The sequence below is a fragment of the Bos grunniens genome, chromosome 24 (genome assembly GCF_055505025.1).
Source record: "Bos grunniens cultivar Pamir isolate PY7600 chromosome 24, Bosgru_T2T1.0, whole genome shotgun sequence".
NCBI lineage: Eukaryota > Metazoa > Chordata > Mammalia > Artiodactyla > Bovidae > Bos > Bos grunniens.
Window position 1 is genome coordinate 29,999,375 of NC_141188.1, and position 550,071 is coordinate 30,549,445.

At 39.4% G+C, this 550,071-nt stretch overlaps 1 protein-coding gene, 1 long non-coding RNA gene, 2 other non-coding genes and 1 pseudogene across 4 annotated transcripts; 2 read left to right on the forward strand and 3 right to left on the reverse strand.

The window, feature by feature from the left end:
• The first annotated feature begins 65,952 nt into the window (after positions 1–65,952).
• LOC147345990 (U1 spliceosomal RNA) lies at positions 65,953–66,116 on the forward strand. The gene has a single exon (XR_015154213.1). It is a non-coding gene; the product is annotated as a U1 spliceosomal RNA (small nuclear RNA).
• A 67,581-nt stretch (positions 66,117–133,697) lies between these two features.
• Positions 133,698–133,770, reverse strand: TRNAW-CCA (transfer RNA tryptophan (anticodon CCA)). Its single transcript has one exon. It is a non-coding gene; the product is annotated as a tRNA-Trp (tRNA).
• An 80,641-nt stretch (positions 133,771–214,411) lies between these two features.
• On the reverse strand, positions 214,412–236,806 carry LOC147345992 (uncharacterized). Its single transcript, XR_015153432.1, has 3 exons — positions 236,639–236,806; positions 231,276–231,382; positions 214,412–215,052 (listed from the first exon to the last, which is right to left on the reverse strand). It is a non-coding gene; the product is annotated as an uncharacterized LOC147345992 (long non-coding RNA).
• On the forward strand, positions 235,978–487,225 carry CDH2 (cadherin 2). Its single transcript, XM_086372273.1, has 16 exons — positions 235,978–237,147; positions 268,342–268,453; positions 417,646–417,872; positions 419,949–420,095; positions 421,881–422,036; positions 428,760–428,904; positions 431,506–431,678; positions 440,488–440,625; positions 441,322–441,507; positions 444,003–444,256; positions 445,667–445,809; positions 448,635–448,868; positions 449,165–449,398; positions 452,185–452,324; positions 473,306–473,470; positions 485,814–487,225. Exons 1-16 carry the CDS (start codon positions 235,993–235,995, stop codon positions 486,018–486,020), a joined length of 3,816 nt encoding a protein of 1,271 aa, XP_086228399.1. The 5' UTR covers positions 235,978–235,992; the 3' UTR covers positions 486,021–487,225.
• On the reverse strand, positions 449,494–451,613 carry LOC147345994 (NADH dehydrogenase [ubiquinone] 1 alpha subcomplex assembly factor 2 pseudogene; annotated as a pseudogene).
• Positions 487,226–550,071: the final 62,846 nt, after the last annotated feature.

A 550,071-nucleotide genomic window follows, 5' to 3' on the forward strand; every position in this document is an offset into this window, starting at 1 on the left:
GTGACTTAGCAGCAGCAGCAGCAGCACAGACCAAGACAACTCCAGTACAGTTTTCACATCAACATTTTCTTTATGATGATGCTTTTGCTCTGCACTCAAATCTAAAGCTGTGAAACCTACTCAACCTCAGCCAGTGGCTGCCTTAAAATCATCCAGCCTGGCTCCTATATATATTCCCTTTTCCAACTTTCCCTTTCCGAGACAATGTTAAGATTCTGTCAAGATAATATCCTCTCTTGCTGGAATAAGTTTAATAACCTCCTCTTTGCCTGATCAGGGTTTTCTTGAGGTCTTTGAAGTTGCAGTACAGAACTTTGATGTCCCCATGACCTAGGTTGATGCAGTTGTGTCCTGAGTGGTTATGTGTTTCTTCCTTGGCCCCTCTTAACCTGGGAAACCTTCAGCTTCCCACAGCTCAAGTTTCTCCATCTTTCCAGGCAACCCTGTTGTTCAGAATCTTGAGCAACCTTTTCTTCAGATGTGAATCACCTTTACTCTATAAACAACACTTTTTTTTTTCTGGACAAACCCACAGTATGCACAGTGATCTCTAGCCTTTGCACACTTCAGGTGGAAGGCCACTATATTCCCTGAAACAATATAGGACAAATGTGACACTCTCTAGCCTCCTTGGAGACCATCTCCCAAGACCTGGAGTCAGGAGTTGGCAGCAATATACAACTGTCCTCTTAGCATGTCACAATTCAGGGGCCTTAAATGATATAGTCCTCACAAATTCTTCTTTAATTTATAACACATAAATCCTTATGCCCTTAATATGAGTGAAACCTCCAGGAGGCCTCTAAACAGCTCTGGCTATCTGTGTTGTATATATTTTACAGGGAAACTTGTTTCACAATTCATGGATCATAGATAAAAAGGCATATATAATTTTAGAGCCTTAGCTAGCACATCCATTTTCATACATGTTATGGGATAGCTTATTTTACCAATGGAATGCTCCCCTTCTTCCATGGTAACATAGTTTTATTACTCATCCTGAAGACCCAGCTAAAGACTGAAATGCCTATCCTCCCTTGAAGCTGATTGTGACTATGTATCTAGGTTCTAACCACTGGAATTTTAAAGATATGCTGTGGAAAACTTCCTCATTACCTATAGAGAAGAAACTGCTTATCCTCCACTACTTCTCTACCTTCTGTCTCATGAACTAGAACATGGATATGGCATGACCCAGTTTCAACCAGTCCTCAAGGGAATGTAAGAAGAGTAGGATGAGAGAAAACTGGATCTGCAAAGAACCAGGTCAAGCAGAACTTCTCCACTATAGATCACTAACCTGTGTAAGGAAAAATAAAATCTGTATACATTTTTTGTCTAGGTATTACAACAGCCCAACCTGCATACTAACCAATAAATCTTCAATCTTGTATATAATAACAGAGTTAAAATCTAAGGACTATGTTATTCAAAAGGAGGTTAATTAATATATGGAGAGCACTCAGAAATAATCAACATAAATAAGCACTCAATGGGACTTCCCTCATGATCCAGTGGGTGAGACTCGATGTTCTCAATGCAGTGGGCCTGGGTTCAATCTCTGCTCAGGGAACTAGATCCTATATTCCATACAAAGATCGAAGAGCCTGTGTGCCGCAACTAAGACCCAGAGACCCAGAACGGTCAAAAAATATATTTTTTAAAAACGGACTTAATAAATATTTATTTACAATGAGATTGTTACCCAGCTTGTAGAGGAGAGGAAAACATGATTCTGATATAAAGAATACAATAGCTTCTCTGACCCCCATTTTCATCATCTATTACATGAGATTATACTAAATGGTTAAGTGGTTCTAGTCCAAAGTTCCAGAGTTTAATTTCCAATATTACAGAGATGTTGGGAATGGCAGTCTTTTTGCATCATTCTTACACCCTTCCACATACACATTCTGGGCTATAGATTGCCTCTGATTTTTGACTCTTCTTTCCCTTGCTTACTTTATCCAGCATTATTTATTTAACAAGATCAAGAATAGAAGACCCACAGTGTGATTTGTCCTATTTCTAACTCACCTCTATGGTATTGTCAAATACAAGCTATGGGGATAATTTCCAACTGACCACATGCTAGGAGGAGGAGGAGAGGTTGTGCGAGTAGGAGAGGGAAAGGGAATCTAACTCTGATGCCGCTTTTCAAGTCTGTGAATCTTAAATGCTTCACTTGAACGTAAACCCAGAATCAGACATACTTCAGAATATCCGATGCAACAGAAAATACATGTACCAATCATCGATTTGCTTGGGAATTTTTTGCTAAAAGAAAAGAAATGGAATTTCTTGGAGAATCTCTGGTAAGAAGTGGAAGGGAAGGATACAGAGGGTGGAGAGGGTGGTTCAATGCCCATTCAAAACACTGACTGACCTGGCTCAAGTCGAGATCTGGAGTACGATCTTTACGCAGAGTTACAAAGGTTCAGGAGCTGCTTTCATTGAGAAGCCTCACTGAAACAGGTCACGGGGCTTTAGTAACCAGATGACAAGACACAGCGGGGGGTGGGGGGAGACAAAACTGCATCACATCAAGGATGGTCGGGATGCTCTTCTGTCACCTCAAAGGCTTTTAGTCTAAAGATCTGTGAGTATTGAAGACTTAAACTTATGAAGCATTTTTTAAAAAATCCTAATGCCCACTATATCTTATAACTTAGGTTGCTCCAGATAGAACGTGTATCTAACTCTGAATATGAAAGCAAGGCTGTGAATTGAGACTGGGTGAATACTAAACTTCCCCAAGTGGTAGGCTCATTCATTATGATCAAGGAATTCAAATATTACTATAATCTTGGTTACCCTATGTGAAGTACATGGTGGGGACATTGTGTCAGTCAATGTCAGAGCAGCAGATCGAAGCTGGGTTATAAATAATATAAATCTCTGAAGCATCAAGTTGAGCTGCCTAGAACCACAATCATTATTTGTGTAGTTTCCAAATAAGTGCTCATAGGCCAAGACGTCCTGTTGTTCAGCTGTTGGTTTTCCCATCAGTTTTTTTGCCATAGCAAATGAATCCCTCATAGCACACCTTAGCAAACAAGTGCTAAATAACACAACAAATTTGAATGGAGCGGAGGACAAGACAGAAAAATACATTTCTGAGGCAACAAATGTCAGTTTGCTCCTGAAAAGTTAACAGACAAGCCAGCCTTGAATAATAAGAGGCTGCGAGGTTCCTCTTCACCTCAGCCTCACAGCACCAACAAAAGAAATTCAAGTAGCCTCCTGCTTTCTTTCATTTTCTCCATGAGACATAAACACAAAAATAGGTCCTCTCACTCTTAGTTTTTAAGGTTATATAGAAAAAATCACATTTCTTTAGAGTTATAACTTCTGTAACTTTCCATTTTAGTGAATTCACAGCATTGATATTAACAAACTAGACGTCTGAAATCTGCCTTTGAACCTATGACCCCAAATTATTCAAGTAGCTAGATTCCATCAATATAAATTACATTTGAATATCACTTTATGTACTTTAGACTTTCTTTTATCATTTATTGTCTCGTAATTATTTGTTTTTAAGATTAGGCCTCGAAATGTATTTAGCTGGCATTGTTGAGTCACCCTTCCTTTCTCCTAAGAATCTCTTGCTCAGACAAAGGAATCTTATTTCTGAATGATCTCAACAGTACACAGTGTTCATCTATGCACTGCTTTGTAGCTCTGAAGCAGTGTTTCGGAATGACAAAGAGAAAATACAGTTTCTCGTAATTTCTGTAGAAAAAAAGCCTAAAGGCTTGACTAACACAACAGCTGTGCTGAAGTACTTGATTTAGTCAATTATGAAATATTTAGGAGGCCTTTACAAAATGCCTACCTATTTGTGTACTATCCCTCTGTTACCCTGATACATTAGGACTTTGCTTCCCAGTAATTCCAGAATGAGTAACGGTAGCACATCAGGTGGTCAGTGATTTTAAAAACGTCATCATGGACATTCCATGGCTGGCTCAAACAAATTCTAAGAATTCCCCTACTATATCACAAGACATCTGTCAGTCAGATCTATAGCAGCTCATTTCAGGGGCATCTAAAAGGCAGCACAGGGGCTTCCCTGGTGGTCCAGTAGTTAAGAATCTGCCTCGTAATGCGGGGGATATGGGTTTGATCCCTAGTGGAGGAATACCCCACATGCCACACCCCACATGCCACAGGGCAACTGCGCCCACAGGCCACAACTACTGGAATCCACATGCCACAACTAGAGAGTCCGTGCACCACAGCAAAGGATCTCACCTCATGCAATGATGATCCCTCGTGATGAAATTAAGATCTGACGCAGCCAAATAAATAAATAAAATGATAAATAAATCAAAGCAGCACAGAGTTCCTTCCTTGTAGTTACCTTTTGTTGCAAAACCAATTGCTCCAGAACTTAGTGAGCCAAAAACAATAATCACTCATTATCTCTCACAGGTTCTGTGGGGAAGGAATTCAACAGGCAGAGGGCAGGGGTGGTTTGGTGGCAGTTCTGACTCAGCGTCTCTCATGAGATGGAAACCAGAGATCGGTGAGGACAAGGGTCATCTGAAGCTTGAGTGAAACTACAGGGTTTGCTTCCCAGGTGGTCCCTCACGTGGCCAGTTGGCGGATGCCAGTCGTTGGACAGAGACGTCAGTTTCTATCCATCTGGGCTTTTATATGGGCTTCCCGGGTAGCTCAGTGGTAAAGAATCTGCCTGCCAATACTTGAGTGTCACAGTTTGGCCACTGGCTTCCCCCAAAACACATGATCCAAGAGTCCAAGAGACCAAGGCAGAAGCTCTCAAGCCTTTTATGATCTTGCCTCAGAAGTTAAACTGGCGTCACATTCACTGTGTTGTACTGGTCACACCAGCCACTCCTGATACAATATGGCAGCTGCTGCTGCTAAGTCTCTTATGTCGTGTCCCACTCTTTGTGACCCTACGGTCTGTAGCCCTCCAGGCTCCTCTGTCCATGGGCTTCTTCAGATAAGAATCCTGGAGTGGGTTGCCATGTGCTCCTCCAGGGGATCTTCCCCACCCAGGGATCGAACCCACATCTCTTAGGTCTCCTGCATTGGCAGGCATTACCACTAGTGTCACCTAGGAAGCCCAAAGCTTGTTGTACTTCATGGTTTTATTATTAAAATGTAGAACTATTTGAAAAGCTAAAAATTTCTACCACATGCATTCTACTCCATAAATTTAAAAGAATATATTTTCTAATGTATACACTTCTCACCCCTTGAATGACCACAGAGAGTGAGAGAGAGAGAGAAATATAGATTTCCCTGAAAGTAAGGATCTTGTGATATATAGTGTTCTGAAACAAACACTTGAATTTTATTAAGGAAGGGAATATAATAGCATTATAGACAGTTCAGTTAATCTTTAAAAAGTCAGCAACTGAAATACTCTGCAACACAACTCTTCATTTTATGTATTCTCATTTTTTTGTTCCTATGCATAAATATATTTTTGCATGGTCATAGTAATAGCATAGATACAACTTATAGCCTGCTTATTTTTTCTTAACGTTTATGTAATATTTTCATGTTCCACAACTATCATATCAGTTGAATAAATTTAAGATAGTGCTGGGAAGGTTTGGTGTAGGCATGTAAGGGGTTACTTGAATTGACTCAATTATTAATCAGTGAGAATTTATATGACCACCAAATCATCTCCCTAGTTTGTCTAATAACCTAGAATCTTTAATATAGGACATAAATACTTTTATTGCATTTAAATAGGTAATTTAATAGATAGTACCCTGATCATGTTGTAGTCTAATTTCCTAAAACTGTCGCTTCTTAATAAACTTATTTTTTTTCAATTGTTGAAATATCCATTAAATATGGCAATATTTGCTTAACAGTATTCATACACATTTTTATGAAAATGAGAAATTTTAAATCTCAGCTATTTTATTAATTTGTTGAATGGTAAACATAAGGGATTCTCAATTTAATTGGGAAGACAAATACCACATGCTGTAGACAAGTGACAGGGACAAGACAGTTTGTGCCAGCAGGGAAGAAGTAGTGTAATAAGAAAGAAAACTCCCAACTTGATCTAATTTTGAGCCCAAAAGAGCTTGAGGAATGTCTGAGAAGTAATCTTTTCATTTATCCAGAATGAAAGCAGACAATTATGGTTAAGAAAAATAAAATGGAAATGAGAAGATTTTTTCCAAACAAATATTCTACCCAATTTCCTAATAACTGAAGGTTTACGAAGCCAAATTTAGCATTAGAATATTTTATACTTATTTTTTATGGAAAGAAGAAAAAGGGATTTGAGGCTGCATACATTTATATCAAAAAACAAAATGGATAATCATCAAAAACTGTCAAACGTGAAAATCAGATATGAAATTAACATGATGTTTTATAATTACTGGTTTATGTGCCTTTTTTTTCCCTTTTCACCTGGGAGTTCCATCAGAGGAAGATTCACCTTGTTACCAAGAACACTGTTTAGCACAGAGACAAGCAAGAAATACCAGCCAATTTAATTTTTAAATTGCCTTCTAATTTTAATGGAAATAGAGAGTCTTAACTACATGAATATATAACTTGTTTCTCTTTCCTAAACTACTACTTCATTCTGTTAATTTCAATATCTTAAATGTTCTGACTTTGGCCATTGACACATTTAGTTGTCTCTTGTAATTGATTGGAGATGATATTTCTAGTATTATTTCCTACAATTACTTAAAAATATATCGTCTAACATTCAAGAAAATATATATACACACACAAGCACATGACCATGTTCAGTATCAGTTCAGTCACTCAGTCACATCCGACTCTTTGCGACCCCACGGACTGCAGCACGCCAGGCCTCCCTGTCCATCACCAACTCCCAGAGTTTGCTCAAACTCATGTCCACTAAGTTGGTAATGCCATCCAACCATCTCATCCTCTGTTTTCCCCTTCTCCTCCTGCCTTCAATGTTTCCCAGCATCAGGGTCTTTTCCAATGGGTCAGCTCTTCGCATCAGGTGGCCAAAGTATTGGAACTTCAGCTTCAACATCAGTCCTTTCAAGGAATATTCAAGACTGATTTCCTCTAGGATTGACTGGTTTGATCTCCTTGTTGTCCAAGAGTCTCCTCCAACACCACAGTTCAAAAGCATCAATTCTTCGGCACTCATCTTTCTTTATGGTCCAGCTCTCACATCCATCCATACGTGACTACTGGAAAAGCCATAGCTTTGACTATGACTATGTTAAGAACTAATAAAACAGGACAGAATGCACCCTTCGCATCCACATCTTAAATCTCACTCTGAAATCAATATTTTTAAAATATTTATGTTTTATCTCTTTTTGACTGCTTTTTCCACTTCTCTAAATAGTTAAGTTTTTATTACTTTTTCCAAACTTGTTAACTTCAGTTCAGTTCAGTTCACTTCAGTCGCTCAGTCGTGTCCGACTCTTTGCAACCCCATGAATCGCACCATGCCAGGCCTCCCTGTCCATCACCAACTCCTGGAGTTCACCCAAACTCTTGTGCATCAAGTCGGTGATGCCATCCAGCCATCTCATCCTCTGTTGTCCCCTTCTCCTCCTGCCCCCAATCCCTCCCAGCATCAGGGTCTTTTCCAATAAGTCAACTCTTTGCATGAGGTGGCCAAAGTATTGGAGTTTCAGCCTCAGCATCAATCCTTCCAATGAGCACCCAGGACTGGTCTCCTTTAGGATGGACCATTTATTAATTTGCAATCATGGAACAATTTGATTTCTTCCTTTTCCCACTCTTTGAGAGTTACATCTCATTTCCAGTTGCTCTATTGTTTACATTAGGAACTTTGATAGGTTTCTACTTCTATTTTGTTTTTCTTTTTTTTAATTAATTTTACTGGATTATAGTTGCTATGCAATGCTATTTTTCTACTGTACAGCAAAGTGAATCAGCTATATGTATACACATGTCCCCTCTTTTATGGATTTCGTTTCTATTTAGGTCACCACAGAGCTTTGAGTAGAGTTCCCTGTGCTATATAGTAGGCTCTCATTAGTTATCTATCTTATACCTAGTATCAATAGTGTAAATATGTCAATCCATATTTTCTGTTTCTTTAATACCAGTTAGTATCTTGACTCCTTTTGGGGAGAGAAGGCGCTCCATGGGTTTCTCATGCCACACTCTTCTGTTGATTAAGCTAAGAAAGCTAGACCCTGACTGTTTTATACCAAGGCTGCACTTGCAGTGAGTAACCTTGAGGGATGAGGTAGTGTCTCCTCTGGGGCAAAGAGCAGTCTTGTTTAATGCCTGCTATTAAAGATGTGGATCCACCAAATGCAGTGTCCCTCACCTGTTATGCAAACCCACTGTTTGCACAGCCATCCTGCTAGATCCATGTATATGGCACTGGGGAAGAGAGAAAATCTGACTCAGACAAGAGCTCACCCTACTTGCTGTGCTGTAAGCAATAAGTCCTCTGGCTCTGATCAGGTAGATGTGGGTCTTCTGCCTGGATGTATAAAACAGCAATAGGCTAGCTTAGCTTGTAAGTTAAGGTAATACTGAATCACAAACCTGACACTCCTATCTATGGAGAACCATGTAAAATGTAATTGGTCTCCTTGTCTTTCTTTCAGCTTCTTTCAGCTCATGTTTAAAGCCCAGACACATGCAACACCTCAGTCAGCCGCGTTCTAACTTTACTTTATTAAGGTTTTTTAATATTCACTTGGCTTCCTTGTTGGTTCAGTGGTAAAGAATCCTCCTGCAGTGCAGGAGCCACAGAGATGCAGTTTCGATCTCTGGGTCAGGAAGATCCCCTGGAGAAGGGCGTGGTAACCCACTCCAGTATTCTTGCTGGAAAACCCCAAGGACAGGCTACAGTCCATGGGGTCCCAAAGAATTGGACACAACTGATCGACTTCACTTTCTTTTCTTTTCTCACTCTAAAATATTAATTAAACTTTCTGTGCTTAGTTCTAAATTGGCTTTATAATCTAAAATTTGATAAATAGGATCAGATTTTATGTCTAAGACCAATGTTATATTCCATGAACTGACCTGAAGACTTTTCAAAGCATCAGGAACCCTTCAGTGTGAAGACTCACTCATTCCTGGGAAGGAAATCAATTCTTTTCCTGATATTTTCTTCCATTTTCTCTGTTCTCTTGCTCTCTACTCTTTCTAGTTGATTGTAACAATGACTATTCACCTATTCACCTGCTTTTGACCTCTTGATTTTTGCCCTACATTCTTAGAGATTTGCTTAACTTAGGTTCCACAACTTTAAATTGAATTTTTATATTTTCATATTATTTTTAATCTATAAGAATTTTCTTGTTCTAACACAAGTTTTACGATTATCTAATTCTAGCTTTATTGTTATAACAGTCTGTTGCATCTACTGGACTGTTAAGAGTTTTCCCCCAGTCCTATTTCATGAATTGATTTTTTTCTTGCAGGATAGTAGTTTTCCATTTCTTAACTTTTTTTCTTCCTATTTCACACTGGCTGATTCCTCCTATATATGTGGTGGAGCATGCTATGATATGTCAATCATATTTCCCCTGCAGAATTAAAGGATTTATTTCCCCAAGCTACTGAGATAGTTGTCAGCTGACCTCTCTCAGCTGTCAGCTGACCCCTCACACCTATCAGTCCACAGCTTGAATTGCCTCAGCTAGATGTTCTATTTAGCTAGAGGTCATGAGCTTTTCTTAGGGCAGCTCACATGCAATGTCTAATCAACAGTGGAACATAAAGTTTCAGAGCACTTGCTCCAGAACCTTTGAAGGACTATCCCAACTTCAAAGTCCCCTGTAGGGTCAGCTGTATTCTTGTGGTAGATAGATCACAGCACCTTTTCTCCCTTTACCCTATCCTTCCACCTTTCCTTATGCCACAGGTGTTGATCCCAAGAGCTCGCCCTCATAAATTCCCTGCATGATACTCTATCTTAGTGCTGGCTCCATAGGAAACCCAAACTTCAACATATGATTGTTGGTTCCCCAATGTGCTTAGTCGCTCAGTCGTGTGTGACTTTTTGCCACCCCATGGACTGCAGCTTGCCAGGCTCCTCTGTCCATAGGGATTCTCCAGGCAAGAATACTGGTGTGCGCTCCCATGTCCTCCTCCAGGGGATGTTCCCAACTAGAGATCAAATCCAAGTCTCCCACATTGCAGGCAGATTCTTTACCAACTGATTCAATAGGGAAGCCCAAGAATACTGGAGTGGGTAGCCTATCCCTTTACCAGGGGATCTTTCAAACCCAGGAATCAAACTGGGGTCTTCTGCATTGCAGGTGGATTCTTACCAGCTGGGATACCAGGGAAGCTTTGGTTCCCCAATATGTAAGAACTAGAATTGAGTGTTAAGAATCCTCTGCTACTAGTTAAAGTGATAGATGTCCTTATAAGTTCTCCCTTTGAATGACAAACATTTCTGGAGGGACTGCATAACGTCTCATTAGCTGGTTTCAACCTAGGATAAGGGCTTCTCTAGTGGTGCTAGTGGCAAAGACTCTGCCTGCCAATGCAGGAGATATAAGAAATGTGGGTTTGATCCCTGGGTGGGGAAGATCCTCTGAAGGAGGGCATGACAATCCACTTCAGTATTCTTGCCTGGAGAATCTCATGGACAGGGGAGCCTGGTGGTCTACAGTCCATAGGGTTGCACAAAGTCGAACATGACTAAAGCAACTTAGCATGCACACAACCTACGGTAAGAAGAGACAGTATCAGATATGTCGACCTTCAGATTCCAGAATGAGGAAGGCTCCATTTTGTGAAATACAACAACCACTCTAGAGGTCTATAGTTAAGACAATTCCCCAAATTATTTTTGGATAAAGTTCCCAAACACTGTTTGTGGGATGCCAGGTAAATTCATGGGATGGAGGAATCAATATTTCTATATAAAGAACTTCAATGAAACTCCTGATCCACTTCATTGTACCAGAGAAACTAACATGTCACTGTAAAGCAATTATGCTCTGCTCTGCTAAGTCACTTCAGTCGTGTCCGACTCTGTGCGACCCCATGGACGGCAGCCCACCAGGCTTCCCCGTCCCTGGGATTCTCCAGGCAAGAACATTGGAGTGGGTTGCCATTTCCTTCTCCAATGCATGAAAGTAAAAAGTGAAAGTGAAGTCGCTCAGTCGTATACAACTCTTAGCGACCCCATGGACTGCAGCCTACCAGGCTCCTCCATCCATGGGATTTTCCAGGCAAGAGAAAGCAATTATACTCCAGTAAAAAAGACAAAAAACAAAATTTGGAGAATATTCTTAAATATTTGTGATGATTACAAATTTAGGTACACATCTATAGGGTAAAGAATGAACAACAAATCCAAACTTTATATTTTCATATCAACTGAAGGCTAATATTCAACTTTAATGATTTGGAGGATAAAAGATTTAAATATCGTTTAGATCCTGACTATAGGTAGTATTTAATAACTTCACTATGTAAATTAGAATTAGCCTAATTTCTGAAGTGGTCGTTCATATCTCCTGGTTCTTTAAATTATCCCTTTAGTTATCTGTCTCTCATGTGTCCATAAGCCAGTTACTGATATGTTCCTGGGAACTCAACTTTCTCTAATTGTAGCTCTGTTTTTCAATCATAAGTGAATTTGTGCATTCATGTATGATTTGGTACAGATGAGGGGCATTTCACAAGCTTCATTTGCTCTTAATTTGGGCATCTCAAAAATATTCTGGCCTCATCCCCTATTACATGCCAATTAAGCTTATTTTGATGAATATGAGTCATCTGCAATTTACTGAGCATAACATGGAAACAAATTATTTTTAAGAATGAGCAAAATTGTGTCACAGGTCAAACATGAATAAAGTCTTTATCATCTTTCTTGGAACATTTCTGTCAATTAATAATTGAAATGTCTAATACAATTCCAGCCTTTTTTTTTGGCTGTGCGGGGTCTTAGTTATGGAACATGGGATCTTAAACTGCAGCATGTGGGATCTAGTTCCCTGATCGGGATCTGAACCCGGGCCCCTGCATTGGGAGTGTGGAGTCCTAGCCATTGGACCACCAGGAAAATCCCAATTCCAGCCTTTTAAATGTTAGTCATCCATGTGGGAGCTGGAGGAAAAATACTGTAGAATTTCTGCTCCAGTTTATTTGCTGCAGATTGTTATAATAAAGCTTTAGATTCTTCCTGTGAATAGGTAGGATTTCCACATAACGAGAAATAGTGTTATAACATTCCATCAGTGAGATCTCATTTATGAGCTGATAGGGACCAATAATGACCTCTAACTGTGTGACAATATCGAGCACTTTGGGCTTTCAAATTCATTTCCTAGGAAAATCTTTGCATATTTATTGAAATTGAATGTCATAATTATTTTTCTAAAATAGTCAAGGAGGAAATGTGTAGAAACATTAAGTATCTTAAATTTACGGGAATTATAACACATACATAATCTTTAAAAAGTAGCTCCCAATAAAAATTTCCCAGGTCACCTACTTCAGATGCCCTAAAAAGAGTCCACAGTATTCCCTTGTAATCATTTCCAGATCCAGATATCTCTGACTTTTGAAAGTAGATTTATATTATCCAAATAGAATTATTTTCACTATTTATTTAATTTCTTCAATTATGTTATTGACTGTGGAGCCAAAACTAGATTTGGAAACCAAAGCTGTCATAAATTACATTAAAAACCACCAAACCAGTAAAATTCATACCAAGAACATAAGTGCAGTGTAATGAATGATATATTTGTAAAAAAAATTCAAGTGCATTCAAGTGAAAACATTCAACTGCAGGTCCCTCTGAATTTGTCATGTCTGTATATTACCATATACCTTGTGAAAACTCAGTTCTCCCACTCTTCTATGCTCAAACCAACAGGATGTCCTTGCTTACAGAGCACACAATGACATTGATTAGCAACTGTTGATTTATATATGCTATAAATATTATCATGTAGAAATTATATTTATATAAATTATGATATTATAAATATATTGTATTATATATTTATATATTTTAAGTTTGAATATATAATTATATTTGTTTTAATGTCTATATAAATTAATTATTTATATTCCATATAATTAATATATAATTTTATAATTCTATGTATTTACATACCAATTTCTCTTCTGATTTCTTTTCAACATTTAAGGCAATCCTTCTTGCTGCCAATATCATAAGCAAAAATACAAATAAAAAATGAAAATAACACAACAGATGATCCTACATACAGTTAGGTACACATGCACATATATTTGGAGAGAGAGCAGGAAGAGGAGTCCAGACTGTTGTCAGCCAGGCCATGGCTTTCCCTACTAAACATAAACAATTTCACAGAACACCAGCATGGAAAAAGACTTCTCTGTGACCATGATGGAGCAGACATAAGCCCACTTCATAGTCATGTTGGAGCACAAAAAATAAAAACCAAATAGACAAACACAAAGTGATACTACAATGAAAAAACCAAACAATAAAAATAATCAAACATTGCATTCCCCCAGCTAACATCAGTGACTAGTTTCCTTATCAAATGGGGTTTTAGCCTCAACCTGTTCCCCCTGCATCCCACATAAAACATATTAAAATAATAATTGATAGAATTATCCCCTTTCTGAGAGCACCCAACTAAAGCTTCACTAGACCATTAAAACCCTGACACAAAGTCTGATCCTATAGGAAGCCCTTCCTAACACCTCTTTTCTGGTTCCCTACATTATGTAGTCTCTCTTATTGCAAGAAGCACCGATAAACAAAACTTTCAGTACAAACGTGTTACTGGAGGTCTTGACCAGTGTGTATTAAATATATAGGTGGATAGATACAGCATGTATGGATAGATAAATCAGTTCAGTTCAGTTCATTTCAGCTGCTCAGTCATGTCTGACTCTTTGTGACCCCATGGACTGCAGCTTGCCAGGCTTCCTTGTCCATCACCAACCCCCAGAGCTTATTCAAGCTCATATCCATTGAGTCAGTGATACCATCCAACCATCTCATCCTCTGTCGTCCCCTTCTCCTCCTGCCCCCAGTCCCTCCCAGCATCAGAGTCTTTTCCAATGAGTCAACTCTTTGCATGAGGTGGTCAAAGTACTGGAGTTTCAGCTTTAGCATCAGTCCTTCCAAAGAACACCCAGGACTGATCTCCTTTAGAATGGACTGGTTGGATCTCCTTGCAGTCCAAGGGACTCTCAAGAGTCTTCTCCAACACCACAGTTCAAAAGCATCAATTCTTCAGCACTCAGCTTACAGATCATACATACATGCATAACTGCACACTTTTGTATATTGCAGTTCAGTCACTGTGTTGTGTTCAACTCTTTTGCAACCTCATGGACTGCAGCCTGCCAGGTTCCTCTGTCCATGGGATTTTCCCAGGCAAGAATATTGGAGTGAATTGCCATATTCTTCTCCAGGGGATCTTCCCCACCCAGGGATCGGAATTGCATCTCTTGTGTCTCTTGCATTGATAGGCATATTCTTTACCACTGAGCCACTGGGGAAGACCTACATATATACATACATATTTGTGTGTGTGTGTGTATATATATATATTTTTTTAACCTAAAGATTTTAGTTCTCTCGAAACACCAAGTGAGAAAAGGGAAGAAGTAGGTTACATCATATTACTGATGGACTTAAAGGTCAGGCTGAAAACTTTATTCTAGAGACAATCCTTGAAAGAGAAGATGCAAGATTAAATATTAGAAAAGTTAATGGTTTATGTGCACTATCCATGCAAACTTTATTTTCCTCAATATTTTCCTAGGTGTATTTCCATTTCTGCTTCAAGTGTTGTTTATTTTTTCATAAACCATTGGAACATTCAGGCTGTAGAATGCTTCCCATACAGACTATCTTTTTTATTTTGGTCCAAAGATATATGTTAATATATTAGGGTAAATATGACCTTTATGATATACATATTTATATGAGAGGACCCATATCATTAACAGGTATGGAAGGGAAAAATAGACATAATCCTCTTTCATTTAATAACACCAAAATAAACAGAACTTTGAAAGATGCTTGACTCACGCACATCATATTAACTATTTTGCCTCTCTTGCCAACCACCTACTAGCCACAGGCACTAAATGACTGCTGTGCTATACTTGATGATTTAGCAAGAGCAATCTATTAACAACTCACAGGCTACTTTAGAACATAAGAACCCTGGCTCCTTTCTTCAACTCTTTTTGTTTACTAGCCATCATTCATATTGTGTTTTAATAGGGTTAACTGTTACATGTATATTTACACCTGTGATACTAAATTTGAGATTTAAAATCTGCTCCTATATGCAGCATCTAAGCAAAATTCTAAGCCAGGGGAGAATGATGTTTAAGGTCTGGAGTTATATTAAGATAAGGTTAATGATTTGGAAGGTATATGCATGCAAGCGTGCTAAGTCATTTCAGTAGTGTCTGACTCATTGAGACCCTATGGACTATAGCCCACCAGGCTGTCCATGGGATTCTTCCGGCAAGAATACTGGAGTGGGTTGCTATGCCCACCGCAGGGGATTCTCCAGGGGATCTTCCCAACCCAGGAATCAAACTTGCATCTCTTACCTTTCCTGCATTGACGGGGCTTCTTTACCACTAGTGCCACCTGGGAAGCCCTGGAAGGTATATAGTGCTTAATAAAACTGGTAGCATTTTCAAAAGACTTTCTGTGTTGGTCAGTTCTGAAAGCAAGAAAATATTATGCAGAAGATAGGTAGTTATTCAGAAAGAGGAACCTGAAGATACAGCATCAAATCCCGAATATCCATTTATTAGGAAAAAAGAAGACAAGAAAAATAAAAGAACAAAAAATATTCTATTTGCCAAAAATCAATGCTAAGACCAAGATTCAATATTCTTACTCCAAATAAGGAAATGGATGTTGGTTACAGAAGGTAACAAAGATTCAAGTGTCACAGCAAATTCAAGTAAACTCATGGCATTTCAAATGACTGGTATCAGGAAATGGAGACAAAATTAGGGGTTCAAGGAGAAAAGACATATTATTAATATCTACCAAGACCATCACTACAGTAACAATGCTAATGCAGAAATTTTCTTACTAAAATCTTTCACAGTCACCTCGGTCTTTGACTCAGTGGTACATGCATGCTCAGTCATGTCTGACTCTTTGGAACCCCATGGACTATAGCCCGCCAGGCTCCTCTGTCCATGAAATTTTCCAGGCGAGAATACTGGAGTGGGTTGCCATTTCCTTCTCCAGGGGATCTTCCTGATCCAGAAATTGAATTTGGGTCTCCTGCATTGCAGACAGATTCTTTACCACTGAGCCATGAGTTGGTTCCAAATTCTGAGTTAGGATTAAAGCCATTAAGTACAGTGCTTCCCTGATGGACATATGGTACAGAATCTGCCTGCAGTGCAGGAGACCCAGGTTTGATCCCTGGGTCAGGAAGATCCCCTGGAGAAGGAAATGGCAACCCACTTCAGTATTCTTGCCTGGAGAATCCCATGGACAGAGGAGCCTGGTGGGTTACAGTCCATGGGGTCCCAAAGAGCTGGACATGACTGAGCGACTTAACACTTTCACTTTCTATAAGTACAAGTAAAGGTGATCTTGACCATGAAGAACAGAAAATGTAGAAGCAGAGCCAGGCACTCCAATACAATATAATTAGGGATTTTTATGAAAATAACTATTACAATTATAGACAAATTAAATCTTGGCTATAAAAGTATTCCACTTCAAGTGAAAACAACAGTGATTAATCTGTGTAATTCAACATTATAAGAGTTTACTCATCTCTCCCCTAATTAAGATTACCAGTTGGTCTACCTGGCTTCATTTCAAAGTAAGCTGGTATATTATTAACTAAATAACACAGATTTTCTCTGTCTCATGTCTTCTAATAACAGTGACATAAATTTAGAGAAGACTAATTAGCTGAGGCATCAATATATATCTCAGAAGAATAAACTCACTGCTTCATTTTCTCAGCCATATGGCTCACAGATCACACTAGACATGACCTTTCCCGCAGCGAGGTCAGAATTTCATTTATAAATAGATAATTGGAAATTCATCCATCTGAGATTCCATAGTGCTGAAGAACTAAGTTTTTCAGAGATAGCTATTAAAAGACCAAAAGGATCTTCTTTTCAACACCATATGAGCTGGCTTGGCAGAGGAGGGTGGAGATATTGAAATACTTCAGCAAAAATTATATGAAGTTATATGTTTGTGTAAATGTATGTGTTTTTTTTTATAATTATATCTGTGAGTATGAAAACTGATTATAGTAAAACTAATTAAACTATGTGTTTAATAGAGAAGGGAACAGCTACCCACTCCAGTATTCTTGCCTGGAAAATTCCATGGACAGAGGAGCCTGGTGGGCTACAGTCCACAGGGTCACAAAGAGTCAGATACAAGTCAGTGACTAATGCTCACTCACTCATAATTGAGACAAGACAATTCTTCCTGATGGGCAGATTTTACTCTAGATTCTCAGTAAGCTGACCAAGGCTTTATCAAATGTGTATCAGAATTTGACTTCTTCTGTCTAAATCCCCTCCCTACTCCTAACTTTCACAGATATGGATCCCAAATAAACTTTTTTTCTTTCCCTCCCGCCTCAAACTTTATCAGAGCATCTGCTTCTGGAGAATTCACTCTGTGATAAGAAATGGTAGGTATCATGATACCATCACGGATGATGGTAAGATCTGCAAATTTTGCCTGCCCCTCATTTTTAACCTAGTGTTACTTCAAGGTTAAGCATTCAGATTCTAGAATTAAAATTCTTGAATTCATATCCCACTTCTCTGTGACTTTATTACCAATTATTAACTTATCTGTGCCTTGGTTTTCTCACCTGTAAGATATAATTGTTGTTCCTTAATTGCAAGATAATCATAAGGATTAAATGATATAGTCTAAGAACCATTCTTAGCACAGTGAAAAGCACATATCAAATGCTTCATAAATTGTAGCCAGTTCCTGGGTGAAATTAATTCTATGTGAGTCGAACAGGAATGTCCTCAACCCATGCCTAGATTCAGTGATGGACCTGTGACTCAAGGCTTTCAAAATTCTTTCTGGGGAGAGAATTCCCTGGCGTTCCAGAGGTTAAGAATCTGCCGTCTAATGCAGAGGATGTAGGCTTGGCTGACACAGCCAAAGATAAATTAAAAAAAAAAAAAGCAAAATTCTTCCTGAGGGGTTGTTTTTTTGTTTTTTGTTTTTGAAGTGTTTTATTTTTTAATTTTCCACTGGAGTAGATCTATTTCTGTGGAAAGCTGAATAATGGCCCCCAAGATACCCAGGTTCTAGTCGCTGGAACCTATGAATGGCAGTTTAATTGGCAAAAGGGGCCTGGCAAGTAGGATTCCACTGAAGACTCTGAGATGGGACTATTACCCTGTATTATCCAGGCTGAGTCTTAAACTCCATCACAAGGTGTCTGTGTAAGAGGGAGGCCCAAAAAAGGCCATACGACAATGGAAATAAAATTTAGAGTGATGTACTTTGAAGATGGAGGAAAGGGCCACAAGCCAAAGAATGCCAACAGCCACTAGAACCTGGAAAAGGCAAAGAAACTGATTTTACCCTCAATGTCTTCAAAAGGGTGGCTCAGCAATAAAGAACTCATCTACAATACAGGAGAGGCGGGAGATGTGGGTTTGATCTCTGGATCGGGAAGATTTATGGATAAGCAAAAAATGGCAACCCACTCCAATGTTCTTGCCAGGAAGATCCCATAGACAGAGGAGGCTGGTGGGCTAGTCCATGGGGTTGCAGAGAGTTGGACATAACTTAGTCACTGAGCATGTACACACACATCTTCAGAAGGAATCAGACTGGCTGACATCTCAACTTTAGCTCAGTGAAACTGATTCTGGACTTCTGACCTCCAAAACCATAAAAGAGTAAATCTGTGTTTTTTGTTTTTGAAACTGCATTGGGTCTTCCTTGTGGTGCGTGGGCTCTTTGTTGCAACCCGTGGGTTTAATGGCCCCTTACTATGTAGGATGTTAGTTCCCCCGACCAGGGACCAAGCCTGCATTGGAAGGTGGGCTCCCAACCACTGGACCATCAGGGAAGTCTCTCCTGTTGTTTGAAAACATCGAGTTTGTGGTAATTTGTCACAGCAGCCATAGGAAACCAATAGAGTGCCCGACCTATTTTAGAACCACCCCCCATTGCCTGGTAGGGCTTCCCTCATAGCTCAGTTGGTAAAGAATATGCGTGCAATGCAGGAGACCCTGGTTCAATTCCTGGGTTTTGAAGATCCACTGGAGAAGGGATAGGCTACCCACTCCAGTATTCTTGGGCTTCCCTTGTGGCTCAGCTGGTAAAGAATTTGCCTGCATTACAGGAGACCTGGGTTCAATCCCTGGGTTGGGAGAAGGGAAAGGCTATCCACTCCAGTATTCTGGCCTAAAGAATTCCATGGAGAATACAGTCCACAGAGTCACAAAGAGTCAGACACAACTGAGCAACTTTCACTTTCCCATTGCATGGCAACTGCTGGAAAGCAAGGCCTGGTCTCCCTTTGAGGAGAGGAAGAGAGGTATTCTTTTAAGCCATTCTGGGAAACAAGTGTCTGAGATACTGAGGATTCCTGATAGTAAATCAGACTTATATCAGCTAGCTTAAGCAGATATGAAGTCAACTGAAAAACTGCCAAGAAGCTCACAAAACTATGTTGACAAGACTTGGCACAACAACATATAAATCTTGTCACATTAGCTGATTTGTCTACCACCCCAGTGAGAGCCTAATATACAGCAGCAGTGACAAGACGTGAACCCCTCCTTAAGAACCACCAGGCGTCTGGGGACGAGCTCATTGCCTCTAATGCTTTCCACCTTAGAGAGAAGTAATTTGCCATCACGAGAATAGAAATTGAATTCGAATTTGGATTTTATCTTTCTGCAAACCATACCAGTTATAGTCTTATCATTTGCCTTCTATGCCAGCATTTTATGCTAACCTCATTACTTATGATGAGGATGCTGTACAAAATTTCTGGGTTTGGAAGATCCACTGAAGAAGGGATAAGCTACCCACTCCAGTATCCTTGGGCTTCCCGTATGGCTCAGCTGGTAAAGAATCTGCCTGCAGTGTGGGAGATCTGGATTCGATCCCTGTGTTGGGATGATCCCCTGAAGAAAGGAAAGGCTACCCATTCAAGGATTCTGGCCTAGAGAATTCCATGGACTCTTTAGTCCATGGGGTCAGAGTGGGACAGGCCTGAGTGACTTTCACTTTCACCACACACCATAAACTACATCTATTTCACTCCACTGAATAAAGAACTTAGCTGAGTTACTAGTTGAAGGAAAATGAGACACAAAGTAAACTATAGACATTGACAATGTGAAGTCACTCAGTCGTGTCTGACTCTTAGCGACCCTATGGACTGAAGCCTACCAGGTTCCTCTGTCCATGGGATTTTCCAGGCAAGAGTACTGAAGTGGGTTGCCATTTCTTTCTCCAGGGGATCTTCCTGACCCAGAGATAGAACCCGGGTCTCCCCCATTGTAGGCAGATGCTTTACCATCAGTAGCAGCTCCAATTTCAAAATTAGTTAAGAGACAAGGACTTATTATACTTCTTCCCTTCTTTGATCTGTCATCTACGTATAAAACACGCAAATTGATTTTATCTTCCTCTTTACCAAAATGGTAGACTTTAATAGATATTCAGTAGCTTCTGCTACATGGTGTTTGAAAATACTTCCTACTGGATGGAATCCTCATTGGCAGGAACCACTTGTGAAATCTAAAGGGGTACAGCACCTCTTTATCTGCTCTCTGGCAGTTAAGACACAGGCATGACATCCAGAATACTATAATCAGCTGCTGCTGTCAGGAAATACTTAGAGACTTTTGTGGGTTTAGTTTGGAGAATAGGAATTACTGAGCCAATCCTCTATTGTCCACTGCTAGAAGAATCAGCAGCAGTAGGGAATGACTGGTGGTGGCTTAGACTCTGTATCTTATGTCCATTTATCCAGGAAAGTCCTCTAGACTCAATCCCCCCTTCCATTAATTTGGCAGAATACTGAATAGTCTTCCAATAAATTTAGTTTTTCTTCTTTACGTAAGTTTTCCAGTTAGCTTCTGTTTTGTAACAAAGAATCCTTTTTGGTGCATGCAATTTTGTAAACTCTTAAGATGCAAATCTTGAATTGATAATGGTGATTTTTTGCTATATGAAAATGCTGTGTCTGTGAAAGGAAAACAGAGCAAGAGAGAGGTCTGAAAATACAATGAAACTGTTGCAGCTACTACAGCTTGAAGCCGGGGACCTACCAATGGATTTTTAATTCAGTTACATGGAGAATTTAAACCCCTCCATGAGAGAAGCACCATGTCCAATAAAATGTTTCATCACATCTGACAGTCCAAGATAAGTATCAAAAGTCAATGTCTGCATATTTTCAGATACACAGGGTAAACGAGACTAAAAAGCTATGGGGTCAAATGAAAGAAAGGGAGGCTCTTGGTACCATTTCTGGTACCATTTCATACTTGCTCCCATGAACTTTTTGCAGGTATGCTGAGTGTCTCTCTAAAGGGGCTGAGAGAACTGAACTAGCAGGTGAGACTATCGTAGCAATGTTGATTGTCAGTGACTATTTACTAATTGTTTTTTGCCTGACTAGTAAATAATTGACATTTCAGTTCAGTTCAGTTCAGTCGCTCAGTCGTGTCCGACTCTTTGCGATCCCATGAATCGCAGCACGCCAGGCCTCCCTGTCCATCACCAACTCCCGGAGTTCACTCAAACTCACGTCCATCGAGTCGGTGATGCCATCCAGCCATCTCATCCTCTGTTGTCCCCTTCTCCTCCTGCCCCCAATCCCTCCCAGCATCAGAGTCTTTTCCAATGAGTCAACTCTTTGCATGAGGTGGCCAAAGTACTGGAGTTTCAGCTTCAACATCAGTCCTTCCAATGAACACCCAGGATTGATCTTCTTTAGAATGGACTGGTTGGATCTCCTTGCAGTCCAAGGGACTCTCAAGAGTCTTCTCCAACACCACAGTTCAAAAGCATCAATTCTTTGCGCTCAGCTTTCTTCACAGTCCAATTCTCACATCCATACGTGACCACTGGAAAAAGCATAGCCTTGACTAGACGGACCTTTGTTGGCAACGTAACGTCTCTGCTTTTGAATATGCTATCTAGGTTGGTCATAACTTTCCTTCCAAGGAGTAAGCGTCTTTTAATTTCATGGCTGCAGTCACCATCTTCAGTGATTTTGGAGCCCAAAAAAATAAAGTCTGACACTGTTTCTACTGTTTCCCCATCTATTTCCCATAAAGTGATGGGACCGGATGCCATGTCTTTGTTTTCTGAATGTTGAGCTTTAAGCCAACTTTTTCACTCTCCACTTTCACTTTCATCAAGAGGCTTTTTAGTTCCTCTTCACTTTCTGCCATAAGGGTGGTGTCATCTGCATATCTGAGGTTACTGATTTTTCTCCCAGCAATCCTGATTCCAGCTTGTGCTTCTTCTCATGATGTATTCTGCATATAAGTTAAATAAGCAGGGTGACAATATGCAGCCTTGACCGACTCCTTTTCCTATTTGGAACAAGTCTGTTGTTCCACGTCCAGTTCTAACTGTTGCTTCCTGATCTGCATATAGGTTTCTCAAGAGGCAGGTCAGGTGATCTTGTGTTCCCATCTCTTTCAGAATTTTCCACAGTTTATTGTGAACCACAAGTCAAAGGTTTTGGCATAGTTAATAAAGCAGCAATAGATGTTTTTCTGAAACTCTCTTGCTTTTTCCATGATCCAGCGGATGTTGGCAATTTGATCTCTTGTTCCTCTGCCTTTTCTAAAACCAGCTTGAACATCTGGAGGTTCATGGTTCACATATTGTGGAAGCCTGGCTTGGAGAATTTTGAGCATTACTTTACTAGTATGTGAGATGAGTGCAATTGTGCAGTAGTTTGAGCACTCTTTGGCATTGCCTTTCTTTGGGATTGGAATGAAAACTGACCTTTTCCAGTCCTGTGGCCACTGCTGAGTTTTCCAAATTTGCTGGCATATTGAGTGCAGCACTTTCACAGCATCATCTTTCAGGATTTGAAATAGCTCAACTGGAATTCCATCACCTCCACTAGCATTGTTCGTAGTGATGCTTCCTAAGGCCCACTTGACTTCACATTCCAGGATGTCTGGCTCTAGGTGAGTGATCACACCATCGTGATTATCTGGGTCATGAAGATCTTTTGTGTATAGTTCTTCTGTGTATTCTTGCCACCTCTTCTTAATATCTTCTGCATCTGTTAGGTCCATACCATTTCTGTCCTTTATCGAGCCTATCTTCACATGAAATGTTCCCTTGGTATCTCTAATTTTCTTGACCAGATCTCTAGTCTTTCCCATTCTGTTGTTTTCTTCTATTTCTTTGCATTGATGACTGAGGAACACTTTCTTATCTCTCCTTGCTATTCTTTGGAACTCTGCATTCAGATGTTTATATCTTTCCTTTTCCCCTTTGCTTTTCACTTCTCTTCTTTTCACAGCTATTTGTAAGGCCTCCCCAGACAGCCATTTTGCTTTTTTGCATTTCTTTTCCATGGGAATGGTCTTGATCCCTGTCTCCTGTACAATGTCACGAACCTCCATCCATAGTTCATCAGGCACTCTATCGGATCAACAGAAATAGAGTCACAGACATAGAAAACAAACAATGTCAGAGAAAACAAACAATGTCAGGGAAAACAGAGGTGAGGGGAAGATAAATTAGAAGTGTCGGACAAACAGATACACATTACTATATATGAAATAAACACCAAGAACGTACTGAATAGCACAGGGAACTATACTCAATATCTTGTAATAACCTGTAATGAAAAAGAACCTGAAAAAGAGTATACATAGTAGCTGAATCACTTTCTGCATACCTTAAACTGACATATTATAAGTCAACTATACTTCAATTAAAATAATTGATATTCTTTTAATTATTAATATTAATACATTAATAGCTGTGTTGAAATTTCCTATTAAGACAGATCGATTTCTTAAGAGTTCAAAATTTCACAATTCTTAGCAGAAGTCCCTCACTCCAGATATCTCCAAAGCCTTTGTCTCACACCCACCTGGCTCTCTTGTGTCTTATCAATCCTCTTCCACACAGAGCTTCTCACTGTAAATTTCCTCCTATGTACCATTATATCCTTTCCCTCAATTTCCTCATTCATAATCCCATCTAGGTTTGGTGTGAACATAAGGATTTTCTTTACAACTCACCTTAGCAAAAAGAAGGGAGGAGTTTACAATATTTGTTCTGTTCACTTTTATTTGGGGGGAAACTTGTTTATGTTGTCACTTAAAGATATACCAACATATACATTATACAGATACATGTATACATCTTTATCCAGTAGGACTGGGATCTAAGGGCTTCCCAGGTGGCTCAGTGGTAAAGAATCTGCCTGCAAATATGGAAGCCGTAGGAGACGTGGTTTCAATCCCTGGGTGGGAAAGATCTCCTGGAGGAGGAAATGGCAACCCACTTCAGTGTTATTGCTGGGCTAATTCCACGGACAGAGGAGCCTGATGGGCTATAGTCCATGGTGTCACAACTGAGCAACTGAGAACACACTCATGCACACTGGGGTGTAAATATCTACAAGGAATAGGCAGGTTAACTCTGTGAAACAGGCAGAGTTGACTGCTCCAGGGTAAAGGGCTTGGTCTGAGCCTGGGGCTGGAGAGGCCATGGCTGTGGATATTCACCTGGAATAGATAATGTGTCAATTCTTCCGTCTTGTTCCACATCTATCACACTGCTTTGTGGTGGTAAGAATAGTTTTAGTAACTGAAATAGCAGGAACACAGCGCCTATCTATTTATTCGCAACTATTTAAAAATTCAGATAAACGTTTTCAGTAAACAGTATGTCTATGTATCAAAATTACAATTATATTTGTACTCAATGAGCATCCAGTAATAAGCCCTTTTTACTAGCCATCATCTCAGTGTCTGGCACTTATTAGCTGCTAACATGTAAAAAAAAAAAGTGTCTTCCAATCTTGATGACACCATATTGAGATCCCTTTGAGCCTATTACTGGTTGCCAAGTACAGTCTTGTGTAGCATTTTGAGTCCTTTTACTAGCTGTCACAGTCAACTTTAATTGATTTTGAAACATAAGGAATATAAGTTTGTGCTTTTTTTTATCCTGGCTGCGTATAGTTAAATCAAGGTTTTAGAAGGGTTACAGCAGTTGTTCTCACATTGGGGCAACCTGGGCCCACAGGAGACATCTGACAATGCACGACACTAGGCATGGGTGTCACTAGCATCTGAGACCAGGGAAGATGCTAAATATCCCACAATGCACAGCTGCCAGAGACAAGAATTATCTGGTCCAACCTATCAAGTGCCGAGGTTTTAGTGCTGAGGTTCAGAAATCTTGGGTTTTGTAAGGAAAGACATATAAATGTGCTGTTAGGAAGAAAAATATTTCTCTGAGTGTCATGATAAAAGTGATTCAGCTTTTCTACCCTTTTCTGCACATGTCCCTTTGACTTGCTATCCTGATTTCTATTTCATCCTAAAATGAATTTTGCATACTAATTCAGATTCACCAGGTTTGACTGCACGTCATTTAAAAATTAGAAAGACAAAGGCAGTCTCTCGATAAAAAGAAGGAAAATCTTCCTTCAAATGCAAAAGATTAGATTTAACGCTTCAACTGTTGCAGAGGAGGAAGGTGGAAAGAGGGTACCAGAAGAACAGTTGTTAGAGATGAGCATGCTCTCTTTTTCTCATTAGGAAAGAAAACATGTCTGCCTAATAAAATGAAACAATCCAAAAAATAAAGCTCCTTACAAAGATCAAGAATTGCTACACCATGGTACAACTCAATTCATCACCAAAATCAGATAGATACATTAAATATTTATAAGGTAAGATTAGTGTCTCAGTCGTGTCCAACTTTTGAGTGTAGCCCACCAGGCTCCTTTGTCCATGGAATTCTCCAGGCAAGAATACTGGAGTGGGTAGCCATTCCCTTCTCCAAGGGATCTTCCCAACCCAGGAATTGAACCCTGGTCTCCTGCATTGTAGGCAGATTCTTTGCCATCTGAGCCACCAGGAAAGCTCTAAATATTTATATCAAGCAGTGTTGTTATACCAAGAATAGCAAATCAACTGACATTTCCCTGTATCTAAATGCATATGGAAGGCGTTGAAGGAGATGTGCTATGTTACGATGAAAATGGATGAGAATTTGAACTAGGCTCTTAAATTCTAGTTTTCTAAGAAGTAGACCAGGCTGAATAACAATATAATACAGAAATAAGCAACTGATGATTATAACATTATCAGCAAAATTACAAACTTATCAAATTGGTATGTAGTCCATAATAGAAGTCAAAATGTCCAGGTGCATCAAAGAAGCAGCAAATTAGTTTTACTAAACATTTATTATTTCTATGCCTAAAAATGTCTGAATAATTTAAGAGCGGCTGTAGGAATTTAAGAGATATTATACATGTCAAAATTATACTGTGGATTGCCCTCTCCATTTAAACAAAAGTTTCTTGGAAGCAATTATAATGAATGTGGAGTCCCAGTTACACCAACTAATTCTAAAACCTATACTCTGTAAATATACTTTATGTTTTCAAGTACCTCATTTACAGATCTATTTTCAAAATTCTAATTTTTTAATAATCAAACATCTATTAGAATAACCATATGAAACTATCATTTTTATAGGCCAAAAACTATTCAACTTTATAGGCCAGCAATTTCAGTTGGTTGCATCTATATTTCCATATTGCTAATAATCCTGTTCTACTTCTCCTATTATTTTTATGTACATTTGATGCTAGCAAATGGGTTACTGATTAAAATATGACTATTGGAGACTCTCAAATTGTAACCAGATATTTCATCTTTATTTGGTGAAGGAGATAAATGGTGTCATAGATTGTGGTGTGTGAGAAACAGTGGCCCAGTTTTCTGTCTTGACATTTGCATGAGAAAATGCCTCTGTGAACTACTGTAATTTACTTTTTAAAACAGTTTGAAGGTGCTAACATTTATTTTTTCTTACTAAAGGCTGGTTTAATCAAAATCTCCATTGTTTTCTACTGTGTACTATCTTATTCATTTGTATGTAATACATATTATAGAGTTTTGAACATATATTCATTTGATTTGTTAAAGATTTATAATAACATTGTTTTCCTATTTTTTGATTGTGATGAAATATAGAATTGAACTACCTTAAAACTAGTTTTAAGTGACAGCTAAGTGGTATTGTTTATAATGTTCTGCAACCATTAGCACCATCCATCTCCAGAACATTTTTCATCTTATAAAACTGAAACTCTATACCCTTTCAACAACAGTCCCTTATTCCTACTCCTGGAAACCCCCTTTCTCTTTTCTCTATGATTTTTGACTACTCTTAAGCGCTCCATATAGGTGGAATCATATACTATTTGTCTTTTTGTGACTGGCTTAATTCACTTACTCATGTTCTCAAGGTTCATTTCTGTTGTAGTACATGTCAGAATTTTCTTCACTTTTAAGTATGAATAATATTCTGCTTTATATATGAAACACATTTTGTTGGTTCATTCATCAGTTGCTGGACCACTTGGCTTGCTTCCACATTTTAGCTATTGTGAATAATGTTGCTTTAACCCTGGTTGTACAGATATCTCTTGAGACCCTGATTTCAATTCTTTTTGGGTTTATAACCCCAGAAGCAGAATAACTAGGAAATATGGTAGTTTTATTTTTAATTTTTTTGAGGAATCATTGTCCTGTTTTCCACACTTGACAGTACCATTTTACAGTCCTATCAATAGTGTACAAGAGTTCCTATTTCTCCACATCCTCACCTATACCTGTTATTTTTGGTTTTGTATTATTCTCTATTTTTTTGTTGTTTATTCCTTGATAGATGCCAATCTAGTGGGTGTGATGTGTAATTAGAGTGCAGCTCTGATTTCCATTCCCTGATGGTTAGTGATGTCAAGCATCTTTTCATGTGCTTATTGGTTACAGGGGTATCTTCTTTGGAGAAATGTATATACAACCCCTTTGCTCATTTTTTGCATTGAGTTGTTTTTGTGGTTTTTCAGTTTTAAGAGTTCTTTATGTATTAATCCCTTATCAAATACAAGACTTGCAAATGTTTTCTCTCATTCTGTGGCCTGCCTTTTTACTCTCTGATATTATCTTTTGATGCATAATTTTTAAAATTTTCATGAAGTCAAATTTGTTTTATTTTTCTTTTGTTGCCTATAACTCTGGTGTTCTATTCAGAACATTATTTCTAAATCTGATATTGTGAAGCCCTGCCCCATGTCTCCTTCTAAGCATTTTGAAGTTGTAGGTCTTACATTTAGATCTTAGATCTATTCTGAGTTACTTTTTGGATATGGAGTTAGGGGGTCTTATAGCTTTTTATTATTTTTCTTTTATGTGTTTCACTAAGTATAATCTGTTTACTCACTCAGAATACTTTTCTCTCTTTTAGATTCTAAGTTCTAGTGGGATAGAGAACATAATTGTTTTATCTTTATATCATCTTCAACCATCATAAAAAGAAATTAATAGTTATCAAAATATATTTTTAATTTACAAAGGAATGAATTAAATACTTCTAAGATAGCTGATCTCAGATTTTAAACTCCTATTCTTTTAAAGCTATTTAGGCTTATCTCCTCTTCTCTGGACCTATTCCTGGACTTATTTGTGGATGAAAGTAATGGGCAAGTGTGTAAAGCAACACTTTAGTATGTGTGATTCTAAAGAGTGCATCTATTATGGATGATATTGGGATATTTTTAAAACTTGATGGAGAGAAATTTATACCAGGGGAAGCTTTTCTCACTCCCCTCCCTCTGACCCTAAAATCTAAGAGAAGAGGAATAGTGAATTAAGAGAAAAGTTCTAAGGTACAGAGCTAAGAACTTGTTCTCTGTGAATAAAAATGTTTAGCTGTCTAAGAGACACAAAATAGGTTACAGATTTGTTAATGTCTAACAAGCCACATTTTCTCATACATGCAGAATCTTTCAAGTCATGATTCTAATTGAATTTAAAATCATTTTCCTGATGTCTGCTCATGACGTGCAATTAAGAAAACACAAATTATAAGAATAGAAATGACAAACACATATAATCACAACAAAAACACTGCTTACACATGGTTGCAATTTCTTATCTTTTTATGTAGATGCATGTGTATATTTTGCCAGCAAAGGTCCACATAGTCAAAGCTATGGTTGTTCCAGTAGCTGTGTACAGATGTGAGAGTGGGACCAAAAAGAAAGCTGAGTGACAAAGAATTGATGCTTTTGAAATGTGGTGTCGAAGACTCTTGAGAGTCCCTTGGACAGCAAAGAGATCAAACCAGTCAATCCTAAAGGAAATCGACCCTCAATATTCATTGGAAGGATTGATGCTGAAGCTCCAATACTTTGGCCTGCTGCTGCAAAGAGCCGACTCACTGGAAAAGACCCTGATGCAGGGAAAGATTGAGGGCAGAAAGCAGAAGGGGATGACAGAGAATGAGATGGTTGGATGGCATCACTGACTCAATGGACATGAGTTTGAGCAAACTCCAGGAGATAGTGAAGGACAGGGAGGGAAGCCTGGTGTGCTGCAATCCATGGGGTCACAGAGAGTCAGTCATGACCTAGCTACCGAACAACAACAATGAGTATCTATGAAAAACATGGAGAGAAATAGATTTAGAAAGATCATGTTTGAGAGTGCAATCACAATAGAAGAAAAACCAAAGTTAAAGCAAGGGCACAAAACTATTCAAGGTAAAAGCAGACTCGATTCCTACCACAGACCTATGTTCTGCTTTTTTCATTTAAGCATTCCCTTTTTACTGAAAAAGTTTCTGAGTGGTTTCAAGACATTTCTTTTCAAGAATATATCATAATTTAGTCATTTGTCTATTGTTGGATATCTGCTTATTTCTAATTTTTTCATATTAAGCTCATGTTACAGTGGACTCTTTATACACAAAGCTTTGTTTTCATGGTGATTTTTTTGTAAGAAAATTTCCTACAAGCAGAATAAATGGATTAAAGCATATGAATCCTTCAAATGTTTTATATATAATACTAAATTTTTATGTTTTAAATGGTGATGATTTACACTTCTACAAGTAATAGGACAACCTTACTATATTCTTACCAACACTGAATATTATTATACTCTTAAAATATATTTGCTAGTTGACTAATGTAAAGCTCTATCTCAGGATTTTGGTAATGGTTATGTTTTTGATGACAGCTCATTACATTTAGGCGCAGCACACCATTCCTAGGAAAGAAGACACGAAGAGTAAGCCTTTGTCCACAAGCCCCAGACACCTTTCGCTTGTTGTCCCATTGGTTTCTGGAAGTTATACTTTTTCATTGGATAGAGAATGTGCGTGTCTTTTATTTTTCTCCCCTGGGTGGGAGAAAGTAGAGACATAAAAAGAACCCAGATCATCACAGGAAGAGTATCCATGCTATAAAAATAGAGTTGTCTGGTTTTATGATTTACCTAGATTGTCTGGGATAGGGGCAGGCAGATGAATAAACACAAAATATCTTTTGATCTTGTTCCTGGGAGACAATGCTTCTATTTTTTGAAGAAGAAAATGTCTGAGTGAGACATTGCTTTTTTAGTGAAACTCTTCGGAAAGGTTTCTTTTAATTTTCTGTACTGTGAATTTCAACATTTCTTATCTTCACACTAGTGGGAAACTTGGAGATATTGTATATAGGTTTTGGATAACAATAGTTTCAGCTACAAGTAAGAAACCCCAACTACAATGACTTAACCAAAGGCACCTTTATTTCCCTCCCCATAACAAGGAGTCTAGACTTGACAGTTGCTGACACTTGTTCAGCTGCTAACAGATATAAAGCAGGAATGGGCAGACTATATCCATCAACCAAATCCGGTTCACCATCTATTTTCTAAGTGAAGTTTTACTGACACATGGCCATATCCATTTATTCAAATATTGTGTATGAATACTTTCAGAACAGGACAAAGAAGAACTGAGTGTTTGTGACAGAGATGGCATAGCCTATAAAACCTAAAACCTGGCATTTTACAGAAAATCTTGCCAATCACTGATATAAGTTTTGGAATCTCTGTGATTTCTCAACATTTTCCAAGGTTGCAAGATGGAAGCTATGGCCATCTGACCCCATCAGAGAGAAAAACAGAAAACAAATAATTGATAAAACTAACTATATCTGGCCTCTATCATCAATAAAATCTAAAGCCTTCTCAGAAGATCGCATCAATACTTACATCACATTAGCCAGACTTAGCTATAAGGGGGGTTGAAACAGTGAGTATCTAAATTTTAAATGAGGAAGGGAGGTTGGGAATTTCTGTTGTCTCAGTCCATAAACAATGGCTTTCATAAGCTATTTTTAATTTTTTTAAGTTATTGAATATCTTAGTTGGGCTTCTGTTCACTTGTTTTTTCCTTCTCTGGGTGATTATATGGGCAACATTATTAGCAAAGAGAAACAAGAAATACTTTAAATGACAGAGATGATCATAATTCTCTGGCTGTTATTTTCTGGATTGTTAATAATTCATATACATCCTGTTAAGACTTCTGCTTCCCTCTTGGTACAGTTTAAATCCCTGGACATTACCTATAAAACATACAGAAGATTACAAAAAAAAAAATGAAAACAACAGACAGGCTAGGGACCTGGGAATTCACGGAAGAACATAGCAGTGAATTCTGTTTCCTTTTTGCCTCGAATGTCTGAGACCAAATGTTGGAGAAACAAGCAACCAGAAATGCCAACAGGCACAGACAAAAGAAGCCCAAAGAAAGCTTGTTTTCTCTGTTCAAAGACCAGTAAAAAGGCAGCTTAGCATAACTGAAAACTTTAGACAAAAATACTTTATTTCAACCAAATTTGTTCAGATTTGTTTTGAGGCATAACATGTAATGTATTCTAGGGAGTATTCCATGTAGGCTTAAGAAGGTGTACTCTATTGCTTTAGGTCGGAAATATTCCGTATACATCAGGCTTATTTGCCCTAAATATAAAGTTCAATATTTCCTTACTGTTTTTTTTTTTCCTAGATGACCTAGTCATTATTGAAAGTGAGGTACTGAGGTCCTCTTTATTGTTACATCACTATCTATTTTCACTCCAGATCTATTAATACTTGCTTAGTATATTTAGGTGCTCCCATGTTGTATGTGGCTTCCCTGGTGGCTCAGAGGTTAAAGCGTCTGTCTGCAATGCGGGAGACCCGAGTTTGATCCCTGGGTGGGGAAGATCCCCTGGAGAAGGAAATGGCAACCCACTCCAGTATATTAACATTTGCTATATTTGCTTGATAAACTGACCTCTTTACCATTATATAATGACCTTCTTTGTCTCGTTACAGATTTTTTATTTAAGTCTATTTTTTCTGATATAAGTATGGCTACCCCTGCTAGTTTTTTATTTCCATTTGCCTGGGATATCTTTTTGCATCCCTTCACTTTCAGCCTATGTGTGTCCTTAATGCTAAAGGTAGTCTCTTATAAACAGAATATAGCTAGGTCTTGATTTTTTATCCATTCATGCATTATATGTCTTTTGATTGGAGAATTTAATCCATTTACATTAAAAGTAATTATTCTTTGGTAAGAACTTACTATCACCATCATCTTAACTTTTTTCCAGGTTGGCTTTCAGTTCCTTTTTTCCTCTTTTGCTATCTTCTTTTGTGATTTGATGATTGCCCATGGTGGTGTCCTTCGATTTCTTTTATCTTTTGTGTATCTACTGTAAGTTTTTGCTTTGTAGTTACAATGAGGTTTACATAAAACTGAACTACTGAGTGAAATTAGCAATGTCACATGTTCATTTATAAGATCAACATACAAAACATCAATTGTGTCTATTTACTAGCAATGGAAATCAAAAAGGCACCATTTATAATAGCTAAAAAAAGACAGAAGAAAAGAAAGAAAAAGTGTACATCTAACAGAAAATGTACAAAGCTTATATGCTGAAAATCACAAATTTTTAATGAAATCAAAGAAGATTTAAACAAATAGAAAGACATAGTATGTTCGTAGATTGGAAGATTCAAATAGTAAAGATGTCAATTCTCCCCGAATAGATAAACAGATTTGCTTCAGTTTCTATCAAAATATCAGCAAGATTTTTTTGGGGTATATGCAAGATTATTCTAAAATGTACAGAAGGGAAGAGGAACTAGATAGAATAGCTAAAACAATTTTAAAAAAGAAAAAGTAAATGGTAAAAATTGGTCCACCCAATTTCAAGACGTATTAGCCACACTCATCAAGATGGTGAGATTATTAGCAGAGGAACAGGCATTTAGATCAATGGAACAGAGTAGAGAACTCTGAAATAATAAAAAAAATACAGTCAACTAACTTTTAAGAAAAATACACAAAATTCAATGGAGGAAGGTATTCTTTTCAACAAACAGGAGTAGAGCAGCTGAACGTTCATAGCCAAAAGTATAAACCTTAATCTAAAACTTACACCTTATACAAGAATTAACCTGAATGAATCATAGATTTAAAAATTAAATATAAAATTACATATTTTCTAAAAGAAAAACATAGGAGAAAATGTTCAGGACCTAGGACTTGGTGAAAAATTCTTAGACTACACACCAAAAACATTAGTAAATTGTACACTATCAAAATTAAAATATTTTTGCATTGTAAAAGACTCTTTTAAAGAGTTAAAGGTGTAGTTTGTAACAACAAACCACAATCTGGGGGAAAATGTGTATGAACCACATTTCTAACAAAGGACTCATACCTAAAAATTTTTAAGTACTCTCAAGACTCAAAAATAAAAATAAAAATAATCCAGTTAGAAAACAGACAAAAGATATAAAGAGACATTTTCCAGATCAAGACTTATGGATAGAAATACGAGCACATGAAAAATTGTACAACATCCCCAGCTATCAGAGAAATGCAAAGTGAATATGAGATATGACTATACTCCTTTCAGAACAGTCAAAATAAAAAATAGTGACAATACTGCATATTGGCAAGGATATTGGATAAGGAAACTGGATTCCTCATCACTTGTAGGAATGTAGTACGAAAAACAGTTAAGTTTCCTTAAAAATAAAAATAAATTTAAACATACACTTATCATGTAACACAGCAATCTCACTCCTGGGCATTTATCCCAGAGAAATGAAAACATATCCACACAAAACCTGTATATGACTGTATATAGCAACTTTATTGGAGAAGGCAATGGCACCCCACTCCAGTACTGTTGCCTGGAAAATCCCATGGATGGAGGAGCCTGATAGGCTGCAGTCCATGGGGTCGCTAAGAGTCAGACATGACTGAGCGACTTCACTTTCACTTTCCACTTTCATGCATTGGAGAAGGAAATGGCAACCCACTCCAGTGTTCTTGCCTGGAGAATCCCATGGACGGAGAAGCCTAGTAGGCTGCAGTCCATGGGGTCACACAGAGTCGGACATGACTGAAGTGACTTAGCAGCAGCAGCAGCAGCAGCAACTTTATTTGCATAGCCACTAAACTGGAACAACCACGATGTCCTTCAATAGATGAATGGTCAAACAAACTATGGTACATCTATACCATGGGATTAAAAGAGGCATACCAAGGAAAATCAAATAAATAAAAAAGAACTTTTGATACATGTGACAACTTGGATCATTCCTAAGTGCTGAGTTTAAAAAGCAATCTGAACAAGCCACATTTCACATGAATCCATTTGAAAATATGCTTAAAATGATAAAATTATGGATATGGAGAGCAGATTAGGGGTGACAGAGCTTAGGCATGGTTAGAGAGATGGTAGGGTGAGAAGGAGGCTGAGTGATCAAGGTAGATCATTGTTGCAAGGGAATAGTTCATTCTTGACTGCAGTGGTTGTTATACAAGTCTGCACACATGATAAAATGGCAAAGAAATAGTACCACACAGTGTGCTAATGTTAATTTCCAGGCTTTGTTATTTTACCATGATTATGCCAGAAGTAGCCATTGGAGAAAACTGGTTGAAAGATGTAGGGGATTTGTCTATACTATCTTTGCAAGTTCTTTTGACTCTATAATTTTTTTTTTAATTAAACTATGTAGCCCAAATAGTTCCAGGCCCCTGTTTATCTAATTAAATACTATTCAATACTCAAAGTCATCTATATCTGGATAAAAAAAGAAAGTTTTTTATTTTCTTTTATGGTTTATAAAAACCATTTTCTGAAACCATTTTTATGGTTTATCATTTTATAAACCATAAAAAAATCTGTTCATAGCAACTTTAAACTCGTCTGAGTGAGATTTGGGTAAAATCTTTTGCTCTCAAGGCTCTCTAACTTTTTTTTTTCCTCTAGTTGCGGAGAATAGGGGCTACTCTCTAGCTGCGGTGCATGGACTTGTGGCTTCTCTTGCTACAGAGCATGGCCTCTCAGCGTATGGGCTTCAGCAGTTGCAGCACGTGGGCTCAGTAGTTGGAACTTGCTGGTTCTAAGACTCACGGGCTTCAGTAGTTGCGACACAGGGACTCATTAGCTGTGGCTGCGGGCCCTAGAGCATAGGCTCAGAAGTCGTGGCACATGGGCTTAGTTGCTCTGCGGCATGTGTAATCTTCCTGGATCAGGGATCAAGCCCGTGTCCCCTGCACTGGCAGGCAGATTCTTATCCACTGCACTACCAGGGAAGTCCAGGGCTCTCTAATTTTAAATGAAATGTTTTGATTACATCTTATGAATATAAAATATTTAAAGATGAGATACTTGAACAGATCTCTATGTAACTGTAGACCACATTAACTTATGTAATGATGAGTCTTGAGTATATTTTTTTAATGTAGACATATTACATACACTTAAAACATCAGCCAAATGTATGTGGTGGTTTTGCATGTCTACTTAATTTTTAATAAGTTCTTTACAAAATTTCATTATATTGTATTAAACCACATAATAATTATTACTTACTCTTTAGTTTAATTGGGTATTAGCAGATAGTTAGGAACTGCAAGCTTACCAGCACATGAGTGCTAATTCATGTAATTTTTAAAACAGACCCTCAGTGAAGCATGGACTAAATTTTTCAGAAAGCCATAAGTTGGCTATCCAGGGACTCAATGATCTCTTAGGACCTACTAGCTGTAAAACAGTGTAATAAAGACTGTGCAACATCAGGCGACATTTTTGTCTCAGCAGGACAGTTGAGAATAGCTTAATTAGTGAATAGAAATAGTCATAGTTTAATACAATTCCACTTGTCAGAGGCTCTCACATTAGACTTTTTAATGCAGCTGTATGTTGTTAACAAAAGATATAACTAATGCAAAATTTAAAAATTACAGGTTCACATGGTAGCCTAAATACTTGCATTTATTCCAACTGCTTACTCCAAATCCAACTGCAATACAAGGAAGATATAAAGGAGATAATAAACTTGTAACAATACTGAAAATGAGAAGAGCCCTTTAGCAAACACGATATTTTGACAAATATCTGGGTGACAGAACAATTGAAACCACATTGACAAAGAGGCTAAAACAGGCACAGGAGAAAATGAAGTGGAAGAGACTTCTGTTTTGAAGTCTATCTCCATTTTGGTAGTTTTTCATATATTGTGTTTTCTTTGGTTCTATTGTTACATTTATCTTTCTTAAACTTTTTGCTGAATTTATTGATACGTAGAGATACATCTTTAATCTTTTTCCCATTGGAAGGACTGATGCTAAAGTTGAAACTCCCAATATTTTGGCCACCTGATGCGAAGAACTGACTCATTGGAAAAGACCCTGATTCTGGGAAAGATTGAAGGCAGGAGGAGAAGGGGACAACAGAGGATGAGATGGTTGGATGGCATCACTGACTCCATGGACATGAGTTTGAGCAAGCTTTGGGAGTTGGTGATAGACAGGGAAGCTTGGCGTGTTGCAGTCCATGGGGTCACAAAGAGTCAGACACAACTGAATGACTGAACTGAACTTAACTGAGCTGACTACATGGCCCATCTGACTTAGTCTGAGTTCCTCCCCAAAGAAGAGTCTGGTACACAGGTTATCTACTTTTGGGGAGTATCTGCTCAAGGTGCAAGAGTGACAGATGAGGGTCAACACAGACAGACTAATAGTCAATTCAAGTATTATCCAGTGTGCCATAGCTTCCGGGGACTAGGTATCAGTGAGGGACACAGAGATGACTTCAGCATGTGACTCAACTGAATCCAAAACAGAGAAGCATTTTTCATCCATTATCCTCCCATTTCTCTGCATGTGGTATGGATCAAGGATAAGTATACTCAAGTAAGATTATCAGAAAAGCCCCAGCACAGAAAATGTCTCTTGAAACTCAGCACATACTTGTGATGGGGAGCTGATAGCAAGGAGGTCAAACTTGTGCAGAACAATGACCCAGTGAGGCCTGGAATCAGAGGTCATGCCAAGAGGATGTAGGACAGCACTCTGGTGCTGTCAGACACACCTTCCATTCAGCACTGACTTGAAGCACTCAACCACATATTGGGTTTGATACCTGGGTCAGGAGGACCCCCTTGAGAAAGAAATGGCAACCCACTCCAGTGCTCTGGCCTGGGAAATTCCATGGACAAAGGAGCCTGACGGGCTATAGTCCATGGGGTCACAAGAGTCGGACATGACTTAGAGACTTAAACCACCAACAACTACACATTAAGTTTCCATAGATATATGAAGTCTTGATCATGTTCCACTGGTCAATTTTATTATTCCTGGGCCAATAAAGCCGTTTTCTTTTTCTAGTCCCTTCACTGTATAAGTTGATATATGGTAGGAATAAATCTCATGGTTATACTATTTCAAATATGCAATGGCTATTTTCTGTATTTTATATTTCAAATGTACTTCAAAATCACTGTCAGAAAAACACACCAAAAAAATCCTGTTAGGAGTTGGTCTTGTATTGCTTTGAACCCACAGATTAATTTAAAAAGACTTGAGAACTTTATGACATTATGTTTACCCATCCAAGAATATAGTTCTTTTGCCCCATTCAGTCTAGTCTTCTTTTAAGTCCTTTCAGTTAAATTGTATATATCCCTTTGTACATGTTTTGCATATCTCTTGCTAGGCTTATATATAGGTACTAGGAAGCTGATTTTTTTAAATCACATTTTATAATTGGCATTGTTGCATTAAAAAGCTGTAGAATGTTTTTATGTTGATTTTTTGTGTGTGACGATCTTATTAAACAAACAAGTCATCTGTTTTGATCATTTTCCATGTTGTTAATTCAGTGGAGATTCTAGGTATTCAACCTGACACTACAATTTCTTTACATTTAAACAGGTAACTAAGTTGATAAAGAATCCATCTGCAATGCAGAAGACACCAGTTTGATTCCTGGGTTGGGAAGTTCCCCTGGAGGAGGGCATGGCAATCCACTCCAGTATTCTTGCCTGGAAAATCCTATGGACAGAGGAGCCTGGTGGGATACAGTCCATGGGGTCAAAGAATAGAACAGGACTGAGCGACTAAGCATAACAACAAACTCATTTTAATTCCAATAAGCTTATAAACCTATTCTTCCTAACGTCATCAATTGCTTCCCTGTTTCAAATTCATGGTTACTTCTTCAACTGTCCTCCTATTTGCTTTTTCACCTGAATCTCACAGAAATGACCACTTCTTCCTTCTTGAAATATTCTTTTCTTGGTTTCAGTGATAACAGTCTCTTTTGATATTTCTTTTTTATCTTCCCAGTCACTCTTTTCCAATCTCCTTCTCCATCTTGCAACTGAACTTTGAGATCCTCCTGATTTTGTTGCAGGCTTTTGTTCTCACAAAGCTTCCCCTTATAAAATTTCTATCAACCCATAAGTTCAAATACTATCTATTGTATGTTAACCCCTAAACTTACATTAGCAATTCAGTGACAAAGTAAAATTGTGGCAGCACAGAACTTCCCCCAGTGTAGGTAAGAAATAGATGTTTTGCCCGAAGATAATTTAAAATAATAACTAAACAGACTAATAGTTTGTTAGGGGAAGCATGATGACTGAAACTGCCCACCATGGGCAGGTACCATAGTAACCATTTGCATGAGTTACTTTACAATAGGAGGTACTGGTAAGAAACACAGAACTAGCAAGCCACCATCAACCAGAAGAGTTTGGGGAAGGGCAAAAGGAGATGCCACATGACTTACCATCTCCCAGAATCCTTCTCACTGGCATCCATCTTGGTTGAGCAATGGGTGTGCCACCAGGAAGAAGCCTGTGTCAAAACCATTGGCCAAAGACAACACAGAAATTAATCCCATCACCATAAAACCCAACTGTGAGCCACATGGCAGAGCAGTCCTCCTGGTTTCCCTGACCCTACTGCCGTCTGCCTGGGCACCCCTTCCCAATAAAGTCTCTTCTTTTGTCAGCACAGGTGTCTCCTTAGACAATTCACTTCCTAGTGTTAAGTTAAGAGCCCACTTTTGGGCCCTGGAAGGGGGTCCCCCTTCCTGCAACGTCTGTTATTTATCACCATTCACTGAAATTTTTAAACATCAGTGATAAAATACTTCTTTCTGAAAGAGTTTAACAACAAAACTTGATGGGTTAAGTTCTAAACAATTGCTGTAATTATTGTTGAGTTTCAATAATGTATATGTAAGCATCAAACTACGACGTCTTAATTTCATACCCTTTAATAAAGATTATATTCTACTGGAAATTAACTGGGTCAGGCCCTGGTTTACCTGGAGTCACCTAGACATATTGCTTTCGAGATTGATTTCATAAAGGTTAAAAACAGTTTGAACTTGATTCATGCATTCTCCAAATCCAATGGTACAGTAAACATATTCTCACTTTTAAAGAGCAGATTCCAAATAGCCAGTGATAGCACAGTAATTATAAACATGAAGAAACAGAACTTGAGTTATTTCAGTTCTGTCTTTCTATGCGACCACTTGATATTTTAATTCAGGTTTGCAGGTTTTCAACTGCAGAAATATTTCAAAACCTCTATAATCAATCCTGAAGAAACAAAGACATGAACATTATTTTAATGTTTAGAATTTATCATGAAATGGGATTTTTATGAATCTACTCCAAACTTAACATTACAGTCAAAGTTCTCTTTGTGCATCTTTTGCTTCATGGGAAAGAAGCTTTGTGACAATAAAATGAATAAAAAGAATTCTTCAACTATCCAGGAGGAACATATATTACCAAATTTTGCTGCTCTACTTACTGAATGAAGCGTGTATGATAAATACACATATTTTCAGAAAACCTTTGATAAATTTACAGAAAGTTCAAAACCAGAAACTGTAATGTCATTATCCATTATGTTTGCAAAACAATGAGTAGGTAACTCATTCCACTTTTCTCATGATACTTTAATTAAAAGTATTGTTATATTACTTTTTCTTTCTGTGAACCAGAAATACAAATACTCAATAAAAAACTTTTCCCTGTAATCTTTCTGGCTATTTTTATTATCTGTTTCATACCAGAATTAGTACTGAAACTAATTTGGTCATATAGAGAAGAGGATCATTTTAAAATATTATCCCTCCATCTTGGTATATGGTGGTCAGAACCAGACCTTAGTATTCAACCTCTTTTTCTTGACATTTCCATTCTAAGTCATTTCAAGTCTAACATATCTTAAACTGGACATTTGATATTCTTGCCAAAATCCACCCCTCCTGTGTTTTTTCTAATCTCAGTAAATGATATTTCTGTCCCTCCCTCTGTCTATTTTAGAAAGTGAAGAGGCGTATCTGATTCCTCTCCTTCCCTCACAACTCCTCATTTAACATCCATCACTAACTTCTGTGGCTTCTTCCTCCAAAATAGACCTGTGCTCCAGTCCTAACTCTAATAAATCTAGACTAAAGAATGTTAGTGGTGACCTAAAATAAGGAGAAAAGAGTTAAAAAAAAAAAAAGTGAAACCAAAGTCATTTTTTTTTCTTAATATTTTCTGAGATCCATAGTGATGAGAGGCCTTAAGGGCACACAAGGTAAGACTGAGTGTGAGTGGGAAGGAAAAAGTAAATGTCCTTCCCAAGATGCCTCACCCTCCTCCTCTCCAGCAGATCCCTCTAATTATACTGAAAGCTTAGAACTCTTCAGATATCAACATAAAGCCCTTTGGAAAAGTACAATTCAAGTGACATAAAGAATTATAAAGGGAAGAAGAAATAAGCAGAAACAAGGACATGAAGAACAGATGTGACAAAGGAGAATATAGTCCACTATATTGTTGTGGGGAAATAAAAGTTTTTAGAATGAATAATTTGTATAAGTGATTTGCACAGAGAGCCTAGATATTGCATTTAGCTTCAGAGCACTTCAGCTGTATGTGTTTGCTTTAGTGTTACGGTCCCATGACTTAAGGAAAAAGATTAATTTTGATCATCTTTGCCTTTTGGTATATCAAAGAAATAAAACACTGCTAATTGCTCCTACAAAAACCTTATGTATACCCCACTGTAAGCCTCAGTTCTCCTTGCTGAGCTTTTTATTCTCAGGTATTTTGATGCTCCGATATGCAGATGACACCACCCTTACAGCAGAAAGGTAAGAGGAACTAAAGAGCCTCTTGATAAAGGTGAAGGCTGAGAGTGAAAAAGCTGGCTTAAAACTCAACATTCAAAAAACAAAGATCATGGCATCTGGTACCACATCACTTTATGGTAAATGGATGAAGAAAAAATGGAAACAGTGACAGACTTTATTTTCTTGGGCTCCAAAATCACTGAGGACGGTGTCTGCAGCCATGAAATTAAAAGACACTTGCTCCTTGGAAGAAAAGCTACGACAAACCTAGAGAGCATATTAAAAAGCAAAGACATCACTTTACTGACAAAGGTTTGTAAAGTCAAAGCTATGGTTTTTCCAGTAGTCGTGTATAGATCTTGAGAGCTGGACCTTAAAGAAGGCTGAGTGCCAAAGAATTGATGCTTTTGAACTGTGGTGTTGGAGAAGACTCTTGAGAGTCCCTTCGACTGCGAGGAGATCCAACCAGTCAATCTAAAGGAAATCAGTCCTGAATATTCACTGGAAGGACTGATGCTGAAGCTCTAATACTTTGGCCACCTAATGCCAAGAGGCGACTCATTGGAAAAGACCCTGATGCTGGAAAATATTGAAGGCAGGAGGAGACAGAGATGACTGATGAGGAGATGGTTGTATGGCACCACCAAGGCAATGGACATGAGTTTGAACAAGCTCCAGGAGATGGTGAAGGATAGGGAAGTCTGGCATGCTGCAGTCCATGGGGTAGCAAAGAGTCAGACACGACTGAGCAGCTGAACAACAATTTTGATGTTGCTTAGAATTTAACCTCATAAATTTCCACTGGACCAAACCCAGGTTGAGAATGTTGATCATAAGTCTCTTAAAATTCATGAACAATTATCAAGACTAACTTTGTTACACTTCTGACCCAGACATTAAGCTGGGGGCTGACTTTGAGGGATCTGGGATGGCTTTCAGAAGCTTTATGTGTTTATCCACCTCTCCCCATGGAGCTTCACTCAGAAAGAACAGCTGCATCGAATTCCAAAAAATAAACTTCTAAACCATGAAATCACTAGACGCTAGGTGAGTTGGGCCAACATTCTTATTTGAAAGAGAATTATAAATTCAAGCAGCATCACTTTGGCACTACTCAAATGTGATGTGTATTTTATGGTTCATAATTAAGAGTATGAATGCATTGATGTCACCAGAGACCACACGTTCAATTTTTACTAAATTGGATTCATAGAACTTGGATATTTGAGGGTTGTATTAAAGCTGGACAATAAAACAAAGAAAATCTTACTTCTTTAAAGTGTAAATTGCTTGAAGAGAGAGCCTCAGAGGACATTGGTTCCTTTTCTGTTTTTGTTTAAAATTTACTAGACCTTGGTGATAGTTTGCAAAAAAAACTGACACAATTCTTCACCCTTCCATGTACCTCCTATGACCTTCACTGTAAAAAAATTTTTTTAGATTTTTTTTATATGGACCATTTTAAAAGTCTTTATTATTTATTGTTACAATACTGCTTCTGTTTTAATGCTTTATACTTCTGGATCTTTTTTTTTTTTTTTTTTGCTACAAGGCATGTGGGATCTTAGCTCCCTAACCAGGGATCGAACCCTCACCATCCGCATTGGAAGGTAAAGTCTTAACCACTGGACCACTGGGAAAGTTTCATCACTGTAAACTTTGTAGGGTTCTCCTACTCTGATGCTGCATCTGGCCATGTGATTCCGTTTGGCCAATGGATCTTAACAAACATAACACAAACAGAAGCTTGAAAAGTGCTTGCATGACTGGGCTTCTCTACTCCTTGCTGCTGTAAGATTTCCTGGAGAATATTCCAAGGTTAGAATAATGAGAGTAACTGTAGTCATTCCAGACTATCTAGGTCTGCCAGCAGCCAGCCAATCTCCAGACACATGAACTAGCCACATCAGGATGAGCACAGTTTGACCCACAGCTGACTGCAGACAAGGAAGCCAACCCAGCCCAGATCAGCTAAGCCCCTCCAACACATAAGCTAAATGAACAGTTGTTGCCTGGGTATAACTGAAGCTTCATAACTGGGTGTTATACAGCATTATTGTGGCATTAGATATATGATACACCCTTCTCATCTTTTAAACAGATTTCAAAGTACCTTAATAGGTTCCACAAGGTTAATATATGATGTAGTAAAGACAGAAATATCACAGAAGAATCCAAAGTATCTTAAGTCAGAGGATTCACTTCGAGTGCCTGCTCTGCTACTTACTAGTTTTGTGACACATGGAAAAGTATTTAAATTCTCTGCACCAGCCAACTGGGTAATTGTGAGGATTAAAAGCTATGTTATGCCAAACTTGTATGACCCTGGGCAAATTACTTAATCGCTTAATCTTACTTTTCATTAGTAAAATGAGGTTTAGAATGGTTGTTTTCCCTCTAGAGTAATTGTAAAGGCTTTAAAAAAAGGGGGGGTGGGGATATAAAGCACTTAACAGAGCTTAGCATTTAGAAAGTGCTCAATATATATTAAAATTTATCATTTTATTATTATTGTTTTACTATTTATTTAACCAGTGAAAATGCTGACTTTGCATTAAAAAAACTAAAATACTTTAACTTTGCACTGTAAGATTTGAGTTTTATGCTGCCAAAATTAATGCTAAGCTGATCAGCCCTGAAAAATATTTTATTTACACAATCCTGTTAAATAATATAACTTTTATATAAATTCTTTTTCATCTCTGTTGTAGCTGTGTAAATCTTTTTAAAATGCAATTTTTTAAAGTTTTTCTGACAAAATTCTCCCCCAAAACAGCATTTCCAATGGTGAAAAATTGTGTATTCATATATTCCCTATATCTGAACACTTTTTGCTACCTCATAGGAAAATAGATCTTTCATGTTAAAAATAAAGTCTGTTATTTTATTGTATCTATCAACTATACTTTTCGTTTTGACAACAAAAGCAGGGCATGGTGACTGAAAGATTTCCACTAGAATGCATTTGTTACTCAAGGAGGTCTTCAGGGCCCCAAGTGTAAGAATCTGTCTCCCATGGCCTCCCATTATTAGCATGATGAATTGTTTGACAACAAATTAGCTAACTGTCGCTTTGGAAGCTGAAAAAGTCTCCATAGCATGAATGAACTTTAAAACCTGGTGGTTTAACCCAAGAAAGCAGAGAGGTACACTGTCTTTGTCAGCCAGAGGACCCATATGAAATACCTTGCAGGAAACCTGAGGTGCTGAGAGCCCTGTGGGTGAGACCTAGGACAGAAAAGGCCACCCTGAGTATTAGGATGCTGAAGAGGGAAATGGGAGGTGAAATTAAATAATCCTGGTGAATCATTTGAATGAAGGTTTTTCATATTTATTTATCTATTATTTATCTGGCTGCACTGGGTCCCAGTTGCATCATGTGGGATCTTTGTTGCAGGCTCAGTGGTGCCCAGGCTTAGCTGCTCTGAGGTATGTGGGATCTTGGGGCTCCCCAGGTGGTGCGAGAAGTAAAGGAGACATAGAAGACAGGGATTCTTTCCCGGGTCAGGAAGATCCCCTAGAGGAGGGCACAGCAACCCACTGCAGTATTCTTGCCTGGAAAATCCTACAGACAGAGGATCCTGATGGTCTATGGTCCACAGAGTCGCAAAGAGTCAGACACAACTGAATCAACTTAACACACACACACACACACACACACACACACACACACACACACACACACACGTGGGATCTTAGGTCCCCAACCAGGGATGGAACCCACATCCCCTGCATTAGAAGGCAGATTCCAAAACACTGGACTGCCAGGGAAGTTCCTAATGAAAGTTTTAAAGTCAATATTTCCGAAATTTTTGTGACTTTCTTTTACCCTGTGTAAAACAAAGCAAGTTGTGTGAGGGTTCCTATGAGATGGCAGATTGCTGCTTCAAGTGATAGAATTTGGGCCTCTAGAAAGTCTATGCTGGTAGTGATGTAGGGTGGCAAAGATGAGTGTCCCAAATCAAATGTAACAGAGAAGGAAGAATGAAAAAGTCTACAGAGCTCAGTAGAACCAGAAACAGACAGGAATCCTTTTCAGCCTAGAGGCAGATAAGTGTTATAATAGTCAACAGCTCTAGTATCTGAAGCCGGGCAAAATAAAAACAGTTGGCAATCAAATGCCAGGGGCTAACTGAGCCCTGAAAGACCTATAGAAAGGATTTCTCCATTTTTGTATTCTGGAGATAATGATTAGAAATATTTTAGGATTTTATTTTTTACTAATGTGTGGCAATATGAGGAATAATGTCATTGGGGAGAAATAAATACCCAAGAGAACAACTTTTCTACCTCTGAAAGTGAACTGGAGCTAGGGAGATCCCTCCAGCAAACTGTGCCCCAAGCTCCAAGACCTTCCAAGATGAAAAGCAGGAGAGATAGTTCTAGAGGGCAAGAAGCTGCCTCTGATTTAATGCACACAAACACAAGTGGTCCAGAAGCGAGGACGAGGATAACAGGGCTAATGAGAAAAATTCTGTAAACAACAGAAGAGCAAATTATAAGGAAAGCATCACAACGAGACATATGATTTAAGAAATAAACAGTCACTCTTATAAGTTCTGTTTGGCTTGTGTAATTAAAAGCCTTTATCTGCTACTGCTGATCAGCGACTCCGTAGATCAGAATCACGTTATTCCCACTCCATACCTAAATAGGGATGAGCCATCATCACCTACTCACTTCCTCTAAGACTTGATTTTTTGGTCTGCCTTTAGAGTTCCAAGATGAATGGGTCTAACTTTTCTTAAATGTGATGGGGGGAATCAATTACAATCAAAACATCTAAAAAGAAACAGTAAGAGGTTTTGAATACTAGTCCCAGAGCTGTGAGCAGCCTGAACATGGGCATTTAATTTCTCCTGGGTGAAAGCAAGGAGGCTCAATTAAAGAGATGTTATTTGTTAGTAAGTTTATGACCAGAAACATAGCTCTATAAAAATGCTGCAAGGCAAGAATCAAAAGCAGCACAGAAATTATCACAGGAGTTTCTTTTTATAAAAGTACAGAAAATCCAGAAGTTTTTTCCGTGCCTTCAACAACAAGGTGGCCCTAAAATTTTAACATGGATTTCCATCCATCCATCTGGTTGCCATAGAGCTAAATTAACACTGTCAAACTTATTTTTTTCCAAAAGGGCTATAATGTTTAAAATACCATTTTCCCCACAATCATATATACACTAACATTAGAATTGAACTTATTGATTAGTTAATTAGTTCAATAAACATTTTGGAGCACCTGTTATATGTATTATTTTAGGTGTTGGGGATAGATCACTGAAACCAGACAAATACACAAAAAAGAAAAATCCTAATTCTCATAGAACTGAACAAATACAAATAAGTAATTATTACTTAATAAACAGACGTAAACAAACATATTGGAAGATATAAGTGTTTTGGAGAAAAATAGAGGGTCAAGGGGTCATGAGATATGTGAGGAGAATCCAAACTGCTCAAGGTGAGTTTCACTGACCTTCAAAGAGCCACCTACAACAGGATGAGGGAACAAACCTTCCATGCAAAAGGAACAAGAGGCTGTAATGATGCTGAGTCCATAGAATCACAGAGTCAGACACGACTGAGGCGACTTACCATGCACACATGACAAGCCCATAGCTAACACCATACTCAATGGTGAAAAGCCAAAAGTCTTCCTTTTAAGATCAGTAACAAGATAAGTCAAGTGAAGAGAGGGCTTCAAGGAGAAGGGATTTAGCTGGATCAACTGAGAAATGGCCATCAGATTTAGGGACACGAAGGAGGTAGAGTGTTGAAGGAGCACTGTTCTCTCATTGCAGAGAGAAAAGCTATCAGCTGAGAGACAGGGAAGGGAAGAGGGGCTGGGGGTTTGTGGAGACAGGAAAATATACAGCTGTTTCCCAGGAAAGACGAAGAGGGAATGGGCGAGTGGTATACAGTGTGGCTCCTGGTTTCAGGATTCCACCTGTGCCAGCAACCAAGAATTTCAAGCAGGGACTTCCCTCATGGTCCAGTGGCTAAGAGTCTGCCTGCCAGTTCAGAGGACATGGGTTCAATCCCTGGTCCGGGAAGATTCTACATGCCCTGGGGGCAAGTAAGCCCGTGTGCGCCACAACTGCTGAGACTGAGTGCCGTAACTATTGAAGCCCACACACACCTAGAGCCCATGCTCTGCAAAAAGAGAAGCCACCACAATGAGAAGGCCGCACACAACTAGAGAAAAACCATGTGCAGCAACAAAGACCCAGCACACAGCCGAAATAATAAATTAATTAAATTTTTTTAAAGTATTTCAAGTGGGATGAGTCAGCCAAACTATATCTTTTCCTCCAAACACACTGAGCCATGGAAAGTACCCTGGGAGTAAGCAGACAGTGGGATTTAACCAGCATTGAGATGAAAGTGAGGAAACAAGAGAAGAAAGAGGAAATGAGAGAAGGCCAAGGATGTCAAACATCTGCACAAGGGCATGATGACAAGTGCGCACAGAATGGAAGGCGGGAAAAGAGAAATGAAGATGAGAAGGGAAGGAAGTCAAGTGAAAATCAATGTGTTTTTAAGCCCCAATGAGATAAAAGGAAAGACTGCTGACATAAGGGCAACAGAAGTGAAAACGAAAACCAGGGGGTAGTTTGAATGTTAGAAGTATGGAGTCATATTTATGGGAAATGCCAAGACCAAGGGTATAAGCATGAGTGTGAGGGGTGGAAGGAAGTTGTTGGGCAAGATCTTAGGAGGAGAGAAAGTCAAAGAAGTCCAGGGTATTGGAGAAACAATTTACATGGATATGGAAATCATGACAGATTGTGCCAAGAGCAGTGTTTGAGAGCGAGTGCCATGTTAGGGGGAAGAAAAACACACGAAGTTCTTGAAATTTATTTTTTTTAATGGGTGTCCAAGAATTTGTAAAATGACTTAAGGGACTAGATTAATAAGGAGCACACGTCATACTTTTCTTTGAATTGATTTAGGGGAGAAGCTTTAAGTTGTGTTCATATCCCTTATATTGTTAAGCACTTGACTCTCTCTGTTGCTTTTCTCCATGTGCTCTGGGCAACATGTTTTATTTTATTGACAAAAATCTCATTTACAGTTCAATTAATGCAGTGGAGAAAACACGGTACATGCCAAGCCCGTCCGTTCTTTATAGTCTGCACCATGATTCTGGCAAGCCAAAGCCAATTAATTCATAACAGAGGGCAAAGGAGAGAAGAGATTTAGTTCATTCTTATTAAGAGCCAGTAATTCCTCCTCCTCATAAGAAAATCCATGGAAATATTGACACCAAAGTTATTGTATCTTAGAGTTCAGGATCCTTTTGAAATTTTAGTATTCTTCTAACTTGAGATTTATTAAAAATACCAGCCACAAAACTTGTATACATGCATGCAAACACAGATAGGAAGCACAATGAATAAAATATGTCATATTTTATTCTCATCATTGAATAAGTTTTCATTCATATGCTAGTCACTTGCTAATATTTCTTTTCACAGTGACTAGGACAATTTACTGTGCTGTTCTGTTGCTAACCGGTACATATACCTAAATCAGTTGTGCTAAAAGTATAGATGTAAAATAGGGTCCTTGATATCATTCAGCATACAGCATCCTTTGAATATTATTTGATTTTACCCGTATTTCCTTCATTAGAGATTATATCTACTATACACAGTGTGCTATCAATTCTAGTGCAAAATTTCTTGTCAAGAGACTTCTTACAAATAAGATATAGTAATATAACTGATGTGTTTTCTCTCTACTAACAACTGTATAAAATAATTGATTGTTTTGCTTCCCCTCCGTATGAAGGAAAAAGATGAGGTTTGGGATAAACAACCGTTATTTTTATTAATGCATACCCACTTAAAACCAACATAAGCTGTGGATAAATAAATATGCTAAGCTGTATGTCCTTGAATTGTTAAAAATGGTTTGACATTCTATAATAAAATCTTACTTTCAAATATTTCTTTGTGATATAGACAGGATCACATAAATTTTTTAAAGTGACTTAAAAATAAATGGTAGTGTATCAGATTCAGGGTCAAGTTGTAAGACATTTTCTTAATTTATTTTTATTTGTCAGAAAGAAGGGCTATTTAACATCCAGATAAAGTTGCTGATGTGAAAAGCCTATGAAATTATAAAAAGGATATGAGTTGGTCAATAATACCAAAAGAAAAAAATCAGTATTGAATTTTATTATATAAAGCATAACAGTGAAAATTTGAACAAACTTTGCTGCTGCTAAGTCGCTTCAGTTGTGTCTGACTCTGTGCAACCCCATAGACGGCAGCCCACCAGGCTCCCCTGTCCCTGGGATTCTCCAGGCAAGAATACTGGAGTGGGTTGCCATTTCCTTCTCCAATTCATGAAGGTGAAAAGTGAAAGTGAAGTCGCTCAGTCGTGTCCGACTCTGAGTGACTCCATGGACTGCAGCCTACCGGGCTCCTCCATCCATGGGATTTTCCAGGCAACAGTACTGGAGTGGGGTGCCATCACCTTCTCCGTGAACAGACTTTAGAGGAAACTAAATTGTACTTAACTGTAAAAGGGATTTATAATATTATATGAGATTTAAAGATAATGAGTAAATTAAATAGTAATTGAAAAATAAGAATTATTTATTTTTGCTTAACCCCTCTAATTAGAACAAAGTTAATGGAGGTGATGGAGTTCCAGATGAGTTATTTCAAATCCTAATAGATGATGCTGTTAAAGTGCTGCATTCAATATGTCAGCAAACTTGGAAAACACAGCAGAGGCCACAGGACTGGAAAAGGTCAGTTTTCATTCCAATCCCAAAGAAGGGCAATGCCAAAGACTGTTTAAACTACTGCACAATTGTGCTCATTTCACATGTTAACAAGGTAATACTCAAAATCCTTCAATCTAGGCTTCAACAGTATGTGAACCAAGAACTTCCAGATGTACAAGCTGGATTTAGAAAAGGCAGCAGAATCAGAGATCAAATTGCCAACATCCATTGGATCACAGAGAAAGCAAGGGAATTCCAGAAAAATACCTCCTTCTGCTTCATAGAATACACCAAAGCTTTTAAATGTGTGTATCACAACAAAATATGGAAAATTCTTACAAATATAGGAATACTAGATCACCTTAACTGCCTCATCACCTTAACCTGTATGCAGGTCAAGAAGCAACAGTTAAAATGGGACATGGAGCAATGGACTGATTCAAAATTGGGAAAGGCGCATCAAGGCTGTATATTGCCACCCTGCTTATTTAACTTATATGCAGGGTACATCATGTGAAATGTCAGGCTGGATAAAGCGCAAGCTGGAATCAAGATTGCAGGGAGAAACAGCAATAACTTCAAATATGCATATGACACCACCCTTATAGCAGAAAGCTAAGAGGAACTGAAGAGCCTCTTGATGAAGGTGAAAGACAAGAATGAAAAAGCTGGCTTAAAACTCAACATTCAAAAAATGAAGATCATGGCATCTGGGCCTCTCACTTCATGGCAAATAGGTGGAGAAAAAATGGAAACACTGACAGACTTTATTTTCTTGGGCTCCAAAATCACTGCAGGTGATGACTGCAGCTATGAAATTAAAAGACACTTGCTCCTTGGAAGAAAAGCTATGACCAACCTAGACAGCATATTAAAAAGCAGAGACAGCAATTACTTTGCCTACAAAGGTCTGTAATGTCAAAGATATGGTTTTTGAAATGGCAACCCACTCCAGTACTCTTGCCTGGAAAATCCCATGGATGGAGAAGCCTGTTAGGCTACAGTCCATGGGGTTGCAAAGAGTCGGACACAACTGAGCAACTTCACTTTCATGTACAGATGGGAGAGTTGGACCATAAAAAGGCTGAGAACCGAAGAATTTATGCTTTTGAACTGTGGTGTTGGAGAAGACTCTTGAGAGTCCCTTGGATAGCAAGGGGATTAAACCAGTCAATCCCAAAGGAAATTAGTCCTGAATATTCATTGGAAGGACTGATGCTGAAGCTGAAGCTCCAATACTTTGGCCACCTGCTGCGAAGAGCTGTCTCATTGGAAAAGACCCTGATGCTGGGAAAAATTGAGCACAGGAGAAGAAGGTATACAGGACAACATGGTTGGATGGCATCACTGAGTTAATGGACAAGAATTTGAGTAAGCTCCAGGAAATGGTGAAAGACAGAGAAGCCTGGTGTACTGCAGTCCATGGGGTCACAAAAAGTTGGACCTACACTTAGCATCAATTTAAATACACCTTTTACTATCTTATGACTTAAATAAGACTGTATGATTCAATTCCTAATAGATGTAAATCTTCAGGTTTATTTTTTTTCTGCTGTCCATCATTATTCTATTGTAAAGTACAAAACAACAGATGGGAAACCTATATTCTCAGGAATCTGAGCCATCACAATTTCCTAATCACCCTGTTGGCCTGACTCAGAACTCCATCAAGCCGTGGGCTACTGGATGTTTAATTCATATATATTTGGCAAGGTTTATCTCATCTGCAACTTGAATAATACATTCTCCTATAATTCAAATTTGTGTTACTACTACCAACATAACAATAATGTAAGTGCAACATCTGGTGTATGAAGAGGAAAGGCTCTAAAAAGGAGCACTTGAAAAACAAAAGTATAAAGCCAAACATCTCAACTGTTTCCTGAAATCTGTGCCAGGTCTAACACTGGGTCAAATGCAGCTGCCAACCTCTCCTGCTTTTGAAGTTCCACATGCTTCATCTCTTCTTTCTTTGGGCTACAAAATCCGTTCCATCTTACATCTCCCATAATGGGAGTGAAGCAAAAATGCAGAATCTCTACCACTCTCCAAATCTCACTAACTCTTTGGAGTTCTACAGCAGGGAGTCCACATGGAATGCAGTTCTGTTCAGGACATTGTCAGTTAAACTCATAGGCAACAAAAAATACTGGCCAATTTTATTCAATTCCGCTATCATGTCCCACCATGAGTTGTGAATTATGTAAAGGTAGGAAGTGACTGCTTTCACTTTTCACTTTCATGCATTGGAGAAGGAAATGGCAACCCACTCCAGTGTTCTTGCCTGGAGAATCCCAGGGACGGGGGAGCCTGGTGGCCTGCTGTCTATGGGGTTGCACAGAGTCAGACACGACTGAAGCGACTTAGCCGCAGCACCAGCAGCAGAAAGTGACTGACCATAAAATCGCACCAAAGCCTATACTGATGCTCATTCACTCTCAAAGTGCTGTTCCAACTCTGAGTAAGAGGCTAGGGAAGTATTCTGGTTCTAACAGTGTATCCCTACTGAGTTGTCCCCTTTCTGATGTGAAATGTGGAGTCTTGGATTCCAGGCTATGATAAGAACTGCTAGAAACCAGAGGAAACCTCAAATCAAAAAAGAGGAACCTTCACACAGGCATGGTGAAGTATGTAAAATGGACAGTCATGTGCTATTAATTTCCTCTTCTTACTTAGAAGTTGAACCCCCAAAAGGTAATAGAGTGCATGGGCCCCCAGAATCAAGACCACATAGACCAGCCTTCGTTGTGAGTCTCTTAAGTTCTAGTCAATGCAGTACATCCAGAACGGGGGTGAAACTTTTAGGAAGTGCTCTGCTGCCAAAGGCAATGGCACCCCACTCCAGTACTTTTGCCTAGAAAATCCCATGGATGGAGGAGCCTTGTAGGCTACAGTCCATGGGGTAGCTAGAGTTTGATATGACTGAGCGACTTCACTTTCACTTTTCACTTTCATGCATTGGAGAAGGAAATGGCAACCCACTCCAGCATTCTTGCCTGGAGAATCCCGGGTACGGGGGAGCCTGGTGGGCTGCCGTCTCTGGGGTCGCACAGAGTTGGACACGACTGAAGCGACTTAGCAGCAGCAGCTGCTGCCAAAATAAAGACGGAATGGCTGAAGCTGAAAGAGGCATTTTGGACCACAAAATGGAAGTCAAAATGGAAGTTGATGAAGAAACCAGGTAGATGAAGGAGTACAGATACATGTATATGTATGGCTGTATCCCTTTCGCTGTCCATCTGAAACTATCACAGCATTTTTAATCAGCTATACTTCAATACAGGATTCCTAAGTGGCTCAGTGGTAAAGAATCCACCTGCCAATGCAGGAGACATGAGAGATGCAGGTTTGATCCCTGGGTCAGGAAGATTCCCTGGAGGAGGGCATGGCAACCCACTCCAGTATTCTAGCCTGGAGAATTCCATGGACAGAGGAGCCTGGCAGGCTACAGTCCATAGGGTCACAAAGAGTCAGACAGGACTGAAGTGACTTAGCAGACACACAATACACCAATACAAAATAAAAGTTAAAAAAGAAACTAGGTAGAAGAAATCTCGACCTGAATGATCATGGAAGTCCTGGATCTCTTATCCAGACTTTTACATAAGAGAGAAATGATTGTGTCTTATTTCAGCCACTGCTATATATGTTGCTTGTCACAGGCAGATGAAACTAATCATAACTAATACATTAGAGAAGGCTAATTGTCTCATTTTATTAGACGCATTCAGAAACAATTATGAAAAACTCTTTCACAGGTGTTCCTATGAGATGATTTCAACATTATACGCATTTCAAGGAGCATAATAACATTGGAGAATGTAATTAATTCAACCCATTTTGCTCCCTCATCCATCTTCTCTGAATCCTACCGTTCCCTTTTAAGCTTCTAATGCAGTGTGGTAATCATTGCAAATGTTCACAGCATTTCTGCGTCACCTTCCAGCCATCTGTGGGCTTGCCCTTCCCTGACCACTTGAATCAGGTGGCTCTATGGCTAGGTTGGCGAATGAAATATGAGCAGAAGTAACACATTTCTCTTCCATGAGAATGCTTTAAGAACCTGTGTGTCTTTCACAATGCCCACTTTCTCCCACAGTAGCGATTATAAGAGTATTTACCAAGATTGTGCCTGTCACTTTGAATCCCTAAATAAATGTTATGATTGCCTTCAGCGACACACAGAAAAGAATGACGCAAAACAAGAATTAACCTTTATTTCACTGAAACACTAATATGGGGGTGGGGATGTTGTTCTTGCAGCAAAAATTAGCTTATCCTGACTGATATATGCAATTCTTTGAGCAGATATTATGATGCAAAAATCATCCTGTGCATGACTGTATTGGAGGAGCAGGCAGAGAACTGAATTTAACACTTTCTTAAAGATTGAACCAACTGAAATGTCCAATTTCTTTCCTAAGGGTTTTCTGTCTCCACTGGACTCTCCAGTACGACCATGCAAACACTTTCAGGTCTCTCTTCCAATATGTGCCTTTTCAAGACCTTGACTCATGAATCTTCTTAGTTTTGTTTCAAAATACCCATGAAGGTAACTCTCTACTACCTCCTGCCACCTACTCAAAGCTCTCATCATTTATATCCAGATCATTCCCAAATCCCCTGCAAGTCTTATCCCCTCCACTCTGCTGAAAATGCTGTATGTAAAAATATCAATGACTTCATACTCACCCAAACTACACGCTTCCTCCTCCTCAACTACTCTGCTCCTTGGGCCCCTGATGACATTTCTCCATAGTTTAATGAGAAAGCGCCTCTAGAGAGGCTTTTCCTGGTCCTCTTATCTCTCTAACCACTTTTCTCCACCTCCTTCCTGATTGCTTTTTCTAACCTCAGCCACCACCAAGATTCTCCCATCAATCTCCTTTATATTTACTCCTTTTTTAAAAAACCTCTCCAGATGTGCTCATCAACCCAATCATTTATGAACTGATGTCTCAAAATCTGTATCTATAGCCCCCAAATCACTCAGCAATTATTCACAAATTTCACAGAGCTCTAGGTTCTCATAACTAAAGCAGAAATCATTATCTTCTGCCTCAACTGAGGGCTTCTTCTTCTATTTTCTGGGCTTCCCTTGTGGCTCAGCTGGTAAAGAATCCACCTGCAATGAGGGAGACCTGGGTTTTATCCTTGGGTTGGGAAGATCCCCTGGAGAAAGGAATGACTGCTCACTCCAGTATTCTGGCCTGGAGAATTCCATGGACTGTATAGTCCATGGGGTCGCAAAGGGTTGGACCCGACTGAGCAACTTTCACTTTCACGTTCTTCTATTTTCTATCATATCTTAACCTAATGTGCTAAAAACCCCAGTGATTCTGGACTCCTCTTTCTCCCATCTCCAATCAGGTCCTTCAACCTATTTCTTTCTCTGAATTATAACTGGAAATTCTTTTGTTCATTTTTGTTTCATCTCTACTTGCCCTCTGCATAGCCTCCTTACTTATCTCTCTGCCTCTTTGTTTACTTATGTGAACTCATTTATGAGATCACCTAATTCTCCCTCAATTTTTGGTTATATATTCCCTATAAAAGGAAATGCATACCACTGCATTACAAAACTCTTTAAAACTGACTTTGTAACATTTTTATTTTATGTCCTACACTACCTAACAAAGAGTTGGACACGACTAACTGAATATCACCACCCATCTAATGCTATAATCCTAAACCTCAGATAACTCTATGCTTCAAATTCCTATATAATTCTTAAGGTTCCTCTTTTTTGTTGCATGTCTTCAGTAGCCTTTATGTTTCCATCTCCCTGTCTCATCAACTAGACCATGAACTACTCTCTGTCTCATTGAACTTGGTATTTGCAATATGTGATCGATCGATCTATCTGCCTATCTATTCTAAGCAATAAAAAACTCTAAGCTTCTATCATTTTTGTAACAAAACAAAACAAACAACAACAAAAAAGCTGCCATAATTTCTTTCAACTTTTACCACTATTTTTTTTCTTTCAGTCATGCTCAATGTAAAAACTAGTTTTCACTCTTTGTGAAAGTTCATATAATTAAAAAGTAATTATTTCAAGTAGGCAAAATGTATTTTATGATCTTTTATAAAAGAGGAGAGTCAGTGCTGAATTACTTAGAAATGATTTCAGAATAATGTAAAGTAAGAGCTGTAATGAATTTGTCCATACTTTGTATGCTGAGACATTTTTGAGCAAATCTTAAAAAGCAATGCATAGGAATTTAGTCGTGAGACTTTCAGCAAGATTAATGGAAGCAATGCTTCTTAAATCCCCTGACACAGCTCTGAAAACTCCCCAAGTGCTTCAGGGATGTCTTTGTGACTTAAAATTCTGGCTTTAGTTTCAGGTTGAAAATTTCAGGAAGCAATGATTGTGTTTGATATTGACAACCTTGTGGCCTCAATTATATAATAACAGGATATCAGGTTTTGATGATAACCTAGAGGCTATTCTGTCTGATACTTGAATTCTTTTTAAAACACTAGTCAAGTAATCAGGCTATTTCTATTTGAGCAGGAAAATCATTGCCTCCCAAATGTCCATTTCATTTAGACAAACCAGAGACAAAGATGAAAGTAATTTATGATGATGAAATATATAATTTTTAAGACGCTGAAGAAAGAAAAATTTTTTTTTCTTCCAAATACCCAAGCTTCCCAAATACCCCAGTAAAGCTTCTAGTGATAGTTGCAGAACACATGAAAATGATAGTTGCAGGACACAGATTTATTTAGTGTGGGCTCATTAATGTTAGAACAGTCTTGGAAGAGATCTCTCCACAGTTAACTGGCATGGGATAGCTCTTGTTCACAGATATCCTTGTTGTTATTGTTGTTCAGTCGCTAAGCTGTGTCTGACTCTCTGTGATCCCCTGGACTGAAATGCATCAAGCTTCCCTGTCCTTCACTATCTCCTGGAGTTTGCTCAAACTCATGTCCATTGAGTCGGTGATGCCATCCAACCATCTCATCCTCTGCTGTTCTTTTCTCCTCTTGCTCTCAATCTTTCCCAGCGTCAGGGGCTTTTCTGATGAGTTGGCTCTTTGCATCAGGTGGCCAAAGTATTGGAGCTTCAGCTTCAGCATCAGTCCTTCCAATGAATATTCAGGGTTGATTTACTTAAGGATTGACTAGTTTGATCTCCCTGCTGTCCAAGGGTCTGTCAAGAGTCTTCTCTAACACCACAGTTATCAGATATCCTTAAGATAAGACATTTGTAAAAATTTCTCCCCAGATAGCACATCTTCATCTGTTTCTAGTTGGTAGGAATATTCAGGAAGTTTAACATAAAAATTCTTTATTTTGAAGAGCCAACATGCTCTGGAGTTTTTTAAAACTAATATTTTCCTTTCAGGGATCTTCCACATAACCAAAATCGTTCTTAGATTCAATATAAAATTCTTCACACTCTATGTGAGTCCCGTCTTGATTTATATCTGCAGAGAGGTCCAGCGATTGTGTAAAACTTAACAACCAGTATTCCAGAATTCCCCATTCTTTTACCTTGGTAGTCAAGAACTGAAATACATTAATGCTTGAAAAAATGTTTCTTTCTAATCATATTTATGGCACCATTTTTCTCTTGTCAAAATCATCTTAAGAAACTTCTGTAACACTAAACTTCCACTAAATGTGCCACCAATTTAAGCCAAAAGCATGTCAACAGCAAACATATTTTAACTTGAACTATAATCTATATCTCCATAGAGATGGCTGTTTCTAATGCAAGATTCTGCCAGAGTGCCAACCTAAGAAAAAGCAAACCAAATCTATTTTAAGTGGAAGAAAAAAGCTAGAGTTCAAAGAATGGCAGCTACAATCTGAGCATTTTATAGTTTGATTCATAAAGTAACTACAGAGTACGATTTTGAAGTATTATTGCTTCCCTTAGCAATAAGCAGAATCTTTGTATCTTAAAGGCAATCATAATCGTAGTCTAAATTATCTTAACCTGAAATTGTCCTTTACACAAAGGTCATTATCGCTTAGATATCTAAATTTTCAATAAAACCTTCTTGAGAATGAAACAGGAAACTCTCAGATTGAAAGTCTGGGCCTTTGTAGGGAAAACTCACCATGATAATAATGTAGATTAAGAATGTATATTGAAAAATGCACGTTCTTTTGTTTTAAGAGAAACAAGTTCCAAGTTCTGTTGACCCAATAGGTCAGGCAGAATAACAAATAATGCCACCAGGAACACACAGGAAAGAAGATGATAGAGGAAGTTCTCTGGATTTCTGGAATATTTAGGGCATGAGAGACAAGGAAGACAGATGAAGGAGAAGATAGAATAACCTCTCTAAGACATTTCTCCTGAGGAGTGAATGAAGAAAGGGAAACACATGTGACTATAAGGTATTAAAATAGACCCACAATTGGACTTCAAATGCCTGTGAGGAGAAGTTTGTGTCTAACATCGAAAGAGTGAACAGTGTGAGACACAGAAGATGCCCCACCTTTAGGAACCAAAGTAACCTAGACCTGGAATGCTTTTAGTCACATTCTCTGGAAACAGATTTGACCCAGACTCATAGCAGCCAAAATACATTACAAAATCTTTAACCAGAATAGCTCGTGATGGGATAGTTAAAGCATAGACAGGCATTGTGGGAGAAACTGACATACAGGTACAAGGATGACAAAGGATGCAGTGAAATTAAAGGTAAAAGTCAATGAGATTAGTTTTGTTAATTTACGCCCACCCTACTTGAATACAAAAGAAATAAAATTTTATTTATTCTTCCTTGACATATATATGTCTATTGTTGTTGTTATATAAGTGTTATCATATGTTTTAGTGTTCAGTTGGATGACACACGTGTTTGTCTTGGTGACAAGCTAAGTGAACGTGGGGAAAGTATTTTAGGCAAACCCTCTAAAGAGGGGAGGTAGAGCAACATCATTTGAATATTGGTGACTTAAATGGAAGCTGAACATTGGTACCCCAGATTATGTGGGAAATTTTTTTTTTCAAACATAACTTATAACCTTTGGGCAAATGATTAATTCACCTTCAATGTTGGAATGCTGTGTCTATGTCATTGTGTGCACTTAGATATGTGTATCTGTTTTACCAAGTGACCACTCTAAAGAAATTTGTAGAACAAAACATGAGCAAGTTATTATTTGTCCATAACCTCAACACACTGTTGTGGCCTTTACGAGCTACCTAGTTTTAGCAAAACCAAAGCACAGAGGTTCAGAGAAACTTCTAACATGTATAATTATCTTTGTCTGAGATTATTATACTTGTAATTATATAATTGAGATCACAGGGCCATGGTGGAGGGGAATTCCATCTAAGTTCAGTTCAGTTCAGTCGCTCAGTCGTGTCCGACTCTTTGCCATCCCATGAATCGCAGCACACCAGGCCTCCCTGTCCATCACCAACTCCTGGAGTTCACTGGGACTCACGTAAATCGAGTCAGTGATGCCATCCAGCCATCTCATCCTCTGTCGTCCCCTTCTCCTCCTGCCCCCAATCCCTCCCAGCATCAGAGTCTTTTCCAATGAGTCAACTCTTCGCATGAGGTGGCCAAAGTACTGGAGTTTTAGCTTCAGCATCATTCCTTCCAAAGAAATCCCAGGGCTGATCTCCTTCAGAATGGACTGGTTGGATCTCCTTGCATCAAACACCCTCTTCCAACAACACAAGAGAAGACTCTACACATGGACATCACCAGATGGTCAACACCGAAATTAGATTGATTATGTTCTTTGCAGCCAAAGATGGAGAAGCTCTGTACAGTCAACAAAATCAAGACCAGGAGCTGACTGTGGCTCAGATCATGAACTCCTTATTACCAAATTCAGATTTAAATTGACGAAAGGAGGGAAAACCAATAGACCATTCAGGTATGACCTAAATCAAATCCCTTATGATTCCATCTAAAACTTATCCCAAATCACTCTTCTGTGTGCAAGCTTTCTCTAGCCGCTCTTCACAATCCAGCTGGAAGGTTGTCTAATTTAGTCTAGATTGTAGCGTTCTCAAGTAAAAATAAAGTTCTTTAAACCACAGCAATGGAGGAAAAATTCTTCCTAATTTATACAAGCACCAGAATTTTAAACTTTACAGTTGATCAGGTTAGGTATCAATAATAAATAGTACCTAGAGTGGGTCTCTAGGAGAAGGCAATGGCACCCCACTCCAGTACTCTTACCTGGAAAATCCCATGGACGGAGGAGCCTGCTAGGCTGTAGTCCATGGGGTCGCTAAGAATCGGAAACGACTGAGCGACTTCACTTTCACTTTTCACTTTCATGCATTGGAGAAGGAAATGGCAACCCACTCCAGTGTGCTTGCCTGGAGAATCCCAGGAATGGCGGAGCCTGGTGGGCTGCCATCTATGGGGTCGCACAGAGTCAGACACGACTGCAGTGACTTAGCAGTAGCAGCAGAGTGGGTCTTCAAATTGTGTTCTGAGTATTGCAAAACAAAGTTTCACTCTCACACTCTTTTGAGAACCATATGCATTTTTATGCCTACTTACACAAAGTGAACTGTATGGTTTTTATAACAACTTCTAGCTCCTCTTGCTAAAAATAGAAAGTAAAATGTTCCATCATGTGGTTACATTCTAAACCACCTGGATGTTCTTCTTTCTTCATTAGTTCTGGTCTTCTTCCTTAGGGTCCAGTCTTCTCTGAAATACAGACTTTGCTTGTCACTAACTGTAGGCTTCATGGGAGTTGATTGTAAATGCAGGAATCAATGCATATGACTTGCACCTCTTAGTTGCTTTCCTGTGTGTTTCTTTGTTCTGTTGGCTACTATTATTTTCCATTGTTTTCAATGAGAAGGGAAATATTTCTCTCCATAGAGTCACTTTAAACTTGATGGGGGAAATGAAAATGAACTCCTTTGTAAGGCTATCATACTCTTTATATAACATATCCCTGGCAGGGGTAGGTATCACTTTTCTTAAAGAGAATACAATGAGGTGACTCATCTTTATCTAAAGAATATTGTGAGATGGGAAGTACAGCAGATGCCAATTCTTTTCCTCCAATTCTTTTCCTTCTTCACATGTGCCTATGGGAATTTCATTCACACAGATACACATGCAGTCTGATTCTTGTGGGAGCTTGCATACCTTCTGTGACTTCATGCTATGGTGACAGTTCATTGATTCAGAGATGAACACCAGATCCCAGATGGTCCTGTATGAGTACTTAACTGGAAATTTCACAACAGGGACTGAAGAACTCAAATTTAGCTTATATGATAAAAAGGAAGGGAGTTGGTCATAGGCTGGTGCCATTGACTAAAGAAGTAGAGTAAAAGAATTTGTGATGAAAAGGAAAGAATGAGTCAAACAAAACACAGTAAGGCAAGGGTATTAGAATAATGTTTGATTGTTTTAAATATCTAGCCGCATTCCTCTCCCCAGGTTTGGCAATACTTGGGTTTTCCTATCCCCCCTATTTTGAACTGGTTGAATGTTACTAGCAAACAAAACAGCCCGAAATGAAACACTAGCATATAGCTCATGTGACCTTAAAAGGTAGGATGGATGTCTTACTTTCAGGAAAATGGTACCCACTAGTGTATTAGATTCTAACTATCTGGACCTCCTTCTCCTTAACTCAGGCGATGCAGCTGACTTTAATGAACAGGATACCATGAGCCTCTGTCACCCCCAGGAGCTTAACTGTACTGTTCACCAAGAGCCAGATGGTTCATGGTCCTATTACATTCAGTGCTTCACTCTCAGGATGATAGTGCTTAACATGGACTAATTTATAGTTCTTAGCAAGGTAGCCTGAGCCAAGCAGCTAAGCGAATTCTCTAAAAGAGCCTCCAGATAAGCCTGATATAAGATAGACTGATATAATAAATTTCAGGTAAAAGGTATACGTGAAAGACACTGAGTAGCAAAAGCAAGTTTTACTAATAAACACAGGATAATATTTTTAACCTCTTAATACCAAATATTATGTAGATAACACTGGCTTGGCCTTTTCTAAATTTTCTCTCCTTACAGTTGCTTCTGGTTGCCTAGCTACTAGTTACAGGGTTCTCTGCAGTGCTACCCTATAACATTTTCTACTCTGAGAGGTTTAAGGTGGATCTGTGCTTTATAAGGCAGGGCCCACAGCAAAATCCACTCAATCCCAAGACTTAAGTTAATGAAAATCAATTTAGAATACATGCCAAGAGGGGTAAGATTGACTTACACATCAAAGAAAGTGCTTACATGATGTGACTCTAGGCGGCCCTCTTCAACCCCCTTCCTCACCCATTGATTCATAAAGAAATTCCATCATTCTCTTAAAAAGTTAATCCATTATGAATGAAAATCCCCAACAAAAGGCAATGTATCACACTATTTTCTATAATGCACACCTTGATGGAAATGAACAATCTGAACATTTATTGAGGAGTGAAGGGAGGGGAACCATGTATTTCCCAGACCTGTGGGTTGATAAAACAGTACCAAACAGGGAGACTGAATTTGCCAAAAGTAAATTCTTTAAATTGATGACTTTTACTTATTTTCCACCTTACTGGAAGGGCTTAAATGACATTTGTGAATGTTTTACAGACATGAATGGAGATCATCTACAAAATTATATTTGCTTTAAATACTCTGCCAAAAGTTTCAAGAAACTGATATCTAGGTGACAACAGTGACTGAATTACTGGTCACTGTAGACCAAAAACCATTTTTAATGTAGGTACGATTTAATGAACATATATTCTAATAAATGTTACAAAATGATGCTGCTCTTGATCATCTTAATCACATACACATAAAATTATTGCTAAACTATTAAAGTGCAACCTCCTTCAAAGGGGAACCATGTAACAGTTGATTTCTATTTTTCTGACGTGGCTAGAACAGAAGCTGGGAAACATGAGAAATACTTAAACACTCCAACTCGTCAAAATTATTTAAAACAAGATAGTAAAAAATATAAAAACTCTAGGTTCAATGAGGTTATTTTATATTTAGTCTTCTTAATCATAATCTTAGATTTTCTTTTCCCTAATTATGAGACATGGGACATTATGCCACCCACTGGAAATATAACCTTTTTTGAATGTTATAATATTTTGTGAAAGTCAAATAGTTAATATGTATGCTTTCATCTTGACCCTAACACACAGAATACTAGGGAAGATTTTCTTGACCTTAGATACAGCTATAAACCCTTTGAACACAGAACATGCATTAATCACTCACAAAATACATGTTCTCAGAAATATAGTTTTGAAAATACTGGTTTAAATTTCTCCACATTTTTTCACCAAGAAATGCATCCAGCTATCTCAACACTTTCCTTCCTACTGTTCAAGGCTTAATTTTCTTAACTGGAACAAAAATGATCATAACCTCCCTCCTCCCTTCTCACAATGGCTGTGCTTGCAACATGGAGAAAGATTTTCTTCTGGCTTTCTGTTCGGGAGTGATACCTCTCAATAAAGAGCTTACCAAAAACCTAAGTAAATGTTTTAACACTTCAATGTTGAGATAGATGACTTTATTAAGGGTTATAATTTAAAAACCCACTTTTAATTTTTGAAACTGTTATGTTTCAAAACATATTATGATAATTCCTAATCTGAGTCTCTCACAATCTCACAAGGACTCCACCATCAGGGCTGCCTATATTCAAGCCCCTCACTCTCACTCTTTTAGAATAACCTCACTTCCAAATATTTGTTGGAAGTCTTTTATGAGTCCAGAAATATTTTCTGTACTTGAAGATATACAAGGAGGAAGGCAAGGTAGAAGATAAGAAGGAGGTAGGCACGAAGAGTCAGACACAACTGAGCCACTTCACTTTCACTTCTCACTTTCATGCACTGGAGAAGGAAATGGCAACCCACTCCAGTGTTCTTGCCTGGAGAATCCCAGGGACAGGGGAGCCTGGTGGGCTGCTGTCTAACAGAGTTGGACATGACTGAAGTGACTTAGCAGCAGCAGCAGGCAATTCCCTGCCCCCAAGTTTTTTTTTTTTTTTTAAACTTCACAACATTGTATTAGTTTTGCCAAATACCGAAATGAATCCGCCACAGGTATACCTGTGTTCCCCATCCTGAACCCTCCTCCCTCCTCCCTCCCCATACCATCCCTCTGGGTCGTCCCAGTGCACCAGCTCCAAGCATCCAGTATCGTACATCGAACCTGGACTGGCAACTCGTTTCATACCTGATATTATACATGTTTCAATGCCATTCTCCCAAATCTCCCCACCCTCTCCCTCTCCCACAGAGTCCATAAGACTGATCTATACATCAGTGTCTCTTTTGCTGTCTCGTACACAGGGTTATTGTTACCATCTTTCTAAATTCCATATATATGTGTTAGTATTCTGTATTGGTGTTTTTCTTTCTGGCTTACTTCACTCTGTATAATAGGCTCCAGTTTCATCCACCTCATTAGAACTGATTCAAATGTATTCTTTTTAATGGCTAAGTAATACTCCATTGTGTATATGTACCACAGCTTTCTTATCCATTCATCTGCTGATGGGCATCTAGGTTGCTTCCATGTCCTGGCTATTATAAACAGTGCTGCGATGAACACTGGGGGTACACGTGTCTCTTTCCCTTCTGGTTTCCTCAGTGTGTATGCCCAGCAGTGGGATTGCTGGATCATAAGGCAGTTCTAATAGGGGCTTCCCTAGTGGCTAAGATGGTAAAGAATCTGCCTGCCAATGCAGGAGACACAGGTTCTGTCCCTGATTGGGGATGATCCCCTGGAAAAGGAAAGGGCAACCCATTCCACTATTCTTGCCTGGAAAATCCCATGGACAGAGGAGCCTAGTGGGCTACAGTCCATGGGATAGCAAAAGAGTTGGGCATGACTTAGTGACTAAAGACAGTAAAAGTATCTTATAATACACTAACGAATAGACAATTAGCAAAGAAATAAACGTTCTAAACTAAATTTTCCATCTCCAAATCTATTACCAGTGAAACCTTGCCTCTGATAGTTACACGCTGTCACTGGGCCTCTGTTATTTTGGGATCTGATGACTTCCTTTGCTGTCGGTGAGCCCAGTTCTGTAAGACTGTCCCCTCCTCTCAGTCCTGGCTTATAGATGACAGCTGCCCCTTCTTGATCATGCAGGTGGCCCTTGGACTAATGCATTCCAGTGATTCTGGCAGACAGTGTCCTCTGCCTTTGAACATGACCATCTGGAGAGATTCCCGGCCTCACTTATGTGAGTTTTTTGAGCCTTCTTCTACCATTTTCAGCAGCAGTTCTGGCATTTTTATTGCATTTAGAAAGGGCCAATGCTCTCTTCAAAATTTCAAGAGTTAGAGCAGCGTCATGTCAGTTCCACGGCCTTTGCAGGTAATTAAATCTTCTAGTATGGGAGAATGCTTTGTATCAACAAACTCTTATCTGGCCTTCAGTAATGGTTCTCTTGTTTCAGTACTCTCATAATCCAGTCTGAGAGATACCATCAGATCTCTGCCCGGGGGTTTTGGCTAGGACTTTCAGCTGTTTATTTCCTCCCTTTTCAGGCTCAGCACCACTTCTCTCTAGCCAGTTCATTCTATGACTTCACTCTAGTGACCTAAAGGAGAGGGGAAGGGTTATATTCTAAAGGTCGGGGTGGGAATCTGTCCCATTTTGTGAAGCAGAGGCTTTTCATCATCTTCAATCAAGTAGAAATAGGAGGCATGAACCACTACTGTAAGCACAGATGGTTCACAAAAAGCTTGAATTATCATGTTTTCCAGTATATACTTACCTGGCAGGGGAGGTACCATGATCAAGAAGGTGGTTCTCCCAGGGAGAGGCTTAGTCATTGCACTGCAGGTGTGTTGACCTCTGCGATTTCTGCAAATGTGGGAAACTTGATGGCATAACTTCTGGTAGTGGGGGACTGCATTCAAGTTCTTTTTATTTTTATTTTTTTTAAGCGCTTCCCTGATAGCTCAGTTGGTAAAGAATCCACCTGCAATATAGGAGACCTCAGTTTGATTCTTTAGTTGGGAAGATCCGCTAAAGAAGGGATAGGCTACCCACTCCAGTATTCTTGGGCTTCCCTGGTGGCTCAGCTTGTAAAGAATCCGCCTGCAGTGCTGGAGACCTGGGTTTGATCCCTGGGTTGGGAAGATCCCCTAGAGAAGGGAAAGGTTACCCACTCCAGTATTCTGGCCTGGAGAATTCCATGGACTGTACAGGCCATGGGGTGCAGAGTCGGACATGATTGAGCAACTTTAACTTTCACTTTCCAGTATATCAGTCCAGACTTTATTGTTGTTCAGCTGCTAAATTGTAACTGACTCTCTGTGACCCCATGGATTGTAGCACGCCAGGCTCCTCTTTCCTCCACTATCTCCCAGAGTTTGCTCAAATTCATGTTCATCATCTTTTCTCTTTGGTGACTGAGACATCAGTTACTGGAGCCATGTCCCCTGCTAGGTCTGTCTGCTGAGGAGAGAATGGACGCCCCAGAGAGAGGAGCAGAGAAGAAAGAGGAAAAGTAGACTTTACACATTTCCCTCTCTGGATTTATTTGTCTCTAACACCAACATGGAACTCTTTTCTAAGTGGGTCATACATTGTACTTTTTCTATTACTCTGATTCAAGTTGGATGTGTGTCCCTTGCAGCAAACATATTCAACCTGGACATACATTTAAAGTAAACCCATTTCAAGCAGTGGGACAGTTCCAGACCATATTCTTGAATATTTAAGAAGAATGTCCTTGAAAGGTCGGCTAAGTCATTCCTTTGCCTTCAAGCAGAATGACACAAGCTATCCAAGAACGCATGTGGATTTTTAATAAATGCCATCTGTTGGTGACATACACCTGTGGGATTTGTATGTGTAAATTATAATATGAGACACTCAAAAAAAAAAGACAACTATACATTTCTATCTCTTTCTCTGCAAAGTGATGAGTCATGTTAAACAGTGCCTACTTCGTTTCTCTTTCTGAAAGGGCATCACCAATTACTTTAGCGAATGATGTAAAACAACGCTGAAAGTATCTTAATGAGACAATGTCAAAATTCCTGCTTTTTAAAAATATATTCAGCTATCAAAAAATTTTCAGTTTTACAAAGTTTGTCAAATTTACAAACTTTGCCAAAGTTTGTCAAATTTTCAGTTTGACAAAGACTTGTTTTCTGCCATTATCAGTGCCTTATGGAAGAAGAAACAAAAGTTCATGAAAAACACTGTCTTCGCAGAACAGTATGACCTCATTTCTGACATTCAAAGATGCTTCCAGAAAACACTTCACACGCCAGAGCAATGTTGACGTTTCTTCCGTGAGAGCCAGGATCAGTGATCAATGCTCAACAAATAAGAAAGGATTTTCTAAAAGGTAAAGAGAAAGGTTTGTTTAAGATCTCAAAAGAGAACCACCAATAACAGAGGGAAAAGGATGAAATCACATCAAACTATAACACGTGAAGTAAATTTACTATTCCATTGTTGGTAATACCACAGGAAATTGTAAGTGTCTTAACCATATTTCAAATTAGACTGAGTCTATCTTAAGGATTGCATATCCAGACACAAATAAATGCCTATTTCAGGCTTCATTCTGCGAGGAGGGCATATATGGAGACTAGTCATTCCGCAAGTTGAAACAGACCAAGAAATCAGTGGAATCAGCCCTGTTCAAATCCTTTCTATAATGCACGATGTTGCCTGAGACAGAGCTCTTTGGGATTTTATACATTTAAAAAAAAAAAAGAGGGGAGGGGTTAAATGAAACTTAATGTCCTCTTTCTGTATAATACATAATTTATGTAGCAAATTTTAAAATACGTCTGTTTCAAATTAAGTGTAGGCTTGTATATGTATAGTTGTCTGTTTGCATATTGTGTATGTTTGTCTCCCTGAGACTGTCTCACTATTTTCAAAAAATATCACAGTGGGAAGAGTGTTATAGACTATTTTTCTCAGAATTCTCCTGATCAGAAAGGCACTGTGGCACTTCAGCTGTAACAGACACAAGCCACTGAAATGACTTAGTAAAAATAAAATGTGATATCCAAATCAAATAAGAAAACTAATTTCTTTGTGCCATTTACATCTTTCTATATAATAAAAGGAATCATATTTTCTTCACTTGTCTTAATTCAATAAGCAATTGTCTCCTACTTCTGGTCAAAAGTGAAGCCAAGTTATTTCACAGTCAATAGTTCTAAGAAATAACATTTTACATTTTCTTTTTCTATAAAATATATGTCATTTGTTAAAAAATTAAATAAAAATGATATTTTGTATACTTCAAATTTTCCGCTATTACATGTACTACATTATGATGTGAACAATTTATGAGGATTTTTAATTTAAATGTACCTTTACCTATATTTTCCAAAGTGAATTTCATAGAATTCTAGTCACAGGAAATACTTTGCAGAGTTTTCATGAAAAACACATTTGGAAAATGCTCTTATGTTCTTACCCCCCGCCCCACTGGTTGAATGTTACTAGCAAACAAAACAGCCTGAAATAAAACACTAGAGTCTAGCTCATGTGATCTTAAAAGGTAGGATGATGTATATCTTGCTTTCAGGAAAATGGTACCCACTAGTGTATTAGATTCTAAATATCTGGACCTCCTTCTCCTTAACTCAGAAGATGCAGCTGACTTCAATGAACAGGGTGCCATGAGCCTCTGTCACCCCCAGGAGCTTAACTGCACTTTCCACCAAGATGCAGATGTTTCATGGTCTTAGTACATCCAGTGCTCCACTATCAGCTTGACAGATATTGAAATCCCTAAGATCTGCACTCTCATGCACACGTTTATATAACTCCATATAATCCAAGATTCCCCAAATTTATGTTACCATAGAGCACTCTAAGTAAATAAGCATTAATCGCTCAGTTGTGTCCAACTCTTGTGACCCCCATGGACTGAAGCCTGCCAGGCACCTCTGTCCATGGAGTTCTCCAGGCAAGAATACTGTAGTGGGTAGCCATTCCCTTTTCTAGGGGATCTTCCTGACCCAGGGATCAAACCCAGGTCTCCCACATTGCAGGCAGATTTTTTACTGTCTGAATCACTAAGAGAAATACCATAGACTACCTTGAGGGAAACACCATTTCTATTAACTTTTATTTATTTTCTTTAATATATTGTTTTGGCCATGCCACAGAGCATGTGAAATCTTAGTTCCCCAAATGGGGACTGAACCCATGCTCCCTATACTGGAAGCACAGAGTCCTAACCACTGGTTCACTGGGGAACTCCCTCTATTGACTTAACTTTGAAATGGACAAGTCTACTATTCATAGAAATAAACTGCATGGAAAAGTGATAAAACAAACAAACAAACAGAAAGACCCTTCACTTTACATAAATGATAGTGTGAACACTCCGTCCTCCCTGGAGAAACCCTTGGCCAAGGATGCCTGGGGACGTGACCCTCCTCATCTTGCAGTTCCCCCTCACACCTGTGGCCCACACTGCTCCCCATGCCCCACCATGGTTACTTCTGTGTATCAGCCCTAGTATGCCAATTGCAAAGAAGTCTCAAACTTGAAATTTCTCATTGCCCTGAATTCAGTCTGTCTTGGACCTACGTACCTGTGCTCAGTCACTCAGGTATGTCCAACTCTTTGCAACCCCATGGACTGTTGCCCATCAGGCTCCTCTGTCTATGGAAATCTGCCAGGCAAGAATACTGGAATGGGTTGTCCTTTCCTACTCCAGGGGATCTTCCCAGCCAGGGATTGAACCCGCCTCTCTTGCGGCCTCCCGCACTGGCAGATGGAAACTTTACCACTGCACCACCTGGGAAGTCCCATCTTGGAGGTACATTTTCATTAATTTAACTTAATACCAATAAGAGGAGAACAAAAAGGAATCAGAGAGAACACAGGCTGTGTTTTAGGTAAGACGTTCAGTGTAGGATCTGCCCTGATGAAAGAGGCAGCTTTTATGTACTCAGAGGTCTTTGTGATTGAGAAGACAAAAATGTAAGTTGAATTTTCTTCTTGTTCCAAACAGACCTTATATGCACATTTTATATTTTTCTTAGCATTTTTCTAAAGCATTTCCTGGCTCTGTCTGGACCTGCTGACAGTCTTCTCAGATATTGCAGGTGTATGCCACACTCGTACCTTCATCCCATGTTCTTCTAACTAACATTCAAATACAAAGTTTTCAAATACCTGATCATCTGAGAGCAAACTAGACAGCCAAAAGACCTCATCAAATACTGCACCTTTGCCTTCTCATCAACTCGTTTGTGACAACATCCCTCTCCTGATTACTTCTAACTGGATCATTTCATCTTCACTAACTTCTGCAATTTTGAATGCTCACCCATCAAACTTTTTTCTTAAACCTTTGGTTTTTCAGCAATGCAAAATCCAAATAAGTGAGAAAATAAATACTACTAAAGAAATAAAATCATCATCATAGTCTCAAAAGACATTATTAAAGGAGAAATGTCCCATAACAGAACTCAGAAGCTTCAAAGTTAATTTCCAGGTTCTACATTACTTCACTCCTTTATATTTTCATAAGTTCTTCCAACAGATAGAACAATAAAGAGAGATAAAGCCATGAGTCAATAAATAATGATTACAAAAAAATTACTTCACTATGCTCTAACAGGTAAATAAATTATATCTTGGAAGTGGTTTGATTTGATTGGCTCAGATCTTCAGTGCTTTGCTAAAAAAAAAAAAAAACACAGAATATTTTAGGTTCAAGACTTCTAAGGGATCAAGAGACTATGGACAGTTTCCTAATCAGAAGCAACATACATAATCCAAGCCAGTCGGCTCATGACTGTCTGGTCAGCTGGTTGCCTGGATAAGAGAATCCTCACAAAAGAAAAACAAAACAGCTATAATAAACATCTCACTGAGGAAATGTCATTTTCATACATATTTGCAGAGATTTTATTCATTCAAATTAGATGCTTCCAAAATGTTTCTGTTGATTCAAACCCAATGGAATTTGTACATGCAAATTCCTTCTCCTAGTTAAGTCATTTACGCTTCTTTCTTTGAAAAAGGTTAAATGCAGCTTCCTTCAAGAACATACTCATGACCTTCTCTCTACCTTCAGGAAGAGTTAAGGGCGTCTTCTTCTTGGGGAGCTCTCACTGACTTGCCCATGTTTCCCACCCAACTATGGAATATGAATGTTTACCTACCCAGTGGCTCAGCGGTAAAGAATTTGCCTGTAATGCAAGAGATGTGGGTTCAATCCATGGGTTGGGAAGATCCCCTGGAGGAGGGCATGGAAACACTCCAGTATTCTTTCATGGAGAATCCCAAGGACAGAGGAGCCTGGTGGGCTACAGTCTACAGGTTGCAAAGCGTAGGACACGACTGAAGCAACTGAGCACATGTACTCTACACATAATTTTTGAAATGCCATTTAAAAATAGCATCCTCACGAACCCAATGACATACATAACTATTTGTATTTTGTCCCCAGAAGACAGTGCTTTCCTGAATGGCAGAACTGGGGATTTCCCTCTATGTTTTCATTTCATAAGAAGTTTTCTCCACAGAATTGAGACAAAGATCTGTACACTGAGATTCAAAATCAACAAAAGAAGGAAAAGAATATATCTTTTTAGTTTATAAAATCATATCAACCAACTCTGAGTCTTCATATACATATCTGGTGGTCTGAAAATTAGCCCTATTAATGGAGAAGGAAATGGCAACCCACTCCAGTGTTCTTGCCTGGAGAATCCCAGGGATGGGGGAGCCTGGTGGGCTGCCGTCTATGGGGTCACATAGAGTCGGACACGAGTGAAGCGACTTAGCAGCAGCAGTAGCGATAGTCCGTTATGGGAGAAGGCTCCAAAATCACCGCAGATGGTGACTGCAGCCATGAAATTAAAAGACGCTTACTCCTTGGAAGGAAAGTTATGACCAACCTAGACAGCATATTAAAAAGCAGAGACATTACTTTGCCAACAAAGGTCCATCTCGTCAAGGCTATGATTTTTCCAGTAGTCATGTATGGTTGTGAGAGTAGAACTATAAAGAAAGCTGAGTACCAAAGAATTGATGCTTTTGAACTGTGGTGTTGAAGAAGACTCTTGAGAGTCCCTTGAACAGCAAGGAGATCCAACCAGTACATCCTAAACGAGATCAGTCCTGAGTGTTGATTTGAAGGACGATGTTGAAGCTGAAACTCTAATACTTTGGCCACCTGATGCAAAGATCTGGCTCATTTGAAAAGACCCTGATGCTGGGAAAGATTGAGGGTAGAAGGAAAAGGAGATGACAGAGGATGAGATGGTTGAATGGCATCACTGACTCAATGGAGACGAGTTTGAGTAGACTCCAGGAGTTGGTGATGGACAGGGAGGCCTGGCATGCTGTGGTCCATGGGGTCGCAAAGAGTCTGACATAAGTGAGCGACTGAACTGAACTGATGGGAGAAGGCATTTCTCCAGTTCTCTAAGATCATGCAAGAAGAGTCCCAGGGGTTTTAGACAGACCAAAACAGTCAGGTATGTCCTGCTTTCCAATCTACTTAGGACACAGTTGATACCATCTGAGCTTACAGAGAAGCCCTCTGTTCCCCTGCTAAGCCTGGACACAGAAAACCTTTATGAACAGTCTCGAGGTCTCAATGGTTTAATGTTCAGGCCATCAGCATCCCTGTGTCAAAAATCATAAGCTCTTTGTACTCTTAGAATGCTGTATGAGAGCCCATTCCAGGTACCCCACATGCGTGCATGCAGGCATGCTAAGTCCCTTTAGTTGTGTCCGACTCTTTGCAACCCTGTGGACTGTAACTGCCAGGTTCCTCTTTCCATGGGATTCTCCAGGCAAGAACACTGGAGTGGGTTCCCATGTCCTCCTCCAGGGGATCTTCCTGACGCAGGGATCAAACCCTCATCTCTTACATCTCCTACATTGGCAGGCGGGTTCTTTACCACTAGTGCCACCTGGGAAATCCATAGGTACCCCACATGTCCTCCTAATTGTCCACCTAGCATCTAGGGTTTCTTTTTGTTTGCTTGTTCATTTTTGTTTTTTTGGCCACAGTGTGCAGCATGTAGGATCTCTATTCCCTGACCAGGTGTCAGAACTATACTCCCTGCAGTGGTAGCACAGAATCCTAACCACTGGACCATTAGGGGCCTTCTGATATGGCACTAGTGGTAAAGAACTCGCCTACCAATGCAGGAGACTTGAGAGACACAGGTTTGATCCCAGTGTCAGGAAGATTCCCTGGAGAAGGAAATGGCAACACACTCCAGTATTCTTGACTGGAGAATCCCATGGACAGTCAGACCTGGCGGGCTACAGCCCAAAGAGTCGGACACAACTGAAGTGACTTTAGCATGATGCATGGACTGCCAGGGAAGTCTCTCACCTCAGTTCAGTTCAGTTGCTCAGTCCTGTCTGACTCTTTGTGACCCCATGACTGCAGCATGCCAGGCTTCCCTGTCCATCACCAACTCCCAGAGCTAGCACAAACTCATGTCCATCGAGTCAGTGATGCCATCCAACCATCTAGTCCTCAGGTGTCCCCTTCTCCTCCCACCTTCAGTCTTTCCCAGCATCAAGGTCTTTTCCAGTGAGTCAGTTCTTTGCATCAGGTGGCCAAAGTATAGGAGTTTAAGCTTCAGCATCAGTTCTTCCAATGAATATTCAGACGGATTTCCTTTAGGATAGACTGGTTGGATCTCCTTGCAGAAAAAAAGGACTCTCAAGAATCTTGTCCAACACCACAGTTTAAAAGCATCAATTCTTTGGCACTCAGCTTTCTTTATAGTCCAACTCTCACATCCATACACGGCTACTGGAAAAACATAGCTTTGACTAGACGGACCTTTGTTGGCACAGTAATGTCTGCTTCTTAATATGCTGTCTAGGTGGGTCAGGGCTTCCTTTGTGGCTCAGTTGGTAAAGAATCTGCCTGTAATGAGGGAGATCTGAGTTCAATCCCTGGGTTGGGAAGATCCCCTGGAGAAGGGAAAAGCTACCCACTGCAGTATTCTGGCCTAGAGAACTCCATGGACTATATAGTCCATGGGATTGTGAAGAGTTGGACACAACTGAGCTACTTTCACTTTAGGTTGGTCACAGCTTTTCTTCCAAGGAGTAAGCATCTTTTAATTTCATGGCTGCAGTCACCATCTGCAGTGATTTTGGAGCCCCCAAAAATAAGGTCTCACTGTTTACATTGTTTCCCATCTATTTGCCATGAAGTGATTGGACCAAATGCCATGATTTTAATTTTCTGAATGTTGAGTTTTAAGCCAATTTTTTCACTCTCCTCTTTCACTTTCATCAAGGGGATCTTTATTTCTTCTTCACTTTCTGCCATAAAGGTGGTGTCAACTGCATCTGAGGTTATTGATATTCCTCCCAGCAATCTTGATTCCAGTTTGTGCTTCATCCAGCCCGGCATTTCACATAATGTACTCTGCATATAAGTTAAATAAGCAGGGTGACAATATGCAGCCTTGACATATTCCTTTCGCATTTTGGAACCAGTCTGTTGTTCCATATCCAGTTCTAACTGTTGCTTCTTGACCTGCATACAGATTTCTCAGGAGGCAGGTCAGGTGGTCTAGTAGCCATCTCTTTAAGAATTTTCCACAGTTTGTTGTTATCCACACAGTAAGGCTTTGGCGTAGTCAATAAAGCAGATGTTTTTCTGGAAATCTCTTGCTTTTTCGATGATCCAATGGATGTTGGCAATTTGATCTCTGGTTCCTCTGCGTTTTCTAAAACCAGCTTGAATATCTGGAAGTTCACGGTTCATGTGCTGTTGAAGCCTATCTTGGAGAATTTTGAGCATTACTTTGCTAGCGTGTGAGATGAGTATAATTGTGCAATAGATTGAACATTCTTTGGCATTGCCTTTTTTTTGGATTGGAATGAAAACCTGACCTTTTCCAGTCCTGTGGCCACTGCTGAGTTTTCCAAATTTGCTGGCATATTGAGTGCAGCACTTTCACAGCATCATCTTTTAGGATTTGAAATAACTCAACTGCAATTCCATCACCTCCACTAGCTTTTGTAACTCTTGTAAGTCTGCACTAGGTTTTGTAAGTCTTCTGTTTCCTGTGATTCAAGTTCCAGATTTACCCCCAAAACCCTTCTCACTGTATCTTGGCTTCCTCTGTAGTTCTGCTGACGAGGATAAAATGTGACAGGCATGCATGAGTGCTGATTCTAACCTACATGACAGTTTGTTTTCTTATGGTAGAGTAATAAGTTGGCATTCTGGTTCTGTAATAAATTGGCATTTCACTAGGGAAGTCTCTCCCTTCCCTCTTTTTCCCTTTAGCCTAGATCTCCCTTGTCTCTCCTCAAGGTGAACTTTCCCCTGGGGAGAGGAAGTAGCATAAGGACAGTTTACCTGATACAACGCTGGCTGCTCTTTCCCGATGTGTAAGTGGCAGAGGAGAGGTTAACCACAAATAGTTTCTTTTTATTTTCTATTAGCTCACTTGTTAAGCATCCTTCAGAGGAAACGACTAGTCAGTCATGTCAGCAAAAACAAAAACAAGGGCTCACTGAGGCAAGCGCTGGAAGCACTAATTCAAAAACACACTGGAGAAGAGGCAACCTTAGCTGAGCGTCTTCAGGTGTTGTAGCTCCTCTGCAGCGCTGACACATTTGTGAAGAGTCACCGTGTTAGGTCAGCATTCAAAGACTTCTATTTCCTGTGAATGAATTCCAGATTTACCCCCAAAACCTTTCTCACTGTAGCTTGGGTTTTTCTGTAGTTCTGCTGATGAGGATAAAATGTGACAGGCATGCCTGAGTGCTGATTCCAGCTGCATGACCGTTGTTTTCTTACAGTGGAGTAATAAGTTGGCATTCCAGTTTTGTAAATTAGTCTCAGGAGCTTTGATAACGTGCACCTTCAACTAGAGAAATGGATTCCCTATGTACGGCTGACAGTACGTGGGAGGTGGAAGACCAGATGAGGGTCATGCTACCACAGAACCCTTGGGAGACCACAGGGAAGCTGTCCCCACAGGCTCTCCCAGAGTCCTCAGAGGTTCTTGCTTCGTCTCTTTTTCAGTCTGAACCTATACAGGAGCTCTGTACCTTGAATTGTTGAATGACTAACCCTTTTCCACCCTGGTGGCTCAGCAGTAAAGAATCTACCTGCAATGCAGGAGAAACAGGAGATATGGGTTCAATCCCTGGGTCACAAAGATCCCCTGGAGAAGGAAATGGCAACCCACTTCAGCATCCTCGCCTTGAAAATCCCATGGACAGAGGAACCTTGTTGTTGTTATTGAGTCACTTCGGTCATATTCAACTCTTTGCGACCCCATGGATTGTAGCTCACCAGGCTCCTCTGTCCAAGGGATTTCCTAGGCAAGAATACTGGAGTGGGTTGCCATTCCCTTCTCCAGGAGAACTTCTCAACCCAGGGGTCAAACCAGCACCGCCTGCAGTGGGAGGCAGGTCCTTAACCACTGAGCCACCTGGGAAGCCCACAGAGGAACCTGGCAGGCCACAGTTCGTGGGGTCCCAAAAGAGTCAGATACAACTAAACAACAACAACAGCACTGTTTAGGTTACAAAACAAGTCCTCAAGCATTATCTTATTTTTTTAAAAAGCCTGCATTTGTTCAACTGCAGTTCAATGCGAGATCTCTGCGATGATCTCTGAAATTTTATTTTTTTAAATATTTATTTATTTATTTATTTGGTTGTGCTGGGTCTTAATTGTAGCATATGGTATCTTAGACCTTCGTTGTGGCCTGCAGGCTCTAGTTCCCTGATCAGGGATCAAACCTTGGGCCCCCTGCATTGGAAGTGCAGAGTCTTAGCTATTGGACCACCAAGGAACTTTCAAGCATTATCCTTTTTGATTCTTGACAATATTAAGGGGGCATATGAAAGTTTATATATCCATTTTATACATGAAACAACTGTGCCATAATGTTGATTTGTGGTCACAATGCAAGCAATCAACCAAGCCACCACACACTCAAAAATGTGACTGCGGATATTTTTAACCTGGACATATCACTAATGCCTTGTTACCAAAAAGGTGCCACTCAAAACACATGTAAATAAATAGTAATACAATAACTAACAGTTATGCAGCTTTTACTAAGTGAAAGGTACTAGGCTAGGCAATTTACATACATTAATCTGTCCAGTCCTTATGAAGTTAGTAGGAATTATTATTCTCAATGGACAAGTGATAGAAAATAGACAAGTGAGAAAGTAGAGAAATTATGCAGGTTGTTCAAGGTCATATGGTTAGGAAGTAGGAAAGCCAGAAATTAAACCTGAACACCCAAAGCCTATGGTTTTACCCTATGTTATACTAGAAATCTATGAAAACCCTTGCCTGGCTAGACACCATAAATCTTGAATTCTTCTTCCAGCTTGATTTGTCATGTGCAAAAGGCATCTTTTCCACTTGGTTTAGTAGCCAAGTTTGAGATTTGGTTTCTATGCTCACAACTCATCATGCTTGTGCTAGGAAATCTGTCACTTCCTCCAACTCCACCACATGTGCCAATTTATACTTTCTAAGATAAGGACAATCCCAAGAATTGACACCTAAACTCCCAATTCTAGATTTCCTTATTCTGATGCAAACTGCTTCTGAGAAATCCCAGTTATGACAGACAACATGAGATGAAATTTTATGCTATTGAAAGACAATTCTATCAGAATACCAAGCATTGAATAATGTCCCACCTTCACATTTCTCAGATTTCAGATCTACTTACTAGATGTCATGCTGTATTTCAATTGAAATAGGTATCTCGTGTAATGGAAACTTTTGTGATATATTTTAGAATATTCTCTCCCTCAGGCCACCCACCACAATCATCCACATTACTCTTTCATTCAATAAATATTTATTATTTAAATTTATTTATAGATATTTATATTTATTGAACCACTAATTCAATAAATATTTATTGAACCACAAGTTTAGCTGATTCCTTTGAAAAACAAGGGAAAGGCATAGTCATTGTTGTCAACCTCTTACTACTTAAAATGAGTATTAAAAGCATTATTAATTGTGGGGCTTCCCTGGTGGCTCAGCAGCAAAGAATTCACCTGCAATGTAGGAGATATAGGAGACATGGGTTTGATCTCTGGGTTGGGAAGTTCCCCTAGGGAAGGGCATGGCAACCCACTCCAGTATTCTTGCCTGGAAAATTCCATGGACAAAGGAGCCTGGTGGGGTACAGTCTGTGGGGTCATGAAGAGTTGGACACAACTAAGCAATGGAGCACATTATTAATTGCAGAAGGTTAAGGGAATGGCAACCCACTCCGATATTCTTGCCTGGAGAAAATCCCATGGACAGAGGAGCCTGGAGGGCTACAATCCATGGGATCACAAGAGTCAAACACGACTTAGCAACTAAACACCCATGAATTTAAAAACTATAGACGTTTAGAGGAGGGATTGCGCTGTGTAAAGAAAGCTGCATTTAAGTTAGAGTACCAAGGAAAGACGCTATTCCAGGTTAAGCAAAAAATCAAGATCAAAAGATGGGCTAAGACAAAGCAGAACATTCAACTAGCTTGGTTGGAGCAGTGGATGGATTGAAAGATGCAGCAAGGAATCATCCGGAAGCCACTGCACCTTGAATGTACAGCCCTGCATTTTACTCGGCATTGCCCAGTGGAAGGGAATGGCATTCTTTTTGTTACATAGCAAGTGATTAAAAAAGAAACGCTGGAGTCAGACAGATTTCCAGCTTCACCAGAGTATTTCAGTGACTCTGAGAAAGTCACATAACCATTCTAAATCTGTGTTTCCTCATGTGTGAAATGATAATAGATATAAAAACTATATGTCAAGAGGTGATGATTAAATAAAGCAATGATTACAAAAGGAGACTTGACATTGAGGTTGGTGATACTAGGTGCTAGGAAATGTTGTTATTTAGTCACCAAATTGTGTTTGACTCTTTTGCAATCCCATGGACTGTAGCCTGCCTGCATCCTCTGTCTGTGGGATTTTCCAGGCAAGAATGCTGGAGTGGGTTGTCAGTTCCTTCTCCAGACTAGGAAACAATATTAGTGTTAAATCAGTAAATAGTCAAAGACTTTTACATTTCTTATAACTGACTCTGTGCGCACTGGAACAATTTCTAACTCGTTTTTGCCCCTTCGCTTATGACAGAAGGGCTTCCATGTCTGTTCAGCTGAGCGTCTATGAACACTTCTGTCCCTTCAGCTCCCTTCCTATTTCTGTGATTGCACTGGCCTTACTGGCAAACACACCACACTGGTATTTTATATTAATCTTCTATTTAGGTAAAACCTAAGAGACTTTTTATAAATACTATATCTGCCATGGCCAGCCTCCTGAATCCTGTCCTCGTGTGATTATTTTTTTTCCTAAATGTAGAAATTTATACCATCAATGTTCATTTAATTTGATTAATTTCAATCAAACTTTTCCTTACAGAACTCTTCCTAAAAGTACTAATATGATCTAATATTTTAACTATACTTCACCTGAACATTTGATAAGCATTGGAAAAAACAGTGAGTGTTAGTCGTCCAGTCGTGTCCGACTCTTTGTGACCCCATGGAATACTGCCTGCCAGGCTCCTCTGTCCATGGGATTCTCCAGGCAAGAGTATTGGAGGGGGTAACCCAAGGAATCTTCCCGACTCAGGGATCAAACAGACCAATCCCTGAGTCTCCTGTATTGCAGGCAGATTCTTTACCGTCTGAGCTACTAGAGAAGCATTGAACTTATCACTAAAAATAGGTTAGAGCAAAAAAAAAGACTTCTGAACTAGATGGCTTTATGGGTCCCCTCTTTTTTATTAACCCATTAATCAGCACTATTAGGCTACAGTCATTCAATTGGCTAGACTTTTCTTAATGTTTGCACATCTGTTTTGTTCAAAAGGCTATCTGGGCACTGGGATCATATACGCCACCCAACTAGGATGTAATTTACCTGCCCCATTATCTATAATAAAAAGGTAAACAGATGTTGTTTCCATGACTTGTTCTTTGTTAACATGAGCTGTGTTTCTGTGATCACTGTTTTCTTATCTAAACATTTCTCAAATATTTGTTTCATATCCATGCTTTTCACAAAGTTCCCAATGTACACACAGAAGAAGCCTTGCTCACCAGGAAGGATCTGACCAAATGTCCTTACGGGAGCTTTTCCAGGGAAGTCAGTATGGATTCTTGAATTTATAAATTACTGTGTGGGGAGGTAGCATGGAGTTGGCTCAGGAGACAGTGCAAGGCTTTTAGCTATATCTATTTAGCACAATATGAAAAATGTTAATCTATAAAACCCTTTATGAAGCAGACTGAGTAACTTAGGTATTATTTGTTTTATTTTTAAGGCATATTTGCAGGTATTCTGCAAGGAAGAGAACATATTCTAAGACCTTAATTTTTATGTGCAACCATCATATATGCAAAGGGAGAATACTACAATCATTTCTGTTTTAGAGGTCATTTCATTCAAAGACAACAGCTGGAAATTCTGCTATTTTAAAAAGACTTTAACAATGAACAGTATACTTAAAACAAAAAACAAAAAAAAAACACCAAATGCAAAGACTTTATTTTACCCAGCAACCAAAAGGAGTTGCTCTATCAAAAGGAGTCAAAAGGGACTTCTTTTGACCCTGACCACGGGTTCCATTTGTACTTCATTGTCCCAAATCTCTTGTCCTAAAAAGGCTTCACAGAGCGAACACCTTTGGTAGCTTGTTCTGTCACCTCTACTGCACTTTGTCCATAAATTGGGTCAATATACTTCCTATTCTCAGCCTTTTCTTCTGACTCCACAGGATGCTGGCATCACTCCAAACCTGCTGGGTCCCAATCCTGGTTTTATAGATATTAAAAAAAAAAAATCAATGAGAGAAAAAAAAATGTTTCTCGATAGCTCAGCTGACATAGCCACCGGCAGGACCTGGCTGGTGCAAGTCGGTATCATTCACATGACCAGGCAGACAGAGACTTTGTTATTTCACAGCACACCTTGCCATCCACGTCTCTCAATTGCAATCAGTGCTAGTGCTTCAGGGCGAAAATACATAAATAACAAATGTGGGCTAGCGCAGGTTCTGGCTGATGCTGGGAATATATACACAACAGCAGTACAGCCTGCCGGGGTCTACATCGACTAATCAATTCTTGATTTTTTTTTTTTTTCGCCTTCTCTTTCTTTTTTTGTTTATACTTTGTCAGCTAATAGATTGTGACCCATGAAATTACTTCTTTGAAAAGGAACTTGCTCTAGGTAATACTTTTCTCTCTGAAAAGAAAATCTACTGACTATGGCATCATTGGGTGAGAGCCCCTAGCATGGGTTACTGCAAGGCGAGAGACAAAAGGGTAGGGTTATCTACAAAGTAAGAAGGAGAGACTCCTTACTTTGAAGTAGGTGGACTCTTAAAAGGATGTTAGAGGCTACCTTCCCATGCAGTACCCTAGGGAGGCTATAATGCATCCAAAGAGCCTCATTCAGAATGGAAAAAATAAAAATACGAACCTATCCAACTTGGCAAGAAAAACATAAATGGTTTTGAATAATTGAAAGCAAGCAGACTTTACCATATTGCAGCCAAAACTCAAAACAGCATGCTGGTTCCTGCTACATAGAAAAGCGATCTAGGGCATTATCTCCTATGTCATTCTTTCTCCTTTCCTAAGAAACTCTAGCAAGAGGATTTGTGTTTTAAAGATCAATACCAGATATGAGCACCATGAAGAATGAGTAGGCATATCTTAAAGTGTTGAAGAGGCAGGTTTTGATGAGAAAATAAACCTATTCATAATTTGAAATCCTGTCTTTCCTCCGTTTGTGCCAAGTAACAGGCTTTGTCATCCATTACAGAAGCACAGGATGTTTAAATGTTAAAGGACTAAGAGGAAAAGGAGGTTGCTAGAGGCAATTCCATTTTTATAATCTGTTGTAAAAGTAAGAAGAGCATCATTTTAATAACAGAATGAAATACCCGTTTTCACCAAAAACAGCAGAGTTTTATGGCTTTGTTTCACTATGCTAACCTCTCCCAAATCAGTTCTTATTTCCTACCACTGCACTGCAGCACAATCCAGACTTTGTATCAAATATAACATATATTTTCCTCGTGCATGATGTCCAAATTAGAGTCACAATTTGACAGCAGTTTAAGTCATGCAACCAAGTAGGTTTCCTTTCTAAACGGAAATTTTGTCAGCTTTGTAAGGTAAGAAGAAAACCATAAAAACAATTGGTGAAGAAATAACAAGAGCTGATGGATTGTCACTAGGACACAGATTGTTTGGAACAAAAGGTTAATTCCATCAACAGAAAAATTGCAATCAGAGCAGAAATGGCTGTAATCATACAGAATTAGGTAGTAGGGACAACACATACTGGAAAGCAATAGGACACTGAATAGAAGTGGAACAACTTCTTCTAGCGGATAAAAACTTGTTATTGAGTAAGACCAGAGAAGAGAATGTATGACCAATAAATTCCAATTTGATTAAGAAAGTTATAAGCCTCTGGGGAAGAGAAAGAAGATGGCTCTTTACTGATTGTGGAAGGGGTGCTTGTTGATTGCGTAGCCTCTGAGCCTGTCAAGTGCTCCAGGCTAAACAAAACACTTCATCACACCTCCTTTTTCTCTCTTACGTGTCAAAGCGCCATCCACTTCCACTTTCTGTAGGTGCTTCCTCTACAAAGAGTGACATGGCTCATGTTGAAAGCTAAGCAGATGGAATCTAGGTATAGAAAAGTCCATTATGAGTGGAAATAAACCAGGTGTTCTCTTTGATTAATCACTTGTTTCATCTATTTACTGAAACGGAGTCACCTCTCAACACTTCCCCTAGAGCAGGAGGGTGCCCGCTGGCCTGGGCCCAACACTATCTAACAATGCAACTAGGGTCACTCCCTACAGTGGAAGCAAAGTGTCCCAGTGCAAGGTGGGGCCACATCTAAATCACTGAAGATGATAGTTCAAACCTTACAGGCCTACCACACAATTGCACCCTAAGGATATGGCTGTTCCATAGGTTGATAAAGTTCAGCTAGCATCTATAATTCGGAGAAGGCAATGGCACCCCACTCCGGTACTCTTGCCTAGAAAATCCCATGGACAGAGGAGCCTGGAAGGTTGCAGTCCATGGGGTCGCTGAGGGTCGGACACGACTGAGCGACTTCACTTTCACTTTTTACTTTCATGCATTGGAGAAGGAAGTGGCAACGCACTCCAGTCTTCTTGCCTGGAGAATCCCAGGGACGGGGGAGCCTGGTGGGCTGCCATCTATGGGGTCGCACAGGGTTGGACACGACTGAAGTGACTTAGCAGCATCTATAATTAGCTCCATCACATCTAATTTTCACCTTCATTCCATGAGGAGAAGCCATCCAAGACTGAAGTCCAGGAAGGATAAAGATTATAAGGAAATTCATATTTATTGTGGCTTATTTTTACAGTTTCAAAAGTTGAATTTACACAATTAATAGATCTAAAGGAGTTATCTTATTTGTTTTATAGGATTCTTAAAATTTAATGAGTTGGTTTCCTTTTTATATAAATAATGCCAAGTGAAAAAAAAGTGAAAGAAAAGAATATTTAATATGAATTTACAGCTTTTTTTTTCAGCTGGACATAGCAGAAAAGTCACAATCTATAAAAAACAAATTTTACTGTAGATTTTAGTTGTTGTTAATCTCATTATTCTTTTTAAAATCAACTAATTTCATTAAGAATTTAGGTCTATCAAATGCGGTCATTCTACTTCAGACTAGATCAGTTGGTTTCATAATATGGTATTTGGAAAAATACCTTTTAATTAATTAACTAATTAACTGGTCACTCCATGAAGCCTCAGGATTTCTGCTACTTACATAATTTTCTATGAACTCATTTTTCTTATTCTAAAGCTTCAGTTCAGTTCAGTTGCTCAGTCGTGTCAGACTCTTTGTGACCCCATGGACAGCAGCATGCCAGGCCTCCCCATCCATCACCAACTCCTGGAGTTTACTCAAACTCATGTCCATTGAGTTGGTGATGCCATCCAAGTATCTCATCCTCTGTTGTCCCCTTTTCCTCCCGCCTTCAATCTTTCCCAGCATCAGGGTCTTTTCAGTGAATCAGTTCTTCACATCAGGTGGCCGAAGTATTGGAGTTTCAGCTTCAACATTAGTCCTTCCAATGAGTAATCAGGACTGATATCCTTTAGGATGGACTGGTTGGATCTCCTGGTAGTCCAAGGGACTCTGAAGAGTCTTCTCCAACACCACAGTTCAAAAGCATCAATTCTTTGGCACTCAGCTTTCTTTACAGTCCAACTCTCACATCCATACATGACTACTGAAAAAACCATAGCTTTGACTAGATGGACTTTGTTGGCAAAGTAATGTCTCTGCTTTTTAATATGTTATCTAGTTTGGTCATAACTTTTCCTCCAAGGAGCAAGTGTCTTTTAATTTCATGGCTGCAGTCACAATCTGCAGTGATTTTGGAGCCCAAAAAAGATAAAGTCTGTCACTGTTTCCATTGTTTCCCCATCTATCTGCCATGAAGTGAATGCCATGATCTTAGTTTTCTGAATGCTGAGTTTTAAGCCAACTTTTTCACTCTCCTCTTTCACTTTCATCAAGAGGCTCTTTAGTTCTTCTAAAGCTTAAGCCCTTCCAATTTCACCTAGAAGTAGTGAACCACAATTATAATATTTGACGAGGTAAATGGATTGACATTTCCATTTTTTACCAATATTTCCATCAAAGGTAGTATACTGGTGTCAGGGATGATTAAAACACAGATATTATCTTTCCCACTGTCATTCCTCTGTGATTATTTGATTTGATGTGAGCTGTAAACCAGATAACAATGGATCTAAGATCAATATCAGTTTGTGTCTCAAATGTGCATTATGCGGTATATTTGTGTGACCCATCTAGGAACTTGAAGAGAAAAAAAAGTGAGCATTCTGTGTGAATTCAGATGTACAGACAAGATGGACTGAGATGTGCAAAAGATTTATTGGGAGAGAGAGAATATGATGCAGGTCTGACACGTGCAAAAGGAGAAAGATAACAGAAGGTGATCGGATAGAAAGAGTTTCCAACTGTGACAGCATTTCAAAAGTTTCAGCAAGGTTGATGAGAACTCCTCAAGTCAAAGTTACTCATAAAAGCAGTCCTATATCTCATAGGAAGGGGCTGCCATAGTAACTTCATTCTGCTCAGTCATTGGCTTGGAGCAGCCCACCAGGAAGTACAGTCTCAAGGCAAACATCATGAGGGAGCCAAGGGGCAGCTGCTAGTGCTGTCAGTCAATTATACTCTGAGATTATGCAATGAGATTTGGTGGGTATATTTTCATGGCCACCATAGTTAGTGTAACTTTGAAACATTTCATTTTAGCTCAAATTAGAGACTGGCTAAATCACTGACTTCAATCCATTTAAAACATAAGTAATACCAAGGATGTATAATGGAGATTCATTTCTTTCATAAACTTTTAATAAGCACATACAATAAACAGTTACTAAGCCAGTTGCCATGGATAGAAAAGTTATTAAAACACAAGACCAGCCTCAAGGAACCTGCACATACAGTTTTACATGACAGAAAACAAGCAACAGATGTGCATGCATGCTAAAAACAAATAAGATATATCCTATCATAACATGGGAATCTTTTAACATACTTAGGACACATTCACCCAATGAAACATTTAATAAAACACGTGAGTAAGAAGAAAAGAAAACAGTTATGTCAGCCATTTTCTAAAACCAGGCAGTAAAGCAAATGATACCACATAGAAAAATTAGTAGATTCATTTTTAAACTTAAAGCATTTCTATTAAAATAACTTAACATTCTGCAAATGATACCAAAATTTTTTATAGTTAAAGAGTTATTTTCTGTTAATTAGATCTGCTTATAACAAATATGTGATCTCAGCTTTCTTTTTCCCTTAATTTCAGCCATGTTTCTGAAAAGCTAGAAATTCCATGATTTCAAATGATAATACCTCACACTTGTAAGAAGGAGGATTATAAAAAAATTATTCATAAAGATGAAAGTCACCCCAAGAATTATTTATTGAATATTAACTCTTTGCCAGATACTTCTTAAGATATTAGAGATACAGCAGTGAAGAAAACAGGTAAAATTCCTACCTTCATGAAGCTTACATTATTGTTGGGGGTGACAATAGAGGACACAATAAACAAGATAAATAAACTTTAACATGATAGGAATATCCCTGCTCAGGAGAAAAAGAAAGCAGAAAAAGGAAGGGTAGAAATTTAGAGGTGCAAAGATGTAAGTACTAGAATTTTACATAGATGGACCAAGAATGAAAACTTTACTGAATTACAGTAATAATAATGAATTATAAAATGTTTATTCATTTTTTCCAACAAGCATTTTTGGTACCAGGTGATGTGAACCCAGAAATAAATAAGTCAGTATCACCACCTTCACATTGACCATTAAGTAGAGACAGAATATCAACAATCAGCAATTACTTTCCAAAAAAAGCTAATACATGAGCTAAAAATAAAATATCAAAGTTCTTTATTTTCATATTTCTAAATAAACTGGTGATGACAATGTTGATATATTTCACCTTATAAACAAAAGCTGAAGCCTTCTGATATCAAATAAACCAGTAATTGGCAAAGTGATGATGCCAGCAGTATACTTTTTAAAATATTTCCCCAAAACTTTCCTAAATAATAAATCAGGAGTATTAATGAAAACAAACAAAACTTTGGAGAATATCCTCTAAATGACGAGGTACAAGGGATTCTCATGAACTTCAGGATAGGCATGGCTGAGGCCCCTGCACCAACAGCTGTGTGCCCTGGACAGCATAATAATCGTGTGGTTGGAGAATTGAAGAGTGAAAGAGTGAGACCCACTTATACCACAAGCCATGGGAGCCAAATCTTACTCCAAAATAATCACAACCAAAATGAGACAACCCTACAGAAGCAGCGACTAACGGATCTGGGAAAAACCTAAATGTCCTTACATGATACAAGATTCACAGAGAACAAATACAGCTTATGAACACGAGCAGACCAAACACAGCTTTGTCAAGGTAAGCCCTTGAGAAATATGGGACAAACACTCGTTTTCAGAAGTGAAAATGCTTCCTCTCAAGGAACACTATTGGAAATACATGCTAAAGTAAGTGCAAGAGGAATCTTGAGGATAAAAAAGAGAGTGAAGCTTCAGAAAGAGGGTGGGGGCAACCCAAAGGAGGAAGCTGGTCCTGAAAAGCAGTATAAAAAGGCAAAATTATGAGACTAAATCTGACAGGCATACATAGCTCAGGGTTGAAGGATGCCGCTGAAGACAGAAAATACTTCTGATGAGCACACACCTATAAAAGACAGAAAAGCAGCTACAAAAAGCACCCCCCCTTTTTTTTCTTCTTAAACTATTTCACATAACAACCAATAGAAAATTCTCAACCCAAGCAGCTCTTCACAAGAATATCTTCCCAACAGCCTATGAAAACCCAAAACACTGAAATATGGGTGGGGGAAGCTTACAGGCTATATAGTCTTTCAATCTGAAAAACAAATAGACATGACAACAAATGTACACACAAAAATGACCCTTTATGGTGGAGGATTTTAAAAGGCAAATACTAAGGAACTCAAAGTTGAATGACAGAGGCATATTACCTTAATATTAGGCAGTAATTTTAAATTAAATGCACAAACTTGGGAAAATAGATCACAGCTTTCAGTTCAGTTCAGTTCAGTCACTCAGTCGTGTCCGACTCTTTGCGACCCCATGAATCGCAGCACGCCAGGCCTCCCTGTCTATCACCAACTCCCGGAGTTCACTCAAACTCATATCCGTCTATCGAGTCGGTAATGCCATCCAGCCATCTCATCCTCTGTCGTCCCGTTCTCCTCCTGCCCCCAATCCCTCCCAGCATCAGAGTCTTTTCCAATGAGTCAACTCTTCGCATGAGGTGGCCAAAGTACTGGAGTTTCAGCTTTAGCATCATTCCTTCCAAAGAAATCCCAGGGCTGACCTCCTTCAGAATGGACTGGTTGGATCTCCTTGCAGTCCAAGGGACCCTCAAGGGTTTTCTCCAAAACCACAGTTCAAAAGCATCAATTCTTCGGCGCTCAGCCTTCTTCACATTCCAACTCTCACATCCATACATGATCACAGGAAAAACCATAGCCTTACTAGACGGACCTTTGTTGGCAAAGTAAATGTCTCTGCTTTTCAATATGCTATCTAGGTTGGTCATAACTTTCCTTCCAAGGAGTAAGCGTCTTTTAATTTCATGGCTGCAGTCACCATCTGCAGTGATTTTGGAGCCCCCAAAAATAAAGTCTGACACTGTTTCTACTGTTTCCCCATCTATTTCCCATGAAGTGATGGGACCAGATGCCATGATCTTTGTTTTCTCAATGTTGAGCTGTAAGCCAACATTTTCACTCTCCTCTTTCACTTTCATCAAGAGGCTTTTGAGTTCCTCTTCACTGTCTGCCATAAGGGTGGTATCATCTGCATATCTGAGGTTATTGATATTTCTCCAGGCAATCTTGATTCCAGCTTGTGCTTCTTCCAGCCCAGCGTTTCTCATGATGTACTCTGCATATAAGTTAAATAAGCAGGGTGACAATATACAGCTTTGACGTACTCCTTTTCCTATTTGGAACCAGTCTGTTGTTCCATGTCCAGTTGCTTCCTGACCTGCATACAGATTTCTCAAGAGGCAGGTCAGGTGGTCTGATATTCCCATCTCTTTCAGAATTTTCCACAGTTTATTGTGATCCACAGTCAAAGGCTTTGGTATGGTCAATAAAGCAGAAGTGGATGTTTTTCTGGAACTCTCTTGCTTTTTCCATGATCCAGCGGATGTTGGCAATTTGATCTCTGGTTCCTCTGCCTTTTCTAAAACCAGCTTGAACATCTGGAAGTTCATGGTTCACGTATTGCTGAAGCCTGGCTTGGAGAATTTTGAGCATTACTTTACTAGCGTGTGAGATGAGTGCAATTGTGCGGTAGTTTGAGCATTCTTTGGCATTGCCTTTCTTTGGGATTGGAATGAAAACTGACCTTTTCCAGTCCTGTGGCCACTGCTGAGTTTTCCAAATTTGCTGGCATATTGAGTGCAGCACTTTCACAGCATCATCTTTCAGGATTTGAAATAGCTCAACTGGAATTCCATCACCTCCACTAGCTTTGTTCTTAGTGATGCCTTCTAAGGCCCACTTGACTTCACATTCCAGGATGTCTGGCTCTAGGTCAGTGATCACATCATCATGATTATCTGGGTCGTGAAGATCTTTTTTGTACAGTTCTTCTGTGTATTCTTGCCACCTCTTCTTAATATCTTCTGCTTCTGTTAGGTCCATACCATTTCTGTCCTTTATTGAGCCCATCTTTGCATGAAATGTTCCCTTTGTATCTCTAATTTTCTTGAAGAGATCTCTAGTCTTTCCCATTCTGTTGTTTTCCTCTATTTCTTTGCATTGATCACTGAGGAAGGCTTTCTTATCTCTCCTTGCTATTCTTTGGAACTCTGCATTCAGATGTTTATATCTTTCCTTTTCTCTTTTGCTTTTCGCTTCTCTTCTTTTCACAGCTATTTGTAAGGCCTCCCCAGACAGCTTTAGGCTCTTTCAAATTTTCATGAGACAGTTGTAAAATGTTTATTCTGCTAACCAATTTTATTAATATATAATATTCCACAGTTCTCTATTACATAAACAAAATATCCATTGGGGTGTCCCTGAGAGTGTCTCTGTGCCCTTCCTCAAAATATAAATCATCTCCACTCATTCTTTTTCAAAAATTTGTATTTTTACTTAAGTAATAAACTATATTCTCTTTGCTAAAAACACAACAGGCCAGGACAATACCCAGCATATGAAGCATAACATAAAGCCTCATTTGCCACCACACCAGCCCCTATTCCTTTTCTTAGAGGAAATCAGAGGGTGAATCCTTCTATTCTACTTTCCTAAAATTCATATAAACGCAAAATACACACATGCAGATGTATGTTTGCATGTTACATGAGAATGGTACATATGAGACCTATCTGTATACTCATATATATATATATGTATACATGTATACACAACAATATGTATATATGACACACTCACACACATAAGACAGGCAAATATATTTACACCAATCCAATGATATCTTCATGTAAAACTTCTGTCCATTTTCAAAGACTTCACTAATTTATATCCCATCAACAGTGTTTGCTCACTTTCTGGCCACACATAGTTCTCATCAATTATTTCAAATTTGTCAACTTTATGAAAGAAAAGTGTCTTCAGTATTTTAATTTGCATTTAGAAGGATATTCAGTTTCCTATGTTTATCATCCATTTGTGTACCTTCAACAATAAATTGCCTGTCCATATCCATTATTCATCTTCCTATTTGTTTATCTTTTACTTTAAATCCATAGTAGCCCTTTATATTTATACTAATTTACCCATTATCTATTAATGTGGTGCCAACATTTTTTCCTTTTTTTAATTTTTGAGATATTTTTAATAGAAGTTTTAAATTTTATATCCAAAAACTGCCATTTTTAAGGCTTCTGTGTTTTGTGGTTTTTAATGAAGAAATTTTATTATTATGTTAAAAAAATAATTGAATTATCTTATTTTTTTATTGTTTATGTACATTATCTTTTCAACTCCTGCATACAGTTTCTAGGGAAATACCTATTTTTTTCTGGATTTTTCCACTTGTTGCCACACAGTTTATCCAATATTGTTAGATAGTGATTTAATCACATCAATATTGATAAATAAAACCATTCCAGTTTCTAATTTTAAAAAGGATTTATTCCATGTTTCACCAGATCAGGTTTGCCAACGTTAAATGTATTTTATCGATTTTTTTTTTAAAGCATCAGATTTTAGTTTCAAGGGTAAAATAACTAAAAACAGTTCAGGGGCTGGCCCTGCGCAGTGGAGTAAAAGCCCGGCCGCAGCGCCTTTTCCCGGAAGCAGAGCGGGGGGAAGCGGCGCCAGGAAGGAGATGGTCCCCAGGATCCTGAATTTAAGTCTGGACCACAGCTACTGCATGGGGGAGGTCTAGGGCCTTTCCGCAATGGCTCACCAGATCAGGTGCCTCTCTGGCTGAAGATCACTCGAAACCATGAAAAGTCGAGTGGACGGACGCAGAAAAGCTGGAGAAGATGAGGGATCACGAACGAAAGGAAGAAACATTCCCCCCTGGCCTAGCTCTTACTCCCAGAAACTTACCAAACCCCTGCTAAATTAGCCTTCAGACACCATGCAGATGGCACATAAGATCCAGGACACTCACGTAGCAAACTCCGGGCAGCACGAGCCAGGCTGGATAACTTGACCTTGATGGAGGGCGACACCCGTGGGCTGTCTTCCCACCAGCGCGCCATCCCAGCGACAAACTCCGCACACACCTGCAGCCTTCTGAAACCACCCCTTCTCGAGACTTCGAGGGAGAGGCTGGCCTGTCCAGGCTGGTGTCTGGGGCAGGAGGCTCCCAGGTGGTGTGTGAGCTCTCAGGACCGGAAACGGAGACTCACACTTCTGGAGTTCTCCAACTGCTATGGAACGTCTGAAAAAAGAGCCGTGACTCAAGGAGAAGCTTTACAGCTTCTCCTGTTGGAAAGCAGCCGATAGCAGCCGGCTTGTGCTTAGTCCTCGACACCTTCTGTAATTCCACACTTGCCCCTAGGAGCCGACTGACCTTTTATGCGGAAAGAAAAACGCTTTGGCAGACCAAGGGATTTCCCCAGCAGAGCCTCTGGTCTCCTGGCAACTGTCATGGGCAGGTGAGTGTTCCCACTTCGGAACTGCCTTACGCAAGTGAATGTTAGATGAAGTCACTTGTTGCTTCCACAAACAGCCAGAGTAGTGATGTTGCCAAGACCATTTTGGTGTTTTTTTTTTTTTTTTTTTCTGCTTAATCCTGATCTTGAGATAAATTTAGAATCGCCTACACAGGATAATCACAAAGAGAAGAGTAGATGAGTGGCTGGTGATGGTTGACCCGTGTTTATCATCTAAGCCCTGATACCCAGTGAAGCTATAATTTTTTTAAAAAGTTCAGAAATACTTTAAATTTTGTCATTAATTTTATTACTGATTTCATTCTATTTTCTTTAGTTTTATTATTTTCCTAGCATCTGAATTCATGTTAATTTCTTCTTTATATTCAGTTTTTCTTATTTTTAAACATATATATGTTTTTATTTAAATGGTATATTTAAAACTTCATCTTTCTTCTGAATAGATTTTGAGCTATTTTGATATGAAAATGATCCTGCCAGTGGCATCTGTGTTTTGATATTTGCACACAGTCTGAGAGTTGCCTATTAATAGAAAATTTCAAAGTATTTAAATATATTTTCATGATTAATATGTCTGGTCTTCTTTAATCTAGTTTTATACTTTAGATTTATTGCACTTCCTTTATATTATGCTTTATTTAATTTTTCCTTTTTATTTTAAAGGTAAAAATCCTGGTTTTGCTTTATAACTATTAAGCTTACATTTTAGAAATATTAGACTTCAAATGTCTTTATTTATGAATATTAATGATTTGAGGGCCTATCCTAACCTCCTCTATGGAGAAGGAGAAAATTACCATTTTATTCCACTTTTACCTTTCTATTCTTTAAAATTTTTGTTATAATCTCTATTTAAACCTTGATTATCATTTTTAAGCTATCTTATTACTAGAACTTTGATATAATTTTGTAGTTTTCCATCATTTTTTCTGAACATCACAAATTCTTTGTTAAATGTTAACTTAATTGTGTGCCACTTGACTTAAACAGGACTTTAAATTCCTAATAGTTGTTTTCAGAATAGAATGACTGCTGGCTTTTTAGTCTTTCCCTTTACTTTTCCCAATATAAACGGAAACTTGATTGGGTTCAGATCTCTTACATCACAACCTGTTCTTTTAAAATCCCTCATAACAAACCTTTCAACCTGGTGTGTCAAGAACGGGTTTAGGGATCCACTCAGCCTGAAGGTGGCTGAGCGAACACCTAGGCAGTTGGGACACCACGCTAGTCACCCGACTGCAAACGGCCCTGAACACTGAGCAGGTGACATTTCATTCTTCTGATGCCATGTTGCAAAAATGTTGGAAAACTCTATTGTAGGTCTTGAACTGTTGCTTTCTTTATAGTTTTGGAGAAGTTTGAAACCCAAGTAGTTTTTCTTTCATTCTATTTAAGTTTTTTCTTCATCCTAGATGCTTGTGGTATCTTTTTAACGGTTAAGTGCCCCAACTTTATCAACGTGTGCTTATATTCAGTCCCTTTTAGTTTGAATCTGACACCTTATGGGCCATTTGAGTTTACATAGTGAGTTTATTCTTCAGTTTGAGTGTTTTCTCTCATAATAGTTTTACATATTTCTCTTAGGTCATTTATTCTGATTCTTCTTTGGAAACAAACAAGTTTCCATATTTTTTTATCTTCTGTGCTTATCATTTTTCCATTTATCATTTGCACCTCTTTTTGCTTTCCCCTGCCTAAAATGCACCACCTTAAGTTAATCTTTTAGATAATTCTTGATCTTCTGCCACGTCCGTCCTATTCTTTACTTTGTCGACAGTAGGTAAAACATTTATTTGCACTTTTTAATAAATTTTATGACATTTTTATTTATTGTACTTAATCTTTACATTGATTTATTTCTCTTGGTCCACACATTTTTTATCCCTATCATCTTATGTCATATCTTTTTTATATTGCCATATATAAATGCAATATTTTATAAAACTTGCTTGGTTTTGAAGTTTTATATTGACTAAACTATAACAAAATATGTATTTATTATGTATGTGTTATTTATTTTTTCTTTTTGTTACCAAATCTCTTCATAGGCATAAAGTGACTTTATTTTGTTTTTCCTTCATATTTGCCAGAATGGTGATATTTCTAAACAGGCATCTATTTTTTTGCAAAACTGAGAACTATATGATTTGTGGAACTTTCATTCTTTGATTGAACACCAACAGTTTCCTCTCATTTGATCGAAAGTTGGACAATTAGTTGATTGGTTGTTTTCTCAGTTACCTGAAAGCCTGAGAAATACAGACAAAGAATTATGGCCAGTGGGAAAACTGTCTTTCAGTGTTTCTATAAATAGAAAAGATAAAAATTTCTTATACTGCACATCAGATCCAACATCTTAGTGTTATTACCAACTGCCTCAAGAAAGAATTTCTGTGTTTCTAAAAAGGAAAAATAAAAGAAGAAACCTGTCAAAACTTGCTTACCCTCTATCTCTACCCTCCACCTAAGCTCAGGCCTTCTGGCATATATATATATATATGCTCAATTCCACCTGGTTGCCATCAATCTCACCACAGAAGAGCCCTGAAGGTTTGTCAGTTGCCTTTTCCTTTACAAAGTAAAAACTTTAGAGCACATATTTCAGTTTGTATAGAACTTAATTCCATGTTTTGGGTTTTTTTTTTTCCCCTACTCAGGTAAACTGCTCCTCAGACTGATATGAGGGATACCTTTAGAATAAAGGTCAAACCTTGTTTTCTGTCTCCATTGTACCCAAACATTACTCGACAGATAACTGTTGAGTATCTGTTTGCTTACTTACTCTCATGACTGATAGGTTGATCAGAGAAGCTTCTATTACTACCAGCAGCCTGGTGTATGGGATGCCCATTTCAAATGTAGATGCATACTGCTGATTTTAAGGAGTCCTGAAGCTTAGAACCTGTGTTGATTATATTTCAAAACACTAGTAAAAGAAAGAACATGGAACTCATATCTCAGTACACATCCCTATGCTTTGTTCTGTCTGATCTGCTATATTTCACTTTATCTCCTTTGAGGCGATAAGATAAGTAACCAGTAAGGAATCTGTAGATACAGTTGTAACATTACTTTAAAAAGAAAGCTAACCGACATATATCACAGCAGGATCCTCTACGACCCACCTCCCAGAATATTGGAAATGAAAGCAAAAATAAACAAATGGGATCTAATTAAAATTAAAAGCTTCTGCACAACAAAAGAAACTATAAGCAAGGTGAAAAGATAGCCTTCAGAATGGGAGAAAATAATAGCAAATGAAGCAACTGACAAACAACTAATCTCAAAAATATACAAGCAACTCCTGCAGCTCAATTCCAGAAAAATAAACGACCCAATGAAAAAATGGGCCAAAGAACTAAATAGACATTTCTCCAAAGAAGACATACAGATGGCTAACAAACACATGAAAAGATGCTCAACATCACTTATTATCAGAGAAATGCAAATCAAAACCACAATGAGGTACCATTTCATGCCAGTCAGAATGGCTGTGATCCAAAAGTCTACAAGGAATAAATGCTGGAGAAGGTGTGGAGAAAAGGGAACCCTCTTGCACTGTTGGTGGGAATGCAAACTAGTACAGCCACTATGGAGAACGGTGTGGAGATTCCTTAAAAAACTGGAAATAGAACTGCCATACGACCCAGCAATCCCACTGCTGGGCATACACACCAAGGAAACCAGAATTGAAAGAGACACATGTACCCCAATGTTCATCACAGCACTGTTTATAATAGCCAGGACATGGAAGCAGCCTAGATGTCCATCAGCAGATGAATGGATAAGAAAGCTGTGGTACATATACACAATGGAGTATTACTCAGCCATTAAAAAGAATACATTTGAATCAGTTCTAATGAGGTGGATGAAACTGGAGCCTATTATACAGAGTGAAGTAAGCCAGAAAGAAAAACACCAATACAGTATACTAACGCATATGTATGGAATTTAGAAAGATGGTAACGACAACCCTGTATGCAAGACAGCAAAAGAGACACAGATGTATAGAACAGTCTTTTGGACTCTGTGGGGGGGGGGGGGAATGATTTGGGAGAATGGCATTAAAACATGTACAATATCATATAAGAAATGAATCGCCAGTCCAGGTTTGATGCAGGATACAGGAAGCTTGGGACTGGTGGCTGGTGCACTGGGATGATCCAGAGGGATGGTATGGGGAGAGAGGTGGGAGCAGGGTTCAGGATGGGGAACACGTGTACACCCGTGGCAGATGCATGTTGATGTACGGCAAAACCAGTACAATAAAGAAATTTAATTAAAAAATAATAATAATAAAAATAAAAAGAAAGCTAAGTATGGGTACTAGGTCAGAGGTAAGGTCTGTTCAGAGCCAGGACCTTTCCTGGTGGGCTATTTATTTGGTCAATGAAAATCTAGTCCAGTGCTGGCTTATATAACTTTGGGCAATGATGCATATGTTTCATATCTGTAAATATGATATAGTAGCCATTGGCCACACGTGGCTGTTGAGCCCTTGGAATGTGCCAGAATGACTGAGAAACTGTATTTTTAATTTTATTTTAATTAGCCACATGTATTGACCAGCAAACACCTGGGCAAATCCTTGACTTGTCTTTAGTCAACTTGCCTCTCATAAAATCCAGTCCTCCAGCAATCCCCAATTTATGTCAAGGAGACTTGAAGCAAGTTATTAACTTTCTCACAGTTTTGTGGGTTTTGTTTGGTTTTGGTTTTTTGTTTGTTTGTTTAGATAGGTAGATCACTCTAGATTTTAAAAGACCAAGTGAGTTAGGTCTGGAAGGTTGAAGGAAGGAAGTGTCAACCTCTTTCCTTCAGGAATTCTGGGTCTTGTCTCCCAGCTACACCACAATTTACAGTCAAATATGAGTTAGTAGGCTGATTTGAGGACACTGTAAGTTTGGCAAAGACTTTAGGAAGAAACTGGGCTCTTTTACCTTCACATTGTCTTTTATTCTCTCAAGTCCCTTCCATTCGTGGAAAAATTCTAGAGTCAGCCATCAGGTGATCTCGGTAGTCGTCATCATCCCTTCCCCAAAACTAGCAATATCTGCTCTCATAAAAACAAACAGCTAAACCTCAAGCTGTTTGTTAAATGTGTGAGTTTTGCAGTTGCAGATATTCAATTTCTAATCTCATTGTGTCTCTAAAATACTGCATTTTCACTCCTACTTATATTCTACTTTTAAGTTAAAAAATTGTTCTACCTAATGACCTATTTTATGCAAAGCATGTGGTTAAAATTAAAGTAATACTGTTCATTCTACATACAAAATATTTTTCATCTGGGGAAAAACATTGATTATTCCCAGAGAACGCTGCTGTGCAGTAGCTATTACTTTACCATTTTGCAGATGAAGAGGGAGAAGAGGAAATGAATAGTGACTAAAAAGGAGAATGACTGTATGTGGAGCCCTAGCTGGAATCAAAGTTGGACTTTTAAGGTCTGTGATTTTTCATTTCAACCTCAGACCTGTCCTCACTGTATTTAAAATTATAACTATAATTCACTATCAATTAACTGTGAGTATATTTTATATAACAAACAGGCTTCCAAAAGAAGAAAAGAAGAAGGAAGGGAGGAGAAGGAAAGAAGGAAAGGAGGGAGGAAGAAGGAAAGAAAGAAACTTATAAGACATTATTAATAGCCACATTGTGCTATTAATTCCATCAAATATTTTGACTTGTTCAATGGGAGGAACTCAGAAATAAATATGTATGGAACAAGGGGTATTGCTACTTCCTCCATCCTGGTTTAGTCACGTGGAAAATACCATGAAACCACACATCACTTGGTTTATAAATCATCCACACACAGAGATTAGCCTCTGCTCTCAAATCTATTGCCTGTATCACCTGCCTTATCACTATAAAGATAACTATACCTAATGGTGTGTGGATGGATGTGTGTGTGTGTGTGCGCGCACGTGTGTGTAACTATTTCAGGAATCTTTACATTCATAAAAAAGAGAGGAAGTTGTTTCTCTTTTGAGAACCATCTTTGAAGATGTTATTCCAGAGGAGAGTCGCAGATACAAATATCCTGTCCATACAATTTCAGCTACCCCAACGCCTTTTCTTCTTAAATACATTTTCTTCTTTAATATGTCTCGGAAATCCCTTCTCTCTGTTATCATGCCTAAAATTCTGCCAAATGGAATTACATTTTAGTTAACAGTAATTCTCTTTTAAAACCCAAATATCTTTGAGAATATTATAGATCTGTCCCTCCACTGACACCCCAGCGAGCTTTGTTAAGGAAATTAATTTGTGAGGGCTTCAGAAGAACAATTACGTGCACTACAGCAAGCATGGATAGGCATGCAAAATGTAGACTAGCAGTCCTCATACTTTTTAAAAAACATTTTATTTTATATTGGAGCATAGCCAATTAACAATGTTGTGATAGTTCAGGTGGACAACAAAAGACTCAGTCATAAATATACATATGTGCACTCTCCCCCAAACCCCTCCCATCCAGGCTGCCACAAAACATTGAGCAGAATTCCCCATGCTGTACAGTAGGTCTTTGTTGGTTATCCATTTGAAATATAGCAGAATGTACATATTGATCCCAAACTCCCTAACTGTCCCCCCACCTTTCCCCAGGTGACCATAAGTTCATCCTCTAAGTCTGTGAGTCTGGTTCTGGTTTGTAAATCGGTTCATTTGTACCACTTCTTTTTAGAGTCCACATAGAAGGGATATCATATTTCTCTTTCTCTGTCTGACTGACTTCACTCAGTCTGACAATCTCTAGGTCCATCCACGTTGCTGAAAATGGCATTATTTTTCATACTTCAGAATGTGTAACATCAAATTCTAGACTTGGGGAAAATGTAGAATTTTTGGCTCCAACTCAGAGATTAAGTTTGAGGTGTGTACAGGGATTTGCATTCAAACAAGTGTCTCTGTGCGATGCTAATGCGTGTTATTTGGGTCTAGGAAATGGTATGCCCTGCAGGTGTGCACACTACACGGTGCTCTGCGCTTCTCCCATTTTCATAAGGGTTTAGGTGATTTGAATATACAGACCATAGGGGAACCTGAGAAAAGGGCTGAAATGGAGGGAGAGATGAATATTTGAAAATGACTTCAGTGTCGTTTCAAAATTTCATCAAGGGTTGGCTTTGCAACCAGGAGAGCAGCAACCTCCCAGTTTTCTTCCTCCTCTTCTTTCTTCTCCTGCTCCACTCCTACAAAACTCACCACTGTCGCAGTCTAGAGTCTGTCTTGCACAGACTGATAGTCTATAGAATAAATATTTTTTTCTGTTACCTTGGGAACCTGTTGATCATTTTAACATTATTTCAATAAGTAAATTTGTAAAGTATAAGCAATCCAACACACCCTTTCCTAAAAAATAGAAACTTAAATGTATACTAAAAAGGAAATCAGATGGACAAAATGCCAAGAAGAAAAATAAAGCAATTCTACTTTGTTAAGAACCAGCATGTAAATCGATTACTTGAGTGCTCAGTCACTCAAGTCATGTCTCACTCTCTGCACCCCCACCAGGCTCTTCTGTCCATGGGATTCTCCAGGCAAGAATACTGGAGTGGGTTGCCTCCTCCAGAGAATCTTCCCGACCCAGGGATAGAAACCACATCTCCTGTGTCTCCTGCATTGGCAGGTACATTTTTTACCACTGAGCCACCCAGAAAGCCCCCCAAAACTGATTATATTGCCTATCAAAAAAATTGCAGTTATTAGGAGTGTATGAGAGGATTATTGCCACACTCTGGGGTTTCCGAAGTCTTTGTAGCTATTCCGTAGAATATTTCAATTAAAGTGCTCTAAATTTTTTAAATGTAATATAAATTCACAATCAGATAAGTACAAGAGAATATTCTGAGGCCGTTTAGCAATGATTTTGGACTATTCATCTGCTGCTTTCCATTAGGACAGTCAAACTGTTACATCTTTATTCTTTTGTTATATAAAATATGGAACTCAGGCTTGTAGTTATCACCCAGGAATTTGTTAGGAATGAAGAATTACAGTCCCCACCTCAGATCAACTGAATTCATACCTACATTTCAGCAAGATTTTTAGTGACTTATATGCACATCAACATTTGAGAAGCCCTGTGTTATTTCACAGAATGACTTAACCTCTGAAGGAACTCAGAGCCTGTGTGTATGGATACTCTCCAATGTTGGTGATATTGATTATCTTGAGTCTGGGTCTGAAATATTCAGACGTTATGACTTTAGAATTGATTTTTAGAAATAAATCCATTTTTATGAATGCAGACTTCTACCAAAAAAATTAAATTATTGACATTTTAATTCCTACTAAGGAGTCTAAACAAGGAGAATTTCCTCAATTTGGTAGTTGACCAGTAGGGAGAGATAATGGCAGTCCCCGTTTTCTTTGCAAATATTATTTATCTATTTGGCTGTGCCAGGTCTTAGCTGCGGCGCTTGGGATCTTTTATTGTGGTGCACAGGCTTCTCTCTAGTTGTGGTACCTGAGCTCCGGAGCGTGGACCAGTAGTAGCGGTGCTCAGGCTTAGATGCCTCACCCATGTGGGATCTTGGTCCCCAGACCAGGGATCGAACCTGCTTTCCCTGCGTTGGAAGGCAGATTCTTAATCACTGGGCTGCCAGGGAAGTCCCTCAAAGTCTCTTTCAATATAGCGTAGGACCAAGTATCTTACTAATTAGGCTTTTTAAATTACATGTTGCTGCTGCTGCTGCTAAGTCGCTTCAGTCGTGTCCGACTCTGTGTGACCCCAGAGACGGCAGCCCACCAGGCTTCCCCATCCCTGGGATTCTCCAGGCAAGAACACTGGAGTGAGTAAATTACATGTTAAGAAACACACAATACTGTAAAATAAATGCGTTTTCCACCCTTACCCATCTACCTGATGGCTGGGCACTTTCAATCAAAATGTAGAAGAGAAAACTGTTACCTTGAGAATCCATAAAGTCCTCTACATGTCTTTGGTTATAGAATCCAGAAAGAAAGAAAATGTAGTCGCTAAGTCATGTCCGACTTTTTGCGACCCTTTTTGTAGCCCCGGCAGGCTCCTCTGTCGATGGAATTCTCCAGGCAAGAAAACTGGAATGAGTAGGCATTCCCCTCTCCAGGGCATCTTCCCAACCCAGGGATCAAACTCAGGTCTCCCGCATTGCAGACATATTTTTTACCGTCTGAGCCACCGGGGAAGCCCCAGAAGCAAAATTAAATTCCTTACTTCATGACTCTTCACCTCAAACATCTTAAATCCTCAATAAAAGACATCAACAAAGTTTGAAAATGCACACAGTAAAATGGAAGGAAAAAAGAGATGAATAAAAGTGACATTTCAAAATTCATAAGTGACATTTTAAAATTCGTCTTTTTAGTTTATAAACTATTTATTTTTGCATTAGCTCCTAGAAAGCAGCCTCCAGATCCTGAAGTCTATATAGTTGGCTTTGCTGGTGAATTAATCCTATTATCAGCTGTGTTAAGTAATTATTGTACCCTGGGTCAAGGACAGAGTTTCTATCCTTTGAGGACTCTTTCCCGTACATAATTCCTGAACAGTTACTGCAGCCCATACCCAAGCCAATTAGCCTGGAAATATATGCATAAATGTTAAAAGCAAGTTGCAACAGAATAGGTAGATGGACACAAAGTCATCAGCATAGTCAAATAATTCAAAGCACATCCCTTTAATGAAATCATGATGCATGGGATGAAAAAGCTTTTTATTCACCATAATAAAACACTAAACAATTTTGATGACCTAATTTTTGCTCACTTAAATTATCTTTAACTTTGATTTCTTGATTTCTTATTGCTAACTTAGCATCATTTCAATTTATGATGGTCTTTATGACAATTTTTCTCATTTTTACAAAGTTTCATCCATTTCAACACTCCCTTTTCCAACATTTTGATGTTTTGTGATCAAGGGCTTTCCTGGTGGCTCAGTCGTAAAGATCCACCTGCCAATACAGGAGATAAGGGTTTGATCCCTGGGTCAGGAAGATGCCCTAGAGAAGGAAATGGAAAACTGCTCCAGTATTCTTGCCTGAGAAATCCCATGGACAGAGGAGCCTGGCGGGCTATAGTCCATAGAGTCACAAAGAGTTGGACATGACTGAGCACCCATACAGGCACTAATCAATTACAGTATTGTAGGTAATCAGCTGTTCAAGGACAGAGCTTGGCCGTATCATTAGCATGGAAATGCTGCTACATCTCTTTGACAGAAAAAAGTCACAATTTAATTAAAATTAATTAATCTTAAATGAGTATGTATACTCTCTTATATGAAGAGAATAAAGGGAGACCAGTATTTGTGATTTAGCTTATATAATTCAAAATCTTCATTTGTGCTGTTTATCATTACATATATTTGCTGTTACTAATAAATAGAGGGTACAGGCAGCTAGACACAAAATTTAAACAGAAATAGAGCTTGAATTTATATGACTTTGCCTTTATTAGCAGTTGGTAGCTTACCTACCTCTTTAAATACACAAGCAGGCCTATACAGCCATCAGTGTCTATCATGTAGCTTAATGCTATCAAAGTACTCCACCGATAATGAAACTCAAGGCTCAAAGGGCAGTAAGAATATTATTCCATATAATGTATTATGCATCAATAGTTTTAGCTGGGCAAATCCTACCAGCCTCTCAGGCCACCACAACAGAGCTAATGCTAATGAAAAGAATATTAACTGATTCAAGAAATGGGAAAGTAGAAAGAAGAAAGGGAGACCAAAGGGAGTAAAAATATAGCAGTAAAAACACAGACTCTTCTTTCTGGCCTTTTTTTTTTTCTTCTAGTCATCTTTGTCTGTCTACCTTTTGTTCCACAAATCTACTCTGTGAATTCTCTGCTATTATCCCTCACTCTCTGTTATGCAAGCCTTCTTTTGCCTCCACTCTTCTCTCTGTTATTCTGTTTTGTTGTTTGTCATCAAGTTCAATTCAAGGTCAAAGTTAAATACATACTTGTTGCCACTCAGCTCCAGATATTTACTTATCAAATGAACACTTCTAATTCAAACCAATTAGTTTACACACCAATTCAAACACACCAATAACCAAGTGTGTTATTATGATCACACACTAATTGTAACCCTAATTAATATGTGTATGCCATGGTCCATGACATTACCTCCACCTGAGAAATATCTTGTATTTTTTTTCTGCATAGAAAAACTGCTCTGTCACAAACAGCAAATTTTATAGAAAATTTTCTGAAGTCCCTTTGCCCTATTATAGTGCCTGTTGTCATTTTCAAGAAAGATAAATTGGATCTATTACCAGGAAATAGTTGCTATTGCCAGTTTTTTTTAACACCAAAACTGTACCCTGATCTTTAAAATCCCTTTCTATTGATCTCTCTCATATCAGGTTGTATTAGAAAGATGTATTTTACACAGTTTAAGATCCTTTCTCATCATTGCATAAGAAATGAAACAGACAGTTTCTACTGATGTTTACTCAAAGATATGTGCTTCATTTCTGGGGTTGTTGTTTTGTTGTTGTTCAGTCACTAAGTTGTGTCCAACTCTGCAACCGCATGGACTGCACCCCTGTCCTTCACTATCTCCCAGAGTTTGCTCAGATTCATGTCCATTGAGCTATCTAACCATTTCATCTTCTGCCTCCCTCTTCTCTTTTTGCCTTCAATCTTTCCCAACATCGGGGTCTTTTCCAATGAGTCAGCTCTTCATATCAGCTGGCCAAAGTATTAGAGCTTGAGCTTCAGCATCAGTCCTTCCAATGAATATTCAGGGTTGATTTCCTTTGGGGTTGACTGGTTTGATCTCCTTGCAGTCCAAGGGGCTCTCAAGAGTCTTCTCCAGAACCACAATTTGAAGGTGTTAATTCTTCAGCACTCAGCCTTCTTTATAGTCCGACTCTCACATCCATACATGACTACTGAAAAACCATAGTTTCATTTCTTGGGCACTGTATGAAAGAATAGCACACCCTTAATATCAGGCAGATTACATAAATTTGCATGAGTATTTTGAGAAGATGACTTAAGAAAATGTTTGAAGTAGCACAGAGAGTTTTCTCAACTTCATTATTTTCCAAACAACAAGAGTTACCAGCACTGCAAAACTTTCTCCATTGAGCTTAAATATCTACATACTCAAGTGTTTTAACATGTGGATTTTTAAATTCTAAAGAAAGATTTGCCCCCGAATAACTTAATTAAACTAACCCAGAATTTCCTGATGGTGCAGTCATTAAGAATTTGCCTGCTAATGCAGGGGGCATGAATTCTATCCCTGTTCTGGGAAGATCCCATGTGCACAGAACAAGTAAGCCTGTGAATCTCAGCTACTGAGCCTGTGCTTTAAAGTCCTGGGGCCACGAATACTGAGCTGTTGTACTGCAACTGTTGACGCCCGTGTACTCTAAAGCCTGTGCTGCACAAGAGAAGCCCCAGCACCGCAACGAAGAGTAGCCCCTGCTCACGTCCACTAAAGAACGCCAGAGCAAAGCAAGGAAGACCTAGTGCAGCCAAAATAAAAATAAATAATTCCCTGGTGGCTCAGCTGGTAAAGAACTCGCCTGCCAGCGCAGGAGATTTGTTACAAAAGACGCGGGTTCAGTCCCTGGGTCAGGAAGATCTCTTGGAGAAGGAAATGACAACCCACTCCAATATTCTTACCTGGAAAATCTCATAGACAAAGGATCCTGGTGGGCTATAATCCATGAGTGACTGTCCGACTCTTTAAACCAGAACTCTTAAATCACAGCCATGTATTCTGAGGGTCCCTTTTTGCATCCCACCTCTTTGAATTACAGTCTCTACTCAGATTGAATTTCATCTTCAGGCACATGTCACAGTAGGTGTGTGTGCATGGCTGCTCATCGTTTTTATAGTTGCTGCTCACATAAAGATAGTTCCACTTATGAAAAATGGTGCAGGAGAATATCAGTTCAAAATTTGGAGAACATCGAACTTTAAAATGTGCAACAAGAATGCTATGGAAATTTTGTAATGTAAATTTGGTGGGTGGTATGGAGGAGTGTTATTGTATTATGTTTTATCTTTGGAAAAAGCCTTAACATTTTAGTCAAAGTGACCCCTAATGAAACAATACCACATGATAGATAGACAATAGATGGTAGATAGATAAATATTTGGATAGATAGATGATACATAAGACAGATGTGTGTATATATATGTACACAGAATTTGAATATGTATGAATTTAAATGTGAATGGAGAAGAAATTGAGAAGACAAGCTTCTTACTCCTTCAGCTCCCTGGCTAAAGATCTCACTTGCCTTCCTAACACTCTGACTCCTAATAGCATCTTGCCCACCTTCCCCTACCCCTCTGTCCCCTCTGATCCAAGAAATTGAATGTTGCAACCCAATAATATGCTTCAAGCAGTCTCTGTCACACAAGTAACATTACTATGATCATGAAAAAAAAAGAGTCATCAATAATATAACTATTACCTCCCTTCTGTTACTGCCTTTCAAAGGCATTTACACTTTTTATCATTAAAAAAAAAAAAAAGTATTTGACCTCACCTATTTTTTTAGAGAGAGTACAATTCAAAACACAGTTGAAAAATTTTTGCAAGCTAGACCTGAAATTATACATTGAGTTGAAATTATGTTTGAAATAGGTTCCTTTATATAGTGTAGAACAAATGGTTTCCAGATGAGAGTCAAAACTCAAAAATAGAGCCTAGAATTCAGAACTGTTCCATTGGATTATGGAATCTGTAGGCTAAGGCAAAGTGAAGGCTCAGAATCTGCCAAAAGCCTATATTTTTGGTCTCTTGGCTCCTTGGAGAATGTTTATCAGGGATGCTATAGAATTTCTGTCAATTCCTAAAACAACCATAGTCTACTTTTGGAGACCTAAATAAATAGGAAACACAGCTTTTTTTTCATGGAGCATAGCATCAAGTTCAAAAGGGAAGTTTGGGGCTAAATCCATTCATTGGAACACTACAGGGCAGATCTAGGCAAATCATCTGTATTGTCTCTGTGTTCTTATTCCTTTTCATTTTTTGGACATTTTTTTTGTATTACCAGATGCAGTGTCTCCTGCCTTAGGAAAAGGAAATATAAAAAGAGCACATGTGCTTCATTCTTTCACAGAATGCTTTTCTCTTTTGAAACCAAAAAATATTCAGAATCATAAAATAATTTGAGATTTACATTTTTTTATGACAAATCCATCCCTCTTTAGCACCGTAAATGCCTGCTGCAGCTTACTGATATAGTAACAATGTAACAGAAAAGAGAAAAACCAGAATTTTGATCTGGGAGAATTGGGGTTGAATTCTAATTCCAATGCTTACTAAGTAAGATCTCCCTCAGTTTCATTTTTCTCCTCTGTAAAATGGGAGTAATACCTAGCTTTCAGGGATGTTGGGAGGATGAGATAGTATGTATAAGTTGATAACACAGTTTTTGACACTTAATAGATGGTCAGTGCTTCATTACATTGCTGATATTCTAGGAAAAAGTAGAATTCACATGCCTGCCCTCAGATTTAGTCAACAGTACCTCCTTGTTTATGTCCAAGAGCATCACAGGTAAGACTTGTCACAGTTAGTTAGCTCTATTCTCCCTCTAAGAAGAAGCCAGGTTACACTGTGGGTTTAGGTGTGGATTGGAACTTGGTGGTCACAGTTCTGAAATAAATGGGAACTCTGTATGCGGGTCGAGAAGCAACAACCAAAACTTTACATGGAACAACTGACTGGTTCAAAATTGGGAAAGAAGTATGACAAAGCTGTATATTGTCACCCTGCTTATTGAACTTATATGTAGAATACATCATGTGAAATGCCAGGCTGGATGAAGCACAAGCTGGAATCATGATTCCTGGAAGAAATATCAACTTCAGATATGCAGATGACACCACTCTTATGGCAGAAAGCTAAAAGGAACTAAAGAGCCTCTTGATGAGGGTAAAAGAGGAGAGTGAAGAAGCTGGCTTAAAACTCGGCATTCAGAAAACTAAGATCACAGCATCAGGTCCCATCACTTCATGGCAAATAGATTAGGGAAAGTGGAAGCAGGGACAGATTTTATTTTCTTGGGCTCCAAAATCACTATGGATGGTGACTGCAGCCATGAAATTAAAAGACACATGCTCCTTGGGAGGAAAACTATGACAAGCCTAGACAGCATATTAAAAAGCAGAGACATCACTTTGCTGACAAAGGTCCCTCTAGTTAAAGCTATGGTTTTTCCAGTAGTCATGTATGGATGTGAGAGTTGGACCTAAAGAAGGATGGGCACTGAAGAATTGATGTTTTCAAACTATGGTACTGAAGAAGACTCTTAAGAATCCCTTGGACAACAAGGAGATCAAACCGGTCAAGGATCAAACCAGTCAATCCTAAAGGAAATCAGCCCTGAATATTCACTGGAAGGATTGATGCTGAAACTGAAACTGTGATACTTTGGCCATCTGATGGGAAAGTGGACTCATTAGAAAAGACCTTGATGCTGGGAAAAACTGAAGGCAAAAGGAGAAGGGGGTGGCGGCGGAAGAGATGATTAGGTAGCATCTCCAATGCAATGGACATGAGTGTGAGCAAACTCCGGGAGATAATGGAGGACAGAGGAACCTGGTGTACTACAGTCCCTGGGGCCCTGTGGTGTCACAAGCGTAGAACACAGCTTAGCTACTGAACAACAACAAACTACTATCAACATGAAAAGTGACTCATCCTCTTTTCCACTTTCTCCAATGGTTTCTTGTATGCAGCATTCATTTAACAGCTCTTATCATAAATTGTGTTTAAAGAGGCACCAATAAATTGTAGATAAATATGTAAATGTAGCTCAAAGTTGTTTGAAGAAAACTACTCAAAACTTACTAAGAAATAAATCTCTGACAAATCTGTGTCCCCTTTTCCCATATTTCTCCTGTCTTCTTCCTTGTCCCTCTCTTATCACTGGAAGTCCCAATTCTATCCATTTGTGAAGCTCAGCTCTTCCTTGAAAGACAATTCCTGTCTCCTTCATATTAGCTCAGTTGGTAAAGAATGCAGGAGGCCCTGGTTTGATTCCTGGGCCGGGAAGATCCGCTGGAGAAGGGAAAGACTACCCACTCCAGTATACTGGCCTGGAGAATTCCATGGACTGTATAGAAGATCCGCTGGAGAAGTCTGCCCACTCCAGTATTCTTGGGCTTCCCTTATGGCTCAGTTGGTAAAGAATCTGCCTGCAATATGGGAGACCTGGGTTTGATCCCTGGGTTGGGAAGATCCCCTGGAGATGAGAAAGGCTACCCATTCCAGAGTACTGGCCTGGAGAATTCCATGGACTGTATAGTCCGTGGGGTCACAAATAGTTGGATATAACTGAGCAACTTTCACTTATAACTACCACTGTAATATAATGACATGTATTTTTACTGTAATTATTCTTTACAAGCAAGTACAATGTTGTTGCTTCTGTACTGACACATGCCAGAAACCTGAGGATTGCTTTCATCTAGTTTATTTCATCTTCTTGCAAGTCATCCTGAGGCCACGTTGGGCTGCCATGCACTGACTGTTACCTCTGTCGCTTCCTTAATCCATGACCTTTCACGGCCTGCCACTCCTCACTTGACCCACCGTAAAGCCTCCAAATCTTCCTGCCTCTAGTCCTGCACCTCGGCAGTTTTTATCCCCACCATTAATAAACTGTTTTGTTTAAAGCACAGATCTCCCCATAGAACCAACTTGGTAAATTTTTTTTTTTCTTTGTTGGCTTAGTGAAATTCCAAGTCTGGGACATGACTGCCTGTTCTCTCCAGAGAAGATAGGTTTGCACAGGGGCCAGAGTTTGGGTTTTAGAGTTGCCAACTCCTTGGCTTGCAGCCCTTACCAGCCGTGTGTCTCTTATACTGATCCAAATTCTTTAGCTTTGGTTTCTCTCTGTAAAATTAGGATTATGTGAAGCATTAAATACACTGATGAATTTACAGTGACTAGCAGAGGGCTTCCCACATAGAAATCGCTTGACAAGTGGTTATCACTAGTTTTTACATATTTATTTATTTGTCTGCATCAGATCTTAGTTGCAGCATGCACGGCCTTAGCTGTGGCGTATGGGATCTAGTTCCCTGACCAGGCCCCCTCCTTTTGAGAGTGAGGCCTCTTAGCCACTGGACCACCAGGGAAGTCCCTATCGCTACTCTTAATGTTGTGACCTACCCTCATTGTCAACTTCTCCCTGTCCACCTCCACCCATCGGAGATTTCCTGATGGGTTAACACCCTCACAGACCTCTTCACCTTAGAACGTATAAAACTTCTGCCTTGAGGATTCTCCATCACTGCTCACTTTATTATTAACAATTATAACATTTGCAATACAAAGCTCATATGAATCAGTGCCCACAAACTTGGGCATGCAAGAAATAAGACATTTTAATATAACTAGAATTAATTTTCTTTTGTGACCTCCATTTTTCTAAGGAATGAAAACTTACTGTCAATCAATGCCTGAATCCACCTCCCTTTTACCTTCTCCTCAGGGCTGTGTTGGGGCTTCCCAGGTGGCTCAGTGGTAAAGAATCTGTCTGCCAATGCAGGAGACATGGGTTTGATCCCTGGATCAGGAAGGTTACCTGGAGAAGGAAATGGCAACCCACTCCAGCATTCTTGGCTGGAAAAATTCCATGGACAGAGGAGCGTGGCGGGCTACAGTCCATGGGGTTACAAAGAGTCGGACATGACTGAGCTCACACGCACAGGGCTGTTCAGTTCTGAGACATTCACATTGTACCAGAGTGCTGGGAAGGGGCAGTTGTTCAGTGGTCTTTATCAGCCTGTGCTTGGATCCCTGGTTATTGTACTGTCTTCATCTAGCCCTTGGTCATCGATCAGGCAATCCTTGGAACTCCGTGCTACTTCCATGCTATTTCGTGGTCACTGGAGTATTTATTCGGCTCCTTCTGCCTCCCTGTGAAACTGTGAGGCACTCTGGTATTTCTGCCTAGATCCCCCAGCTAGTGATTTCTTCTCTGGGATCCTGTCATGTCTGCATGAAGAAGCTTCTTCAAAGCTTCTGCCCACCCTCTCCTGCCAAGACTTAACCATACAAATATTCTATCCTTTTTTTTTTTAATTTATTTGTAATTGGAGGATCGCTTTACAATGTTGTGTTGGTTCCTGCCATACAACAACATGAATCAGCCTTAAGTATATATGTTTTACTGCAAATGTCTTACTTTCACTGGCCTAAGTGCCTTAAGAAGTAAGAAAAAAAAATTTTTGTTTCTGACATCAATGACAATCCCTAAAATATAGCGTGATGACTGAATGAACAGATAAATGAATAAATATCTTTTCTCCCCTGATCAGGATCAAATTCTTTAAAGAACCATCCTGTCACAGATACATAAGCTAATTTATGATATCATCCTTCTTTTCCTGATTAAATATGTGTTGTTTAATCATGACATTTCATAAGTAGTACCCTAGCATTTGTCAAATTGAAACAGTCTTGAGTTGATAGTGTGAATTTTAGTCATAGCAAGATAAAAGGAAAAAAGGAGTTTGTGGAAGTGTGATAAAACATATACTGTATCTGTTTGGAGGCAGACATATCTATAAAGTTTCCTAACTCGTCAACTACAATTTGCTTGAGTTGAACACAAAAGTTAACATGAATTTAGCAGGAAATCCCTACACATGCTGCTGCTGCTGCTGCTGCTGCTGCTAAGTCGCGTCAGTCGTGTCCGGCTCTGTGTGACCCCATAGACGGCAGCCCACCAGGCTCCCCCATCCCTGGGATTCTCCAGGCAAGAACACTGGAGTGGGTTGCCATTGCCTTCTCCGCCCTACACATGACCACATCTAAAATTCATGTACAACCTAACATATTTTTTGGCCAGAATAAACATTTCTTGTTTTGAACAAAGCAAATGTATATTGATAAATTGGAGCTGACTATTACTTAGCTGTCACAGGCAGAGGGACAAGCCAGCCATGCAGTCAGTGCACTGCACAAAGACCCTTGATCCATAGTGGGGCAGAGATGGCTTTTCTTGCTAAACTTAAACCTTGACATGGGGCTATGTATCCCTGAAGAAAGGGTACTTTTAAAATTCAAGTAAAGGTGTAATTAATAGACCCAGAAGGAGTTGACCCAAAGGAAGCACCTTTTTGAATTTACTGAAAGGTCTCTCTGGGTCAACAGCAGCCTTGACCTCAAGCTCACTTCAAATTCAATATATTCAAACAAGCTGTCCATCCTATGCCTCTCTCTTTTTAATTATACAGTCATCATCCTTAACTTGTTTGTTCAAAAGCAAGGTATTAGTTTTGACTCTACTGGCCCCTTTAGCCCCTCAGTCAATCACCAGTTTTGGTGCTTTTTGTGAACTGAGGTGAAATTTAAATAAATAAATAAATAGTGTACCAGGGAATATAGTATAGAAAGTTGAGAAAAAGTCAAAAAACAAAAAACACAATGTGAAATGAAGACCAGGTTCTCAAAAAGCAAAGCATTTAGTTTGGGACATAATATATAAAGATATGGCATGATAAGCACAAAAATAAGCATCATAATGCCCATGTCCCTGACTCTAGCCCTCTCATTGTCTTGCCATCCTACTTAGTAACCTCCAGCCCCACCAGCCCCCTTCCCCTATTGCCACCACTATAGTAATTGATGTTTTCTAAATCTTGTGCAAAGAGTCTACATGGACATTTTTAGAAAAGCTTATTCTCAATACTGAAAAACATACAAGCCGAGTGCAAGCAAAGTGTGTAGTATGCAAAGGAATTTTAAGGACAAGTCCCCCCAAATATCTTGTTCACATGCTTCCAGAAACAATTTTTAAAATGTATACAGCCTTCTCATATTTTTAAGTTGACATCTAAAACTTTGCTATGTATCTTCAAGTAGTTGCAAAGGATGTAATCTCTAGCAAATTGTATATATTTATTTACTTGTTTAAGAAAAAAAAATCTAGCTTATTTAAATATATATCCAATGGGAAATTATTGTAGCAATTTCATACCCTCCAATATCCATTCAAAAAGTACATGACCCAGAAACTTACACAACATTCTAAAGCAACTATCCTCCAATTTAAAAAGAAATTTTAAAAAAGTACATGACCAAACTGTTGTTTACACCATTTTTTTCTCCTTAACTTCATATTTCCATTCCATTTCAATGTAGAAATTTAACTTTATGTAATATATTTTTATGCACGAAGTTTTGTATTGGTAACCCATCCATATATTTCTGTTTTCTAGGACAATTAAGATTCTAAATATTTTAATTAATATTTTGATAATTGGTGTATAATTTATCAAACCAACATAAATGCATCTGATATTTTGATCGATTATTAGTAAGCATACAATGTAAAATATTACCAGTGAAGGAGATGAAACTTTTTAATGATTATCTTAGTATCTCTGAACATTTATTAATTATTGATAGAAAAAGACAGTTCTGTATCAATTCTATTCTTTTTACTTATTGGCAGAAGCTAGCATTCAGTAGCCTTGTTGAATCAAATAAGTAGTTGAGAATAGAAATCCTTCTTTTTTCCTGTAGGAACATCACTCAATTATTTAAACTGCCTCCAAGTTTTATGTAAAAAAATCACACCCTATCAAAATCAAAATTAATAATCAAGTGTCCACCTGGGTAGGTTCTTTACATTTTAGTGAAAGAAATACATTGGAAGCTACTTGTCTTGTAAAAGATTTCTTACCAGGCCCTTCATTAGCGGTGCTCACTTTCTTAACATCAACAACAATATTTCAGATTGTCTCCTTGTTTGACATGCAGGACGTTTATTCATCCCAGAACAGTACACCAGAATGAGATCCCGGATTGGGAAGAGGAAACCTGTTCTTTTTTAAAGTAGGAGAAAGGGTCATGGTGAGAATCTTCATGACACCTCAACCACAGATAAATTTTCAGAAAAGTAAAAATGGGAGTTGAGGATTTAGAAGCTAATTTCCATAGAACTATGCCCTTGAAAGGTCTCCATGGAACCTCCAGGATACAAGTACCCCATTTTGAAGACTGCTACCCCTGCCTCTGCCTTTCCCATCAGATTAGGTGGCCTAAAGCGAAGGTGTTAGTCTCTCAGTCCTGTCTGACTCTCTGCTGCCCCATGATTATAGCCCACCAGGTTCCCCTGTCCATGGAATTCTCCAGCCAAGCATACAAGAGTGGGTTGCCATACCTTCTCCAGCGGATCTTCCCAATCCAGAGATTGAATCTGGGTCTCCTACATTGCAGGCAGATTCTATACCATCTGAACCACAACAATTCTTCTAAAAATAAAATATCACCAACCACTTTCAGTTCAGTTCAGTTCAGTCACTCAGTCGTGTCCGACTCTTTGCAACCCCATGAATCGCACCATGCCAGGCCTCCCTGTCCATCACCAACTCCAGGAGTTCACCCAAACTCTTGTCCATCGAGTCGGTGATGCCATTCAGCCATCTCATCCTCTGTCGTCCCCTTCTCCTCTTGCCCCCAATCCCTCTCAGCGTCAGAGTCTTTTCCAATGAGTCAACTGTTCGCATGAGGTGGCCAAAGTATTGGAGTTTCAGCTTCATCAGTCCTTCCAATGAACACCCAGGACTGACCTCCTTTAGGATGGACTGGTTGGATCTCCTTTGCAGTCCAAGGGACTCTCAAGAGTCTTCTCCAACACCACAGTTCAAAAGCATCAATTCTTCAGCGTTCAGCTTTCTTCACAGTCCAACTCTCACATCCATACATGACCACTGGAAAACCATAGCCTTGACTAGACAGACCTTTGTTGGCAAAGTAATGTCTCTGCTTTTGAATATGCTATCTAGGTTGGTCATAACTTTCCTTCCAAGGAGTAAGCATCTTTTAATTTCATGGCTGCAGTTACCATCTGCAGTGATTTTGGAGCCCAAAAAAATAAAGTCTGACACTGTTTCCACTGTTTCCCCATCTATTTCCCATAAGTGATGGGACCAGATACCATGATCTTTGTTTTCTGAATGTTTAGCGCTCAATAACTCCCAATACACCTCTAGTGCTTAACATGTAAACACATAGACCCATGAATCAATCAAATGTGAGCCTTGACCCTTCCCCTTGGCCTCCTTCTTGGGAATCTAGAATAAGCACCCTCTGCTCTGGTCACCTGGCTCTCCTCCCCACTGTACATGCAGTGTTTCTCACTTTCAGATCAAATCTTTGTTCCTGTGACTTCCTCAGCTTGGACAGCCTCATCATCTGTCTTCCTTCCTCTTGTTGTCATCATCTCAAATCCCTTCCTCCAGGAAATTTCCCCTTCCCACTGCAGGCTCAACTGATCAATTAGTGCTGGTGAACTTATATACAAAACATGGCTGTAAATATTGGGAATACTTCTTTTGAGAAGAGGGAAATTAACAAAAAAAATAGTTGAATTGCCTAAATAGATGATCTATTACTTGTTACTCTTTCATAATTATTAATTTTGCATTTCCAGTCAGGTGGTGGTAGGACAATGTTATGTATCTCATACTAACAAACTAGGAGCCCAGAAAAGGGAAGCAAAGAAGGGTTTGATGTGACCCAGACACAACCACCAACCATAAAATAGCCTTTCCTTGGGAATCTTTTTGGGTTTTTACATGGCTTTCCAAAAGTCGTTTGGGCATCAAATAATCAAAAGAACTGTAGCAGGTGAACTAGTGAAGTACTTTTCACCACAACTTTTAGTGAATGGGGACAAAAACGGTTTCAACGGGTAAGTTATCATGTAGCTGTTGATCCCCAACTGGACAGGAGACACACCTACATATCAGTGAGTTGCAGCTGTAGGATTCTACCAGAAGAAAGTCTCCTAAGTAAATGGATCTGTGGGTTGCGAAATGTGTTTTTCTCTTACAGAACTGGAGTTTACTCATTACAACAACACCTTGGGTCACTAGTCTTGGTTTAAAATAAAAATGCTTTCTTGTTTCCTGCATGCTGTTACCAAACAGACTAGAAAATGGCCAGACAGAGGTGGAATTTAAACACATTGAAACCTCTAAAAGTTAATACTAACATTATTAACTTTGAGTTTATTTACCACCGCCAACTAATGTCCTCATCAAAAATGAACTGCCTAAGGAAAGGCCATGTGGAATTTCTTTGTGGTGCCTAAGTTAAGGCCCTCATCTGTAATGGGTTCCCCACTCTAGAAGCTTGTGACCATTTATTTCTCATTTGAATTCTAACTACAGTTTTTATAAGTATTTTTATATGTACTACTAATTTGATAATGATGTTCTATACTACTTTGATATTTAACATCTCAATTATATAATTTTATCTCCATGGAAATTACACAGGTTTTATTTTAAAAAAATTTTTTTACCGAGTTGATCCCTGAGATAACCACATACTCTGTGATAAATCAGTATTTCCCAAGGAATCCCAAGTAAGATACAGCATGGTACTAAGTATCCCAACAAGATACCTTTCTTGTCTTCATTTACAAAAATTAGGATTTCTTTAAAAGAGGGCTCTATGAAACCATTTTAGCATTTTGGGGACTAGATGTGTGAACTTCTCATAAAGGATGAAACAGAGGATGTGTTTGTAGAAAAATGTAGACCCTGAAATTGTTAGTCACTCAGTCAAGCCCAACTCTTTGTGACCCCATCGACTGTAGCCTACCAGGCTCCTCAGTCCATAGGCTTCTCCAGGCAAAAATACTGGAGTGGGTTGTCATTTCCTCCTTCAGGGGATCTTCCTGACCCACAGATCGGACCCAGACCTCCTGCATTGCAGACAAATTCTTTACTCTCTGAGCCACCAGGGAAGCCCATCACAAAAAGGGAAAGGGCAAAAAGTGATTGAGATCCTGGAGCACAATCTCAGGTTTAGTCCTGATGTGTCAGTTTTGAACTGGAAAATAGAAAGTTAACTCAGTAAGATAAGATACATACTTCCTGTGTGTTCCTCTGCATCTGTTTAAGTACTTCTTTTATTTATTTTTATTTATTTTAATTGGAAGGTAACTGCTTTACAATGTTGTGCTGGTTTCTCCTGTACAACATGAATTAGCCATAAGTATACATAAATCCCGTCCCTCTTGAGCCTCCTTCCCACCACTCACCACCCTCCTCTAGGTCATCACAGAGCACCGAACTGAGCTCCCTGTGTTGTGTTTCTTTTTTTTTTAATTGAAGGATTATTGCTTTACAATATCGTGTTGGTTGATACAGTCTGCCATATATCAATATGAATCAGCCATTGGTAAACAAGTTTCCCCTCCCTGCCTCGCACCTCCCACCCCATCCCACCCCTCTAGGTCGTCACAGAGTACTGAGTTGAGCTCCTTGTGTTATACAGCAAATTGCCACTATTTTATATATGGTAGTGTACACGTTTCCATGTTGCTCTCGCCATTCATCCCACCCCCCCTTCCCCTCCCCCTCCCTCCAGCAACTCCACAAGTGTGTTCTCCATGTCTGCCTCTAACTACTTCTTTTAATTCTCTGATTACTTACCCATTTTCTTTCCTCTTCTGTAAGCTCTTGAATGCCGGAATCTTTTTTTATCCCCTGTGCCTAAGCCTAGGGACTTCTCTGCAGCAGACACTCAAAAGATAATTGCAAAGGTGGTAACCTTCAAAAGAAAAACAACAGTGGAGGTTTCTGACCACTGAGTAGGGCAGGGAGTCTGAGCTTTTCCAAACAGCACATGGCCACAGCCTGTACAGAAGTGAATTGCAACCCATGCAGGGAAGACAGAGTGGAATTTTCTAAAAGTACCATGTGGTCAGGTCGAGTAGAACAGTAATTAAGAGGTAATTATACATGCTTTACTAGTTCCTAATGAATTGGATTGAGGGGGTATAATGAAAACCCATGTAGGCATTCAAGGCCAGTTTCAGGAGTATGTGACCAGTGTGATTGCACAAGTCTCCACATTTAAAGGAGTCCATGCTTTGTTTAGAGTTTCCCTGGATCAGTGGTAAAGAATCCACCTGCCAATGCAGGAGACACAAGAGATGTGGTTTGATCCCTGGGTCAGGAAGATCCTCAGGAGAAGGAAACGGCTACCCACTCCAATATTCCTGCCTGGAAAATCCCATGAACAGAGAAGTCTGGTGAGATACAGTCTCAAAAGAGACGGACACGACTTAACGACCAAACAGCAAAAACAATGTTTGATTTAAGGTTCTGTTGTCACCATCTTGGAATGAATTTTTAATAATTATCCTTAAAGGGGCCCCACATTTTGATTTTTTACTGGCCTCACAGCTGAGGTACCAGTCCTGTGTACATTATTTCCAAAATTATTTACAAGTTAACTCATTGGTGAATCTGTATACAGAGATTACTGATGATGCAATGTAATTATTTCCAAGTAATGCGTTAGTTTCTAAAGTGAGTTGTTCTTCTCTACTCCCTCTTCTCTGTACTTGTCTCAACTTAGGTCTCTCTCATATCAAGCCTGAGATAAAAGCTTAAGTACATGTGTTTTATTTGCGGGTCTGAGGAGTAAAGCTGGGAAGGACAGTGGATTTGTATGTCGTGCCAAGCTCAGTCGCTTCAGTGACTCTTCAGTGTCCGACTCTGCGACCCTCTGGACTGCAGCCTGCCAGGTTCCTCTGTCCATGGGATTCTCCAGGCAAGAATGCTGAAGTGGGTTGCCATGACCCCCTTCAGGGGATCTTCCCAACCCAGGAATAGAACCCACATTTCTTAGGTCTCCTGCATTGGCAGGCAGATTCTTTACCAGTGGCGACAACTGGGAAGCCCATAGACCCATATATGGATGTGCAATCAAGTTCCATACAACACAAGTGCAGAATGCTCATCCCATGGACCTCCTGAGGAGCCCCACAGACTATCTCCCTGAGGAAGAGAAGTGCAACCTGTATCCATTGATCCTTCATCCCCTGATGAAGGATGGCCCTTGAGAAGTGCCCAATTCCCCAAAATTCTGTCCTTTCTGACTTGCATTTATATTATCTCTTGAGGTGTCTGTTTGAACCACTTAAAAGGAACCTTCCTATAAAGCAAAAGTTATGGCTTACTCAATGTGTACCTCCAATGTCAGATGTAGTTTGTAACATATAGACATAAACAGGGTGTCAAAATGCAGTTCAGCCTATTCAGATTAGTCTGAGACCCTGCATGCTTAAACAAAACAGTAGGTGACAAAAGCTGCCATGTCCCAGGGCACAGTGCCAGGCCTCTCAGGCAAATCATGCTTGGGGCATTTGGCCCTCATGGATGCCACACTCTCCACCATTTCCACGACTTCCAGTGTCTGCCAGGAGGGCACCCATTCTTTGGAGTGAGTTGTGGGGCAATGGGGAGGTGCTTTGCCTTCACCTCCAGAGAAAAAAGGCTTCCCAGGTGGTGCCAGTGGTATAAAAAGCCTGCCTGCCAATGCGGGAGACTTAAGAAACGCAGATTTGATTCCTGGGTTGGGAAGATCCCCTGGAGGAGGGCATGGCAACCCACTCCAGCATTCTTGCCTGGAGAAATCCATGGACAGAGGATCCTGGTGGTCTACAGTCCATAGGGTCACAAAGAGTTGAACACAACTGAAGCTACTTAGCATGCATGCACCAAAGGAAAGAGGAGACTTAGTGGAGATGCCTAAAAAATGCGTTATGTGTGGTATCCTCTTGAGTTTAGCAGGTCCTGAGGGGTGGAATCTGACTCATGCCTGATAATTACCAAAGAGATGATACATTGCCGCTGTCACTGGCCTGACCAAAGAGGAGAGAGAATTAGAGGACTCACTAGGATCAAACTGTACTTTCACAGATGGCAGGAGAAAAGTGTTATAAGTTGTTTTTTTTTTTTTTTTCCCCAAAGCCAAGTAGAATCTAAGAGGGCCTTTGATACCCACCAAAAGGCAAGTCTTTGTGAGGTGGATGGAGATAGGATGTGATGAACGGCAAACCAGAAGAGACATATAAGCCACATTTTGAAGACTTTGAATGAAATCTATTCATCAAAGGAAGCTTTGGGAAAAACACAAAGACGAAAGAAGGCCGAGGCAAAAATATGTCATTCCTCTGCTCTCCTTACTCCCAAATCTCCTTTAGGGGCCACCAGCAACCAAGGCAAGTGTTACAGTTTCCAGACCTAAGTAGTAGTAAGCTGATGCAAGACAGAACACCATATTAGCTTTCAGAGCTTTAATTATGATACTGAACCAAACACATTGATCTCTAGTATGTTGTTCTTGGTTCCAAAGACAATCAAGATTTTGGGGGTTTTTTTTGTCTCAAAATGACAAAATATCTTATGTGACCTCCCTGACATTTCATCCATGGACCAAGTAATCTCTTGTCTACAGATGGGTTGGAGTGGGCCACGGGGAAAATGCCTCCTCCTGTCTATATATCGAGTCAACAAATTCAATATATTTGTTAGAACTCCTCAATATTCATTTGATGACTGCATGCATGAATAAATTAATTAAGTCTTTATTGAAGACTTCTGATATTGTCATTGAAGTCAGATTCTAATAAAACTCAATCAGAAGTTCCTACAAAATCGACATCTGCACTGGAAGGTTATAGGCCAGGTAACCATGAAGAAAGTGCACCTTTACTGAGACAAAATTAAATGCATGTGCGTCACTAATTAAGAGGGGGTGTATTTCCAAGTCTGCAATATAGGAAACAGGCAAATTATACAATTATTCTGCCTTTTCCTACCAAGCCCTTTGATGTAAAAAGGTCTCATTAAGAACTGGTATAGAAAGAGGTGAAATGAGCAGAGGAGAGTTTGTTAAGTATATTTTTTTAGTGAGAAAAAATTTATAGACTAAGATTAATCAGAAAAAAAGTTGGAAATATTGAGTGGTTGAAATTAAAGATAAAAAAGGAAGGGGAAATAAATTTGGAGAAGAAACGGGTATGCAAATTACCTTTCCATATTTTAGCCCGTAATTTATTCCTAACTTGACTGAACCTTACCTCCTCCTCTGCCATATTCCCTGGAACCCATTTCATTTCTTAACTCCGAAAGAGTCTGTCATCCACTCAATGTATCATTTTATTCTCTGTGCGAACTAATTAATATTCATTCAAACATCTGGTACAGAATTTATCATGTAACCAGAATGAAATTATTTATATGTAAGTATTCCTTGCTTTCCCTCTTTCTTTCCCTCTTGTTCTTCTCCCTTTCTAGAGAAAAAAAAAAAAAAGATGTTTTCTGATTAGTTGTTGGATCATCATTTTGTAGTGCAGAATTTAAGTGACAGGTTGAGTTTCTTGAGGAAGGCTGGCAGAGTTAAGGAGCCGGTCCCTTCTCAGTTGGGAACATCAAGTGAGGCTTCTGAGAAGGAAACAGTAGACAGGATTATCTAGTGGAAGAAAAGATGATGTGAATAAAAGACGTTAGTGTGGCCGTGTCGGTGAGTGAGAGGAAGGGAACTTGGTGGCTTGCCGAGAGAGAGCTGTGCTGTGTGTCAGCAAAGAGACACTTGGGTTTTGATGGGAATCTGAGAGTGAAGGACAAAGAGAAGGCTTTGGAGTGACCGTGTGATTTGGAGGAGGCTGAAGCTCAGGAGAAATGATGAAGGGGGGTCTTAAGCAATGTTGCTGTGGGTTATAAAGCTACTTCTATTAATATTCTTTAAAGGTAGTATGTTGTGAAAAACACGGTCATTTCCTTATATAAAAGTCACTACTATTTTTCTTTTTCCCTGATTAAAAAAGTTTGGATAGTAAGTTAAGGGAGATGTTTATCTGAAAGAATATCTATCTATACCAGTCATGACCTGATCATGGGTCTCTGCACTGGCATTGTTCTTGACCTATAATGGCTTTAAACTTGATCATGTGTCCTGGGTCTGACAAACAGCTGAAATGGAAGGTCTGACCAAAAGAGATGAAGGGCCTTTACTCCGGAATAAAAGTGCAAAATTATTAAGGATAAAGCTCTTTTCCCCTTTCTCCTTGTTCCATTCTTTCTGCCTTGAAGCAGAATGGATGGCTGAGGCTGCAGCAGCCATCTTGGATCATGAAAATAAAAGCTAAGAATATTGAAAATCCTACAGACTTAGGTTCTGGCTGAAGTTAAATACTAGTTATTGAACCACTGACCTAATGCCACTGACCACTGCTTTAGGCTTTTTATATAGTGTGAGAAGAAGTAAATTCCTAATTGTTTAAGCCACTGTCACTGGTTTTCTGTTACTTATCAGAGTGTATTTTTAGTTGATCAAGTAGAGATCCTTCCAGATGACTAGCATTATTTCTAGGAATGAATAAAGTATCATATCAAGCCAGAACGGTCAGCATCCTTGGTATTAATTAGCTTTGTTATCACAAGGCAAAATATCTATGTGACAAAGTTGGGAAACCCTCAAGAAGAAAGCTTGTGTTCTGTTAGTTTGCCTGTGTCTAATCTTACGGCATCTGGTCCCATCACTTCATGGGAAATAGATGGGGAAACAGTGGAAACAGTGTCAGACTTTATTTTTTGGGGCTCCAAAATTACTGCAGATGGTAACTGCAGCCATGAAATTAAAAGACACTTACTCCTTGGAAGGAAAGTTATGACCAACCTAGATAGCATATTGAAAAGCAGAGACATTACTTTGCCAACAAAGGTCCGTCTAGTCAAGGCTATGGTTTTTCCTGTGGTCATGTATGGATGTGAGGGTTGGACTGTGAAGAAGGCTGAGTGCCGACGAATTGATGCTTTTGAACAGTGGTGTTGGAGAAGACTCTTGAGAGTCCCTTGGACTGCAAGGAGATCCAACCAGTCCATTCTAAAGGAGATCAGCCCTGGGTATTCTTTGGAAGGAATGATGCTAAAGCTGAAACTCCAGTACTTTGGCCACCTCGTGCGAAGAGTTGACTCATTGGAAAAGACTCTGATGCTGGGAGGGATTGGGGGCAGGAGGAAAGGGGGACGACAGAGGATGAGATGGCTGGACGGCATCACCGACATGATGGATGTGAGTTTGAGTGAACTCCAGGAGTTGGTGATGGACAGGGAGGCCTGGCATCCTGTGATTCATGGGGTCGCAAAGAGTCGGACACAACTGAGCGACTGAACTGAACTGAACTGAACTGAATCTTATGCCTCCTGGCATGCTGCAGTGCATGGGATCGCCAAGAGTCAGACATGACTACTGAACAACAATCTTATAAATAGCAGCTTACTAAATGCTGGCTGAGCAAAAGGCAACAAAGCAATAAAAAGAGGAACTACCAGTTCAGGTGTAAATACAGGTTCTTCAAAGTCAATTCTGAAAAACTTTCTTTGATCCATACCTCCTCCTACCTTTTGTCATTAAAAGTTTGAATAAATTAACTCTGAATTTTCTAAGTTCTAGGTTTCCAAATTCATCTCCCCTTCACATCAGCAAAGAGTCGGACACGACTGAGCAATTTCACTTTTCATTCATATCAGCCCCACCCAACCCAGCCTTCATTCCTGTTGCTTAGATATCATTCAACCCATAGGAAGCACTTGCATCATATTTTTACATTCATTTATTTTCTATGTGACTGGATGCTTGAATCAAAATACTGATTTACACATTCTGCATAAATTTACATATTATGTTCAAGCATCCTTAACTCTATAATCTTGTAAAATAAAACCCAATTAATTAGTGCAACCTACTGCAATTGTCTTTAAACCCAATATTCACAGCATGACACAGACTGTATTTTTAAACCAATTAATTTAATCACATTGTAGTTCTGAAAGAGCAGACACATGAAGACAAAGAGCTAATGACAGGCATGGAAAAAGAGATAGAACCAGAGGAGGCTAGAGCCCCCATATGGATTCAAACTTAACATCAATATTAGCATCAAATTTGAGATTAGAAGTCTAAAAGTCCGAAATATTCATTAAAATGCTTAAGAAACTAATGTCATCAGCAGCTGTTCTCTTGTGATAATAAGAGATCTCTTCTGGATTTTAAAAAGGGACAATTAACTCTCAGTAGAGTTGTATATAAGTTATATTGCCAGATATTATGTAAGAATTGGATTCTTGCTCCAGTGTACTTGCTGCTGTCACTACAATTCACATAGGTGTCTCTTTTTTCTGAGCTATTACCTGTACAGTCCCTAAGTCATGTTCGACTCTTTGAACCCCATGAACTGCAACACCAGGCTTCCCTGTGTTGTGGTGGTAAGGTTACCATCACACAATATAACACTTAATCATTCTACAGTTATTTCATGTATGCTGTTTTCTCTCGTTAATTTGTTTATAGTCTTTACAAAGGCCAAGATATGTTTTTGTAGGCTCCTATGTCACTGGCAATGCTTGAAGGATAGGTGTGCAGGAACTTGAACCAGACAGCACTTCCTGAGTTGTGAAGAATAAAGCATCTAAGAGCCATTATAGTTTTGCAGGGATCATTTAGTCTTATTTATAAGTGGCCCAGGGCACTGACCTGCTAAGGGACAATTTTGAGGAAAGTCATATTGCAGAAGTAGACACACAAGTGTTGGAGCGAACTGAGAACAACTACTTAAAAGTTCAAGATAGTAGAGGAAGTGATGGGAAAAAACGATGAAAGATGAAGAATTATGAAGAAGTATCAGAAGTGATTAAAAAAAAAGGTAGCAGTGGGAATTCCATAACTTAAAAAGTATCTAAAATTAGGGACTCAATATATAGATTCAATAGTGCCTTGAACACAGCAGGCTCAAAACAAATTTAAAAAATAAAAACTGAATCACAGAAAGAAATTAATAACAATGGAAGGGAGCTTACAGGACATATGGGAAAAGCATAAAATATAAAAATTGAAGTATGAAAAAGAATTGAGAAAAAAAGAGTAAAACAATTACTGCAGAAATAATAACCAAGCATTATAAAAAGCAAAAAGCTACAAAATCACAAAGCTCAGCAAACACTTAGTAAGATAAATACAAAGGAAACACACATAGACTCCTCTTGGTAAAACTGCTAAGCACTTGAGAAAAGTCTTCGAAGCAGACAACAGTCATCAAAGAACACCAATAAGACTGATTACTTTCAGTAATCGACTTCTCAACAATAAAAATGTCTTCAAGAGAGGACAATAGAAAGACAAGTGTTGAAAGAAAATAAATACTAATCTATAACTCCAAACATACCAGAATATTCTTTAAATATTAAAGAAATATGCTTTAGATCTTTTTGTTCAATGAAAGTATCTATTGCCACAGACAACTAAAAGGCTGGGGAGGGGCAGTTCTTCTAAAGAAAGATTTCCCTAGACCAAACAAAGCAAAAGAAGACCAGGAAAGAATGAAGCAGTCCAGGAAGGGCAAATATGCAACTAAACTAAAAGAAATATTGACTGGAAAAACAAATATATTTAATCTACAAGCCGAAGCAGAAACCAAAAAATAAATTAGAAAATATTTTTAACTGACTGATAATGAAGACACATTATTATCAAAACTTGTGGGATGCAGCCAAAGCCACATCCAGAGAAAAATTCATGCATTAGAAAAGAAAAAAAAGTCTAAAATTCAGGGCCTGAAGCTTTTATTTTAAGGAACCAAAACAAAAATGGTAAATTAAGTAAACATTGAGAAATATAAAAACTGCAAACACAAACTAATGAAAAATTTTAAAACATGTAATATAAAAAATCAACAGGCAAAAAGTTCATTTTTTAAAAATATTAATAAAATTGATGGAGTCCTGGCAAGGCATATTAAGTTAAGAGTAGAGAAAACCCAGATTATCAATATCAGAAATTAAAAAGTGAGAAATCAGTACAAATCTGGAGACACTAAAAGTTAGATTGTAAGTAATATTTTATCAATGAAGATTGTAATTTGGATGAAATGAATAATTTTTTAACATCAGCAAAATAAAGAATAAAATATATTATTGAATTTATAAAGCAAAATTCAATCATAAAACAAAAACAGACTCATGGGATAAACAGGTGGTTGTCATGGAGTGAAGGGATGAAGTAGATTTAGAGATCCAGATCTCCAGCTATAAAATAAATAAGCCACAGGGATGTAATATAAAGCACAAAGAGTATGGTCAATAATATTATAATAACCTTGTATGGGGGCAGATTGTTACTTGCCTCATCATGGTGGACATTTCATGATACATACAAATATCAGGTCACTACATAGCCCACCTGAACAGTAATGTAATATCGTATGTCAAGTGTACTTCAGTAAAAACAATAAATAGACATTTTAAAATATAATCAAACAGATGGTTAATTTCATTAGTCTTCAGTAAATGCAAATTAAAACCACAATATGACACCAATACACCCCCACCAAAATAGCTAAAAAATTTCTAACACTATCCAGGGCTGGCAAAAATGTAAAACAACCAGAGCTGTCATACACTCATGTAGGAGGGCTGACTTCAGAAAACTGATCATATCTACCAAGTATTTGCCTACTTTATAATTCAGTGATTTCAATTCTAGAAAATACCCTGGATAAATGCATACATTCACTCCCCCCAAAAAGATGAGCATAAAAATATTCAATACAGCAATACTTGCAATAGTCCCAAATACTCATCAGCAAAAGAAGCACAAATAAACTGTAGGACATCCCCAAGGTGGAATATTATACAGTAATGAAAGTTTGGAGGATGTCCTCAAAAGCACATGGCTGCTGGTGGACCTATGAGCTGGATCCAGGCAATGAGAGATGACTCACACCCTCCCCATCCTTGAAATGTACTTTCTACCTGCCATTACCACACTAGGAGCTATTTCTAGAACATAGCCTTGAGCAAGTAAGGTGTTGTTGAGACCATCTGAATTGAGTGTATCTGAACCCAGTTAAGTTCTCTATATAAACTTATAAGATTCTGGCAGGTGGATATAAGTATCTGCTTATTTTGTGGCCACCGAGACAAGCTGACATCTACCAATGTGGGATGATCTGCTTCTTTCTTTGGTTTCTCCTTGCCTTCTGTGTACGGGGGTCAATTTTAGATTTTACCTGGAAAGCTTCTGTGGTTTTGAAGCAGCAAAATAAATATACTACAACTATACCTAACAATGTGGGTGAATCTAACAGTGTGAGAAAAATAAGGCAGACACAAAAGAACACATATTGTTTGATTCCATTTTTATACAAGTCAAAAATTGGGGAATTGGGAGTTCCCTGGTGGAACTAAGTGACTAAGACTCCATGCTCCCAATGCAGAGACCCAGGTTTGATCCCTGGTCAAGGAACTAGATCCTTCATGTCGCAACTAAAGATCCCACATGCTGCAACTAAGATCCAGTGCAGCCAAATGAATAATAAAAGAAATATAAGTATTTCTCAAATGGGAGAATTAATCCCTGGCATAACCTTTGCTGAGTCAGTGACTAGAAGGAGACCTGAGAGTGGCTTCTGAAATCTGAGTCACATTCTCTTAGCCTGGATGCTGGTCTGTATTCTAATGACATGAATTCACATTCTCTTAGCCTGGATGCTGGTCTGTATTCTAATGACATGAATCTATTCACCTTGTAAAATTTATTTATGGATTTGTGCATTGTTTGGTCATGTATAACATTATACCTTATAAAAAGTTCAAAAAAATAATCACAGCATATACCTAGGATAGTATCTTGTGAAGAGTACATGAATGATCGTACTCTGCCAAATAATTGTGTGCAAGATACTCATAGAACACAAAAAAATCAAGGGGGTTGGTATTATTAGTCCCAGTTTCCCGGGGAAGCAATTAAGGATTAAAGAGTTTAAGAAACTTGTCAAAAGCACAGTTAATGATGAGAGCTATAATTCAGTCTATGATCTTCCTACCATGTAATTCTTCCTCCTAAAAGTTATGGATTTTTAGAGCTAATCCATGTTGTAATAATTCATAATAAGCTTAATTCGATGTTGTCACAGATTGGGTTCCCTGGAAGATCAAAACCTGTGAAAGGAAAGGAAGGAAGCAGGATGTGCCTGAGGGAAGAGAGGTCTTTCTCCCGATAAGACCCCAGTCATCCTGGCAGGGACCTTTGGTCCATCACTGAGCCCGAGTGGGTGAGTTTTTGTACCACTCAGCTCTGGACTTGGGCTGTCCTGGGAAGGAGAGGATGTGGAGAGAGCTGACCCTCCACAGCTGAAAAGAGCACACAGCTGGAATCTACCTGCTGATTACTCTCTCTACAATCGGCAGCAGGTCCTTCCTTGAAGAAGGAGCTAGGCAGCACATCTCCAGTTCTACCACAAGGAGAACTTTTTAAAAATTAACTTATTTATTTTTGCTTGCACTGAATCTTTGTTGCTGCACACGGGCTTTCTGTAGTCGCGGAGAGCAGGGGCTACTCTAGCTTCGGTGCTCAGGCTTCTCACTGCAGTGGCTTCTCTTGTTGCAGAGCACGGAGCTCTAGGGTGTGCAGGCTTCAGTAGCTGCAGCTCATGGGCCCTAGAGCGTGGGCTCAGTAGTTGAGGCACACGGGCTTAGTTGCTCCAAGGAAGGTGGAATCTGCCTGGGTCAGGGATCGAACATGCGTCCCCTGCTTTGTCAGGCAGGTTCTTATCCACTGCACCCCCAGGGAAGTCCAAGGAGAACTTACTTAACCCTCACGATAATCTTATAGGGTAGATGTGAGAGATGTGCACCTCTCGCCTCTATTAGGAACCCTCTTCCTTCAGTGCCCTATCCAAGTAACTCTCTTACTTCAAGTCTTCAGTCAACCATCATCTTCTCAACCTTAACAACATATATGAAATCACAACCAGTTTCCATCCTTTGCTCTGCATACTCTTTACCTTATGCTACAGTTGCTTCATTCCTTGGCATGGATCGTTTCCTAGCATATTACGTTATTTATTTTCTTATGTTACCTTGCTTTTTATTGGGCACATCCCCCTCCTAGAATGTAAACTCCACAATGACAAGAATCTTCGTTTACTGATGTGTTCCTAGGATATTACTTGACACACAGTAGGTCTCAGTAAGTATTTGTCTCATGAAATCGAATAAAACTTCATCTTTACCCCTGGACATGCACCCAGTAGTGAAATATGATGAAGGTCAACATCGAAAGAAAAGGAAATTACAGCTTCCAGTGTGAGGAATGAGGAGATGGATGCCTGCCCATTAGACAGAGGAGGTTGTGTTAAATAATTGTGTTGTTAATTAGTGTTCCCTGCTCCATTTTCCTCTAAGAGAATCTTTACACTTATGTTGGTGATGAGGGAAGTAGGAAGAATAATAAAAGACTGACGCTGCAGTAAGCACAATGAACAAGTTGCTAAAAATCTATTCCTAGACATTATTTTGGTATGAGATAGAGCAGTTCCCACCTACGATCAGAGTTAAGTAATAGATAACAAAGGGCTTCCCAGGTGGTGCTAGTAGTAAAGAACCTGCCTGCCAAAGCAGGAGATTTAAGAGACATGGATTCAATCCCTGGGTCAGAAAGATCCCCTGGAGGAGGGCATGACAACCCACTGCAGTATTCTTGCCTGGAGAATCCCAAGTCTGGTGGAGTACAGTCCATAGGATCACACGGAGTCAGACATGACTGGAGCGACTTAGCACACCCACACAATAGATAACAAAAGCACAGAAATATTGGCATCATAGAAAAAGGTTAAAAATGTAATTGTCAATTCTAATAAAAACTGTAATAACTTACATGTGTTGAATGTTTATTCTGTGTCGGTTATAGTTTAAGTCCTTGTCATGAATTATCTTGTTTAATATTCACATTTCTATAAACTAGAATACCATCAGTCTCTCACTCCTATTAAAACCATATTCTTGTGGCATCACAGTATAAAATTATTTCTTTTACAGGTTAGAAAATCGAAGCTGAGAGAGATTAATCAAGTTCACAGATTTAGTCTGGGTTGAGACAGGAGTTGAGCTCAGGCAGTCTGATTGCAGAGTACACAACCACCCCACATCATCCCCCACAAACCTCCGACGGAACTGCACACAAATGTAAAATCAACTTCTCTGTGGTAACCTCCTGACATATTGGATGTGTCTGTTCAGCATGTGGTGTTACCCTGGCTCATCAGAGGGAAGTTGGGAGGCTTTGAGACTTGTATTTCTGTGATTGTGTTGTGATTTGCTCACACACAGGGGCTCCCTGTGCGATGCTGCATCTGTCAACTCCTGAGGTCCTCCCCCTGCCCATGTCTACCCTCATCCACCCCTGCAGGTGGTAGGAACCAGGGAGTGCAATCACAGAGAGTGAGCCCAGGCTGCCTTGAACCACAGCCACACTTCACAGACGTGAGAACCCCCTGCTTTGATCAGCCCTCCGTTCCTGGTTCCTGGGGTTTTCTTCTAAGCAGCAATTCTGAAAAGTCAAACTAGTAAAACTACATTGGCTTTTCCCTTCACTGACTTGGCCAGGTCTGCCAGACCCAGAAGTTTTCTCCAACCCATGAACTCCAGAGGAAAATCTTACAAATGTGTTCCTGCCTTAACCTCAGTACTTTGTTGGTGGTGCAAAATCCTCCTAAACTTTTCCCCAGACTTTCCTCAAAGGCAGATTTACTAGAATCATTGAGGCCCAGCTTCTAATTACCGGGACCTTCATTTGCATATATGTTTTCTGTTTGGCACCCGTTGTAGTGAGGGAGGGGTTGTTTTGAGCTGAGTGAAGCATTACAGGTACAAGATTGCCCCAAACATAACTCGGCTTAGTGAGAGCCCTACTATGATGTAGGGTTTCCTCTATCTTGACATCGACAGAAAACAAGCCATCCCACAGTTCTACTCCTTCTCTTCTCTCCTCTCTTGGACCTCTGTACCTACCAGATCTAACTCTCTCTCTCTCTTCAAGGTCTGGCTGATATCTAATCTCTCTTATCTAATAATGACCTCCCTGGTGGCTTAGATGGTCCAAAGAAACCACCTGCAATGCAGGAGACCCAGATTCGATCCGTGGGTCAGGAAAATCCCCTGGAGAAGGAAATGGCAGCACAATCCAGTATTCGTGCCTGAAGAATCCCATGGACAGAGGAGCCTGGGAGGCTACAGTTCATGGGTTTGCAAAGAGGTGGGCATGACTGAGTGACTAACACTTCCACTTTTCAATAAAACAGTTAATAGCTTTCTCTCCTTCTCTTTTAAAGAGCAATATTGCATAGGAACCTGGAATGTCAGGTCCATGAATCAAGGCAAATGGGAAGTGGTCAAACAAGAGATGGCAAGAGTGAATGTCGACATTCTAGGAATCAGCGAACTCAAATGGACTGGAATGGGTGAGTTTAATTCAGATGACCATTATTATATCTACGACTGTGGGCAGGAATCCCTCAGAAGAAATGGAGTAGCCATCACGGTCAACAAAAGAGTCCGAAATGCAGTACTTGGATGCAATCTCAAAAACAACAGAATGATTTCTGTTCGTTTCCAAGGCAAACCATTCAATATCACAGTAATCCAAGTCTATGCCCCAACCAGTAACACTGAAGAAGCTGAAGTTGAACAGTTCTATGAAGACCTACAAGACCTTTTAGAACTAACATCCAAAAAAGATGTCCTTTTCATCATAGGGGACTGGAATGCAAAAGTAGGAAGTCAAGAAACACCTGGAGTAACAGGCAAATTTGGCCTTGGAATATGGAATGAAGCAGGGCAAAGACTAATAGAGTTTTGCCAAGAAAATGCACTGGTCATAGCAAGCACCCTCTTCCAAAAACACAAGAGAAGACTCTACACATGGACATCACTAGATGGTCAACACCAAAATGACTGATTATATTCTTTGCAGCCAAAGATGGAGAAGCTCTATACAGTCAACAAAAACAAGACCAGGAGCTGACTGTGGCTTAGATCATGAACTCCTTATTACAAAATTCAGATTTAAATTGAAAAAAATAGGGAAAACCACTAGACCATTCAGGTATGACCTAAATCAAATCCCTTATGATTATCCAGTGGAAGTGAGAAATAGATTTAAGGGCCTAGATCTGATAGATAAGAGTGCCTGATGAACTATGGAATGAGGTTCGTGACATTGTACAGGAGACAGGGATCAAGATCATCCCCATGGAAAAGAAATGCAAAAAAGCAAAATGGCTGTCTGGGGAGGCCTTACAAATAGCTGTGAAAAGAAGAGAAGCAAAAAGCAAAGGAGAAAAGGAAAGATATAAGCAGCTGAATGCAGAGTTCCAAAGAATAGCAAGAAGATATAAGAAAGCCTTCCTCAGTGATCAATGCAAAGAAATAGAGGAAAACAACAGAATGGGAAAGACTAGGGATCTCTTCAAGAAAATTAGAGATACCAAGGGGATATTTCATGCAAAGATAGGCTCGATAAAGGACAGAAATGGTATGGACCTAACAGAAGCAGAAGATATTAAGAAGAGGTGGCAAGAATACACAGAAGAACTGTACAAAAAAGATCTTCACGACCCGGATAATTGCGATGGTGTGATCACTGACCTAGAGCCAGACATCCTGGAATGTGAAGTCAAGTGGGCCTTAGAAAGCATCACTACAAAAAAAGCTAGTGGAGGTGATGGAATTCCAGTTGAGCTATTTCAAATCCTGAAAGATGATGCTGTGAAAATGCTGCACTCAATATGCCAGCAAATTTGGAAAACTCAGCAGTGGCCACAGGACTGGAAAAGGTCAGTTTTCATTCCAATCCCAAAGAAAGGCAATGCCAAAGAGTGCTCAAACTACCGCACAATTGCACTCATCTCACATGCTAGTAAAGTAATGCTCAAAATTCTCCAAGCCAGGCTTCAGCAATATGTGAACTGTGAACTTCCTGATGTTCAAGCTGGTTTTAGAAAAGGCAGAGGAACCAGAGATCAAATTGCCAACATCCGCTAGATCATGGAAAAAGCAAGAGAGTTCCAGAAAAAACATCTATTTCTGCTTTATTGACTATGCCAAAGCCTTTGACTGTGTGGATCACAATAAACTGTGGAAAATTCTGAAAGAGATGGGAATATCAGACCACCTGACCTGCCTCTTGAGAAATCTGTATGCAGGTCAGGAAGCAACAGTTAGAACTGGACATGGAACAACAGACTGATTCCAAATAGGAAAAGGAGTACGTCAAGGCTGTATATTATCACCCTGCTTATTTAACTTATATGCAGAGTACATCATGAGAAACGCTGGGCTGGAAGAAACACTAGCTAGAATCAAGATTGCCGGGAGAAATATCAATAACCTCAGATATGCAGATAACACCACCCTATGGCAGAAAGTGAAGAGGAACTCAAAAGCCTCTTGATGAAAGTGAAAGAGGAGAGTGAAAAAGTTGGCTTAAAGCTCAACATTCAGAAAACAAAGATCATGGCATCCGGTTCCACCACTTCATGGGAAATAGATGAGGAAACAGTGGAAACAGTGTCAGACTTTATTTTTCTGGGCTCCAAAATCACAGCAGATTGTGACTGCAGCCATGAAATTAAAAGATGCTTACTCCTTGGAAGGAAAGTTATGACCAACCTAGATAGCATATTCAAAAGCAGAAACATTACTTTGCCACCAAAGTTCTGTCTAGTCAAGGCTATGGTTTTTCCTGTGGTCATGTATGGATGTGAGAGTTGGACTGTGAAGAAGGCTGAGCGCCAAAGAATTGATGCTTTTGAACTGTGGTGTTGGAGAAGACTCTTGAGAGTCCCTTGGACTGCAAGGAGATCCAACCAGTCCATTCTGAAGGAGATCCGCCCTGGGATTTCTTTGGAGGGAATGATGCTGAAGCTGAAACTCCGGTACTTTGGCCATCTCATGCAAAGAGTTGACTCATTGGAAAAGACTCTGATGCTGGGAGGGATTGGGGGCAGGAGGAGAACGGGACGACAGAGGATGAGATGGCTGGATGGCATCACTGACTCGATGGATGTGAGTCTGAGTGAACTCCGGGAGTTGGTGATGGACAGGGAGGCCTGGCATGCTGGGATTCATGGGGTCGCAAAGAGTCGGACACGACTGAGTGACTGAAATGAACCGAACTGAAGAGTTCCCAGGATCACTTCCAAGTCCATCTCATTGGCCTGTACTTAGTCTCAGTGCTACAACCACTGTGACACAGGCAGAGAAATGTCACCTTGGGCATCCATGGGCCTAGCTGTCACTCAGGGGTGCTCTTATTAAAAACAAGTCAGCTGCAGAGAGTTGGACAAGTTGGGTTGTGGCATCAAGGAGAAAGGGGAGCATTGTTCTGGAAGTCAACTACCAACCACCTTTTAGAAACTTGTTTATACAGAAAGATGAGGGCTCCTTCCTGCCCCAACCTTCAGCTCTCTGACCGAAAATTCTCTTGAGGAGCAATATATGGTCCAGCTTGTTTTGCTTAGTTTTATTTTTCTGTGTGCTGTTGAGCTGATGTGGTTTGGAAACAGAATTGGTGGATGAGGAGGGTGACTAGAATAAGCATGACTGGGGAAGCTGAAGAATTAGAGTGGAGAGAAGAGAAGGAGGCAGCTGGTCTGGGCAGAAGAAAGCTGAAGAAAACATAGGGTTAAGCAGTTGTTCTTAGGGATTTTTTGGTTTTGTTTTGGAAATTGTACTGTACAAACTACTGAAAGTAATTGTGTTAGTTACTCAGTCGTGTCCCACTCTTTATGACCTCAGTAGACGGTAGCCCACCAGACTCCTCTGTCCATGGGATTTCTCAGGCAAGAATACTGGAGTGGGTAGCCATTCCCTTTTCCAGGGTGTCTTCCCAACCCGGGGATCAAACCCTGCATTGCAGGCAGATTCTTTACCAACCGTTAATGCTATATTATTCTTTTCTTCATTTGCCCTGAGAACATAAATATCAATGGTCCTTTTTGGATTTTTAAAACAAATATTAATTTATTTATTTGGCTGTGTGGAGTCTTAGTTTCGGCACATGGGATCTTTAGTTGCGCCATGTGGGACCTAGTTCCCTGACCAGGGATCGAACTTGGGCCCCCTGCATTTGGAGTGCAGAGTCTTAGCCACTGAACCACCAGGGAAGTCCCTGGATTTTTTTTTTTTTTAAACTACTGTTTATTGTTTAGGGAGAATTTTACAACATGTGAAATTGGCTTTTGGGAGGGTGGGTGTGGCTGAAAGGAATTAAGTCACAATCATATAGAATAAATATACAAACATTTAAGTCAAAGAATCTCTGTACCAGCAGCCTTTTGAGGACTCTTAAGTTTTCCTTAAACTATAATTAACCAAAAGGAAAGGTGCTATCCTGTTTTATGTACTTTTATAATATACTTCCCAGCAACTATGAAGCTGGTCTTATTTTATCCTATTTTATGGATGAGAAAACTAAAGCTTCACGATGAAGTAATTAGACCAGTATTTCACAGCCAATAAATAGCAGAGCAAGAATTTTAACCGAAGAACTGTCTAACTCCAAGGCTTGTTCTGCCTTTAATTTTACCCTCCTACATCCTCCACTTTTACAAGGTCATCAGCCTAATTAACTGACACCATTTTGATGGGCTTTATTTCCACTCTCACTAAATTTATGAAAGGCTGATATGTATACCTACATATTGCTGATACATCTCAGCAAAAATTAATGAGTGATACCTGGGGATGGTGCTGGGGGTCAAGGCAAAGATAAATAAGACATCATTGGAGACCTGAGAGGCTCATGATTTAGGCTCAACTGAATCATTTTGTCATTTGCTTTAACACCATGTTGTTGTTTTTCAAAAAATCTATTTGGAAATGTAAATAATGATTACAGTAAATGTTCATTGGTAAATAATGATTACGGTATTGGTATACAAAATACACAATGAAATGTGGTGTGAGAAATCATCAGCCTGACAATATTTCTTGTTCTTTGATAGGTATAGAACACACCTATTATATTGAGCTAGAAAATTCCACCTGCAAGGTAAAGTTTATTCTATCACCTCTAAAAGATGATGACTTTAACAAATACACATACCGCAGAGTGTAGACTTATTACCTTCATCAATAATCTTCCAGAAACTATTCAGTCAGCAGTTAATTCATCTGTAAACTAAACTCTGTAAATGATATTCTATCTGGAATGCTAACTAGCTCTGACCAGCAAGAGCTCACATGTTGCGGAGATGAAAATTCAAAATGTCCCAGAGTTCCAGAGAATGGATGAGCAATAAGTACTTGTCGTTGTCATTCAGTTGCTCAGTCGTGTCCGACTCTCTGCGACCCCATGGACTGCAGCACGCCAGATCTCCCTGTCCCTCACTGTCTCCCAGAGTTTGCCTAAGTTCATGACAATTGAATTGGTGATGCTTTCTAACCATCTCATCCTCTGTCACCCCCTTCTTTCAATCTCAATCTTTCCCAGCATTAGGGTCTTTTCTAATGAGCCGACTCTTCGCATCAGGTGGCCAAAGTATTGCAGTTTCAACAGTTTCAACAGCTGGCGCTATTAGACTGTCTTTTTTGATGAGCTGTGTCAAAGTTCTTCAGCCAGGTGTAATCATATGCTTGTCTTTGACTCCTCTTCTCTTGGTGGGTGGCACTTTACCTGGATGTAATATTCTCTTTTAAATCACTCTGACATACTCATCTTTGTAATGTTTTCCAAACATATCACTACTGCTATCTCTGGTAGCTATCATCTTACAAAAAATGGAAAACACCATCTGCAGCACCAGCAATGATGCTCAGAGTTAGCATCGCCGTGCCGATTAGAGTGTTCTTTCCTTCTCCTCAATTCTGCCCCATGTCAGGGATTTCATTTGTCACTGTGTGTTAAAAGTGAGCTTTGAAAATTATATAACTTCTATTCAGGAAGTTTTCTTCCCCTGTTTAATTCAATATTTCCTGCTCTGGAATGTCAGAATTTTCTCCCCTAAGCAAACCAGTGGTTTTCAAATTATGTGGAGTGGAATTCATTCTTTTTTTTTTTTTTCAACACAATTGTTCTAAAACACACAGCACACCAACTAGGAAGAGGTGAACTGTTTTCTCAAGAAATTGAATTCTTCACTTTGGAAGACTTATCATGGAAAGCTTAGGATCTATAGAACAGTTTGCTGATCACTCCCTTAAGTATTTCTTGTGTAACTTGTGAAAAGCATCGTATTTCACAAGTTTGTATTACAACGGCCCCTTAGATGCTACTATTCTTCAATTTGTGGATCTTTTCTAACTTTGTGCACTTGGAATGACCAGAATTGTATGGAACTGGTCTCAAACTCTGATTCCACTGCCTGCTTATTGTGTGACCTTGAGCAGTTTATTCAAGCTCTCTGTGCCAGGGCTTTCTTATCTCTGAAGGGAAAAGAACATTCCTTGTGATATATGGTGATTTTGAGAAGTAATGAGGTCAAGTTCATTAGATCTCTGACATTCAGCAGAGCTCTCTGGAGGGACCTTGTCTTCTGGACTGCACTGTATATGTCACAATACACACTAATAAATCATTCAGACCACAAAATGTAGTAAAATGTAATTATACTAGTGTCTTCACTGTTGATTGGTTCTCAGAAATTGTTTGAAAGGCTATTGGCTTTCTGGGGCACTTTTTGATTGAAAGTCACAATTTTTGTTACAAGTTAATTGCCTCTTCAGCTTTCACAAAAATTTTTGTCTCACTTTATAAGAAATGTTTGATTTCTGTTAGTGGGACTGTAAACTGTACAACCACTATGGAAAAGAGTCTGAAGGCTCTTCAAAAAATTAAAAATAAAACTACCACATGATCCAGTAATCCCACTTCTGGGTATATATCCAAAGGAAATGGAAATAGGATACAAAATAAGCATCTGTATTCCCGTGTTTATCATATGATTATTCACAGTAACCAAGATATGGAAACAACTCAAGCGTCTGTCAATAGATGAACAAATAACAATGTATGTGTGTGTGTGTGTATATATATATATATATGCATAATATAATTCAGCCATTAGAAAGACAGAAGTCCTGCCATTTGCAACAACATGGACGGACCTTAAGATCATTATGCCAAGTGAAATAAAGTCACACAGAGAAAGACAACTACTGTATGTTATGTGGAATCTAAAAAAAGCCTAACTCCTAAAAACAAAGGGTAGATGGTCGTTACTAGGGACTGGGGGAAGGGGATGGGGAATGGTGACATGTCAGTTGAAGAGTATAAAACTTCCGGTAAAAAGATGACTAAGTTCTGGCGCTCTCAAGCACAGCATTGACGGTAGTTAGCAACACTGTATTGTGTTATATACTTGAAATTTGCTAACAGAGTTGCTCATAAATGATCTTATGCTCTCATCACAGTAATTATATGATGTGATGGAAGTGTTGATTCATCTTGCAGTGGTAATCAGGAAACTGACACAGTGTGCACCTTCAACTTACACAATATTATATGTAAATTATATCTCGATAAAGCTGGGGGAAAAATCCAATGAGAAAGTTGAAAAAAAAGAAATCTTTGCACTGTTTGGACCATTTAATGAAACAGTTTCAAAATATCTTTTACTTTATTCATGTAGAGGAGCTATTATCTTTTGTTCTGTCACATATATCAGCCATCACTATATTCTTCTCTTTAGCCTTAAAATATAATGAATGAAATGTCTATTAAATATGCTTTGTTAGTAGCTCAGACAGTAAAGAATCTGCCTGCCAGTGCAGGAGACTTGGGTTAGATCCTGGGTTGGGAAGACTCCCTGGAGAAGGAAATGGCAACCCACTCCATTCTTGCCTGGAGAATCCTATGGACAGAGGACTCTGTGGCTTACAGCTTATGGGGTTGCAAAGAGTCGGACACAACTTAGTGACTGAACAGCTATTAAATATATTAAAACAACAGATATTTATTGTAGCTTTTTCTTCTCTATACTTCTATCATCTATCCATTGTGGATGTCTTTAAACTGTATTTGTAAGTATTCTATAGTACTTTTGACATGTCTTTGATGCAGACATATATATTTCCTGGTGGCTCAGATGGTGAAGAATCCACCTGCCAATGTAGGAGACATGGGCTCAATCCCTGGGTTGGGAAGATCCCGTGGAAAAGGAAATGACAGCCCACTCCATTTTTCTTGCCTGAGAAATCCCATGGACAGAGGAGCCTGGAGGAATACAGTCCATGGGGTCACAAAGAGTCAGACACAACTCAGTGACTAAACAAGAACAATACTTGCCATTTTTGTAGTCAAGCGCACAGTGTTTTAATAATTTCATAAAATAGTTGCCAAATCTTTGTCAAATCCAAGTTGGGTTCACATGTTAAAATAGTGGAATAGCACAACTTTCTAGGAAAGACGATAAAATATAAATCAATGTGTATTGGGGTTTTTTTGGTTTCTATGTTGTTTTCATTGTGGAATATCTCTTAGAGAATATTCCATACTAATGTTTCTTAAAAGGCCATCTTCTTCTTGTTGTTTTAGTAGACTATATTTTAAAACGATTTTAGCCTCACAGCAAAATTGAGTGGGAAGTGCACAATTCCCATATATTTTCTGCCGCCCCTCCATTTATCTACAACCTCCCTAACTATCAGAGCTTCCCTGGTGGCTCAGAGGGTAAAGCATCTGCCTGCAATGCAGGAGACTTGCGTTCAATCCCTGGGTCAGAAAGATCCCCCGGAGAAGGAAATGGCAATCCACTCCAGTACTCTTGCCTGAAAAATCCCATGGAGAGAGAAGCCTGGTAGACTACAGTCCATGGGATTGCAAAGAGTTGGACACGACTGAGCAACTTCACAGTTCAGTTCCCTAACTATCCACACAATTGACCAAAGTAGTGCATTTATTACAGTCAATGAACTTACATTGACACATCATTATCACTCAAAGTGCAATTTACATTAGTGACCACTCTTGGTATTGTACGTCCCATGGGTTCAGAAAGCTGTATAATGATATGTATCCACCATTACAGCATTATACATAGTAGTTTCATTCCCTTAATAATCCTCTGTTCTATGTCTGTTTGGCCTTTTCTATCCCTCCAACCCCTGGCAACCAGTGCATTTGTACTGCCTCCATAGCTGTGCCTTTCCCAGAATGTCATATATATGCACCATATAGTATACAACCTTTTCAGATTGACTTCTTTCACTTATTAGTATGCACTTCTCCTTCTTCCATGTCCTTAATGGCTTTATAGCTCATTTCTTTTTAGTACTGAATAATATTCCATTTGCAGGAGATACCATAGTTCACCTACTGAAAGATACTCTGATTGCTTCCAAGTTTTAACAGTCATGAATAAAGCTGCTACAAGCATCTGTGTGCAGGTTTTTGTGTAAACATAAATTTTTGATTTATTTGGGTAAATACCAAGGAGAGAGATTGCTTGATGTGTGGTTAAGAGTATGTTCAGCTGTGTAAAATATTGCCAAACTATTTGTGCCATTTTGCATTTCCATCAGCCACAAATGAGTTTCTATTGCTCCAGATCCTATCCAAGATTTGGTGTTGTCAGTGTTTCAGGTTTTCACCAATCATATTGGTGTGTAGAGATATTAATATCTCCTTGTTGTTTTAATTTGCAATTCTTTAATGACAAAATGATGTTGAACATTTTTACATTTTATATTACCTCTATAATATTATTTCTTCTATTTCATAGTATTTTCCATCTGTATATCTTCTTTTTTGAAATGTTCAGGTCTTTAACCCAGTTTTTAATTGAGCTGTATATTTTCTTATTGTTGATCTTTAAGAGATTTTGTATTTGTTGGACAGCAATCCTTTATCAGATGTGTATTTTGCAAGATGTTTCCCCTTTTCTGGGCTTGTCTGCAAATTCTCCTGACATTGTCTTTCACAGAGCATAATTTTTAACTTTAATGAAATTCAATATGGAGTTGTAACTAAAAAGTCATCACCAAACCAAAGGTCATCTAGATTTTCTCCTATCATTTTCTCCAGGAGTTTTATAGTTTCATGCTTTACATTTAGATCTATGATCTATTTTGAGTTAATTTTTGTCAAAAGTGTAAAGACTGTGATTTTTTTTTTTTTTTTGCATGTGGTTGTCCAGTTATCCCAACACTCTTTGTTGAAAAGACCATCTTTCAGCCATTGTGTTGCCTTTGCCCCTTTGTCAAAGATCAGTTGACTATTCTTGTGTGCGTCTATTTCTAGGCTGTCTATTTTAGTCCATTGATCTCTTCATCTGTTCTTTTCCTGATATCACACTGTCTTGATTGCTGTAACTTTACAGTAAGTCTTGAGTTGAATAGTTTTGATCTTCCAACTTTGTTCTTTTTGTCCAATATTGAGTTGGCTATTCTGGGTTTTTTGCCTCTCCATATAAATTTTAGAATCATTTTGTCAATATCCACATGTAGACTTGCTGGAATTTTGATTGAGATTGCACTGAATTTAAGTATTGAGTTGGAAAGAACTAACATCTTGACATTGCTGAGTCTTCCTACCTGTGAAATTGAAAACTTCTCCTTTATTTTGTTCTTTTAGTAAGAAATTTTCTCATGTAGGTCTTATACATATGAGGTTAGATTTGACTTTCTTTTATAGACTCAAATCTTCTCAATTTTTTAATTTGCAAGCAACCAGGTAGGGATAAGAGGTCTATAAATCAAGGCTAGAAAATTCTCCAAACAATACATGTGCATGCTAACGTATGAAGGATGTGTAGGAGATACTGGTAGTCGCTCAGTCACGTCTGACTCTTTGTGACCCCATGGACAAAAGCCTACCAGTCTCCTCTGTCCGTGGGATTTCCCAGACAAGAATACTGGAATGGGTTGCCATTTCCTTCTCCAGGGGACCTTCCTGACCCAGGGATTGAACCCAGTTCTCTGGCATTGCAGGCAGATTCTTTGCCATTGAGCTACAGGGAAGACCTTCAGGTATATGTAAGAGATAGGACACAGTATTTAACACCAAACAGATTTGAGTTGAAATTACAACAGTTTCTCTTATTAACCACATGACATTGCTCAAACTACACAACAGATTGGAGTCTCAGTTTCTTCAGCCATAATATGGGAATAGTATTATGTCCCCTACTTGATGTATAACACTGTATCTTCTTTTTGAAAAATAAATGCATTTTATTAAAGCAAAATTGAAACATGTTGTCTTGAGTGAATGAATGAGGCCTAGAAGTCAAGCAGTCAAGTCATTGAGTCCAGGAGGAAAGGAGCAGAGAGTAGAATAAACAATAATACAAAAACACAGCAACTGATTAAAACACACACACACACACACACACACACAAATACACATCACAGTTCAAAATTTAGGGACAATAAGTGGTTAAAATCTGGACCCCCATCTGTTTAACAATTTAGAGCAGCTGCAAGAATAATTGATTTTGAGTCATAGAAAGAGATAAAGTGCCCTGAACACTCTTTCATTGAATCTGAGCTATTTAGAAAATTGGTTGTATTTGGAAACATTAGAATCTTGGCTCCATTAATGCCATTGGATTTTCTGTTTTATTCACTATTGTACAGTGATGTTCACTACCATATAGTGTGAACTCATGTGTGCTCACTCGTGTTCAACTCTTTGCAACCCCATGTATGAAAGCGTGCCAGGCTCCTCTGTCCAAGGGATTTCCCAGGCAAGAATGCTGGAGGCAAGAATGGCAAGAATGGGTTGCCATTTTCTATTCTAGGGAGTTTTCCCAACTCCAGGAATCGAACCTGCATCTCTTGGGTCTCCCGTATTGGCAGGCAGTTTCCTTACCACTGTACCATCTGGGAAGCCCTATATAGAAGACAACCCAAATGATTGCACAGACTGTGCAATCAGTGAATATTTATTGAATGAACACACATTACTGAACAAGGTAACAAGACCAAGTTACTTTAGAAGCTGGAAATATTCATACTCTCATGAGGGTGAAATAAAATCCAGTATTTAGTATGGCATAAATAAGATGATACTTTGTCAAGATTGACATGCTTTAACAATATATTGATTGATTAATGACCTACAATACATCTATCTGCTATAATTTGGAAGTATAATAGTTCAAATGTGTCAAGCAAAAGGAAAAGAGTAACTAGTAAGAGTGAGCCTGTTCTTTTCCCTTCTTGCTTCTTTCAGGTCCTAATGCATTACCTGCTTTGGCTTTTGTTTCCTTCCATTATAAATAAAGTGGTTTCCTTGGCTGCAAGCTAACATCTGATTAATTCTTGCCTTTGAATAGCAATGATAGTATTGACTCCAACCTAGGATAATGACTTTCCTTATGGTTTTTTCCTTCAATTTTCTTTATTAAGTTAAAAAAGAGGCCATCGTTTTAGAATTAAAAAGCAGCAAGATATTAAACACAAAAGATATTGCAAATCATTCACAGAATAGCAAGCTGAACAATATTTCTTAGAAATAACACGACAGAAAATCAGGGTTTTATTCAAGAACACTGGACTAAAATAGGTTAGAACAGATTTTTTTTTTAATTTCTTACTGAAAACAAATGTAACATTTTAAATAAAACTAACATTTTAAAATTAACAATTTGTACAGTGAATCCTATATGATAATGTGTTAGTTAGTGCTATATGTCTATTTTCAAAGCCAATTTCTATTTCTCTAGAGAGAGAGAGACAATCTAATAGATTTAGAGTATTCCTACAGGCTGGAAATGGAGAGAAGGAAATACCATATATTGAATACCTTAAGACTTTCTGTCATGGTCCATAGGGGTGTGTGTGTGTGTGTGTGTGTGTGTGTGTGTGTGTGTGTGTGTTGCTCAGTTGTGTCTGACTCTGTGTGACCTCATGGACTGTAGCTGGCTAGCCTCCTCTGTCCATGGAATTCTCCAGGCAAAAATACTGAAGTAGGTTGCTATTCCCTTCTCCAGGGGATCTTCCCAACCCAGAGACTGAACCCAGGTCTCCCGCATTGCAGGCAGGTTCTTTACTATCTGAGCCACCAGGGAAGTCATGGTTTTAGAAAGGAATGCATTTCATTAAAGCTTTCCTGTATGAAGCCATGTAACTGATGATACCTGTATGCACACACAGAACGAATAGTCCAGATACATAACTAAGAACTCAGAACTAAACCTTTTCATGCAAAGGCTGGGCCAGGCCTTGGCATTGTTCGCTGCATTTGGGAATGGTCAACCCACCTCATGGTTGAGTCCGTTTCTAATGATCACGTATCATTGTTCTGTCACTGGGGGCATTACCAGCTGTCATGTGAATAATTTCTGTGGGCAAGAGAGTTATTCTTGAAAGTTAATATTGGCTTTAAGAAAGAGAAATTGCCAAGGAACTTAATTTAGATTGAGTGGAGCATTCTAAAACATTCATTGTTCCTTGCAAGCCCCAAGTTACTGGCTCTTTGGCACATCCAGTTCTATATTGTCTTTCCCCTTATGAAAAAGTCATACATCCCCTTATGGAAAAATCATTGTCTTTCCTACAGTCTGCTCTTAATCTTGCTCCTAATTTCCAAGTCTAGAGTCATTCATTTACCCTAGAACATGATTAATACCAATATTGAAGACTAAGAATGACGAACACAAGCATCTTCTCTTGTGTTAGGAGAAGATGAGAAATGCCGTGTGTCTTCCAGCAGGACCACAGTAGTATTAGAGTACTGGTAGGTGTTGGAGTCCCAGTTGGGCACGGTGTCTACCCGTGTCTTAGGCTTTCCTTGTTCAACATCTGAGGATATTGAGAATATTGCCATAACTTTTTCCAATGACTTAAGTCTTATCTTCACCCTCAGAAAACCGAGTTGTGTGTTGGCTCCAGTTACAATTCCTCTATTCCCAACCATATTTTGCTGGGCATAAGTTTCAAATTATGTGCAGTTAGTATGTGTGTGTGTGTGTATGTGTGTGTGTGTGTGTGTGTAGGCTCAGTCGCTCCGTCATGCCCAACTCTTTGCTATACTTGATATTTTAATTTTTATTCAATCTATACATACATCCACACACACATACAGAGCTTTATTCTTATGATTTTCATTGGCCTTTTTATTTACTTTTGTTTGATTTCAGTCACTTTCCTCAATGTTTACATGACAAAAGCCCGGTTCACTCTGTTTGTTGGTTCACAAATTCTAAGATAAAGCAATTGTGGCCAAATGCAGGGATTTAACTGTTTTATCATTGATCACCTCTTTATCTCACAATTCTGCTTTGACTGTGTTGTCAAACTTTATGGATTGACTCTCTCCATGCGGCAGATCCCAGTTCTTTCAAGCTTATATATTCCTTGTAGTGAAGGCAAGACTATATCTCTTTCCTGATGACTGCTGACTGCTGGTAAATTATTAATTAACTATAGAATCTTTTGCTCTCTTGAGAGGCTAAAACATTTTTAAAATCATCTAGTCCTGGTTCCTTTTTGCTTAGCAAGTCTTCCTTCAAATTATCTTTCTTGTCACATTTTACTATAAGCAGCAAGAGAAACCGTCAGTACTTTCAACACTTTGCTTAGATATCTCTTTATTGAAATAACCAAGCTCATTACGTATATATTTTTTCCACATAACTACAAGTGAATTTTATTAAGCTTTTTGTTGTAACATAACATGAGTTCCACTATCACAAATTTCTAATAACATGTTCCTCACTTTCTTTGAGAGCTTCCCAGGTGGCTCAGTGGTAAAGAATCCACCTGCAATGCAGGAGACATGGGTTGCCTCCCTAGGTTGGAAAGATCCCCTGGAGAAGGAAATGGCAACCCACTCAAGTATTCTTGCCTGGGACATCCCATGGACAGAAAAGCCTTGCAGGCTCCAGTCCATGGGGTTCCAAGAGAGTCGGACACAACTTACTGACTAAACAGCAGCACTTTCCTTGACGCCCTCACTGAAAATGCCCTCAGAGTTCTAAATGTTCAAGGAAGTTTAGGTTCGTGTTTTTTTTAACCATAGTCCTCAAAGCCCTTTCAGTCTTGGGACTTCCCTGACAGTGCACTGGTCAAGACTCTGCCCTTCCGATACACGGGGCATGGGTTTAATCTCTGGTCAGGGAACTAAGATCCCACATATTGTTGATTGCAGCCAAAAAAATAATCCTTTCGGTCTTCGCTCTGACTGAATCAAAGCCACTGCAACACATTTAGACATTGTTAAAGCGGTAACCACTTTTGTGGGTTGAATCGTATCTCCCCAAAAGGCACTGTCACTCTACCCTCCCCCCAGCACTTGTGAACATGACCTTATTTGGGAACAAAGTCTTTGCAAATGATCAAGTTAAGATCTTGAACGCCTAACTTTCTGAACTGTGAGATGATAAACTTCTTTTGTTTAAGCCACTCAGTTTGTTGTATCTTGTTTCTACAGACCCAGCTAGTACACAGGCTCCAGATATTAAAACTGGATTAGTGATCTACTACTGTGTAACATTACTATCTCAAATTCAGCTGCTTAATTCAACACACATCCATTGCCTCACAGTTTCTGTGAAGTAGGTGTCTAGACATAGCTTAGCAGATCCTCTGCAAGTCTCTCATCAAGGTATAAGCAAGGCTGAGTTCTCATCAGAAGCTCACAGGAGAGGAATCTGATTCGTAGTTCCTGTGATTATGGGCAGAATTCAGTTCCTTTCATATTGTAAGTATAAGAGTCTCAGTTTCATCATAGGTGTTGGCCAGAGACTGCCATAGGTTCCATACTGTATTACTCTCTCCCAGTGGCTGCTCAGAACACGACAATAGGTTTCTTCAAAGCCAACAAGGGGAGTCAGCTAACCAGATGGATATTACAATCTTATTTTGAATGATAGTGTGCACTGTTAATAATGTTCATCTAGTCACCTTTGTCATATTCCATGATTAGAACTGAGTCATAGCCCTTACCCACATACAAGGTGAGATTACACAGGGCATGAAATATAAAACACAATGGAAAAAGGTGGATTTTTATTATCAAAGGGTTTAAGTCTGGTTAAATAAGTCCTGGAGGTCTTTTGCACAGCATGGTTCTTATAGTTAATACTGCTGTATACTTACATTTTTTTTCTACATGGATAGATCTTATATTGAGTACAACTTTTCACACAAATAGTAATAATAATGTGTGCTTGCTTGCTTAGTCATTTCAGTTGTGGCAGGCTCTTTGAGGCCCCATAGACTATAGCCCATCAGGCTCCTCTGCTCATGGAATTTTCCAGGCAAAATTACTGGAGTGGGTTGCCATTTCCTACTCCAGGGTATCTTCCCAACCCAGGGATCAAACCCACATCTCCTGTGTCTCCTGAATTGCAAGTGGATTCTTTACCACTGAGTTACTGGGGAAGCCCAATGACAATAATAATAATGCTAATAAGAATAATTAAAGAGGGCAGAAGGAAATTTTTGGAGCTTATGGCATAGACATTTTCAAATACCTTTATGAATATATGTATATTTATCTCCAAACCCATCAAATTGTGTACATTAAATAGGTATAGCTTTTTGTATGCAAATTATACCTTTTAAAAAAAGGTTTGTAACATATTTTTAAATAGAATTTTTAAAACAGTTGTCCTCAAATAACATATTGCAAAACAGTTGTCCTGAAAGAACATATGTGTGTATGTATTTGTATGTGTGTGTATGTAGAGAAATATATCATGTATTCTGTTATTATTATTTTTCAAAACTACAATAAAAATGCATGGTGACAAAAGCATTCAACTTAAGATGGTCTGTCCTTAAGAGAAATAGCCCCGTACTGAGTTATTATTTCATCAACCATACTACCATTTACTTAGGCAATGAGGAACAGCGAACATTGCCAGTTTGTTGACTTGTCCGGGCAGTAAATGCTACAGTCAGTATTTTATATACTGGTGCTCTTAAACATGTCAAAACGAATTTTGTCCAAAGCCTGTGCGTAAGACCAGGATAAACTAAATACATATACCTGTCAGGAGGACTGTCTTCAGTCACTTTCTCTCCTCCTTCTAAAAGTATTATTCCACTAAAATATCACGTGATCTTGGTTGTAATTTTCTGACTCTTTATATATAATGCCCTGTATTATAAGCACGTCTTTGCCTTTTTCTTAATGTAAATCCTGTGTAGGTATAGGGATGAAGAGAAAAGACACGCCAGGTAGCTTTCTGAAGGTCATTTTTTCCAGCAGGCCTCATAGCCACCCTAAGGGATACATCTATTGTTCCATTTCCTTATCTTGAGTGAATGAATTGCAAGGAATTCAATGGCTGTCCTCACTCCCAACATTCTAACCAGAACAGAGACTTAAATGAGATGCATAAATTAGCTGATTTGAAAGACTTCCTTAGATGCCATTATTTTATGTTTCTATCCAATCTATCTAGCTGCTTCTTTGATTAATCCTCATAAATGTAATATCTCTTACATTGATTGAGAACAGCATATGTGTGAGGTCATACCATTTTTTCTTATACATCGGGCTGCTGGCTATTATGGATATAACTTCAAATATTTCAGAGTATGCTTGGGAGCACCACTGTGAGCTGAAATTAACTTTTAAAGACTGTGTAAGGAAATAAAACACTTTGAGAGCATGAAAATTTTAGTCTGGGTCATGTTCCTTTCTGCCTGAACTAATGTTTATATAATATAAATACTTTAATATAAAAACTTTAACTTAATTTCCTTAGCACATTGCTAACCTTTCCACAACAACATTTTTCAGCCCAATTATAAACTGAAGAGTCAGGGACCAAGACAGCACATTTAACTCAAGTGCCTAGAACAGCACTTTGAGCCGAAACATGATGGCTGCACTAAGTCATGGGCTGTAGTGAGAACGAGATGGGCAGAAGGGCAAACACTTCCAGAAATGGCCAATAGGATGAGCCTACAGGTCAACAGGACTAGAGACCAAAACAATTCATTAATCATACGGGCTGAACCAGAGGCCAAACAGTAACCTTTCCTGGCTGTGAGTTAGGATTCACATACAGATCTGTCCAGTTCCAACATTCTGGTACCCTTTGTATATCACCACCCTGCCTTATAAAGATAGTGGATGGCAAGCGCAAGCATACCTTCAAACAGTCTTCCTTTTAAAAAAAATCTTCTTGTTCCAAATGATATTGAAATAAAAACACTAACTCTGAACTCTGGGAAGGAAATGCTTAAAAGCATGTTTCAACAGTAAGAAATGCATTGTACGTTAATTAAAATGACTGATAGAAGTCTGTGAAGTTTGGTAAATAGGTAGAGCCTTTTGGAAAAGACTCTGATGCTGGAAAACATGGAGGACAGGAGGAGAAGGGGACAACAGATGATGAGATGATTGGTTGGCATCACTGAATCAATGGACATAAGTTTGAGTAAACTCTGGGAGATTGTGAAGGATGGGGAAGCCTGGCGTGCTGCAGTTCATGGTGGTCACAAAGAGTGGAATATTACTTAGTGACTGAACAACAACAGAGCCTTTTCAAACTTCTAAGCAATAGAAACTAAATTTCACAGTGGGTAATAGTTAGCCCTGTCTTTTTTTTCTTTTTGGCTGCACTGGGTCTTCGTTGCTGCATGAGGCTTTCTGTAGTTGCTATGCACAGGGGTTTCACTGTGGTGGCTTCTCTCGTTGCAGAGCTCGGGCTCTAGGGCATGTGGGCTTCAGGAGTTGTAGCATGTGGGTTCAGTAGGTATAGTGTGTGGGCATAGTTGCCCTGAGGCATGTGGAGTCTTCCTGGACCAGGGTTTGAACCCGGGTCCCCTGCATTGACAGGCAGATTCTTAACCACTAGACCACCAGGGAAGTCAGGTAGACTGGGGTAGTCATTTTTTAATACATGAAGTAGAGCAAATGACACTACAACTGATTACCTCCTAGAATATTTTAAAAGTGAAAATAAAAACAAACAAGTTGCGTGGCTTTGTTATCTGCAAAGAAAGAAGAAGCTCAAGAACTATAATTAGTGATTTGACTTAAATTAGTTACTAGATACTTTTATGTTGTACTAACAAGCCAGTGTGATTTTTATTTCTATAAATAAGCCTACTGATGTTATAAATCAATTCCATAACTCAGCTAAATAAAATGAACTAAAACTTAGAGTAACTTCTGTTGGCCCTAATGTTAATGACCTTTAGGGTCATTAAACATTATTCTCTAAACCCAAAGTTTTCTCTTCACTGAAACAGAGAAAGCTGACAGAAGGTTGTCTCCCTCATAGTGTTACAGAGTCATAAAAGTTGTTTGAAATGATAAGAAAGCAATACATATTAAGAACCTACTCTGTGTCCAGTGTTTTGCTAGGTACTAACAAGAGTAAAGAGTAACCTCCATATTCTTCTGGAACTTATGTGCTGTCTGAATTAACAACATATGAACAATTCAGGAAATTTTAATACTAACCTTATTAATTATTAACAATGTGGATTCAATGAATATTAGACCCATATGTGCATCAAAGGTAAGAGATATCTTTAGAGGGACGATATATATTAACAAGGTCTCATATATGACTAGGATTTCAACTAGGTGAAAAGAAGGAATGGGAAATTTTCAGGCTAAAGAAATAATAGGTAAAAATAACAACAAATCATGAAATCATAAACTGGTGGTAAAAGGACCCCCGTGCTTGGCAGACAGCCACGTGGCAGCAGCACTGTTTGCTTCCCCTTTGGGAGAGCCCGCTATTATACTGATGAAGTTTCATGCTGTAACAGCGAGGACTCAGAGAATCAAGTAGTGGGCTTCCCTGGTGGTCCGGTGGTGGAGAATCTGCCTTCCAATGCAGGGAACACCAATTCCATCCCTGGTCCAGGAACTAAGATCCCATATGTAGCCCTGGCAACTAAGCCCACACACCACAACTAGAGAGAAGCCAGCACACCGCAGCTTAAGAAGACCACACACCGCAGCTCAAGAAGACCACACACAGCAGCTAGAGAAGACCACACACTGCAACAAAAAGCCCATGCACTGAAAGTAAGACCTGATGTGGCCAAATAAATGGTCGAGTAGAAGGCCTGATTGGTTGCAAGATTTGTTCTGCCTGCGCCCATTTGTTACACTGCGCGTCTCTTTCTGATTCTGCGTCGTAACTCCCCTAAAGGATGAAAAGAAACCCGAATCATAGTGACTAAAAAAATCTGTATCTAATTGGAAAAACAGTGGCATTAATTTAAAAGATAGTTTACATCTTTGTACCCCTTTTGAGGGCAAAAACACAAAGCACACTGTATCTTTCTGATGTGTTATTTAGCATTTAGTACTAAAAAAAGGAGAAAAAAATCAGTATGCTTTTTTTAAATCAAAGTATAGCTGATATACAATATTATATGTTACAAGTGTGCAGTATAGTGATTCACGAATTTTAAAGGTTAGATTCCATTTATAGTTATTATAAAATATTGGCTATATTCCCTGGGTGGTACAATATATCCTCGTAGCAGCTATGATATTATTTTGGTCAGTTTCTGACACTTAGCATGGATAATTAATTTAGATAAAAGGTCACGTCCTTCTATAGTGAATCTTAAGGATAAGGGGGAGAAACAGAAAATCAAGGGATGACAGGATTGGTGAATGTTGTGGGCCCCCATGCTCCTGCTCCTTCCTGGAGATAGGCCAGAAGGTGCATAGTGGGGTTGGCAGAGTTACAGCCACCGCACTGGCCTGTCCTTGCTTTAGATGTCTCAGAAAACATTCCCAGGTGGTGCTAGTGGTGAAGAACCTGCCTGCTAATGCAGGAGACTTAAGAGACACAGGTTTGATCCCTGGGTCGGGAAGATCCCCTGGAGGAGGGCATGGCAACCCACTCCAGTATTCTTGCCTGGAGAATCCCATGGACAGAGGAGCCTGGCGGGCTACAGTCCATAGGGTCACACAGAGTCAGACATTACTGCAGCCACACACACATGCACACGCATCATATACTTATGTAACGAGCAAATGAATTGTAAAATATTAACATGAAAAAATGAAAGGATGCTGTATTGGAGATCCAAAATAATGGAAAGGAATACAACAGCTTTTGGGTAAAAGATAAACTAATTGCATGAAATAATTGTCACCATCATCATCCACCTTCCTCTACATAGACAAATTCTGAAGTTCTTTGCATGATCAAATTAGGCACACTGAAAAAGTATATGTTAGAAATAAGTAGCAAGATGTAGAGGTAACTGCATCCCTGGCTACCTATACATCTTTTGGTAAGGTTGTTTTGCTTTCCTAAGATTTTTTGCTTTCCCAAAGGTAAAGCATGCATTGTGAGAGAGTGTATTAGCAGCCTTGCCTCTTTCCAGCGGAGGCTAATAGGGACTCCCCCAACAAAGGACAGAGTTATAGGGAATCAGAAAGCCCCATGAAGTGTGGCTAATAGCTAAGGAATGAGTATTGGGAGAGTTCTGATTATTTCATTTCAGGAATATAAAACACACTGAATCAATTATACAGGTCAGTTCCTCCGTGATCTTATTGATTATAAATTGAAGTTAGTTACTATAATAGGAAAACAATGATAATTGACATTCCTGTTAATAAATATAACCTTCTTAAAGGCAGGCACACACTTAGGTCCAATTATGATGGCTTGTCATTTTTTCTTAATTGAAGGATAACTGCTTTTCAATGCTGTACAAAGTGAATCAGCTATAAGTTTACATATAACCCCTCGCTTCTGAACCTCCCGCCCACTCCCCCATCCCACCTCTAGACCATCACAAAGCACCGAGCTGAGCTCCCTGTGCTATACAGCAGCTTCCTGCCAGCTCTCTGTTTTACACGTGGTGGTGTATATATGTCAGTCCTACTCTCCTAATTCTGGCTTGTCTTTTTGAGCAGTACTTCTCAAAGTTATGGTTTTTCCAGTAGTCATGTATGGATGTGAGAGTTGGACTATAAAGAAGTCGGAGTGCTGAACTGAACTGAACTCTCAAAGTTAAATGCCAGTCACCTGGGGATCTGCAAAGAAGCCGAGATTCTGCTTCTCTAAAGTTCCCAGGTGATTCCTAAGTGGCTGATCCTCCAATCATACTTTGTGTAGTAAGTGTGTAGTGGCCCGGTCATGTCCAACTCTTTGCAGCGCCGTGAACTGTAACCTGCCAGGCTCCTCTGTCCATGGGATTCTCCAGGCAAGAATATTTAGTGGGTTGCCATTTCCTACTCCAGGGGGTCTTCCCAACACAGGGATCAAACCCAGGTCTCCTGCATCTCCTGCCTTGACAGGTGGGTCTTTACCCCTATGCCACCTGGGAAGCCCTTTTGTATAGTAAGGAGAGTACACAAATCTGTGTTTTATTCAATGACAAATGAACTGAAAACAATATAATAAGTAAAAATCCACATTATTCACAAGAGCCAAGATAAGGAAACAACCCAGGCATCCAACAGATGAATGAATAAAGAAAATGTGGGTGTGTACATTCAACACAGAGTTTTTTGTTTGTTTCTGGAACAGCAGAGTTTCTCTAACAAAGGAAGTTTGGGAAAGACAGGTAAGAAGTAGGTCATTTTAAGGATTAAAGATTACAGAATCTCAGGTGGATCTGAAGAGTCTTCATAAATTAAGCTCTATAACAGTATCTGGGTCATAGTCCAAGTCCAATAAATGTTAGCTGGAGTGGTGATGGTGATGCTGATGGTGGTGGTGATGATAGTGGTAATGATGGTGTTCAAAACAGGATATTATTCAGTCTTAAGAAAGACAGAAATCCTATCATTTTCTACAATATGGATGAACCTGTACGACTGACATTGTGTTAAGTCACTTCAATCACAACCCCATGGACCCCAGAGTAACCTGCCAGGTTTCTCTGTCCATAGGATTCTCCAGGCAAGAATACTGGAGTGGGTTAGCCATGCCTTCCTCCAGGGGATCTTCCCAACCCAGGGGATGAACCAGCATCTCTTATATCTCCTGCATTGGCAGGGCGGTTCTTCACCTGGGAAGTCCATGCTCACTGAAATAAGCTAGGCAAAGAACAAATACTGTATGATTTGTATTCATGATTCAAATGAATCAAATTCAAATTCACAGAAGCAGAGACATGAATGTTGATTGCTGGTGGCTGTGGGGGAGGGGAAAAGGAGAGTGGTTGTTCAATGGCTATAAAATTTCAGTTATGCAAGAGGAGTGAGTTTTAGAAATCTACTGTACAACATAATGCCTTTAGGCAACCATACAGTATCTCACTCTTCAAAATTTGTTGCATGGGTAGATGTCATGTTAAATGTTTCTATCAAAAATGAAAGTTCATTTGTATCTCTTTTTTAGATTCCACATATAAGCGATACCGTATATTTGTCTTTATCTGAATTGTTTCACTTAGTATGTTACAATCCATCCATGTTGCTACAGATAGCACTATTTCATTTTTTTATGGCTGAGTAATGCCCCATTGTATACCTATACCATATCTTCTTTAGCCGTTCATCTGTCGATGGACATTTAGGTTGCTTCCACTTTTGCAGAACAGAAAGAGACTCACAGGCACAGAAAATATACTTATACTTACCAAAGGAGAAGGGGTGGGGGAGGGATAAATTAGGAGTTTAGGATTAACATACACACACTACTACTTTAGTTCTTTAAAGGTTACTTAAGAGCCTCTTGATGAAAGTGAAAGAAGAGAGTGAAGAAGTTAGCTTAGAAGTCAACATACAGAAAGTGAAGATCATGGCATCTGGTCCCATCACTTCATGGCAAATAGATGGGGAAACTGGAAACAGTGATTGATTTTATTTTGGGGGCTCCAAAATCACTGTAGATGGTGACTGCAGCCATGAAATTAAAAGACACTTGCTCCTTGGAAGAAAAGCTATGATCAACCTAAAGAGCATATTAAAAGCAGAGACATTACTTTACAGACAAAGGTCCATCTAGTCAAAGCTATGGTTTTTCCAGTAGTCATGTATGGATGTGAGAGTTGGACCATAAAGAAAGCTGAGCACTGAAGAATTGATGCTTTTGAACTGTGGTGCTGAAGAAGACTCTTGATAGTCCCTTGGACTGCAAGGTAATCAAACTAGTCAATTGTAAAGCAAATCAGTCCTGAATATTCACTGGAAAGACTGATGCTGAAGCTGAAAACTCCAATACTGAGGTTACCTGATACAAAGAACTGACTCATTGGAAAAGACCCTGATGCTGAGAAACATTGAAGGCAGGAGGAGACGGGGACAACAGAGGATGAGATGGTAGGATGGCATCACCGACTCAGTGGACCTGAGATTGAGCTGGAGTTGGTGATGGACAGGGAAGCCTGGCATTCTGCAGTCCATGGGGTCGCAAAGAGTCAGACACAATTGAGCAACTGAACTGAACTGAATACCTTGGTGAAAAAAAAGAGGATAAAATAAATAACAAAACAATAAAACTTTCAAACCAAAAGAAACTGGAAAACCTGTTTTGTATTTACATATCTGCATGGGGCTTCTCTAGTGGCTCAGTGGTAAAGAATCCATCAGCCAATGCAGAGGATGCTGGTTCGATCCTTGAGTCAGGAAGATCCCCTGGAGTAGGAAATCGCAACCCATTCCAGCATTGCCTGGGAAATTCCATGGACAGAGGAGCCTGGCAAACTGCAGTCCGTGGGGTCGCAAAAAAGTCAGACGTGACTTGCGACTAAACAAATGCAACAACCACAACATTTTTCTGGACAGTATCAGAATGTCTTAAACTGCTTAAAATGCTTGGATTACATTGAGTCTAAATAATCACAATAAAATTATTCAAGTCCGTAAAATCAAAAGAAGGATCTTTAATCTTGAAGCCTATCTATTTCTGCCTATAGATTTCTTTAAGTTGTGTTGTTCCAATAAAGTACTTATTTTAAAACGTTATGGATTTAGAATTCTTTGTCAGCTCTAAATGTCATGGATTACTGATCGATCAGTCATAGCAAAGGGAAATCTGTAAAACTAAGTATAGAACAGACAAAAAAAAAAAAAAGGCAGGGGGGAGGATGTGGTCTTGTAACAAAAGCCTGGATTTACTTCCAAAGGAATACAACCTCAAAGGAAATTATTACAAATTACTGTGGAATAGTGAAGCATTAGAACATCCTTCCGTTAAATAAGAGTATAGCTGAAAGGTCAGATATATTTAAAATAAAGTTCACTACTAAATAAATTAAATCCTTTATTTTGAGATGTAATGCCAATTATAAACCTGTTTTTCAGAACTTATCCTTTTTTCTCCCTGAAAAGTTGTATGAGTTTTTAACACCACTAATTATCTTCAGATTTAAGAAAAAAATAAGCCTCCAAAATGTATGTATCCCGTTTTTATCTATTTATAAAAATCTCACATTTACAGCTAAAGAAAGAATATTATTTTAATGAACCAAAATGAAACATATTCTCAATGATTGAGTCCATTTCCAAGGTGTAGCACATAAATCTACATAAACCATAGAATTTAACCTTGCAAAGCAAAAGAAACATCAAGCTGTCAAACACATTTCTACCTGGTTTAATATATTTAAATTAGCAAAAAAATATTGCCTTTGTTTCAGAAAAACTATTGAACTAAGAAACTTCTAGGCTTTAAGATTATTAAAAAGATTGTCCAATATGTGACTGCTATGAATCCACAAAAATTCAATTTTTATTTGCTAAGTTAAGTCTTCTAGCAAATTGTTGGCCATGTGATGGTGGATACTCATCTCACAATAATCCTGCCCAAATAGTCATGTTTGATTTCTCCTTGTTCTGTTCAGAGAGAGAAAAGTCCAATAAACTCTCCCAACTACTTTTCAAACCAGACAGAAGTCATTGTAAACATATAAGAATAAGAGAGAAGGGGTACCAGCATGAGCACACCTTTTGTCCTAAATGTTAGATTGTGAAAGAAGTGCAATAAATGAACGTGAAGACAACATCAAAAAATATAAAATTTTGAGATGCTGTAGACTAGGAACATATTTTGAAGACCCTTCATTATTTTACTTCATATGAAAAAATACACAATAAATATTTTTCAATTAATATGAAAGATAAAAAACAGTTCATTCCAAACCATATTTCCCCTATACAGGTAGCTCTCAGATTGATAGCATATTAACAACTGTACAAAAATGAGCCCTGTGTACAAGGCATCATAACAAATAATTGGCTCATTAAAAATGCCTCTTTTGCCCAGTAACCATTTCAGTTATGATATGAGCTTAGCTGCTGTAAATGAGACACAAAATGATAATGTCTTTTGAAAGATAAAAGTTTATTTCTCTCATGCATAAAATCTGAGCTGATGAGGTAGTGACTCTGTTCCATGGGATCATGTGGGGCTAAAGGGTCCTTCCATCTTACTGTTCTGATGTCCATCATTTTGCCATTGCCCATACAGTCCAGAAAGGCAGTTCCACATTCCAGTCATCAAAAAAAGAAAAAGAGAAGGCATCCTTTCATTATAAAAAAAAAAAAAATGACTAAAAAATTGAACCGATCATGTCTTCTTTCTTTCCGTTGACCAGAATGTTTGTCACATGACTACATTCAATGATAAGGAAACCTGGAAAATCTAACCATTAACAGGGCAGCACATACCAAGTTTCTGAATTCTGTCGTTCTTCAAACCAGGCATCTTTGTGACATTTATTGAGGGCATCTTCCGATCTCAGTGATCAAAAATATCTCCTACCCTGCTGAAGTCTGAAATTCTAGCTTAAAGACCCACTCACTTTTATTGGAATGTAAACACAGAATTTTTAAGCACTATGGGAGGAGACTTCAAAGTAAAACATTTATTCCAGCAAGCAAGTTGTAGCGTTTATTCATGCTAGCCCACTCCAGTGTTCTTGCCTGGAGAATCCCAGGGACGGGGAACCTGGTGGGCTGCCATCTATGGGGTCACACAGAGTTGGACACAGCTGAAGTGACTTAGCAGCAGCAGCAGCAGCAGTGCTTTAAGATGCCCGTATAATAGTAGCATGCTTCTCTAAAGTTAAAATGCTGAGTAGAAATTCACTGATGTTTTGGGGAATAACAGATATATGATTTCCCACCCGCTGACTTCCCAAGTGGCTCGGTGGTAAAGAATCCACCTGCCAATGCAAGAGACGCAGAGAACATGGGTTCGATTCTTGGGTCTGGAAGATCCCCTGGAGAAGGAAATGGCAACCCACTCTAGTATTCCTGCCTGGGAAATCCTATAAGCAGAGGAGCCTGGTGGGCTATAATCCATGGGGTTGCAGAAGAGTAGAACATGACTTAGCGACTGAGCACACAGCACACATATTCCCACCTGCTAAAGCCCCTAAAAATCTCAGCTCAAAGCATGAACAACAGAAATGTAAAAACTCTTGAAATAAACCACTTTACTAGGAGACTCACAGATAATTACAAAAGGACTAACATTAGTTAAATATGAGAATATTTGAGGTGAGCAAACCTATTCATATTAACTTATTAATTACAAAAGTTGTTTACTTATGAACAATATAAATATAAGGGTCTTTCTTATATTTCTATATTTAGTGAGCTCATTTCTTAGTTCATTTTTTATAAAAAATACATACATGGAATAAAAGAGACAGAGTAATCTTATACTGTTTTGTTTATTAAGCAAAGTGAAGCAAAGCAACCCATCAGAAAATAGGGGTTTTTCCAGTGAGAGAAATTTAGGGTCATTATTTTTAGAGGATTTATAACTATCTCCTGATATGTTTTCCTGGATGAATGTTTAAGGCCAGAGTGATAAAAAGGTAATATTGTTAGACACTAAATATTCTGGCACTACTGAATCCGTTACTACATTTCATGTCATTATTAAGTCAAAAAACATACAGGATGTAATTTTGTTTGGGGTATCTTCTAGCTAGACAGTAGAATTAGAACTCTGAAGTCAACTAAAAAGTCATCTTGAGGTGTTGGTTTATAGCTTGATGGATGTTTCAGCATAAAATATTTGCATATTCAAGTTAATTTTGTTTGACGATTATATATGCAATCTGAATACTTTAGAATTTTCTTATTTTTATTTGATCCTAACTTTTAAAACACTTTCTGAAATTAAGCACTTTCCACAAAATATGGTATTTTCCTGTATATTTTATATTCTTCAGGTACTTCTTGGTTTTCTAGAACATTCCTTACAGTTAGATTCTCACAGATATTTCAATACTTAATGACACAAACTTTTTAAGTTATTTTATTATAATCCTAGTTTGTCTTAAACTTATAAGAAGATATTTAAAAAAATAGATTTCTGCCATTCTTCAGATCACACATTTTTGTGATACTTATTTAGGGGTGTCTTCAGATCTCAGTGACCAAAAATACCTGACATCCTGATGAAGTGTGTGAAATCCGTAACCTAAATGGGAAGGAAATCCAAAAGAGAGGGGATATGTGTATATGTGTAGCTGATTCACTTTGCTGTAGAAAGTGTTCGTCATGTTTGACTCTTATGTGACCCCGTGGACTCTAGTCCTCCAGGATCCTCTGTCCATGGGATTTCCTAGGCAAGAATATACTGGAGTGGGGTAGCTATTCCCTTTTCCAGAGGTTCTTCATGACCCAAGGATGGAACTCTGGTCTCTTGCATCACAGGCAGATTCTTTTCCGTCTGAGTCACAAGGAACTAACACAGAATTGTAAAGCAGCTACTTGTTGTTCAGTTGCGAAGTTGTGTCCGACTCTTTTCAGTCCCATAGACGTCAGGCTTCCCTGTCCTTTACCATCTCCCAGAGTTTGTTCACACTCATGTCCATTGAGTCAATGATGCCATCCAACCATCTCGTACTCTGTCACCCCCCTCTCCTCCTGCCCTTGAAGCAACAAGCAGCTGTTCTCTAATTTAAATAATTAATTAACTTTAAAACATTTGTTTTTATTAAAGTATAAACACAAATGTTCTTCGCTCCTCTCTGCCATGGCACCTTTAAGCTATTTATCAGTCATCACCATAGAACAGGTTCTATGGCATCTGGCAGGTAACAGCTGAGCTGCCATGGAAAATGCAGTGGAAGCCAACGGTGATGGTGGGGAAAGTGGGCATTTACGTCCTGAATGGTGTACCCCAATGGGAAGAAATAGCAGGAAAGGGTGTCAGTGGGTGACTCTGGACATTCTACAGTGGGAATAAGAACATGTGATGTCAAGAGACAAGTTGTGACAAGCAAGGTTGTCATAAGAGAAAAAGCATGATAAACAGTGGTGTGCTCAGTGGTGAGACCATACCAAAGGCAAATATGGCCAATTTCATAATTTTGCCAAGAACCTGGATCTCGGGTATATTCAGAGAAATGAAACATTTTCAGTTCAGTCGCTCAGTCGTGTCCAACTCTTTGCGACCCCATGGACTGCAGCACGCCAGGCCTCCCTGTCTATCACCAACTCCCGGAGTTTACTCAAAACACATTTTAGGAACCGAAATATTTTAATAATGTTTTCCAAGCAACTAAGGCAAGTGGCGGTCAGCCAACACTCTTGAAGTGACTTGAAGTTGGCTGACTGGATGTTTAATTCAGCCCTCTCCAAAGTGCTTTCACTTTGGTGGTCTGATAAGATGTTCTGTTAAAAAGGATTTCTATAGTCAAACGGGTTTGGAAAACTCAGCATCTCATACTGCCCTCTTAGGAACCCCAGGCTTGTATTAGCATATTAAAGCCTTTAAAAAGTTTCAGAGTTGAGAAATTTTTCTAAAAGCCAGCATTTCCAGGAGTTATTTATCCTCGTAACCACGTTTTTAGTAACACCTCTGACTACATTGCTGGGAATGTTGAAATGATAATCACCTTCTATCTGTGGTAGGGTAAATTTGTTCCTAGTTACAAACTATGATAATGGAAATATGACTGATATACGCTGTACCCAGTAATGAGAGCCACAAAATTATGATTGATTACATAGCTTTGTCAAAATTATTCCTTTTAATAAAAATTGAGCACAAAAGAGTGTTAAATAGATAATTACTAAAAATTCAAATCCTCTTTGACTTTACAAATAAATGCTATGTAAACAATTATCAACCAAGCATTCCCAACAATAGGTAGATTAACTGATGTAAAAACTCAGTGTAGATCTGCCCAATTTAATCAGCACTGCTCCTCAGAACGACTCAAGCGTTGGTAATCGTGGTGGTGATTGTAGGGACATGGCTCCCTGCCCACCAGGAAATGGACTGACGTGACCATCAGTTGACATGGAGCACAGGACCAGTTATTAAGGTCATTTTGTAATTACTAATCAAAGCCAAATTTGAACAAATAGTCTAACAGAGAACACCTGGATCCTGTATCTCATCTCTTCTATTTTCCCCATACCCATACACAAAATAAGCCAAATACGTGCAAATATAAAAGTAAAGGGGAAGAAAATGCCAATATCTGTACCTTGTGTCAGTCTCCAAGGCTGAAGTCATTTCTCCAGCACTGTCCCTGGTTCCGGACTTCTCTATTAGCACAAGTTTCTGGTTTCAGCAGAAGCAAATAAGACTTCTGCCTCAACATTAAAATTTGAGGGAAATTTAAAGGTTTGTGTAACAACACTCATATTCTCTTAATCTCTAGCCCAGTACTGCTCTTTCCTCTGTCTGAACTTTTGAAATGATGGCTTTGGGTGACCCAGAAAATGCCTTCTAGTTCCCTCACTAACACATTTCTTTGGGTACACTGGAATGCATCTCTTTAAATGATAAGACAATGCAGTTGTGTTTTAGTAAGAAACTGGAATAGCTTGCCTTGGAAATAAATTTCTAATTTCTGTCTGGATCCTATCTGGTATATGAGATCCTGGGACACTGAAGTGGTAAAGCAAAAGAGAGGAGGTAGGAAGAAAACTGAGGAGACATAAAATGAAGAATGGGATGCTAAAGTTCCATGTTTAAGACCGTATAATTTGGTCCCTGATTTGCTTCCACATAGTTGCAAAACAGATTAAAAATGTCTATGATGCTGAGCTCTGCTCTCAAATATCTGTCATTTAATATATGAATTTGATGTGATATATTGAAAAGTGGAGGCTTCAGATAAGACAGATCTGAATTCAACTCTCAGCTCTCTAGTATTCACCAAGCCATTAGACACCCCTGCCATGGGCTTAGCCTGGTTGGTCTTCATAATGTCACCCACCTCTGCAACAGTTAGTCCAGGATACTGTAATCACAACTACCTCTTTTGCCTTGGGCTTATCCAACTGTTCCACATATATTCTCTAAGTTCTCCAGGATCCCAAGCACTATTTTATGTTTGTTTTTTTTTCTTTTGCTCATTTTTCACTAATATATAAACTTCTTTATTGGCTTCCCAGGTCGTGCTAGTGGTAAAGAACCTGTCTGCCAATGCAGGAGACAGACATGATTTTGATCCCTAAGCAGGAAGATCCCCTAGAGAAGGGCATAACGACCCACTCCAGTATTCTTGCCTGGGAAATCCCATGGACAGAGTAGCTTGGTGGGCCACGGTCCATGGGATCACAAAAAGTTGGACCCAATTGAAGCGATTTAGCAGCAGCAGCAAACTTTTTTATACATAGCTGTATCTCCCTGGAAAACAGCTTTTTTCTCCCCGTCTGCTCATTTATTTTCTCTGGGAGGCCGGAGATTGTGCTTGTCACTGACCATGCTAGGATAATAAATTTTAATAAATAAATATTCATTATGTACCTTTGAAAAGTATTACTTAACCTCTCTGACCTTTTTTTTCTTCCCTGTAAAATATGGATACTAAATGTAATGGAATTATTGTGAAAGTTAAGAATGAGGTGGCTAATTTGTACAGCTGTCTTGCACATAAAAGGTAATCAAGAAATATGAACTCTCTATCCATGCCCTTTTTCTTAAGTGGCAGAGCCACCAGAAAGACAGGAAAATAACAAAGGAAGGTTTGGGGGAATCTCTTTCTGTTGTATATTCATGATTATAGAGATTTCATCCAAAGATTATGTAGAAAATGTTGTCTTCAACATACTTTATTACAATTTCCTTTTTTCCAACAAACTAAATTCATTTCATTTTTTAAAAATTGCTCCCTTCTTGCATTATTGTTCCCATATATCCATATGGGTTATTTATAAAGGTAAATGATCAGACCTAAATGGGAAGAAAATCTGAAAAACAGTGGATATATGTACACATTATAGCTGATTCACTTCATTGTACTGCAGGAAATGAATACAACATTGTAAAGCAACTGTACCGCAATGAAAATTAATTTTAAAAAGGTAAATAATCAGGCAAGGGTTGTGCTTGTGGAATTGATACCACACTGCTGAAATTAAACAGTGTTATTTACAAACTGCTAGGTGGAGAATGAGGAAAGGAGATAGTTAAGGGAGTTAAACAGGATATAGCAAGAAGTTCTTATTTCTGACCATGAGGAAACTGTTTGCAGCTCAGACTCCTCTCAGAATATTAATCTTCCTGCAAAAACATGTGTAAGATAAAACCCTTTCTCCTCTGAGCAATCGAGGGCCCAGGAGCAAAACCCAACATGCTAGAAAATCATGTCAGCAGAAAAAGACACCATTTCAAGATAATAAGTAATTAGTGCTGGCATTTTACAGAGCATAATTGAGAGATGATACCTCCTTAAAAGCCCCCATTGATTAAAACTCAGTATTTAAAGTGAACTTAGTGAACCCTAGTAGGCAAAGAGTAAGAATTTTCTGTAAAGAGTGAAAATGGACCTAAATCAAGAAAGGAAGATTCTAGCAGAGACCATATGGAAAATGAATATTGAGTAACAGAATAAAAGATCAGAAGAATTTGCCAGAGAAGGAAAAGTGGTGAGGAAAAAAAGCATTCTTTAGACCATACATATCCAAATGTTATCATTGCTTTGTATCATAAATAAATAGTATATTATTTGTATTACATTGTAAATAAGCATGCTTAGGTCTTTTTGTTGTTGTTGTTCAGTCTCTAAGTCATGTCCAACTCTTTGTGACCCCATGAACTGCAGACCCCCTGTACTTCACTACCTCCCAGAGTATACTCAAACTCATGTCTGCTGAGTCGGTTATGCCATCCAACCATCTCGTCTTCTGTCACCCCCTTCTCCTGCCCTCCATCATTCCAGCATCAGGGTCTTTCCAATGAGTCAGCTCTTTGCATCAGGTGGCCAACTGTAGGCAACATCCCATGGTTCTCAGCTCTTGAGTTTCAGTTCCTTCTCATCTTAATAGGATTCTTTTATTATCTTAATAGGATTCTGAGATAAAACTCATTCATGTATTGTTACATTTCTCAAATAGATGGACCATACCTGATCTCTGTAGTCAAGATTCAAAAACTCCAGGAAGGAAAAACCTGATAAATAATAGCACCAGCAACTTGCTTTAGTAAAGTTTACTTTTTTCTGGTGTACTTACAATTAGACTTGCATATGTAAGTACAAAGATGGACAGGAAACATTTATGGCTTCCTGACAGCCCTACATTCAGTTTCTTCCCCACCCTTTCCTCTAATTTATCCTGCACATTACAGGCAGATTCAATTTAATTAAATATAAATATTTATGGCATAAATATGTACCAGGAAGTATACTAAGCATGTGTATATAATAATGAATGGCAGATCTTGTCCTCAAGTTCTTAGAATTCACTGGAGAAACAATTAAGAAAACAGGAAACCACCTTGTAAAAGATAAACACACATATAATGGGAGAAAGTTAAGAAGACCATAAGATTGACATGTACACACTGCTATATTTAAAATGGATAACCAACAAGGACATACTGTATAGCACAGAGAACTCTGCTCAATGTTATATAATAATCTAATTGGGAAAATAATTTGAAAAAGAATAAATTTATACATATGCATAACTGAATCACTTTGCTATACACCTGAAACTAACAAAACATTGTTAATCAACTGTGTGTGTGTGTGTGTGTGCATGAGCACTCAGTTGTGTCTGACTCTTTGCAGAGTCATGGACTGTAGCCTGCCAGGCTCCTCTGTCTATGGAATTTTCCAGGCAAGAATACTGGAGTGGGTTGCCATTTCCTTCTCCAGGGGATCATCCTGACCCAGGGATTGAACCCACATCTTTTGCATCTTCTGCATTGGCAGGTGGATTCTTTACCAGCTGAGCTGCCAAGAAGCTCCGTTAATCAACTGGACTCCAATATAAAGTAAAAAGTTAAAAAAAAAAAAAGAAGCTCATAAGAAAGCCATGTAAACAGACTGTTGGATGTAGAGAAGATTTACCAGATTAAATTGTTTCCAAGATACACAGCAGTAAATACCATACAGTGATTGGCTAGATAAATATGGTAAAGCGTGCATCCCAGAGGGTCACTGGAGATTTAAGAGAGAAGACAAGAGAAGTAAAGATGGGCAAAGGTTGTGAAACATCTCATAAACCATTTGAGGAGCAGGGGGAGCCATTGCCATGGTTAACAGTACAATAGCACTTTCAAAGGCAAACTTTTTTTAATTTTATTTTTTCATTGAAGGATAAGAGAAAATCAAACTATGTGTTTTGATTTCAAGAATTTTAAAGAAATATTTGCCATTGGATCATATTCTTTTTTATATAAATTCATTTATTTTTTAATTGAGGGATAATTGCTTTACAGAATTTTGTTGTTTTCTGTCAAACCTCAACATGAATCAGCCATAGGTATGCATATGTCCCTTCCCTTTTGAACCTCCCTCCCATCTCCCTCCCCATCCCACCCCTCTAGGTTGATACAGAGTGCCTGTTTGAGTTTCCTGAGCCATACAGCAAATTCCCAATTCCCACTGGCTGTCTGTTTTACATATGGTAATGTAGATGGAGGAACCTAGAACCTATTATACAGAGTGAAGTGAGACAAACGTATTTTTGATGAGTCACTTGCTGTCCATTTTCCCTGCTGATGCTGGGACCCACTGTCCTGTGAAGGGAACCTCGAACCAGAGAGTGGACTGGAGAAGGGACGATTTTGGTAAAACTAGAAGCAGGAAGGCCACCGTCACTGTCATCGAGGAAAGAGACGATACAGGGTGAAACTGAGTGATCAACAGTGAAGAAGGAGAAAAATAGACAAAGTACAGAGACACTCAAGAAGTAGAGACAACAGAATCTGGTAATTGACTAGGTGTGCTTCCAGGGAGGAAGACTGAAGAGTCAGATCTAATGCAAACTGATTCTGACCTTGAACCACTGTGTGCGTGGCACTTAGTTATGAAGATTTGGTTCACAGCAAAGGAAGATCAATAATTGAATGTTTTACACCCTGAATTTTATGCATTTCTGTGATAATCAAGTATACATCTAGGACAGACAGTTGCACGTATAGATATAAAACTCCAGAAAAACATATGTGGCAGAGATCCACATTGGAGAAATTGCAAATCTTTACATAACCTGTGCATTTATAACAGTTAAAGACTGTGCATTTATTCTTCCCATTCCTATTTATCTATCTACACTTGTGTGAGATTTCAATGCCTCCCACCTGCTCAGGGTCCTATCAATTATTCATTACCCCATATTTTCATCCTCCTCTTTCCTACTGGCTCCTTTCCATCATTTATATATGCTAAAGTTTCTTTCATGCTTATCAACAAGGAAGCAGACAAGTAAAGCCCTTGTCTCCTAGTAACCATCCTATATCCTTCTTTCTTAAAAGAATTGTCTAAACTTCCACTTTTCCGTTTCTTCTAAAGTTTGACTTCTGTTCTTTATCTTCATCTCCAGGGCCATTATTCCACCATACTTATTCTGTCCACTTGCCCGCCAAAATTATACTGCTTGCTTTCCTATGAAATTCCACAGTTCTTCTCAGTCCTCATCATCAGCGGGTCTGAGCATCACTGGATACCAGTGACCACTACCTTCTTCTGGAAGCCTTCTCTTGACTTTGTGGCAGCTAATCTCCTGGTTGTTGATCCTTCACAGGGTTCTCTCTTGTCCCTCAAAGGCTGATACGCTTTTACTCTGCACATCTCCTTTGTGTGGTGTCATTTACTCTTGTTGATTATTATTTTGTATTGACGATTCCCAAAACTATATCTCTGGCACAGAACTTTATCTAAGGACAATATATGGCAACAAGGTGAAATTCTCTGTCTTTAGCTAGGCATCCTCTAATCCTTGAAACCTTTGTCATGCCACAGTCTAACTTGTCTCTTGACTATTGCTCTGTGCATCACAAGTGAGCATACCTGTGATTTTTGTTCCTACCTGTTCTCTAGTCTAGAATGTCCTGTTCCTTTAACCTATTAATTTATGTCTTATTAATATCTTAAGTACAAGTGCAAAACTTATTTTGCCCATGTAATTTGTACTGCATCACTGTACCATCCCATAGAAAAGGAATAACAAGTAGGTTGCATCTTGAGTGAAAATGCTAATTCACAAGTAACACCAACCTAGAGGTCAGTACTAAGGAAGTTTCACTCTTCCCCATGTCCATACACAGCAGGAAAGTATCATGATTGATCATCAGTGTCTACCTGGAGCACAAGATAGAAGGGGCAGCCTCAGTCCACGTGGTTGCCATATGCATTATATTGCTTTTAAGATGTGCTACCTAAAATTATTACTTACCTTGATTGTCAATGTGCTGTCTTTGTAACTAGATGTTAACCATTGCAAATTAAAGACTGGATCTTATCTTTCATATTTTCATGCAAAAAAAATGATTATTAAATACTTGATGAGAAGGAAAAGGGAGAGATGCCAGTAGAGTACATTTTAGAAGTGGAAACAAATGTAGTATACAGAAAAAGTTAGCTTTTTAAAAAAAGAAATTGATATTACCTATTCTCTAAAGATACATTCAAAAAGTAAATCACCTTACTCTACAGACACAGATGGGATAATAATATTTTTAGAGAACATATTTTTCTTTTGCATCTCATGCAATCTCCTTTTTAAAAAAAGCTATCACTTTTAAAGTATATGCTGTGGTTGAAATTGCTTCTACAGAGCTATGCACACAGCATCTATGAAATCCAAAGTAAGGCTTTAGTAAAACAATAGATTGAGATGTAGAGTGCATTTGGATTGTTTAACATATTTTGGAAGAAATGAGCTATGTAGAGAGTGTTATATTAAAATAATATTAAAAAAATGAAAGAGGTTAAAAAAAATCTTTAAAAAGAATCTTAAAAAGAATATACTCTCTTACCTCCCCTTCACTGCCATCTCTCATGACCCTTGCTACTGCACAGATCTAGGGGGATGTGCTCAGATCGACAACATATAAAACATATACTTCAGACTTAGAGAACAAATGTATAGTTCCAGGAAGGATGGAGGGAAGGGCTAGTTAGGGAGTTTGGGATCGACATGCACACAGAGCTATGTGTAAAATGGGTAACCAGTAAGGCACTACTGTATATAGCACAGGGAACTCTGTTCAACGTCATGTGGCAGCCTGGATGCGAGGGGAGTTTAGGGAGAATGGAAACATGCATATGTATGACTGAGTCCCTTTGATCTCCATCTGAAACTGTCACAGTGTTGCTCATCAGCTGTTGTTGTTCAGTTGCTAAGTCATCTCCAGCTGTTTTGTGACCCTGAGGATAACTGTAGCTGCGCCAGGCTTCCTGTGTCCATGGGATTTCTCAGCCAAGACTCCTGGAGTGGGTAACCACGTTCTTCTCCAGGGGATCTTCCCAACATAGGGATCAAACCTGTGTCTCCTGTATCTTGGGCAGATTCTTTACCATTGGAGCCACCAGGGAAGCCCAGTATGAAAGTTATCCTAAAGTTATTACAAATTTCTATTATAAGTAATATGTGCTGTAGTATTTTTACAGCACCATCAGTTCAGTTCAGTTCAATCTCTCAGTCGTGTCTGATTCTTTGCGACCCCATGAATTGCAGTACGCAAGGCCTCCCTGTCCATCACCAAATCCCGGAGTTCACTCAGACTCATGTCCATCGAGTCAATGATGCCATCCAGCCATCTCATCTTCTGTAGTCCCCTTCTCCTCCTGCCCCCAATCCCTCCCAGCATCAGAGTTTTTTCCAATCAGTCAACTCTTTGCATGAGGTGGCCAAAGTACTGGAACTTCAGCTTTAGCATCATTCCCTCCAAAGAACACCCAAGGCTGATCTCCTTCAGATAGATAGTGCTTAAAAAGTACTTATGAAAGGATCTGTGGCACTTTTTCTCAAAAGATGTTCATAAAGAAAATAATAATGTTTGAAATTTTATTCTATTTTCATGACTCTTGATATAATACCGAAGTATCTCTCTCTTTCTCAAAACTTTCTAATTAAATAGGAAGAGCATGATTGGTATATAGATCCACTTTACATTTTTTTCCTAAAATGGAAATACTTTTATTATACTTTTACAAGAGATTTAAATAATCTCCTCATTTTTGCTGCCAGTGACCAATCTGAGATTATAAGCAGGAGGTATGGGGTAATGCCAGAATCTAAAAAAAATAGCCTAAGAAATGGTCAAATGTTACTTGGAAGCTAAACTGAAACACACACTCATTTGGCACACCATGGTTGCCCTTCACTTCTAGAATGGAAGAGAAATTTTACACAAATTTTTCAGTTCAGTTTAGTCGTTCAGTCGTGACTGACTCTTTGCGACCACAGGGACTGCAGCACACAAGGCTTCCCTGTCCTTCACCAACTCCCTGAGCGTACTCAAACTCATATCCATGGAGTCGGTGATACCATTCAACCATCTCATCCTCTGTCGTCCCCTTCTCCTCCTGCCTTCAATCTTTCCCAGCATCAGGGTCTTTTCCAATGAGTCAGTTCTTCGCATCAGGTGGCCACAGTATTGGAGCTTCAGCCTCAGCATCAGTCCTTCCAATGAATATTCAGGACTGATTTCCTTTAGGATTGGCTGGTTGGATCTCCTTGATGTCCAAGGGACTCTCAAGCATCTTCTCCAAACCACAGTTCAAAAGCATCAATTCTTTAGCACTCAGCTTTCTCTATGGTCCAACTCTCACATCCGTACATGACTACTGGAAAAACCATAGCTTTGACTAAACAGACCTTTGTCAGCAAAGTAACATCTCTGCTTCTTAATATGCTGTCTAGGTTGATTATAGCTTTTCTTCCAAGGAGCAAGCATCTTTTAATTTCATGGCTTCAGTCACCATCTGCAGTGATTTTGGAGCCCAAGAAAATAAAGTCACTCACTGTTTCCATTGTTTCCTCATCTATTTGCCATGAAGTGGTGGGACCAGATGCCATGATCTTTGTTTTTTGAATGTTGAGTTTTAAACCAACTTTTTCACTCTCCTCTTTCACTTTCATCAAGAGGCTATTTAGTTTTTTTTAGCTTTCTGCCATAAGCGTGGTGTCACCTGCATATCTGAGGTTATTGATATTTCTCCCTGCAGTCTTGATTCCAGCTTGTGCTTCATTCAGTCTGGCAATTCACATGATGTACTCTGCATATAAGTTAAATAAGCAGGGTGACAATATACAGCCTTGACGTACCCCTTTCCCTATTTTGAACCAGTCTGTTGTTCCATATCTGGTTCCAACTGTTGCTTCTTGACCTGCATACAGATTTCCCAGGAGGCAGGTAAGGTGATCTGGCAATCCCATCTCTTTTAAGAATTTTCCACATTTTGTTGTGATCCATGCAGTCAAAAGCTTTGGCGTAGTCAGTAAAGCAGAAGTAGATGTTTTTCTGGAATTCTCTTGCTTTTCTATGATCCAACAGATGTTGGCAATTTGATCTCTGGTTCCTCTGCCTTTTCTAAATCCAGTTATTATTGATTAATAATTTTTCAGTTATTATAACACAAATTTTGACAATACTCATTATATAGTGATCTCTGGAGAAGATGTGAGCACTTCCATGATATTATGAAGCCTTAAAAGTTGGAAAGCAGAATACAGAAGAAGTTGCTTCAGTGAATTTCAATAAAGTGGAGGCTGAAAATATATAATGAGATGTAAACTAAGAGATTCAAAAAACTTATAATTCAGTAATCTATACATAATAGAAATCTTCAGGATTCTGAAGGTTTGTGAAGATTTCTGTGCCCCTTTGGAGATACAAAACAATTACCTGATATTTTTAGTAGTTTAGAGACACATAATTTTGTTTTAGTATATATTTCAGTGTTATCTAGCCTATCTGTCTAAGAAAAGTTACCATGTTCTAGTTAGCAGAGTAATAAATTGGAAGAATATAATATTTTAATAAATAATTGATCAGACCCCATAGAATCTGGTCATTTACAAAACACTAATTCTCAAGGAAATCACAAGCATTAATTAAGTGATAATAGTGACTGTGATCTCAAAATACTCTTAAAAATTATTGTGGCAGTCCACTGAAAATCCCTTAAATGATAGGTTTTATGTAAGACCCAAAATAGTAATAATGTGCTGAAAATCTAAAAACTGCTCTTGGAAGTAAAAAGGATAGAACTTTCTGTATAAAAATAACATTGTATTATGCTCCTTGATGTTGCAAACACTTTGGGAGGGTGAAATCTTATTTTCTCAGCTGTTCCAATGACACATAATTTTATAAAAAAAAGTAGATCTAGATATGAGATAGAGGACACCTGGAGACAGATGAATTGAAGAGCTAAATTTGAAATGAATCATTGAGCTAATGTATAAAAGTTACGGATTTAAATGTTTTACCTGCTTCCTTTGCTAATTGCATTTGCTTCCTGCTGCTGCCCTTATTGCCATGATGTTTTTTAATACTAAACCTGTGTGTGTGGCGAATGAGGCCTGTAACCTTTCAGGTTTAGAGTTCCTGGACAACAGAGACCTATATGCAGTTCAGTGGTGAAAAGTCTTATGAGAAAGCTGGATAATGATGGTGTGTCATTTGCTAAAAGTATTTCCTATCAATCTGAGGATATACTGATTAATAGTCTTTTCAAATGTTTATTTACTTATTTGGCTCCGTCGGGTCTTAGTTGGACGCAGAGGATCTTCATGTGTCATGCGGGATCTTTCCTTGCTGTACACAGACTCTCTAGTTGTGGCACACGGGGTCTCTAGTTGCAGCACACAGGCGTAGCTGCTTCTTGGCATGTGGGATCTTAATTCCCCCACCAGGGATTGAACCTGCATCCCTTGCATTTCAAGGCACATTCTTAACCCCTGGACCACCAGGGAAGTCCCTGATTGACCATCTTAATCTGAGAACCAGATATTCTTTCCTCTTCTGTCCTCAAGCTCTTTTAAAGTGGTGGTGTGATGATCAAGAATATATCTGTGACTAAGGACTATGGAGTCATCATCAGCTTCAAGCCTCAGTGTCGCTGTAGTTTCCAATTCTGAGTTTACATGAAGAAAAGCAAAATCCTCACTCTTCCACTAGGAAATAGTTGCAGAACTTATGACTTCACTCTATTTTATACTATCCCAAAGTAGAGCTAAATCCTTTAAATCAAATAATCAGTAAACTGATCATTTGGGGGTGAATTTATTTTGAGTGTTGGAGGTAATTGAACTCACTGCCTAACTTGAAGCAAATCACAGAGCTATTTTTCTTTCCACTAATAGAGCTGACAATGTACTAATACAGTCAGTGCAGCCAGTGTCCACTGAAGCCAACAATCTGTATTGTTTATATGGAAGATTGAACAGATCTACTAGAAATTTTAAAAAATAAATGCCTGCTTTCATCTTCATTTTTACCTATTTTTTCTCAAGTCTGTTCAAAGTAGAAGATAGAAAAAATGGCGTTTGGAGTGAATTTTTGAAACATTTGGATTTCAGTTTGTAAATTTCTGCAATAAGAAATTAGTAAACAAACAAACAATCTTTAAATAATGTGTCACTTTCAATTAGGAGCAATATTATGATGATCAAGTATACAAAGAGTATAATATATATCTAAACGATTTCTGCAATTTAACTCAATGAAACTGTAATTAGCATGCTATTCTAATGCTCTGAAAGAGGCAAGTCTTTGGAGGCCACACATGGGGACCCAAACATTTCTACAAAATTGGACAAGGGAAAGCTAATACCCTGAGCAGTCAAAATACCAGGTGTGATTAATTATTTTTACTTTTGTATTCTTTTCATTATACACTATTATACACTATGCAAAGTTGTACTGTACTGCTATTGATACATAGACTTTGTATGATAAATGTAAAGTGATCTAAAACTATTAACTTGGACTTTAGCACACTTTTCTTTCAAGTATGAAAAAAATATGAAATGATGCTTTTAGGTACTATCAGCTCCAAAGTCTGCATATATAGTAGAAGTTCTACATGTGCTTATTTTTGATGAGGTAGTATAAAGTATTAATTGATATCTATCCATCAAAATACCCATAAAGTTGAGTGGTTTTTAAATATAGAATAATATGAATATATGTCTAAATTCTTCAAAATTTCTTATCTGACTTCACTACCTCCTATCCTGACTACTTGCTCTTAATTACAGAAAAACTCTATTTAAAAAAAGTTGGTTTTTTTTTTTTTTAATTTTGGCCATGCTGCATGACATGTGAGATCTTAGAGCCCCAAACAGGGATCAAACTCCTGCCCCCTGAGTTGGAAGAGTGGAGTTTTAAGCAGTGGACTGCCAGAAAAGTCCAAAAATATTCTATTTATCCTTTTTTTTTCTCTGCTTCCCACCTCCTACTCCACACACCTGTTAAGTCACCTGTCTGAATCAATGTTCCTGGAACTTCCCTTTTTTAAATGCATTATTTCCATTCTCCCTATCCTAGCCTACACAGACAAGTGCTTTTCTCACTTGTTAACTTAGAATGTTCACACTTCTCACCTGTTTACATACTCTGTTGTGTTTTCAACTGTTTTTTTTTTTGTTGGTGTTGTTACATATGTTATTAACTTTTCAGTCAGACTGGAAGTGGCTCTCAATGAAAACAGCCTCTTCCACGTTACATATTCCACAACCCCTTTAGTTAATGCTAAACTCAGAGATACATCATTTTGAAAATTGCATTATGAGGAAATCATACCTATTTAGTTTATCCTTTTTTAATGATATATCTCTTTTGTTTTAATATAATAATTATTTGAAAAAACAGAACACTAAACTCACTGTGGATTTATCTGATGAATGATTTCAATAAAGATCTCCAAAGTACAATATGGGAGATTTATATGAGTCCCTGCAAGATGGGATTTTTTTTTCTTTTATCCTGATGTATTATAGAGATTTGGGGACAGATTTTAGGGCCTATGCCCCCATATCAAATACCACTGCTTCACTTTTTTTTGTTTGGTCATGAAACTGTTCTCTAAATTACTTGAGGCGTGAGGGCTTTAATTATTAAGCAAAGTGTTGCAACTTATTTATAGCAAAGCAGTTTGAGTTTAGACACAAATGTGAGGTTTGAGATGTAAGAGCATGAGGTCTTTTAACAGCATGTTTTAAAAGCTCCATGGTGTTGACTGTGCCCTGCCACTGTGGAGCGAGGCACAGCTGCACCCAGGCAACCCTATAAATAGAAAGATTCCAGCGGCCGGTTCCCTCCACTGCTGTGCTGCAGGCAAGACCCACTGGGAGGAAGCTGAGCTGCTCAGGACAGAGGAAGGAGGACGTCAAAAACCAGATTACAGGAAGGACGATGCCACCTCACCCTTCTCTGTTGTTAGAATGTCCATATCCTTTCATTTGGACCTCTCAGGTGGCTCATTGTGTAAAGAACCTGCCAGCAATACAGGAGACACAGGAATGGTGGGTTTGATCCGGTCGAAGGGATCGCTTAGATGAATTCATGGCAACCCACTCCAGTATTCTTGCCTGGAGAATCCCATGGACAGAGGACCCTGGCAGGCTACAGTACATAGGGTCGCAAAGAGTCAGACATGACTGAAGCCAGTGAGTACACACACACATCCTTTCTTTACTAGAAATTTCACAAGCCTTCCTTTAAATCTGGTTTTAAATAAATTGATTTGTTTAAATTCGTGTCCTGAGAAATGTAAATGTCAATAGACTCCAAAAGTAAAAAGAAGAGATTTTACAGCTTTATAAATTCTCTCTCTCTGAAGTTAAAAATGCATTTAACTTAGTGAAAAATCTGAGATCTGTAGTAGAGAAATCTATTTAATCTAGATTAATCTAGGCTTCCCAGTCTTCCCTGTGGCTCAGTAGGTAAAGAGTCTGCCTGTAATGCAGGAGACCCAGGTTCAAAGCCTGGGTCAGGAAGATTCCATGGAGAAAGAAATGGCAACCCACTCTAGTATTCTTGCCTGGAAAATCCCATGAACAGAGGAGCCTGGCGGGCTACAGTCCATGGGGTCACAAAGAGCTGGACACCACTGCATGACTAACACACACACACAGACTTCCCAGATGGTTCTGTGAGTTAAGAATCCACCTGCAATGCAGGAGATACAGGAGCCACGGTTTGATCCCTGGGTCAAGAAGATCTCCTGGAGGAGGGCATGGCAACCCACTCCAGTATTCTTGCCTGGAGAATCCATGGACAGAGGAGCCTGGCGGGGTACAGTCCATAGAGTTGCAAAGAGTCAGTGTGACAGAGCATACACAGTCTTTTCCCAAACTAACTTGAAGTTGAAATTACTTTTTTCCACAGCATCTACTGATATAAACATTTCATAATATATTCATGTTTCACAGGACATATTCAGGAAACATTACTTAAAGCACTTTAAGATATAAATAATGTTTCATCCTATTGGAAATATGGTCCAGATCTAATAACATTTATCAAAGTAGGTACCTATGTCCCTCCTTCTAATTAAATGATTTAGTAACTTCTCTTTTTATATCTATATTACTTATAATTTTCTTCATCAAATTAAAGAGTGATAGATAAGAATTACTTTTTCCTATTGTTAAAAGATATTGTTTAAAGACAAAGTCATAACTTTCACACAAATATAAAATGAACACATGTTCAAGGTCTTATTTGACTCATCAATTAATAGGGGAACCAGGTAATTAAGATGTTGCAGCCAGTTCAAAGAATTCAGAGGTTGCACATATAAAAGCCATCATGATGCTGAAATAAATTTACAGGTAGAGTGCAAATGAGCAATTTCCATGGACAAGAACCATTCTGTATTATTAATTTTTCTGCAATTTAACAGCTATAAAAGACAAAGTGAAACTAACCTAGAAGGGTAGAGAGTACCCAGGAATAATGTTTTCTCCTATTTCTAAATCTTTCACAATCTTTCCTGACACTTTTTAAATGCAAACAGTCCCCTTTAATTTAACTGCTATGGACAACTGCTTTTCTTTGTATCCATTACCTTTTTAAGACCTACATACTTTATGATTTCACCTTAGATTACAGCTCCTTTAATTACTGAGTGATTACTATATACTTAACACTGTGCTAAATGCTTATATGCATTATTTCATTTAAGCCTCACAAACGTGATAATATTTTATAACCAGATGAGGATACTGAGATTCCAAGTGATTAAGTCTTCAGGGTCACACAAATAGAAACAGTCACAGATGTAGAAAACAGATTTATGGTTATACAGATGAAAAGGGGGGATAGATTTGGGGATTGGGATTGACATGTGTGCTGTGTTGTGCTAATTCACTTCAGTCGTGTCTGACTCTGCGACCCCATGGACTGTAGCCCGACAGGCTCCTCTGCCCATGGGATTTCCAGGCAAGAATACTAGAGTGGGTTGTTGTGCCATCTTCCAAGGGATCTTCCTGATGCAGGGATCAAACCCACATCTCTTATTGGCAGGTGGGTCCTTTATCACTAGTGCCACCTGGGAAGCCCTGGGGATTGACATATACACACTACTATTATATAAATAGATAACTAATAAGAACCCAATGTATAGCACAGGGAGCTCTACTCAATACTCTGTAATGGCCTATATGGGAAAAGAATCTTAAAAAGAGTAGATATGTCTGTATGTGTGTGTATAACTGATTCACTTTGCTTTTCAGCAGAAACTGACACAACATTGTAAGTCAACTATATTCCAATAAAAATTGATTTTAAAAATGTTCAAGGTTACACAGAAGATATGAAGTGAAACTTGGTCTAAATACTGTTTGAGGTTCACCCTCCTAACCAATCTATCAACTTGGACATTTACTTAACCTACATCCTTCAAATGGTGAAACATCTTAAGATTAGCATGGACATCAGTCTTACCGAGCAAAAGTAAGAACCTGATTACCTATCTGTTTCCAGACCTCATCTCTCCCTTGAAGCTAAGATTTCTACATTTAACTACTCCTTAATTTCCCTTGGTTGTCTAATGAACATCTCAAAATTAACTTTTCCTTAGCCCCATAGGCCATCCATTAGGAAATTTCAACATCTCTTCTTCCAACATTTATTTTTCTCTTGCCTGCTGTTCTCTGTCTTTGTGCTACCACTCTGGTTTATTCAGTCATCACTTCTTACCTGAACTGGTTCAATAACTTCTTTTCATCAACAGTAAGGTGATACCTAGAGGATGCACCAAAAGAATGGACCAAAACAAAACAGTCTGATTGTTTTTAGCTCTCTTAGGTCATCTGTTCACATTGCCAAGGCAAGCAGTTAAAAATGAATAGTTACAATTTAGTCTAATGATTATTTTGAAGTTGTTCAGTTGCTAAGTCATGTCTGACGCTTTGGGATCCTATGGACTGTCCCTCACTATCTCCATGAGTTTGCCTAAGTCCATGTTCATTGAATCGGTGATGCTATCTGTTGAAGTTATGCAAATCCAAATAATGGCTTTTCACATTGACAAGCATGATTGCCGCCCCAAATAAGTCAGCTAGTTATTATCTGGAATGTGGATTCCCTGAATTTAGGAACAATATCTTATCCTAGTGTCTTTTTAGTCTTAGCTCTATGATAAGTGTGGAGCATGTAACAGTCATTGTGAAGTGAAGTGAAAGCCACTCAGTCATTTGTGACTCTTTGCGACCCCATGAACTATACAGTCCATGGAATTCTCCAGGCTACAATACTGGAGTGGGCAACCTTTCCCTTCTCCAGGGGATCTTCCCAACCCAGGGGTCGAATCCAGGTGTCCCAGATTGTTTACCAGCTAAGACACAAGGGAAGCCCAAGAATACTGGAGTGGGTAGTCTATTCCTTCTCCAGCAGATCTTCCTGATCCAGGAATCGAACCGGGGTCTCCTGCATTGCAGGCAGATTCTTTACCAACTGAGCTATCAGGGAAGCCCATAATAGTCATTAAATGGCATTGAATAAATGAAATGTCATATTAGATGCAGGTCCAATCAATAGTTTATATTGCCATGCGGTAAACCCAGTCAATTATAATATATAAATCAGCCACTCAGTTCAGTTCAGTCGCTTAGTCGTGTCCGACTCTTTGCGACCCCATGAATTGCAGCACGGCAGGCCTCCCTGTCCATCACCAACTCCAGAGTTCACTCAGACTCACAGGTTGGGAAGATCCCCTGGAGAAGGGAAAGGTTACCTACTCCAGTATTTTAGCCTGGAGAATTCCATGGACTGTCCATTGAGTCAGTGATGCCATCCAGCCATCTCATTCTCTGTCATCCCCTTCTCCTCCTGCCCGCAATCCCTCCCAGCATCAGAGTCTTTTCCAATGAGTCAACTCTTTGCATGAGGTGGCCAAAGTACTGGAGTTTCAGCTTTAGCATCATTCCTTCCAAAGAAATCCCAGGGCTGATCTCCTTCAGAATGGACTGATTGGATCTCCTTGCAGTCCAAGGGACTCTCAAGAGTCTTCTCCAACACCACAGTTCAAAAGCATCAATTCTTCGGTGCTCAGCTTTCTTCACAGTCCAACTCTCACATCCATAGTACCAATTAAAATGAAGGGCTGATTTAGTTGTTTCTTAGTCAATCACAATTGTTAAGACCTAAATGGGAACTTCTCTGGTGGCACAGTGCATAAGAATTCACCTGCCAATACAGGGGACACAGGTCCAGTTCCTGGTCTGGGAAGATTCCACATGTCTCAGAACAATGATCTGAAGAAGGAAATGGCAACCCACTCCAGTATTCTTGCCTAGAGAATCCCGTGGACAGAGGAGCCTAGTGGGCTGCTGTCCATAGGGTTGCACAGAATCGGACACGACTGAAGTGACTTAGCATGCATGCATGCATTGGAGAAGGAAATGGCAACCCACTCCAATATTCTTGGCGTCTATGGGGTCGCACAGAGCTGGACACGACTGAAGCAACTTAGCAGCAGCAGAACAATGAAGCCCGTGCACCACGACTACTAGACCTGCCCTCTAGAGTCCACAAGCCACAAATGCTGAGCTTTTGTGCTGCAACTACTGAAGCTTGCATTCCTAGAGTCCATGCTCCGCAGTAGAAGAAGCCACCGCAATGAGAAGCCTGTGCACCAAAAGGAAGAGTAACCCCTGCTCACTGCAGCTAGGGAAAGCCCATGCAAAGCAAGGAAGATGCAGAGCAGCCAAAAAGAAATAACTAAATAGAAGATGGCTTAAAAAAGAAAGACCTAAATGGTAGGTAATGGTAGATCATTGAAAACATTAAATGACCACTAAATCACTAAACATTAAATTTCTCACTAAACCCAAGAATTACCAGATCTAATTTCTCATTCCCATGATGGAATATTTAGGTTCAGTGTTTTATTAAATGATGAGTAAACTTCATGAAGAGTGTGGCTTGGTATACTTATTTTCTGTGAGACTGCCTGCTTAAAAATTTGTTTGGAAAAGAAGAAGTAAAACTCTCACTATTTGCAGATGACATGATCTTCTACATAGAAAACCTTAAAGACTCCACCAGAAAATTACTAGAACTAATCAATGACTATAGTAAAGTTGCAGGATATAAAATCAACACACAGAAATCCCTTGCATTCCTATACACTAATAATGAGAAAACAGAAAGAGAAATTAAGGAAACAATTCCATTCACCATTGCAACGGAAAGAATAAAATACTTAGGAATATATCTACCTAAAGAAACTAAAGACCTATATATAGAAAACTATAAAACACTGGTGAAAGAAATCAAAGAGGACACTAATAGATGGAGAAATATACCATGTTCATGGATTGGAAGAATCAATATAGTGAAAATGAGTATATTACCCAAAGCAATTTATAGATTCAATGCAACCCCCATCAAGCTACCAACAGTATTCTTCACAGAGCTAGAACAAATAATTTCACAATTTGTATGGAAATACAAAAAACCTCGAATAGCCAAAGCGATCCTGAGAAAGAAGAATGGAACTGGAGGAATCAACCTACCTGACTTCAGGCTCTACTACAAAGCCACAGTCATCAAGACAGTATGGTACTGGCACAAAGACAGAAATATAGATCAATGGAACAAAATGGAAAGCCCAGAGATAAATCCACGCACATATGGACACCTTATCTTTGACAAAGGAGGCAAGAATATACAATGGATTAAAGACAATCTCTTTAACAAGTGGTGCTGGGAAATCTGGTCAACCACTTGTAAAAGAATGAAACTAGAACACTTTCTAACACCATACACAAAAATAAACTCAAAATGGATTAAAGATCTAAACATAAGACCAGAAACTATAAAACTCCTAGAGGAGAACATAGGCAAAACACTCTCTGACATACATCACAGCAGGATCCTCTATGACCCCCCTCCCAGAATATTGGAAATAAAAGCAAAAATAAACAAACGGGACCTAATTAACCTTAAAAGCTTCTGCACATCGAAGGAAACTATCAGCAAGGTGAAAAGACAGCCTTCAGAATGGGAGAAAATAATAGCAAATGAAGCAACTGACAAACAACTAATCTCAAAAATATACAAGCAACTCCTCCAGCTCAACTCCAGAAAAATAAATGACCCAATCAAAAAATGGGCCAAAGAACTAAATAGACATTTCTCCAAAGAAGACATACAGATGGCTAACAAACACATGAAAAGATGCTCAACATCACTCATTATCAGAGAAATGCAAATCAAAACCACTATAAGGTACCATTTCACGCCAGTCAGAATGGCTGCGATCCAAAAGTCTACAAATAATAAATGCTGGAGAGGGTGTGGAGAAAAGGGAACCCTCTTACACTGTTGGTGGGAATGCAAACTAGTACAGCCACTATGGAGAACAGTGTGGAGATTCCTTTAAAAACTGGAAATAGAACTGCCTTATGATCCAGCAGTCCCACTGCTAGGCATACACACTGAGGAAACCAGAAGGGAAAGAGACACATGTACCCCAATGTTCATCGCAGCACTGTTTATAATAGCCAGGACATGGAAGCAGCCTAGATGTCCATCAGCAAATGAATGGATAAGAAAGCTATGGTACATATACACAATGGAGTATTACTCAGCCATTAAAAAGAATACATTTGAATCAGTTCTAATGAGGTGGATGAAACTGGAGCCTATTATACAGAGTGAAGTAAGCCAGAAGGAAAAACACCAATACAGTATACTAACGCATATATATGGAATTTAGAAAGATGGTAACAATAACCCGGTGTACGAGACAGCAAAAGAGACACTGATGTATAGAACAGTCTTATGGACTCTATGGGAGAGGGAGAGGGTGGGAAGATTTGGGAGAATGGCATTGAAACATGTAAAATATCATGTATGAAACGAGATGCCAGTCCAGGTTCGATGCTCGATACTGGATGCTTGGGGCTAGTGCACTGGGACGACCCAGAGGGATGGTATGGGGAGGGAGGAGGGAGGAGGGTTCAGGATGGGGAACACATGTATACCTGTGGTGGATTCATTTTGATATTTGGCAAAACTAATACAATTATGTAAATTTAAAAAAAAACAGAATTACATACAGTAAAAAAAAAAATTTGTTTGGATTTTTGCAAGAAATTAAATGACTAGTTTCACAAAATGATTGACTCTCCCATGGACTTTCAAATGGCTATTTGGATCCTTGACTGTACCTTCTTGTATATTTTCATGAAGGTTCATAAACTTTCTTCAAGATATTTTGATATAGTTCTCAAATCTTCACCCACACACAAAATCAAACTATTCACGACATAGGTATGAAGTTGCTAATACTATAATGTAATAATAATAAAAATAGATATACTCCAAAAATTAATGAAAGCAAATTGAATGAATAAATGGAAATAGGAAATCAAGGCTCAAAGCAAAGAGAATCCATATGACCTTGAGTCCAGGAACAAGGTCATAATGTGGAGCAGTGATAAAGCCAGAAAAGCTGAGTACTGTCAACACATTGATCTCACGTTCAAAACCAAAAAGCATGAAATGTCCTATAATAAGTCCGAGTGTACCTGAGGGGGTAAAATGGGATAGCACATTGGAAGCTAAGATTGTTCTGAACGATTTAAATACATGGCTCCTAAATATAAAACCAACATGTCAAGATAACAGAAGCTAAAGTTAAATCAGCAAAAGCCTGCAATCTGTCTGTCTCAGGGGAGCTGATACAGCAGTCTCAGCTTCCAAAAGGGGCCTTCTAGAAAGCGAAAAATCTGGAAAGATTATATTCAACCCCTATCATTCAGCATCCAAAAGATTGGCTTTGTCTACAGTGTGAATCATTTAATTTAGTTTGTAATAATGAAGACCACTGAGTGCTCAATACACTAAACAGTTGGTCTTAATAGTAATATATGACTCTAACAATTAAAATAACATTTACATAAAATACTTCTTCATTGTAAAAAATGGGGTTCAATGGTACTAAACTACGTGACTCAAAACTGACTCATAACTACCTGACTCAAATAATTAATGACAGTAGAAGAAGTAATACTTTCATTCTTTTGGCCACTGTTTTAGACCAGGCACTATGATGGTATATCCATTATCTGATTTATTTTTTGTTTCTCAAAGCAGCTGTATACCTTTAAGGCTCAGAGAGGGTATATAATTTTTCAAGCTCACATGACTATTCAGTGATTACTGGAAGAAATGAATGCAGGTCCAACGAGGACAGTCCAACAGAAACCAGGATATGTAGTTTCTCTCTAGTAAAAGGCCTCTATAAATTTAATTTTTATTCTAATGGACATTTTTGAGAAATCAAATTATAACAATGTAGGCCTTCTGACTTTTTACAAACAGTAAGTTTTAGGAAGACAGGAAATTACTAAAGTGGTTACTTTTTAAAATCAATAAAATCATTGGGCATGATCACTGTAAACTTAACAGTATTTGACTTGGGATGACGAACTGCATTCTTCATAAAAGACCACTGAAGTGTCTGGACTCACTCCATGCTCCAGCAGCTGGAGCATCTATACACTCACTCCATCCTCCAGCATCTATACACAGTCCAGGCCATCCGCCCTCCATTCAGTCCCACAAACTTCCGCCTTCAGCCCTTTTCTCACTAACAGGAAGGTAAATATCTACCAGTGAGGATGAGTCTCATAGCTCACATTCAAAGAACCCAGAATCACAGTTCAGTTCAGTTCAGTTCAGTTCAGTCGCTCAGTCGTGTCCGACTCTTTGCAACCCCATGAACTGCAGCACACCAGGCCTCCCTGTCCATCACCAACTCCCAGAGTTCACTCAGACTCAGGTCCATCAAGTCAGTGATGCCATCCAGCCATCTCATCCTCTGTCCTCCCCTTCTCCTCCTGCCCCCAATACCTCTCAGCACCAGAGTCTTTTCCAATAAGTCAACCCTTCGCATGAGGTAGCCAAAGTACTGGAGCTTCAGCTTTAGCATCATTCCTTCCAAAGAAATCCCAGGGCTGATCTCCTTCAGAATGGACTGGTTGGATCTCCTTGCAGTCCAAGGGACTCTCAAGAGTCTTCTCCAACACCACAGTTCAAAAGCATCAATTCTTCGGTGCTCAGCTTTCTTCACAGTCCAACTCTCACATCCATACATGACCACTGGAAAAACCATAGCCTTGACTAGACCAACCTTTGTTACCAAAGTAATGTCTCTGCTTTTGAATATGCTATCTAGGTTGGTCATAACTTTCCTTCCAAGGAGTAAGTGTCTTTTACTTTCATGGCTGCAATCACCATCTGCAGTGATTTTGGTCACAAGTACTTAATAAATAAGTTTTCAAAAAGTAACCGAAGAAATGAAAGAAAGAAAAAGTAAAGTAAGTGAAAGAAGTGAGATGAGGAGGAAGGGAAGGGTAGAAGGAAGAAAGAAATGGAGGAAAGGAAAAAAGGGAGGGAGGAAGGAAACAAGGAAGAGAGGAAGGATGGGCTACAAGGTATATTATTTAAAATTTACCTTAAATTATTAAACCAGTTTTTGAAAATATTATTTTTAATGAGTGTTTCTAAGGAGCATGAATTAGTAAAAGAAACTCAGGTTTAAAGTTAATAGGTAATATCAAAATAATTCATTCCATGCCATATAGACTTGTTAAGTATTTAAAGATTTGATCTAAAGTGTAAAATTTAAGGTAGAACGTATAAATGCACCAAATCTAATGGGAAAGGTAATGATATTTGTAAAAAGCAAAATAAAATTTTTGTTTTCATTTTACACTGATTTGTGTGACGTTGTTGCTGCTCTGAATAAATATACTTTCACTTGAGTTAACAATTATCTTAAATGATACATGAAACGTTTTGTAAATTTAAAAGACTTTTTAAAAATGAGTACTTCTGTGCCTATTTTTAACTTCAGAGCAAGAAAAATATGTTATGAGAAATGCAGTGGTCAATCTTTATAACAGGGAGTTACAAAGAGAAAACTATTCTTAATAATTTCATTAAAATTTAGTATTTATATATTATACATAGGACTTCTTAGATTATGAAACATAAAAACTTAATGAAAACTATTTAAATGTTTATATTTAATTAACAATTATATTGAGAAATAAAAGTATGCAATAAACCACAAATACTTAAAGTGTACATTTTGACAAGTTTTGCCTTCTGTATACACCCATGAAACTATCACCATCATCAAAATAATTATATATCTTTTACATCCAGTTTTCTCAGACCCCTTGAAATCCTCCCCTTCCACTCTTCCAGTCTGTCCTCCTTATTCTCTCATCATCAATTACCTTCTTTCTGTCACTACAGGTCTGCTTGCATCTTCTAAAAGTATTTACAAATGAAATAATATAAATGAATATAATAACTTAAATGACAAAATGCACTGTTTGCTTTTGTTCTAGCTTCTTTTACTCATCATAATCAACTTGAGATTTGTACACGTTGTGGCGTATAAACAGTTAATTTTTAATTGCCAATAAGTTCTATGAATATACTACCATTTGTTTGATCCACCCGTCTATTGATGGACATTTGCATTTTTTTTCCAATTTGAGGCTATAAAAAATAAAGCTGCTATGATTATTCTTGGACAAATCTTTGTGTGAATATATATTTTTATTTATCTTGGGCAAATACACAGGAGTAGAATAGCTAGTAATATGATAGGTATATTATTAACTCCTTAAGAAACTGTCAAACTATTTCAAAATGGCAGTGGCAGTACCGTTTTTCATTGCCATCAGCAGTGCATGACAGGTTCAACTGTTCCAAAGTCCTCATTAGCATTTGGTATGGTCAGTCTTAGTGGTTTAGTTGCTAAGTCATGTCTGACTCATTGCAACCCCATGGACTGTAGCCCACCAGGCTCCTCTCTCCATAGGATTTTCCAGGCAAGAAAAATGGAGTGCGTTGCCATTTCCTTCTGCAGGTGATCTTCCTGACTCAAGGATCAAACCCAGGACTCCTGTACTGCAGGTGGGTTCTTTTACCAACTAAGCTACGAGGGAAGCCCATGGTCAGTCTTAACCTTAGCAATTTTATCTTAATAGATGTGCAATGGTATCTCTTTGTAATTTTTATTTGTAACTCCCTGATGGCTAATGATGTTGACCATAACTTTATGTGCTTATCTGCCATCTGTGTATCTTCTTTGGTGAAATGAAGTGTCTGTACAAATCTTTTATCCATTTTTATTGGGGTGTTGTTTTCTTATTTTTGAGTTTAAAGAGTTATTAACAACTATATATTCTAGATATTTGTTATATTTGTTTTGTAAATATTTTCTCTCGATTTGTAGCTTGTCTTTTTATTATTTTTACAGTGCCTTTTACAGGACATATCTTAATAGAGTCTAATTTATCTTTTTTTTCTTTTATAATATGTGTATTTGGTTTTATACCTAAGAAATTTATAAAAATAAAAAAGGAAAAAAAAAAGAAAAAATAAAAAAGGAATTTATACCTAACTCAAGGTCATGAAGATTTGCTCCTCTGTTTACTTTTAAAGATTCTGTTTTTAGTTTTGTGTTTAATTTGTATTTAATTGTGTTTACAATGCAAGAAACAGATGAAAGTTCATTTTTGCATATATATATATATATATCCAGTTGCTCCAGCTTCTTGTTGATATCCTTAATAAATATTTTAAGTCATTATGAAGGGTATAGATTAATCACAAAATTGTTTAGTAGATTTTTACTTATAAGCCATAACTTGTTATGCAGCAGGAAAAATGCAGTAAAACTGTTCCCCGTGAGAACTTCAGAGGAGAACCTTTATCTACTTAGACCAAGGCTCTATGGGTACATACTTAGAAACCATTGACTTGATTGAATAACATTGTACCTTATGTTTCTTTCCTTATCATTCCATGTATCCCTCCCTGGAAACTGATTTGAAAATAGGTAGTCATGAAGTTAGGTTAATATTTCTTAAGTAAATACACCCCCCAAGTAAACATAGAACTTACTATTTTATGGTCTAATTTAATTATTAATAAAAGTGTATTAAATCCAGAATGTAGAATTTAGAAAAGTTAAGAATCAGGAGTCAACTTTTAAAATAGTCTTTATAAAATGATATGTTGTATGTTAATTCTTCACCAATATCTATTCTCTCCTTATTCTTATCAATAATGGACTTCCAGGAGGGATAAATTGAGAATTGGGAATTAGCAGATACACACTACCATCTATAAAAGAGATAAACAACAAGACTTACTGTGTGGCACAGGGAACTATATTAAATATATTGTAAAAGCCTATAATGGAAAAGAATTTGAAAAAGAATATATATATATATATGTATATATATATATAAGTATCACTTTGCTGTACACCTAAAACATGTAAATCAGCTACATCAATTTAAAAAAAAGAAAGTATGCAGAAAATAATAATAATAATGGACTCCCTTCCGCACAGAAGAGCACAGTCCTGGCCAAGCAGCTAAAGGCTGCAGGGCATTGTGATGGGGTTTGGACAACAAAGCAAGTGCAAAGCAATATGGGCAACTCCCAGATCACATTTCTATCACAAAGCTATTCTTCCCTTTCCCCTCTCTGCTGGATGACAGAGAAATGGAAACCACATAACCACATGCAGGGATGGATTGCGAGTGATCTTCAGGAGGAAAATCCCCTCCTTGCCGTTATATCTTCCTGCCTCTGACTATCTGGATAAGAGAAATAACATTCCATGTCATCTGAGACCCTTGGTTTCTGTTAGAATGTCATGGTCTGTGTTCTAATTGGTGTTTCCCTAACTAAAACTTCAAATATGCAGCAGTGTGTAATGGTCAGATCAAAAGCGGATGACTCTTGTTATGCAGTAAGGACAATATAGGAAAACTATTTCCCGAGAACTTGAGAGCAGAACTGTTATACTTAGACGAAGGCTCTATTGGGTACATACTTGGATACCATCCAGGTGTGGTGCTGCTTACTGCCAATGCCAGTCAGTACGGTACTGAAAAAGCGAGCGTTCTCGTAGGAATTAACCACTTTCCATTTCAGAAGCAGAGAACCAATGAAAGTTCTGCTAAAGGAAGTTCTCTGTCAATGTATTGAGCCTCAGAAATTTGGGGACAGGGCTGGGCTGGAAAAGCCAACAGCTCTGTTCCTCAAACATCGGAAGCTGAGGTTGGTGCACAGAGCCTTTCTCCAGTGCCTCAGGTTAAATGTTCTCCAAGGTGAGCCAGGCAGTGGCCAAAGCAGGTTGCCAGTTGTTTCAAATGGTCTCCCGGTGACAAGTGATACAGCTGTGAACAGAAATAAATCAATTAATGAATGTCTACACATCAAGATGGTTAAGAATCTGCCTGTGGTGAAGGAGACTCAGGTTCAATCCCTGAGTCAAGAAGATCCCCTGGGGAAAGAAGTGATAACCCACTCTAGTATTTTTGCCTGGAGAATTTCATGGAGGAGGAGCCTGGCAGGCTATACAATCCATGGGGTTTGCAAAGAGTAGGACGTGATTGAGCAATTAACACACATACATCAAGAAATTTTTGTGTATTAGATGTGTATACATACATATAAAGGTATTGCTATTGTTTGAAAGCTAAAAAAAAGTTAGCTAGAAAAGTTAATATTTAATAAGATAGTGGATACCTCAATGAAAAAAAAACTGTTATTAACAAAGAAGGGAAAGGCTTTTGCAAGTTCATTCATAAGAACTGGCCTAGAGCAAATTTCATTTAGGTGACCATTATATCTACTACTGTGGCCAAGAATCCCTTAGAAGAAATGGAGTAGCCCTCATAGTCAACAAAACATTCCAAAATGCAGTACTTAGATGCAATCTCAAAAATAACAGAATGATCTCTGTTCATTTCTTAGGCAAACCATTCAATATCATAGTAATCCAAGTCTATGCCCCGACCAGTAAAGCTGAAGAAGCAGAAGTTGAATGGTTCTGTGAAGACCTACAAGACCTTCTAAAACTAACACCCAAAAAAGATGTCCTTTTCATTATAGGGGACTGGAATGCAAAAGTAGGAAGTCAAGAGATACCTGGAGTAACAGGCAAATTTTGCCTTGGAGCACAAAATGAAGCAGGGCAAAGGCTAACAGAGTTTTGCCAAGAGAATGCACTGCTCATAGCGAAAACCCTCTTCCACAAACACAAGAGAAGACTCTACACGTGAACATCACCAGATGGTCAATACCAAAATCAGATTGATTATATTCTTTGCAGCCAAAGATTAAGAAGTTCTATACAGTGAGCAAAAACCAGACCAGGAGATGACTGCAACTCAGATCATAAATTCCTTATTGCCAAATTCAGGTTTAAATTGAAGAAAGTAAGGAAAACCCCTGGAGAAGGAAATGGCAATCCACTCCAGTATTCTGGCCTGGAAAATCCCATGGACAGAGGAGCCTGGTGGGCTACAGTCCATGGGGTCACAAGAGTCGGACACGACTTAGCTACTAAACCACCACCAAGGAAAACCACTAGACATTTAAGTATGACCTAAATCAAAGTCATTATGTCTATGCAGTGGAAGTGACAAATAGATTCAAGGGATTAGATCTGATAGAGTGCCTAAAGAAATATGGAAGAAGATTTGTGACATTGCACAGGAGGCAGTGATCAAGACCATCCCCAAGAAACATAAATGCAAAAGGACAAAATGGTTGTCTGAGGAGGACTTACAAATAGCTGAGAAAAGAAGAGAAGCTAAAGACAAAGGAAAAAAGGAAAGATATAAGCATCTGAATGCAGAGTTCCAAAGAATAGCAAGAAGAGATAAGAAAGCTTTCCTCAGTGATCAGTCCAAAGAAACAGAGGAAAACAATAGATTGGAGAAGACTAGAAATCTCTTCAAGAAAATTAGAAATACCAAGGGAACATTTAATGCAAAAATGGCCACAATAAAGGACAGAAGTTGTATGGACCTAAGAGAAGAAGAAAGTATTAAAAAGAGGTGGCAAGAATACACAGAAGAACTGTACAAAAAAGATCTCATGACCTAGATAACCACAATGGTGTGATCACTCACCTAGAGCCAGACATCTTTGAATATGAAGTAAGGTAGGCCATAGGAAGCCTCACCATGAACAAAGCTAGTAGAGGTGATGAAATTGCAGTTGAACTAGTTCAAATCCTAAAAGATGATGCTGTGAAAGTGCTGCACTCAATATGCCAGCAAAGTTGGAAAACTCAGCAGTGGCCACAGGACTGGAAAAGGTCAGTTTTCATTCCAATCCCAAAGAAAGGCAATGCCAAAGAATGCTCAAACTACCACACAATTGTACTCATCTCACACACTACCAAAGTAATGCTCAAAATTCTGCAAGCCAGGCTTCAGCAGTACATGAACCATGAACTTCCAGACGTTCAAGCTGGTTTTAGAAAAGGCAGAGGAACTAGAGATCAAATTGCCAGCATCCATTGGATCATCAAAAAAACAACAGAGTTCAAGAGAAACATCTACTTCTGGGTTTTGACTACACCAAAGCCTTTGACTGTGTGGATCACAACAAACTGTGGAAAATTCTTAAAGAGATGGGGAGTACCAGACCATGTTACCTGCCTCCAGAGAAATCTATATGCAGGTCAAGAAATAACAGTTAGAACTGGACATGGAACAACAGACTGGTTCTAAGTTGGAAAAGGAGTATGTCAAGGCTATTTATATATTGTCACCCTGCTTATTTAACTTATATGCAGAGTACATCATGAGAAATGCCAGGAAGTACAAGCTGGAATCAAGATTGCTGGGAGAAATATCAATAACCTCAGATATACAGATGGCATATCCCTTCTGGTAGATAGTGATGATGAACTAAAAAGCCTCTTCATCAAAGTGAAAGAAGGGACTGAAAAAGTTGGTTTAAAACTCAACATTCAAAAAACTAAGATCCTGGCATCTGGTCCCATCACTTCATGGCAAATAGATGGGGAAAAAATGGAAACAGTGAGAGACTATTTTTTTGGGCTCCAAAATCACTGCAGATGGTGACTGCAGCCATGAAATTAAAAGACACTTGCTCCTTGGAAGAAAAGTTATGACCAATCTAGACAGCATATTAAAAATCAGAGATATTACTTTGCCAACAAAGATCTGTCTAGTCAAAGCTATGGTTTTTCCAGTAGTCATGCATGAATGTGAGGGTTGGACTATAAAGAAAACTGAGCACTGAAGAATTGATGCTTTTGAACTATGGTGCTGGAGAAGACTCTTGAGAGTCCCTTGGACTGCAAGGAGATCCAATCAGTCCATCCTAAAGGAAATAAGTCCTGAATATTTATTGTAAGGACTGATGCTAAAGCTGAAACTCCAGTACTTTGGCCACCTGATGAGAAGAACTGACTCATTGGAAAAGACTCTGATGCTGGGAAAGATTGAAGGCAGGAGGCAAAGGGGAGGACAGAGGATGAGATGGTTGGATGGCATCACCGACTCGATGGACATGAGTTTGAGCAAGCTCTGGGAGTTGGTGATGGATAGAGAAGCCTTGCATGCTGGAGTCCATGGAGTTGCGAAGAGTTGGACACTACTGAGTGACTGAACTGAACTGAGAGACTAATTATCATATGCTTTCCTCAGAGCTTTCCTTTTTGGAAAATACTGAATGAGTATAATGTCATGTCACAACTAAGTAGAGGAAATCATGAAACTAACAGTTAATGGTGCCATTAAAATGCCATTAAATACTTTTGGAAGGAGAGCAAGAGAGCCTAGGCGATGGCATCTGCCCACCTAAAGATGGTGATGTTGTTCTGTGCATCTAAAGCACAAAGTATGTACCGCCTGAGGCCCGTGCCCATGCCCACACAGTGAAGGAACCAGCCAGTGTTATGTGTTCAGTCTGAGATAAATTACAGCATTGATTTGGGCGGCGGGGGGGCGGGTCGGGGGGTGGAGGGAGACGGTGGGAAGGCTGGTGTGGACTGTTTTAAAAATGTATATGGTCACGATTAAGAATTAAAAAATCATAAGATTGCCACTAAATAGAAAGAAAAAAATTTTGCAAAGCTGTAATTTCATGAGACAAGGACATTTTATCATATTTTATGTATAATGTGTTCTAACATTCTTTAAAGCCAGATGGAATGTGGAAGTGTTTTGTGATTTCAATTTTACCAAAGCATTTGTTTTGTGAACAAAGGAAATAATTCAGGATTACAAAGATGGTAACCTATTAAGGAGATCCGGGATTTAAAATGTTCACTTATTAAATATCACATTATATTTATTCCTCTGCAGAAATTTGGGACAGAGTATGAAGGACAATATTTCTAAAACTGATTGGGTATTAAATAATTCAAAACCCAAGAGTTGTGATCAAACAGATCTGTAGGCATATGTAAGTACCTCTGGAGGTGAAAATGCCAACCAAAGCAATTAGATGGGAAATTAATGTCTGGAGGTAATCAATGGAAGAACTGGCTGAAAATATTTGCATCTGCATCATCTTTGTTTATTACGTAGCTAGGCATCACAGGAAAACCAACTAATTTCTCAAAGACAGAGAAAGGATGTTTCCTTCCATTTAGACATTCCCAAATTAAATTGGAATCTATAGGAAGTGATTCTGTGCTCAGATCTTAAGCTGATTTTTATTAAGGTTGCTGGGCAGTAATGAAGATAAATGGTAAGTATATTCCACTCAAGTCAGGAACTACAAATACACGGTTAGGACAGTTGGGAGTGATTAATTATCTTCTCTCTGCAAGGGTTCATAGGGGACCAGGGTTACCTTTCCCTCTAATGATGTCCCCTCCCCTGACGATAGGAGCCCTGATGCTGGAGTTGGACATCTGACATGCTCTTCAGTATGCAAATGTGACTTAGAGGCATCATAATGAATGCCTCAAGGTGAGCCCATCCTGGACATGGGCTTTACATTTCATAACGTATATTATACCCACTGGTAAAGTTAAAAATCCCAGCAAGACCATTTTAGTGATTGTGTGTATGATTAGGGAACTGTTAACTTCTCATGAAAAGAATTCTCTTCACTTCTCATGAATAGAATTTTTCTAGATAACTGAGGGGTTAAAAAAGAAAAATCTGGTTTGTTTCGACCTAAGTAGCTGAAAAAAAATCTTTGCAAAATGCATTATTTCACTTTACAGCCTTGCTAAGTACAGTATACTTAGGCTAACTTAATATTTCTTTTTTGATTGATGACTTTGCAATACCCAGGGGTCAGGATGAATTGTTGCTGAGGTAATAAGCTGTAGTGTATTGAACTCTGAATCTGAGCTGACCAAATATTGGTTTATTTCATCGTGTATTGCTTCTTTCTTCTTAAAGCAGAGTACAGAACAGGAATTCACAGGTGTCAGGATTCTAGTTAGAGCTTTTCACTGTATGTGGGTGTCACACACTGTGCTTCCTAGGGCGAGGCGGCACATAAAGCAAAGTTTACACTGATCCGGCCACGTAATCTGAAATGGACATGCCCACGACTGCGTCCCTAAGTGTGGGAGACTCCTACCCACCCCACTCCGTTTACAGGTACCCTAGTGCTTCCACAGCCTCTGGAATGGCCATGATTCCAATCAGTGAAGAAATGAAATGGCCATGATTCCAATCAGCGAAGAAATAAGCACCACGGTAATTGGACTGTCGGTATCACCAACGACGTCATGGCCAGGTTGGCAAGCATGACAGTTGTGCTCTGAATTCTGATCTTATAATAATAATAATAGCGATTTAGTGACAAATCATGCCGTCAATATAAAATTCCGTCCTCTGTAACAGTGGTGTCCCGGTGTACTTCTGCAGACCAATTCAAGCTTTCTCATCTTATTTGGGGAACTTTATAGAAATACAGCATTGAGGATTCTTCCTGGCACTTTTCCTTCAGAAAGTCAGAAGAGGGGATCTATCACTCTGTTTCTGTTTTTGCTTTAGGATCTTTTCATTTTGTTCAGACAAAGGAACCATAACTCTTAAAAAAAAACCTTGAGGAACAAATTTAGAAACTACATAATGGACTCCTCAGAAATATTATCTATAAGAGCTGACGGGTCAATTCTCTCTTCACCATTGTAAATCTAAGACTGCAGACACCAGTGGGAAATTTTAGAATGCTCCATGGTAATGGTGATGGGCGATCAGTCAAGGTTATTTCAAATGTTTCCATAACTTTTCTAACCCTAAAGATCTAAAGTCCTTAAGACTATCATTTTGCTGGTTTCCACAATAGCATGATCGGCTCAAGAGTAGGGAACTTTGGGAAATATCTCAAAAGAACAAAGGAATGACTCCTTTCTTATATCAAGGAATGCATGTGTGTGTGCTAAATTCCTTCAGTCGTGTCCAACTTTTTGTGACCCTGTAGACTGTATCTCTCCAGGCTCCTCTGTCCATGGAATTCTCCAGGCAAAAATACTGGAGTGGGTTGCCAGTGCCCTCCTCAAGGGGATCTTCCTGACCCAGGGATCAAACCCACGTCTCTTGTGTCTTCTGCATTGTCAGGTGGGTTCTTTACCACTAGCACCACCTGGAAAGTCCATATTAAGGAATAAGATGTGAGAAAAGAAGTGGGACAGTGGACGAGAGAAATCATTCATGGAGCATCTACTCTGTGAAGACATTCTATTTGTATTTTTTTTAATATTTATTTATTTGTTTGGCTGTATTGTATCTTAGTTGTAGCACGTGGGATTTTTCATTCCAGTGTGTGGGCTATCATGGCACCCATGCTCCAGAGTCTGCAGGCTCAGTAATAGGCAGCAGGCAGGGTTAGTTGCCCCACAACATGTGGGATCTTAGTTCCCCAACAAGGGATCAAACCGGTGTCCCCTGAATTAGAAGTTAGATTCTTAACCACTTGACCACCAGGGAAGTCCTCTTGAAGACATTTTAATAAAAACTTTATGTATATACCTTAATTCTCTTTTTCATTGTTTAAATAATGCAATGATAACCCCACTTATAAATGAAGATATTGAGATTTAATGGTCTTACGGAATCTGTTAAAGGTAATAATTTTTAACAGCAGCAATAATAATTAACATAGTTACTATTTATGGAAAGCCTACTATATGTCAGTCCTTGGGGTAAGTCCTTACATATATTATATAATTGAAATTTTACCACATAAGGTAAATATTACTCATTTTTTATGAAAGCAAACTGGAACTCAGAGAGTTCTAAGTGATTCTCTTAAAGTTCTAAGAGAGTTCTAAGTTTTAAATGTCAAAAGTAGAAGGCAACTGTGATTTAATTTAGGTTAGTCTGAGTTTAAAGCCTATTTAATTTCACTATACCAAGTTTAAATGAGGGGATCTATACAATCTGGTTCCCACAAGTATTAGTAAGCCTTACAGATGTAATCACAGTGGGTGCTGAATGGGGAATTTTTCCCATCAATTTAAAAAAACTTGGGATTTTCAGAATACCTCAAGGCACAATTTTAGACATTAAAAGGGACACCAAGATAAAACAGACTTTGCCTTCTTAGGAATTTATTATCTGTAAAATACCCAGAAAAAATACTGGAGTGGCAGTTGTGATATAGATTAAATGACTTTTAATAATAGCATATAGTTGTTAAGCATATTTGGTGTCAGTCACTTTTTTTAAGCTTTGTATGTATTAGCTAACATTCTATCTGGAAAATAGGTGGGTAATGTCATTATCCCTGATTTTATATAAGAGGAAACTGGGAGAGTTCTCTACAACATAGGCTATAAAGATGTTCTAAGGATGAAAAGATTAATTTTCCCCAGAGGCATTAGTAAAACATTTTTGGAAGTAGGAAACGAAGGGGACAGAGCTTTAGAGAGGCTTCCAAATGGATCACGTTTCAGACAACAATAAAAATCATTTTTGTTTCAGTAGCTTTTAAGCCCTTTAGTAACAGTGTAAATTGACATAATGGAAAAATTCTAATATCTTTATATACAAATAGGCAGTAATAAAGAAGCAATAAGAATAAACAGTTTATATAATAATCACTTAAAATCTTTCATATATATATAAAATCCTACATATATAGAGCACAGCCCAAAATTCTATTTCTATTTATATTTTAAAGAAATTATGAAAAGAACTCTTAATAAGAAGGATTCTTAGTTAACATGACAGTAAATAGAAGTAAAAGAATATATATTACTTAAAATAATTATAAAGTTAACATCATTTTTCAAATATCTGGGGAAAATTTGAAGGAGCAGAAATTCTGTTGTCAGTAGACTATTACTCAGCCATTAAAAAGAATGAAGCATTGCTATTTGCGGCAATGTGAACGGACCTAAAGATAATCATACTAAGTGAAGTAAGTCAGAAAGAGATAGACAAATATCATGTGATATCGCTTATATGTAGAATCTAAAACATGACACAAATGATCACCCTTATGAAATAGAAACAGACTCACAGACACAGAGAACAGGCTTGGGGTTGCTAAGGGAAAGAGGAGACGGGTGAGGGAAAGATTGGGAGTTGAGCGTTAGTAGATGCCAACTATTATGTATAAGATGGATAAGCAACAAGATCCTCCCGTAGAGCACAGGGAACTGTATTCAGTATCCTGTAATAAGCCATAATGGAAACAAATATGAAAAAGAATAAATATATGTCTAACTGAGTCACTTTGCTGTACAGCAGAAATTAACACAACATTGTAAATCAACTATACTTCAATAATTTTTTTTTTAAAAAAAGGAAATTCCATTGTTAGAACCTGCCCGTGGGTGAAGTAAATGGGTAACAACAGCAAAGAAAGGCAAGACTCCCCAACTTACCCCACCCCTAAACAGAGCAGCTTTTCTCCCAGCCCTGTAGAGGGAATGACATGGAGTGGATCTGGATGTGAATCAGACTTACCCTGTTTTGCCTAATTTCTTTTCACTGAAGAGCTAAGTACCGTATTTCATCTAATCTAAAGAACTGCCAGTTGAAAACACACCTTTAATTTAAATACCACTAAGAAAGAAAAGTTAAACTATCATAATCAAAGAATGACAAATATTTCCTTATCTTCGATTATGGGCTTCCCTGCTGGCTCAGCTAGTAAAGAATCCACCTACAATTCAGGAGACCTGGGTTTGATCCCTGGCTTGGGAAGATCCCCTGAAGAAGGGAAAGGCTACCCACTCGAGTATTTTAGCCTGGAGAATTCCATGGACTGTATAGTCCATGGGTCGCAAAGAGTTGGACACGACTGAGTGACTCTCACTTCACTTCTCTTCATCATCAATTAATAAGGCCATCCTGATTTCAAAGATGTTAAAATGTGAACAAATGAGCATATTCCAGTCAATAAAATGTTATATGATCCAGTTCTCAACTAGGTCTTTATCTTAGCTAATCTGTAAGTGTATTCTGAACTAATGAAAATCTGACTGCATGACCAGACATAAACCAGGAATGGAAAAGTCTAACAGATAATCTACATTAAAAGAATAATATAACCATACTGCTACTGCTGCTAAGTCACTTCAGTCGTGTCCGACTCTGTGCGACCCCGTAGACGGCAGCCCACCAGGCTCCCCCGTCCCTGGGATTCTCCAGGCAAGAACACTGGAGTGGGTTGCCATTTCCTTCTCCAATGCATGAAAGTGAAAAGTGAAAGTGAAGTCGCTCAGTCTTATCTGACTCTTAGCGACCCCATGGACTGCAGCCTACCAGGCTCCTCCGTCCATGGGATTTTCCAGGCAGGAGTACTGGAGTGGGGTGCCATTGCCTTCTCTGAATATAACCATAAAGGAATAGCAAAGTATTGTATTAATAGAATACATAGAGTATGGATTTTGTAATAAAAGCTACTTGGCTTTTCACTCCAGCTCCATGCTAAATATATAAGATGAAACAAATTGTTTACTCTTTTACTCTTCCATTGTCTTGTCTATAAAATAAGAATGATCCTGAGCCATCAGGTTTCTGGTGAGGCTTGAATGCAGTCATTTCTGTGTAGCAGCGACCACAATTTCTGACCCAAGGAACTGTTCAATAAACCAGACCTTAGGATAATATATGAGGATTGGCAGGCTATTAAATTATATCAGGTGAGTTTTCAGTGTTAAAATTAAAGGCAAAAGATTCCCTCCAATCCCAAATAAATTAATTGTCCCTCCTTCCTCACTAATATCAACCGTATATCTCTCTGGTGATAATGTGCCATGGTATAGAACCAATGAAAATAAACATTGAACTAACTAATGAATAAATTTGAAGCTAGTTTCTAGATAAACGGGTTAAAAAATGCATTGATGACACCACGAATGAAAACAAAAGTGGAGTGTACAGTATTTGACTTGAATTTAAGATTCATGAATAATACATAGTGTCAAATTCAAGGGAAAAGGACAATAGATGGCCACACATTTTAATATATGGGGTTTTTTTGAGGAATAATCTGTTGTAGGATGAGTTTTGTTTGTTTGCTTGTTTTAATTTGCTCTTCGTGTCTCTTACAGTTATAATGATCTTTAGACTTAGATTTTGTTTCTCCCTAAGGATGTAATAAATTAAGCTTTCTTATACTGTGGCTGATTACATTTGCCTACATTAAATTCACTCTGTCTCGGTTGTACTCCTTTGTAGCATAGAAATGCTCTGGTGGACTTCATTTTTCTTTTCTTTTTCTTTCAGTTATATGTGCTGTCATATTGACTTGTAGCCAATATGAAAAATAAGAAACGCTTAGAAAAATCAGATCAACAGAATTCCAGGATGTCAAAATTTAAACAAGCAAATTTCCCTGATGTTTCTCAAGAAAATGTTTTTATGAAAACAAGGAGGGTCATTGTTTGGAGAATTCAGCCTTTAAAAAGCAAGAACCCTGACAATTTTAAAGAAATGCTTTATTTTCAATTATATCATTGGAGCAAGTTTTAATTATTATATTTTATATCATTAAAATAAATAGCTAGCTGGAAACCTGAATACATGTGTCAATTTCTAGTTTTCTTAGAATAATGTTTACATTTCCATGGTTAGAAATCATAATAGTAATTTCGTTTACATATAACCAGGTCAATACCAGCCCTAATAGGTACCTTGGTAACCTGTTTAAAGTAAGCAATTAATTAAAACCAAATTAATCTAACACAAACAAAATAGGTTACTTGTATTGATAGGCAATATGGTCTAAGAAACAATTCCATGTAGCCATATCCATGGCCTTTTAGAAGTGTGCTGAATTAAAGTTAAAGTAACTACAGTCAGGTGAAAAATTACCTAAAGATTCTATTTTTGTCATAATCAATAGAATTTAGATAATGATCATCATTTTGAACTTTTGTCATAATCATGGGACAATTGACACGTATACCTACACTGATACAAAATCTTGATTAAACTCTGAATCTTGGATCAAATCAATGCTTTTGAAAGGAATGAAGAATTATTCTAAAACCATGGGGAAAATTATTCCAGTCTAAGTCTCGTCGGGCCAGATTGCAGTGTATCTGCCCTTCATGCCCCCAGGTGAATGAGGAAATAAAGATAAGTTATTGGGCCATCTTAAACAGGAGATAACCTGAATGTCTGAGACAGGAGTCTCAAAGCCTTTGAGGAAACCTAGGGTACAGTTCCTCACTTTATTAAAAGAATCTCCCCGTTGATTGGGAATGATCAAGCAAAGCAGTTGTCAGTCCCCTCCACTGGGAAGTAGTCATGAATTTTGGCTGAGAGTATGACTTAGCACAGACCCCAAACTAGTCTTCACCGATTGGCGTAATGCATGTCTCCTACAAAAGTCATAGATCTACAGGAAGGCTGGACACATGGTCTGAGATGATCGATCGAATATTTCTTCCTTGGACATGAATAAGGAAATGTGGAGTCCTGGTTGGTCCGGTAGTCTTTCATTCATGCAAACTCGTGGCAGAGAGCAGATCCACAAGCGGTCAGAGAGAAGCAAGACCATGCCTGAATTCTCCTCCACTTCTGAACATTTTAGTTATGTGACACAATAAATCCTCTTTAGTGTTTAAGCCAGTGAGTTGCAACCTAAAGCACCCTAACTGAAATTGGGATGGGCTGACCTGATTATTAATCCAGATGTTCTGGATGTTCATCTAGAATCCAGCTGAAGTCAGTCGGTGTGTTTTCCATTTCCCAAAACAAGAAAGAATTACTGACCCAGCACACGTTGTGCCCTGAGTGCAGTTCACCCTCTGATTTATCCTCTCACTGGGAGATGGGGACATACTGAGCTACCTACGTATGTCCTCCCAGCTTCTGTCATGTAAGCAGACAGTCTGCTTTGAAGGTGAAATTGTCAGTCGTTAGTCGCTCTGTCATGTCCCACTCTTTATGATCCCATGGACTGTAGCCCGCCAGGCCCCTCTGTCCATGGAATTCTTCAGGCAAGAATACTGGAGTGGGTTGCCATTTCCTTCTGTAGGGGATCTTCCTGACCCAGGGATTGAACCCAGGTCTTCTGCATTTCAGGTGGATTCTCTACATCTTAGCCATTCTGCTTTGGCTCATCCCATAATACAATTATAGTGAAGCAAAGTCCCTTCAAAGCTGAGATGATCTAGATACAGTCTCTTAAAACAACAATGACTATCAACTTGAAATGCAGCCTCCCCAGCTCCTCCTTACATTAGTCTTCCCAACCAGTGAAGACCTTTATGCCAAAAGAGGAACATTCTAGAAAATAAGAGAATGAACAACTTCATTCCTTTTTGGTCCCACTACAGTGAATAACTAAAACACCTGAGATTTTGTGCTTTCAACCATTCACCAAGTGTCATAGAAAGTCTAAGTTTAACCAGATTTTCAAAGAGTAAAGGATGAAGCCAGGAAGAGCAAAGAGAAGGAGCACCTGAAATTCTCCCTCCTTCAGGACTTTGGCAGTGGCTGATGCCATTACCAGCCTAGGAGTTCTAAACCAGTGGCCAGAGGCTTTCTTCCATCCCTCCAATCTTGGACACCAGGGCAGATGGAAAAGCTGTAAGACTCTTCTAATAGTCTCAGACAGAGTCAACAACCAAAAATGTGTGACTTTATCTTCTCAAACAAAAATGCACGTGGGGACTTCTCTTGTGGCCCAGTGGTGAAGACTCTTGCATCCAATGAAGGGGACGTGGGTTTGATCCCTCGTCAGGGAACTAAGATCTCACTTTTGATACATCAAAAAATAAAAAAATAAATTTTAGAAATGCACGGATGCATAAACAGCCTCTCCTTCAAGCATCTAAAACTTTCCTTAGTCTTCCGTGAATGCGAAAAAAATAAAAAGAAAGATCTCTTTCTGTTGTAATGAACAGAAATATAACAGAATGTTAAACTGGAATTTTATGGTGACCTCAGAATGACCAGATATGAAATTCTAAACTGAGGTGTCAGATGGAGATGCATTTCAGTAAACATTTTTAAAAAATGTTGAAAACGTGTAGTAGAACTCAAAGTCCATCACAGAGCGGGCATAAAAGGAGAGTGGTTCAAGTGGCGTGAGTCCTATTTCTCCCTAGACAGAGTTGGAAGTAGGCATTGGCTGCTCATCTTGACCTTAGTGAAAGAGGCTTCAAACAAATCACTGGGGAGTCTTCACCTGTGTCCCCTGCAATCCACGGGTGCCGTAAGCTGTGTCTAACCCTTGTCCTTGCACAAGTTTCTCCCCCAATAGGAGCGAAGGACAAGTTCCTACGACATTGAGCAAAGGGGATATATTTTCCTTGAGCAAAAGTTCACCATATACACAGATGTAATCCAGAGGTAGGTTATATCAGCCCCAGCAAAGAAAGGCCACATAAACCGGGGTCCTCAACCCCCAGGATCTAAGGCCTGATGATCTGAGGTGGAGCAGATGTGATAATAACAGAAGTAAAGTGCACAATACAGTTAATGTATTTACATCATCCCAAAACAGCCTCACCCAACCCCAGTCTGTGGAAAAACGATCTTCCGTGAAACTGGTCCCTGGTGCCAAAAAGGTTGAGGACCACTGACATAAAGGATGAACAGTCCTCAGGACAGAGAAGCTGAGCCAGATTCCTACCAACTGTGGAGGAGCCAGAGGAGAGAGGATACAGTAAGTAAGCATTTCCCAGCAACCCTTTGATTAAACCCATGACTGACCAAAAACCAAAGTTAGCAGAGTGGAAGAGGAGGACCTTGAAAGGAAAGAAAATGCTGACCAAGTAAGTCCTCCTTCACTAACAGGATTTAGTTACAGCTACTAGCTGTAGCAGGTTCTCGTTGGGGGAAAGGGGACATTTTGAGTTTAAGAGTTTTGAATTTTATGCATTCATTTTCAGGCTTTAGTAATTAAGAGGAACTTGTGGGTCTTTTTTTTTTTAACCTAAGATTGATTGTAAAAGTCATGGAAGTAACCAAGTTTTCAATTGGAGATTGAAGTAGTAAGGCATTTTCTCACTGAACACAAGTTTAAAAGGGATGATGATGAAAGTCCATATGAAAAGTTATCTAATAATTTTAAACATTACTGAGTATTTTTTAAAACATTCATATGATAAAATCCTTAGGGAGGAGGAAAGATCTCAGTTAGACCATCTCCGCACTACCAAGAGATTGAGAGGCTGAAAAAGGAAAGGCTCTTTGGAGCAAAAGATTGTTCTTTATTTGATGGGTTAAAAAGCTGCCCACTTTGAAACAGTGACATTATTCTTACAGCCCACGGTAGAATTTGGGTCTGGGCAAGACACAAAGAACTGTGAAAGCAAAAGAAAAAATAAACAGACTTCAGGGGGGTGGGAAGGAGGTACAAGAGGGAGAGGATATATGTATACATAGCTGATTCATTTTGTTGTGCATCAGAAACTAACACAACATTGTAATCAACTGTACAATAAAAATAAAATTTTTATTAAAGATAAAATAATAAATAGATTTCATAGACACTTAGGAAAAGTTTGTTGAATACATGAACAGTCTTCATGAATATAGATCTAATATCTAAGCTTTTGAAACCTGTTATAATCTAAATCAGCCATGAAATTAAAAGACGCTTTCTCCTTGGAAGGAAAGTTATGACAAACCTGGACAGTGTATTAAAAGGCAGAAATATCACTTTGCTGACAAAGGTCCACGTAGTCAAAGCTATGGTTTTTCCAGTGGTCATGTATGGATGTGAGAGCTGACCCATAAAGAAGGCTGAACACTGAAGAATTGAGGCTTTTGAACTGTGGTGCTGGAGAAGACTCTTGAGAGTCCCTAGGACAGCAAGGAGATCAAACCAGTCAGCCCTAAAGGAAATCAGTCCTGAATATTCATTGGAAGGAAGGGCTAATGCGAAAGCTGAAGCTCCAGTACTTTGGCCACCTGATGCAAAGAGCCGACTCATTGGAAAAGACCCTGATGCTGGGCAAGATTGAGGTCAGGAGGAGAAGGGGATGATAGAGGATGAGATGGTTGGATGGCATCATCAACTCAATGGACAAGAGTTTGAGCAAACTCCAGGAGATATTGAAGGACAAGGAAGCCTAGTGTGCTACAGTCCATGGGGTCACAAAGAGTCAGACATGACTGAGCAACTAAATAAAAATAAGTGTTTCTTATATTAGTATAATAGATATTTAGTAAACAATGAAATCTCACTCATATATAAAGCATGTTTGTTGACTACGACGAAAGTCTACCATTGTTATTAATAAATAAACACTGTGACTCTATAGTTCGTGTGTCATCCAAAGAGATCAAAACAAAGTATTTATCTCAGGTGTTTCTGTGCAGTAGGCAGAAGAGCTCATTATTATGAAAATAAATAAGTCACAGAGATTTGATATGATTTTCCCAAGCTCATGCAATAAACCTATTTGTGGCGACTAAAGCTAACTACCTCTTTCTTGATTTCTCCCTCGGTGCTTCAGAGCATGTTTGTTTACCACTGTTTGGGCTTCCCTGATAGCTCAGTTAGTAAAGAATCCTGCAATGCAGGAGACCCCAGTTTGATTCCTGGGTCAGGAAGATCCACTGGAGAGGGGATAGGCTACCCACTCCAGTATTCTTGGGCTCTCCTTGTGGCTCAGCTGGTAAAGAATCCGGCGCAATGTAGGAGACCTGGGTTACATCCCTGGTTTGGGAAGATCCCCTGGAGAAGGGAAAGGCTACCCACTCCAGTATTCTGGCCTGGAGAATTCCATGGACTGTATAGGCCATGGGGTCACAAAGAGTTGAACATGACTGAGCCACTTTCACTTTATCATTGTTTGTATAATCCTTAAAATGTACAAACTACATTCTTTTTTGTTAATTCAACAAATATCTGGTACCTACTCTGTCCAGGTGCTATGTTAGATGATTTCATACAGATTTAAAGATTATAAACTATCAGAATGGCCATACACATTAAGTATACTAGTGATTGTGACAACATCATTTAATGATTTAATTTTGTTACTAGTACAAATATTGAAATATTTTAATGTTACCTTTCCTAGAGGTGGAGGAAAGGAACAGGAAGCCATGGTCATTCTTGACTAATTCAAGTTCTATTCAGCCAAAATATGCCCTATCTCACTGATTACAAGCAACAATAAAAAAAGATTTTAATTTGGATGCTAAGGACTTATTCTGTTTTTATTCAGATATTTAATTCTTCATTCTGTTGTGTGGTTTTCATTTTTAAAGGATATAATTAAACTTTGCCAGCATTTTAGTTGTATTATATTGCTTTAGCTTTTTGTTGTTTGCCATGCATGAATCTGTTTTGTGCATCACTATAATCAGCTAAGATGTCATTCTTTTTGTGTTTTTCCCTCCGAACCACAAAATAGTGTTAGCAAAAATCAACCTTAGAATGAATGCATGTAGGCACTGATGGTTTTTGTTCTGTGTTAGTTGAACCATGAACATTTTAATCAACATCCACAGTGTAGCATATAAGTAAAGATGTAAATACATAAATACCTTTAATTACCTCTTTATGTACAAAGTCATAAAAAAAAAAAAGACTCATAGAGTATGTCAAAAAGGCTCATTATGCTGTCTGTGCCAACCCAGCACTGTTCCCCACCTCGACCTTCCCTTTTTTTCAGTGGTTAGAACCCTAGAGCCATTATATTTCTCAGAATTCCTTGCCAGTTGGATTCCAAGTTGCATTTGCCAATAAGCAGCATTTGTAAGAGACCTGAAACGTGCAAAAGAGGAAGCAGTATTCGTATAATTATGTGAGTCATGGGCAGAAACTTGGTCTTCAACAGATTTGGAGGTTTTGCCATGACCTCCAGGCATTTTCTAGGAAAATTGTAGGGACTGTGGTATTGTAGGGAATTGTGTTAATTACTAATAGTTTTCCACAGCTTTTGAAACCCCCTGACACTCTGTAAGGCTGTAGTAAACTGAGAGTTAACAGAGATCTTCCATGACCTTGGCTTCCCTAGGCATTCTAGCAACTGGGAAGACAAAATTCTCTCCTGTCTTAAATAATTCAAGGAGCTGTTCTTATCCAGGTAGGACCTCCTGAGAAAATACTCAGTTCCGAAAGTTGTCCTAAAAAATGGACTTTGAAAAATGAGAAGTGCCTGGCTCAGTGAAGAGATAAAATAACCGCATTGCCATGATCCAGTATATTCAAAGACTTTAAATGATCATTAATATATCACTGTGGCTGGCTGAAATGAAGTGCCTATTGAAGATAAGCATTTGGGATGCAAATAGGCCACTATAATAAAGCATTGTGTTGTAGGTGATGACGTCAAGAACTGTGGAGCAACCTACCTGCTTCTGACTGCAGTACTTCATTTTTAAATTTATTTTACTCAAGTATAGGTGATTTACAATGTTGTATTAACTTCTGCTGTACATCACAGTGATTCAGTTATATATATATATATATTTTTTCATATTCTTTACCATTATGATTTATCATGGGATAGTGAATATAGTTCCCTTGCATACAGAAGCATCTTGCTGTTTATCCATCTTATATATTTACCTCCACTAATCCCAAACTCCTAATCCTTCTCTCCCATACCCCTGACCTTGTCAACCACAAGTTTGTTCTCTATGTCTGTGAGTCTGTTTCAGCGTTGTAGATAAGTTCACTTGTGTCCTATTTTAGATTTCACATATAAGGGATATCATATGATATTTGTCTTTCTGACTTCACTTAGTAGGATAACCTCTAGGTCCATCCATGTTGCTGCAAATGACATTATTTCATTATTTTTTATGGTTAAATAATATTCTGTTTATATACATACCAAATCTTCTTTATATATTCATCTGTCAATGGACATTTCAATACTTCTTTTCTCCAAAGAGAAATTAACAAGCTCAAGGTTTGATATTTTTAACTCAAAACATGATCAGAAAACAACAGAGCTTCCTAAAATTTATCTTGCCCTTATAAACAGATATGTGGCCAGTGTATTTGGGAAAATGGGCTTGTTGTCTGATGGTGCCTATTATAGAATTACAAAGCACACAGAACTCACAGTCTTTCTTAGTAAGGCTTTACTAAGTTAGTGTGAAAGTTATGGTATGTATTAGCGAAAAGTGGGGACTTTGGGGTGGGTACCCCATGCCCAAGGTAAGAGAAACCGAAGTAAGACGGTAGGTGTTGCAAGAGGGCAGCAGAGGGCAAACACACTGAAACCATACTCACAGAAAACTAGTCAATCTAATCACACTAGGACCACAGCCTTGTCTAACTCAATGAAACTAAGCCATGTCCGTGGGGCAACCCAAGATGGGCGGGTCATGGTGGAGAAATTTGACAGAATATGGTCCACTGGAGAAGGGAATGGCAAACCACTTCAGTATTCTTGCCTTGAGAACCCCATGAACAGTATGAAAAGGCAAAATGATAGGATACTGAAAGAGAAACTCCCCAGGTCAGTAGGTGTCCAATATGCTACTGGAGATCAGTGGAGAAATAACTCCAGAAAGAATGAAGGGATGGAGCCAAAGCAAAAACAATACCCAGCTGTGGATGTGACTGGTGATAGAAGCAAGGTCCGATGCTGTAAAGAGCAATATTGCATAGGAACCTGGAATGTCAGGTCCATGAATCAAGGCAAATGGGTAGTGGTCAAACAAGAGATGGCAAGAGTGAATGTGGACATTCTAGGAATCAGCAAACTGAAATGGACTGGAATGGGTGAATTTAACTCAGATGACCATTATATCTACTACTGTGGGCAGGAATCCCTCAGAAGAAATGGAGTGGCCATCATGGTCAACAAAAGAGTCCAAAATGCAGTACTTGGATGCAATTCAAAAATGATACAATGATCTCTGTTCGTTTCCAAGGCAAACCATTCAATATCACAGTAATCCAAGTCTATGTCCCAACCAGTAATGCTGAAGAAGCTGAACGGTTCTATGAAGACCTACAAGACCTTTTAGAACTAACACCCAAAAAAGATGTCCTTTTCATTATAGGGGACTGGAATGCAAAAGTAGGAAGTCAAGAAATGCCCAGGGTAACAGGCAAATTTGGCCTTGGAATATGGAATGAAGCAGGGCAAAGACTAATAGAGGTTTGCCAAGAAAATGCACTGGTCATAGCAAACACCCTCTTCCAACAACACAAGAGAAGACTCTACACATGGACATCACCAGATGGTCAACACCGAAATCAGATTGATTATATTCTTTGCAGCCAAAGATGGAGAAGCTCTATACAGTCAACAAAAACAAGACCAGGAGCTGACTGTGGTTCAGACCATGAACTCCTTATTGCCAAATTCAGACTTAAATTGAAGAAAGTAGGGAAAACCACTAGACATTCAGGTATGACCTAAATCAAATCCCTTATGATTATACAGTGGAAGTGAGAAATAGATTTAAGGGCCTAGATCTGATAGATAGAGTGCCTGATGAACTATGGAATGAAGTTCATGACATTGTACAGGAGACAGGGATCAAGATCATCCCCATGGAAAAGAAATGCAAAAAAGCAAAATGGCTGTCTGGGGAGGATACAAATAGCTGTGAAAAGAAGAGAAGCGAAAAGGAAAGTAGAAAAGGAAAGATATAAGCATATGAATGCAGAGTTCCAAAGAATAGCAAGAAGAGATAAGAAAGCCTTCTTCAGCGATCAATGCAAAGAAATAGAGGAAAACAAGAGAATGGGAAAGACTAGGGATCTCTTCAAGAAAATCTGAGATACCAAAGGAATATTTCATGCAAAGATGAACTCGATAAAGGACATAAATGGTTTGGACCTAACAGAAGCAGAAGATATTAAGAAGAGGTGGCAAGAATACACAGAAGAACTGTACAAAAAAGATCTTCACAACCCAGATAATCACGATGGTGTGATCACTGACCTAGAGCCAGACATCCTGGAATGCGAACTCAAGTGGGCCTTAGAAAGCATCACTACAAACAAAGCTAGTGGAGGTGATGGAATTCCAGTTGAGCTATTCTAAATCCTGAAAGATGATGCTGTGAAAGTGCTGCACTCAATATGCCAGCAAATTTGGAAAACTCAGCAGTGGCCACAGGACTGGAAAAGGTCAGTTTTCATTCCAATCCCAAAGAAAGGCAATGCCAAAGAATGCTCAAACTACCGCACAATTGCACTCATCTCATACGCTAGTAAAGTAATGCTCAAAATTCTCCAAGCCAGGCTTTAACAATATGTGAACAGTGAACTTCCTGATGTTCAAGCTGGTTTTAGGAAAGGCAGAGGAACCAGAGATCAAATTGCCAACATCCGCTGGATCATAGAAAAAGCAAGAGAGTTCCAGAAAAACATCTACTTCTGCTTTATTGACTATGCCAAAGCTTTTGACTCTGTGGATGACAATAAACTGTGGAAAATTCTGAAAGAGATGGGAATATCAGACCACCTGATCTGCCTCTTGAGAAATTTGTATGCAGGTCAGGAAGCAACAGTTAGAACTGGACATGAAACAACAGACTGGTTCCAAATAGGAAAAGGAGTTCGTCAAGGCTGTATATTGTCACCCTGTTTATTTAATTTCTATGCAGAGTACATCATGAGAAACGCTGGACTGGAAGAAACACAAGCTGGAATCAAGATTGCCTGGAGAAATATCAATAACCTCAGATATGCAGATGACACCACCCTTATGGCAGAAAGTGAAGAGGAACTCAAAAGCCTCTTGATGAAAGTGAAAGTGAAGAGTGAAAAAGTTGGCTTAAAGCTAACATTCAGAAAACGAAGATCATGGCATCCGGTCCCACCACTTCATGGGAAATAGATGGGGAAACAGTGGAAACAGTGTCAGGCTTTATTTTTCTGGGCTCCAAAATCACTACAGATGGTGACTGCAGCCATGAAATTAAAAGACGCTTACTCCTTGGAAGGAAAGTTATGACCAACCTAGATAGCATATTCAAAAGCAGAGACATTACTTTGCCAACAAAGGTTCGTCTAGTCAAGGCTATGGTTTTTCCTGTGGTCATGTATGGATGTGAGAGTTGGACTGTGAAGAAAACTGAGCACTGAAGGATTGATGCTTTTGAACTGTGGTGTTGGAGAAGACTCTTGAGAGTCCCTTGGACTGCAAGGAGATCCAACCAGTCCATTCTGAAGGAGATCATCCCTGGGTGTTCTTTGGAAGGAATGATGCTAAAGCTGAAACTCCAGTACTTGGGCCACCTCATGCGAAGAGTTGACTCATTGGAAAAGACTCTGATGCTGGGAGGGATTGGGGGCAGGAGGAGAAGGGGAGGACAGAGGATGAGATGGCTGGATGGCATCGCTGACTCGATGGACGTGAGTCTGAGTGAACTCCAGGAGTTGGTGATGGACAGGGAGGTCTGGCGTGCCGCGACCCAGGTGGTTGCAAAGAGTCAGACACTACTGAGCGACTGAACTGAACTGCACTGATGTGTATTATAACTGATTCACTTTGCTTGTACGTACGGTCAGTCCTGCTCCCTCAGAATCATGTTAAATGTGGCTAACAGTGTAGGTACAGAACTGTAGCCAGTTGTGCGTTTGTGATTTTTGTCACTGTTTGCTATATAGCAAAAAGTAACACAACATTGTAAATCAATTTTATACTCCAATAAAAAAAATTTTAAACATTAGAATGCAAAATTTTTTTAAAAAGAAAGCAAATGGGTTTCCTAAATCCAGTGCAGGTAATGGGTTCCTGGAGAGGGACAGAGTTCACGAGACTGTGCTGAGGCTTGAAAGCCAGAGACGGTTGGACATAATTCCCAATGGGCAGCAGGCTAAACAGTGATCTAAATGCCTTAAGCCAAGAAATCATGGGTGGACACGCAAAATCACAGTGTCACTGGACTGAAATAGAACTACTTGATTATTATAATTTAAAACATTTTAGATCTCATTTTCAGATTTTTGACATAAGAGGAAGTCATGACTTCTCGCTTAATTTTAGGCTTAGAGCCCCTGAAATGAAAGGTATGCCAGGTTCTTCTGAAGAAGTACCCTGTGTTTTTTCCAAAATAATAAACTCTAAACTCTCCTAGAGATTTCTCAAAGGGACCTATAGTCATCAACCAAAGTGACTGTGCATTATATAAAATGAGGTGATTTCTTCACTCTAAATGTGTAGCAGGCAAAGATATACTCTGCCAATGCCAGGACACCCACATTGGTTCTTCAATGCACAGGGTATTAGGAAGGAACGATTATGAGCCCCTGGAATTGTTTTTCCTCTTCCAAAGTATAAACTAAACTGAAGGATGGCACAGGTCTATGCCATCAAAATAAGACTAGAACAATACAGATGTAGGCTTCCTATCATACTTATATTTAAGTGATCTATTTGACCAGGGCTGGAAATAGATGGCCTTAGGGAAAGATGGTGAATTATTGTAAACATAATCAGGAAGTAACTCCAATTGCAGCTGCTTCTCCATATGTGGTCTCTTTTTTAGTGTAAATCAACCTGTCGCTGAGCTCTGGTGTGCAGCAATTGATCAGGCAAATGGTTTTTCAATATGTTATCAGGGAAAAAAAAAAATACAACAAAGAGGTTTGATTTCCCCTAGTAGGGCAGGAATATATCTTCACTCCACTTGACCTTAGGACTAGGCCAAGCCTCTGCCCTTTATCATAATCTAATCCACAGAGCTTAATCAATCTGCTGTTGTATGGGACATTTCATTGATCCACTACATTGATGTGATAGATTGCATTTTCCAAGATGGAAGGTGGTCTCCAAAGGCTTCTCTTAATCTCTGAGGAATCCAATCCAAGATACTTGGCTCTTTTGTTAGAGCACACACTGTCCTGGGACTTTTAGTTATGAAAAGCTACTAAAAGAAAACAGAGTAAGCTAAATAATCTCCTTCTATCTCTTTTAAAAATAATACAAATCAAAACCACTATGAGGTACCATTTCACACCAGTCAGAATGGCTGCGATCCAAAAGTCTACAAATAATAAATGCTGGAGAGGGTGTGGAGAAAAGGGAACCCTCTTACACTGTTGGTGGGAATGCAAACTAGTACAGCCACTATGGAGAACAGTGTGGAGATTCCTTAAAAAACTGGAAATAGAACTGCCTTATGATCCAGCAATCCCACTGCTAGGCATACACACTGAGGAAACCAGAAGGGAAAGAGACACATGTACCCCAATGTTCATCTCAGCACTGTTTATAATAGCCAGGACATGGAAGCAACCTAGATGTCCATCAGCAGATGAATGGATAAGAAAGCTATGGTACATATACACAATGGAGTATTACTCAGCCATTAAAAAGAAAACATTTGAATCAGTTCTAATGAGGTGGATGAAACTGGAGCCTATTATACAGAGTGAAGTAAGCCAGAAGGAAAAACATCAATACAGTATACTAATGCATGTATATGGAATTTAGAAAGATGGTAACAATAACCCGGTGTACGAGACAGCAAAAGAGACACTGATATATAGAACAGTCTTATGGACTCTATGGGAGAGGGAGAGGGTGGGAAGATTTGGGAGAATGACATTGAAACATGTAAAATATCATGTAAGAAACGAGTTGCCAGTCCAGGTTCGATGCACGATATTGGATGCTTGGGGCTAGTGCACTGGGATGACCCAGAGGGATGGTATGGGGAGGGAGGAGGGAGGAGGGTTCAGGATGGGGAACACATGTATACCTGTGGCGGATTCATTTTGATATTTGGCAAAACTAATACAATTATGTAAAGTTTAAAAATAAAATTAAATTAAAAAAATAATAATAATTTTCCATTTTCTTTTGGTAGGTCAAGAGAGAAAAGTTTTAGAGGAGCGCTTGGACTTGAGGGAGAGAGATGATGAAGAAAGACTTCTGCAGAGGGTGATGGTAGGAGTCAGCCACACAGCATGAGGCACAGGGCAGGGTCCTCAGGAAGGGAATACCTGTGGCTTAGAAAGCATGACAATCTGATGCTGATACCCAAGAGTCAGTTGTTATTGTTCCCTGCTGCAACTGTTATCCATTAACCTCCGGAAATCTCCATGCCTTGTAGACATTGCCATGGGACACTCCTCTTTTTTTTTTTTTTTTCAGTGCTGTTTCCAAGGACAAGAACATCACCTGGCATGTAGCAGTTACTCAGTTAAAATTAAAAAAGAAGGAAAAAGTATAAATGACTAGATTAATGATGCTTTTGGAAATGTGTACATGATGTTTTATCTGTGTTTGGAATAAAATATAAAAAGTGAAGACTGCTTGGTTTAAACGCAAATAAAGGTGAAAACAAGAGCAATGATTCAGAGATCAGAGTTGGCATGTAGACAGCCATGTATTCCAACACTTGTACTCTTCACCTATAAAAGAATCTTTAGAAATACCGAGAAAAGCATTGGTTTTCCATCAATGACTGAAAATGGGGCTCATGTGATTATATGAAAGTATCAAAGGGAAGGTTGACTTCAAGAGATTGAAGGACCCGGGCATATTAGGCGACATAGAATAGATTAATTGCAGTTAAATCTCAGAAATGTGCACTCAGCTTGGTGAGAGTTCTAAATCACTGACCCAGCTCTTGTCTGCAAAGGGAAAATGCAAAAAGCAAAGGTGCAGAGCTGGACTGTAAACCAAACAAATATGCAGTTGAAGAGACAACTGCTACACAGATGTAGAAAACAAACATATGAACTCCAAGGAGGAAAGAAGAGTGAGGTGGGTTGGAGATTGGAATTAACACATATATACTACTATGTATAAAACAGCTCACTAACGAGAACCTGTTGTATAGCACAGGGAATCGCACTCAATGCTCTGTGGTGACAAAGGGGATATATGTGTACATGTAGCTCATTCCATCCCCAAGAAAAAGAAAGGCAAAAAGGCAAAATGGTTGTCTGAAGAAGCCTTACAAGTAGCTGAGAAAAGAAGAGAAGCTAAAGGCAAAGGAGAAAAGGAAAGATATACCCATTTGAATGCAGAGTCCCAAAGAATAGCAAGGAGAGATAAGAAAGCCTTCCTATCAAATAAAAAAAAAAAAAAAAAGAAAGAAAGCCTTCCTCAGTGATCAATGCAAAGAAACAGAGTAAAACAATAGAATGGGAAAGACTAGAGATCTGTTCAAGAAAATTAGAGATACCAAGGGGACATTTCACACAAATATGGGCACAATAAAGGACAGAAATGGTACGGACCTAACAGAAGCAGAAGATATTAAGAAGAGGTGGCAAGAATACACAGAAGAACTATACAAGAAAGATCTTCATGACCTACATAACCACGAAGGTGTGATCACTCACCTAAAGCCAGGCATCCTGGAATGTGAAGTCAAGTGGGCCTTAGGAAGCATCACTAGAAACAAAGCTAGTGAAGGTGATGGAATTCCAGTTGAACTATTTCAAATCTTAAAAGATGATGCTGTGAAAGTGCTGCACTCAATATGCCAGCAAATTTGGAAAACTCAGCAATGGCCACAGGACTGGAAAAGGTCAGTTTTCATTCCAATCCCAAAGAAAAGCAATGCCAAAAATGCTCAAACTACCGCACGATTGCACTCATCTCACATGCTAGTAAAGTAATGCTCAAATTTCTCCAAGCCAGACTGCAACAGTACATGAACCGTTGTAGATGTTCAAGCTGATTTTAGAAAAGACAGAGGAACAAGAGATCAAATTGCCAACATGCACTGGATCATCAAAAAAGCAAGAGAGTTCCAGAAAAAACATCTACTTCTGCTTTATTGACTATGCCAAAGCCTTTGACTGTGCAGATGATAACAAACTGTGGAAACTTCTGAAAGAGATGGGAATATCAGACCACCTGACCTGCCTCTTGAGAAATCTGTATGCAGGTCAGGAAGCAACAGTTAGAACTGGACATGGAACAACAGAGTGGTTCCAAATAGGAAAAGGAGTACGTCAAGGCTGTATATTGTCACCTTGTTTATTTAACTTATATGCAGAGTACATCATGAGAAATGCTTGGCTGGATGAGGCACAAGCTAGAATCAAGATTGCTGGGAGAAATATCAATAACCTCAGATATGCAGATGACACCACCCTTTTGGCAGAAAGCAAAGAAGAACTAAAGAGCCTCCTGATGAAAGTGAAAGAAGAGAGTGAAAAAGTTGGCTTAAAACTCAACATTCAGAAAACTAAGATCATGGCATCTGGTTCCATCACTTCATGGCAAATCGATGGGAAACAATGGAAACAGTAAAAGACTATTTTCATGGGCTCCAAAATCACTGCAGATGGTGACTGCAGCCATGAAATTAAAAGACGCTTGCTTCTTGGAAGAAAAGTTATGACCAACCTAAGCAGCATATTAAAAAGCAGAGACATTACTTTGCCAACAAAGGTCCATCTAGTCAAAACTATGTTTTTTCCAGTAGTCATTTATGGATGTGAGAGTTGGAAAATAAAGAAAGCTGAGCACTGAAGAAGTGATGCTTTTGAACTGTGGTGTTGGAGAAGACTCTTGAGAGTCCCTTGGACTGCAAGGAGATCCAATCAGTCAATCCTAAAGGAGATCAGTCCTGAATATTCATTGGAAGGACTGATGCTGAAGCTGAAACTTCAATACATTGGCCACCTGATGCCACAAACTGACTCATTGGAAAAGACACTGATGCTGGGAAAGACTGAAAGCAGGAGGAGAAGGGGACGACAGAGGATGAGATGGTAGGATGGCATCACCGACTCGATGAACATGAGTTTGATTAAGCTCTGGGGTTGGTGATGGACAGGGAGGCCTGGCATGCTGCAGTCCATGGGGTCACAGAGAGTCGGACATGACTGAGTGACTGAACTGAACTGAGCTGAGCTGATTCACTTCACTGTACAGAAGGAACTAACACAACATTGTGAAGCAACTAAACTCCAATAAAACAAAAAGAAGAAGTAGAAGAAAAGAAACAAGCCCTACCAGGTGAACTCCATGTAACTGCCATCTGACCCATTCTCACATTTTACACTGGACCCTTGAAATGAGTGGAAACCCCTCCTTGAGGGGCTCAACACTGTTGTTTTTATTTTGCCCAAGAACCCAGAGCAAGTCACAAATGGAACACTAAGTCTGTTTGTGCAGGGGCCCAGACGGAGGACTGTGACTGTGGGCACATCCCAGCACACAGATGCTCTGCCTTCTCGTAGCTCTCAGAAGGGCAGTCCACTCAGACACAGTTCCAGGTGTCTCTGTTCTCTGAAGAGGCCCAGGGCAGAGGTAGCACATGCTGGTTTGGGGGTATTGAAGCATCTCGCTTTTAGGTGGGTTAAAAAGCAACATGTGGTCTAACAGAGCCTCACCCTGTCCAAGGACCCACACATCCTTTCTGAATATTTCATCTCCAGAAGTCCTAAATTTGTATTTCAATATCAGTACAAAGTTTGAAGTAAATGCTAGCAGTGTTTGTGTGTGTGTGTGTGTGTGTGTGTGCTCAGTTGCAACTGGACACTAATTTTCACAGTAGCAAAATTTAAATGTGCAAATGGTAAATTTCTTACTTCTCTACAATTGTAATGAACTTAGCACCCAAGCACCGATTTCTGCTAATGTTGGTTAATTTTATATGGAAATCAAGGTGCACTCAGATTTATGATTACTTAGTACTTTGGGGTGTACACTCTTTGGGGTAATTTCTCAGACTATCGGAATGTGTCCCCTTCTCTTTCTCTCTTACATCTCTCCAGGGGCCATTTAAATTCTGATCAGAGTTTCTGATTCAGTAGGTCCATGTGGTATGGTGCCCAATGATTGGCATTTCTAACAAGTGCCTGGGTGGCACTAGTGTGCTGCTTGAAAACCCCACTTTGAAAAATGCTGCTGCTGCTGCTGCTAAGTCACTTCAGCCGTGTCCGACTCTGTGCAACCCCATAGACGGCAGCCCACCAGGCTCCCCCAGTCCCTAGGATTCCCCAGGCAAAAACACTGGAGTGGGTTGCCATTTCCTTCTCCAATGCATGACAGTGAAAAGTGAAAGTGAAGTCGCTCAATGCTACTCTGGATCGAATGTCTTTCCCCGAAACTTAAGATGGTATATACAACCCCCACCCCACTTCAGAATGTATTCCATTTGTCAGGACATCAAAGGTCCAGAAGACAACACCCTTTATAATGATTTATTCCCACACTTTGGATTTAATAAAACAGTCATATCTAAATTTAGAGTAACTAATCATAATTTATACACTTGTATAACGTAATCTTTGGCTAAAAGGATTTTTTTCCGTTAATTGTGACATATAAAGGTTACAATGGCAGTTCTTATTTTACTTTTCTAGTCTTCTGTATTTCATAGTTCACTGCTCTCTGAAATTCTGTGAAATAATGGGGAGGGGAGACTATCACAGTTCTTTAAAAAATTCCTCATGGGAGATATAGTCAGTTTCCATGGTTTGGGGCACTCTGTTTGATGACAGAATCATTTCCGACACTGTCCCAGGTATTATAGAGTATGTTATTGTGACGATGCAGCCTCAACTTTTCTGTATCACTACCTCTCAATGCACTTCTGTAAGGAGATTGTGGCAATCCAGTGGTGCTTCGTGATTGCTTTGTGGTTCTCTGAGACGCCTTTGAAATCCTCTTTTTCTCACTCACTCTCCCTACTGGCAGCCTTTCAGGTTGGAGAAAGATCCACTTGTTCAAAATTACCCATATAGCCATGCGTTGAATTAGTTATAGAGAAAGGATCTCTGTTCAAATCGAAGGACTCCATGATAGCCACACTCTGGTCTCCCGGAGAGCTGCTTGGAAAACGAAAGACATAGATTAGCTAACACTCTCATAAATATAATTTACAAAATGCACATTCAAATGTGTGTACCTCATGTATCTCTACTAGGGTCAAGCTCGTTCTTAACAAAAGTTGCTTTAAAAATCTGAAAGAAATATATTACGGTGTGTAAAATAATTCTGTGATTTTATGTCACAGAATACTATTTTTGAGTGTACATATTTTTAGAGTATTTATATTCAGTGGATTTTGAAAAGAATCAAGATTTTTTGTTAAAAAAAACTATGTAAAATGCTATACCTATAAAGAAGCTAATGTGAGTCCACTTTATAGCCAAATAATGGGGCTTTGAATAACAAAACTGCTATAATTAACTGAGTTGTCAATGAAGGCAATTTTTCCTGAGCATCCATTCATAGTTTGAAGTATTTCTAAATAGCCTAGACTTTTGTCATTACTCTAGCACTTAAGAAAACAATGTCTAGATGCACCTGAATCTTTTTTTTTCTTAATCCTCTATTTAGGAAATGATTAAAATCATCTCTCAGGTATATTAAAAGAACATAGAAGCATGTAATTAATATTATGACAAGAACTTTTGGAGAAGTTGGTGCTTTTTATTTGCAGAATCAAAACCACCATTACAACTCTTATGCCAACAAAACCCAGTTCATTGTCTGGTGTAAATTGCTGCCTGAGCTAATAGCGGTCTTCTGTCCCAACGACCTTCCCATTTATTTAGTATTTCAATTCCGAGAAAAAGTCCTAAAGCAAAAAAAAAAAACAAACTTAAATTTAAAAGTAGCAATCAACACACTCAAGAGATTCACCAGCTATAGAAAAACTCTTTGTGATGCTAATTATAAATTATATACAGGTTTATTTAACAAAGTTTGGACTAATAGTTGATTCTTTTAAATTTCTCCCTAATGTGAAAAAATATATCCCCCCCCCTTTCTTAAGCAGAGTTATTTTCTTTGGAAAATCAGCTTTAAAAAAATAAATCAAGATGAGATATTTATAGCAGTCATCTGAAATAGAAAAGCACTGAAGTATACTCTCAAGAGATTATGGTATTTTACATTAAAATGATTTAAGTCTTCAATGAAATAAAAGACACTAAGTTCAGTTCAGTTCAGTCGCTCAGTTATGTCCCACTCTTTGTGACCCCATGGACTGCCGCACACCAAGCCTCCCTGTCCATCACCAACTCCCTGAGCTTACTCAAATTCATGTCCATCGAATCAGTAATACCATCCAACCATCTCATCCTCTGTCGTCCCCTTCTCCTCCTGCCTTCAATCTTTCCCAGCATCAGGGTCTTTTCAAATGAGTCAGTTCTTCGCATCAGGTAGCCAAAGTATTGGAGTTTCAGCTTCAGCATTGAGTAATTTCAATGAACATTCAGACTGATTTCCTTTAGGATTGACTGGTTGGATCTCCTTGCAGTCCAAGGGACTCTCAAGAGTCCTCTCCAACACCACAGTTCAAAAGCATCAATTCTTCAGCTTTCTTTATTTTCCAACTCTCACATCCATACATGACTACTGGAAAAACCATAGCTTTGACTAGATGGACCTTTGTTGGAAAAGTAATGTCTCTGTTTTTTAATATGCTGCTTAGGTTGGTCATCGGAGAAGGCTATGGCACCCCACTCCAGTACTCTTGCCTGGAAAATCCCATGGACGGAGGAGCCTGGTGGGCTGCAGTTCATGGGGCCGCTACCAGTCTGACATGACTGAACGACTTCACTTTCACTTTCCACTTTCATGCACTGGAGAAGGAAATGGCAACCCACTCCAGTGTTCTTGCCTGGAGAATCCCAGGGATAGCGGAGCCTCGTGGGCTGCCATCTATGGGGTCGCAGAGTCGGACACGACTGAAGTGACTTAGCAGCAGGTTGGTCATAACTTTTCTTCCAGGGAGCAAGTGTCTTTTAATTTCATGGCTGCAGTCACCATCTGCAGTGATTTTAGAGCCCCCCCAAATAAAGTCTATCACTGTTTCCACTGTTTCCCATCTATTTGCCATGAAGTGATGGGACCAGATGCCATGATCTTAGTTTTCTGAATGTTGAGTTTTAAGCCAACTTTTTCACTCTCCTCTTTCACTTTCATCAAGAGGCTTTTGAGTTCCTCTTCACTTTCTGCCATAAGGGTGGTCTGCATATCTGAGGTTATTGATATTTCTCCTGGCAATCTTGATTCCAGCTTGTGCTTCTTCCAGCCCAGCATTTCTCATGATATACTCTGCATATAAGTTAAATAAGCAGTGTGACAATATGCAGCCTTGAAGTACTCCTTTCCCTAAGTGGAACCAGTTTGTTGTTCCATGTCCAGTTCTAACTGTTGCTTCCTGACCTGCATACAGATTTCTCAAGAGGCAGGTCAGGTGGTCTGGTATTCCCATCTCTTTAAGAATTTTGCACAGTTTGTTATGATCTGCACAGTCAAAGGCTTTGGCATAGTCAATAAAGCAGAAGTAGATGTTTTTCCGGAACTCTCTTGCTTTTTCAGTGATCCAGAGGATGTTGGTAATTTGATCTCTTGTTCCTCTGCCTTTTCTAAATTCAGTTTGAACATCTGGAAGTTCATGGTTCATGTGCTGTTGAAGCCTGGCTTGGAGAAAGTTGAGCATTACTTTACTAGCGTGTAAGATGAGTGCCATTGTGTGGTAGTTTGAAAATTCTTTGGCATTGCTTTCTTTGGAATTGGAATGAAAACTGACCTTTTCCAGTCCTATGGCCACTGCTGAGTTTTCCAAATTTGCTGGCATATTGAGTGCAGCACTTTCACAGCATCCTCTTTCAGAATTTGAAATAGCTCAACTGGAATTCCTTCACCTGCACTAGCTCTGTTCATAGTGATGCATCCTAAGGCCCACTTGACTTCACATTCCAGGATGTCTGGCTCTAGGTGAATGATCACACCATTATGATTATTTGGGTCGTGAAGATCTTTTTTGTCTTTTGTGTATTCTTGCCACCTCTTCTTAATATCTTCTTCTTCTGTTAGGTCCATACAATTTCTGTCCTTTATTGTGCCCATTTTTGCATGAAATGTTCCCTTGGTATCTCTAATTTTCTTGAACAGATCTCTAGTCTTTCCCATTCTATTGCTTTCCTCTATTTCTTTGCATTGATTTCTGAGGAAGGCTTTCTTATCTCTCCTTGCTCTTTTTGGGACCTCTGCATTCAAATGGGTATATCTTTCCTTTTCTCCTTTGCCTTTAGCTTCTCTTCTTTTCTCAGCTATTTGTAAGGCCTCATCAGATAACCATTTTGCCTTTTTGCATTTCTTTTTCTTGTGGATGGTCTTGATCACTGCCTCTTGTATAATGTCACTAACCTCCGTCCATAGTTCTTCAGGCATTCTATCAGATCTAATCCCTTGAATCTATTTCTCACTTCCACTGTATAATTGTAAGGGATCTACGTCTTGCCAAGATACAGCCTTCTTCAGACTCTGCCGGTGAAAAAGGCTTCATGGGTTTTAGCCGCTGGTTGCTCAGTAATGGAGCTGGAATCAATAGGAAGGGGAGATGGAGGAGGAGAGGGTGGGGAGGTTCACAAGGTGTTGTGTTGCTAATGTTGGCTCTTCTTGGTGAAGGTGGTCTCCACCACAGCCCAGGAGTGTGATACCTGGTTCCCAGGGAGGATGCGGCAGAAGCCAGGTAAGAGCAGAGCATACAGAAAAGGTAGAGAAGACGGCGCTAATATGGCAATTACAGGAGCTTCTAATTGGGAAATTAGCAAGCACTTCAAGCTTCCAAAATAAATCTATGCCAACAACTAAAAGAGCAGTGCTGTTAAGTGAATGTAAGAACATTTCCTTTCACCCCAAATGTTTAGCATCTTGTGAAAAATCTGTTGATCAAAGGTCTCAAATTATTTTTAAATCAGAAAAGGAAATGCAGTTTGGGTACAGTATGTTTCTGAGAGAGAGAAAAGACTGGCTAAAAGATCTGACCCCTAAACTTTCCCTTTTTTCTGTGATGCATATGCGAAGCATGCAAAACAGCGGTGGAAATTCTGAGGCTGGTGATAATTTTTTTCCATCTTTATCTTCATACAAGGCACATTCAGTCCTTCTGATCAGACTAGAGTTAAAAATGTATTATTATTTTCTAGCTAAATTTAAGGGTCACTGGTCCCAATTTCATCTATAAAGGACATAAGCTTATCACCACGAGGCCTTCTTTCCTGCAAAGAGCTTCTACAAGAAAAGACTGCATAGGGAGATTAATACTATTCCCTAAAGACCCCTGACAGTTTTGCTATTCTGATTTCTACTACTTTATGAAGTATATGTCCTCCGGCTAACTTAGCTATTGCTGCAGATTTTCCCAGATGCTAGACTGCAGACTGGCACCCTTTGTGACAATTTTTTTTACTAATTCACAAAATGTTTATTTCTGAAAGGGGCTTGGAATGTCATTGCCTGAGCATCCAGGACACCCTGGTGAGAAGCAGTAAGATCCAGTCCCCGGTCACCCAGACCTCAGGTCCTGTCCCCACAGGATACCACACCCTCCTGCCTCACCAACCATTCCTCCTCTTTGTCTCTTCTAAGATTCCCACGTGCCTCATTCAATACAGATGGTCTAGTATTCATGCTTTACATTTATCCACCATTGATTACAGGCATACACTGAGCTAGACACTGCCCTAGTCTCCAAGGCAAATAAAAAATCAGTCAGTCCTGGCTTTGAAGAGCTTATGGGAAACAGGGGCTAGTCCAAGACTAACAAACAGGGCAGAGCTATTCACAGGGAAGGACTACATACAACAGAGCCTGTAGCATCACCTAGGGATTCATCAGGGCTTCCTCGAGATGGCCCTGAACAAGTCTTGAAAGAAGAAAGCAACTTAAGAAAAAACGGGGAGGACTTTTAAACCCCAACTGCATCATAAATGAAGGTCTTAAGGGTTATAATGTTGTTATGTGCATGCTAAGTCACTTGTGTCGTGTCTGCCTCTTTGCAACCCTATGGACTGCACCAGGCTCCTCTGTCCATGGGATCCTCCAGGCAAGAACACTGGAATAGGTTGCATGCCCTCTTCCAGGGGATCTTCCCAACCCAGGGATGGAACCTGAGTCTCTTATGTCTCCTGCATTGGCAGGTGGGTTTTTTACCACTAGTGCCACTTGGGAAGCCTTACATATGTTGAAGCTTTAACCCCTAAAATGACTGTATTTTGAGATGTGTGTATGTTAGCTGCTCAGTTGTGTCTGACTCTTTGTGACTCCATGGACTGTAGTCTGCTGGGCTCCTCTGTTCATGGGCATTTCCAGGCAAGAATACTGGAGTGGGTAGGCATTCCCTTCTCCAGGGGATCATCTTGACCCAGGGATCGAACCTGGCTACCCCATATTGCAGGCAGATTCTTTACTGTCTGAGTCAAGAGGGAAGCCCGTACTTTGAGATAGGACTTTTAAATAATTGAAGTTAAATAAAGCCATTAGGGAAGGGTCCTAATCCAATGGGATTGGTGACTTTATAAGAAGAGTGAGCCATCTCTCTTTCTCCAAGTGTACACACCAAAGAAAGGCCCTGAGAGCCCACAGCAAGAAGACTACCTGCAAACCAGAAAAAGAGCTGTCCCCAGAACCCAGTCCCTGGAGAAGGAAATGGCAACCCACTTCAGTACTCCTGCCTGGAGAATTCCATGGACAGAGGGGCAGGACAGGCTGTAGTCTGTGGAGTCGCAGAGTAGGACATGACTGTGCAACTAACTTTCACTTTCCAGAACCCAGTCAGGCTGGCATCCTGATCTCTTCTAGCCTCTAGAACAGTGAGGAAAGAGACTTCTGTTGTTTAAGCCCCCCAGTCTATGGTATTCTTTTATGGCAGCGAGAAACACTACTAAGACAAGTGCTCCCATGAATTTGGGTTATGTTAAAACGTATACTTAGTCGGCTATGAAGTTTGAAGTGGGAGACGTGAGGAAGTAGTGGAGAGGTGAGAAGAACGGAACAGGGAGTATGCAAGGACCTAACTCCCCAGAGAACCTTTAGATAAGGGAAAAGGAGAAGATCATTCCTAGGGCTCTGGGAAGTATTCCATGAATTCTGGCATCCAAAGAGGGGAACTCTTAGCTTGCTTTCTTCCTCATTATTCTGCCCCTGTTTGCAAAGGGGTCAACTTTGTTCCCTTGTGCTGGCTGCGTAGATTCACTGGAATTCTGGTTCACTTCCACCTTGGCTCCAAAGCACAGAGAAACTGGAGAGTTTAGGGAAATTTCTCTTGGCCTTTGAACCAGTGACATTAGTGTTCTGGCAGTTGTTGCAAAATGTGAATGTAGAGAACAAAGCTAATGCTGAAAATTCAGCATCAGGATAATAAAATGCAACAGCTTAGAAATTCCAGTGTCTTGAAAAGAGAGTTATGTATAGATATATTGATGACAAAGTTTAAATGACTAGATTAATTGTTTAATATTTATTTTTAGCTGCAGTGTGTGGTATCTCGTTTCCCCAACTAGGGATTGAACCCAGGCCCCCCACACTGGGAGTACCCAGTCTTAGCCACTGGACCACAAGGGAAGACCCTGGATTAATTATTAAAGACTAAGAGTGGGGGAGAAATGGATAAAGGAAACACAATTAATAAACAAGAGCCTCTTTGTTGCTATTTCGATTAATCAAAAGTAGTTATGAATATATATTATTATGAGATAGCCATTAACAGAACCAAACACAGGAAGTCTGCTGTCTAAAACATTGAGAATATAAAAATAAACAAAATAGCCTGTAGAACAGAGGCTAAATGGCAAGCAAACAAAAACCAGACAACAAAATTATCTGAGTCAGGCCAACAAAATTAATGAATATAGTATAAATATCCCTATTAAAAGGCAAAGTGTATCTGATTGAATAAAAATAACCCAGAGGCTTAATACTTTTAAGAAAAATCTAAATAATAATTGAAATAATTATAGCTGAGGTGGAAACCTACACAAATGGGACTTAAAAGTGTTCCTATATATTGACAAAATCATAATCACAAAACAGTAAAGAAATAAAAATACTGAGTACTAAAGCTTAATAGCTTAAAACACATGAGTATTTAAAATATAGGAAATAGTATTTTAAACACATAACCTTATCTGTCTACCCTGTTAAACATCAAAAGACTATAGATAGATTTATCAAATATGTCTTTATATCAGTGTCTATGTTATAAAACTTATATTTTTTTAAATTATAAATTATATAAACTATCAATTATATAATTATATATAAGTATATAATTATAAAATTATAAATTGTTTATTTACTATATTTATATATTATGAATTTTATAAACATTATAAAACATCTGAACAAGGTAGAACTAATATAATAGATTGGCCAAAAAATTCCATAAGGTTCTATGGACAAACTCAAACAAGCTTTTTGGCCAATGCAATATATAAGCATATTTGTCCTCTGCTTTCCAGTTGGGAGATAATTCCCCACAGTAGTCTTGCATTTCTGCACATCTTATGAGCAGAGGCACTGGATGCCTTTATTTCAGACTATCCTTCCAAGGCTGCTTTTTATAGAAAATAACTTTGGAAGAGAGAGATAATGTCTCCCTCTGGAGCAAAGAGTCAGCTTGCTTAAAGTTTTGGGAGATAGAGACAGCACACTTTCAGAACAAAGGAGCGGCACGCTTATTGCCTTTTATAAAAGAATTGGGTTCTCTATACACTGGGCTCCTCTTCTGTGTATTGGTGTCACCTGATCCTCTTCACCTGGTCCTGTGGAAATCTCAGCACGGGGAGCTGACGCAGAAATGATGACATTCTAGCTATTGCTATTGCTGTGAGTAGTAAAATCCTCTCTGATTCAGGAATCACTTATCTTCTTCAAACATCCATACAACCATGGAAGCTAACTTGTTAGCCATTGAGTAGGGCAACAGTCCAACCTGTCACAGTTCTTGACATTACTAGTAAATTTCTTCCTGCAAAATATGCAAGAAGCATGTATGGCAATAGGTGCTAAACCAAAAGTCAAGTCAGTAATCCAAAGAAACTAAAATCATGTACTACATTAACTCCACAACAATGGAATGAAAATGTAAAATTTTTGTTACTGAAAAAAGGTTCAACCATTTAGAAATGAAAACACCTCTCTAAAAACTACTGAACTAGGGAATAGAGTAAAAAGTAATTACAAAAATGTTCAAACAGAGGTGGTATGCAAAAGTGAATTTTTAAGTATAAATAGTTTTCTATGTGTTACAAAGAACCCAAACAAACTAAATTTTAGAAAAAGAAAACAGGATCAATTTATAGAAAGAAGAGTTGAGTTTCAAAAGTAAAATTAAATAGATCCAAATATTTTTTTAAAAATAGAATAAAAGCACATGTCTAATATTATTAGTAAATGCTAAATAAAATTATGTAAATAAGCACAAAGCAATACTTTTACAAGTATTTACTATTTACAAGTATTTCTAATACAGTACTTTTAGAACTAAAGAAAATACTAAAATTTTTCAAGGGTATCAATATAAGAAAAACATCAACATATCTCCAAATGAATATGAAGTTTTAAAATCATGAATAAAGTCCTAGAAATAGAACTTGACCCTACATTAAAAAAATCATCAAATAGGATTTATTTCAGGAATGCAAAAATAATATTACATACTTTATTAGCATATATAATTAAAGTATTAAGTCAACTAAGAAAAATATAATCATAATAATGTTTGAGGAAGGCATTAAAAACATTCAACTATCACAATTATTGAAAACACCCATAGCTTACAATATGCCATCAACATGATTAAAAATAGTCACTTTCATACATTTCTAATGGTTGAAACCAAGGGGGATTTGCATTACATGTGGAAAAGTCAATAATAATTTTTTACATCCTTATTAGAAGGCTTTGGTCAATACTAGAAGACATGACCCAGAGCTAAGAGATAAGTAAAAGACATAAAGAACAATGATTCATTTATTCAAAATGACACCTTATGGAAAACCTGTACAATTATTTCACTTATTACAAGAGAAAAATACTAAAACAATAGCATATCCATAGGAAGGTAATAGCAAATAAGGAAATAAAAGTATATAAATAATTTCACTCGTTGCAACAAAATATAAAATTCCAAAGATCGAGTTCAATAAAAACACATTTAACGTATGAAGAACATGAAAAATATTTTGAGAGATAGAAAGGACTATTACAGGAAGACTATATTACAGATAAAATTATCGCCAGATTAATGAGTAGCTTACAGTTGTGCTCAGTCATGTCCAACTTTTTGTGACTTCATGGACTGTAGCGCACCAGACTCCTCTCTCTGTCCATGGGATTTTTCAAATAAGAATACTGGAGTTGCCATTTCCTTCTCCAGGGCATCTTTCCAACCCAGTCATCAAACCCACATCTCCTATGTCTCCTGCACTGGCAGGCGGATTCTTTACCACTGAGCCACCTGGGAAGCCAATTAGTATCTTAATGCTATTCAAATAAAAATCAAATATGATATGGAGTAATTTAGCCAAATAATACTAAACTTCTGGAAGAGCAATCATGTGAGAATAATATTTTTTTAAATAAAGAACAGTAAGAGGAAGAGAGATATCTTCTCAAATAGTTAATACATTATAAAGCTACATCAATTAAAGTGGTGTGGAATTGATGCAAATTGGAAAGACCTTGATCAATGAATAGAAAATGATATCTCAAGCCTTTAGTGACTATCCTTGGAACAGCAGGCTAGTAATTAACTGTGGGGTTGGAGGTGGAATTGACTTTCAATCTTCACTTTGCACTTTTCATCATTAATAATGTGGAGCCTAGTGGGCTGCCATCTACAGGGTCGCACAGAGTCTGAGACTACTGAAGCAACTTAGCAGCAGCAGCAACATAAATTTACATTAGAAAAATCTATCTTAAGTAACAAGGGGCTTGAATGTCTTATGGAACTAGGGTGCAAAATCCTATGTTGCCAGTAGGTGTCATGATTTACATTATGCGGTGCTGGCTAGGGGGAGGAAACAAAGCCTGAGCTTCAGACTCATTTATGAGTGCCAAAGATATGAAAGTAAGATAAGTATTCCTATTCATCAGGAGTGAATTCCGAGTAATAATAATTCTTTTTTAAAAAAATAGCTGTCTATGGGAATGCCGTGGCTGCTCAGTGGTTAGGACTATCTTCTTTCACTGCCAAGGGCACATGTTCAATCCTGGGTCAGGGAAATATCCCAGGAGCCAAGTAGCATGGCCTAGGGAAAAAAAAAAAAAAGCTCTCTATTTACTAGTGGTGCAATTTTAAAATTTTGTGCATTGGTCTTCTTCAATATGGAAATTAAAAAAAAAATGTTTCATGTCAGTGTTTGATTGTCACATGGAACTTGAGATTTGACATGAAGTTACTGAAGCCATTGTGTTTAATCAGTTAAGTAATTCACAGCATTGTAACATGTTAGTACTTGTACCAACACCTATAACCCCTTAACAAGAATGTCTACTACAAATACCCAGCATGAAATCCTTTTCTCTCCTCCAAACACTGCCTTGGAGACCAGGGAAATCTTCCAGGTTTTCTGGTGGCTTTACTTGTTCTTTAGTCTTTTGTTTCATGCGTGTTCATATCTGCAGCTAACACTTGTCAAGCAGCCAGTGTAGGGCTGGACAACAAATAAAAAGCAATAATGGCGGAAACAAAATGGATAGTTAACAGTCTGAGTGGTGTCCATAATAAACAGCTGTGAAACTGCATTACAAAAGCAGGATCTACCCTGGAGAATATTCAGGATACAAACAAACTCTTCTATATTACAAAAGTAGATACAGCCCCAGGGAAGACTTCCTGAAGACCCCTGCTCTATACCAACTAACATCAACTATATTCCTCTGAAGGTAAAGGAGCTGAGAGGTTGTTCTTTCTCAAATACATGTTTTCCTTTGAATCTGATGAGTCTGTCTAGTGTTCTGTGGTGATAGATGACACAAAAACATTTGTTTTTTGGACTAATTGGATGACATGAGTTTCCAGAACTGTTCACTTGACAATTTTTACAAGTTGTTAAGTTCAGGGAAAGAAAATTACTAAAATTAAAGATCAGTTCTACAAAACATAAAACCTAGACTCTATGTAGCTTTAAAGGTTTGGGAGAGTTTGTTTTAAAGTATGAGCACCTCCTAATGGCTGGTTCAAAGCACAAGGCCACTCCATTTCCATTCTCAGAAATTGACATTTAAACAAACCATAAAAACAAGTCAACAGTGTGGCTGCTGAGCATCCCTTTGTTCTTTTCTCCCCCACCTGCCCCTTCCTTTATGTTTTGTCTTGCTTCCTTGTTTTTAAGATATTGTAAGCTGACTCAGAAGAAACACAGATTTTTAAACATAGCATCAATCACAGAGCTTAGAAATTATATTAGCCAAGGGTTTTGACTCCAAGGAGGACAAAGGTGGAGAAATGTTTAGTGAAGACACTGTGGTCAAAAATAAATATTTTTCAAACAAAAAAACAAGTTGGGGAAATGGTAAATAAGGATAAAAATATTTAATTTTATGTTGGAAATTTTGCACAGAGTTAAGAATTTTATTTCTGGAAAAATGTTGATTATGATACTGGTTGTTTATAATAAATTTGATATTTTGGAGGATCGCATATCTTTTATTGTTAGATAGTAAAGGTTTTTTAAACATTAACTTTGGGAAACTAAGAATAGCAAATATATTTTTACTTTAACTTTCATAATAATCTGATTTTGCTATATTGATTATAGGAGGTGCTGTTGGTAGTCTGAACCACAGGGCCTATAAGAGAAATGAAAGAGATTTCTTAAAGGTATACGTCGTCCAAACAACTGGACTGATTTTGTGATTTTTAAAAACAGACAAAAACAATCAAGACAAAAATCACGTACCGCAGAGGAATGCCTTTAAGATTCTGATCAAAGTCTTGGGTTAGATTTTCTAGGCTCCGCTGATCAAACTAAATAGTTTCCTGCCTTTTCTGATCCTCCCTGCCTTCAAGCAGGAGCTATATGAACTCATCATCTATTCATCACTAGCTCTTGCCAGGCACGCCAAGTATAAAAAGCTCATTAGAGTCCTCCTTGTCCGTGCTCCGGCCCACCATGTTTCTCCCTCCCCACCAGCGTGTCCCCTGCCCCTCTGTTTCTTTCCCCATTAACTGTACAGAGCTGCTCCAAGTGGACCTGGTGTCCACAGAGCTAAGGGTAAAAGAAACTGATTGACAGTTTGGTCTTGTAGTTTGTTCTCACTCAGAAAAGTTCTGCAGTTTGCACATAAGCCTTTAAAAGGTCATCCCTTTTAAGAGTAATTATTTCCTTTATTACTAAAAGTCAGGCTTTTCCCTCCTATATGTTAATAAATGTATTGTTATCTCTAAGTGGTTACCTACCCAGTTCTAATGAAATGTAAAACTCGGTACTCTCAGCAGAAGAGATATATTTCTTAGAATTGATCATCTGGAAATAAAAATTGGGGAAATGGTGAATGATTTGTGTGCATCTGTTCAATGGATGCTAATATCCTTATCAGCTCCAAGCTTGAAATCGTCATGTGGCTAAAGTCTTTATAAATCCCTATAAAGTGAAGTGATGGTACACTGTTGAATAACAAGATGATGAAATTCAACCTCATAACACTTCAAACAAATAGAAGATTTACACTAAGTGAGAGTAAAGAGCAATGAAAATTCAATCAGTGATTCTCAACACCAGGTATGTTAGTGGGGAAAGTAACAATGACTGTTCCCACCAGGAACATGAAACATTTGAGGGGCAAGCTACAGTAAAAGTACCTACTGATTCACATACATTTATAGGATACACTTCCCCTCATGAAAGATGTTTTTTCTAGGACATTTTAGCCCACACATATAGTATGACAAAACCAAAAAAAAAAAGGTTGAAGACAACTGTACTAAATGTTTTAATAGATATTTCTTTCTCACCTACTCTAAATTTCAGGTTTGGATTACCAATGTTATAAATTTGTATTTCATTATTGTCTACTGAACCACAAAGTATATAGACAGTACTTCATTCTGCATTATTTTGGTTAGTAAGAATGCAAGTGAACACCTGAGGGTGAATGCACACCCATGAATTGCTTCAAAAGCAGGTAGTAAAACCTTAAAATACGTTTCATAACTATTTATGCTGAGGATAGAGTTACTCTGTGTGTGTGTGTGTGAGAAAGAGAGAGAGACAGAGAGAGAGAGAGAGAGAGAGTGTGTGTGTGTGTGTGTGTGTGTGTGTGTGTGTCACGCGCATGCTCAGTTGCGTCTGACTCTTTGTGACCCCGTGGACTGTAGCCCACCAGACTCCTCTGTCCATGGGATCTCCCAGGCCAGAATACTGGAGCTGGTTGCCATTTCCTCAGGGGGATCTTCTCGATGAAGATAGAGCATATATACATATATATTTTAATTTGAAAACTATAGGGACTAAAACAGTGATTTGGGCCGACCTATTAATAGTAGGTGGAGGTGACACTATTTCTCATAGAACATGGAGAATGGGGAAGGGGCTCTTAATTAACCCGAGGAGGGGCTGGGTCCCAGTGGGAGTTCTAAGCTGCTGCCAGGGACAAGAGTCTTCCTGGAGACTGATATGTATCTCATCCTTGGGAAAGGGAAGATGACAGACTTAGCTAGGGGGAAATATCAGCACTCATCCAGCCTCCAGAAAACCACCTAGAGCTTCTTCTTTCTTTGGTTGAGAAACAAATCACAGATTAAACCTGGGCAGAGATAAGGCAGGTCAAGCCAGTAACAGTGCAGTGTGGCGTGAGCCTGTCCCAGCTGGGGAGGCTCTTTATTCACTTCTGCGGGGCAGATACTAGAAAGCTCTGAACTCATAGGAGTCAAGAAAAACTGAGGCAGGGTAGGGTGGCTTATCAATATCTGGGAGGATTAAGTGAAACTCTACATATTGAACATTTTCCCCAAGTCTCTCTGACATCAAAGACAGACACAACAATAACCCCTGCAGGAAAAGCCACAGAGAGGAAACCAAGATAATCCAGGGAACAGAAGACAACTTTTCAACAACGTGTAAAGAGGTAAGAGAAGCTCTGACATCCATGAAATAAGAGTGAGTTTCTAGGAGGAAATCATCAGAGAACGAAAAGCTCTGGAAATAAAAAATATATCCAACTTTTAAACAGAGAGGCTAGAAGACAGAGCTAAAGACATCTCCCAGGAAATATATTTGGAAAAGAGAGAGAAAGAAATTGTATGGACAGGGAAGGTAAGAGAGATAAGAAATTTAACTGATCTGTGAAGTTCTAAAGAACACTTCTAGAAAATGAGAAAAAAATTTAAAGAAGCCAATATATATCTTCTTAGTTAAAGCTTATACTACCTCATTAATGAGTGGATGGGGCTTATTTTTTGACTTACCAACAAAAAGCCATCTTACATCATTTCTACCTTTACAAAAATACTTCGAGAGGGGAATTTTTGAAGTATAAATAGAGTTTTAAGATTGAGAACATCCTATAGAGTTTTAAGATTGAGAACATCCTCACCAGCAAGCATCTCAGAGTGAAACTTTCTGTTGAAGAGGGCTTGCCCTTATCAAGAGATGCACAAATTCTGGGCGAGGACTGGATGGACTGTTACTTATCAGTTGCCCTGCTGTGTGGCCCTTCCTATCAATTCTAGATGCCAAAAGACCATCCTCACGCTCTTGTCCAAACTCCAAGTCCTGTGTTTTGTTTTGTTGTAAAAATCGGGCAAATGTTTACTGAACAATTACCAAGATTATGACCTCGCCCCTATCCTGTAGTTTGGCCACACTCCACATTCTATCCACATATGAATCCCTTCTCACTAGAGAGCACAAACCTCGGGAATCCCTCCTCACTAGAGAGCACAAACCTTGGGTGTTTTCTTTAGTCCCCGCCTTCTTCTGATGTCCATTTGTCCACCTGTGTCCATTTGTCCCTGCCTCTGCTGGCTCCTTCCCTCCGAACCCTGGTGATCAGACACCTTAAAGAACTCACTCCTCAACTTGCGATATCAGGGGGCCTAAGTTTCCTCAAAGAGTCTGAAATTTCATCTGGCTTGGATAAATACGTTTTGCAATGCAAATACATGTTTATTATTGGCCTTCCTAACAACTTCAGAAGTGAGAATATTCCCATCTCCTGCAAAAAAGGTTTTTGAAAAACCTTTCTCAGAGATGACTCAAAATAACAGACCTCCCAGAAAGATAATGCTTATTTGTGATAATCACTCGGTCCTTTTGAGCTATGTAAAGAATGAATCGCAGTAACATACATTATAAATTCTGTGATAAATGGGACTATGGTTGATGTTTTTGCATTCACCGTTGAAAAGGAAAACGGGTTGTATCTTTCAGGTGAGCCCTATAAAATAAAGCATCAACTCTGAATCATCTGTGAATGATCATGGCACACATAACAATATCATTTTCTCAAATATCTACACGTGAACATGTGCTGCTTTTGTAACAGAAAGATAAATGTTATTTTTAAACTTTGTGGATAAATGTGGGGACACATGTACACCCATGGCTGATTCATATCACTGAATGGCAAAAACCACTACAATATTGTAAAGCAATTAGCCTCCAATTAAAATAAATAAATTTTAAAAAAAGCTTTTCGGATAAATGAAAATTAAAAAGAAGAAAGATTTAATAAGCACTTGGTGGCTTGCTGCTTATGCCACATCATTAAAATGTAACAAACTTTTGAAACCAATTAATCAATCCTCTCATGAGAGCTGAATCCATAGTCTTAGAGAATTCCATGTATTTTATTCAGAACTTTGCTCTAAAGAACTAAATAGGCTTCATTGACATCTTTTTGTTAGTCCTCTTGGCATTTTTTGAGGCAAGAGGAATGATTTCTGTAGGTGAGAAAACACGTAAAGAAATGAAGTGGCGTGTTTAAGATTACTCAGGGAGAGAACACAGGTATTCCAACCCTGATAAATACTTTAACAACTATCTCGATTTTCACTGGAGGAAAGGGTACATTCAAATACTAAAAATGTTTTACTGTCCTCTCAACACTGACAGTTGCATTTTAGAACTTTCCAGAAGGCACGTTTTTAGCTTTTAAAAGGACATGGGGACAAAAGTTTGGCACCACTAAACGTTACAAAAAAGCCTTCAGTGTGATTTGTTTTATTTTCTGAAGAGACATTTATCTTGAGAAGTAGGCCTTCTGACTTTTAAGTAATCCAACGTGGTGCCCCATAAATACTCACGCTGCTGCTGCAGAAGGTAGATTTCTTGAATATCATGCAAATCAGATTTTCTCAAAGATAGCTGATCTTCAGCCAGAACTCATGAAGTCAACTAGGAAACCTGGACTCTGCAAACGAGTAGGCAGAATGTGGTTTAAGAAATGACAAGAAACTAGGTTCACAGGAGAAAGACTCAGAGAAAAATGAGTTTTAATCCTGGTCTTGATATTGTCAACTTCCGAGATAATTCAAAAATGAATTCGTTTCCCATTATGAAATCAATGTATTAAGATTGACTATATTGTTCCTCTGAATACTTTCACATTCTCACATTTGTTTTTATGCACCTTATAATCTGTTAAATTTTTTATTACTTGTACTAGCCTGCATACTATTATTTGCTAACTTCTCTGATAGCTCAGATGGTAAAGAATCTGCCTGCAGTGTGGGAGACCCAGGTTCGATCCCTAGGTCAGGAAGATTCCCTGAAGGAAATGCCTACTCACTCCACTGTTTTTCCCTGGAGAATTCCATGGACAGAGGAGTCTGGTGGGCATACTTAATATATATATAGGTGGGCTTCCCTTGTAGCTCAGTGGAAAAGAATATGCTTGCCAATTCAGGAGACTTGAGTCAATCCCTGGGTTGGAAAGATTCACTGGAGAAGGGATAGGCTATCCACCCCAGTATTCTTGCCTGGGAAATCCCATGGACAGAGGAGCCTGGCGGGCTACAGTCCATGGGGTTGCAAATGAGTTGGACACGACTTACTGTATAGATAAAAAGCTAAGCTCCTACTGTATTGCTCTGTGTTCATTTCAGGCTTTCATAAGAAATTCTGGTATATTATCCAAATTGGGAATAGGGAAAAAGAATCTTAGAAATCTTCAGAAACTCACTGACCCAAGTTCATGGAGTTTAAGTCTACCTGAACTCAAATCCATAAACTGTTTATCACACCCTTCTACCTTCCAGAAAGTGATTCTTTCTCAGTGGTGCTTCTCCCAATACAGGAGCTGCCTGTGAGTTACGTCCCTCATCGTGCAAAAGTAAAACTAATTCATTTATTCACTTCCTTGACCATATATACTTCAAGTTATAAATTTGGTGATACTGTCCATGAAAACTTTTGAATTTGGTTTTCAAATACTGAAAAAAAGATAAAGAAACCTAAGTTATATTTCCAAACCAGAGTGGATTATTTTAAAAGCCAGGATTTTTTTTTCCCCAGTATTGAAACACATCATGTCTTCTCTGGGTGAGGACCAGATGAATGGTTGGGTTGCACTTGGCTCCAGGTTATATCAAAGATATGAATTTTGAAATGCTAGAATCACACTTAGTATGGTGAGATGATCACAGTAGAAAGGCACATGAGGATGGAGACCAGTAAAAGGAAATGCAGAGTTACATCTCCAGTCACACCTACTTTGAAGAACAGAAACCGGAGAGGAATACTGGACAAATCCCCAGCATCATTAAATTTTCCTTTAGTTTTTTAAATCATCCTCACTCCACATGGGTGAATTTTTCTAAAGTTAAAAGGAACTCTGTAGGGAAGACTGGGTTTCCCTAGTGGCTCAGATGGTAAAGAATCAGCAAGCAATGCAGAATATGTGGGTTTGATCCCTATGTTGGGAAGATCCCCTGGAGAAGGAAATGGCAACCCACTCCAGTATTCTTAACTGGAAAATCCTGTGGACAGAGAAGCCTGGCGGGCTACAGTCCATTAGGTCATAGTCAGACACAACTGAACAACTACCACACACACACACACACACACACACACACCGACTGGCAGTAAGGCTGAGTCCCAGTCAGTGTTCTCTATTTGCCTCTGGTAGCCTTGTGTATATCTTTAAGCCTTAGTGTCCCTATAAAATGAAGGAGCTGCATAGACCACCTTCATGTTTCATTTACAACAGCCTGGACCTCTAAAAGGCCTATGAACCCAGGGAAGGTCAGTGTTAAAATACTAAAGCTAGTTGGGAAGAAACTTGCAAATGCCACAGCTACTTCCTAAGGCAGAAGGGACAATTCTAGTTTACCCTGTAGACCAGGCAAGAAAAGGGAACCATGGAGGAGGGTCTTGAGTCAACATTTGGGAAGGGCTCTCAGCTGGGTGTCAGTAGCCAAGACTAGTGTGTATCCTGTCCCAGAGGTATGTGTCTGTGTGTTTGTGGTGGGGGTGAGGAGGGGGTTGCAGACTTGACAACTACTGTTTGCATTTCTTTCCAAAGTCAGGACCCTTTTAGAAAAATACTCATGTGATGTATCTGTATGTTTAGCATCTCCTGTTTGAGAATACACACCAGAACATGAAGTCATTCTGACTTTTCCTTGAAATGAATGTTTAAAAATGAATCATCATGGCATTTACATGCATATGAAAACTTGCTACGTGTGAAGGAGTTGTCATTTATTCGGTCTGTCCATAATGTTTGACACAGGTATTCATTTCAGACCTCTTGGAGTAGATCAGCAGCAGTGCCTAGTTCAGAAATCAAGGAATTAAGCTGATTTTCAAGTATGAGCCCAGCCTTAGTTTTAATTATTATTTTTGTTGTGTTCCCCTCTCCCCCCACAATCAAGCTGTTTCTCTAGGTCACTGCCTAGGCCCCTTCAGTCCTGGAGCTGTGCAAGATGAAAGTCAGTCTTCAGACTAGAAGCGCGTTGAGCAGAAGCCAAAATCCTGAGAGCTGGCCCAAAGAAATGAATGACCCAGTAGATTACCTTTAGAATGGCAAAATGGAGGTACCATTTGTCTTGGGCACCAAAATAAATAGTGGATCTACTTTCATTAGCATCAAATGGATTTGCCAATCTCCAATAAGATGATCTGTGATCCCTTCTTCTGATCAAAGGCTGATTAGCAAGATTGAGCAGAGCATGTGATCAAGCTAAACTCAGGGAAAATTCCAAAGCAATCTATAACCACTGAAGAGTGAGACTCATGGAAGCTGGACATAAAATTTGTATAAATAAAAAATAAAATGCTGTCAGTGCTTATGTGGCTGATTGAAAACCACTGGAGTCAAGTGAATTAGTTGACTGACGGCCATTCCAAAGCAGTTTTTGAAGTCACAGTAAGAGTTTTATTTATAAAGGGAACAATTTTTAAAACCTCAAGCAAATAATTCTAATAAGCAATAGTCATTCATACTGAAATCTCTTCTACCTTTAAATTAATCAGAATGGCAATAAACATCAGTGGCTATTGCTGGGAGTGGTGAGACTGTAACTAAAGCCTCAAGTCTGGGATCACAGCTTAATTCTTAGGCACAGAGATAGCTCTATAAATTCCATTTTTTAATACAACAAAGGATATCTCTAATATTGCTGCTAAATGTTTTTCTATTATGCATGACTCCTTGAAAGTGGAACTCATAAATACCCAATTATATGGAAAAATTTTAGGTCAATTAGCAATAATGTGACAATACTATCTAGCAAAGAAGGAAGAGAAAGAACAAGTGGAGCCTTTTGTCTTTAAATTTAATTAACATGATCTTTCTTACTCTTTTGGAAAGAAAATCCAGGAAAAAAAAATTGAGTTTCATTTTTAAAAGGCCTACAATATTATGTTTTAATTAAAATTGAATCAACTTCCCTATGAATACTGAATTTTTAAAAGCCGAGCTAGTGACAGTACATTATTAAAAGCTGCATCACTTATGTCAAAGAAATTAGTACTTGATTTTTAGAGATTCATTATCAAGTTCTTAAATGATCAGCATCTTGAAACTCAAATTCAAATAATCTTAGTTCTTCAGTTATCCAAAGCAGAAGAGGAACGTACATTAATTGCAACGAAGTTTGATGATTTCCTAAGAGCTGAAAAGCTTAGGGGGGAAAAAAAACGTATTTTTCTTTAAAAAAACCTTAAAAAAAATTACTGACAAAAACTTAATACCTCACCAAAATCAACTGCTCCTCACCCCTCCCTCCAGTCCACAAATGCCTGTGACCCAAACTTGTGAAGTCTCTCACTTTTTTGTGTGTGTGTGATTTTATGCCTCACAAGGAAGAAGCAAAAATCCTTTACTTGGTGCGAACTCAGAATCAGTCATTTTATCTCTTAGATAATCCTATTCTTCAGGGCAAGTCCTGGCTTTTAGCTCCTTCCCCCGCTTCCTTTTTCTTTCGTTCTATACTTTTTGTTGTTGTTGGCAGTGGTTTAGGGAGGGAGTCAAAGTCCCCTAGACCACTCGCTAAAAATTGTGAACAGGGTCACGAACGAATAGAAACAGAAAACGGGAGATTTCAAAGAAAATAACACGCACTCTCAAACCCCTACAGGGAAAAACAACAAAACAACCACATCCAAACTTCGCAGTTTCAGTACATCCGCAAAGAAGGGAAGAGGTGCCGGGCCTCCGCCCTCCCGGCCCGCAGGTGGCTCGTGGCGAGCGCCGCAAACAATGGCCAGGATGCGCCCTGCCTGCGTCGCCAGTTTGCTGTGTCTGCCCCTGCCCAGACTTTAAAAAAAAAAACAAAACAGTCTATCTCGAAAGAATGACAGAACGGAAAGAGAAGCGTGCGTTAGGCTTCGGAGGAGTCATCCCCCCTCCAAAGCCTCATCTCTATCCGATCCCCATCGCGGTCCAAAAATGAACCTGCCACCCAATCAAGTTCCTGCGCAAGTTCTTTTTCTTTCCCGCAGCCCCTCCACCTGCCAGGGCTGTGCTCCGCGCACCCCAGGCTTCCCTCCGGCGACCCCCCGCGGGCTGCAGCAAAAATGGGGCGCTTCGGCTGGGCGGGGGCGGGCGGCTGCCGCGGATCCGGCCGGCTACCGCTGCAGCTTGGTGGCCTCCGATTGGCCACGACGCGGGCGGGTAGGCTCGGCGGAGGAGGGAGGCGGGGGCGAGGGCGGCGGCGGCGGCGGCGGGAGGCAATCCGAGCTGGGAGCGGGCAGCGCGCGGGGCGGGCGAGCGCGGGGACAGCGGCGGAGGCGGCTCGCCCTGATCGCGCTCGCGGAGGCCGAGCGGGGCGCGCGGGCGGCGGCAGCGACGCGGGGGTGGGGCGGCGCGCGCGAGTGAGCGGCGCGGGCCGAGAACCGGCGCGCGGGCAGCGGGGGCGGCCGCGGTGGCAACTGCGCGGGACGGAGCCGCGGCGGGAGCGGCCGCGCCGACCCCTGGCCTCATCCCCGCGCGGCCGAGGCCGGAGAACAGTCTCCAACTCTCCGGGGGGACCGGCAAGGGGCGCCAAGAAGCGGTCCTCCGCCCCCACGCAGCGGAGGCGCCGGCCGGCGGGACTGCTGCCCTTTGTGGGCACAGCGCGCACGGCCCCGAGCGCCCTCCCCGCGGCGCTCTCGCCGGCGTCTTCGCCGTGCCCGGCGGCCCTGGAGAGGGGACCCGGAGGAAGCAAAACCCCGAGCCCGAAACCTCGCGTTGTGGAGCTCCTGGGGAGCTCCCGCGGCTCCGCTTGCACCTCCGCATCTTCCACCGGCCAAGGTCCCCGCCGCCTGCATCCCTCCTGGCTTCGCTGCGCTTGGGGCCGAAGCAGAGCAGCCTGCGCTGCCACCGCGGCCACACACTCACACACGCACACACTCACACCCTCACGCGCACGCCCGCCTTCTCCCCCGCCCCCTCCCCAGCTCCTTGATCTCGGTCTGTTTTATTACTCGTGGTGCGAGTCCCGCGGACTCCGCGGCCCGCTATTTGTCATCAGCTCGCTCTCCATTGGCGGGGAGCGCGGAGCAGCGGAGAAGGGGGTGGGGTGGGGAGGGAAGGGAAGGGGGTGGAAACTGCCTGGAGCCGTCTCTCCGCGCCGCTGTTGGTGCTGCCGCTGCCGCCGCCTCCGGCTCCTCGCTCGGCCCCTCTCCGCCTCCATGTGCCGGATAGTGGGAGCGCCGCGGACCCTGCTGCCGCTGCTGGCGGCCCTACTTCAGGTACGCGGCGGTCCCCGCGGGCCGGGCCGCGGGCGGGGTGGGGCGGGCGGCGCCGGGTCCCTTTGTTCCCCGCGCTGCTGCGGGGCCGGGCTGCGCACCCGGGAAGGGAGGTGCCGCACCGCGCGGCCGGGAGCTGCGTAGACACGAGGCTCGGGCCGGGCGCCGGAGCAGGGCGCCCGTGGCTAGCCGGTCTCCCGCGCCTCTCTTGGCGGGTGCCCAAAGGGGCTGATCACGGTCTCCCCACTGCCCCTGCGGGGGTCCAGCCAGCTCCCGGGGGGTGTCTCTAGGCAGCAGAAGGGTGAGCTAGGCTAGCACTCCGGTTTTGCAGTTTTCTACGCTTCTCATCCTTCGCGTAGCACTTTGCTCCAATTTTTTTTTGTTGTTTGTTTATTTCTGCAGGGATGGGTCTCGAGTTTGCAGTCGAAATTCTCACTCTGGTATCTTAGTTACGGGACTTGCCTCCACCCCACCTCATCCTGGCACCCGCGCGGCTCCCGGTGCCCGAGGGCTCCAGGGTCCTATTGTCTTTACCCCAGCGTCGAATTGCTGGCTATTTGTTTTCCTGCCCTTGCAATTTCCTCTGTCGGTCCTACCTGAAAAGAAAACCTCGCTCCCTTGCCCAGACGAGTCTACGCGGGTCCGCGCCTCCGCACCCAGGCCCTGGCCCCGGACGCCCCTTATCCCGCCGGGCGGGGAGAAGTTCCGTTACTTGGCTATTTTTCCTCTCCCTCTGTCCGGCTGCGTCTGCCCTGCGTGCGTGCTGGGGGCGCCTTGACCGGGAGCCTCCGCACTTTTCACGCCTTCGGGAGAGCGCCAGTCAGCCTTTCCCTGGAATCGGTACCGGGAGGCTCCTCGGCGGCGGGAAGCACCTGCTCCAGGCAGGTCTCAGCCTCCCTCCCCACTCCGCGCGAGTCCCCAGCCCGGCCGAGCGTCCAACTTTCCCGCGGCGTTGGGCCAGAGGATGCCCCGAGGCCCCTCTTGGCCCGCCAGCGGGGTCTGGCGAAGGGAAGCCGCGCGCCGCGGCCGAGACCCCCTGTGCTGGGCGGGGTCCGGCCGGGGGTCCCGCTTCTGCCGCCGCGGGCGGTGGGGGCCCGAGGTGGCTGCGGGAGAGGGGCGTGCCCGCCCTCATGGCCTGAAGGGGTCTCGGGGGGAATCCGCCCCAGGGGGCCCCCAGCGCACCACCAACGGCTGGGGGTGGCAGGCCGGCGACTGCTCCAAAAAGTGCGGGCGCGGTTCGGAAGTGCCGCTGCGCCCGGGGCGACCGGGGCAGGGACAGATAGTGCAGATCGCCGCTCTCCGTGGTCATCACGGGTCAGGGCCTGGCGCGCTCCGGCCGCGGGCGCCGGGGGCTGGACCGGACTGGCGCCCGCGGTCTCGCGCGCTCCCTCCCGCCGCCCCCTAGAGGGGTGTGGGCCGCGCCGAGCCCTGTCCATGGTGCGCCCGTTCCGCGCTCGCCTCCCCCGGGTCGCGCTCGCCTACTCTCAGGCTCTCTCCCTCCCACTGGCTCGCGGGCCGCCCAGGTCCCGCCGTTCCTTTCTCCTTTCTTGGGTTTCTCCTTTTGTTCTTTCCTCTCCTGCTGGTCTCTTTCTCTTTCCCCTTCCCCCATTCGCCAGTCCGCCCCCCTCGGCTCTCTGCAGACGCTGGGGTTTCAGAACTGTTCTACTGGACATTTTTGGCCTCTGCACTTTTGGGGAGTGGATGGAATTTCTTCTTACTTGGGGGAGGAGACCTGCCAGTCACTTGCTAACAAAAGTACCTCCTGTTATAAAACCGCCCTTTATTCTTGGAGCGCACACTCCTCATTCTTTCACCTCCTGTCAGTTCATTTATTGTTTCTTCTTTTAAAAGGGGGTTTATTGAAGAGGTTCGGCTGAAGGGGAGGAAGGAAAAAAGTGCTACTTCAAGTGTTTGAAGTTAAGGGGAAAACAAGATAAACTTAAGAATCCTCCCAGACATCAGATTTAAAAAACAAATACCTCGTAGATTAGAAAAATCTTGTTTTAAAAAACATGTTGTTTTGAACATCATACCATGGTCTTACTTATTTATAGGCAATTTTATAATAAATCCTAAGAGGTTCAGTCCAGCTCTGGATGGTATGCTCACTAACTTTTTGATCTGAAAGTAAGTTTTAATTGAATATTGTGCAGTGAAGTTAGGATAGGAGGAGACGTTTCTTGGTCACTAATAACCAATGGACTAATGGTTCATGGGACTAATCTGTGTACCACGGAACTATCTCATTTCCTCTTTGAGTCATCTGCTTTGAAACCAGGCGTGGATTTTGTAGGCCATGTTCTTTTTTAAGCATTAAATATATATATAATTTATAAACGTCAAATCGTGCACTTCCCTTTTCTGTTGTATGTTCTTTCTCAGTGTCTTCCAGGCCAACCCGAGGTTGACTTTCAAAAACCTTGAGGAAAGGGGAGATTAAAACTTTGTCATCAAGTTATTTGGGTAATTCATGGGTATGAGTCAAGCAATAACACTGAGTGATTTACAAGGTCATTAGAAGTGGAAGCAGAGCAGTTCATGCAACATGAGTTTTAGGGGTAAGTGTGCTATGTGGATTGTACACACCGAGATTGGAAATGACTTTGCTAATGGTCTGCTTTACATACTGGAATAACATAGATCTATCTGCAATGTGAAAATGGCCCCTCTGCACTCTGCAGTCATCTGCTTTTTAAAACTCTACCTTTTTTTTCAAGCTTCAAGCCAGACTAAGGAGTCTAAGAGTTTTAGAAAAAAGAATGAGTAAATTATCAGTTTAGATACTGAGTTGCCTTATTTTTTCAGACCAGTTAAAGAATAATTAAATATTCAAAAGGACTTTATGCCTTTAATGAACTGAAGTGTTCTTTGTTTTACTTGGAACACTTTTTTTTTTTCACTTTAAGAGAATCTTTACTAGTTGAGTTATTCTGTTACCTAGATTTACATAATTCTAGTCAATTTTGCATATTATGATATTCAGCTTTTAAGATTTTCTCTATTCTTGCTCATTTTAGCTTGAGGCATTAGCATTGTCCTCTAAAAAAGAAAAAAAAGCAGAATTTGAGCATTAAACTTCACTGATCAAGGGATATCACAAAGTTATGACAAGCTTTCCTTTCATACAAGTGACTTTCAAATCCTTAAATAGATATATCATCAGGGAAAAAAGATCAATTATACTTTTACTACCCATCCAGTCATGAATAGGTTAGAAGCTTGCTTTGTTTTTCTGGTTCTCATTTTAACTGCATAGCTCCATTATTCTGTTTTAAATACATTTGTATGGGTTATGAAACATCAAAGACATCACCCTAAGTTTCACAAATATTTTAGATTCTTAGTCTTATCACATAGATTTCTGCTTTCAATGCTGAATGACGACCTATGAAAAAAGATGCACAAACCATATGTGATTTTCTCATATTAGGTATGGACTTTCATGGCATTAATTTCAATACATAAAATGTGGGGCGGAGGGGGGAAGGCTTTGTTTTAGACTGGAAAATCTAGGATACCACAATCATTTTAAGAATAAAACATTTATGTATTCTCTATGTTTATTTGAATTTCAAGTTCCTTTGAAAGTAAAAATTAATTGGTATTCACAGTCTCTTCTCCTTTTGTGTATCTTTGCCCTTTTTAAAATTTCTGGCACATGGTCATTACTAACAGGTGTTGTTGTTGTTGTTTAGTTGTTAAGTTGTGTTCAACTTTTGCCACCCCCGTTAACAGTAGCCTGCCAGGCTCCTCTTGTCCATGGAGTTTTCCAGGCAAGAATACTGGAGTGGGTTGCCATTTCCTTCTCCAGGGGATCTTCCTGACCCAGGGATTGAACCCACGTTTCCTGCCTTGCAGGTGGATTCTTCTACCACTGAGTCACCAGGGAAGCCCCCTTACTGACAGCAGTGCACTGCAAATGCACTAAATGCAACTTGAAACATAATTAGTGTGTCCTAAGATATTATATGCATATCTTAAAATGATATAGATATACACACAAATTAAAATTACACGTAATTTTTTAGGCCTTAACTGCAAGTTTAGAATTTACTTGCAGAGTATACTGTCATACTTTTATCAAAGTCTGCCCTGGCCTTCTAAAAGTTTGGACTGAGATTTTAAGGGGAAAGTCTTCTTAAATAGTTTGTATTTTTTACATGTAGAGATTGAGTTCTATTTAAAACAGATTTTTGGTGACCGTGTGTTGCGCCAGACTGTCCTTAATTTCCATTTTCATTAAAAATTTTCAATTCTTAAATCTGTTGTGCCTCATTAAGCTTTAGGGTTATTAATCGGGAAATGTCAAGACTTAAACCAACAGTTAATCTTGCTTTAAAATGCCTTTTAAAGAAATCCTAAGTAACTCAAATCCCCATTCTATTTTCAAAGGGATAGTCTCAAGTTAGAAGAGTGATTTTAAAGAAAAATCAGCTGTTATTTAAGAAATGTAGTGTTTGTATCTACTTTCTATGGCTTTGCCTAAGTTAACATTATTCAAATTTGCTCTTTTGGCTCAAATACAAGAATTAATCAAGTTTAAGCACTGCACAGACTTGTGGTGAATTTTGTCCATCCGATAGGATAGATTTGGAATTTAGATTTTGTTATTTGAGTAATTATTTCACATCTGCCACGAGTACACCTTCTAGAATCTGTTTTCAAGTTGGGTTTAGAACTGTAAGTTGAAACATAATTTGTACCAACAAATCATTACGCCTCCCATTTCTGTTTGTTTTCTTCTACAAACTTACTTTTGTTTGAATTTTTCAGTTAATTTGAGCGGATGCTAGTCTTTGTGTATTTAACTAAATGTAGATAAGTTTTAAATTAAACAAACCTATTCATGCCAGGGAGGAAGAAGATACAGATAAATATTGTAGAAAAAGCTACATCTTCTACACATATAAAGTGATGAGTTTAAAGCAGGCAGAAGGTGAATTCAGGATCTAAATGGGACCTTTTGAAAAATGTGAACTTTATGGTTTTGTTACAATCAAGTTTTTAAGCTCTATTTTAGGTTGTGCATGAATAAAGCTCAGTTCCTCCTTGTTATTGTCTTTAGGACCCAGAGTACTTCTTCTCTGAGCTTGCAACTGTATTTTACAGCACCCAGGCTCTTGGGTTGCATATATACACACACAGTATACATGTTTAGAACTCCACATACATGTCCCCTGCAATGTTTACCAGTTTGGCATGAACTATCAACTGATAGTTAACTGATAACTTTGTGTGTGTCATCCAAGGTGATTTGAGCACTGAGAGTAAATAATACCTTTGTTCTGGGCAAGTGAGCTGCCCTGACATAGTGTGAAGGGCAAGAGCGAGGGTCAAGGGCAGGAAGCCTGAGGTTCTAATCTGGTCCAGATGTAGTTTAGTCTCTTAAACTCTGCTGACCTCATTTTCCTCAATAATAAAACCATAGGCCTGGTTGGATTAGTTGATCTCTAAGGCACTATCTAGTTCTGTGACTCTTGGGGCTGCTTAAAATATCCCAAAATGATTCTTTTCAAAGACTTTGGAATGACTTTAATTTTTAACCTGAAATGCAGGGATTTTCAGGTACTCAGAGGACTGAGTATGCTTTTTGAGTACTGTTGACAGTAGTTTATTATATATGATAATATGTCATTCAGCACTAAGAATATAGCCCTTTTGGATGAACCTAGAGATTATCATATTAAGTGAAGTAAATCAGAGAACAATGTCATATGAGACCTCTTATATGTGGAATCTAACAAAATAATACAGATGAACTTATTTACACAGCAGAAATAGATGCACTTAGAAAGTACACTTACAGTTTTGAAAGGGCAAAGGGTTGAGGGATAAATTAGGAGTGGGATTAAGAGATAACATACTACTATATATAAAACAGATAAACAACAAGGACCTATTAGTAGACCTATCTCTACTGATAGGCTTCTCTATATAGCATAGGGAACTATATTCAGTATCTTGTAATAACCTATTAGGGAAAAGAATCTGAAAAAGAACATATATAGATATATATATATGTACTTATGTTTAACTGAATCACTTTGCTGTACAGCTGAAACTAACACTTTGTAAATTAAAAAAAAAAAACAACTTTTTAAAAAAAGAATATGGCGCCTTGACCTAGCAAGTTCTTCTCTAGTCACTTTTACAGATATGTTTGTATTCGTGATATATATGTGATATTTACAAATATAGGTATATGCATTGAGGCACTGTTTATAATTGCAAAAGATCGGATTAGATGACCCTCTGAAAGTCCATCAGTAGAGACTGATTTAATAAATTATGGAGTAATATGCAGTCAGATTTGAGAACCTCTGGTTACAGTCAAGAAAATTATTGTTAAGCCACCTAATGTTTTTGGCATACTCAGGTACCTAGAAAAGATTCAGGTTAGGACCACTGAAATCATCAGTGGGATTTCAGGGCCTCTGAATGAAGAAGAGTTGGATGTAGACCACAGATAGAAGCTATTGCTGAATAGAAAATTAAGCACAGTAGAAATAAGATGAAGATGACCTATGAGAACATCCTAAAGTTGAGTTGAGAACAGCCTGTAGTAGGCTGAGCTTATAAGTAAATTCAAGAAAGATTGGCTAAATATAACGTGTAGTTATGTAATAGTTTCCATGTTGTATCATGAAGTGACCACACTATGCTGAGTTAACCACCTGAGAGATTATACTGGCTGGTTAACCCATCATGATATTTCTTCCATTCTCTTGACTGACTGAATATTTAATTTTTCATCTGTTCTGATAGTGAAAAAGTTATCTAAAGTAGACTTTACCTAAACCTAGAACTTGAGATTCAGAAAAACATTTAGTGTTAGAGTCGGATGTTTTGGTCTACACTCTCCAGTAAGGAAGCTATTGAACTTGGGTTTTTCCCAAGTAGCATTGGGAGAATTAGTGGGGTTTTAAAACAGCTTGAGTCATTTAAAAGGAGGTGCTATTATAAATACAATATGGCATTCATAATCGAGTGACTTGGAGAAGTGTTTGATCCATGATCCATTCTTAAATTTTCTTTTACAAAATATACCTGCCTATGCCACTTCAGTACTCTTGCTTGGAAAATCCCATGGACGGAGGAGCCTGGTGGGCTGCAGACCATGGGGTCGCTAAGAGTTGGACATGACTGAGCGACTTCACTTTCACTTTTCACTTTCATGCATTGGAGAAGGAAATGGCCACCCACTCCAGTGTACTTGCCTGGAGAATCCTGGGGACAGGGAAGCCTGATGGGCTGCCGTCTATGGGGTTGCACAGAGTCGGACACTGCTGAGGCGACTTAGCAGCAGCAGCAGCAGCAGCATACTACTATATATTATAATTTTAGTATTGTTTTTATGTTAATTTAAAAAATTAACTTGACCATAGCATGTTTATGTACAATCATATATTTTTATGGTTGTAGTTTTAATATTTGCTTTTGTGTTTTTAAAAAAAATTATACTTGATATTCATCATTTAAAACTTTTATATGGAGTTTCCATACCCCAATGCTGATATATAATTTAATGTTTTGTTGGATTAAAGAATTAGTAAAAAAGAAAAAAAAGAAAAAGTTAAAGGATCATAATTTGGAATCTTTGTTCCAGAAATTATTGGAACTGAAAATGTGACATGACTCTTTTATCCTTATTATTAAAATAAGTTTTGAGATTATTCAATGTTCTTCTGTTGCCTTAGTGTTGAAATTTGTAAAATTTTGGAAAAGGGAAATCTAAATTGTAGGGACAGGAAATAGTTTAATGGTTGTTTGGGGCTGGACATGGAGACAAAAGATTGGTTACAAAGGCGCAGGAGGTAATTTGGGGGGGTGACAGAAATGTTCTAGATCTTGATGGTAATGGGTTGATGAATGTATACTTTTTGAAACTCTTTGAACTGTACTCTTAAAATGGGTGCATTTTTATTGTATGTAAATTATACCACAGTAAAATTGGTTAAAAAATAAATGATTCACACATTAAAAAAAAAAAGTATCTAAATTCATATTATTACTTCCAGTAAGGATTCTAAGAAATGCCTTTTCAGTGTTTTGTTTTTTTTCCCCAATAGTCAATTCGAAGACTTTTAACAGTTTATTTTTAGTAATAGTCAGTAGGTCATTCATATAACTCAAAAAAGCACATAACACCAAATAAAACTACTTGAAACTTCAGATAATTTGCTGCCATCTCTTCAAATCTTTTTTTTAAAAAACAGTGTCTGGTATAATAATACAAAACCTTAAGGATAAAATATTTTTAATTTCAGGGAAGAAACTAGTAAATTACCTTACTTAATTATTTCCATATCCTTGTGACATAAATAAATAAATAAAACCTTGTGGTTTTATTCCATTTTATAGAGATGATGAAAGAGAAAGTCAGACAGTCTGAGTATTTATTGTGAGAATCCTGAGTGGAATGATATCTCTTTATAGCAGAGTTAAGCCTGACTGCAAAGCCCATGGTTTTCTCCTTCTACCAGGCTGGGATGCTTTTAATTTGATATTCAGGGAAAAATTCCACAGTAGAAGGAAATTGCAGTTCCTCACTACTGAGTTTATAAGATTTTTGTAAAGTAGTTAACTTTTGAGCTTCATTCTTTAATTTTGACCTTAAATATTTTATTTTGACATTTGAAACCAAAATTTAATACTTGGTTAAGATTTTCATTATATATATATTTCTTTTTTTCCTTAGAGAAGAAAAAATAATTCCAGGTAAATGATTTATAATCATTTTCATGATGTTCTTCAAATTGTCTTCATCAACAAATAATGTGTTGATAAGTACTCAAAAAATAATTTTTGAATGCATTTTGGAACTTAAAATACTTTGTAAGAGCCACAAAAACCTGACCCAACCCACATTTTTTGTGTTTGGGGTTTTTTGTGTGTGTTGTTTTTTTTGAAACTGTGTCTGTTTAGTGTTCTTTTCTTTATAAAAGTACATGCAAGAGATTCTATCATTAAGTAGTAAAATATTTTAATGTTTCATGGCAGGTTTTCCATGTTTGAATAGTTTGAATTACCTTTTCTCCCACAAATGAAATTAGTTGGCATCTTTTAAAAATATAGATGCCCACACCTACAACAAGTTTATGGGACTGTTTTGTGGGGTTACTGAGTACCCACTGATTTGTTTGCTGCCCAGAAAGCCTAGAACTGTTTTTTTTTGTTTTTTTGTAACTTGACCTATTGTTGGTGGGTGGATACACTTGGCTTGACTGTAATTGCAAACTAAATGTCTCTTAGTTGGGTCAGGGAGCTGTTAAAGCGAACTCTGAAATAAATGACTTAAAAAAACATTAAATTTATGAAGTTTGAAGAATATGATATAATCCCTTTGCTTAACACAAATCTTTAATAAACCAGAGACTGTGACCACTTTAATTTTTTTTTTTCTTTTGTTGTCTTAATTGGTTAACACAACAGTTCAAAGTCTGCAGTTCATTCTTTACGGCTTTCCGGTCCAGTAAGTAAAGAAAAGTGTGTTTTCTGCAACCAAAGTATTAGGCTTTCACAGCTCCTTTGGTACCAACAAGAGCATCTCCAAGATTAGGTTTTCATGTCTTCTCATATTTCAGGGAATTCAGAATTTAAATTTTACACACTCATACTCAGCCTTTATGGAAATAACAGATGTGTATAGGACCGTGCTGAGTGTTCATTAATTGATCATAGTATTGAATCAGTGCTCAGTCAAGACACAGCATTTCCAGCATCCCAGGGACACCCTCTTCAATTTTAACCATCCCTTCAGTGGCAACTATATGTTGTCCAGTGACTGAGTCGTGTCCGAATCTTTGTGACCCCAGGGACTGCAGCACACCAGGCTTCCCTGTCCTTCACTGTCTCCCAGAGTTTGTACAAATCCATGTCCATAGAGTCAGTGATGCCATCCAACTTGATTTCTAATAGCAGATATCAGTTTAGCTTATCCCCATATTTTATGAAGTCATCCACTATATACTGTTTTGTACTTTTCACTCAATTTGTAGAATTGTCTGTGTATGTGTGTCTTATGTCTTTTTTAATAGTCACAAGGTTAGGAAAGGCTTCTGGATGCTATGGAAGTATCTGGGAGGTTGAGGAAGGTGAAAACTGATTTAAAAGCAACAATAAAAACAGGCCATTTCATTGCATCTAAAGGTCACTTGAATGTTTACAGTGGTTTGTGGTGTCAAACCATGAAAAAACTTTTGTGGATTTTCCTATCTAGATATCTCCTCCTGCAGTTCTGGTAAATTGGCAGTGTTGCTTCAGCCAAAAGCTGAAGACGTTTGGAATTTAGTAAGTTACACCTTTTCTTGCCCTTCCCTTTTTATCAGAAGGAAGGTAGAGACAAAACACTCAGGATCTTTTGGATTTGACATCTTCATGCGGAAGATTTCGGTGTTAAGACTAATCTTTGCAGCAATGCTTCTTAATACTCTGAGCTTCCTAGTGACCCACTTCTCAAGGAGGCCCTACCCAGATTTATTTTTACCTAAAAAAGTTTCAGTTGGGGGTTACAATACCACGGACTCCTCGTTTTCCAGAAGGTTGGTGCATCTTTGGGGATAGTTGATCCTCTTCTGTGTCTGTGTAGCCTTTTTAAAGATCTTAGAGGTTGCCATGAAGGATACAGAGCTCCATACTTGTCCCAAGTTCTTCTTTCTGGAGGCCTTTTCTCTCCATGTATAATATTTGTTGAGTAGACCTAGAATCTAGGTGGAGGAGTCCATGCATAAGGATGAGGACTAAAGGATCCACGTCCTGAGGTAATGGCCCAGCAGGGTTTGTTTGCTTCAAGGAAGCTCTGATTTATTTATGTTTGTACACGAGTGGACTTTGGGCTTCCCGGGTGACACAGCGGTAAAGGATCCTTCTGCCAATACAGGAGATGCAAGCGATGCAGATTCAATCTCTGAGTCAGGAAGATCCTCGGGAGAAGGAAATGGAGACCCACTCCAGTAATCTAGCCTCGGAAATCCCATAGACAGAGGAGCCTGGTGGGCTACAGTCCATGGGATTGCAGAGTTGGACACAACTGAGCAACCAGGCACACACACACACACATAGGAGTGTGTGTTTATTTTTCAGTGTTTAAAAAGATTGTACCCTTTGTATGACTTTAGCTTATTGATACCTGTTTGGTATTTCACTTGTATTTAACCCTTGCAAACAGTTTTCTACCATAAAAGCAATTGTATACATATAGTGTTTATGTTTTCAGCATTAAATTTTACTTACAGTTCTTTTTTGTTTGACAGATAACTAAGAACATTTGGGGAGACTAGCATAGCCATTAATTTAATTTTCCAGTTGATTCGTAGCTGAGTACCTTGTAAATGAAACTGAATTAAATCTATGATTTGGTTTATGGTCTTCCCCTTTATTAGAGGCTATCTTGATGGAACTTTGTTTAAAAGGGGGATAGTGGTATATTTGAATGTAGATAACAATAGATTATAGATGGATGGCATATAACATTTTATGGCCTAGAGTAAAAGCATTTTGGAACACAGTGAGATAACTTTTTCTAGTGTTTTTGTGTATGTAATGGGTTTGTCAAGAATTGTTCACATTCTGATATCTTATTTACTGGTTCTTCATAATTAAAATAGGAGATGGCAACGGCAACCCACTCCAGTACTCTTGCCTGGAAAATCCCATGGGCAGAGGAGCCTGTTAGGCTGCAGTCCGTAGGATCTCGAAGACTTGGACATAACTGAGCGACTTCACTTTCACTTTTCACTTTCATGCATTGGAGAAGGAAATGGCAGCCCACTCCAGTGTTCTTGCCTGGAGAATCCCAGGGACGGGGGAGCCTGGTGGGCTGCCGTCTATGGTGTCACACAGAGTCGGACACGACTGAAGTGACTTAGTAGCAGTAGCAGAGGGCCTTGCTTTATTTTTCTCCCCAGAATTGATGCATATAACACACACAGAGTAACAGGTGGGTGGCTGTCTTTTATCAAATAAAATTTCTGTTTTTCTCAACAGAAATGCTTTCTTTACTAAGTGCGAGTTGCCGTAGAGTTTTGGGTGTCTGTTTTTCTCTCTCTGATTGTGCTAGGGAGGCAGTGTGTAGTGGTTAAGAATGTTGACTCGGGCTGGATGGCCTGTTTTGGGGTCCCTGGTTTTGACACCAGGTTGTGTGAGCCTGGACAGCACATGTGGCATTTCTATCTCGCCGTATGTCCGTTTGTAAAATGAGGATAATAAGTAGTATCTGTCATAAGGTTGTTAGGAAGAGTAAGTGGGCTGATATATCTACATCATTTAGAAAAGTGCTTTCATATGGTAAACAAGATGTAAGATCTTTAATTGAAGATTTGGGGGCATAGTCATTACCCTTGTTTTACACAAACATAATCAAGGAGTAGTTTAATTATTTGACTGAGTTTGAGTACTTGATATGTTCAAAGCTCTCTTCTGTGTTCCAGTGGGATAACTCATCATCTTCTGCATGGGAGGCTGCCAGTGCGCCTTAGACCACATGCAGAAGCCACAACTGAAGGACACATATTTTAACATTCCTCCTTCAGTTTTAACAGATGTTGCCTAAGCTGATACAATTAGGGAAAGGGATTAATCTATATAGAGTGTTATTCTGCCAGCAGTTTGATTTGGGAATTACAGGTAATAAAACAGGAGCTCTTCTGGTGTCTTCCAAGTCTGCCTCTTTGCTTCTGTGATGTAAGTTTTTTAAAAGATTAAAAAAAAAATTTTTTTTAACACCAAAACCATTTTGTGTTGAGGTATAGCCGATTAACACTGTTATGATAGTTTCGGGTGAACACTGAAGGGACTCAACCGTACATATATAGTTATCCATTCTCCCCCAGTACCCCTCCCACTCGGTCTTTTAATTCTTTAGTGTTCTGCTGTGGACACAAGTGTGTATTGGTGTATGTGTGTGTGTTAAGACTAGCCTGGAACCAGAGTAAGTTATTTAGTCTCTGAATGCTTTTAACATGATAACTCAGTGGAGACTAGAGAGTTGAGGGTATTCTTATCATATACTGTTGATGCAAGTACAGAATTTATGAAAACAGAGTAAAGATAGATTTATTGTTCTTGTAGATTCTGGTGATTTATTGATGATTAGATGCAGAAACTGTTGCATTTAGCTTAGTTTCATTCTGTCTTAATAATATTGCATCATTTTTGAGTAATTATTATGTGCCAGACACTGTTCTAAGTACTTACTTGTATTCACTCATTTAATTTGCAAGAAAGTTGTACCTATTTACAAAAGAAGAGAGCAAAGCACAGGTTAAACTGAGGCACCCAAAGATATTTTGTTAAGTGATGGAGTGAGTGAAAGTCATTCAGTTGTGTCCTACTCTTTGTGACCACATGGGCCCGACAGGCTCCTCTGTCCATGGAATTCTCCAGGCAGGAGTACTGGAGTGGGCAGCCATTCCCTACTCCAGGGGGATCTTCTGGACCCAGGGATCAAACCGGGGTCTCCTACATTGCAGGCAGATTCTTTAGCATCTGAGCTAAGTGATGGAGCTAGGATGCAAATGCCAGCAGCCTGATGTCTGAGCCTGTGTTCCTAGTTTTGGTGTTTATTTGAATGGAGGTAAAAATATGAAGGCAAGATTGACTTTTTAAAACAACTTCTTCTGTTGTAAAATGCGGTACATGTAGAGGAGTATATAAACCATATATGCAGTTTAAATAGTAATTAAAGTATACAAAATATGTCAATACAACTACTAGACAGGTTGAGAAATAGAATATTACTGGTGCCTTGGAAGTTTCCAGAGTACTGTTCCCATTTCCTTCCTTCCTCCCAGACATAACCGTTATCTTCATTTTTGTGGTAATTATTAATTGATTTTCTTTATAGTCATATCATCTGTGTATATATTCCATTTACATATTAAGTTTCATATATACTAATATATGTAAATACATAGAAGTGTGTTTACGTATAGAGACATGTTTATGTAAATGTGTATATCATGCATCTGTGGAAATGTACTGTGTATATGTGTGTATGTATGTATATGTATGTATGTATATGTGTATATATAAAAATATCTGGTCCACCAACACCACGTACATATTTTTCTTTTTCCATAACTTAGTATACATGTTCTTGTTAAGTTTTAACATTTTTTAACAATATGGTGGACTGCATAATGGTATCTCTTTTTGGGTTCAGTTTGCATTCTTTCGGTTACCAAGGAGATAGAGATTGTTTTTGTATGTCTTCTGGTCTTTCGTCCTCCTTGAGTTGTCTATATGAACCCTACCGCACGAAGTTTGTAACTCATCTGTACCTTGGCTTTGCGACTTGTTGCCCACTGTCTTTGCCTAACACTTTCAATCATGGCTTGTGTGGTATCTTTCCAAGCAGTGTGGTTTCTGGATAGCTAACTCATGTGATTAAATCTAATATTTGAGGAGTGCTAACTATGTGCCAGGCCAGGTAGTCTGCCTGCATTGTCTCATATAATCTTCTCTGAAGATTACTTATCTCATGTCCCTGAGATAAGTCGGCATTGTTATCATTATCCATTTTACAGCAGTCTGAATGCAGCCTGGCTTAACCCATTCACCCAAAGGCACACCTCCCAGGGCTTGTGCAGTATTCTCCCTGGTGACAGTCAGGTCCTCAGAATCTCTGAGACCTGACCCAGTGGGCGGAAGATATATCTTTCTATTCAAGATTTTATAGGATTGCAGCCTGGAGGAGAATTTGGACTTTAGAATGAAGGCTTCAAGGGGTCTCCATTCCTGGATCAACCTTTGGACTTATGAATGGGAAAATCTAACATTGAGCCAGAATTAGGATAGGCTACCAGTCGGAGAAGGCAGTGGCACCCCACTCCAGTACTCTTGTCTGGAAAATCCTGTGGACTGAGGAGCCTGGAAGGCTGCAGTCCATGGGGTCGCTGAGGGTCGGACAGGACTGGCAACTTCACTTTCACTTTTCACTTTTATGAATTGGAGAAGGAAATGGCACCCCACTCCAGTGTTCTTGCCTAGAGAATCCCAGGGACGGGGGAACCTGGTGGGCTGCCGTCTATGGGGTTGCACAGTGTCGGACATGACTGAAGTGACTTAGCAACCATGAAGTGGGCTTCCCCCTATGGCTCAGCGGTAAAGAATCTGCCTGCAGTGCAGAAGATGCAGGTTCCATCCTTGGGTTGGGAAGGTCCCCTGGAGGAAGAAATGGCAACCTGCTCCAGTATTGTTGCCTGAAAAATTCCATGGCTAGAGCAGCCAGACGGGCTACGGTCCATGGGAAGGCGATGAGTCAGATACTACTGAGCATTCACACACAGACCCTGTAAGTAGGTAATCCCATCTGTGGCCAAACACCCCCCTAGTGGTGATTTTAAGAAATACAAGTAATTGATGAGTGGTTGACAGTGCTGTGAATTGCAATTTTTCTTGACCTCAAGCTGGCTTGGCTTAGAACTGTAGACACCCAGTAAGGCAGAGACACATGTGATTCTGTTCCCAGGACTTGGGCTTCTCTGAGCACTTGTAGAGGCTTGGTGGTCTAATCTTGGACCCTCATCATCCAGCCATCCTGGTGGACTTGCTTGCGGCCCTGCTGGTGATACAAGGATGTTATTTGTCCTGGCTTCTTTTTGATCTTTAGCCTTGGCCATGACTGAGTATTCAGTAATGTTGAGATTTTGTAGGTTATTTTGGGGCCTGTAAAGAGACCCTAATAAATAATTCTTCTTATCCATCCAGGTTCTAAGACGAATCAGTAGGTGTGCTCAGTCGCTAAGTCGTGTCTGACTCTTGGTGACCCCATGGACTCTAGCCGCCCAGGCTCCTCTGTCCAAGGGATTCTCTAGGCAAAAATACTGTAGTGTGTAGCCATTTCCTTCTCCAGGGGATCTTCCCGACCCAAGGATTGAACCTGGGTCTCCCACCTTTTGGGCAGATTCTTTACCAATCTGAGCCACCAGAGGAGCCCAGAGGACCAAAGTGCAACCTTTATTAGTGACCAAGACAAGGATGGAGAATGTGGTTTAAATACTTTGGATTTCTGACTTAATACCCTGCCTGCTCCCAGCCTCCCATCTTTAACACTGCTAGATGAAGACTAGCCTCCCACCTGTGGAACCTGCTCTTGCAGTGCACCCACAGCCTAGCAACATCTGCACTATGGAGAGAGGCTGGGCTCCCAAAAGGAAAAAGAGGTGAAGAAGGGGCCAGGCTCTGTATGCCCAGTCATTTCATCTAAACTGGCCAGAAAGGTTGACAGAGATCAGGAGTGGTGTGGCTTGTGTAGCTCCTCTCCATGAAAGGTGGGGAGTCAGGGCTCCACTAAACCTTCTGCAGGGTTTGGATTAACCATGGAAGGTATGTTCTTTACTCATCAAGTGTGTGCTCATCCAGAAGAGGGGCAGTCATCCGCAGAGGGGGAGACGGACTCTCTCAGGACTGTCTTGCTCTCAGCCTCTTGAAGTTTTAAAAGATCAATAGCTTTACTATAGAGAGAGTACTATATCTTCACTTTATAGACAGTCCTTCTCCAGGGGCTCTTCCCAACCCAGGAGAGGAAATGGCAACTCACTCTAGGAAACCCCATGGACGGAGGAGCCTGGTGGGCTACAATCCATAGGGTCGTGAAGAGTCGACAGACACGACTGAGCACACGAGCACTTAATAGAAAGTCTTCAAACCTAACTGGGTGGTCACAGCAGCCTGAGCACACCTCGGAGATATTACGTGTTATATTCTAGAGCACTGCAATAAAGCAAATATATAGTCAATGGAATCACCAATTTTTCTTGAAAGAGTTTTCCTAGGTGACATTATGACCTTAGAGCCTATTCTTAAATGTCCCGAGATAGGAAGCAGGTGACATCTGAGGGAAGGACTCCCAGTGGGTGGTGAGAACCTTCCCTGGTTGAGTCTTTCCCTCTTGCTAATCGGGTTAAACCTCTTGTCTGTAAGTCGTGACCTTTGAGCTAAGCACTCAGTTCAAAGGGAAAATGAAGACTTAACAGAGATCAAATATGCTGGATGAGAAGGCAGGGAACCTCAAAATGGGATCACCACCAAGGGGTATTTCTGACCTTGCACATAGGTGGCAGCTCTCAAATGCCAGCTTTCTGAAAGAGAACCAAGAATACACAGGTGAATCTCCTCCCCACCCCCCCCCCAGGTAAATACAAAATGCTAAATTTAACCTCCCCCAGGGAGCCACTCCCAGATGAGCTTTGCAGCCAGTGCATTCAGACCTCCTACCTGGCCTCCAGCTGTGAGCCCCTCGAGACTCTCAGCCCAGTGCTGTCCCCCGTGTGGGTGCCATTGGGTGGGTGGCCGGGGGACACACTGTCTTGGGAGCATGTGTTTTCCATCTCTCACCACCTGCTGTGCAGTTGCTTTGGCCAAAAAAGGCCATCTGCAGGGGAAGATTTCTCCTTAGTTTGTAAAGACTGGTCCAGACCACTTGGTGGAGGCGGAGCCTTGAGCCTGTGCCCAAGGGCCAAGAAGTGGAGAAGCGCCTTCTTGGTCTCTGAGTGCAGGGCAGAATTAGAAGTGGACGATCCATGCTGCCCTCCTTGACCTGTCATTCATAATTTAAAGTGAGAACTTCCCTAGGGCTCTTGAATTCACTGCCATTTAAAAATAGCAAATAGTGTTCTGCTCACTCGTCTTTAGGCTGGAGATGGTGAAAGAATCCCCTTTTTCTGTGCTTCGGCGGTCTCTGCTCATTCATGGCCACCTCACTGTGTCCTGAGCTGTCTCAGGCCTTTCCCAAGGCTGTTCTGCTTCAGTCCTCACCCAAAGGCCTTTGCCCCTTGGCTGGGGTCACCCAGTGGCCCGTCTCCTTGGCCTTCCCTGAAGTCTACTGTCTTTGTTCTGGGTCCCAGCTCTGTAAACAGCCGCTTTCCTGGAGAATAACCACCATGAGTTGTGGTCACACATCAAGATCAAAATACCCTGTGGTTTAGGAATTAAAGCCTTTTGATGTTAAAAGCTACCTGCCCACCTATAAAAACCCACCACACAGCACAATCAAGGCTGTAAACCACCAAGTTAAAAAACAGACAGGGCCCTAGGAAAGCACCCTTTCTCCTCTGCCCAGAGCCCCAGAACCTCTGAGACTGTTTTCTTCTCCAACATTGGATTCTTTTTTCACTCTTTCTCAAGGTCTCCAATTCGTACACCAAGTCTCTGCAGGGGCGCAGTAAGTAAGACCTTTCTTCCCTGTACCAAGTTCTGAACTGAATGAAAGAGAAGCCAGAAGAGTCAACAATTCTGAAAGGGAAAATCTCCCCATGGTTTTGAAAGGATCTGGTTTGGAGGACATGGCCTTTATCCTTGGGCTTGTCTCTTGTCAATGTTGAACCCCAGAATTCCACAGCCAGGCTCACTCCGTTGCAGGTGATGCTGAACCCCCCTCCCCCACAAGTGCTGCCAGGGATCCATGAACTCCCAGCATGGAAAATGAGATCACCACGCTTGTTTTCTGTGGGCCTGCAACTCCCAGGTGGGAGGAGTAGGGGCCAGAGCTGGGCACCAGCTGCCCAGATTGTTCTTTCGAATTCAGCCTTCAGATAAGTTCAGTTTATCCCTCTCCTCTCTAGAGCAGCAATTCACACATTTCTTGGTCACAGGACCCTTTTCCACTTAAAAAAAAAATCATTAAGTGCCCTAATGAGTTTCTATAATGCGGGTAATATCTATCGTTGTTTAGCATATTAGAAATTAAACTGAGGAAATTGTATCGATTTAATTCATTTAAACGTATTAAACCCATTACCTATGTAACACAAAGACCAATTTATATGAAAAATATAACTATATTTTCCAAAACAGAGCAGCGAAATTAGTAGGAAGAGTAGCATTGTGCTTTTATATTTTTGCAGATCTCTAGTCTGGCTTAATAGAAGACAGTGGGTTTCCGGTACCTGCTTCTGCATTTACTCTGTGAAGGTATCTCACCCTTTAGAAACTCCACTTTACACTCATGAGAATATGCATGCAGGCATGCTAAGTCACTTCAGTCATCTGCGACCCTATGGACTGTAGCCTGACAGACTCTTCTGTCCATGGGATTCTCCAGGCAAGAATATTGGAGTGGGTTGCCATGCCCTCCCAACCCAAGAGTCAAACCCAGGTCTCTTACATCTTCTGCAATGGCAGGCAGGTTCTTGACCACTAGCGCCACCTGGGAAGCCTGGAAGAGGTGAGAGAATTAGAAAAGTAGAATTCTTCCCACATGGAAAGAAGCTTCGAGAAGGGAAGAAGCAGTCCCCATCTATGGGTTATACAGTGCGGTTGTTCAAAGACCAGACATAAACTACTCAAGATAACCTTAGGTGGAAAAAAGGCTAGTCTTCAGCCCCCGACATTGAACCTGGAGGTGTTTGCTAATAGCTCTGTAACCTGTGGGTTAGCAGGCAGGACTTGTGGGCTGGCTTCTTCGTGTCTTAACCTTGGAGAACAACCCTTGGGCAGGGTGCTGTTTTGGGAACATGTTCAGGAAGGACTTTGAACACTGACGTTATTGACAGAGCCTTCTTCACAGCAGCACATTTCTGGAAGCTGCACTGTGAATGCGATTTTCTCCCAACAATAATGGTATAATTGGGTTGAGCTTATCTTATCAAGGACTTGAAATTAGATAAATCATCACCATGGCCAGCCATTCAAATTAAATCAGAGTTTCAGGGACTGAAGTGTCGGTAACCATTTTAAAAAGTGAATTCATGCTCCGGGTTTTATGAAAGGGACTTAACTGTGTACATGGAGACCAAGGAGTGTTGGGGTACAGAAAGTGTATGAAGAGTCTATCACAGGCTGTAATTATGCCCTTGTCACTGGAAATGAATATACTCACCATAATGAGTATTTGCTGATAATTTTACACTTGTGCTTTTAGAAGAGTTTGGGGTTGGTTGTGGCAGTGGGGGCGTGGGGGGCATGGAGGGAATTTAGGTGACTTAAAAATAAGACATTTACAGAAGTTTGATGATGTCTTTTTCTCTCCATTTTTTTTGTCATGGTGAACAGAAACATTTGAAATTATTAACATATCACAATCATATTTGACAATCATAGTTTCAGAAAAAATTCACAGTGGTGGTGGGTAGATTTGTTACTTGGTCTTTATTTTTTATTTGGCTCTGTTTGGGTCTTAGTTGTGGCATGTGGGATCTTAGTTCCCTGACCTGGGTTCGAACACAGGCCTCCTGCATCTTAGCCAGGGAAGTCCCTGGTCTTAATTCATATATTTAAATAGGATGATTTCCAGCCATTAGCCAATGCCTGAGGATGCTTCCTGATGGGGTGTGTGTTAGGCCGGGAGGCAGTGGCTAGCAGGGTTCCTAAAGCCTTTGTTATAGGTTTGAATATCACCACTAATTTGACTAGCTAAAAGACCTATATCAGTTTCCTTTCAGTTTGCTTCCTTGCCTGCAAAATAGCACTAATAATAGTACTTTCTTTTTAGAGTTGTGAGGACTGTTAAGATACACGTGTGGAAAGCATTGTAGCACCCTTCCTAGGTAGTTGATAAATATTAACCATCAGCTATATTCAATGTATTTAGTTAAATGAATTCCCAAGTTGATTGTAACCACCGTATGATGCTACATGCTCTACTACTTGATGGCATTTTGAACCTTGTGTATAATAAGCATGCTGCAATCTCTGCTGAATGGGGCAGAATCAATCAAAGGCAAGATTGGCCACGTGAACTGGAATTGCTGTAGGCTTTTCTGGAACTTGGAGTGGCAGTTGAATTGCCTAACTGCCTGAGCCACACTGTCTCAAAATAGTGGTAGACTTCTATAAGCCAAGTCAAGCTGTAGGTGTAGCGTTGTTACCCCTGCCATTAACCATCCAGGAAGCTTACTGTAAACTCCTGCTTGTCTTTCGGGACTCCATTCCACAAAGCCTGGGTGCCTAGGAAGCCTCCCTTCACAGGGGCTGAATAGATCAGGGGACTGCACAGACTTATGTGGACTTGACTTGATCTTTCTATATATAGTCCTGAGATTTGATAGGTTCAGCTCTTGGAAAGTCCACACTCCAAACCACATCTCCGATGAGGCACTCTGATTTTTGTCTGTCAAGTCGTCATATTGCGGTGCTGTCTTCTAGCTCCTCATCAGCATCAGCATGGTTGTCAGGTTCCTGGACCAGACTATTTTCTTTGTCGTTACTTGATTAAAAGAAGTGGAAATCAAAAAAATAAAATAATCGTTACTAGAGATATTCAAGGACCCATACTAGTAGAAGAATTGAAGTAAAGATGGAAATCATCAGGTGGGTCACAGTGGGCAGTGTTTTGGCCTCGGTCAAGTATTCTTTGCACCGAAGCTGGTCTAGATCGTATCATGGAGGCAAGAAGGAGTTGAAGAACCTGTCCAAAATACTGTGCTCTCCCTGCAGGATTGTACGGGACAAAATAAAAAATATTAGCGTCCAGGGTTAAATGTCTGCACATTTCAAGCATGTTTCCTGGGATCTGAAATTCAGCGTGTCATCAATGGCATGACTGACACAGAGAAAAATCTTTAAAGAATGGCACTATCTCTTGAATAATCTTAACATAGCCTTTCCCCATCATGGATGGAATCCTGTGAAATGTAGAGAATCTGGCCAATGTAACTGTATGGTGATAAAGTAGATTAAAAATTTTTCAAAAATCAGTTATGTGGAATTGATCTTGAAGAGTTCCATTATTCTGTTACCATGATGTCTTCACTTACTGTTTGTATTTGCTTATGTAGTTTGAAGGACATACAGGTATAATAAAAGTATTACTAAAGCTGCCCCCTCTTCCATCACTATGCACCTCCCTCCACACATCACCTATTTTGAAAGGATTTTACTCGTTTTCTTTTGTACCATGTTTGTAAATGAATTTTTATTCTGGCACCTTGATTTCTTTTCAGTATTCTTCCTTCTACAAAATTCTTTAAAAATATTTCCCAGCATTCGTATGGCAAAGAGATAAAAATTCTTTCAGATCAGTCGCTCAGTCATGTCCAACTCTTTGCGACCCCATGAACCGCAGCGCACCAGGCCTCCCTGTCCATCACCAACTCCCGGAGTTCACCCAGACTCACGTCCATCAAGTCAGTGATGCCATCCAGCCATCTCATCCTCTGTCATCCCCTTCTCCTCCTGCCCCCAATCCCTCCCAGCATCAGAGTCTTCTCCAATGAGTCAACTCTGTGCATGAGGTGGCCAAAGTACCGGAGTTTCAGCTTTAGCATCGTTCCTTCTAAAGAAATCCCAGGGCTGATCTCCTTCAGAATGGACTGGCTGGATCTCCTTGCAGTCCAAGGGACTCTCAAGAGTATTCTCCAACAACACAGTTCAAAAGCATCAATTCTTCGGCACTCAGCCTTCTTCACAGTCCAACTCTCACATCCATACATGACCACAGGAAAAACCATAGCCTTGACTAGACGAACCTTTGTTGGCAAAGTAATGTCTCTGCTTTTGAATATGCTATCTAGGTTGGTCATAACTTTCCTTCCAAGGAGTAAGCGTCTTTTAATTTCATGGCTGCAGTCACCATCTGTAGTGATTTTGGAGCCCAGAAAAATAAAGTCTGACACTGTTTCCACTGTTTCCCCATCTGTTTCCCATGAAGTGGTGGGACCGGATGCTGTGATCTTCGTTTTCTGAATGTTGAGCTTTAAGCCAACTTTTTCACTCTCCTCTTTCACTTTCATCAAGAGGCTTTTGAGTTCCTCTTCACTTTCTGCTATAAGGGTGGTGTCATCTGCATATCTGAGGTTATTGATATTTCTCCCGGCAATCTTGATTCCAGTTTGTGTTTCTTCCAGTCCAGCGTTTCTCATGATGTACTCTGCATATAAGTTAAATAAAGAGGGTGACAATATACAGCCTTGACAAACTCCTTTTCCTATTTGGAACCAGTCTGTTGTTTCATGTCCAGTTCTAACTGCTGCTTCCAGACCTGCATACAAATTTCTCAAGAGGCAGATCAGGTGGTCTGGTATTCCCATCTCTTTCAGAATTTTCCACAAAAAAAATTGTTTACACGCACAAAGCAACAGTAATATCATGACAGCTACTGTATGTGTGTATACCCTTGTATTATGGTGAATCAGGTGTTGTTTTTAAACCCTTGATATGCTTCCTAGCCATCCTTTGAGGCTGGTACTATTATTAAGGAAGAAGCTGAGGTGAAGATGGAAGTTATAAAGCATGTCAAGGTCACATTAGTAGCAGGAGGGGATCCAGGGTTTAAACTTAATTAAGCAGGTTTGTTCAGAGCCCCCAGTCTTAAGGTATTACACACAGTCCTGCCTTTGTTTCTATGAAGAATGAGGGGAGCAGACATATAAAGTGAAAACAGGTTTCCAGCTTTGTGGACTGCATTTTTTGTCTGTTCCTGACTGCACTGCAGGTCATGTGGAATCTTAGTTTCCTGATCAGGGATCGAACTCACACCCTCTGCAGTGGAAGCATGGATTCCTAACTACTGGACCGCCAGGGAAATCAGGTGGACTGCATTTGATCACCTACTTCTCAGTACTTTGTTACTGCATTCTGACCATAGAATGTCTGGAAGGGAACACCGGAAGACCTCGATGTTTAGAGGGGCAGGGGGACCCCAAACATCCAGTTGATTACATTTCAGAGTTTCTGATAATCAGCAAAGCCTAGGTTTTGCATAGGTGTCTTCAGAACCAGAAAGAAGAGAGAAAGCTTCCATTAGGCTTGCGCTGCTTCAGATGTGCAGTGTGGAGCCAGACACCATAAATGATCTTGATCAGAAAGAAGAGGGGGTGGGAGGATCCACCATGGCTTTGCTGGAGTGTTTTAAGAGCTTGGATTCAGGAGTGACTTGGAGGAAATTGGAAAATGGAGTCAGTGACCAAGGAAGACTATTAAAAAAAAAAGCCCCGATAATAGGAACCTCAAAGAGTCGTGGACTCAGCTTGAAAGCTCATGGTCCTGAGACTATGGGGAAAATACAATGAGAACGAAAGCGATGTCATCACAGGTTCAGAACCGGAACAGATAGACCGATCCTAACAGGCACGCAGAACTCCTCTCCTACCATTATGCTCCTTTCCTTTTAAGACAAGGAGGTTGATCTTCAGCCCAGGGAGAGTAGAATACTTGTAAGAGGAAATTGAAACACAAGATGGGGAGCTGATTGTGCAGACGCGCAGAGCAGCACTGAATGAGTTGAGAGCCTCTGGCCAGTGTGAATTTTGTGAATTTCCTCCCGGTGGGCCGGGAGGACTCGCCCACTGCTTTCATCTTTGAAGAATTATGGAGAACTAAGGAAATTACTAGTGAACTGGGGATGGGATAATGTCCCAATTAAAAGCCAAATTCAGAGGATGTGGTGGTCAGATAAAGGAAGAGAGGACCCCGTGCTGACCTGGGGCAGAATTCTCCAACCAGTAATGAGGACAGGTTGGTTGGCAAATTTCATTTTCGGATGTACACAGTGGCTAGGAGACAGCATGAAATTGTTCAGAACAGAAAAAAAATAATTGTTTCTTTATTCCCTTTTGTGACAAAGATATTCAACTTGGAGACTGGGGCAGAAAGTCAAGAATGCCCGTATGTGGAGTTCAGAAAGGATTGGGGAGACGGAGGTATTGGGTTGAATATGGGACCCTCTCCCATTGCTACATGGGCACTTGTTAAATATACCAGTTTATCCACCACATCTCTTGAGATTATGTTTTAGTGAATCTTGGGTCAGGGCCCAGGAATCAGAAATTTTGGCGACTGTCCCAGATGACTTGCTGTGCTGAGTAAGTTTAGGAATAACTGGACCTTAGGACAGGCATACCACGAGGTAGAGCCATGTTGTCATGATAGTATTAATACTGTTATTAGTAATGGCTAATGCGTCGAATAACCAGTTGCCAGACACTATTCTAAGCGCTTTACGCATTATCTCGTGTAATCCTCACACCCACCCTCTGAGTGGGTGCTGTCTCATTTTACAGGTTAGGGGAACTGGGACTTCTCAGGTGTGTGTGCTCAGCCATACCTCACTCTGTGACCCCATGGACTGTAGCCTGCCAGGCTCCTCTGTCCATGGGATTTTCCAGGCAAGGATACTGGAGTGGGTTTCCATTTCCTACTCCAGATGGGCAGGATTCAAACTCAGGCACTCTGGCATGTTGAAAACCTGAGCTGCCCCTCCGAGAGCCTGGAGGTATGGCTCTGGGTAGGTGGGAAGGGCCGTGTCTGGGCATGCATCACGCCCCGTCTTTAGAATCTGAGCAGCATCACTGTGAAGACGTTGGGCTGATGCAGACAGGAGTAATGACTAAATCTGGATGGAGTTATTAATTTCTCAAGATAAAATCTTGGAGGGTTAAATGTAATTGCTGCCCCTTGGGGCCCCGAATCAGAGCAAAGAAACTGGAAGCCACGAGTCAACAGTTGCCTGGTGGAAAAGCCCTGGGTTGTTTGGGTTGACTGCTCGCTCGTTATAAATCAACAGGGCCTTTGTCTCTGCTGCACCTTTTGCCTGGGATGCCCTTTCCCACTTCCTCCTCTTTTCTCCTGGCAAATTTTTAATCATCTTTAAAGACAGCGCCTAAATGTCACTGCAGCTATGCAGTCTTCTTTGATTTCCACAGGCAGATTTATCATCCTCTTCTGCTGCTGTAGCACTTTGTTCCTGACGTTATAATTTTGCGATTAGATTTCTTAGTTTGTGCCACTCATGTCCATGGTCAGCCAGCTGGAAACACAGAGGAGGGCAAAACCTCCTCCCTCCTTCCTTCCCTCCTTCCCACCCTCCCTTCCACTCTGAGCCCTGCCCTCACTGAGCCCGATGAATCATTTTTAACTGTCTGTATATTGATACAATCACCCCTTTTCTCAATCCTTCAGCCCCTGCCTGATTCACATCTATGCCCTAACTTGTCCCCAACCTGTCACTTGTTGTCCCCCCGATACACACACGTTTCCCACGAAGCATCAGAGAGTTCTCGAACACAGTCTGCCTGTGCTGAAAACGTATGCCTGGTTCTCCCCAGCCAACGGAATAACCCCAAGCCCCCAGCCATCTATGATCTAACCTCGTCTAACTCACCAGCCTCAACTTTTGACTCCCTGCCTTGCTTCTTAGACTCCAGTGACACAGAACTCATTGTAATTCCCCAGGCAGTGTGCTGTTTCTTGCTGCCTTGTTCTGGCTCGAGCACTGACCGCCTGGGATGGTTTCCCCGCACCCCATCCCCTTGCCTGGCCCCCCCTGGGATCTCTGGAGGCCCCCAGATCCCTGCCCTGGGCTCTCTTCACCCCCCTCTGTGTCCTGTTACCTCTGACTTGCCGCTTTCTACTGCAATCATCTCTCCTTTGCTCTCACTTGAAGCCTTGAACTTCTTAAGGGCAGGGCAATGTTTCCTTCTGTTTCTGGCAAGTGGACACTCAGTATATGTTTCTGCAAAGAATTGTAATTATTTGTCCTACTTGGCAAGCCTCCAGGGTTAGAATCTAGCCTCTTCCTCTTCCTGGAGGTGAGAGCATGGGTATTCACCTTTGAGTGAGCATCTCTTTGCTCATTTGTAAACTGCAGCTCTTTTCACTCTCCTCAGGGGGCTACTGTGAGAATTAAGGGAGATGGCCATGTTTTATAAAATTTAGCTTTCTGGTCTGCTGCTGCTGCTGCTAAGTCGCTTCAGTCCTGTCCGACTCTGTGCGACCCCATAGACGGCAGCCTACCAGGCTCCCCCATCCCTGGGATTCTCCAGGCAAGAACACTGGAGTGGGTTGTCATTTCCTTCTCCAGTGCATGAAAGTGAAAAGTGAAAGTGAAGTCCCTCAGTCGTGTCCGACTCTCAGCGACCCCATGGACTGCAGCCTACCAGGCTCCTCCATCCATGGGATTTTCCAGGCAAGAGTACTAGAGTGGGGTGCCATTGCCTTCTCCAAGCTTTCTGGTCTAGGGATCCATAAACTTGAGTCTCGATGCTGGATTTGGGGCCAAGAATCTTTTTCAAGTTTTAAAATGCTTTTTAAAAAATCGTGAAGAGAATACTACTTTTTGACACTTGAGAATTACATGAAATTTCAATATTGGTGTCCATGAATGAAGTTCTATTTAAATGACCAGAGCCACATTTATTCATTTACCCAGTTTTGCACTATGACAGCAGAGCCATAGAGACTCTGTAGCCTGAAAAGCCTCAAATATTTACTCTCCGGCCCTTTCCAGAAGCTTGGCGCTGGCTCAGCTGGTAAAGAACCCGCCTGCCAATGCAGGAGAGGCAAGAGATGAGGATTCAATCCCTGCGTCAGGAAGATCCCCTGACAAGGAAAGGGCAACCCACTCCATTTTTCTTGTTCCTCCCATGGGCAGAGGAACCTGCCAGGCTACAGTCTGTAGGGTTGCACAGAGTCAGACACACTGTAGCAACTTGGCACTCAGAGGGCTTCCCAAGTGGCTCAGTGGTAAAGAATCTGCCTGCCAATGCAGGAGAAATAGGAGAGGCAGGTTCAGTGCCTGGGTGGGGAAGATCTCCTGGAGGAGGAAATGGCAACCCACTCCATTATTCTTGCCTGGAAAATCCCGTGGACAGAGGAGCCTGGAGGGCTGCAGTTCCTGGGGTCACAGAGTCGGACACAACTGACTGAGCACACACGCACTTGGGGCAGGTCCATTGGAAAATAAGACACTCGGAGTGGAGTTAAATAAGAGATGACAGACTTCCTCTAGTCTGTAGATTTCATTGACCTCTGAGAGTTCGCCTAGAAAACCTCATGCTGCCCTGACCCGCCTCCCCCCCCAGGATGGAGTGTGACCCTTGTTTACTTCTGTCCTGTTCTCCCCTCTGTTATCATCCACCTCCTGGGGTTGGATTCCCGCCCTGGCCCCCCTCTGTAGCAGAAAGGCTGGAGATCAAGAGGTCCCTGGCCCCTAACCTATCACTGGGACACAGGCTTACAACACATTGGTCCAATTGCTGTGGTGAACTTGGGACTTCTCTTTATTTGTTATAGTTAGCCTAAAGAAAAGCTAACTAGTAGTGCTTACTCTGTGTCAGGCCCAGGATGAATGGTTGGATATCTGCAGCTGGCAAATAGCAAAATATCACCCAGTGTCCCAAACTTGATGGCTGTTGAAAGCCCAAGTTCTTACTGATCAGAGAGCCCTAGATACTATCTCTTCCTCATTCTGAAATACGCAGAGCAGGCAGGGTATATAGGAGGCGATGCATACGTATTATTCTGTGCCCGTGCGCACCTTCACGTTTCACCCTGTTTGCTTTAGATTCTGTTGGAAAGAAATGAATTACGACAAATAAAATCAAAGCTGCCTGTAGGATTCTTTCTGGTGCTTTTTCTCACTCGTTTTCCCTGGGATAGCCACTCTCCTAAATTTGGTGCTTATCAGTACCTTGTATATTTTTATATTCTTGCTACATATGTATTACATTACCTTTTGAATGTAAACCTTATATATAAAAACTGTCATCAATCATGCTTTGGATTTTTACTTTTAGTTTCTAAAGATTTAGACTGCAGTGTATCTTGGTACCAATCTGATTTTGGAAAGTTTTGTAAATAGATTTCTGAACTCACTAAAGATAATAGTCATTCCTAGGTTGATTTATAGTTAAATTTCTCTCTTAATCTTACATGAAAGTTAAAGTAACTGAGTATCTGTTTTGCAATGGAACCTTGTGGATAAATGTAGCTCCAGTTCTTACATTTTTAATGCTATTTCTGCCTTGACGAAGTGAAAATCTTTTGGCCCACTTCTCCTATTGATGGGCGTTGAGATAGTTTCTAGCTCTTGCAGTTACGACTGTGCTGAAGTGGACAATCCTACACATGTTGACTAGAGCACTCATGGAAGACTTTCCCAAGAATATACCTGCAGGATATGTCTACTATTATCTTTACTAGAATGTTCCATGGTGACTGTAGTCACATTCACTGATACCTCAGTGAAGGGTTTGATTGCTCTGTACCCTTGATTTGAGACAATCTTTTCTTGCCCATAACAGACTTAATAATTTTTGTTACTTTGGTGGGTCTGATCTAATATCTCACTGTTGCTCCTAATACAATTTTAAGTTAGATTCTGAGAGATTAGAAAAGCCCATGTTCTTTTTTTCTTGTTTTTCTCAGATCTGAAAAGAACTGTTTACATTTTAGATCAGTTTGGATTCTTGCAACTTTAGTGTCTGCGACACTTCCCATGCATCACCCAGGAAGTCCTTCCCTTGTGAATCTGCGCTGTATGGCTTCCTTCAAACAGTTGCTTTGAGGTCTATCTCTGGGGTCTCCCTTTCTCCTTCCTCCCAATTTCTGGTTCTTCTCCACAGTGCAGACTGTTCACAAGGCTGGCCCTGCCACTTTTGAAATTTACGCCCCCTCCTTAACTTTGAAATTAAGCTGCTCCCTCAGGCAGCTTCTGTCCTCTCTCTTCCTCCTGTATTTGGATTGCCATCAGGGCTGGGTGAAGGTTATTTTAAACAATTTATTTACTTTTAAATGAAGGATAATTGCTTTACAATATTGTGTTGACTTCTGCCATACATCAACATGAATCAGCCATAGGTATATATAGGCCCCCTCCCTCTTGAACCTCCCTCCCACCTCCCAAAGATTTTTGTAATTAATGTAAATGATGCCTGAGTTCTACTGAGGCTTAATCATCCTGTGATGATGTCAGTAGGAAGTAGGAAAGAAAGGGAAGTAGTGAGGAAATTAACTCAAAGGGGTAGGTGGATAGCACTTGGTATGATTGAGTTTTAAGCCCACTGAGTATGTGTGATGAGAAGGAAGATGGCAAGAGATAGCAACTTTCTAATTTTTAAGTATAAAAAGGAAGGAAACATAATTGTATTAATCTTTATTTACATTTTTAATGTGTCCTTGCCCTCAAATTAGAGAAAAATACACTTTCCTTTTTTAACTGAAGGTTAGTTGATTTACAATGTTGTGTTAGTTTCAGCTGTACAGCCAAGTGATTCAGTTTATATATTCTTTTTCAAATTCTGTTCAATTATAGGTTATTGAAATTGATAGTCACTCAGTCGTGCCCAACTCTTCATGACCCTTTGGACTGTAGCCTGCCAGGCTTCTCTGTCCATGAGGATACTCCAGGCAAGAATACTGAGTGGGTTGCCATTCCCTTCTCCAGGGGATCTTCCCAACCCAGAGACTGAACCTGGGTCTCCTGCATTTCAGGCAGATTCTTTACCATCTGAGCCACCAGGGAAGCCTATTGTAGGTTAATAGAAGATATTGAATATAGTTCCCTGTGTTTACAGTAGGTCCTTCATGTTTCTCTGTTTTATATATAATAGTGGGTATCTGTTAATCTCAAATTCCTAATTTATCCCTCCCCTGCCTTTCCCCTTTGGTAACCGTGTTTGTTTTCTTTCTATGTCTGTGAGTCTAGAGAAATATATACTTTCAATTGATTGCTTTTACGTGGTATAAAACACTCTGTACCCTGCAGTAAATATATCAGCATTTCAGTTTTTTAGTTCAGGAACATATTGAAACAAACTTCATAAAGAATTAGATGGGAATATACAAATCAATCGGAGAAGGCAATGGCACCCCACTCCGGTACTCTTGCCTGGAAAGTCCCATGGACGGAGGAGCCTGGTGGGCTGCAGTCCATGGGGTCGCTAAGAGTTGGGCATGACTGGGCGACTTCCCTTACTTTTCACTTTCATGCATTGGAGAAGGAAATGGCAACCCACTCCAGTGTTCTTGCCTGGAGAATCCCAGGGACGGGGGAGCCTGGTGGGCTGCCGTCTATGGGGTCGCACAGAGTTGGACACAACTGAAGCTACTTAGCAGCAGTAGCAGCATACAAATCAATATGCTGGAATGTGTACATTTTTCTTGAAAAGTTGAGTTAATGATGGTGATATATGGAGCCTCAAAACTCCTGGCTGTCTCCTCACCCCTACTTCTTCCCCCTCGGCCTCAGTTGAGAGTTTTTCATTCACAATGACCATTTTAATGGAAATGTTCAGTCCTGAGAAGATCCTGGAATGTGCATTATTTCGATTTTGCTGTTTAAGACAAGTGGGATTTGTTTCTTCTACTCCAGTTATCAAAAAGATTAACCCTTTGCCCTCTACATTCTAATTGTAACCACTCCGAAAACAAAGGGGTTATTTGTACAAAATAGTGGGAAAAGCGAGGCTTCATGCCAAGTGGGATGTTTCTCCGTTGAAGGAGGTGGCGATCACGGCACACATTTTTTTCCTTGTGTTGCAGGCTTCCGTGGAGGCTTCTGGGGAGATTTCGTTATGCAAGACTGGATTTCCTGAAGATGTGTACAGTGCAGTCTTGTCCCGGGATGTGCTGGAAGGACAGCCCCTTCTCAATGGTATGACCTCAAAAGATACATTTGTACACTCAGCTCCAATGCTCTTGAAATACCATTCACTGTTAAAAAGTTTCTAAATGATCTCCGCTGTACAAGTATGAATTTTTCACAGCCCCGATAATGAGACTGTAGGGACGTTATTTTAGGGTTACAGAAGAGCTCATAAATCCCTTATGTACACAACTAGAAGGCTCCTGATCGCCTGAAAACCTCTTCCATTTTTCATTTGTGGTGGAAACCATCACACAGTTAATTTTTACAATTTTCTGCCTACATTTTACTTCTGGTAGAAGATCGTATTTACCGAATATCTGATTCTGCTGATTTAAACATTATTTACAGCTATCGTCTGCTTAGTGTTTCGAATCAAAGAATTGCTAAGACATGTCAAAACTACCATTTAGCAAAATTATAATGAGCAGATTTAGCAGGTAAAATCTCAAGGCAAAAGCATGAAATTTGTATTTTTATTATACCATTGTTTATAGAAATTACTGGATAGCTAATTGAGTTGTAATACATGTGAATTTCCAATATAGACTCATCTCCTATCTAACTATGGATCAGATTCATTATATTGATGGATATCATATGAAAATTCTTGCCAATAAGTGTAGATAAAATCTAAGTAAAAGTTGAAATCAAAAACGAAATTGAAAGCCCCTTCTGTTACCTCTAATTGAAAGCAAATAAAATTTTGGTTAGCCATATTTTCATGGACTTATTTATCATTACACAAAATGTCATAGAAATGGGAAAGCAGGAAGAATTCATTAATAAGTTGTATTTAAATTCTAATTCCCCACAAATCGTGCATATATCTGAGGCTGTTTTAGATAGCCACTTTCAGAAAATCTGTGGAACCTCAACTAATTAATTGACACAGGCCTGTAGCACACAGCCTTAATTGAAGACTCTGTCGCTCTGACAGACCTTTGTGGTGTCATACCTAAGAATACCATAGACAGAGGACTTTGAAATGTAAATAGCCCCTTAGCTACTGAAGTTCCTTGTTGCCAGTTATCCTTTTATTTTCATTTCTGTTCTGATTGTGATTTGCTCACACATATGTGATCTTTCTGAAGTTATTTTTAAGACATCCTCCCGTCCCTTTCTCATCACATGATATTTTAATGAGTAAATATTAAATCAGTCTGTCTCAATGCTGAATTGCTATATCACCTAGTAGCTAATGGTTGATGCAATAGAGGTTTAATTCAAATCAAAGTGTGTAGATTTTTAAAAAAATTTAATACAAGTCTCAGAGTTCTGCACATTTGTCATCTTCAAATCTGTAAATTATTATGTGGCATCTTAGGACCTACCTATGTGATCTTAAGTAGTATTTGAATGCTGAAAAATATTTTGATAAAATCCTAGAGAGTAATTTCTCCAGATCAAAAATTTCACTGGAATTGTTTGCATTTTTACATTTTACTTTTGAGATTCATTCTTAATTGGATAGTTCCTTCTCCTAGTTCCTTCTTCTAAAAGTTCATTGAAATTTGCTGGTTAAGAATAAACATATGGTCTGTCTCTGGAAGCCATTGATTTAAGGTGAAATATGCTGTTATGCTGAATAATTTTGAAAATGAAAGCCTGTTTTTAAATTATTGGATCATGCTGGTGATGAAACTGGGCATAACTGATTACCAGTATCATTTTAGTATAACCTAGAAACTTGGGACTTTCTAGAGTTGTCAGTATAAAAGATTGAGAATACTTTTGACTCTGTGCCCTAGCAGCCGCTGGGGGAAGTCTATGACATGACAGTCTCTGGTAGAATTTCTCTGCGTTTGGTATACCTAGTAGTTACCATTTTGATCTTTTAGCCTTTCTAATAAAGCTGTTTCTCTTCTGACACATCATTACTTTTTTCCTTTATCATTCATAAAATATATTAACATCACCAGCATCTTAATACTTCAGACATAAGGTTCTGATATAATATTGGCTCATAGAAAAAACTATTCTTTTAGAAGGAAGATTTTTGTGAAACATCACCATTCCTTTCTACAAGAGTGTTGTCACCAGTTATATGTATTTGGGAGAATCATTACTGAGAATAATTCTCCTTTTTTTTTTAAAAAAAAAAAGTTTCTATTAATACCTTTTTGGAGTTTATAGTGACATGATAATCCAAAGGTGGCTGTGTACACTTAACCCAAGTAAATACCAAGTCATAATTACGTTCATGAATTCTATGTTCTGTGCTAAGTGCACTCACCATGTATATTATAAAGCTGAGAGTAATCTGTTGCTGGGCCAAGAGTGATGACTTTGGCCGTGGTTTAGTGATTTATAGTGTTCAAGGAAACAAGTAATTGTGCATAAGAAATACGAAACGGTTTTCCACGGCATTTGCCTTGTGGCGGGTTTCTCCCTTATTGAGGTTGTAGTCTAAAAGCCTGTTGAAATTGTAACTCCTAACCCTTGATGCTTCCTTTCATTTCCCCCTGATGACTTCTGGGGAGAGGAGGGCCGTTGTCCAAACATAGGTATAGAATGGTTTTGTAGAGTCGATTCCTGGTGCACTAGACCTTGTACAAAAGTTTAACTTTCAAGTGTGTAAGTGCCATGAATGCTGATTCTTCTTCAAACAGTGAAGTCACAATCTTTTTTGAAAGTGCTTGAAAAACATGAAGCATTAGAGGGAGAGAGAAGATGTTAGAGGCATGTTAGAAAAGCTGGACTCTTGTCTAAAGAGAATTCTTTTCTCCCCACCCTCCTCTTCTATTTTCTGCTGTTGTAATGAATTTCATAGAAAGAATGGACCCAGTGAGCTAGTTCCATGCCTCCAATTTCTCTTCTGGTTTTCATCAGTGAGTTTTTGGTAAGATCATAAAGAGGGCAGAGGTATTTTGTGATCAACCTTCACATTTCCTATTATATCATGTCAAATATTTCCACTCTTTTGAAAAAAAAAAGTTCAGTGCTTTAAAAAAAGTGGCTATCCAGGCCTCTGTTCCATTTCGTTAGCAAAACCAGGTTTTTCTTAACTGTGCCTCTATTTTTGCACTTACAGGTTGCTTCCAATTTTTCTCTTACACATATTGTGCTGCTATGGAGATTCGTTTTTAGCGAACTTTGATTTTTCTTTACGGATATTTTCTTTGGGATTTGTGTTCAAAAGTAAAATTCCTAGGCCAAAGGTAATGGACTTTTTTTTTTTTTTCACATTTTTGTAGAATTCTCTTCATGGCTAAAAGTATGTTTGTTCTTTACTCCATCCTCATAACCACTGAATTTTACAGTGTTTTTCATTTTCCTACTTCCCCTGAGATGAAACACATTCCTTTTTTTATCCTGTGGTATCCTCTGGGTTTGCCTTTTGTAAGTTAGGATCAATTTTAATACGTTTAGGTCATCATTTTTACTTTGCTATTTTTCTATTCTGTTTTAAAAGCATTTCTTGCCAATCCCCTCAGTTTACAGATAAGCAAATTGGAGCTCAGGCTTTTCCCATGATTATACGGTGCTTTAGATTGTTAGCTACAGATTTGGAATTAGAACTCATGTTTCTGATACTTAATTTAGTGATGATGCTAATGACGATGATTAAAGAAAAAAAAAAAACCATTATGGAGTAACACAGGGAAGAACATGAGTTAGCCTACCTGTCCATGTGTCTTGTGATAAGTCTGAGAACTGGTCTTTATTTCCCACTTGGCACCATGGCTTTTGTGTTATTAGACACATTTGGGAATTGGTGAGTCTAAGGCAGGGCTTCCCTGGTGGCTTCTGCAGTGCAGGAGACCTGGGTTCTATCCCTGAGTCGGAAAGATCCCCTGGAGAAGGGAATGGCTATCCACTCCAGTATTCTTGGCTAAAGAATTCCGTGGTCAGAGGAGCCTGGCAGGCTACAGTCCATGGGGTCCCCCTGTGATTAAAAAATATCTCCTGATGATTGTCACCATGAGTATTTTTTGTGCATACCTATTTACAAGCAGAAATTTAGGGCTTTTGAAAATAATATTTAGTCTCAAATATTTAGCTTACACTCCACTGAACTAGAAAGAATCTCTTGTGGTAGCACATTACTTGAAAATAAAATAACTGAAATCATAAATTTTCATTCTGTCACCAGCAGTGCATCTGACACTAGGAAATAACAACCACGCTGCAGTTTCACAGAGAGCGTCTAGGCTGTTTTTAGTGTGGACGTTATGAGTGATTTTCCTGTATGTTTTGCACTGGTGGTCTGTATGCTTAGACATCTCGCTTAAGTAAACTCCTCCAACTCTGGTCAACATAAATAGCAACCTGCAATTACCAAGAAGCTCTTCAGTAATGCATTCAGACTCACCAACTCTGGGCAGCCCATGATGACTATTTTCAACTAGATGGAATTTGATTTAGATTAGTTTACTTACTGATGGAGGCTCCTCTCTGCATTAACACTCTGGGAGAAAGCTGTCATATGGTATCTTCAGACAACAGTACAGAAATCATTTTTATTATTTAGTAGAACTATACACTATGCACTACTTTTTCTAAAAATAACCTGACTGCTCATGTATGATATGCATTACTGAATTTGGGAGCCATCTATATCTTAAGCAGGTCTTCTCTGTTCCAGGCTTGTACTAATATGTTAGGAAACCTTGGCTTTTGTTTTAATTCGCATTTTTTATTTTGATAGATCTTTTTTTTTTAATTGTTTTGTGTAAATGTCTTAAGATATTTAAAAGGTAGGGTTAGAAGCAACTTGTTTATACAGCCTTTTGCTAACTTTGTGTGTGTGTGTTAGTCACTCAGTTGTGTCCGACTCTTTGCGACACCATGGACTGTAGCCCACCAGGCTCCTCTGTCCCTGGGATTCTCCAGGCAAGAATATGAAGTGGGTTGTTATTCCCTTCTCCAGGGGACCTTCCAACCCAGGGACTGAACCCGGGTCTTCTGTATTGCAGGCCACTGATTTCTTTATCATTTGAGCCACTGATTTCCAATTGTGAGAAAAGGCATTAAGTTTCGAGATGGTTCTCTTGGATATTGATGATTGGCTCTTAGGAGTTACAAATGAAATACAGCCATGTAGATTCTCCGGGGTGGAGAGCTTGTATTTTTAATACCTTGTGTTAGTTATTTTTTAAGAGCCATTAGGTATATAGTAATATCAACATAAGAACTAGGAAATTTCATCCTTGTTTTCATCATAACCATTTAGACTTTAATACTTGGCATGCTTTTATATCCCTTTTGATGCAATGTGTTTTAGGTCTAGGTTTCTTAATGCAGTCCTATAAACCAAGATAAGCCAGTTTGGGTGGTCACTTCTTTATTTTAAGTCCTTTGCAGTTATTTATATCCTTCAGTAATTTGGAGTAGCCGAGGTCTGCTGTCTCACAAAATAGCAACCAGAACTGTGTTGAAGAAAGTCACACTTCACCTATGAAAACGTGTTAACAAGCAGGCACTGAATGGTTTAAAATCTGCCCTCCTAAGATCTGAGGGCCCCTTTCTGTCTGTCCTTTTAGGCTATATAGGAAGCCTCTGGTGGAGAGTAGAAAATAAACACAATAAATAAGATTTACTTTATGTTAGATGCTATGGAGAAGAATAAGACAGAGAAGGGAAATAGGAAGAATGTGTGGTTTTGCTGAAATAGGATGGTCAGGGGAGTATCATTGTATGGGAGACATTTGAGTAAGAATTGATACTGCATGTGGTGCAAGTGCTATAGATAACTGAGAGAGGAACATGCAGATTAACAGCGAACTGCACATGCAAAGGCTGTGTGACATCTGTGTATCTTCTTTGAAGAAATGTCTGTTCAGGTCCTTTGCCCATATTTTAATTGTTTGGTTTTCATTTTAAAAGTTTTTTTATATATATTCTGGATACTAGATCTTTATCAACTAGATGATTTGTAAATATTTCTCCCATTCTTTAGGCTGTCTTTTCAATTTCTTGATAATGTCCTTTTATGCACAAAAGTTTTTGACTTTAACGACATACAACTTACCTGTTTTTCCTCTTGTTGCTCTTGCTTTTGGTGTCACATCTAAGAAACTGTTGCAAAATTCAAGGACATAAAGATTTATTCCTATGTTTTCTTCTAAGATATTTTATGATTTTAGTTCTATTTAGGTCACTGACCCATTTTAATTTTTGTATGTAGCAGGAGATGGAAGCCCAACTTTATTCTCGGGATATATTTTGGCAGTCGAGCTGGCAGAGTTTGATGGATTGGATGGATGGTGTGAGAAAAGAGGGGTCAAGGATGACTCTGTGATATTTGGTCTAAATCCTGGGAAGGCTGTTAGTCACTGTGATGGGAATGATCAGGAGTTGGTTTGCGTGTGTGGAGATGAATGTCAAAGATGGATAAAGATATTTTGGTATAGGTTTGGGGTTTAGTGGAATGGTCTGGGCTGCAGTGTGGGTACTTCTAAGTGTATGAAGGACAGTCATGAGCCAGGGTGAAATCACTAAGAGGATTTTCACCCAGTGTGAGGAAGAGACCAAAGAAAGAAATGCTTTCCTATGGAGCCTTTGAGCACTCCGGAATTAGGAAGTCGGGATTAAGAGGCGGAATGGAGGTAAACGAGGTCCCACTGTGTAGCACAGGGAACTGTATTCAATATCCAGTGATAAACCATCATGGAAAAGAGCATGATTGAGTGTCTGTATAGATGTGTATATGTGTATAACTGAACACTTCACTGTAAAGTAGAAATTAACACAATGTTGTTAATCAACTCTACTTCAATAAAGGAAGCTTTTTAAAAACCCCAGAGGTTGGTTTTATGCCTTTATCAACATGATAGTGGGCATTTCCTGGAAAATATTTAGATAGTTTTTGATTAGGGTCTCAGATGTTGGGGATACATGGCTGTTAAAATTTTATACAGGAGCTTTTTCATCCCTTTACAGTTTTGATTTGTTACTTTAAAAAAAAAAGAAAATTTGGCTGTGCTGGGTCTTCATTGCGGCATATGGGCTCGGTTGCCTTGCAGCATGTGAGTGCTTAGTTCCCTGACTAGGAATCAAACCTGAGTCCCCTGCATTGGAAGGAGGATTCTTAACCCTGGACCACCAGGGAAGTCCCCTGTGATTTCTTATCTTAAAGATACGATTCAAAAGACAGAGAGGTAATGAAGACTGAGAAAGAGTGACCAGAGAGAGTTAGGAGAAAACTCAGTAGGATCTGGTACCTTCAAAGGCAAATTAAGTTGTATTTCAAAGGAGGGAGTGACCCTCTGTACCCAATGCTACTGAAGGGTCAGTTCAGATGAGGACTGAGAATTCACCATGGATTTCACAGCATAATGGTAACTGGGTGAGTTTGATTCTGGTGTGTTCTATAGTTATGTGGAGGTGGGAAGCTGGCCACAGATTGAGTTTTCCTTTCGAAAGACGAAAAAAAATTGAGTGGCAATTGAGAGGGAAGCAGATTCAACCGAGGATGGTGTTTTGTTTTTTTGTTTTTTTGTTAGGGCAGAAATGGAGAACAGACTTTTGGCCACAGTGGGGGAAGGAGAGGTTGGGACAAATTGAACAAGTAACATGAAAACATATAAATTACCATATATAAAATATATAGCTAACTTGACAGAAACCAACAAAATTCTATAAAGCAGTTATCCTTCAATTAAAAAATAAATAAATTAAAAAATTAAATAGCCAGTGGAAATTTACTTGTGTGACTCAGGGAGCTCAAATCAGGTGCTCTGTGACTACCTAGAGGGGTGGGACTGGGTAGGAGTTGGGAGGGAGGCTCACGAGGGAGAGGGCATATAGTCACCTATGGCTGACTCATGTTGATGTATGGCAGAAACCAACGCAATACTGTGGAGCAATTATTCTCCAATTAAAAATTTAAAATAAAAATGAGGATTATTTTTAAGGATGGGGGAGTAGCATCCCATGCAACATGGTTGCATGTTGATGGCAAAGACTCCAGTAGGGAAGGGAAAAGTGATGGTGCAGAAGAGAGGAGACAATTATTAGGACAATATCCTGGAGTGGACTAGAGAAATGAGATCACGTGGGACTCAGAAATCTGTCCTTAAGACGAGCCGCACAGATGTTCTTATGTACCTACATTTGGGAACCACTCTCGCACTTTTTGTTGAGTCACTCCTGAAAAGGTTTTAAAAATCCTTCCTTTCAGCTTGATGATTTTATGTCAGCAGAAGGTTTGCTCTTCAGAAATGGCAGCTAGGATAAAAATGAAACCCTTGTGGTGTTCGATGATGTAAACAGGGTTTTCATCACTGGAGCATCCTTGACAGATGGTTATCCAGTTTCTGCGAGAATACCACTGCTCGTCTCCTCCCCCCAGGAGGAGGAGACCATTCCTTTACAGAGTGTGCTCCGTCACCGAAGAGCTCTCACTGTTAAAAAGCGATTTCTGAAAAAGTTGAACCGAAGCATATGTTCCTAAAATCTTTACCCGCTGGTGCCTATTTCGTCATTTGGCACCGCACGGAGCAGCGAGTGCGTTCTCTTTTCCTCTGAGGTCATTCATTTCGTCATTTTTCATTCGACAAGTATTTTTGCTCGTTCATCACATGCCAGTCTTTTTCAAGGAACAGGGCAATGCTGGTCAGCAAGACTGGCAAACTCCTTGCAGTGGAAACTTACCTTGAGAGATCCTTCAAATACTTGAGCATCATCACCTCGGCTCCTGAAATCTCTGCCGCAGGCTGCACATCAGACCATTTCTTCAGTGGGGTTTGAACATTCTGGTTCACCCTTCCCTTTCAACCAGAGGAAAGTGAGCTTCCCTCCACAACCGAACGCACAGCCTCTGAGTCCTGCCTGTGCTGTCGAGCCATCCTTCTTGCCTTTGGCTGAGATGCTGCACTACTGCAGCCCAGGGTGGACTTGGCGTAGTGCACCACTCCATCATCCTGTTGGCTCTTGTTAATAGGGCTGTGGTTAACAAAAACTCGTGGGTGTTTTTCAGATGAACTGCTTACCATCTTGCACTTAAAAAAATGATTTTTGAACTCACACGTTAGACCTGTAAATAGATTTTTTTCTTTTCTTTTTTTTTTTTTTTTTTAGCAAAAAGGCCCTAACATCAATACCATCTGGAGACCCCAACTGGCAACCTAGACACATAGAAGCCCCAGGAATCAATGCCAGTATTTGTTATAACTCCTCATTTGAACAGAGGGGCATATGACAACATCTGTAAGTTGTAGATGACAATAGCTCCCAAATCAGTGGACTAAACAACACACACAAATGTGTAGACACACAGATGTACACACACACACACACACACACATTCTTTAAATTGTTAAATGATCAAAAAGTGGTTGATGAGTTTCAGCCTATAGCAACTTTGAGACAATGTTAAGATTTTAGTTCAATTCATGTTCTTTGGTTTTCTTAAAATAGGATTTCTCCATGTCAGGCAATGGAGAAAAGACCCATTGCAGACATTCAGTTCAGTTAAGTTCAGTCACTCAGTTGTGTCCGACTCTTCACAACCCCGTGGACTATAGCACGCCAGGCCTCCCTGTCCATCACCAACTCCCAGAGTTTACTCAAACTCATCTCCATTGAGTCAGTGATGCCATCCAACCATCTCATCCTCTGTCGTCCCCTTTTCCTCCTGCCTTCAGTCTTTCCCAGCATCAGGGTATTTTCAAATGAGTAAGCTTTTCGCATCAGGTGGCCCGAAGTATTGGAGTTTCAGCTTCAACATCAGTCCTTCCAATGAACACCCAGGACTGATCTCCTTAAGGATGGACTGGTTGGATCTCCTTGCAGTCCAAGGGACTCTCAAGTCTTCTCCAACACCACAGTTCAAATGCATCAATTCTTTTGCGCTCAGCTTTCTTTATGGTCCAACTCTCACATCCATACATGACTACTGGAAAAACCATAGTCTTGACTAGACGGAACTTTGTTGGCAAAGTAATGTCTCTGCTTTTTAATATGCTATCTAGGTTGGTCATAACTTTCCTTCCGAAGAGGAAGCGTCTTTTAATTTCATCTGCAGTGAATTTGGAGCCCAGAAAAATTAAGTCTGTCACTGTTTCCGCTGTTTCTCCATCTATTTGCCATGAAGTGATGGGACTGGATGCCATGATCTTATTTTTCTGAATGTTGGGCTTTAAGTGAACTTTTTCATTCTCCTCTTTCACTTTCATCAAGAGGCTCTTTAGTTCTTCTTCACTTTCTGCCATAAGGATGGTGTCATCTGCATATCTGAGGTTATTGATATTTCTCCTGGCAATCTTGATTCCAGCTTGTGCTTCATCCAGCCCAGCATTTCTCATGATGTACTCTGTGTAGAAGTTAAATAAGCAGGGTGACAATATACAGCCTTGACGTACTCCTTTTCCTATTTGGAACCAGTCTGTTGTTCCATGTCCAGTTCTAACTGTTGCTTCCTGACCTGCATACAGATTTCTCAAGAGGCAGGTCATGTGATCTGGCATTTCCATCTCTTTCAGAATTTTCCGCAGTTTATTGTGATCCCTTGCAGACATGTGTAGGTATAAATAACAGGGGATTTAGATTACCCCAATTATTACTGTTTGACATTCCTGCTGAAAAATGAATTTCATTCATTTTAACAGAAAATAGAAATCATCTATTTTTAAGAAGGCACATATCTTATTAAAGCACATCTATAGTTGTTATAGTAAGTCCTCATCTTGAGGACTTCAATCTGAGTAGATGATTATCCCCTAAATTGATAGAACAGAAATGAACCTTTTATTGCATTTGGAGATGTGAACACTGTTTTTTTGTTTATTAGTGTTTTTTGGACTTTGGTAACTCTGTGTTTTGAACCCTGTCTCTCAGGATTCTCAAGTTTGCTTGTTTTAATTATTCTTTGTTGAATCTTTTGTAGGGTTCCCTGGTGAGGGTTTGCTTAGGGCAAAGTCACTGACACCTCATTCTATTATTTTTCTTTCTTCAGTGTGGACTGTTTTTCTTTCTACAGTGTGGTTCCTTCTGTGGATGCTTTCGTTTGCTATAATTTGGGGGGTAACATGACTTTTACGCTTTTTTCTCCCAAATGGAAACATCATCATACCCTGTTGTTTTAAGAGTGGAATTGAGAATTCCAGCCACTTTTGAAGACGGGTGTCTGTACTGGGCCATGCCTCCTTTGTCCTTCATTGGAAGGACTGATGTTGAGCCTGAAACTCCAGTTCTTTGGCCACCTGATGCAAAGAGCTGACTCATTGGAAAAGACCCTGATGCTGGGAAAGATTGAGGGCAGGAGGAGAAGGGGACGACAGAGGATGAGATGGTTGGATGGCATCATCGACTCGATGGATGTGGGTTTGGGTGGACTCCAGAAGTTGGTGATGGACAGGGAGGGCGGTGTGCTGTGGTTCATGGGGTCGCAGAGTCAGACACGATTGAGCGACTGAACTGAACTGAACTGATGCCTCCTTTGGGTCTCACTCTAGGGGCCAGTCAGTCTTTGCGATGGAGGTGGTTTCTCCTCCCTGTAAGGTTCCCAGTCTACGAGGAAGTGTCCCTGTAACGTACGAATTCATCCGATTTTAATTGCACAACCTTCTAAGTTGACTGTTACATGGCTCTGCACTCTTCATATGCTCTTATTCTTTTGAGTGTAACTTTTGTTTCTGCTGCTCCTGCTGCTAAGTCGCTTCAGTCGTGTCCGACTCTGTGCCACCCCATAGATGGCAGCCCACCAGGCTCCTCTGTCCCTGGGATTCTCCAGAACACTGGAGTGGGTTGCCATTTCCTTCTCCAATGCATGAAAGTGAAAAATGAAAGTGAAGTCGCTCAGTCATGTCTGACCCTCAGCGATCCCATGGACTGCAGCCTTCCAGATTCCTCCGTCCATGGGATTTTCCAGACAAGGGTACTGGAGTGGGGTGCCATTGCCTTCTCCAAACTTTTGTTTCTAGTGTCTGTGTTAAAAAGTATAGGAGATTACTCTGCCAATGTTCTATTTCTTTAAAAAAAAACAATATGATTAGTTTTCAGACATTCAAGTTTTTACAGATGGACTCCAGGTGACTCCAATAAAGGTAGTCTCTGCCTGACTTCCACAGTCGGTCCTTAGTGTGTATTTACATGACAGAAACATAGATCAGATGGTTTTAGAGGTGTTATATTTTGGAGGTTGTACCTTGCCTCTTCTCTAGTGCTTTTTTTACATAGAAGCCCACTTTCTGTCTTTGGAACAGATTTGGATCAACTTCTAAAATAGATGTTGATGAAACCTTTGTTTGTGTTAACACTTGGAACATATCTGTATCCACTATCATTATATTCTTGTTAATTTTTGAACATCTGAATATTTAGTTTACCAGATGCTCAGATGAGGAGACTATTAAGTTCTAAAAAAGTGCTAATACTTGGAGAACAAGGCTCTTCACTTATCTGGTAGAATAAAAAAAAACAAAAAACTTCATCACAGGAAATGATCTGTAAGTTCTAATTCTAGGGTTGAAATCTCTTGTCCTGGCCCCTTCATTCACTGGCTAATGTTGTAGTCTAACCAAGGGTATTTCTGTCTGAGGGGAAGCACCCAGTAGGCTATGTTTGATCTTCCTCTGATATCAGTTGGCCTCCTCGAAGTTCTCCTTTCTCGTCTGCCCTTGACCTTATTGAGCTGTGCATTGAATGGTATTTTCAAGCCCAACAAATAAGGGCAAGTTCTTTTACTTTTGTCTTTTATTTCAGAATTTCTATGTGAATTAAATATTCTCAGATTAACAGGTATTACAAATTTAACAGAGTGTTGATGTGGAAATTTTCAGAGCTTGGGGAGTATTTGTGTTCCTAACATGTTTTCAGCAAATATTTGTTTTCTCTCCTGGCTAAGGAAGTCTGTCTGCATTACTTTGGAATATACCAGAGCCCAGCTCACACTTATTACTTATGGTAGTGGGGAAAACAGTCCCCATTTCTAGCAATTATTTAAATTGTAAATGTTTCTTTGGAGCATTTCTATGTAGTTTTAAAGGACAAAAATAAGGGGCCACCTTCATGGAATGACTGGAGCAGAAATTTGACAGAGCTGAATATTTGTTCTGCTGATTCCTTTGTGAAATTAAATCCTGCAGATTTTCACATTATGCATATATGTAATTATTCCTTCAGCTCAGTCACTTTGATTCGCTATGGTGTCTTTTGTTGACTTGTCATCTGTTCTGTCAATGTAGAAGACATTTATTAAAGCATCTTGTTGCATTTATATTGTAGGAAAATGTTCCCTTATGAAGTAATCTCACACTGACTACTCAAACTGATGAAGCCCCAGTATGGTATTGTCACTTTACTAGCGATTAGCAAATTAGTAGATGGCGTGAACTCTCAATCCCTATTAGTGCCACATTCTCAGAAGCTTAGTAATTTGATATTTAAATGTCCTAATGACTTAACCCATAAATCATAAGTATAATTTATTATTTTCCAGGCAACCATTTAAATAAGCTAAGCAGTTAAGAATAGGATACATCCTTTGTCTTGCTCATTATCGATATATAATGTCTGGTGGTTGCAATATGCACATTTGGGGGAGACTGTGTTGAAATGTATAAGAATCACTTTACCTTCGGTATTCAGATTGTTTATTTATAAGTGTTTTTTTGTTGTTCAGTTGCCAAGTCATGTCCGACTCTTCGAGACCCCATGGACTGTCTCTGTCCATTGAATTGGTGATGAAATCCAACCATCTCATCCTCTGTCACCTCCTTCTCTTCCTGCCCTCAATCCTTCCCAGCATCAAGGTCTTTTCCTTTGAGTCAGCTCTTCGCATCAGGTGGCGAGAGAATTGGAGCTTCATCGTCAGTCCTTCCAAAGAGTATTCAGGGTTGATTTCCTTTAAGATTTGTCTGGTTTAATTTCCTTGCTTTCCAAGGGACTCTCATGAGTCTTCTCCAGAACTGCAGTTCGAAAGCATCAATCCTTCAGCGCTCTGCTTTTTTATGGTCCAGCTCTCACATCCGTACACAACAACTGGAAAAACCATAGCCTTGACTATTATGGGCCTTTGTCAGCAGAGTGATGCCTTTGCTTTTTACATTTGCATAAAACATGTTATACTTGCTGAGAAATTTCATAAACATTATATTGATGGCCCAAAATTCCAAGGGACAGCTAAGATGGGGTGCATCTGGGGGTGCGGAAGGGAAGCGTTTCTATGTTCATGTAATGAAACTGAGTTCACAAAGCTGAGGTGACTCACTTGTAAGAGTAATGAGTGGCTGGAGGTAGTCTGCATACTGTCTTCTGATTTCTGTCCCTTGCACAGAGTCCTTCCTCTCCGGCTCATGAGAGCAGTGCTGCCCAGAAAGGCTGCTTCAGGTGGAACATTCCGTGCCCCTTCAGCTCTCTCACCTCCCCCTGCGTGTGCCAGAATACCTTACTTGCCTGGGGTTTTAAAGTCCTTGTTGGCAGTCAAGGTGCACAAGGTCCATTGTCTCAACCTTTCTTTTCCAAAATGACCACAGATCACTACCCAGCATACTGTATGCCCCGGAATGTTTTCTACTTAAGAAATAGAAATTCATTGTTGTGGAAGATGAGAGAAGATGTAGGTAGCCCACATAAAGCCCCATCTTGGTTTTGCCAGATGCAGCTCATTGGACAGAAATTGATGAATCTTTTGTTTTCCCAGAGTACTTGCTCTGAAGTGAAGATCTAATGTGTGAGAGCTCTAGACAGCATCAGAAGACTGTATAAAAGCAAAAGTTTCCAAGGTTCTATAATGATATGTGATGCTCAGTCATGTCCAATTCTTTGAGGCACTCTGAACTGCAGGCTCCTCTGCCCATGGCAATTTCAGGCAAGAATACTGAAGTGAGTTGCCGTTTCCTTCTCCAGGGGATCTTCCTGACCCAGGGATCGAACTCAGGTCTCCTGCATTGGCAGGTGGAATCCTTACCACTAGTGCCACTTGGGAAGTCCAATAATGATAATAGATTTTTTAAATTTATCAAATGACTGCATGTTCCAGGTGCTTAATAGACACTTTCATTTCTACTTGTGTTGCAGGCAAGGAAATTCAGATGCAAACAGTTTAAAGTGATTTCCCCAAGGTGTTCCATCAGCAAGTGGTGGCACCAGGGGTTGAGTCTGGGTCAGTAGGGTGTCCGCCCCCATGCTCTTCCTGATGGACTATGCTGCCTCCACAGGGTGTGCTGAAAAGTCAGGTCAGTCAGGGACCAGACCCTCTGGTCCCTCACAGGGATGAGGTATTGGAGGAGGCATCCTTTGAGAACTATACTTTGCAGAGTGGCATTTTGAATAGATAAGGAGGCAATAGTTAAGGGGTGTGTGTCTGAGATCAGATGGACATGGGAGGAAGATTTTTATTGGAAAAAACTTAGCAAAATGTAGACTGGTGGGACAAAAGTGAAAGTATTATTCACGTAGTGTTAGTCCGACTCCCTGTGACCCCCATATCCCATCCGGGCTTCCCCGGTAGCTCAGATGGTTAAGAATTTGCCTGCAATGTGGGAGACCCAGGTTCAGTTCCTGGGTTGGGAAGATCCCCTGGAGAAGGGAATGGCAACCCAATCCAGTATGCTTGCCTGGAGAATCCCCATGGACAGAGGAGCCTGGCTGGCTACAGTCCATAGGGTCGCAAAGAGTTGGACACGACTGAGCAACTAACACTAACACACTTATCCCATCCCAAAGATTCTTGAGTTCCAGAATGAGGAGCTGAGCTGGCTCTTGAGGTGGGAGTCAGCCAGTGATGGAAGGAGAATTAGGCAATTATGGGTTCTGGAGAGGACCATATGGATGAAGCAGACTTGAAAAGCTGTAAACAGTAGGTGAATAAAGCTGAGCAAATCAGTTGTGTAGTTGGCATCATGGCAGCCTTTCCTGAGATTCATTCCTTGATTACTGTACAGTTTATAGATTTAGAGGCTTGATTCACCTACAGTTCTAAGGACAAGACAGTTCAGTTTAGTTCAGTTCAGTCGCTCAGTCATGTCCGACTCTTTGCAACCCCATAAGGACAAGACATCATAGCTTTATTCCTATGACCACAGTGGAAACTTTTGGATCAGTGAGGTCAAGTTTAGAGAAATTTTGCTTCCTCTCAACCTTTCTCTCTAGGTCTTCGACCCCTCATCATTGTGCCCCACACCTCCTTCCCTTTGCCTCCATGGTTCTCTTTCTCTCTGGACGAAGACAAGGAATTAAATAACTCGACATTTCTTGCCAATCCATCACTTCCAAGCAGAGAGGAGAGATGGAGAGAAGCTTGGCCTCCGATGCGATTACCCAGCTGCTGAGTTAATATAATCTGGAGCTTTTTCCATCCCTGGGCTTCCTTTCATGTTAGCCGATAAGCCCCGATGACTGTGTCAGGCAGTGAGAGAGGCATTTCTGTTACTCTCAGCGAGTTGCATCCTGGTTGGTGAGGATGGTGGGAGCACAGGCTTCATGACTGCGGGGGCAGGAGAAGCTGGTTTACAAGGTTAGCTAGGAAGGGGACGTATCAAGACAGGGATGGAAAACGTGCTGCTTTGCTCAAGGGTCTCTGCTTTTCTGCCATGGGCATGAGGTGATGGTCACCTCTATGTGGTGGAACCAGGTCACTTATTTACCCAGTATCCCCAGGGCCTCATACAATGGCAGCCAGGTCCTGGCTGTAACCCTAGGTGATAGATTAAATGAGTCAATGATTCTGAACAGAAGTTTGGCGATTTACCGAGAAACAGGAAACGAGGTCAAGGACAGGAGCATCTGTTGCAGGGAACACTATGGAAATTAAAAGAAAAATGAAGTTCTTCAGTGATTTAGAAAGATGGAAGTGGGGTGCCAGCTTGTGAAATGATGGAAAGTATTTGAGCAAAAGGAAATTTTGACTAAGCTCTAGGGTCTTACTCCTTTAGTCTACAGAAAAACTGTTTTGGCCACAGTTTCTTCTCTATCCTTTCTTTTGTGTTTTCCTCTCTGTTTAAATGGACCATTTCTTTTTTTTTCTAAATCTCTTCCAAAATATTTTGATTTTTCTTATAAGACTATAAGATAGAGAAGTACAAGAAGAAAAATTAAGGGCTTTTTCTAGGTCAGATCTTAATAGAAACTCACCATGGCAGTGATTGATGTGCTAATTGAAGATTCTATCAAAGTGTTCCTGTGAGTTGCCTAGACGTGCAGTAAGGTGTTGTCACTAAAAACCCTCAGAGTGCTTGCATAGGGACCTTGCTGTGATTGTCTTCACACCTGTGGCCTCTTTTCTTACAAAGTAAGTATGCAGAAGTCATTCAGAGGGTTACGTTTTTAAAAACTGAAAGGAAATTCACTCTCAGAGAAAATTTTCCTTTCGTTTCTGTCTTAGAACTTTCAGGTTGCTGTAACAGAGTGCTGTAGACTTACACGGAGAAATTGATTTCTCACTTCTCTGGAGGCTGGGAAGTCCAAGATCAAGACTCTGGCTGATTCACTGATGGTCTTCTTCCTGCTTCACAGGCATGCCTTCTCATCGGGTGCTTACATGGTGAAAAGGGCAAGGGAGCTCATTGCTTTTTTGTTTTTCCCCCATAAGGACACTAATCCAATCGCAGGGGGTCCACCGTCACGACCCACCTCCTAAAGTTCCCACCTCCAAATCATATCAGGGGATAGTGTTCAACATATGAATTTTGGGGAGCTGCAAGTATTCAGTCTTTAACAAGTTCCTAACATAAAATTTATTGGAGAAGGAAATGGCAACCCACTCCAGTGTTCTTGCCTGGAGAATCCCAGGGACGGGGGAGCCTGGTGGGGTTGCACAGAGTCGGACACGACTGACGCGACTTAGCAGCAGCAGCAACATAAAATTTAGTATTTATTAAACATGAATTTTAGTATTGGGGGGAAGAAAAAGATATATAATTCTAGATTTGTAAAAAGGGCAGAAGAACCTTAAAAGGAAATTATCACTTTGCAGCACTATAGAACTTAGAATATCTTACTTGATCTTTTTTGTATGGGTCATTCTATCAGATTATCTGGTATTTAGGGGGTCCAAAATGACATTTGCTTTCTCAGATTTCTGGAAGTATTTTGTGGTTATATGTCCAGTTAGCTGAGAACATGGTGTAAAGAGTTGGTTTTAAAAATAAAGATTCCATTGAAGGAATGAGTATGTGTGCTCAGATATGTGCCTGATACTAAATTTTTAACTAACTCTTAAAGGGAGCTCATCAAAATTGAAGTCTCAGCCTCTCATGGAAATGTAATCCTTTTACTCTTCTCCACTGATTTCAAGAGGGCTTGTTGCCCTCACAGTGGAACTCCCCTTTGGAAAATCTTGGCAGCATTTCAACACTGCCCCAACGGAGGTAACATAATTTTAGATTTTAGTCTCTGGAGATGGAACCCAAATCGTCCCCTGCTAGAGGCCTGCTCAGCTGCTGTGATGCTGTGTTTTCTCAGGACTTTTGCCAGTTAATCCTGCCACATAGACCCCAGGGGCTTCCTAGGTGGCACTAGTGGTTAAAGAACCTGCCTGCCAATGCAGGAGATGTAAGAGACACAGGTTCGATCCCTGGGCCAGGAAGATCCCCTGGAGGAGGAAATGGCACCTCACTCCAGTATTCTTGCCTGATGGGCTACAGTCCATGGGGTCGTAGAGTCAGACACAACTGAGCACATACAGTATACACTTAGATCCCCCAGCTAGGCTTGATGTAATTACCTCATGGATGTCCTGTGTGAGGTAGGTGTATACCCCTGTCTTTTAGGATAGTAATTTTCAATTGTTATGACTGGGAGGCATTGTCAGAAGCACATTTTATGATGCTGTATGTATGTATTTCACAAGAGAGCCACTTACCCTTGACCGTGATGTGGGCTTTCCAGGTGGTGCTAGTGGTTAAGAAACCGGGGATGCAGGGGACATAAGAGATGGAGGTTAGATCCCTGGGTCAGGAAGATCCCCTGAAGGAGGGCATCACAACCCACTCCAGTATTCTTGCCTGGGAATCCAATAGACAGAGGAACCTGGTGGGCTACAGTCTATTAGGGTCGCAAAGAATCAAACACGACTGAAGCAGCTTAGCACATGATGTTCTCCATTTTCTGTTCCATTCCGAATTATACTAAGAATCTGTCGTTATCTGCAGTTTGAAAAGTATTGCGTTAGCCCTGCTTTCTAGGGTGGAGTACTCAGCCCCAGAGTCTTCAACAGCATTCCTGTCTGTTCTCCAGCAAAAGTGGCCCTCCGATGACGGCCATGACTTATCCATGCCCATGGTCATTCTGTTAGGGCTCATGCCATCCTAAAGGGGTCATAATGCTTCTGGAGAATATCTATTTATTGAACATTATGTACTGGATATGAAAGTATTCCGTGTTTGTGAATTACCACCTGTTTGCCTTAACTATGAGTGCTACAGAAGTTCATCATTCTACCAAGAATGTCGTAGAGAACGGACACTGTGTTTAGTGCTGAATTATTCCCCCAGTTCTATTTTTTTACCTAATAATAAATCTTTTATGTAACTCTAGATTTCTTAATGGAGGAGGAAATGGCAACCCACTCCAGTGTTCTTGCCTGGAGAATCCCAGGGACGGCGGAGCCTGGTGGGCTGCTGTCTATGGGGTAGCACAGAATTGGACACAACTGAAGTGACTTAGCAGCAGCAGCAGCAGCAGATTTCTTAAAAATATGTAATAAGAAAGGTATATGAGTTATGCTGTTGGCTCATAGAATAGAATAGAGTCATCATTCATTTTTTACAAGTTAATAATTTATATTTTCCAAGTTATGGAAAAGACTAAAGTCTCAGGTATATTCATCTGATTTGCAAATCATAAGCTGAACTTCCATTAAGAACAAGAAAGTTTTGGTAGTTGATCTTTGGTCTGTGTTTACCAGTGGCCTCAAGGCCATCTTCTTACAAATATTTTTTTTAATTACCACAATTAAAGCATACTTACTTATATCATAGACAGATTTTTATTCACCAGGCAGTTATGCTTCATTTGTGAGTTTAAAATGTTTATAGCTATAATTTTAAAGTATTAAACTGATGGAAGCACATCCATTTTCAGAGAAAAATAATTTAGCATTAGTAATATGTTAATTTTGGACTTGATATTTTGAAAGGCAAATTGCAATTTTCAGTGGAGTAGCTAATAACCAAATCACACAAAGGCAGTTCTAAGGTCCGTTTGCATATGGAAGGGACAGAAGTCACATAATTCAAGAAACAATTGATGCCTAATTGTTTCGAGTGGGCTAGGATACAGCTGAAACCTGCATATGAAAGTCTGGAGTTATTGGAGATGATGGGTGGCAGCATCTGCAATTATACTTCCAAATAGAAGCAAAATAGCAATTCAGATAGGCCATGTCTTGTACCACTGGTATATCTGCAGGAACCAAGTAAATAGGGTGTGTATTGAACATGCAGCAAAAGCTCATTCTATATATTGTGTCTTTGTGTCCTTCTTTGGGAGGTAAACTCACTAATAACAGGATTAATGCTAAACCCAGCAGTTTGGTTAGTTCCTTAATTCGTAAATGCCTTTGAAACATTATAATAAAACTTGGAATATTATAGTTTAGCCGTCAAAGTTCTTTGGAGGCTAGCTAAAAATCTGAGAAATTAATGTTTATACTTCTGATATTTTAGGTACACATGTAGTATTTTGTACACATACAGTTCTTGATGTGTAATCGAAGAAATTACATAAGTGATAAGATTATGAAAATCAGTTGCAATTTTAAAAGTTTTTCAGAACCTATTAATTTGTTTTAATTTTGCATTTGGTTCCAGAAAAACCAAATGAAAAGCTGACAGGGAATTTCATGATGCTATTAAAATATGTCAGAAGTATGGTAATGAGTTGCCATGAACTCCGTGCAGTTGTTCATGTCTTACTGACTGTATTGTTTGTACTATTCCTTTATTTTTTATTTTCTGACAATAGAACACCTTTATTATTTTCTTTTCCACACATACACAGTCACATGTCCTGGGAACATCATAAGTGTCCTAGAACAGCAGCCAACTCATCTTCGGTCATTTCTTTATCTTTTCATTCATTAACTCAAATATTTGCCACAGAGCATCTTTTGAGGGTTATAAGTTAATAGGTAATAGTTCAACTTTGCAAAATATTTGACCATCATCACCCTTGGCCAGCAACACCCATGTCCTTTGATGGCTGAGCACATAGAGCCTCGCAATATGTTAACCATACAATTCGATGAGTTCATGTGATTATATGAAGTGAGAGAGGAAATGGCACACATGTGTGTTTCTTTTGAAAAAGTTTTCTAATTAAGTTTATACTAAAATAGCCTTGAAGGTCTTGTATACATTAGGGCAACTCTGCTTCCAACCATAACAAACTCTGCTTTTTTCAGACCTAATTATATTTATATATGCTTGTAAGGGTTTTTTGTCATGGCTTAAATTACTGTATTGTAACAAGCCTTAGTGCTCTGCTTCTTCAAAAGATTATTTTCCTTATTAAAAAATGGAATCAGCATTATTTTAATAACACCAAGTAGAATCTTATATGTATGACCATTGCTCACTAAAAAGTATTTTTCCTTCACTTCAGGGCCTTGTATTGATGGCTACTTCCCAAGTTTCAGATCAGACCTGGGCAACCTGTCATTCTGGCCACCAGAATTTTAATTTACTGTTATTAGGGGAAGCATATAAATTGCCAAACCACTAGGAAGTTGAGGCCATCAGCCAAATCTAAAACTGCTCCCCTAGAAATTAAGGGAAAAGTTCTGTAGATTTTAGTGTTGTTTCTTCTGTATCAAGTCGGTGGATTGGATAACGATGTTCATTCTTTTTCTACACAAAAGAAGATGATTTAGTAAGTAATACAGTGTTTATCTTTTCTTTATAGTAAAAATTCCTCTTCAAGCTGTATTCTGTACTGCTGCTGGAATTCGGTCTACAGAGCAGGTTTTGTGTCTGTCTCTTGCCTAAGGTGGAGAAGGCAATGGCACCCCACTCCAGTACTCTTGCCTGGAAAATCCCATGGATAGAGGAGCCTGGTAGGCCGCAGTCCATGAGGTCGCTAAGATTTGAACATGGCTGAGCGACTTCACTTTCACTTTTCACTTTCATGCATTGGAGAAGGAAAGAGCAACCCACTCCAGTGTTCTTGCCTGGAGAATCCCAGGGACGGCGGAGCCTGGTGGGCTGCCGTCTATGGGGTCGCACAGGGTCGGACACAACTGAAGGGACTTAGCAGCAGCGGCAGCTTGCCTAAGGACTCCCCATGGGGCTCCGTGGGTCAGCGGTGCCTTAGGGACAAAGTCTAGCTGCCTGAGGCCACCACACAAGGCCTTCAGCTGCAGGATCTGGCCCTAAAACTCACCCCGTAGCCTTTGGGGACATTCTTGGGCTCCTATTATTGATGGGTCCTGGCTGCAAATTGAATCATGTTGCCATATCTTTGGGGCTTCCCAGGTGGCGCAGTGGTAAAGAATCCACCTGCCAATGCAGGGCACACAGGAGACTCCTGTTTAATCTCTGGGCCGGGAAGATCCTCTAGAGTAGGAAATGGCAACCCACTCCAGTACTCTTGCCTGGAAAATTCCATGGACAGAACCTTGGTGGGTACAGTCCATGGGGTCGCAAAGAGTTGGACATGACCAGCATGCACACTGTATCATTGTGGGTGCTGATCTGTTGTTCCAGAACCTACTAGCCCTCTCTGCCCACCTTGCAGTTCTAGGAACTTGAAAGTCACTTTTCCATACTAGCATTGTAGTTTCGGCATGCTGGCCTGTGTCTTGTTTACATCTTTATCCCCTTTGCTGAGCATAGCACACTCAGTAATATTTGAAATCAATGATGGATTTCACTTACTTATTCTCTTTATCCAGGAGATTAGAAAATTGGAGAGATTTACCCAATATTAAGATTTTTTTCAAAGGTAATTACTGTTTGTCGATGAGAGATTAGAAGCCTCGTGGCTGTGTTTTATATTTATCTTATGTGTAGCAAATTTGCTTGATTTCCGGATACTAGGTTAGTGGCCTAGATGTTTAGCTTAATTATCATAACAAACAGTGGGGTAAGTTTTATATATACTTTAAAGGGATTGTGTAAACAAATTCAGAAAAGCTAAAGAATTTGCACAAGCACTCAGCCAGTAAAGGAAAGATACTGTATTTTATCAAAGGCCATGTGCCATCTCTCTAAGGCCAGAGTATACACTGTTCTGTATTTTAAAGAAATGATTCGTTTTGATTTTTTAAAGTTGATTATATACTCATATCACCTTCCCCAAATATTCTGTTTAGGTTTTATTTATTTATTTATTTTTTAATTTAATTTTATTTTATTTTTAAACTTTACATAATTGTATTAGTTTTGCCAAATATCAAAATGAATCCGCCACAGGTATACATGTGTTCCCCATCCTGAACCCTCCTCCCTCCTCCCTCCCCATACCATCCCTCTGGGTCGTCCCAGTGCACTAGCCCCAAGCATCCAGTATCGTGCATCGAACTAGTAGCAGCAGCTTAATTGCTCAGTCGTGTCTGACTCTTTGCAACCCCGGCACTGGAGCTTGCCAGGCTTCTCTGTCCATGGAATTTTCCAGGCAGGAATACTTTAGCAGGTTGCCAATTCCTAGTCTAGGAGACCTTCCTGACTCAGGGATCGAACCCATGTCTCTTGTGCCTCTTGCATTAACAGTGGATTCTTTACTACTGTGTCACCTGGGAAGCCCATATCCATTTGAGGACAGTGTATAATTAAGCAAACAATCACAGATGTCATGGTCCATTTTTCTCTGAATGATGGCAGTCTTCAAAATAAAAAATGTTTGTACAGTTTTAAGACCATTGCATCTGGATACTTCCTCTAGAATAACAATGTATGACCTTTGAACAGTCTCATTTTTATTAAAAGTTTCCCTGTTTTTCTTTAAACATGAACTCTTGTGCTGTTGATCTGAGAAGTTCTAAGTGTTTAAACAATACAGGTTTAACTATAGATTTCATCTCGTTTCCTGTAAAAATGCTCTACTTAAGTTTTCATTTTCCATACTATTTTCAGTTCATTTTAAGAATGATGACATCATTCTTAATTAATATGACATCAAATATTTCTTAAATGGTAAACATAAGTATTTTGTAAGTAGGAGCTCTGAGTTGTAAGTCATAAATAGTATCTGAGATTTAGCCCCTTCGTGCATGGTGTGCACGTGTGCTCAGTCATATCCGATTCTGCGATTCCATGGACTGTAGCCCGCCAGGCTCCTCTGTCCAGGGAATTCTCCAGGCAAGAATACTGGAGTCAGTTGCCATTTCCTCCTCTAGGGGATCTTTCCAATCCTGGGGATTAAACCCACATCTCCTGCATTGGTAGGCAGATTCTTTACCACGGGGAAGTTCCTTAGCCCCTTTGAAGTGAAGTGAAGTCGCTCAGTCGTGTCCAGCTCTTTGCGACCCCATGGACTGTAGCCTACCAGGCTCCTCAGCCCATGGAATTTTCCAGGCAAGAGTACTGGAGTGGGTTGCCATTTCCTTTAGTCTCCTTCAAATATTGAGGATAATGACAGCCCTATTTTGCAAACCTGTTAGGATGAGTTAACAAGTTAATATCTATAAAGTGTTTACAACAATGCCTGATCATATTATGCACGCACGCTCACTTCCTCAGTGGTGTCAGATTCTTTGCGACCCCACGGACTGTAGCCTAACCACCAGGCTCCTCTGTCCCTGGGATTTCCCAGGCAAGAATACAACTCTTTGCAACCCCATGGACTATACAGTCCCTGGAGTTCTCTTTACCACAGTGCCACCTGGGAAATGCTAAATAAATGTTTATTATGATGATTTAGGGGTTTTCTTCCACACCTTCCTTTTCCATCTTGATTTTCAGAAAGCAAGTTAATTTGCATTTAACTGTATTAGGGTAGATAAGTTCATTCTTATAAAACAAGTATTTGGGTTGAATTCCTCATTCCTCTCCCTCCTCGTTGTATGTCCCTTTAATCCTGGCCTCCTTTTTAAGAAGAAAATAAATTTTAAAGTATTTTCTTTGAGTCTTACTCTCTTCCACTTCCTGTCTTCTTTGAAATCACTACTCGACGATATTAGTTTTTGTATTCAGTGTATTAATTGAGCGGTGGCAGCTTCTTTATTCATTCTAAGTACTTTGTAAATATTGGTTAGATGAATCAATGACTGGGCAGTAATGTGCTGGGTTTCTGACTTCTTGACCTTCAGAGGAAGAAACTTAAAGAGTTTTCTCATACTTGATAGTCTGAAACATAAATATTAAAGTAGAAGTCTCTTCCTCCTCCTTCCCCAACTAATATCCAAGTCATAGTATGGCGTTCTCCCAAATGGACATAAAGCCATTACTTGGGGCTTCCCTGCTGGCTCAGTGGTAAAGAATCTGCCTGCCAATGTAGGAGAGGCAGGTTTGATTCCTTGGTCGGGAAGATCCCCTAGAGAAGGAAATGGTAACCTTCTCCAGTATTCTTGCCTGCAGAATTCAATGGACAGAGGAGCCTGGAGGGCTATAGTCCATGGGGTTGCAGAGTCGGACATGCCCAAACAGCAACAACAAAAGCTTTTACTATCTAAAACTCAGCCACTTTTTAAAATAACTCATATTTGTATCTAACACTCTTAAAATTTGTATTTGTATCTAACACTCTTAAATAACTCTTAAAATTTCAGAACAGTGAGTAGGCAGTGTGTACTCCATAATATAAAAGCGTAGCAACTGACCTGAGATACTGCGCTGCACAGCCCTTTAGTAGCCATCAAGATTGAATCTATATCCTGAGCTGGATTTCCCCTCCACTACCATCCCCCTCTGAACTACAGCCAATTATCTTATTTCTTTAAATGAGTCATCCTTTAATCATTATTAGTCAGTGAGGTTAAAAAGACATAAGAGATAAGGAGGAGGTGAATGCCCTCATTTAATGCTAAATCATTGTCTTCCTGTCTTTTAAATACAGTAATCCTAGAGGAGTAAATTTAGGTATTAATCGTGAGTAAATATGGTATTGGGCTTTCCTGGTTTCTCAGCTGGTAAAGAATCCACCTGCAATGCAGGAGACCCCGATTCCATCCCTGGGTTGGGAAGTTCCCCTGGAGAAGGGTAGCACTCCAGTATTCCTGGACTTTCCTGGTGGCTCAGACGGTAAAGAATCCGCCTGCAGTGAGTGAGACCTGGGTTTGATCCCTGAGTTGGGACAATCTCTCGGATGAGGGCATGGCAACCTTCTCCAGTATTCTTGCCTGGAGAATCCCACGGACACAGGAGCCTGGCAGGCTACAGTCAGTGGTGTTGCAGAGAGTCGGACACGACTGATCGACTAAGCACAGCTCACAGCACAGTAAATATAGTATTAGATCAGGATACTTAACCAATTGAATTTGGAAGAGAAGGTGAAAGAGCTTTTCAGAAATATTTCTTTGGCTGATGTTTAGAAAAACAGGTTTTTCTTTCATTTGTTTTAAAATCGAGAACTTGAAAACGTAAAGACAGACACTCATGAAATTGAGAAACGCGAGCTTGGTCTGGGTTCTGAAAACCAGGATAAAGGGGTATGGTTTCTCTTTTTCTGAGATTAAAGTCTGCTGAAAATTTTGGCAGCAACTATTTTTTATTGTAATAAGATCAGTCCACAGCATATTCAGGCATTTTGAATGAAAATTGAGTTTGACTGAAGAAAATCATGTCCTTCCAAATGAAAATGAGCAGATGTACAAAAAGAGCCTTAAAATTAATCTTGGATTTACCCTTCCTTGTAAGGCATGTGATAATGTGAATGCATCATTTCACCGGTGTATTGAAACTGACAAGGGCGGAGGGGAAGCTGCTGCAGATTTAGTTTTTAAAAAAATTACGTAATTTGGGGGTTTCCGGAGAACAACTGTATTGAGACGAAATTGCCTTTCTGCTTAGAAGTCTGGCAAGAAGACACTCTTTTAAAAATCATTTTACCTTTGACTTGTTGTGAGATCATTTTTAAAACTGGGAGAAATCTTTGAATTGAACATGTGTCGTATCTCCCGGCCTGTTCTCTAACTGAATGCTGTCTATTATTTTAATCATGTTAATCTACTACTTAGTGGAAAACGCTGCTCTGTGGCCACCCCAGAACAAAAGTGCTTTCTGTTCTTCCTTCTTCAGTGAACCGGCCTTCACATCACCCAGAGTCCAGCGAACATTCAGGGGTTTAATCCGAGCGGATCAATACATTCCAAACCCTTTATTTAGTGAGATCAATACAGTGTAATGAAGTCTGCATTCCAGCTCCTTTCCAGGCAGCCCAGCCAGACCAGAAAGGTGTCTGTTTTTCTGTTCTAAAGCACAATCAAAATTATGGTGAAGGACTTTTCTTATTACCCAGGGACAGAGCTACGCTTTTAAGTTCCCACTTAACAAATTCCACAGATCACTCTCCCTAGTCCACCCAAAGACAAGTCTCCCATAATAAATAAGGTGTGAAGAGAAATCATGTGATTCCAGAGGGAAAAATTAGTATCAGCAAAATACTGCTTCAATAATATCTATGACTTAATCATATAAGATGATTGCTGCTAAAGGGTTGGGAATAAATCCCTTCTTTGTATGAAAGTATGCCCACAGGTTAGCCGCGTGCTTGTGAAAAGTCTATAGATTATTGAAGAGGTGATCTGTCGACTGTAATTTTTTGTATAGATTCATTTGCAGCAGGAGGACTACAAATTGGAATGTATCATACTTCTGAGTTTTTAGTGGTTTGTTCAGGATTTGCTCTTAGTGAGACTTTTAAACAGTTTTCATCTTCACTTTGAAAATATTTATATATTTGGGACAGTGTTCTAGGGCATTTGGGGTATTGTTTTCTGACCTTTGCATCAAGATATGCAGGCAGAACTGAAACCTGAAAATTGATCCCTTATACAAAAGAGCTAAAACATAATGTGCCACCTTGTTGGCTTCATATACTTTTATAAACTTTCAGCATGACCTGAAAATGCCCTGGGATTGTTATTTCTTCCCATATTCTATCTCAGTAAAGGTGGTCCTATTTATTAGAAATCACTGTCTTTTCATGTGCCAGTAAATCATTAATATGAGACCCACTGGAGATTTTTCCATTTTCTAGTTTCTGCTTTAAGAAGTGTTGTAAGTTACTGTTTATATTCCTAGGCAAAAATGAAGTATATGACTACTAGTGTGCTAAAAGAGTTATGTGTAAGAAAGTTTGGAGGAATCACCTTCTAAGTTGTTGAATTAGAAATGTTCATTTCTCAGTGCTTTTGAAATTTCATTTCATTATTATTTTTGGCCACGCTGCTTGACTTATTACCTGGGATCTTAGTTCCCTGGGCCCTCAGCTGTGAAAGGGTGGAGTCTTAACCACTAGACCACCAGGGAATTTCCTCAGTGTTTTGTAATTAGGAATCTTCAGGACTTCCAGGTAGTCTGGTGGGCAAGACTCCACACTCCCAATGCAAGGGGCCCAGGTTCGATCCCTCATCAGGGAACTAGATCCCACATGCCTTGACTAAAGATTCTGCACACTGCAACTAAGACCTTGAGCAACCAAATAAATATATAAAGAGAAATCTTTAATACTGACAATTTCTATTTAACCATAGTTTATAAGACTGTAGAAAAGGACTAGAATTCTAGACTCCAAAAGAATTTTGCACATGGCATAGGCCAGCCCCTTCTTTCATAGAATCAATAAATTAAAAAAAAAAATAAGAACACAATTTAGCTAACTTAATTTATGTTGACATTGCTTGTAGAGTAAAATGAGGTTGTGAACATACTCTGTCTAGTAAGAGTCCCTGTGAGGATGAATAAGAAGTAAAACCTCAACTTGGAGAAAAAGCAGCACCTTTGAGCACCTGCTGTGTGCAAATACTTCAGCACATATAACAGTTTTTCTTTCTCTGAACTTTTCATCAAATAGTGAAGCTGAGCACAATGGCAGACAGTTGTTCTCGGGAATCCTTGAAGGAGTGATTGCTTCTGTCTGAGGTGGAGGTTGGGAAAGGCTTCCTGCAGACATGGCAGTGCTTGGCCTGAATTTGATGAAACCAACTGGGATTGACTGCCTGGCATTCTTTGGGTAGGGGGTATCATGGAGTCCAAGACTTTCAAGATATGAGTAACTAGAAGATTGCTGCTACCACCAACTGAAATGACCAAGACCAAATTTCAGGAGTGAGCAAGGAGGGCCACTCATCTTTTCTAGAACCTATGGCTCTGCAGAGAGAAGGATGTGTGGTTCTGTTGAATCCTTCATAGTTCATCACACCAGTGTGAGTGTGGTTTATTTTATGGCATGACAGTGACCTTGTTTTTCTTGGTAACACTAATCCTGAGTCAATACTGAGTATACAGTCAATACTGAGTAGATTTCTATTGGATTAATGAAAGAGAAGGAAGAATGCTGATCATTGGAAAGATAACTGATCCAGTAGTGTGACTTGGGTTTACTTGGAGTTGGGGAAGAGGTTTGAGATTCTTATCTATGTAGTTAGTTACAGTTGGTGCTTTAAAGTCTAGAATCTAGAGAAAAGTAAGTCTAGGCCTGCATCGCAGGACCCAGATGTGGAGCTGAAGGAGGTTAAGGGAGAAATCAGTACAACATAAGCAAAGGACAAAAAATTCAAGAATGAAAGAATGACTAAGGACTTAAAATACTGCAGGGAGGCCAAGAAAAATGAGACATAATGAAAAGGTTGCATTTGTTGAATGGGCAGCCTTTTGAGGCCCTTGGAGAGTAGTTTAAATTGAGCGGTTAAGATGAAAATACGTATTTCTTTAAGAAAACATTCCCATGCTTTCACGTGTCATTTGTAATGATGTGCTGGACAATTTAGTTTATTTAAGTGTTTTCTATTGACCCTTCACCCCTGGGTAACCAGCAGGCTGAGGATTTCTTGTGGTCGTTTTAGTTGATTGAAAGCTGGTTACTGAATCAAACATATTCTGGGTACTGGATACTTATGTGAAACTGTGCAGAAGAATAACATTAGTGTTTCACTGTGGTTTCCATGGATTTCTGTGTTTGTCCTTGACTTGTAATAAGCCTGTTAGCTGTAAGCTGTCCTAGTGCCTGTGGGTAGAGTCAAATTCCATGAGTAAGAGCTTACACCTGTGACCAAAGGGACTTTCTCTTGAGAAGGCCTGAAATCCTTGCCAAACAATTTAATTTTTGAATCAGGAAGTTGTTATCAAAGGAAGTAAAAACAAGACAGCTTTAGGTAGAATGGGTGATATCTCTGTTTAGGGATGGCCATTTCTTGTCGTGTCTGAGCATTTCCACAGGAATGTTTTTTCACTCTTAGGTTTACAATTTAGAGCAGGATAGATGTAGTCGATGGAGTACCATAGGTGTTCTGTCTGACTCGGGCATAAATCATGTCTTCCTTTTATATCTATCAGTTTTACATCACTGCTCATCTGTCTTCTTTCTTAGGGTCATATCTTGTCTTTTCAGTATACACAGGCCATTTAGCCATGTCCTATTGGGTGAAATATCAGTTCTGGTCATAGACAGATATATGATGTGTTTTGTATCTATGAGTAGGTAACAACAAAACTTTTTGGAGAAAACTAACTACTTATCAAAATCTGTATCTTTTCTATGATGGAATATCCTGTGATTTCTTGACTCAAGTTCTTGACTAGTCATATTTGAAAGCATCTAATCCAGACAGCAGTATTAGGGAGAGGAAGTTTAAGACTATGTCGTATCTGTCACCATCATTTTGCATCTGAAAATGACTAGGGGCTACACCCACACAACATACGTGGATGATACATGCATATATGTGTGTCTCCATGTATTGTTTCAGTCGTGCATGTGTGTTTGACATAACTTAGCCAGAATGCATAGGGATAGTTTAAAAGAGTGGTTTTTGTTCTCTTGGTTTATGAATTAGGTAAGATACAAAGTTGTGTGAAACAGGAACTATAAATAACATTCAGTTCAATTCAGTTCAGTCGCTCAGTCGTGTCCGACTCTTTGCAACCCCATGAATCGCAGCATGCCAGGCCTCCCTGCCCATCACCATCTCCCGGAGTTCACTCAAACTCGTGTCCATCGAGTCGGCGATGCCATGCAGCCATCTCATCCTCTGTCGTCCCCTTCTCCTCCTGCACCAAATCCCTCCTAGCATCAGAGTCTTTTCCAATGAGTCAACTCTTTGCATGAGGTGGCCAAAGTACTGGAGTTTCAGCTTTAGCATCATTCCTTCCAAAGAACACCCAGGGCTGATCTCCTTTAGAATGGACTAGTTGGATCTCCTTGCAGTCCAAGTGAATCTCAAGAGTCTTCTCCAACATCACAGTTCAAAAGCATCAATTCTTCAGCACTCAGCTTTCTTCACAGTCCAACTCTCATATCCACACATGACCACTGGAAAAACCATAGCCTTGACTAGACGGACCTTTGTTGGCAAAGTAATGTCTCTGCTTTTTACTGTGACTTAAACAGGAAAGATGTTTATTTCCTTCACATGTGACCATTTAGAAGTTGCCTTTGGACATTCAAGGAAGATAGAGTAGCTTTGCTTCATGAACACATCCAGAGATCTGGCTGCTTTGTTACCAGCTTGCCTTCCTAGAATGTTGCCTTCATTTGCACACTCCCAAGAGAGCTCATAGTGAAGTTCACAAGTCCAGTAATGGAAAGGTAAAAAATATTCCTTTTTAATTTATTTGCATTTTTTCCAAAGATTTTATGTGGACCACTTTTTTTAAGTCTTTACTGAATTTATTACAGTATTGCTTCTGTTTTATCTTTTGTCTTTTTGGCTCTGAGGCAAGAGGGGTCTTAGCTACTGGATCAGGGATTGAACTCAGACCTCCTGCCTTGGAAGGCAAAGTCTTAACCACTGGACCACCAGGGAAGTCCCCAAACCCTACTTTATAAAGGCATGATTTGGAAGTCACTCATATCACTAACCCTCTCATCTCACTGACCAGAGGTTTCATGGGAGACACAACCACCTGAAGGAAGGCAGGGAGGACTATTCTGAGCTGCTGTGTATCCAGCTAAAACGTCTGTTACTTTGCAAGAAAGTGAAATTAAATCCTGAGCTACAGTGTCTGTCCTAGGGCACAATAGAGTTTGTGTTTCTAAATAGCAGAAATGTCATTTTCTATATTCTCATTATTACAGGTCATTTATTGAATGTTTGCTCAATAATGGTCAGTGATTCAGTAAGGCATTATTGAGTGCTTTATGAATTCTGCATAAAACATCCTCTTCAACTGGAAAACATGATGGTCTCAAATTTCAGAACTTTGATCTCTGTGGAATTTGATTGTGTGGTAGATGGCACTGAATTACTGATGGAGGCCCATTTGTTTCCTCAGAGGTTAGGGGTGGGCATAAGTTTGATGACTTCTCGAATGCTGTTCTACTCATTCATTTATTTTGGTTCTTTATTAAACTCTCTTATGTGGTGGTCCTGTAGTAGGCACTGCCTGAGATAGGAAATGAATGGGAGACAGGCTTTCTCATTAAGGCATTTATACTTGTCTCTACATCCCTCTGAAAAACTGGCCTTGACAGTCAAGGCTCTAAATGGCAACCCACTCCAGTATTCTTGCCTAGGAAATCCCATGGACAGAGGAGCCTGGCGGGCTGCAGTCCATAGGGTCGCAAGAGTAGAACATGACTTAGTGACTAAACCACCACTACATCCCTGTGAAAAATTGACCTTGATGATGGTGGTTTTACCCTGTGAAAATCACAGGGAAAATTGACCAAAAGTGTCTTCCTTATTCCATTCACTCAGAGACTGCTGTGTACCAGATTCCCTGAACATGATCTACTTTTGACCTGGTTGTTATTGTGCAAAATAGTTTTCGAAGATTCAAATTTTTTGTTTCTTGCATTAGTTTTTGGTTTTGAATTTCCTAATGTATTTAGAAGTTGCCCCCACTGTATTCAGTTGGTCGTGTCAGGGAGCAAACAAAATAACTTTTATTTATGTCTATTTAATTACTGAATTTTCAAGATTCAGAAAGTTCTTTTTTTTAGCATAACAAAATGTACTTTTAGCTAGTAATTATGCAGATTCTTTCCTTTCTTAAGCAATTCAGATTTTAAAATTTCCCATTTAATCATACTACAATTTATGGATTTTTTAGAATGAACAATCTTAAGAAATAAAAGGCTAGGTTTAATTTTTTTTTTAAGATTTATTTATTTTTGGTTGTGCTAGGTCTTTGTTGCTGTGTGGGCTTTTTCTAGTTGCGGCGATCAGGCTTCTTGTTGCAGTGGCTTCTCTTGTTGCAGAGCGTGGGTTCCAGGTGCACAGGCTTCAGGACTTGAGGTGTGGGGGTTCAGTAGATGCGGCTTGCGGGCTCTAGAGCACTGGTGTGGTAGCTACTTCTCTGCCTGTGGGATCTTCTAGGACCGGGGATCAAACCTCTGTCTCCTGCATTGGCAGGTGAATTCTTTACCACTGAGCCACCAGGGAAGCTCCCAAGGCTAGTTTTAGTACAAATTAATGAAATCCATCAATAATCATTAAGGTATACTGGCTAAACCTCGCTTAGGTATACTTGGGTTTGATTCTTAAAATCCCGAACACAGCAAAACCCGGACTGACCTTCGTATGGCTTACATCCTGAAGTCAGCACACACACACCCCCCACTCTTTAAACCTTAGATGTATTATTGAACAATAACATAGCCATAAAAAGAGCAGAATAGTGCCATTTGCCGCAACGTGAACGGACCTCAAGATGATCATACTAAGTGAAGTAAGTCAGAGAAAGAGAAATATCATGTCACTTACATGTGGAATCTAAAAAACTGGTACAAATGAACATATATACAAAACAGAAATCAACTCACAGACATAGAAAGCAAACTTATGGTTACCAGGGAAGAGGCAGGCAGGGAGAGATAAGATAGGACTTTAGGATTAACAAAAAAGAAACAAAGAACTGGTCACTTCGTTTTATCTTTGTTTCTCTTTAATGAGAACTTTGAGTCTTGTTCTTTTTAGCAGTATTCTTTTGAAATAGTTTATTCTCTTTGATTACGTTAGAACAGAGGACCAAAACTGATGTTACTAAAGGTCATATTTAGTAAAAGTTGGAAGGCTTTGCTTGGCTATAAAACTGTATCAGTACATTTGTGGCAAAATCAGCATTTGTTTCTAATTCTTTTTTTTTCCAATTACACTTCTGTCCTTTCATTTCTGACTGTTGTTTTGACCTCTATCTACTCTGTCCTTTAACATATAAATATGTGGATATTAATTATCATTTAGACAAATCCTGAAAGATTCTGTTTTATGGTATGGATAGAATCATATCATAGGGAAAAAAAAAATCTCAGTTTTTTTTTTTTTCCAGAAAAGGAAACTATCTCTGTTGCCATACATGTGGCAGAAGAGAGATAAGATTTAAATGAAGATGAGAGGTATTACATCCCTAATCTTTGCTTTTATTTTGAATAAATTAAGTCAGATACATGCCTGTCTTGGGATATATGAAAACTCTTACTCTTTTTTCCCCTAGGATTGAACATATTATTAGATGACAGGCAGCCTAACCTGTCAGGAAGGAAACTTGAGTTTCAGGGTCAGCTCGGCTCCTAACTTCAGTGTAACCTTACTGTGCTTGCAACATCCTGGGTGCCTGTCTTCTGATTTGTAAACTGCAAGGCTTGAACTGTGTGATTACTAAGATTTCTCCCAAGTCTGTGATTATCATTTTACTGGCTACTTTTATCTTGCACTTTTACGAAGTAAAACAGAAAGTCAGCAGTTTTTAGAGCCACTTTCTACAAAGTAAATCTGTACAGTTCATCTTAATCTTAAAGATACACACTTCTTGATAGCTTAAATGCTTCATGAATAAAATTTGTGACCTAGTGATATTAAGCTTTCGTCCCTGGGTGATAGCTCTCTGCCTCCTCTGACTACGATCCAAGAGCACTTACATAAAGTCTCTTTGAACTAGTTCACAAGTGGAGCTGTGGGTGTGAGCCTCGTGTGGGCAGTCCTACCAATTGTGCCTCCTTTACATATGAGAGGATGTCCAAGCCAGGAAGAGATCTCTCCTGCCTGCTGGCTGTGAGCATCTGTACCTGTTGTATGTTTTTCCCGTATTTACATTCCCCTTGCATCACATCTGGCCATTATGGATTTAGTTCTCATAATTTGGTTGGTATTTCCAGTCTCAATCTTACTTAGAACAACTTGGTTTCCACAAGTAGGTGTATGGCTTTCTGTTCCTGCATCATTGCTTCCCCTTTGGGTAATAGCAGTCAGTTTTGAATTTGAAGAGAATATGCAATATCAGAATAAAGAAATGAGTGAAATGAACAAGCGACTCTTGAGACTTCAAAAGTTAGAAGTTTTGTTTCAAACACATTGTAACTTGTGAGGGAGTAAGAGTACAAAAAACTAGATTGCAGGTACAGTTGTGGGAGATGAAGTTGTTTAATGAGCCCTACAGATTCCGTGGAGTGGGAAATGGCAACCCACTCCAGTATTCTTGCCTGAAAAATCCCATGGACAGGAACCTAGTGGGCTACGGTCCATGGGGTTGTGAAGAGTCAGACACCACTGATCACGTGTGCCACACCCTGCCTAGAAAATTTAAATAATCTAGCTTTTAAACGATGAAATACTGATTCTTCTCTCTTCATTCCTAAGACAGATATTAATACTTATTGCATGAAACAAGTAGCTATTCCTTTGGAGCATGCCCATATGATTTTTTTCGGTTTATTTTAGTAAGGGCTGGTTAGGGTTTGGTTCAGGAAGTCAGGTGTTCAGACTTCCAGTGGTTCAAACATTGAGTGTCTATTGTGTCACCTCGACTCTGAGCTCAGATGCAAAGACCAACAGGGAAAGAGCTTGAAAACTGTTAATAAATGAAAGTGTTGTTTGGAAAAGTATGAAACACATATGTTTTGCTCTTGACTAGATTTATAGGGAAACCTTGAATGTCAACAGCCTTTAGTATCATTTTGTTTAATCCTCTGGCCTTTGGGAATTCTTTCTAAAACAGGCACATGCATGGTTAGGGTAAGTGTTCATTCACTCTCCATGTAAAATCTTAGGGTGATAAGGAACCCACTTCCTACTGAAATAGTTATTTCCATGAGAAACTTTGCTTTTGTACTAAGCTAAAATCCATGTGGTGTGATCTGAAATGGTTCCTAAAGGGCATTCAAAAAGCAACTAGTGTCCGATCAGAAAACAAAGCAGTTAGTAAAATTTAAAACATTATGCAAATATCTCTCTATTTTCATCTTTGTTCTTATAGATGCTCAGGCTTCAAAGTTATCTGAGTCTGAAACTTCTTTGAATATTACTCTGTCAATCAGTGATCTCTCCCTAACAAGTTGTCCTTCTTAGCCTAGCAATTTGAGGTCATTTGGATTGAAAAATGAATAAAATTTTCAAAAAAGAAAAAAAATTGCCTAGGGAAGACTTTAAATTATGGTACTAGAGAAGACTCTTGAGAGCCCCTTGGACTGCAAGGAGATCAAATCAGTCAATATTAAAGGAAATCAACCCTGAATATTCATTGGAAGGACTGATGCTGAAGCTGAAGCTCCATTTCTTTGGCCACCTGACGTGAAGAGCCGACTCATTGGAAAAGACCCTGATGCTGGGAAAGATTGAAGGCAGGAGGAGAAGGGGACAATAGAGGATGAGATGGTGGGGGGCATCACTGACTCAATGGACATGAGTTTAAGCAAACTGTAGGAAATGGTGAAAGACAGGGAAGCCTGGTGACTGAGTGGACTAAACAAACAGGGAAGACTTTAACTGCTGTTTCTCAGCCTCAGCACTGGTGACATTTTGGACCAGACGACTCTTTGATGTGTATGACTGCCTTGAGCAGTGTTCTGTGTTCTGTAGCATCTTTGACCTCTACCCATTAGATGCCCTAATATTTTGGTGACAACCAAAAATACCTTTAAAGCCAGCAGTGTTACCTGGAGAGCAGAATCACCCACAGTTACGAATCATTGCATTAAACAATTATTACTAGCATTTAACACCAGAGATGTCAGAATAAAGGACAAGTCTTTTCAAGGAAGGGTAGTGTGGGAAACTTAAGCTGACCTGATAAAAAGGCAGTATTAAAATTTTATGAGATTTATTGTATTTACTTGTTTTCTGAATATATGTTTGGCAGATCAGAATCAGATTGTACACAGTGAAGCAGAGTTCACATGTACCACTAATTCTGAAAAAAATCACTATAAAAATTCTAACTCACATGGGCATGTTTGTATAAATGGAGGTTGTGATTTTAACATCTGTTACTTGACTTTGGAATATTCTGGGCAAACTGGAAAGGGCCAGTACAGTGGTTGTGGTAGTTCTGATGTGGGTTCTTATGGGTTGAGTCATGCAATTTTTCTCTTCCCAGTCATTAATAGGTGCTGGAGTGTGGTCAGACCCCAAAGAACATGGTGATTCATGCTGGGGACATTCCTACATTCTCCAGTTGGCAAGGTCTGAAGAATGGGGCAGGAATGAAAGTGGTATGACTCATGGCCCCTTGCCACATGGCATTTCTTACAAAAGCCATCACCATGGCACCTGTGGGTTGCGGATTCATTGTTAGGAATATCCTCCATTAAATTTTTCAGCCATCACTCCCAGCCAGGATCCAACTTTCTAGGTAAATCCAGTTCATTCCAGGGTATCACTTTAGTTCCCAGGCTTCAAGTAAAGGCTGAAGGTGCCTGGCACTCCATGGTTCTTGACTCATTGAGTTTTAGTAGACAAGATACATCTTCCAAGAGTGAGACTGGTCCTCCTGCTTTGACATCACTGAGTCACCACTTAGGACTCCGTTTTATTCTTAGGGATTTGTCTTCCCCTTCTGGTGCCTCGGACAGGAAAATGATTGAAAGCTTGGAGTAGGGGGAGCGGAGCTATATGTTTTTGGCAAATGGAAGCTAAACCTTAATGCTGTTTCTTACAAAATGTTTTCCCAATACTTGTTTCCATTATGAAGGCAGCCTACAATTTAGAGAGTATTTTTTTTTAAGATGGACAGGCTGAGCCTAAATTTAGTGAACTCCGGGAGTTGGTGATGGACAGGGAGGCCTGGCGTGCTGCAATTCGTGGGGTTGCAAAGAGTTGAACACGACTGAGCGACTGAACTGAACTGAAGTGAAGTTTATAGCATATTAATGACTGATTCAAGGCCTCACAATTTTAGAGGGCTCATAACTAAAACCTCTCATGACATAATAACTTAAGGATTTTACCGACATCGGATCTAGATGGTGATAATGTTGAGCTGCACTTTAAATTAGAGTCATTATTCAAAAGCATCTTTGACAGCTACATGGCAGAGAAAGTAAAGGAAAAGAATACAATCCGAATGAAACTAAAGCTGAGTTTATTGCTCATCAGTTGTCAGTTAAATTTAGAAATAAATTCAAATAAAAACTTAAGTAATCCAGATATGATGTACTTAATCGCTTTTTTTTTTCTTATTCATCACATGTTTCTGTACTGATTGTATATTGGAGGATCAGTGCAAAAATAATTAGTAGTGTGTGCATATAGGCCTGCGATAAATTGGAAATATTTTAGGACTGGTTTCTTGTCCCACTTAACATCTTATTTGTTGGAGTAGAAGATGATGCCACCAAATGCCATGGAATCTGATTTCTTTCCAAATGACTGCTCCTGTTTCCTGTTGTACATACTCTTTTCTTCTTTGTCCTTTCAAGATACTGTCGTTTGTCCTTAATATTTTTAAAAGGAAAATGCATTATCTTCACCATGCCTCCTTAGAGTTTGTATACATCACTTAGTCTTTTGTGGAGGGTAACTTCATGCACACACTCTAGGAGTCATTGGGCAAAGCTCACTGACATGTATAGCAGTAGTATTCCATAGCCCCTGTCCTTTTTTTTCAGAACTGATTCTAAGTTATTTTTAAAAATCACACTAATTTTATACAATATTCTGAGGAAGAGGATCTGTGTAAATGCCTACAGTTGGGATGTTTCAGTTCCCGTTGCTCTGAAGTTCTCTCTGATGTCTAAATTTAAATCGTTCATATTTCATTTATGCCTAATCTTGCTCTATCTCGCCTTCCTTTCTCAGGCAGCAGAGAATTTTGTGCCACATCTTTGGTGAACATATGCCTTTATTTCATCTTGTGTTGTTGTTTTTTTTTCCTCCCCTTCTCCTGGCTTATCACAGTATTTTGATGCTTCCAATTTTCAGACAATTAACTGTGTATATTTAAATATTCCATTTAATACAGTGACGGGCAGCCATTGCAATTAATGTGGCTGCTTGTTTGAAGATGGACTACAAAGAAGAAAAAAAATATATAAGGTCTCCTTTTTTGATTACACATTAAAATGATAATATCTTGGATAGGTTCAGTTCAGTTCAGTCGCTCAGTCATGTCCGACTCTTTGCGACCCCATGAATCGCAGCACGCCAGGCCTCCCTGTCCATCACCAACTCCCGGAGTTCACCCAGACTCATGTCCATTGAGTCAGTGATGCCATCCAGCCATCTCATCCTCTGTCGTCCCCTTCTCCTCCTGCCCCCAATCCCTCCCAGCATCAGAGTCTTTTCCAATGGATAGGTTAGGTGAAATAAAATCTACTACTAAAATTAATTTCACCTTCTTTTTATCTTTTTTTTTAAACAAAACTGGCTGTTGGAAATTGTAAAATTACACATGCAGCTGACACAGTATTTCCATTGGACAGCACTGCTCCGAATCTATTTATTTGCTCTTAGCACCCAGACTCAGTATTTTAGTCAAGACTTGATACATGTAGATGGTGTGGAAGCAATATTTCCTGTCTTCATATTCTATGAATGCTTCCCTTTAGGTTTAGCCACTCCTCTAGTATTCTTAAATTTTAGCAAATAAGATATTTTTAAAAACTTTTTTTGTTCTACAAATGTGGCCTCTTTGATAGCCTTCCCTGTGTTGTCTCTATTCCAATGAGTTTCTTCCTTAAGAGAATGTGTAGACACCCTTTCAATGGCTGAGCCTTGTTTGCTTGCCAACCTGCAGAGATAAGAGTCTTAGCCTGTGGGCTTTGATCTGCTTGAGTTTGTAAACCCGCTACTTGAATGTGGGCGGAGATCCTCAGGAAGCTTTTTGTTCTTCTTTTTTTAAAGAAATTTTGAGTGACCAATTAGAGGACATTTGTAACAAGTCCCATACATGACTTTTTGGATATTAAAAGATGCCCAAGTAAGCACTACAATGTGGTCTTAAGAAATTTTGTTTTTTCAAGCCAGCCTGGTAATTTCTTTAGTGAAATTCTGCCTAAACTTCATAGCCTTTTGCTGAATCTGTCACCTCGGTGCCTCCTTAAAAGGAATTCGGGTCTGGCCTTTTCACTGGTCATTTGGTATCCTGTCTTCTTAGAGCAGCCCAGAATGTTCTTTTGCTCATTAAAAGCCCGATGTGGAATTCTGCGGGTGGAGGCATCACTAACATGTGAGCACAGGGAGTGCAGAAAGTCAGGAGGTTTTATTTTGGATCAGTGCATTTGTCTGTGGCTGTGGAGCTGAAACATGAAACAAACCAGCCATGGAGACATAGCATCTTGCATTCGTAGTGGAAGAGATTTGATGAGTGGTTCAGTAGTAACACAGACCTGATTCACACTCTATCTCCTGGTGATGAAAGGCTCCAAATAGTTCCAGTATACTGATAGTGCATTTCTTAGATGCTAAATATATCTAACTCTTATCAGCTAATTGTTTGTCAGGGTCGCTGTCTGCTACCCTTAAATGCTAAGGTCAAACTGAGCTTCTAGTTTTGTAGATGTGAGACTCTGACTGATGCTAGGAAAGAAAATATATTAAAAAATAAATGAATACCTGTATAACCTGATGAGCTGAAGATTTTGAAAGCAATCACTGTAAATGCACTTAAGCTATTTATTCTTGTTTTTGTTATTTACTTTATTCTTGTTATCTACTCTTCTTGAGTTTGGAATTGAATCGTAGAACTTTTTAGATCTGTTGGGTGGGGGGAACTTTAGAGATTGTCTGTTTCAAGCTCTTAATCTTCTCAGGTTGCATATTAGTAAACCAGGTTGAAGAAGGTAAGCCTTCTTTCAAGGCTCTGGGCTAATGGATAACATGGTGTTGGTGGTTTAGTCACTAAGTTGTGTCCAACTCTTGCGACGCCATGGTTGCAAGATGGATAGCCTGCCCAACTCTTGCGACGCCATGGTCGCAAGATGGGTAGCCTGCCCAACTCCTCTGTCCATGGGATTCTTCAGGCAAGAATACTGGAGCGGGTTGCCATTTCCTTCTCCAGGGGATCTTCCCAACCCAGGAATCAAACCTGGGTCTCCTGCATTGCAGACAGATCCTTTATACCGAGTGAGTTATTCAGTCGGTAAAGATTGAATAACATAGGTTAAATGAAAATTTGAATTTCTGACATTTCAGTTGAGTGTTCTTTCTGCTGGCATTTGACTCTTCTCGCTCAGAAAGTTTCAGGCACATCCAGACATCTGTGTTTTTAATTCCAAAGAAACAACACCTGCCTCTCTGATCCTCAATTATTTCGTTTTATAAAACGATAGGTCTTGGTTAGATGATTCCTAAGATTTTTTTTCGTCTTCACACAAATTATAGCACACAAGCTATTTCTTTTTTTTTTTTTATAATGTGGACAGTGTCATTACCTCAAATGCATATGTTTCCAATCTTTGAAAAAGCCACTTCTATTTCAAGGTTACGTTAAGTAACATTTCAAATTACAGATGAAACAGAACAGAGGAGAAGGAATGTGAGAGTCCGTCGCCTGGGTGGGGAGGAGGGACACGTGTACGTGACGTGGGTGCGCCTCACCAACTCGGAGCATCTTCATCTGGGTCAGCGGGAGGCTGAGTCCGAGGCCAGGTTGCTGAGCTTTGAGATTTGATGATAGAAGTCCCGCTCTGTAGTTTTTTTCCCTGGCTCTCTGTGTATTTGTCTTGCCTGTTTTCAAGGCTTGTAAGTCAGGCCAGGTGAGCCACTGAATTGAAGGTCAGCCTTGGGAGGTGATAGAACCAATAAGAACTCTTAGAATGCTCAGCAGGAAGGCCCACTTCCCTGATTCGGTGCTGTCAGATGGACGTGTTCTTTCTTCATCCTCTTCTTTAATTGCTCTGCCATGCCAACCCAGTTCAACTTGAGTTACCTTCCGTCCTGCTGCTCCTCTGAATTGGACCATGGAGGCAGGGTGGCCGGGTGAAGAGAGCCCAAGATTTGGAGAATGGAGATTTGGGTTCTACAGCCAGCAGAGTATCCTTGGTCAAGCCTGGCCTTCTCTCTCTGGCCTCAGTTGCAGCTGTAGCCTACAAAGGCTGGATATCTTTCTCTTTTGAACTCTTTTTTTTTAATGTGGACCATTTTTTGTGTTTATTGAATTTGTTACAACATTTCTGTTGTGTTCTGTTTTTTTTTTTTTTGGCCATGAGGCATGTGGGATATTAACTTCCCGAGCAGGGGTCAAACCCATACCCCCTACACTGGAAGGCAAATTCTTAACCACTAGACCACCAGGACGTCCTGTCTTTTAAACTCTTGGTGTAGTAATAACACGCTCACTTTAGCATTTACGTCCCGCACTACTTCATGGTCATCATTGCCTTATTTGGCAGCAAAAAGGCATCCTCTGCCTGCCTTTGGCTACTCCTCGATAGCATGTATGTGCACCATCTCTGGATAACCCCTACTATTGCTTACCTGGTCGGCCTGCTAGCTGGCAGTGCAGATTGGTTATTTCAGGATTGGCGAACAAAGGCAAAGGTTTATTCTCAAGAAACAATTGATGCAGTGAATATATAGCTGACCGAGGGTGCCATGTAAGGAGATGCTGTTTTCTGTTAGTTTTTGGCTGGAATTAAAACAAAGCAGGATTAACCAGAGGACAGTGTACTGCAGTGGCTGTAACAGCAGAGGTCCTGGGTGTAATTAGTCCAGCGTGAGAGTGTTCTCGTTTCAGAGGTTTGCAGGGGCAACACCAAGTTCACAAAATTCCGAAAGGCAGTCAGTTCCTAAGTGTATCGGGTTTATTGCCTTTCACATCTTATCTCAAGAAGGACAGCACATGGCCCTGTTTGTGTGTACGCCTGCCCTGACAGTTCCTTCTGTCAAAAATGATTTTTTCCAGGGTGGTATGTAAATTTTTGGCTGACCATTCAAAAAAGGAAGGGAAGATGTGTGTGTTAACTAGCATTTTTGAAAATACGGCTTTGACATCTGAAAGAGGAATTAACAACCTCCTGTAAGTGTTGACACGATTTATGTGCTTTTAATGATAATAAGAATACATCATTTTATAATCAGTGAAGAAAGTGTTCTTCCTGTTCTGCTTCTCTAAACATGAAAGCTTGTTTTTTGGTTTTTTTCTTTGAGAGTTTCATATTGCAAAGTAGTAGGGAAAAGTGTCAAAGAGAATTTGACACCAGTTATTTGTGAAATCACCATGAAGGGAAGACTTGGTTCTGTCTTGCTTGATATTGAAATTTGCAGTAAAATCATAAATCATTCCCCAGTTTGGGAGACTCATAGCGCAAAGTGTCTTATTTGTATTATTCCACGTTAGCTTCTCATATTGTTTGTTATGATAATACTTAGAAGGAGACATGGAAACTAACACAGCCTTGTAAATCAACTCGACTTTAATTAAAATAAATAAATAAAATCGGAGACACAGCCAGAGAGTTCCACTTTGAGTTTTCATTATGCTCAATAAACCTTTCTCCTTAAATCTTTCATAAGCTGTAAGGAGGAAGAAAGCATAATTCTTGTAAATATGTCTTTATCTTTAAAGGAATCCCCCCTAACTGGAGGGAGGGGGAGTTAGACGGCACTCCATTATTTATTTATTCGTTAGTTCTTTGTAAACTGCAAAAACGTCCTTCTGTCCTAATAGTGTTAAAACTGACACAAAAGGCAATTTAGGGTCACAGGCCTATCTACCAACATTCATTTGTTTTGCAGCCTGGGAGTCTTGTTTCTGTGGGAAGTTTTCTTAACTTGTATTGGGCATTTTCAAGAATGAACTTTCTCTTTTGCCCCTTGTTATCTCCAGTCATAGGAGTTTGTAGATACAGTGTTTATGGCATTAGCAGGGTAATTATTTTCCCATTCCACGATGGCCATGGTTCAGATGCTGGTTTAATAAGATTAGTCAGGCTGCTTTTAGTACTGGAGAAGGCTCTGTCGCTGTTGTCAAATTACTGTTTAATGCTCAACACGAAGGGGGCCTGTTGGGGAGGACTGGACTTGGGTTTCATCATTCTTCATTTCTTGACAGGTCATGTGTGCGTGCTAAGTTGATTCAGTCGTATCCGCCTCTTTGCAACCCTGTGGACTGTAGCCCTCCAGGCTCCTCTGTCTATGGGATTTCCCAGGCAAGAATACTGGAGTGGGCTGCCATGCCCTCCTCCAGGGGATCTTCCTGACTCAGGGATCGAACCCACAGTTCTTATGTCTCCTGCATTGGCAGATGGGTTCTTTATCACTGGTGCCACCTGGGAAGCCCTCTTGACAGGTCAGGTAAATGCAGTTTTATAGACTAGGAAGAGAAGGAAGCATTTAAACTTTGTTTAGACATTTCTCTTACTTCTAGTTTAGGTCAAGAAAATTTGGGAAAAGCTCTTCTTTTCTAACCATGACCTGGTTTTATTAAAAGTATCCCTTTTTGTTTTTGCAAAGCAGAGTTCACATCAATAGAAAATGGCTAGTTAAAAACTTTCTGGTAAGTCATCTGCCTAACACAAAATACTATCATGGGATAGACTAAAATTTGTAATTTTGTAGTTAAGTTTTGTGGATATCAGGCACACATAAGTGTATTTTTGAAGATGTAGAACGAACTTGATTTTTCTGAAATTCCTCCTTGGTTGGGGGTGTGTTTGACGAGTAAAGCTACACACATGTATCTTTGAGCAGCTGCTTGATTAAAAGCTGAACCCAGTCTCTCTGGGTGAATGAGAATTGGTCAGGACTCAAGGGTCTCTGAGAGCATTTAATCTATTTGCCATCTCAACAAATGGACCTATTAATATTTGAGTATTTGTAGTTTGTCCTTCAGCAGTGACTAGATACACCAATGACTTGTTGCCACTGACCAGAAAAAGTCAATGATGCTTTTCAGGACAATGTTATGTTCCCCATAGTACTTTTTAAATTTATGGATCAAATAAGCAACTGGGAGTTTTCAGCACTTTCTTTGGAAGTTATCGCAAAAACCTGATCCAAGGAAAATGAGGCCATTTATCTTTCCAGGCGCTTCCATGCCCTCTCAACACCTGTGTGTTAATGGGATAAGTAAGAATGGTTTTCACTTCTTGGAACCTGCAGGCTCTCAAATGGAGGAGGGAAAAAAAAAGAAATGTTTCCTCTGTCTACCAGGTTTTATTATGGAAACTGTTCACCAGATAATTGGGTTTAATTTGAAAGAGGGGAAATTTTATTTTGTAAACAAGAAAGTTTTTTGAAGATAAATCTTGTCAGGAGTTGTTGGAAGAATGTTGGAAGAAACCTTGAAAGAGAGATATATATATATTTTAAATGGCCTGTAGTGAGAGAGTGTTTTTCTTTCTTTCTTTTTTTTTTTTCACCCCCTTTCCTTCCTTTTTGCTAGATTTCAAAGTGTTAGTGGGGCTGGAAGGTGATAATTAGTACTCTTCACCTGATATGTTCTCCTTTTTTTTGCAAGCAGGCTAATTAAAATACATAAAATCTTTCACTTTTTTTTCCCCCAAAGGGAAACATACTTCTTTTGACAGCTGCCTTTCTGACCTTCTGCCCGCTTCTCTTCAGACTTCTTTGTTTTATTGACTGATTCTTAATACGATTGAGAGGAACTCTAATATGGTTATTTGTAACTCTTAAGTGTTAGGGAAATGAGATCCACTTGTAAATGCAAGGTCTGTAGCAATATTATATTCCTATGAAGCCATTTATTCAAATCTTTCCCTAGTTTTTTACACAGGGCTTTTTCTTACTTAGTCTAGTGTCATTTTAAGTGCCTTAGGAAATAGTATTCCTACAGTTTTCCATATTACAATATGTCTCTGATTCAGTGGTCTTTATAATAATATGCGTACCATCGTTCATTCTAGACTTTACTATCACACCAAGAACCAACTAACTTCTCAGCTTTTTAAACACAATATCTCTAGATAGTGGGTTGTAGCTATATGTCTAGTTTCATTTTTAAGTTTTAGGCATCTTGCTTCAAATAATATATTATTCCTGATGAGCTTTGATTTTATAGGTGCTACGTTTTTCTGGGACACTTACTCCAGCCAGTAAACTATAACAGAACATTTTAATTTGGTCTGCTTCTAACTGTCAAACTTGTGGGTTTTTTTTTTTTACCATTTTACCAATTTTACCATTTAAGTGTTTCACCATCTCAGAAAATATTTGGAAGGGAATTGGTAATAAGTGCTTAGTTTTATGTGTGTGTGTGTGTGTACACCTGCACACGTTTCTATTCACACCTCTTTGTGTGTAATTTTTATTTTTGTACTTATATACAAAATAATTTTCACTAAATATGTGTGTAGCTAAACTGTAAAAAAAATAATTATCTCATGTTAACTAGAATATAATTAATACAATTAGATGTGCTAAATCTAAATTGTAAATTATTTTAAGGACTTGAACCTGATTTTTTTTTTAGAGTTGATATATACTTAACCTCCTATAGAAAAATGGCCTTTAAAGAATAGTTAAGCCAGAAACAAGAGTCTATGAAATGAGATAGATGCTCTGAATCTCAGATGACTAGCTCTGTGGACTTCCTTACGGTTGAGTACTTAAAAGTTACATCATTTAAAAAAATGATATCTATAAATTTATAGCTGTCATGGATAATTTCTACAGATATATATATTTTTTCTTTCTCAGATGAAAAAATAGGTTCAGGCCACCTATCTGGGAAGAGGGGAAAACCCCGCAGGTTGACACTCATAAAATGCAGATGACACTTTCCAACCCCGCATTTGCTCATGATGACTGACTGCTGGCAGGAAATAAACATTTTCAAGAATCTCACATTCAGAATCTGAGAGCAGAGAACTTGTGAATAACCACTGCGAGTGAAATAATAATAGCATGAGGAAATTATTCAAAACAACGTATTCTACTGTTTTCCCATTTATTACAACATCCAATTATTGCTTTTATGGTAGATTCTCAATTAACTAATCCACACATTCTTTTTTTTTTTTTTTCTGGCTCATTATAGTCACGTAAGGGGTTAACCAGGAACCTATTTATATTCAAGCTTTATTTTAAAATATTTTTATAAAATCTATTAGGAGACTTTGGCTACTTACTATAACACCAATAGTAAATGTGATTATATTTTTAATTAAGGACTGTTCATTGACCTGAGTGAACATTTTTCTGAATTTGAATTTTCATTTTAGTGTTCCGTGTCACAGACCATACCCCAGAAGTTAGAGGAGAGCAGAAAAGTCTTATTGAATGACTGATAAGAATCTATTCTGATGTCAAATTGAACTTTTTCTCTAAGATGAGAGTTAAAAAAAATTAATTTTTAAATTTGAAATATATATAATTGGCAGTTTCCATTTAATTGAGGCTTGCTGCTGCTGCTAAGTCGCTTCAGTCGTGTCCAACTCTGTGCAACCCCATAGACGGCAGCCCACCAGGCTCCCCCGTCCCTGGGATTCTCCAGGCAAGAACACTGGAGTGGGTTGCCATTTCCTTCTCCAACGGATGAAAGTGAAAAGTGAAAGTGAAGTCACTCAGTCATGTCCAGCTCTTTTCGACCCCATGGACTGTGGCCCACCAGGCTCATCCATCCATGGGATTTTCCAGGCAAGAGTACTGGAGTGGGGTACCATTGGTGTCTCCGAATTGAGGCTTACTTTTTTTTTTTACTTTATTTATTTTTTTCTTTCAAAAATCTTGTTTTGAAAATGAATGAAGGAATCTGGAAGTGTTCCAGAACTCTGTAAAATTCATACTTCATAGTTTGCTTCATTCAGATTTAACTTGATTGGCATTCAGTCCCTATGTTGTGTTCTGAAATATCCGAAATCACAACATCTTGATAGAGTATGATAGAGTATGCTCTATTTTTGAATTGTTTTAAATAGTAACTTTAAAATTTGCATTAATTGAAAAGTACCTTGTCATAACATTTGCTTTGTGTCATGAAAGGTTATCTATATTTGGAAGTAACATTTTGGTAAAAGGAAGATTATGGAATATTTATGAACTTTCTCTCACACAGATTCATACGTTATTAGAACAGGATGGAACATTAGCGCTTTTCAACCACAACCTTCTCCATTTACAGTGGAAGGAAATGAGGTCCAGAGAGATTAAATGACTTGCCCAAGGACACACAGCTGAAGAACTATATAAAAAGGACTGTAACCCTGGACTCTTGGCTCCAGGTCAGGTATTTTTACCATGGAAAATTCTTTCCAATAAATGCACTATAACCTCAGAAATTGTGGTGTGAAGCTGGAGAGGGGTGAATTTTATTTTCAGTATATCTCATTATAGTGAAATAGTTTTTGAATCCACATATATGTTTCAGTTTGGAAAACTCAGCAGTGGCCACAGGACTGAAAAAGTTCAGTTTTTATTTCAATCCCAAAGAAGACCAGTGCCAAACAATGTTCCGACTACCGCACAGTTGCACTCAGCAGCAGCAACACATGTGAGCAAGGTAGTGCTCAAAATTCTCCAAGCCAGGCTTCAACAGTATGTGAACCAAGAACTTCCAGGTGTACAAGCTAGATTTGGAAAAGGCAGAGGAACCAGAGATCAAATTGCCAACATCTGCTGGATCATAGAAAAAGTAAGGGAATTCCAGAGAGGCATCTACTTCTGCTTCATTGACTATGCTAAAGCCTTTGACCATGTAGATCACAACAAACTGGAAAATTCATCAAGAGATGGGAATGCCAGACCACCTTACCTGCTTCCTGGGAAACCAGTATGCAGGTCAAGAAGCAACAGTTAAAACCGGACAGGGAACAACGGACTGGTTCCAAATTGAGAAAAGAGTACGTCAAGGCTGTATATTGTCATCCTGCTTATTTAACTTATATGTAGAGTACATCATGTGAAATGCCGGGCTGAATGAAGCACAGGTTGGAATCAAGATTGCTGGGAGAAATATCAATAACCTCAGATATGCAGATGATACCACTCTTATGGTAGAAAGTGAAGAGGAGCTAAAGAGTCTCTTGATAAAGCTGAAAAACAGGAGTGAAAAAGCTGGCTTAAAACTCAACATTCGAAAAACTAAGATCATGGCATCCAGTCCCATCACTTCATGGCAAATAGATGGGGAAACAATGGCAACAGTGGCAGACTTTGCTTTCTTGGAGTCCAAATCACTGAGGATGATGATTGACGCCATGAGATTAAAAGATGCTTGCTCCTTGGAAGAAAAGCTATGACCAACCTAGACAGCATATTAAAAAGCAGAGACATTGCTTTGCCGATAAAGGTCCGTCTAGTCAAAGCTATGGTTTTTCCAGTAGTCACGTATGGATGTGAGAGTTGGACTATAAAGAAAGCTGCTGCCACTGCTGCTAAGTCACTTCAGTTGTGTCCAGCTCTGTGTGACCCCACAGATGGCTGAGCACCGAAGAATTGATGCTTCTGAACTGTGGTGTTGGAGAAGACTCTTGAGAGTCCCTTGGACAACAAGGAGATGAAACTAGTCAATCCTAAAGGAAATCAACCTGAATATTCATTAGAAAGACTAAAGCTGAAGCGCCAATACTTTGGCCACCAAATGCCAAGACCAGCTCATTGGAAAAGACCCTGATGCTGAGAACGATTGAAGGCAGGAGGAGAAGGGAACGACAGAGGACAAGACGGTTGGATATCATCACCGATTCAATGGACATGAGTTTGAGCAACTCCGGGAGATAGTGAAGGACAGGGAAACCTGGCATGCTGCAGTCTGTGCAAAAAGTTGGACATGATTGAAAAACAACAAATATGTTTCAGGAGATAAATTATTTTTTATTAAAATATATTTAATTTGTAAATTAACTACAAGGATAAATTTACTTGGGTGAGAATAATTTTACTTATTCTCATGACCCAATTTTAGAACTTTAGCTCCTAAAACCTCTATAAGATAGTGGATAGGTATTAGGATACTAAATAAAGCAATTAGTTTAAATATTGGGGTTACTTCATGGGTTTTACAAAAATTTTTGAAGAAAGGTGAAAATTTATTATCATCTGTTGATGACTCAATTTCAAAATACTAAGTTATAGCTTCAACTTCCATGTAACTGAATTTTATGATACAGGACAAATACTTGTGCACTTTTAATTAATATTGTTTTAGTTCATTTCTTCAGAAGCAAATGTTTGGGGAACCTTTTAGTGTGCAGATATGTGATAAATATTTTCACAGTCGTCATATTTGGGACAGAACCAACAGAAACTGTTGATAACATTATTTATAGTATTCTTTCATTATAAATCTATTTAAATAACCAGAATCAATAATATAACCAACTGGAATTAACAATGATTGTTTTCTTGGAGAGGCAGACAGAAAATAGTCACAACCAGTTGGCATCAAAGTATAGTAAAAGCCTAGTGCTGCTGGCCACAGCAGGTGGAGCTTGCCAAAAAATGTCTTGCTGCAGCTTCTATCAGACCATTGATATTCACATGTGCAGCCTGTTTTTGTATTATAGCGTCAAAAACTTTTTTAAAATTGCATTTTCAAATCCTATTGAACATTTTTTTGGGCATATAGGAGCTTACCAGGTGGGCTCAAGAGCTGATTCATTGGAAAAGACCCTGATGATGGGAAAGACTAAGGGCAAGAGGAGAAGGGGGCGACAGAGGAAGGGATGGTTGGATGGCATCAGTGACTCAGTGGACATGAGTTTGAACAAACTCTGGGAGACAGGGAAGAACAAGGAAGCCTGCCATGCTGCAGTCCATGGGGTCACAAAGAGTCAGACACAACATAGCGACCGAACAACAACAAAGACCCTTCCTTATACCATTTATTTCTTAACTGGATCTTTATTGACTATCTACCTAGTACAAGTACCAATTAAGTAACTAATGAAAACAGGGTCCGCTTTCTAGGCAAATCATGTTTTGATGATTACAGTCAGCTCCGTTATGTACGTTTTTTTCCTGACTCTAAATTTACGCTCTAAATTTTTGTATACTCTTGAAAGCCAGTTTCAAATTGCAGTGTTAGGTAATTAGGGATTCTTAGGTAATTAGCATTGCTCAGGATTTATTAATAGCCTTTTTTTTTTTTTCCTACTTTACGGTTCCTTCTAATTTTGATTTCTCAGATAAGTAGTTTTGGGGCTGCAACCCCCACCCCTCACCACCTCTCCCACAAATAAGCCAAATAAATAAGGCCTCTAATGACAATAATTGGCTTCAAACCACAAGATAAGTTTTAGGATTTTCTATGTTAATTTACATTAAGTGCCTAAACTCTTGACTTAAAAAGGCTAGGGGGCGATTTGCATATTCATTAAAAAATAAATAATAATCTGCTCTGCTATTGCCCTTCCCCAAGGTACCAGCTACAGTCACTCACTAATGGATGCTCATTGTGCAAATGGGCCTCTTGTCCTGCATAAGGTTCCATAGCTTTGACTGCAGGGCTGGAAACAGAGAACCAGAAAGCAGAGATTTTGATCTCTGGTTAGTGTGCCTTGTATTTCTAATTCAAATAGAACAAAAGAAAACATTTAAAGAAATGATTCTGCAAAGATGGATCAGAGTACCCTGGCTGTGCTTGAAACTTTTCATGCCTTAATTCTTTAGGCATTTTGCAGTCAGTCAATTCCCAATGCTTGGGGTTTCATTTCTATGTTTTTAATAAAGTTTAAAAAAAGACTGTATTTTTTCTGCTATAGTTAACTCATGATTTTTTGATTTATGGAAAACATCACAGTTTCCCCCAAAGAGAGGGAGAACCTACTCACTTTTACTTTCTCTTCTAATGGGGAAACGAGGTCGCAGGCCAATTTCATGGTAGAAGTGGTTTCAGCCCCTCCCCTGGAGTGAGTTGCTAGGGTTGGGGGACATTTCTGCATAGATGGCCGAAGAAAGGAAATATCATCAGCTTCTCACACTGCACTTCCATCGCTGGCTCCCTCTTGGGCAGTTTGAGAAACAGGAGGAGATGTAGATGGAAGCAGAGAAGTCAGAGAAAACCGAAACAGGTGCCCGAATGGCTAATTTTGGCTTTGGTAGGCTATCCATTCGGAGAAGGCAATGGCACCCCACTCCAGTACTATTGCCTGGAAAATCCTATGGATGGAGGAGCCTGGTAGGCTGTAGTCCATGGGGTCGCTAAGAGTCGGACACGACTGAGCGACTTCACTTTGACTTTTCAGTTTCATGCATTGGAGAAGGAAATGGCAACCCACTCCAGTGTTCTTGCCTGGAGAATCCCAGGGACGGGGGAGCCTGGTGGGCTGCCGTCTATGGGGTTGCACAGAGTCGGACACGACTGAAGCGACTTAGCAGCAGCAGCAGCAGCAGCAGCAGGATATCCATTAAGACCAAAGTAGGGAGCCTTTGTAGGGTGAAGTAATTTTATTTTTTACTTTTACGTTTTTGGAATCCTTCTTAAGCAATCAAGGAAATTAGAAACCCTTTGATACTTAGACCAGACTTTTGTAATCTATTGTGTTTGGTTTCCTGGATTCCAGAGAAGTTTATTCCTGTCTTTTAATCAATTCTTTCTCTTTTTAAACCTCTTGAGTCCCCACAAACTGCTATTTCAGAACATAACATTTTCCTCCAATAAATTTGCAAGTAGGTACTAAATAAGCTGGGTGAGATTAAATTCCAAAATGTGTTGTGGCGTATTTGTTTATACATCACAGGTGTGGATACAGTCAAGTCTCCAGGTGGTTTTTGGAGAAATTTAAGTTAATAGGGTGCTGTTAAAGAAATGCATACAGGTGCAGATGGCTTCGAGAAGCAGGAAGATTCACAACTAACTTCATTATGGGAGATGAAAATAAGTTGTGTGTAGTCAGGAGGGTCATATAAATAGCTCTGGGGGTCACATGACTACCAGGGAGGTAGGGGCTGTATGTGCAGTTGAAAATTGTGGAACATGGGAAATTCTGGCCTGTTGTAGAACAGAAGTTTGGATATAAAAAAATATTAAGTGGGAAGCAACCTACTGAGGTTTTCTAGGTATAGTGTAACTGGAAAGTTATTTAAATCATTCACATGAATTTTAATCATTAGCAATAGCTGTGTTAGAGATAAAATATTATCTTTTACATTCCCAGATCACCATGGACGCCAGATGGTCTGTTCTCTACTGAGGGGAGGGTAACTAGCATCAGATATGAAGTGCTGCGAGTATTCATAATGGGATACTAATAATTGTTAACGAATTTTACAGAATTTCCCTTTTTTAAGACGTGTCAATGAATTCTGGAGAAGGCAATGGCACCCCACTCCAGTACTCTTGCCTGGAAAATCCCATGGACGGAGGAGCCTGGAAGGCTGTGGTCCATGGGGTCGCTGAGGGTCGGACACGACTGAGCGACACGAGCGACTTCACTTTGACTTTTCACTTTCCATGCATTGGAGAAGGAAATGGCAACCCACTCCAGAGTTCTTGCCTGGAGAGTCCCAGGGACAGGGGAGCCTGGTGGGCTGCCGTCTATGGCGTCACACAGAGCTGGACACGACTGAAGTGACTTAGCAGCTTAGCAGCAATGAATTCTGGTTTATCCCTCTTCGTGGAGTTAGTTTTACTCAACTGTGTTCAGACCTTCTTGCTCAGCAGGACAGATAGGGATAAAGTGTCATTTAGGGAATTAACACATGTCATTGCCATGTAGTGACCTGTGAGCTATCTTGTGAAATTTTCTATAATAATTAGAGATTCTAATAATTGTAGTCCTTTCAGTTTCAAAAAAAGGTTTTTAGGTTTTATTAAAATGTTTAAAATATGCATTCATGATGCATAAATCTTAAATATGAGTGACATTGGATTGTCTCTTGGTTGAAAAGTCTGCCAAGCTAGACTGAAGACCAGAGAAGTTGTGTCATATACCAGATTAGGGGAGACTCGGGCCCTCTGTCTTACTCATATGTACCATAGTTGTCTAAATTGTATTAGTAAGGTTCTCCAGAGAAACCCTCATGTATGTTTTATTATACAAACCTTTATATGTGACTTATTATAAGGAATTGGCTCAAGTGATTTGAAGCCTAATTCCAAAAATCTGCAAGCTGGAGACCCAGGAGAGCAGATGGGGTAGTTCTGGCCCAAAGGCCATAGATAGACTCAAGACCCAGGAAAAGTCAATGTTTCCGTTCAAGTCTGAAAGCTGGAAAAAGCTCATGTCCAAGTTCGAAGGCTGTGGGCAGGAGGGATTCTCTTTTACTTGAAGGGGAAGATTGGCTTTTTTGGTTCTATTCAGGCTTTTCAAATGATTAGATGAGGTCCACCCACATTAGGATCTGCTTTACTCAAATCTTGGAGAAGGCAATGGCACCCCACTCCAGTACTCTTGCCTGGAAAATCCCATGGACGGAGGAGCCTGGTAGGCTGCAGTCCATGGGGTCGCTAAGAGTCGGACACGACTGAGCGACTTCACTTTCACTTTTCACTTTCATGCATTGGAGAAGGAAATGGCAACCCACTCCAGTGTTCTTGCCTGGAGAATCCCAGGGGTGGGGGAGCCTGGTGGGCTGCTGTCTATGGGGTCGCACAGAGTCGGACACGGACGAAGTGGCTTAGCAGTAGCAGTTACTCAGTCTACCTATTTAAATGTCAAATTCTACCAAAAACACCCTCATAGAAGCACTCAGAGTAATTTTTTTTAATCTATTTTTTATTTGGGGTTTTAGTTTGGTTACATGGGATCTTAATCTTGGTTTTGCCATGCAGGGTTTTAGGTGTAGCATGCGAACACTTAGTTGTAGCTTGCGGAGTCTAGCTTCCTGACCAGGAATCCAGATTGGATCCTGGGCCTCTTGCAGTGGAATCAAGGAATCTTAGTCACGGGACCACCAGGGAAGTCCCTACACCAAAGTCATGTTTTACCAAATATCTGGGCACTCTGTGGCCCAGTCAAGGTGACACATAAAATTTTAACATCACACATGATATCTGTACATGACAATACTTTGCAAACATCAGTGCCCAATAAATATTGATGGATGCATGGATGGATGATGAATGGATAACTGAATGAATGTTCATTATACAAGTTAAAGAATCATAAGTTTCCATCTTGGGAATCTGGAAATACTTCTGTTTTTGCTGGTTGAAAAGCCATAATTTCACAGATGTTTGAAATATAATATTCTTTGAACTTTGTATTTAACATACGGGCCAAGGTGAAGGTTATTCCTACCTTTGAATGTACTCAAAAGTTTGTCTGTTCTCTGAAATTGTACACCGTTCATTTTACTTGCTATTTGCTTCCCTTTATATCACACTGCCTCTCAAATTTTCTTATATTTCTGTAGCCTTTTCCCCTTATCCTCGTGGTATTAATATTTGTATTTAATTTTATCTTTATTTATACTTAATATTTATCTTCTCTCCACTCTAAATCATTTTGGTTTTGGAGGTTTCTGCCCTTAATAAGCTTCTTTCTAGTGGATTCTTGCCAGTTGACTTTATTTTTACTGTGTTGATAAAAACTTTTCAGATTTTAATTGATGAAAAAGAGTTCAATGAAATCCTCCAACTGATAATAAACTTTTTAACAGGACTAAAAACATAAAAAATGAGATATGACATCAATATTTTGAAAATTATTTATTATATGAATAACTTGAGTTTATTTTCTCTTAATCAGAATGATAACATTTTCTTGACCTGCATCCCTTTTAATTCCTACAGAACAGACACAGTTAATATTTAGGGGATATTGTTTATGTTAAGTAACTCTCAATATCATAGAATGTTTACTGGTATAAAGGGAGTTCTGAAAATATGATGAAAGCATCATAATTTAAAGGATTTTGCTAGTGATCGTTTATATCTCTTAATCAAAAAGTTAACATTTGCTGTAGAAAATTTGAATTGATAATCATGTATTTTTCAAAAACAACTGAAATACGATAAGTTTGCCTTGAAACAGCAGATGAGCTGTTGAGCAGATGAATTCATCTCCTCCCTAGAATTTATTTGTGACCCCTTAATCAGTACTCCCAGCCCCTTCAAGGTCATCCACAGCCAAGTGCAGCGTGGCAAAAATTTGAGTCACCTAACGCCCACTGTCCTGCTGATACTGAGCAAAGCATCACGGCTTTGCTTCAGTCCTTGTCCTGTAAAAGGGTGTCCTTTCTACTGTCTGGCTGGTTGTGCTTCGTGTTGGTGATTTTGTTGTACTGCAGGCATGGGACTGAAGTGCTATCAACTGTTCCTAAGTGCAAGAAGGCTGTGGATGTGCCTTTTGGAGAAAATATGTGTGTCAGATAAGCTTTATTTAAGATTTAATAAAGGGTTTAATTTTGATTAGGGGCTTCCCTGGTACCCAGTTGGTACAGAATCTGCCTGCAATGCAGGAGACCCAGGTTTCATCCTTGGGTCAAGAAGATCCCCTGGAGAAAGGAATGACTGTCCACTCCAGTATTTTTGCGTGGAGAATTCCATGGACAGAGGAGCCTGGTGGGCTACAGTCTGTGGGGTCACAAAGAGTCAGACACGACTGAGCAACTAACACTTGCACTTTTTTCTTCCTATTTTAAGAACTTTCTGTATACCATTCATGCTGTTGGCTGTATGCTCAATGTTAATGAATTGGCAATATATATATTTAATAAGTGTCTTTACACATACAACACACATACAACAAAATTATGTATTGATTAATTGACAAAAATATGACCACAGACTTGTAGGACCCTCACTCCTAATTTCTCCTTGGAGGAATAATTAAATTTTCACTAACTCAGTGTTTGAAATGATTTTATAGAATATAACTACAGAGAATAACAAGAATCAACTTTACTTTTTTTTTTTTTTCAGGAATTGACTTCCACTCTACATTTGTGCATTTTTCCTTAATGGTGTATTTTGAATATTTTCCCATGTTATTAAATATTCTTCAATATCTTTTTAATGTCTGTGTAGCAATACAATATACAGATGGGCTGTCAGTTTATTTAATAAGTCTTTTTATAGAGCACTTACTAACCCTCCCCCAACTTTTTGCTAATGTATGCAATTCTGGAATAAACATCCTTGTAGCTTAATCTTTATCATGTACATGATTATTTTCTCAGGATAAATTTTCTGCAAATGAAATTTGGGAACACAGGATATGCACATTGAGAATTTTGCTGTTTGTAAGATTCCTTTGTGATCTTTCCTAATGTATTCTTTTCAAAATAAAAGGAAATTAACAAAAAAACTATCCATTTTTATCAAATTTTGAAAACCTTTATGGGATTTTGAAAAAAATTATAAAGGTTATTTTTATCTTTTATTTCAGTGGTCCTTTATAGCAACTGTTTTCTAATGTATTTAAGTAGCAATGCAGTGTACTTTAGATATGGAGAGAATTTCAGATTAGATAAGAATGCACTTGCAAGAGCCCTTAGGGTTTTTTAGTTTAACCATCACTTTGCATTGATAAAGTTGGAGACTGGTTTGAATATTTTAATGTGAATTCAAGATTTTAAAAAGAAGCAAATGGGGGATGAGAGAATGGATTGGGAATCTGGGATTAGCAGATGTAAACTGTCATATATAGAATGGATAAACAATGAGGTCCTACTATATAGCCCAGGGAATTATATTCAATATCCTGCCATAAACTGTAATGGAAAGATTATGAAAATGAATATATATAAGTATAACCGAATCACTCTGCTGTACACCAGAAACTAACACAAGATTGCAAATCAACTATACTTCAGTACAAAGAAATTAATTAATTACATAGTTCCTTTCCAAAAGAACAAAGGAGCCAAATTATAGCTTTGATTTCTTCTGAATGTTGTAGCCCATAGCTGAGGAGGAGAATTCAGACTGTTGACCTCCATTTACAACCCCTCTGGTTTCCTTCTTCTAACTCTGTTAGAGATATAAAAATTCAGGAAGCAAAAATCACACATCTGTTCTTTGTAGATGCAGGTGTGTAAGCTCAGAAAGGGTGTCACTCTTCCTGCCCCCACCTGCTTCCCTCCCCCTTTCTCTCCTCCCTCCTTCCCCAGCCCCCCACACCCCGCCCCGGAAGTCAGAATCTGTACACAGAGACCCTCTGCAGCAAGGGAGATCCTGATTTAATGCCTCGGGAGAAACCTAACAGAATGTACTGGAAATACTGAGGTCAGAGTAAATGTTACTTTCTGCTGTGAGAATTGGCGGCTGGAAGAGGTGACATGTGCTCTAGACTTTGAATGATGACTATGTTCATGGGGAAAATTATCTAATGCTATAAATTTCCATGCCTGTACTCCATTGGCAGATTTTTAATTTTGCATATGATCGGTCTTGAGTAGGGAGCGTGTCTAGCTTATCATTTATTTTAAGCTTTGCTGTTACAAGGGAACAAATGTTGATTTATGCTATTTACTTCTTACTTGGGCTTTGCCAATATCTCAGCCGGCAAAAATCTGCCTGTAGTGCAGGAATCATGGTTTTTGATCCCTGGGTTGGGAAGATCCCCTGGAGGAGGAAATGGCAACACACTCCAGTATTCTTGTCTGGAAAATCCCATGGACAGAGGAGCCTGATGGGCTACAGTCCATGGGATCCCAAAGAGTCAGATACGACTGAAGTGACACAGCATACATACAACTTATTTACAAAGTACATGGGCATTTCATAGTTTGTACATTTTCCTGGTGTCAGATTTTTTGGTTTCTATCTGCAGTGCCTTTAAGATCCTAAATTTTTGAATACATAATATTAAATTGTGTCACTCTATTTTAATTTGTTAGTGTTTTTCCCTAATTTGATCCTTTTGGATTTCGTTCCGCTTTTTATTACAGATAATGACAAATGAACAATTTAATGCTTGTATCTTTTTTGATTTCTTTTGGGGTATTTTTAGAGCTTGTATTCCTAGGAATGGAATTATTTGAAGCTATTTTATTGCTTTTGTCATTTATTCTCATACTGCTTTCCAAAAATGTGTTGTTAATTAATAGTATTTTTTGCAATAATTTCCCCATTGTGTATTATGTGTGTTATTTTTAAAAAAAAAGAATCTTGCTTCCTTAGCGGCCATAAAATGGCATCTCACGGTTACTTCATTTTTTTGATTACCAACAGGGACAGACCTAATCCTGTTGGGATTTTGGCTTGTGTAAAATCATTATTCATAATTTTTGCCCAAATAGTTGCCTAGTGGAGCCTTTTCTTTGCCACAGTGAAGGTCATTCCATTTTTTATGGGGTTATTCCATATGCTTTTTATGTATGTAAAATTTAAATTCTGTAACGTGTATCTTTACAGACCTAGTAATTCAGAGGGAATTGCACCTCATGTTATTGGCTTTTCATTTGGATCCAGACTACAGAATAAAAACATGTCTGAGCCACCCTCGTAATAACCAGTAAAAGAAGCATGGCTAGTACAAAGGGCTTAATTCCCCAAATAGTTCCTTTCTGACATTGGTATGCGTGCAGTTTATTCAGAGTGAGCACCTCTTAGGCCCCATACCAATTCGTTCATCCCTTCTCTGTGTTGTCATTATACATCCTGTACTCTCTCCATTGTGGAACTTAATCTCAGTACATTGTAATTCTTTTTTATGTGTCTGTGTTCCCTCTTCTGGATGCTTCTTGGGAGGCAGAAACCCATAGTCAGATTCTTTTGTTTAATTCCTCACGCCTAACACATAGCAATGCAGTACCTCCTAAGTCTGTTCATTAATTGGGCAAGTATTTATTGGATGTCTGAGTGCTGTCCTAGGATTTATTGGACACAGAGCATGTAATGATGAGAAAGCTGTGGTGCCTGAAGTCTGGCCAGACCTTTTACGGAGGGAAAACCTGGGTCTGTAGGTAATTGACAAGTCTGGTTTTAGAGCTTAAAAGGGTCTTTAAGCACTTAAAAATATGAGCTGAGACACTTTTGTAGAGCAGCAGTGATCAGGAATTATTGGAAAAATTATATAATAACATGTTACAAATTCATCAAAGCTTATTTTCCCCAACTTGATCAACTTTTAGTTAAATTGGCCTGGCCAGCTATAAATCCCCAACCTCATCCGTTAAAACCTCGAAGTCTTAGAAATGTAGCCCTTAGAGCGGGCAGAGATCTTACAAATCATCTATTTAAAACTCCTTTTTATATTTGGGGAAGCTGAACTCCAAAACGATTGTGACCGTCCCCAGGCTAGAGGGTTTTTTTTTTTTCCCTGAAAGGAAAATACTTCAAAAATATAGAATGTATTTCTTAAGAAATATAATGAACTTTAGGTGTCTCTTTGCATATTTGAGCCTAAGAGTTTTTAATCAGATTCAAGAATAACTTAGGTTTGCTCTTTGATGAGGTGTGACAGGGTGTCTAGTTGGCTCTAAGGACAGTCTGTGCTTATGTGCTGCCCATCCCTCATCATTCTATATGTTCCTCCAGAAATGTTTCCTGGATCTAAGAACCTGTATTTCTTATATTTGTATGCCCCTTGCTTTTTTTAAAAAGTGGGATTGAAGTTTACTCTGGGGGTTTAGTTACAGTTCTCTTTGTGACAAATACCTGTACAAATTGCTACTGAGTTTTGAGTTTTAGTTTTTCAATATATTAGATAATACATAAAGGAATGAAATAAAATATGTCAAGGAAATTGTATTAATCATGCATCTGGCTGACAATGTCAGTGCTTTTCACAATGTTTTGTCTGAACTTTGTCAAGTGTTTTATTGTTCTTGAGAACAATCGAATGTTTTGTCTTTAACTTTGCTTAGACTTTAAAAGATAAAGACATATTTTTTTTCTTAGTCACACCAGACACAGCCAACAGTAGCCTCCATATGGGATTAGAATGGAGTAGAGGGCAGAAAGAAACCTTTGAAACTCTGTGTTATCTATTCACTGAATTCCAAAAACTTAGAACTCTCAGCTTATTACATTATTACATAGAAACTCTTACCGTTAAGATAGGACTCGGGGGCAAAAAACTGCACTTAAAATCTTCTAACTTGGGCTTTGTTTCTGATCTGTCAGAGGTTTTACTTCTTGAATATTTTGTACGGGAGTATTTGATTTTTCCAAAATGCCAAATTGTGTATGTTCGTGTATTTTTTTTTTGGAGAAGGGGATCTGTAACATTATTAACCATATTTTCAAAGGTGAATGTGGTGACTTACGAAAAGGTGATCCGGTCCTTTTGTCACTGTCTTTCTGAACAACCCCTTCAGAATGACAGAGATGATGGTTTGGTACCACCTACATTTGTGGTCTGTTCCACAGCATGAAAAGCATTCAGATTCATTGGTGGTCTTTGGAAAGAGCATTCAACTTAGATGTAGGGTGGTGGCCTCAGCTTGAATATTGAATGCATCTGCCTGGTTGTCAAGAACGTATCTTTGTTTTTTTCTATTTATTTGTTTATTTGTCTGCATGAGGTCTTAGTTGCAGCATGTGGGATCTTTTGTTGTGGTGCATGGACCCTCCAGTTGTGGCATGCAGGCTTAGTTGCTCTGTGGCATGTAGGATCTTAGTTCTCCAACTGGGGATCGAACTCGTGTCCCTTGCGTTGCAAGGCAGATTCTTAACCACTGGACCACCAGGGAAGTTCCAGGTGGTCTTTTTAATGAACTTCATCCTTTACTGTTAAAATGAGGGGAAAGATGTGGAAATTTCTGTGATTCTTCCTCCTGTAATTTCATGCATTCTCTGGAATGTAAATAAAATTAGAAATAAATACTAGCAGTGTGATTTTGGTGCCACCCCTGGGTTATGATTTTTGTCTTCCTGTGGTTTTCCCTAAAAATATGGTCTCTGACAAAAATAATATTTATATATTAGGATTTTACAACTGCTCAGTTTTTGTGAGGCTTTATAGTTTTCATGCTTTGGGATTTTTGTGTTTTTTTCTCTTCTGATCAGCATTTTATTCCTATTTCTTGAGATACAGCTGTTTTGATCATTGGATTGAGTGCCTTACCCTGGGCTTCTGAGTGCTAACAAGTAAAATTTCTTTGTCCAAATGTTCCTCTGACATATTTATGTTTGTTTGATCATAATCATTCCAAGTTGATACACAAAAATAATCATTCCTTCAATTATGAAAAGGCTAAGGTTAGACCGCGACTAGCTCTGACGGTTGTTGGTTTGGCGTCAGGGTCAGTAATTTCTCTGACTTTCCCACAATCTTCTTTCATCGGTCTTGGAGATAAACAACACTGGGCTGAGAAAATTAGACAGTGTAGAGGCACTCAGAAAGGAAGGGTTAATTTTTGGCTAGTGGGGATGTTGTGGGCTGAATTTGTCCCTCCAAATACATATACTGAACCCAACAGTACATCAAAAAATGACTCTGTTTGAAAGTATGATCTTTCCAGAGGTAATAAAGGCAGAATGAGGCCACTGAGTCAACATGAGGTCACCAGTGGAAGTGTTAGTCCCTTAGTCGTGTCTGACTCCTGTAGCCCACCAAGCTCCTGTGTCCATGAGATTCTCCAGACAAGAATGCTGGAGTGGGTTGCCATTCGTTTCTCCAGGTCTTCCCAACCCAGGGATCGAATCCCGGTCTCCTGCATTGCAGGCAGACTCTTTACCATTTGAGCCACCAGGGAAACCCTGTGTTCATCAGGGTGAGCCCTAATCTGATGAGGTCTGAGTCCTTATAAGAGGAGATCCAGACCCGGTCGTACCCAGAGAGAAGACCACCTGAAGATACATATCGGTATTTTGTTAATTAATTTTCCAATGGCAGGTCCTTCAAAGAGCGGATCAGTAGGTTTTCTTTAAAGTATCTTTTTTTCTGTGAAGCTTGAGGAAACCTATACTTTGAAAAATAATTGGAGTTAATCATTAGGATTAATCGCTTCATTCCCATCAAAATATTATTTTATCTTTTTTAATGGTTTAGATTAATGAGTATTTTTTCCTTCAATACTTTACGAAAACACATTAGAAGGATTGTGAAATATTTGCTAGACAGACTGAAGGACAAAGTCTCTGGTTGACTGAACTAGAGGGAATTAAACCCACTTAGTTATAGACTAGGTGAAAGGCAGTTAAGTTTCAGGGGGAGTTTTCATTTTCCTTTTTCTCAAAGTAATTTAAGAATAGGGAGGGGGGTGGTGGTGAGGGAGAGGGAAGACGTACAATCTTAACACCTCTGCTCTCCATTTGGTTTATGATCCCTAGTGTCAATTTCTAGTATTGACAGGAAAAAAAAACAAGACAAAAATAAACCTCTTTGTAATCATCTAGGTATTACAGAAAATGGTATTCTTAAGTTTACCTTCTTCTTGTGTCTTCATATCAGAATATATCTAGATTCTAGCATTTTTACAACTTTGTCCTGGAAAAAAATGGGAAAGTTGACCTATGCAATTGAATGCAAAATCAATGTAAACTGCCCAAAGGACTAATGTATTGGATATTACCTTGTAGAGACAAATGCTTTTTCAGTCCTCTTGTGATTCTACTACTATTGGATGTAGAAATTTAAGGTTTAATCTCTATTATCTCAGTGTTCTACTTGTAGGCAGAGTGAAAAGGAATAAAAGGACTTTTTTTTTTTTCTTCCCTAAACCAGAAAGTTGCATTAGAAATATTATACTCATTTCAGGATATTTTTAGTCCATGATAGATGCAACATTCTACAGTGCAATAAGAGAAAATTTGTCTTTTGCCCTAAAGTTGTATTTTAACTTCCGTTAAGTTCTTATCTACCGCAAGATTGGAAGGAGAAAAGCTTTTAGAGCATTTCTAAGAGTGTACGGGAATGAAGTCAAATATATACGGAGTTGAGTTTTGAATTTTGTAGGTAAAGGAGAAATGTTCTCTTGGGAAAGAAGGCTGTGGGTGGCACCTAAACAGAGTTTATAGTTTATAGCTCTTACCTGGGTGAAAGCTAGTAGACCTCAGTGTCGTCCTGCTAGAGAGACCTTGGCGCCTGGTTCACCTTGGCAAACTGGTTCCGTCATTTCTGCCTCTCAAATTGTCCTTCAAGGGTGGCATTGAGAAGCTGGATGAGATTTTGGTTCTTTTCTTTTAGGGGCCTCAGAACTATTGCCTAATATATGAATCCATATTATTAATAGCACCACACATTTGTCACTGTTCTGGTTAATTTAGATATGATTGAGAGAATTGTTATATGCAGCATTTTAAAACAGACTGAATTCAGTATGTTCTTTCATTATCATTACTTAGTCCACACATGCAAAAAAGAGCTTACTAATACGCAAGAGGGAGTCAGGTGTTTTTTTTGTACTTAGGTTATAAGTGAAACATTAGAACTTATATTCAAAAAGGAAAGGAACAGCCTCGTTGAGCTCCAAGATGCTTGTATCTATGGCATTCAATAATTTTTTGAAAGTTGCTGTCTACACTTTAGCTTCTCATCACTGAAGACTTGAAGATTTAATGAAAGGGTGTAATCAAAAAGTTTATAAATGCACAATTTGCCATGGGTTTGAAGATTCTCTCTCTGCCAAACACGGATCTAAAGTGTGGGCCGCTCCAGGGCGACAGGCGTGAGCTCTGTCTTGCTTCCTGCTATATTCCTGGCACCTGTCATACAACGTTAGGTGTTACTTGCCAGCACAATATTTGTTGCTGACTGTATTTCTAGGAATAAGACCTGCTAAGAGTACTAATCATAATTTCAGCTAACTTGCTTCCGCCAATCTTTCTTTAAAAAAAAAAACGCAGCTATAGGTATAACTTGGTATAAATAGGAAGTTGATGAATTAGATATAACCATTTGCTTTAGAAAGATTATTAAACTTGAACCACATTGCAGTGAAAATTGTGAAAATTTCAGATTTTTAAATAATTTAACTTTATTCAATAATTAATTTAATAATTAAAGCGTGACTCTCTGTACAGACTATCATAAAGGCTTTTTGGGAACAAGATTGTGAAAAACTAGATACTCCTTTTTTAAAAATATATATGTATTTATTGATTTGGCTGTGTCAGGTCTTAGTTGCAGCAGGTGGGAGCTAGTTCCCTGACCAGGGATTGAACTGGGCCCTCTGCACTGGGAGCTCAGAGTCTTAGCCAGTGGACCATCAGGGAAATCACTAGATATTCTTGAATATAAGGAGACACAGTGATTTAAAATTTTTCTTAGAGCTGGTAAATGTGATTGATTATAATAATAATTATGATGCAAAGATTATATAATTATAACTTCTATATCTTCCATAATCTTTCTAAGTTGTGGCTGAATATTATTCTTTGGTTTTTCTGTGGTAATTGTTACATGGTTTCTGACTTGTTTGAAATCCCAAAATATTTTTTCAGAAAGTTAGTAGCTCACGGTGTCCTTATTTGCCTTCAAGTCAGAGAAGTTTGTTTGCTGTTCAGGTTTTCCTGAGGTTTGTTTCCAGCTGCTCTTTCTTGTGAAACGTCTTCTCAAAGTACATGGTTTTGAATGGCAAATAAAGGGAACTTACTTCTGATCTGTTGTCAAACTCAGCTTCCTTTTTCTATTCTATGTATATTCAGTTATGAGAAAGGAGAAATGAGTAAAACTAAGTCACATAAATAATAATGAATCAGTTCAGTTCAGTTCAGTTCAGTTGCTCAGTCATGTCTGACTCTTTGTGACCCCATGGACTACAGCACACCAGGCCTCCATGTCCATCACCAACTCCTGGAATTTACTCAAATTCGTGTCCATTGAGTCGGTGATGCCATCCAACCATCTCATCCTCTGTCATCCCCTTCTCCTCCCGCCTTCAATATTTCCCAGCATCAGGGTCTTTTCAAATGAGTCAGCTCTTCGCATCAGGTGGCCAAAGTATTGGAGTTTCAGCTTCAGCATATAAAACTAAGTATTTTTTTTGTTTATAAAGCTCTTTTAGAGTCACTCTTATAAATTAACACAGAAGTATAACAATCTGTGTATTAATTTTTTTTTAAGGCATCCTTGGTTTTCCTTTGAATTTGCCCATCGTCTTTACCTGACATCCAGCATGAAACTCGTGCTTTCTTTCACAATACACAGCCTCTGCTTCAGCTCAGTTTGCACTTACACTATTTGTATCCTGCTTATCTCTGGTATGTGCAGACAGCTCCCAGTTTAGAAACACTTGACTTGCTGGGAAGGTGGCTGTCATGGAAACCTCCCTCAACCTCTTAGGAGCCCTTCCCCACCACTGGGGGTGCTGTTGGAGCTGGGAATCTTTACTTCCTGTCTGCTACTTTAGCAAATCTGCCTGTAATACAGGAGACCTGAGTTCAATCCCTGGGTCAAGAAGGTCCTTTGAAGAAGAGAGTGGCAACCCACTCCAGTATTCTTGCCTGGAGAATTCCATGGACAGAAGAAGAGCCTGGAAGACTACAGTCCGTAGGATTGCAAAGAGTTGGATACGACTGAGTGGCTAACCCTTTACTTTTTTACTTTTACAGCTCACCAGACCCCTCTAGGGTAGACCTACACCCGAGGAGGACCTTTCCTCTGCCATTGTCAGGATCTGCCTGCCTTCAAGTACATAAGATTCCCTGTGCTATTAATTAGAAAGGGTTCTCTGAGCTGGCTTGGAGACATCTCCATGATTTCCAATTTAGTTTGAAATAAAAGCTATGGTTCACAAGTCAGATTTATAAATTAACTTCCAAACCCATTTGCATGTCCAGGGCTCTCATTCATATTTCTGATACTAGATCTTCAGACTCAGTGGGTAAAGGCAGTTGCTTAAAAATGCCTATAGTGATTTTTGTTTATATACTCAAAAATGTCATTCATTTTCTGAGTACCGGTCTGTCGCCACCCCACTCCCCAGAAAAGAAAAAAAATTATACTTTAATTTCGTATGAAACAGTCTTTTTTCTTTAACCTGTTTTTGTCAACTTAGCTGTGTAAGTTAGTTACTTCTCACCCATTAAGCCTAATTGATCAAGGTAGTTCATTTTCTCTGGCTTACTGTCTAGTTTAACATTTTCACCAGGGAACCTAGTTACCAAAAATCGTCTTTCCATTTTGTTAAATTAAATACATCTATTGAGAAGCTTGTGTTTGTCAATTTTGCATTCTACTCCCTCTGAGATGGGGGAAAAGATGAGGAGACAAACAATAAAAAATCACTAGTCTGCATTTGCCCTGTCCTTTTGTAAACCAGCTATAATTTCCATGCCCCGTGGCTCCCATGGTGAAAGTCTGGATTATTTTTGGAAGTCAGCATTATTTTTTGTTCTGTTTTCTTATTGGTTTTAAGATTGGAGCAGCAGAGAATATGTATTTCAGTAGAAGAGGATAATAGTTAAGTGGTCTTGCCACACTTTCTTTTAAATTGTTTTACTGTTTTTTCTAAGGCCACACCATGTGCCATGTGGGATCTTGATTCCTCACCCATGTCCCCTCCATTTGGGAACACAGAGTCTTAACCAGGGACATACCACACTTTTAAAAATATAACAGTCTTATATCCAAGGAATATATTTTAATATATTTTGGTATTGAGGTATTCGAAGTGTAGAAAGATTTATTTTTTTTGCTTTTTAATCCAACGTAATTAAAAAAAAAAAAAAAGGATGAAGCCAGTCCCAGGAATAAAAACTCATTGTGTCCAACATTGCTATATTTTAAATGCTTAACCTACTGTATAGCATATGGAACCCTATTCCATGTTACCTGGCCACCTGGATAGGAGGGGAGTTTGGGGGGAGAATGGATACATGCATATGTATGGCTGAGTCGCTTTGCTGTCCACCTGAAACTATCACAACATTGTTAATCAACTGTAGTCCAATAGAAAATAAAAATTTTAAAAAGCAAACAAAAAACAAAAGAAAAAAAAAAAAAACTAGCGAAACAAAAAACCAAACGAAACTCACTGTGTCCAAATGGTGTCATTACAGGAGGGCATGAGTTTGTGGTTTGTTTCTGTTGGCATGCGGGCACATATAGAGGGCAGTTTAAAATACCCTGGCATGTGAGAGAGCAAGAAAATGCTTTTAGTCCTTTAACCCGGTTACTGCTTCTGTTAGAACGTGTGCTCTGTTTTCTTCAACCAGGCTTGTGTTTATACCATTCCATCTTTGTCCCTCCTCATGGCGTGGGGAGAAAGGCTTTATGCTTCCCCACACCTCTCTTCACACAGATGCACAGCCCTTGTGTGCTTTTGCATCAGACTTCTCTTTAATCCTGTATTTTGTATCTTTCACAAGGAAATTGATCTCATAAAGAATGCTATCAAGTTCATCAACTGGCAAAAGCTGGCATTTAAAAGTCGAAGGAAGAAGCATGAAAAGGATGCCATCGTAAGCTTGACTGTTTCAACAGAGCTCCTCAGCAGAAAATATGAAATCGGCCTGCGTGCCGTGAAATCTCTCAGGGCATGGCTAGCCAAAGAATTTCACAATGTGGATAACCTCCAGCCCTCTGACTGTATGCAAAGCAGAAGGCCTGAATAAGAGCATTGTGTTAGAAAAACCTTAAGCTGGAGGGAGTCTCAAAAGCCCAATCTCGCTGGTTATTTTGGACATTCAAATGCTGTCTAAGAGAAGAGAAGAGAACTCATTATGACTCAGTTCCGTTAATTAGACGTAAATTACCATCTTTTGTCTGATACAAAAGAAGGTAAAGGGAACTCAGCGAGACCAGAGGATACAGAAATTCTAATGAGATGAGGGCATGGGCTGGGAAACTGGACTGAACACAAGGAGCCATTCAACTTGAGGCGAGCCCCTAGTAGGGCTTGTGTATGAGCGAAAAAGCAAAAACATACATTTGTAATTGTCCAGATTCATATACTATTTACAACCATGGTCAATGCCCCCACAGAACTCATAGGGTCCTGATTTTGACAGGATGTGAGGCTGATCAGGAGATTCACTCTTCTTTTCTGTTCCTGATTCCGCTCTGAAGATTTTTGTTGTGTACACAGTCTGTTCTCAGTGGGAGATGAAAGGCCTCAACCGTGATTGAATGATAAGTAAATGGACCCTTTAACTTAAGAACAATGAAGGCTTAATAAATCAGGAAATTAGTAAAGTTTGATCCGGAGACTTAAGGAGTTAAACAGAAGGAGAGAAATTGTTTAAGCTTAACAATAACTGGAGAAGTACAGAATTCTGCTGTTGGAAGGGACCTTAGGGTAATTCTGGAACTGAAAAGCTACTTCATTAGGCTAAGAAAATAGTAACCCCATTAATCCTTTCTTTAGAAATGTATAAACACATGTTCTTAATTGCATCAACTTCTCAATGGCAAACCAGGTTGTTCCAGAGTAAATTTAGCCTCACTGTTTCTGCCTGCTAGAAAGTTGAACTCTTCTCCCTTGTGTTAGGCAGAAATTAACGAGGTCTCAAAGGTCCTATAGTCTGGTCACTAAATATCATAAGTCTGTAGAACAAGTTTATAATACAGTGGGAAACATGCTTCCTGGTGGATAATATTTTCATTCCCCTTTGAGATATGGGTGCAGTAGAAGTTTACATCCTGTATCCTATGCCCTTAACTATAATGCTATGAGTTTACAACTCGAATGCTAATTTTATAGAAAATTATAATATTAGAAGTAATTGCTTAGTTCATTCATTCAGCCCATTAAGTACATATTAAGTCCCAAACACAGTGTTACGCAGGAGGGATTCAAGGATTACTGTGAGAAAAAGGATCGCAAGTACAGGAGCAAACTAGGGAGAAAGTTCGTCAGATAGAGGTGTCCACAAACATGGCAGTGTCCGTCAGTGCCGAGTACATCACTGAACATGGTTTTCTGAAGACAGAGGTTAAGTCTGGGCAAATAGGTCCAGATCTAGGAGCGCCCACCATCCTGTAATGGGTGGATTCATTCAGGATGGGCGGGGAGAGCCATGACTTGGGAATGATGGCCCCAGGGTATTACGATTCAGGGAACAGGGGGAAACTGAGGAGCCTGAAAAGGAAAATCAAGCCTGTTCAGAGAAGCAGGGTGAAACAGGTAGAGGCAAAGCTTTGATGACTGAGCAGCAGAGTATTTTCTGAGGATGTTTGAATTAAGGGGGGCATGTGTCTGGCTGTATGCATGAATTGTGGGAGGGGGTGTGCGAGAAGGGGTCTGCCAAAGTAGAGCCTACAAGTGTGGTAATTAGCCTGGAGAGAAAAACGGTCATTTTGGAGTAAGTTTATGGCCTGGGTACAGAAAAGTATAAAGAAAGAGTAGTTGAAAAAAAGGAAGGAAGGGTGACCTATGTCTCTAGGTAAAATTAGGGTCCGGGAAACAATTGGAAGGATAGACACCAATAGGGAGAGGACTTTCAACTGTAGTTCAAAACGGGTGTGAATGCTGATAACTTTAGAGGTAGTGAAAATAACAGTGTCAGTCGCTCAGTTGTGTCCAACTCTTGCAACGCCACGGACTGCATCCCACCAGGCTCCTCTGTCCATGGGATTTCCCAGGCAAGAGCGCTGGAGAGGGTAGCCATTCCCTTCTCCAGGGATGGCTAACCCTGGAGATCTTCTTCCTAACCCAGGGATCGAACCTGGGTCGATTACAGGCAGATTCTTTACTTTCTGAGCCACCAGGGAGCCCTGGTGGTAGAAGAAAGGTAGAAGGTAGAAGAGAGGGGAGTTGAATTTTAACCATGGCTGACGGCCTCCGACTTCCCAGGAGAGTAGGAGGTAAAGGCACCCACTGGTTGGGCGAGAGTCTAATGGAGGTTCAGTATGGTCCCTGAGGAGGGGGGAGAAATAAGTGTTAGCAAAAAATCCATGCCTACTGGTTACCCAGTTAGGACTTGAGGCGTGCATTGGCAGAGAAACATAGCTGCAAGATTTTTTCCAGGAACTCTCAGCTTCCTGAATCTGAGTGAGAAGTGGTGCTTTGCTATATTGATCCCAGATTTGAAGTTTTGCTGGGTGGATAAGGTTGAAGGGTTAGGGCAAAATGGAACAATTATTTAGCTGATCAATAACCTAGTAAGGGTGGCCTGTTGACCCTGATGGGGTGTGTGTGTGTGTGTATTCTATGGATTCTCACTACTTCTCTGTGACATGTGTTGATAGTGGCTTGGAGAAGCCAGATAAACAGGGAGATTCACTGGCCATTTCTCAGATTCTTGACAACAGATGAAGAAGCAAAAGCACATCTAAAGTGTTGGTGATTCTGTCATCATTTGGTACTTTCGAGTCTTCTATGAGAGCAAAATAACAAAGAAAGAGAAACAAAGGAAATATAAAATTCCTTTTGCTGGTGTGTTTGAGCTCAGTGACTTCTTTTGCTACAACCACCCCATGGATATCTGTAGAATTCTGAGTAACGTGTTGAATTCTGTCTTCAATATTGCTTGCTAGTTTTCAGGACTGCTTCTGAGTGATATTAGTAAAGGCTCAGGGGCTAATAGGTATACAGAGAATTAAATCTACAGTTTTCATTTATGCTAGCTGCTAGCATCAAGTCATGTACCGTTGGTATTTGGTAATTTAAATTTGTCAGACAAAAGTCTTCATGGCTGATTTGCTTACTGGCTACCCTGGACAGGCTGCAAATTATATGTGAACTCAGCTGGAGACAGCTCTCTAAATTCTGCAAAATTGTTCTCCTCCGAACTCAGCAAGGCAGCTGGGGAACTAACTAAAGCAAAATATGTACCTTCTCACCCCCCGGGTAAAAATCTGAATGTGGGGAGTTGGTCATAGCACCAACCTAGTGTGTCTTCCAAACACTGAATTTAGGTGATTATTGCTCACCCTGACTTTGTAATATCTATGCCTGTTCCATTTGCCTTAAAGAAAATCATGGTTGAACTCATTTGACAATAGTGTGTGTGTATATTTTCAGTCAGCCTTAAAATTGATCATACCTTTGAGGAATGAGAGAATATATTGAAATCAAGCTTCAGGAGGGTGGGGACTTTGTGAGTAAATCTTGGCCTGAAAGGAAGGAGATCTGGATTCTGCTTTTTGTTCAGCAGCTAACCAGCTTCGTGACCTTGAGTGAGTCACTTATCTCTGGGGTCTTAGTTTCCTCTGCCATAAAATGATCTTTAGGGTCTTTTCCAGCTCTCAATAATTCATGATCCTTTCAGCTGTGTTGTAAAAGTATTTTCTTGCTGTTTTCTGCTCAGATCAATGCGGTCCATCTTTTTTTCCTGGTACAGCAGGGTTTGTGCTTAACCTGTAGATTATCCAGGTTTCTGTTGGATCAAAGTCTTTCCTTTTCAGATTCTTAGTCTTCTATGTGTCGTGTGACTTTCGACAATTTGTCTGTGTATTAGCACCTGGGGCAGAGGTGGATACGGATGATAAATATGAGATCTGGTAGGCTGCAGTCCATGGGGTCACAAAGAGTCAGACACGACTGAGCGACTTCACTTTCACTTTTCACTTTCATGCATTGGAGAAGGAAATGGCAACCCACTCCAGTGTTCTTGCCTGGAGAATCCCAGGGACGGCAGAGCCTGGCGGGCTGCCGTCTATGGGGTCGCACAGAGTCGGACACGACTGAAGCGACTTAGCAGCAGCAGCAGCGGTGCTGTAGGCTTTGTCCTGATGTTGAACATGAGTTTCTTGGGGGATGTTATCTTTAGTTACTTAATTATACTTTCTATGTCTCCAGAAACTAATTGAAGAAATGGCTTTGCAAACAGATCAACAACACACGTGTTTTCTAGGACTTCTCCCCTAGGAAGTTCACTGGCAGGAAATTTCATATCAGCATTCTTTTCTGCTGGGGTTGGCATGAATTGTTACTTGCTTTTAGGCTGCTTCAAAGTATTTTTAGAGCCCTTTAGTTTAGTCCACTGTGAAGAACAACAAATGCTAATCCTGTGGTCGTAGACCAGGGTGGGAAAGAACTTTCTAGGTCGTACAGACCAGCCCTGCCTCCACCAGTGCTGAAATATTTCCCTTCGGAGAAGACTCTCATTCTCACCTATGGATATTGATAGTATTTTTCTTTTCCTTGGTTGCTTTTTAAAAACTTAACAACAACAACAACAAACCCTCAAGTAGCTATGTTCCTTATAATGATACATAGAAAATACTGGGATCAGTCCTTTGATTTTATAATAAGCTTGCAAATAGTTCACAGCAAGATTTTTTATACCAAGCTGTAAACTTAATTTTGAACTGGGTTATGTTATGTGAGGAGCTGATATAGAAAAAGGTGCTATTTAAAGAGATGGCAGTGAAAAAAACATGAACCTCTCACTGTCTGACCTGCATATGCTATGTATTTTGATCAGATGAAATACCCCAGTTCTGAAATGTTTCACCTTTGGCAAACTTTGTTCACATATATTTCATTCCCTTAATGTTAAATTATAGGTAAGGTTCCATAGCCACTAAGCTAACCATTTAACCATGCTGACTTGGGCTGATGATTGTAGCATAGAAAATAATTAATTTTACAAATGCAACGTAATCATTATTCAAGGGAAATCTTATGAACTATCCTGAAATTAGATGGTATTTTCCCCAGGAAGCATTATTACACATGGTAGGTGAAATAATACAATGAATGTCGTGCTTTACTCATAGAATGGAGAAAATCTGCTTCTGGAGAATAATCTAAGAAGTAAGATTTATAATATTGCAATTTGAAAAAAACATCTTAGCAACTAAAATATTACAACTGGTTTGTAAATAACTTTAAAAAATAGACCGTTCATGAGAGATTCCTTATAATATTAAAATGTTCCCTAAAAGAAAATTTTGATATCTAGGTATAAGCTGTTTGCTTAAAAGATATTTTAAATGGCTCCATTCTGGGCTTCAGTGAATATTCATCTTTACTAGGACTTTGTCAAATGCTTCAGGATATAAAATGGACCTATCCTAATGGAATAAAATATATCAAGGAGAATTACTAATTTAAGTAAATGATTTAAAACCAGTTACATGCTAAATTGTGAGAGTTAAAAGAATCTAGAAAAAGAGAGTTTATCTTGACCTGGGCTGGATCTGATGATGAGAGGAAGTGTAAGTGACTCCAGTGGTCTGTAAGAAGTCCTATCATCTCTTTGTGGATGCTAAGACTCAAAACAGCCTTTTCTCAACTAGGAGCCCAAGACTCTGAGCTCAGTCACTTCCCCTAATCACAAAACTGCTTAGTGAGCTGCTTGCTTGGGAGATAAGAAGAGATTCAAGGTGGAAGGAATATTTTAAAAAGGCACCGAAGTAGGCTTAGCTGTGCTTTTCAGAAGTCAGTGACTACTGCGCGTGTGCTCGCTCAGTCGGTCAGCTGTGTTCGACTCTTTGCGACTTCATGGACTGTAGCCCACCAGGCTTCTCTGCCCACGGAATTTTCCAGCAAGAGTACTGGAGTAGGTTGCCATTTCCTACACCATGGGATCTTCCTGTGGGTGCTGAGCTGATGGGAAATCTGTGCAGTACTGGAAATCTGATTTAGATATGAGGCACGACCCTTTTGAATATCGTTAAATACCTTTCTTGGTATTATAGTTTGTGGTATATCTTAGGTGCTTAATTATCTGATCTGATGGTGTGTAGGAGAAATGTACCTTTCTCAGTTTACTGTATAATACATAAATTATGTTGGTCATTGAGTTAAATGTTAATATGAGCATGATTTTACAGATAAGCTGTATTATGAACAGAATAACTTTTAAACACTATGAACAGAATAACTTTTTAAACTCTATGAACAGAATAACTTTTTAAACTCTATCGAAACTTTCGGTAATTTCTTACCCCATTCTTCAATAATCAAAGGTGTCGGACTATTTCTTTAAGTATTTCCTCTTCCTCTGTTGCCTTGTGCTGTTAATTTTTGAAAGACCTGATTATGACATTTATAAGGTACTGCCTGACAACTTGAAAATTTAGAAAGTGAGGCATCTTTAGAATCAAAACCAATTTGCATTGTAAACTTGTGTTTTAATGTAACTTCTGTGTAATTTTAATTTCTTTTTTAATAGGAATGGGATATTTCAAGTTGCCTTATTAAATAGGAAATGAAAAGATTTCTGTATTCCGGCGTTATTCGAGGTTTTCAGAATACCCTTTCAAAGCCTCTGGGCCTGTGTTAGATTTCAGGTAGTGACCTTCGAAATTCATGGCTCATTTCTCTTTGGCCTTAGAGCAAGTGTCTTTTGGGTTTTTTTCCTTTGCCTTCAGGGCCTTGTCTTTCTTCCACCTTCTGGTAAATTAATTACCAGCATATTCCTTCTCTTCTGAATATCAGCCCTGAGGATTCTCTCACTAGTCACTGAGAACTCCTCAGAGTCCCTCAATTAGATTCCAGGTAAATTCGTGCTAGAGAAATTCAGTGTATATGTTAAATGTAGGAAGATAGTTTTTTTGACCTCATGTTTCCCTTCGCTAAAAGTTTATTTTTTATTACGTCTAAACTATGAGCCAGTTTTTAAAGATCATTTAAATCTCTGTGATCATATGACACATTTACTCTGGAAAAACATAATTCACATTTTAAAAAGGTTATCTGCTGTGTCTGCAAGAGTTAAAGTCTTGATCTTAGGGCATTGCTAAACAGTGCAGGGCTGTGGTCTGGGGACATTATCTGGTTGACAGAGGTTTTCCTTAAGGATGCAACGTCTTGCCTCTGATTTAATAACAAAATTGGAATTAGGACTCTTTCCCACTTTAAGACATTAACGAGAACATCTTTTTTTTTCAAGTAAATTGATCCTACAAAGGGAAAAAAAGAAACATTTATTGGGAGTATGGGATTTAAAGCCATGATCTATTAAAAAGCAGGATAATTTGCATCAAGGGAAAACACACAGCTGTGTTATTGCTGCTGTTGGTCAGTTGCTCAGTCATATCTAACTCTTTGAGATCCCATGGACTGCAACACACCAGACTTCCCTGTACTTCACCATTTCCCAGAGTTTGCTTAAACTCACGTCTACTGAGTCAGTGATGCCATCCAGCCAATCTCGTTCTCTGTTATCCCCTTCTTCTCCTGCCTTCAATCTTTCACAGCATCAGGGTCTTTTCTAATGAGCTGGCTCTTCAAATCAAGTAGCCAAATTATTGCAGCTTCCATCTCAGCATCAGTCCCTCCAATGAATATTCAGAATTGATTTCCTTTAGGATTGACTGGTTTGTTCTGCTTGCAGTTCAAGGGACTCTCAAGAGTCTTCTCCAACACCAAAGTTCAAAAACATCAATTCTTCGGTGTTCAGCTTTCTTTATGGTCCAACTCTCACATCCATACATGACTACTGGAAAAACCATAGCTTTGCCTATAAGCACCTTTGTCGGCAAAGTAACATCTCTGCTTTTTAATACAGTGTCTCAGTTTTCTTCCAAGGAGCAAGCGTCTTTTATTTTTATTTTTATTTTTTTTCAGAGAAATAGATAAATCTACAATATAATCAGAGATCCCCAATATTCTCAATAATTGATAGAACAAATAGAAAACCAGTAAGGATATAGAAGATTGGAACAATATCAGTATCTACCTTCTCCTAGTGGGCTTCTTTTTTAAAGGATTTTAAGATTTTATTTATTTGACTGCATTGAATCTTCATTGCTGGGTGTGGGCTTTCTCTAGTTACAATGGATGGGGAGCTCCTCTCTAGTCAGCAGTGTGCAGGCTTCTCATTATGGTAACTTCTGTTGCTGCGGAGCACGGGCTCCAGGGCACATGGGCTTCGGTATTTGCGGCACGTGGGCTCAGCAGTTCGCAGTGTGTGGGCTCAGTAGTTGTGGCTCGCTTAGTTGCCCCTACAGCATGTGTAATTTTCCTGGTCCAGGGATGGAAGCCTTGTCCCCAGGCAAACCCTTAACCACTGGGCCACCAGGAAAGTCCTCTAAGTGACATTTATAGATGCTGCTGCTGCTGCTGCTAAGTCGCTTCAGTCATGTCCTACTCTGTGAGACCCCATAGACGGCAGCCCACCAGGCTCCCCCATCCCTGGGATTCTCCAGGCAAGAACACTGGAGTGGGTTGCCATTTCCTTCTCCAATGCATGAAAGTGAAAAGTGAAAGTGACGTCGCTCAGTCAAGCGACCCCATGGACTGCAGCGCACCAGGCTCCTCTGTCCATGGGATTTTCCAGGCAAGAGTACTGGAGTGGAGTGCCATTGCCTTCTCCATTTATAGAAGAGTACTCCATAAAACATGAAATAGTTGTACTCATTAAATTCCAAGATACCATAATGATAGAAAGCGTCTTTTAATTTCATGGCTGCAGTCATCATCTGTGGTGATTTTGAAGCCCAAGAAAATAAAATCTGTCACTGTTTCCACTGTTTCTCCATCTATTTGCCATGAAGTGATGGGACCAGATGTCATGATCTTAGTTTTTTGAATGTTGAGCTTGAAGCCAGCTTTTTCACTCTCCTCTTTCACCTTCGTCAAGAGGCATTTTAGTTCCTCTTTGCTTTCTGCCATAAGGGTGGTGTCATCTGCATATCTGTGGCTATTGATATTTCTCCCTGCAATCTTGATTCCAGCTTGTGCTTCATCCAGCCCGGCATTTTGCATGATGTACTCTACATAGAAGTTAGATAAGCAGGATGACAGTATACAGCCTTGACATATTCCTTTTCCAGTGTGGAACCTGTCGTTGTTCCATGTCCAGTTCTAACTGCTGCTTCTGGACCTGCATACAGGTTTCTCAGGAGGCAGGTAAGGTGGACTGGTATTCCCATCTCTTGAAGAATTTTCCACAGTTTGTTGTGATCCACACAATCAAAGGCTTTAGCGTAGTCAATGAAGCAGACTTCAATTCCTTCAATTCAAGAAGGAATTATCAATTCCTTCTTACTTCTTAGAATTCTCTTGCTTTTTCTATCATTCAGCAGATGTTGGCAATTTGATCTCTGGTTCCTCTGCCTTTTCTAAATCCAGCTTGAACATCTGGAAGTTCTTGGTTCACATACTGTTAAAGCCTGGCTTGGAGAATTTTGAGCATTATTTGCTAGCATGTAAAATGAGTGCAATTGTGCAGTAGTTTGAACATTTTTTGGCATTTCCATTCTTTGGGATTGGAATGAAAACCAACCCTTTCCAGTCTTGTGGCCACTGCTGAGTTTTCCAAATTTGCTGGCATATTGAATGCAGCACTTGAACAGCATCATCTTTTAGGATTTGAAATAGCTCAACTGGAATTCCATCACCTCCACTAGCTTTGTTCATAGTGATAGAACAACAAATAATCATATTCAGCTAAATATGTATTTGATTTTATACAAGCAGGACTTTGACCCACACAAGATTGGAAATAATGTAAACCTTTTACTGTGCCTCTATTGTAAAAGTATTATCTTCAAAAGTATTATCTTCTGGCTATTTTGCCATATTTTAAGAATTAATGGAGAAGTTAAATAAAGGAATAGGAAGCGTGCTTGGAGAATAAGGGGTTTTATAATGTAGATGATAAATATGGCTCATCTGCACCTATGGAGGAGAAGGAAGAGGTGAATTATTTTTGAACTACATCTTTACTTTGAGAAACTACACCAAGTCTCAACTGAAAAAAATATACAACATAAAAGCTGAAAATTATGTGTAAGAAGGAATCTTAATAAATGTTAGACTGTTTTCTTTATTTATTTTACAAATAGTTGTTGAGCACTTACCGTGTTGCTAGATGCCAAGATAAATAAGAAATATTCTTATAGGCTTACGGAACTGAAAGTCCACTAGTAAAACCAGGTAAACAAATAATTACAGCTCAAAGTGGGCTTTATTCTGATTTGTATGTGGCAGACTGATGAATGAATGTCCGGAGGAAATGCCCCGTTCTAAGTTAACCCAGATTTGGTGCTCAGTCCTGTGTGAAGGAAGCATGCTCACAAGGCAAGAGTGAGCAGTGGGCTTTGGAGGCATTTTTATGGGATGAAAGCAGGGGGGAAGGGTGCAGAAAGCTGTGGATGTATGGGCATGTTCTCCTAGGGTCTGGAAAGATGAGTAGGGGTTTCTTCCACTGGAGAAAGGTATTTCGGGTAGAAAAACTGCATGTGCAAATGCATGAGTGCTTGAAAGAACACAGTACGGTCAGCTCCCTACATGCACACCTTCAAGTTGCGAACTTTCAAAGATGCAAACTTGTGTTCGTGTGTAATGTCCGATTACATATATTGGTTCACGTGTCTGGTGTGTGGTGTCATGTGCGTGCATCCTCTGCAAGTGGCTGTGTGTGTGTGTGTGCTTTGCTGCACCATGCTGGATAGAGTGCTGTAGTTCAGTATCTTTATTTCAAGCCCACGATGTCTAGAAGCAAGCATAAAGCAGGGATGATACAGCTGGTATTGCTAAGATGTGTCAGCTGTTGTACTGTACTACTATGCTTTTCAAGGTACTGCACTGTAAGATTAAAAATGTTTTCTTTATGTTTTTGTTTGTTGTTTATGTAATGTTTGTGTGAAAAGTATTAAAAACCTATCACAATATAGTACTATGTAGCCTATTGTGTTAGTTGAGTACCTGGGCTGACTTTGTTGGACTTATGAACAAATTGGATTTACAATTGCACTCTCAGAACAGAACATGTTCGCACGTAGGGACTTACTGTACTGGAAGGGAGAATTTTGTGTAGCTGAGGTATTAGATGTGAGGAAGGGCGGGGAGCTCAGAGGTGAGGCAGGCAGGTAAGATCAGGAAGCACTCTGACCTGAACCCAGCAGTAACATCATTCCACTCCCTTACCCCACTGACCCGGTCAGTCACCAGCGATGATCGCTACTACCTACACCTATCTTTCCTTAACTCCTTCCTCAATGCTCTTCCTTTCCCATTGCTGAAGTGTAGAAACTCCTCTTTTTTTCCAAGACATGAATGAATCAAGAAATCTGTTAATAATTCTCTGTCTCATTTGTACGTGAGCGTCGCTAATTTCCATGTACAAATTTTTTGGGGGGGGATCAAGCTTTATTTTTTCCTAAGTGGTTAGCTGGCTGACCCAATACTGTGTATTGGGCACACGTACATACATAGCAAAACCCCTCTTTACATTTATTCATTATGATGACACATGTGCTTCTCCAGTCCTACTGTAAATGGTATTAATTTAGAGGCAGTGATTTTCCATCACCCTTTATGAAGTCTTGGTGTGTTTGCCCCTTGTAGTCAGCGCCCTGCCGCGCTCTGCGTCTCCAGGACCCTTGGGAGCATTATCCATGTCTGAACTGAATAAGTGTAGTGTTCGCCCAAGTTAGGGAGCTTAAGATGACCCAGAAAGTTCCTTTAGCTCTGGAGAATCCTTTTAGTTAATCTGGAGAGTTCGGGAGCCCAGAGTGCGTCTTGGAAAGCATAAAGTGGGTCTTGGAAAGCACATCTTTTGAAAACCGTGTTTTCATGTCAAGGGGAAATGCAAAAGGAATGTAATGTATTCTGTGTGCAAGAACAGTTTGTGAGTAGTGAAGTATATAAGTCATGGCATGGATGTCTCCTGGTACAAAACTTATATCCAACTTTGGTGTTCTCTGAATGCAGCCTAATCTGTTTTAAACTTGATGACCAATGAGGATCTCCCTTACAGTGGCCACAGATTTGATTTAGTGTCTAGAATTGCAAAGCTTCTCCTCTATAGAAGGAGAATCAATATTAGGGATAACCAATGTTACTTTTCTTTTAAAACACAATTGACGTTTGCAATTTGTTCTAAATTTTTTTCTTTAGAGGAAGTTAAAAGATAATGATTTTTCCAGGTTTTCAGATGACACTCTGATGGAAGGCTTTAGTGTAATAGAAGCAGACATTTTTGGATGTCCTTATACTGATGATTTCCTTTACTAGAGGGACTTATTTCAATCTTGTTTTAATTTCTGGTTTGATTGCATCTTCCTTTACAAATTTCCATTTTGGTCAATTTGAAGATTCTGAAATCTCTGATTCATTCACTTAATATTTATTCTAAGATTATGACTCCACTATTAACAAGTAGAATAAAATGTTGTTACTCACTCGTTGGTTTTTCCCAGTTTGAACATACTTAGAACAGCAGTGTGGCCAATGTACCAGAAAACAATGATTATCTAAAATAAGAAAGATAAAATGAACATTTATTGCCAATTTGGCTACTTAATGCAAATAGCACCCAGGTTTCCTTCTTACAGTAGAAGATGAATAGATGTGTCTATAGGTAATGATGACTGGTGATTATACTAATGATCATAATACAATGATAATGACAAAAGTTTATTAAGAAGAGGAGACAGGTACCATATAGAGCATTTCTCATGCATCATCTCATTTAATTTTCCCAGTTCTTTGCTTTTTCATCTATCAGAGATTGGTAAAGATGTTTGGGTATAATTTTGTGAGTGATCTGATGAACTCATCGATGCATTTCCTAAAAACACCGTTACTCAAGCTTGAAACTTTAAAAGGGGCCTCTTTCACTGAAGATTTAAATTCTGTCTTTTTAGTTATAACATGTAAAATATGAAACTAGTTAAATCTTTCTTAAAATCCATGGCTCACAAAGGCAAAGTAATTTTAAACCCACATCAGCAAACTAAAAAGCCATTAAAGTTGAAACTGGAATGTGAATTCAGTATCATGGATGTTGCCATTTTGTTGGAACAAACATTACACAGAACGTGTCTAAGTAATGCTTGGGGATTCGGTGTTTTCACATATGCACATGTCATATATGACAACCAACTTTCCTCACTCAGACTATTTCAGAACTTCGTACAGCATGGCATAGGAACATTTGACTTTTGCTTGAGAAGAGAGTATCATATGCATATCAAGTCCACCTTTCCATGACTGCTTTGTATCTCTTTGTACATGTGGACACAGATGGGCATCAAATACTCTTGCTAACTTGGTGAATTTAAAACAAAATTTAATTTTAAAGTTCTTGTAGAGAGAGAATTTTTCAGTCAGTTCAGTTCAGTCGCTCAGTCGTGTCCGACTCTTTGTGACCCCATGAATCGCAGCACGCCAGGCCTCCCTGTCCATCACCAACTCCCGGAGTTCACAGAGACTCACGTCCATCAAGTCAGTGATACCATCCAGCCATCTCATCCTCTGTCGTCCCCTTCTCCTCTTGCCTCCAATCCGTCCCAGCATCAGAGACTTTTCTAGTGAGTCAACTCTTCGCATGAGGTGACCAAAGTACTGGAGTTTCAGCTTTAGCATCATTCCTTCCAAAGAAATCCCAGGGCTGATCTCCTTCAGAATGGACTGGTTGGATCTCCTTGCAGTCCAAGGGACTCTCAAGAGTCTTCTCCAACACCACAGTTCAAAAGCATCAGTTCTTCAGTGCTCAGCTTTCTTCACAGTCCAACTCTCACATCCATATATGAGCACTGGAAAAACCATAGCCTTGACTAGACGGAGAGAATTTTTAGTTTCCCAGAATTGTTTGGGCACATCTGACTGTCCCTCTATCACTCCCAATAGGCTAAAGAAATTAATACAGTAGAAATAATAAGAGGATGAATGGCTAAGTACTCTGCTAATATAGGCACTATCTCATGGAATCTTGCAACAACCCTGGGAGCCCGGTCGTCTTGTTTTATCCCTCTTTTGTAGATTACGACGCCGTATTTTGGACATATTGAGTAATACCTTCCAAGGTCACATGACTAGTGGCAAATGATTTTGAACTTGGGGACTTTCTTTTTTGTCCCCCCAAACTTTAAACATTTTATTTTGTATTGGGGTATACCTGAATGGCTCAGAGGGTAAAGTGTCTTGCTTACAATGTGGGAGACCTGGGTTCAGTCCCTGGGTTGGGAAGATCCTCCGGAGAAGGAAATGGCAACCCACTCCAGTACTCTTGCCTGGAAAATCCCATGGACAGAGGAGCGTTGTGGGCTACAGTCCATGGGGTCGCAAAGAGTCGGACACGACTGAGTGACTTCATTTTATTTATACCCAAATAACAATGTTGTAGTGGTTTCAGGTGAAGGGACTCAGCCATAGATATACATGTATCCATTCTCCCCCAGCCTCCCCTCCCATCCAGGCTGCCGCATAACATCGAATAGAGTTCCTTGTGCTATACAGTAGGTCCTTGTTGGTTATCTATTTTGATTATACAGTCTGTAATACCCCCACCAATAGCTTTATTTCTTTATTAATTCTATAAATACATACTATAAATACATAATCTTTATGATGCAGGAGGTACCATGTCAAATGCTTCCCATTTATTATAATCTTTACAACAGTCTCAGCAGAGTGGCACTGTCATCTGCCTTTGGTAAGCTAAGAAGGCTCAAGGTCAGCCCCCACCTTAAAAGATACAAAGATTTAAAGACTCATTTTCAGGGTAAGTTTTAAAAGCAGAATTTAAAGCAATATCTTCATTTTCTAGAGCTTCAGGAGCTTGATTTATGCTTTACAAAGAAAAACAATCAACCTAGAGATCCTATATTTATGCTGATTTTTTAAAAAATAAAACCTTAAAAGATGTCATTAGAAAACATGCCTATTAAACTATTTAAAGGCCACCATTGTATGTGAACCTTTACAAAAGATATGAAATAAAAGCCTTGTGAAATGAAGTTTTATACATTAGAAAAACGTTTTTGGTCAGAAAATTTTGTGGCAAATTTATCAATGTGGTAAATATTTCATTTACTAATAGGGCTATTTGGGAGAAGACTTGTTTACACTGGCGAACTGAAGGAAATGTAATCCAAATTGCAAATGGGCATAATTGATTCTCATTGATATTCTTATAGTACCCTCTGGCTTATATGCATCTCTAAAATGATTATTAAAAAAAATACTCTGTGTCACCATCTATACAATTTATGTAAGATTATTGACTTTTAATATACTGACAGCTCTGAAACTAATAGGAACTCTAGGTGAGTATGTGTGTGTGAGTATACATGTGTGTATATAAGTATATACACACATAACCCTGTGTATGACCCACGAATCCAACTAGAGTTCACTTGCTTTTGCACATTGAATTTTTATTTTGAATTACTGATACCACTCATGTTCAAATATGACTTTGCACAAAGCAAAAATTACTGCCTTGGGAACAAACAATTTTTTAAGGTCTTTTTGAGTTTTCTTTTTTTGAGTATAGTTAACTTATGTTGTTCCTGCCTAGCTCAGTTGGTAAAGAACCTGCCTGCGATGCTGGAGACCTGGGTTCAATTCATGGGTCAGGAAGATCCCCTGGAGAAGGAGATGGCAACCCACTCCGGTATTCTTGCTTAGAAAATCCCATGGACAGAGGAGCCTGGCGAGCTACAGTCCATAGATCTACAGTCCATCAGTCCATAGGTCAAGAATCGGACATGACTTAGCACTATCTTTCTTTTCTTTTCTAACTTATGTTAGTTTCTGATGTACAGCAAAGTGTATCAGTTATATATATATATATATATATATATATATATATATATATTCACTTTTTCCCATTATATGTTGTTACAATATACTGAATAGAGTTTGTGCTACACAGTAGGACCTTGTTGTTTATTTTCTATATAGTAATTTGTATCTGCTAATCCCAAACTCCTAATTTATCTTTCCCCTACCGTGTTTTCTTGGGTAACTGTAAGTTTGTTTTCTACGTCTGTGAGTCTCTTTCTACTTTGTAAGTAAGTTCATTTGTATCATATTTTAGATTCCACATATACATGATCATTTGATATGTCTTTTTCTGTTTCACTAACTTTACTTAGTATGATAATCTAGGTCCATCCATATGACTGCAAATTGCATTCTTTTTTATAGTTGAGTGGTATTCCATTGTAAACTCTTATTCAACAAGATACATGCACCTCAGTGTTCATAGCAGCACTATTTACAATAATCAAGACATGGAAGCATCCTAAATGTCTATCAGTACATGACTGGATAAAAATATAATATTTAAGGTCTTTTAATTGATTACTTCTCCTTGAAGGATGATACATTGTGATGGAAAATACAAAGTTCATTAAGGTTCTCCTCATGCTACATGTAAGTTTTATGGAAAATTATTGTTTTGGTTTGGTTTTAGTCTCTTTTATTTAGATATGACCTTCTCATCTTTTTAGAACTCTTTATTGGTTACTTGCTAAATTCCACAGGAGTCAGATGGTTACTAGATGGATGGAGTCTCTGACCTGGTGGAAATGGTGAGTTAGACAGACAGTTAACAAGTCATGATCCCAAATTGTGATGAGGGTGGAGGAGAAGACTTGTGACAGGTTGAGTCTCCAAGGTTGAGCAGGTCTTTGTCAGCTTGCAAAGGAAAGAGAGTCACGTGGATGCAGACTCTGCATAGAAACTGGAAGGTATGTAATATGGCGGTTACATAAGGCTAGCCCAGGGGTATGTAGGTCATTAGCTTGGACAGCCCAAAGGTCTCTTCTCATGTATGGATTTGAGAGTTGGCTGAGTGCCCAAGAATTGATGCTTTTGAACTGTGGTGCTGGAGAAGACTCTTGAGAGTCTGTTGGACAGCAAGGAGATCAAACTAGTCAATCCTAAAGGAAATCAACCCTGAATACTCATTGGGAGGACTGATGCTGAAGCTGAAGCTCTGATACTTTGTGAAGAGCTGACTCACTGAAAAAGACCCTAATGTTGGGAAAGATTGAGGGCAGGAGGAGAAGGGGACAACAAAGGACGAGATAGTTGGATGGCATCATCAACTTAACGGACTTGAGTCTGATCCAACTCCTGGAGATAGTGAAGGACAGGGAAGCCTAGCATGGTGCAGTTTATGGGATCTCAAAGAGTTGGACACGACTTAAGGACTGAGCAGCAACAAAGGAGATTCAGCCAGTGTGCCGGGGCACTCCTATATGAAAGAGAGAGAAGAAAGAGATAAGAAGGCAGAAAAGTGGGAGAGGAACTGGAGAAAATTATTAACCAACAGTAGGTTGTGGGTGGGTGAGTATGAGTTTAAATTAAGGTCAAGGGTATAAGGGATTCAAGGTATCATATGTGGCTGTGTGTTTCAAGACAAGCTCTCTGCAGAGTCATTGACTTCAGCAATTAAGTGGTCACTGGTGACTTTATCAAAAGCAGTATTGTAATCCCTATTGTCTAGTGAATTTCTAGAATCTTCAGTTCAGTCACGCAGTTCATGTTCAACTCTCTGTGACCCCATGGAATGCAGTACGCCAGGCTTCCCTGTCCATCACCAACTCCAAGAGCTTGCTAAAACTCATGTCCATTGAGTTGGTGGTGCCATCCAACCATCTCATCCTTTGTCGTCCCCTTCTCCTGCCTTCAGTCTTTCCCAGCATTAGGGTCTTTTCTAATGAGTCAGTTCTTCACATCAGGTGGCCAAACTGTCGGACCTTCAGCTTCAGCATCAGTCTTTCCCATGAATATTCAGGACTGAATCTAGAATCTTAGAAGGGGAATTGACTCATAAGCAAACTGAATAAAACTAGTCCGTTTTTCTAATGATGGTGGAACTACCATAGACATCTTTCTTACTACCTTTAGGGTTACTAGTGAAGTTTCTGAGATGAAAAGTCAGAACTAGGGGAGAAAGCCTTCTTCAAACTACTTCAAGGAAATGGATAGTGTACATAGGCTCATCTTGAATTTTTAAGTGGTAGGATTTATCTTAAGTAGCTTATAAACAAAATTACTCGGGTTGGTTGCTGATTAAGAAAATGCACACCGGCTTGTCAGAATGCCAGTGGTTTCTTAATTATTTAGCAGTAAAAGAGGTTTAATTCCTTGCCTGCTTTCAAGCTAATGGGAGCATAAAGGGAGGGTGAGTCAGGGTCCTGCAGTCCCAGGAAGGTGAGATGGCCTCCAGTCCCCAGTGTTCTGTTGTGAAGGCAATGATGATGGAGTGATGGTTACGGACAGATGTGTTTCTGTCCGTCTGTCCCTGTTTCTTTTGCTCGTTCACTTCCCCTTGTTAACTTTCTGCTTCATTCTCCCGGGAGCAGAGATGACCTTCCAGGTTGTACGCACCTGCTTTTTTGCTCACTAGCACATTTTTAGCCTGTTCCTTTAGGAACTGGGAAATGCATATTTTCCCCAAAAAGGGAGGAGAGGGGGAGGGAGCAAAAATTGGCAGAAAACCCTGCAAGAAAATGAGTTTGACAGATTTGTTCAGTTCTGGATTTCTGTCTTCCTGTTCCCTAAATCTGTCAGAAAAACCTCAAGCCCTGCCCCCACGATGAATAAAATCCCTAAGGCCACTGTCTGAAAAGAGGGGAGACACACATCATTTTTCTCTACAAATTATCAGAGGAAGATCCATGCAGACAGAACCAAGACACAAATCATTATCTTCAAATTATTGGCGGGAAATCAAATTAATGCTGGAGGCTTTAAGATGGGTGGGCTAATGTGGAGGAGGGAAAAAAAATAATTGGAAAACAGAATGTCTCATGAATAATAAATAACGTAAAATCTAGTTGTAATTTAATCCAAATCCTACCACTAATGGATTGCTCATGATTAGCGGCGTGGCATGCTTTTTGACCATTTCCTGAAATTTCACCTCTCTACCTATGCTGTCTTTCCTGAAACCTTTATCTTAGGGTGTTTAATTGCTTGTTTGCACTTAGTTGTCTCCAGTTAGGCCAGGAGCACTGTGAAAGCTGAGACCAGGTATACACCTACAGAAGATGTTCCAGAAGGTTCCTTTGCGCATCAGAAAAGTCAAGCCTTTTTAATTGTGCAGAGGTTGATCTAGTGAGGGATCCAGCTTTAGAACAGAGGCTGAACTAGTGGAGTTCTCTTCACAGATTCCCTGACTCCATGCTTTGCTCTCTGCATTTGGGCCATGGCTGCTACCAGGGCTGGTGGAGCTTATCTCTTGCTGCAGGATGGAATGACCCCTTGACTGGAGTGGGGGGTGGTGGTCAGTGAACCCCCACTGCAAAGCCCACCTCTGTGCCAACACACAGGGACCTTAGCAACTTTTATACACTTTTTCCAGCCTTAACAACTGAGTAGGGTCATTATACCTACCTCCCTTGCTGGTAATAAGACTCAAGATAATTACTATGAAACCACTTTATAAATGACGAAGGCAGCAGTTATAGTTGGAGTTGTAAGAGGGCAGAACAATAGCTGCAAATACTATACTTCGTGTGCAATGTGTACTCTTGGCAAGGGGCCTTATATAGAGAAGGTTATAGATAGATGAAAGATAGGTACAGAGAAAGTGAAAGTGAAAGCATGAGTTGCTCCCTTGTGTCTAACTCTTTGCAACTCCATGGACTGTAGCCCGACAGACTCCTCTGTCCATGGGATTTTTCAAGCAAGAATACTGGAGTAGGTTGCCATTTCCTTCTCCAGGGGATCTTTCCAACCCAGGCAGATTCTTTACCATCTGAGCCACCAGGGAAGATAAAGAGAAGGTTATAGATAAATAGATTATAGATAGATAGATATAGATAGATGTAGTGTAAATTTTCTTGATCTTCAGAGTTTCTGCCTAATTCAAAGCCATGTCCCCCACCCACACCCCAATTTTCCCATCTCGGATCCTGTGTTCATGAGATTAGCTGTGTGGCTGGTCACTATGTTTCTTATCCTCTGCTCCACCCCCACGCCCCGTTCCTTCACCCCAACCTTGCCTCCTGGCTTCCTGTGGTTGGGGATGCACTGGAGGCCTTAAACTAGACCTTCACTTTTTTGCACTGTTCCTTATTGGGACACTGCTTGTGTATCACATTTTTTAATAGAGCCTTTAGGGAAATGGAACCTTCAGGAGTTTTCAAGGTCAAATGGAGAGTGAGGTACCTCATTCTCCAGATGCATCCAGATAAGTTGGATGGTCAACACTGAACATAATTCAGGCTCTTTATGGGGGCAACTCCACCCCCACATGAAAGATGGTCGTTGCCTCCATGTATCTCACATTCTGGTGGAGCAGCTTATTCTTTACGTGTGTGCTGTGCTTAATCACTCAGTTGTGTCCAACACTTTGGGACCCCATGGACTGGGCAGGCTCCTCTGTCCATGGGGATCCTCCAGGCAAGAATAGTGGAGTGGGTTGCCATGCCCTCCTCCACGGGATCCTACCAACCTAGGGATTGAACCCAGGTCTACCACATTGTGGGCGGATTCTTTACCATCTGAGCCACCAGGGAAGCCCAAGAATACTAGAGTGGGTAGCCTATCCCTCTTCCAGGGAATCTTCGCAACCCAGGAATCCAGTTGGGGTCTCCTGCATTACAGGCGGATCCTTTACCAGCTGAGCTACCAGGGAATCCCCATGTACTGTACTAACAGATATCAAATAAGCTTATGGAAGCTCAGGGACTGAGAACCACTCATCTTCAGATAAGATATTGGATGTCTTTTATTCTTAGGATCTTAGGAGGAGTGCTTAAGGCTGTCCACCTGAAAGGTACCCTGGAAAGTAAGGTTAAAATGAATTGGTTGTCAATGGGTCTCTTGGTTTCGGACACTTGGAATGAAAAAATAGGATTACTATTACCCATGGAGGACAAAATGAGGAAGATAGTTCCTTTGGGAAGAATGAAGTTCAGTTTCCATTGTGTGGGAGTAATATTGGAGGTTCAGAAAAAAACTGACTCTTTTTTCCACTGAAAGAATAATCATATAAACCTTTTTTAAATTGTTGCCTTGAAAAAATTCTAAGGAGCATGTCAAATTCTACATTAAGAAGACAAGCAAAGGGTAGCATTACAGTGTCAGTGTTATCAAATTTCCAAAATTGAAAATACTTACTGTAAAGATATATAGAAAAATTTTTGCATAAATTCTGAAATAATGTGCATCTTCCCAAGTAAAAATATGTGTCAAGATTTCAAAATGATTGTTCTGAGTGAGCTTTCATGGTGGTTCTACTTCATATGGTAAACAGAAGTAATTCAATCATTTATCAGACTTAGTCTCAGAATTAAGGGAGTATCCAGGAATATGCCCCTTGAGTAATACATGACTGTTCTCCAAAAATAATAAGAGAGAGGAAGAATAAAGATGATTTATTATATGGTAGGGAATGACTTGTCATTTTCTAATTTAATGTAAGTTTTTTATTTTATTAAACAGGTTTCAGTTTGAATAGCCTTTCACTAACCTGGTGCCTATCAGATTGTGTCAAATTAGTCACTAGTTAATGGAACAACCTGGGATGTAGTTCACCATGATGAGTTAGTTCTTGGCTCTATAGCTCTTTAGCTAGAGGGCATTTCTTGTCAACCTTTTTAAGACCAAGTTTAGTCTTAAAGCTTCTGCTACTGATTGATAGTAGCTAATGTCATTGTCTTCATGTATGAACATTAGGTGTCATAACCTTGCCACAAGGCTTAATGAAGCTATTTTGGTCATGCTGTTAACACTTCTGCTTTTAATACCAAGTGTCTGCATTATCGGCTGTATGAGTAAAGTCGGTTTATTTTTAATTGTTGATAAGTTTTGTGCTGGTTGAGAACATTTATCTGAGTGTTCCTTCTCAGATTGTTCAAAGTGGTCATGACGGTTACATGACGAGTGTTTGTATGTGTGTACTTGTTAATTTCACTTACTTGGAGCCTCAGAAATGCACACTGACTACTTATCATTTGGACTCTCTGGAACATTCTTTGTGTTTATAAATAACCACCATCCTTGCTCATAATGTTGACAACTTACAACAAGCAACCCTGATATTTTTGTTTCCTCTTCTGCTCTTAGCTTTCAAAATTTGAAATGCTGTGTGAAGCGCTTGGGGACGAGGGATCTTCTCTTCACTCCTCCAGATCTATTCTAACCAAACCAATGGGGCTCCTTTGTCCTCTGTTTCTGGATGCATTTAGCCAATGAAATCCTTGGCAGAGAATCCATTTCTAGATTCCTATGAAATCCTTGGCAGAGAATCAATTTCTGGATTCCTAAAACTCGAAACTCAGAAGTAATTTTTATTTCACCATTACTAGATAATCCATCGTTTCATAAACGAGAAAACTGAGGCCAGCATAAGGTGGATCAGTCAGTCACTTCAGTCGCTCAGTCGTGCCCGACTCTTTGCAGCCCCATGGACTGCAGCACACCAGGCTTCCCTGTCCATCACCAACTCCTGGAGCTTATTCGAACCCATGTCCCTCAAGTCGGTGATGCCATCCAATCATCTCACCCTCTGTTGTCCCCTTCTCTTCCTCCCTTCAATCTTCCTCAGCATCAGGGTCTTTTCCAGTGAGTCCAATAAGGTGGATAGTCTTGCTTTTAACTATTACACCTAGATTCTCAGGGACATTTAGTACATTGACCATAATCGTGAACAGAAAGTAAATTATTTTACTTTGTGGACAGGATAATTTACAGAGCTTGATAGGATGAATATCATTAGTCAAGAAAGTAAAACAAGGTAAGAGTTACTATTTTAAAAAGTAGTCAGTTGGAAGTAGCCCAGATGTCTACCAGCTGATGAATGGGTCAGTAAAGTGTGGTATAAAGTGAAGTGAAGTCGCTCAGTCATGTCCGACTCTTTGCAACCCCGTGGACTGTAACCTACCAGGCTCCTCCGTCCATGGGATTCTCCAGGCAAGAATACTGGAGTGGGTTGCCATTTCCTTCTCCAGGGGATCTTCCCGACCCAGGGATTGAACCCCAGTCTCCCGCCTTGCAGGCAGACACCTTAACCTCTGAGCCACCAGGGAAGCGTGCTATAACTATCTAAAATAGTATCATTCAGCCACAAAAAGAAATGAAGTTCTGATAACTATACAGCCTGGATGAATCTTGAGAACATTATGCTGAGTAAAAGAAGCCAGTCACAAAGGACCTTATATTCCATTTATATGAAGGTTTCTGAGTGAGGTATACCTATAGAGGCAGAGAGCAGATCAGTAGATGGCCTAGGGTTGGGTGGTAGACTTGGGCTGAGGGTGATAAGGGAGGTGATGGCCAAGAGGTGCAGTTTCTTTTTGGATAATTTTTGTATTGATTGCGGTGGGACTTCCCTGGTGGTCCAGTGGTTGAGACTTCACCTTCCAGCGCATGGGGTGTGGGTTTGATCCCTGCTTGGGGAGCAGAGATCCCACATGCATTGCAGCCAAAAAACCAAGACAGAAAACAGAAGCAATATTGTAACAAACTCAATAAAGGCTTTAAAAATGGTCCATATCAAAAAAATCTTTAAAAAAGTAAAATTGATTGTGATAATGTAAGTACAACTCTGTGAATAAAACAAAGTCTGTTGAATTGTATACTTTAAATGGGTGAATTGTATAATGTGTGAATTATATCACAATTAAGGTATGAAAAAAATGTCAGTGTCACTAGAGATAAGGAACAAAGAAAACCAAAAATATAATCACAGAAATATATGCATTATGAGTTTACTAAGACTTGCTTTCAGAGTCTGTGAATTTTTAAAATAAATTTTTGATTATTATCATTACCAGGAAGTATATAAATCCATGAAGTCTCCTTTTTAGTACATTTATAGAATTTGTTTTCCCCTCCAGTTTATGAGGTTTTGTTTTTATAAGTTTGCTGGTTTATGAGAAGAAAGATCCAAGTAGAAAGCTAAATTTCTATAATGCTTTTATTTTAAGACTTTTATTTCAAGTGTTAGTTGAAATTTACTTCGTTTTTTTATATTTTGCGAGCTTTGGCAGTTCTTTTATATTGGAGGAGCATGTATGTAAATGCTGCAAGTTGAACCTTCTGAATGCTAAATTTGTTCATGTTGTGGATTTCAGATTCTGACAATAAACATTTTTGTAACTTACAAATTGTTTTTTTTTTTTTTTTCCATCTGATCCAGTGGTAAAACTTATCCCTTGTACCATTCGGATTCAAGTTGACTATAATAGAAATCATTATTCAAACAGTAGAGTAGCACCAGTCTTTCAGGGGCACCTAAACTGAAAAGAGAATTAATAAAATGGTTTTAATTACATGCTTGTCTGTTTGATAGGCAGTAAAAAAAAAAAGGAGAGTTTTGCCTTTGAAAAGTGAAAGGGGTCTATTTGGAAAAGGCGGTTGTCAATACAATTCCATGCATTGCGATCAGGAATTTTTCTGAAAACTGTTGATGCATTAAACATAAGAGCCTTTGTTTGAACTCTTGCTCTAAAGGTGGCAACCTTACAATCTAAAAATACTCTGATTAGGAATAAAAGTATTACTTTAAATCATGTAAAATCAGTGTTTCTCTTTATGACTATCTCATTTTGACATTCATTTGTAACTAGTTTTAAAGATAAAATTATTTTATATTTAGTATCTTTTTTGACTGTGTCTTTTCTTTTTCTGTGTGCTGCTAAAGTAGGTCATTCAGTTCAATTCAGTTGCGTTATGACTTTTCAGATGAACATTTTGAACTTAAGAATAATTCTTTTAAAGCCAGTGATTAAATACTTTCAAATGGTTATCATAGAGAGTTGTGGCAGAAATTGACATGTAAATCTTGAAACAGAGCAGACTCTCAAATATGTGATGAAGAAGTAGGGAAAGTGGAGGGGGGCTTTGTAGCTCCAAACCCTCCCACCACTACTTTAACCAGAAAGCCCCAGAATGCCCCCTTCCTGAGATTTACTGTGTGTCTGAAGGAATAATCATCAGAGCCTATGGACAGTGAAATTAAACTTTGTGATCTTTTTCAAACACCCAGACAGCATTCAAGTCTGGCATTGCCTATAGGAAATAAAGGGCTTCCCCGGTGGCTCAGCAGTGAAGAATCTGCCTGCGATGCAGGAGCCACAGGAGACAAAGGTTCAATCCCTGGGTCAGGAAGATCCCCTGGAGGAGAAAATGGCAACCCACTCCAGTATTCTTGCCAGGAGAATCCCATGGACAGTGGACCCTTGTGGGCTACAGTCCATGGGTCACAGAGTCAGACACGACTAAAGTGACTTGGCTTGCACACACACATAAGAAATAAATGCTCGTGATGGTCCTGTTCTGAGGTATTAATCACCTCATTACCCAGGGAACCGACTGAGGGCTCCCTATACCTCTAAGATGCTGTTGCTTATGATCTCCTGCAGAATTTGATATTGTAGAATTGGATGGGATGATGATGATGACGACGATGACTGCCATGGAGATATTGATGTAATATTTCTTATAATGTCAGCACTTTGGGGAAACAAGGAACCAATTCTGTAGTAAGTGACCATGGATTTCCTTGGAGGTTGACAATGACGGGATTATCAGTGTAGCCAGCATTCTTAGCACTTGAGCCAGTGTCTGAGAATGTAGAACAGTAATCCCTCTTCCATATTAGGAGAGGGAAGCATTTATATTTGAAAATAGCAGTCCTTTCAAAGGATTTCTCTACAACATTTGCTCTGGGATGGATTCTTTTTATCATATAACTCGAGTGCCTTTCTGGGTAACACATCTTCTGTTATTAAAACATTGTTTTGGATACCCTTTAATGAACATATTACCTGCATCATGATATCTGGATGTTATGTTGTATAGATTCTCAATTGTGATGCCTAATAGAGTTGAGACCCCGGTTTGGTCTTGGCTTAGATCTTATCATGTCTCTGAACAGTGAAGTGTCAACAGGAGATAAATCCCTTAGTGGCTGAGTGTCTGGCTCCCCTCCCAAGAACTCCCTTTCTGAGCGGGACTGAGCAGTGTTGAAATAAGCTACAAACGGAGGTCACTGTAATTTATAGTTTTTTACTAGCCACCAAGCATAGCACTTGAGTTGTAGCACACCATTTGTGACATTCGTGGGTCTGAAAAATCTGATGATGGTAGGCAGCTGCTAACCAAGAAGGGACCTGAAAATTCATGGTTCTTGAACAGAAGAAACCGAGGGAGTAGGAAACAGCAGAGGCAAGTTCATCACAAAACTAAGGAACTGAAAGTTCAAGGGCCCTCACTCTTAGACCCTGAGTGGAATTACTGGGAGTCATTCCAAAGTGTCCTCTGAGGGGATGAGAAGCTAGGTTGTAATCTGAATACATTTCTGGTAAATGGTTTGAAAAAAAGGAAACGAATAAACGAATACAGTAACCATGCCAGAAGTGTTCAGAAACCTGAAACCCTGTTTAACAAAAACACAAAGTATAAGATAAAGTGAATATTACTTAACATGAGAAAAATAAATCTCCAAAATTCCTGGAGCCTTGAGAGATTCAGGTCTCTTTCTTCTGAGATATCTCAGAACTAGGGGAAGTGGCCCTATTTATTCCTGTTTTTCTACTTTAGGCTTCCCTGGTGGCTCAGACAGTGAAGAATCAGCCTACAATGCAGGACACCTGGATTCAATCCCTGGGTATGGAAGATCCCCTAGAGAAGGGAATGACAACCCACTCCAGTATTCTTGCCTGGAGAATTCCATGGACAGAGGAGCCTGGCGGGCTACAGTCCAGGGGGATTGCAAAGAATCAGACCCAACTAAGCAACTAACACTTTCACTTTCTTTCTACTTTAGTTTCTATATGTTTTCTTCTTTAAGTTCTTTTCTTTCTTCCTTTGTTGCTTCCCCCCTCTTTTTTCCCCTTCCTTTCTTCTTTCATTCCTTCCTCTCTCTTCCTCTTTTTCACCCTTACTTCCTTATTTTCTTCTTCATTCAGTTCAGTTCAGTCGCTCAGTCGTGTCCGACTCTTTGCGACCCCATGAATCACAGCACACCAGGCCTCCCTGTCCATCACCAACTCCCGGAGTTCACTCAGACTCACGTCCATCGAGTCAGTGATGCCATCCAGCCATCTCATCCTCTGTCATCCCCTTCTCCTCCTGCCCCCAATCTCTCCCAGCATCAGAGTCTTTTCCAATGAGTCGACTCTTCACATGAGGTGGCCAAAGTACTGGAGTTTCAGCTTTAGCATCATTTCTTCCAAAGAAATCCCAGGGCTGATATCCCTGTAAGCTCTGGCTGGTATTTCATGGAAAAATTTCTCTCTTAGGAAACCAGTGAAAGGAAAAGAGTGGGGAAAACTATTCTAATTCCCAGGAATCACTTCCGTACAAACTCCAGATTCAGAAGCGAGTCTCCTATTGAGACTGGAGAGAAACAATCTCCCTCCCCCTCTTTACAGAATTCTTAGTTTTAAGAGATTTCCAGATGTTTCTCATCCAGACATGTCTAGAGAAATAAATGAAAGACAGCATATATTTTAACTTGTTTTGGCTGTTAACACCTCTCAGGCAGGCAATAAATATTATATTACTTTTTCCTTTGACCAAGTCCCTCTTAATGATAGCATACCTTGGGGCTGGTGGTAGGCAGTCTAATGTGTTGTTAGTGATTTTTGAAGATTGGAGAATATCAATGATTACCAATAATAATAGGAGGCTCCTTTAGGAAAAAAATGTAGAACAGCCTGTTAATGCTTTTTGAAGCATGAAACAGGATAGCTTTGTCTACAAATCCAGGGACGTGTAGCTTAAATGGTGTGAAGTTTTATACATAGACAGTTCCGCTGTCAGATCTGTCCTAGCCAAGGGGATTTGTCTCAGTAGACACCCTGCTGCAGATTGTTCCTGGGTTCAGGCTTCACTTTATGGCTTTCTGAAGCTATAGCCCTCCTGCTGGCTTCTAGTTTTGCATGTAGATGAGAAAGGAACCCTTGTGCAAAGTTTTTATTAGGATGTTTTAATGATGCTTTCCTGTTCCATCATGGGGGAGAGGATCTGCCAGAGTGTTGGGAGTGCGCCCCCATAAGTAACTTGCCGGAAGTTCCGATTTCTGTTTATTTCAGATGAGAAGGACTGCTTCTCCTTCCACCCACCCACCCCCCAAACAATGGGGTGTTCTTCTGCCCTTGGTCCACATACTCCCTCCCTAGTTGTTGGGTACCTGACTCCCTGCCCACTTTTATAAAAAAAAGTTTTTGACATCAAATAGTGACTGTGTTATATGTTAGTTGTTCAGTCATGTACAGCTCTTTGAGACCCCATGGCCTGTAGCCCTCCTGGCTCCTGTGTCCGTGGAATTCTCCAAGCAAAAAGACTGGCGTGGGTAGCCATTCCCTTCTTCAGGGGATCTTCCTGACCCAGGGGTTGAACCTGGGTCTCCTGCATTACAGGCAGATTCTTTACCATCTGAGCCACTTACAGTAGTAATGAAATATTCAGTAGAATCGTTGAGATTCAAAATGTAAGAAAGGTAGTATCAACATTGCTATCGCCCTATAACAGTTTGAGGGTGTGATTTTTGTCCAATCCTTTTTCATGAAACAAATGGAATTTTACAAAGCTATATGCTTTTATTTTGTAGAAAATCACCATTAAAATGACTGACTTAAAAGGGAATGGCTACTTTTTAAAGCACTGCATTTTTGTTTTTGTTTTTGTTTTTTCGATATTGTAATATAGTCTGAAAAATTTGTGAACCTGTTAGGCTTTTATGAAACATGCATTACAATTTGTGATGTTCCATTCTATTTTTTTTGCTTAATGTTTTATCATTAAAATTTGGAAAGTTTTCATATACGCAGTCACCTGATTTCATGTGAATGTGGTATCTGTTTGCATTGTTCACTGCCTGGTGTGGGTTACCTGATTGACAGTACTGAGGGCTGTTTTAAAAATAGTTTTATAATTTAAGGAAAGCCTCAGAATTATAAGAATTTTCATCTGTAGTCTGCTGTAAAAACAAAGAAGGCACACAAAACTGAGACTCCATTGTTGACTCAAGTTGAGTATATTAGATTATAAATTGTGGTCAATTAGTTGAATGTTCTGTAGTTTTTGTTGAAAACATCGCTAGATCCTTTCATTTAGTGGACAAGTGCGTGAAAAGTTGCCAGGAGCCTGCCCTATTCTATTCTCTTCCCTTCCTTTTGAAACAATGTTAGCCACTTTTTTAAAATTAAAAGAGAAATAAATGGCTAGAAAAAAAAGATTAAATATCTCACAAATCTATTGCAAGAAACAAAGCTGCTCATTGCAGCTGTCTGTAAAATTTAAAGACAGGAACAAACCAAATGACTATTAAGTTGGGGGCTGGTTGAGTAGATTATAGTATATGCATCTGAGCAAGTACTTTGTGGCTATAAAAGGGATGAGGGCTGTCTATAAATTTCTGTGGAGAGATCTCTTGAATAAAAGAACTGGAAACAGCACTGCCCAGGAAAGTATACTTTAATAAATAGTGCTACTGCTTATCTAGGAGGGGATGGGGGTGATTTGTGTATTTGACCCCAAAATGTGTCCATATTTTACATAAGTATAAAACAAAATTGATAAAATGAAAACAACTCTTATACAAGAAATAAATGAACTCATTGTATATCTAGTTGCTGGTCTAACTAGTCAGAGACGAATCATTTCAAATGATACAAAACCACAGAAGTTTGACTCTACCGCCTCAGCTGATTATACTCTAAGATCTTTAAAAAAACAAGACAGGGGGCAAAAGAAAATTTCAGTGTTCTCACAATTTATTTAGTAGCAGTGTGAGTTTGGGAGCTGTTGTGCATATCATTGTGGGTAGAGCAAATAAGCGACCATGTTTTTGATCAGGAGAAGAAAGATAGAGGTGTGAGATCAGTATGATTGTATAAAAAGTCCTGACACTCTGAATTGAATCAGAAATATCAAAATGAATTTATTTTTTTAAAGATTTTTAAATTTTAATATTTTAATTGAAGGATAATTGCTTTACAGAATTGTATTGGTTTCTGCCAAACAACAATAAATATCAGCCATAGGTATACATATGTTCCCTCCCCCTTGAACCTCCCTCCTATCTCCCTCCCCATCTCACCCCTCTAGGTTGTCACAGAGACCCTGTTTGAGTTCCCTGAGTCATACAGCAAATTTTCATTGGCTATATTTTTTATATATGGCCATGTAAGTTTCAGAGAAGGCAATATCAACCCACTCCAGTACTCTTGCCTGGAAAATCCCATGGACAGAGGAGTCTGGTGGGCTGCAGTCCATGGGGTGGTGAAGAGTCAGACACGACTGAGTGACTTCACTTTCACTTTTCACTTTCATGCACTGGAGAAGGAAATGGCAACCCACTCCAGTATTCTTGCCTGGAGAATCCCAGGGACAGCGGAGCCTGGTGGGCTGCCGTCTATGGGGTCGCACAGAGTTGGACAAGACTGAAGCGACTTAGCAGCAGCAGCAGCATATAAGTTTCCATGTTACTCTCTCCATACATCCCACCCTCTCCTTCCTCACCCGATCCTGTGTCCAGAAGTCTGTTCTCTATGTCTGTGTCTCCATTGCTGCACTGCTCATAATTTCATCAGTAATATCTTTCTAGATTCAATATATATGCATTAGTATATGATAATTATCTTGATGTGGACCATAAATTAAGTCTTTTTTGAATTTGTTACAATATTACTTCTGTTTTGTTTTGGTTTTTTGGCCATGGAGCATGTGGAGTCTGTCCCCAACTAGAAATTGAACCTGAACCCCCTGCATTGGAAGGCAAAATCTTAGCCACTGGACAGCCAAGGAAGTCCCCAAATGAATTTATTTTTAAAATGCTGATTTCTTAAATTCACCCTTTAAAAGTACCTAAAAACAATGATCATCCATCTAAGTAACCACGAGTACCCCTGGAGTCCATATTGAGGTTTACTGGGAGGAACCACTTTGAAGGAATGGCTGATTTCACATGTATGGCAAGAAGTGTGTTGACTGAAAAAATGCACAGCTTAATAGTTGAGAATTCTGTTTTGTCAGTGGATATACTAAGGACTTAAGCCATTGTCTAGTCAAAGCTATGGTTTTCCCAGTAGTATGTATAGATGTGAGAGTTGGACCATAAACAAGGCTGAGTGCCAAAGAATTGATGCTTTCAAAAGCTGTGGTGTTGGAGAAGACTCTTGAGAGTCCCTTGTACTACACGGAGATCAAACCAGTTAATCCTAAAAGAAATCAACCCTAAATATTCATTGGAAGGACTGATGCTGTAGCTGAAGCTCCAATACTTTGGCCACCTGATTCGAAGAACTGACTCATTGGAAAAGATCCTGATGCTGGGAAAGATTGAGGGCAGGAGAAGAAGAGGGTGACAGAGGATGAGATTGTTGGATGGCATCACCGACTCGATGGCCAGGAATTTGAGCGAACTCCAGGAGATTGTGTAGGACAGGGAAACCTGGCGTGCTGCAGTCCATGGGGTCCCAAAGAATCGGACACAACTGAGCAACTGAACTGAACTGATGAGCCTGAGAGACAGCCTTTTAGTTATTAACAGCTCTTAGGGGCAGTTGTGAAGAGGTAAGGGCGGAGCCAGGATAGTTTTTCCATCCAAAACCAGGTAGTTGAAACAACAAAAGATTACGTTAATTAAAGAAAACCAGGCATCTGAAGTTAATGAATTTAGCGCTTTTCTATGTATGGGAAGATGCAAGAGTCTGAGCTCATGGAAGTAATTCCTTGGCTATGCACCTTAGTTACCTAAGGCCAGTATCCTGGTTTCCTCCATCCTGATTGTCCTCCGGGTACACAGCTGGGGCTGCAGAGGTTGATGGCAGAAACAGCCTTTGTTTACTGACATGGTAGATGACATTCTTTGTCCATGGATATTTGAGATGACTTGGAATATCTTGTTGCCCTACCACACAGCAACATAACTATGAACAATTACTGGTCTTATCAGAAAGTCTGTCCAAGTTGGGTCAGCTTGAGCATGAACGAGGTTATGGATTGCAGTAGGGGGTGAGGGAGAACTAACCTGTTTTGGTCACTGATTTGAAAATGTTAAATAAAGGAAAAATAATAAAGAATTCATCTTATTTTTTTTCTGTAGGGCTTTATTTCATGGTAATTCTATATGAATAGGTGATGAGAGTAAGTTCCTTTTCATAGAAGTATGGCAGCTAATACATGAAGAAGGAATTATGGGAATCTTTTATCTCCATTTGCATCCTTATTGAAATAGTGTTTCTAAGGCAAGATCACCAATCGCTAAAAGAAAGAAAAATCTGTTATTTTTCTCATAGGAATACACAACATCATCTGTGAACTAAGCTCCCCTGACAAAAAAATAATTAATAAGCCTGGATTTGATCAAGCTTCCAGATCTGTCAGCTTGTAAGAAACAGGGGTCAGAGGATCATGTTACATGACGTTATAGAATTACTACCAGCAAGATCTAGATTGTGGGGAAGTGCTGTATGCCAGATGATCTGGTTTCATCAACAATAGCAAAAAAACTTAAAAGGAAAATGGGAATGGAGACCTTGTGAATTAGGGTAGTCCTTTCATCCAGCCTTACTGAAATCTGATTCAAATAAATGTGTTTGTATGTGTGCAGGCTTATAATAGACATACAAATACATATAAAATCTGTATGTGAAATACACATCTACATGCAAATGTTTATGTATATATAATGGCACTAGTGGTAAAGAGCCTGCCTGCCAGTTCAGGAGACATAAGAGACGTGGGTTCAGTTCCTGAGTTGGGAAGATTCCCTGGAGAAAGAAGTGGCAACCCACTCCAGTATTCTTCTTCTTTTTTTTTTAATGTATTTATTTATTTTAATTGGAGGTTAATTCAGTTCAGATCAGTTCAGTCGCTCAGTCGTGTCTGGCTCTTCACGACCCCATGGACTGTAGCACGCCAGGCCTCCCTGTCCATCACCAACTCCCGAAGTTTACTCAAGCTCAGGTCCATTGAGTCGGTGATGCCATCCAACCATCTCATCCTCTGTCGTCCCATTCTCCTCCCACCTTCAGTCTTTCTCAGCATTAAGGTCTTGTCAAATGAGTCAGTTCTTTGCATCAGGTGTCCAAAGTATTAAAGTTTCAGCTTCAACATCAGTCCTTCCAATGAATATTCAGGACTGATTTCCTTTAGGATGGACTGGTTGGATCTCCTTGCAGTCCAAGGGACTCTCAAGAGTCTTCTCCAACACCACAGTTCAAAAGCATCAGTTGTTCGGCACTCAGCTTTCTTTATAGTCCAACTCTCACATCCGTACATGACTACTGGAAAAACCATAGCCTTGATTAGACGGACCTTTGTTGGCAAAGTAATGTCTCTGCTTTTTAATATGCTGTCTAGGTTGGTCATAACTTTTCTTCCAAGGAGTAAGTGTCTTTTGATTTCATGGCTGCAGTCACCATCTGCAGTGATTTTGGAGCCCCCCAAAATAAAGTCTCATACCATTACCACTGTTTCCTCATCTATTTGCCATGAAGTGATGGGACCAGATGCCATGATCTTAGTTTTCTGAATGCTGAGCTTTAAGTCAACTTTTTCACTCTCCTCTTTGACTTTCATCAAAAGGCTAATTTCATCAAGTAGGCTAATTACTTTACAATACTGTAGTGGTTTTTGCCTTACACTGACATGAATCAGCCATGGGGGTGCATGTGTCCCCCATCCTGAACCCCCCTCCCTCTTCCCTCCTCACCCATCCCATCCCTCAGGGTCATCCCAGTGCACTGGCCCTGAGTGCCCTGTCTCATGCATCAAACCTGGACTGGCGATCTATTTCACATATGATAATATACATGTTTCAGTGCTATTCTCTCAAATCATCTGACCCTCGCCTTCTCCCACTCCAGTATTCTTGCCTTGAGAATCCCATGGACAGAGGAGCCTGGCGAGCTACAGTCCATAGTGTCGCAAAGAGTCAGACACAACTGAAGCAACTTAGTAGTACGTACACATAGGTATGTATGTATGTACGTGACAGGGAAATTTCCTTCCTGACTGAATATTTTTATATATGATGCATATTAATATCTTTACAAACTATTTAATAGTTATTGAAATATCAAAGTCATACTAACTTGATGATTATGAATGGAGTCGATGACTAAGTTTTAGAATTTTCGACATCATGTAGGATATTTTGTTTGGGCTGTCATAACAAAATACTACAGACTTGCGGGTTTCAGCAACAGAAACTTACTTTCTCATAGTTCTGTAGGCTGTAAGTCCAAGATCAAGGTCTTGGCAGGCTTAGTTTCTGCTGAGACTTTTCTCCCTGGCTTGCAGGTGGCTGTGTCCTTGCATGTCCTTTCTGCTGTGTACATGCCTGTCTGTATCCAAATTTCCTCTGATTATAAGGACTCCAGTCATACTAAATAAGTATGTCTTATCAGTTCGTTTTACCTTCATTACTTCTTTAAAGGTCTCATCTCCAGATACAGTCATTATTTCTATCAAAGGTACTGAGGATTAGAGCTTCAACTTAAGAATTTGGGGATTGAGGACAAAGTTCAACTCACCCTAGAATATGTCTTAATGGTCTGAGGTGAAAGATTTATATCTTTAACTTCAAAAAACAAGTTCGCTAGTTTCAGTGATCTAGTATATATGTGTGTGTGTGTATTCTTTTTCATAGTCTTTTATAGATTATTATAGGATATTGACTATAGTTCCCTGTTCTGTACAGTAGAACCTCATTGTTTATTTTAGATACGGTATTGCAGGGAAAAGCCCATCTTAACTCCATGTTGTAACTCTTTCTTTGACTTGCTGTTCATTCTTTTTGTTCTTATAACCATACAGAATGGTCTGCCTCAGAGAATCCTGCCCCTCTGCCAGACAGTTAAACTGAACTGCCTTTGTTCAAAACCCTGTCCACCTGTAGATGGCAGGAAGGATGAAATCAACACATCCCCTGCCTGAGGCTTGCCATTCTAAGAGATATTTGCAAGATTAATGGCCTTTTTGGGCTTCCTTCATACCTCAGTTGGTAGAGAATCCGCCTGTCATGCAGGAGTCTGCCTACAATGCAGGAGACCTGGATTCGATTCCTGGGTTGGGAAGATCCCCTGGAGAAGGAAATTGCAACCCACTCCAATATTCTTGCCTGGGACATCCCATGGACAGAGGAGCCTACAGTCCATGGGGTTGCAAGAGTGTAACACAACTCAGTGGCTAAACCACAGTGGTCTTTTTATTTTGTTTCCTTACCTACCCCAATCCCTATTCTATAAAAGAACCTGGCATCCAGACCTGGATAAGATAGTTATTTTGAGACATTAGTGTGCCAATTTTTGGTCATTTGGCATAAAGTTGTCTTCCTTGCCTCAACACCTCACCTCCAATTCACTGGTGAGCAGAGCAAGCTTGGACTTTGTACCAGTAGTAGCTTTTATCTACTAATCCCAAACCCTCCCCCTACTTTCCCCTTTGGTAATCATAAATTTGTTTTCTATATCTGTGCTGCTGCTGCTGCTAAATTGCTTCAGTCATGTCCGACTCTGTGTGACCCCATGGACAGCAGCCCTCCAGGCTCCTCTGTCCACGGGACTCTCCAGGCAAGAATACAGGAGTGGATTGCCATTTCTTTCTCCCATATCCTGTATCCTATATCTGTGAGTCTATTATATTTTGTAAATAAGCTCATTTGTATCATATTTTAGAGATCACATATAAGCGATATCGTATATTAGTCTTGCTCTGTCATACTGAGTATGACAATCTCTAGATCCATCCATGTTGCTCAAATGGCATTATTTCACTCTTTTTATGGCTGGGTAGTATTCCATTGTATATATGCCACATCTTTATCCACTCATCCATTGACGGACACTTAGGTTGCTTCCATGTCTTGGCTATTTTAAGTAATACTGTATTTAAATACTGTATTTAAGTAATACCAGTGTAAACATTGGTGTGCCTGTATCTTTTCGAATTAGAGTGTTCCCCAGATATATGCTCAGGAATGTGAATGCTGAATCATATGTCAACTCTGGTTTTTTTAAGGAACCTCCATGCTGTTTTCCATAGCGACTATACCAATTTACGTTCCCCCCAACAGTGTAGGGGCATTCCTTTTTCTTTACACCCTCTTTAGCATTTATTATTTCAATGACCTGTTTCTTGATGTCCAACAAGCAGAAGCCCATGGGAACACCTCGCCACTGAGTCATGGTACATAGTTTCACTTCCAGTCTTTTGACAGTTTCTGCTTTCTTCCCATGCTGGTTTCTTCTCTTTTGATACTTTTGCAACACTGAAGTTAGAGCCTCATCTAATCACATGAAAACAGTTCTCTACAGTTTTTGGAATTTTCTTCCCTTTGCCAACAATTATAAGTAAAACCCTGTAGAAAGAGGCAAACCATTAAATACGGTGTTAACTTTTTTCATTTAAATTAACTTGAGAAAAGATGTTCTTCATAGTTCATGTCTGTAGCCTTTTTTTTTTTAATTGGAAGATAATTGCTTTACAATGTTATGCTGGTTTCTTACTGTACAACAATGTGAATCAGCCATAACTTTATATATGTATATATATCCCCTGCCTCTTGAACCTCCCTCCCACCCACCCCAGATCCTGTAGGCTTTTTAATGACAGTGACCTCTGAGAAGTTTGAATACAATTTTTCACTCGCTATTGTTACAGCTTAAATATAAACTAACATTCAAGTAATGACTTCTCTCCCTTTATCCGTTTAATTACGAGTTTGATATACATATTGATACCATGTCTCTCTTAGTCATACATCCCTTACACAAATTACTTTCCATGTGTAATAAATTGAAAATGGAAATTATGACTCGTCTAATTACTTTTTCATTTCTTCATTGTTCCTTTTGGAAAAGTAGCACTGGGAAACAAAGATGATTTCCTTGTGAAATATTAAATTATGATGAGAAAAAAAAACTTGCTTTAAGCTTCATAAATTGTTTTTTCCGGAATGCCAAACAGTTATCACTGATTATATTAGGGCTATTATGGATGGCATTGTGATTCTTTAAGAAACTGTTCACGTTTTTTGAGACACGTACCAATGGTATCAGGATTTTCTTTAAAACACTTAAGGAGAGACAACAAGAGAGATCGAAGATACATATATGGCAAAATTCTGATAATTGTCCTCTGTGGATAACTGGTGTAAGTTCATTGTGCATTCTCTCTCTTTTTGTGTATTTTACAGCTCTTCCCAGCAAAAAGTTAGTGTCGTGACGTAATTAGCATTATTACATAGTGATTTCATAGACAAATATACACCAGTAAGTATTAATATTTGCCACATTGATTCCGACAGTTTGTTTTCCTAGAGATAGAGGCATTCCTAGCAGGCCTAATATACACAGTGTGCTGGGAAATGTACTCATCAAGAATCTGGTATCGAGGGAAGGGCAAAATTCTAGTTAGTAGGAAGCATTTTTTGAGTATGGCTCATTTGCAGCAAAGGATTAAATAATTTTGCTTTCTTTCAAAATCTTTAACACTAAAAATCATAATTTTTCAGACATTCCTACTAAGTGTTAGAATGATTCTGACTGAGAGTCTGTCACCTTTCATGCAATTCCATCTGTTTACCTTATAGACATCATTTCTTAGGCTGAGCAGACATTTTTAGTGGCAAGCATGATATTATTGACTATAGAGATGTCATCCTATTAGTTATGCAAGGGTTATATTTAGTGTATTTGGTATCTTCCCAAGGTCATTTTCAGAGAAGGCAATGGCATCCCACTCCACTACTCTTGCCTGAAAAATCCCACGGGTGGAGGAGCCTGGTAGGCTGCATTCAGTGGGGTCGCTAAGAGTCGGACACGACTGAAGTGACTTAACAGCAGCAGCAGCAAGTTCATTTTGATACTCCAAACATAATATCTAATTTTACCACGTCTTAAAGTTTTGAAAGATCCGTGCTCAGTGTCACGTTAGCTCTATTTGAGTTTCCATTACAATGAAACAGCCCAACTACCCTGACATATTAGGACATCTATCAGATAAAAGCTTATATGAGCTATAGAAGTTTAATGATAGTTTAGTATTATGCTTAGAAGGACTTAATCGCTGCATCAGAACCTTATAAAAGCTACCTTGAGAAAAAGCATTTATGGGATACTGTTCAGAGTTATCTATTTTTAAAAAATAATATGTGTAAGATGTAGAAGTGAGGAAGAAAAATTGAAAGAATTGTCTTTTCAGTTCATCATATCAGATCAGATCAGTCGCTCAGTCGTGTCCAACTCTTTGCTTCCCCATGAATCGCAGCACACCAGGCCTCCCTGTCCATCACCAACTCCCAGAGTTCACTGAGACTTTCAGTTCATAGCATGGATTAATTGGGCTTCCCAGGTTGCTCAGTGGGTAAAGAATCCACATGCAATGCAAGAGACACAGGATCCCTGGGTCGGGAAGATTCCCTGGGTCGGGAGATTCCCTGGAGGAGGGCATGGCAACCCACTCTAGTATTCTTGCCTAAAAAATCCCATGGACAGAGGAGCTTGGCAGGCTACAGTCCATAGAGTCGCAAAAAGTCTGTCACAACTGAAGTGACTGAGCACATGGATTAATTAGGAATACACCTGCATTGGGAGATGTATATTTAAATTAAAAAAAAAAAAAAAGATTTTTCCTTTGTAGTAGTCCTTATCAAGACTGAACTAACTTAATGACCATAGATGAAAGAAGTAAACTTAAGTATCCTCTTGAGCTAAAACTTACTGCTATCTTAGGAATTTTCTAGGCGGTACTTCTGCTTTGCAAGAAGAGAGCTTTCAGGCATCCCCAGGGGCCTCTCCTTGTCAAGTGGACCATCTGGGGGTGGGAATGGGAGAGCTATTTCAGGGCCAGATGAGTCCCTACAGAGCGACAAAAGTGAAAAAGACATTATATCTCCCCTGTGGAGTTGGCTTGTTCCTCTTTTAAACATTCTTAAATAGAAAAAAAAAAAGTTACTGAAATATGGTAAGTATTAAGGAAGCACCTAGTGAATAGAGCTGCAGCCTATTAGTCCTGTGGTCTGTTACTTAACCTCTGTGAGACTTGATTCCCTTATCAGGAACGGGATAAAGTTACATTGCTGGAGTTGTCCTACGAATCAGGCGAATAGAAAGTGACTGCTTTAGTGCCTGAGACCCTGAGGCTGCGATGTCATATTTAAGAAATGGCAGCAGCTACTTACATGACCAGGGCTTCCCTGGTGGCTCAGTCGGTAAAGAATTCACTTGCAATGCAGGAGAAAGAAGGGAAGCAGGTTTGATCCCTGGGTCGGGAAAGTCCCCTGGAGAAGGCAATGGCACCCCACTCCAGTACTCTAGCCTGGAAAATCCCATGGACGGGGGAGCCTGGTAGGCTGCAGTCCATGGGGTCGCTAGGAGTCGGACACGACTGAGCGACTTCACTTTCACTTTTCACTTTCATGCACTGGAGAAGGAAATGGCAACCCACTCCAGTGTTCTTGCCTGGAGAATCCCAGGGACGGGGGAGCCTGGTGTGCTGCCGTCTATGGGGTCTCAAAGAGTCGGACACGACTGAAGCGACTTAGCAGAGCAGTAGGATGGGGTAAAACTAAGATGGTTCACTCTGATTAAGGTTTTTAACTATGTTCTATCAGCAATAACGAAATCTCTATATTTTTATTTCACCCCATACCATGTATTTAATGGGCCTCCCTGGTGGCTCAAATGGTAAAAAAAATCCGCCTGCCAATGCAGGAAACTAAGGTTCGATCCCTGAATTGGGAAGATCCCCTGAAGAAAGAATGGCAACCCACTCCAGTATTCTTGCCTGGAGAATTTCATGGGCTGGGGAGCCTGACAGGCTACATACAGTTCATGGGGTCGCAGAGTCCAACACGACTGAGCGACTAACACTTCCACTTTCATGTACTTAACATCAGATCAGATCAGATCAGTCGCTCAGTCGTGTCCGACTCTTTTCGACCCCATGAATCGCAGCACGCCAGGCCTCCCTGTCCATCACCAACTCCCAGAGTTCACTCAGACTCACATCCATCGAGTCAGTGATGCCATCCAGCCATCTCATCCTCTGTCTTCCCCTTCTCCTCCTGCCGCCAATCCCTCCCAGCGTCAGAGTCTTTTCCAATGAGTCAACTCTTCGCATGAGGTGGCCAAAGTCATATTGTTATTAATACTATTATCTCTGTGAACTCTTGTCAAAATAATACTGCATAAATAACAGACCCCTATAAAACTCTGAAGCAGATGCAGCAATGATTATTCCTGTTCATGGATCTGTGGACTGGGCATGGCTCAGCTGCTCCAGGATGGTATTGGATACAAGCTGCAGGCTGAGTTTCCCTCTGCTCCACATTCCCATCCTCCTGTTGGTAGCCAGATCATGTTCCTTTGCAAAGTGATGGTGTCCACCGAGAAGGCAACCCCCACCGTGCAAGCATGTGTCAAGCATTGGCCTGGGTCAGGTCCACTCATGTGCAGTGGCCAAAGCAAGACACAGATTCAAGCCCAGCATCTGTGGAATGGGAAAATAATATTCTGCCTGTAACAGGGGGAAGAGCGAGGGAATGTTTCCTGTCTGATGATTCAAATGATTAAAATGATTATCATCATCATTATTATTAATTGCATCTGGTTACATTATTATACATTGACAGTTTCTAAGAGCGGCGAGCAGGTCTGCAGGATACAGCTGAGGTTTCTGGGTGGTGATTGCTTATTCTGGGTGCTTCCCAATGGCTCAGTGGTGAAGAATCCGCCTGCAGTGCAAGAGACACCAGAGACCTGGGTTCGATCCCTGGGTCAAAATGGCAACCCTCTCCAGTATTCTTGCCTGGGGAATCCCATGGACAGAGGAGCCTGGCAGGCTACAGTCCATAGGGTCGCAAAGAGCTGGACACAACTGAGCGACAGAACATTCAGCATGCTGTGATCAATATATGAAGCCCAACGAACAAATGCATATAAAAATTGTAAAGCACGCTGGTGCTTCTCTGGTGTCATTAATGATCACATCTAGCTGAGGATGTTTTCTCCTTGTTTTATCAGTCTTCATGATTCCATCTTATTGCCCTCTAGTCCTGCTGCAGCGTCTGTCTGTGCTGTTCTTTTCATTTCTTTGTGGAGAGTTTCCTCTCTCACCGAAGGCAGAGTTTCAGAAGCTTGTTCAGCATTGTAACAGGTGAATTGGAAACAGCTGTAAAGCAACTAGTGACTGTTGTTTTGGCATAGGTACCACTGCGTGCCCATCGCACGTTTATGCGTAGTCATCACAGAGGAGGCTTTTAAAAATGCATCCACCTTGCTGGTTGGACTTGCCACTCACCGCTTTTAAGTGCTTCTTTTTTTCAGACTTTTTCTTTTACCTCCACATGACCCCAAACAAATCAATCCGGAGCCCTCCGGTTGAAAACTCTTCCACCATATGATGTGACACCAGCAGAATGTCTTTAAAAAGAACCGTGTTTCCCTCTGAATGTACAATAACTCAGAGCATCAGACGCGTTCAGGGAGAGAAATCGAGCCTAAAGGGGTGTCGGAGGCTGCTGAGGGTTTTGTGCTGGAGGGAGCAAGTGGACGGGCAAGGTTTGTCTTCCTGCTTGCCTGCAGATGGTATTGTCTGTTTTCTTTTCTTTTTTTTTTTTTTTTTTTCTGTACCGGAGTGGGCGGAGAGGGCTGCTTTAGCTGCCATTGATGAAAATCAAACTCCCAATGTCTGATGGCTGGCTGCTATTTCACACTCTGCCGTTTTTTGTTTCAGCAGAAATTGAGTTTGTTGTTGTTTTTTTTGCTGGTGGTGTTTGCCTCTTCTGAAGTGGAGAGACGGCCGCATTTAGTTAAGGGTTCAGCATGCTTTGCTTCCATTCAGATTCACGTGCCTGGGTATCCTGCTTCTGATGTACTAAATAGGAACACCTCCATGCAGGCTGGAAAATAGCATCGTGAATAACATGGTAGTCTTGAAAAAATGCTAAAAGAATTTTAAGTCAGTCTCTAGATACCCACTTTGTATGCTCTGGGGACATTGGACCGATCTTACATATCAAATTCAGTTATTCTTTATAAAAGCCAAATTAATTATCACCACATGAGGCATATTTTGACAGAGTTGTTTCTATGTATACAGTTGTTTGTTTTGTTTTCTGGGTTTTTTTGGTGGGGGGGTTGTTTGTTTTTTGTGTATATGTTTAGCATGATAAAATCTTTGCCCATCATTTCAGGTAAGAAGCAGAGACATGGAAGAAAAATGTAAAGGGAAATTTTATTTCAGCGCCCCTCCCCTTTTACTTTTTGGCATTCAACACTAAATTAAGGTTAAAAAAAAATACCACATTTCAGACTCACCAAAGTATTATTCTGCATATGGAAATGAACTGTTTAGTCAATCTAAAATCTTTTGTGATGAGAACTTAAATAGTCAGATGAAAACTTGGTTTTACCTTTATTGATACTTATGGAACTGAAGTCTAGCCTGCCTTTAGAAGGCAAGTTCCTGTTTGTTCGGTTTTTAAATTATTATTGTTTTAAAAGGGTAATCATAAGTATTGCAGTCTATTGGCTGAGTGCTTCGGAGGACAGTCTTACTCTCTGGTCTTAAAACATCTTGGAAAGTAAAATGAAAAGTATTTTGACATGTTTTCTCACTCATCAGTGAGTATCATGGGTCAAGGCTTTCTGTGATAGATATTTAACTTTTATCAGCATCTCATTTCTTCTTGGCTCCTAGCAAGCTTCTAGGTATTTAAATCTCTTAGTGCCATTTTGTAGCTTAGTTGCCTCTCCTTCAGCTGAGAATCCACTTCCTCTGCAAGTGATGGTAATTTGTTTGTGAGCTGCCCGGAGCATGGCAGATCACAAGCCATAGAAGATCTGAAGTGTAAGGAATCCCTCTAGGAATTCCATCAAATACGATCATTTGGTTTCTCACACATCCCAGTAATGGCTGCTTCGTGAAATTCATCGTCTTCCTTTTCCAACCTCCCACTGAATTTCACGGAGGTGATATTGTATACCTGCCTTAAGGCAGCTTTAAAAGGAGAAATTTACTTTTACTTAGTCAGTCATGGCTCCTGACACTTTGATATCTTATTCCAGTTCAACAGAAGTAAAATCTTAAATGCAAAATTATGTTGTTTCTTTCCAGGGAAGTTCATTGGAAAGTCTAAACTTTTTTTTAACTGTTTATTAGAGTTAGAATGGATAGTGCATCTAAAAGTCTATTAACATGTCCATTCATTTCCTTTAGATTTTTTTTTATTGAATAGGTTGAAATTGATGGATAAATTATGTCAATTTTTTTCTGGTCTGTGACAGTATGTAGATCTGTTACCTAGCATGCATTCTGTAAATTTGCAGAGTGGTTTTCTCAGCACCAAGTCTCACATTACAACATAATTTGACTCAAGAATGTAAGATGTTCTTTGAAATTATGAGTTCTGTTTTACTTCCCTGCCTTTAATCATCCTTTGTCAAAAAATACTAATTTTTGTTTGGTTTCTGACCATATCTTTGCGTATTTTCTTCATGTGTTGCTATAGCATAGCTATCAGCATTTTTTTTTAGAGAAATAATTCTCTATTTTAATCAGCTGTCAAACAAGTTTCTCCCAGTGCATTTTTTATCTTCCAATTTTCTTCTAAAACTTTCATTACCCGTTAAGGACATTATGCGAATTTACACTAAAGTTGTCCAAATTTCCTAATAACATAGGTTGTTACTGTTATTACAACAATAAGAATAAACTTTCTTCTGATGTTGCTCAGTAATGCACCACATTGAAATTATTCAGACGAGAAAACATGTCTCTCAAATTGTCATTTGAAGGGACGATAGCCATCTTACAAAAATACATGCTTGACTCAACCCCTTTTGGAATGATATGTCAGCTTCATCACACATGTGATTATCTTTAATAGGGTATTCTGAGTAACTGTGATGGAATGAATGTCTTCTTAATTAGTAGCAATCATTCAGTTCAGTAATTATAAACAATTACCATATTCTGTATTATTGTGAGTCCTGTGAGATGCTGAATGTCTACATACTCCAAAACATACTCTGACCTTTACTTTTCATTCTTGAAATTCAGATTCGAACTTCCCTTAGCTGTCTCTGTTTGTTACCTTCATTCTGAGTTCCCTGATGTCAGCTCAGTCGTGTCCGACTGTTCATCGATCCCATGGACTGTAGCCCATCAGGCTCCTCTGTCCATGGAATTCACCAGGCAAGAATATGGGAGTGGGTTGCCATTTCCTTCTCCAGGGGATCTGCCTGCCCAGGGATCAAACCTATAGCTGTTGTATCTCCTGCATTGGCAGGCAGATTCTTTACCACTGTGCCACGTGGGAAGTCCTACCTTCATTCAGCAAGTATATATTAAGGGCCTGTTATGGGCCAGGCCTGAGCGAATGACCAGTGACCCTAAGGGAAAAAGACACAGCTCTGTGTTTCAGTTTGGAAAAGTAAATACACATTAAATACAAGTGTGAATGCTGAGATGGAGGTGTTTAAGGTGACAGTTACAACTGGTTATACAGTTGGAACACTAATGTGTGGAAGGGTTTAGTATCTTCCTGGGCTTCATAAATGAAATGACCCTCGAAAGATGCATAGCCACTTGCCAGGGTGCTGAGAGAAGGACGTTCCAGTCAGGTGGACCAATGGGAACAGTCTGATGTGGTTCAGAAACTGCAAGCAAGGAGATGTGATTGGAGCAGAGTTCACTAACAAGGCATGATGAGAGAATGAGAGAATTAACTCTAGGCTGCAGCCGGGTCGTCAAGGACGTGTGTAACAGTCCAAAGAGTACATCTTTATTCTCTAATCAATGGAGAGCTATTAATAGATTTAAACTTGATCCACTTTGAATTTTAGAAAGACGTCTTCATTAGCTGTTGGAAGGGTAAATTTGGTGAATGCTACAAAGGCAAAGTGCATCAGGTAGGAAGCTATCGTCAGAGGCGTAGAAGATCTGTGTGCTCTGAGATGGAGAGAGGACGGGTTCAACAGATGTTAAGGGGGTCAAGTTAACAGGGCGGGGAGACCAGCTGGATGAGGAAGGAGTTTAAGATGACCGTACTGTGGCTGGGTGACTGGTGGATGGTGATATCCTTCATTCTTCAAAGTGAGGGCTGTAGGAGAACACAGCTTGAAAGGAAGGCAGATATCAATTTTCCTTTTGGATAGATTGAATTTGAAATTTGAGGTCTCTCTACATGGAAGGATCATAAAGGCCCTTAAATCTGTGACTCTGAATCTCAAGAAAATGCTTGGGGTTAAAGATACAGATTTAAGTCATAATGAAATCAAATGGCTGTCATTTATGGAAAACATTCTTTATGCTAGACTCTGTGCCATTGTTGCTGATTAGTCGCTAAGTTGTGTCCCAATTCTTTTTTGACCTCATGGACTGTAGCCCACCAGGCTCCTCTATCCATGGGATTCTCCAGGCAAGAATAATGGAGTGGGTTGCCATTTCCTTCTCCAAGGGATCTTCCCGACCCAGGAATTGAACCTGAGTCTCCTGCATTGGCAGGCGATTTTTTTTCCTCTTCTTTTTTTTATTTTTTAATTAATGTATTTATTTTAATTGGAGGCCAATTACTTTGTAATATTGTGGTGGGTTTTGCCATACATTGACATGAATCAGCCATGGGTGCACATGTGTCCCCCATCCTGAACCCCCCTCCTTCTCCCTCCCCATCCCATCCCTCAGGGTCATCCCAGTGCACTAGCCCTGAGCCCCCTGTCTCATGTACTGAACTTGGACTGGTCGTCTGTTTCACATATGGTAATATACATGTTTCAATGCTATTCTCTCAAGTCATCACACCCTCGCCTTCTCCCACAGAGTCCAAAAGTCTGTTTGTTACATCTGTGTCTCTTTTGCTGTCTCACATATAGGGTCATCATTACCATCTTTCTAAATTCCATATATATGTGTTAATATACTGTATCGGTGTTCTTCTTTTTGATTTACTTCACTCTGTATAATAGGCTCAAGTTTCATCCACCTTATTAGATCTGATTCACATGCATTCTTTTTAATGGCTTAGTAATATTCCTTGGTGTATATGTACCACAGCTTTCTTATCCATTCATCTGGCATGCGATTTTTTACCACTGAGCCACCAGCAAAACTCCAGACCCTGTGCTAGATTTTGTGTGTGTGTGTGTATATATATAATATATTAAATATATATTATTTGTCATGTTAATATAACTCTAGAAACAATATATGATTACCCTCACTCTGTTGAACGATAACTACATCTTAAGAGTCATGAGAAAACTTGTGCAAGCTTCCACATCTAATCATTAGCAGGTCCAACATTGAAACCAAACATATATCATTAAAATCATGTCCACTGTCTTTTCCATTATTTTGTTTTAGGAAAATGGGTAGCAAGGGATAGAAGTGGTGACAGGCTATGTGTACACTTGGGAGTGGAGAGCCGTACGAAGAATATTGGAATGTTGGCAGATTGGATTTTATCTTATTGGCAGGAGGGAACAGTGAAAGTGTTTAGCAGGGTAATTAGAAAAAAAAGGAAGTGATTTCAAATGAAGTATACAGAATGGACACTGGAAAGGGATGTAATATTAATGTCCTTTTGGTTACAAGTAACAGAAACCAGCTTAAGCCAAAGGGATTGTTTATTGGAAGAATCCCAAGAAAGTCTCCCAGAAACAAAGTGAAAGGTTAACAGACAAGAAGTGGAGCAGTTTGTGGAATTTCTTCTCCAGGGTTCAGCCAAAAATTAACAGGCTATCGGCAGGTCCTTGGATTTGTGTATCTCTCTGCAAGATTCCAAGAAGCTGAGAAAGATGAACAGTCCAGCTGGGGGTGGTTCCTCACCGCTGACCCTGTCACTTGAGATTATTCACTTGGAAACCAAGCTCTCCAGCTCTTTCCGGTCTCTTGTCAAACTTTTGGCCTTAGGGAGATTACTTCTTCTGTCTTTACTTTATTCGTTAACTTGAAACAAAAATTTTATTTTTCCAAAGATGCAGACCATAAGAATAGTGGAATATTTATTTCATAAGGAAAAGCCATGAAGTTAGTAGTGAAATGAAATGTATTGAAAACTCAGTGCTAACAGCCACTAAAGAACTTATTTAAATGCCCTTAAAATTCACAAATCTCCACCAGCTTCTCCAGATCAAACCTGTGTTCCAGAGAGCCACGTTTTATCTCGGTAGGAAGGGACTTCATCCTTCTGTTGCTCTGCCAGGTTGAGATTCCCACTAGAATTTACTAGTTCTAGGTACTCTGCATTTTGTTCTTCTAGTTCTTTAATGGAAGAAGATGAAATCTCTTTATTTCATAGACTTTTTACAGAAATTAGGCTAAAATTATATTTTCAAAGCCTTACTTTCAAATCCATGCACACATTGCCTTCATTCATTTAAAAACATCCTGTGTTGTGGGAATGGGGGTGTTTTTTTTCACTGCTATATCCCTAAGGCTCATAACAGTGCCTGGCAAATGGTAGGTGTTCAGTAAGTAATTGCTAAATGAACAGATAATTTTATAACATGGTAGAGTGATACAATTTGTCTACTTACTTTCATCATAAGAAAACAACTGCTGCTGCTAAGTCGCTTCAGTCGTGTCCGACTCTGTGCAACTCCATAGACTGCAGCCCACCAGGCTCCCCCGTCCCTGGGATTCTCTAGGCAAGAACACTGGAGTGGGTTGCCATTTCCTTCTCCAATGCATGCAAGTGAAAAGTGAAAGTGAAGTCACTCAGTCGTGTCCGACTCTTCACGACCCAATGGACTGTAGCCCAGCAGGCTCCTCCGTCCATGGGATTTTCCAGGCAAGAGTACTGGAGTGGGGCGCCATCGCCTTCTCCTAAGAAAACAACAGAATTTATCAAAGTTTAAGGTATGTCAATGCTTTGGGAGTATAATGTCAGGCCATCAATAGAGGTACAGCAATTATGATATTATTTTGTAAAGAGTGGATCTTATTATCAAACAAATACTAATCACAGAATTACCAAAGAACATCTAACCCAGAATACTCTTGAAGTAAAAGGGACTTCTAAAGCATTATTCCAGTAATTCCAATGCTATATTATTGGGTATTATAAAAACAGAAAAGCTTGTTTGTGAATCAACAGAAAAAAAAATCAGTTGGTCTAAATATAGTGTTCACAATTTTGTTTCCTTTATACATATAGTCAAAAAATAACAATAAAATGTATTAGGAAACTATAAAAGTACATATGTTATTATTAAAAGGTGCTTATTAGCAATTTGGTGTTTCAAACATACCAGCTACAGCTTTCATATTTCCTATTTTTATCATGCTTGCCCTCCTAGTAGACAGCTATTTCTCAGTTGTAACTACAAAGGGTATAACAAAACCTAAGAACAGGATGTCCCCGGTGGCGTAGTGGCTAAGAATCCACCTGCTAATACAGGGACACGGGTTTGATCCTTGGTCTGGGAAGAATCCACATGCTGTTGAGCAGCTAAACCCGAGTGCTGCAACTACAGAAGCCCCATGCCTGTTCTCCACAAGAGAAGCCACCTCGATGAGAAGCCCACGCTCGAAGGAAGAGTAGCCCCTGCTCAAGAGTGGTCCCCACTCGCCACAACTAGAGAAAGCCTGATGCAACAACAAAGACCCAGAGCACAGCTAAAAATAAATAATTAAAAACTAAAAAAAAAAAAACCTAACAATGACTATTTAAAGATAAAAATATTCTTGGTATTAATTCATTTTTTTCAGTAGTAAAATTTTTGTTTTTACACTTTCAGCTATGAGATGAGTCAAGTCTGAGGATCTGCTTGCAATGCAGGAAACCTGGGTTCAATCCCTGGGTTCAGAAGATCTCCTGGAGAAGGGAATGGCAACCCACTCCAGTATTCTTGCCTGGAGAATCCCATGGCCAGATGAGCCAGGAAGGCTACAGCCCCTGGGGTCACAAAGAGTTGTACACCAACCGAGCGATTAGCAGTTTCCTTTTCTTTTATGGTGACTACAGTTGGTAACACTGTATCATCTAATTGAATTTCACTAAAACAGTAGAACTTAAAGGTCCTCACCACACTATGTGAGGTGACACGTGTTCATTGACTAGATGAGAGGAATCTTTTCACAATGTACGTGTATATCAAATCATCACAATGTATATTTTAAATATCTCACTATTTTATTCATCAGTTATACCTCCGTCAAGCTAATGAATGAAAAAAAAATGTATTTAAATGAAACCAAAGTTAAACAGTTAAGGTAATTAGAAACATTTTGATAAAGTGGTACATACCTCTGTGTCTAGTTTGTAGAAAATAAACACACGTTTTCATTTCATCCATGCTTACTGTGAGTGGGAACTTTATAACCTGCTTATGAATTGCAGGAGAATATGTAAAGGGGAGGATTGTTGAAAAGTGCCAGGGGGCAGCACTCTCACTCAAGGCCTCTATCAGTTCAAGAACAGGTATAGAAGTGATACGGAGGCAGGTCCTTGTTTCTGCAGTGCTTGTTAATTCTGCTGAAATGATTCAACTCTGAGAAGGAAGGGAAGGAGGTGGATTGATCTCTAGGCTAATTCTATTCCGAATCTCTTTGAGTCTGCTAACAGCGTTGCTTGCACTGCTGTGGCATTTTTTTCCTGTTGTCATGGACACTTATCCATTGAAAACACACAGATGCCTGCTGACTGTCCATTTTTTTTCTCTTTGTCTGGTGAGTCTTGGGTCTGATTCAGGCTTTGATTAAAGCAGAAAGTACTCAGTAAGTAGCAGTCCATTCTTCTTATTTTATATAAAGCTTGATGTGTGATTCTAGTGAGAAATTAAATGAATTGTTATGTTTTTAAAGAAAAGTAAAAAAATATATATGAAGCCCAGGTGCCTATGGATACTTTATTTTAACAGATTTTCACTGCAGGAAACCACTTTTACAAACTTGCCAACTAAAAGAGATCATCTCAAGAATGTATCAAATGATAAAGGTGTCATTATTTTATAAATGTATAATCTAGTGTGGTTTCTATGGGAAGTATATTTTTATTCATAAATATATTGATTCATGGCTTATGTATGTACTCTCCACTTGTGCTTACTATAGACTCCTCTTCCAAATCTGAAAGGCAGTGAGATATTTTTGAAAAATTGTACCAGGCCATGTTCAAATCACACAGCCCATGTTCAAATACTGGTTCCACCACTGTGTGACCTTGGACCTGGTACTTTATCTCCCTGTAACTTGTTTTCTTTCTTTTTCTTTCATCTCTAAAATACTATCTCCCTTTTGAATTATTCTTCGGATTAAATGACATAGTGTACACAGTGTGTCTGGCATAATCGCTGAATCAACGGGCCAAAGATCTTTCAATATGAGAATAATGAGCTAGAATCCCTGGTATTTATTTTTCTTTTACTATCCTGTGGGTCTCTGGGGCGGGGGGCAGGACTGGGGCTTCCCATTTTGGTGTCCTGTGTTTAATGCACGTAGTAGGGTGATATTCACTTTAGTGAGGTTTTGTAGAATTCCAGAGCTACAGAGCTCAGCTGGACTGTGTCCATTCAACTTCTGCTTTATACTGTTTCCTCTTCTTTCTGCATCTGATGTTTTTCAAGCAGTTATCTGTTTTGCGACTTGCGGATGCTCTTGTTTCTGACACTTGTGTTAACAGGAGGCAACACTAAGATTTTTTATGTTGAATGCAGATCTTAAGAACACAGTGTTTAGCAGGGCACTGACCTAAAAAAATCACCATGATCCGTGCCTCACGGAAATTTAGCTACTGGGAAACGAGTTAATTATTTTGTTGATGTGCTGATGTGGACCTCGCCCCACTGGCGTCAAGTTTTTGGAGGACTGCCCTGTCAGAAATCCTAATTTACCCTCTGCTTATGTGAAGGCAGTTTTGTAGCTGTTCATGCTCCATATCGTTATAGGACCGTGGTCCTGTGATTATCTTAATTAGACAGTACAGCTGATAAAGTGTGTTTTGCTAAAGAGCAGTGTCCAAACTGTAAAGCACAGAGCAAGTGGAAAGGACAACAGCGTGACATACGCTTGTATACTTAACCCCAAGGCCCCGGGCACAAATGCTTAGTCAACTTTCAATAACTATCACTGGCTCCAACTAAGAAAATAAACACTTATCCTTCAGTAGCACCAACGTAAGATGTTCTCAGGATAAAAACTATTTGCAACTTTTATTTGTGCTCACTTAGTCAAAAAGTATTTGCTTCTATTTGGAGCATTGTCCCAATCAGTCATGACAATCCTTAAGCATGCATCATCATCAGAGTATAGTTTAAAAGACATTGACTCATGGTTGGTTGCCTAATAATCTCCTTTTCTTGCACCAGGAATGTTGGCTTACTTTAATTTTGCTTCCTTTGTGTTTCCAGTATCACTGTAAAATTCCAGGACCAGTTTCATAGTCACACAAGACTCTAAATTTGGGAGAATTGCTTATCCCTACAACTAGTAGACTTGGAAGGAAATTATCCTCACAAATTACTGGCGAGAAGAAATTGAGTTGACAAAAAAGAAAAAAAAAAAAAAACCCATGATACAGGCTGTGAAGTCCTGACTTGGCACTGATAGAGCAGAAAATAAGTAATTATAACAAGGCATCGACTGAATGTGAGCTGGAAACCTATCATTATTTGTAGTTCATTTGGTCCCTAATAATGGCACCTTGTTCTCTTCGCCAGTTGTGGGACCTCTAGCAGGTTGTTTCATCTCCCTGAGCCATAACGTATTCATTTCTAAAGTGGAAATATGAGTTGCTGCCTGCTCAGGCCAGAGTGAGTCATCAGTTTCCAGTAGGGTCATGTCTGGGAATCACTGAAATATCAATGCCAGTCTCCACCATCCAAGAGCAGATAGAAAGGAGCACTAGAATAATGCAGCCAAGCGAAGGGGACCACTGTGTCGGTGTGCCCTGAGCTCAGACACCTGCCATCCAGTGCGTCATATGTCCCCACCCTCCCCTGAACCTCAGAATCCTCAGACGTCAGAACTGGATTCACACAAGAGGTTATGGCCCTACTGGAGGCCACTTTCAGTGGCTGTGGAAAGAAGAGAAATGAAGACACTCTTCTTGGTATTAGACCCAAGACATAAATCTGGTAGAGCAGTAAGCAGTGGACCAAGAACTTAAAGGATGACTCTCAGGGGCCACTGCTATCTTACATACGAGACCAGAGATGTTGTACATGACGGGGCATGCATGGCTCAATGATCGTTAATCCTTCCAAAGATTTTTAGGCTCACAAGAAATTGTCAAGTCTGCCGAAGAGTTATGAAAGTGGAAATTTTACATTTAGCAGGTCCTCTAATGTTGTTGGCGATAATTTACATCAGCATGGGAGTTCTTAAGGAATTTAATTTTGTAAGTTTTACATTTGGAAAAGGTAAGGGCATCCCCCTAAAGGAGGAAGTGGCAACCCACTCCAGGATTCTTGCCTGGAAAATCCCATGGACAGAGGAGCCTGGTGGGCTACAGCCCATGGGGTCACAAAGAGATGAACACGACCGAAGAGACTTAGCGTGATAACACAAGGCGTTCCCTGGTGTCTCTATGGTAAAGAATCTGTCTGCCAATGCAAGAGACAGAGGTTTGATTCCTTTGGGAAGATCTCCTGGAGAAGGAACTGGCAACCCACTCCAGTACTCTTGCCTGGAGAACCCTGTGGACAGAGGAGCCTGGTGGGCTACAGTCCATGGGATCACAAAGAGTAGGACACACCTGGGTGACTAAATAGCAGCAGCAGCAGTAGCAAGTTAGAATATGATGCCAAGGAGAAAATCACGCGTTACCAAAGGCCCAGGAGTAAAGAAGCGAATAGATTTCATAAAGAGGGGAAAAAAGACAAGGGTTTGACTCAGGAAGTTCTTATCTTTTTGGAGAAGTGCCTTTGGATGAGATGGCTATCAGATGTTTTCTGTCAATAAGACAAATAAAGAAGATCATCTCAGCAGGAAAATTGTAGATTAGACACGACTCTCCCTACAAGATGTTACCCCATCCCCATGACTTCAGCTGAGCACACGATTTGTGTGTCTGTCTCTATAATCAAACTAAGAGCCCCTTCAGATAAGGTCCGTATAACCTTATCTGTTTATGAATTCCTTCTCCGTAGCCCCACGTCAGGCATTTAGAAGATGCACAATTCATATATTTTTTAAATGCTAAATTCAATCAGCAGTTCTGAAAAGCAGTCTTTCTTGAAACTATTTCCTTCTTAGCCCATTTTGATTCATTTTTTTAGATTCAAAACGTTGAAATCTTTTTTGACTTTTTACGCGTCTTTCATGGCCATTCCTCCTCCTCACACCTAATTAGCTATCTGTTCTTATGAATTGCTTTTGAGCCACTTTTTTGAATACGTGTTCTTTGGGATTCCTGTTGCCATCACTGTGGCTTGGAGCCCTAGTTCATGCTCCAACACTGAGTCTTTGGCTTTCAGTCTAGTTCCAGCCTATGTGTTTGTTAGGTCATTTGTCCCAAAGCACTACTTGCTCTTCCTCAGCCCCCAAAATCTTCAACATCTGTCTCCCAAATCTTTAAAAGTGCTCTACAGTTTGTCCATTCTAAATCTGTAGATGTATCTTCTACCCTGTCCCTATATTTATTAAATCAATTAATTAATTTATTTTTGGCCACACCCCACAGCATGCAGAACATCTCTGACCGAGAATCAAACCCATGCCCCCTGCGTTGGAAGGGTAGAGTCTCAACCACTGGACCACCAGTGAAGTCTGTCTGTATATTATCACTACCCTGTCTATATATTAAGGCTTCCCTGGTGGCTCAGAGGTTAAAGCGTCTGCCTGCAATGCAGGAGACCTGGGTTCAATCCCTGGGTCGGGAAGATCCCCTGGAGAAGGAAATGGCAACCCACTCCAGTATTCTTGCCTGGAGAATCCCATGGATGGAGGAGCCTGGTGGGCTACAGTCCACCGGGTCGCAAAAGAGTCGGACACAACTGAGCGACTTCACTTTCTATATATTAACTTGATATTTCAAGCAATGGTTAGCTTTGGCTTTTTCTTGGGTATGTCATAAGTCTTCTTTGTTCTGGGTTATTCCAGAATTCCCTTTCTAACTAGTCTCACCTCCCCGAATCCTCCAAGGTTGAATTTTGTCCCAGAATACTTCTAGGGAGTTCCTCACTGGGTCCCATCGTAGTCTCATGCTGTAATCAACCGTTTAGCATATGGCATGAACTGGAAAGTTAATTGTGGAAAGGGGGACGTTTCAGAACAAGACAGAATCTAACAAGCTATTGTTAAAAGCAGTTCTGCCTTCATGTAAGAGCCCACCTGAAGACCTTGTAAAGTTTCTTGGTGTGCTGAACATTCATAGAAATCCGAGCAACAAAGCACTCAAGAGTGTTGTATCGAGACATTAGCAAAATTATTGGTAGGTATGTTTTACATTTCAAGCATCTTTCCTTTTAGATGCATTTAGAGTATGGAGGACATTTCTTTACAGCATTTTGTACTTTTAACAAGTGTTCTCCAACACACTCTTTTGGCATTTCATCTTAGATTCGTACCCAATTCCGGGTATAAAACCAACGAGTCCTTACTGGTCTTAATGATCTTAGAAGTACTTTGAGTGCTGCTGGGGACACAAAGCACCTTCATTATTGACTTTTCATCTGAGTTGCTTCTTTGGAGAAAGCTAGAAGAGCTACAGCTATTTTTAACTGAACGACTTAATAAGTAACAGGTGATGGAGAGTGACTAGCTCCCTAAACTAGGTAGAACAGGCATCTTAAGAGAACTGAAAGGAAGAGAAATGCCAATCAGAAATGCTGTTCCCCCCTCCACTGAAGAATTTATTCTTCTGTTGTATTTTGTTTTGCAAACAGACGAAAGGACCGGCAGAGCTCAGGAAGGTTTTGTGTTGCACAGAGGTTGGGGGCAAGAATTTGAAAGGGATCAGTGAATCAGATGTAATGTGGACTCTGTTGAGCCACCCAGTCTCTGTTTTGCTGACGGTCAGTATTCCAGTTATAAAAGGTTGCAGAGGCATTTCCGTCCGCTCCAAAGAACTTTATCCCTGTTTTTATTCTGACATACCTCTTAGGACTTTGTTCACTAAGCAGAAGGAATTATGGGAAATGGAAATTCAATGGCATGTTTTGATTAAAGAGCTACGTGTGTATCTTCATGGAGAAATGAAAGAGCTGAGCAGAATCCTATGTTTTCCTTTCAGGTAACCAAAATTGCCTGATTCATTCCCACTAGCAGTGATTTAGTTAAACCAGAAAACAAAGTAGCATAAAATGAGACCGCTTATGTACAAAGCAGATTTTATATTTAAAAAAAAAAGAAGTCAGTGAAGCTCTGAATTTCTGTTATTCTAAAATCAAACTAAAACATAATCACCAAGTAACTGTACAGATGTATTCTCTGGGGGTAAGGATGATGGTTTAAGGAAGGAATGCTTACAAGCCATATTTCTCCTTTGCTTTCCTTAGTGTGGTAAGTATAGAGAATTGCACATCTTCAAGCCCAGCTGCTAATGCTTTGCAACAGGCTCTGATGGTCCCTTTCTGTATATTGTGGATATTTTCCTACAAACTGCAAGTAAGTGGAAAGTTTACAAGCCAGGTGTTTTGTGACAAATTATAGCCTTTTTTGTGATACTCCATTTAATCGTGTTTTTAAATGTCAACTTCAATTTTTAAATTTTTGGCCTAATTACCTGTATCCCCACTATGTAGATCTTCATCTTAATTCACATAATTTGCTAGAGAAATTTTCACATAAAACTGTAGAATGCTTGCCATTGTTTATGATTAGATTTCAGCTTCTTCCTTGTAGGAAGACAGACACCTTCAGGCATGGAAGGGAGGAAGAAAACAATATCATGCAGCCATGAAAAGGAACTTTATAAATTGAAAAATATCATTAATGTCCTTTTACATTTTAGTTCAGGTATCTATATTTTATAAACCTAATGTATTTTCAGTGGGATTAACCTTTAATTGCCTAAATGTGTTTAAGATTAAGAATGTGTTGTGTAAGTCTCTCTTATTTAAGATCTACTTTGAGTTTAGTAGATTTTCCTAAAGTTAAAGTCAAATTTAAAAGTCCTTGACTATGAGTCATCTTTAAATAAGATGCTTCTGTTAACCTAAAGTAACTCTGCAAGTCTGAGAAATGAAGGTTAGCCTCATTAATTTTGTAAAAATTTGCCAAACATCAAGAGAGTTGAAACTGCCTAGAAGAACAATAAGATATTCAACAAAGTTGCTTGTTTAAAAGGCTAAACTGTAATTCATGAAATAATTATCAAAAGGTGGTGTATGCATATAAAACAGGCTATTTAAAGAAATTGACTTTGAACCTGAAAAGAAGAATGCTACTCATCAGAAACCAAAACTTCCAACAGAGTGTTTTTGTGTAGCCATTATGATAAGAGCTGAATAGAGATCGTCTCCTTTATAACGAATATTGAGTTTATTTTATTAGAAACTTTTCAAAGAAAAGAGGTCACAAAGAAGTTAAAGTAGCACCTTTTCTGCTATAACCTAATCCCTAAATAGTTGTTGGTTTTCTGGCCATGTGATCTCCCCAGGAACTTCATAGGTCATCAGTTTTGCTTTGGGCCGTCAAAATTGCAAACTTAGGAGAAACATGGATTGCATCTTTAGTTGTCTCAAATGCATATTTTTATTTTCCAGAGTGATAACAGTTTTGTATTCCTTACTAAATAATTCTAAAGAACCATTCTAAGGAAGTGTCTTCTAAAGAAGTTTTACCTTTCCTTGTTGACATTCATTATTTTTGAAAAGGATAAAGCATAGAATTTGGAACTTGAAATACTACTCATATTGTTTGATCTTCAAAGATTTATACTCACTGTGACACCTGCATGCAGAAAATGACTGAAATCTGTTTCATGCAAAGAAGGTGACTGGTTTATGGGAGGAAGAGCCGTGTTTCAAACAGAGTAACTTGAGCTTCTTTTACTTTTCTCGATGACATACAAATTCTAGCCAAAGGAAAGCAGCTAGTTTATGATGATGATTTGTTAAAAATGCCCATGTAATTTGTGAACCTCTCGAGAGGAAAAATGACCGTTGAATCGTTGTTGTGATTTTGATCACTCTAGCTGTTGCTCCCCTTTCATCCATTGTTATGTGGAATGTCAGACTTGGATTTTTACAATTATTTATTCATTGATTTGGCTGCAGTGGGTCTCAGTTGCAGCACGCAGGATCTTTGATCTTCATTGCAGCATGTGGGCTCTAGTTCCCTGACCAGGGATTGAACCTGGGCTCCCTACATAGGGAGCTCAGAATCAGAATAACTCCTGTAGGAGTTATCCTTTGCTTTTTGTCTCAGAGAAGCCATTGCCTTTTAAAACTTACTCAACAACATTAAAAAAAAAAAAAAACTAAAAAGAAAAACACTCGAGTATCACGTTCAGTGGTAATATCCACTCAGGAATTTGTCATAATATTGAATTTTAGACTTTAAGTATGCATATTTTTTTTGTGACAGCCACCATTTATTATTGACTGTTCACTGCATAAGAAACAGCACAAATCCAATGCTGTTTAGAGGATTATTGGGTATCAGTGGAACCACAGCCAGAACTGACTTTACTTACTTGTGGTCCCGTTGTCTCTCTTTCTTTTTTTTCTTGGCAAACAAGAAGAAAATGATAAGAAAAAAATGTCATCATCAATGCAGTTACTTCTTTTTCAGAGAACAGTACACTATGTCAGACTATTTGAGGGTATGGTTCAATTGAGTATAAAATGGTAGTGTTTTCTTGGAGATTACTTATAAAATATAGGAGATTAGAGCTGGCTTTTATAAAAGCAGTGGTTTTTTTTTTTAGTATCTTTTAGCTTTATTAATAATTCATCTCATTAGAAACTGAAGTTACTTCTGTACTGTACTCCAAATTAAAGTGCATATTTAGTGCCCCTGTTGGTTGGACTATAATTTATTCAAGGCGTGCTTGTTATGTAATGACTCTGATTTTTCAGTGTGACTTGCAGAATCAATCTTATTTCTTTATAATCACAGCTTGCATATTATTAATATACTGTGTATTTTTAAAAATAATCCCCATGTTAAAAAAATGCCACTCATGGTCTTCTTTATATTAAAAGGTCTCGCCCCAGGGGCTCCAGCAAAGGGGAAATGCCAAGTCTTTTTTAAAAACTAGAATGGCATTTAAATTTTAACACCCGAATCCTACTGCATACCAGCATGGTGTACACACATACTGTCCCTCAATTCTTCAATTTCATGTGTGTCAATGATCAGATCTTTCGTTCATGCCTCTGTTGACATTTCTCCGTTCAGCTGGATGGGTTTCAGTCTACCTGGAGATCACGTCTCTCAGTAAGAGACTTCAGTCCACGAAACTCCCTCCTTTATAAAGATAATATGTTCTAAAAACACCTTGCCAAACAAATTTGCCCTTAAAAAAGCTCCTTCACAAATATTCATCCTTAACAAAGGCAGTGAGTGAGGAACTGTTGAACTGATCCAGTCGTGGCTCTTTGCGTAAGCACTGCTGCCCCTGTGAAGGCACCGTCAGTGCCAAGCTGCCATGCCCCATTCATGCTGAAGCACCACCTCTCGCCTTTCCGCACACAGCCTGTCAGTGTCCTGTTCATCCTTCACTGCTCAGATCCCAGGCTGGCTGCTGTGAGGACTTCCCCGGAGGTCCAGTGGTTAGGACGTTGCGCTTCCAGTGCAGGGGGCGTGGGTGTTCAGTCCTTGGTTGGGGAACTGGGACCCTGCGTGCTGTGCGGGACAGCCGAAAAAGAAAAAAAAATAGCTAAATTAAATTTAATTTAAAATGATTTTGTAAAAAGAAAAAAACTGTATTCTAGGGTGAAGATTTAATAAAATTAAAAAGATGGCTGCCATTTCACTGCATCTTCAATGGTCCCCTTTCTCCCTTCAGATATAATTATTCAGAGCTTTGGTTTAGCCCATCTTGTTATACATTGTTTTAGTTGACTGTTGGTTACTGAAAGTCTTTCCTCCCAATTTTAAAATCCTGGAGATTGGGGATCTTGTTATTTTCATCTCTGTATTCACCTTAAATGGCAGACAAGGAATCATTTGGTTAATTTTTGTGGAGTATGGGCTGTTGGGGGAAACATGGAAATCTCTCTTCATCTTCAGATGTAATGGGTGCTTCTCAGGATGCCCCCACAAGAATGTCGGGCAACAGTGGTCTCACTGTCAATGTGACCGAGGAATTTACACTAGGTGGCCTTCTGTATCGCCACATATAACCGTAGGAAACTACAGAAAAAACATGAGAAAGTAAGTAGATGAAAGTATTTGGATCACTGGGGCTTCCCTGGTGGCTCAGACGGTAAAGAATCTACCTGCAGTGTGGGAGACTAGGTTTGATCCCTGGGTGGGGAGATCCCCTGGAGAAGAGAATGGCAACCCACTCCAGTGTTCTTGCCTGGAGAATCCCATGGACAGAGGAACCTGGCGGGCTACATACAGTCCATGGGGTCACAAAGAGTTGGATACGACTGAGCGACTAAGCACACAAGTGATAGCTGGGGCTTCCCAGGTGGCTCAGTGGTAAAGAATCTGACTGCCAATGCAGGCGATATGGGGTCGATCCCTGGGTCAGGAAGATCCCCTGGAGAAGGAAATGGTAACCCACTCCAGTTTTCTTGCCTGGGAAATCCCATGGATATAGGAGCCTGGCAGGCTACAGTTCATGAGGTTGCAGAGTCGGACATGACTTAGCCACTAAACAACAGCAGCAGATGATAGTTAACTAAGATGATATATCACAAACATTCTGAACTTGGACTTGGAAACAGTAGTAGTGAGAATATTAGTTGACTGCTTACTCTGTACGTACTGAGTTACTCTGTTAAGTAAGTTGACTACCTAATCTGTAGTTACTATTTATTCAGAATACAGCACCAAGCAGATAGACGGATTCACACACACACAAGACAAGTTCATGTGATACCATTAACTAGTACTGCTGGCCCTAAGGAAGAGGGTACAGTCCCCACCTTTGTCTTTTGTTTCTTCATATGAAGAGTCATGCAAAGAATATAAAAAAGAACTTATGTTTGTATGTATAACTGACTCACTTTGCTGTATATCAAAAATTAAAGCAACATCGTAAATCAACTATGTATCAATTAAAAAATATTTTTAAACAAAGTCATCCTATCCACCGTCTCATTGAAGCAGGTTATAGTTGGTTATTAGATGTTGAAACCAGGTTTCTTTAGGCTCATTCTTAGTGGTCCCCCAATTTGAGGAGACTTCATGCATACATGAACGAATACTAGCCCAGCACGAGACTGTTGGTGTTTGCCTTATTCCCTAATGTTGAGGAGCTGGGTGGGATTTGTCCATTCCTCCTGCAGCTTTTCACACCACTGGCGTGTGAGAAGTCACATCATGCAGCAGAGCCCACACTCTGGGTTGTCTGTGGCATCCTAGCCCTGGCTGCAGGTTTTACTCCCTAGACTGAGGACAAGGCTGCAAGCTTCAAGACACTTTTGTTTGCTGTCTCTCTGTTTGCTTAGCTCTTATTAAGATACATGACATGCTGTACCCCTTCCCTATGCATTCTATGACTCTAATCACTTGTCCCTAGTGAACCCAGCTAATAAATAAAAAGATGGTCTCACATTCCTTTTATTCATTATCTTCTTTGATTGGAAAAAGTCAATTCTAATCATCCATTGAAATCAGTGACATAGTTAAAAAAAAAAGAAAGGTAACGTTAACCATTAAGGCTTAAAAGACTAAATTTAACCTAATGGTCTTTTACCTGGATAGTTGACTCAGTCTCCTGCCTGCCTGGTTGTCCAAGTTTTCTTGCTTCCTGTCTTTCTCTCTCCTCCTCTCTCTGTTGCATTGCGTAATATTTCAAATACATGTAAAAGGGTCTGAGGCAGGATTCTGTGTGAATGGTTGGAGGAGTCACCAGACAACCTACGTGACTGTGGACACCCAAGGACCTCCAGGAGGAAGAGGTTGCAGAGCCAAGGGCTTTGTTAAGGGTTTCTTTCTACGTGTGATAGGAAGTCTTTGAGCATGGTCGAATTTATGTTTTTGAAAGGCCTCTCTGGGTGTCACAAAGAGTGGAAGTGACGGATGAGTTAGAGGCTCTGGCTGTAATTCAACCCGGATAATGGCTGGTGATAAGGTGTTTGCCATGGGTGTGATAAGAAATGGTCATATTGGAGATTTATTTTGAAAGTAGAGCTGACAAAACTTTCAGATAGTTTCCTTTTGGACTAAGACAAGGGTCAAGCTCAATGCCTAGACTTGTAGTCAGAGCATTTGGGTGGAGGGTGAAACTGTTCATCATGGCATTTGTCCTTGGTTGGGGCTGTGGGGCAGCTGTACATCAAGAGTTGGCTTTGGCATCTGTTCAGTTTGAGTTGCCCATTGGATGTCCAAATGGAGGTGTCACGTAGGCAATTGGATATAGGAGTTTAGATCTCCAGAGAACAGTTAAGGTTTATGTGTACTTTTTCAACATTCATCTTTGTGTAGGTGCTTTTTAAAACCTTGGAGATGGTTGAAATTACCTTAAGGTAAGAATGGAGAGAAGTAAAGATCTTGGTCAGAACCTCAATGCATCTTATAGAATTGGAGACAGAGTGGCCAGTGGGATAGAGTGAATCAGAGGACTGTTCCTTGTAATTAAATTCATTTGGAGTGTGTTAAGTTCTGATTGTAGATTTTCTTGGCTATACTTCATGTTAGATTTTTTTTGATGTGATAAATTGAGATTGTGGAATTTTTGTTTTCACCTCTCACTTTGCTCTTGCACAAACTCACCCTGAGTCCAGTCTCAGCTTATTCCATGGTGTCAAGTGGCAACCTGGATGCTGTGTCTACTTCCTCTGACTTTGAACAGAATTTGAACTTCGGATTGTCCCTGACAGCTTCCTGTCCAGATGGCAGATTACATTAAGGTAATTTCTGGCCCACAGAGATGTTTATCTTGTTTTTGAGTCTAATTTATTTTGGCTGTGCTGAGTACTTGTTGCTGTGTGTAGGCTTTCTCCAGTTGCAGTGGCTTCCCTCGTCGCAAAGCACTGGTTCTGGGCATACGAGCTTCGGTAGTTGTGGTTGTACAGACTTAGTTGCTCCTCGGCATGTAGAATCTTCCCGGACCAGGGATTGAACCCATGTTCCCTGACATTGGCAGGTGGATTCTTAATCACTGGACCACCAGAGGAGTCCCGTTTCTCTCTTTTTAAAAACTCTTTATACTTTATTATCCTTGCAGCCTATTTGAAGCAAGGTGGTCCCCCAAAAACATGACCTGGCTGTGCTATGCCGTGCTATCTAAGAGTCTCCTTCATACCTTGGGCTTCTCTTTGTTCTTGGTTTTTATATCTCTCTTCTTTAAAAAATTGGATTTTTTCTTAGATAAAAAATTCACATTTAATAGATTTTTCATCATTCTTGTTTAGGTATATGTTTTTCTGTCTTTGTCTCAATTACTTACATCTGTTGTTTTAATTCATTTTAATGACTCTGGAAGTCAGATGCCTAAGTTACTGTTTTTAAAATAGGGCTAATAGTGTATTAGGCCAAAACCTGAGTACTTCGGGGGCTTTTAGGCAAAAAGCCTAAAAGATGATTTTGACTAGTCTGCTTATTGTATATACTTATCAGGACAAGATAAGGATATGGTTTTAACCTAACTCAATTTATTGTAGCTAACACATGCAGACTGGGAATTAGTTAAGTTGGGAATAAATAGTGTGTACACTGGATACTTGCCTAGATATCATCTTGGTTAATGTAATGAAAATCCTTTAATACCTGCCTGTGTATTTATGAGGTAAATCAAATACACAAAACCTTTATCTCTGTAAAATTTAAAGGTATCCCGACCCTTTATAAGGATACATAAGAGCTGGACTAAATGTCTTCGTGTCATTTAGAAAAGTGGGGTTAAGGATAATGACCCCAGGCAGAAAACTCTTGCACCTAAAATTGTTTCAAATAAATCACAGTGTGGCACATCCATGAGATGGCCATAGTATTGCAGTGTGTGATCATTCAGCCCATGCACTTTGATGTAATTAATGAGAATGGTGAAATAGAAGTGTAATCATTTCTCCAAGAGGAAATGTCAACCCATTAATGAGGCTAAGGCTTAACATTGCCAGGTGAAGCAGCAGATTTCTCCCCAGCTCTTTAGATTGCTGATGTTGTGTGTTGACAGAGGTAGATGTTCATTTCCGACTATGATAGAGGGAAGGGAAATACTTCTGAAGAGGATTTTTTCTGCTTTTTTTTTTTTGTTGTTTGGTTCTTTTAAACCAATGACAGCAGTTTGAAATGACTGCAGTTCTAGCCATTATAAAAAAAAGTAAGCATAAAATGTAATTTATAAATATAAATGAGTAATTGACATGTAAAACGGGATTTTCAGGTATTTATGCATTTGTGTAAAACCAAATAATCTAGAAATAGCCCTTTACTATTGTTATAATGATTCATTAAAATCATAGCCCACTTTTAAAATTATGTGTTACAGATTACTTGCCCTTGTTTTTCTTGTGACTATCTGTGGTAGATCAGAGTAAGTTGAATTAGAACTATCTGTTTATGTTGTTGGAAGGATGCTTTCATGCTACTAGAGCCGCTTTTTAAGTTTATACAATAATTCTTCAGAAAGTTGAAAACTGGTCTACTGAGACAATAAAAAGATGGAGGCCATATTTTCCCCAGGTTATATGGTGATGTTCACCAACTAATAACCCATTGACTGAATTTATATTAGAATTTCTTCATTGCTTTTACTACTTAACTTCCATTGGCAGCTTAGGGATTTTATGTAATTACTTTGAACAACTTCATTGGCTCTGTGAAGACATGGTAACGCTGATGACATTTTTATGGAATCTGCCGTATATTGAAGACAATACATACACGTCAATTTGTTCATGTTCAAAAAAACGTAGACAGCCTTTAGAAATAAAGCATGTGATGTTGTGGGTTTTGGTGTTGCTTTTGTTAAGATTTTTATAGTTTGCTTTCTGTAGAAAGTCCATCTTTGCTCTTCACAGAGTTCTTTCCAGGAGCTGGTGACCCAGTATATCTTTCGGGGGAATAGGACTTCCATGGTGGCTCAGACGGTAAAGTGTCTGCCAGCAATGCAGAAGACCTGGGTTCGATCCCTGGGTTGGGAAGACCCCGTGGAGAAGGAAACGGCAACCCACTCCAGTACTCTTGCCTGGAAAATTCCATGAACTGAGGAGCCTGATAGGCTACAGTCCATGGGGTCTCAAAGAGTCGGACATGACTGAGCGACTTCACTTTCACTTTCACTTAGCATTAATAACTAGGAATTTGGCTTTTAGGTTATGAGTTATATATTATGGAAGATTTCCAAGAACTATTTTAAATACATTGTCATTTGTTAACATATGACAGATATCTTTTCCTCCTAAAAGTGTGTAAAGGAATAAATATATTTTTAATTTAAGTGTTTAGGATAAAAATATTACCCTGTTTGTTTTGTAGCTTTACTATCAGCAAATACTTTAGGATTTAATAGTTTAATAGTTCCATGGACTTTAATTCCCATTAATGTAATATCATGTCATAACAGGAGAGCTGAGTTGCTTAATGAACATTATGTTCTGTGTGCCTCTTTCTTTTCTTCAGTTTTCATTTTGTTACTTGGTGTGCCCATGGCTTAGTAAGTTGGGCTTTCTGGGGACCTTTTTTCCATTTTGGCCTCCGTGGCCCATTTTGAGGCCACATTGTCGAAACTTACGTAGACAACAAGATTAATTTAGTTTTGTTTTTTCCTTTCTAGTGGTGCACTTGAAAACTCCAGGTGGCAAGAACTGCTTTTTTCAGTAAAGTTTATTAGGAGAACTCTGTTTTCTTTTAAAAATAACAAAAACCTGTCATTAAACTTAGGAATTAGGATTCCTTCTTTGTTGACATGAGTAGCCTGAAATATGAAGCTAACTAAATTGCATCAAATTTCGGAGACTAATAATCATACATTTGGGAAAAGAAGCTTCTACACGACCTGTGTTCTGTCAGAGTAATTTAATTAGAGGTAGTGATATTTCAATGTAATTTGTTAATGGGCACATTCTGGGGAAAAAAAAAAAGAGAGAGAGGGAGAGTAATTCTGCCTGAACATTGATCATTTTATATATTTTTAGCTGGATTCTGTCAAAAGAAAGGATTTTCATTGAATTTCATGGCACAGAGATGCCTGGAGGAAGAATATCAATGAAGTGAAGAACAGCTTAAAATTTTTGAGTTATTAGAATGCATATAAGGCAGAATGTAATAATCTTACTGCTTTTCCAAAAGTTTAATATATGAAATTGTATGCATGGACATTATTGGACAACTGAAAATCTAAATTTCGTATTTTGAATGTCATATCATCCCCACTGCTTGTTTTGATTTTTTTTCAATTTCATATCCAAGAAGAGTATCATAGTTCTTTATTTTTTATTTGTGACAACTTGTATACAGATGTTAGTTAAATATTACATGACTTACCCTGGAAAGGAAACAAAATAACACCTTCTCTAGATTTTATAATACTTTGGAGAACATTATAATAAAACCTCTTTTTTTGCTGGGGAAATCCGGAATAAGAAATACTTTAATTGTGTTAATTTGACCTAAAATAGCTTTTATTTTGATTTATTTCATTTCACAGACATTTCAACTTAGTTCTACTGCAATGAGAGGCTCTGAGTTCACTCAAGTTGATTCATTATCATGCAGGACAGGTTAGAATGTGCTGCAGTAACAATTACCCCCAGTCTTCTGTGCCTAACACAAGAAAATGTCAGTTTCTTCTTCCTGCAAAGAAGTCCACTGTGGTAGCAGGTGACTCCAGGGCACTTCTCCATAGATGGGCTCACGCATCCCCAGGGGTTCAATCCCGTTATCATCTGCATTCAACATATTCTTTCATAATCACCACTGCAGGGAAAGAGAGCCTTTGCTTTTTTTTTTTTTTAATTTCTGCTGTAAAGCAAAGTGACCAAGTTATACATATATATGTATTTTTCTTTACATTCTTTAACACCATAGTTTATCCCAGGATGTTGAATATAGTTCCCGTGTTATACAGTAGGACTTTGTTGCCCATCCATTCTATATGTAATAGGATGCAACTACCAGCCCCTACCTTCTAGCTTATCCCTCTGCAGTCTCCTTACCCCTTGACAGCCACAAGTCTGTTCTCTGTGTCTGAGAGTCTGTTTCTACTTTGTAGATAGGTTCATTTCTGTCATATATTAGATTGTACATATAAGTGATGTCATATGGTATTTGTCTTTCTCTTTCTGACTTAATTTACTTAGTATGATAATCTCTAGTTGTATTCATGTTGCTGCAGATGAAGTTGTTTCATTCTTTTTTATGGCTGAGTAATATTCCATTGTCTCTCTGTACCACATCTTTATCCACTCATCTGCTGATGGACATCTATGTTACTTTCATGTCTTGGCTATTGTGAATTGTGCTGCTATTGCTTATTCCTTGGAAGGAAAGTTATGACCAACCTAGACAGCATATAAGGTCCGTCTAGACAAGGCTATGGTTTTTCCAGTAGTCATGCATGGATGTGAGAGTTGGACTATAAAGAAAGCTGAGCACCAAAGATTGATGCTTTTGAATTTTGGTGTTGGAGAAGACTCTTGAGAGTCCCTTGGACTGCAGGGAGATCCAACCAGTCCATTCTAAAGGAGATCAGTCCTGGGTGTTCATTGGAAGGACTGATGTTGAAGCTGAAACTCCAATACTTTGGCCACCTAATGCAAAGAGCTGACTCATTGGAAAAGACCCTGATGCTGGGAAAGATTGAAGGTGGGAGGAGAAGGGGACGACAGAGGATGAGATGGTTGGATGGCATCACGGATTCAATGGGCATGAGTTTGGGTAAACTCTGGGAGTTGGTGATAGACAGGAAGGCCTGGCGTGCTGCGGTTCATGGGGTCGCAAAGAGTCAGACACAACTGAGCGACTGAACTGAACTGAAGCATAGCAGTTCATGTATCTTTTGAATTATACTTTTATGTGGGTATAGAGGGTATCAGTTTTTAAATACTGCTGCTGGGAAGTCATGTGTGTCACTTTAATCTACAGATTTTACTGACCAAAGTAAGCCATGTGGTCATGCCAAGGGTGAAGGGGATGAGAAGTGTTATCTTTCTGAATGTTTAGAAAGAGGAGAAAAACTGGAAATATTGGTCATCATTCACAATGCCAACCTAAACCTTTATATTATAGCAGTATGGCAGAATAGATCAGTATTTCCCAACCAGCTGTAAAGAATGAAATACAGATGTGCTGTAGATACTCATGGTTGAACTTTTTTTATTGTATTAAAAATGTGAAGGTATTTTTATGATGTGTTTGCATGCTGTCAGTTGCTTAGTCAGTTACTGAGCAACTCTTTGCAGCCCCATGGACTGTAGCCCACCCAGCTCTCAGCCCATGGGACTTCCCAGGCAAGACTATTGGATTGGGTTGCCATTTCCTACTGCAAGAAATCTTCCTGACCTAGGGATCAAACCCAAGTCTCCTGCATCTCTTACACTGGCAGGCAGATTCTTTACCACTGAACCATCTGGGAATAGTTCAAGAAACTAACTCATAACAGTGAAAATCACATTGGAATGCTCTGTTATTTTTTTTTCTTTTTTGTAAAAACTTACTGAAAATTTTTATTATTTTTCCACTTTGGTAAGACTTGTATAGACTCAAGTCTCTGCATAGCATCTCCCCAGATCTTTTCATTGATCAAGTACTCATCTGCAACTGGAGTGAACACCAGAATCTTTTTTCTTACTGAATCCCCTCTGTTATCTGATCACTGTTTTTATATCAGTGTCTTTATCCTAAGTGAAAATTTTATGCAGATGTTACTTTTATTATTCTTTCTATTTAATTTGCTTGCAAGTTTTGCTCTTACTTTTCTCTGTTTAATTCTAAAAGAGAGGACTTCCCTCATGGTACAGTGGTTAAGACGTCACCTTCCAGTGCAAGGGGTACAGGTTCGATCCCTGGCCAGGCAACTTAAATCCTACATGCCTCCTGGCCAAAAAAAATCAAAACAGAAAGCAGAAACAGTAGTGTAACAAATTCATTAAAGACTTTAAAGATCAGATCACATCAGATCAGTCGCTCAGTCGTGTCCGACTCTTTGCAACCCCATGAATCGCAGCACACCAGGCCTCCCTGTCCATCACCAACTCCCGGAGTTCACTCAGACTCACGTCCATCGAGTCAGTGATGCCATCCAGCCATCTCATCCTCTGTCGTCCCCTTCTCCTCCTGCCCCCAGTCCCTCCCAGCATCAGAGTCTTTTCCAATGAGTCAACTCTTCGCATGAGGTGGCCAAAGTACTGGAGTTTCAGCTTTAGCATCATTCCTTCCAAAGAAATCCCAGGGCTGATCTCCTTCAGAATGGACTGGTTGGATCTCCTTGCAGTCCAAGGGGTCCACATTAAAAAAAAAATCTTAAAAAATATTCATTCTAAAAGAAAAGATATGTATAAATTTTAATCATTTACCAGAGAATTATTAATTTTTTTAGTTTTCTCGGTTATTTCTTCTCACCTTATTTTTCCCTCCTTTTGGTTTTTTGTGTTGTTGTTTATTCCTATTGGATTTTGAAATTAACAGAAAATCTTTCTCAGTCAAAATCAATAGTTAATTTTGTGTGCTTTTTAAAAAAATAAAAGTGTCTCTATTATGTTAAATTTGCATAGGTTTTAAAAAACAGATTCCTTAGAAATAAATTGGTATTTCTGGACATAAAATTTACTAAATTACTAAAGGGGACTGTAAGTTGCAAAAATTGTTTTCAAAATACTTTTTGATTATTCAGAACTATAAATAGTGATTATATTTTGAGCATTTTAAAGCCTGTTAATTATTAAATTAGATGAAAAATAATATTCAGTGTTATCATGTAGATAATGTTATATTTAATTTTCCTAGCTTTTCATATGCTTTATTTTTAAATGTTTCAAAAATGCAGAAGACCTGAAATATATATTTTCTAGGTGTAATGTTTGTAATACTCATTTGTATTATATTACTGATAGTGATAGTGAAGTCACTCAGTCGTGTCCGACTCTTTGCAACTCCATGGACAGTAGCCAACCAAGCTCCACCATCCAGGGGATTTTCCAGGCAAGAATACTGGAGTGGGTTGCCATTTCTTTCTCCAGTTGTATTATATTAATTATACAATATTATTATATTATAACATATGTAATATTATTAGACAATGTTACTTAAAGTTAATTTTTATGTATTATTTACAGATAGAGTTTCTGAAGCTGTACCTGCCTGTATTTTCTGTTGTGTTTAGATTTCATTTTCAATTATGCTTACTGTCCCAGCCTAGTGCAAAATGAAAAGACTTCAGTCATCAGAAACCCCTCAAATGTTTTCCCTCAAATTGAAATCCATGTGTCCTTATAATTATTTTCACATTTGGTCTAAAGGTTTAATTTCATGCAAAAATGATCAAGTGAAGCTACATGCAGGACTCACTTTGAGGGCACTATACCCCGAAACACCTAATTTGAGCAGGAGAAATTTTGGATTCTCTTAAGCAGAAAGTAAAGAAATTCCTTTATGAGATTAAGTACAGCAAGCTAGCATCAAGCTCTAAAAGCCATTTATAAGATTTTACACATAGTGCTTTAAGCCAGAATGCCTCACACAAAGGGAGAATTTATGTTATCGGTCTGTCTATGCATCATCAGTGCTATACCGGAAACCAGGGAAGTGGAAGAAACAGAAAAGGAGCCATTTTTGAATAATACACTCAGGAGAGGTGGTGATGGCATGTCACACTTCATAGTGGCCGCACTCGTCAAAAAGATGGTTAGACCCAAAATTATCATTGCATGTTGGTGACTTGAAGGAATTAATAAGTATGTTGGTTCATAGTTGTTAATGAACTTTGGGCCTCCCTGGTGGCTTAGATGGTAAATAATCTATCTACCTGTAATGCAGGAGACCCAGGTTTGATCCCTAGGTTGGGAAGATCCCCTGGAGAAGGGAATGGCTATCCACTCCAGTATTCTCGCCTGGAGAATTCCATGGACAGAGGGACCTAGTGGGCTACAGTCCATGGGGTCTCAAACAGTTGGACACGACTGAGCGACTAATGCTAACACTGAAATATGTTGGTTCATAGCAGTCATTAGAATCCTTGAAGAGCATTATTTATTTTGGAAACAAAAAGCAAAACAAACTTTTATAAATCAAATATTTGAGGAGATGAAGGAACACTGTAAAGGAAAATTTTAGGCAAATGTTGCATAAGTCTGATGCTCTGGCCCTAAGGTGGGCTGTAAATTACATGAAGACATAAACATCAGGAGTTTAATCCGAGAGTCCCATGATCAGTATTAGTTTTACTCACGTAGAAGCTCTTGTATATAGAAGTTTGCTTATAAATCTTAACTCCACATAAATTGATATTATGAAAATAAATGACAACAGCTTTATGCAAAGATCAGGGATTAGAAAACCGTATTTGCTGATCTATACCAAAGTGCACAAGCTGTCCAAAGGACGCTTTTTTTTTTTGGCAAGAGTTTATTGGCTAATAGAAAAATGGATTGTGAGTGTGTTTGAAGTGTTGTTCACTCCATATTTGTTGAAGGAGAATAATTCGCTTGAAGAAAATAGCCCATTTAACTGACATTTTGGAGCACCTGAATGAACTTAATTGAAAATCACAAAGGCTGTGTAAATATTACACATAGTCACAGAGTTTATGGATTTGAAGCAAAGTTCAGCTTTGGAAAAAGGAAAAAATTATATATTTGTGATATTTAGTTGGTATTACATTTTAAATCCTAAGGAAAATTATTGACTGTTAGAGCAATACTTATCTATGCATGAAATTGAATTTTATCATTATTTTAAAATACTTATGATAAAGAATATGAAAAACTTTTGCATTTCCACAAGGAATTTCAACATTGTGTTTGTCAATTAAAGAAGGACCAGGAAATTTAATCAATGTATTCCTCATGGTTCATGACAAAAAAGATTTTTCTATCAATTGTAGAAAAACTAATGTACTCTATGCTACCCATTTGCTACCACTAACTTCTGTGAATAGTTTTCCTTAATGGAAATTATCAAGCATTTGATTTCTCAGTCTTAAAACGTTATATAAAGGCATTTCATGCAAATAAGCGGAAATTTCTTATTAAAATTTTTTTTTCAGTTTTGTATAGAAGTTCTATGTGTATTTTATAGTATGTTTCCTAACATTTTGTAGTATGTTTCGTATTTCATTTTTCTTATTATAATTGCTGCTGCTGCTAAATCGCTTCAGTCGTGTCCTACTCTGTGTGACCCCACAGACGGCAGCCCACTAGGCTCCGCCGTCCCTGGGATTCTCCAGGCAAGAACACTGGAGTGGGTTGCCATTTCCTTCTCCAAAGCATGAAAGTGAAAAGTGAAAGTGAAGTCGCTCAATCATGTCCGACTTCTAGCGACCCCATGGACTGCAGCCTACCAGGCTCCTCTGTCGGATTTTCCAGGCAAGAGTACTGGAGTGGGGTGCCATTGCCTTCTTCATCTTATTATAATTAGATGCTATGAAAAAAATGTGGGACTTTCCAGGTGGTCCAGCAGTAAAGCACCTTCCAATGCAGAGTATGGGTTTGCTCAGTGGTTGGGGAGCTAGGATCCCACATGCCTTGCAGCCAAAAAACCAAAGCATAAAACCGAAGTAATACTGTAACAAATTCAATAAAGACTTTTAAAATGATCCACATCAAAAAATATATATACATATATCTTAAAAAAGAAAGAGAAAGTGTACTGACTTTTTCTACCAAAGTCCATGTGGACATTTCCAGACTATCTCTAGTGTATCCCACTGTGCGTGTGTGAAAAGGATTGGTGGATTCTAAATGGCTCTAGGAATAATTGTTGCTGAAATTGAAACTCAGAAAGAGTCTAGAGTAAGCAAAGAATATCTAAGCCGATTTATGAGCAAACCTGCAGTTGATAACCATTCTTCATTGGGATCTATAAAAAAAAACCATGAAATCCTTAGTGTTAAGATAATTCTTCCCTACCTTTCTCCCTATAACTTCTTCATTGATAAAGATCTAGTTCCTTAATAAATATTGCCCTGTGCACATGGAAGGGGAACATCTGTCAACACTGAAACTCTTTCTGTTTTCCCAGTTTGCCTTCAGAAATAGCCGTTAATGTGGCAAAAAAAAAAAATACAGTAAAAGTCAAAGGGGTATTTAGGCACAAAATTCTTTTACAGTATTCTCTCATAATTGTTTCTAAATATGGTTGATGCTTTACTTAGGCAAGAATTCTAAACCATATGTGTATATGTTCACATTTTCATTCCTATGGTTAATGTGTGCTATTAAACTGCTAATACGTTTAATATAGAAGATCTGTGGTTTCCTATTAATATTTTATAAGGATATTATGTTTTTATGGTTAACATTAATTTGAGGTATAGTTTTAAGAGTCAAAATTACTTTAAAATAATTATTTCACTGGTGTTTAATTTTGTATTAATCATGTTAACAAAGTTCTATGTAGTCTAGAACACATTAACTACATATTACATATGGAAACTATGCAGTGGCTCTAATAATACATTTCTTATTTAATACTATGATGTTTTTAGGCACAAACATTTAATTGTGTGTAGAGTTGTTTTCGGAGAAGGCAATGGCACCCCACTCCAGTACTCTTGCCTGGAAAATTCCATGGACGGAGGAGCCTGGTAGGCTGCAGTCCATGGGGTCGCTAAGAGTCGGGCACGACTGAGCGACTTCACTTTCACTTTTCACTTTCATGCACTGGAGAAGGAAATGGCAACCCACTCCAGTGTTCTTGCCTGGAGAATCCCAGGGACGGGGGAGCCTGGTGGGCTGCCATCTATGGGGTCGCACAGAGTCGGACACGACTGAAGTGACTTAGCAGCAACAGAGTTGTTTTAAATTTGAATTATTCAGTGGATCAAGCTTGTTTTTTCAGTTGTCTAAAGCAGCTCATTTTCTTTTATCCTATGTTTTGAAATTCTGGAGTTTCTACTTTAAGTTATTTGAGCACTCAAGAAAAATTAATATTCTAATGTAAAGAAGATTGTCAGAAAAAATATTTTAAATTGAGTTCCTTTTTTTAAAATAACAGAATTTCATCTTTATTACATGTAATAAAATATTATGGCTTTCGTGAAACACCAATTCAGTATCTCCATACATAGGATGTTTATGTAAAATTATTGATTAAGTTATATTATCTGGCTCCTGCTAACATCATGTTGGAGTAATTCACTGGCACTCATGCTTGGCAGAGACTGAGGATATTCACAACTATCTACTCCTTTCAAATATCTGATAATACAGCTGGTTATACCATCCCCTTAGGGAAATATTTTTAAAATTATTAATATACTATTGTTTAGAAAAGTTCTAAGTTTACAGAAAAATTGAGTGCAAAATACAGAGTTCATATCCCCCCCCCTTGAAAGTTTTCCCTATTACTAACATCTTGCATTAATGTAGCACATTTGCTGCAACCAATAATGATACATTACTATAAAGTCCTTAATTTACTTTAGGATTCACCCTTAGTTGTGGCTTAGGCTATGGCTTTTGACAAATGCAATGTCATGTATCTGCCATAACAGTAACATAGAGAATGGTTTCACTGCTAAGGATGTATTTTATTTTAAAATAAACATATCATCACCTTTTATTTAAAATCTATATATTAAAAATGATCAAACTGCTTCCTGTTTTGGAAAATGAAAGTTGAAAATATTAAGTTACTGAGAATTCTTTGCCTAACATCCATTAGGAAAATGTGAGAATAACAGAAGCAGCTTCGTTTCAGTGAACCATGTATTTCTCCCCACAAGTCATATGACTGTGATGTTTGCTTTCCTCATTTTCAAAGTTAAATTTTAAATCTAATCTTACTAATTTTACCATGTCCCTTGGATATCTCTTTCTCCCTTTCACATGGCTTCTGTCTATTCTCCTTTTTATTTTTACCCAACTTTTTTGGTAAACATATTCTGTCGTAGTCCTTCTGAAAACCTGTTGAAAGTCTATAAATAGTAAATAAATACATAAATTATAAATATATATTGGTGCTGTGACTAAGGTTCTATAGCATAATGGTTTTCCACTTGTTATTTTTCTGTTAATGTCTATGTTTCTATAAAAATTTTCATGTAAGTAAGGCTCAGCATTTGGTGCTAGGGCAGAAGTGAATCTTGTCAAATTTGAGAAAATATTCATGGTGCAGCTAAGTCAAAAGTGAGCAAGACAACATTAAATAAACATTGACCCATTGTTAATAAATGGAATTCATGTGTTACCCACTTGTTAGACTACAGAGTGGGTGGTTTAAACGACAGAAATTTATTTCACAGTTTTGGAGACTGGAAGTCTGAGATCAAGGTGCCAACAGGTTTGGATTTTCTCGAGATCTTTCTCCTTGTCTTGCAGATGGCCATCTTTCCCTATGTCCATACAATGACCTTTCCTCTGTGTATATGTGCAGCTATGTCCAAGTTTCCTTTTCTTATAAGATGTCAGTAATACTGGATGAGGGTCTACTCATATGAGCTCATTTACCTTAATTACCTCTTTGAAAACCATATCTCCAAATACATTAAGTTCAGTCGCTCAGTCGTGTCCGATTCTTTGTGACCCCCAAATACATTGGGTTGGCCAAAATTTTGTTTGGGTTTTTCTGTAAGATGTTACAACCCAAACGAATATTTGGCCACCCCAATACTTATATTCTGAGGTATTAGGAATTAGAATTTCAGCCTGTGAATTTAAGGGAAGGCAACGTAGTCCGTAATACCATTGAAATTAGCAAGCTTTTTAATTTGCGTGACTTTGCAAGCAGTAAAACCTGGTAATTACTGATGAAGCATGTGAACGAGGTGCTGTCTGTGCATTAAATAATCACAACCACAGGATGAAGTCAGGACCAATATCTCACTAAGGAAAACTTTTTCAGTTGGCAATGGACTTATTTTCAGTTAAGGTATTGATTTCACTCGTTGAATGTACAAAAAGAATTAATATCAATACAACACATTTACAGTTAATACAACACATAATACATCACAGTCCTTTAAAATTGAGCGATGCTCAAAATGTTGCTTATTTTAATATCAGAGCAATGAAAATTAGCATTTGTTTAAAAATCTCAGAAAAGTTTGATGACAGAACTATTAAAGCAATGGGGACAAGGGTGCCAGAAAAGCTATAAGATTTTAAGTGACCACCTTTATGTGGTTTCCTCCAAAGTGATTTCTCAGAGCCAGGCTGTCTGGGGTCACACACTTCTCGTTCATAGGATCTGCAGTGACCCTTGGTAGGAAAAGGCACATTTTTTCAAAGGCCTCCATCTTTGCTGGCTTGTATCTTTTTGACACCTGAACTCAAATAGGTAGCTGAGTAGCAGATGAGCCAAAGTCCTTGACAGTAACAGTGAGTGTGAATTTTTTTCATCTGTAACACACACTCATGAGTCCCTAAGGGGCTCAGTTCCTCCCGTCTGTGGGACCCTTAGGTGGTACTCCAATCGAAGAACTCCTTTTTAATATGCTAGTTACTTTGATACTTTCAAAGATTTAAACGTGGCACTATTCTCTTCCCAAGCATCTATCAAGCCTCTTTATCATTTATTTACTTTTATTGTTTATTAAAGGTTTAAGATCTGAGTTGAGTTAGATCCTTTCGTGTTTTTGTAGGGCAAGCAAACACAAGGAGTCAAGCAGCATGGAGTGTAGATGGATTTCTGAATTTTCTGCCCTGTCCGTAGAACAGAGGAAACAATTCTCACTTTGGGTGGCTATTCTTTAGGTTAAAGTAGATAACCTAACCTTAAGTGTCTTTTTAAGTGCCTAGCATTCAACAAGTATTAAATCATTTTCTTTCATAACCCAACCACCTAAACAAAGTCAAATTACTGCAAGTCCCTGGGTTTTGTTGTTGTTGTTGAGTATTGCTATAATAGGCTGCTGCTGCTGCTGCTGCTGCTGCTGCTGCTAAGTCGCTTCCTGCTTTCTAGTTTTTTTTTTAATTTAGATATTAATCTATATAATTGGTCTGTAGTATTTAATGAATATTTATTCTGTCCTATCACTGTTAAGTGTCAAAGAAACAAAAGAACTCAGACTCACTGTCAGGAAGCCACAAAGAGTTTATGGTCCACTTACAGAGACAAGATCTAGTCACATGAAACCATTAATAAGTAGACATTACTTATTATAATTATTATTATAATAAACAAAGTGCTAATATGTATTTCTATGGACAGGAAACATAGGAACACATTTTTTAAAAAAAAATTCAGAGCGTTCCCAAATGAGGGCACAGGCTGCCATTTTCCTAAGGACATCCAAGAGGCCCCTTCCCCTGACTCTGAAGCTGTGGCTAGGAGAAGGGGGAGAGGATAGGAGAAGGGGGAGAGGATAGGAGAAGGGGGAGAGGATAGGAGAAGGGGGAGAGGCTAGGAAAAGGGGAAGAGGAGTGGTCCAGGTCCAGAAAAGGTGATAAATACGGGTGTAGGGGCTTCCCAGGTGGCTCAGTGGGTAAAGAACCCGCCTGCAATGCAGGAAATGCAAGAGATGCAGTTTCTGTCCCTGGGTTGGGATGATCCCCTGGAGGAGGACATGGCTACCCTTTCCAGTATTCTTGCCTGGAGAATCCCATGGACAGACAGAGGAGCCTGGCGGGGTAGTCCATAGGATCACAAAGATCAGACACTGCTGAAGTGACTGAGCACCCATGCGTAGAATGTGGGCCACAGCAATGTGGAAACTGGCTGAGAAATCTGTCTGACTGGGCAGAATAAATTGTAGAAGAGGATGTATTGCATTAGTGAAAAAGTTCGGTTGGGTTTTTCCATAAGATGGAAAAACAGGAAAAAACCTGTTCAACTTTTCGACCAACCCAATAGATAAAACCAAAAAGACCAAGTGACTAAGAATTAAGAGAGCATTGTATACTAGGTCAAAGAGTTGACATATAATATTGCAGGCAGGGAGGAGAAAATCACTGCAGATGTTTAGTCTAGAAGTGGACACGCAGTGACCTGGAGCAGGAGAAAGACCACCCACGCAGGCAGATGCAACAATCCAGGTGTGAATGGACAAGCAATACCAGACTGTAAAAGTCAACAAGAAAGTGCAGAAAAGTGTTTAACGTTTCTCATCCACATTGTATGTTTTTAAGTATGGTGAATACCTTTTGTGATATAAAAGGGACTTTTTATACAAGAAGATGCTAAAAGTCTTTCATTTTGATTTCTCAGCAGGGCTCCCCCAAACAATTTGACTTTTCATTTTGTTGTCTTAATAAAAGACAAGCAGTAGATGGCATTGTTCTATAGAAAAGATTCCCATGTTTCATTTTTAAATCTCACAGCATGTAAGATGGGGGTAATTAAGTTATCTTCTGGGATATTTCTACTTCAAAGACAAATATTTTGACTTATCATAATCTAGTGTGAGATACAACTTTTCATTTTGCAATGTTTGAAAGATAAAGGATGGTATATGTGGATTATGTGGGAAAATAATATATTCAGTAAAGTATTTTATGACTATTATCAAGGATTTTATGGTTACTTAGGGCAGTAAGCTTGCATGTTATTTGTGGTCTGGTGTGCATCTTGGTGAATTTATGCTGATGAAAACAAAAGAATTTAATTAATTCACATGTGAGTAGGAGTTCAAAAAATGAACGTGGGTCCTTGGAAAATGCAAAAAATATATATGATTTTACTTTGTAATGTGTGACTATTAATTGAATTCCAAAATGTATCCAGAGTAATTGTGGTCAGAACATAACCTCACATGTTTACAGAAGTGAAAAATTGTTTTTTTTTTTCCCTTTGATCCTTTTATGTTCTTCCCATAGAATTTTTCTTCAAAAAGAATAATTAAGAATTTCAAAGAAAATCATCTTCTGTGGAGAATATTTTTATTATAATTTTATTTTGGCTTGAATAGGTCTAGTTCTACATTTATAAGTACGTGGTTTAACCTTTGTTTTGTTTCCAATGAGACATAAGCTGATTGATGTTGCCTTTAAGAAAGCATTCATTTTTTTCAACTTTTAAGTCATTACATGTAAGATAGAGGTAATTAAGATATTGACTTTTTTTTTCATTTTTTTCTATTCTTAAGACATTTTCAGTTGTTTATTTTGAGATGTACCTTTATTTTCATTTGTTTGAAAACCTACAGAACTGTTAGTACTTCATAAAGCTATGATAAACACCACAAGAACTAGAAGTGGCCAACTAATCACCTTTTAAGTAGCATGAGGTTTTGTCATTCTGGAGCATAGTGGGCATTCAGTATTGATGAATATTATTGCTTTATTCCTTTCAGAATTTATTCCAAAATTATATATTAAGGCTGCATGCCAGGAAACATGCAGGGTATACAAGATAGCTAAGAAAATTTGCTCTGAAGTACTTGCACTGTGAGTGTCAGGTGTGGCTTTAGAACTATGGTGTTAAGAGTTCAGGTTGCTACACAAAGACTGAAAAGCAGTAATTTTTTCTGCCCTCAGTGACTCTGAAGCTGAGATGTATAGGATCAGTAGAAGTTTGTTAGGGAATGGAAGGCAGCATCGGTGAGACCTGGGAAGGAACAGGTATTCCTGAGGGTCCAGAATCCAGGAGCTTGTGTAAGAAAGAGGAAGACTTTGGAACAAGAAGATGCTGGGGAATAACTCAGAACATCTGACATTCTCTAGAAAGAAAATTCCTGAAACGGAACTACCGTATGATCCAGCAATTCCACTCCTGGATATAAATCTTTAAAAAAAAAAAAAAAGAAAGAAAGACTCTTTTGAAAAGAAAACATGCACTCAGGTGATCATTGCAGCATTATTTACAGTTGCCAAAATATGGATGCAACCTAAGTGTCCATCAACAGATGAATGGATAAAGAAGATGTGATGTGACATATATATAAAATGGAATACTACTCAGCCATACCTAGAGTGAAGTTTTGCCGCTTGTAGCAACGTGGATGGACTTGGAGGGGATTACACCGAGTGAAATAAGTTAGAAAAGACAGCTACTATATTATATCATTTATATGTGGAATCAAAAATTAAAATTAACTAGTGACTATAACAAAAAAAGAAGCAGACTCACAGATAAAGAGAACAATCTAGTGGTTACCAGTGGGGAGTGAAGTGAGGGGAAATTTAGGGATGGAGAAGTAGTAGGTACAAACTGTTGGGTGTAAGACAGGCTAAAGGGATATATTGCTTCGCTGGTGCCTCAGCCAGTAAAGAATCCGCCTGCAAGGCAGGAGACACGGGTTCGATCCCTGTGTCAGGAAGATCCCCTGGAGGGGAGGGCATACGAACCCACTCAGTATTCTTGCCTGGAGAATCCCATGGACAGAGGAGCCTCATGGGCTATATATAGTCCCTGGATCGCAAAGAGTCTGATACGACTGAAGCGATTTGGCACACACGGCACGTGAAACATGGGAAATGTAAATAATATTTTATAATAACTATAAACTGAGTGTAACCTTTAAAAGTTGTATAAAAATTTCAAGATAACAATTCTTTGACTAATGTAAAAATAAAATTTTTGCATTTCATGTTCAGTTCAGTCACGCAGTCGTGTCCCACTCTTTGTGACGCCATGGACTGTAGCACGCTAGGCTTCCTCATCCTTCACCATCTCCTGGACTTTGCTCAAACTCATGTCCATCGAGTTGGTGAGGCCATCCAACCATCTCATCCTCTGTCATCCGCTTCTCCTCCTGCCTTCATTCTTTCCCAGGATCAAGGTCTTTTCCAATGAGTAACATTTCGTGTTACTAAGTTTTATTCTACCCTAAGCTTATTTAACTTACATGCAGAGTACATCATGAGAAACACTGGGCTGGAAGAAGCACAAGCTGGAATCAAGATTGCCGGGAGAAATCTCAATAACCTCAGATATGCAGATGACACCACCCTTATGGCAGAAAGTGAAGAGGAACTAAAAAGCCTCTTGATGAAGGTGAAAGAGGAGAGTGAAAAAGTTGGCTTAAAGCTCAACATTCAGAAAACAAAGATCATGGCCTCTGGTCCCATCACTTCATGGGAAATAGATGGGGAAACAGTGGAAACAGTGTCAGACTTTATTTTTGGGGGCTCCAAAATCACTGCAGATGGTGACTGCAGCCATGAAATTAAAAGACATGTACTCCTTGGAAGGAAAGTTATGACCAACCTAGATAGCATATTCAAAAGCAGAGACATTACTTTGCCAATAAAGGTCCATCTAGTCAAGGCTATGGTTTTCCCAGTGGTCATGTATGGATGTGAGAGTTGGACTGTGAAGAAAGCTGAGCACTGAAGAATTGAGGCTTTTGAACTGTGGTGTTGGAGAAGACTCTTAAGAGTCCCTTGGACTGCAAGGAGATCCAACCAGTCCATTCTAAAGGAGATCAGTCCTGGGTGTTCTTTGGAAAGACTGATGCTAAAGCTGAAACTCCAATACTTTGGCCACCTCATGCGAAGAGTTGACTCATTGGAAAAGACTCTGATGCTGGGAGGGATTAGGGGCAGGAGGAGAAGGGGACGACAGAGGATGAGATGGCTGAATGGCATTACGGACTCGAAGGATATGAGTTTGGGTGAACTCCGGGAGTTGGTGATGGACAGGGAGGCCTGGCATGCTGCAATTCATGGGGTCGCAAAGAGTCGGACACGACTGAGCGACTGAACTGAACTGAAGCTGGATATAGATTTAGATGGATAATTGTTTTTGCCTTTGTAATATAATTAATTTTATTCATTTATTTTTACAGTGAAGTTTAGCAACTGCAATGGGAAAAGAAAAGTACAGTATGAGAGCAGCGAGCCAGCAGATTTTAAGGTGGATGAAGATGGCATGGTGTATGCCGTGAGAAGCTTCCCCCTCTCCTCTGAACACTCGAAGTTCCTGATATACGCTCAAGACAAAGAGACTCAGGAAAAGTGGCAAGTAGCAGTAAAACTGAGCCTCAAACCAGCCCTACCTGAGGATTCAGTGAAGGTAGAGTATCTAATTGTGGCTTTGGATGGACTTAATCAGGATTGTATAGTTTGAACTACGTGCATACTTTGCATCAGATCAATGAGTGGCCAGTACTGGAATTTTTATCAACTTCAGTTGCTGCAGTACTATTTTGTTTTTTTGTTTTTGTTTTTTTAATTTTACAGGATATTTTAGATTAAATGTTTTATCAGCAATCCTAAACTGTATTTGAAAGATTTGTTTATACTTTGAGATTTATAACTTAAATTTACTTAGAAATAGTTGTTTGTTTTAAATTACTTAGAAGCTTTACAAGCTGTTAAACTTAACCACAAGATAAACAGTTGTTTATAAGTTGTCATCAGACGAACTTATGGCAGGGGAAGTAGAGATTTACAGTAGTAACAGGAAAACATTTCTGCCAAGGAGTATTGGGTTTTTGTCTTGTCCCTCAATAATCAAATTGGGGAATTTGAATTATTTATGCTATGGATGTGACTTTTAGGAATAATACACTCCCTCTGGTGGAAATTGCTGTAAGACAAGATAAAACAAATAAAATACACTTTTTTTTTTATTTTATTTTATTTAACTTTACAATATTGTATTGGTTTTGCCATATATCAAAATGAATCTGCCACAGGTATACATGTGTTCCCCATCCTGAACCCTCCTCCCTCCCCATACCATCCCTCTGGGTCATCCCAGTGCACCAGCCCCAAGCATCCAGTATCGTGCATCGCAACACTTTTAACAGAAAATTTATTTCAACTGAACATTTGCTAAGTACTTCTTTTGTGTAAGCCACTATTTTAAGAATTTTAAATAAGATACAATAACTTCTTCAGTAAAGTTATGATAACACTATTAGTTTCTGAATATTATAGTTCTTTGAGTTAATTGGAAATAAATATGGGGGCGATGCCATATTCATATAATTGGTCTGTGATTTTATGAACTATAACTGTTACATTAAAACATAAGGATACACATATTCATTGTTGGTATTGTAAATGTGAGAGCCACAGCAATAATCAAATGTGAATAAATATTAGAGAAAAAGATATCATTTTTTCTCTTATACCAATGTTAGACTTTCATTATGTGAAATGTAATTTGTTAATCTATTAACTGTGAAGGGAAATCATGTCATTTGGGTAATATAAAATAAGGATCTGGTAACTAATTGAATGAAAAGATGCTTTTGTTGTTGTTGAGGATTCACTGTGTTCCAGCAAACCAGCTTGGATGTTTGCATTGAAGCAGCGTGGGCTAATGGCTAAAATGTCCACAGATACAGGGAAAAACAGAAGAAAATGTTGACATCTAGCAGAGATTAATACCCCATGTGCAAAGTGGGTCATCTATAGCATCCATCATAGCTGACATAGGTTTAGAATAATTACAGCATTAATTCTGTGGGATTTAATAGGGTCATAAATATTTGAGACGTTCCTTAGCAGTATGTATTAAACTTCTCTTGGAATTCAAATTATATTTTAGCACATCAAGATCTAAATTTAATGTACAGTAGCACATTACCTGAACTGTGGTTTAAACTAATGAGAAATGTATAAAGGGTACTATTAAATTTTCTCAATGTTAACTACTATCTAAGATGGTTTATAGAAACTGCAAATAGTTTACACAGCTGAGCCACCTAATACATTGTTTGGTATTTCATTTTTCAATAAACAGTGTCACCCACAATTTTATGGTGAAATTGGGAAAAATCGCTCAGTTGTGTCCAGCTCTTTGTGACCCCATGGACTATACAGTCCATGGAATTCTCCAGGCCAGAATACTGGAGTGGATAGCTGTTCCCTTCTCCAGGGGATCTTCCCAACCCAGGGATCTAACCCAGGTGGATTAGATTGCAGGTGGATTCTTTACCAGCTGAGGCACCAGGGAAGCCCACAATTTTATGGTGCTTTCTATTATTTTAATAGGGGGATGAGAACAGGGCCTCCAGACTTATTTTCTTGCCTATAATAAAGTGTGATTCTATACTTACGGGTATCCATTGATATTGATGTACTTTCAGAAAGTGTTTTTCTAGTACTCAGGAATGTCTTCTTGTATTTTCATGTGAAGGAATCACGAGAAATAGAAGAAATAGTGTTTCCAAGACAAGTGACTAAGCACAATGGCTACCTGCAGAGGCAGAAGAGAGACTGGGTTATCCCTCCCATCAACTTGCCAGAAAACTCCAGAGGGCCTTTTCCTCAAGAGCTCGTCAGGGTAGGGTGACACAATTTCACTGATCTCTGTGGCATGTGTTCAGTGTATGTTAGAAGTGCTTTTGTCTCTTTTTTCCACAAAGTAGAGTTTAAGACATGTGTGTACTATTTTGTATTGATGAAATGTCTCTAGGGTTGCAAAGAGTCTCTTTTTCATTACCTTGGGTTATTTACAGGCAGAGCTTTCTGTGGGTCCATCCAGTGTGCCATGGATGCTGAAGTTTGTTCGGTGTCTGAATATATACACCCTAGTTGCACAGAGTTGGACACGACTGAAGTGACTTAGCAGCAGCAGCTCCCTCATGCATTCACACCCACACCGTACCCTTCCCCTTCCACCTTATCTTCCCTGTCTGAAAGCTGCATTCCCCATGATGATCTTTGCCCTCTACAGATAGCTTCTGGGCCAAAGAAAAAATAAAGGGGCAATCATTGCTAAAAATGCCGGTACTGAGTGCATTTGAGAGATTTTTAAAGAAATAAAAAAATGACCTCTGATACCATTAACGGACTCCCTGGGGCTGCGCAAAAAACACAGGCTTTCAGATTTGAAGAGCAAGGTTTTTTTTTTTCCCAGTTACTCTGAATGCATGCTATCAGACCCAGGGAGGGAAAAAATGACAGACATTTCTATATGCTTAGTAAAATTAGCAACTTGTTATTTATTACAAAAAGAAAATGAGACAACTAGCTGTATTCTCAAATTTAGTAGAAAGTAATGTTTCTGTATATGATTAATTTAGCATTTCAATACATACTTAGTGAAGGCTGTATTTTTTAATGTCATTTATTTGTGTTGTCCAGTCTATGGTAATATGTATTATAATTAAGTTTAACAGTGAAATATGTAACCTCCAAATCAAGGTGTTTTCTATGTTTCTACTTTAATAGAGAATGAGAAAATTAAAGAATTTTGCCTTAACTAAAAAAACAAGACAAAAACTGGATTCTGTTACTGGATTAAAAGTATTTGTCTAATATAGAGATATTTCTTATTACCACCTCCAAACAGTATTGCTCAAATGCCCTTTTTTCTGTCCTATTCTTCCTCCTTTTCTTCAGCCTGTTTCTATGATGTTAGGAACATCAAAGGACATATATGTTCCACTCATCTGTAAGCTTATTTTTCCAGGAAATGTTGTATTTGGAGGAGAAAGCAGTGAGCCTGTAACAGATATAATTTTTATGCATAGGAGATATCTATTATAAAATCATTTCTTGCATGTTTTGTTATTAATAAAGAATGTGGGGTATTGGGTGCCAATTTAATATGGGAAGCTTTGGTTGCAATGAAAAACATCAGCACAATGCAAGTACAGAAATCTGACTCCCAGGCTCAACCATAGTCTTAGAGTTCCCACCTGAGGCTCTTTCACACTATGAATAGACAGTTATTTCTTGTCCTAACTGATGCAAACAAGTAAATAGTTTTTTCTTCATTAAATTGGACACCTGTTACTGGGTTAAATATTCTAACCTCCAAATTTCCAAGAGAGACTTGGATTCTGTTTAAAAATGGACACTCCTTAAGTTTGACTTTTGTGCTGCTCCTAGTGACTGTTCTTTAGATGTTAACATTGGCCTAGTCCTTCTAGTGACAGGTGACATCTCTTTTGAAGCCCATCACCAGGAAGCAAGAACAAGGAATAAGACTGGGAGAGCTTCAGGAATTTTCTGGGAAGAAATGGTGTATGTTTGGAAGAGGCCATGAGGTGTAGCATGCTCTGTCTCTGATAATGAGCTCATTTAGTCCCTTGTTTAATGTGACTATCTTCTTGACCCTCAGATCAGATCCGATAGAGATAAAAACCTTTCTCTGCGGTACAGCGTAACTGGGCCAGGAGCTGACCAGCCTCCAACTGGTATCTTCATTATCAACCCCATCTCAGGTCAGCTGTCAGTAACCAAGCCTCTGGATCGTGAGCTGATAGCCCGGTTTCATGTAAGATCTCAACAGCTGTTAATTCTTTGTATTCACACTCTTCCAAATACATGCAAGGTTTAACATTTGTCTCTCATATTAGTCTTAAAACTTTGATCCTGAATGTTTTAATGCTAGAAATGTATCTGTAGCCTTTTCAATTTAATATTTTTTTTATTTTTATGAAACAATTGTTTTTATAAAATTGATGAATGCTCATGATAAACAAACAATGCGAAGGAAAAACTAAAAATTGCCTTAAGTCATATTACTATTTGCATGCTGATACTTGCCTTCAGATATGTGGTTAAGAACTTACAAGAACAAATTGCCATGAAGGGATCAAAGCTATTTCATGTAAATTACATACTGATCATTACATTTTTAATAGCTGTATAGTATTCCACTGAATGTATATAAACTATAATTTTAACAGCAGTTTCTTATAAAAATATTGGTTTGGCCCAAAAGTTCATTTGGGTTTGTTGTAAGACTTCATAGCAAAACCCTGATGAACATTTTGGCCAACCAAGTACATTTATGTTTTTCAGTTTATCTCCTGATACTATGATTACTATTAATTAGCATCATACCAAATGGATAGCATATTTTCATTTTGTTATTTGTTGATCATATTATCTCCAGAAAGATGTGCCATTTTTATCTACCTACTGAGAATTAAGATTTCTCTTTTCCGATTAACCCTGCCAATACTTGGTTTCATTAACCTGCCAATCTGAGCAATCATTTCTTAGATATACTATCCAGTTATATTTCTTATGCTAATTTTATGTTACTTTTCTATTTTATTCATTTCTTGATTGAGTTATAACAGCTTTTGTATGTAGTTGTGCTGTGTGTGCTTAGTCACTCAGTCGTGTCTGACTCTTTGCAGCCCCATGGACTTTAACCCAACAGGCTCCTTTGTCCATGGGGATTCTCCAGGCAAGAACACTGGAGTGGGTTGCCATGCCCTGCTCAAGTGGATCTTCCCAACCCAGGGATCAAATCCAGGTGTCCCACATTGCAGCCTCCTGCAGTTCTTTACCATCTGAGCCACCAGAGAAACGCTTATATATAGTTATATGTTCCTGTTTTTAAATATATGTATGTATTTAAATGGAGAAGGCAATTGCACCCCACTCGAGTACTCTTGCCTGGAAAATCCCATGGATGCAGGAGCCTGGTGGGCTGCAGTCCATGAGGTCGCTAAAAGTCAGACATGACTGAGCGACTTCCTTTCACTTTTCACTGTCATGCATTGGAGAAGGAAATGGCAACCCACTCCAGTATTCTTGCCTGGAGAATCCCAGGGATGGGGGAGCCTGGTGGGCTGCGTCTATGGGGTCACACAGAGTCGGACACGACTGAAGCGACTTAGTAGTAGTAGTAGTAGTAGTATGTATTTAGAACTGATTTTCCCAATTAAAAATTGTATTGAGTAATTAAAAAATCAAGAATTAATATTAAAATATAAATTCAAGAAAGCATTTTTCTTTCCTTTTTTTCTAGCCATGCTTGCCCATTTTTCTGGAAGAGGATTTCAACAATTTTTTTTTCATGTGTTTAATAGAGAAACCTAAATTGATCTTTATTCCTACTCCAATTTCTATATGAATAGCTAATAAAACTTTTAATGAAAGTATCATTTTCTCTTAGAAAAGAATATAGGTACAATGTAAAAACTTTTCAAGTAATACAGTGTTAATAATTAAGTAAGAAGAATTTGCAATCCCAGTACATAAAGTAGTCACTTTTCTTTAAGTTTGGTAATATTCTGTAAGATGTTTCTTTGTGTATAGATTCATAAATATATTTTTTTGAAATTGGGATTATTCTCTGAAACCAACTTTTGTCACTTAGCAATCATAAGATTTAGCATCTTTCCACATCTGGAATCATTATTTGTTTCTATTATTATTTTTGATTGCTTGCTTTAACATAATTGTAACTAATTACCTACTGGCAGATACTTGGATGATTTAGTTCTTTCTACTTTATTTTACAACTATAAATCATCCAGCAATGAACAGCTTTCTGTACATTTCCCCATTATGTCCTCAGAAAAAATTCCTAAAATTGGAATTATTTGATAAATATAGTGAAATTGTTCTCTTGAAGAGTTGTATTGTGTTCCAGTACCTCCCCACTATAAAATAGATACTTGTCATTCCATATCAATTCCGGGCATTATTTATTTATTGCCAGTGCTATTTCTGAAAATTTATCTTGATGCTTTAAGTTGCATGTGTTGAATATCCAATTAAAGTAAATTCCCTATTCCCGTCTTACGTTGAATTTGGGGTGGGAAAGTTGTTACCTTTTCCTCCATCCACTTATAATAACCTTTTATCTACTAGAGATGTTGATACATGATTTTCATATATTTCCTTTGTTGTTATTTGTTTTCGAACTTTGTTTATCATTTTTCCCTCACTATAACTTACAGTTGTTACGTTATGATATTTGTCATTGTTTTGATTTTATCGTGCATTCTGGCTTTCTTTTTATTAATTGTTGGCTGTGCTGGGTCTTTGTTGCTGTGTGGGCTTTTCTCTAGTTGTGGCACTCAGGCTTCTCATTGCAGTGGCTTCTTTTCTTGCAAAGCACAGTCTCTAGGGCGCGAGAGCTTCAGTAGTTGTGGCTCCCAGGCTCTAGAGCACAAGCTAAATAGTTGTGGCACATGTGCTTTAGCTGCTCTGCAACATGTGGCATCTTAGTTCGCAGACCAGAGATCAAACCAGCATCTCCTGAATTGGCAGGTGAATTCTTTACCACTGAGCCACCAGGGAAGCCCCCCATTCTGGCTTTCTGGAATTGTTTAAAAAGATCTTTCCTACTCCAAGATGCTAATCTCCTGCATTTTATCTGTTTTATTTATTTATTTATATTTGCATCTAAATGTTTAACCTCTGTGGAGTTTATTTTAGTAAAAGAAGGAAGGTATATAGATCGCCTTTGCTTTTCCTTTATGGCCAGCCCAGTTGTCCCAACACTATATATTGATTTAGTATTCTGATTCATTTAGCATCAGTGTCACGATCATACTTAGTTGTCCCATACTTTTTATGTCACTTATGCTAATGTGTTTTTTAGACTGTTTTTCACATTAATATATTTTTTGAGTTTTTGCACTTGTACAAACTTTTAAAATTATTTAAGTTTTGAAAATTATTATACAGATAGATATAGACATAAGGTAGAGCAAGACACCATGGACATAAACTGGCAAATAAGCATATGAAAAACTAAACATGTGTTTTAAAGCCTAAGTATCACTCAATTCTCTCCTCCCAAGGGCCTTGATTGTTTTACTAACCAGTTCTCTTAAAAGCCTTAATGAACAGGTAATTCTAATGCTTTTTATTAATACATTGTTCTAAAATATAAAGAAGTTTTCAAGCCTTTTACAAAACAGCATCACGTTAATAGGGCAACTTAGTAAAGGTGGCAGGGCTTCCCAGGTGACGCAGTGGTTAAGAATCCACCTGCCAATGCATGAGATTCAAAAGACGTGAATTGGATCCCTGGGTTGGGAAGATCCCCTAGCATAAGAAATACCTACCCACTCCAGTATTTCTGGTTGGCACATTCCATGGACAGAGGCGCCTGGAGGGCTACACTCCATGGGGTTGCACAAAACAGGACATGACTGAGCACACACACGGATGGAGTGAAGTAGCATGCAGTAGACCAGTCTCTAATTAAACTATCCTGTAATTTATGAGTACAAAAAATACCAACCCCAAAATTCGAAATATTTCTTCTGTATGAATTCTTACTGGCTGAAGTCATGTGGTTAAATCTCAAAAAAAAAATATTTTCAGGTCAGTGTTGGGGTAAATTCTTGCTCTCCAGATTCTCACTACTTGCACATAAATGAGCAATATTGATAGCAAAATAGAATTTATTATAGAATGGCAGGGACAGTTCAGTATTAAAATCTCTTAATGTAATATATTACATAAGTCAAGGGACAAAGAGACTCTATAAGTGTTGAAAAGGCTTGTCTAATAAAATTTACAGTTTCCTGTGCTTAGTTCAGTCGCTCAGTTGTGTCCGACTCTGCGACCCCATGAATCGCAGCTCACCAGGCCTCCCTGTCCATCACCAACTCCCGGAGTTCACTCAGACTCATGTCCATCGAGTCAGTAATGCCATCCAGCCATCTCATCCTCTGTTGTCCCCTTCTCCTCCTGCCCCCAATCCCTCCCAGCATCAGAGTCTTTTCCAATGAGTCAACTCGTCACATGAGGTGGCCAAAGTACTGGAGTTTCAGCTTTAGCATCATTCCTTCCAAAGAAATCCCAGGGCTGATCTCCTTCAGAATGGACTGGTTGGATCTCCTTGCAGTCCAAGGGACTCTCAAGAGTCTTCTCCAACACCACAGTTCAAAAGCATCAATTCTTCGGCGCTCAGCCTTCTTCACAGTCCAACTCTCACATCCATACATGACCACTGGGAAAACCATAGCCTTGACTAGATGGACCTTTATTGGCAAAGTAATGTCTCTGCTTTTGAATATGCTATCTAGGTTGGTCATAACTTTCCTTCCAAGGAGTAAGCGTCTTTTAATTCCATGGCTGCAGTCACCATCTGCAGTGATTTTGGAGCCCCCAAAAATAAAGTCTGACACTGTTTCCACTGTTTCCCCATCTATTTCCCATGAAGTGATGGGACCAGATGCCATGATCCTCATTTTCTGAATGTTGAGCTTTAAGCCAACTTTTTCACTCTCCACTTTCATTTTAATCAAGAGGCTTTTTAGTTCCTCTTCACTTTCTGCCATAAGGGTGGTGTCATCTGCATATCTGAGGTTATTGATATTTCTCCCGGCAGTCTTGATTCCAGCTTGTGCTTCTTCCAGTCCAGCGTTTCTCATGATGTATTCTGCATATAAGTTAAATAAGCAGGTTGACAATATACAGCCTTGACGTACTCCTTTTCCTATTTGGAACCAGTCTGTTGTTCCATGTCCAGTTCTAACTGTTGCTTCCTAACCTGCATACAGAGTTCTCAAGAGGCAGATCAGGTGGTCTGGTATTCCCATCTCTTTCAGAATTTTCCACAGTTTATTGTGATCCACACAGTCAAAGGCTTTGGCATAGTCAATAAGCAGAAATAGATGATTTCTGGAACTCTCTTGCTTTTTTGACCATCCAGCGGATGTTGGCAATTTGATCTCTGGTTCCTCTGCCTTTTCTAAAACCAGCTTGAACATCAGGAAGTTCACGGTTCACGTATTGCTGAAGCCTGGCTTGGAGAATTTTGAGCATTACTTTACTAGCGTGTGAGATGAGTGCAATTGTGCAGTAGTTTGAGCATTCTTTGGCATTGCCTTTCTTTGGGATTGGAATGAAAACTGACCTTTTCCAGTCCTGTGGCCACTGCTGAGTTTTCCAAATTTGCTGGCATATTGAGTGCAGCACTTTCACAGCATCATCTTTCAGGATTTGAAATAGCTCAACTGGAATTCCATCACCTCCACTAGCTTTGTTCGTAGTGGTGCTTTCTAAGGCCCACTTGACTTCACATTCCAGGATGTCTGGCTCTAGGTCAGTGATCACATCATCATGATTATCTGGGTCATGAAAATCTTTTTTGTACAGTTCTTCTGTGTATTCTTGCCACCTCTTCTTAATATCTTCTGCTTCTGTTAGGTCCATACCATTTCTGTCCTTTATCGAGCCCATCTTTGCATGAAATGTCCCCTTGGTATCTCTAATTTTCTTGAAGAGATCTCTAGTCTTTCCCATTCTGTTGTTTTACTCTATTTCTTTGCACTGATTGCTGAGGAAGGCTTTCTTATCTCTTCTTGCTATTCTTTGGAACTCTGCATTCAGATGCTTATATCTTTCCTTTTCTCCTTTGCTTTTTGCTTCTCTTCTATTCATTTCATGTGCTAAATAACCTCAAAATTGAAAAAAAAAGATATGTTAATGCTTCTTTAAGTTGATAAAGCATATCCAGCAGAAACCAGTAGCCAGCATCATACTTAACAGGAAAATCATAGAAGCATCGCCTTTAAGAAGAAACAATTCAATGGAACACTACACAGCCTTTAAAAAGATTGAAATGGTTTTCTATGTGCTGGATGAAAAGATTTTGAAGATATATTGCCATGAGTAACTGAGTGATTATATTTGTTTACAAAGGAAGAAAAAAGATAAAATTTCTAGAAGAATACCTGTAATACTGAGAACTCAACCTTGGGAGAGGAATAAACTGTCTTATGTACTTTTACTGTTTATGAATGAATGACTTTTACAATAAAAAGAGTCAAAATTCCGTGTGCACACTTCATTCTTTCCGAATTCTCATCTTTTCTCTTGTTCTCTGTGACTTCTTTAGGCCAGTTCCACATTTTTAATTATCCTGACTCTTTTGTATGGATTTAGCGAAAGGATTTGGAAGCTGGACAGAACTGGCTTAGGACAGGGGCTCTGTCAATAAACTGAGTAAAGTGACTTAGCTTTTCTGAAGCTCAATTTCTTTGCCTTCAAAGGTGGATCGTTTCTGCTTCACTCTTTTGTATACAGATTAGAGTCATAGAGCTCTGAGCCAGATGCCTATCAGCTATATCTCCCTTAAGAATATTGTTTGGCTAACTTGAATTTTGATGGGAAGAATAGCTTTTGGTTTTCATCCATCTGTGCTGTTTATGGCTATGGTTATGGTATCTTTTATCTTCTCACAGGAGACCTAAATCCATTAAATCATTTCATTTTCTAATTACTCTTGCAGTTGAGGGCACATGCAGTGGATATTAATGGAAACCAAGTGGAGAACCCCATCGACATTGTCATCAACGTTATTGACATGAATGATAACAGACCTGAGTTCTTACACCAGGTTTGGAATGGGACAGTTCCTGAGGGATCAAAGCCGGGTAAGTTGGAAGATCATAATTTGGAGGTTCCTTGAGGAAATACAATGTTATCCAGCCCTCATATATAAGCTAGATGAGAAATCACGTGAGCCTTTAGTGTCATTTTCTTTCATTCATGCTGCTTTTAGGCAAGACTTAATTCATTATATTTAATTTTTTAAATTTAATTTTGAATTTAAGAAAGCCTCGACATTTAAACTTAACTATATATTTCCTTCACCATCTATACTGGTTTGTACATAAGCCAATTTATAGATATAACTGTGTCTTAAACTGGCACTTTTCCTGGTTCAGATACACTTGTCTGTATCTCAGAAGAGTAGAGGGGTGGGGGCAGCTGGGGTGGGAAGGCAGGGCTGTGCGGGAAGTTCAACCATCTGTAGCTCTGTCTGAGTCACATTTTAGAGTCGAGTTCGTCAGTATTTTAAAATACAGGAAAAAAAAAATCAAAGCATGTTAAACATATCTTTACTAAAACACAAGGCTTATACATATATTCTAAGGATAAATAAACGTTGTGCTTTTTTGCCTGGGAAAGGCTCTTGGTTTTTTAAAATCATTCATTGGTCCTTTTTCCTCTATTATTTCCAATTTTATAGAATTATCATTTCATAAAAATTACCAAAAATAAATCATTACAGGTATATTTACTATGCATATGCACATGCATTTCCATAAAGCCTTCCCGTAAATAAATGACTCTGAATGATCAGGAAATGTAAAGACATTTCATGAGTCGATTTCCTGCACTTGTTCTGTAAGTTTGAAAACATCCTTCTAGGCAAGATTTGATAGAGTCATGAATCTTAAGTTAAACTAAAATGCAATGTTGTAAGCAATATTTTGGTTCAAGATTCCAAAACACATTTTTTGTTTTGTTTTGTTTTAACCATTCATTCAGCAGATGTTTATTTTTTTTTATTTTTAAACTTTACATAATTGTATTAGTTTTGCCAAATATCAAAATGAATCCATCACAGGTATACATGTGCTCCCCATCCTGAACCCTCCTCCCTCCTCCCTCCCCATACCATCCCTCTGGGTCGTCCCAGTGCACTAGCCCCAAGCATCCAGTATCGTGCATTGAACCTGGACTGGCATCTCGTTTCATACATGATATTTTACATGTTTCAATGCCATTCTCCCAAATCTTCCCACCCTCTCCCTCTCCCACAGAGTCCATAAGACTGTTCCATACATCAGCGTCAGCAGATGTTTATAGAGCACATACTGTATGCCAGACGTTGCTCCAGCACTGTAGATGCAGCCGTGATAAGTTAGTTGTGCCCTGTTGGAGCTTAAAATCTAGTAGAGGAGAACAGTAAAAGGCAAACAAGCAAGCAAATGTTTTAGGGAAAAAAATAAAGTTTTGGAAAAAAAAAAATCAAACTTGGTACATAGTCAAATAGGATGCCTTGTTCAGAAGGACAAGCTCTGAAAAGAGATTTGAAGTATGTGAACAAGCCTTAGTTAATTCTGGGGCGAAAAAAAAAAATGTACCCTGTAGAGGGAACACTAGCTGTAAAGGCACTAAATCAAACTGATCTTAAGAGTACTAAAGAAGAAGGTAGCCTGGAGATGTAACATTTTATAATCCAAGTCTTAAAAAAATTGCATGGGGCAAACCATCTTAAATAATAACATTTTCTCTCTACTTCTCAATTTCAGTTTGTCTAACTAGTTTGAATGCATTTGATCGTAATGGTTTGTAGACTTCCTTTCCACGATATCTAATAAATTTGAGTCCCTGAGTTTGTTACAATGTTCTTTTAATCTCCTCGGAAATAATGAACCCCAGTGCAAAACCCCCTATTCAGTGTACCAAAACAGTCATGCATGGAATGATTCCTCATGACCTCAGTAAATGGAGTATGTGTTGTTACGTAAGCCAAGTAAGCATACTTGGCTTACTTTCACAAAGTGACTTAGGCTTTGTGGAGAATCATACCCCACATGACATTTTAGATTCTACTGCACAACGGGAAAAAAAACGGCAGAGGGAAGGAATTGGTGGCCATAAAAGATGTTTCAAATGACATCTATGTTACTTATTATTTGCATTTTATATAGACAAAGGGATATATAAGATATATATCTGAAGGGATCCTTTCTTTGAATCATATAGTGAATTTGTCTTTTAAGTATATGGAAACATTTAGTCTTTATACATCTGTAAAAAAATTTTTTTTAACCATTTTCCTTTCAAGCAACTCAACTATAGTTTATATTTTTTGAAGTGAGTTCTGTTCTTATCAATAGTGTTTTAATCAAGGCTAAATGATTAAATGTTGGTCTGAAAAAATGGAAAGGGACTTCCTTGGTGATCCAGTGGTTAAGATTTCACATGCCAATGCAGGTTTGATCCCTAGTCAGGGAGCCAAGATCCTACCTGCCTCTTGGTCAAAACACCAAAACAAAATGAGAGCAACACTGTAACAAATTTGCTAAAGACTTTAAAAATGGTCCACATTTTTAAAAACAGAAGTTATTTTGTAAAAGAGAAAAAGTGGAATGAAGATTGATGAAGAAGGTAAATATCCCTTCTGTTTGGGAGACCCTGACATGAAAGGCAACCATTCATTTTCCATGTCTGCTGTCTAGGAACATATGTGATGACGGTCACTGCGATTGATGCTGACGATCCAAATGCCCTCAATGGGATGTTGAGGTACAGAATCCTGTCCCAGGCGCCAAGCACCCCTTCGCCCAACATGTTTACAATCAACAATGAGACTGGGGACATTATCACGGTGGCAGCTGGACTTGACAGAGAAGTAAGCCAACTGAAATCTGTATTGAATTTGCTTGTAATCTTAAAAGTGCACTGGCTCACATCTATCTTGTCTCCAGGCTCAGTGGAGACAAAAGAGTCCCCCTGCCAATGCAGGAGACGTGGGTTCGATCCCTGGGTCGAAAAGATCCCTTGGAGAAAGAAATGACTCCAATATTCTTGCCTGGGAAGTCCCATGGACAGAGGAGCCTGGTGGGCTACGATCTACGGGGTCACAAAGAGTCAGACACGACTGAGCAACTAAGCGCACACTCAATAACATCTCCACGAGATTATTCATGTGTTCATGGTCATGAAGAAATCAACTGTACTCTTTTACAGAATTTCAAGTTGGTTAAATGATGTATGTAAACTGGATAAATCATTGCTGGTCCATGTAATATTTAGGGTGGTCATTGACTAAGTTAAGCCAGTAACCTTCTGGTATCTACTTTTTAAACTTCTTTGCATTTTCTGTTTTCCCTCATACTCAAAAGATTTGATGAGGAATTAAATAAAAAATCGTGCCCAAATAAAGTGTACATACATTTAGGGTAATTTTTAACATTCGTATTTTGAAGAGGGTACAAATGACACGTGTGATGAGGTTTTTTGTTTTTTTTTTTTTGATCCTTGATTTAGTACAGAAGAGATGATCACTCTCTCTTTAACTCTAAGATGAACTTAAGAGGTTTGAACACCAAGAACTGCCTGCAGTCCACTGACAGGGCTTTAAAGCTATAAACACAGAGAAACACACTTCGGGCGTGTATTTTGTTGTAAAGGCATACAGTGTTGACAGTATTGAAATATTATGTCAGATCACAGCCTGAGAAGGAGTGGGTGTTTCATTCCTGCTAGAAGGGTCGTCTCGCTCTGACAGAGCTGAGTCCACCGTCCTGTGGCACCCTGCTGTGTTCTGTTCACATGATTCCTTCTGCCAGGAACGTCTTGCCCCTTTTTCTTGATTTTGAACCCTCCAGTTCTTCACGTTGCCTTTCAAGCCCTACTTATATCCTTTCCTGAAAACTCCAGCCCTACTGAATTTTCCTATACCCTCTCTCCATTCTGTTCTAACCATTTTCTTAGCGATTCTCAAGGTCATTATTGATTGTCAGTAATCATTGTGTGAGTGAATTGTCAAAGTGCCGACTCATAGAGATCTGTGCTTGTAGGTTTCTGGCTGAGCCAGCTTCTATCGTAATGAGACCTCGTGTTATGTGTGTCAAAAGGAAACATTAGACCTACCATCGTAAATATTATTGACAAGGATTTTAGGGCTTGGTTTTTATGACGTTTTATTTGTCTTAGTAAGTAGCATCCACTTGAATTGGATCGAAGAAAACATTACTATTTCAATTCATTATGTACGCAAGATAGAGGTGGCAACACTTTAATAAAGTGATATGAGCCAATCAAGATTACTTAATTCACGATTGAGCCCAGAGCCTTCCTTAGGAGTCAGATGGATGGCTAGTATGGTACTCCTGTTGCTCTAGGAATGGATTGCACCAGAGATGGCTGAAATTTAGCTTTGCAGTAGTACCTTTAGTTCAGTGATACCTGGAACATGTGTATCTTTTCACCTCTTCCATTACTGTATAAAATACTACTCTTAAATGTCAATAAATTCAGCATGAATACTGTATTTTATAGGAAAATATAGCATATTTTTTTAATATTCTCAGAAGTGCCAGGCTGCTCACATCCTAAGGAGGTATATAGCTCATCTCCCAAACCTAATATTTCTCTTTCATTTCACACTCTCATTGTGAGATACAGAAATGTGACTTCATCTTGTTTTCATATAGTAATATTCCTATCACATTTAGCCTGGATGTTTTATGAAAAGCAAGAGGCATAGAGAATGAAAGATAGTTTTGCCAAAGCAAACCAACCGTATTTGAAAATCAAAGAGACTGTATTTAGTTTAGGGGGTGAAAGTCGCAAGTCAGGCTATACTTTGGTTAAGTATATCTTGCGGTGGCCGGAAGCAGCTATGCACAACCCGATGAAATGAAAGTGGACATGAATTCAAAGCTATAGAATCACAAGTTAGATACAGCATGAGAAATTGCTTCTTGACAGTGACGCTATTAAACACAACAATGAGTTACTAGGGAAAATTATGGAAAACCTTCCTTTTCTGAAAGTCATTTAACATGGCAAAATATATCTATGTCAGATGGTTTATGGTAATTCTGCCTGAGGCCAGGGATAAATTATGCTGACTTCTCCAGGCCTCATGTAAGCTGGAGATGCTTTTATTTCTATTAGATTTCACAGTTTTCTTTCTGTCCAAAGTCATTTCCGTTGTCATCCTCCCAGGATGGACGACACCTTTAAGTGATTGAACGCCTAATCATTGAAATGCTTACCGTGATTTAGCTTTTTCTTTTCCTTTCATCTCCAGGTTTTAAAAAATTCCAATTTGGGGGGTTCTGCAGACCTAAAGCTTCATGCACGACACTCGCCAGTCTTCAGTTTTTTAATCTCCATCTGATTTCTTTACTTTTTATCTTTTAGTTTTCTAAATATATTTTTTAAATTTATTTTATTAAAGTATAGTTGTTTTACAATGTGTTAATTTCTGCTGTACAACAAAGTGATTCAGTTATATGTTTGTGTGTGTGTGTATATATATATATATATATATATATATACATATATATAATGTGCCGTGTTGTGCTTAGTCGCTCAGTCATGTCTGATTCTTTGCGACCCCATGGACTGTAGCCTGCCAAGCTCCTCTGTCCATGGGGTTCTCTAGGCAAGAATACTGGAGTGGGTTGTCATCTCCTCCTCCAGGGGATCTTCCCAACCAGGGATCGTACCAAGGTCTCCCCCATTGCAGGCGTATTCTTTACCAACTGAGCCACCAAAGAAGCCCATATATATATTTATCTATCTATCTATTATATATATATATAGTTTGGGATTCTCAGGTGACTCAGTGGGTAGAATCTGCCTGCCACTGCAGGAGCTGCTGGAGACACAGGTTCTCTCCCTGGGTGGGGAAGATCCCCTGGAGGAGGAAATGGCAACCCACTACAGTATTCTTGCCTGGAAAATCCCGTGGTGGGCTACAGTCCATAGGGCTGCAAAGAGTGAGACACGGCTGAGCGGCTGAGCACACACACACACATGTATATGGTTCATTGCTGGATAGTGAGTCTAGTTCCTTGTGCTTTATAGTAGGGCCTTGTTGTGCTGCGATTCATGGGATCGCGAAGAGTCGGACACAACTGAGTGACTGAACTGAACTGAACTTGTTGTTTATCAATCTGACTTCTTGTTGCTTGAGTTGGTGGTAACCATTCCTGGCATTTTCTTCTTTACTCCAGCTTTTATATGTCCATCTCCTGCCCTTTTTGGTCAGGACTACTGATGAGTTACCCTCTGCTTTGAATAATTCTGGCTTTACCTGGTATGGGCTATTTGACCTTTAGTGTCTTAACCTGAAACCTCAGCTCCCCCATCTGTAAATGGAGGTAATAATATTACATCTACTTCATGGGACAATTGGAAGGATTACATAACACGAAGCATATAGCATTCAGCACAGTGTCCAACGCATGTTAGTTTTCCTTTTCCCATGGCCGTCATAGATCTAGCCTCAACATCCAGTGAGTGATCACCATTACTTTGACTTCTCATAATTTTTCTCATGGCAAGGAAAGAATTACACTTCCTGTTTTCCAAGCCAAGTAATACTTTCACTTGGGCTCTCAATTCTGAGTTCTTTCCTAAAGGAATGTTCTCTTATCTTCTGTGGTCTTGGTCTTCCCTCCTCTGAAGGGTCTTTCCTAGAAACCCGACTGGTTCCTTCATAATCCTCGACCAGCTGAGTCTCCCCTCTGGTTGAAGGGCTCTACAAGACCCACAGCCTGAAGTCAGAGCTCTTCAACGTGGTGCCCCAGACCCTCTAGGATGCTGGTCCCAAAGCCTTCCTTAGTCTGAGCTCCTAGAATTCTTTACTTCCTGCTAGGAAGCCAGTGATGGCCTCCGCCCATACCACCACATGCCCGTCCTTGTACAGATCTGAGCTTCTCTGTTCTTCTCTGTCTGTTGTTTCTTCTGCCTGAAGATTCCTTTGCCATCTTCCTCTAGAACAGGCTAATACCTGGTCTCTGAGAGCTGCCCTCAGCCCCTCCCTGGGCTACCTACCCATAATGGCCTGTGTTCCTCCAGATATATAGACTGTGTTCCATGAACATCTTACCTGCCTTCCAGCTCCTGATATTCAGTGAGGTCCCTGTGTTCCTCTTCTTTTCACCCTGAACTGGAACCTGGAAGAAAAGTTCAAGTTATTAGATTTTCCTCTTCGTGTCAACACCACACTCCCAGGGGCAGCCATACTTGCCCTTCACTCCACCCATTCTTGGCCTCCTTGGAATCTGGCTTTCCACCTGCTCCCCCGTCTCAGGACACACTCACGCTGTGCATTTATTGGAGAGCCCTCACACAGCGCAGCAGTTACTGGTACAGACTCTGGATCCAGAGAGAGCTGGATTCAAGTCTTTTTTCTGCTATTTACAGCTCATGTCAGTGGGTGCTTCCCTGCTCCCCTAAGCCTTGGTTTCCTCCTCTGTAAAATGAGGATAAAAATAGTTCACCTGCCTTATCAGTTTATTTTGAGACACAACATAAAGTGTGGCTCATACTTAGTGCTCGTTCTCAATAGATGTCAGTTTTTATTATCAAGGCCCATAGAACAATGCTGGCATACAGTAACCATTCAAAAAATGTTTAGCCTACAAATGTATAAGGAAGATAGTACTGTCAGCCCTACCTCACAGATGAGGGAACTGGGGACTTTGCATGTAAGAATTTGAACAGGGTCACAAACCTGCACTTCCCTCCTAGGATCTCATGATATTACTTACTTGTCCATCCCCTAACCCAATGCATCCAAAAGCAAACCTGTCATCTCCCTAAACCTGTGCTTCCTGAGGAATTTCCAATGTGACCAGCGCCCCCTCCCCAGTTTCCCAAGATTACGATCAACTTCATTGTGCCCTGCTCTCCATCCACTGATTGATTTCATCAAGTTCTTCTCAGTTTACCCACCAAGTTCATCTTGCATTTATTCTTCCCTCTAGGCTTGGAGGACTGGTTGAGATGCACCTCTTAAAGACTGCTCCCATCACTTCCTCCTGCTCTTACTATGGTTGCATTGCAGATTTAGCCACGTGATCCATTCATATTTGTCACTTTCATTGGTCTCTTGCTCTTAACAGCAGCAAGGCTGTCTCTGGTTTTGTTTATTATTTTATTCAGGTAAATGCTACAATGTCTGGCATCCAGTAGACATTCATTAAATGTGTGCCAAGTGGATGATGGAATGTTCTCACCTCTTCATTCACTTAGAGCACTCTAGTTCAGTGCTGTAGTTTCAAAATATGTCGCATAAGTATAGTGATTTTAATTGATACATCTAGAGAAAGCCAGAGAACCCCAAGTCTTTTAGATGCTTACTCCATCAAGTAGAGACTGCCAGAGCACAAACATTGTATTGGCTTTATTTTTAGTTATATTTATGGTCAGTGGTGCTAGTTTTCTATTTACAGTACTTTTATAATAAATTGTTTCTTAAAAGAGAGTTCCTGTCAAGATAAATAGTAAGTGACTCACGCTGTAGAAAGATGAGGATATAGCAGAATTGAGAAGATGGCATATGAATCAGTTTTGTAGTTTTGGAGACAATGAGCTAGCTTATGCTCCCAGTATATATTTTAATGAATAAGTGATAGCTAACCATGTATGGTTTTTTCCAAACTTGAAATTATTTTTATAGTATCACACAAGGTTCAAGGCTTCTCATACATTCATCCATCCAGCCACAAATTCAAAAGCATTTGTTCCTTGCTTATACTGTGGCAAGCATTATGTTATATACCAGGGACATACACATCGGCAACGCAGTGGCCCTGAGGAGGGATTTGTGTGCGTGTATGTAGCTGGGAAGACAGACAGATGGACTGATAACAGCCTCATAACGGAAGCGGTGATAGAGGTGTGTCCTGAGTTGGAAAACAACTCTTCCTCAAGGACTTTCAGAAATCATCTCTGGGGTGACTTTAAGCTTCGTGCTTGCCAGACTCAGAAAAAGGGGAGAAGGGTGTTCGGGGCCAGGGTTTCCCACCCTTGGCGCTGTTGACATTTTGGACAGGATAAGCCTCTGTTGTGGGGGCCTGTCCTGTGCGTTGTAGGTGTTTAGTAGTATCTATGGTCCCTACACATTAGATGTCAGTAGCACCACCCAGCTGTTACAACCAGACATGTCTCAGGATATTGACAGGTGTCCTTGGGGGTGATGAGGGTGGGGGGCAAAATCACCCCAGTTTAAAAGCAGTGGTTTAGGCTGAGGAAAAGGCAAATGCGTTTGAAGATAGATATTGGGTTGGCCAAACATTTGTGTGTTTCAGTGCATCTTATGGCCAAACCCAAATGACCCTTGTGGCCCACCCAATACAAACAGCTCAAGATATGGGGTGAAAAATGGAAAGTGAGAGCTTTGGTGGGAAAGGGGAGTCAGAGGATGGAAGAACTGACAACAAGGAGAGGAGGTGAGATTTTATCCTTTCTAGAACAGAAAGCAAGGAAATGTTTTTAAGCAAAGTTCCCTTGATCAGACACAGGACTATGAGGGTGGGAAGTCAACTTCTTATGAAATCTAAATGTCAGTCATTCAGAACTAGATGCCCAGTGACTAAATTAGGCAAGAAGCTCTAAATAGTTTGGTAGTCTAAAACATAGACTGTTGTGTCTTCCTTACTAAATGTAAAATTGTTTTACCAATCAGGCAGTTAAATTCAGACTATGTTATTTAACAAGTTGGCATTTTTCTTTACTTGAGGAAACACTGTATTTTAGAAATAACAATGTTCTTTTGTAACTTAGAATTCTCAAGACTAGCTTGCAGCAATAGGAAATTTCAAGTATTAGCTATTGATCCCAATATTTCAGCTCAGTGGAAAATTGGGCCTATTATACTTATATAATTCTAAAGATCTTTGTAAAATAGATATTAACAAAAACCCATTATCTCCACATAATGCCAATATATGTTTTTTTTTTATCTTCTGTAAACATATTTATATTTTTTGATAATGCTCATCTGTTTCTGAAAATAACAGCCAAGAAAAATGGCATTTCAAAGTCATAACAAATTTTTTTTATTTTTCATGATTTTCAGCTGGGAGGATGAACAGAATACCCTACAAAATTCTCTTGATAACCACGAGAGCATTAAGCTGAAATGACACTCTTGATTGGGAATGGAAATTATTGAGAAATATTTTAGTCTATGTAAGCAGTATGGTGAGGGGTTATGGGTTAAGAAAAATTAAAATGGCTCAACCAGCCCTATTCCTTTGTTTCTTTTTTTCCATTCAAAAAAGTGGGGTATTTTTTTTAAGACAAATGAAAAGGAATGGAAATAAATAACTGCTAAGAGATTGGCATAGTGGTGGGCATGGCATAGTGGTGGCAGGCTAAAAATTGAATGTGTGAGGTTTGACTTTCACTCTTACCCCTTCTTTGCCTTGCCCACAAACATCTAAAGCAAAAGCTACAATTTGTGTCTGTTCTGTCACAGCTCCCCAAATCCCTCAAGAGTGGTCATTCATAATGTCAGCTATATTTAGAATTAAGGGAAACGGTCTTTGCAGTGACCATTTATCTTTTTGTATGAAGAAGTGAGTAATTGTTCAGGATGTTTTAGCGTTTTTTAATGATCTCTGTATTTTTTACCTGTGCCAATTTCCATGGAGATTTCAAATGATTTTAGGTATTTATTTGGTTTGGTTTGGTTTAGTTGCTAAGTCGTGTCCGACTCTTGTGATCCCATGAACCGTAGCCTGCCAGTCTCCTCTGTCTATGGGATTCTCCAGGCAAGAATACTGGAGTGGGTTGCCATTACCTTCTCCAGTTTATTTTGTTTAGGTTTTCCTAGTATAAAACTAAGTCAGCCAGTGCTGTAGACTGTCTCAGACACTCTCAGGATTTTTCTGTTAGATACATTACAACTGGCCTTGACTCCCCTTTAAAAAGTTCAATCTGGTATTTGAAAGCAGTGATGCAAATTTGATATTAACCATCTATGTGAAAATATATCCATATTCATCATAGGTCTGTGGACTCAGTGAGTGTTGCACTCAGAGGGCCACTGAGAGGGCAACTATAAAAAAGCCTACTAGGTTCCAAGATGAAGAATATAAACAGAAACTCTTTGTTTTGGTCTTCACTTCATTGAACAATATATGTCTCCTCTATAGTTGTAAATAGTGTGCACCGAAGAAAATACTGCATCAACTTTGCTATAATAGAAGGAACATATGTAAAGATGTATAAAAGGAAAGCATATATACTTTATGAATTATATATGCTTTCTTCTCCCTCTCAAGTTTCTTGATTGTTTTTAGTAGCCTAAACTGGGTAGAAATTAACATCTGAGAAAGTAAACACAAACCACATGACTGAAATGCTTGATGACAGTGTTGTGAAGTTTGGAAGAAAAAGAAAAGCTGAAACCAGATGGAAGTTTCAGCTTAGCAGCGAATTTCACACATCTGCCACGCGTTCCTTTCCGCCAGTCGAGGTGAAAACATCCAGTTAAATCTCTCTAGACAAGGACCAGACCTGTGCTTCACAAGTTAAAGTAAACTCCACTTGGGAAATTTCAAGTCCTGTTAATCAGAGTGAATAATGCCGTGCTTTTCTGGGTGTAATCAAGAGCCACTTACAGAACAACTGTGATGTCTTCTTGAGGAATTTGTTTCATTTAAGTTGTTATCTTTATGTCTTTTTAGAAAGTACAACAGTATACGTTAATAATTCAAGCTACAGACATGGAAGGCAATCCCACATATGGCCTTTCCAACACAGCCACGGCTGTCATCACGGTGACAGATGTCAACGACAATCCTCCGGAGTTTACTGCCATGACGGTAAGTACAGGCTGTCACTCACAGAACTCGAGGGCTGTGGTCCATTACCGCGAAGTTTCGTCATGAATAACAGATGCGTTAAATAGAGCCAGAACTTGCTTCATTCACCTCATTGTAGAATGGCTGCTGACTCCCATGTTTTCTGTCACTTACACCAGAGTTTTAAATGAAGCACCAAACTAATTTGTTCTTTTGTCCTCTCCAAATCCACTGATAAAGTTATTAAAACATCCTGCCTGGAAGAAATGACCTAAATAGACTTTAGGCTGTTTTAACAAAATATACATAAATATCTTAAGGTCCACAAACCATGTGACTGATTGATGCTACTTTGTCAGCAGATAATTATGATCTCTTGGCTAAAATGATTTCCTTGACAAGTCCTTTCCTCTGACCCCCACTCATGAATCATCCAGATACCCACAGAATTTACTATTACTGAAATTAATTTTAAGTTTTAATTTTAATGAAACTATAACATAATTTGGAAAAAAATAATTTGAGGGCCACATAGAGTTATAGTATTTTTAATGTCAAACATAAATGCTGTGATTACCTGCATTACTAATCTCCTCGCTTAGTGTGGATAATAAAGATTTAATGGGGCAGTAAAATCAGGGCAATGTGATCATCGAGACACGCCGTCCTTCAGGGGTGCCCGTCGCTGCTCTGAATCGGCTTTGTCTTTTCTTGCAGTTCTATGGTGAAGTCCCTGAAAACAGGGTAGATGTCATCGTCGCTAATCTAACAGTGACAGATAAGGATCAGCCCCACACACCGGCCTGGAACGCCATCTACAGAATCAGCGGTGGAGACCCCGCCGGCCGCTTTGCCATTCAAACTGACCCCAACAGCAACGACGGTTTAGTCACCGTAGTAAAAGTAAGTGCCATGGTCTCTCTGGTGGCCACTCGGCCACAACCGTATGTGCCACCCACTGCTTAGTTTGTTATTGACTCAGGACATTTTCTTTCAACCGTCTCTATGCTGTGCTGAGTCGCTCAGTCACATCCGACTGTTTGCTACCACGTGGACTGCAGCCTGCTAGGCTTCTCTGTCCATGGGGATTCTCTAGGCAAGAATACTGGAGTGGGTTGCCATGCCCTTCTCCAAAGGATCTTCTCAACCCACAGACTGAACCCAGGTCTCCCACATTGCAGGCAGATTCTTTACCATCTGAGCCACCAGGGAAGCCCCTCTCTAAATCAGAGTTAATGTATTTGGGGGAGTCACATTTGTTATTTTTTACTTATGTTGATGCCAAGGCCAACATAGTCTCACTGTCTCCCTGGAATATGATTGATTTTCAATCATCCGGGTGTTTTAACAGTGAATATACAACAGTCCTCAGCAGTGTTAACAGTCAGTGCAGTCAATGTGTTAGTGTTATGTTGTGGAATTTTGTATGTGTATATATATATATACACACACACATATGTAACATCTCTTTATTTTATGTATTTTGACTGGGTCATGCTGGCATGTGGGATCTTAGTCTGCTGACTAGGTATTGAATTGGAGCCCCATGCACTGAGAGTCTTAAGCACTGGACTACTGGGGAAGTCCCACCTCAGAGAGTTTTGGTGGCCAACTGATACCTATTAGGAAGGATTCCCCACACCTACTATTCTTATGTCTACAGGCTGCTTTTAGAATATTGGCTCAGGGAACAAACCAGAAAATGCCACCAATGTATAACTAGATGAGTGTAGGCGATGAGAGGGCCTACGCTCTTAAAAGGTTTTGAATTTACTTTGCCGTTTTTAAATGCCATTTTTAAGAAATTGGTTCTTCTAATTTTTCATTGTCAAAAAGTAAAACAAAGCTGAGTTCTGGAAGTAAAAGGGATGTTAACTTCACGTGCAACAAATAGACAGTGCTAATGGAAAACCTCTGTGAAGTGAGCATCACTCGCAAGCCACCCAGGCAAGAGTTTGCTTCTTTGCCTCCCATTCCAACACTCTTGGGCTTCCCCGGTGGCCCTAGTGGTGAACAATCTGCCTGCCAATGCAAGAGACGCAGGTTCGATCCCTGGGCTGGGAAGATTTGCTAGAGGAGGAAATGGCAACCCCTTCCAGTATTCTTGCCTGGAAAACCCATGGACAGAGGAACCTGGTGGGCTACAGTCCTTGGGTCTCAAAGAGTCAGACATGACTGAGTGACTAACACTTTCATTTTTTTCCAAAGATCTTAGATAAGTAAACATTGTCAGCGATGTTTCATGGGTCTAGTACCCTCACTCAAAAGAATTCTGTAGTATTTCCTGGCTTCTTTGTTGTCTTATTTAAAATAGTTCAGAAAGGGAAGTTGAACTGGGGATTTTAGAATGAGAATAAAAAAATTTCTCAATTAGAGTTGAGGAGGTGGTCTAGGTGAAGAAACTAGTGTGGTCTGTGCCAATTTCAATTTTTTTCAGTAGCTTCTGCCCTTGGTCTTTCTTAGACTCTCCAGGATGGCAGGAGAGCTCTTCTTCTCATACTATTAGTATTTCATACAGTAATGCTTATGGGTATCTTAACTGGAAGATCATCAATGAAATTAAGAGGGAAAGTCCAGTCTGGTCACTTGACTCTGGTTAACTTTTCTACTGACAATGAGATTCAGTGAAACTTTATGAGCTAATGTTTACATTACCTGTGCATTGCCTTTGTTTCTAGTGGCATGCTTAGATTTGGCATTTGTACAGACCAGTAAAATCCTCAAAATTACTTTGGAAAACAGCCATAGATTTAGTTTGCTAACTAAGGAAAAAATAAAAAGTCCTTCTACCTGTGAACACTATTTTTTAATTGTATATATGTGAATACTCTAAAATGTATACTTGAAATTATGAATGAACTTTTAATAGGAAAAGTTTAGCTTTGTGAAAAAAAAAAATCACATTTTCTAGTTTTTGTTTTGTCCACTTCATCACAGACTGTTTAAAAGCTTTCCTGGGTGAAGAATGGTCTTTGTACCAATGTTTGAGAATACAATCTAGACCATCATGTTCTCACTGAATCCCAGATTATTTAGTAGTTTTTTGTTATTTTTTGGTAAACAACGCTGCTCTTAAGAATATGTAAGTTCTTAGATGTAGCTAAATAAATGCAGTGTGCAGTAGTAATAAGCATTATTTTGTGAACATAAGTCTTTGAAATGCACAAGGTACATAAATATCTTGTAGAAGTAGGTTACGTTGTGATAAATATTTCAATCATTGGCCATGCTAATGCATGCTTTCCAGAAATTTGAGAGGAACCTATGGTGTAGTGAATAAAAAATTAATGTTTTAGAAATGGAGTTACTAGAAGGATCAACTTCAAAATGCAAATATTCTTATTTCCTGCAAAAATATGGTTTCTCCTTTAAAAAAAATTTTTTTTTGGTTCTTCCAGCCAATCGACTTTGAAACAAATAGGATGTATGTCCTTACTGTCGCTGCAGAAAATCAAGTGCCATTAGCCAAGGGTATTCAGCATCCACCTCAGTCAACTGCGACTGTGTCTGTCACAGTTATCGATGTGAATGAAAATCCTTATTTTGCCCCAAATCCAAAGATCATTCGCCAAGAAGAAGGCCTTCACGCCGGTACCGTGTTAACAACGTTTACTGCTCAGGACCCAGATCGATATATGCAGCAAAATATCAGGTATCAGGTGCCATAGATGCTGTTTTTGTCATTTTCATTATGTTCTATGCCGTGCATAAAATTTTTCACCATTTGGGTGAGAAATTTTCATTAGCACCTGTACTCCTTATTACAAGATTATTTTTAATTATTTGATGTAATTTTTTCAGTGGATCAATGAGTATATTAGACAGGAGATATATAAATGGATCTACTCTTTTATCATTTAAAGAAACAGAAGTTTTCAGCCTCTTTTTTCTGTCCTTGCTCCTTTTAAAACATCTTTAGTAATAATTTAGCCTGTGTTTTATGCCAACCATCACAAAAAGCTTCTACCGTGAGTAAATAGGAGAGTCTCAGAAAGCTTATAACATTTATCTCTTTTCCACACATCAGGAAGAAAAGAAAACTCATGCCAGTACCAAGATATAAGAGCTAATTATTTTCATCCCTCACCTGTACAATGGTTAGAGGACTTATAAAATATATCTGTAAAGATTTCCAGCCTCAGCAAAATCTAATTTATCCTTCCTGATGAGGGTTGGCAGAGCATACCCCACATGACTATTATCCATCGCTGTTGATGGTAATTTTAAAAATTAGCTCATATTTTATTTAACTCCTTTCAGTACTGTTGATAACAGATAACTGTGTATCTTCTTCTTCATTTCTCTGTACACTGGAATCAAGACAGATGAATAGCTAGTGAACAGGTGTATTGAAGTCATGTAACTTTTTACCTCTCCAAATGGGATATGTTTTCCAATTTGTATATTGGTTATCTAAGCTTGAAAAGCTCATCCCCACCCCAAATAAAAAAGCAAATACAGATAAATCTACTCAGACCAGAGGATTCCCCTTGAAGGGTGTAGTTCTGAGGTTTGGCCCAGGTGGGCGATCCTAGGAGAAATGGGATTATGGGAGTGAGGAGAGGACGGTGATCTCCTCATTGTGACCGAATCCCCACCATGATAAGGTAGTAAATGTTTAAGGAGTGTTCTGTGATAGAAAATTCAACTTCTATTATAATTTCTCTTAAGCCTTATACATTAGGGCTACTGCTCACTTAGAAGATATATTAGAACTATTTTATATGGACCATTGCTCTCTTATGAACTAGATAAGAGCTTATAATGAGACCTGTCAAATCTGCCCTAGCCCCAACCCACAGTACAAAAACTGAGTTCCTCATCTTTCCCCTCTACCACCTATGTAACGTTTACTTCACGCCTGGCCACTCAACACACAAACCATATTGCCTCCCAAACCACTGCCACAGAAATACTCACAGTACAGCTGTTTGTCCCAACCATCACCTACAGAAATGCAAGTTAACGTGCTGTTTGTGTCTGGGACTAAACCAGAAAAATCAGCTTCCTGTTTTAAATTTCATGTCAAAAGAAATAAACTTACTGCATTTTCATTTTGTAGATACACCAAATTATCTGATCCTGCAAACTGGCTAAAAATAGACTCTGTGAATGGGCAGATAACTACCATTGCTGTTTTGGACAGAGAATCACCGAATGTGAAAAACAATATATACAATGCTACTTTCCTTGCTTCTGACAATGGTGCGTAATTAAATATAGTCACTGTATTTGTCCTGGATGTTGTTAAAGGGAGTAGAGCCTCATCACAAATGCATCATCAGGAAATGAGGTTTTCTAGGAAACCCAGTTGTCTAGAAAAATTTCATTCCATCCAAGGCGCCAATGACCTTCCCTCCTCTGAGGCCCAGCTTCTATTTTCCATTTCCTTTGGGCGTTCTGTATTTGCTGCCTTCTGCAATGAACGCCCCCAGGGTCCTTACACCCTCCATGGTCACCTAGCATTGTGATCACAAGGCTTTGTGATTGTTCTGCTCTGCTGTACCTTGATGGCACAGTAGCCCCACACACTGTGTTTTTCGAGGTGGCCATTTTTGATTTCTTCTAATCAGCATGTTTGCTACCATCAGTCTGTCTATCTTTCAGCATTTTTCCTCTAAGTCTCTAACTCTAGTCTGCCATGTCTAGGAAACTCTTAATTTCTTGAATAAGTTAAAATAATTGAATATTTGAGAATGTTGGTTTTGAAAAACATAAACATATAGTTTAGCATCTTTTTTTTTTCTTTCTTGGTTCTTCTGGATTCTAAATGGCCGAGGTTAATAGATAGCACTTTTTTCTTTATATCTAGAACGTAAAAATGACTTACTTTAAACTGGAATTGGACTTGTTTTAGGTCTCAACATGATATGGTTTACGAGTGGAGCTTTGAAATTCCACCTGACCTCCCCTCCCCCCTGGATCCAGACTCCATTTATACTATTCTTCTAACTGCAGGATTAGCAGTGTGGTTTTAAATCTGTCCATTTCCTTTTTCTGTTGAATACGGATAATGGTAGCAGTGTGTAACTCGTGTACAGGGGAAGATAACAAGGCTTGTATACATAAAACTTTTAAAACGGTGCCTGGCACAAACTATACACTCAAGTAATTATTTCTATGCTGTGTAAATAGTTTTAAAACTAAATCACAGCCACCTTTTAAAATAGTTTTAATGTTGGACTGTGAATGTGAGCATCTAATAAAAATAGTAGGCTTTTTCTATTTGGTGGCCAAGATGTGCAGTTTGAAAAACATTGCCTGTCAACATTTTTGATAAGAACAGTTTCAAAGAACCATTCCTAATCCTGTATAAGATGATTCAGTGAGATCATTATCTGTTATAAATCTACGAGGTGACAAGACCAAAGCAATATTTCTTATCCTTTTTAATGTGAGACCTACTGTTCACAAATTTAGAGTTGAAACTTGGTGGGAAGCATGTCTGCCATTTCACATGAAAGCAGAGCATTTGCGTCTGTTTTACATTTTCTGTAAGTGGTAGCTTTCTCCACCCTGAAACTTACAGTAATATATCTTGCACCATTATGCTGAGATTTAAAGAGCTATAAAATTATATGTATATGTGTGAGTTGTGAGTTACAACCAGATTTTTCATTCACCAAGGTGGATTGTTTCCTAATTGAAAGGGTGTTTGATATGAGAGAAGTGAGCAGTTAAATCTGTGTAGCTGTGATGTTTTGCAAATGCACTCGACGTTAAATCACAAGGCTGGATTTAGAGCCCCAGTTCTGCTCCTTAATGTCTGGACAAGCTATTATAATCTCTATGCCTTCATTTCATTATTGATCATTGTTTTTGCTGCTTGCTATTCTGTGAAGTCGTTATGAGAGTCAAATAATATGAAATGTGATAATAAATATGAAAGTAATTCAAACTATAAGGAAACATAGTGGCCCTCGTGGTTAGACCACAGTATTAGAATATTGTAAACAGCCATGCTGCCCCTCCATCTTAACCTCCCTGCTCTCAGAACCGTCCATATTCCTTAGAGAGGCCCACAGAGATTTCTCCTTGTCCTGTCCTGAAGAGTGTATGTGTGAATCTTCCTAGTTTCATGACCTTGGGCAGGTCACTTAACCCTCTGGGTCTCAGTACGCAGCCTTATTTAGAAAATTCCTGTATTTCTATTCTCTTAAGTGCATACAATATATATATTATATAGTTAAATATAATTGTATTATATATTGTATATTCAAATAATATAATTATGTTTACATATAATAACATTTCCATTACATTTTATATATTTGTTATATATTTATTCATAAATATTTGTAACATAGTAGAGTCCAACTCAAAGATGAGATAAGTGTAGAGATAACATGTTATGGTGGATGAATTTGGGGTCAGGCAGACCCATCTCCACTAGCAACCCCAATACTTCTAAGAGGATGCAACCATAACCAGTTTATAGAGACACTTAGGTTCCTGTCTGTTTAAACCAGCTTCATAGGATGACAATGAAATGATGTATAGAGTGCAACCTAATACTCTCAAGCAAGTGATCCAGCTCCTCCCCAAGATAAGGTCTGTGGGTCTGTAGACTGTTTCAATATTTCAGAGTTATGTCTGGGCTTGAAAAGCACTCTGGGGTTCTTTCATGCACACGTCTTGTTCTCCATCAATGAGTTGGGTCCATCAGATCATGAGCCCGGGTTTCTGCTTGCTTACATCCTCCAGTGCCGAGAGGAGCTCACTGCACATGGGGCACAGAGTAAGTTCAGCAAGGGCACAGGACCACATGTGGTGGGGATGGGGGCTTGTGCGTGTGCGTTGTTACCGCCCTCTGTGCCGGAACCTCCAGTGGGAGGAGTGCAGGGTCATCCTAGAAGAGACACCAGAAGTGGCTTTGTACCAAAACAGCAGAGATGCTGTGGCAACGAGATTTTTCCAAGGTTATACAGTGATAAGGGCTAGAAAGCTAGAAACTTTGAGAGTTTCACTGTAACTGAGAGTCAAGGGAGAGAGTTGTTGAGCATTGGTTTGTGATTTTTCTCCCTTTTTAGGAATCCCTCCTATGAGTGGAACAGGAACACTGCAGATCTATTTACTTGATATTAATGACAATGCCCCTCAAGTGTTACCTCAAGAGGCAGAGATTTGTGAAACTCCGGACCCCAATTCAATTAACATCACAGCACTTGATTATGACATTGATCCAAATGCTGGACCATTTGCTTTTGATCTTCCTTTGTCTCCAGTGACTATTAAGAGAAATTGGACCATCACTCGGCTTAATGGTAAGGACAGATTAATTATTTGAATATATGTGCATCTGAGAGGCTTTGAAGCCTGGTATGTAAAGTCCATTTATCATCTTTCTCCTTAAATATATTTTAAAAGCTACTTAAAGTTTAACTAAGATATGAAAAGCCCTTAAAGCCAAAAAAATAAAAATAAACTTTACAAAAAGGTTACAGTGAAACCTGCTTTATATGTACCCTTCGGTACATGATGCAGTCTAGAAAATGCTGTGTGTTTTTCAATCTTATGATGTATAAACTCTCCGACTGTGTTTTTCCCCTTTATCGTATAGGTGATTTTGCTCAGCTTAACTTAAAGATAAAATTTCTTGAGGCCGGGATCTACGAAGTTCCAATCATAATCACAGATTCGGGTAATCCTCCCAAATCGAATATCTCCATCCTTCGGGTGAAGGTTTGCCAGTGTGATTCCAACGGGGACTGCACAGATGTGGATCGAATTGTGGGAGCAGGGCTGGGCACCGGCGCCATCATCGCCATCCTGCTTTGCATCATCATCCTGCTCAGTGAGTACTTCCCGGTGTCTCAGCTTGAATTCCTTTTGCTTCCAGGATGTTAAGCAAAGTAACTTTTTTCTTTACAGTCGGAAAATACAAAGCAACTTTTTGCTTTTATTTGTTGAAATAGTCACATAACATATAGATGACATGATTTGACCGCAGTGCATTCACTGATTGTGGCTCTTGCCATCTTGTGGCATCCAGGATCCTGGCTGAAAGCTTTTGCCAGTGCTGCTGGGAGCCACGAAGCGTTCCTGTTTCCCAAAGAATGGAGTGGAGGCATGTGCTTTCACCTGAGTTTGAACTGGTGGAGCCAAGAGTTGCCTGTTGCTCTCTTCTCTAAGGAGTTTTTCTTTGCCATAAAAATCTTCGTTTTTCCTTTTAGTTTCTCCCCTACATTTTTCATTCTTCATTTCTTTCATTACTTCCTCCATAGTGGGCAGTGATCCAAGCTTCTCATTCTGTCGGGATATCCCCTATTTCATAGTCTATTTCTCTTTCATTTGCTACTTCTAGATAATTCTTGTCTCTAGAATAGTTTGTCTTCTCCAGTTCTTGTACTCAGGGATATAGTACTGTTTGTTCCCAAACTGGTCAGTGCCCACTTGCTCCTTCACTTCCTTTGACAGTGCTCTCTGCAAGAGACAACAAATCCCGAGACCCTCCTTGTGCCCCCTCCTTGTGCCCCCTCCCTGTGCCGTCCCACCAGCTGTGCTCAATAAAAAGTAATTTTTATTGTTGCCTTTCAGTGGAATCTAACAACTCTCTTCCATCTCTGAGCAGTTTCTCACAGCCAAGCCCACTTTAGAATGAGGAAAACCTTGAGCATCCTTGCATGCACTTACCTGTTTGCAGCAAACCCAGCCAGCCCACCTCTTCCACGCCCGTTGCCGTTTTCTGATGCTGATCACTTGCAGAGCTGCAGCAAACTTCATAGAAAAATATTAGGCAGTCCTAAGTTGAAGCACTTCTCTTAGGATTTGTGTCTGAATTTATGGCACATAGTTGATGATTTAGGAAAATAAGTATATTGCTTTCCTTTGCTTTCCTTTATAGAAAGCGCAGTCAGCAACCTGCTCCAGTCATGCAGGGATCAAGGTATTTGTTTCTGATAGGCTGTATAAAATAGCAAGAGATTGTATTTCATACAGCACATCAGATAATAGAAATGATTACACAGCTCAATAAATTGTCTGTCTTTAGAGCCAGTCTAGATTAAGGAATTGCTCCTTTTTAATGTACTTTGCAGTCTTTGGTTCAGTGGAATGCAAGAAATTAACCACTGGAAAGTACTTTAGGAACCACTTCTAAGTATGCAGGTTAAAAGAACAAATTGCCTGGCCCCTGTGCTGTATTGTTGAGTAGCAGCAGGACTTAGTTTATTGTGCAATCATGCTATGCACCAATCACTTTCTTCAAAATGTTGGCCATTTCTTTTATGTTTTCTCCATTTACAAGTGTTCTGGTAATTTAGAATCCCGTCCTTTTTTTTTCTAAGCAATTACTGTAGAAGCCTGAGCATTTTTTACTTCCTATGTGGAGACTACTTTGACTATAATTTGAAACCTACATGCTATACTAATAATCCACTTGCTAGATTTAGCCCTGGAACAATGGCAAATGAGATCATGTATCTGGCTTTAAAAGGAGGATATTTACTTTTATGGCCAATAATAAAAATGTGCTCAAATAAGAGTCATTAAATCTTTTTGCTTCAGGATGTAAACTGATAGCTCCAGATTTTAGAGGGAATGCATTCCTAGATGTGCACTTAGGGATATGTTTCAGTTTCAACTAACAAGAGGCATACATGCCAACCTTATCAAGAAAAACTTAGAGCTGATGGATTGTGGTATGAAGAAGGACTCTAGCCATTCTGAAGGAAAATGAATCGGTGCTGATTTTAACATCAACCAGCTGGAAAATTTATGATTCTAATCCTGGTGCAGAAATGTAGAGCAGGAAGTGTTAGTGTTAGTCACTCACTCATGTCTGAGTCTTTTCAACCCCATGGACTGTAGCCCACCAGGCTCCTCTGTCCATGGGATTCTGCAGGCACAAATACTGGAGCGGGTTGCCATTTACTTCTCCAGGGGATCTTCCCGACCCAGGGATCGAACCCAGGTCTCCCACATTGCAGGCAGACTCTTTTACCATCCAAGCCACCAGGGATGTTATTTCAGTTCTCAGACTAATCCCCTGGCCTTCTTACCTGAGGCATGCTATTGAACAGGAAAGAGAAAAGCACAATGGCACGATAGAAAGACCCAGGCCCTTGGGAGTCAAAAATCCTCAAGGTCAAGTCTCTGATCCAGGTCTAGTTTGCTGCAAAGGCATCTTGGCAAGCACTCCCCCTCCTTCATAAGTGTGCTTCTCTCTGATTTGGGGAGGAGAATGATGACTGATCAACCGGAATGGAACGGCAATTAAGTAATAAGTGGCAATTTCACCTACTGTATTTTGTTGTTTTTAGAATTTCCAGTCCATTATATGGCAAAGCAAAAGATAGACAGAGTTATTGTCCCCATTTGCAGATAGTAAAACTGAGGACAGACATCCATTCAGTGAAGTCATAGGGTACTAGTGTCTAGAACAACCTAAACCTGGTTCTCAGGGTGTCTGTCCTATCTTGTTTCTTGTCATGTGAGGCTAGGATTAGGTAACAGAGTAGAAGATGCATTGCAAGTTTTCCAGCCCATATGAATATAAATTATAAGTCTTGAAGACTGTGATGAGATAAAGTCAAGTTTTTAAAATTACGTATCATGTGTCTTTACTCTCTTTCTGCCTAGTTCTCGTTCTGATGTTCGTGGTATGGATGAAACGCCGGGATAAAGAACGCCAGGCCAAACAACTTTTAATTGATCCAGAAGACGATGTAAGAGATAATATTTTAAAATATGATGAAGAAGGTGGAGGAGAAGAAGACCAGGTAAGCAGTGTTTTTAAATCTCTAAGTGAAATCTTACCATCTCACGTTTTAAATGGTGGGGAAAATACTAATACATAGAGTAAAAGAATAGTATCAAATGTCTTTTCCTTGATCACACTATCAAAGGCTTGGTGAATTCTTGCCAACCTGCGCTGCCCATTGAATTTTTTTCTAAAGTGCTAAATGTCATTGTATTTATTATGAGAGGATCGTTAACATTGTTTTGAGGAGCCTAGGATTTACACCTAATGCCAGTTATAGCTGTACTGATAAAGATGTTTTCTATCGCAGTTTTTCTTCACTGAATATCCAAAATAAAAGTACAAGTAGTTTCTGCATTGAGATTTGGATATTTCTGTGGCAGAAAAAGCACAGACTGTTTACTTCATAAACATTTACCAAGCACACTCAATAGTCTAGGCACTATTTTAATCACTGGGGATACAGTGGTGGGCAGAGCCAACAATGATTGCACTGAAGAGTCTTACATTTTTTGGCCACTCTGCACGTGGCTTGTGAGATCTTAGTTCCCCAGCCAAAGTTGAACCCAGGCCACAGCAGTGAACGCTCAGAGTCCCAACCACTGGACCACCAGGGGAATTCCCACAAGTCTTATATTATTGAGAAATATTCGCAGTTAGAGACAACATCTAGTTCACATCTGTGTCCGTGATGTCTGTCATGGGGTCTGGCTTATTGTAGTTGCTTAATAAATGTTGGGGCTTCCTTGGTGGCTCATCAGTAAAGAATTTGCCTGCAGGAGATCCAGGTTCAATCCCTGGGTCAGAAAAATCCCTAAAGGAGGGCATGGCAACCCGCTCTAGTATTCTTTCCTGGAAAATCCCATGGACAGAGGAGCCTGGTGGGTTACAGTCCATGGGGTCGCAAAGACTTGGACATGACGGAAGTGACTGAGCACAGTAAACGTTGAGCTCATGACTGGCTGTAAAAGACCGTGAGTTTCTGTGTGTATATAAGGAACTGCATCCCTGTTCAAGGATGGGAGTGACCAGTAGGTGGAAAGTGAAAAATTTTATCTCCTGGGAAGCAACATTTCAGATACCAAAGATCTGTACTATTAATGCACACCAGGCATTCTGCTAAGTGCATTAAATGCTGTTATCTCTTAAATCTTTGAAACCTGTCATACCGTACTGTGACCATCTCCACTTTTGTGTTAGAAAACAGAGCCTAGGGATGGTGTTCAGTCTCTCACTTGTGTCTGAATCTTTGCAACCCTATGAGCTATAGGCTCCATAGGAGCCCATCAGGCTCCTCTGTCCAGGGGATTCTACAGGCAAGAATACTGGAGTGAATTGCCATGCCCTCCTCCAGGGGATCTTCCTGACCTACAAATTAAACCCAAGTCTCTTAAGTCTTCTGCATTGACAGGCGAGTTCTTTACAACTAGCCCTACCTGGGAAGTCCGAGTGGGATTATCTAAACTCATAAAACTAGGAAGTGATAGAGGTAGGATTTGAATTCAGGTCTGTTTGATGTTACTGTCTAAACTGCTCTGGTCTAGTTCCTTTTGAAATTATCTGAGAGATACGAGTATAAACCATGAGCGATCACTGTGACTGGTATTTCTTAGGTACATTTGATACCTCTCATGTCCATTTCGGAGAAGGCAATGGCACCCCACTCCAGTACTCTTGCCTGGAAAATCCCATGGACGGAGAAGCCTGGTAGGCTGCAGTCCATGGGGTTGCTAGGAGTCGGACACGACTGAGCGACTACACTTTCACTTTCACTTTTCACTTTCATGCATTGGAGAAGGAAATGGCAACCCACTCCAGTGTTCTTGCCTGGAGAATCCCAGGGACGGGGAAGTCTGGTGGACTACCGTCTATGGGGTTGCACAGAGTCAGACATGACTGAAGTGACTTAGCAGCAGCAGCAGCATGTCCATTTGCTAATACAAGTGTTGGGGTAGCAGTTAGGTGAAGAACCCAGAGCCCTTGGATCTTGAATCATTATCAGTAAATTCAAGGTACCCTGTCTAGATATTAGTGGTAGGACTGTTAACTTGAAAAAGAGCAAATTTCATGAGCATGAGTTCTCTTTCTCTTCTTTACTCCCTTGAGGAAATAATATATCGCTCTCTGTTTTACAAAGCACATTCACTCCCATTGTTGTGTTTCATCTGGGTGGTGGGCCCATCAGAGTTTTCCATTTTCCATTTGAACAGGTTTTGCAATTTACTCTCCAAGTCTGTAACTGGCAGAGTCAGAAGTCAAGCCCGCAATCTTCTGATATCCGATTCCGTGCTTGGTTTACAATACCTCGACTCTCTCATTTAGGAAAGCTGCATATTTCAAATCTGTTGAAAACTTGACTCGTGTGTAAAGCTGTTTTGAATACTGACTAATTAAAGTGGCTCTATAAATATGCCCCAGGGTTTCTTGCTTATGAATGTCTTTGGATATTAAAATTCATGTTTGGCTTAATCCCTCATTAATCTGTCCTTTCACTTTCCTGAGCTATGTTCAAGAACAGCAAACGTTATCTGATCACATTATCTCGTAAATCTTCTTCTTGCAGCATTTTATTTTTCATGTCACTGTACATAATTTTGTAGGCATAAACCTAAACCCAACTCCATGGAGTTTCGGTAGAAATAGCAATAAGTAGAAGGACACTAGTCATGACTGGATGCTGCATAGAATCAAGAAGCAAGATGTTTCTCAGCATCTAAACGTCTGGATCAGGGCACTTGATGTCCCTGAGTTGGCTTTTTCTCCCCGCTTCCTCCCCACCAATTACTTTAAGAAATTGTTTAATAAAGTTTTTTTGTCGTAGTTATTCTAGAAAAGACTTACTTCCATTACTGGGACTTCGTTGGCATTCCAGTGGTTAAGACTCCAAGATTCCGGTGCAGACAACGTGGGTTTGATCCCTGCTCAGGAACTGAGATCCCATGTACCCTGGGACATGGCCTTTCCTCACTTTATCCACTTAGATTGACGCTTGATATCAAATAGTAAAACTTACCTATTGCCAGATTTATTAGAACTCATCATAAATCTTGAACCTCTTCTTTACGTGACCCTGAAAGTTTTCTTTGCTCCCAGATCAAGTCTTAGACACGAATGTGTTTCTTCCTATATACTTTCTTAATAGACCAAAGACTTTTCTGGAACTCTGTCTGTACTGACCTCAGTGGCTCATGTTCTTTTTTTGTAATTGTTTATTTATTTTATCTTTGGCTGTGCTGGGTGTTTGTTGCTGTCGCCCAGGCTTTGTCTAGTTGCAGCGAGCAGAGGCTACTCTCTAGTTGAGGTGTAAGGACGTCTCTTACGGAGCACAGATTCTAGGGTGCATGGGCTTCAGTAGTTACAGCTCAAAGGCTAGTTGCTCCAAGGATCTTAGTTCCCAGAACAGGGATCGAACCCGTGTCCCCTGCCTTGGCAGGCAGATTCTTAACCATTGGACCACCAGGGAGGTTCCTTGTTTAATGTTTTTAAAAATCATTTCTTTATTGAAATAGTCCTGGACATCTTGTCGCATTTTTTATTGTTGCTGCCTCTTGGTTCCTTGATGGCATTTTAGTCCAGATTGAGATCTTCCGCCCAATTCTGATCCTGTTACGTTTCCCATTTGCAGTTCTCATTATAGAAGATTGTGACACAATTGGTAATGGATTCTTAATTCAGTCTAATTTTTCCCTCATAATAGTGGAATAAAATATGCAGCATTGGAAGGCTACACCAAAGGTTCTGTCTCCTCTGCCTCTAAAGTGATTCATGAAATCCATTCACTTTCACCATCCTCAAGGCCACTGCCTTCACTTAGGTCATAGTCATCACTCGCCTTCTCATAAGTGTCCTGTCTCTAGACGCACACTCCATCTGCTTTGTTGTTGTTGCTCAGTCAGTCATTCAGTCATGACCGGCGCTTTATGACCCCTTGGACTGCAGCATGCCAGACTTCCCTGTCCTTCACTATTTCCCGGAGTTTGCTCAAACTCATGTTCATTGAGTCGTGATGCCATCCAACCGTCTCATCCTCTGTCTCCCTCTCCGGCTCCTGCCCTCAACCTTTCCCAGCGTCAGGGTCTTTACCGGTGAGTCAGATCTTCACATCAGGTAGCCATAGTATTGGAGCTTCAGTCCTTCCAATGCATATTCAGGGTTGATTTCCTGGGCTTCCCTGGTGGCTCAGCTGGTAAAGAATCCACCTGCAGTATGGGAGACCTGGGTTTGATCCCTGGGTTGGGAAGATCCTGTGGAGAAGGGAAAGGCTACCCACTCCAGTATTCTGGCCTGGAGAATTCCAAAGACTATATATAGTCCATGGGGTTGCAAAGAGTCGGACACGAATGAGCGATTTTCACTTTCACTTTCCTGCTCTTTGGAAATTATCAGATCCCTCTTTAGTATGACAGATCTATGGCCCTGCACCCATCTTTTAGTGGACTCGCTCATGCCTGTGGGATAAAGGCCTGTGGGAAGGATTGGTGGGGGGTAAAGCTTCCCCAAGGATGTGACTCCATCATGCCTGTGCACTCATGACCACTAAAGCTTCCTTCAAAGTCAAGGTGATTTTTCTTTCCATCATTTAATGATACTTCTTCTCACTCCTCCTCCAGGGATAAAAGCAACTATGGGTCTTCTTTCTTCTAGAAAGGGCTTATTAGTTTCCTTATTTTCATTCGGTTAGATCTCATTATGCTCTCAGCGATCTTAAAGTCTCAGAAATCTGTGATTTAATAACATATTGGGCTCATTCTTAGCATTAGAGTATGAATGATAATCTCATGATTTTTTTTTTCATCCCAACCAGAAGCAGAAGGCTTCCTCCAGGTTTAAGAGTAGAACCATCACTCATGTCAACAAAACATGTTTCTAGGACTTCCCTGGCAGTCCAGTGGTTAAGACTTCGCCTTCCAATGCAGGGGGTGTGTGTTCAGTCCTTGGTACAGGAAGATAAAACCCCACATTCCTCATGGCCAAACAACCAAAACATAAAAGAGAAACAATATAGTAACAAATTCAGTAAAGACTTGAAAAATGGTGCACATCAAAAAAATCTTTAAAAAGGAGCATATTTCCCTCAGCCCAGAAACTTATTGTGTACCCGACTTCCAGGCAATATGCTCTCAGTCAAAAGTAACCAGTAGTTTTTATTTCTGTCGCATAGATCAGCATTACCTGGTTTTGGATTTTATTGTAAAAATGAATGTCGTATACAGTAGGTACTCTCTTGTCTGGATTCTTTTACTCAGTTTTATCTGTATGACTCATCCATGCTACATTTGGAAGTAATTCATTTTTTTGTCGTTGCCAAATACTATTCTGTTGTGATAATTAACCATGTTTATCATTTCTACTAAGATTGGACATTTGAGTGGATTTAGTTTTGAGTTATGAATAAAACTGCCGTGAATGTTCTTAGGCATGTGTTTTGGTGCATTTCTGTTGGTATGTGCTCAGGGGTTGGATTTCTAGGTCCTGGAATGTGCATATATGTGCAGGCTTAGTACAGTCTTGCCAGTTTTCCAAAGGAATTTTACAGTGCACGCCTCCCCCGGCCACAGTGTTGCATGAGCATTCCAGTTGCCCAGCATCCTCACTAGCACTTGGGTTTTTCTCAGTCTTTCAAAATTTTAGCCACTCTGATGGTGTGTGCCTCACTGTGATGTAACTGGGATGTTCCTACCAACTTACTTGCCATTTTTATATCTTCTTTGTGAAGTTTCTGTTCAGCTTATTTATTGACTTTTCTATTGGGTTGTCTTCTTATTGATTTGTAGGAGGTCCTTATATATTATGGATATCAGTTCTTTGTCAGATAAATGTATTATAAATATCTTCTGATCTGTAGCTTTTTTATTCTCTTACTGGTACCTTATGATGAAAAGAAGTTTTTAATTTTAATAAAGTCTAATCTGTCCATTTTTCCCATTATAGTTAGTGCATTTATACCTATTTAAGAAAACTTTATCTCCCTGAGTTAATGAATCCCTCCCTCAAAAAAAAAAAAAAAAATCTTGTTGAATTATTGTTTAACCTATCATATTAAATCTGCGACCCGTTTATAGTGGACTATTCATGTGGTATAAGTTATGGATCAGGGTGTCTTATCTTCTTAGAGGGCTATCCAAGCACTGTTTATTAAACAGATAACCCATCTCTACTGCATGGGAGGGGTTCATTTGTCATAAAGCAGGCAGTTTTATACATGTGGGTCTGTGTGGAAGATTCCATATCTATTTGTGTATTCTTAGTCTATTTGTCCTCTTTGTCTACTCTTGGGCCAGTACCATGCTATTTTCATTACTATAGCTTTCTAATATATCTTTCTATCTGTTAGGATGATTTCTCCAACTGAATTCATCAAGATTTGTCTTTTAAAGTTTTGGGTGGATTTTATCATTTACTTCTTTTTTCCTTAAGGAAAAAACACCCTTTATTTAGTACTCTCTCTCAGTGAATTTATGCCAAATGCTTCTCCAAGTTCTAAATAAGACACCATTGCTTTTAAATCTGAAAATTGTTGTCGGTTCCTGAGAAATTCAGTTTTGTGAAATATATTGTATGCGATTGTCCGTAATTCACAAGTGGCTTCCTGTTAGAAATTCTATTTCTCTGAAGCATGCATTAAGCCTTCTTGGCAACAGACTTTGGCTCAAACTTTTATGTTAGTTGTTTTTTTTTTTTTTTTTTAAAGACATTATTTCTTTACAAGAGTGAGCCTTGAAAATGGAAATGGTGCCATGTTACATTCTAGACAAGTTTTGGTTGATTTTTACTACACATAACTGGTATTTTATGGAGCGTGGGTGTTATCTTGTGATGTGACTGGAGACTGTGCTGTAGGAAGCAGACAGCTTGTCATGATCAGGCTAAGGTCTCCTGGACGTCTCAGCCAGACAGTCTTACAAAATCATCAGCATCCAAAGATGGGAAGATCTCAGAGGTCAGTGGAGGTGGTCGATGGAGGCTTGAGGCTACAGAGGAAGGCAGGTCTGCAGCAGCTGTCGCCAGGAGGGTGGGATGCCTAGCTTAAAGCTGGCTTAGCCAAGATCCTTATTCTTGCTGCCAAGAGGAAGTATCCCAAAGGAGCTAACTGCTTAGAAAGAACACAAAGCAAAACAGTCCTTTACAAGGGAGCCTTTATCTTCCCTGCTGTTGATTACCATCTCTGTTTAATTTCTGTGCCCAAACACAGGTTGCTAGTTTCTCTAACAAAAATACTGAAAATATAGAGCCCAAGAAAAGAGAAATGAAACAGACAAATAAACAAAGCCCTCTATATTTTTCTTCCTTGTCTTATGTTCGGTGTACTTTTAGTGTGTGGATATTCCCCTCTGGTTTCCATAGTCAGGAGACTAGGTCGGGCCCATCTTTGAGACTGGCATTGGAAGGGCTCTGAACACAACCATTATTTCCTCACAGTGCTATTGGCAGTTGGACAGACTCAGTATAATGCCCAGTCTCTTTTCAGAGGGTGAGGTCCCTGCTTTATCTGCTTCACTGCTGGAACCAGCAGGACTTTGGGTGGTTATCAAGTCATGCTTAATTATCCTCATTAGTAAATGTCCTTCAGTGCCCTTTTGGCCTGTGGGACTGGTTGCAGACACTGTATCCTCTTTAATGATCTTCATATCTAGTTCCTTCCCTATCAGCATCACTAATAAAATCAGTGTGAATGTACAGTATAACCAACTGGTAACTCACAGTGCTTCTGGAACCATCCCCTTTTAGCCCCAGGATGGGAAACAGTAAGTGGTAATTTCCTGCTCTTTAAAGCTTGGACTTAAAGCTTGTTGTTCTTATATTAAAGAACATAGTTGTTCTTATATTAAACATATACTGAATGGTATTATAATACTCACAGTTGTGTTTAGTCGCTCAGTCGTGTCTGACTCTTGCGACCCCGTGGACTGTTAGCCCACCAAGCTCCTCTGTCCGTGGGTTTTCCCAGGCAAGAATACTGGAGTTGGTTGCCATGCCCTCCTCCAGGGGATCTTTCCAACCCAGGGATCAAACCTATGTCTCTCACATTGCAGGCGGATTCTTTACCCACTGAGCCACCTGGGAAGTCCATGAATAACTTAAGTACTTTTTAAAAAGAATAAATGGGTTTGATGACCTACTGGAAAGCACTGCCCACCCTGATTGGATTCCTGAGGTTTGAGAATCTCTTCTGAGGTTCTCTGAGAGTAGTGTTTCTCACAGTAAGTACGCAGCAGGTTCTAGATCCATAGGTTCCATCTGACTCATCCAGATGTGTCAGGAAGAAGGGGGTCTCTGGACACAGAGGAGATGCAGGAGGTCCAGCAGCTAAGGAAAATGGGACAGGGTGTTTCAGGCTCAGCCAAATCCAGGGAGAGCGGCTCTTGCCTACCTGGCGTCCATACACCATGGGGATACTAAAGTCTCCTTGATTGAGATCCAGACGTGCACGTGTGAGGAATCACATTTCAGGATAAGAGGGCACCGTGACAGGAGCTCTTTTTAGTGGCCCAGGATTCCGAAACCCAAGAGACTCAGTTGTGACTGCTGGGACTGCTGTGACATCGCCTTCCAATGTAGGGGAGGGTGCAGGTTCAATCCCTGGTCAGGGAGCTAAGATCCGCATGTCTTACGGCCAAAAAACCAAAACTTAAAACAGAAACAATTTTGCAACGAGTTCAATAAAGGCTTTTAAGATGGTCCATATCAAAAAAAAGGGGGGGGGTCCTTAAAAAAAAGAAGATATGATTGCCATGTGAGTGTCAATTGAACTTTTTTCCCAGTGAAATTAGTATCTTTCGTGATCTCAGAATTAGGCTCAGTACATCACTAGATCAGATCCCCAGCATCTGCATAACACTGAAAGCACTTTCAACAGAGCTGAAGCTCCTGAGATGGAGAAAGAACCCACAGTTCCTGTGACTCCGGGTTTGGGAAGAGGGACTCTTTGGGGTGATGACTTAGTTTCTCTTCTCATTGATCCTCCACCTTGCCTTTTAAACTGCAATAGAGTTGAACTTCTGTACATCTAACCTGTGTTATGTTATTTCCCACTTTCGTGGCTCAGTTCAAGGTCTTTCCCAGCCTGGCCAAGCCACCAAGATTCCATCTCAGGACATCTTCTCTTGGGGGTCCCAGGTTAAATCAAGTGGGTCTGCTCTGCACTCTAGCAACATGCTCTGTCTGCCTCTATTTTGAGATCTTATGTGCAGCCCTGGTCCTGACCTTAAACCCCATGAGAGCAGGAAATTGTCACATTCATTTTTTATTCCACTCTCTAGGACAGTTGGCACCTGGCAGGCACTGATGCATAGAATGTTGGTGCATTGGGCCCTCTTCTGGAATCTCTTAGTTTGCAAGTCTTTCTACAGGGTTCATTGAACCATTGCAGCCTGATAACTTTGCTCTCATTTTTTTGAAATGTCTGATGGCTTCAGGAAATGATGATCATGTTCATAAACACTTGTGATTCATTACATACTTGTTTATTACATGTTCTGTGTCAGGCACTGGGCTCTGCTCTCAGTTGATGTGTCTTTTATAATCTTCCCAACAAACCTGTGCATTAGTCCAGTTTTCACACCCAGGTCCATGTGACTAGAGGGGCCCAGCTCTTGTGTGGGCTGGTATAGGGGTCAGATGAATGATGTTTTATTTACTTTTACTGGTCTATTCCAGGAAGATACTACTAGATAAAACCAATGAGGCTGAACACTTAGCTTCAGCTTGTTAGATGACTACTGCTAATCTTGCCTTAGAACAGGCAAAGAGTAAGACCTAATTAATTTAAGCATGGCTTACAAAATGGAGCACATTTTGACATTGACAAACATAGAATCTGGAGAAACAATATGAGCAAGTTGTTAAGAGATCTGAGGTATAGTCTGGGCAACAGGTACTAAAATCTAAAATCCAGGCTGGATGCCTAGACAGAAGAATGAGGCAGAGGTACAAGAGAGCACCTGGAGACCAAACCAGCCAGTTGCCCGAGACCAGAGATCTCTGCTCAAGCCAAGATGGTCTCTAAAGATTACCCGCCAGTCTCAGGAACTACCCCCAGTGTGGGCAACCAAGCCCAACCCTCTGACTCAAGCAGAGAATAGAACTGCTATATTTGATCCTTCTGAATAACTGCTTTACAAAATCTTTCTGCTTTATAAGCAAAGTAACTAACAGATGGCTGACTCTGGACATACCTATGGAGACCACTTTCAGCATTTTCATTGTTGGCTGAAGCACACTCTGTTAAATGTGTTCCCAAGTTATTCATCCATTCATACCCACCTGCAAACACCAGAATATATTAGTTATTGAAAAAGTGACACTGATTTCACCAGAGGAAAGTTTCACCAGGAATTTGGGTTAGCACACTGCCATCCCTTTTCCATGCTGTTTTCAAAAACCTTCCTGGCCAGATGCCTCACAGTGGTAAGCTACAGACAACGTATGTTCTGAACTGGCCGATATCCATTCCCTACTGGGCACTCAGTATTTTTAATATGGACTTGATTTGCATGTGAATTTTTATTTGCTACCCTGATCACTTCACATAAATGAACATCATATTTTATGTAATTCGGCTTAATATTCATTCTTCCTGACTAGTTACGTTTATCACATTTGGTTTAAGAGGTATGGAAAGCTACCCAATGATGAAGTAGCAAAGATTTGTATACCAAGTACGTGTTACTGGTGTACAAAAGCAAACAAACAAACAAAAAACAGAAACCAAAACCTAAGATACTAAGTGGTGAATATGCCAGAGTTCTACCAACTGGCCCAATCTACGAGTATCTGTTTTTGTAAGTAAAGTTATATTGGAACACGGCTTTGCACCATGTCCATAGTTTACATACTGTCTATGGCTACTAATACACAGTAGCAGCAGAGTTGAAGGACTGGGTTAGCAGAAAAGTTCACTCTGGGTTTTCCCATAAGATAGTACTGAAAAATCTGAACAAACTTTTTGGCCAACCCAATATTTTGACAGACACTCTATGGCCCCCAAAGCCTCAGATACTTACTGTTAAGTCCTTACAGAAAAAGCTGATCTCTGCTATAGACTTTTTCCATTAATAAAGTTTTCATTCACTTTTTTTGTCCAAAGCTTGACTACTGTGTAAGTTAGCACAGGAAATGTATATAATCCACCTAAGTCACTCAGATCCGAGAGAGCCAGGATTTGAATCTAGATTCTCTGGTTTTAGAATCCATTTTTTCATCCATACATTTCTGTCCAAATTTTCCCTCAGAAAGTTGTTGAGATTTGATTATGGAAACATAATTTGATTATGGAACCACATTGTTCATACTGCTTTTCAGTATGTATGGATGAAATGTATGGATGAAACCTACCTAATGTTTTAGTATTCACGTTCAATTTATTTTCAGGGAGGCCATATATTTTTGGGAAAAAAATACTGATATGTTGGCCAGATTCACTGTTGAATGAGTTATAAGTGTGTGAAAGGGGTAAGAATAAGAGAGAAACTTTCTGTACAAATAAATTAGATTTAACCTCAAAAAAAAAAAAGAATCCATTTTTTTAAAGTCACAACATGAAGCTCCCTTTTCTGTATTGATTTTATGTTTACATTTATCTTAAAGGAAATTCCAAACCGACGTGACATAAACAAGTGAAGGACTTGGTTGCTCTGTCACCATATTCCCAACCAAATATTGCCATTACTTCATTACCTATTTTTAGATTTCCTCCAAGCTAGAATAATAGGTCCTGCTAAGGTAGAATGACTTTGACCTTATCAGAGTGATGGCATTTTTGTTTTTTGTAAAGTTGGGACTTGGGGTAAAAATATTACTGAAGATGCATTTGGAGGTTACACTTTTTGTCTCCCAAGATACATGGTGCTTGAAAGGGTTAAGAAAATATGTCCATGTATTTAGGGCTGTCACTGAATGACATGGAAACAATGGGAAATTATAGAATAAAAATTAATCTCAAATTTCTGAAGAAGCATCATCTTTCTGAAGCCCCTTTTGACAGTGAAAATGAAAGTTGTTCCGTCGTGTCTGACTCTTTGCGACCCCATGGAATTCTCCAGGCCAGAATACTGGAGTGGGTAGCCTTCCCTTCTCCAGGGGATCTTCCCAACCCAAGGATCGAACCCAGGTCTCCCACATTGCAGGCAGATTCTTCACCAGCTGAGCTACAAGGGAAGCCCAAGAATAGTGGAGTGGGTAGCCTTTCCCTTCTCCAGGGGATCTTCCCAACCCAGGAATCAGACTGGGGTCTCCTGCATTGCAGAAGGATTCTTTACCAACTGAGCTCTGAGGGAAGCCCTCAACTCTGCTGGAAATGCTCTGGGTAGCCATATCCTCGTTTTTTTCAGCAGCACTTCTTTCACAGCTTCACTTTCCATATTTTTGTAACAGTTTTACCCATAGAGTTTATATATATATATATAATTTTGGCTGTGTCCCTCAACGGGTGGGATCTTTATTCCCCAAAACGCACCCCCTGCGTTGGAAATGCAGTCTTAACCACTGGACCACCAGGCAGAGTAGTATGAACAGTAAACCAAGGAAGCAGAAGCAATGAATGTGTTTAATGGAGGCTCACCTCCCTCCATTGTGGGGAGTGGAAAATTGGTTCTCCAGTGAGACAAACGTGGATGAAAACTGAGAATGGAGAACCTTCATCTGTATATTAAGTCTCCAAGTTATTTTATTTCTGTTAGGTTTATCAGGTAAACCAGAAAAGATATTAGCAATTTTTTTGGTTTTGGGGACTTTCATAATCCATAGAATCAACTTAGTTTTCCACAGCAGTTCACCTGTGTAGATAGTTACCATCATAACCATATCTCACTGGGGAAGAAAATCAGGTTGTAATGTAATTTACATAAAGTTGCAAGGGCATTTGACTTACCTCTCAGCAGCTGTATGGTAATGTGTTGACGCCTTATTGCTATTTTATTCAGTTATTTTTAATGCCAGGAGCTATATAGGGTAAGGTGGTAATGTTCTCCTTTGCTGTCTCCCATTCCTTTTTGAGAGTTTCTTGCCTGTGCCATGGTCAGCTCTTTCCCGGGTAACTTTTTTTTTCCCTTGAGAATTTTGTTCATTTACTTTCATGTTAGTATTTTTATTTCTCTGTCTTGAAACATTCAAAATGTTTACCTTACGAGTTATCCATTTCAAATATAGCAAACCAACAAGGACCTACTGTATAGCGCAGCAAACTCTGCTCAACATTATGTGGCAGCCTGGATGGGAGCGGAGAATGGATACATATCTGTGTATTGAGTCCCTTTGCTGTCCACTTGAGATACTCGCAACGTTGTTAATCACCTATATACTCCAGTACAAAATGAAAAGTTTAATTAAAAAAAATGTTTATATATTTAGGAATTTGAAAATTTCCTTGCTCTTACTACTGTAAAAGGAATATTTCCACTTGAACTGCCCCTTGCCTGGAATATAGCAAAACTGGCTCTTGTGTTCCACCCCCGGTTCTCACCCATGGAGGCTGAGAACGGACCGGAAACTTTGAGCCCTCTCCCCGTGCCTCACGTGCCAGACTGTTGGAGACAAGTGAAGACACAGTTCTGACTAAAAGTCAGTGAGGCTTCAGCCAGCTATGCACAGACCAGAGTCCTAGGTCCCCATGCCTTCTTAGCATGATTACCTTGAACTTCCCTTCTGGCTCTTAAAGCGCCTCGTGTCCCCCTGCTCAGCAGACTCTTCTATTCATTTCCTCACTGGCCCAGACGACAAGATACAGCTTTTTATTTTTTTGTAGTCTAGTTGATTTACAATGTTGTGTTTAATTTCTCCTATATAGTAAAGTGACTCACGTATATGTTCTTTTTCATATTCTTTTCCATGGTGGTTTATTGTGGGATATTGAATATGGTTGCCTGTCTACACAGTAGGACCTTGTGGTTTATCTGTCCTGTAGAGAGTGGTTTGCATCTGCTAATCCTGAACTCCTCGCCCCTTCCTCCCCCACCCTGCCCCCTTGGCCACCACAAGTCTCTTCTCTGTATCTGAAGATACAGCTTTTGTATTTGTTACTTTGATTGTTCTGCTGGTCTCTGTTTGCCTCTTCCACACTGTCTGAGTCTGTGACCTTGGGCAAATCATTAACCTCTCCAAGTTACGGAAATCAATGGGATAGAAGGGCAGGGTTTTGCTTGGAGTGTCTGAGGAATCCCATGAGGAGGCACCTAAGGTAACTCCTGACCGATGATGGGCACCAACAAAAGCTGATTTCCTTCTTTCACACTCTCAGAGCTGAAAATGGCATCAGGTACCCAGTAGGCTCCCTTAAGATACTTGTGAAACGGTAAAGGAGTATTTCCATCACTCTTTAAAACACGTAATTGCACAAGTCTGTAGTTTTTGCCAGTCATGGGACTTTCTGAAATTTCTGCCTGGGACTCCAGAATTTCTTATCCTAAAACACCATTTTATTCTATTTAAACATAACCAAATGCCTTAAGGTTGATTCCTGGTATTCTTTTCTGAACCAATTATAAATCATTTCAAGTCAGGGGAATTTAATAAGAAAAGGCAGAACCAGAGTTTAAGCTGCTAACTTCTTACTGACTCTCCCAGAATTGTATCACCTTTAAGATATTTTAAATCTTAGACCCAAACAAAATCTTTCAGTTACTTGCAATGTTAATATTTAAAAACCCTAATTCCATGCCTACTTTTCATGGGTGTAGGTGCTTAGTTGCCCAGTTGTGTCCATCTCTTTGTGACCCCATGGACTGTTGCCCACCAGGCTCCTCTGTCCATGGGGATTCTCCAGGCCAGAATACTGGAATGGGTTGCCATGCCCTCCTCCAATGTATCTTTCCAGCCCAGGAATCAAACCCAGGTCTCTCAATATTGCAAGTGGATTCTTTACCATCTGAGCCACCAGGGAAGCCCATGAATACTGGAGTGGGTAGCCTGTTCCTTCTCCAGGGAATCTTCCCAACCCAGGAATCAAACCAGGGTCTCCTGCATTTGCAGGCAGATTCTTTACCAGCTGAGCTACCAGGGAAGCCCCTACTTCTCATGATCATTGACAAATAACACATTCCAAACATTATTTAAGATTTTCTGTGGCCTTCTTTTGAAAGTTGGATTTATCAGGGAAAGTTGATGTTAAAAAGGTTGACAATCATCAGAGAATTTTCAGACTCACTTTTTCTCTAGAGAATCGTAGGAACCAAACAAAGATTTCTGGGGCTGTGTCTTTATAATCTTCAGAAGTCCGTGAACCCAATGACCTTGAGAGTGTTTCCAGTCTCCACAATTCTCTTTATAATTTTCATCCTTCATGTTGTAATTTGTGTGTGTAAGTAAAGCATCATGAGACTATGCAGATGTATAATTTAAGAGGCTCACATAGACTGACCCCTTGTCAAAAGGCTTAAAATTGTCAGGTCAGGACTCTGCCATATAGCACAGATGGATATGGACAGAAAATCACATCCCTGTGTCCTGAGGACACTTCTGCCCACTTCATACCACCGTCAGATTTTTATATCCTGTATTTGAAATTGACAAGGCAAACCATCACAAAGAAAAGTCAAGCTGCATGTTCTAAACCAGATTCTAGTTTCCTGTAAATCAGTGGTTTTGTGCCTCTTTTTTTGATGTCAGTGTATCTGAGGAACAATGCACGTTTGCATCATGGGGGATGGTACTCACCGTGGCAATAAGTCCCAGCAGTGGGCCCCCGGGTCTTTCTCTTCCTTCCCCTGATAAATTACTGCCATGGCATGTCATGCGATCCAAAGCACCTTTCTTGAATTGGTTGCTCTTGTGCACACTCAGCTTGAATATCATCCCTGAGACTTTCATTCAACACTTATTTATTTATTTATTAATTTTTGGCTGCACTGAGTCTTTGTTGCTGTACATGGGCTTTCTCTAGTTGGGGAGACCAGGGGCTGTTCTTCCTTGCAGTGGCGTCTCTTGATACAGACCACAGGCTCTAGGCCCTCGGACTTCAGTAGTTGTAATTTGTGGGCTCAGAAGTTGTGGCACATGGGCTTAGTTGCTCCGCGGCATGTGGGGTCTTCCTGGACCGGGGATTGAACCTGTGTCCCCTGCATTGGCAGGAGGGTTCTTATCTGCTGAAATTCTCAACATGTTTTTAATAAGCACTTTCTGTGGGCCTGACACATTAACCACAGACATCTTGAAACTACCTGCTCTGGTTCTTAGGAGAGTAAGAAAGGGCTGTCGAAAGATAACAATCTATAAATGAACATGCTGTTGTATGTATACACTAATAAGTGAAACAGACCAGGTAGACAGGCTGTCCTTGTCCAAAGAAGCTAGATGCTCTCAGCTGTAACAAATAGCTGTGTCAGAAGTAAAGCCTGATTTTATGCCAGATCTTCCTGTTTTCAGGTGAAATATCCCAACATCTATAGGTTGACAACTTATTAGAAAACTTTTTCTGCACTGTCGACCAAACATAATGGATTTCTGTTCGTCACTTTGGTATGGTGGGAGCTACATAAGAAATGAGGGTGGACAAGTTCTTTCCACATAAGAAATAGCACAGGCAAATCTCACTGCCTCTCATGTCTTCAGTTATGCCCCAGAAATCACTCTGTATTCTTACATGGAATGTTCATGATATACTGAGGACTGTCAAGAAATATGTCACCAGGTTAATGGCAACCCACTCCTGTATTCTTGCCTAGAGAATTCCGTGGACAGAGGAGCTTGGTGGGCTACAGTCCATGGAGTCACAGAGAGTCAGACATGATTGAGTGACTAACTCTAAAGACGGTCCTTAAGCATAAGATTCAATCACTTAATTTCATGTAATTGAGACCTCTAATAAAGCATTTTACACTCTCAGTGTAAAAATATTTATTAACTGTCATCATCCATATACTTATAGTCTGTTTTCCCCTTTCTACAAAAAGCTTCCATCAGAAGACACGCTTACTCACAGTTACCCCCTCTATTAAGCTTGGTAGTTATGTAATTAAACATGGCATGGAAAACCATGCCTCTTCACATGCAAGCATTCAGAATTCTCTAAATGAATCCCTCTTTCTATTTTGTGAAAAGCATTTTAACATTTCAAAGGTTTTCGCATCTGTCGTATCATTGTCTGCCTCTGCTTTCAGATAGTCTATAAATAACTCATACGTTCTATAAAATTTTAAATGGAGGCACATGTGTGCAAGATCAAGGTGCGTTTTCACTCAAGGTTTGTATGGATGCTTTGAAATATGCTCCCCTGACAGGACACTGCATCCGCACGCCTTTGCTCACAATGTGGATTCCCCCAGAACAGTCTTTTCTCCTGAACCCACATGTCATTCAAGGTGCAAATCTGATGTGTTCTTTCCTTGTCTGAGCATTTTATATTTGGCACTGTACCGAGTTTACATCCCACGCTGACTTGTCCTACTCCGTATACCTGCCTCCCATGTCACCTTGTCCATCCCTCAGAGAGGAGCTTTTTCTGAGTGCCTTCACTCATTAGCTTAGCTGAAGCCCTTGGTAAGGAGTTGTTTAGGGGCGGGTAGTCTAGAATGAAGGCATCTCAACAGAGTTCAGTTTTATTTTTTTTTAATATATTTTTTAGATTATTTTTATGTGGACCATTTTTAAAGTCTTTAGTGAATTTGTTACAGTATTGCTTCTGCTTTATGTTTTGGGTTTTTGGGGCCCTGAGGCATGTGGGATGTTAGCTTTCCGACCAGGAATTGAACCCGCACCCCCTTCATTGAAAGGCAGAGTCTTAAGTACTGGACCATGAGGGAAGTTCCTAGTGTTTGGTTTTAGAGCAACATTTTGAAATCAGACACACCTAGTTTTGATGCTCATGTCAAATAGGATAGCGGCTGTGTGACCTTGTACATATTACTCAACATTCCTGAGTCTGTTTCTTTATCTCAAATTATGATAATGAAAAGACACTTATAGGAGGCTGGTGTAGTGCCTGGTACAGAGTGAGATGAATATCAGTGACCCTTCCCCTCTTATCTCCTCTGTTGTTTTAATCATTCCTCATATCCCTGCCCCTCCTCCCTCATCCATCCCAACCTTGTAGCTGGGACAAGAGCTAGGCTTTGGAGTCTAATCTATTTGAAGTCCTAGCATATCTCTGTGTCTTATTAGATCTGGAGCCTTTGACAAATGACTTGAGTGATTTAGACTCAGTTTCCTCAATTCTTAAAAGAGGATAATAAAACTCAGCGTCACGCAGTGTTGTTCAGAGTATGAATGAGCGAACATATGTAAAGGATCCTGAGCATTGCCAGAGCATGGTAAATATTCAAGCGTTGAATGAATCAAAACCACTACCAGATCAGATCAGATCAGATCAGTCGCTCAGTCGTGTCCGACTCTTTGCAACCCCTATAGAGATACTATAAACAGTTTTGAGGTGGTTTTAGACAGAGATGAAGCCTGAACTAAAAAGAGGACCATAAAATCTGTACTTTCTGTAAATATCAACAGTGAATTAGATAATTTTGGTTAAGCTAGGGATGTGATGTTTCTTATTAGCAGAATTTAGAGGTTTGAAAAATATAAAGTATTTGCCCAAACCTAAAATTTTGATGCATTTCCACATTATACTTAGTGTCTTTGTACATTGCTGTTCAGCTGGCTGATGCTAAAGCTAAAAATAGTTAAAGATCCAACCAGTGCCCAGGGCATCCTTCTTCCCAAGTTCTTCTCTGCCTCTTGAAGTGGACAGGCTGTATTTCAAAGACATGCCCCCAGAACTGCTCTGGAAGAGAATACACACTCCCTAGCCTCATACCTCTGAGCCAGAGGTTGACAAACTTTTTCTGTAAAGGGCTGAATGTAAGTCTTCAGGGCCTATATATAGTCTCAGTAGGATATTCTTCTTGTTCATTGTTACCACTGTTTTAAATAATCCTTTAAAAATGTCAAAGCCATTCTTTAAGAAAAAAGGGCGCAGATCAGACTGGCCCCACCGATAATAGTGTGCAGACTCTAGGCACTGAGGGGGCTTCCCAGGTGGCGCTAGTAGTAAAGAACCTGCCTGCCAGTGCAGGAGACACAGGAGACGTGGGTTAATCCTTGGGTTGGGAAGAGCCCCTGGAGGAGGAAATGGCAACCTACTCCAGTATTCTTGCCTGAAGAATTCCATGGACAGAGGAGCCCTGCAGACTATAGTCCCCCAGGTCGCAATGAGTCAGATGCGACTGAGCATGCGCACACTTCCTACAGATGTTTGAAGAGAAGCGTGGTCTTGAAACCTTGATGAACTAACTGCTGCTGCTAAGTCGCTTCAGTCGTGTCCAACTCTGTGCGACCCCATAGACGGAGGCCCATCAGGCTCCCCCGTCCCTGGGATTCTCCAGGCAAGAACACTGGAGTGGGTTGCCATTTCTTTCTCCAATGCATGAAAGGGAAAAGTGAAAGTGAAGTCGCTCAGTCGTGTCCAACTCTTAGCGACCCCATGGACTGCAGCCCACCAGACTCCTCCATCCATGGAATTTTAAAGCTTTCCTTTAAGTAAAGGAAAATACAGTTACAACAATTTTTTTTTTTTTTTTTAGTATTAAATCAATATAATATTGTAGTGGAGGGAAAAGTTTTCTCTACCCTCCTAGTGTCCCTGGCTGGGTCTGAAAATTAAACCAACAAAGACAGATTAACAGGAGAAGAACAGACACATTTGATGGAACTTTTGCCTTCACATGAGAATCTCCACAGAGAATGCAGGCCCTGGAAGAAGCGACCAGAGCTGGGAGTGTTTATACCCTGTAGACAAAGAAACAGTAACTTTGTAGACAATTGATAAGACAAAGGTCTTGGGCTTAGAGTAGTAAATGGTGAAGAAGTAACTAGGAAAATAGGGTTAGTTTGAGAAAGTTTGCCATTTAAAAAATATTAATAATGTCATTTGCAGCAGCATGGATTGCCGTATTGAGTGAAGTAAGTCAGAGAAAGACAAATGTGGTTATATCGCGCTTATATGGAACATTAAAAAAGAGCACAAATGAACTTGTCAGCAAGACAGATATAGAGTTACAAATGCAGAAAACAAACCTGTGACCCTCAGCCGGTAAGAGTAGGGAGGGATAAATTAGGAGATTGGAGTTTACATATACACACTACTATATATAAAGTAGATAACTAATAAGGACCTACTCTATAGCACAGGGGAGTCTGCTCAACACTCTCTAATGACCTATGTGAGAAAATAATCTAAAAGAGTGGATATATGTATATGTATAACTGATTCATTTTGCTGTACAGCATAAACCAATACAACATTGTGAATGAACTATACTCCAATAAAATTTTTTTTAAAAATAATAGCATTTTTTATAACCAAATACACCCAAATATGACTGTTACATTATAAAATTATAAATGAGATCATTTTCTGTTTATAATTTTTAATTTTCTGAGTTTTATATCATAAACACATAATTTTACTATCATAAAAAAGGAAGTTTCTTTGTACAGAGTTCTCGGTCCCAAATGCTAATCTCTGGTGGTGAGTAGGGTTTCCCTCCTCCTGGTTCAAGGAGAGGGGAGCCTTTCACATCAGAATTTTGTGACCTGTTTCAGAGAAGAAGGGTGAGATGGGGAGAGTCAGAGTGACTTTCCTGTTTTGGCTGTTTTTTAAAAGAGTGCTTGAGCTTCAGATATTTAATATGCCACGTTGCCATACCTGAGGGCAGCCTGTTCTGAACCCCATCAACATTTAATGAGCACTTTTGCTTCTGTGGTACTACCGTATTTTCTAGTCGATTTTTTAGTCATTTTGTAGCGGGACCTCCTCTCACTGCTGTTTCCCATTGGAAGCTGATGAGGAACATAGGAAAGCAGATGGCGCACAGACTGTCGAAATGAAAAACACAGAAGAAAGAGCTGCGTGAAAGCAATATTTAATCATAACATGAAAAGCTCGTGGTGGCAACTTTTCCATTATGTAAAATTTCATTCATTTCTGTGCATTCTGGGTATGCGTTTAAAAACAGAGGTTGTAAGTTTCCATCCTCATGCCCATCTCCTATGGGGTTTTGGCCTTGTCTCTTGCAGGACTACGATTTGAGCCAGCTCCAGCAGCCTGATACGGTAGAGCCAGATGCCATCAAGCCAGTTGGAATCCGACGGTTGGATGAGAGGCCCATCCATGCGGAGCCCCAGTACCCGGTTCGATCTGCAGCCCCACACCCAGGGGACATCGGGGACTTCATTAATGAGGTGCCGAGAGAGATTCGATTTCTTTAAAAGGGTGTTTATTGGATGCTAACGGTACTATTGAGGCTTCCCAGGTGGCTCAGTGGTAAAGAATTCAGCTGCCAGTGCGGGAGATGCAGGTTCAGTCCTGGATCGGGAAGATCCCCTGGAGGAGGAAATGGCAACCCACTCCAGTATCCTTGCCTGGAAAATCCCATGGACAGAAGAGACTGATGGGCTACAGTCCATGGGTTCGCAAAGAATTGGACACAACTGCACAACTAAACAACAGAAGTACTATGGAGATGACAATTTGATGAGAATATAGCTATGTAGTTCATTAAAATACAGCTCTTTTTTTTAATGTTATTTTTGTGCAAAAGCCAATGTGACTTCAGTAACAGAGAACAGATGAGATGGCTCTGATCAGCCCTAAAGAGATCTGTCAACTAATATTCTGTTTTTGTAAATCACAGCCTTATATGTTACCAGTATTAGTCACACTCTCTCCCAAGGATTTTTCCCATGATTACAAGTAATCAATAGGCTAAAGATATTATGTTCTGTGTTTAAGTCGCTCAGTCGTGTCCAACTCTTTGTAATTCCATGGACTGTAGGCTGCCAGGCTCCTCGGTCCTTGGGGATTCTTCAGGCAAGAATACTGGAGTGGGTTGCTATGCCCTCCTCCAGGGGATCTTCCAAACCCAGTGATCGAACCCAAGTCTCTCGCATTGCAGGCAGATTCTTTACCGACTGAGCTACCAGGGAGGCTCAAGAATACTGGAGTGGGTAGCCTATCCTTTCTCCAGGGGATCTTCCTGACTCAGGAATTGAACTGAGGTCTCCTGCATTGCAGGTGGATTCTTTACCAGATGAGCTACCAGGAAAGCCCCAATGATATTATAGTGTATTCTAATTTCATTTATTAGCACTAATACTTGCAATAATAGTTCACTTTCATTTCCCTCACACTGTACCCTTTGAATCCCACAAATGAAGAGAATTCAGTGACTACCTAGGTGACTCAGTGGTAAAGAACCCACCTGCCAAGTGAGAAGACATAAGAGACACGGATTTGATCCCTGGGTTGGGAAGAACCCCTGGAGGAGGGCATGGCAACCCACTCCAGTGTTCTTGCCTGGAGAATCCCATGGACAGAGGAGCTATATTTCTTAAGGTCACTAAGAGTAAGACACAACTGAAGCAACTTAGCATACATGCACCCAACGACTAGAGAGTTCCATCAAATAAGATTAGCAGGAAGAACAGCTAAATTAAATATTATGTAAGTGATTTAAATACTTGTCTAGTTGAGGAGTTTTAAGAGCTTCTGCAAGAGGCACGCTAATTCTCTGTTGAATATAACAGATAATGATTTCCACTGTCAAAATTATTATGGCATTCTTTTATTTCATTACTGACCAAGAGTTCTGCTACATTTAATCCTGAAGTTTTGAAGTCAAATGATTTAATACTGCTTCTTTTGATCATGTCTACAGTTTTACTGCAATTCTTCTTTGGAATTTTTATTGTTAGTTTAAGAGAATGATACATATTGATATTGATTGTGACTATATGACAAGACTCATGTTCTCTGGCCGTGTCCTGGCATTCAGAAACAGCAAGACCAGGATTGGTCCCAGTGCCTTTCACAGTGGAAAGCATCTGTTGTATATTACTGCCTTCAGTCCTGTGCTGATAAGATTCATTTCCTGAAAATGAAAGGGTTAGTCACTCAGTCATGTCCAACTCTTTGCAACCCTATGGGCTGTAGCCCACCAGGCTCCTCTGTCCATGGGAGTCTCCAGGCCAGAATACTGGAGTGGGTTGCCATTCCCTCCTCCAGGGGATCTTCCTGACTCAGGGATCAAACTCAGGTCTCCATATTGCAGGCAGATTTTTTTTTTTTTTTTTTTTTACCATCTTAGCCACCAGGGAAGCCTCATTTCCTAGGCTTCCATGAAACAGTCATATATTACATCTACATAATCAATCTACCTTAGGTTTTTAGATCCTCTTATAGTTTGTAGGAAAAGTTTTGAAACACAATTAGCTAATCTGTCTTTACAAATATTCATTACTATCTATTCCTAAAGTACATATGCTTCCTAAAAAATATGCTTTTTGAACATATCTATTCAATTCTGTTAAATAGCTAATAGGTTAATTTGTAGTAGACATGATTTAAAAGCTGACAGAAGGCAAAAACAAAGTCTAGGTAACTCCTTTATGTGTAAAAATATGTCCTGACTTTTCCAGATTATTTATACAATAGGCTTGGTTAGGGGAATTAGCAGGAGTATACATACACACACACACACACATATATAACTAGATATTTTTGAATATGTAAGCATGCTTGATGAGTTTACTTCTAATTTAGCTTTCATCCTTATTATTAATTCCTGTGGTTGTTGGACTTTCATAAAGCAAGAATTCTGGCTTCAGTGAAATTCAACTAATACTCACCTGAGGGTTCCCTGAAGTATCACTGTTCTGTGGGACTCTTCCATTCTGTCGGGACACTCCTCTTTTCTCAAGAGAAAGTTCAAGCACTAAGGGTCATTTCTAAGGCTGTTTGTAATCTGTCCTGCCCTCCTTTCCATCCATATTCCCTTCTTGTGCTGTAGCCCCACCAAACTATTTGTAATCCCTCACAAGCATCACAGACTTAACTATAAATTAACTTTTCCGACTGAGCGACTGAACAACAACTTCTACAACAGCAACAGCTTTTGCAAAGCCCTTCCTTCTTAACTGTCAGGAAATACCCATTTAGCCTTCAGATGCAGCTCAAATATCCTCTTCTCTGTGAAGCTGTTATGATACCTCTGTGAAGGGTTATTATTAATACCAGGACACTCCCTGGGTCACAGCCCTCATGTGGGGTATAGCTGTGTCAGCATGTCCACTCTCTGGGATGAGGGTTATTTCCTGACCTTCTTTTTGTAACCTGAGCATCTGCTGTGTTTAGCAGCTCCTAGATTCCGTCGTTTCAAGGAGTTCAAGGACTGGGACAGGGGTGGGGCATGCGTCATTTATTTATTTACTTTTGGCTCTGCTGGTTCTTCGTTGCCGTGCGGCTTTTCTTCAGTTGCAGCGAGTAGGGGCTGCTCTAGTGCGGAGCGAGAGCTGCTCATTTCAGTGGCTTCTCTGGTTGTGGAGCGCGGGCTCTAGGGCACTTGGGCTTCAGTAGCTGCAGCGCATGGGCTTAGTTGCCCCACAGCACGTGGAAATCTTCCCAGACCAGGGATCAAACCTGTATCCCCTGCATTGGCCGGCGGATTCTTAGCCACTGAACCCCCAGGGAAGTCCCCGTTTTTGAAAAAATATGACTGGACTTCCTTCAGTAAAGAGAGGAGAGTATTTAGGTTATAAGGTTCAGTTACCCAACCGTTCTAATGGCACAGTAGGAAGAGGTACACAGTAGGAATTTCAATGTGGAAATCTCCTTTCTCAGGTACACAGTTTCAAAAGCGGCTGGAGATTATAACAAACGTGTGAATACCTAAATGAAAAAGTTTGTTCCGAACAACTGACTTTGCACATCAACTTCTGAAATACAGCCCATTCATAATTTGAAAGTTGTCTGCCTTTGTTAGAAATGGCTCATTTGGCAGTCGTCTTGAGCTTGGTTGAGGATCATTCATTCAGCAGATAACTGCCATATAGCTACTGTGTACATCCACTGCCCGTGGTACATGGATAAGACAATAGAGGGCGAGGCTCTCGGTGTGAGTTCCCCAGGTTGCTCCTAGCATGATCTCCATACCAAGCAAACATTCCAGTATCTGAACTCTCCCCGTTGGATGCCCCCGTTGGATCTGGTTCTTAACTCGGGGATCCAGCTTCCTCTCAGGCCCCTCCCCCACCTGCATTCTACAGGCAGGCAACAGAGACCTCTACTTGTAGTTCCTTATCTCAGCTTGTAATTCCTGCCAGCGCCAGGCCCCACACTGTTTTTCCTGCCTGGAACACCCTTTCCTCTTTTTCTAGATATTAGTTGCCCGTGAAGGGTCAGGCACACAGAGTAAGGATGGGCGCCGTCCAGCGGCATCCGCTTGTACCTGCAACTCACCTCCCTCCATTACTCCTATCCAAGCATCCCTTCTCATAACCTCAGGGCCCTCCGGTGGTCCAGAGGAGGGAATGTGCATCCCTGGGGGACCTTTGTGGGCAGACTGGTTTGGTGAGTACACGAATGGACAAGAGGACCGCGTTTGGAAATCATTCCCCAAATGACTGCTAAATCCTCAAAACTGGATGTAAGACACAGAAATGTGGAGGAAAGGAGAAAGGGGAACCCTGAGTCTGTACCTAGAAATGCCCTACTTTTGGACACAGAAAGAAGAAAGTCTAAGGCGTTTAAGGGCTCACAGAAAACAACTACAAAGTGGGTCCAGGGATGTGACAATCAGTTCTGTGAGAAAGTTCAGTGGGATCAAACTGTTAAAAGACCCAAATCAGAGATAAGATTCAAACTCACTGTGTAGACTTGTTTGGTATCTTTCTATAACTAGACTGATAAAAATAAATACAGGTAAAGTTTTGAGTTGAAGGCACCTATAACTACATTTAAAATGCAAACAGATTTCTTTATATCTAGGTTTTATTTGATTTAGCATAGTACTGAATGTTCCAAAGGAAGAAGAATATAGTGGAGATTATAATTGGAGTGTTTTTATAGATGTAAAGAATAGGTAAGCTCATGAGAACAGTTTCTACTTTGTTTATTTAAATAATGAATCTCAAAAATGATAACATTTCTAGACTAGTAGATAACGTAAAATAAATCACACATTTTGAATTTCAAGCACAGAATTTCATCCTGTTTTGAGACTTCTAAATAAGATCTTCGGAGGGTGAAAAGTTGAAACTAAAAGTAATTTAATCTCAGGCCAACAGTAGATATTAGCATACCTCCAATAACTATATTAATCCTGTGTATTTCTTTATCTCAGAAATATAAAAACCAAGGGCATATTTCTGTTAAAAGACCAACTTTCAGTCAATATTATTTTAAAATGTATGGAAGGCACTCCTGGAATAATGTATTTAAAACTACCAAAGTTTAAAATATTTGCCTTTTTTCTCCAGTAATTAAATTTAATATATTCTTTTGTGTTGAAGTTCAAATCCAGGTGCCTCATTTAACAGCTCTGTTACCTTGTACAAGGTTAGGGTCCTTGGATGCAATCACTTAGATTTCTAGTTTCCTTATTTATGAAACAGGGATCATAATAGACCCTTCTTTTAAGATTGAAATAATACAGTCCACATAAAGTGCTTAGTTTAGTGACTGTAAAATCTCTTAATTACTGTCAGTATCATATTATCATTACAGCTGCTATTCAGGAGTAAAAACTTTGTACTGCCCTTTAATTGTAAATAAAACAAGTAAAATACTCTAGTTCCAAAAAAAAAAAAGCTGAAGTAAAGTGAATTCTGCAGAAAAGGATATAGTAATGTTGGCACTCATAAGTCACAGAATTTCACTTTCACGTGATCATGATATACTTTTATATTTGCAGATATTTTAAAACTAAATCCTGGCTTCTTCTGAAAGGTATAAATATAAACATGAGCAAGGTGCCAATGTGAGCAAACTAAGCCCAGGACAGTAGTACAAATTACCATCTAGAATAGCTGTTGGATGTCAAGCAGCATGTGCAGCATCTGAAATGAGTACAGAACCACCTCAGCAGAAAGGGATGTCATGATCCAGTACAACCAAAGTATGGTGATAGAAATAAAGAGGACCAGAGAGACTACAGGAACTACTCTCAGTCACGGTTTGGGGAAGAATTCCAGGAAACAGAAGTGACATTTTTAATGGCCTTTAAACAGATGGATAGATGGATGGAAATTAATCAAATGAAAAAAAATATGACATAGGACATTTTAAACAAAGGGAATCACGTTTCAGCTAGCAGGAAATGAATATGTAAATAACATGGAGATACTCCAAAAGTAAGATGTTTTTAGGTTTGAGGGGATTTTGCTGAATAATTTAGTGAATAATTCAGTTATGGTTGCTGGAATTGAGAAGAGTTGCAAGGGAAAGGTGAAATGACTGCTTCTTGAAGGGTTTTGACTGTATCCTATAGGTTACCCTAACATCCAGCTTCAGGCATTTAAGTAACACCTCCTAGTCTTTTCCATGTCTGCAAACAGCTTTTATGATGCATTTAAATATTTTATCAATTTTAACTTCTTTTAAATAAAAATAATTGTTTTAAAATGCCTGTGCACCGTTTAAGGAAATGGCAACCCACTCCAGTATTCTTGCCTGGAGAATCCCATGGGCAGAGGAGCCTGGAGGGTTATAGTCCTTGGGGTCGCAAAGAGTCTGACACGACTGAGCAACTAACACACACACACGCACCATTTAAAAATCATCTTGCATACCCCCAGGGGGACTCCTCCCTTATTTTGGAAGCATTGCTACAGGGGATAGCAGTCAGAAAGTTTTACTTGGGGTTGGGGGTGTGACATCAAATAACGTCTGAGAGAGGAACCAACAGTAGTTGGCAAGATAGAAGCAGATAGAGTCCTGGGGACATGGAAACCCGCTAAAGAAGCTTTTGCCATGGTCCAGGCAGGATGTTCCCTGGAGATCTTCTGTGGTGGCTCAGACAGTAAAGAATTTGCCTGCAGTGCAGAAGACCCGGGTTCCATCCCTGGGTCAGGAAGATCCCCTGCAGAAGGAAATGGCAACCCACTTCAGTATTCTTGCCTGGAGAACTCCATGGACAGAGGAGCCTGGTGGGCTACAGTCCATGGAGTTGCAAAGAGTTGGACACGACTGAACAACTAACACTTTGAAGCAGGGTGTAATGATGACCTGAACTGAGGCAGTAGATTTGAGACAGTAGGGGGACTGACTGTTAGGGACTGACTCTTGGGTTTTATATTCCTAATGTGTTCCTTCACACAAGAATGTGAATGTTTATGGTCCCTATAAAGCATGCCTCCACCATAAAACATGGGATCAGAAGTCTATAAATAGAAGCTCAGCAAGAATTCAGCCAGAGCTGCAGCTTTGATATGACAGAGGTAGCTGACTGCAGAAACTAGTTCAGATTTATCCAGAGTTCAAGATCTGCCTCTCCAGGAAAGGTGGAACAAACACATCCTCTTATAGATGTAGTCAGACCCAATAGGGAGAGAGAAACACACACAGTTTTTTTGTAAATTTGGCAAAAGTGTGTCAGACATGTGAAATGGTGTCCACACCAACAAATAAAGGAATCCCAGGGACTTCCCTGGTGGTACAGTAGATAAGAATCCGCCTGCCAACGCAAGGGACTTGGGTTTCATTCCTGCCCTCGGAAGATTCTATGTCCTGTGGAGCAACTAAGCCTGTGTGTCACAGCTACTGAACCCAAGCGCCTGTGCTCTGCAGCAAGAGAAGCCTCCACAATGAGAAGCCTGTGCCCTGCAGCAAAGAGTAGCCCCTACTCAGCACAACTAGAGAAAACCCACACAGCAACAAAGACCCAGCACAGCCAAAAATAAATTAAAAAAAAAAGGAATTCCTTAAGGAAAAACCAGAGCTTCTGTGCCCCCACCACTCCGGATTTATCTGTGTGTTCGCTTTGGTTGCCTGCCTGTCAAGATCAGTTTCTAGGGACTTGACTATGATCTTTTTAGAATTACCAAAATAGTACCCGGAATTTATATAATGCCTTACCCAGAAAAGTCATGTTTTATTCTCGGATAAAAATCAGTGCTCACCAAGTGGCAGGGACTTAAAGTACTTAACCTTCAGCTCAGAAAGATGGCTTGCCTAAGAATTCTTGAAAAGTTCAGTGGGATTTGCCCTTTTGTAATCAGAAGAACCTGAGACAGCGTTTGATGTTTTGGCTAGTAGTGACCTCTCATGGGTTTTATAGCCTTAACCTCTTTTTTTAATGTAGAAATAAAACATAGATTCAGCAACTATCAGAATGATCAGAAAGCCACGGTAGGAGTTAAAAAATTTTAAGAAATATTTTTGATGAATCTAAAAACTGTCATAGATAGTGAAGTAAGTCAGAAAGAGAAAAACAAATCCCATATATTAATGCATATATGTGAAATATAGAAAAGTGATGATGAACCTGTTTGCAAAGCAGAAAATAGAGACACAGACATAGAGAACAAACATGCATACCAAGCGGGAAATGGGGTGGGATGGACTGGGAGTTTAGGATTGACACATATACACTGCTGTGCTGTGCTCAGTCACGTCTGACTCTTTTCGACCCCATGGACTGTAGCCTGCCAAGCTCCTCTGTTCATCGAATTTTCCAGGCAAGAATACTGGAGTGGGTTGCCATTTCCTACTTAAAGGGATCTTCCTGACCCAGGGATCGAACCTGCGTCTCTTGCATCGGCAGGCAGCTTCTTTACTGCTGGTGCCACCTTCGTAAGCATGAAACAGATAACTGATGAGAATTGACTGTATAGCACAGGGAACTCTAGTTAGTGTTCTGTGGTGATCTAGATGAGAAGAAGATCCAAAACAGAGGGGATATATGTATACTTAGAGCTGATTCGCTTTGCTGTACAGCAGAAACTAATACAACATTGTAGAGCTCCAATAGAAAAAAAGGGGAAATACTTTTGAAACTCTTGATGGTGAGTATAGGACTAGATTATCACCAGTGTTATATCTGTTTTGATATAACAAATTAAAGAGCCTCTTGATGAAAGAGAAAGAGGAGAGTGAAACAGTTGGCTTAAAGCTCAACATTCAGAAAACTAAGATCATGGCATCTGGTCCCAACACTTCATGGAAAATAGATGGGGAAACAGTGGAAACAGTGGCAGACTTTATTTTTGGGGGGTCCAAAATCACTGCAGATGGTGACTGCAGTCATAAAATTAAAAGATACTTGCTCCTTGGATGAAAAGCTATGACCAACCTACTATAAAGCATATTAAAAAGTAGAGACATTACTTTGCCAACAAAGGTCCGCCTAGTAAGCTATGGTTTCTCCAGTAGTCATGTATTGATGGGAGAGTTGGACCATAAAGAAAACTGAATGCTAAAGAATTGATGATTTTGAACTGTGGTTTTGGAAAATACTCTTGAGAGTCTCTGGGACTGCAAGGAGATCAAACTAGTCAATCCTAAAGTAAATCTACCATGAATATTCATTGGAAGGATTGATGCTGAAGCTGAAACTCCAGTACTTTGGCCACCTGATGAGAACTGATTCATTGGAGAAAACCCTGATGCTGGGAAAGCTTGAGGGCAGGAGAATAAGGGTTACGACAGAGGATGAGATGGTTGGACAGCATCACCGACTCTATGGACATGAGTTTGTGCTATCTCTGGGAGTTGGTGATGGACTGGGAAGCCTGGCGTGCTGCAGTCCATGGGGTTGCAAAGAGTCAGACACGACTGAGGAACTGAACTAAACTATTTTGAGGCTATCAATTAGGTGTTGTTGACATTTAATGAAAGTCTCAGGCCTTTTAACACCCCAGTGAAAACCAGGCAGCTTCCAGTAATTATTCTAAGTCACAAGAACATAGGCCATGGCTTTCATCCGGAATCCAGGCACACGTGACGCCACACCATTGTCGCTTTCCAGTTCATCTTAGGCTTCACCTTTCTGTATTTCCAGTTTTGTGTTGATACCATGATCCACATGTCTTCTGTGTTTCAGGATCCAGGCAGAAGGAAAACTCGCCTCTGGTGCAGACCCTTCTTCTGGCAGGCAGAGGGAAAAGATGAGGGACTGATGGAGCATTAGGCTCTTCTGGTCTCCACGCTTCTGTTTCTGTTCATTGGCCAGGGCCAGTCGGGTGGCCAAGCCTGACCGTGGGTTGGGGAAGTCAGCTGGCTCCAGGGTGGCCCTTGTGGTGCTGTGGACATGTGATCCACCCATGGGGAGAGGATGGTGAATCACTGAGGACGGTAACACAATCTGCCACAAAAAAAAAGATCAAGAATTTTGAGAAATTGGAGTTTGCCCATCTCAGGCTTAACAGAATTGTCCTTTAGCTTATTCTGTAAATATAGTCAAGAAAATCCTATCTAAATTATTTATGTATTATATATGGATGTAGTTGGAGGAAGACTTACTTTATTTTACACAGGCATGTCTGGGTTATAGTGTACTTGAGAAGATGAAAAGTGGTATTTAACTAAAGGTTAGGATTGTTGGGGAGACAGACTCGGGCGTGAGGAAGTGTTAGTATGTACTTTTTTCAAGTTTTTGGTTGAAGTCAAGCAGCTGCCATTTTGTTTCTTAAAACCCTTGTTGTTTTTGTTTAATCTCTAAGTCTTGTCCAACTCTGCAACCCCATGGACTGCAACATGCCAGGCTCCCCTCTTCTTCACTGTCTCCTGGAGTTTGCTCAAATTCTTGTCCATTGAGTTGGTGATACTATCTAACCATCTCAATCTCTGCTGTCCCCTTCTCCTTTTGCCTTCGATCATTCCCTTAAAGCATGTCTCCACATTTATTTTTCTTTTTTCAAATTCCAAAGCAAGAATTTTTTTTAATCTAAACTTAAATTAAAAAAAAATTCACTAATATTCCTGAGCTGTAACAAGTGCCAGATCCTGTGGGGAGATACCCTTGGGTCACCTTTATTTTATTTGCACTTCATAATGATTGTATTACTGTGATTACAGTTGCAGATTAGGAAATAGGGCTGGTGCAACTGAGCCAAAACTTGTACTGTGCAGAGCTGAGGTGTCACCCCAGTGTCTGACCTCTTAACACTACACATACTGACCATAATTTTCATGCTCTTTTTCCTCTTCCTCCTATTAAAAAACAAAAAAAAAAACATATTAGGTATTTATGAAACATAAGTAGATTGGAAGGATTGATCTAAAGATAAGACAGTTCATCACATCTTGGACAAGAGGAGCCACAATGAGCCCACCAAAATTTAAAAAAGCAGAGTTGTGGGGAGAGAGAGTGACTGTTTAGAGACTAACTGTGGTTTATCTTGGACTGCTAGAATGGAAATGGGAAAAAAGTAAATAAATACTTCAGTACAGTTCAGTCGCTCAGTCGTGTCCAACTCTTTGCGATCTCATGAATCTCAGCACGCCAGGCCTCCCTGTCCAGCACCAACTCCTGGAGTTCACTCAGACTCATGTCCATTAGTATGTGGCAAATAGACATACATTAAATTCTTAAGGTTTTATATAGTAATTATGAATTAGCTGAAGATACATGCTGCTGCTGCTAAGTCACTTCAGTCGTGCCCAACTCTGTGCAGCCCCATAAATGGCACCCCACCAGGGTCCTCCGTCCATGGGATTTTCCAGGCAAGAGTACTGGAATGGGGTGCCATTGCCTTCTCCATACAGATACATGAGTTATATATAAAAAAGCATCTTTGTGCAAGAGTTAAGTTTATTGATAGTCATTTCACTCGTTCTTATTTTTTCAGTTAATTTTAAGAGCCCTGTATGTGTGTGTGTGTATTTATATATATATATATAATTTTAGATTTTTGGGTTCCACTTCCCCAATATTTATACTGTGTATTGATATTGGATCATGACTTTTCTAGAGTCTGTGGATGGTAGAAGTCACTCTGTTCTTTATTAACTTAGTGACTAACTTTCCTTGTATATAATCACATCTGGCCTGTCTGTTCTTCCTTTGATACCTTCCAAATTTATGTCAGACAGAATGCCACTTCTTCCTTGAACACCCAGCTCTCCGAGCCAATCAGTATTTGTTTTTAGCATCCTGATGATTTTTGCCTAAATTTCATAGTCTTGTTACTTATTTATCATTTGTGTCATACTATAGTAATGCCTGTTACTAGGTTGTAAATTATAGAGGGCAGGGATGCCATGGCACTCATTTCTATGTCTCTTTTTGCCCTGCATATAATTTCCACTAAACCAGTTCGTTGTCAAAATCTTATGACTCTGACTCTACACAGATCAGGGTCCACATATCACATGATTTCATAACCTTCCATATTGTTTCATGTAACTCACTCCACGCGTGATAATTCAAAACTAGTCCTATCCAATGCAGGGTTATACTCATGTATTACCAAACTTCGTTTAAGATCCTCCCTTTCTAGCTTCAGGCCGTTGGTGGTTCATTTCTGTGACCTGTGAACTGCCTTCTCCAGTTAACCCCGTCCCATGGTATGTCTCAGCCTCACTGAGCTAGATTCCTTACAGTTCTTTCTTTGCAGAGGAAACACATCCATTGATTTTTGTCTAACTTTCAAGCATGGTGATAACCCCAGTTTCTCTGGGTTGTGCATGTGGTGGAATGCAGGTGGAAACTTAAAAACAGGTGTTTGATGCCGCGGGACCACTAGCGTCTGCTTGTGGATTCGCTCACTGTAACCCTCTTTTCATCCTTTCCGTGTCTTCCAACTGCAGGGCCTTAAAGCTGCTGACAACGATCCCACCGCTCCGCCCTACGACTCCCTCTTAGTCTTTGACTATGAAGGCAGTGGCTCCACGGCCGGGTCCTTGAGCTCCCTTAACTCCTCCAGTAGTGAAGGTGAGCAGGACTATGACTATCTGAACGACTGGGGGCCCCGCTTCAAGAAACTCGCTGACATGTACGGTGGAGGTGATGACTGAACTTCAGGGTGAACTTGGTTTTTGGACAAGTACAAACAATTGCAACTGATATTCCCAAAAAGCATTCAGAAGCTAGGCTTTAACTTTGTAGTCTACTAGCACAGTGCTTGCTGGAGGCTTTGGCAGAGGCTGCAAACCAATTTGGGCTCAGAGGGAATATCGGTGATCCAATACTGTTTGGAAAACACTGAGCTCAGTTACACTTGAATTTTACAGTACAGAAGCACTGGGATTTTATGTGCCTTTTTGTACCTTTTTCAGATTGGAATTAGTTTTATGTTTAAGGCTTTAATGGTACTGATTTCTGAAATGATAAGTAAAAGACAAAATATTTTGTGGTGGGAGCAGTAAGTTAAACCATGATATGCTTCGACACGCTTTTGTTACATCGCATTTGCTTTTATTAAAAATATGGAATTAAACAGACAAACCAACCACTCATGGAGCAATTTTATTACCTTGGGGGCTGAGACCATGAGATTGGAAAATGTACATTATTTCTAGTTTTAGACTTTAGTTTCTTGTTTTTTTTTTTTTTCCACTAAAATCTTAAAACTTACGCAGCTGGTTGCAAATAAAGGGAGTTTTCATATCACCAATTTGTAGCAAAATTGAATTTTTTCATAAACTAGAATGTTAGACACATTTTGGTCTTAATCCATGTACACTTTTTTATTTACTGTATTTTTTCCACTTCACTGTAAAAATGGTATGTGTACATAATGTTTTATTGGCATAGTCTATGGAGAAGTGCAGAAACTTCAGAACATGTGTATGTATTATTTGGACTATGGATTCAGGTTTTTTGCATGTTTATATCTTTCGTTATGGATAAAGTATTTACAAAACAAAGTGACATTTGATTCAATTGTTGAGCTGTAGTTAGAATACTCAATTTTTAATTTTTTAATTTTTTTTTATTTTTTATTTTCTCTTTTTGTTTGGGGAGGGAGAAAAGTTCTTAGCACAAATGTTTTACATAATTTGTACCAAAAAAAAACAAAAAAAAAAGGAAAGACAAGAAATGAAAGGGGTGACCTGACACTGGTGGTACTACTGCAGTGTGTGTTTTTAAAAAAAAATGAAAAAAAAAAAGCTTTTAAACTGGAGAGACTTCTGACAACAGCTTTGCCTCTGTATTGTGTACCAGAATATAAATGATACACCTCTGACCCCAGCGTTCTGAATAAAATGCTAATTTTGGATCTGGTGACTGGTTTGAACTTTTTTCTTTTCTACTTGAGATGCTTTGAATGTTGCAAAAATCCCAGGTCCTGGAGTTGCATTGAGAACTGCAGTACAAAAGTATGAATTGGTTATTGCGCTGTTCACCATCAAAAAGCCCTTAGCATGGCAGCCAGCCGTGTCCGGTGAGCAGTGGAGAAAACCTGATCATAGAAGGAAAACGTCAAGCCACCCAGGAATCGACTGCACTGAAGATGGTATATGCAAATCACATCAGTGAACTCTGTGTAATTCTTAACAGCATTTGAGCTTTTATTCCCTTCTGCTCCTGTCTGTAGTTGTGCTGACTCTAACAGGCTCTTCCCACTAGAACAGGGGTCCCCAACCTCCAGGCCACAGACCTATATCTGTATTTACAGCCACTCCCTATCACTCACATTACTGTCTGACCTCCCTCCTGTCAGATTACAGTAGCATCATAGATATTATGTGTGTGAATCATTCCGAAACTATCTAGTTCCATTCTGTGAAAAAATTGTCTTTGATAAAATCGATCCCTGGTATCAAAAAGGTTGGGGACCACTGCACTAGAGCACCCACAGCAGGAAAACCTCACCAAAAAGGGATAGACTTGGCCCTGGAAAGTGCAGTGCATGCTGGGAATTCCCAGGCAATCCATCAAAGCCATTGTTTGATGTATCTAGTGAAATACACGTGGGCTTGACTTCTGTTCATTAACTGGACCAATTTTTTCCCTAACTTTCTTAAAGAGGTATAATGGACAAATAAAATTTTGTATATTTGAAGCATACGATGTGATGACTTGTATGTATACGTTATGAAATGATTTCCACAGTCATGCCATTTACCACGTGTATCACCTCACATAGTTACACTTTGTGTCTGCATGTATGTGGTGAGAACACTTAAAATCTACTCCACGAAGTTCAGGCACACGGTACAGCGTTAGCTGATGTGGTCACAGAGGACAGAAAAGCAAAATCACCTTATTCAATTTTGTAAAACAGTGCACACTGTGGTTCATAAATGAATTTTAAGAATCTTGGAAAATCCTCACTGCTTTTTCCTATATCCCTTATGATCATTATCACATTACATTTACTTACATTGTACACTTTGGAAAAAACTTAATACAGTATACGTCTTCTAACTCCACGTGGTATTTCGCTTTAATTTCATACTAGAGAGTGAAATTTACTTTTCTATCGATTTGCTCTGTAAGCAATATTTTCTTCTCACTTTTCTAATCTTTAAATGCCAGAGCTTATCTCTGGAATTTCATAATGAAACTTAGTGAATTTGCTGATTGGAATAGTCTTTTTAAAATGGGTCTTAAGACTGCACCTCTGTACTACTGTATATTCAAGTAAAAACTGTCTTTTTAAATTCAAATATCTCAACATTTAAAATTCATAGCACTCAGGTAACAAACACTTCCAATTATTGTCTTAGGATCGAAGTTCAGTGGCAGACTATTTCTAACACAGGAGCTTCCCTGACGATTCAGTGATAACCCATTTGCCAATTCAGGAGACTCGGGTTTGATTCCTGGATCAGAAAGATCCCCTGGAGAAGGAAATGGCAACCCACTCCAGTATTCTTGCCTGGGAAATCCCATGGACAGAGGCGCCTGGGGGGCCACAGTGCATGGGGTCACAAAGAGTCGGACACAACTGATCGACTGAACGTGCACATACATCTCTAACACAGGGAAACCTCGTTTTATGCCTTTTATGCCCTTTTATGCCTTATTGGGCTTCACAGGTGCTGCCTTTTTTTAGCAAATTGAACATTTGTGGCAACCCTGCATGAAGCACATCTCTCGTGCCATTTTTACACCATTTGTTCAGTCTTGTTTCTTTTTTTTTAATCTCTTTTTTAAATTTTTTTTTATTTTTTAACTTTACAATATTGTATTGGTTTTGCCATATATCAAAATGAATCCGCCACAGATATACATGTGTTCCCCATCCTGAACCCTCCTCCATCCTCCCTCCCCATACCATCCCTCTGGGTCATCCCAGTGCACCAGCCCCAAGCATCCAATCAGGTTTTGGTGGTGATTCAGTCGCTCAGTCATGTCCAACTCTGCGACCCCATGGACTGCAGCATGCCAGGCTTCACTGTCCTTCACCATCTCCTGGAGTTTGCTTAAACTGATGTCCACTGAGTCAAGTTTACACATTTTGGTAATTTCTGCAACATTTTAAACTGCACCAGCAAAAATGATTATCACTCACTGAAGGCTAGATGATGGTTAGCAATTTTTAACAATAAAGTACTTTTTAATTAAAGTATGTGCACATTTTAGACATAATGCTATTGCATACTTAATACAGTATAGTATAACCATAACTATATGTCTCAAAATTTTGTGACTGACTATTGTGATATTCACTTTATTGTAGTGGTCTGTAACCAAATTTGCAATGTACTAATTTTTAGCACTAATAGTAAGCATTTTATATATTCACAATGAGTCAATGTAAACACAGTTGTTTTCAAAACTTCTGTATTTTGCTGGAGTGAAATGCATGACTAGGTTTCCTTTGTGGGGAAAAAAAAATGGGAACCAGAAATTAGAAGCCCCCTGCTCTGATACAGGAGTAACTTCTGTTTAGCTGTTTATTAATGATATGTAATTTATAGTCTTTTCCAAAAAAGCATTTTTACACACAGATTTCCATAAAGAATTTATTTTGTTTTGTTTTCATGAAAGTGGGGTGATACATTATGTATTTTCTGTAACTTGTCTTTTTCACTAGGAGTGAATCTTGGAAGTTTTTTCATATTAGTGTATATATCTACCTCATCCTTTTTAATTGCTATGTAGTATTCCTTAATATGGCCATAGAGTGTAACCATTTCCTAAGGAACTGGTTGTTTCCGATTTTTTCGCTACGGTAGAAAATGCTACAATCGGTTAATAGCCTTGTGCATGTTTCTCTGCCTGGGAGTATTCTCTAAATGAGATGTTTGGAGATGGAATTGCTAGATTAAAGAACATGGAGAGTAGTTAATTAAATATGGCTAAAATTATAAGTGTTTTAATGTTACTCTAAAGTGCCTTTTAGCTAAAAGATGATAAGGCTTTCTAAAAGCCAGCAACTTCCTTCTTTAGCAAAATGATTTTATGCTGCTCAAAATAGTAACCACAGAATGTAAGACAATCTAGCCAAGGATTTTTTTCTTTTTTCTTTGGAAGGTAGCCTTTAAGTTAGGCCACATACTAGTTTCAAATACTCTGTAAAGTGATTGTAACCATGTGATGTAATAAAACCTTGAAAACTATATTTATAAACGTGGTTAATGGAACCCATCCAGAAGCATGTTTTTCTAGGTCGTTTCTAGTGATTTGAGTCACTTCTGCAACATTGCCAATAATAAACTTGCATACAAAGTGCTAGAATCTCTGTGAAATGGGTTATTTTTCATGATAAAAATGTGTGCATTTTAAATTTTAATGAGACATGGCCAAATTGCCCTAACTCCAATTGACTCTCCCAACAACACTGTTATAGAAGTGTATGCATCCTCATCTTCAACAAGCTGAAACATTACACGTGTTTAAAATCTTGCCATTATGATAGACAACATAAAATAATCTCATGTAATTAAGACTTTTCTGGTCACTAATGAGATTAGTTGGTGATTTTTTTTTTCTTATGTTTATTAGCCATTTGTGTTTCTTTGAATTGCCTATGTTTGTTTCCCTATTAAATTAGTTGGCTTTCTCCAGTTGATTAGTAAGGACTTACATGCCTTTTTTTTTCTGGTCTTTTGCCAAACTTGTAAATTTGCCTATGATGTTTTACTGATAAACATTTGTTTTTTGTGATCTACTCTCAGTATTTTCAACTGTAGGTTTTTCAGAGGGTCTTCTCACCTCCAAATTATACAATTACTATCCTCTGTTGTTGTCTTTTTTTTTTTTTTTTTTTTTGCTTTGCACTTATTTAGCTCTTTAATTCACCTGGAAATTATTTTGTATGAGGTAGAAATATAACTTTTAAAATACTTATAGATACGTGGTCTATTTTCTAAGCACCACTCATTAACCCAATCATAACCAACCTTTGTCTTAAACACAATTCCCATAGAAATGTATGATTGTTTCTAGATTATTTATTCTGTTCCATTGGTCATTTACTTAATTCCTGCACATTACGAGATCTTTATACTAGAATATCATTTCTGACAAGCCATTTCTCCCACTGTTCTTTACTTCTAATAAAAATTTTGTATGTTTGTATTTTGTGCATTAATTTTAGAAAGCTTTGTCAAGTTCTGTAACAATTTTTCTTGGAAATTTTACACAGCTGTGAAGAGTTAATAGCTTCATCTATTATCCCATCTAATATTATAATCTCTTTCACTTTTCAATCATATATACACTTTCATAAAGTTTCATTAGACATTTTATTATAATTTTAATTTCATTAAAACAATCTACTTTTGCAGCATTTATTTCAAGTGATTCTTTTACCACTGTATTGGAAATTTATTCATGTTTATTCATCTATCTTGTTTCTAACCCTCATTTTACTCTTGTATGATTTTCAATAGCTTTTAAATGATTTTCTCAGATTTTTCTGATAATCATTTTTGTATATAATGAGTTTTTTCCTTATTCCAAAATCAATACTTAGTTTATTTCCTGTGTAGTTAGTAGTAATGTAAATTGTATGCTTTAATCATTTTTATAATAGGATGGTTTTGTGTATTTCACCATTATGTATAACAATAAGTATAGATATAGCTTTTACTTAGAGATTTTATGAGTGTTCGTGTTGAATTTTATAAAATGCATTTCCTTCATCCATAGAGATAATAAAATATTAATCCATTAATATAGAGAAATATGCCATTAGGTTTTCCAATATTGACTCAAACTTTTGGAATAAACCCTCCTTGATCACTGGTGGCTCAGTGGTAAAGAATCTGCCTGCAATGCAGGAGACACGGGTTTGATCCCTGCGTGAGGAAAATCCCCTGGAGAAGGGAATGGCTACCCACTCCAGTATTGTTGCCTGGAGAATCCCGTGAACATAGGCGCCTGACGGGCTACAATCCACTGGGTCGCAAAGAGTAGGACACGACTGAAGCAACTTGGTCATAATGGTATTCTTTTAGTGGACTGATGTATTTGATTTGCTGTGATTTTTACTTAAGACTTTACATGAAAATTTTTTATACTTTTGTATTTTTCCATTATTCTTGTTCAGTATTAGTCCTAAATTTATTCTGGCTGCAAATAAAGAATTAGGAAGACTGCCATTGTTTTGTGCTTTGGAATAATTTATATAAACTTGGGATTATCAACTCACAAAAATTTGTTATATTTCTACAATTTTACCATTGTAAGGACAGGCTTTCCCCAGTAGGACTTGGTGTATTTAGACCTTGTCCTTCTTTTTGACCAATTTTCACAATTCACATCTTCCTGAAGAAGTATCTAACATTTAAAAAATTTATTGATAGAAAGTTCCATATAACATTTTAAAAATCTATTTCATATCTGAAGTTATGTGTCCTTTTCTTTCTTTTACTTTTTTTCTTTTTTTCTTCAGCAGAGTAGTTAAAAGTCTATTTTTCTGTTCAGAGACCTAACTTTTTGATTTATTGTTATAGACTATTTATTCACTTCATTATAGCATACACTTTTTTTAAATCCTGTTAAGCTTTATTCTTCAAATACCTAGTGTTTTACTATGTTTAGTATTTGTCAGTTTCTGTAGCATTTTGGATTTCTGTATTTCAGGCCATATTGATGTCTGCTTAAAACTGCTCTATTCTCTAGTTTGGGTTTTAGTTTTTATAAGAAATAAAAACTTGCTTGATGACTTTTAGTGCTTTGGGCCCTAAATTCCATTTTGTCTGTCCTTTATATAGCCATACCTGTCTTCTTTTTTCTGCTTTGTTTTTGCATTTGTCTGATTATCACTCGGTCCATCTCTTTACTGCTAAGAATTTTTGAATAATTTTGCCTTTTATATCTTTAAAACAACATATAAATTTAGATTTGTTTTACTGCCTTTTTCAAACAGGCATTATAAACAAGGATTGGCCAAAATATTAGTCTTAATAATGATTTGGTTGTTGCAGTTCTCCATCTTTGGAACCAGTAATCTCCAATCATGTATTTTGGGAGGTAACCTCAGTGAACTTGGCAAGTGAGATGATGCTCCCACTGATAGTTCGCTACTCTTCACAGTGTCTCCAGACTAATAGCATGTGAACTGGTTGACCTCTATGGCATAAAAGCAGTAAAGGCATTAAAAATATAGGTCCATTTCTACTTTTGTTTTTACCTTGCAGTTTTACAGTTGTTGTTTAAATAGTTTTTCATCACTGAGAGAAAAAAATGTATAATTTTTTTATTCAAAGGAAAAAACTGGAAAACTGGAAAAGAAAGCCATACTAACCTGAAGTGTCACTGTCATAGGGAATGCTGGTGAGATAATCAGTTCAGTTCAGTCGTGTCCGACTCTGTTCAACCCCATGGACTGCAGCACGCCAGGCTTCCCTGTCCATCACCATCTTCCGGAGTTTACTCAAACTCATGTCCATTGAGTCAGTGATGCCAGACGAATATAAAATACCTGATGGGTGTATTTCTACCATGTGCCCAACAACAGACAAAATCTCTTCTTGGAAAGTATCAGTTGATTGACCCCCTTTATGACTGCAGCCATGAAATTAAAAGACACTCCTTGAAAGGAAAGTTATGACCAACCTAGATAGCATATTCAAAAACAGAGACATTACTTTGCCAACAAAGGTCCATATAGTCAAGGCTATGGTTTTTCCAGTGGTCATGTATGGATGTGAGAGTTGGACTGTGAAGAAAGCTGAGTGCCGAAGAATTGATGCTTTTGAACTGTGGTGTTGGAGAAGACTCTTGAGAGTCCCTTGGACTGCAAGGAGATCCAACCAGTCCATTCTAAAGGAAATCAGTCCTGGGTGTTCATTGGAAGGACTGATGCTGAGGCTGAAACTCCAATACTTTGGCCACCTCATGCGAAGAGTTGACTCTGGGAAAGACTGATGCTGGGAGGGATTGGGGGCAGGAGGAGAAGGGGACAACAGAGGATGAGATGGCTGGATGGCATCACCAACTCGATGGACGTGAGTTTGAGTGAACTCCGGGAGATGGTGATGGACAGGGAGGCCTGACGTGCTGCGATTCATGGGGTCGCAAAGAGTCTGACACGACTGAGCGACTGAACTGAACTGAACTGATGAAGGTATTTGGAGAAAGAAAGCAACAAAACTGTTTCTCTTTTTCTTGATGCAGCAAATTCAGTCTTTTATAGTTGCTACTTAGTGATTGATCATGAGCTTTTCTATAAGGTTGGTAATGGAAGTTCATTTATCACCAATTTTCTCTGTTAGCTGGTCTAATTAAAAGCTCTGGGTGGAAGAAGAGATGTTGCTACAGCAGCTGAAATAAATTTGGGGAAGATTATCTGTAGATTTAAAGTAATTCACATCCCTTATTTTCTCTTAATAACAAATGACTGTGTTAACTACAGGTGCAATTTAAAAGTATGAGAATATATTTACTCTTCATAATTTGCTTTAACAAAATACAAGTCCACATAAGGATTGTGATACTGATTATTTTAAGTGCCTACTCATAGATAGGGAATGAACTGGGGTGAAGTGGGTCTCTTGACTAGAAACATGCTTATGAATCAGAAACATTAAAGGTTACAGATATTTTTGAGATAGTCTAATACCCAATCAATATATATTTTAATATATTGGATTAATTTATTCAATTTTTAAAAGTTTGAACATGACGTTAAGGATAATTCTTAGAAATATTTATGTGTTCAGCAATGCTTTATAAACTTAATTACCAAATGGACACTACTCAGCTTCTACAGTAATTTTTTTTAACATTTTTTCTGAAACTAATGTACTTTGAATAAGAACCTTCAAGTTTAAGAATGTTACCTTTATCTTTTTTTATTATTTACTTATTTATTTTTGGCTCTCCTGGGTCTTTGTGGCTATACTTAGGCTTTCTCTAATTGCAAAGAGCAGAGGCTACTCTGGTTGCAGTGCATGGGCTTCTCATCATAGTGCTTCTTTTTTTTTATTTTAATTGGAGGCTAATTACTTTACAATATTGTAGTGTTTTTTTTTTTACCATACATTGACATGAATCAACCACGGGTGTACATGTGTCCCCCATCCTGAACCCCCCTCCCACCTCCTTCCCCATCCCATCCCTCAGGGTCATCCCAGTGCACTGGCCCTGAGCACCCTGTCTCATGCATCAAACCTGGACTGGTGATCTATTTCACGTATGATAATGTACATGTTTCAGTGCTATTCTCAAATCATCCCACCCTGGCCTTCTCCCACCGAGTCCAAAAGACTCTCTTTTGCTGTCTTGCATATCGGGTCATCGTTACCATCTTTGTAAATTCCATATATATGTGTTCAGTTCAGTTCAGTCGCTCAGTCGTGTCTGACTCTTTGCGACCCCATGAATTGCAGCACGCCATTAGTATACTGTATTGGTGTTTTTCTTTCTGATTTACTTCACTCTGTATAATAGGCTCCAGTTTCATCCACCTCATTAGAACTGATTCAAATGTATTTTTAACTATCTTTCCCACAAAGTAGAAACTGAAAAAATAAACTATCACATATATATTAACATACAAGATAAAGGTATATGTATAAGTGATAGTTTATTTTTTCAGTTTCTACTTTGTGGGATAGATAGTTGACATAGTACAATTTTAGAGTTTGCTACTTTTTTCCAATAGGGTTTTTGATCATGCGTGGTAAAGACATTTATCATAGTGACATCTGAGTCAGAAGAGATATTGACTGGTTTGAAAGAGAATATCTTCTAGTTTATTTTCATTGTAAATGGCTTCTATATTTGGAGGGCTACTTGAGACTCCATTTTAATAATGTTTTCTTGTTTCATAGGATTATTTTTTACCTTCCTGTTTTAACTCCATCTTGATTGTTAGTATCAATAAAGGCATAAATAACCAGAGACTGAAAGAAACTTCTTCCTTTGCCCCAGGGTTTCTTCATCTTCCAAACTTACTTAATGCTTCCCACCTGGCACAGTGGTAAAGCCTCCACCTGTCAATGCAGGAGACACAGGTTTAAGCCCTGTGTTGGGAAAATCCCCTGGAGTAAGAAATGGCAACCCACTCCAGTATAATTGCCTGGAGAATTCCATGAACAGAAGAGCTTGGTGGGTTGTAGTCCGTGGGGTTGCAAAGAGTCAGACATGACTGAGTATGCACATTTTTCACCTGTTTTACTTACTTAGTTCATATCCCTGCCTTGGATCTCTGTGACCTTGAAGTAAGTCAAACTGAATCAATGCCATACCTTCCGAAATCCCCTGTGAACTTTATAAATTACAGTTTACTTCTGTTTGTTTGGAGAAAATACGGCCTCATAGATTCTATTGAACTAAACCTGTTGCTCAGTTGTACCCATAAAAATATCCACACTCAGCTACATGGATAAACTTTAATCATGCTGAGTTCTTTTTATGTGCAAATATACCACTGTAGTCACTTGCCATATTGGTTCATTTAATCTTTGCAGTGATTACCCTATTTCATTGCTTCTAATAGACTTATCATTTTCCCCCACAATGTAACAATTCTAAGATCAGAAGTATCATGCTGCTGCTACTGCTAAGTCGCTTCAGTCATGTCCAACTCTGTGCGACCCCATAGACGGCAGCCCACCAGGCTCCCCCGTCCCTGAGATTCTCCAGGCAAGAACACTGGAGTGGGTTGCCATTTCCTTCTCCAATGCATGAAAGTGAAAAGTGAAAGTGAAGTCGCTCAGTCGTGTCCGACTCCTAGCGACCCCATGGACTGCAGCCTACCAGGCCCCTCCATCCATGGCATCTTACAGGCATCATAGACACTTAGTAAATCCCAACCTGGTGGAGCAATGTTGTATTCGTGCTACAGAACTCAGGTTCAGCTGCTCATCACTCAAGAATTTGATACCAAAATACAGGTGTTGGATAAAAGGACAGATAGCTTTATTGAGGAAGCCAGAAACCCTGGGGAGAAGGTGGTCTCATGTTCCAAAGGGCCAACTCATCACTCCCCAGGTTTGCTTGGAGATTATACAGGGAAAAGCAGAAAGGGCTACATGCTGGGGCTACATACATCTCTCCTATTTTCGGAGATAATCATCTCGATAACTCAGTTTCAAGTAGCTGTCATGTCTCGCTTGTGGTTGGAACTTTATCTGAGTCATAAATCTCTAGTCAGCTAGTCCTTCTGGTTCTAACTGGCCTAGGGTCTACATGCTTGTGGTCAGCACACAGTTAAATTATTTCACCTGGTAGGGGGTTTCAGTATCTGCAAAACAGCTTAGCACATAAGGCTCAGAATATTATGTGTGTGGACCTTGAAGAGGAGCCATTGTTCAACAGCTAAATTATTATTTTGTCTTGCTTGACTATTTTCCTTTGTTTCTGCATTTTCTCATATCTCTGATTAAATTTATTCCTTGGAACTCAGGGAAGGCCTAGGAGGTAGAGTTTTTGTTATTTTTAAACAAACAAGAGACAGGCAGAGGACATGAGAGGCAGGGGGCGGGGGTGATGAGAGGTAGGATGGGGGTGGAGGGGTAATCTGTCTCAAGAAGGCACCACAGAGTCCTACTCTGTTACAGTTGTATGAAAACACCCAGTGACACCTTTTGGTAACAATAAGACACTAGCATCAGAATGTCTTGGAGTCTGTAATACACATATTAAGGTATATAAAGATTGAAGGCAGGAGGAGAAGGGGACAGGGGATGACAAAGGATGAAATGGTTGAATGGCATCGCCGACTCGATGGACATGAGTCCATCTCATTGACCAAATGAGATGGTGAAGGACAGGGAAGCCTGGCGTGCCGCAGTCCATGAGGTCGCAAAGAGTCGGACACAACTTAGCAACTGAAAAACAAGTTCACTTCTATTTTCCCCAGGTTCTTTAGATAAAGAGGCCAAAGCAGAAGTTACATGGTTTGTCCACTAACACTCAGCTAGTAAGCGACAGAGCCAAGATTTAAGCCCAACTGTCTGGCTCCTGAGTTGACACTATCTCTATCACTCGGTGGCAGCAGGCAAGAGTGAAAAACCACAGGACTCAGTGAACAAAGGAACAGTAACTCTTGCACACATTTCCTTATATGCTCAGTTCAGTTCAGATCAGTCGCTCAGTCGTGTCCGACTCTTTGTGACCCCATGATTTGCAGCACGCCAGGCCTCCCTGTCCATCACCAACTCCCGGAGTTCACTCAGACTCACGTCCATTGAGTCAGTGATGCCATCCAGCCATCTCATCCTCTGTCGTCCCCTTCTCCTCCTGCCCCCAATCCCTCCCAGCATCAGAGTCTTTTCCAATGAGTCAACTCTTCACATGACACAGCCAAAGTACTGGAGTTTCAGCTTTAGCATAATTCCTTCCAAAGAAATCCCAGGGCTGATCTCCTTAGGATGACCATTTGAGGATATCAAGACAGTCTAATATATTTAATTTACATATACCTCAGTTAAACTTTTTAATTAGTTCAACCTAAATTTTAAAAATAAATAAAATATTTTACAGGGAAACATACATATCCTATGAAACACTGAGAACATAGGATGTATGTGGGAGGGAGGGGAATCGAAGATTCCAAGATGAGAGGGGAATTTTTTCATTTCATCATTCCTTATACTCACTAGGGGCTTCCCTGGTGGCTCAGATGGTAAAGAATCTGCCTACAATGCAGGAGACCTGGGTTAGATTCCTGGGCCAGGAAGATCCTCTAGAGAAGGGAATACCCACTCCAGTATTCTTGCCTGGAGAATTCCATTAACAGAGGAGGCTGGTGGGCCACAGTCTTCAGGGTCGCAAAGAGTGGGACTGAGTGAGTAATACTCACTTTTCACTATAATTACTAAGTCCATTTCCCAGACTGTTTACACCAAGACTAGTACACTCCTCGGAGAAGGCAATGGCACCCCACTCCAGTACTCTTGCTTGGAAAATCCCATGGACGGAGGAGCCTGGTGGGCTGCAGTCCATGGGATCTCAAAGAGTCGGACACAACTGAGAGACTTCACCTTCACTTTTCACTCTTATGCACTGGAGAAGGAAATGGCAACCCACTCCAGTGTTTTGCCTGGAGAATCCCACGGACAGAAGAGCCTGGTAGGCTGCCATCTCTGGGGTCGCACAGAGTCGGACCCGACTGAAGCGACTTAGCAGCAGCAGCAGTACACTCCTAGCGTTCTTACTCATTGATCCCTTCCCCAGTCCTAGGCAGATGGCCCTGTTAACCTAGGACTTGCCAAGCTGCTCCACGCATCCTTTCACTCACAGCTTTATGAATGGTCTCACTCATTCATTCATAGGAGACCCGCCTGCCATCTCTGGTCCAAACGTTTCATTTTCTGGTGTAAGCTGAACAATTTTGGAAATCAAAGTAACATTTCCAAAGCTCTGGGGGAACATTTAGTCTGCCAGCAGAAACTCATTTTCTGCTCGACTAAGATGAATCTTTTATTCTGTTCCTTTACCCAACATAGCTGGTTTGTTTTTCCAGTAGACTTAAGGGTCTGGTCTCCAGGACACTGCAACAACCTCAGGTGCCTTAGGGGGAAACTAAGCTTTCTCAGAAGGCACAGGTCAACATGATCCTCCCTGAGTTCAGAGCCTGCCTCTGTTCTTTAATGACTGCATATCCTCTGATAGTTTGCTTGGTCACTCAGTGTCCTTGTCTATAAAATAGAGGTACATCACAGGGCTGTTGGGAAAACAATGCCTGTGAGCTGGATCATAGAAGTGCTCCATAGAAGTTAGCTGTTGTTATCTGCTGTCATTAAGACACGGTCATCTTTATCTCCGGGCTTCCCTTGTAGTTCAGTCGGTAAAGAATGTGCCTGCAGTGCAGGAGACCCGGGTTCGATCCCTGAGTTGGGAAAATCCCCTGGAGAAGAAAATGGCAACCCACTCCAGTATTCTTGCCTGGAGAATCCCATGAACAGAGGAGTCTGGCAGGCTACAGTCTTGTGGTCGCAAGAGTCCGACACGACACAGCAACTAAAGAGAGAGAAAGAGATCTTTATCTACATACCCATATGTTCTCTTGTAATTTACAAAAGAAGAAATGCTTTCACTCTCAGAAAGCTTTTTCCTTTAAATTTCAATGGCATCTCTTATTTTTTCCCAAAGATTATTACCCAGGTTCAGTCGGAGCTTTCATAAGAAAGTTTCAGATTCTATAACACATGTTCTTTTCACCTTTTCATTGTGTGCTTACCTTGATGAAAGATTTAATTTTACCTCTTTAAATTGAAGAAAATCTCAGTGTTAGCTTTCTACAGTTTATGTTTAAACTCTGTTATCTTTATTAAGAGCAGCATTAAATATGTTTTATATAATGTATTTGGGTCTAATAGTCAAGTTTATTGAAGCAAAATAGTCCATGATTCCAGGTCCCAGTGACCAGACTGCTTCAACACCTGTCAACACCGTTTCCTTAATCACCAAGACTAAGAACATCCAAGTACACCCAGGAAACTTGGAACTACAGAAATTCTAAAAATTGATTAAATTGCCTGGAAATGATAGATCCTAAAGAGATCAAACTTTATTACTTTGGAGATTTTCCTTGTGGACTTCAGCATAAAAAATTCAGATTTAATAACTCAGCTATGTGAGCAGAATCATCTGTTTTAGCTTGGCTCACCTAATTCTAAATCCACTTTCTAATATTTTCGTTCTTAATAGTACCATTCCTCTTAAGCCCTTTGACTGCATATATAGAAATCTTTCAAAAATTAGGTCATCATGCAACATTAAACCTTAATAACTGGATGTACAGGGCATAGAAGCAAATACATCAAATTGCTTTTTGTTAATCGTGATTACATTCTATACAAGAACTTAATGCCAGTATCACCCAGTTTATTAAATCATTCGGCACAACTGGAGAATGTCAAATGAGATAATTGATGGGAAGATATTTTATAAACTGTAAAGGGCAGTATAAATGTTAGGTCTCAAATATTAAATTCATAACTTGGAAAAGTGAACAACACATGTATCTTCAAAAAGACACCACTTAAATCGAAGTCTTAAAAATATGTCTCTCATGTAACAAAAGCTAATATCTGGTTATCCTAGAATTTACTGATGTCACAACCCAGAGAGGACAGAGATAAAGCTATTAGCTTTTTTCTTTTGTTTCAGCATTTGTTTGCTCTATAATTTTTATTTTTCTTAAATAATTTGTTGTAACTACAAACTTATTAATGGTGGGATAAAATAATTAAATGGTGTGACAAAATAATCCCTTGTCTTTTGATGCATGGTATCTTCTACTATTTTTTGCCTGTTAAGTTGATTTTTCTGTTGTCAAATCATAATTCTAACATGTCTACACTAATTCTTTACCTGAGCCAAAGAGACTGAAATCACTCATGGGTCTCAGGGTGAAAAAAGCGTGATTCCTCAAATGAGCATTAAATAAAACTATTCCCCAAATCAAATACAAGAACTCCAAAGAGATAGTAAGTATTGCTTTAATAAGGAAGGGCAGCCAGGAAGACAGACTTGATGGAGACTGATGGAGTCATTGGCCAGGAGTTCCTGAACTGACCTACACACCAGAATCACTGGAAATATTTTCAAAATACTAATGCCTGGCTCCCATCACAGAGTACCCAAGGCCGCAGTCTGAGCAAATAAACCTACCCTGCAGAGTCACTCAAGCAAAGAACCAGTCCGGGTTTGCCTAAATGTATTGCTGGGGTCCCTTCTGACTTGACAGAGTTGATAACTACTTAGAGAAATGATTAATTAAGAACACGTCCCAGGATGAGTTCCAAAGAAAGAGGATTCTGAGATGATTGGCATGCTGAAAGTTTATCAGGGAAGGCTTTGGGGATTGATGTGTGTGAAAAAGAAGTGAAAGAAACAGATGAGGCATAAAGAGATGATGAGCTGCCATGTATACTCAAGGAAGACCTCAGCTGAAGTGTCAGGCTGTTATAAAGGTACAGCATTTCTTCAGAGCTGTTCCAAAATGAGGCAAGGACACTGGATCTCTGCAGTCCTAAGTTGACCAATCAGAGGATACATGGCCCCCTGGAGGGTTTTTGACCTAGAGTAATTGGGCACTCTTTGGTGGAGGCAGTCTTGAAAGAAGGCTGTCAGTAAGACTGTCTGCCAGCAGTTTTCTCAGCTACTGGAGAAGGACATTCTTCGATTGTCTAGAAAGTTCTGGGAGGCACATCATAATGAATGCTTATTAATTTTTTTTTAACTTCAGTACCTTTGCCATTTTATTATATGGTCTAGTAAAAATAAAATTAAGCCACTTGGTATAAAAATTCCTCTTACAGGAAATGAGGCTTTGTGTAGGAACATAACTTCTTGAGGTTGAGACTGAGTACAAAAGAGATGAATAAAGAAAATCACATTTGAAACCCAAAGGAAGGAGACTGGTGGTGGAGGGGGTGAAAGTGAAAGTGGAAGTTGCTTGGTTGTGTCCTTCTCTTTGCGACCCCACAGACTACTCGTCCATGGAATTCTCCAGGCCAGAATACTGGAGTGGGTAGCCTTTCCCTTCTGCCGGGGATCATCCTAACCCAGGTATCAAACCCAGGTCTCCCGAATTACACGTGGATTCTTTACCAGCTGAGGGTGGAGGGGGTAGGAAGAGCATAAGGGTAAAGATTAGAGAATATATATGATTAAATAGCACTGGTAAAAAAGATTATCAAGGATATTTGATATTCAATTTGTTATTTTGTGTAAACCACTCCCTCCATTTCCACCATAAAACACATGTAGGAGACTTTGAGGGGTTTACTTTTTTTTTTTTTTTGGGCTCCTTGTGTGTTTCCGGTGTTTTGTGGAAATCAGTTATAGATACAACAGAAATGTTGATACAGTGGGAGGGTGACATCTTGACACAGAAGTAATGGAGCTGTTGCACGTGTGCTAAGTCGCTTCAATCGTGTCCGACTCTTTGTGCCCCCATAGACTGTAGGCTCCTCTGTCCTTGGGATTCTCCAGGCAAAAATACAAGAGTGGGTTGCCAAGCCCTCCTCCAGGGGATCTTCTGGATCCAGGGATCAAACACACGTCTCTTGTCTCTTACGTCTCCTGCATTGCAGTCGGGTTCTTTACCACTACCTCTGCCTGAGAAGCCCTTAAAGATACTGAAACACCAGGAGACATCTTAAATGGCTATTATTTTGATTACTTCCAGCATTTGTCCATGGCAAGTAGTACATAGATGCAAGGGCTTAGGTAGTTGCTTTGGTGGCTGCAAGAAACAGGAAATTCACTAGGTCCTACTGTGTGCATGCTCAGTTGTGTCCAACTCTTTGCAACCCCATGGACTATAGCTTGCCAGGCTCTACATCCATAGAATTTTCCAGGCAAGAATACTGGGGTGGGTTGCCATTTCCTCCTCCAGGGGATCTTCTTGACCCAGGGATTGAATCCTAACTTGTTGTTGTTCAGCCACCTAGTCATGTCTGACTCATTGTGACCTCATGGACTGTAGCTCACCAGGCCTCTCGGTCCCTCACCACCTCCCAAAGTATGCCCAAGTTCATGTCCACTGCATCAGTGATGCCATCCAGCTATCTCATCCTCCGATGCCCTCTTCTCCTTCTGCCCTCTATCATCTGATGCAAACAATTGACTCATAGGAAAAGATCTTGATGCTTGGAAAGATTGAGGGGAAAGATTGAACCCTACTGTACAGTCAAATTGGGAGGAGAGAGTGTCTAAGAAAAAAAAGTGGTGGGAAATGCAGGATTCATTCAGAAATACACACTGAAAGGGTCATCTGATCCAGAAGGCCCACAAACATCCTCCTAACAAAGAGGTAAGTTCTTTGTGTAAACCTCTAGGGATGTATTTCTATGATTTAAAGGAGTTCCTTCTATCCAGATTGTAAATACTATGCCCCCTGAATTTTTTAATTCCTTGTTAAAAATGGTTTTGCTTTCCTTCAAATATCCTAATTTAGCTGATAAAATATGCACATACCTGCATGTTAGCAGGGGCTTCCCAGGTGGCACTAGTGGTAAAAGACCCACCTGCCAATGCAGGAGACATAAGAGACACGGGTTCATTCCTTGGGTGGGGAAGATCCCCTGGAGGAGGACAAGGCAATCCACTCCAGCATTCCTGCCTGGAGAATCCCATGGACAGAGGAGCCTGGCAGGCTACAGTCCACCGGGTCACAAAGAGTCGGACACAACTGAAGCAACTTAGCATGCACATACATGTTAGTAGACCAATTGATTGGTAAGCATGCCTTCAATTCTGTTAGATTATACATACAGAAGTTTAGATATGATATTGTACCATACTGTTCAATGCTGCATAGGGAGCTAATTAAAAACAAATTCTTAGAGGTTTGGTTCCTCAAGATAAAAGAAATATTCAGACAGTAATAGAGTACAGTTTGTTAGAGTAAAGAAGTATAGTAGATAATTAATTCTTACTAGACATTAGTCTCATCTTCCAGAGCAAATCTGAAACTGACATTAATCTCAGAGATTTGAAAAAAAATGTTTGCAGTTAGAAAAAATAACCCAAGTTTTATTCATCTTATTTTTCTCTTCCAACTTTGTTATCACCTTAGAAACATAGGTGTCGGATGTAAGAATTATCCATTATAAAATTTATTAAGATATGTGAGAACAGTCATGATCAACAACTGTTGACTGTATAGGTGAATTGCCTAGCCAATTTATGTACCACATGTGTGGTATTCAAAATGTTTGCCTATATTTTTAAAGAAAGTAAAACTAATTTACTTTAAAAATATTTTAAAGAAAGTAAAAAACAACTTTCAAAATTAATTTGCTAGCTGCAATTCATTTACAGCAGGTGCTTTTTTGGCTTGATTATCTGGATTATATGTATTTTTTGATTACCTTAAGTACCGAGCTATTTAATTTAGATCAAGAAAGCTTAAAATGTAGTTTCACATCTTTGACTCCTTCTAATCCTACCATTGTGTTATGCACACTATAGGTTTTCTAACAATTAGTGAATGGAATTTTGAGAAAAAAAGTTAGACCAAGTGACTGAGAATGTAGGCTATTTTCATGTCATCCAGTGGTACATATCAATGATTTATTGAATAAAACACTAAAAAGGCATATTAAAAATAAAAAAAATATCAAAATGAATCTGCCACAGGTATACATGTGTTCCCCATCCCGAACCCTCCTCCCTCCTCCCTCCCCATACCATCCCTCTGGGCCGTCCACATGTATACCTGTGGCGGATTCATTTTGATATTTGGCAAAACTAATACAATTATGTAAAGTTTAAAAATAAAATAAAATTAGAAAAAAGAAAAAATAAATAAAAAATAAAAAGAATTTGCCCACAAAAAAATAAAATAAAATAAAATAAATAAATTAGCCTAATGTTATAGTAGCAATAACATAGTCATTTGTGTCACACATATCCTACACTTATTGATGTGCTTGAAATACATTATTTTCCTTTAAAAGTACCCAAACATTAATCCTTCTTACAGCTGAGTAAACTTACTGTTCAAAAAAAATAAATAAACAAGTTATCTAAAATCACATTGTGGATTACATAATTTGGAGGAAAATTCATGCATGTTTAATTCTAAAATCCAATCCTTTTAACTACCACACATTCTTTTAAATAAATTTTCATTTTCATTGTAATAAATATTCATAAAACTGGTTTTATCTCCAATAAAGCAAAATTTCAGGCTTCACTTGTAAATTGTACATGTTCTGGTAAGAAGTCAACCTTTTAATATATTTGAAAGTTGACCTTATAATTGTAATGCCGCTCATGTTCCCAGCAAATAACAGAAGTAATTCAATAGGGGAAAAGAAATAAGAAAGAAAAATATATAATCTGAGAAAGAATGAGTGAGGAATAGATTAGTCTGTTTCTAGAAGGAGTTTGTAAGTAGCCAGAATCATGGAATCAGGGATGTTACAAAGTTTAGTGGAAAGAGAAGGATTTTAGGGCTAAAAGTCCTGAATTATCACTACAGAATTGTCAGTTACTAATGTCATGACCACATATGACCATACAAACCCTGTTGGCGTTGGCATCCTTTTCGCTATTATGGGCATAATAACAATGTCTGTTATATTCTTAATTTAAAATATTATTATGAGTGGCTAGAGAAGGAAATGGTAACCCACTCCAGTATTCTTGCCTGAGAAATCCCATGGGCAGAGAAGCCTGGGGAACTACAGTCCATGGGTTTGCAAAAGAATCAGACATGACTGAGCACACATACCACACCATTAAGAGAGGCAAAAAGAATAGGCATATGAAAACTCATTGTAAAATGTAAATGTATATAAATATTAATTTTGATCTTTTAACCTGACTAGTGATTATCACAGCAGTTGTTCATTATGAATAAGCCTACAAACTGAGTCTATAACTTTGGCTTAGTTTTCCATAGTCAAGCAAAAGGAAAACTGAAAACATTAAACTAAAAGTATCTGACCTTCCCTAGATGATCTATTTTCTGTCAATATTATAGCTGTGTTTATAGTACAGCAGAATAATAAAGTCATTCACATAAATCAAAGAGTTTGGGTTTCAGTGAAGCATTCTTAAAAGGGTTTTGTTAAAATTAACACTTTATAGATAGGAATAGAAAATATTTTTTAATCCTTAAGAGACAAATCTTGTGGTGCAAGAAACCATAAAGCATTAAGGAAACATATTCTGCTTTGTACTTTAACCTGGAAAGATACTTAGTTGTTGAACAACCAATAGATTGAGCCTCTCTGCTGTACAAGCAGGATGCCATTTGTGAAATCTACAAAGTAATTAAGACTTGGGATCTACCCTCCAGCAGTTTCTGTCTCTATAGAGAGAAAAGTCATTTGACTAGCTACTACATGAGGTGGTAAGTGAACAGCAGAAATGGACCTGATTTCCCTTGGAACTATGAAAAAGAATATGTGACTCTGTTTTGGCTTATCTCTTCATCATGGCAATACTTTACCATGAGTGTAGAAGGATAAGTTTCTCAAACCCCAAAGGGAGAAAAAGAATATTCTAGAAGGAAACAACATAATCAAAAACATCAAGGTGAGATTGCAATACGTATTTCAGAATGGTCTTGTCATTTGACGGGACTGAGGAATAGAATGGAGTGGCAAGGGAATAGATTTGCTTAAAGTGAGGTCTTGTTCAGATAATGCTCAACCCTGCACAGCATCCTAAAAAATTTTAGATTTTTATGCCTTAAGTTATGGAAAGTTGTGATAAAGGGTTAATATCCAAATGCATAAAGAACTCATAAAACTCAATAGCAAAATGCCAAATAATGTGACTACTAAGTGGGCAAAGAAATCAAATAGACATTTTTCCATAGAGCATAGTAAAATGGCCAACAGGAACATGAAAAGGTGTTCAGCATCAGTAATCATCACAGAAATGAAATGTTAGAATGGCTATTATCAAAAAGGCAAAATAATAAGTGTTAGTGAGTATATGGTGAAAGGAGAATCCTGTGCACTGTTATTGGGAATGTAAATTGGTACAACCACTGTGGGAAATGGGCTTCCCTGATAGCTCAGTTGGTAAAGAATCTGCCTGCAATGCAGGAGACCCCAGTTCGATTCCTGGGTTGGGAACATCTGCTGGAGGAGGCATAGGTTACCCACTCCAGTATTCTTGGGCTTCCCTTGTGGCTCAGCTAGTAAATAATCTGCCTGCAGTGCGGGAGACCTGGGTTTGATCCCTGGGTTGCAAAGATCCCCTGGAGAAGGGAAAGGCTACCCACTCCAGTATTCTGGCCTGGAGAATTCCATGAACTGTATAATCCATGGGGTCATAAAGAGCTGGACACGACTAAGCAACTATCACTTTCACTTCACTTTCTGTGGAAAACAGTGTATATGTCCAAAGGAAATGAAAACAGAATCTTGAGGAAATAATCTGCACTTGCTTGTTTATTGTAGCATTATACACAATAGTCAAGATATGGAATCAACTTGTGTTCATCAGCAGATGCATGGATAACAAACATGTAGTGGACTATGATTCAGTCCTGAGAAAGAAGGAAGTTCTGACATTCACAACAACAATGGATGGACCTTGAGGGTGTTATGTGAAGTGAAATGTCAGACAAAGTACAATTTCATGTAGTTGTAGAATCTCAAAAAAAAAAGAATTTGTCAAAAGAATAAAGTGAATGGTAGTTAACAGATGCTGAAGGGCTGGGGAAATAGGAAATGTTGGTCAAAATGTACAAACTTCCACTTATAAGGTGAATAAATCTGGGGCATTTAAAGTACATCATTGTAATTATGATGCCGCAAATTTGGAAAACTCAGCAGTGGCCTCAGGAGTGGAAACAGTCAGTTTTCATTCCAATCCCAAAGAAGGATAATGCCAAAGAAAGTTCAAACTATCACACAACTGCACTCATCTCACATGCTAGCAAAGTAATGCTCAAAATTCTCCAAGCCAGGCTTCAACAGTACATGAACTGTGAACTTCCAGATGTTTAAGCTGGATCTAGAAAAGGCAGAAGTACCAGAGATCAAATTACCAACATTCACTGGATTTTCAAAAAAGCAAGAGAATTCCAGAAAAACATCTACTTCTCCTTTATTGATTATGCCAAAGCCTTTTACTGTGTAGATCACAAAAAAAAAACTGTGGAAAATGCTTCAAGAGATGGGAATACCAGACCACTTTTCCTGCCTCCTGAGAAATCTGTATGCAGGTCAAGAAGCAACAGTTAGAAGCAGACTTGGAACAACAGATGTGTGCCAAATTGGGAAAGGAGTATGTCAAGTCTGTATATTGTCACCATGCTTATTTAACTCATATGCAGAGTACATCATGTGAAATGCCAGGCTGGATGAAGCAGAAGCTGGAATCAAGATTGCCAGGAGAAATACCAATAACCTCAGATACACAGATGACACCACCCTTATGGCAGAAAGTGAAGAAGAACTAAACAACCTCTTGATGAAAGTAAAAGAGGAGAGTGAAAAGGCTGGCTTAAAACTTAACATTCAAAAAATGAAGATCATGGCATCTGGTCCCATCACTTCATGGCAAATAGATGGGAAAACAATGGAAAGAGTAACAGACTTTACTTTGTGGGGCTCCAAAATCACTGCAGATGGTGACTACAGCTATGAAATTAAAAGATGCTTGCTCCTTGAAAGAAAAGCTATGACCAACCTTGACAGTATACGAAAAAGCGGAGACATTACTTTGCCAACAAAGGTCTGTCTGGTCGAAGCTATGGTTTTTCCAATAGTCATGTATGGATGTAAGAGTTGGACTATAAAGAAAGCTGAGTGCCGAAGAATTGATGCTTTTGAACTGCAGTGTTGAAGAAGACTCTTGAGAGTCCCTTGGACTGAAAGGAGACCCAACCAATCCATCCTAAAGGAGATCAGTCTTGAGTGTTCACTGGAAGGACTGATGTTGAAGCTGAAACTCCAATACTTTGGCCACCTGATGTGAACAGCTGACTCATTGGAAAAGACCCTGATGCTGGGAAAGGTTGAAGGCGGGAGGAGAAGGAAGTGACAGAGGATGAGATGGTTGGATGGTGTCACCGACCCAATAAACATGAGTTTGAATAATCTCTGGGAGTTGGTGATAAACAGGAAAGCCTGGTGTGCTGCAGTCCATGGGGTTGCAAAGAGTTGGATACGACTAAGCGACTGAACTGAACTGATTGAACTGATGGTAATTATAGTTAATGTATTATATACTAGAAAGTTGCTGAGAGGGTGAATTGTAAGTGTTCTCACTGAAAAAAGGACATGGTAATTATAAGACTTGATGAAGGTATCAGCTAATGCTAACGTGGTAATCATTTTTCAATGTATTAATACAAGTGTATCAAATCAACATATTATATCAACATATTATACAGCTTAAATTTATACAGTGTTACATGTCAGTTATATCTTGAAATCTGGAAAATGTTAGATTAAAATAAAATGATTCTCCTAAAGTTCTGTGGCCAATGACCAAATAAAGCACATGTATATAACTATTTCACTGTATTTTCATGTTATTGGATGGTTCAGTCCTTAATATGATTGCTTAATTTAATAATCAATCTATTATGAATATTGTTATATGACCTTTGAAGGGAGATTTTGATTTAGAAAATAACTGATCTTTAGCGCAGGAAGGAGATATGCTAAAATTGGAAAGGGTCCCTGAAGGAAAATCCAATAGTATCAAAGAGACAAGAGACCACTCTGATTCTGGTAGAAAAAGAAATCTACTCCTCCTAGTTGCAGTAATGGAACCTTCTCTAGCTTGAAAGGAAATCTATACATCAAAACATGAATGGTACTCAGATTGCTCTCAGAATCACGTCCGAAGGCAATGGGGAGTTAACTGACGCAACTTACTGGCAAGACACGGACAACAGCATAATCAGACCTAAAACGGAAAGAGGCAGAACCAGGAAAAGAAACAGTCTTTACGATATATATCTGTGTGCGTGTGAGAGCATTAGCATACTTGAAATCATGAACGAAAAATAGAGCAATCACAATTTTGGAGTATATTTTATCCATTATGTGAAAGTCGCTCAGTCATGTCTGACTCTTTGCAACCCCATGGACTGTAGCCTGCCAGGTTCCTTCGTCCATGGTATTCTCCAGGCCAGAATACTGGAGTGGGTAGCTGTTCCCTTCTCCAGGGGATCTTCCCAACCCAGACATCGAACCCAGGTCTCCCACGTTGAAGGCAGAGTCTTCCCTATCTTAGCCACCAGGGAAGCACGTTCATATAAATGAAGAGGATGTAGGCAGGTCTTTCATCTTTCACACTTTCACAATTGTGAGAAAGACTTAGTGTGTGCTAGCTGACAGTATCTTCTCTGATTTTCACTTACATTATCTCAATGAAATTATTCACATGGAACCCAAATAGGTCAAGCTCTTCAATCAAAGCTACCTAAAATTATTGGCACTTGCTAGTGAATTGTGGCATCAAAGTCAACAAATTCTAGTAAATTCTTACCCAGGTTTGGAAAGACTTAGTTAAAAATAATTTCAAATATCCAAGAAAATGTACACTGTTTTTGTTGTTTAAATGCCATTGTTGTTTAAATCCCAAACACCTCTAGCTTGCTTCTCCTAAAACATCCCATGACTCAGTCAGTTTCAAAACTCACTGACTTTGGGCCTCCAGGATGGATTAGAGTTACACAATGTTTAACACCTCAAAGTAGTGTGTTGGGTCTGAAGACAAAACTTTTCTGCTAAGGTAATAAATATCTCTCTCACTCTCTTTACTTCTCTTGCTTCTTTTTCCAGCCTAAGAAATGGAATTACACAAATTCAAATAGATCACTAGTTATGGCAGAAAAATCATAATATTATGATTGATTTAGGTCATGGGAATGGCTAAACAATTATCAGTTGACAATATTCTTTACATTTTTTAGATTTATAGTTGAAAGTGAAAAGGAGCCATTTCCATAAAGACCAGAATGTATGGATTAGCTTTTTTCTAAATTGTTTCTTTTAATTAATTGATTTGGTTGCACAGGTCTTAGCTGCAGTATGCTGGCTCTTAGACCTGGAGTTGTAGCCTGTGGTATCTTTTAGTCACGGCCTGCAAACTCTTAGTTGCAGCATGCAGGATCTAGTTCCCTGACAAGGGATTGAACCCAGGCCCCCTGCATTGGAAGCACTGAGTCTTAGCCACTGAACAACCAGGGAAGTCTTTGGATTTACTCTTGAACAAGGCATTCTTTAATTAAAGGGAAAATTTCCCTTTATCTATCAAGTTGACATTAGGTACAGAGAAAGACGTACATTTTTGTGTAAGCAGTCTCTTAATTAACATTATCACAGTTTTCCTTCCTGTTTGATGGTGTATGTTAATAAGAATAGATGAGATTGGAGATTCAGGCTCTCCATTTTCTCTCTAAAAATATCCTGGCCCATGCAGAGCTTTCACCTTTGACCTTGGCTTCATCAACACCATGATCTCAGCAATCCATCTATCATCTCTGCCTTTTGACCTAAGGAATCTGACCACATTACATCAGAGAAGAGTGTCACAGTTGACAATTAATATTTTAGAGTTATAACTACGTATGAACCTGTGTGCTTGCATTTTCAGCAATATCGTTGTCTAGTGTTATTTTTAAAATTAATTAACTTTTTTATTGAAGGATAATTGCTTTACAGATTTTTGCTGTTTTCTGTCAAACCTCAACATGAATCAGCCGTAGGTATACATATATCCCCTCCCTTTTGAACCTCCCTCCCATCTCCCTCCCACTCCACCCCTCTAGGTTGATACAGAGACCCTGTTTGAGTTTCCTAAGCCATACAGAAAATTCCCATTGGCTATCTATTTTACACATGGTAATGTAAGTTTCCATGTTACTCTTTCCATACATCTCATCCTCTCCTCCCCTCTCTCCATGTCCATAAGTCTATTCTCTATGTCTGTTTCTCCATTGCTGCTCTGTAAATAGATTTTTCAGAACCATGTCTAGTGCTATTTATTTCTAAAATAAAAAGGGGCAAACATATTATGTGATCTGCTACCAAATATGATTTCAAATGGCAAATGTTAATAATATCTCTGGACAAGAGTAGTAGGATTCAGTAGGCCTGGTTACAAATCAAAGCTAAGTCTAGCTTTCTCTTAAATAAAGCTCTGTATTTATTTGAATGGTATCTGGTTGGTCATTCATAAATACTAAAAATCAGTGAAGAGAACTGCTGCTACTGCTGCTGCTAAGTCACTTCAGTCGTGTCCGACTCTGTGCGACCCCATAGACGGCAGCCCACCAGGCTTCCCCGTCCCTGGGATTCTCCAGGCAAGAACACTGGAGTGGGTTGCCATTTCCTTCTCCAATGCATGAAGTGAAAAGTCAAAGTGAAGTCGCTCAGCCGTGTCCGACTCTTATCGACCCCATGGACTGCAGCCCACCAGGCTCCTCTGTCCGTGGGGTTTTCCAGGCAAGAGTACTGGAGTGGGGTGCCATTGCCTTCTCCAGAAGAGAGAACTGATTGACCTAATATTCCACTTACCTATGTCTTCTGTGAGTTAAAACCCCATGTAAGTAATTTAAGAGTTAAAATCAAGGCATCTTGTGTTGGTGTCAACTTTCTCCATCATTTACATGTTTTCTAACTGGAGCAGCTATGTCTGTACAAGACAATTCAGTCTTCAAGCCAGAATGAATGAGGCTAATACCTGTTTTCTTCTGAAAACTTGCCATTCATTGCAAGTGAGACTTCAGCTCCATCTTGTTCATCTGTCAGTGGGGCCAATGTATGCTTGAAGTTATTAAAGAGCCACTTTCTATCATATGGGTTGAAAAGCAGAGGGAACTGGCCTTCACTTGGGACTAACCCAGAAACTGTGCAGAGTCAGAAATCAGAGGGGATAGGAAACTCCTTGAAAGAGGAGTCCTTTGCCTCCTTGTCAGACATTCTTTATCACCAGCCCCATTGCCCTCTGTAGGTTCCAAAAGACACTCCTGAATCCTGGTTCTAAATTTGGTAGGTGGGTGGGTGAGTGAGTGCTCAATCATATCCAGCTCTTTACAACCCCATGGACTGTAGACTGCCAACTTTCTCGTCCATGGGATTCTCCAGGCAAGAGAATGGAGTGGGTTGCCAGTTACTCCTCCAGGGGATCTTCCCCAACCCAGCGACTGAATGTGTGTCTTCTGCATTGCAGGCAGATTCTTTACCACTGGACCATTAAATTTGATTCATTGCTTAAAACAATTTTGTTTAACCTAAAACCAAAGAAGCCCTAAGAAATATAACTGGTAACCAGGAAGTCTCAAAGGGAAATCAAGGGAGGTTAATTGATTCATAATCTTCAAAGAGTCTAGCTGAAAATGTTCTTGCAAAAGCAAAGTAAACTTCATTTAAATATTTTTCAACATATAATATGTGATATCAATCAACTGTCTTAAAGACATAAGAGAAAAAAAATCTCTAATAAACTTGGTCTGTCTACACAATGAGCCCCCCAAATAAATATGCCATTCAAAAAGGGTAAAGCCATATATTATGCTAACAGTTCACCCGGAGACGTGTCATTCTGCATGTGGAATGGTGGCATTTATTACTTAGAATAAGCAGATTAACATGAAATATGAATTTGATTCTGGTTCATTTGGGGAAGACAAGATCCCATTGAACTTGAGACAGAGGTACCATATGGAGACAAGCATGGGTAATGAGAAGAAAACACTGGAAGAAGGCACATTGCCAAATATCGTGAGTGTAAATCTGTTTAGCAATGGTGTCCTATACACCTCAAAAGACCTTTACTATTACCCCTGAGTAATAGTTTTCAGGCTACAGCAAGAGTATGAATATATATTAAGAGGGACAAATGATTCAACTAAGATTTATTCTGTTAACTAAGAGAGCCAGAGGCAATTTCATATTTGCATTTTTATTATCACCTCTTAAAATAAGATTACATAAATTCTAAATTATCCAGTTGTTTTTAAAACTTTTTTTTTGCATTAAACTTTGAGTTAAAATTTATATTTGAAATAAAATCTATTTGGGGAGAAAAATTATTCTCTCCTATGAGACTTGGTGGAAACTTTATATTTCTGTTTTTTATAATACTTCTCTAAAGACTATTGACCATGTCATGAACATTTCATTCTCTAAATTCAACACTGGTGTTTTGTTAATGTCTATGTTTTAAAAAATATGAAGTGACTCCATGAGATAAGGTGAGTGAACTGGCTCACACGTCTAGCACAAATGGATCAAAACTCACCTACCAGAAAATTCAAAGGCATAGACTGTCTTGTCCCTTAAACTATACTAACAGAAGGGTGTTTATATTTTAATATTTTTACATATTCATTAAATGTTATTCATGAAAGAGATGTGTAATTTTCAATCAGTGCTAATTCCATTACTTTATGGGGCAACATAGTTTAGAAATTGCACAAACAGAAATCTTGATCTTTTGAACTGGGGTTTGAATATGATAGAAAGAGAGTTTTAAAAAGATACTATCAATTCTTAGATCTCTGCTCCAGGAAATTACATTTCAGCTGCTCACTCACTGTTATTTTTATAAACAAAAAGAAATGGTTATTGCTGGTATAATGATGGGATGCACTTCAGAGACTGATATTATTACACAGTGAATAAGGCACTACATAAATCAGAACTTTAAAAACAGGCAAATTTGACATGTGGCTTCAAGGGCACTTAGGGATGTAGTGCCCTCTCAGTGTGAACGCCTAACTTCCATTACTGTTAGTAATATTTTCTCACGTAAGTATCTCAGGGAAAGAAGCCATTTCCCTTTTATTGGTTGCCATCTCCATGTTTCTGAGTGTGTTGCCAGCTCTTTGCAGGTTGAACTAAATATACTGATTTAAATGTATATTAAATCTCCTCCTAACAAGATGGTGAGCTACTTAAGACTATTATTGGTTTTTAATATTAGAACAAAGATGATGTCAGATATTGAAACATCAGTAAGCTATCATTATTTAACTGTTCTTTGTGTACAGCATAATACTGCTTTCCTGAGTTTTGGTAAAGAATATCTTATGAGGTTGCAAAAATTTTTTACTGTACTTCTTATAAAAAGTAAACTTCAAACTCTAAGTGCCTGATGACAGAATAAACCAAAATGGAAAGAACCTATCATTGCCACTTGCAAGGTGTTAGGACCTAAGGACTCAGTAAAAATGAGATTGGTAGTGCCAGGTCGATCCTTACTGGGTAGCAACTCACATCAATTTCCCTGTTACAGGTTACTAAACATGGAGGACAACCTACTAAAAACAGTAGACTGTTGTAAAGACTGTTGTTCTGTGAACATAAACTGCTTATCACTTCTTATGTGTGAAAATGATTATCTGTTCTAGTCAAAATTAGTATTAGTGACAGGCAGGTATGACAGTTAAAAAGACAAAACGGAAGCTCACTGCAAGGAGATAAGAGCATATTTGTCAAGACTGGACAGTATTTTTAAACATAAAGAAAAATTAAATTTCAGGTAACTTATCATTACTAAAATTATATTCAGTAAAATGTGTAAAAGGCAAACACAGAGTAGAAAAGAAGCAAAGGGTGGGTAAAATAAAGGTACAAGAAATGAGTATAGGGATAGAGATTATACTCTGTATTCACAGAGCAAGTTTTTGGTTACAAGAACAAAGGTTATAAAATATCTTCAGCTTATTCTGTTTCAATTTCCTCAACCAGAAAATAGAGATATTAACAATTATACATATTTCATGGCATTGTTCTGTACATTAAATGAGTTAATATGTATGAAGTACTTTGAACAGTACCTTGAGTATAACAGGGACAGCTCAAGGGATGTTACCTTCTACCCTTTTAATTATTATTACACTATTTCTTGATGAAAAAGAGAGCACTTGGAGAGTGATCACTTTCCAAATGATTTATGCTTTATCTTTACATTAGAAAGAGATAATGTATTATAGACTATCCTAAGGAACATTAAAAAAGTCTATTAAATTGAACAAGTAAATTTAGTGGGTCATAAGATACAGAAGCAATATAAAAAACTCATTGTTATTTTTTATAAGCTAGCAACAAGCAATTGGGAAGTAAAAGTAAAATATAATTATATTTATACTGGTGAGAAAAATGTGAAAGATTTAGATATAAATTTAACACAAGATATTTATGACCTCTATATATAAAAATCTAAAACATAATGAAAATGAAGAGCTACCTACATAGGGAGATATACTATGCTCATGGATTGTAAAATAATATTGTTATGATGCCAGTTTTTAATCAGTTGACCAATAATTATATCAGCAAACTTGGGAGGTCTTAAATACTTGACTTCAAAACTTAATATAAAAATATAATAATCAAGTCAGTGTAGTATTGTTATAGAATAGACCAAAGGGATCAGTGAAACAAAATAGTCCTACAATAATCAACTGATATTCAACAAATTTGCCAAAGCAGTTCCTAATGTGGAAAGGAAAATCTTTTAACTAAGGCGCTAGATCTGGATACCCATATGCAAAAATGTGAACCTTGGCTCCTAGCTCACACTATACACAAAAGTTGACTTGAGTTGGATCAAAGACGAAAACATAAATGGTAAAACTATACAGATTCTAAAGGAAAATAGAAGAAAATATTTCTACAACAAGCAGGCATTGACTCCTTCGACACAGAAAGCAACAATCACAAAAGAAAAAACTGATAAATTAGGCTTCATCAAAACCAAAACTTTCTGCTCATCAAAAGACATTATAAAGAAAATAAATAGGCACATTTCAGCCTTGAAAAAAATATTTTCAAAATATTTTGACACAGAAGTTGTACACAAAATATATAACTCTTCAGTCACTTCAGTTCAGTTGCTCAGTTGTGTCCGACTCTTTGGGACCCCATGAATCGCAGCATGCCAGGCTTCCCTGTCCATCAATCGCAGCATGCCAGGCTTCCCTGTCCATCACCAACTCCCGGAGTTCACTCAAACTCATGTCCATCGAGTCAGTGATGCCATCCAACAATCTCATCCTCTGTCATCCCCTTCTCCTCCTGCCCCCAATCCTTCCCAGCATCAGAGTCTTTTCCAATGAGTCAGCTCTTCATATGAGGTGGCCAAAGTACTGGAGTTTCAGCGTTAGCATTAGTCCTTCCAATGAACACCCAGGACTGATCTCCTCTAGAATGGACTGGTTGGATCTCCTTGCAGACCAAGGGATTCTCAAGAGTCTTCTTCAACACCACAGTTCAAAAGCATCAATTCTTCGGCACTCAGCTTTCTTCACAGTCCCACTCTCACATCCATACATGACTACTGGAAAAACCATAGCCTTGACTAGACGGACCTTTGTTGGCAAAGTAATGTCTCTGCTTTTTAATATGCTATCTAGGTTGGTCATAACTTTCCTTCCAAGGAGTAAGTGTCTTTTAATTTCATGGCTGCAATCACCATCTGCAGTAAATGACTCCCAAATCAAAATATCTTGCAGGAAGATCCTCTTTAACAAATCTGAGAAAGCATTAATGACAAGGTAGCTTTCTATTGCTGAACAGTTATAATAGACAATGTCTCATTTTATTCAGTTGTACCTCTATTCAACGAAAATTAAGTTAGGCTCTTGGGAATACAAAAGGGAACAATCCCAATTGCTTCCTAGTGAAGTGAGTGAAAGGAGTGAATGAAATTGAATGAGTCAGACCAGAAAATAGGCAATGACAAAGCACTTTTATAAGCACCAGTATAAAGAGATGTGGAAAATACTGCAGCAACAAATAGGAGGATGAGCACACTCCAGGCTTCAGCAATGGTTAACCCAAGGGAGAAACATCAAAGCTAAGCCTGAAATTCAACAGAAGTTGATAGCGGAAGCATGCATATGTGGCAGAGTGAGGAGGAGACAAGAAATTTCAGATAGATGGAACAAAATGAGGAAAGGTGAGGGGAAAAAAAGACAGAACAGTGGGCAAATTGGAAATAGTTCAGCTTGGAAATTCACACAAGACCTGTTTGCAAGCCTGGTTCTGGGAACACCTAGGTTATTGGATTATGCCAATGTCGGGAGAAGAGGGCGACAGGAGGATGAAATGGTTGGATGGCATCACTGATTCAATGGACATGAACTTGGGCAAAATCCAGGAGATGGTGAGAGACAGGGAAGCCTCGTGAGCTGCAGTCCGTGGGGTTGCAAAGAGTCGGACACAACTTGGTGACTGCTGCTGCTAAGTCGCATCAGTCGTATCCAACTCTGTGCGACCCCATAGATGGCAGCCCACCAGGTTCCCCTGTCCCTGGGATTCTCCAGGCGAGAACACTGGAGTGGGTTGACTAAACAACAGCAGAAGGTCGGGGTTGTGTTTGTCCTTGCTTGGCTGAGGGAATAAAAGCAGTTCTTGGCTTCCTGGGTGGCTCAGTGGTAAAGAATCCACCTGCCAATTTAGGAGATGCAGGAGACTCGGGTTTGATCCATGAGTCAGGAAGATCTCCTAGAGGAGGAAATGGAAACCCACTCCAGTATCTTGCCTGGAAAATTCCATGGACAGAGGAGCCTGGAGGGCTACAGTCCATGGGGTCGCAAAGAATAGGACACGACTGAGCACAAATGCTTGTGAGGTGTATGAGTGCCACCAGGATCTAGGCAGAGGCTATTTCCTCTAATGTCATCTGCTAGCCATCCTTTAAAAATGCAGTTCAAAATTCATTTCTATGAAGTCTTCTTTCCTTCTCTTCTCTGATAGTGAATTACAATACAGCTACCTTTACAGAGACATCACATTGTATTTTAAGTGTGTTTCCTCACCAAATGAAAAGTGTCAAAGGCAGGAGTGACAGTTCACTCACCTATATTAACAGCTCATAGTAGGAAACCTTGAACACAGTAGGCATTTAGTAATCAAAAGCCGTCCACTCCTGGTTCCAGATACAATGTGTAAGTTACCTATACAGCAACCATGTTCCTCTGACCATTAAGAACAGGCTGACTTTCATGTCTGTGTCTTGTTTCCTCTCAATAAACCATCAAAATCTCCCAGAAACTCCAAATGACATCTTTTACTGCCCTTTCAATGCCTTCATGCCTTTTGCAATTTGAATGAACACAACAATTCTTTGTCTGACCATGGGTACCAATTTTTTCATTCAGAGAATGAGTTCATGAAAGTATATGTCATGTTGTCTGCAAGCATCAGTGCCTAAGAGGCAGAAATTAATTGTGAGAATGTTCTGCTCAATTGATGGCGTGCTGGGGTTGCTCAATACTTATTTAAAATACCAACAAAACTTGTTTCTTTGCTTTGACATTTGAACCAGCTATAGAATGTGGGGCAAGGATTTTGATTCCCATACATCTACATGCCAAAGTTGAAAAATAAGGGACCTCTTTTTCCTTCAGAATTGTTTCATGCCTGTATCAAAATACCAAGTTACCATGGTGATAGCTACTCCTGTAAATAGGGCAACTCTACCCCCCTATAGAAGCAAATGTAACACAAAGGGGAGGAAAAATAAAGCTCTGAAATAGAGGACAAAAGAGCCTGGGGAAAATCCCCACAGTGAAAGAGATAAAGGCTGTTGCAGATAAAAGTCTTGGAAGGTGACAGGCATTCCTTTTCCCTCCTCCTCCTCACAGGCCTGAGGCGAAGGGGTGGGACCTTGAACCCCTGAGTGCATGTTAATGTGTCTACAGTGGTGGCCCACGGAGGTTGTGTTTGTTGAGCACAGGGAAAATAAAGTGTTCATAAAAATAATAACTAACATTCACTGGGGGCCTAATCTGGACCACACTTTAGTGCACAGTCTCATTCAATCCTCATAACAGCTCTGTGAGGTAGATCAAAAGGTTATTTAAGTTCTTAGGCTGGGATTCAAGCTCTCGCACTTAACCTCTTTCCTTACTGCCTGAAAAGTAACGACGAAGAAATATGAAAATTGAAAGAGACTCTGGCCTGATATTTTAGAAAAGAGTGCAGGAGAGAGGAAGCAGAAAAATCAGGATATGACCAAATAACCCAAGCAATCAGCTGCCCTGAGCTCCATGGACCATTCGTCCACCCCAGCTCGGGGATGACAGCCAGATTGGATTGTGACAATTTGGGTGGAATGGAAGTCAGGAGGAGGTGAGTAGCAAGTTACGGAGGAAAGTTGCAGTCAGGGTAGGAGAGGAAAACTTTCTGCCAACTGACTGAATAGAAACTGAGGTTTATGTGCGTGTGATTAGCTTTTTTGGGTGAAAATATCCCTTCGTCCATCCTAACACATCTCTCAGCTGTATGTCTTCCTTCAGTGAACATGTTTTCCATCTCATTTGAATCAAATTTCAACAAGTTGGTAAGTTAGGGGGAACTGGTGACCTGTGGTTTTCATTGTCATCACTCCAACTGCAAACATTCTTGATTTCTGGCTTCCTTTAGTTTAGGTTGAGGGCTTGGTAAAGAAAGAAAAGGTAGCTTCAGTCTTCTGTGCTTCAATCTGGTCTAGAAGAAGAAATGGAAACCCCGAGCTGCTCCATGGAGGTTGCAGTATCCGTGGAGGTGGCAGTGCTCCACAGGTGTGATAGTGCTGAAGTGGCTTCTAGGGAAGAGCCCTAGCCTTGCAGAAACAGAATAGTTTGGTCAGAGATGTCGGAAAGTCTCCTTCAACATCAGAGCGCAAACTTTAACTGGCCCCCCATGTCATACCAAATTTGTTGAAATGTTAATACCATAATGAATGCAACAAAAAATGAATATTGGTCTGCGAAATAGACTTGCTGGAAGCTTATATATGTTCATTTTAATGAAGGTGCCATTTGTGCAAAATTCACTATCATGCATCACTATGTCTCTCATTTTCCTCCCTGAATCCTACTAACCAGAGTCATCTCCTATTTTATGAACCATTCTGAACTCCACGTAACTTTCTTTGCAAAAATCGAATCCACTGTCAAAGGATTAAGCTTCTCCACTGAGGATTCCCCTGAATGGCTTGTGTGCTCTGGGAGAAATTCCGAGAGGAACTGCAAAGTGTTTTGGCCAGTGCTCAGCATCGTGGTAAATGTGATCTCCAAAGGTAGTGCTTTCTGCTCTGTACTCATACCAACGTGTAAAATTTGGTAGACTTGAAATAAATCAGCCACTTTCCTCATCAGACATACCTATTAGATTGTATGGTCAACAAATTGGAATAATGACATAAACAATGAAGCCAGTATTAAGCAAACTCAGGACTACTGTCTGTATCTTTTTTTTTTTTTGCCACACCCCATGGCATGCAGGATCTTAGTTCCCCAACCAGGGATCAAACTGGGCCCCCTGCATTGGGAGCTCAGATCTTAATCACTGGATCTCCAGGGAAGTCCCCCTGTACCTTTCCTATGAAAGATTTTTATTTTGAGTTTGTTCTATTGCAAAATTATAATGCAAATTTTTGCTTTGGGAAGTTATATCCTTAAGGAGAAAAATTTTATGAAGGAAATTCACACTCACACTTGTTCAAACGCATTTGGGGAAATAAATACATATTTTCCCACTGCAGTTGGACCCAAAGAGTGATTTTAATCAATGATGAAAGTATAAACAATTACTTTGATCAACGATCACTGAGATGTTTCTAAGGACACACAGCACACACACCACTGTAGTTCTCATTGATACTCTGCTGCCTATTTTGTGTGCAAACTACCTAAACTGTGTATATCTTATTCAAACAAAATTGCCAGTTCCTTGAGGGTAAAGCATTACTTACGATAGTGCTAAGCACTTGGGGAAGAGTGACGTTTTACATGGAACCAGTCATAATAAGCAAAACTACAAGTCAACAACCAATGCAACTCATAAATGTGAAATGAATTGTTTTTCTTCATGATTATTTTTCTGCTGATTTAAAAAATATATAAAACATTTTTGGCCTTTTTTTTTTTTTTACAGTTCTTTGCCATTTGGTATAAAGAAATTTGACTGATAGTAAGACTCACCCCTGGAAAATTTAGCTAGATCAATATTTGTATGAGTTAATTTTATCTTAATTAGGTATCTTGAGACTGACTTCAGGGGGACTTTTTCCAGGATGTGCCAGTAAGTGGTGTCTTCCATTTGCTCTTCTCAAAATTGAATCCAAAGGCAAGTATTCAACTGCTTCCCTTTCTCCACTGATACCATGCTCAGAACTAAACTACGATACTGCCAAGATTTTATTATAGTCAAATGCAAGCCAGCTCACATTAGGGACCTACAGATGGAGGAATAAGCAATCCTAATGCTTTAAGTTGTAATGTTGAAAGGTCTTTTTAGGAGTCTTCTAATTTAATGTGATTCAGCTTCAAGTTGCTACAAAAAGTCTGTTTCTAATGTAAACACTGTTTCTGCTAGTATCTCACATAGTCACTTTTATTGAATATATTTCAGTAATTCAAAACAACTATCAACCAAATAAAAGGTATAATCTTGTTATAATAAACACTCATGTATTCATGCCCATTCAAGGAACAATAATATTAAAATTATCACTAAACTCCCCTGAGTGTCCCTCACTAATTCATTTCCCATCTGTCACCTGCAGGTGTTACCACCAGCCTATATTTTATACTCATCATTCATTCATGATTTTTAACAGTGTTCCCCAAATGATGTGACCCTAAATATACAGTTAAAAAAAAAAAAAAAACCTTTTTAGAATTGATTTTAGACTCACTGAAATGTTACAAAAATACGACAGTGTTTTCCTGTGTAGTGTAATCTTCGTGAAGCTTCCCCTAAAGTTATCATCTTGCATAGTTCAATTACCAAAACCAGTAAACTAACATTGGAAAAATACTATGAACTACAGACCTTTTCAAATCTCACCATTTTTTCTAGCAATGCTCTTTTCCATTCCATATTGCAATGCAGGATCTTACGTTGCATTTACTGTTTTAATTCGCATATCTCACTGACTGAATTTAAATATTTCCCTATATGTTTTGGGACTATTTTATCTCCTTTTTTGTTTGAATTGTTTGTTTACGTCTTTTCAGAATTTTCTATGAACATTTGACTCTTTGTTCCTCAACGTTTGAGTTCTTTATAAATTAGGAATTTAGTCCTCTATTACATATGTTGCAAATATTTTCTCTCCTTTTGACTTTATTTTTGGTATTTTGTGCCACATGAAATTTCAATTTTTATGTGGTCCAACTTAATCTTTTATTGCATCTGTATTTTGAGTCATAGTTAGAAAGATTTCATCTACCCTAAAGTTAAAGATTCATTTATCTGTGATTTATTCTTGTGTTTGCATGGTTTAATTTTTTACATATAAGTAAGTACCTCCACCATTTGGAGTATATTTTTGTGTATGGGGTGAGATGTAGATCTACTTGTATCTTTTTCCAAGTTGCTAAACAGTTATCTTGGCACCATTTATTTTTAAGTCAATCTTGTCCCAGTGATTTGAAATGCCACCTTTATCACATATTGAATGTGTATATGTATTTGGGTTTATTTTAGGAGTGTCTATTTTACTTCACTGTTCTATCTAATCATGCACCAGTACCACAGCAGTTTACTTATATAGACACGTTAGCAGAGAACAGAGTGTTACAGTGGAAGTGTACTGAACGCGTGATTCTACAATCTTTATGTTTCAATACCTGGTGGTCGTGGTTTCCCTTTTAGTTTTCCTCTCTTAGTGTTTTCCCACATCGGCTTTAGTATCCTAACAACTTTATTAATTTTGGGGTCTTTCTGCAAAAGTATCATTCAGTTGCTTATCACTATTGTGCAATATTCCATTATAGAATATACCACAATTTATCCATTCTACAGTTGATGGTCATTTGGATTTTCTTACTTTTTTATTATCAGAATTTCTGCTGTCTTAAACAATCTAGAGTATGCCCTTAATTATACAAGGGGAAGATTTCCCTAGGGCGTATACTTCTAAATGGGATTTGGGAACCATAGAATATAAACATTTTCAACCTAACTGGATAATGCCAACTTTCTTTCCAAAGAAGCTATTTCAATTCATAGTTCCAGTAGTTCTAAAAAAGACTGCTTGTTAATTTTTAATCACATGGAGTTTTCTAGTTGATTTTTTCTTCTTTATTATTTTTTATTGTGGTAAAATAACATAAAATTTGCCATCCTAAGTATTTTTAAGTGTATAGTTCAGTGGTATTAAATATATTCATAACATTGTACAACCATTACCATCATCCTTGTAGAGAACATTCTGTGAAATCGAAAACTCCGCATTGGTTAAAAAATAACTGCTCATTCCTCACTCTGAAAATGACCATTTCCAGACCCTGGAAAACACCATTATACTTTCTGTCTATGATTTTTGACTACTCTATGTATCTCATATAAGTGAAATTACAAACTATTTGTCGTTTTGTGACTGTCTTATCTGACATAGCCTAATGCCCTGAAGTTTGCATCCATGTTGTAGCATACGCCAAATTTTTCTTTCTCTTTAAGATTGAATAATATTCTGTTGTATTAATTACTACATTCTGTTTATACAGTTCATCTGTCAATGGACACCTGGGTTGTGTTCATGTTTTAGCTACTGTGAATAATGTGGTTTTGAAAATGGCTGTAACAATATCTCCTTGAGATCCCGCTTTCAATTTCTTCGGGTGGACACCTATAAAAGGGATTATTGGATGACGTAGTAGTTCTACGTTTAATTTTTTGAGAAACAGCCACATCCAAAGCGGCTGTACCATTTTACATTCCCATCAATGGTGCACAGAGTTTCCAATTATTCCACATCCTCACCAACACTTACTGTTTTTTGTTTTTACGATTGTTGTTGTTCAGTTGCTAAGTCATGTCTGATTCTTTGCTACTCATGAACTGCAGCACACCAGGCTTCCCTGTCCTTCACTATCTCCTTCTTCCTGGGAAGCCTGAAAGAACCATGAGCAATTGTAAAAGGAGTACCGTACACTACACATAACTGGAATTATCATAGGAAGGAGAAAATGGAGATATAGTTGAAATAAAAATGGCACCAACAACTTCTCAAAATTAATGGCAGACAGGAAACCCTAGATCCAGAAGTGTTGGAGAACATCTAGGACACTACATACCAAATAAAACACACCTGTGCGTGTGTGCGTGTTACATTGCTTCAGTTGTGTCTGACTCTTTGCAACCCTATGGACTGTAGCCTGGGCTTCCCAGGTAGCAAAGAACCCACCTGCCAGTGCAGGAGACATAAGAGAAGCGGATTAGATCCCTGGGTGGGGAAGATCCCCTGGAGGAGGGCATGGCAAACCACTCCAGTATTCTTGCCTGGAGAATCCCATGGACAGAGAAGCCTGGAGGCTACAGTCCATGGGGTCACAAAGAGTCAGACATGACTGAAGTGAATTAGCATGCATGCATGGATTGTAGCCCACCAGGCTCCTCTGTCCGTGGGATTCTCCAGCCAAGAATACTGGAGTGAGTAGCCATGCCCACCTCCAGGGGATACCTAGGCAGGTTATATTCAAACTGCAGAAAGCCATAGATAAAGAGAAAATACTGTGGTGATGCCTACACAACTCTATTAATTTATAAGACATCAGTGAATTGTCCAATTAAAGTGAGTAAATGTTATGATATGTAATTATACCTTAATAAACCTGTTAAAGAAATGAGTCAGACATTCAGGGCAGTATCAAATGCAAGTGTTGATGTTGAGGCAGATATAACATGTATCTACATCAGGGAATCATGTCAGATTTTTCCTCAGCAATCAAGATTCTGAGGAGGTAAATTAAAGAGAAGCCCTGCCAGATCTTTGACCTGGGTGAAGCAATGTTAAATAAATCAGCACTTTATCTGTTGCCGTTTGACAACCCAACTTTGAATCTGAGTGTGTTTCAGCCACACCACTTCCCTCATTTTAAATTTGCTAACGTGTTTAACGTCTACTTTTCTACCTGACTGACATGTATTTTCTGGGCCCAACTTTTAAAAAAAGATATGAGGAAGTTGCCATGGTGTAATGAAGCAAAAGTGTTAAGTCGCTTCAGTCATGTCTGACTTTTTGCGACACCATGGACTGCAGCCCACCAGGCTCCTCTGTCCTTGAGATTGTCCAGGCAAGAATACTGGAGTGGGTAGCCATTCTCTTCTCCAGGGGATCTTCCCGACTCAGGGATCAAACCCGAATCTCCTGCATTGCAGGCAGATTCTTTACTGCCTGAGCCACCAGGGAAACCCTCTATCGTGGCACAAAGTTGCTCAGTCGTGTCCCACTCTTTGAACCCCATGGACTATAGAGTCAATGGAATTCTGCAGGCCAGAATACTGGAGTGGGTAGCCATTCCCTTCTCCAGGGGATATTCCTAACCCAGGGATCAAACCTAGGTCTCCCGCATTGCAGGCAGATTCTTTACCAGCTGAACCACCAGGGAAGCCCATGGCACAAGGATAGATGGAAAAGGAACCCCAAACTCTCGGGGGCAATAGTCTACCAGGCACATATGTCTTCTATGGACTTATCTTTTTGTTTAAAATGCATGTGGATTTTCTGTTTCTAATCAATGCTTCCTTCTCTTTTGAAGAGGGAAAAAACACAAAATTTCAGAGCAGAATAGCTTCACTGACATTTTGCCTCTGATGCAATGCTTATCTACTTCCCTCTGAAGGTTTCTCATTGGGTTTTATCTGTCCCATGCTTTTAACAGTTTCTGATCTGATTACTGTTATTTGTACGGCCTTGCAGCCTTTTAATTTCTATGGGTGGAGTCCCATTATGAGGGCTGGTTGCTAGAGAAGAACTCAACCTTCAAGAAGACTTTTGTCCTTCAATAGTAATCAGCACACAAATGCACCCTGCTTCTTCCCGTTTTAACCTCTGTGGCCATCGGAGATGTTTATTCAGTTTTAGGCTCACTAATCCAGTAATTAGCTAGATAAATTTTATTAATTAAAAAAACCAAACCAAAACAACAACAAAAGAAAAAACAAGGCAGTGAGAGAGGTTAGAATTTTGGTCTTGGGATGAGGAAATACTTTTCAAGTTTAGCCTCGGACTTTGTGTAACCCTGACTGGGAAAATCATTTCCATAAGCTTCATCAGTCTAAGCACCTCTGAAGCATTTGGGGGTTGACCTGGTAAGATTGACATCCATGTAACAAAACAAGTGATGCAGGAAAGATTAACTGAAATTATTTCATAAAAATTTATTAACTCCAGCCACACAAAAGGGACAAAAGGCAAATGATTCCTAGGAAATTGCTTTGGTAAATTCCTCCTTGGGGGCAGTGAGTCATTATCCAAATGTCTGATCAGGATAGACCCAACTCTATTACCATGATCTAGAGGATGTGAATAGAAGACTTTTTTCTTTCTTGTTTTAACAGAGCAGGAAGAGAAATGGGCTGGGTTCAGTCAAGGTCCACCACTCAAGAGAGAAGTCCCTCTACCTAGGGCCGATTCATGTTGATAAATGGCAGAAACCCACACAATATTGAAAGTAATTCTTCTTCAACTAAAAGTAAATAAATTATTTTTAAAAGAGAGAGAAGTTCCTAGAAGGAGGACATGGAAGCTTCCTCAAGGGATTCAGTAGCATTGAATAAACATGTCTGAATAAATAAACTGTATCCCCAGGCTCTGAGCAGCTTTGTGTCATTCAGTTTTATCTCTCTCTTTGGATCCACTCTTCTGTATCTCTTACCAATGGTGCAGGCTTTAAAACCTAAGATTTGTAAGACCTTAGAAATGTCCATGAACCTACAAATGTGATGTCAAAATATTGGGCTTGTTCCAGAAAGTACACGTCTGTTGCATTTTTTGTAAAATAAATTTATTCATCATCTATTCCTTAGATGGCTTTCATGGGGTGTTAGACTATTTGAGTGAAATGTACTTAAAAATGTAATGCAGGCATAAAGTAGATGCCAAACAAAACAAATACTAACAAAACAATATTGTGTCCAAGTTACAATCTGAATTAGAATCGCATAGAGTAATTTTATTTGTGCCATGATTTTTAATAATTTCAAATAGCAGGGTGGATGGAGGCTCAAGAGGGAGAGGATATATGTGTACTTATGGCTGATTCACATTGCTGTACTGCAGAAACTAACACAACATCGTAAAGCAATTATGCTCCAATTAAAAGTAAATTTAAAAAAAAAGCAATTTCTATTACTTGGGGATAGCTATATGGTCTTTTTGGGGGACTGAGTTTCTTCACCTTGAAATTGGGTATAATAATTTCTAACCTTCCTAACTGCTGTGAATATTAAATTATAAAAATATATTTAAATGTCAAGCTTTGTGTTGGCAAATAAATTATAGTCAACATTTCTATTGTCTGTACCTCAGTTTATTACATCACAAACTGGAATTGCTTTTATAACCTGTTTTAAAATTATTGTGAGATAAGGGCATAATAAATAACAGGAAAATATTGATAAAATCATTACAGGACACATTGAGCATTAATAATTGCCTGCATACTTTGAATTCTAGTAAAGTTTGAGCCCGGGGAATACTCAAGAGTTCTGCCACGTGCAGATAGATGCATGAATGGATGAGGAGACATTTGGCAAGGTCATTTCACTGGTCTGTAGGTCAGAAAGTCACAAAAAATGGTGACAGTAGTATTTCTTGTTCCATGTGATTCCACTCTAGTGACAAGCTGTGACAATTCAAGCTGACCACATTTTACAATCCTGATGTAATTGGTTCACCAAGTGGTCCAAAGGCATGATTTCCCTGGTGATCCAGTGGCTATGACTCTGCACTCCCAAAGCAGGAAACCCATGTTCGATCTCTGGTCAGGGACCTAGAATCCACATGCCGCAACTATGAGTTCACATGCCACAACTCAAGACCCTGTATGCCGCAACTAAGATCTGGTGGAGCCAAATAAATAAATACATATTTTTTTAAAAAAGGTTCAAAGTCACAGCCCCTTAAATGTAAGAATATAGAAATCTTTGAAAAGAGACAGCAGTACCTACCAAAGGTGACAATGTTTGTAAACATCCTTGGGAGGGTCCATGCAACATTTCCAGGCTGATAAGATGGCCAAGTCAGGTGGTCTGGTATTCCCATCTCTTTCAGAATTTTCCACAGTTTATTGTGATCCACACAGTCAAAGGCTTTGGCATAGGCAATAAAGCAGACATGGATGTTTTTCTGGAACTCTCTTGTTTTTTCCATGATCCAGCAGATGTTGGCAACTTGACCAACATCCAGACCACCTGACCTGCCTCTTGAGAAATCTGTATGCAGGTCAAGAAGCAACAGTTAGAACTGGACATGGAACAACAGACTGGTTCCAAATAGGAAAAGGAATATGTCAAGGCTGTATATCGTCACCCTGCTTATTTAACTTATATGCAGAGTACATCATGAGAAACGCTGGACTGGAAGAAACACAAGCTGGAATCCAGATTGCCGGGAGAAATATCAATAACCTCAGATATGCAGATGACACCACCCTTCTTCATTTTTACCTGTTTTTCCTAGAGTCTATTCAAAGTATTAGTGTGTATTCAAAGTATTAGAGTCTATTCAAAGTATTGTGATACACACTAAGACTGTGTGGATCACAATAAACTGGAAAATTCTGAAAGAGATGGGAATACCAGACCACCTGACCTGCCACTTGAGAAACCTGTATACAGGTCAGAAAGCTGAGCACTTTTGAACTGTGGTGTTGGAGAAGACTCTTCAGAGTCCTTTGGACTGAAAGGAGATCCAACCAATTTAAAGGAAATCAGTCATGAATATTCATTGGAAGGATTGATGCTGAAGCTGAAACTCCAATACTTTGGCCACCTGATGGGAAGAGTGGAGCCATTTGAAATGATCCTGATGCTGTGAAAGACTGAGGGCAGGAGGAGAACGGGATGATAGAGAATGAGATGGTTGGATGACATCCCTGACTCAATGGGCATGAATCTGAGAAAACTCTGGGAGATAGTGAAGCACAGGGAAGCCTAGCATTCTGCAGTTTATAGGGCTGCAAATAGTCAGACACGACTTAGTTACTGAACAACTGAATACTGAATACTGAAGTGGTTTGCCATTCCCTTCTTCAGTGGACCACGTTTTGGACTGCAAGGAGATCTAACCAGTCCATCCTAAAGGAAATCAGTCCTGAATATTCACTGGAAGAACTGATGCTGAAGCTGAAACTCCGATACTTTGGCCACCTCATGCGAAGAGCTGATTCATTTGAAAAGATCCTGATGCTGGGAAAGATTGAGGGCAGGAGGAGAAGGGGATGTCAGAGGATGAGATGGTTGGATGGCATAACCGATTTAATGGATATGGGTTTGGGTGGACTCCAGGAGTTGGTAATGGACAGAGAGGCCTGGCGTGCTGCAGTTCATGGGATCGCAAAGAGTCAGACACGACTGAGCAACTGAACTGAACTGAACTCCTTGGAAGGAAAGTTATGACCAATATAGACGGCATATTAAAAAGCAGAGACATTACTTCACCAACAAAGGTCCATCTCGTCAAGATTATGGTTTTTCCAGTAGTCATGTACGGATGTGAGAAATGGACTATAAAGAAAGCCGAGCACCAAAGAATTGATGCTTTTGAACGGTGGTGTTGGAGAAGACTCTTGAGAGTCCCTTGGACTGCAAGGAGATCCAACCAATCCATCCTAAAGGAAATCAGTCCTGAATAGTCATTGGAAGGATTGATGTTGAAGCCGAAACTCCAATACTTTGGCCACCTGGTGCGAAGAACTGACTCATTGGAAAAGACCTTGATGCTGGGAAATATTGAAGGTGGGAGGAGAAGGGGACGACAGAGGATGAGATGATTAGATGGCATCACCAACTCAATAGACATGAGTTTGAGTAAACTCTGGGAGTTGGTGATGGACAGGGAGGCCTGGCATGCTGCAGTCCATGGGGTTGCAAAGAGTCAGACAGGACTGAGTGACTAAACTGAAGATGGGCAAATGATGTCAGAAAATGGGAGTATAGGACCCAGTATGCAGGCTTAGGACAACACCAGAAAATGGTTCTGTGCCCTTGGGTAGGTGTTTCCTTTACTCCTGAAGCCAAGTGAGTACAGATCTCCTAATTCCCAGTTGGTACAGAGGATCTGGGAAGCAGCCTGCAGACAAATTTGAACACATCTATCTCAACTTTTTCATCAAGTTGCATTTTTGCTTCTCAAACACTGAGATGTATTCATGAACTCTTCTTGTGCAATGACACTGTTCATTCTGTTTATTGTTCTTTTCCCACATACCAAGTACTGCATGGTGCTAGATCTGGTTTCTGACCGTGGGCTGTAATATCCCTCACTATATATCAGATCATTACCTCGGGGCTTACTTCCTCTGAGAATATTTCAAATACTTCTTGTGCTCCATGAAAAGCAATTGTTAGAAGCTTTTGTTCTTTAATTAATCAAAGATGTTCCAGGCAATCAAATATTATTTAGTATTCCTAGTATGATATTGCACATATGTGCCATAAATTGGAAAATAAATCTGTGTTACAGACCTTTAAATATTCTGTTATTGCTTTCTGGGAAACTAATTACTGGGTTATATTTTTAAGATTATTTCTCTCCTCTGTTTCTCTTTAATAGTGCAGTCTAGCTTTTGTTTTTAATGTAAAGTTGTTAATGAGGCTATTTTTTACAAAGCATGACTATTCCCTTCTTTCCAACAAATGATTTGAAATCACATACTTTCTATTTGTTAACGTTGTCAGTCTATCCTGTGATGACCAAGCCTTACAGGATTATTTGACAGCAGAGAAGTCAAAATACTCAGATACCTCTCTATGACTCAGGTCTGTGTGAGATGCAGTAATAATTAAGTAAAGCTTCCTGGCTAAATTCATACCAAACTCCCATAACAGACAGTGGTCACTAGGCCAGACGTCTGCTCAAGTCTAACAGAAGCCAGGGAGAAAACAAATCACATCTTCTCCCAAATGAGCTGCTAAAGCATATTTGTTTCACACAATCAAAGAATAAATGTTCTATTAAAGAATGTGTGAGATAAAGAGAAGAGGATTGAAAAATAAGCAGTAGATAGGCTAATCTTTTTTCTCTTTACTTTAGCTTTCATTAAACTGTGAGATTCTCTGTGTATCCCCAGTGCCTAACAGAGCCTGGTATATCATTGAGGACCCATCAAAGACTACTGAGTGAATGAGGGACAGCACAGTTTTAATTTTTTCCCCTCCAGGTGGCTCAGTGGTAAAGAATCACCTGAAGCGTAGGAGATACAGGAGACACGGGTTTAATCCGTGGGTCAGGAAGATGCCCTGGAGAAGGAAATGAGGGCTCTCTCCAGTATTCTTGCCTAGGAAATCCCAGGGACAGAGGAGCCTGGAAGGGTCCATAGAGTCACAAAGAGTCGGACACAACTTAGTGACTAGACAACAATATAGATGCTTTACAATGGTGCGTCAGTTTCTGCTGCACGGCAAAGTGAATCTGCCATATGTATACATGCACATGGGTTACCTATATCCCCCTTTTGGGGGATTTCCTTCCCATTTAGATCACCTTAGAGCACTGGGTAGATCTCCCCCTGCTATACAGCAAGTTTTCATTAATTATCTATTTTATACACAGTAGTATAAATACATCAACTTCAATCTCCCAATTCATCCTACCCCCAACCTGCAACTTCCTTCCTTGGTGTCCATACATTTGTTCTTTATATCTTTGTCTCTATTTCTACTCTGCAAATAGGTTCTTGAATTTTTCTAGATTCCTCGTCTTTGCATTAATATATGATATTTGTTTTTTTGACTTACTTCACTCTGTATTACAGTCTCTGGATTCACCCACGTCTCTACAAATGGCCCCATTTCATTCCTTTTTATGGCTGAGTAATATTCCATTGTATATATATATGCCACATCTTCTTTATCTACTCCTCTATTAAAAGAATATAATGCTGAACTTTCTCCTCCTTGTTATACTCAGGTGTCTCCTGGCCTTTCTCTTACTTTGTTATACTCGGGTGTCAATCTTTAGCTACCAAATAGGGGGCGTTGACTTATAAATGTATGAAAATTTCAAATGTAGAAGTTCCTTTGGATATATACAGACTATCTATGTTAACTGTTTGGAATACAAAAATAACTATGGCAGGATAGTCAGCCTTTAAGGAATCGGGAAATGATTTCTTTCTTTTCATGTCTGGGAAGATAGCAAAAGGAAATTGATTTCATGGTTGAAATTTTTTTAAAGTGGGTCCAAAAGATATGGGTATAACAAAAGTCTCAGTGAAAGTCATCATCATGAATTCATAAAATTCCATAAATAAGATCAAGTGCCAGATTCTGCTAACTCAGTGATCACCTTTGAGTTCAGACATGAATTTCAGGACTAGTCATTTTCTAGGTCCTTCTCTATTTTAGTCAATAGTCTGTCAAATGCACTAGAATAGTTTCATAGTTGCTCACTTCTCCCCCTTTTCAAGCAGAAAAGAAGCCACTAGTATAATAGCATAAAGCAAGAATTCGTCAATAACAATATGTATGGTGCTATTTTTTCTTGAATGTGGTTTCAGAGAATAATCAAGATTGATATATTGGGCCAAAAAGTTCACTTGGGTTTTTCCATAATATGGAAAATTCCAAACAGGCTTTATGGTCAACCTCATCTACAGGAAGAGAATGATACCTTCACCCTAGAAAGCACCATCTGTTTATAGACTGATTTTAGGGATGAGGATTCTGCTATGGACAGCAGTGACTCCTGGCTGTTGGGACACAAGCAATCCTGACTCTTATTGTCTCATATCCCTTTGATCTTCTCCTCTATGTGCTGCATGCTAAGTCACTTCAGTCGTGTCCAACTCTTTGTGACCCCGTGGATTATAGCTCGCCAGGTGACTCTGTCCATGGGATACCCCAGGCAAGAATACTGGAGTGGTTGCCATGCTTTCCTCCAGCGATAATATTCCCAACCCAGGGACTGAACCAGCATCTCTTGCTTCTCCTGCATTGGCAGGTGGGTTCTTACCTTTAGTGTCATCTACCAGTTCAGTTCAATTGCTCAGTTGTGTCTGACTCTTTTCGACCCCATGGACTACAGCATGCCAGTCCTCCCTGTCCATTGCCAATTCCCACACTTTACTCAAACTCATGTCCATTGAGTCCGTGATGCCATCCGGCCATCTCATCCTCTGTTGTCCCCTTCTCCTCCTACCTTCAATCTTTCCCAGCATCAGGGTCTTTTCAAATGAGTCATTTCTTTGCATCAGGTGGCCAAAGTATTGGAGTTTCAGCTTCAACATCAGTCCTTCCAATGAATATTCAGGACTGATTTCCTTTAGGATGGACTGGTTGGATCTCCTTGCAGTCCAAGGGACTCTCAAGAGTCTTCTCCAACAACACTGTTCAAAAGCATTAATTTTTCAGTGCTCAGCTTTCTATCTCACATCCATACATGACTACTGGAAAAACCATAGCTTTGACTAGATGGACCTTTGTTGGCAGAGTAACGTCTCTGCTTTTTAATGTGCTGTCTAGGTTGATCATACTTTTCTTCCAAGGGTCAAGCAAGTGTCACCTATAGTCGGGGGCAAAAAGATTTCCCTTTTTTATTATTTTTGCTGAGTGAGAAATGCCATGCTAGTTCAGATCCAAGTTCGGCAACATAAACCCCAGGCTGGCAAACTCTGTAATTTGTGATATTAGAAGTTGCCAGGTATCCAAAATATCCGATCACATTTTTTCCACCTTATAGACATTTGGGGTGAAGAAAGTTAGAGAATTGGGATGGAAGTTGAATCAGGTGTATGAGTATTTATATGCTTTCAAAACTCCCTAGGTGATTCTTTCTTATTATTTTTGTTAGAACTCAGATTTTTTAAAATATAATTTTTAAAGTTAACTAATAAAGTTGTGGCGTGCTCTGTCTTTTGTTGTTGTACTCAGCCTTTCTCTAGTTGTGGCGAGCAGAGGCTACTTTGTAGTTATGGTGGATGCAGTTCTCATTGTGGTGACTCCTGTCGTTGCAGAGCATGGGCTCTAGAGCACAGGCTCAGTAGTGGTAGCACATGGGTTTAGTTGCCTAGCTGCATGTGAAATCTTCCCAGACCAGGGATCGAACCTGTGTTCCCTGCATTGTGGGTGGTTTCTTAACCACTGGAACACCAGGGAAGGCCTTCACAGGTAATTCTTATTTGACCCAATTGCCAGTCTCCCAAGAACCATTCTCTGGATCCACTAAGACCTCAATATTAAAATGAAATACAGTACATTAAAGAAATCAGATGTAGAATCAGCTTATGACCTTTATGATCTACTGTTTAATATTGTTTGTAGTCCAACCACAACAAATATAGCACAGAGTCACACACTCACCTGAGCTGATCTAATTGCTTGTTGTGATGTCTGCAGTTCCATGGCACACCATGTACCAAGGCCAAGGCCAGAATAGCAGTAGCAGATCTCGATGAAAATCTAATTTAAGGGACAACAGTAGTGATGCTGAGGCCCTGGCAAGCTCACTTCTATTTTTTATTCTCTAATAATTTTCTCAGAAAAACACCTTTGGGTATATAATTTATCTTCTGTATTTTGGGTTCAAAAGTGAATTTGAGAAAGGCTTCAGTGAAATTCAGTAGGTTTTAAAGTTATACTGCTGCGATCAGCTGAATTTGCTTTGTTTAGAATGTACCACTGGACGGATATGGTTTGATTTCAGCCCAGAATGGTTTATTTTGACATACAACTTATGTGGATATTCTAATGTCCATTATCTAATGGATGATAATGAATGATTAATGAAATTGTAACAAAATATTTCTTGTCTACTGAATTGCTCAAAGGATAATATAGATATGGGCTAATGAATCATTCCCTTCACACTGAAAAACAGGTGAATTGGTGAATGTTTCCTCCTTAATTTAATCATGCTGTCTTCAATACAGAAACCACAAGTAATTTGTTGAAAATCACCGTATAATCATTGCAAAGCCCAGTAGTTTAGCCAGAAATTTTTCCAAATAGGAAAGAAGATAGAGTTTTAAAAAGTGTATTTTTTGTCACTGAATAAGAACTTGACTTTTGTGAGCTACTCAGGGGAAAGACAAGTCTTTGTACCCAAGTACCTGTTATATTGTCAGATACTAGATCAAACCAGATACACAAATAAAAATCAATCAACCAGACAAGCAAATAACAAAAACAAGGTAGCCCCTTGGCTTGCTATTATCAAGTCTGCTTCAAAAAGGAAGGCCTGGATATTCTTCATCATTCCTAGGTTTGACAATCACCCAAAAGCCAAGGTAAGAATTTGGAGGCAGGGATATTCTTGAGTGCTTACCAATCAGCAGAGTTTCAAAGATTTGATGTCAATTAAGTGATAGATAAAAACCACCTTTCAAAAAAACCTACCACTAAAAGCTAACTAAGTACATTTTGTATGTTTGTTTGATTTAAAATAAAATATGGAAAGTGAGAGGTAACCTTCTAATGTTTCTGTTCACTGTTTCCCCTTAGATGTCTATAAATTTTGTAGTAAGTGGGGTGATAGATATAGAGGCAGCCAGGGGCAGAAAATATGCAGCAACTTCTTCAAAGCAAAAGCTATTTTCTGTAACAAAGAATAAAAGTAGCATATTTCTTTGCCTCTCTGGCTCCCAATTTGCCTTGCTCTTCTCCATCTTCCTGGCCGCCTCCCTACCTCCTGTCACTTCAGTCTGCTCCTCCCTGCTCTCTTATTTTTGGCGTTCACATCCACTTCCCTTTATCCAAGACCAGGGAAGACTCTGGCTCTGTTAGTGGCCTACATCAGGGATTGTTGGTTGTTTAGTCGCTAAATCATGACCCACTCTTTTGAGACCCCATGGACTGCAGCCTGCCGGTCTCCTCTGTCCATGGGATTTCCCAGGTAAGGATACTGGACTGAGTCCCCATTTCTTTTTCCAGGGGATCTTCCCAAGCCAGGGACTGAACCCGAACCTCCTGCATTGCAGGTGAATTCTTTATTGCTGAGCCACTGGGGAAGCCCCATGTCAAGTATTAAATGAAATTAGATTAGAATTAGCTTTGATTAGATTTGAGCTTTTTGTGCTGGAATATTTTGTTTTCTCATTTCACTTTATGAAACTCTTGAAAATTAGATTAAATGTATTTACTTCTGGCATAACTTACATTTTATGTTTAAAAAAGATTTTTAATATAACATACATTTTAAACTATATTTCTAGTATAACTTACACCTTCATGAGATGAGGATGCTGGACTGCAGGGAGGAATCAGGGGACGGTGTTTTTTCACCACTATTTATGCCTGAAATTTTCTTGGTGATAAGTTGGTGACTTACAAACAACAAGTTTGTTAAGTTCTACAAGGTATAATCCTGATGAGTGCATTCCTGAGAAAATCCTTGGTTAAGAGCTGCCTTTTCTAACACTTGTTATATATCCTTGTTTTATTATTTGAGCCTCTAAATACTTGACTATTTTAACTTTTGCTGCTTTTCTCACTAGGGTAGATTTTAATGATCCTGAATATAATATTTTACATTTCATGGCATCCAATATAGGGTCTGAAGTTTTGGGAGCCCCTCAAAAATGGCAATTGGGAGAAATAATTAAGATGCCATCAGTTGAGATTTCTGGCCAAGGTGTTTGATCAGCCTAGTCTGTTGCTGCTGTTTAGTCGCTAAGTTATGTCCGACTCTTTTGTGACCCCATAGACCGTAGCCGGCAAAGCTCCTTTGTACATGGTATTCCCCAGGCAAGACTCCTTATCATCAATTCAGTTAATATATTTGACACCAGTAGGAGGTTGAGCACTGTGCAAGGAGCTGGTGAAAGAAGAAAAAAGGCATCAATTTTGTCCTCTACAGTTTACATGATAAAGAGAAGGAAAAATAAAAGGGTAGAAAGGATAAAATAATGTGCAAGCACTGAACAGAGCAATGATTTTTACTTGCAAGATCTCGTGGAGAATAAATCAATTAACTCAGCTTAATTTCATAAATCTTTATGGACAGCAATTAAATGCCTTTTTCTGAGGCAGGGTGCTGGGGTTAGGAGAATCTATTAAGCCACCCTGCAAGGCTCTCGTAGTCAAACCAGGGAACAGACACATAAACAAATAACCAGTCAGTCATGAATGGAGGCATAAAAGAACAATGTCCATCTTTAGAAATTACAGAGGATGAGATGGTTGGATGGCATCATCAACTCGATGGACATGAGTCTGAGCAAGCTCAGGGAGCTGTCGTGCTGCAGTCCATGGGGTCGCAGAGTCATACAAGACTGAGCGACTGAACTGAACTGAGCCAATATTCTTGTGTTATAAATATAAACAAGAGTAAGTGATTGGAAATGTCAGTATGGACCAGATGAGCGAGAACCTTGTATATCATGTGAAGGATCTGAATTTATACTGAATATAAAGTATTATATTTTATGTTTAAGATTGACCAGTTCTATGATTAGAGTGACTCCAAAATGTTTGTGCATAGTCTTATCATAAGACCTATGTTATGTGAGATATTTTCCATTTTAACTTAGTTTCTGTTGCTATATTCTATATTCTTTTAAGGTAATAAAAATATCTTGATTATCATACCACATCCATAGTAGCTGTAATGTAAATATTGTTTTAACTTAATTGATTATCAACACACATTGTTTTAAAGGAAAAATATTTAATATAGATCAATTACACTACTTTCTAAACAGTTGTTTACAAAATAAGCAGTTATTTGCCAAGTTCAAACATGCTTTTTATTTCTCTAAGCAGATCTTTGCTACAGATACAGCCTCAATTGCAAGCATAATTGTTCCTATAATCCTAGAACTAGCAATGAATAAAAATGTGAAGAAGTAATAAACAAGGAATAGTTTGCTATTAATAAATAGACTGTTTTGATGGAAGATTTGGTGGAATGTTTATGTATCATCCAGGTGAGAAATTAAACTCTTTTATCCACTGCAGACATTTTTTTTAAGGAATTCTAATATCTGAATAACATGAGGAAATTCAAATGATACCTTACCTTTCTCATGATTTTAAAAATCTTACTTTTAGCCAGTCACAATTCTGGCAGTTAAAAAACCAGGACCATCTAATAGTCCATTTTTGGTCATCTTTCTTAGGTCATCTAAAATGCTCAATCCTTGACTCAGACACTAGTTTAGCTGTTGATGGGCTCCTTAGGTTCCCATAGGATACATGCAGAAAATGTACACCAGGCAGATGCACAGTCTTTATATTTGCCTGGGTTTCATCTCTGAGTCCCTGATTGGGCTTCTACACTGCTGAGCTGCGTCATTTCATTATTCCGTGGGTGCAGTACAATGGTCCATTTGGCTAAGAGCAGACAGGAGAACGGAGAAGTCAATGGCACCCTACTCCAGTACTCTTGCCTGGAAAATCCCGTGGATGGAGGAGCCTGGTAGGCTGCAGTCCATGGGGTAGCTAGAGTTGGACACGACTGAGCGACTTTACTTTCACTTTTTGGTTTCATGCATTGGAGGAGGAAATGGCAACCCACTCCAGTGTTCTTGCTTGGAGAACCCCAGGGACGGGTAAGCCTGGTGGGCTGCTGTCTATGGGGTTGCACAGAGTTGGACATGACTGAAGCAACTTAGCAGCAGCAGCAGCAGACAGGAGAAGGCTTGATCCTGCCTTCATTTTTCTGAACCCTCCCCTCGCCCCAGTCATTTTCTTTTCATATATTTATTTATATATGTATTTATTTTCATAGAAGTATAATTGCTGTGTTAATTTCAGGTGTTCAGCAAAGTGATTCAGTTATCACCATACATATATCTCTATTTTTTTTTCAGATTCTTTTCTTATAGGTTATTATGAAATATTTGAGTATACAAAATATTGAGTATTCCTAGTGCTATCCAGTAGGTCCTTGTTGATTAGCTATTAATATTTTATATATAGTAGTTATATATGTTAATCCCAGATGCCTAATTTATCCCTCCCCTCTCCCTTTCCCCTTTGATAACCATAAGCTTGTTTTCTACACTCTATTTTCAAAAAGAAGAGAGGACTCTTACGATACTGGCCATGTAGGAGAGAAGGAGGGGGAGAGCAGAGAACTATGTGAAGAAACTAAGTTTTAAAGGACTTGTCCCAGTCCTATACTCTTTATAATTCATTTCCCCTTTAAAGCTACACGCCTTAGTGTGAGCGTGCATGCTCAGCTGCTCAGTCATGTTAGACTCTTTGTGACCCCATGGCCTGTAGCCCGCCAAGCTCCTCTGTCCATGGGATTTCCCAGGCAAGAATACTGGGGAGGGTTGGGATCTTCCCAACCCAGGGATTGAACCTTTGTCTCCTGTATTGGCATTCAGACTCTTTACCACTGCACCACAGTGGGAAGCCACATGCCTTAGAGCAGTAGCCTAATTATGTGTCCTTGGAGTATATTCCTCTCTTGGAGTAAGAGGACTCCTTGATTTAGCTTAAGAGATGAAAGAATGTGACCAGCTCAAAGACACATAGAATTGGTTTCAAAAGACGTTCGAGGTGGTTCCCAAGCTTGACTTTGCCCCCATACCCCTAAAGAAAACAGCATATCCCATCAGTAACATCGAGTGTGGAGTCTGGTGAAGGGCTTCTCCAGGTGAGAGCACGGAGAGGGGCCTTACAGGACTTTGAGGGGGTAATAAAGCACCTGCAGCATTTAAAATGCCAGTGCCAGGCAGGACATTCTGATTCACCACCTGGCACAGAACTGGCTGGGGCAGAGAGCAAGGGGGACATCCGTGGACTGTTGTTTTAAAGAATCCACCAGAGGGGAGAACACAGGCTCAGAGAGCTGGTTAGTGGCCGACGAAGATGTAGAAACTGTAAGTCTCACCTTTTTAAATGATTTTGGTTGCATTCTACCGTGTCCTCATTAAAATCAGATTTTCTATAGCATTTTCCTGTGTCCAGTTAAAAAGAAGGATGAAGGAAGGAAAGAAGGGAGGGCGCAAACAACAGTACAATACAAAGGAACAAACACAGAGGGCATGACCCAGAGTCACTGGGTAACAAACTTCAGGTGAAATATTGTATTCGAGTGCTGTCATATGGTGATTGGACTCTGAAAAGGAAAACTGGAGGGGCTGATAGATGAACCATTCAGAATGACTTGGGAAGATTTTCATCTCATACTGACTTTGTGGGCAAGAAGAACGACTTGTATTAGGGCAGGCTCTTGCTTATTTCAGTGTTTTTCCCCTGAGAAGACCTCCGTTTCTAAAACATGGACAACCTATCAAATCTTGTCCATTCTGAAGGGGTTGGAATTCTAAGGTTAGTGTTTTCTTCTTTTTCCTTTAAGTGTCTTATTTCTGTTTAAATGTAAACAGTCCAGAGGAAGCACTCAAGAGGAGTTTTGACAAGGGTTGGATGATAAGGGTAGGAAGATATTGACCATGTGGGTAAACTGATTAAAAAGAGCTCCTTCTGGGACTTCCCTAGTGGTCTAGTGGCTAAGACTCCACACTTCCAGTGCTGGGGGCATGGGTTCGATTCTTGGTCAGGGAACAAAGATCCCACATGCCGCAGTGAAAGTGAAAGTTGCTTAGTCATGTCCGATTCTTTGGGACCATGGACTGAATTTCCATGGAATTCTCCAGGCCAGAATGCTGGAGTGGGTAGACTTTCCCTTCTCCAGCAAATCTTCCCAACCCAAGGACTGAACCTCAGAGGTTAAAGCATCTGCCTCCAGTGCAGGAGACCCGCGTTCAAAGGAAATGGTGACCCACTCCAGTATTCTTGCCTGGAGAATCCTATGGACAGAGGAGCCTGGTAGGCCACAGTACACGGGGTCGCAAAGAGTCAGACACAACTGAGTGACTTCACTTTCTCCTGCGTTGCAGGAGGATTCTTGTACCAGCTGAGCCACCAGGGAAGCCCCACATGCTGCAGGGTATGGTTAAAAAAAAAAAAAAAAAAAAGGTTCCATCTGATAGTGGAGCAATTCCAGAATCCTAGGGAAACTGAAAATTAATAAAGGTTGGAAATGTTTAAAAAGACTATTTGCGGCCACAAAAAAGACATACTCTGCATTCCTGAGTTTGTTTAGTTTATTCTAGGCCTCCTGATAATCCTGAATATGTCCAAAAATGTCATTCAGTTCAGTTCAGTTCAGTCGCTCAGTCATGTCTGACTCTTTGCGACCCCATGAATCACAGCACGCCAGGCCTCCCTGTCCATCATCAACTCCCAGAGTTCACTCAGACTCACGTCCATCAAGTCAGTGATGCCATCCAGCCATCTCATCCTCTTCTGTCCCCTTTTCCTCCTGCCCCCAATCCCTCCCAGCATCAGAGTCTTTTCCAATGAGTTAACTGTTCACATGAGGTGGCCAAAGTACTGGAGTTTCAGCTTTAGCATCATTCCTTCCAAAGAAATCCCAGGGCTAATCTCCTTCAGAATGGAGTGCTTGGATCTTCTTGCAGTCCAAGGTACTCTCAAGAGTCTTCTCCAACACCACAGTTCAAAAGCATCAATTCTTCGGTGCTCAGCTTTCTTCACAGTCCAACTCTCACATCCATAGATGACCACTGGAAAAACCATAGCCTTGACTAGACGGACCTTTGTTGGCAAAGTAATGTCTCTGCTTTTCAATATGCTATCTAGGTTGGTCATAACTTTCCTTCCAAGGAGTAAGCGTCTTTTAATTTCATGGCTGCAGTCACCATCTGCAGTGATTTTGGAGCCCAGAAAAAAAAGTCTGACACTGTTTCCACTGTTTCCCCATCTATTTCCCATGAAGTGATGGGACCAGATGTCATGATCTTCATTTTCGAATGTTGAGTTTTAAGCCAACCTTTTCAGTCTCCTCTCTCACTTTCATCAAGAGGCTTTTTAGTTTCTCTTCACTTTCTGCCATAAGGGTGGTGTCATCTGCATATCTGAGGTTACTGATATTTCTTCCGGCAATCTTGATTCCAGCGTGTGCTTCTTCCAGCCCAGCATTTCTCATGATGTACTCTGTATATAAGTTAAATAAGCATGGTGACAATATACAGCCTTGACATACTCCTTTTCCTATTTGGAACCAGTCTGTTGTTCCATGTCCAGTTCTAACTGTTGCTTCCTGACCTGCATACAAATTTCTCAAGAGGCAGGTCAGGTGGTCTGGTATTCTCATCTCTCTCAGAATTTTCCACAGTTTCTTGTGATCCACATAGTCAAAGGCTTTGGCATAGTCAATAAAGCAGAAATAGATGTTTTTCTCGAACTCTCTTGCTTTTTTGATGATCCAGCGGGTGTTAGCAATTTGGTCTCTGGTTCCTCTGCCTTTTTTAAAACCAGCTTAAACATCTGGAAGTTCATGATTCATGTATTGCTGCAGCCTGGCTTGGAGAATTTTGAGCATTACTTTACTAGGGTGTGAGATGAGTGCAATTGTGTGGTAGTTTGAGCATTCTTTGGCATTGCCTTTCTTTGGGATTGGAATGAAAACTGACCTTTTCCAGTCCTGTGGCCACTGCTGAGTTTTCCACATTTGCTGGCATATTGAGTGAAGCACTTTCACAGCATCATCTTTCAGGATTTGAAATAGCTCAACTGGGATTCCATCACCTCCACTAGCTTTGTTCATAGTGATGCTTTCTAAGGCCCACTTGACTTCACATTCCAGAATGTCTGGCTCTAGGTCAGTGATCACACCATCGTGATTATCTGGGTCATGAAGATCTTTTTTGTACAGTTCTTCTGTGTATTCTTGCCACCTCTTCTTAATATCTTCTGCTTCTGTTAGGTCCATACCATTTCTGTCCTTTATCGAGCCCATCTTTGCATGAAATGTCCCCTTGGTATCTCTAATTTTCTTGAAGAGATCTCTAGTCTTTCCCATTCTGTTGTTTTCCTCTGTTTCTTTGCATTGATCACTGAGGAAGGCTTTCTTATCTCTTCTTGCTATTCTTTGGAACTCTGCATTCAGATGGTTATATCTTTCCTTTTCTCCTTTGCTTTTTGCTTCTCTTCTTTTCACAGCTATTTGTAAGGCCTCCCCAGACAGCCATTTTGCTTTTTTGCATTTCTTTTCCATGGGGATGGTCTTGATCCCTGTCTCCTGTACAATGTCACAAACCTCATTCCATAGTTCATCAGGCACCCCATCTATAAGATCTAGGCCCTTAAATCTATTTCTCACTTACACTGTATAATCATAAGGGATTTGATTGAGGTCATACCTGAATGGTCTAGTGGTTTTCCCTACTTTCTTCAATTTAAGTCTGAGTTTGGCAATAAGGAGTTCATGGTCTGAGCCACAGTCAGCTCCTGGTCTTGTTTTTGCTGACTGTATAGAGCTTCTCCATCTTTGGCTGCAAAGAATATAATCAATCTGATTTCCATGTTGACCATCTGGTGATGTCCATGTGTAGAGTCTTCTCTTGTGTTGTTGGAGAGGGTGTTTGTTATGACCAGTGCATTTTCTTGGCAAAACTCTATTAGTCTTTGCCCTGCTTCATTCCGTATTCCAAGGCCAAATTTCCCTGTTACCCTGGGTGTTTCTTGACTTCCTACTTTTGCATTCCAGTCCCCTATAATGAAAAGGACATCTTTTTGGGGTGTTAGTTCTAAAAGGTCTTGTAGGTCTTCATAGAACCGTTCAACTTCAGCTTCTTCAGTGTTATTGGTTGGGGTATAGACTTGGATTACTGTAATATTGAGTGGTTTGCCTTGGAAATGAACAGAGATCATTCTGTCATTTTTGAGATTGCATCCAAGTACTGCATTTCAAACTCTTTTGTTGACCATGATGGCCACTCCATTTCTTCTGAGGGATTCCTGCCCACGGTAGTAGATATAATGGTCATCTGAGTTAAATTCACCCATTCCCGTCCATTTCAGTTCGCTGATTCCTAGAATGTCAATGTTCACTCTTGCCATCTCTTATTTGACCACTTCCAATTTGCCTTGATTCATGGACCTGACATTCCAGGTTCCTATGCAATATTGCTCTTTACAGCATCAGACCTTTCTTCTATCACCAGTCACATCCTCAACTGGGTATTGTTTTTGCTTTGGCTCCATCCCTTCATTCTTTCTGGAGTTATTTCTCCACTGATCTCCAGTAGCATATTGGGCACCTACTGACCTGGGGAGTTCCTCTTTCAGTATCCTATTATTTTGCCTTTTCATACTGTTCATGGGGCTCTCAAGGCAAGAATACTGAAGTGGTTTGCCATTTCCTTCTCCAGTGGACCACATTCTGTCAGACCTCTCCACCGTGACCTGCCCATCTTGGGTGGCCCCATGGGCATGGCTTAGTTTCATTGAGTTAGACAAGGCTGTGGTTCTAGTGTGATTAGACTGACTAGTTTTCTGTGAGTATGGTTTCAGTGTGTCTGCCCTCTGATGCCCTCTTGCAACACCTACCATCTTACTTGGGTTTCTCTTACCTTGGACGTGGGGTATCTCTTCACGGCTGCTCCAGCAAAGCACAGCCGCTCATTAGGTTTAATGTTTGCCTAGTCACTCAGTTGTGTCTGACTCTTTGCAACCCCAGGGGCTATAGCCCGCCAGGCTCCTCTGTCCATGGGATTCTTCAGGCAAGAATCCTGGAGTGGGTTGCCATTCCCTTCTCCAGGGGATCTTCCCAACCCAGGGATTGAATCTATGTTTCCTGCATTGCAGGCAGATTCTTTACTGTCTGAGCCACCAGTGAAGCCCATCAGAAACTAACTGTGCTCTTATCACTTACATTTTCCTTCTTTCTGATGGGGACCAGGGTCCATCCAATGTCTCTATCCCTTGTCTAGAGAAAGCCTTCCCTTTTCATTGGAGAAGGAGTAGCTCTGCCTCCTTCCATGGGATTTGGTGTGCATGCCTCACTGGCATCCTATACTTCCCTATAATTTTCCCCTCTGCTCTCTTCTCTATTCCTGCTCCCGTGCCTTACCCCCCTAGCTTACCACAGGGATATACTCACCTCTTAAGCAAGGGCTGTGGATTTTATCTCAATAATGTGAATTTGAACAAGGATACCCAAGGGCACAAGAGGCTGAAGTTGAATATTCTCATGCTAGGAGGCTAACAAGGTGGTCTGTGGTCCCTCTTGTTGACATCATCAAAGCTATCCCAGCACCTGGCTTTCCCAAGGTCTGACTCCTTTTTTTTTTTTTTTTGACTCTTTGATCCCCTGTAGGTTGCAATGTCCCCTTCTCCTTTGTGGCTGAAATTAATCAGATTTTACCCTTTTAGTTAAAAAAAAATTTTTTTTTTCAACTTTTAATTTTGTACTGGGGTTTGGCAGAGTAACAAACAATCTTGTGATAATTTCAGGTGAAGAGCAAAGGGATTCAGCCACACATATACATGTACCCAATCTCCCCCAAACTTGCCTCCCATCTAGGCTGCCATATAACATTGAGCAGAGTTCCATAAGCTATACAGTAGATCCTTTTAAATATAGCAGTGTGTACATGTCCATTCCAAACTCCCTAACTACATATCCCTTCCCCCCATCCTTCCCCCTGGCAACCATACAGAAGAATCATTTTGTATACACATTTACAGGAATAGAGAGGTTAAATAAAATCATACAACCCAAGATTTTTCTGGAAAGCTACATTTTCAAGAGACAATTCTGTTGTTTATCGATGTGTTGGATTATTTGCCTTTCATATTTGTTGTGGTCATCTTATTCTTTTATTCCTTCAGTTAAACCAATTCCAGTGACAGAAATAGAAGGATTTCCTTTGGCTACATTGACGAAACACTCTAACAGTCATATTAAGTGTATATACTGAAATTCACTATAAAATTCTTATTACCCTTTCTAGTGAACTTTGGAGTGGCAAGCATCTCTAAACTGTGATTGTTAGCATTTGAAAGGATTTTGTTCCACTTCTTTGGCCTCCTCAAAACACCATTTCTTCTTTACCACTCTGCATTAAAAACTCAAGACAACTTTTTCACTCCCCAAAGATTTTCTGAATAACGTACTTGGTTTGAAATAGGCCCTTAGAGTTGGACAATGATTGGCCATAGATACTGGAGAGTGTCGGCTAATTCGTCCACTTTTCTTCTTGTGAATCAGCAAATGCATTTCTGTGTATGACCCTTAAATCAAAAGTGAATGTTGGAGAAATTAAACACCATTAATAATTCAGCAAGTGGGATGCATAATTTTATCCTTCTTTACAAGATAACATGCTGATATTGCTATATTCAGTAAGGCTGATTTAAATAGATATGATTACAGAGTCTGAATTTAAGGAAATATTAATACTTCTCTTTACCTTCAGAAAAGAAACACTGAATTCTTTTTCTCCCTCATTAAAAAAAAAAAAAAAAGTATTTCCAATAATGGAAACACCCAAGGATTCTGCTAGAGATGAAAATTTAACATTTAATTTTGGAGTTATCTTCTTCATTGCATGCTCCTTGCCTTATTCTTAGAATCCTAAGGATGAAAGCAATAGATGCACTTTTATGACAAATCTCTGCTAAATGCCAAACATAGTTGAGAAGAAATTCATAGAAAACTTCCTGGATAACCGTTCTAATTCCTCTCATTTGTCTAGAAAATTTTTAGTAAAAGGAATTGTTAACTGAATAAATAAGACATGATTGTTCAATACCTCCTGCCTAATTTTTCTTTACTAGGTTCACAGCTATTTCATTCAATCCGCAAAGTCTCTACTATTAAGAAAGATGAGTGAACTGCATATTGAAGCTTATTAGAGGTGTCTAAGCACACAGAAAAAGAATCATTTCACATTTCTGAGCATTATTGTATTGCCTCTAGAGTGAGTTTTACTTTAACATGAATATCATTCCAATTCAATGGAAGTTAGGTAAAAGCAAATGTTTACTGTGTTCCAAAATCTAGAGGCAAATAAAATACCCCAAATATAATATTTAGATGCAATTCTCCCCTTTCAAGGGTAAATAAGCTAACTTGTGCTTTCATTACAATCACACAGAAATATTATTTCTTTTTGTTCCTTTCTATTATAAAATAAAATAAAGGTATTCCAAGATACTTTTAAAATAAAATATGTAATATTTGGAAAGTTATGTTATCTAGGTAATTTGCTTTGATCATGCATACTGTCATCAAGCAGAACTTATAATGTTATATATTTTCTCACTAGATACAACATTTCAAAAACAAAATAAAAGTTTTTCTGCTAATATGTGGACTTATTTGGGCACTTTTTAAGGGACCAATTAATTATTTTGTGAGTGAATCAGATCAACTAAATTTTTTGTGAGGTTACTTCCTGGACTTGGAGAAATTGTGTGCAGAATGTAAGAAATAGCCTGCAAAGCTTAAGAACTGAGACTTAAGTGTAAGAACTCTTTACAAACAGTATATTCATAGCCATCACTCCTTTTCCTAAGTGAAAAGGATATATTTCTTTGGCTTATCATTTTTAATGACAATAATATAGTGTTTGGTTTGATAAATATTCAAATTCACTTCTTTGGATACAAAGAAGTTAAGTGGAATACAAGGAACTCTTTATTAGTCTGGAGACAGTTTAACAATAATAGCCACTGGTTATCCAGCACCCAGGTGGGCCAAGAACATCCCCAGTCATCTCCTCTCTTTATCTCCTTTAATCTTTTCAACAACTTGATGAGGAACATGGATTTATAAGCAACCTAAAATGTATAGCCTTTTCATACCATCCATGGGATTCACCACACAAGAATATTGCCTTCCTTGCACCATGGAAGGAAAGCTACGATAAACCTAGACAGTGTATTAAAAAGCAGAGACGTCATTTTGCCAACAAAAGTCTGTACAGTCAAAGCTATGTTTTTCTAGTAGTCATGTACAGATGTGAGAGTTGGACCATAAAGAAATCTGAGTGAGGAAGAATTGATTCTTTTGAACTGTGGTGTTGGAGGAGACTCTTGAGAGTCCCTTGGACTGCAAGGAGATCCAACAGTGCATCCTAAAGGAAATCAACCCTGAATATTCATTGGAAGGACTGATGCTGCAGCTGAAGGTCCAATTCTTTGGCCACCTGATGCAAAGAGTCAGTTCGTTAGAAAAGACCCTGATGCTGGGAAAGATTGAAGGCCAAAGAATAAACGGGCAGCAGAAGATGAGATGGTAAGATAGCATCACTGACTCAATGGATATGAATTTGAACAAACTCCGGGAGATAGTGAAGGACAGGGAAGCCTGGTGTGCTGCAGTCCATGGGGTCATAAAGAGTCGGACATGACTTAGCGACTGAACAACAACAACCACGATAGGATATGCTAACACTTACTGAGTCTTCATGGTTTATGGTACTTCCAGCATTATTCTAACTGCTTCATTATCCTTATTTTAAAGACAGAGAACAGAGCATGTGTGTAAGAAGGTTAAGGAAGAAGACTAAGAAGGAAGTTGTGAAGTACGATGCTGTGGCCCTTCTAAAATGAAAGTGAAATTCAC

Excerpts from the sequence above, each read along its gene's own strand:
- CDH2 (XM_086372273.1), top strand. The coding sequence starts at position 235,993 with ATGGGGCGCTTCGGCTGGGCGGGGGCGGGCGGCTGCCGCGGATCCGGC. Across the intron at positions 420,096-421,880 it reads TTCCTCAAGAGCTCGTCAGG|ATCAGATCCGATAGAGATAA; the intron begins GTAGGGTGACAC and ends CTTGACCCTCAG. Across the intron at positions 431,679-440,487 it reads CAGCTGGACTTGACAGAGAA|AAAGTACAACAGTATACGTT; the intron begins GTAAGCCAACTG and ends ATGTCTTTTTAG.